The sequence below is a fragment of the Ambystoma mexicanum genome, chromosome 1q (assembly GCF_040938575.1).
Source record: "Ambystoma mexicanum isolate Mex_15411 chromosome 1q, UKY_AmexF1_1, whole genome shotgun sequence".
Taxonomy (NCBI): Eukaryota; Metazoa; Chordata; class Amphibia; order Caudata; family Ambystomatidae; genus Ambystoma; species Ambystoma mexicanum.
The window spans coordinates 1,464,161,905-1,464,738,620 of NC_090922.1; the positions used below are offsets into that span (position 1 = coordinate 1,464,161,905).

Genomic DNA, 576,716 nt, shown 5'->3' on the forward strand with positions numbered 1-576,716 from the left:
TAGTCTCCACTTGATAAAATACATTATTCAAAGTTGGGTCTATAATCGTTTTGCACACTTTTATGCAGATTCATCGAAGCACCAAAGTTATAAGCCATGTGAAAATGTTGGGATCCCCCTCTAAATTTGCCCATCTTGACAAAATTCTACCAAACTTTGCAAAAACATTTAAAGTTAGATCTAAAATCTTTTCCCAAACTTGCACGCAGATTTGTCAAACGTCACCAAATGTATAAGCCGTTCAAACATTTTGGGACCCCCCTCTAATTTTGGCCACTCTTGGCGAAAAGGCACCAAATTTTCCAAAAGTATTCCAAATCTAAAACTACATTGCAAAATTTCATGCAGTTTCATGTAAAGGTGCAAAGGTTATAAACCATCCAAAAACGGTCCTTCACCCACTCTGTAATGCAGAAATATACATGGATGTCCTTTAACTTTTGTCACAAATTCGGAGCCCACAATTTCTGTTTAGTTGCCCAGGACCTCCCGCCTGACTGACAATTGACACATCAAAGACACTCCAACTGTAGTGTCACTCAGTTTTACGGGGGATTATGGTAAAATGCAGATGGACATACACCATGAACTAGCAATTGACAAAGCCACTATTTGACGAGGTAGTCTAACCTCACCCTGGAAGTTTTGGTATGGTTGTGCTTCTGGTGGCAGATATGGCAAACAATGAACCGGCAACTCTTTCCTAAAACGATGGCTACAAGCAGATAGGTTTTTCACAAAGGTTTTTCTGGGTGTCTATTTGTCTTAAACATATTAAGAAATGGAGGACAGTTAAAGGTGGAATCTGCTAACTTTAGCTGTTCAGATGTTTTGGACTACAAATACCATCAGCTCTGGCTAGCATAATCAATAGTGAGGAGTCCTGGGAGACATTGATCAGAATATCCAGAGAGGCACAGTTTGCAGACCCCTGTTGAAGGACATCTCAAGTTTTCCAATGTCAGTTTAGAAATAATTAACCATTCCTGGTTTTTAGTCTTATAAAAAAAGAAAAACAATGTGTACATTTTGTTTGCATGTGTGTTTGCATGAATGTATTTGAGTGCATGTATGTATGAGTTTAGGTGTGTACATGTTTGGAGCAAAGTTGCAGTTGGTTTCAGCTGCTTAGCCATATAATTCACAACTTGGGGCTACTGTGCCATGTATTGAGACAGACTACAGGATTGTATTTAGGTACTAGCATAAAAGGTGGAAAGTGAGAGCATATAGTGCTGAGACAGGCCTTTTTGTTGGCACTAGCAGCATGATTTCACAGGAGCAATGCTGGCATTCATTTATTCAAGACCAGTCTAATTACTTTCTTTGGACACAAAAAGCCTGAAGTGGGGCATTCCTCATGATCTACATTGGGCAGGAGAGTGGGGCAATGCTGGCAGATATTGTTAAGAGGACTCCTAGTTTTACTTTAGGGACAGCCAGCATTAACACCTGTTACAAAACGTTCCTGTGCACTGTTGGGGTGTTTCATGCGTTTCCCTGCAGAACGGAGTGTAAATCCTACATTGGGCTTCATTACGAGTCTGGCGGTAACCCTGGCTGTGCTACTTGCGAGTTACCACCGAACTCGTAATATTTTACCGGTACCAGTGGGCGATTACAACTCTGGCGGTCCGGGAAGTCAGGCACAGGGAAAAATGTAAGTCCCCATTCCCACAGAGTCATTCCAATAGGACTCCATGGGAGTGGTGAAACGGAAGCGCCAGCACCGTTGCTAATGGGGCCGGCGCTTCCGTGAAGTGTTTGCCTACTGTGGCCGCTGCGCCGGCATTGTCAGTCACACCTGTCGGGCACAGTGGCCACAGCAGGCAAACACAGAGTTTACCGGTCCGGAAAGAAGGGTGCCGGTGAGCTTACCCGCACCGTTGATTCTGTACTGGCAAACTTATGAGGCCCATTAATTCCCAATTTTTCAGAATGTTATCCTGTGAAATGCACGGTTGCAGCCATTATTTAATAACATTTCAAAGGGGAAGCACTGGCCAAAACCTTACTGTGGTCAGTTTAGGTGTGCACGCATGGTTCAATTCAGTGAAAAACTTTACACCCCTCAATTTGACAAATTCAGCACCTGCACCTATAAGGCTGCAGTGGCATTGTTGAGTGGGACATGGAAGCCCGTGACGATGGCTACTTAGGCCTTGCTACCTTCTTTGACCACACAGTGGGAGAACCCGATTCCACCATCAAACAATATAATCCCCTGGATCCTACTTAGATACCTCAACCGGCGATAAGTACCAACATGAAATAACATGAGACTGTCATTGAAAAGGCTGTCATTTCTTCAACGTTCTGCTCTTTTCAGCCATATGATCTTTTTTTTTAATTCCAAATGCCCAAAATCAGAAATCAGTAAATCAAGTCACACACATGTTTTAAACATGCCAAAAACACCTCCAAACGATGCATTGCACATGAGTGTGTATTGGAGAATAAGTATATGTCTCATTCTTGAATAGTGCAAACACTGTAACACCCTCATGTTCTTGCTGGAACAATCTCGAAAATGGAGGACCATTTTTTCTGGGTCGATATGATCAACATTATCTGGTTAGTGTTGGGAAGCCTGTCTGCCTTTTCAAAGATGTTACTTGCATTGCAGATGGGCACAGGGTTGGTGATGTGTGCATGTGTCATGTGCCGCTGCCTTTCTGGTTCCTGGTGCAGTATGCTTGCGGTTCCTGGTCTGACTTCCTGAATTACTGTGGGTGCTCTCTGCAGGACAGGAAGGCATGAGTCGACATTGCTGTACTGGCCGTTTTGGGTTCATCCAGGTACGCACAAGCAGTTTTGCACTGCGGTGCTGTCTACATGTGCTGTGGATGAGATGTCTGGCAAAGCACTGCACTATTTGCAGAATTTGCTGTAATGGCTGGGTGTCGTGTGCTAGCTGTGGGTCGATATGCTGCTCTTCGTGTCTGGCAATGCACTTGACGCTGCAGAGTGTGCTGTGGAGGCAGGCATTCTGGTGTCTTTAGGATGTCTGGCCCTGCACTGTGGAACTGGTTCGGTGGGCTGCACCGGCTGTGTCTGTGCTGGCATCAATGATACACTGCAATCATGCCTCAGTGTGCTCTACTTGCAGTGATGTCTATGAGCTGCCTGGCACTGGTTAGACAGGCTACACATAGGTAATGATTGACCTGCTGGACAATATTGCATTGCCTGCCAAGTTGTTTCTTATCTCAGACGCAGAATAATGCAACCAGCTAATAGTGGATTTTGTTGGGCTGCCTGATGGACTACTAGACTGGCCTCCAAACCTTTGGAAAAAGGACTTGTAAGTTAACCCATTAAAAAGCACACTGGGACTTGCCAAGGTCTGCTTGAGAATGAAATTGGCTTGCATCCTTGAGGTATTGCTGTGCAGTGAGAAGTGGTAAAGGGATTGTCTACATATGTTTGACTGGTCCAGGACAATGAGCACATGCAAAGAGCAAGGCTATACCTAATGTGCAGCGGGAGACCAGGGAGGGAAAGGATTCTGCTGGCATGTTTAAGCAAAGCCATCACAGGTGTGACCTTGTAGAGATGCAGTCTGGCATGTTGGAAAAAGGCCATCACAGATGCGTCCTTACATGGACAAATGCTGGCATTATGGGGCAAACCAATCACAGATGTTTCTTTAAAGGTGTAAATGCTGACAATTTTGGGCAAAGCCACCCCAGATGCATCATTACAGGGGCAAATGCTGTGATGTTGGCGCTTCACCATCGCAGATGTGTCTTTAAAGATAAAATGCGGGAATTTTGGAGGGGGGTCCATTACAGGTGTGTTCTTAAAGAGGCAAATGCAGGCATTTTGGGGCAAAGCCACCACATGTGTTAATTTCTCACATGCTGCTGTCAGTTCGCCTCGCTGGTGATCTCTGTCAGCCTCGACTGTCTTTTCTACCCGTTCTGCGGGTCGAGCTGGCGTAATGTGCTGGTCTCAGGAGAATAGAAACAGGATTTTTAATGGGCTATCTTGGTCGGCTCTCGAGCACCCCCGCCACAAGGATTTTGTTACATGGAATAAGTGTCCCTCCTCTCTCACCTCATTAAGAGAGTCAAGAATGAGGGTTAAATGCTATTTACATTTGCATCATTTTTAAGGGAGTAGAAATGACACAATTAAACTTGCTCTCATTTCCTATTTTTTATTAATTATCGATTGCCTTCACAGACCACACACTTGACTGCACACATGTCCCTTCTAGAGAGGTTCCCTTCTGGAAAGAATTCTTCTCCTTGGAAAAGGAATCATCTCTTGGCCTCTACGTTGGTCTCCCTCATTAATGCATTCATCCTATAGGAACAGGTGGTGTTCCTTGCTGCAGCTTTATCTATCATTAGAATCCAATCTCTCTGTGGTGCCACTTTTTAAAGTGTACAATATTCCCATGTATATGCCCTAACTATGTCGTACTATACGATTGGCATGCTATTTACATTGGCCTGCCGCAGTCAGACATTCCTATTGAATACACCCGCCAATCTTCAATGGATTTTCATAATTTCTGTATTTGTGAGTAGAAAAGGGTGGTGCCCAATCTGCTTCTATTTACTTTTTACTGCAAATTTGTTTCTGTTCTATAATTCATCTTAATGAGCCATGGGTTGGAGTACTCTCTCATTACAGATGCGAGCCTGCAAGTGCAACACTAATTTGTGCAATACATATTCATAATGGTATTAATATTCATATGTGAATTAATTTTTAATAATCATAGGAATTGCCAGATTAAAGTGGAGTCTTCGAAATGCACCCAGTCACATGTTTGTAACTGATATGATTTGAAATGTATAAGCCAAATGTGTGTTTATACATAATGTAATATTTGAATCATGTGCTGCATTGGCCCTATGAACAACATCTTAAGCGATAGCACATGGCTCATGTAAACATGTCTATATCATGGGTTAAGTGAAAGATTGATTTTAAATTAGATGATGGGCCTGCTTTGTTCTCGGGCATAGCCTAACAAATGGCCAGTTGTATTGCCACACAGAGTTCAAAAGGTGCCACTTTTAATGGAGGAATTTGCTGTTGAAGCTCAATAAAAAAGCTAACCAGTTTAGACCATCAAATGTTAATCACATGCTGGACAATTCATTTGTTTTTTGTTTTAAAACATTTACAGTATTTTTCTAACATTATTCTCTCCTAAGGAGTTTCAAAAAGGTGGGTGCTACTCTGATGTGAAACTGGTCAACTTGAGGTGAAAAAAAGATCGGGCCGAATTTAAAGTGTTATTCAAACCAATACAAAATAAACACTGCTTTTCAACATATTTACACTATAACATATTATGTAATATCCACCATATTTTTATAAACTTTGTCCAATAACCAGACAGCTGTTGGACAAAGGAATACACTGTTATATTGGAGGAAACAAAAGCAGTGATGATTCATTGTAGCTTCATTTTTCAGGTTGAGCGGGGAAATTCCACTCCAAAAAGAAGTTTTCTGTAACACATACCATGTTTTCCGGTTAGCAAAATTATATTTTTGACACATTTGGGACATTGGTATATTTAGATGTTCAGTTTCAGTGCGGTAAGCACAGCTCTCCATTCTCGCGTTTAGTTGATTCAGTGTAATTTAGTAATGGTGTATAGAATGCTGTAACTATACACATTGCATGCTATAAGCGTCAGACTTTGGGACATCCTCAAAGGACTGCCACTTGACAGCAGCCACCCGTGCAAAGTGATAGCATCTTTCATAGCAGTCCGACCCCGGGTCCTATGTTGGAAACCTGATCACAGCCTGCAAGAGCCAAGGTTAATTACAGGGTCCATTCCTATAGCAAATTGTGCTTGGAAAACAATAGTATGGATCTATTTGTTCACTTCATTGACAACCGACTGCTCCTATCCCCGCTGGGCTCTGCCAGTGAAAGCCCAACAGCCTTCTGAAGGTTTGAAGAGTCCCTTCTATATTTCATTTCGAGGCTGGCTGGTAGACTGTTGTGAGGTAGGAGGATGTGGAGGTCGGCAAACTAGATGTAAGTGTACCTTGGTGGTGGGATGGAATGGGGCCTGTCTGGGTGCCCAAGAGTGTTAGGGAGGGAGAGGCTGAGATAATCCAAAGGATCAGAACAAGGGCCATTACCAGTGGAAAATTCCCAATTTCTGAGCCATCTGATTGGCTCAGGCATGCCTCCTAAGTACTAATATAATATTCGTACTGTAAGGGTGCAGAAGTACAGGTCTGACACAATGGTGGTATGGTGGTTGGCAAAGACTATTAGATGAAAATAAAGGAGGAAAAACCCTAACTAGCCCTAATATTAAGAGGGGGTTCCTTGCCTCATCTAAAAATACTATGAAATCTGTCAGGTTGTCCAAAGTAAAGAGTCCACTGTCCTGTGTGAAACCCCTATTTCTTACACTTTGAACTTAAACTAAACAACTGGGGCCTTTCAGCTGATCCACGTTGAGACTGTGGTCTGAGGAGATGTCTCTCTTCCTCAGGTTTTAGTGTCGGTTGTAAACAGCATACATTTTTAGGTTCACCAGGTTTCTCCAAAACATAATTCACAAGGAATGTTATTTTATTATCACAGTTGTCTTCACTGTGATTTCCTGGGCATATAAGCTTCTTCAGCTCTTTGGCCAGGAGTCTGACTCCCTCCGTCTGGTCCCAGTTTGTGGTGTTAGGGGAATGGCTCCTTCCCCCTAACCATTCTCAGGTTTCTGTTGGTCATGTCTGTGTAGGGGGAATGTCTCCCTTCCCCCTAACCTTTCTCAGGTTTCTGGTTGGTCATGTCTGTGTAGGGGGAATGTCTCCCTTCCCAGGCCTTTCTCAGGTTTCTGAAATAATATAACACTTGCTGGAGAATATTTCCATTCCGTTGGCTTTTCTCTGGCTATTCTAATTACACAATGCTTCCTGAGGAAATTGTCCCCTTCCCCGGGTCTTGCTCAGACTTCTTGGCGGTTTGTGTTGTCTCAGGCTATGGCTTCTTCCCCTGGTTTCCTTTACCTTTCATTTTGCAAAGCCCCCCTGGCTTATTACTCTGTCAGGTACTGTGACTATGAAGAGGTACTGAGGAATGTTCTTCCTTTTTATGGGTGCAGAGCCAGACTCGCTTCTTTTGTGTGTCCCTCATTCTGGATAGACTTGGTTCACTCTCCTGCCAAGTACTATTGTGCGACTTAAGGTAATCCAACACCTCTTCCCCTTGTTTAGGGTCCGAGATCCTGTATCTTTGAGTCCTCTTTTGGACACTCCACCACCTTATTGGGGCTGCAGTGCCTGCCCAGAGAGATGTGTACCTTCTCTCCCAGTCTGCGACCGTCCTGGGTTTTCTCTGGTGTCTGCGATCTGCTGTGGGGTTTCCACGAACCTTGTGGCTTCTCTCTGGGCTGCAGCGGATCCACAGCGGTACACTATCTTTGGGTGGTGTGGTCTGCTTTCTCACGCTATCCGGCAGTAAGAAACGCCTGGAGCTTCTCTTGGTGGGACTGTCGGCTGTCTTCCCACTTCAGACCGGCCCATAGCTTCCCATTTCCCTTTTGGTGTCCCGGTCTGCTTTCTTCTGTCCTGTGCCGTGCTGGCTCTTGTGGGTCCTCCAGGGAGGATCGGACACCCTTTGCAGTCCTCCTCTTCTTTTTATGTTTAAAGTGTCCACATTGAATGGAGCGCATACCTTGATTCCGCGATATGCTCTTTATTCCTCAGATCATATTCGTCCAAGTGTTGTCAGGATTACTCTCTACTGATTTGGTGAGTGCTTTGTCTCAGTTTCTTGATGTACTCCATCTAGGTAATCCCTACTCTTCCTTGTCTCAGTATGTCTTACGAGGATGAAATCCTCTACTTTACAGCAATACATAAAGGTATTAGGAAATGCAGAGGTGGGTCTAGAGCAGGAGTATTAGGGAGGTAGGGGTTGAGAGTGTAAATACTATGTTTTCCCATAATAGTCGTCACTGGTCTCATAAGGGATTTTCCCCCCACCCCCATGAGATCCTTCCGCTGAGTACCACGCCCAGGGGGATTATCGGGTAGCGGCTTCACCTCCCTGGCCTCATGGTGGTAAGGGCCCCCCACCCATGGGAGCAGTGACAATACCATGGGATTTGTCATAATACCCTTGGTTAGCAGGGGCTGGTATGTAGGAGGGGACATGTTGCTTTTTTTGTCTTTGGGGCCCATACTGTTACTTGATACCCCTCCCTCTACATATCCCTATAGATAAACCACTGCCAAGTACAAAAGGATGGCTGTGGGAAACCATCCACCCACAAGTCAGTGCAGTGGCATTGAACATCCTGAATGATTTGGAAAAAGCAATGACCGTAAGATTTAGGTTTTTCATAAGGTCACTTACAGACACTCTAGCTAGGCTAGTGCCATGGTCAGGGGTGGAGATGGCCTTTAGGGTGACCTGACGGAGCAGCAAGGCTGCATATTATGGGTGAAGGTGAGGGCCACAGCGACCGTCCATTAGAAATTCCAATGCATTAATATACGTGTAGTGCCAGCTCTAATAATTCCTTGCTCGTTGTTAGAGGGTGAACACAAGACCCAGTTTGTCAGGGCGAGGATGAGGGCAGTGGTAATCTCGGTGGAGATGGTGACGCCAAAAAGAGGACTGGCCGCTCACCCTCAGTCTGAGGACCAAAAACCTTACACCTAGGCTGAGCCAATCACTTATCATTAACATTGATGCACACGTCCTGAAGAGGCTCTGGCCAATGTATGCCCTGCTGGGGTGGCAGTGGATAAAGATGGAAAAGGTTGGTATCCCCATCCTTCTTCCATCACATCGTCTGCTGAGCCAGCCATAGCTGGACTGATGGGCAGAATGGAGAACATGGAGGTTTCCGAGGAGACAATGGGAGGGATCAACTGCAGGTCACCCACTTCTTTGCTCAGGTGTTAGGACATGTAAACCAGCCCAAACAGGCAGAAGGGAGTGTGAGGCAGAACATGCTCAATAAGGTTTGAACTATTCCAGTCTCTATATGCATGCACGGAAGGATAACAGGTTGGGACGTTGGTAGAGCAAATCACAGAACACGGCCTTCCCATGGCCAGCCTCCTACTGTGACAGAAACTTCCTCAGTTATCCATATTGTGACAGGGACTGGATCTGTGTTCCAGTCTCATCTGCACATCCCATATTCCAATGGCAGAAAGCAGTCAGACTCAGAAAGCCCACCCCACTCAGATGTTTTGCATTGATGGGACGGGAATACTGCTTTAAGGGGGACAGGAAGGGAAAGGCACGGACTGAGGGAAGGAAGATGAGTTACTGATCAGTGTATCATTGGAGGATGACCCTCATTCCATCCATAACCACCCTCTTGTGATTAACTCAATAACAAATGGTGACAAAGGACAAGACAATTTCACGACCCAGCTCATTCACCACTACAACGGCTGTCCGCCCAAACTCCCGATGAAGGACCGAGAAGTACCACGCCACAGTGCATCCCTTGCGCTGTCTGGCTGCCCGCTGGCTTCCTCTACTGCCCCTCATTCTGTACAGCCATCTCCATTCCATCTTCAATCTAAGGTCTCTGAAGAGCTGCGTATCTTTCTCCAAGATTACATCATCCAAAGGGGCGGAGGGCCCCACAACGTGGGAAACATCGTTGGTGCTAGTACAGAAGGACAATGGCCTCATCTGCTTGTGTGTAGATATGCGCATTCCCTATACGGACATCCAACAAGAAAAGACACCCAGGCCCTAACGTAGAAGACAAGATCGTGACACTCAACATGGCAGGCATATTCTCAAAGCTTGATCTGAATCAAGTGTACCATCAGCTATTTCTCCACCTCTTCGCAAGACCTATCACCATATTCTCCACCCATTAAGCCTTATTACGGTACAAGTGACTTAACATCAGATTCTCGTCTGCTGCAGCGATCTTTCAAGAAACAGAAACCTCCTCTTGCCCTTGTTCATGCAGAAGGCTAAACATGTAAGAACATTTTTTTTTTAAAAGAGAAGTGTACTGGATTCAGTTGCTGGGTACAATTCATACCTGGCTTAATGTTAATGAAGAGATCATTCCTACTGAAATCGATGCAAAATGAATTCACTAAGAGGACTACATCAATTAGTCAAACAAAGATGTACCAGTGTTGATTTAATTTCCCAATGAGGCCTTTATGTTGCATCCCATGCTAGTAGTGACGCAAACATAGACCATTTAGCAGGTGACCTTTCTAAGATTTTGTCCCTGAGGAACGCTGGTTGGATAGAACGGCTGCAGTCGAAGTAATTTCCGTCTTTGTTGGGACAACGCTAAGACCAAGAGACGCACAGTAGAGCATTAATTCAAGACTCTAGGACAAGAGTGGCTCTATTATATTTCCAGTGACATTTTAGCGTGTTCATCGAGTGCATGAGATAAAATGTAATTTTGTGTAATTTCCATTCATCTACAGAGGCTCCCGTTTAAGTCAAGAACAACAACATTTGGATATGGAGTTCTCTAATGGAAGCCTTAGACGACTAACGTTGAACATCCTCATCAATACATGATTACATATTTGTATCACTACCTGACCTTTCAGAATAGGGGAGCAAATGTATGTTTCACATACATTCGAGCATGTTTCTCTATGTCATGGTTACTCGGAATGCGGCCCACCACATGTTTTGGACTACAAGACCCATGATCCTTCATAATTGATAATGCTGGGTAGGGATCCTGGGAGTCGAAGTTCAAAACTTCTGGAGGCCTCATAATGAGTAACCATGATAAATGTTAACTTGAGCGGTATGTGCTGATTGACAAAGTTAATGACTTTGACGAGACTGGAAGTGGGTCCACTCACCTAGAGGAGTGGCCGCGTGCGGGAGGCACCTGGAAGACTGGGGAAATGGACGGCTGCAGTAAGCAGCCACTGAGAATGGGCTGAGGGTGTGATGACACGCCCTCAGCCAGAACAATGGGGGAGCCACAGGGGCCTCTGCAATGGTGCCAATGGTGCCGTTAACAAGGGCCAAGGGAGTGGCCTCCATTGTGAGCCTGCCAACGCCACAGGTATCTCCTGACCTCCTGCTCTGCCTGCCGCCACCTGGGAATCTCTGCCGCGCTCCAGTTCAAGTTTTTTCAGCTCCGGCAGTCTCTATAATGGGACCACTGCCGTTGTGAGGAAGTGTTGCCAGGAGAGGACCTGCCTCCTCTGCGCCTCTGACTGTTTCACTGTGAACTTTGTTCAAGTGTTTTCCTGCCCCGGCTTGTCGTAATTCCCGAGTGCACGTAAGGAGGTGGGGAGGTGGGGAGGTAGGGCGGTCTCTCTCTGTGGCTGGCGCTGCTTTATTAGTGCGCCAGTGTCAATGTTCACGGAGTACCTGGGGTGTTGGGAGAGCTTGGGGCGAACGCGGCTTTGTGAGCGTATTGGCGCGTGGTAGATAGGAAGCGGGAGGGTACATGCAGGAAAGGACAGTGAGCGTTTGTTTTCGTGTGTCGGGCAACGGATCATAACGCCTGGCTGGGATCGGCATGAGCGAGTGGAGGACTGTTATAATATTGTGCACATATTGTATGAACAGGGCTAAAAATATTAAAATTGTGCTAAAAATAAAAGGAGGACTGTGCATATTTGCTAGATTGAATATACCAGCAAAGCATTGCAATGGGGCTCAGTAACAAAGAACAAAACACACAGTAAAAACAGAAAGGGAGAAATGGCTGAAACAACGGGTCGAGTCAAAGTTGTGGATCACAGAATATTGGGGAAAAATTATTTGAGATCAGTCTTGGTGAAACTGATAATACATGGGAGAAAACAAGCAGACCCTATTTGAGGACCGGGTGTGAACATGAAAAGACTGTTAAAAGAGGAACCTATTATGGGTGCTACAAAAAGGAGTTAGAAAATAAGAAAAGGCAAGATGGACCCAAGCAAAGTGCTAGCCCTGTTGGCTTTATTGCAGGGCAAGGGGATTGACTCCATAATGGCACAGGTGGGGCAGGGCAAATAGGGACACAAGGTACTACAGGCACTTCAGTGGAAGATGTAAGGGCACCAGCGGCCCCCATCAGTAACCCTTCATGTATGCTCACTTGGCACATAGCATTAGAATTAAAGGAGAACAGTTGGAAGGATAAATGTGTAGATATATTTTCATTGTTGAAATATAATGTGTTGGAAGAAACCAGGGAGGCAAAAGGGGAAGCGAAAGAGAAGAATGTGCAGGTTGAGAAATCAATCGTAAATTGGACAACAGGTTTTGCAATATTCACAAAGGTAATAGTGGAAAAGTACCTAGAGTTACATCAAACGTTGTGGTCATATTTGCATCTAATAATGTCCATGTATCGGGAATGCGCATTTGGTGCCTGGCTAAACTATGATGAGAGGTTCAGGACCACCAAGGCAGGGAGCATGCAGGTCGACTGGGGGACCAGGGCAATGGATTTATGGGCCAGTTGCACCATGGTCCACCAGCAGGGAGAGAGGACTCAAGTGGCTTGGTATCAAGGGGCTTGGGCACCAAGGCAGGGACAGTCCTTTCAGATCCCTCCCCCCACAAGAGGGTGCCGGGGGATAAAAACAGAACATGTTGGGCGTTCTACACTAAAACATGTACCAGGTCAGTATTCAGGTTTAAACATGCATGCTCCTACTGTGGGCTACCGGGTCATCCCGGACAGTGATGCAATAAGAGTACAAAAAGAATGAATAAGGTCCCATCACACCAGCCCCTGCGACCCACACAAATCAGGGTGGGTGTACTCTGTGTATGGGCGAACAGGCACATTTGTTAGTGGAAGGTTTCTCTGAGGCGTTTCACATTCCAGTAAAAGGGCTGGTACCACCAAAGATGCCAAGAAACCAGTCTTCAGTAGCAAGCAACAATGCCGTACTGATGGAAAGAATTGCTAAAGAAAGGAGATTGGGGAGAATAGAGGGTCCTTTCACTCACCCCCCCTTTCCCTTCCTTTGATTGCTGCCCAGTGGGCATTGGGCCCAAAAAATGAGGAAGGGAAGTTCAGAATGATCCAGAATGTATCATTTCCAAAAGGGGCATCAATAAATGACGCAATCAATGAGGAAATATGCTCAGTAAGTTATGCTCTTGGTCATCTCAGGGTGCTGGGTAAAGGGGCACTGCTGGCAAAGGCAGCTATTGAATCAGCATTTAGACTATGGACTACTGGGTTTTCAGGCGAGAGGACGGTTTTATTCGCCAAATGCATGCCAATGGGGTGTTCCATCTCATATAGCTACTTTGAGGCATTTAGCTCATTCCGAGAATGGGTTACGAAGGGGCGATTGAAATGGGTGAGAGTGGTGCACTACCTGGATGACTTCCTCTTCTTAGGTCCTGCTTGATATAGGCAATGCGCAGACACTTTTTTTTTTTTTTTTTAAATAACAAAGTAATTGGGAGTGCCATTGGCACAGGAAAAAACAGAGGGTCCGGTGACCACTATTACCTTCTTGGACATCGAAATTGACTGGGCACACGGGACATGCCGCCTCCAAGCCGGGAAGGTGGCAGAATTTCAAGCATCAGTGTACGTTTGCTTGCTAAGAAGGTGAACTTGGCACAGCTACAGAGTCTGGTGGGACAACTCAACTTAGCTGAGGATTATCCCGATGGGGCGGCCATTCTCATGCGCCATAGCTGGCGCAATGTCCGGGTTCTCACAGAGAAGCATCACCATACATCTATTAACGGGGATATCAGGGTATGGCACAATTTCCTGTCAGATTTCAAAGGGTTCCAGATATGGCCAGAAAAGGGATGCCCTAACGAAGAGATTGGGCTATACACAGATGCAGCATGGAGTGTGGTATTTGGGGCTCTATGGGGAAACAAGTGGTACGGGCAAAGGTGGGCAATAAGAATGGTCCACCAAGGGTTTTATTAGAAACATTACATTTTTTTTTATTATTCCCTACCGTGGTGATCCTGACAATATGAGGCGAGGGCCTGCAGGGGAAGCACATGATGTTCTGGTCATACAGCATGTCAGTAGTAATGGCAATAAACAATCAAAGGGCATCATGACCCATGGTACTCAGACTGTTGGAACATATGGTGTCGGTGTCTTTAAGGGAGGGGGTGCATTTTCAATCTAAGCATGTCCAAGGGGTACTCAATAACGTTGCCAATGCATTATATCGTTTTAATATGCAGGAATTCCACAGATGGTTGCCATAGGCAGAAATAATGATGACTCCATTCCTTGACACATTCTGGAGTTTTGGTGCCCCAGTTTAGCACCCTTGATCACTGGCTCATTGATCAAGGAGACCAAGACAGCACATTCCAGGAATATTGGGGATTAGGGGAAAGGGGAGATATTCCACAGGGACACCTTGATTGCTTTCCTAGGGCATTTGTATGACCCAGGGGTTTCAGCAGGGATGGCAAAAGGGAAGGTGGCGGCCATCAGGTTTGTGGCAGGTTTGCACAGGGTGGTAAATCCCACCTGCATCTTCGCAGTGAAAAAAGCCTTAGTGTAACGGTTTTATTACAGGGTACACTCCAGCCAGGGACACCTTCCCCTGACATTGAAAGCGTCTTTAATTTTTAATGAACCACAGGTTCGTTTTCAGTAGTCCTCCAACCCGTCTCGCACCCAACAATTACAAATACCCCGTGTTACAATGGGCCAGGAACCAGGCCAGTGGGTATCAATAAGATATTTATAAATGTATAGTTTAATAAAAGAGCAAAATCAAACAATTTGACAATAACCACCAATGTTGTGGCAACACAAATGCAATGCTTTCTACAGAACAATGGGTTCAAAATCTTCGCACAGTTCACATGGATCTTTAATGACAAAAAAGGAAAAATGGTTTTGACAGCACCAAGGTTAAGCACTCCCCCTGCAGCACTCACCCCCAAATATCAGCTAACTTAATTCCCTTTGAATGGAAGGCAGTGAAAAGGAGTAAGGATAGAGAGAGAAAAATCTGATTTGGAATACAGCCTACCACCCCAGGATGGGAAGTCAGAAAAGAAAATGAAAACCCGATTTTAGAGCAAAACACACAGAATCGGATTTGCTTGATTACTTGCACAGCACCTCACAACTGCGGTGGGACAGCTAGAAAGGAAATTAGTGTTGCTACACTTGAGGAGATAGGGAAGTGTAGCGACTACTAATCTGCACACCGGGGCAACGTGAAAATAAGGTAGGAAAATTGATTTTAGGGAAGAAGCAATGCAAAAGAAAGATACACACGGCAAAATGGTAATTTGTTTTTACACAGGATTTGTGATGACAGGCAGCTAAGGAAAGGGGCTTAGCTGTACAAATCGGAAATCGTTTTTAAGGAAAAGGACAAGGACACATGCAGATAGGATGCTAGGCACAAGTGATTGCTCTTAATGGAACTATGGTTCGTGTTTTCAATGGGACAAATGCAAGTTAAGAATTCGGGGTATGGCACACAATACACGGGCAAATTTGGTTTTCATTGACAATGAGACTAATTCTAGAGATTATTTTTTTAAGACTATAGTTATTAAAGAGAGACACTAAGCGCAAGGGGGATAATTTAGAATTGTAGCCAGATTACACTGTGAATTTCTTTATAGGGGAATTCATTGTTTTACTTCAAATAATGCTAAGGATTTATCCAGGCAACTGAGAAATTAATCACAGGGACTATGGTAACAGACACAAGCTTAACAAATGCTTCCATCGGAAGGTGAATTAATGATATTGAGAATTTGGGACTTTCAATGGGAATTTCAATGGGATGCAATTTTACAAAAAGAAGGGTTTATGCAACTTAGGGTTGGGGTTGTTTGCTACTTACAAAGTAAGTCTTGGTTTGGGATTCTGGGCAGCCAGCAGGAGCTCAGGTCCCTTTGGACAGCTAGGGCAAGGGATCTTGTCACTGCGCTCTTCTGGATGGGATTCTGGACAGCTAGACAATGGTCTGGTCTCTGCACTCTCCTGGATGGGATCCGCAAGGCAAGGGTCTGGTCACTGCACTCTCTGGATGGGATCAGCTGCCCCCGTCCTCTTTCTCCTGTCTCCCTGGATTCTTGTGTGGGTGTGCGTCATGTGTCTAGTACAGTCCCTTCTTATAAAGGCCAAATGGCATCACTAATTTTTACAATCTAGGGGTGTACTCTAAAATTACCAGAACCCCCAGGATTGGGAAGTCTATCATTCCTCTCTCTGCCTCCTGGCCTTATTGGTTCAGGGGAGAGAGCATCATTTGTTTGGTCATTTATGACAGTTTTTTGTTTCTCATTTCCAATTTTTAGCAAAATTGAGTTATGGAGCATAACTTTAAACTTATACTAGCCAGAAAAGCGGGTTCAGTGGGCCACAGGGACTTAGACAGTCCGAGCGCCACCTCTGTGTGCGGTAGCATAGTTCTTTGGCAAATGTTTGCCCTTTTCATGAAATTCATAATAGTTACAATCCTGCAATTAATTAGACATGTTCATAACCTAATTTCCCATCTGTCCCCCAATTTCCCTCTTTGTCACATTTATACATTAGCCAGAAACAAGTTTTTACTGGCCATTGCAGTCCACAAAGTCCTAGAAACATGTACTTGGTCTCTTCACATCCACCTGAAAATTGCATGGAAAAATAGCATTAAACAAAAAAAATTATTTCTCTGAGTGCTGGGAAATATGCCTAAAATAAATCAGTGGGCCTCATTACGAGTTGGCTGGTAAAAAAAACAACTTACCGGCATGCCAGTGAAACCATGTCTGTGTAGCACTGCTGGCGGAGTCAACGGTTGATTCTGAGTCAGCGTGCATGCGCATACCGGCATGCCGGTAAGACCCTCCCAACTCCTGATAGCGGCATCATCTATGCCGCAGACACGGGCACCGGCATCCTAGATGCCGTAAGGAACGGTACCGTTGAAACCGGTATCGCAAATACCAGCACCGAAAGTGCCGTTACCGGAAACAACGTCATTGCACCGGAACGGGAAATGCTCCGGCGGCCATCTTTAAAACCATAATCCATTACAATCCTCTACCTACAGCACCTGGATTAGCAAACTATGGACAGTGTTAGCAAGGAAATGGCCAAGGCAACCCGCAAAGGCGCAGTGCAGCTGTGAAAGCCATGTTTTAGTGACGAGGAACTCAACATGCTCGCCGACACATACTGGTTGAGCACGCAGATGTCATGATCTGCGCAGAGCTGCGCCATGCGGCACAAATATGAAAAAAAAAAACATCTGGGAGGAGGTGGCGCAGAAGGTCTCTGCGGTAGGGACAACCCCACGCACCGTAAAAGACTGCAGGAAATGCTGGGACGATCTGCGTGTCCACAACATCCTCTCAGCAAAACGCAGCCAGGCCCAGGCAACAGGTGGTGGCGCATCATCCCCCATAAAGCTGGCACATTGGGAGGAAACCTGCAGCTCCGTAATAGACGTGGAGGCCATTGAGGGTGTTGACCATTCCGCGATGGGAGTCCCATCATCGACGGGTGACGGTGAGCGACCCTTAGTGTAATACAAAAGTCACCACACACACCCAATACCCCATGTACAATGGTGGAGTCCAAATGGCAAGTAGATCAGAGCAAATGCATCTCCCACCTAAAGTCATCCCCTACAAAACCGCAACATCCCTGCACAAAAACACACAACCATCCCCACTGACACAAACCACATGAGACCCCAATTGCAAACACAAGCACCATCTGCATGCACGCACACACACATATACATCACTGCAAAGATACAGGCCTGACCACTGTGCCATCTCATTGAATGGTGCACACATCTCCACTACCGAGTGCACACTTGGCTCACATCCTAACAGCACCTCGCACACAGCCCCTGAGGCATGGCCATAGCACGCAACCCACGATACACCTGTGGCCCACCCAACAGACACCATGCCTATCATGGCTGCACCAGAACGATACCCAAACACTGCACCACCCCACCCCAACTCCTTTAAGCACCATGGCTGCCCCTCGAACATGTACATGACAATGCACAGGACTCTAAATGTACTAGCATCGATGTATATAGGAGGTACGTTCACCCATGACTGAAGCTGTGCCTCTCTGTCCCCCAGAGGCACTGGATCAGACAGTGAGGCGGAACATACTGCAACACCAAAAAAAACACCATCACGCTTGAGCAGAGGGTCCAACGCCGCCTCCAGGCTGTCGACATCAAGGGCTGGCTAGAGGCGAACCACTGCTCACAAGCCACAGCCCCCCAGCCAACAGGGCGCACAGGCTGGTGAACCAGACGAGCACCTAGCTCCACCATGCTGCCTACACAACAGTTCTCCTCCGAACATGGCTCTGATGGATGCAGATTTGCAGAGGACATGCCTGTACTAGCACACAGCCCTGAACCACGCAGACACCACCACCTCTCGTGCAACCACCAGCTGTGCAATCCAAACGGGACTTGGAGGGGCAGTTGACCCGCATGGAGGAGCACCAGCAGGCCATGCATGACATGGTCAAGCAATACGTTGCGGAAGGGGAAGCCACACGCCTGGCCATGTAAAAGAACACGAGTACAATAAGCCATGCTGTCTACCGTGTGGCCCGGCACGTGCGTGAGGGCATGGCAGCAATGACACAGGCTGCCACCCAGTTCGTTGCCACCATGGCCCAACATCGTGATGCAGAGGCCGACCTACAACCACCACCATCGACCAGCTCAACCCTGGCGAGCTCTACACAGACAAGCCCAGTGCGGGGGTCACTGCGCAGCATGCACAGGCCAGATGAACAACCCCCTCCACCTAAAAGGGGGAGCCAGTATCCTGACACACATTGACCTGTCAGGAATGGGGGTCCAGTTGATCCTGAAATGGGTGTGGGGGGTGTGTGGGGATGTTAGGGGGAGGGACGTGGGTGTGTGGGGATGTTGGTGGGGGGTGTGGGTGTGTGGGTATGTTGGGGGAGGGGATGCGGGGAGTGGAGCGTGGGTGTGTGGGGATGTTGGGGGGTAGTTTGTTGTATATTGAGGGGTGGAGGTCCATGTTGGTTCCTGTTCACTGTACATAGTTTTAATTCATTCAATACACCTGGTGTGCATAAGAAAAACACAGGACTGGACATTGCTTTTTGAGTGTGTGTCAATTTATTTCTTAACAGTGCCCAGTGCTCCATGTCCCCCATTCCGAGTGCCTTGTGTCACCCAGTCCATCAAAAGTATTGTGCTATAAAAGTTCGGTGTACAAGTCCTTCATTCACATTGTTATGTGGTCGATATGCATCTTCTTTACCATCATCCTCCTAATCTTTTGTTGGAATCTGGTCCGTGGCAGGGGTACATTGCGCCGGATGCACATGTTGTGCAGCATGGCACTTGCCAACACTATCTTGCCCACCTTCTCTGGCCTGTATATGAGTGCCCCACCCGACCTGCTGAGGCAGCAAAAACAGGCCTTCAACAGGCCAGAAGTGTGCTCAATCGTGACACAAGGGCATCCATGTGCACGGTTGTAGTCCTCTTCGTGCCTGTTGACTGGTTGCCTGATGGGGCTCAGGAGCCACGGCTTCAGGGGATACCCGGCATCACCTGCACGGGAGCAATGGAAAGTATATATGCGAACATTGTTGTCATTCCTTGTGTGCAATGCCTGTACAGTGTTAATGGTCACATGCCACATATTCATCATGACTGCACTTGACATTTCCTTATAGTAAGACCCGGGTAAGTGTACTTAGGGATGATCCATGCTTGGGGGAATGTGTGCCGTTCACGTCGAAGGGACCTTTCCATCAGGTACAGCACTAACACAAATGAGTTAATAATGACCATGATCTGCTGACATCTGATGGGTGTGTTGCATTTGAAATTTGTACTGCACATGTGGAGTGCATCATGACATATTTGCCTGATGTGCTACACGATACACAGTGGTTTGCTAATCATGTTTAAGACTACTTGATGTCACCATGTACTTGTCCATCACTGCATTCCCCCATATGACTAAGGCCCAATGGCAAAGGTGGTATGGACCGCCAGTGATGGCAAACATTTCTGTGAGGGGGCTGGGTGTGTACTGGCATGGTGGAGCAGAGGTACTGTGGATGGGTCCTGCGCCACTCGCTCATTTGTTAGTGGTGGTAATTGATCAGTGATTACATTAGTTTGCTTGCTTGCACCATTCCAATTGTAAGTGTCCCTTGAGATGCCTGGCCCGGTATAATGGCCTGCGGTGTAACTGTGGGGTGGGTGCAGTGACAGAGATTTTCAAACGTGGCAGTTGGATTTGGCCCAGGCATGGCTGCATGTCCCGTGATGGAGTTTGCTCTGCTCATGTATTTCAAGCATTGTGCCTGCAGGTTGGTGCATCGTTGTACCGGTGGTTCATGTCTGATTGTGTTCAAGGTGCATGTGCTGGACGTTGTATATGTTGCTTACATTAACGCACAGCTGTGTAGGCATGCCACATCTGTATCCATTGGCTGTGTCAAACATTCTGTCGAGGTGATTTGGGTCACGGTTTTCCCACCCACCCAGCTTGCTGTGTGCCCCCCCCCTTACCAAGAACAACACCCCTCATACCCTAGCCAGAAGACAGGTTGCCTATGCTTGTGGTCCCCCCTATGCAACGCCCCTCATGCCCCAGCCAGCAGACAGGTTGCCTAGGCTTGTGGTCCCCCTCAGGCAACACCCCTCATTGCCCTGTAGTTGAACCTACCCAGCAGCCAGGTACATTGTGCATCGCATCCTGCCATGTAGCGGGGAAGCGTGGAGTTGCACAGCACCATGGCATCATGTGTGGAAATCTTGCACAGCAATGTGTAATTAATTGCCTTGCATCGCACACCATGTGGACATTCAGCGAATGGTAGCGCTTCCTGTTGCGGTACACTACCTCCTCTGCATGCCGGACTACCCGCTCCACATAGGTACAGTCGATGGCACTGATTACGTTTGGTATGCCTGCCAGTGCATAGTATGCTATTTTGGTAGCATTCACCTCCTCCACAGTCCGTGGTAAATATATTTGGTCCCTTCCATGTTTCAGAAGGGCATCTAGCACCTTGTTGAGCACACGGGAGAAACATGGTTGTGAGATGCCATGCAGCTGCCCCACTGTATGCTGGTGGGTGCCTGTGTAAGGAAGTGCAGCACAGACACTACCTTCAGCAAAAGGGGGATGCCTGTCCGGATGTTGATGAGGCTTACCAGGTCGTCATGGATGACGTCCACTATTGTGCATATGGTGTCCCTGTCCAGGCGGTACAGGGTGTGGATCTGTGCATGGACTGGCCCTTAGGCGAGGTATCAGTGGCTGCCTGCGGGGTACAACAGCCTGTCCTGGTGGTATGTTCTGGCCTTGTCTCACCCTCCTTCGCCTCCGCTGCATTCCCTGGTTCAATGCCTGCTGGAGTAGTAGCAGTGCAGACATGTCCCCCAGCAACAATATTACAACTGCTAATGGTAGCATTTTGGGTTTGGGAGGGGTGTGATGTGTGGATGTGCTCCTTTTGTGCTGTGCCAGACTCCATTGTCTCCACATGTGTTGATTGTGTGCACCTGTGGTAGATTTCAACACAGCAGATTGCTATTAACGGCTGCCCCCGATGCCGGTGTTAACGGCATCATGGTACCCGTTCTTACCGGCACCTGGATGCCGGTAAGTGCATGTCCGTGAACCTCGTAATGTGCACTTCCTTACGGCATGCCAGTGTTACTAGCATGGCTGCAGCGTGCTGCCCGCGCCCATTCCGGGAAGGTGCTACCCAGTCACAAAGGGTCCCTGCAGATGCCGGTAGCACTGGCATTGCGGGTTGTAATGCACCGGTCCGGTAAACGATGCCGTTATTCCCATATCGGTATCATTATTACCGGACCGCCAACCTTGTAATGAGGCCCAGTCTTTTAATGGCGATTTGGATGATCTGCCAAATATAGGAGGGTGGTGCTTCATTCCCCACAGCAAACTGTCTCTCCCTGGCTCAGCCTGCAACCCAAGTCTGTATTACTACCTTCAAAGTTATTCAGTTTGTCCTTTGGATTGGGTGCAAAATGAACTCCCACTTCTTTGTCAAGCTCTTAGTCACACGTGCTTCTTTGTCCCGCCTGCCAGTGCTGCCCTCTAGTCTGGCAGAGCAGAGAATCCTCAAGACTTTAACCACATCACATACCTTGCGGACTAGTTCACTTATAGGTGCGATTTACAGTGGGAGGCAAAACCTCCAATTGAGTTTTTCCTGCCTGAACCAAGATTGGTTTAACTGGTATTTCTGACCCTCTGCCAAGTTGATTAAAGTCTTGTGGGGGGAATGTATAATGTACATGGCTTTGTTAGACCCCCCCCCCCCACAACTGTGCAAGCAAAGCTACCCTTTCACGGTGGCGTTTAAATGTCATTTTTTCCTCTTACACACGTGTGCAAGCCGTATTGTATCTAATGTTTGAAATGCGGCTCTGTGAGTCATGGAATTCTTTTGATTTATCCTTCTTGAAGGGTTTGCATTTGTAATTGACCCATAGACAAGGAGGGGAGACCCTCTACAAAGGGTTCTTTGGTTTGACACGGGAGAAAAGAACAACTCATCCGGTTTCTTTGATGTGCAGTGTTTCAGAATGCTGCCGCTCACATGAAAGGGAAAACCAGAGCCGTGTCGGTTGCAATGTGAAATCCTTATCCCCCATGTGAATGAACAATAAGACAAAGCTGTTTTCGGATGTATTGCCTCACTTTTTGGCATCCAGGTGAAATAAAGCAAACACAGGGCCGCTTTTCAATATAGCGCATAACTTTGTGGTGTTTCAGATGAAAGAAGCAAACGCTGGGCTGTTTTTCAATGCAGCGCATAACTTTGTGATATTTCAGAAGAAGAAAAGCAAATACAGGGCCGTCTTGAATGCAGTGCACAACTTTGTATTCAAATGACAGAACAGCAAATGTAACGCCGTTTTTCGATGCAGCGCATAACTTTGTGATTCAGATGAAAGGAACAACAAGTGTAGGGCCGTTTTGAATGCAGTGCACAACTATGGTATTCAGATGACAGAAGAGCAAATGTAGGGCCGTTTTACGGGATGCAGTGTTCACATGCTTGCCACACATGTGCTAGGGAAAACACGGCACAGACATTTTTGGTGGCGAAATTTAATGTAGCTTTTCAAGTGACGGGGATTTCCGTTAGGGCCTGTAAATGCACCCCAACTTAGCAGGGTGGCGAAGGATGGGGTTCAGGCTAACGGACTCAAGGCGTCCTCTGGACCCTCAGAAACAAGAAAAAATGGTGCTATCTCTAGAGGGGATATGCAGGGACTCCTACGAGAGGGCGCTCTTCAGGGCAGGGTCGGACTGGGACAAGAAATAGGCCCGGTCCCCCAAAAATAGAGGCCTACCCCTCTTCTCAAAAAGTGGCCCACCCCTCGCCTCACGACCCTTGACCTCTAATGACATCACCGGAAGTGATGTCATTTGACCCCACCCCAAAGTGACATCCCGGGAAGCGATGAAACACAACCTTTCACCCCTTGACAAAACAGGAAGTATCTTCAAATAGGATTGTTCCTAAGTATATTAAATTACTGTGAATCCAAGCAGACGCCCAAGGCCAAATGATAACATGTTATTTTATAGCATTTACGCTCTTCTTTATAGAAAAAATATGCATACAATATCACCCAACCTGTGTTGGTACTCATTTATGGACCTAAGAAGGATGAAAGGCTTTTTGGAGATTTTTTTTTTAAAGAAATATATATATTTTTTAAATGTTTCTTTCTTCCAAACCGGCCCAGGCATAGCCAGTAACCGGCCCCCACTATTCCGGGCCGGGTCGAAAGCCTGAGGGGCCAATCTGACCCTGCGCACAGGGTACAAATAAACATAAAGTCAAAAACGAATCAGGAGGGTAGAGGGGCCTTAGTGGATTTAGCCAGTAATGGGAAGAGAATAATTTGTCCGGTAGCCGCCCAGGGTGATTTTATGGTTGTATACGAATTGTTCGTATTACAACTGTTTGAATGACAATTGACCTTTTCACAATTGACCGAATTGTGAAGGTCAATTGTAACATATATGCGGGGGAAAGCCCCCCACAACTCCCCACCCAACCCAAACCCGCCCAAAACCCCATATGTATGTGTATATATATATATTACCAAAGCGATATATAGATATACGGTCAATTGTGAAAAGGTCAATTGTGACCCTTTAAATTCGGTCAATTTGGGTAATACCGATTTTATGGCATTCAGAGGGGACACAAGGGGGCCTCTTTTCAGGCACCAGGATGGATCTGGTGCTTCAAGATTTCAGTTCAGGGTCATTTTTCAGAGATGACTTATGGCAGCATGGTTGGGGGGCTAGGATTTGCTCCTCATTCATTCCGAATAGAGGCGGCCACAACAGCAGCAAGGCACGGGCTGCAAGAGGTGGAGATGATGAAACTAGGGAGATGGACGTCCGGTGGCTACAAGGGATAAATAAGACCTCACTTGGCCTGCTAGGGGCAGGAGGATCACAGGAGCAAGGAAAAGGAAAGTATGGGGTATAGGGGAAGGAACAATATCAATGTTGCTGACGGAATGATGGTTTCTTATTTTACCATGCATAACATGTCCTTCCCTCCTATTTTCTATAGAGGATTCCACTGATGCGTGTGATATAGGTGATCGGTCACTCCTTCATAAGGCGGATGGAAAGGAGAATGAGGGATCGGCAGAGGGTGCTCGAGCACACAGAGGCGGCGATACAATGGATCGGAAAGAGAGGCTTGAGGATAAGCCAAGTGCACAGCATCATGGCAGAACACAGGGCGAAACATCGCCTGCCCGGGCTGTATTTGGTGACGCTGCACATTGGGGGGGAATGACATGGGACCCATGGGGCCGAAGGAACTTTGATTAGCACTGGTCTCCATGTTAAGTTTGCTGGGCAACTTTTGCCCACTGGCAGTGATCGCCTGGTCTCCAATCATCCTAAGAACAAGGGGGAGAGATCCGGGGTCGGCCTGTGCCCTGGTCATTTTAGCAAGGAAACTAAACAATGAACCTGCCTGATTAGCAGTAGGTTGACTGCAGATACTGTCCAATGGATCGGTGAGAGGGACAGAGAATTTGCATCACGATGGAGTACACTTGTCAGACCAAGGAACAGATGTGCTCTTTAAGACCTTTTTGGCTGTGATAGGCACAGCATAAGTGATGGGGAGTACCCCTGACCGGTTGGTGGAAGATGGAGGTGGACCATGAGGTCAATAGTTTGCCCCTCCCGGGGGGGACCCTGAGGCCGGTTAGGTGCATTGGTGAGGGCACGGTCGGACTCTCACTGGGATGGTTTCGGCCTGGCAGAGGGGTCTGATGGGGAGGTGGACAGATAAAGGGGGTGGGGCCAGGAGGCAGAAGGTGTCGGGAAGAGAAGGGTGGCTCCTAGGATCACTCCCCAACATAGGGTATGGCGGGTAGGTCCGCGACAGCATAGAGGGACCTCAAAGCTGTACAACACCCATGGGGACGGAGATAGCTGTTCCACCTGGACCGCATGTCACAAGGAAGACCCACTGTAGATATGTTAATATAAATTTAAGATGTACCTGTTATGATGTTGCAGTTTGTTATTTTTAGGGTTTACACTTGTATGTGTGGACTATTTAGTAATGTTAAAGCCACTGTAGATATGTTAATATAAATTTAAGATGTACCTGTTATGATTGTGCAGTTTGTTATTTTTAGGGTTTACACTTGTATGTGTGGACTATTTAGTAATGTTAAAGAAATAAACGTGGCCATATATTTCCAAAAAGAAGGTGTCTGTGTGGTTTCTCCTGCTTGACTGGCACTGCCTCCCTGCTGAGCCGGAGGTTCGAATTCCGATCCACGCTTTGAAACCGAACTCAGGTATGGTATTAGGTGCGTTATAAAAAAAAGAATAAACAAAAATATCGCAAAACAAGCGTCCTGATATGAATTGTACACATGCGTTTGCTTTTGGTGGACAGTGTTGGTCCTGTCAACTCCTTGACCCACACCGTTTCCCATTGAAACATGTGTAGACTGACCATGGCCATGGAAAAGTTAGTCAGAAAAGTAATTGCATGCTGATGAATGAATAAGAGGAGCATAGCTGGTTCGACCCCACTACCCAGCTATGCTATAAAATATATATTTAAAGTCTCAGACTTGAAAGTGCAACACGTGTGCCTTCTCAGGTAGAAGCAAAACATTCTATGACACACTACCGTCGTACGTGTTTTATAGGTATTTCATTGTATCAATATTGCGATTATATTGATACAATGTCTCAAGGCGCAATAAGGCAAGGGAATTGGGTCATGTACATCCGGATCATACAAGTACACTCGTTATTTATTTTTTTCGCGCGGATGCGGGATTCGAACCAATGTTGTTCAGCGTGGGCTTACTTCCAAGACTCGCGCATTGCCACTGCGCTATCCTCCCTTCAATAAGCATATACGCTAATAATACATTCATTACATTGAAATACGAGGTGTGGGGTCTGATTAATAGTTACTGCAAGACTTGGCCAAAGAGCAGAGGCGCCTTTGTGATACACGCACCTGCTTGTAGCTAGCGTTTGACCAAGGCATGCGTCTTGGTGTCATGCATAATGTGCACATTTGCAAATTAAACAATCAACATATACAATTAACAGGTGCTGAGACTTTCAGAGGAAACGGCCGCTCCTGCTCTGTACGCCGTGTCTGCCTTGACGTCTAATTATTCCGCAGCTTTAAATCCTTTCAGCGAAGTGAGAGAAATGTAACACATTTTTTACACTTGTCTTCATTCCACCACACCCTCCATCCAAAAGGCTCTCTACCAACAATTAGCTAATTAACAGCATGGCAGGTGTGACTCTGGTTGCCAGCTAGAAGTGCCATCATCCGCTCACTAACGCTCCCACCCTCACGCCCCCCCCCCAATGGCTTCCAGATTCTATGACAAGACAGGAGGCTCATATTATGCATTACAATCTTTACTCTGAAACCACAGCAGCAAAGAAAAACACTTTTACAAACAAAAAAGTTGTAAAGAACAGAACTAAATAAGAGTTCAATGGCAATGTATGGGAGCTCCCCAATCCATCATGGAGGACAGGTCATGCCCTGCAGTCGACCAATGAGCAGGGACCCTTCCCCATATAAGTCCATTACTCCAATCCCAACCCCTCTTTCTTTGCTGCTGACACCACAGTTAAGTACACTCCTTTCAGTTTGTGTCTTACATGTTGTCAGTAGAAGTTAAACCTTAATTGGTTATATTATGGGAAAAATATTGTATGCTTGTAGCATTTCTTTGTGATACATTTAAGATATATATTAGTCCTTTATATTTTAAAGTACTGTTTGTTTAACTTTCCAACGCTCGCCGCGCTGGTTTGCCTCTGGGCATTATGTTTAAGTGTGTACTGTTTTCTTTATCCCGTGCGCACTGGTCTGAGTGGAAGCTTTCTTTATGTAAAGATTTATTGGCTAGCAGAAGCTAATGTTTTGTGCAGGTGTGCGCGCACGAGCATTCTTGTGTTTATTTATGGTTTACGGCCGGACTGAAGCTGATAAGCTTCAAGGCCAGCGCACGCGCCCTCCGTGTTTGTTACATTAGCTTCAGGGCCTGCACTGCTGGCGACCTGTGTACGAAGCCCTTTGGTGGGCTGCAGTGTTCCTTTGGATAACACAGCCTCCAGTGGCTCAACAGCTAAGTGCTTGGTGTTGAGAGGCTGGGTGCCAGGGTTCTAAAACAATGTCGGGAACATCATGGATATTTTAAAAAATGTATGTATGGTTAATTTGCGCCTCTTTTTTTCTTTGAATTACACCTGGGACTGCCAGGTACTGCGGGCATGCTTGGTCCTATATATTTCCTATGTTTCCTTCTTTTCTATTATTTTGAAGCCAGTCTCTGTAGCACAGGCAGTAGGGGTTGTCAGTGGTACCTGGAAGGTTCCAGGTTCGAACCAATCCTCCAGCTTTTAAATTCGGAACGTGTTGGGGTAAATAATTAAAATTTTATTTTCCATACCGCCCAACCATGCAAATCCCAGAGGGGTTTCTCAAATGGAATCCGGGTTGCCTGTTCACCCTAGTTATGCGAGACCACTTGAGACAGCCCAGTCCGCATTTTTCCACTTTAACAAGTTTATATGTAATTTTAATTACTTTTGAATATGAATGTTTATGTATATATATATTTAAAAATTGATATTTAATTTTGTGTTTATATTGATATTTCAACTTATATTAACACTGGTTCGCCTGCTGCAGAGCCTCATACACTGCCAATTCTGCAGTTTTTATTTTATTGTTTATTTATTTACTTATTTCTTAAGTTAGGTGATTTGCCTTCACTGAGGTGCCATCTGTTCGGTTTCAGGTTCAGCCTGAATTCTATTGCGAGGTTACCCCCTCGTGTACTGCAGATTATCACGCCCTGCTCGGGCGAGCAGTTGGAGGTGCACTTGTTCAGTGTTTCCTACCTTAAACTTGACAGTTTTCTTTTGTTTGGGGGCTGCTGGTGGCAGATGTCATCAACTTCCCTGGAAAGGTGCAGTCACCTGCTCGGTGGCAAGGTTGCCTGTGTTTTCTGCGAGGGGTCCCCTCGTATACTGCTGGGTCCACGCCCTGCTAGGGTGAGCAGTTTGAGGTACACTTGCTCGGTGTTTCCTCCCTTAAAGTCGGCAACTTGGGTAATTACCTTAACTGGCATGCACCATAACCTGCTCGGTTTCAGGCTCTGCCTGAGTTCTAATGCGAGGTTACCCCCTCGTATACTGCTGATTATCACGCCCTGCTCGGGCGAGCAGTTGGAGATGCACTTGCTCAGTGTATTACTCCCTTAAGGTCGGCAGCTTTGTTTAAGTGCTGCATATGGCTGACGCCATTGTTTGTTCTGGTAGGCGTGCAGTAACCGTCGGTTTCAGGCTTTGCCTGGTTTATACTGCGAGGTGCTCCCTCGTGTACTATTAGTTGCCACACCCTGCTGGGGTGAGCAGTTGAGGTGCACTTGCTCAGTGTACGCTTTTGATAAACAATATGTTTAAGTGTTGACTGGAGCACATTTGCGTTTTTCAGAATTGTCAGTGGCCCGGATAGCTCAGTGAGTATCAGCTTATATAAGAGCCTGGGGTTCGGGCCCCTGTGAGGGCGTAACCCCTCTTCGTTGGATATATTATATATTTTATATATTATTTATTTATTAAGTACTTTGAAGAAAAGAGAGTGTGGAAGTGGTTGTAAACAGACCCATATGGAGGGGTTGTACCTTCCTCTCTAACCATCTCTCTGGTATTATCCTTCGTCTTTTAGTTAAAAATTCTGTCGCCCTTTACCTTAGTTAGTTCAGGACAACTCAGTCCTTTCCTTAGGTTTGCTTCCCAACCTCAATTGCTCCACCCAATACCCGTGCTGATTAAGCTACAGTATTTTCTCTCAACATGAGGAGAAGAGTGTCTCTAGTGAGGTCTGCAGGGCTTAAGGCTCTTTAGTGGGGACATGTTTTTCTCCCCTACTTTTGTTCCATTGGACATTCATTATTCTATTAAATTTTGGTGGAGACAGGGTCAGCTCGAGGGTAACTGTTCAGTTTTTTGTTGCATGACAAGTTGAGCAACCATGTTTTATTTGGATGGAATGTTTGGAAACACTCGATGGAAACACTTGATGGTATCTAATAGATGAGTTGCCAAGTAATAACTTTATGGCGCCTGCCCCATGGTTTTCCTCCCAAAGCTTGGCCTATGGTTCAGCTTGCTGTCTAATAGTATATTGCAACTTCTCCTCTGCTCGAGGAGTACAAGTAGGCTTCTGTACCCTCATGAGCGTTGCTTAACCTCTTTATACATATATATTTTTCTATAGTGCACCAAATAGAGTGCTGTTTTCTTATCTGTGCTGACCCTCCTGATGCAGGTTCCTAAATTTGGAAAGGTCTAAATCTGTCTTTTATCCTGCTGAGATCGATAAGTAAGCACCTCTCGTATACCTGAGGGTTCGTCGTACTGGTTTGCTATGGACAATGTGCTTAGTTTTTCATTCCCTGATTCCTTTAGTGGCCAGTCAGCCTCACATGAATACAGTGATTCAGTCCTCAGGGTTTGAGGGGACAGTGGTCCCAGTTTCTTTCTCAACCTTACATTTACAGGGCATTGTTAATTATCCAGAGTCCTTTCCCCCTCATTCCCTTCCCGCCATCCTTGGGGGAGATTGCATCATATTATTACACCTCTGGGGGTAACACCCGATGGTTTTCCGTTTTCCTTTTTTACAGGAGTTCTGACGCGTGACCAGTGCAGACTCGCACTGAGCATTTCCCTCCCGTCAGTTACTTTCCTTTCTGCTAATATCTGGTATTTCAAGAAGTTAAGCTGATCCTGTCCACGGTCAGGGGTTGGTTAGAGGTGCTATAGTGTATTTATTTCTCTTAAGGGTGTAAAGCGGTGCTTTAATGGGGTCCTCAGGGTAGCTTTCTTCTGGGTTGCAAGGTTTCCCTTGGATAAGTGGGGGAGGTGTCTCCTCTTTTGGGAGGACTCAATATCCTTTGGTGGGATAGAGGGGTCTGGGAGTGATACTAATTCCCCATCCACGTTCTCATGACCCTCTATTGATGTGTTCTAGCATCTATACATTCACTATCAGAAGGTGTCTGCCGCTACGATTCCCAGAGGGCTGGGATATTTATATTTAGTTACTGACGTGGTTCTCATAGTCGCCTGCATGGCAGGTGGTCCTTTGGGTTCTTTCACAAGAGTTCATTTTTACAGTAAGGTGCCAGCTCAAGGTGCTGTGAGCTTCAAGGATCTGCAAGTTGGCTGAAATATTTGCTGGACCTATTCTGGTGTGCAACTTCAGTTTAACTGTTTAGTGATTAGTTCTTTGCAGTTTAGAGTCTTGCTAAGACTTTGCAATTTTGGTGTCCTCCTTCGGTTAGTTTTGATCCTCTAGGGGGTTTATCTCCAGGGAGGAGAGATCAAGGTTCAAACACCGGGCATATCTACAAGGGGGTTTACATATCACTATAATGGTGGCGATTGGATGTCAGATACATTTTTTCTCCTTGCCAAGTTTGCCCTTTTAAGGATCAGGTTTGTTAATATCTGCCTTTTGTCATGTAGCAGAGTCCTTCTGCAAGAGTTAGGGAGGTCTGAAGGTCTCCGTGTTGGCGGTTTGATGGGTTTAGCTTCTCAGGTGGGGCTCCTCTCTTCCATTCTGTTTCTGCCTCCAGAAGACATCCCTCCTTAGTATACATATATGTCTGAAGACAATTGTGGGTTAATTCTATTGCTTTTCCGCTCTGCTCAGGATGGGTTGTCCTCTTACAAAATGTACTCCCATTTTACCTTTTGAAGATTTGTCTTTCCCTCTTGGTTCCCAGTGTAGTTCTGCGACATGCCCTATTTCTAATGCGATATCTTCCTTTAATGCATGGGATGGAACCTACAAGACTTTCACCCCTATGGGGTACTTTTCTTTTCTTTATCTCCAGGAGAGCTAGGTGCTTATTTTCTTTGGTTTGCTTTCTAGGTTCCCAAAAAGGGTATGAATTTAAGTGTTTTAAATGTTTGATTGGACAACAGAGGTGTTTATTTCAGATGAGTTTTGTCCTAACCTATTAGTATAGGAGAACTTTGTTCAATGTTTTCCCCTCTTTTAACCAGTTGGTTTTGGTGGCTGGTAAGGAACACAGGAATTGACACATTTTCCTGTTTTCTTGCAGTGGATTTGTCTATGCCTTATAAGACAGTTTTTCGGGCATCCTAGTCTTGGGCAATTCTCTTGCGGTCAGCTGATTATTTAATGAAAACATTTAAGGTTTCCTTTCCTATTATTTTATTATTCATTATATTGGCTCTATTATGGATCATGTTGTACTAATGAGATGCAAGGGCTTTGAACTTGCTTAATATGAGCCTCCTGTCTTGTCATAGAATGACTAATCCCCCACACTAACGTGAGATGGGGTTTAGATTCTATTAAAGACAAGGAGGCGATTATTATTCCACCCTCCCACCCTGGATATGATATGATGTCAATTGTGATATGCATGTACATAGGTGGTTCAAGTGAAAACATTCTTTGGTTTGTTGTTCTGCCCAACCACCCACCCTTCTTGCTTGTTTTTTTTACAGCTATGGTTTAAGGTCCTGATCAGGAGTGTGGCTCGCAGTTACAAGTTATGGAGTGCGTGGTACGAGAGCTTCACTGGATTGGCCTTCATCGTTTATCGTCTGATCTGTGCAGTGGACGTCTGGTTCAAGACAGCTACAGAAAGAGGGGTTGGGATTGGAGTAATGGACTTGTATGAGGAAGGGTCCCTGCTCATTGGTCGACTGCAGGGACTCTTATTCAGTTCTGTTCTTTACAACTTTTTTGTTTGTAAAAGTTTTTTTCTTTGCTGCTGTGGTTTCAGAGTAAAGATTGTAATGCATAATAATCGCCTCCTTGTCTTTAATAGAATCTAAACCCCCATCTCACGTTAGTGTGGGGGATGAGTCATTCCCAGTTACTTCGCACCCTTATCTCTGAGGCGCCATTTTACACATGCTTACCTGCTCTGCCTCATAAGGGCGGATTTACAAGGGGAATGGCCCACAGGAAAATGGAGGATGGCGCAACTGGCGGATGCGTTTCAGAGCGCCTCCCGTATTCACAAACAGCTGCACAGAGGGCTTGTGGCCCATCCCTGCAGCGGCTGCTCGCCTGGCCCGCACCTTTTCCCCCCTGGGCCTGTCAGTAGCCAGGTGCACACTGGAGACCAGGGTCTGCGCAATCCACTGCCTCCTGCATTGTAACACAAGATGGACGCGCTCATGCATCATGTATCTCACGTTCATACTCATGATATAAACATTCGGCTTACGTTGCCTCGAGGAGCCAGGCGCCTGTGGTGGCACGCACGCTCTTTGCAGGCGGTACACATGTTTGTCTGCATTCGAACCCCCACTCCGAACCTGCTCGTTTCTGATATTCATTGTATACGCCCCTTCAGAAATCCACGAGTCAGTAACACAATGTCACCCCCTCATCCTTGACAATGTCTTCCCTCGCACAACCAGGTTTCACCAAAGCATCTTGCGAATAAAACGTGTAAGCGTGCAGGCATCATGGCAACAAACTAGCCACGTCACTGAATGATGCCTTCTAAAAACAGGTGTATGTGGTGCCCTTTCTGTGGCGTATACACAGAATGAGGGGCTGTGGGATACTAATGACCTTTTCCCAGTGGGCTGTGACTTGCCAGAGACAAAGAGGCTGTTAGTGGTAGCCCTCTCCATTGTACACTTATGCCTGCCCCAGACCCAGTAATGAAAGATGTGGCCTAAGGGAAACCGACTTAGGGAGTGACCTAGGGCGGCCCATGAAGCGCGGCTGCTGTGACTTTACCTCAACATTATAATGAAGCCCTTTATGAGTGTCAACCCGTCAGGCTAGGTGGATGACCTAGGGTGGCCTGCGAGCCCTTGACGAATGTCAGCCTGTCAGGCTAGGCGAATGACCTAGGGTGGCCTGCGAGCCCTTGATGAGTGTCAACCCGTCAGGCTAGGGGAATGCCCTAGGGTGGCCTGCGAGCCCTTTGAGTGTCAACCCCTCAGGCTAGGGGAATGCCCTAGGGTGGCCTGTGAGCCCTTGACGAATGTCAGCCTGTCAGGCTAGGGGAATGACCTAGGGTGGCCTGCGAGCCCAACCCGTCAGGCTAGGGGAATGCCCTAGGTTGGCCTGCGAGCCCTTGACGAATGTCAGCCTGTCAGGCTAGGGGAATGCCCTAGGGTGCCTGCGAGCCCTTGATGAATGTCAGCCTGTCAGGCTAGGGGAATGACCTAGGGTGGCCTGCGAGCCCTTGACGAATGTCAGCCTGTCAGGCTAGGGCAATGACCTAGGGTGGCCTGCGAGCCCTTGACGAGTGTCAACCCCTCAGGCTAGGGGAATGCCCTAGGGTGGCCTGCGAGCCCTTGACGAATGTCAGCCTGTCAGGCTAGGGGAATGCCCTAGGGTGGCCTGCGAGCCCTTGATGAGTGTCAACCAGTCAGGCTAGGGGAGTGACCTACGGTGCCTGCGAGCCCTTGACGAATGTCAGCCTGTCAGGCTAGGGGAATGACCTAGGGTGGCCTGCGAGCCCAACCCGTCAGGCTAGGGGAATGCCCTAGGTTGGCCTGCGAGCCCTTGACGAATGTCAGCCTGTCAGGCTAGGGGAATGCCCTAGGGTGGCCTGCGAGCCCTTGATGAATGTCAGCCTGTCAGGCTAGGGGAATGACCTAGGGTGGCCTGCGAGCCCTTGACGAATGTCAGCCTGTCAGGCTAGGGGAATGACCTAGGGTGGCCTGCGAGCCCTTGATGAGTGTCAACCAGTCAGGCTAGGGGAGTGACCTAGGGTGCCTGCGAGCCCTTTGCGAATGTCAGCCTGTCAGGCTCGGGGAATGACCTAGGGCGGCCTGTGAAGCCCTTGATGAGTGTCAACCAGTCAGGCTAGGGGACTGACCTAGGGCGGCCTGTGAAGCCCTTGATGAGTGTCAGCCTACCAGACTAGGGAGTGACCTAGGGCGGCCTGTGAAGCCCTTGATGAGTGTCAGCCTACCAGACTAGGGAGGGACCTAGGGCGGCCTGTGAAGCCCTTGATGAGTGTCAGCCTACCAGACTAGGGAGTGACCTAGGGCGGCCTGTGAAGCCCTTAATGAGTGTCAGACTGTCAGGCTAGGGGAATGTCCTAGGGCCGTCGGTGAAGCCCTGCTGTTACTTTGCCTCAGCATTATGTCAGAGCCCTTGATGAGTGTCAGCCTGTCAGGCTAGGGGAATAATACATTCTCTTGATAAAATGACTCTTGATAAAGGCATCGTTAGTAGAAGGGTCTGGCATCGATTTCATGGCGCTCCCTGGATCCAATATTCAGATTTCGCCTCCATCTGTGTCAATACGTTAACAGAAGCTCGCTACTTGCATCTTGCCAGAACTGCTAATTAAAATAATATGCTTTCTCTACTGTACTACTAACTAGTTCTTACCTCTGATCAGATAGCAATTAGAATCTTAAATTGTTCTCTGTTTTCAGTTTTCTGTAATTGTGATTCATAAGACAGCTGCGAAGATGTATTTCAACCATCAGTGATAAAAATGTATATACAACATAGTATCCATCTCCTGTTAAAACAATGCACTGTATGTGTCAAGTTAAATGCTAGGACTCGCCATGCAGACATGAAATGGCGGATTCCATAGGAGAATGAATATTCTCCTGTCACTGTAACAGTCTATCAATTCTTGTAGTGTTCAGCATCTAAATCTTACCTCAACAGTGCGTGGTCTCCGATTGATTCCTAAACCTGGTGATACCATCTTTGTTAATATTTTTTTTTAACTGATACACTGACCGGTGAGTACGAATATCCGGCATTCACCTCTATGGAATCCGCCATTTCATTTATGATGGCGACTCCTATAATTTCACTTGGGAAATGCTTGCATCGCTAAACAGCAGTAAAACAGACATGTATATATCGGTGCAATACACCCAAGTGTACCAAATTAACCAGTTGTGAACCACCACTCGGTATTTACGCCCATACCTTTACATAGGGTAACTCCCTGCCCCAGGCGTTGGGATCCCTTCCCGATCATCCCTCCTAATCTGAGGACTTCAATCCATAAACCACCCCCTCCTCCATTTCCACCATATCTCTCCCCACCCAATCTTAACCCAATTCCCACTTGGTAATCAGTGGGCCCCACAGCTTGTGAAATGTCCCCACATGGTCATTTACTATAGCCGTAAGCTTTTCCATCATATAGACGTCCCTACGTTTCTGTTCCCAGAACGCCTTATCTCGAGACCCTGGGTCTTCCACTTTTGCGCTACCGCTGTCCTACCTGCTCTTAACATCGCCTCCCATAATCTTAGGAATCTTTCCATTTCTCTATCCACCGGGGTTACTCCTAATAGATTCTGGATGGGGTCTAGGTCAAGCAGGACACCAGTTACCTCCTATATCCAGCTCAAAACCTCTGACCAAAAGATCTGTATCACCAGGCCTTTCCATCACATACGACAGAACGAGGCACGCTGATCACAAGCATGGGGACAGAAAGGGGAGGAGCCCAGAAACATCTTAGAGATACTGACTGGTCTCTATGCTATCCATGCAGGGCTTTAAAGTTGTGCTCCATAGTAGACGTAAACAACTTACCATGGAAGGTAATCCTAAAATCCTGGTTCATGTCTCCTCTGGTATTACCCTGCCGACCCAGTCCTCCCATTGTTGCTTGAAGTCCTGTCTATTTCCGACCTCAGCTATAATTATCGCTCTATATAGGCATGAGAGGACACCTCTCCGACCCTTTGCGGAAGCTAAGACCTCCTCGAATTGGGTCAATTCCCTAATTAAATTACTCTACCACCTCCTGTCTGTGAGCAACCCTCTTAATCTGACATATTCAAAGACAGACAGCAAATCCTTCCCGAAGACTTTAGACAAGGCTTCATATCCTATGAAGGTACACTCCAAAAATAACTGGCCTGCTCTCTCCTAGCCATTATCTGACCAAATCTGAGAATGCCGGAAACCCTGCTTAGCTAGATCTATTGGAGTCCCCCATAACGAGGAAAGTGGGGATGTCCAGGACGATAAATATGAGTTTGTCTTAGATTCTTTCCATTTGGATCATAAGACATCCATGGTTGGGTGCAATTGCAACATCTGGGGGATCACCCGTGGTGAAGACCACAGGAAGCTTCTTATTTTTTTTAAGTATGGGATGCAACATCCTCAAGAAAGGTCCGGTAGTTGCCCAGATCATCTCTTAGGTGTACCACCAACACCGGCATCTCTGCCCCCTTATAGTATAGGTCGGGAAAAGCAATACCCCCAACCCATGGGCAGTGTAATCATGAAATGATTAATTCTAGGGACATTATTTTGCCACACGAACCGGGAAAGGAGGGTCTTCAGCTCCCAAACAAATCTCTCTGGCACCACTGTGTGCAGGCTCGAAAAGAGATGAAGCAAATGAGGAAGAACATTCATATGCACAGAGATCACCCTCCCATACCATGTGATCAACCGGGGAGCTCATCTCACCAGATCCTTCTTCATTGTCTCCAGCATTGGGGTATAGTTGGACGAAAACAACGCAATCATTTCTCTTGGAAGCTGTATACCCAGGTATGAGATTCTCGCCCTCTCAACTCTCATCCTTCTAAAATTGACTCTATTGCCCAGACAAGAGCCCACCATCCGGGTTTGGATAATACAGGATTTATGTACGTTAATCTTAAACTCTGAAAACTGCCCAAAGATCGAAAACTGGGACATAAGCTCTGCGACTGATGAGTGCACATCTACTAGGTATCCCAGTATGTCGTCTGCAAATACTGACAGCTTGAAACATGTTTCTCCGCACTGAATACCCTTGATTGCCAGATTGGCACAGACGGCAATTGCGAGCGGTTCCAGGGACAGGCCATAAAGTAAGGGCGGAAGGGGGCAACCTTCCCCGTCCCTCAGGTTAATGGGTAGGTGTCAGTCAGAATCCCATTAACTAGTACTCGGGCCGTCGGTGAGCCAATGGTTATTTATGTGTGGTTCGAGTCTGTGCTTCTCCAGGACCTGCAACATGTAAGGCTACTCGACGTGATCAATTGCCTTTTCTGAGTCCAGTGAAACCACTGCAGCGTCAACAACCTCCCATGTGCCACGTGGATCTGATCAATGGCTTTTCTCATGTTGTCAGATCCCTGCCTTCTTTGTATAAAACCATCCTGGTTCCCATGGATCAGTGCTGGGAGAAATCTCACAAGCCTCCACCACAGGAGTTTAGCCAGTATCTTCACATCGGTATTGAGGAGAGATATGGGTCTATATGAGGAACACTTCACCGGATCCCTCCCTGGCTTATGGATAACCACAATGATGGCACTCATCATAGAATCCGTAAGGACATGGCTAGGTGAGGGGTCAGGAGTGACCTAAACATTTTAAAGAACTTAACTGAAAATCCATTGTTGCTCGGTGTAGTACCAGACTTCAATCGCCTAATCGTCAGGGCCATGTCTTCTGGGGAAATCAGGCTATCTATACTGTCTGCTGCGAGGTGTGACAGACCCAGCATCTGCAGAGCACAGAAGAACCGATATATTTGCGTCCCATCCCCAGAGTACTCTAGTGTGTATAGGGCCTCATATAATTTACAGAATTCATCCCCTATCCCTCCTGAGTCAAATAGGTCTTTCCTTTCTGGGCTTCTGATCTAATAAAGAGTTTTGATTTCCGTACTTCCCTCAATTTCCAGGCAAGTGTTCTGTCTGACCTGTCTCCCTTTGCATGGTATTTCTGCTCCAAAAATGTCAGCTTCTTTTCCGTGCAAGTACTTCAATTGTGATTTGTAAAGAAGCAGTTGCTCTGCCCGGTGGGGGTTCTGACCTCCAGCCCTACCACCCTCTGGCCATAGCTTCTCTATCTTCGATCAAAGGGCTACCTCTTCCCTTTCCCTTCCTCACTTCCTCTGTGCACCCAACCCAATCAGAACCCCTCTAATGGTAGACTTGAAGCACTCACACACAATACGGCATCTGGTCTCACCCCCATCATTAAACTCAAAATATTCCTTAATGTGGTTCAGAAGAGTTTGAGCTATCCCCTTGTCCTTCTGTAGCAGATAATTGCAGGTTCATCTCCTAATTGGTCTACAAGCCCATCCCTCACCAAAAACCACCCGGACAAGAACATGGTCCGACCACGGTACAAAGGTACGGTTGCAGAGTTGACAAACCCTTTCAGACTGGAATGTAGCAACAAGACTGTGGGCTACATTACACGGTAGGCGGTAAGGGTTAACGGTCACCGGTAAGGGTACCGGTGACCGTTAACCCTTACCGCCTTATTACGAGGTTCCTTTGCGGGTTGGTACTTTAAAGCCTGCTTTTAGCAGGCTATAAAAAACGAACCCGCAAAGGGACCTCGGTGCTAATTACGGTACCGCAGTTTGTGGTACCGTAATTAGTGCCTTCCCCATTCCCATTCCCAGAACAAAATCTGACCCTCATTGGGCCCATAAACCAACACAATTGTGATTCGATTACCCCTCAGAAAACCTTAGACTACAATGTACCACCCATTAAGTTCCAGAGGAGTTTGTCAACCATCAGCCAAGTCCAGCCGACACAACTATATCCACCCCTCTGTTCTTGACCTGGACCGAAGACTCGTATACCTCACTAATGTACCTAGACTTCAACCCCGGGGCATCCCCCATAGCCCAATGGTATTCCTGAAACAGGATCAAGTCCAGCTAAGCTCTTCTGAATTATCTAAGTACGAGTGATCACTTTGTGGGAGAGTTTAGACCTCAGGCATTGAGAGATCCCACTACCAAATCAATATCCGTGCGGGCAGTAGGATAGATCATACTTTCAGTAGGAGCCACACCTGAGCATCTGTCATTTCGCAAAACAGACCTTGCCTGCTGAGCAAATTGAACATTGAGATTTCCCATCTCTCTTGTCATACACAAATAATTCTCCCCCAACTCCAGGCAGGCACTCCAGCCGAGTTACCACCACTGGCTTTGGACCCCACAACCAAGAAAGCCCTTACCACCGGGTCATTCCCCTTACACTCATACTCAGAAGAACCCCCTTTCTCCACTTATCACATCCCCACCACAGCTCAGAGGAGCTACCAAACTCCACATTGATGGCCTATATCATAAGAACACTAGGCACACTCCCAAACCCCCATCAACGCAGCATCCCTCTACCTCGCCAACCCATGAAATTCTCATGGAAGCCTCCACATCAGGCCAATCAACAGAACGAGTAGCAAGAAAACCTCATACATTTCAAGAGTCACTCATCAGGGGGCTATTCATTTTGTAAACTTCCTGGAGCCTGGAACTCTATGCCGCCTGCACCCCTTAACCTTTTGAAAACCATCAGCCAGCAAGCACTCGTCTTCGCGTGGCTGCTCGGCCAGAGAACCCATACATTCACCCATGACCCTCTGGATATCATCCTGCATGATCAACTTAAACTTGTGACTTTCATACTCAAAAGAAATCAAAAAGGGTAATCCTTAACAATATCGGCTCCCTTTCTCATTGAGTCATCGGGTGAGGGGGGCACTCATTCATCACCTTGCCTGGGTAAAATCCAAAAGGTATTGAAAAATAGTGATCTTGGAGTCTCCGAGAGAAACCAGCCCCTCTTTCCTAGCCTTATCCAGGATCCTTGTTTTCTCTTCATAATAGTCAAAACGGCCAACACCGATCTTGGGTCTCTGCCCACTCCACCCGCACATTGGGCCCTGTCAATAGTAGGTTCAGCTGTAGTAGCAGCACCAAACAAACATTTAACAACATCATGTATGACCTGCTTAATTTCTCTCTCCGTTTCCCCCTCCTTTTCCTGGATCCCAAAGAAACTGAGGTTGTTTCGTCTTTCACGGTTCTCAAAATCATTAATTCTGAGTGTCAGCTCCTTCCTTTCAAGCTCCTTCCTTTCAAGTTCATAGAGCCACATATCAATGTGTTGTTCCATAGTGTCCAATAAGGTTTCATTATTTTCCAGGTTCTGCAATCTGTCGTCGATTTTGTCGACCCGTTTGCCCAATGTGTCCATTGTGAAGGCATAATGAGTCAAGACACGGACAACAAATTAAAAGTTCAAAATAAAAGATTTATTAACTTAAATGTCAGGATGGTTGAAAGCCTAACTTGCCGTATGCTAAGGTGGGATTTCCCTAGTTGAACAAAACTAAGGGAAGTCTGAGTCAGAAAATCAACTTAAAAGTCTGTCTGTGTCCAAAACCTATCCTTGCCCTCACTAAAAAGCTAAACAATGTGTAGGGATGTCAATCAATCAAAGAAATGGTGATCAAAACAAAGTTATGGGTTTCTTTTCAGCTCCCCTTCCCCAAGTTCAAAAAAGTTCAACAAAAGTCTCGAGATTACCTTTCCCAAGTTCAAGGCAACACGATTCCACACAATCCTCAGGGTTCCCTTCCCCAAGTTCAAGACAATGCAGTTCCACACAAAAGGGTCTTGAGAGTTCCGTTTTCAAGATAGCATTGAAGTTCATCAAGCCTCAGGGTTCCTGCCCCCAAGACTTTAAAGTAAGAGCTTTATGTTTGGCTCCAGTCTTTTAATATCCAACACAATTCCAGGTCAACTATACCCTCCTTCTGCATTGCATTAACAGTTCACTTACAGTGCTTCTACTTGCCTTTTTTCACAACGTATTTCACATTTACAATTGCAGCTCTCTGGTCTAGGCGCAGTTGTCAGACCACATGGTCCACCCGTCACAGTTTGTGCAACCGTGGGGTCCTAAGCTCTTGAGCCCACAGAGGTTCTTCTGTATCTGCCCCTGTGTACAGATTCATATTCACTTGATCTCTCCTGGTTGGCCACCTGGCTTTATGTGCAGTGTTACACTCGCCCGGCTTCTTCCTGGTTAGCCTCTTGGTTTTGCCATAATGTGTCACACACTCTATGCCTTGCTGCACTGTCTGTATTCATATGGTTCACTTTGTGCTGTTCCTTTGATTGCCCACCTTTCTGCTTTCACTCTTGTGCTCTTTTTTCATCTGTTGCGTTCAATTGGGCGTTTTCACTTTTAACTTTCATCAGCCCGTAGCTTAGCCCAAAAGTTCTCATTCAGTTCGGTATTCAATATGCATGATTTGACTTTTCCTCTGAATTTGTATTCAGCTGTGGTTTCCGGTTTATTTCAATCTGTATGTGTCATTTCATTTGGCATTCTATTTTCCTTCATACAGCACTTCTTTACTTATACGTAGCCCCTAGGAGCTTCCCCGTTGTGAGTGACATTCCCTTGCACTCACCGGTCCTCTGCTTTCCTCTACGGTTGCTATGTCGTTCTGCTTCAGCTGGCCTTTCCGGTCACTGTGAGCCCCGTTCACAATTTGGGTGCTTCTCTGCACATGCAAGCAGCTCCACTTCCTTTCTGCGGATGCTACTGTGGAATCTTTCCTTCATTCTGCGCATCTCCAGCTGCTCTCATACACAGAGGCTCCCATACCTGTGGTGGTATCCTTTCTTCATTCTCTGCAGCTCCAGCTGCTCTCATACACAGAGGCTCCCATACTGGTGGTGGCGTCCTTTCTTCATTGTCCGCAGCTCCAGCTGCTCTCATACACAGAGGCTCCCTCCTGTGGAAGTCTAGCGACCCAGCTTGCCCTGGGCCCCAGAGGTCTTCTGGGTCATCTGCCGGCATCCTTTGTACACCCATTGATGTCCTGAGAGATAACTCAGCAGAGGGAGATGCTAAGGCTCAACAAAGCCCCAGCATCCGTCAGAGCCAAGTGTCCTGTTCAAACCTTGGAGCGTCTGTAGACGCTGGTGGCATAGCTGACTGCTCCATCATACAATTGCCGTTGTAGGTTGAGCGGTCTAGTGTTTTTCGTGATGACCGCCACCTCGTACACCTACACTGCTGGCACTCTGCTCTGCGCGTTGCAAACTTGCTGTTGTTCGGGTCAGATGCTGTCCGTGTGTTTCTCCTTCGTCCCTCTTGGGTATCGCTTGCTTGGGCTTTGGCCTTCTGTTTGCACCTTCTCCCTCCTTTCTTACCATCTCTCTTGTTCCCTTTTGTCTTCCTGCTCCCTTCTTCCTGTTTCCAGACTGGTGATTCTCCCCCACTTCATCTGTACTTTGACTGTTGCTGTCTGACATTCCACCTTCCATCCGAGCACCGGCTCTGGTCAGCTGATGTTTAATTGCTTCTCCTGTACTAAGGCTTGCGGGAATCCAAGGATACAATTTGGAACACCATTGTTATCATCAAAGAAGTACCATCACTTACACTCAGGGGTTGTTATGCCATGAGTTTTTTTCCCTGTTGGCTTTGCAGAGTCCCTTCTGCTTGGTTTGTACTACAACCAAGCAAAGTGGCCTCCGGCAGAGCCCGCCCTTGTTTGTTTGTTTGTTTATTTTATTTGTATAGCGCTCCAAACCCAGGGGTAGAAGGGTGCTTAAGAATACGGTTACAGCGTTTGAGAAGCATCTTTGTGTTACATACTTCGTACAAACTTATAATACATACATATAAATGCAGTTATCAATAGCCCGTGGAGATCCGAAAGGAAGAATACGAAAGGCTCTCAGGTCCTGCCACCGATCACTCCCTTCCACGCAGGAGGACCTTCTGCTGACGTACCAAAGCAAATCGGAGGAGCAAGAGGCCCCCTAACTCCTGCAGACCGCAAGAAGAGAAGAGACCAGGCCCTTTGGATGTACTGTGGTTCAAATAAACATCTCCTACGGAACTGCCCGGAGGTACCCCCATGCTATCAGGGAAACAAACAACCCTGACCTTAAACAGGGCTAAGGACGGGAAGCGAATGAGAAGTCCCTGTAACAACACCCAGAAAGGATGTGAACAGGGGGAAAATCATCTCATGGTATTTCAAATGTCCCTAGCCATCGCAGACAGACCACCTATTGAAGTCCAGGCCATGTTGGATTGTGGAGCAGCTGGATATTTTATGGATGCGTCCTGGGCATAGGAAAGAGACATACCTCGACAAGACAAGAAGGAACACGTACCAGTTGAAGGGGTGGATGGCTCACCCTTTTTATCCAGGCTCATCACTCAAGGTACCCGTCCGATTCTTATGTCCATGTTTTATCATGAAGAAGAGATCTCATTAGACTTCATCCACACTGCTCATTTTCCTGTGATTCTAGGCATTCCATGGTTATGCAAGCATAACTCTCCAATAGACTGGACATTGAACACCATCCAATTTAAGTCCCAATACTGCTCTCCCACTTGTGTCCCTAAGGGTAGCATTGGCTCACAAACGGGGACTTATGCAGCCTTGTTGTCATCCATGGTTCTCTCCCTTCCACCTCACTACCTGACTTTTGAGGACGTCTTCGAGGATGTCACTCCCAGAGAATTGCCCCAACACCGTCCAGAGGACTGCTCCATCGATCTGCTCCTTGATACCATCGTACCCTTTGGCAGAACGTTTTCCTTGTCCTTACCCGAGAAGAAGGCTCTTTGCGAATATTTGGACTGCAATCTCTTGCATGGGTTACTTTGGGAACCCGAGTCTGCCGCAGGAGTGTCTTTGTTCTACATCCCAAAGAAAGACTCTAAAGAGCTAAGATCCTGTATCGACTACCGTGGCCTCAACACCATAACCATCTGAGACCGATATCCCATGCCCCTTATAAAGGACATTCTGGAAGCAGTCACAGGAGCAAGCTTTTTACCAAAATTGATCCAAGAGGGGCCAATCATCTCCTGCACATTAGATGTGTGGATGAATGGAGGACTGCATTTAGGATGTCCCTCGGTCATTACGAGTATCAGGTGATGCCATTCGGGTTAGTCAACGCCCCAGCAGTCTTCCAGAGATTTATGGACAAGATCCTCGCCGACCTCGTGTTTTGCTCTGTCGTGGTGTACCTAAACGATATATTGGTATAATCCTCTTGCCTGGAAGAACATAGACAACATGTCATGGAAGTCTTGCTTCGCCTTCGTCAACATCACTTACTGGTCAAGCCAGAGAAATGAGAAATGCCTTTTCAAAGCCTCCTCACTCTCCTACTTAGGATTCATCCATACCGAGGAGGGGGTACAAATGGATCCCAAGAAGACCAATGTGATCATTCAGTGTTTTTTGGGGCTATCAAACTTTTATCGAAAATTCATATGTAATTCTTCAGAGATTATTCTATGCATCACAGACCTGCTGATGAAGGGTGTGCGATTCATTTGGAGCAACGAGACTAAAACCGAATTTCAAGAACTAAAGTCATCCTTTTGTTCCGCCCCGGTTCTCTTGCAGCTAAATCAGGCAACTCCTTTTATGGTTGGGGTGGAGGCATCCGGAAATGCCTTGAGAGCCGCGCTCCTACAAGCTGGAGACTATGGATTGGAACACCCAGTGGTTTACTATTCCCGCACACTCACACCAAGTAAGAGGAATTATTCTGTCCTAGAAAAGGAACTGCTTGCCATTCGTCAGGCTTGTGTGGAATGGCGTCACCTTCTATAGGGGACCTCTTAATGTCCACTGAAAATCTATTAATTGCTCTTTGACAGCAGGGTGCTAATGTTGGGAAAAACCTGAAATAAAAGCAACAGGGTGCTAACAATGCTGCCAGAGACTACAAGAGGGACTGATAGCCTGAGGGCTCCAGCAAAAGCAGCCTGTAACATGCGCGTGTTGCATGTTTAATGTCTGAATTAAAGGAGTTTGTTTCTGTGGGATAAGACTGACAATATGGGGCAGCTGCTCAGACCCCCAGAGCAATAGGGACCCTTTTCAAATGAAATGTTGCAGAACAATTGCTTGATAACATTATGTGCTTGATAACCTGTAATGTTATGTAATTGTGATTTGTACAGGCCACAGCTGCATTTGCATTGCCTCCAGGTGCCCTGGTGGGTCTGAAAGGGAGCGGGTCGGTTCGTTTAGATGGGGCCGAGTGAAAATGTAAGGCACTGTTGTGCCTATGCGTGCGAACCGGATGCACCCTGAGCTGCACGTGCGGGTCTGTTTCTAGGCATCCATTGTCGAGAGCATAGAGGCATCTGTGTCCAAAGGGGAGCCTTGTGTGCTCGTGGTTCTAGGATGCGTTGGCCAGGACTGTGATATGTAAGTTACCAGAAGAGGTGTAGTGTTATGCTGTTTGATCTAGAATGTCATTTCTACGTAAAAATAACGTAACCGGAAAATATCCTGAATATATAATGAAGAGTGAATATATAATGAAGAGGAGGGCACCACCTTAATGGTAAGATAGTGATAGACCTACGGATAAAGGAATGTGGCCATTTTAAATGGAGTGACAGCATCTTTCAAGGGTGTTGCACCTGAGCACAGGGGTGTACGAGACCCATAAAATATGGGGTGGACAAGGGACACCCTGGGGCATTTGTTTTTTTAAATGTATTTGTTGTGTTTTAGTCAAAGATCGCGACTTTTCACAAAATTAAAATAGCAGTACCTATTAAATGACATATATCATCACTGTATAAAACAAGAGATAAGAAGAAAAGAAAACAGAATAAAATTAAGAAAAAGAAAAGCAGTTCAGAGTATAAAATCCTCCCAGCGATGGACCTTTAGAGAGATCTTTTATAATACTCTCACCTCGCTTTATGTGCAGATGCTTTATAGAGTTTCACCAACCCTTCCTATCCTATTCCACTTGAACCCTCAATGATGGAACATGAGTGTCCCCCTTTACAGCAGTATATGGGCTGCAATCATACCTCGGCACCAAGGTATTCACTGGATTTACATGGATAGCGGAACAAGTGCTGTTTTGAATCTCATGGCTCTGATTTATTTTTTTCTGGGTCACCCAGATGGCTTATGGTGGCCTCTATTAAAACTTGTCTACAACTCATTCAGCTGGTGGTGGGTACCAAAAATGCAGTTGCATCCCCATTTTAAAACAAGTTTTGGTAATGCCATCCGTGTGGGCTTTAAAGTAGGCAGGGAAAAGGCCCTTGCCAAGCACCGCCATAGTGGTATTAGGTACCCACTGATGGTAGCAGCTGCAAAATTGTGCAAGTACCTGAACATTTAATAGCGGTGCCTGGCAAATGCCCAATACATATAGACAAACAAACACTTGCCATTGCTGGTTTTTAGCAGGACTTCAGTGAAGGAAATGCATAGTGCTAATAGAGTGATTGATTGATTTTTGATTGACTGATTGTTTATTTGTATAGCGCCTATGCACAATGTGTTTCAAAGCGCTTCAATGGGGAGGAGGGAGCATGGGAGAAATACAGTTACATTCTTACAGGTCCTTGAAACAATTAAGAATGTGAAGAATAACTATAATAATCAGCCTGACGACATTTCAGATAGTGCAAGTGCAATGAGCAATTAAGGAGAAAAGGAGTGGATGAAGGCATCCCTGGATAAGACATTTGTATTACACCAGTAGTATGTTCCCAGCTCTAATTAAGTTAGTCACTACAAAGGGCTGTATAGTAAACATCCCTAAATCAGTGGCGTTATCTAAACCAGACTGGCACTTTACGTGCCCTTTATAGATCATTCTAGTGTTTTTTTTAAAGAAATAGGTTATGGCATAAAATGAGTCTGCGGTCCGCATGGCATCCATCCACCAAAAACCCATGAAAGTTGCTAAGATAGCCTAAATAACATGATGCTGTGTCGCAAGGCAAGATGCCACGCGCCCTGGCACCAGCTCCCACTACAGGACAGGTCAGAGGTGAATATATTCCTCATTTAATTGTTAGTCCTGACTTTAGACCTAGGCTGCAGGTAGGATTGAGTGAAAAGAGAGTTGATGCAGGAACAGCCTGCTGTGACTGTCTCTTCCTGGAGAGGAACCAGCCAGGAGCGCAGATGACACTGGGGTAGTGGGAGAGCGCCAAGCCCGAGCTCCCCCGTTCCCTCTAATAAATCCTCCCCATGCTAGCCTGCACCTGGGAGAGGGGGGCCACTCTGTGCATTATCAGGCCCAATCAATCCACAGACCGATATGGTGTAGTGTATATATCTGCAATTATTTCAACAAACGACTTCTAATCGTCCTCGTGCAGGCCTCGTGAGCATGGATCAAGCGTTAGAAGAAGACACATTTCTGACTGCACCTTTTACCTGGGAACATGAGGCGAGGCACCATTCTTCCTTCTACAAATCTCCCCTCTGTACCCTTCCCTACTCCACATTCTTATCTGCTCTACACCCTTTTCTCCCAAGTCTCTACCCTGCACTCCACACCAAGTCACTTCTCTGACACACTGCCCTCTGCACTTTCTCACTTGTCTGTACTTCTCTCTCATTTGCAAAACCCGAAGCACATCCTATGCCATTTCTGCCCTACACCACTCTCCCTGTGTTCTGGTCTTTCCTGCACCCTTCTCTCCCCTGCACACACTGGTCACCCCATGCTGCAAACCATCCCTATCTTTCATCTGCACTCCGTTCTTGTTCCCATCTCTTCCCATCTCTCCCCTCCCTTGCTCTTCTCTTTTTCTGTCCTCTGCACCCTTTGTACCCTTTTTCACTTTGCAGTCCCACACTCTACTGCACCCCAGTCCCTCGCTTCCCATTCCCCCATGGCCAGCATCCCACAAATCTCATCTACACTTACTCAGCACTTTCTGCTCAGTCTTCAGATCACCCTCGATATCCTGACTTACATTTCACAGGTTTTCTCTTGCACGCCTTGCATGACCAACCACTGCATATAGCTTGTCAGAATAAGCTGGAACAGGCATGCCAGATCCATGACCTTAAAAGGGCCCATTGATACCTGTAAGCATTAACTCTTAAGAAATAGTCAGGAGCATGGATATTTGGAAGGGGGACAGACATAGAAGCCACTAGATCCACGTACTGCCGAGGCTCTACCCCCAAAATCTGATCGCACTGCGACCACTCAAGTACGCTGACAGAAACAGCCAGGCTGAATAAAACAGGGTGAAGCTTAGCCAAGACCTACAGAAGATTAGTGCTCGATTTCCTTTAAGAGATGCGCAGGATAGGCACCAACAAATGGTTTATTCTGGGCAGTGAGTGCAGGTCTATGCTGGTAACAGTTTGTTTATGGAATATAATAACACTTTGGTCATAGCGCTTCATGCTTTCAGCTTCTAGGCAATGTAATAACAGGTATTATTACCCTCATTCCAACAGCACTGAATTTATGAAAGGTTAAGTGGACCCGGCTGCTGGGTTTGAACTAGCGAAATGCAGGTAGCTCTCATGTCAGAGACCAAGCTTTAGGTGTGGTACCATCCAAACTTCAAGCAGGCGTGAGTTGGTGGGAAGAGGTGGAGGGGTGTGCCTTAAGTGAAGCCTACTGATATTAGAGTATACATCAAGTGTTTTCCCTTGTCTACCTTAGCCATTACTATGGAAAAGATCACATATCCCACGTAGCAGCCCTTCTTGAGATTGGCTCATCCTCATTTGACTTTATATGGTTTCATAAGGATTTCGTATACAATGTCAGGCTGATATCTCAGGCAGTGTCTGCACTTTGCAAGCCAGGCCTGGGGTACAGGGACATCTTGGAGAAAATCCAGTCTTCGCCAGATTGTGTGATCCTGGGTGAATCATGTGACCTCCCACTGTGCATTATTTTCTATATATGTTTACTTGGGATTACCTAGAAGTGACTCAGTTGGCAGTGTACACTATAACTAAATGCCTCAATCGTAAGTGTTCTAACAGAGTTTCTTGTTGCTCCATGTATGCTAAGCATGTTGAGTGAGTGTGAAGAAGGACAAAGTGTCACAGCAATAGATGTCGCCTCCAGCTGGGGGACCGGGTCTCATTTTGGAAAGCAGTTATAGATGCATAAAATTTGTAATGTTTTTTTGCAGAGAAACTTATTAGGTGCAGTCAGCATGATCCAACTCTAAGGAAATAAACTAGAAACAATCTCAAAGTAACCTGACGGTTTAGGGCAGCGGTATTCAAACTGTGTGGCATGACCCCCTAGGGGTCCGCGGGTGCATCACTGGGGGCCCCTGAGAGCTCAGCATGAAATCTAAAAAAAAATAAAAAAAAAAATTTTTTTTTTTTTTTAGATTGGAAGAAATGGGCTGGGTGGCTCACATGGTCGGGCTGAAGCATGAAACTATCTCAGGCAACAATGAAAAAGTGGCCCCCAGTTTTAAATGGATATTCATTCCTTTAGTCACACACTGGGCCTCATTACAACTATGGTGGTACGGTAACAACAGTGCCGGTAAGCTACCGGCACCGTTGCTACCGTACCGCCATAGTAAAAGTTGTGCTCGAGGGTGCCTGAAAGCCTGCCGGGTCTGACCTGGCAGGCCGTGCGGCACCCGCGAGCACAGCTCGTCAGATGCACTGGCACCGTTATTAACGGTGCCGGTGCATCCGAGCTCCCATTCCCATTGAGCCCTATGGGGCTCAAATGGGAATGGGGATCTACCGGTACCGGCACCCACGAAAGGGCAATTATCAGGTCTGTCTAATTCGGCATGACCCGGTAATTGCCCATTCGCGGGTGCCGTACCCGGATGCAACTCCGGCGGCAGCCGTGCCGGTTTTACCGGCACAGCCACTGCCAGGGTTGTAATGAGGCCCACTGTTTCAGTAGTACCCAAGGTGGTGATTTGTGTTAAAATATAAGTAAATTGTGATATATTCAGCAACAATGGTCAAAATTACTAAGTGCATAGTTACGTAACTCATCAAAATGGTCCACATTGGCCAAAATGGTGGCCCATTTTGACTGGCCCACACTAGCATTTTACATTTCTGGTACAGGCATTGCCCTATAGGCCAGTCCGAGCCTGGCACCTCATCCATTGTAGAGGAGCTAAGGAGCCAGCTCAGTGGAACAGTGAATACTCCCTCAGCTGCTTTTTCCAGCTGATGGAGTGCTCCTGGGCTGGCTGAACTGTCAAAGGGCAACATTGTTTCCCTTTGACAGTTCAGTTTAGTTCCCCAGCCGCACATGCTCACTGAGCCATGCAAGTGCTGGGGCGTTTTGCTTCGCCAGCATTGCATAGCTCATTGAAAATCCTGGCTGGGGCACTGCATGTCTGTATGTCTGAGGAGGAGCTTCTATGCCTCCTTGCACATACGGACAGAGCAGCCTGGAGCAGGACGTTTCAGCACCCACACGCAGGCCAATGCAGAAGGTACATTTATGTTCATTGTTTTTATTTAACATGTGTATGGATGCGTATATGCTTATGTTCTGAGTGACTGTATGGTGATGGATGCTCGTGTGAATGATAGAGTGATTGCTGTATGAATGTGCAGCGCCTTGCATACACACATAATCATGTTGATTGTGTTAGTCCCAGTGGGGCCCAGGGGACAGGGATGGTATCTTTTTACTGGACATCTATTATAGATGTCCAGTAAAAAATGTCATGCCTGCCCCATGGGCCCCCAACACCAATTGCAAACTGTTTGGCTATTTACCCGTGTTTTAGTTAAAAGTATGCTCTACAATGCAACATTTTAACTCTTTATTTAAAAAAAATTCACAGGGGGAAACCCCCCCGAACCCCCCTTTATTGGTTCGGGCTCCCTCACTATGCTCGGTCGCTATGGCATTTTTGGGGGAAATAGTTATGCCCCGTCACTTAAAAAAATCACCAGCCGCCACTGGCCCTCAGACTGTTGGGAACGGGATGGGGGGAACCCAGGGACTATGGTGGGAGCACAATGGGCGGGAACCATGGGATAGTGGTGGGAGCAGAGTGGGGAGAGCCCAGGGTGTGTGATGGGTGGGGAGTAACCAAGGACTGGGTAGGAGTGGGATGAGGGAGCCAAGCAACTACAATGGGAGCAGGTGATGTTGCGCAATATATACTGTCCATTTGGCATTTCTGGGTGTCCCGACCTGTCCAAATTTTGCTCAGGCGGTCCCCGGGCAAAAAAGTTTGAAGACCACTGGTTTAGGGGCACTAGTATAGTGTAAGCAGCAAAAATAATCATCATGCCCTTCTCCTTAAAAAAGGCAATACATAATATATCAAATGGTGTTGTGGCATTTGTATAGAAACTGCATGTACATGTCAATATATACCGGCTCCTATTGTGTACCCTTGATCCTCTGCTGTATAGGTGAATGGCCTTCGCATTTTTTGTGCGGCCTTGCAAGCCCGTGTTGGCCAATGCTCGGAGTTTTAATGTGAGCGCTGGCTGCCCATTAGTGAGGAACAAACAAAGAGCCATTCCGAATCGTGATGTTCCTCTTTGGCAGGGGCTGGGGCACACTTTCATAAATTGAAAAACTTAAGGGCAGCACTGGCATGGCCTCAGGTTTTTCAATTCATGAAAGTGTGCCACTGCCAACGTCAGATATACAGTTTATAAACACGCGCAGCACGTTGCAAACTGATCAGTGAATCCTGGCCTCTTAATGTTTCATTGAAATGTTTCATGAAACATTAAGAGACCAAGATTCCCTGTGATCAGTTTTGCAATTCGCAGCGCGTGTTTAGAAACCATATCTGACATTGGCCTAGCCGCACATTCCTTCCAATAAATCCTCCCCATGCCGCCCTGCACCTCGGAGAGGAGGGGGGGCACTTGACTGACTTACCTTACGGTAGCTGCTGCCTGCTCAGCCTGTTCTCACTCTGTCTCCCTCGATAACACACACGCTGTCACGAGCACAGAGTCACTGCAGCACGTGTCGCTGCCTGGCTCCTCCTTCGTTCTGAAAAAAGAAGGCTGAGGCTGCGCAGCAGTGCACTGCGCAGGCAGGGCACGTGCAGTTTTTGTTCCCCGGCCTGGGCACATTGATTATGTGAGGCGCGGGGCAGCAGCAGAAGTCGCAGAGAGTCAGTCTTCTGTAAGCTTTCAAAAGTAAAAGTAGACTCTACTTTAACTTTTGCAAGCGTACCTGACAACTGCAGCCTGCAGTGCAGGCTGCAGTCGTATTTTACATCAGAGACACAAATAATCTGGGGGGGATAAAAGCTATTATAGCTCCCCCACTTAAAATTGTAGGGGGGGCATTTATCCCTCCCCCATGCTCTCCATGTCCTACGCCCATGAGCATATGGTTTATGTTATGCTAGATAGGGCGCAGGCTTTCTGTAGCCAGATATAATTATGAATCTCAAAGATAAGACTGTGTATGCCCTTAATAACTGTTCTGGGGTTTAGAAGGTGAGAATTGAGGTTGAACCCAGGCACGGGTGCAAGTAATGTCCATCCAGGGACCCATAGAAAGCACAAGATGGCAAATGGATAAAAGGAGCTTGCTGCAGGGAGCAAGGCTTCCCGCTACGCTTCATGATGTTCCATCGCAAAAACTTGTTTGAGGCCCATTTGCTTTTTTATTTTTTACGGGTTTTACTGAAAAATAAAGGGGAGGAGATCCACCGTAATCCGCCCCCCACCGCCTACTTAATAAATACCTAAACCTAACCCCATCTACATTTGTGGCAAAATCTGTAGAAAATACTCGAATAAATAGGCCTCGAACAAATGGGCTAGTACCCGTGCTATGAGGGTGAAGAATTGCGCGGGAACACCACAGAGCGCAGCCCATCCACATAGGGAATTCATCCATCCTGCTCTCAGCTCTTCCCGGCTTGCGTCCTGAGTCACTACCTCACCAGAACGGCTGGTGACAAGGTGGAGACCTCACACACTGGTGCCGGGTAGCCCTCCCCACACACCCACCTTGTCTGCAGAAGTGCTGCTCCTTCTACGCTATCTAATCCTCGAAATGCATGCCCAACATTTTCTAAGCCCTTTCCCTCCTGCAAGCAGTTCACAGATTCTTTAAACATTGAGTATGATGCTAATACAAATGCACTGACTTTATTCATTAGCATTTATTAAACAGTTAAAATGATGTGCTCTTAATAAATGTTTACCTGCATAGCACTTGCAAAAAAAAAAAAATAGGTTGCTATGTAGCTTATAACGTTTGTTTCACATTATCCGATCAGCATGTAAGCATTCTCTAATTTACATTATTTGTGCCCCACAGTTGACGTGGCTCCGTAATTGCTTAAATTAGGCATTCTGTAAACAGTTTGCTTGCTTAGTCAGTGCGTAAGAAAGGAATTTCATTTTGACTAGTGGAGTCCTCATTCGCTGCCTGGCCGACGCGGGACACGCGTGCCGAGCGCTGCCCACTGTCCTTGTTAGGGAGACCAGTCGGAACACTGGTGGGAGCTGGCAGTACGCTTGGGTGCCACAGGCCTAAAAGATATCCATCAGGGCCGCAGTCCCTGCCTGCAGGCTCGGGAGTTCCATTACTCTCTGGCATGCTTTATTACTGCTCAGGATGGTATTGCCTGTCGATCTGAAACATAAAGAAGAGCATGCGAGTGTCTTTATTTGTACTGGTTGCTTATTTTCATTGATCCAGGCTAATACCTTAACATTACTATCCCAAATACCACAACTGTTATTCATGTGCTACTGCTACTTCTTCAGAAAACCCCACCAATCCTTCTGCCCTACATCCTATCAACCCTTCCACCCATTCATCATTATAGAACAGTGCACCCTCAATATGCATTTGTGGCCTAATTCGTTCACACAGAACATTGCGTTTTAGGTGGTGAATGAGAGTTCCCCCCTTATTGACTCCCCTGTCTCATAATGTAATACCACATTTTTTGTGTATTCCTTTTCTGCCGTCATTTTTAGCTTGATGAAATTATCCTCATAAATGACATTGCGCTCCTCTACCCATTGTACTTGGACCTTGTGCCCCTGAAACAGCCCCCAAACATTGCACAAAACCAGATGAACTAAACAGTGAGCTCTCTGTGTTGGTACTTCCTGAGGGATAAATAGCTTGGGTGTGCCTGTCGCGTGTGGTATTAGGGAACAGACAAAGGCGGTGCCATTTTCCCTTCCCACTTATGCTCATGATGTTGTACCACATGTTATCATTGTCGGTGTGATGCTCACCCCTCCTACTGCCCAGGAGTTTGGATGCCAAGACCTCTCTTTTACTTCTACTCACTGTCATATTAACGTTCTGTGCCACAGCTAAATCATTACTACTTCCTACTAATGAGCCCCATTCTACTTTAAGCAAAAGGAAAGGAAAGAGAAAAAACAGCAACAATAAAATACAAGGCATAATTCATATAATTCAGCACTCTATTCATATAATTGTGCTGTGGTGCAGAGAAACAATTGTCTGGTCTGATGAAAGGACAAACTGATGTTAAGAAACATAACGTTAGTTAAACTATATTTCCTGCGTGATCTTCTACTGGAGGGCTGTTGTTGCCTTTGTCCCGGTGGAAGTCTGTTATATGGATCCATAACCTCCTGGACTCCACCTTGAGCAATGTCGGGGTGGCGTGTGGTGGCCCACAAATCGGTGCTCTCTCCATCGATGTGTAAAGTTCTTTAAGTAGATATTATCCCCTGGGTACAGTGGCAGCTGCTGTAGTAGGGACTCTTCCTCTTGTGGTGTGGAGACTTCTGCAGATCATGCGGCCAGTCAGCTTTTGTGAGTTGCAAAATGTCTTGAAATAAACTTTAGGCAATTGGTAAGTTCTTTAAGGTATCCCCGAAACTCTGCCCAGAAAACCTCGGCAGAGCTGTGAGCATTCGAGAGACCGTATGCACAGGAGTGAGCGGTGCCCGCATGCTCCTGGCTGCAACAATCTCCTGTGGGGTGAGGTGGTGGTCAGAGCTAGGCTGGTTACACAGGGCAAACAAAGCAAGCAGCAAGCAGTGCAGCCAGCTCTTGCTAAGTGTTTCACACATCTTTGCAAGGCGTTCTTCAAGCAAGCTGTTGAGGTGCTTCACAATTCCGTAGCCAGAGGGTGCCTCTGCAAAATAGTGTAGAGGCAATCTCAGTTTTGACATAACCTCAAACACCCCCTACTTATATTGCCTCACAACTGCTCTTGTGTGCCGATAACCTGAGTGCTGATCAATCGTTGATGCCCCATCAACGAAAAGTAACTCCTCTTCCTCTAAGGGATCTTCCTGAACTGTGGTGAGAAAGTCGAATGTGTCTTGGTAGGTAATTCAATTGTGTACATATTCCTCTTCCTGCACTTGCTCTGCGAGAAATGTAGCTGGGTTAATAACGTGGCATCTCACTATGTTAATGGAATGATTTGACAGTATTACCTCATATCCTGAAGCTCGTTGGGTGGTGAGGGTAGACTTGGATTTGTCCAAGATGGCAATATTGCATCCTCCACATAGAGCGTCATTGGACAGCTCATAGTGACTGTGGATGATTTCTGTATTGCAAATGCTGCTGCTGCAAGTAATTGTTCACCTGGAACACATCCCTGCATTGCTGGTTCTAAATGAGCACTATAATAAGACAACAGCTTTTTTCTGGGTGAGAACGGCTGTCGGCACCTGACCATTAGAACTGGAGAAAAGAAAAAGCATTTTCATATAATGAGGAGTTGCTATGATGGGTCCATGGCTGAGGTCATTCTTTAATTATTGGAATGAATCGATAATTTCTGCTGTCCAATTTATGGGCCACTTTCCTTTCTGTGCTTCCTTCAACCCCTGGAGGAGGGGCTTGGTGTAGGTGGAATAATCAAAGATCCAGGACCTGCAGTAATTGCACAGTCCCAGAATTTGCAGCATCTCTTTTACTGTGCACGCCTGTGGCTTGTTGTGTATGACAGCCACCCTTTCTGCGATAACCCTTCTCCCCTCCGAGGGTATTATCTGTCCTAGATACACAACGTCCTTTTGGCAGTACTGCAATTTCTCCTTGTCGACCTTGTACCACTCTTCAGTCAATATCTGTAGTGTTACTGAATCCTCACTATGGATGAGGCCACCATTTAAAAAAAAAACACTTTATTGGTTTTTGGTACGACCTGGTAAGAAACAAAACAGTCATACATACAGTAGGTGAGTACTTCACACAGCATGGTATAACAGTTCAAAGCACATTCAGGGTCAATGTTTCATCTAGTGTAGGTATTGTTACAGGCAGGGCTAGGGTTGCTCCCACAGGTGAGTAGGGTGAGGCAGTCCTCTGTTGCCATTTCGATTGGTGCACTATTCAGAGTGGTCGTGTTTCATCAGTACTTCCTGGGGAGTGTTTGTGGTCTGGTCCCTGCCACCAGTGTCTCTTGGGTCAGTGTGGTCCCCGTTGGGAGTGAACATAGTTTGTACCAATGCATTTCAGGCTTCTATCCCAACATTATTCTAATGTAGTCCTCTTTGCAATGCGCTATGCCATACTGCCAACTCGGCAAATGACCAGCGTCTGAGGTCTGTCCACCACGCTTCGATTGTCAGACCTGTTTTGGATTTGCCAGGATTCACATTAAGTCTTTCATTTTGGCTAAGTATGATTGCCGTCTGTTGCCTCTCGGGAATAATCCTAATAGATATGATTCTGGTGGCCGCTTGTGTAGTTGGATTACCCCCCCTCAACTGCTCTTACCCTGATCTCCTCCCAGAATTTCTCAATCACCGGGTAGGACTACAACATATGAAACATGTTTGCATTTTCAGTAGCACATCTTGGGCATGCCTGTTTGGCGCTAACGCTCATTTTAGTCAGCCTATCCGGTGTTAGGTATGCTCTTTGCGTCACATATAACTGTGTTCATTGAAATCTGGCATTCCTGGAGACCTTTTTGGCGTACTGTAGAGCCCTCTCCCACTCTGCATCTGTCAAGGCTCTCCCCAGTTCATTTCCCCATTTCCCACATCCCTCTGCATTGTCCACAAGGCCTTCTCGGGCCTTGGGCCTCAATACCTTCAACTCTCTCTTCCTAAATATCTTCCTTCTCGAGCTCTTCGCTCATCGGCCTCCAACTCCCTCAGGGTCAGTCGCTTCTCCAAGGAACAAATTGGTGATAGATCTCTTTCTTCAGCTGGGGCCTCCCTCTGGAACAGCCTCCCTGCTTCCCTGAAACTTGAGGAGAACCATCTCCAGTTCTGGAAGCACCTCAAAAGCTTCCTCTTTGCTTCTGCTTTCTTTCCACCTCTCCCCTGCTGAACTCCTGGCTGAAACTGAAACTGCACTTGTCACCTGGCTATGTTCTGATCTCAGGCCCTGGTCTCATCCCCCGTCAGTTGCACACCTGCACTACCTCCCTGGCAACCGCTGCACCTGGGGACTGTTTTCTGTAACCCTACAGTCCCCTACGAGCACTTGCCACCAGCTGGCCGCACCTTTTACTTATTGCTTTTATATATTCTATTTATTTCCACTGTCGATCCCATGTACTGCCCCTCACCCTTCCCCTGCACTTGCGCGATCTCAATGCCACCTGGTCTAGTAAGATCGTTGTCTCTGTCTTCCCTCTGTTCCCCCTCCTTTGCCTCGTCACACCTTGAAACACTTGTGTATAGGCGTGTTATAAATGCCATATCATATCATATCATTTTCTACCTGCGGGCAGTGTCCTGGCGCTATAGATATGTAGAAGCAATTCGTACAATCTAGACACAGTATGTTCTCCATCCACCACATCAAACCAGGTGTCTAGCCCTTCACTATTTCCCACTCCCCTTTTCAGCTCTGGCCATCTTTTGTTCAGCGTCTCGGTCATGCTTTTGTATAACATGAACTGACCTCTATGTATATCATGGTCTGCCATTAGCCCCAGGAACTCAACCCACTGTCCCTCCTTCCGTAGATCGCCTATGTGGGCAACCCCTCTGGCTTCCCAGTGCCTGCGGAATGGCCCTAGGGCTCTCGGCTTATTGCCTATGAGTCCCACATGGGGAACGTGTATGGAGCAAGGGTCTGGGGTCTTTAGAATCTTCCATGCTCTCTGCCACAAGGCGAGGCCTAATGTAATGAGTAAGGCAGTCTTTTGGCTCGGGGTTATACTCGCCCATATTATCTCTTTTAGGTAATATTTACTTAGTGCGGGTTGTAAGAGTATCGTGTCTTGGGAGGGCTCGTCTCCCAGCCATTTTGCAACAAACTGTAATTGGCCTGCTAGATAGTAAAATTCAAAACTGTGGTAATTTCATTCCCCCCCCTGGTTGTAGTCTCCTTGTAGTGTACTTAAGGCTATTTTATTCCTACCTCCTCTCCACAAGAATTCTCTGATGATCGTGTTCAATTGTTGGAAGAATTGTTTGGGGGTATCATTAGTGAAGTGATATAATAGGCGGGGAAGTACTATAATTTTCAACAGCCGCCGCTCTACCCGGTATCCCGAGGGGCAATGTTTTCCAAAATGCCATGGAGATCAACACCTTCTGGAGTGCCACCAGGGTGTTGTTTTGGTGCAACTCCGCCGGGTCGTGGTATGTGTTGATTCCGAGGTAGAGGAAGGTATCACACGTCCATGTTAGGCCCAGGTCCGGTAATTGCTCTCTTCTCAATTTCTGAGTGCCACTAAGGGGAACAGGCTAGACTTGTCTTTATTGACACTAATGCCTGACATTTCGGCAAATCCTGCTATGACGTCTAGCTAGTGTGGTAGGGTTCCTTCTGGTTGGTTAACGTACAGGAGCATGTCATCTGAATACAAGGAGATTAAGCGGGTGGTGTTGTCAATACTTATCCCCGCATCAGCGTATTCTTTTCTGGGGAAGACTGCCAGGAGTTCTAGGGCCAGTATGTAGGCGACAGTGGACAGCCCTGTTTTGTGCCCCTGTGAATTTCCCCTTTCCTCGTGACCGTTCTACCCGTTTCGACCCTGGCTTGGGGTTTCGTATAAATCAGTTTGATCCATCTCAGGAATGCAGGACCTATTCCAAAATGTACCAACACCTGCAGTAGCCTGTCCCATCAGACTGAATCGAAAGCCTTCACCGCGTCTAGGGAGGTTAGCGTGCTTTATCCCGGCCTATGGTTAGTTTAATCGATAATATGGTGGAGTCTCCTCAGATTCCACAGTGTGTTGGGTCCTGGTACATATCCCATCTGGTCTGTGTGTACCAGTGTCATTATCACATGTTTTAATCTATTGGCAAGGGCTGCCGTGAGTACCTTACTGTCTTGGTTAATAATGGAGAGCGGTCTGTACGAACCAGAGTCTAGTGGTTGTTTCCCTGGTTTCAGGATCGGTATAATGGACGATTCTCGCATTGTATCTGGTGGTATGCCACGTTCATATGCTTCTTCATAGACCTCTAAGAGCCTGGGCGCAATCGATTCTTTATATTCATTATGGAACTCTCCCAGGAGCCCATCAGGACCCACGGTTTTAGCCATCAGGAGATCTACTATCACTGCTTCCAATTCTTCTAATGTCAGTGGTGTGTCCAGGACCGCAACTTGCTAATTAGTTAGTCTTGGTAGCTCAATCTGGAGCAGGGCCTCAGGCAAGTTTCTCTCCTCTGTACTCTGTATTGGCGAGTACAGTTCCTCGTAAAATGCAGTGAACACCTCATTTATTCCTTTGTGTTCTAACAACCTCCCCATTTTGGTGCCGGATTGCGCTTATCACTTCCCTTTGGGTCTCGCACTTAGTAAGCCAGGTCAGTAGCTTGCCTGGTTTGTCTCCTTTGGCATGCAGCTTTTGTGTGTATTTTGTATAGTCTAGCTTCCCTAGTCTTTCCCAGATAGCAGTGCATTTCAGTCTCGGTACTAACAGTTCAGCTGATTCCACACCTGTTAAAACCGCTGCTCTCTCTTCCCTCGCTATGTCATTTTCTATGTCTGATATTTCCCTTATTACTTCCTTCTTTAGGCCTCCCATTTTCCCAATCGCTGTGCCCTGTACCCCTACTTTAAAGGCGGCCCAATGAGTGCCTATCCCTTCTGCACTACCCATGTTGAGTTGGAAGTATTCCGCTATTACATCTGACATGTGGTTTTGGAATTCCCTTTCCTATAGGGCTTCTGCGCGTAGACGCCATGTTGGTACCGGGTTCTTGCTGCTGTATGCAGCCACGTTGCTAATAGTGGGGCATGGTTTGAGAGCGTTTTTGCCTTAAACTCTATTGTGATAAATTTTTCTAGGGTTTGTTCCCGGGAACACGTAATCTATTTGTGTGTGTAAAACATGTGGAGCTGAGAAATGAGAGTAGCCTCTGTCCTCGCCATGCTTGTCTCTCCAAACATCCGCCAGGAAGAATTGGTTCAAGAGGGTTTTCAAAGTTTTCGCTGGTGGGGTCGGCTTCTTAAATTTGTTGTCTGACCTATCCAGTAGTGGGTTGAGTGTACAGTTAAAGTCCCCGCCCCATATGTATGTCGCTCCTCTGTATGCTGTTATTTCGGGCCCTACTGTTTTGAAGAACCCGGTGACGTCCTGGTTAGGGGCATATGTATTTATTAGGCACACTTCTTTATCCTCAAGTAGTCAGTGTACTATTAGCAGCCCTCCTTCTCTATCTTTTTTGACTTCTAGTAGTTGGAAGGGGACATTAGGGGCTACCCATGTGAGCACACTGCTGGCATAAGTGGAGTATGCCGAACCATATAGTTTTCCCCCCATTTCAAGTTGCGATCATGGATTGTATTTCATGTGACAACTGTGTTTCCTGTAGGAATGCAACTTTCACCTTCATATTATTTAGCCACATGTACACTCTTAGGCATTTCACATAATTAGAAACCCTCTCTCATTCGACGTTACTATATTCGTTCCTTCAAGGTGCGTCACCGTGGTGTGTTCATGTTCCTGTGTGTTCCCATGGGCACCGTTGTTCATTCATTGCCGTGGTTGATGCTTCTGTTCCCTTGGAGGCTAGTGTTCACTATTCCCTTCACCCTTATCCGTGATCTTTGGGTTGTCTCCAATGCTTCCCCCAATGTAAATCTGGTTTCCCGCCCTGATACTCCCTGGGACTCTCCCTGCCTCTTCTTTGTGTACTTTCAATCAGTGGGTAGACACGCATATGCTTGCTGTTTAGGCTGCATCCCCTCACCCCAATTTCAACTTTCAACAAACAAACTTTAACTTTAAACAAACGCCCAACTCCCCACACCCCTCTCTCAGGCATAACTGCTTCTCTCGCGCCATCCTACCATGCAGGAGACCACGAGCAGCAGCGTGATGCCTTACAACTGGCATCAAAACTTAGTTAACGTTACAGGGGTTGCTCGTTCCTCAGCAGTCGGGCAGCTTATAATTCAGGTGTGAGGTTTCATAGCTCTTCCTGCTGTATTAGACAAGTCAGTTCTCATTTTCTTATTTTCAGTGGGGACTAGTCCAGGCTCGGCTCTGGGTGTCATTCACCATTTATAATCACGCATGTATATTGTTATTGTTGTGCCTTACTACTAATTGGGGTATGCCTTTTTCATCCATCCAAGTTTGTGCTTCGGCAGTGGTTTTGAAGAAGGAGGGTCTTCTGTTATATAGCACTTTTAACTTAGCTGGGAACAGGAGCATGTATCTCAAGTCCGCTTTTCTGAGACGTTCTTTCGTCTGGCCGAACATTGCTCTACGCTTTTGCACCTGTATGGCATAGTCAGGGTAGATCGACAGTCTTGAAGAGCCTCTGATAATTGTGCAGCCTTCCCATGAGAAGGTAAGGATCTTCTTTCGGTCCTTAAAGTTCATGATTTTGGCTATCACAGGCCTTTGTGGGGCACCTGGTGTTTTTGTTTTAGCTAGGGATCTATGAGCTCTCTCCACCGTGAAGCCCTGTAAAAGGTTGCCTGGCCCGACCTCTTTTATCAGCAGGGTTTCTATATGGTTCGTAGGGTCTCTGCCTTCCTCTCCCTCCGGCAGGCCCATTATACAGATGTTATTTCTTCTGGCTCTGCCTTTCGCGTCTTCAGCTCTGTGTTCCAGCATTTGTATTCTTCCCAGCATGTCCGTTATTTAGGTTTGGGTGCTAGTAATCTTAGTGGTCTTCTCTCGCACCTGTTCTGCGGTGCCCATTCTGTTTGCCAGTGTCTGTACGTCTTGACGTAGCAGCCCCACGTCCATTATTACTGCATCCATTTTCTGTTCTACCGCAGACTTTAGCGCTGCAATAGCTTCTAGAATGGGACTTTCCTCTTGCCATTTCATAAGAGGTTCCGGCCTTGCTGTACCGGTGTCCGCGGAGGACTGTGGATCTTGTCCGGCTTTGCAGACATATGTGTCCATCACTGTCTGCTTAGTCTTGCCATTGTGCTGCTTTTCTGGCATCTTCACAGTATTTTCCTTAGCGCTCTAGGCCTTTACTGGGGTCCTGGCGCGAGCTGCTTTCGGTGTTCAGCACTGTCCGGGGTTTATCTGTGTCTCTAGCCCTTATGCAGAGTCAGTGTTGGTTTGGGTTCTGGCGTGTTTCGTATGTACCTAGTGGGGTTTGACTGCACTGTTGTCCAGGTCCCGGATGCAGTCAGTACTACTTTGCTGTTATGGCCATGGAGGTTGGGATCCGCCATTGATAAAATGTTAGACAGATGTTACCCAAGTCGCACAGGCGGCGCATTGCAGGCAGAGCGAGCACCCGGCGTGGGGGCTCTCTCCTGTTTATGTTATCTGTCTGTGAGGGCCAGCTGATCGAGTCTTCGGCTCACACTACCAACGAATGATGATGCCTGTATACACCAGTACCGCAACAGCAGTCTACTGTATTGTTATGGGTCAGTCTTGCCGTGACCCACATTAGATGTTGGGGGTGCAGGCGTTGCTCTATGTTACCGCACTTCGAGTGCACCTTTCTGGCTCTCCCTTTCCCCCCGCCCTTCTCTTCCCTCCCTTTTACCCCATTTGCCTGAGTCAGCCTGTCTGCAAAGCTGCCGTCCGGACTGAGGCTGGGTTGTGCACTGCTTCTTGTTGCTGTGCCGTTGCTTGTTCTGGGTTCCCTCATGTTACACCTTTTGTTTCGCCTGGACCGGTTTGTGGAATGCTGATGGGGAGGGCTTAGTCTAGGCAAGGATTAGGAGTGCAGTTCCTGAATCGTGACCCATAATGCACAGTATTATAGCCCAGTTTGTTTTCTGAACAGACAAGGGCATCGGGGAAAAGTGTTGCAGGTGGAGAGATATTTCAAGGACCAAAACTTCTGAAGTTAAAGCTCCTTACTTATGGTTCCCGAGAGCAAGTGACCTCATTACAGAGAAGTCAAGTGGGGTCCCACATTGGAAGAACCTTAGCACCGACAGCACATCTTTTAAAATGTCATATAGTGTCAGTCATTTGTTGCCTTCTAGTTGGTTGTGCTCTTCAGATTTGGAGGGGACCGTTCCGGTTCTGTCTTCTCTGTATCCTATGGCACCTCTTGTGCTGCCTCAGTGGTGTTTTCAGATCCTCACGGTAAAGCTGATTGTGCTACACATAGTTCACAGCAATGTTGGTGTGGACAAAGGAGGTTTTGTTGTCTTCTGCTTGTTCTGCTGCTCTGGGGACTGCTGGTCTTTAGCTTCCTTTATTGGGATTATTATTTGTTTATTTTTCCTCAGAAATGTTTGCCTTTATTCCCAAGTCGCCCCCGGGGTTGGTTCTGTTTGTGTCCGCTGAGACTGAAGTCCCCGGCGGAGCGTCCCACCTCGCTCACCAGCCCAAGCCCGCACCTGCGCGTCGGGGCCACCTGTGTTGTCCTATTCGCACCACGCCCGGGCTCCGGTCCTGGCGGTACTCTCCCTCATTGTCTTCCTGCCAGGTGTGCCACCCCTCAATCCAGGTCCTCCAGCTCCTCACTGTATGGGATCCCTGGCTCCCACGCAGGCGGCCTCTCACCTGATGTCCGCCGTGGCTCGAGGTCCAGTCCCGCACCTGTCTACACCGAAGATCTCTTGGGATCCATGCAGTGCTTCGTACTTCACTCCTGGGGTGCCACCTAGCGGTTGCGCCTCCGGGTCGCCGCTTGTCTTCGTCCCTCACTCTGGCTTGTCAGACCGGCGCTCGCCTCCTTCGTACCTCTGCACTGCTCCGTCCAACACTACTGCTGCATCAGGCCAGCAGCTGTCATTTTACTTACATCTGTGGCGTTCCCAGCGTAGTACCTTCACCCTCCCTGCTCACAAATGCATCTTCGGAACCCTGCAGTTTCGTGCCTGGGGGTGCCCTTATTGTTCCCCCACAGGATTGCTCTATTCTCATTTGAAAACAGACAAGAGGAAGGCTTTATATGTCAGGATCAAGCGGGAGCTCGTGTTCCTACTGCCTCACTGCATGGCTATTGGCCACGACCCCTCCCTTCATCCGATGAGGCCATCATTAGTGTAGGCCTCTTAGAGGAGGAATTCCGATTAGGCCAAGGAGTGGCCCAATGTGGATTGGTGTTACACTGAGTGGAAATTGTACCGTGTCTCCAGAAGAGATCCCAGTTCCCAATAATACTGAACTCTATCTAGAACATGCGCATATCAATGGACACAAAACTCCTGCGGCCCGAGACACCGCGGCTAGCGTCACTGCTTGGAGCATATGTGGGTTTAATGGAAAGAGTAAGTGCCCCTTGGTGATAGTAGCGTTCAGTTGGCAAAATGACCCAGTGCTGTGTAGCAGTGAAAGACTCTATCCCTGTCCCATGTTTGTTGGGTAATGATCCTCCTGATCCCAAGATAGTCGCAGCGGCTTCCCGATCGAGAGTCAAAGCAATCGCCAGATTGAACACTCTGAGCCTTACGGCCTGGAGTGCTTCCAGAGGGCTTGTTGAAAGGACCGGCGTGTCGCCTACTCCTGCTGGAGAGGGGCTACTAGCCACTGAGGACCCTGCTTTGGTGGCAGGGGACGCAGTGACTTCAAAGTTGCCTGGCGGAGCACAGGAGCCTGAAATGAAGGACCAGGTGGGCGCTAATCTGAAGGGCCTGCCCAAGCTGGATGAGTTCACATCAGCTGGGGGCCCAGGTCAGAATGACTTCTTGACAGCCCCGAAATAGTGTCCCACTGTGGGGGGTCTGCGGAAGCAGGCTGCGGAGCAGGCTAAGGGCGAGGCCCCTGAAGGCACGCTCCTGTACGCTCACGCCGGAAGGAATACAACCCGCTAGGGAAAAGAGGTCAACAGGTTGCTTTAAAGGATAAGTTTTAATCGCACAAAAGCAAAGGTGCAAGCAAAGGACGCTGCTGCTCGAGAACGTTCTGTCAGAGTCTGCATGAACAATACTCTATAGAGGCACAGCGTCATCAGTGACATCATTACATACAGTCAAAATACGGCAGACTGGTTGGTGGGGCCCTAAGCATGGGCCTGCTCCATAGGGGATGCCAGGCTATGATTGGCTCCTGCATTGTCCACTCTTCTCATCTCACGTGGGGTCAGCTGGGCTAATTTCCTCAGGGACAGAAGGTCAGGGTTTACACATGTTGCCGTTTCAGGGTTACTATTGTACACTAATACTACCACATCATTATGGCATGCACCTGGGAAACTTAGGGACTGGCACAGGGGGAGGAACACGGTCATGCTGACCCTCCCATTCTATGCTTGGTTCATATTGCACTCTACGCACCCAAGACTTCTACCCTCGTTTTGAGCTAAAAGGTATTTCTTCCCTGTACCTCGTACTACAAAGGGTGTATTTGTGGGATAAGGGGAAATAGTTGTGTTGGTTTAGATCTTTTATGGCCATTGGTTTTATTGCTGGTGGTCGGAGGTCGCCCACCATCGTGGAAAACAGGGGTTCTTGGACTGGGTCAGTGCTGGGCGCCATTACTCCTGTTGGCCGGATGGGGAGAAATGCGTGCTGCGAGGAGCCTGGTGCTGTCTCATGGCCTTGCAGGGTGTATCCCTCTCTGGGATAGTAATTGCAACAGTTGAGGAACAAAGGGACGTTTCTGTGAGAATTAGCAGCGCGGTTTCATCTGCCTTCAGCGTTGGGGCCTGTGGAAGTTTCTTTGCCAGGCCTATGTTTACCACACAGCCATGCAGGACTCAATGTGTCTACTATAACTATAAAATGGTGCCTTTTTGATGCTCACCCTAAGTCCATGCATCTATAATTCCCATGATATTGTATTCGTGCCAGTTTCTTAGCACAGCTCTTTCGCCCCTGGTACATTACACATCTATCTATGGGACTCGCCTCACTCTAAAGTGGCTTGGGGGGCGGGGGACGAGTGGGAAAGGCTAATTTCCTTCCCAAAACCCATGGACTGTTCAAAGTGTACTGGGAGGATGAACTCCTGTACAGTGAGCCAAAAGACTCTGAGAGCGAGCGCAACAGGAGGTAGGTGAGTCCCCAATGCCACAAAGTTCTTTTTGGATTTGGCTCACCAAAAACCCTTAGCGGGTCACTTCGGAGTGACTAAGACATCAGACCGGTGGTCTACGCACTTTTACTGGCCGCAGTTTGGCGTAAAGGTTAAGAAATTTGTCTGGTCCTGCCCGACTTGTCAAGCTTGTGGCAAGTCAGGTGGTGCCACAAAGGTCCCCTTAATTCCACTACCTGTGGTTGGACGGCCTTTCGAGAGAATAGGCATGGACATTGTTGGTCCTTTGGATCCACAAACCAGCTCATGGCACAGATACATTTTGGTGGTGGTAGACCACGCCACTAGATACTCTGAGGCTGTCCCTCTGAGGAGCATCAAAGCCCCTGTGGTTGCAAAGGCACTAATTGGGATATTCTCCTGTGTTGGATTCCCCAAGGAAGTTGTTTCTTATAGGGGATCAAACTTCATATCAAAGTATATGAGGGCTATGTGGGACGAGTGCTGAGTCACCTAACGTTCTCTACCTCCTTCCATCCACAAAGCAATGGGCTTGTTGAGCATGGCAACAAGACCCTGAAAGGCATGGTTGTGGGTGTTGATATGGTTCCTACTTTCTGGACACCGTCCTTTTTGCCATCGCTGTTGGGTGCTTTTCCTGTGATGGTTCCTACTGTCAAAAATCTGGGTCATAAACTATCAGCCTCCCTCGACATGGCCTTTCAGATTGGTGCAATGTGCCAGGTTCCCCATCTCCAATTGAAAATACTCAGGAAGGTCCTGACTTATGTTCCGTCTCACCTGCGCGCCCCTGTAGTCTCTGCCCTGGTTCTCAGCAGAATTGACTATTGTAACTCCTTACATCTGGCTCAGCCAGATCATCTAGTCCATCGTCTACAGGTGCTACAAAATTCTGCTGCTCGCCTTGCTACTGGCACCCCGTATCAGCAGCATATCTCACCCGTTCTCAGGTCCCTCCACTGGCTTCCAGTGGCAAAGCGGGTGTTTTTCAAATCCCTCTGCTTAGTACATAGGGCTTTATTTCGACCCTACGTTCCTGCTCGCTCTCTGCGTTCTGCTGACCACTCCCCCCTGGCTGTCCTCAGAGTCTGTCAGGTAAGAATGGGAGGCCGCTCTTTTTCAGTTAGAGCTGCCATGTTGTGGAATTCCCTTCTGATTGTTCCCTTCGGGTCTGCTTGATTCATATACACTTTAGGAAAGCTTTGAAAACGTTACTTTTCTAGTTCCTCGCTTCACCTTTATCTTGATTTCAGTCATAGCGCCAGGTTGCCTTTTTGGTGTTGGTTGCGCTGTACCATGGTACGAACATTTTTAACATAACATAACATGATAGGTGGGATATTCCCCTGTCATGCCTTCTGTTCGCCTACAGGGAGATGCCACAGGACGGAGTAATGTTTAGCCCCTTTGCGCTTCTATTTGGACACCCTGTGCGAGATCCCCTCAGTCTAGTGAAAGAGGGATGGTGAAGCAAACCCTCATCCCCTACACGAGATGTGGTGAACTATGTACCCGGCCTTCGGTCTAGAATGTCCAAGTACATGGAACAGTCGACAAAGAACCTAAAGGCCAGTCAGGAGCTGATGACGCACTGGCACGACCAGAAGGCCACAGTGAAAGTCTATTCTCCAGGCCAGTGGGGTGGATTATGGAGCCCGTTAAACCCAGTGCCCTTCAGGACAAGTGACTGGACCTTACTGTGCGCTAGAAAAGGTCAGTGAAGTGAATAATCTCATTGACGTGAAAGGACCTAAACAGATGTGCAGGGTTTTTCACGTCGACCAGCTAACACCCCATTATAGCTGGGATGACTTGGTCATGGCATTAGTGACAGATGGAGAGACTGAGGAGGAGACCAACCCCCTCCCAGACCTCTTGCACATTGAAGCCAGAGATGGGTCAGTTGAAGGTGTTAACCTTGCAACTGACCTGTCAGAACAGCAACTGACAGACTGTTGCCGTTTACTGGGACAGTTTGCCGGTCTGTTTTCTCGGACTCCAGGTCTCACAGATTGGTTAACCCATGATGTGATCACTGAAGACAGTACGCCGGTGAAGAGTAGGATTTACTGGATGATAAGATATGATAGTTCATTTAGGTCAGAGTCAGGGACACCATCAAGGAGGAAGTTTCCAAGATGCTGTCCCTTGGAGTGATAGAGCCATCCCGCAGCCCCTGGGCTAGCCCAGTGGTATTGGTCCCTAAAAAGTCCAGTGGTGGGAAGACTGAAGTTCACTTTTGTACTACAGGGGGCTCAATTCCGTCACGAAGACATATGCTCGCACCATTGCTCGGGCACATGAGCTCATTGACAAGCTTGGTGCTGCCAAGTGCATGAGTACCTTTGACCTCACAGCAGGGTATTGGCAGATTGGCTTGACAGATGGAGCGAGAGAGAGGTCAGCATTCTCAAACCCGGAAGGACATTATCAGTTCACTGTGATGTCCATTGGATTGAAGAATGCCCCAGCCACTTTTCAGCGCATGGTTTACCAGGTTTCGTCTGGTCTAGAAAACCTCAGTGCTGTCTTTTTGGATGACATTGCCGTGTTCTGCCACACCTGGGAGGACCAGTAATCCCATCTGAAAAAAGTGCTTCAGGCACAGCAGAATGCAGGTCTGACTATCAAGGCCACAAAGTGCCAGATAGCGCAGGGTAATGTGACTTACCTAGGCCACCTGATCACCACAGAGACGCAGGTGAGAGCCTTTCTAGGTTTCAACGGGTACTACCAGTCGTTCATCAGGGGGGATGGGACCATTGCCATGCCCCCGAATGATGTAACTTACAAGAAGATGCAGAGGAAGGTAACTTGGACCTCCGCCTGTCAAACCTCCTTTCAGGATTTAAAGGATGGATTGTGTAGGGTCCCAGTTCTGAAAGTGCCAGACTATGGTCAGGAGTTCATTATCCAGACAGGCCTGGTCACAGAACTTAACAATGGGCAGGAAAACTAACACCTCTTTAATATGCAATGTGACCCCTTGAAGCTAGCCCCACTCCCTATGTACGAAGGGAAGTGAATGTCATGTCTGGGACAACTGTCTACAGTAGGCAACTCCCTTTCAGAGGGACGAAGTATGTGATTTGAGGGAGACAGAAGTCTGTTCTCACCACAAACTTCAAGTGAGACCTATGCTTTTACCAGGAGTCACAGAAGGCTCAGTTAACCAGAGAGACTCTTTGATCTACAACAGACAGGAAGATGTGTGGGACTTAGTAGTATATGTTGTCACCTCTTACCTTTCCTGTTGCAAAGCACTCTGCTACGGACCTCACCCATAACAGAAGATTGTTGGTGGGGACCCCGGATTGGTTCCTTAAGGTAGGCGTAACCTGCACCAACCACTGGCGCCCATTTTGCTTTAAAAGAGGGCTCAGCCCCTCACTTAGCAGATCATTCGGGGACTTTGAAAGGAGTAAGAAAAATGACTCATTTGTACCAGTGCTGAAGGTACAGTTTGCCTTAAAGCTTCCGCCGGTGAAGAAAGGCCAGGATGTTCATGAGGGAAGCAAGATCCCTCCCCTAAGCATCTCCCATGAAACAGAGTGAGATACCAGACTCAGAGGATCCGTTCAGCAGCTCCAGAATTGGTACCCAGCCAGCACACAGCGTGCCCTGCTAGATTCTGCCAGAAAGCTTCCTAGGTGGGAAGTGGCAGAGAGTCTATGAACAAAGGACAAGGCCGTTGCCTGCAAACACTCTCCTCAGCTTTGGGCCGTCCGCCTTAAAGGACGACACAAGCCCTGCGAAGAAGCTAAAAGGAGTGCCATGACAAGCATCAATCAGCGTCCATTTTTTAAGGACATTTTCGAGGCTGTTGAGCCCTTAAACCCGGACTGGCTGCAACACGGACTGTTGTCACGCTGCTGTCACGAAAGCTGTCTGAGATGCCTTGACCAGCATTCTAGGCAACCCCACCAACCAGCACAGAGACAACGATTTTTGACCCTAAGCCACCGTGTAGGCCAGTCTGCAGCCCTCCATCCAACCTCGCTTGCCGAACTGCCTGCCGCCTGATACCCGCAGCTGTCTCCCGTCTTGAACTCTGTTGCAGGAGCACCGACTCAACACTGTCGAGCATCAAGATCATCCCAAGCGCTAGGTACATTGTGGTTCTGTCCCCCTGGTACTTCTCCAAAGGCCCCTAGTGACATTTACGACCCCTTGCTCCATTGGTGCTGAAACCAAATAACGTTGAACAGGTAAAACAGATTGCTTTATCGACTACCCTACTGTCAGCATCCAGGGTGCATCCCTTTCCTTTGTGAAACTGTCTGTCCTCTGTGTTCCTTTACAGGGTGGGTTGTATTTTGCAGTGTGCTAGAACTGTCTGTTGTAATAAAAAAAGTAGATCTTTTTGTACAACCTTGATTCGACAGTCCCTTTTATCATTGAGCAATAATTGTATTTTCGCTGTGTTGCAACTAACTTTTGTGGGCCTGCTCCGGATCACCGGGCAGGCCCCATTAACACATCGGGAGCACCCGACACAGTCCGTTCAGGCGGTGGTCACGCCGCGGATCAAGGAGTGGGGGTCACCCCACTCGCTCCATGTCACTGGAGCTACCCACGTGGCTGGTGGCACCCAGCACACGACGGCCATGCCACGGCTCTGGGGGCACCCAGGCCGGGGTCGCACAACAGCCATGATCACATGGCCAGACAGCAGTCGAGGTTGCGTTGCCCAGCAGGGGTGCCGGCCTCGTGGAGGGCCCTGTCCCTGGACCTACACCACGCGGTGGTGCGCCAGCCTGGCGCACACGTGGAACAACACCGGAGCAAGGTTGGGTTTGACTGACGAGCCGGAAACAGCTCAAACTTTTTATTAACTTGGTCACATGGACAACCATGTGACCAAGACACACACACACACACACACACTGGGAGATACCATGTCTCCCTACAGGGGGTGACATGCAACACTCCTCCTTTTTCATAACAAAATAAATGGAACACCATAACATAAATCACACACTAACTCTACAAACCATAACTCCCACGCACATACACCCTTTATTAACCTGGGTGAGTGGGTCTCATATCACTAAATGGCACCAACAAGGGCTTCTGGCACCCGATGAAGCATTCCACATATACAGATGTTCACCGCGTTACATTTTCCATTGACTGGGCCATTTTACGCAAGTCCAAAGTCTGCCGGCTCCCAGTCTTACTGGGGCTATATGCGGTGTCCATCTTGCGTGCCTGTGTTGTGGCAGGAAAACCAGGTTGCACCCTTGCCCGGGTTAGCTTAGGACAGTCACAACAGAGTCACACAAAGAGAGACCGGCAAAGCCGCACCTGGGAAGGCCCAGGGGCCACATCGGCCAAGTCCATAATCTAGGGGCACATTTGATGGCATCCTGGCAACCTGGCGGCAGGCCCCTTATTGCACTTCCTCTCCTTCGCGGGGCAGATGGCAGGAAAACAGTGGCAGGGTGCCCAAGCTGCCGGGTGGGGAGGAGCACACAAAACACCGGCAAAAGCTGCCATCCCTCCGATTTATACTAGGGGCTGGGTCCCTGCAGCCTTATTGCGAGGACGGTTGATCGTTATGTTATGCCCTTTTCTTTGTTGCTTTGGGGCTGCATCCCTCTATTGTCCCCATGTTTTTTTTGCTCCATCTGCGGACCCAGATGGATTTGGGCCCGCCATTGAAAAAAGGGGGGTGCCGCCTCAGATGTGCAGGCCACGGGTGGGGAGCGCCAGCTCCCCTCTTCATTGCTTTCGGCTCCCACGTGGAGCGCCGCAGGCTTCCTCGCCGCCGGGCACGGGGACCACCCAGGGCAGGTGAGTGGTGCCGGCATCGATCGCACCCACACATATTTCTTCCATGCGGCAACAGCCGCCGCTCTTCACCTTTGCGGCCTGCGGGTGGGGGAGGGGCAGCTCACCTCCGCCTTGCGGCTGCACCCGCTCCATGTCCTCTTGGGGCTCTTCCCCCTCGCCGGTGACAACCCGTGTTATTTTCAGTTGAGGGACCGCCACCGGGCATCTCCTTCCATCATGCTCCAGCACGGAGAAGTCCTTCACCACCTGCAGGGGGCCCAGCGTGTTTGGAGAGCCCCCCACTCCATGGAAAAAAAAAATGTCTCACTGCCGCGTCCCGCTTTGTTTGGTGCAGGTGTGCTGTCTGGCCACACCCACGCCTTTGTTTGTTGCTGGGCCGCCGCGGGCCATTTTCTCCAGTTTTCAATCTTTTTTTTTCTTGCGGGCCCAGTTGGAGTTGGGCCCGCCTCATTTTTCTTCTCTCTTCGGCCCACCTCTTCATTGCGGCAGCCGCCGCTTTATGTCTTCCTGGGGAGCTGCACCTCCCCTCTGCATCGCGGGCCCTGACCCACGTTCCTCTTGTTGTGGTTGGTGGCTGCCGGGTGGGGAAAAGCAGCGCCTCTTCCCTGTGGCGCAGGCCGCCCTCACGGGGGGGGTGGCAGCTCCCTGCACATGCTGCTCCCCTCCATGCGGTGGATTCCGCCTCCACGTGTTGCGGCTGAGGCTGCAGGGCAGGGGGCGCACACACGCCGCTTCATCTTGCGCGGCTAGGGGTTCGCCTCCCCCTCATTGTGGCTGACGCCGCACTTGAGCAGTCTCTGCGGCCGACGCCGTCGAGCATTCCTCCTCCTCGGATGGGAGAGGGGCAGCAGCTCACGCGGCTGACGCCACAGATCCTCCTTCACACGGGGGGTGGGCAGCAGCTCCTCCTCCGGGGGCCACATCTTTTCTTCATTGTGGTGCATCCGCTGACTTGTTCCGTCTCCCACGGGGGACGGGGCGGGCAGCTCGCCATCCTTGTTTCCTTTGCCGGTCCAGTTGGAGTTTGGCCCGCCTCACCATTTCTTCTTCGGGGCACGCGGGGCCCCTCCCTTTCGTCGCCATTGTTGGGGGCCTGCTCTAGATCACCGGGCAGGCCCCATGCACATGTCGGGAACACCCGACACAGTTTGTTTGGGCGGCGATCACGCCGCTGATCAAGGAGTGGGGGTCACCCCACTCGCTCCAGATCACTGGAGCTACCCATGTGGCTGGGGGCACCCAGCACACGGCGGCCCCGGCTCTGCGGGCACCCAGGCAGGGGTCACCACAACAGCTGGAATCACCTGGCTGCATCGTCCAGGGACAGCGTTGCCCAGCACGGGCACCGTCCTCATGCTGGGCCCCGTCCTTGGGCCCACAGCACGCGGTGTAGCAGCAGCATGGTGCTGAACAAAACACACACCGGAGTCGTGGTTGGGTTTGACTGACAAGCCGGAAACAGCTTGTACTTTTTATTAATTTGGTCACATGGGAACCATGTGACCAAGAAACACACACACACACACACTAGGAGATACCATGTCTCCCTACAGGGGGTGACATGCAACACTAACTAACGATCCACGTGTCGGGGGGGAATTCTCCCGGGGTCGGCTGGGCCGTCCGCGGACCTCCGGGCAGGGAGGCCCCAACTCCTCCCGTTTATCCCAAAAGAGATAGAGTATGAGACACACGCAAGAAGCAAGGTGATTCTGCTGTTTATTAAACAAAACGGCAGGGATGGGTCAAGGATCGTACGCGTCCGTCCTGACACTCTCTCAACATCGTGGGGCTCGCAGGCCCTTTTTACCTTAGTATGACGCGCTACTTGCGTCACCTGAGAAAGTTAGCAAAAAACCTATCGCCACTCTGGATTGGTTCCCTGAGTGGTAGGGTTAGTATAGCATACGTATAGAGAACGTTGTTATTGGTTAAGGGTCAGTCAGGTGGTATACTTGGGTTGTCCCTTCAGTTTGATACATAAAAATTGTTACATGAAGACCCCTGAGGATTGGTTAATGTTAATGGCGTCAGTGATAAGGGCCCCATGTTCTGATTGGTTCTCCCGCGAGCCCCCCAGTCTGGGACCATCGCTGTTCCCAGCTCGCGGTGCACCTGTCATTTGCAACAATGTTTCACTATGGGTATGTGCAGACAATGTGAGGATTTATTCATAAGCAGGAAGGCCGACTACTCCCACCGCTGCAGATGTCCATTGAGTCGCTTAATTGTATCTGCCTGTGTCTTGAAACGGGGGATCCAGGCGCCTTCTTCCTCCTGGGCTTGGCATCCTATCAGGTTTGGCTTGGTCATGTGAGGTGGGACCGTGTTTGAGGCAGAATTCTGCACAATTAATATTGCATTTCTTACTGTGTGCCTGGCTAATTGGTGCGACCTTGGCGTCGGCTTGCGGTATGAGAGTTTGCAACGTTGTGCCCTTGACTGTCTGCTTTCGCCGGGCTCATTCTGCAGGGTCAGAAACCGAGCTCTTGCTCATTCAATGTTCATGGAAGCTTTTGCTTGCGGCCTACTTGGGCCTGGTGCATAGGTGGAACCGTTTGATACAGAGCGCTTTAGGTTATGGTATCATATTGCTCTATCCCCAGTATCGTGTCTTTGTTATATTTCTCATTATGGTACAAGGGTTTAGAAGAAGCGTGAGCAAGCCTTTTTAGATGAGTTCATTATGCGTCTTGCGTTTCTGCATTTTGAGAAGCCTATGTGGTAAATAATAAAGATGCACGTCCGTGGGTGTGTCCGTCGCCTACGTCATAGCACTGAGTATGTTCTTCGTGTGGATTGGTGTGGGAGTGTCCGGTGTGTATGTTTGCACGGGTGTGCTGACCGTTGGCTAGGTCGTCATGGCATCTCTAACGATGTGTTGATTTGGTGCTGGATGGTTTAGTCGAGTTCATCCATGCCGCAGGTGTCGGCATGTGCAGGGCAGGCTGGTGGGCAGGCGGGTGGGCACGCGAGTGGGCACATCCGTATGTTCTTGTACCAGTGTATTTGGCTGTCTGGGAGATGGGCGAACTCCTCTCGTGGCGGGTGTCTGGCCCGTGATCCTCTAGGCCAGGGTTGAGAGGGGATTGGTGGGAGCCTTTTGTTCACTTTTCCCACTTCAGTCCCCCCTCTGGTCGACTTGTCGACCACAAACATATCCTTTTCCTTATCTCCTCTCACTCTCCATATTTTAGTTACTCCTCCCAGATGTCCATAGTGATTAACATGGTCTTCAAATGACCAGTACATATATACACAGGTTCCTCCAGGTGTGCAGTATACCCCTTTCCCTATGTAGCTCCTTGGGTTTCTTGGGTTTTCGAGCTTCACAGATGGTGGGTCCAGGTGGTTAGTGATGATCTGGTTGCGCAACCTCTCTCTCTCTTTTATTATTGTGCCTGTGTGTTGGCCGTCATCTGCTGGCATCAAGGGGTGTATACCGACCATTTCGATCATCTCGTCTGTGGTGCGTGCCTTGCGGGCCTTCCAAAATCTTATTATGATAAGTGCAGCTCCAGCCAGAATAATGCATCCAACTATGATCTTCAGTCCATCTGACAGCCAAGATGGCATCCATGACCATAGTGTCGAAAACCAGCTCTCATCCTTTTTTACACCTTTACTCTCATCCATCATTTTGGAGTGCATCTGGGCCAATTGTGATACTGCTTCTGTCAGTGTACCATTGCCAGCATCGTTAGCAGGAATGAATGTGCAGCATGATTGTCCTATCTTTGCGCAAACTCCTCCTTCCATTGCTGTGAGGAGATCCAGTACATATCTGTTCTGTAGTGCTACCATCCTCACTGCTCGCAGTTCCTCTTTTATTGCGTTGAATCCATTTACTGTAGAGTTAATTGTCATCATTAGTTCCCATCTAGTTATCTGGAGCCATTTTGCGTTTGCGTAGGCCTGTATTATTGAGGAGAAGAACATTGCTGCTCTGCTGAATAGTCTGTGTTCCGGTGGAATTGAAGTGAGTGCTGTTTCCGACCTTCCCCACAGGTAATTTCCTGTCAGAGGTTCTCCTTGTCTTTTCTTTCTATTCAGGACAGTGCTGTTGCCGTTGTTTCGGTGCTCTGGCCCCTTCTGAAGCTGTGCAGATCTCTTTTTCCTCTTGTTTCCTTCATCCATTTTTGGGAAGTTCGCCACATTCACATGTTTCTGAGGCACCACTAGTGATGGTACATTAACGTGTACTATTGTGCATATACCATTCCACAGAGGGGGCAGTGTGTGGTATGCCTTGTCTCCACAGGCCCAGTAATGGTCCATTACTACTGCTGTTCCTGCTCCCCCCTCAGGTAGCTCTGTCACGCTTGCACAGTTGGTGTTGTATCCTACGTCCACTTCTCCTTTGTGTTGGTAGCATACCTTAGGTGCAGTCATCGGCAGTATTGTTATTGGGTGTTCATCCTTCTCTATCCACGTTAGCATGGGTACGTACTTGACCCAAGTCATCCAACATCTGTTGTTGTGTTCAGCAATAGTTGTAGTATCTTCTCTCATTACCATGTTGCTGCCAACCACTCCTGTGTCCCATTTGTCACCCAGGTACACCTTTCCTGTTATTATTATCAACGGTCTTTCCCAACATCCTTGTTTACCAGGAACTTCAGTGGCGTACCAATCACATGGTAGGTACTGTAGTGTAACTTTCTTCGTTTCTCCTTTTTCAGGGCCACTTGTTATGTATTTGAATGCTTCAGCATGTAAACTGGCCTTGTGGTAACTCAAATAACTCTTAAGGAAGTTATTTTCGTACGGGTATGTGTCTCGTGTTTTCCATACCAGGTGCACCGTGTTCCCTTGAAATCTCCCTTTCGTTTGGAACAGTGCCAGGTATATTATACACCGTGCTGTTTTTTCATCTATTTCCGTGGCAACGAAAGTTCGGGAGGCACTCATGGCATATGGGATCAATGAGCAGACGTAGCAGCTGTCTTCTGTTGTTTGTTTACCTATTTGAGACATGTGCTGGTACAACATGTTGTTTGAGACGTGTGCTGAATTTTGTATGTAGTTGTCAATATCTTTATTGTCTGAGTATGTGCTGCGTTTAACTCTATTTCCCTTGTGTGCAATTTTGCTAGTACCACCTGACGTAACACCTGTTGCAGCTGGGGGTGGGGGTATGTTAGGTTTGGGTACAGCAAAAATATTGATAGCATAACTGTTCCGCCATACAGAGGCAGCCACAAACCCGGTGATCATCAAAATCCCTATCACCTTTATTACAGAGGCTAGTCTCACCGGCATTTTGCTCTTACCTTGCTGCAGTCCGGCAGCTAGTTCTTGCGACGTTAAAGTTGCCCGCCTGAAAATTCTCAATATGCTTGTTATTAGTGTTAGTTGTTGTTTTCAAGCTCTCCCTATCAAGTAGTCGTTCAGTGCCCAGGCGAAGAGCTGTTCCCACGCCAATCTAAGCGATCTATCTCTTAGGACAGGCAAGTATGGGTGGAGGTGGGGCATTGATTGTTCTATGGCCAAGAGAAGTGCTGTGTAGTAGACACGTACCCTCCTCCTTTTCAGGTACTTTGGCCTTTTTATGTAATAGACAAATTGGTGCGATAATTCTTCGGGGTAGTTATTGTCTGAGGGTATCATCTACTCCTGGGCAGTGAACTTTGTTAGTTATCTGTTTTCTTAGCAGTACAATAATACGCCGTACCTGCATGTGCGAGAGAAAAAAAAGAGAGAACATTCAAGTGTTTACATGTGTATGTGCAAAACAATGTCCTTCGGTTGGGTTATTACTGCAGTGGTTAGGGGGTCGATGGGCAGAGGGTTGGGGCTCAACTGGTAGAGGTTTCTTTACTCTTTGATCGTGTGACCATGGGGTGGGCGGTATGGTAATTACCCCTTTCTATTTCAGTAGTTGTCTCTGGGGAATCAGGGGGGTGACAGGGTATGGGGACACTTTGGCCGTTAGTTGCGGTAGAAGTCCCTTCCTCCGTTGGCGACGCTGTTGCTGTTCTTCCAATGGCCCTGTCGGTGACGCTAGGGCGGGTCTGGAGTTTGCAGATCTTTACGTCGTGTAGGTGATTCCAGGCACGTTTGTCCTGTAGCTTTACTGCTCTCGTTGATACTTCCTCTACCAGGTGGGGGCCAGTGAAGCGTGGGCTGTTCCACTTTCTGTTGAAATTGCGGAGTAGTACGTGGTCACCTTTGGCAATTTTGCACAGTTTTCCCTTTTCCAATTCTTCATCCGCGTCTTGTTGTTGATCACTCTTAGACCCGCCCCGCGTGCGCTCGAGCTGTTGAGACACAAACACTACGCTAGTAATCAAAGAAGACACATATTGGTACATTTCATCACCAAGGACATTTGCAGTACTCTCATGGTCGGTGAATGCTCTTGATGTTGGAGTCAGAGGAAGGCGCATTTGGTGTCCGGTCACCACCTCATGAGGGGTGAGGTGGTGGTCGGAGCCTGGTCTATTTCTTAGCTCAAATAGGGCTAGCGGAAGGCAATACAGCCAACTCTTCTTTGTTGTTTGCTGTATTTTTGCAATTGCCTCTTTTAATAGGCCATTCAGGCGTTCGCATATACCGTTGGCCTGCGGGTGATATGCACATGCAAATTTATGCTTGATGTTCAGTAAGGATGTGATATGCTGGAACATTTCATTGGCCCATTGTCTGACCGCAGTATTTCGCACACCCCCCACCTGGGGAAGACCTCCCTCACTAGGACTTTAGCTGCTCGGAATGCATCTGGGTGTGAGCAGGGCCCTGCCTCAATCCACCTCGAGAATGGGCACACAACTACAATCATATACCTATTTCCTTGACATACGTTGATCATATCAACATAGTCAATATGGATGTGTCGGAAAGGTCCCTCTGGCCGGGGTATAGTACCTTTTATCACCTTCAGCGTGTGACCGGCCGTGAACTGCTGACATGTGAGACAATTGCTGATAAAATTTGACACGTGGGAATTTAACTCGGGGCAGAACCAATCTTCCCTAATTCGTGCTGCGATGACTTCCTTGCCTGTGTGGGCTGGGTGGTGTAGCTGGCTCAGGGCGGTGTTCAATAGTGCCAGTGGCATTACCATCTTTCCAGTGCTACCCTGGCGCCATAGTGCGTCAGTTGGCGACATTGTACATCCTCTTTTTACCCATATTTCTTTTTCTGCCATTGGTGCAGCCGCTTGTAGCTCCATTATCTGTGTGGCTGGGAGATGGGTGTACCCTTCTCTTATTAACATCTCCTTAGCTATTCCCCTCCCTCTCTCTGACTCTGGGGGGATATATATCTCGCCAAAATATGCAGCATACTTCGCGTGTGTGTCTGCTGCTGCATTCCCTTTTGAAATATGGTCTTCACCATTAGTGTGTGCGGTGCATTTGACCAAGGCTAATTCTTGGGGGTCATTTATTACTTCAATTAGTTCAGCCAATAGGAGGGCATGTTGTACTGGGGTGCCGTCAGCTCTCCTAAACCCTCTTCTCCTCCACTTGGACAACCCTGAGTGGACAGTAGATGTGACATATGCACTGTCGGAATAAATGGTCACTCGTTTGTCAAAGCTTTCCTTCAACGCCAAGATCAGTGCAACTAATTCCGCTGCTTGGGCGGAGTAATGCTGTGGTAATTGTACACATTTCATCGCCACACACACCGGTACCTCCGTCATTTTTACCACTACTGCCCCAGTTCTCCTAATCCCGTCACTTTGGTCGATTGTTGATGACCCATCAATGAACAAGAGCTCACCTCCGTCTAATGCATTCTCTTCAACCCTTCTACTGCATGAATACATTTCAGTAATCTTTGTACAATTGTGTGCATAGTCTCCTTCCTCAATTGCTTCTGCTATAAACCTTGCAGGGTTGACCGTGCTGCATCTAACAATTGATAGTTCAGCTCTAGATAATATTATCTCATAACCTGACGCCCTCTGCGTTGTTAGCGTGGACTTAGGCTTGTTCAATATTGCAAATAGTGCATGTTCCACAAATAGTGTGGTCGGGCACCCCATGGTGATTGCTGATGCTTTCTCTACCGCAGAGGCAGCTGCGGCGAGACCTTGTTCACAAGGGAAATGACCTAGCATCACAGGATCCAAGTGGCCGCTGTAAAACGCTGCTGGTTTGTAGCCCATGCTTGTTTTTTGAGCCAACACTGCTTTCATTACTGTTGAGTCGCAGTGTGAAAATATAAAAAATGGTCGTTCATAATCTGGGGTGGCCAGTACTGGAGCTGTTGATATTGCATCTTTCAGTTCATCAAAAGCCTCTTTCATTTCCATTGTCCACCCCAACTTTTTCTCCCCTTTGTTAGCTTCCTTTAACCCCTCAAGTAGGGGTCCTATGTATGAGCTGTAATCAAATACCCATGCTCTGCAGTAGTTGCACAGGCCCAGGAACTGCTGTAATTCTCTCACTGTTTGTGGCAATGGCGTTTTTGAAATGGCCTGTGCTCTTTGTGGTGCAATCTGTCTTCCATATTGGGATATGAGCTGTCCAATATAAAGTACTTGTTCCTGACAGTATTGTAACTTCTCCTTGTCTACCTTGTAACCTTTTTCAGCCAATATTGTCAGCATCTTTAATGAGTCCTCTCTGCACCTTTTTTCGTTTGTGCTGCAAATGATTATGTCGTCAACATACTGTAACACTGTGCTTTCTACTTCAATGTTACCCAAATCCATCTGTATTACTCTGTTGAATATTGAGGGTGACTCGCAGTACCCTTGTGGCAGTCTGGTGTGTTTCCACTTTGTGTTTCTGTAAGTGAAGCTTGTTAGATCTTGTGAGTCTGGGTGCAGTGGTATTGAGAAAAAGGCATTTTTAAGGTCGATCACTGTAAACCGTGATGCTTCTGCTGGAATGCCGCACAATATTGTAGCCGGGTTTGCTGCTATGGGGTATTCTGCTTCCACTATGTTGTTCAAAGGCCTGAGGTCCTGTATGAAGCGCCAAGATCCCCCTTTAGCCTTGCGCACTGGGTATACAGCTGTGTTGCATGGGGATTCTGATGGGACCAATATGCCATTATTTATAAGGGCCGTTATTGTTTCATATATGCCCTCATCTGCCTCTTTTGATAGTGGGTACTGTTTCACTCTGGGGAGTATTGCACCCTTTTTCAACTTTATTCTTACTCCCCCTATGCTTTTTATGCACCCCACGTCATAGGGGCTAGTAGTCCATAATGATGTGGGTACTTTTGCCATATCCTCCTCAAAAAAGGGAACTGGGGTGGACGTGGGTGCCTCAAGTGCCATTGCAATTTTGTATGCCACTTGTTTGTACGTCACCCTTAGCCATATTTCCACACTCATCATAAATACCATTTCACCTTCTTCCTTTTCTCCTGAGAAGAGCTCCTCATCTGACACCTGGGTGAGTCTACATCCCTCTGCCAGTGCTATTACTGCCCTCCATGCTCTTCCTTCTCTGTCTTGGGCATGCACTGCAATGTAATCAGCGGTTGCTATAATGCTCTCTATGTCCACTGAAATCACCTTTCCTTCTGGTTCGTTGGCTGGTGTTTCTGGTCTAAACAAGTAGGCTGCTGGCCTCCTCCAGATCTTGCCCTCTATCCCTGGCATCCATGCAAATGCCATGTCCGTCCCGTACTGGAACAGTTCACCATCTACTGGCTCAGCCCTAATCACTGTCTGTCCACAGTATGCCTGCATAATCTGTCGTGCAGTGAGCATGTTAATTCCTGGAGTGGAGCAAATTATGCTGTCCTCCGTAAAGGAGATCGTCATATTCAACCTGCTCATTATGTCTCTCCCCATTATATTTACTGGTGAGGCCCTAGAATATAAAAGTGGGACTGACATGTCATAATCCCCTATTGATAAGGGAATGTTATCAGTAAAGGGAACCAAACCCCTAGTCCCAGAGAATCCTTGGGTGTTCATGGCTTCACCTGACATCTTAAATTTACCTTCCCTTATGCAAGACCGGGTCGCCCCAGTGTCAACAAGGAATGATAATTTTTTGTCACCTATCGTTACCTCTATGCGTGGTTCCTCCGCACTATTAGGTGTTACCGACAGGATGGGACACACCAAGGTCGTCTGTGGGCTGTCCTATTGGGGGTATAATGATTGAACACTTCCCGTGTAAGGGTTGTGTCCCAGGACTGTCACCCTACCCAGTTGTGTTTGCTATAGTTGGGTATTGGTTGAGGTTATGTTATGGTCTTGGACTTGTGCAAGTGGCTGTACTTGCTGTGCTTGGGGTTGTTGTGTAATCGCTACCTGTTGTTGAGGCGGTGGATATGTCCGTGGCTGTTGTGGTGTTACTATTTGTTGCTGTCCATTTCCCTGTTGCAATGTCTGCTGTTGCTGGAGGCCCTGCTGTTCCTGTGTGAGCTCGTGTTGTCCCTGTTCACTCCACAACGGTGTGCCTGGTCTCACTCTACACGTACGTGACATGTGTCCTACCAATCCACAAATCCAACACACCAGTGGTTCCCTATTCCGCAATGGGAAGCTTCCTGTGTTGTCCTGGTATACTGGGTGCCCGGTGGGGTAGGAATTTCTAAGTCCCCCCACCTGTTGTTGTGTGTTATATCCGTATCCTCTCCCTCTCATTATTCCTCCCCTTCCCCGGTTGTAATTATAATACCCAGCTCCTGGCGTTGAGTATCCTCCTCCCATGTTAGTCGTGTATGGTTGGAGTGGCGGCATCTGTTGTGTTACAGTCTGCGATGATTGTATTTGGGAGGGGTCTTGTGCAGCCACTACTTGTATGGGGCTTTGATTTATGGTGGCAGGTGTAGTTATTAGTGCACCTTCCATCGTGTATTTAGTGAGTTTCTTCTGTAATAGTTTAGCCTCTTCCGTTTTCCTATCCTCTTCCTTTTTTTTCATTTTTTCTTGCCATGTCCTGCAATGATGTACTATAGTCAGTTGTATTTCTGGCCATGCTTTTCCTTCCATCCCCACTACTTTCTTTAGTTGTTTCTGGACTGCTTCTGGGAGCCCATGTACTAGTATATGATAGAATATTGCTGGTGTTTTGTCCCATTGTTCTCTAGTTTCCATACGCCACTTCTCTTGAATTTCCTGGATATAATCAACAGGATCTTCGTTCTCACGCATCTTGCGCGAGGTAATTGCTCCTATGTCTGATGTGTCTGGATACTGTACCCTCAGTGCCTGCCATAACGCATGTCTGCAGTTTGCGAATGGTGCCCCATCGTGCGATGTGTTTGTTATTGTGACCCCGGGGAAGCCCGCTCTCTTCCAGATGTCATCCGCAGCATCCCCTAATATTGATATTAGAAGGCCCTTTACATCTCCCACTGCCAACTTCTGTCCTGCGGTGTGTTTTTCCATTTCATATATCCATTTACCCGCACCTCCGCTTAATGATGGGAGTCTGCATTTTATATTTTCCTTGTCTGTATGCTTCCAAGGCACGTATTGTGGTCTAACCCCTCCCCTCTCTAGAAGAGGCATTAAGTTGTGTCCCGTTTTACCCCCTGGGTTCCACAAAATCGAGTCCTCACACCCCTCCTCTTCTTCCGTCTCTTCTACATCGTCAGTTTCGTCCATATTTCTCCTGCTCTTCACCCTTTCACCTCCACCACTTCCCCTTCTTTCATCGTTTCCTTTATTTATGGTGGGCGTGTGTATTAGTTGTCCCTGCCTGCGTCCAGGGAGGTCTCTAAGCCTTCCTGCATAGGGTGTCAGTTCGCTTGTGAAGGGCGCTAGTTTAGATGGGCATGTTGCACGTAATGAGCGTGAGGTGGGGGAGCATGTAGGACGGGACGGTGACGGGGTAGCTTCTCGTGTCTGCCTTTCCGCTATTCCATGCTCCTCCTCCTCACTTCTCTGCAGTTCTTCCTTTCTCCTGCAGATCCATGGTGAGTCTCTATTTGTCCGGGTGGTGTATAGTTTATCTAGGCTTTCCCTTTCACTATTTCTTCCTTCCTTCTCCATTCCTTCTTCTTCCTCACTACAAAAGTCATTCATAAATGGTAACCCCCAAACTGTCTTTTCCCCCCCAATCGTTACTGTTCTTAAGTCTATTAGGTCCGTTCCTCCCTTTTCTTCTTTACTACTCGCTCTCCTTTGTGCCGATGTTGTTGCTACTTCTGTATCTCTATATACATGCCTCCTTACTTCACTCTCCCCCTCCTATCTTCTTTTCCCCCTTCATTTCTCTCCGCTATATCTCTACCAATTTCCTCTATTTTCTTTTTTAATTCTTCCATTACTTCACAACTCATTTTTTCCAATATCTTTTCATCTTCTTTCTTCCTTTCCCATCTCTCCCTCTCCCTTTCTAATATACTCTCTATCATCCTCCCTTCTTCGTATTTCCTTGTCGTTTCTGACAGCAATCTCTTCTTCCATTGCCATTTCTTTTTCTTTCTCCTCTTCCTCTTTTTTCCTGTCGCGCAGTGCTGCTCTTGATACCCTTTCTGCTGCTGCCTTTAACCTTTCGGCTTCCCTCCTTTGTTCCTCAGTTCGTTCTCTCATTTTTTCCAACTCATTCTTACCTTCTTTCCTTTCCCGTGCTCTCTCTCTTTCCCCCTTCTCGAGCTGCTTTATCAGTGCATTCTGCTCATCCCTCAATTCTGCTAATCGTTCCTCCAAAGTCTCTTCCTTTTGTCTTAACAGCTCTTCCCCCTTTTCTTCCCCCTCTTCCCTTTCCATTTCACTCCCCCTGGTATTATCCTCGTCCATTTTCCTTACCATCTCCTTCTCTTCTCCTGTTAATGAACCTCGTAATTTTAATAGTATCTGCGCAGCTACCCACTCATCATTTCCTACGTCCGTAGACTGCTCTTCTTCAGCCCTCCCCACCCCTGCTAGCATCTTCCTATGAGCTGGTCCCGTTGTACTAGTCCGCTCCCCTCCCGTGTGGCCACCTGTAGCTGTATATGGAGGCGGGCTGTATGCCGGGTTCGAGTACCCCTCAGCCGCTCTTAATTGTTCTCTTGCTATTTCTCCTAGTTCTCTTAAAGGATACAACCCCCCTCCCTCTGTTTTCACTACCTTCGCTAGAGGTATATCGTCGCTCTGTTCCTTTTTTATTTCAATTTTGGTTGAGTTGTCACTCTTTTCTCCTCCCTCTTGTCCTTTCCCCGTGTTCTGTGTGCCTTCACTCTCCTTTTCCCCATTCTCTCCCTCCTCCTTAATCTCCTTATCTCCCGTTTTTTCTCCTACAATGAACATTCCGTTTGGTCCTGGTCGGGACCCTTGGAACATCCTCCATAAGTTGAACACCTCCACGTGGTGTGCCAACTTCTTCCCCTTGTATGTATTATGCAGATGGTTTAATAGTGAGTGTTGGGTATATGGATCAAAGCTACCATTAGGCGGCCATGGTGTCGTCATTTTGTTGTCCGTCCCCTGTGTCCATTCTATGCTGTACTTGATCAATTTCTCCCTATGGGGTGATAGTGTTTTACATATGTGTTGCAGCGGGGTAGTGAGGGTGTTCCCCCACCCCCCCCGATCCAGTCCCGTATGACATAGTAGCGCTCCACTTGTTACCCTTCCCCTATTTGGTAGCGGTTATCTCACCAGCAGTTTACAATATACAGCCTTATATCTTTACCTGGCCCTGTAAGTTTGGGGAATTGCGATAGTCCGCTAAGGAAAAATTAGTAAAATATAGTATTTACATCTGTATATTCTTTTCCTTCGTTTCTTCCTTTATACAACACCCTTACGGCCCCCTGCGGCCGGGGCGCACGTAGCCCCCTGCGGCTGCTTGCCCCTTGTGACGTTCTTATACTGCCGTCCTACTTTCACTTGCCCCTCCTCCCTCTTCTACACTTGCCGTGGCCGGCGTTCTCCGTGCGCAGCCACGTCCCCCTTTTCGCCTTCCCCGATCAACTCATTACCGTGTACCTCCGTTTCCACGCCCTTAACACAGCTCTCCTCCCCCCGCCACTCAAAAATAAAGATGCCTGGTTCTCGAGATGTCCTATGAAAGCCCTACTGGTGACGTCACCGATCTCTTCGAACTACTGGTAAGTTCTTCATATATTCTTTAAGTCCAAAATACACTTGCAATCTACCCCCGTTAACCCCACAGCTGTCTTCATGTCACTCCTGGAACAAGGTAGTCAATAATATAATCGGACTGCGCACGCTGCGTCGCCTCGCGTGTGATACGCCCCTCGACAGGAGGGCTTAACCAGCCAATTATCTTCCGTATTGGGCAACTAGCTAGCTACCGCCTACAGGGAAACGTCATCTATCTATCGAGTTTCCTGCTCGAACAATAGGGATCCTCATCTACTCATTGATCAATAAATGCCAAATTGTAGGAAACCACGCACACACACACCCCTACACATGGTCGCGACCTAGGCCAATCAGTGTCTACGAGCGGCCGCACGTGATGTTTTCGTGCTCCGCCCCCTTCTCTCCCGTAACGTAGCGGACTGCTCTCGCACTCGTCCGGCTACCATTCATTTCATTGCCAACACTAAATTATCAAACCTTCGCCGCGCACCTGTACAATACCTCCCGCATTCAATTCCTCCCCCCTCCCTCACAATTTCACATTGCTTGTTGGGCGTGGCATACTCACCAAGTTCTCTTGATGCGGGGTCGCTCGACTGCTTGCACCCCTCCAAGCGGCTCGCCACCTCCCCTCGTCTGGACTACGTCTGGACATTCGCCAACCGCGGGCGGGATACTTCTCAACTGGCTCCCGAGGGCCAATATCCGGATTGCGCTGTCCGGTCTTCTCGCAGTTCCGCGACGGTCCTGTAGTCCTCAAAAGGGGGCAGCGGCAGAGGGGGCCGCGCCGCCGGGCCTCCTCGCAACGGGAGTACTTGGAAAAATAAAAATAAAAGCGGACCTTAAACAGATCTCAGCAGTGCCTCCAACTTGTCGGGGGGGGGAATTCTCCCGGGGTCGGCTGGGCCGTCCGCGGACCTCCGGGCAGGGAGGCCCCAACTCCTCCCGTATATCCCAAAAGAGATAGAGTATGAGACACACGCAAGAAGCAAGGTGATTCTGCTGTTTATTAAACAAAACGGCAGGGATGGGTCAAGGATCGTACGCCTCCGTCCTGACACTCTCTCAACATCGTGGGGCTCGCAGGCCCTTTTTACCTTAGTATGACGCGCTACTTGCGTCACCTGAGAAAGTTAGCAAAAAACCTATCGCCTCTTTGGATTGGTTCCCTGAGTGGTAGGGTTAGTATAGCATACGTATAGAGAACGTTGTTATTGGTTAAGGGTCAGTCAGGTGGTATACTTGGGTTGTCCCTTCAGTTTGATACATAAAAATTGTTACATGAAGACCCCTGAGGATTGGTTAATGTTAATGGCGTCAGTGATAAGGGCCCCATGTTCTGATTGGTTCTCCCGCGAGCCCCCCAGTCTGGGACCATCGCTGTTCCCAGCTCGCGGTGCACCTGTCATTTGCAACAATGTTTCACTATGGGTATGTGCAGACAATGTGAGGATTTATTCATAAGGCTTGGTCACGTGAGGTGGGACCGTGTTTGAGGCAGAATTCTGCACAATTAATATTGCATTTCTCACTGTGTGCCTGGCTTATCTTGCAGGTGCGACCTTGGCGTCGGCTTGCGGTATGAGAGTTTGCAACGTTGTGCCCTTGACTGTCTGCTTTCGCCAGGCTCATTCTGCAGGGTCAGCAACCGAGCTCTTGCTCATTCAATGTTCATGGAAGCTTTTGCTTGCGGCCTACTTGGGCCTGGTGCATAGGTGGAACCGTTTGATACAGAGCGCTTTAGGTTATGGTATCATATTGCTCTATCCCCAGTATCGTGTCTTCGTTATATTTCTCATTATGGTACAAGGGTTTAGAAGAAGCGTGAGCAAGCCTTTTTAGATGAGTTCATTATGCGTCTTGCGTTTCTGCATTTTGAGAAGCCTATGTGGAAAATAATAAAGATGCATGTCCGTGGGTGTGTCCGTCGCCTACGTCATAGCACTGAGTATGTTCTTCTTGTGGATTGGTGTGGGAGTGTCCGGTGTGTATGTTTGCACGGGTGTGCTGACCGTTGGCTAGGTCGTCATGGCATCTCTAACGATGTGTTGATTTGGTGCTGGATGGTTTAGTCGAGTTCATCCATGCCGCAGGTGTCGGCATGTGCAGGGCAGGCTGGTGGGCAGGCGGGTGGGCACGCGAGTGGGCACATCCGTATGTTCTTGTACCAGGGTATTTGGTTGTCTGGGAGATGGGCGAACTCCTCTCGTGGCGGGTGTCTGGGCCGTGTTCCTCTAGGCCAGGGTTGAGAGGGGATTGGTGGGAGCCTTTTGTTCACTTTTCCCACTTCACACGACTTGGCAGAGATAAGCCTGCCGTACTGTCCACGTTACCAAAAATTGGACAAGGAGGTTTATAATTTACTTGTGTTCCAATCTGTTCGGATCCCTTCTGGTGTACTAGAGGTGTGGGGCTGAATGATGGTTTAGAAACCGATATTCAACCCTGGAACACTGGTGCCCCGGAAGTTGGTTCGTCTCACCCCCTTCCCTCCTCTGTAACCCGTGAGCAGCACCCCAAGCTTAAGGGCCTGTGCCCTTGAGCTCCATGGGCGTGATCCCTCATTCCCAGTGCTGGTCATTGGGCCGGCTCTGGGCGGATCCGAGATCCGGCACCAGATGTGTAGCTGGATCTCGGGATCCGGCCAGAGTCAGCCGCCCAAGCCCATGAACCGCGCTGGAAAAAAGAAAATGAAAAAAAAAGCGTCCGCGACGGAAGCAATGCCGTTTACCGCAGCTTTGGCACTGATGTGTAATTACAATGCTCACTACATGTACAATTGAGTCAGTTGTACATGTAGCGAGCATTGTGCTTTGCACACCAGTGCCAGAGCAGCATAAAAGGCAATGCTGCCCTCGTGGGCGTTTTTTTCTTTTTTCGTTTTCTTTTTTTGGCACAACAAAAAGAGTCAGGGCTCATCAAGGGGGCCTGGCCTAACTGCAGGGGTCCTGCTGGCCCGTTAGGCCACGCTCCCCCGAGGAGCCCCGGCTCAATGGGCCACTGGCACCCCTGCCAGGCAGCCTTTTGTATTGATCAACACCCTCTCCCCCTTGGGGAGAGGGTGTTCATCTCTGCATTTATTTTCTACAGGCTTTCCTGGCAGGGGACAGGGCCTCGCCTATTCAGCCTTAATGGTGGCGCTGCCCCTTGCCAGCTGGGTAGGGGCAGCGCCACCATTAAGACTGAAAAGGTGAGGCCCCTGGAAGCAGAGGCCCTGTTTCTTAAGACTGAAACCCCCGCAAATCCGGGGAGCTTCAGTATTTAGAAAGCAAAGCCTCTGCTTCCAGCGGCCTCACGTTTTCTCCATAATGGTTGCGCCGGCCCACGTGCATCACTTGATTAAAGGGATGCATCGCAGGTGCGGCGCCACCATTATGGCTGAAAGCCATTTTTTCTGGAGCCTGAAGCTTTCGCACACGAGGGAGAGCTTCAGGCTTCAGAAAAAAATCCTTTTTGTGTAGTGGCCGGGGCTGGCAGGGGAGATTAGTGGCCCCCACAGGCCCCGCCTCAAATCGAAATTTCGGAGCCTGCTGGGGCTGAGCCGCGGCAGGCCCCATCCCACTTAAAGCCCTGGCCAGCGGTAAAAGGCTATGTTGCCTTTGTGGACGCTTTGCTTTCTTTCTTTTTTCAAGTATTTATCTGACCGGATGGCCACTACCAACCCCGCCCCCTCTAGACAACTCCCCCTCTGCCCCCCCTCCAACCGCTCCCCCACCCCGGCACTTGTGGGATCCACCACCACATTTTTTCCATTTCACCACTGCTCATTCCTCGGCACTGGACATTGTACGGTTATTGCGGTAGTCGACCTAAAACATGGCACGTGCCCTCCTCAAACCTTCTGTTAGGTACACCTTACAGGCTCCACCCACCATCCAGCGACTCGCGCGTCACCCCTTCCTTTCAAAGCTGCAGACAAGCGCAAAACATACTGGCGCGGAGCACCGTACGTACCTACGTCTGCCTGTCTCGCCCGACGTGCCAGGTCTGCCATAGCCTGCGCTCATCCCAGACATGAAGGCAGCGCTAATTAGTGCTAATTAGCAAGAGAGCAGCTTGCATACATCATTACAGGGTACAAAAGAAAAAAATAGGAGTGTTAAATGAAATGTTTATGTAACCCTCCTCCTCGTTTATGCCATATGCAACTCTGGAACGAAAGGCCCCTCTCCACTGTCCCATTCCCCCCATCATGTCCAAGGCGTTAGCATCAGAATATTGAAGCTGGATCTAGTGCAGCTCCCTGCTCAACCTCAAGCTCCTTTTTAGTGTATTTTAGCCAGAAAGTGAAAAGTGTGATGTGCAGCCATGACGGGAGATTCCCCAATTACCAACGGGGAGCAGCAGTACGTCTCTCAACGAAAAGAAACATTCTATAGTGCCCTTTTCTGGATTCCTGTTGCTTCTAAGTGCTGTAATAAAAGTTGGTATTGTTACCAAATTTATCACTTCGGGAGCACGAAGAAGTCGGCAGCCTTGGCGGGATTTGAACCTGTGGCACAAACGTACATTCCAACTCTTTACAGCAACGCGGAGGGAGGTTTTGTAGCGAAAAGCGGATGATATACATGTTCCCATTGGATTCCTAATCGTAATTGGTTATTTATTATGCACTAATAATACCCAGAGGTTTCTAAGCGCAGACTCGGGGATCGAACCTATGTTGCTCCACGTCTTCTTGCTTCCAAGGCGAGTGGGTAGCCTCTGAGCTATCCTCCTGAGACTATTGGGGAAAGAATAATTTTAGGAGGGAGAAAGTAAAAAACAGCTAAAATTGTGATTTAAAAATCGGGAGTCTGCCACCTAAATCGGGAGGGTTGGCATGCATGCAGGAGTCCTCCGTGCTTTCTCGGCAGCAGAATGCCACGAGTAGACCTGTACAGAGGTAACATGGGGAGGGAGGTCCAACAAATGCAGGAATAGTGTGTTTTAAAAAGAAAGTACTAGTGCTACATCATTAAATGTGTCACATCTCGCTTTGCCCCCCACCCCCATTTGCCCCCTATCCATTGCTGCTACCAATGCTTTCCACGCTCTCTACCGCTAACCCATTGGTGCTTCACCTATGGACAGGGCCCCACTGCTTTCCCACATGATTTGCGATTTACAAATCCCACCCGATACATGCAAGTGTTGATACTGTCCCATTCAACACATCACAACGAGGCTTTCTCTTAATGCATTGAATCCTGGCTGAGCAGTATTAGCACTGTCTCCTTAAACACAACTCCTCTTAGCTAAGGAGCGCTGGGACTGTTGAATTAAATGCATCATATCTCTGTTTAGAAGTGCTGGTACTGTTGCATTAAATGCTTTTGTTTAGAACAGAGGGGTGGCAGGGGGGTGGTCCTGACCTCAAACATTTAGGCTACAATGATTTGCTGTAGACACAATTCTCATACATCTCCATATACAATACTGCACACTTAACCGATTATGCATCTTGGGAGGAAAGACATACAAATCCAAATTCTGAAAGGGCTGGAAAACCAGTTTTTAACCTTTATTACTTTAGGTCACATATTACAGCGTAGTTTAAGTACTCCCACTGTCTTATAAACTTCCAAATAAACAGTAGACAGAAAAATCAACAACGTAGTCATCAGCTTACTCAATTGTGTACAGCGAGGACTTGAGTATTTAAACAGAGGGAGAAAGGCATTAAATGCAGCTTTTTGTATTTGTAGGCGTACCAGAGTTAAGCTGAACTTTAGGCATTCTACTTACATTTTAAGAAAGAACACATTAAAGAGAAGAGAGGTGTAGTTTGTTGGCTCCACAATACTCCCTTTTTACTCAATTCTGTTATCTATGTGTTGGTTAAACAAAATATTAATTCATATTTGTCATCAGTGCTTTGTACAAAACAAATATTTGCTTCAAGGAGCCTGAAATTTAGGTCTGCTGGGAGGCAACACTTATGCAGCCACTACTTTGTACAAAACAATTTTTTGCTTCGCGACACCTAAAAATAGGAACTGCTAGGAGGCGACGTCGACACTCAAGGTGGTAAAGATGATGTATGTCATAGGTCTTAGTGTTGTAAATATAGGACCATATGACGTTGGACGTTTCGGCTGTGTAGAGATGGCAGCCTTCTTCTATGGCCCAGAATAGCAGGTCTTCCTATGATTTAAGAAACAATATACGGAATATTGTTGAGTATCCAGAATATGGATTATGTGTACAGACGTTAAAAACCTGTGAGGGGTTACACACTGTGGATTGGCCCTCCGGACCCATGTACTGACCTTGCATTAGAAGGGGTAAGGAGCTCTTGGTGACTGGGCGCCTGGTAAAACAGGGAAGGTGATGTTGGTAACCCGTTGGTATAATGCGATGTTGGGCTACCTAAAAATAAATAAACACGTGGCAGGCGTTACACACGTGACTTATAGACCGGGTGCTGGAACAAGGATATAAGCTGTGAAAGTGTAGTACCTTGTTTTACGAGCACCTGGGATGCATGGTGCTGGAGGGGTCCCTCGGAGGGGAAGGATTGAGTGGGGCAGGACTACGTTTCCTGTCCGGAGATAGAAGGCGTCCAGACAAGCGTATCTGCGGGGAGGGGGTGTGGGGGACAAAAAAGGAAGAAGGGAGACAAAGCGTTGTAAGAATTCGTGGACCCGGCTATGGCTGGAGAAATGAGGAAGACTGGGGTGGCCCAATCTGGGCGTCAGCTTACCTGTTCGTCTGTGTGTGTGCACACTGGATGTGCTGCGTCTCGTCTCCGTCTCGTCTCCAAGGAATGGAGCTGTTCGAGTGAGGCGGGGAGCGCTTGTGCAAAGGCTACGTTTACGCCTGTTGCGCATGCGCATGAGTGCAGTGGTCCTGTTGTCCCGTTGCTACGGTGACACGGGCGCGTATGTGTGCATCCTGTGGCAGGGAGCGCATGTGCAAAGGCTAAGTGTATGTCTGTTGCGCATGCGCATGGGTGCAGTGGTCCCGGAGAATGTGCACAGGGATATTTATGTTGCCATGCTTGCAGCAGGGGGCCCTCACAAAATGGACCCTGACTAGGCTACATACGTTGGCTGTGGAGGGCCACATCCAACATAAAGGGCTGTATCAAAACGTGGTGCGGGCTGCAGGCGTCGCATAGTCAGTGCATCTAGTATGGTACAGAAGAGGCCGAGTTGGAAAGAGCAAGTAAGTAGGACTGGTAACGTATGCTTAGTGTACAAAAAAAGGGGGAGAAACAGAGGACATTAATGGGGATAGCTCAGACTGCTGGAAAAATGTGTGGAGGAATGCGTGGACCTGAGGTAGTCGCTCCTCAGGGGAGCCTAGTGCTTATAGGTACTTAACTGGTGCGAGTTCATTCAGACCATGAGTTGTGGTCTGTAATTTAAAGATCCACCAGGATTCTTTAAAGTTCAGGGCATTAGCGGTATTAGAACTGTCACTCACTTTGTCCACTACCCACCATTTAAAGGAGTCACAGTTGTGCTGGTATTCGAGGAAGTGAGAAACTAACGGTGCGTTATGATTAAATGCATCATATTTCTGTTGAGAAGTGCTGGTACTGTTGCATTAAATGCATCATATCTCTGTTGAGAAGTGCTGGGACTGTTGCATTAAATGCATCATATCTCTGTTAAGAAGTGCTGGGACTGTTGCATCAAATGCATCATATCTCTGTTGAGAGGTGTTTGAACCGTCCCATTGAACATATCATATCTTAATTGGGAAAATCTTGCACTATTTATTTTATTGAGCATATTTAAGTCACTTTATACAGCAGAATTGTGTTTCAAAGCTCCACAAAGCTAAATGGGAAGGGAACAGGGGGAATAATAACAGTGGCAAAAACAGTAAATATACAGTCGTGTTCCTACTAGACCTTGTGGCATTCGGGCGTGCAAGTGCATTGAGGAGAAGTGCAAAGGATGGGGATGGAAGGAGGAGCAGAGGAGTCAACAAGTGCTGGAGGAGGGCCGGGGAGGGAAGTGCTAAGGGACTATTCTAATAAATGCATTTAATCTCTGCTGCAAAGGGCTGAAACTATCCTGTTGAGAGCTACTGGTACTATCTCATCAAATGCACCAAGTGCACTGCATCTCTGCTTAGAAGTGTCCCATTAAAGGCATCACATCTCTGCTGAGAAGTGCGGGTGCTGTCCCGTTAAGTGCAGCACATCTCTGTTGGGAAGTGCTAATGCTTTCACGTTAAATGCAACGCATCTCTGCTGAGAAGTGAATGTGATGAAACGACACTGTCAAATAGTTTGGCTTTCACACACAGTCTAAGGGAACGACCATCCTCCTAGAACGCAATGCACGACCCTCACGAACCTACAATGCCTAGAAGACATCACATCCAGGCATCGTACAATCCCTAAGAGCACGCCTTCTCTGTTTCTTGGAATATTTAAAGGTCAACACAGAACATAGTAATGCAGTAAACAATAAAGCCAAACACCTCCCACCACAACACAACCGACTGCAAGACCAATCATCGGGAAGCACTATGCAAATTCAAAGTACCCTGCAACCCTTTATCTGTCCAACTTACTCAAAACACATCCATGCTGACTCGCCTCTCACACACAGCTTTAAGAAAGCACCCCTTCACCAGACTTACAACGATAACTACAGTCGACATACACTGCCCTTGGCTAACACATGATGAGCATGTGACTGCCACTCTGGACACATACAAGGCCCTCAATGCCTCCTGCACTTGTCACATAGAAAGCTTACAAGCATGCAGAGCGCAGGGAACATCTCATCTGTAACCTCAACAAAAAGCAGTGCAAGCTCACCTGTCCCTCTTCTCCCAACTAACCAAAACTACCCGCTCAGATCTGCCAGAGCCCCTGGAGTCCATGCACATGGCAGCAGTGAGCGGTACAAATCCTAGTAACATAGCAAAACATAACACAGCATCAGCTACACCACATCCCTGCTGAGAAGTGCTTGATTTGCCTCACATCTCGGCTGAGAAGTGCTTGCTTTGCTTCATATCTCTGCTGAGAAGTGCTTGCTTTGCCTCACATCTTTGCTGAGAAGTGCTTGCTTTGCCTCAAAGTGCTTGCTTTGCCTCAAAGTGCTTGCTTTGCCTCATATCTCTGCTGAGAAGTGCTTGTTTTGCCTCATATCTCTGCTGAGAAGTGCTGCTCTGCCTCACATCTTTGCTGAGAAGTGCTTGCTTTGCCTCACATCTCTGCTGAAAAGTGCTTGCTTTGCCTCATATCTCTGCTGAGAAGTGCTTGCTTTGCCTCACATCTTTGCTGAGAAGTGCTTGCTTTGCCTCATATCTTTGCTGAGAAGTGCTTGTTTTACCTCATACCTCTGCTGAGAAGTGCTTGTTTTGCCTCATATCTTTGCTGAGAAGTGCTTGTTTTGCCTCATATCTATGCTGAGAAGTGCTTGTTTAGCCTCATATCTTTGCTGAGAAGTGCTTGTTTTGCCTCATATCTTTGCTGAGAAGTGCTTGCTTTGCCTCACATCTCTGCTGAGAAGTGCTGGTTTTGCCTCATATATTTGCTGAGAAGTGCTGATTTACTCCCCTAAAATGGATCACATCTCTGCATAGAACTGCTGGTATGTTCTCCTACTTTACGCCAATACACGTTATCAGCACTCATTTGTCTGGGTATTAGCCTATTTGACCTAAAACAATTGACCTAATGACCAATTTGATCGAACTTTGCATGGGTGATTTGGCCTGCGGAGCAATTTGGTTGCATACATTGCAAAATATCAAGCCTGCAGAGCGGGGGTGTCCCCGGCTCCCCATGTTTGATATTTTGCAATTTTTGGTCCCCCGCTTCCTAAAAATTGGAGGCAGGGGAGAAAAAAAAATCAATAAATAAATGAATGTGCCTTTACATTGGGCCCTGAGTCGATAAATTGTGGCCAGTTTGCCGCGATCAAAACAAATTCAGTCAAACACACCCAAACTGTTCTCTGCACCCCGGAAAGATTCTAATTTTGAATATGCCACAGGATTGTGCTGTAGCTACAGGCCGAGTACCCCTCTGACTCCCTTTCCCAGAGGACCTGCCTCAATGCTGGAAGGCATTGCAAAATAAAAAGAGGAACATTGATACATTAACACCTCACTTATTAGAAAATGTATAGAGCGCGGACTAAGGCCCGAAGGCATCTAGGCACTGATAGCTGCAGACAGCGGTTAGAAGAACAACATTTATTTTGTTAAAACCTGCTACTACCTTTCTGTCCTACAAGATGTTGTCAGTTGTTTCTTTTCCTAGGCAGCACATTTTCATTTTGCACTTGTATAAGTTCCCAACAGAAACACGTACAAAAGGGCCGAGCAGAGTTCGAAGCAATCCCGCGGTCGGGTGCTCGACAATAGAGGAGCAGTAGCATGAAGGAAGCGAAAGTAGATGAGCGCAGCGGGCACCATGGGACATGAAATGGGAACAATACTGACAGACAAGTACACAAAGGCAACATAATTACACCAGGCAAATAGTTAAACAGTTGCATACCCAATATGCATAATAAGCTGCCGCAGACGTAACGTAAGCCGACCCAGCATCCCCATTTCCACCCTGGGATATGCATTGAATTTCTTGGCGCACTGAGGATTATAAAGAGCCTAAGGACTTACCATGCTGCCCCCCGAAACTCCTCATTACAGGTCCCTTCACCCTCAACAGTTCTCAGGAAAGGTCTTTACACTCATCCACATATTGATATTGATATTATATTTCTATCGCGCTCATACACAAGTGTTTCAGAGCGCGACGAGGCAAGGGAGGGGAACAAGGCAGAACAAAACAACGACCTTACCCGGCCCAGTGACATTGAGAACGCGCAAGTGCAGGGGACAGTTGAAGTGCAAATAGTTGAAGCACCTTCAAAACAGGATTAATCTTCCTACTCCTCATCAAAATAAATAATCTCTTATGCCCACATCCTTGTTAAAATGTCAGACAATCACTAGCCCTCATTTTATTGATGAACTTGTTAACAATGCAGTGGACAACCAACTCCACGAATGAGTTTACCAACTTGGAGTGCTCCACTACTACTAGTCTGTATATAGACACAGGTGAAGCATTACCTCCAAATGATGGATAAAGGCAGCTCCTCGACACTTCATACTTACAATCTGTCAGGTAGAATGGGGTTCACTGGCACATTCCTTTCCTGCGTAGTACCACAGGGTTAAATGCTCCTGCCAGGGAACTTGAAACTTTTAATGGAACCACTCGGGTCACTTTTCAATGAACATAATATCTCACTTAAACAATGCACAGACGATACTCAGTTATACCTCAAAGTGAATTGCACTCAAAACATTTCAGGCCTAAGGAAACACCTCACCTCTATCCAAACATGGATGATAAACACCCACCTCAAACTCAATCCTACCCAAATGGAATTCCTCCTACTAAACCATCCATCTAAACAGAAGGCTGCCAAACGGTGGTTGAACGGCATGCACCACAATGGATTCCCTCCTCAATTGGCCTCATAGGCCCAGGTCCATAACTGACAGTAATCTCTCCTTCTAGCAACGTAGCTGGCGTCAATGGGTACTCCAGTGGAAGAATAAACTATTCCTCCCACCAGATGCTTTCAGAAAACATGGTCCAAGTCTTGGTAATTTCACAACTCAATGGAGGAAACTCCCTGCTAGCTGGTGTCCCAGCCACACAACTGGGCTAAAATATTAGCGTCCCACTTTCCGCTGAATGCCTCATAATGGGACCTAACAAATGTGGCCATATCGCCCCATCAAAAAGATTTACTCTGGCTACCTAAGTCCGCCAGTATACTCTTTAAAACTGCCTACATTACGTATAAGGTAACTACATTCCACACTCCCATCCATCATCTTGTGTGCCCATTGTGATCGCAGCATCGAGTGATCCACCCTTTACAAGGATGTGTTTACGTTGGTCGTCTAGATCACCTGACGGCCCACTGCACCTGATCATACTGGCCTTGCAATTCCCCACCTTACCCACCCATCTCCCTCTCCTCTGTGCTCCCCGCTTGTATCCCAGCCGAAATAGACACTACCGTTTATGTCTTCCGACCATGCACAAACCCTGGGTCGAATCCGTTACCTCCCTGCGTCCCCCCTGCTCCTTACCAAACTGCGTCGCTGCACCCTCACTCCTGATACAACGCCTTCTGTGATCTTGATCATCTTACTTGGCTACAACCCTGATATAACCTAGACACTTACAAATGTCAATCAGCAAGTCCTGCTATAAAGACAATACATCTGATACAATTCCTTTGTACAGGCACCAGTCACTGTTATCTAACTGTATGCCTGTACTTATCATGTCCTTTGTATGCAAGCTGGATGTAGCTCCCTGTAACATGAGGAGTAGCTTTGCCAGTCTGTATATCTGCACCTATCTTGTCCTATGAATGAACGCCTGATGTAGCTAAATATTTAAAAAAAGAATAATAAAAAAAATAAGCGTACCATAGCGCTCCTCTAGAAGGCTAGAAACTAAACTGGTACATAAGGCGATAACCAGAAAATATGCCTTCTTCTGCTGCAACCAACCCCAGGGGGCCAACCTGAAGATGAAAGAGTTGGCAGGGGCGGTAATCAGTGATAATATTGCAGGAAATAATAAAGAATGAATTTACAAAGATGAAAAAAGATTGCAAGAAATAACAGAGTGGGTAAACAATACATAAAAGCAGAAAAAATATCGAAATAATGAAAAGGAAATGTAATGATAGAAATGGGTATTAGGTGTAAAAAACGGTTTTAGGTTAAAATTGGGATAATGGGGAGGAGGACGAGCAGAGTTTAGGAGTAGGAGAGGCATGGGGGTTGCCTCCCCTCCCCTCTCGAAAATAGGTATTTTTACAATGTGCACTGTAAAAGGCATTTCAATATTTTTTCATGCAATATTCATTACACTTTGTAATTGTACGTCACTGTTATTTCCGCAATAAAATTATAGTGCACCGCCACTGGATGCAGCAGTAGCATCAGGTGGTTCCCTAGGGCATGGGGTCATCCCAGAAGATGCAAACAGGGCAGCAGTGGCAGTGGCAAGCATGGTGGGAACCCCGGACACGGGTGCCGCCTGCTAATTCTTTTGTATGCACAGGGGTGTGTGTGATAGGATGGCCCGACGTGGTGGTGGGACCACCCACAAGAACAAACTATAGGGAATAGCCCCAATTCTATTAGAGGCACACTTCCAGACCACCAGGCAGCACCACAAAAGATACTGAAAAGGGGTGGCTGCCTGCAGCAGCTACCCCTATGTAATATGCTAAGTAGGATTTGTTTTATATCGTGTTGGTATTGTAAGCGTATATTTATGTGTAGAGTTAAGTGCATGTTTATTGTTTTATAAGAATATATAGTGCGTAGTAGTATTTAAGACCAGGAATGTTAATAGTTAGGTAGGAAGGTTAAATGGTGGAATGTTTATAGAGGTATGTGGATAAAGGGTGGAAGTGATAGAGAGAATGTGTACCCTGGCGTGAGGCAGATAATGAAAGTAGTGATTTGGGGTGGTTTGACCGAGGTGGAAATGTTCGAAGGAGAAATGACCCGACGATTATTTGTTCGAAATAATCTTCGGTCTTTTCTCCACTGAACATTCCTGATGTGGTCAAACTACTACCCACACCCCCACCCCTACCCACATCCCCACCTACACCCCCAACACAACCCTGCCACACCCCCCACGCACTCTCTTACTTTCAATTCCGTCTCGCTGTGTCCTTGCAACGTCCCCAGGCGCCGCAGGGTCCTTTCCCTTTTTTTCTTCTTCGGGTCAGCTGAGGGGGTGTCCTCTGCAACCCCCGCTCACTATACTTTACTGTATAGTGAGCGGGGTGTTGCGGGGACACCCCGCAGCCTTTTTAAAAAATGTTTGGACTGTGGGACAGCTGTGGGGGACAACCCCGCTCACAGTATAGTAAGCGGGGGTCGGGGACTCCCCCACAGCCCTAAACTGAATCCAGATGACCTACCCAACCAAAAGTCTGATCGAAGGTCGAACATTTGGTGGTACCTTCTTTCTGACTTTTGGTTGGTTAGGTCATTTGGATTCAGTCATTTTTGTCGAAACCAAAGTGGCAGCCTGCCGGGGCCCACCTAGTGTTGGGACCACCCACAGAGGCTATCCTCTGCCTTTTCGCTACAGTGGGTGGTAGTAGGTGTTTGGCTGTGCTCTGTTCTGGCAGTTCCACCCCATGGGTACCCTTATGACCCCACTATGCAAGAGTGGGCTGATGGGGCAGATCCTTTTAGAAAGGACTCACATCAGGGGAACTTAGAAGGGGATATGTAAGTTGAAGGGTAGGGTTCATCTGAAAAGTGTATGATCCTCTTTACAATTTGGGGGGATGGTAGAAATTGGCGGTAATTCTGTTACTGCCTCATTACTGCCGCATTATAGCAACTCCCAACATATGGTTTTGGAGGTAAGGTGTAGGATAAGGTCCACAGTCAGTAATTCTGCAAAAAATCCCCATGGAGTCCTTTGGACTGCAATTAATGGGGACTAACACTGCCTACCACCACTTGTAATCCAGCGGTGAATCCGTTGGAACAAGTGGCTGTAACAGTAATTCCGTATGGCAGTATTCCGCCTGATTTACCGCTAGAATACCACCAAACTTGTAATGAGGCCCTATGTGTTTTTAACAAATAAAGAGAGGTCCACTTTGAGCTCCCTAAAGTAGATCCACCTTGGTGTTTGTGTCTAAGTGGTGCACGGTAAGGACTCTGAATGTAGCCCATCTCTTGTGGAGAGCGAGTTTATTTTGGAGGTGCAGCGCCCCTCACTATCCAGCTGGCCTGATGGGATGGGGTGGTTGTTTCCCATGGGGACTGTCCCTGGCCTGGTAGAGGGAAGTGTATCCTCTTGACCAGTCCAAGGCTGGAAATCAGGGACTACTTGAAGCTAATTGCACAACCATCATCTTGGAAGCATCCAAAACCAGCAATCTTCCAAGCCATGGCCCCTCTACCAGATCATTGAAAACCGCAATACACAGAAAAAAACGCAATTCCATCAACTTCTCCTTTACAGACAGAATAGATCAGATATGGTTGTAGGACAAATGATCGAATCTAAATGGTCGACAGGACAAATGGTCGACACCAAAAGGTCGACAGGTCAAATGATCGAATTTATTTATATTTATTTTCACTTTTCTTTTTTTTTTTGGCAGGGGTCCCCCGCCCAACCCCCTTTTTTTTTTGCTTAAAACCACTTTTTTTTTTCCTAAACGAAAACCTAAAAAAATATATAACAAAAATAAATTCGATAATTTGACCTGTCGACCAAATTGTGTCGACCTTTTGACTGTCGACCCTTTGTCTGTCGACCATTTGACTAGACACCATCAGATGTGGCATATAGATAGCTTCAAATACACCACATACACCACATATCCGTCTGCAACACATGAAAACGAACCTAATTCAGCACAATTACTCTAGAAGGCCTGACCAATACCCTTGCGGCCCACCAACCCACCACCTACAAAGACGATATCCACCCCTTCGCCATTCTGAAGGTCATCCTTGTGGAATCACTCACACCACTACTCAACATCAACAACGAATCCCATAACACAAGGCACCTTCCATTAAGCATTTCCCCTTCCTTGGTAAAGTGATTGAGAAGACTGTTGCCATCTATGTGATCACTGCGAATCAAACACTGCGAAACCCGGAAATGTCGACTTTTTTCTTTAAACCCAAATTTTGCCACAAATATATGTGGGGGAGACCCCCCGCACTCCCCACCTTACCCTACCACATTTATTATCATACAAACCCCCCACATATAAATGTGGCAAAATGAGGCATTCAAAATATATGCAATATTTTCTGCTCCACAGTGTTTGGCTGTGCAGTAAAGGGGTGATACCGTTGCCATCCAGTTGCATGAAAACATTACTCAGCACAATCTCCTTACTAGACTACCAATCCGGAATCCTACTATGATGTGGCACAGATATCGCCACCATCCAAGTTATCAATCATGCCCTACACACCGTGGACAAAAGGGACCCCCTGCCTACTCACCCCACTCAACCCCTCTGCTGTCTTAGATGCCATTGTGCATGAAGCCCTTCTCAACATCATTTCCAAGTGTTGGGTTTCTACTGAATAGCCCTGCAGTGGTGGGTAACAGATAACACCTTATCCAGGTGGACCCCAGCAGTTCACAAAGCCACCCCCGAACCCTAGGCCCTCTGGTCCTCTGAACTCTCTGAGACACCATCTCAAAGACAATCACAGTGGATCACTGAAAGCCTAACATCCTGGGAGAAATTCAATCTTCTAGAGTTCTCAACTCCCTGAGATATCTTCTTAAATAGTCTTCGGTGGATAGCTCAGGGGCAACGTGCTAACCTTGGAAGCAAGATGACATGGAGCAACACAGGTTTGATCCCCGGGTCCGCGCTTAGCAAGCTCTGGGTATTAAGTGCATTATAAATAACCTATCATATACATCAAATCATTTGTGTTTGGTCTTTCCCCATTGTATAACAACATCCAGTCTTTTTTCATGCTATACGCATTGAGTATGGACATTATATGCATATTTGTTGGTCATTTTCCGAGTAGCCGGTCCCTGCTTACTTTTTTTCAGATTTTCCTGAATTGCGAATGGTGTTGAACCCATTCGGCTGCTCCCAAAAGTAGATCTAAGCCATGAATAGTGGGTCCAAGGACAGAGATGGAAAATGGAAGTCAAGAGCCACAAGACCTTCAGTTAACCAAACTCCAAAATGGTCCTTGCCCGGCGTTTGTCCATTGGGTTTTTATTGGGGAGATGTTACAGGTCATGGTTCTGAGGTAGAACATCTAAATATGCACACCGTTACTCTCTGTGGTATATGCTATGCCAGAAGGTACTTACAAAACATGGCATCTGCCATTTGTACTGTATCATGGCGCTGACGGATATCTTGAATTTGGTGGCCAGGTGCCCAGTGCCTTTTCTCAGTTTCTCTATGGATGAGTCCTCCTAGGGAGCTAGGTCTGTGACCTCTGCACACATCCGATGAGCGTGTGGACAGTGGGATCCTACGCTTTTTATTCCTTTGTGGTGTACACTCTGCTGGAAGTGTGCTCTGTTTCTGAGGCCAGCACCGACTGTGGTAAGTTCCCTACCAGTTTTCTATGAGAGGCGACCATGGCAGGAGGTGAGGGTGTGGGGGCAGAAGAGAGGTATCTGAGGCCTACCTTCGCATCCGCATGCAGCCAATGTCGTACATCATCTAGAATCAATGGAGAACCTACTAAATCAATACTAAAGGGGGATGGCTCAGGGGCAACTTTGTCTTGGAAGTAAGACAACGCAGCGCAACACAGGTTCAAATCCCAATCCCACACTTAGAAACCAATCTATGTTATTAAGCGCGTTATAAAAGAACAATTATAATTATAAAGTGAGCCTAGAAAAGAGTTCTGCAAAATTAGCTCACAAAGGGTTTTGGGCTACAATTCCCATCAGACACAGTCAGCAAAGACAACAATGGGCGTCATTGCCTGAAACATCTGAAGAGCTGCAGATCCCTGTTCTAGAAGGACGATCAAAAGTCATTTACAGCTAAGTGAAGTAGAAAGAGCAAACACCTTCGAAATGGAACTGGTTTGGGAGTTGCGAAACTATCAAACCGAAAGCCACATAAGAGCGCGCCAGTTCTTTACAACATGGCCGAAGCTATTTTCATATCATAGGATCTATTTATAGAACAGTGAACAAATGCATAATGCAAGCACAAGCTACTTCGAATTACCAATCAAAATACACTCATTATTAAAAAATGTGCCTAATTACCGTGCACTCGCAGGGGATAGGCTGGGAAACTCAATTATCGCCGGAAACTAGGAAATGGATAATGAAGGCTAGAATTAATGTGCTCCCCCTTGGCACAGTTACTTGGGAATGGACGACTCAACCAAAACCCACTTATGTGTTCCTATAAGCTTGTGGGGGACCGCTGAATGCAAAAAACCCCAAAAAACGTGTTTGATGAAATTATATGTCGGTGGATTTCCTGAAGCGGAAGACCAATGCCCGCTAAGGGCACATGCTGGTTTTGAGATGGTTTCCTTCCCTTTTATAGTTGATAAAAAGAAAAGTCTGAAATAAAAGACTGCAGATGTTAATGGGGAAAATGTGTGGAACCTGGAATCTACATACAACTCTCAGTAATTGCTATAGAAAGAATTTGCGATTGAAAAAAACACACTCATTTTTACCTCCCCGGTTTGGTCTACATTTTTTGGGGGATGGTCACAATGTTTTGGAAAATGTGAACCTATTGTCTGAGTTGTATAACGTCAACTAATTTATTTTGGTTGGGGGTGGGGTCTCTCTCGTCGCGTTTCTCCATACTCGTGGGATGTCGTGCCCGGAAGAGGATGGGTCCAATCCAAAGCATGATATGCAGCGTTACAGTACAGACAAGCATGGGAAACGCCTGCATACACCCTCCCCACATGCACACTTCCGGCCCCAACCGCAAGTCCTTTTCACCACGTGGCAGGGACTGGATGATTGCACAATGGCTGCTCTCCTTCCTATAGAGTTCGGGTTATGCCTCTAGCGTGGGGTTAAGTCGCAGATTCTCCCGCCGTCAGCCTCTTTCCCGTCTGGACTCGGACTTCCGGTCTCTGGTGTGTCTCAGCCTGGGCAGCCATTGGGGCCTCTACTCAGCCTATGAGACTCTCTCATGCAAGTCCCTACTTTCCTAGGTGGTGCCTTGCGATGAAACTTCCCTTCGGATCCCACCCAAGATTCTCGAAGGGAAACAAGTGAGCTCCTCCCGAAGGTTCTTCTCACAGGCACCCTATCCCGAGGATTCCTTCGATTTAGTCATCATGATGGGAGGAGCTTCATTATTGCATCTTGGTCTAAGGTACCCTCTGTGCCCAATTCCAAGTGACATAAAACCGAGGCATCTCCTGGGGCGAGTTACAAGCGGGCTAACACTAGCCTAGAGTGTCACAGATGCTGAGTGTTGGTTTGCACCCGGTCATTTTTAAAAGGGCTTTTCAGAGCCAGTGAAACCTCCCTAAATATGACATCTGCTCAACAACTCCCGAGGTCAGAAAAGGCCACACAGGTAGCTTCCAGTGCCCCACCTGCTACAGCGGTCAGTAAAGCCACAGAGGTAGCCAGCAGTGACGTGCTTCTTTGAACAGTCAGTGCCAAGTGATCATGAACTCCCCCCTCACCAGGCTCGAAAACAGTCTCTACTGCATATGCACAGAAAAAAGGCAAACAGACTGGATAAACCATTGGTACCTAGGATTCCAAAGAGGAGCCAATAGCCAAGGCTAGCAGGGTTATACGGCCTTGTAACATTGAACAAAGCCATCATTCCCTATGTGGCTTGTACCCTCATGAGCAGTGGCAGCTGTCACCAACCGGCATTACCTCTTGCTTCTTACTCCGGGAGGAATGATATAGGTACGGCCTGTCCATCCCGGAAGCCACCCCAACAGGAGGTGAAAGGGAATAGCACACTCCTGTAAAGAGAGCCCTCTGGTACGGATGGCAAGCAAGTGGGGAAAAAAGTGGTCCCAGAAAAAATCTCCACTTGGTGATCTCGACGGAGAGTTCAATTCCAGCGAACTCGAGAACAGCAACTAATAGAACGAGGTGGTAAAATGACAGGGGAAGTCGGATGAAGGGGAGCAACATGACGGTAAAGCATCAGGAAGCACGGGAAGGCAGGATAAGGATCCAAGAATAGAAACTGGAAGCCAACAGGAGAGAAAGGACCCAGGAACATGAAGACAAGAGGAATAAGGAGGGAAAACCAAAGAAGGCGATGAAACATACTGGGCAGTGTACGCAGGAGGAGGAAGAGCATTGCGACGCGGAGCAGTCAGGATCCAACTGCACTTTATCTTGTTGGGAGGGAGGAAGACGTCATGACGTGTACAGCGTGTGTCCTGGAATCAGAACAAACACAAGCCTAGTAGACGGCAGGATCCTGACAGTATGCCCCACTCCTGTCGGTAAGTGTCCGGGTTTCCATGGATAACAGAGATGGAATCTTTGCAGAAGAAGTGGAGCCTTGAGATTTGAGGATGGCTCCTAAGATCTATCAGAAGGACTGTAACCAAGCCAGTCAATGAATCACAAATAGCCCATACTTCCTACTCCGGCTGGTCATTCGAAATAATAGGTGGACGGGGATGGTGGTGTAGAACAGGAAAAGGACGTGAAACGAAGGGTTTGAGCAATGAAACATGAAAAACAGGATGAATTCTGTGCCAGGAAGAAGGTAACTGTAGACGAAATACCACAGGATTGATTTTTTAAATATTGTTTTAAAATTGGATTCATTGACGGGTTCACGTCATATGCAAATATTCCAGGAACACACACGCTCGTTAATAACATGAAAAGAAATTCCGGTTACAAAGGGTAAATAATACAATTGCACATGTTGATGATGCGAAAACCGATGTTACGCAAAACAAGAGGAATGGCCAGATCAACCAGTATTGTCCGATCTCATTCCTCCTCCCTCCCCTACAGGAATAGATTGCATGTTGCCCCCAGCCCATGAGGGTGAATGCATCCAATATACCCTTCTCCTGGGTCTATCTAGCACTGCGCCAGGACTGTCGGACAACCATGCCTCACTCTCTCAATCCAGCACCAGCCACGCCCGTATACTGAAGGTGAGTAGTCTCCGTCTTTATTCACCACCTCATCTGCTGACGCAGTGTTATTCACGGCTTCCCTAACCTCTAAAAATGATTGCACCGGATCCCACACATTCCTGGGCCTAGTGTTGGCAGACTGCACCTTGCAGTATTTTGCTCGACATCACAGCACCACGCCAGGTCTTTTAACCACCTTTCGCCCATTGGAGCGACAGGGCTGGACCAGAGCATCAGGATGCAACGCTTTGCCAGTAGCATACATATGGACAGTCATTTCCCCCTCCCCTTACTGACCCCGGGTAGCCATCCAAACATACAACAGAGGATGTTCAGATGGACGTCATGATATACCATCTGCCCAGCCATCTCCATCACCTGCAGCCAGAAGGACATCAGGGAAGGGGGGCTCCATAGGACATGAATAAATCCAGCATGACCACATTTACACCTGGGGCATCGCCCCTCAGACAAGTGATCGCATTTCTTCTGGACCGAAGGAGACAAATACACCTGATGAAGAACTTTAAACTGAATGAGCTTAAACCGGGAGTTAATCTCCACCTTCCTAGTGTATGAGCACATATATTGACACCTCCTATTTCCCAGCTCCGATCCAATGTCTGCTGCCCACTGCGAACTGCACACTGGCGCCACCCTCGGAGCCAAGCTCTGGGCTATCTGTTACATTGTTGACACCACCCTCTTTGCATTCGCAGCACTAACCAGGTACTTCAAAAGGGGAAAAGTCTGCAGCTCGGAGGGAAGGGAAGACGCGCAAACCCAAGATGCCTCACAGATCCAAAACAAATGAAATGGCAGTCTAAACGTGTCACCTTGTTTGGTCCTGACCTGCTCCCAGGAAACAAACTGCCCATCAGCATAGACATCAAACATATTATTTACTCCGAATCAAGACCACTCCCTCTTAAGGTGACCATCACACGTCAGGGCTAGATACTGACTATCCCAGACCATGATTTCAGAGGTATATGGAAGAGACACTTGCATACTCTGGCACAGCTTTCGCCATGCATGTACTGTGCATGCTGCAGGGTCAAAAGAGCACCTATCATTAATCTGCCTGGTAATCAGGGTGCCTTGTAGCGAGTATGGATAGGCCGACCTTCTTTTGATCCTGACATGTGGGAAAGCCTGGGAGCCCGGCATCCAGTATGATGCAAATAACATCTGCGCTGCAAGGTAATATAGTCTCAAATCGGGTACATTAAGACCACCTTGCCCCCAAACCCAGTAAGCGTCTCCCATTTATTCTCAGGGTCTTCGGGCTCCACGCTAATTTGATCAATCGTGATTTCAGTTCTGCAAAAAAGTGGGAGCCCGGCCACACCGGGACATAAAGAAAAAGATACAATAATTTAGGGAGTATAACCATTTTTATTATCGTGACCTTCGCCATAAGGGAGTTAGGGAGCATCGCCCACCGATCAATCTTACTCCTAAGTGTCTGCAGATAAGCCCTATGATTGTCCTTAATTAAATGAGAACAGCTTCTACTCACATGTACTCCCAAGTACTTTGTAGAGGTTTGATCCCAGCTGAACCGCTCAGTGCGTGGGGTCTGTAGCATGGCCTCCTTCAGTGGGAACAGGATTGACTTAGACCAATTAACTTTTAAGCCCGATACACTACCAAATATTTCAATCTCTTGCTTAAGGGGCTGCAAATTATTGCCCGGGTACTTGATATAGATAATAACATTTTCGCCATATAGTGAAATCTATTTCTTGACCCCACGCAAAGCAAGCCCCTGATGTCTGTGCAACGCATTCAAGCGCCCCGCTAATGGTTCATTAGCTATTGCAAACAAGAGCGTAGACAACGGCCATCCCTGACATGTCCCGCACCCCAACTGGAAAGCCGCTGAATGCCTAACGAAAAGACCATTCCTCGCAGTCACCCCGGAATACAGAACCCAAACGCATTGTAGATAGTACTGTGGCACCCGCACCTTCTTGAGAAGCACAAACAGATAATCCCAAGCGACAGAGTCAAACGCTTTCTCCATATCCAAAAGCGCTCTGATCGCTTGTATTGAGGGTTCAATCTGGACTAGTACCGCAAACAGTCTCCGTAAATTAAGGGCCGTGGAGCGGCCCGGGATAAAGCCTGCTTGATCTGAATGCACGATGACCAGGAGGAAAGGGAGCAGCCTGTCAGCTAATACTTTGTAGAATAGTTTCATATAGATATTAATTAGAGGTATCGGCCTGGAGGAGGTGCAATCTAGCAGGTCTTTATCAGGCTTCAGTATCAAAGAGATTATACCCTTGCGCATCGAAGGAGGCAGCATCCCCGTCTGCGGCCCTTCCAGCCAAACCTGAAGTAAGTGCTCATCCACATAAGCTCTGTATTCCTGAAAGAACTCTGGGGTAATCCCATCTGAACCCAGAGCCTTTGCAGTCGGGAGATCTCTAATCACCTTTAGGATATCGTCTACAAAGATGGGCATGGCCAAAACCACTTTGGCCTTCTCATCCAGCCCCACCAACTTGGCTTCCTCCACAAAAAGAGTCATAGCCTTCAGAGCTGCCCTGTCCCTGGCCGCATACAAATTGCCGTAAAAATCCTGGAATTCTGCAAGTATCAAGTCGGGCTCTGAGACCAACGTGCTGTCAGCTCCCCTAATTACTGGAATGTCCGTTTGACCCTCTATGCCCTGCATCAGCCCTGCTAGGTACCTCCCCGGCCTCCTCTCTTCCCCATATATGCGCACCAAACGGGGGGTCGTAAGGAAATGCACCTCCCTATCTGCTTCTTCTCTAAAGCGGTCAAGGGCAATCCTGCCCGCCGCCCGAATTTCAGCAGACGACTGCGCCCCTTTCCCAGACTGTAATTCTTTCAACTCATCCTCTAGCCCCCCCAGTCTATGACGTATCACCTCAAGCACCCACTCTCAACAGCAATGCAGCACCCCCTCAGGTACACCTTAAACGCCTCCCAGAGGATCCCGACCCAGGCCACTGGCCCAGCATTACCAGTAAAAAATTATAATCTCCTGCACCTCACTCCGAAACACCACATACGCTAATGCTTGACTTTTGAAACATCAGCGAGGTCTGGAAACCATCAAATTTGCAATCCGAAACTGCCACATGATCGGGGAATGATCGGACAGTGTTCTTGGAAGCATAAAGCAACTGTCCGTATTGTACACCAGGTCTGGCCCCACCTTTATATAATCAATGCGGGATCGCATGTCATGAGCGGAGGAATAGAAAGAGTAATCTCTCTCCTCCAGATGCAAGGTTCTTCAAAAGTCCAGCAGCCCAAGGTCCTCTAACCCTCCCAGAATTGCTTTAGTGACCGAGGACAGCGATCTTGCACCAACAGTGGACCTATCCCTTTCAACATGTAATATGTTAAAATCCCCTAATATGATCAATTGAGTATGCAACTATGCTAGGCACTTTACTGAGAGGGAGTTGTAAATCCAGGCTCATCAGTATTTGGGCCATATACATCGAACAAAGTGACCAATTGTCGAGCCAGCGTCCCCAATACTATAACACATCTCCTTCCAGGGTCATTTTCCTGATGCAGTGGTTGAAACCCCAATGATTTATGAACAGAAATCCCCCACATGCATGTCTCTCTGAGTGTAACCAAACCCAGCAGTATTTTCATGCACTCCACACAGTTCTCAAGATGACTTGAACCAATTTTAATTGAAACCTCTGAGATATAACAACTCCCAACCTACACCAACCTCCAACCCCACACTCACCACGCAACCTTGGCACATACCTGCCTCCCCAACCCCCACTGCCAAACCCCAACTAGCAGTGATTCCCCCCCACCGCCCTATCCCAACTCCCCCCACTTCTCTCTTCAGGGCACTTACCCGGCGGCACCGTCAGCGACGTTGTTGCCCGAGCACTGGGCAAACCCCCCCAAAGAGGAGACCAATATTTACCAGGATAAGATGCAAATGACCCATTAGTTACATAACCATACACATACAAAAACAATGGGGTTGCTTCTCCCCCAACCACCTACTGATAGTCTCTCTCAGCATCAAGTCATGTAGAGCCAAATCTGCCCAAAAAGTATCCGTAGACAAGTATAGCCAGAAGATCACTACGCCAGGACAATGTATACCTCCGGACCACCACCCTCTCAATCCTTAGAAAGAGACTTAACAAAAGTTATCAACTGAGCTGGATCAGTGAAAAAATGTGTCTTATTGTCCTGAATAACACATAACTTAGAGGGGTATAGCATGGCATATTGTATTCCCTTCCCCTTCAGCAGACGATTTGCAGCCAAGGAGAGTCGATCGCGCTGAACAGATGGGGTAAAGTCTTGATAAAATGCCACTCTGGATTCCTTGTATTGCAGGTCTCTGAGTTCACGCTCCCTGTGAAGGATGGCATCACGATCGCGATAGTTCAAAATTCTGGCGATGACTGGGCACAAACTCGGCCCCGGCCTGGGCTTTTGTGCTGACACACAGTGAGCTTACTCAATCAAGAATTTGGGTGAAAGCGGGGGATCCCCCAGGCCTTCCTTGAGAAAGTATTCCATGAATACTTCCATATTGTGCGCATGTACCATTCCGGGATCCTGATCACTCTTATGTTGTTGCGTCGGGACCTCGCCTCTAGGTCTTCCTTTTTGGTCCGAATTTCTTTCACCTCCTGCTGCAACCCACAGATGTCCTGGGCCTCCTCGTTGCTCGTATCTTCTAGCACTCCCACTCTGTGTTCAGCCACACAAGGGCGACTGCTTTCTTTCTAAATCCACCCTTGCATGCGATCCATTTTGTATTCCATGTTATCCAACTTGGTGTAGACCGATGCAAAGCAGCTCTTCTTTTCTGCCAATATTAGGCCCAGGTCTGAAGGCCTGGCTCATGGACCCTCCCGTCGCCGTCGTGGAGGAACCAGCCAACGCCGCCTCACCCGGTCTCTCCGACCGAGATGAAGCCATAGTGCCCCTGCACAGGGCTAAGCCTTCCGTCTGTGTACACGGCAGGCGGCCCTGCTTTTTGTTCCCGTCGGCCATCCAATGACTGTTCAAGGGTCAACACTGCCTGTTCCATTCACCTCAGTGCAAAATATCCAGAAATGCTTCTAATAGGGGGCAGGGTGGACTACAGGGCTCTGAGGGAACCTTACACCAACATTCACCACTCCTTCATCAGCCGCCATCACCCCTTAAAGCCTCAGCAAGTCCAACAAGTAGTACCACCAGCGTTCAGTACATGGCAAGACCCCACCGTCTCCAACAGGGTAGGAGGTCCCCACAATTCCACTTCTACAGGTAGCACTGCTCACCTGTAGTTACCGCAAAAAGGAGGGGCTGCCCCCCCTTCATCCTTCAGCCAGCAGCTTGGGAAGTTAGCTTCTCCTCTACAGTGCGCCACTTAGATCAGAGCAACTCCCAGCAACGGGACTTCAAAGCTGTGGCACTGCAGCATGCTCCATAACATATCATATGCAGCGCCCTCCGCCAGTCAGTGTTTCCATCCTGCCGCTCTTACATGGGGAAGTCATAGCACATGCTGAAAGACCCAGGAGCAGGAACAAAAAAAACAGCCTGGATCGGTAGAGCCGGGAAGATGTAGGTCTCCTTGCTCCTGCTGTGGACAGGGTTCTCAGTCCCACACTCGTTCGGCAGCACATGCCATGGTCCTGCTCATCCGTCTCCAGGCATGCCGCTTCAGGACCCGGCAGGATTATTCCCCTCAAACTACGGAGCAGGTGTTCGCTACGGCAGGGCCGAGCAGCGGCAGCCTACACACCACCCCGGCTGCAGTCCTGCTGCTCAGCACCCGGTCGCCACCCTCTGCAAGGGGGGGCCTCTACGACAGGCTCTTGGCTTCCAACAGCCCCCTGGCCAATGCCCACCCTCGTCTATGGTCTGTCATGCCATTCGTCTCGGCAAGGCAGCCGCACCAATGCGTTTCAACTCCGGACTCCACCAGGGCTCTCAGCGTGCCAGGCTATACCTGGCGAGGATGCACCAGAAAGTCCTCTGCTCCGTACGGTGGGGGCCCCAGCTAATTGCTGCATACACCGTCATCAGCAACTACCAACACTGGGTCAGAACGAACCCGGGCTTCCTCCTCCTTAGTCGTCACGCTCTGAACTCAGTGAGCAACAGCCATCTTGGTCGCAAGCGCCTCCAGGATTGATTTTCTTAGTAATAGAAAATGGGCCAAAATACGTGGTAGCCAATCCGGTGGGTGTTAAGTGTCTTGGTAAATATCTAACCGACAACCAAACTCGATCTTCGACCGGATACTGTGAATCTTGTTGTCTTCAAGAATCAGCTGCCGTCTTGGTGGTTAGACTGGCATGTTCAAGACCGGTAAGAGCAAACTGATGAACTTTTTGTATGCTCGGGATGTGATAGTCCACAGCAGGAACTTTTGTAGGAGGACAAACTGTCGGAAACACCAATGGGTGGTAGCCATAAGTACGTAGAAGGGCTAGTCCGACTAGCTGAATGGTAACCATGGTTATAAGTAAATTCTGGCAGGGGAGGATACCAATAATCTTGGGTTGCAGAGGCAAAACAACATAGGTACTGTTAAATATTCTGATTGAGGTACACTGACGACCCGATAGTCTGGGGGTGGTAAGCAGAGGACAGGAGGCGCTGTACACCTAGAATCTTGCAAAAGGCGGACAAAAAAATGTGAAGTATACTGGGAACCACAGTGAGAGAAAATCCCATTTGGAAGACTGTGCAATCTATAGATATCCTCAAGGAAGGTGAATGCCATGAGTTCCGCAGTTGGAATCCTGGGAAAGGGAGTAAAAAGAGCCAGCTTAGTATACCAGTCCAAAAAAAACATAAAAGCAGTATGCTCCTACAAAAGCAGGAGGTCAACGATGAAATCAGTAGACCACTGATGCCAAGGAGCAGAAGCATGAGGAAGAGAGCACCATGTGCACACACAAAGACAACGAGGAATCTTATGCTGGGCTCACACTGGACAAGAGGATACATAACTGCAAACATCCGAATGCCAGGAAGGACACCAACAATAGCAATGGAGAAGAGCACAGGTACCATGAATTTCCTTATGATCAGACACTGGAGTGTCATGGAAAAGCTGCATGGCTATTTGTTGGAGACAAAACATAGGGAGGTAAAAGCACTGTGATGAAACTGGAGACCCAAAAACATACACAAGGAATGGTCTGTGACCTGGAGTGACAAAGAGGACTGGTCATACTTCACTTGATCCAAGAACCAAAAAACATACATAACAAATCTTTTGCCTTCAAGAATCCTGTCATGGTAAGGCATCAAGGAAGAAGGTGTATGATGGATAGTGCGTCAGCAATAGTAATCACAGTCCCACGAAGTGATGAAATACAAACAATAGGCCCATCTGGCCTGCCCGCTATTTTGTCTTTCAGCTCGCTGAAGTACTTGTAGATTTCTGTGATCAGAATGAATCTCAACAGTATGTCTAGCTCCCAAAATGAACTGGTGCCTCTCCTTGTAGGCGCACTTTATGGCTAAAAACTCTATTTCTATAACAGAATAGTGTCGTTCTGATTCTGTTAACTTCCTAGAATAAGACACAAGAGGGTGTTCTAAACCATCCTTTTGTAACTGTTTCAGTACTGCTCCAAGGGAGGACTCGGAAGCATCAGCCTCCACAAGAAAAGGTTTAGCTGGATCCGGTTGGCAGAGAATAGGAGCAGTTGGAAATGCTCTTTTAAGATCAATAAAGCATGATTAGCCTTATGACTCCAGTTAAACTCTTAAGCAGGTTTAAGGGCAAAAGAAATTGAGAGAATTTGGCGACAAACCTTCAGTAAAAATTGTCCAAACCGATCAACAGTTGAAGATGCTTCAAACAGGTGGGAGCAGGCCAGTTAAGATCAGCTTCAACTTTTCTCGAGTCAGTGGAAATACCCTCTCGGGATAATCGATATCCTAGATACCGTACTGAGGGAATATCGAATTCACACTTCTCTGGTTTAACGAGAAGGTGATTATCCTGGGGTCTGTGTAGGACCTTAATGACATGACTGGCATGTTGAACGGAATCTTTACAAAAAATCAAGACATCTTTCATGTTGAAACACAGAAGGTGCATTAGCAAGGCGGTATTACATCACCCGGTATTCATTATGACGACCCAGCCGACTGCTCGGCTTCAATCCTCGCTAACTCCCTGACTGAACTTGGTCTTGCCCAGAGAGTTCTCCTACCCACACATGATAAAGGTCGAATCTTAGACTGGCTTGCAGTCCTCAACTACTCAGTCAACATCACAACCATTGAGCCTTTACCCTGGACTGACCACAGCCTATTATCCTTCTCTCTCTTATACTACTCATCTCCGAAGTCAACAAATATCATAACACCATCCATCTAACAAGAAACAAGAAAAATATCACGATTAACAATCTCAGACCTTTTCTTGGTCCACTACTGTCATCTTCAGCGGCTCCGCTAACTTCCGCTAACTCTGAGGAACTAGTAGAGCTGTATAATAATACTATCAATACTGACATAGATTCCATTGCACCGTTGAAAAGGTGCAAAAGTAAACCACTAGCACATGTGAACTCATGGTTTACCCCGGAACCTAAGACCCTTAGAAAAGAGAAAAGAAAACGCGAAGCCATTTGGAAGAGAAACCCCTCTACCACTAACAAAGACCATATCAAATATCACCGCCACCTACAAAGCTGAAATATTAGCAGCCAAACGCAATTCCTATGACAGAATTGACAAGGCCAGCTCTAGCACCTGTGAACTCTTTATCATCCTCAGAGAACTTGAGTCACCCACCCCCACCACAGACCTTTGTGTCAAGAACCAAGCCTGGTGTATGAAAATTCAGGAGGCACTTGCCAACAAAATCACTTTACTACAATCTAAAATTGCTGATAAAACGTACTGTGCCGCCGCAAGACAACCTCCCTAACCAACCGTCCAATATCCCCCTCACTCTGCAAAAATTCAAATTCGAACCTGTATCACCCCAAGACGTACTCAAAATCATACAATCCCTCAAACCCTCTAATTGTCAAGGTGACTCTTAACCCAGCTGCTGTCATCAAGGACTCAGCTGGCATCCATGCACCCGTCATCACATCGCTGATCAACTCCTCCTTCCAAACCTGCACTGTCCCTACCAATCTGAAAAATTAATGGGTGCTTCCTTTACTAAAAAAAACCCTCCTTAGATCCAAACATACCCACGAACTTCAGACCCATTACCACTGTCCCATTTCTGTTAAAGATTCTTGATAAAGCAGCCTATAACCAAATACAACACTTCTTGGAGACTAACAATCTTCTAGGCCTCAAGCAATCAGGCTTCAGAACACAACACGGCACTGAAACAGCCTTGATCGACCTAAAAACCCAAATTGACGACCTCAAAGATAAAGGCAACTCCGCCCTCTTGCTCCTTCTAGATTTATCGGCCGCCTTTGACCTTGTTGACCACGAGATCCTATGCAACTATCTCTCCTCCACCTCACACTTCTCAACAGATGCTGCTGCATGGATCAAGTCATTCCTAAGTACCCGGTCAATGAGCGTGTTCTTGGCATCAGAGGCTGCGAATCAAATCCCCATTACATGCAGAGTCCCACAAGGATTCTGCGTATCACCGACTATGTATAATGCATTTACCAAACCACTGTTTGACGACTTGGACTTCTTGGGTGTCACCTACACGAACTATGCAGATGACACGCAGATCCTTATCCCACTGACAGGAAAATATGCCAAGAGCCTAGCCCGGATTAACAGAATCTACCTCATAATTCAGGCATGGATGGCCACACATGGCCTATGCCTGAACGATGATAAAACTGACATCCTCCTCCTAGCCACCCCTACCAACATGACTAAACTCGGCAACCAATATCGCTCTTTTGAAATCGACGGCAATACTATTAAAGTAGCCAACAAAGTCAAAAAGCTAGGCTTCTACTTAGATTCCTCCCTAAATCTGAGGAAACAGGTCAGTGCAACTGCCTCAACCTGTGCCTACACGTGCAAGCTCATCCGAGCTTGTAAAACCTTCCTCTCTACCAAAGTCTGCACCACCTTAGCCAGAGCACTAGTCCTCTCAAAATTTGACTACTGCAATGGACTTTATCTGGGAGACAATAAATATATCACCCAACAATTACAGATTCTGCAAAATAATGCCCTCAGGACAGCCACAGGTTTTCCCCGTAGACAGCATGTTTCCTAATTAAGAAGGGAGCACAAATGGCTCTCAATAAAAGAGAGATTCCAACTGAAAACTGCATCACTCACCTTCAAATGCCTCAACAATTCTGCCCCTCTTTATCTCTCGGACAGATTTGCCCTGAAACAATACACCAGACTAAATAGATCAGCTAGCTCTGGCCTTCTACAAATCTCTGTATATAAGCTGAAAAAGCAGGGGGTAATAGCTTCCAGGTACTCGCTGCCCAATTCTGGAACACGCTCCCCCCATGCCTGAGAACTAATCATTCCCTTCACAGCTTCAAAAATAACATGAAGAATTGGATGGTCACTAACAACAACCCATACTAGAGCTCCAGAGCCTTCCTGCCCACATGATGTATCCCCCTTATGCCTCCTCTTCCACTATACTGCTGTAGCTCTGTAAATATGTCTATACTTTCATGTATCTCCATTTTTCTCTGTAATTGTGACACTCCATCTTGAATTTCTGTGTTGTAAATATGTATATATGTTAATGAAGTATACCTATCTAACCATGTGTAACCAAGTACTGCACCCAGATACCTTCGGGTGAGGCGCGCTCTATAAATAAATAAATAAGCAAAAAAACCCTAAGGTGTTCTAAACACAGTTTTCCATTAATCACCCCTGCTGAGCCTTATGAAGTGATAGGCACCTCTCAGACCCAGCTTAGTAAAGATCACAGCCCCTTGCACTGCTGTAAGGATATCCTAAATGAGGTGAAGTGGATTCTTGTCCATGATGGTAATTTTGTTTGGACCTCTATAATTCAGGCAGAGGCGCAGTTCTTGGGTGTCTTTTTTTAGGCACAAAAAATAAAGAAGCACCTCCCGGAGTCTGAGACTCCATAATAAGGCCTTCCTTGAGATTTGTAGCTAGATACGTTTTAAGTGCCAGTTTTTCATTTTCTTCCATGGCATACATATGCCATAAGCGTATAAAAGATCCTGGGATCAAGTTGATGGTGCAGTCCTCGTACCGGTGCGGTGGAAGCACTCTAATAGGACGGTCCACAAACAGTTCAATAAAGTCCGCATATTTGGGTGGCATGACTGAAATAGAACACATGGCTGTAGGAGAGATGATTGTAGGTAGATTCCAAGGCATGGAAGAAGGTTCAAGGGATAGAGTGCAACCGGACAGACATCTTTCTGATCTCTAAAAGAGTGTCTCAACTGTCCAAATGATGGTTATGGTGCTTTAGCCACGGCAAACCCATTATTACTGGACAGTGAACTGTGATTATTAAATCCAAAGAAAGCATATTTCTATAAGCTGTGATTTTCATAAGTAAAGGTTCAGTATGATGCTTGACAGGTCCCGAAGATAAGGGACCTCCATCAACCCCATCCATAGGCGTAGTAAGCATCTTTTGTATAGTAGTTAGATGGTGAGTACAAGCCCAGTCATTGCCCAAAAATATGCCTGCTGCGCCTGAATCGATAAGAGCTGGTACATTCCAACGTGGGGATCCAGAGCAAAGAGACAGCTCCACCACAAGTACCAGAAGACGGATGTCCTCTGAACTTGCTTGAGCCAAAGTAGGATAAACTTGAACCGTCATAGAAACCCGCTCCTTGGTTCCTTCTAGGAATGGGTACTTGCATTTCCCAACCGCCATGGTGGAACAAATGGACAATTGCAAACTAAATTCCCTGAAAAGACATAGTACATACAAATGCCATTTTGCCTTCGCTGTTGGCGTTCTGTATCAATTAAAGGACCTCAGGCCATTCCAACCTGCATAGGTTCAGGGTCAGATGGAGCTATTGTTGGGCTAGAAGCTGGTGCTAGAAGAATGTACTCCAATTGCAATACCAACATAAGCAGCTCCTGTAATGAAGACAGCCTTGGTGTTCATCCTTGAGTTCTTTGATTAGGCCTCTTCGAAACAATGAATACTGAAAGTCTTCTGGCCAAGCGGCCTCGACAACCAGGAGCTCAAAACGAGTGGCATAAGCCAGGACATCTTGCGCCCCCTGAGAACACTCCAGAAGGGCTTCTTGAGCTGTGCAAGTTAGATTGGGGCGTCCAAATATTCATTTTAATGCAGTATAAAAAAACCCAAATTGGCCAACAAAGGGTTTCTCGTGTTAACTAGCCGAGTAGCCCAGGCTAAGGCTGCCTTAGACATATTGGTCACTAGGAATCCACCCTGGCAGGAGGTGATACAGAATAACACACTCCTGCTGAGATAGCCCTCCGGATGGCAAGGAAGTAAGTGGAGGAAAACAGGTCTGAGAAAAAACCTCCAATTGGTCATCTTGAAGGAGAGTTCAATTTCAGCGAACTCAAGAACCAAGAATAGTAATTGGAAGCCAACAGGAGAGAAAGGACCCAGGAACATGAAGGCAAGGGGAATCAGGAGGGCAAACCAAGGAAGGTGAGGAATCCTACGCGGCAGCGTCCGCTCGAAGAGGAAGAGCGTTGCGACGCGGAGCAGTCATGATCCGACTGCACTTTAACTTCCTGATCGTCGAGAGTCAGGGAGATGTCATGATGTGTACAGCATGTGTCTGGGAATCAGAGCGAACACAGCGGCAATGATGGAATGGACCAGTACACCCAGTCCAGTACAAAGGCGGCAGGATCCTGACAGCAGCGAAGATAGAATTTCCTTTGTGTGGGTTTAATCTTTCCTTTGTGAGGTACCTGTCCGGTTCTCTCCCTGGAGTGTATTCAGTGGAAGGGAATCAGAGTTCACATTGGCTGCTTGGGCAGCTGAAACCACAACGTCATAGTGGTCTCAGCCACCCACTTCAGAGATGGGCCTACCCCACTGCAACCTATTCAATAATTTACAATCTTCTGGAGCCTTGCATGTAATCCTCGCTGAGGCGTCCCCACACCACATGTAGGAGCTTCCTTCAGGTTCCCATTCCTTATATAGGCACTTCATGAGGCCCTACCTATGCTTTCAGTACCTCAACTAGCCTCACTTGTATCTCAGCAAATTGCAGCCGCCTCCACCAACACCACTGACCAAGTCACCAACATCCCTGCCTCCAATTGACCCATAGAGGCCTGAGTTGCACCAGGTACTTGATGCTTGTGAGGAGGATGCTACTCCATCAAGTGTGTCGCCCTCATTGGGGTGTGCCCACAGCAATAGAAGAACAAGTTACTTACCAACTGGTAACGTTCCTTCGACAGGATGTTCCACCAACGTATTCCACATCTTTGACATATAATGTCCACAGCTGTGCACTTCGGAAACTTTTTTGGCAGAGGGCGTCCTGCGTCAATGCATCGGGTCGATGTCACTCGAAGGCCTCCTTTGAGGGCGACATCACCAGATGTTATAAATAGGACGCACAGCGCCCGTAGCCTCACTTTGTTTTTACCTCCATGATGTGTGACATGCACATATCCAATGCCTGCTTGACTGCACATAGCCTTGAGGGAACGTAAGCTGCAATAGCATAGGAAATTCACCAGAGGGGCAGGCTGGGAGGGCAATGTGGAATATGTTGGAGGAACATCCAGTCGAAAGAACGTTACAAGTTGGTAAGTAACTTGTTCTTCGAATGGATTGTGTACTCCAACGTATTCCACATCTTTGATAGACTCCCAAAGCAGTATCAGAAAATGGAGGAGGGAAAAGAATTTAGAATACCCAATCAGATGGCAGAATAAAGAACTGCCTTACCGAAGGCCATATCTTGACCATGGAGCGTATACAGGGAGTAATGTTTGACAAAGGTGTGGATAGAAGCCCATGTGGCTGCGTCACAAATATTCCTAATAGGAATTCCCTGCTGCAGGGCTGTGGAAGTAGCCACGCTCCTAGCGGAATGAGCTCGCAACCATTCACGAGGGTCCATGCCCGCAAATCGGTAAAATTCAGTAATGGTGAGGATAATCCACCTGGACAAGGTCTGTTTGGTAAAAGCCTCGCCCAACCGGTGTCCAGCATACCCCACAAAGAGTTGATCGTCCACTCTGACCCTGGACATCTTAGAAATATAAAAGCTCAAAGCTCTCCTAGGGTCCAACCTATGGAGTCGCTCCTCTTCCTTACCAGGATGAGGAGGAGGATTGAAAGGCGGAAGAACCACTTTCTGGCTTAAATGAAATTTAGATACTACCTTAGGTAGAAAGGAAGGACGTACCGTCAGTACAACCCTATCCTTGTGGAACACGGTAAAGGGCGGCTTAGATGAAAGTGCCTGCAATTCACTCACTCTGCGAGCAGAAGAAACCACAACCAAGAACACCGTCTTGAAAGACAACAGTCTCAAAGGACAAGAGTGCAAATGTTCAAATGGAGCACCCATCAGGAATTTCAAGACCAAATTCAGATCCCAAACCGGCACCTGGAATGGGGACGGCAGGTACACATTAGTGAGCCCTTTAAGAAATTGGGAAATCAAAGGAATCTTAAAATAAGAACATTCTTCAGATGAGCACTTGAAGATGGACAGGGCCACCAGGTAACCTTTAATGGTACCTACTTGAGGGCCCCTGTGGGCCAAAGAAAGCAAGAAAGATAGAACCATGGGAATGGAACACTGAAAAGGATCAACATTTTGCACCAGTCACAAAGCTTACCCCAATGGCAACGGTACAGGGATTTTGTTGTTGGCCGCCTGGCCGAAAGCAACACCTCCATCACGTCATCCAGGAGGTCCCAATCCTTATACCTCAACCTTTCAGATACCAAGCGTGAAGGTTGAGAGTCTTGACCTCTGGATGGAGAACCCGACCCCCCTCGCGCGAGAGCAGATCCTCTCGGTAAGGAAGACGGCATAGAGGGCAGATGGACATTTCTGGATGGTCCGGGTACTACGCTCTCTTGGCCCAATCCGGAGCAATGAGGATCATATGGAATGTGAACCTCTTCAACCTCTTGAGGAATGATGGGGGCCGGAGGAAACACGTACAGAAGTGGGAATGACCAATCCACGACGAAGGCATCTCCTAAGGCTCCTCTCGTAGGAAATGTTTTTGAGCAGAATCTCTCGCACTTCCGGTTGGCACTGGTCACAAAAGAGATCCACATGTGGGGTTCCCCAAAGGGTGAAGATCTCCAAAAGGACTTCCTGAGCCAACTCCCACTCGTGAGAGACTGTGCTCTGCCTGCTCAGAGCGTCCGCCACCAAATTTTCCTCTTCGGCCAGATGAACTGCTGAGAGTGATATTCTCTGCTGGATTGCCCAGAACTAGAGCTGCATCGCCTCTCTGCACAACTGGAGTGACCCTACCCCGCCCCCCTTTTTGTTGAGGTAATGCATGGCCACTGTATTGTCTGTCATGATCAGGACACACTTCCCCCGCACAGACGGCAGAAAAGCCTTCAAGGTCAACCTGATGGCCCGCAGCTATAACAGATTGATGTGGAGTTTGGACTCCGATGGAGACCAACGACCGCTGGCGGTCAAATCTTCGGCATGAGCTCCCCATCCTTTGAGGGAAGCATCCGTCACTACTGTCACCTCCGGCCACGGTTGCCAAAACGGCTCCCCCTTCATCAGGTTCCCCTCGTTGGGCCACCACAGCAGATCCTGTGAGACTGTGAGTGGAATCAGAACAGGATCCAACATCTTGCCTGAGAATGGTGACCATTGCATGGACCCATTGCAGGGATCTCATCCTCAGTCTGGCCTCTGGCACCAGATAAATGCAGGATGCCATGAGGCCGAGCAACCTTAAGAATTTGAAAGCCGGGAAATTCTGGGCATGTTGAAACTTGTCCACTATCTGCACAATGTGATGAGCCCTCACCTTGGGAGGCGAGCACTTCCCCAAGGACGTGTCCAACACATCCCTGATGTACTGGAGCTGTTGGGAAGGTGTCAGACGTGACTTCTTGAAATTGAGGGAGAAGCCCAGTTTGTGGAGGGAGCAGCAGGTGAGACCGAGATGATCCATTGCTTGCTCGGGAGAACGCGTATGGATTAGCCAGTCGTCCAGGTAGGGGTAGAGGTGAATCACCCGTCACCCGAGATATGCTGCCACCACCACCATCAGCTTGGTGAAGACCCTCGGGCGGAGGCCAAATCCGAATGGCAGGTCCCGAAACTGAAAGGGCGAGTTGCCAGGCGCAAACCTCGGGTACTTTCTGTGCTTTGGATGAATCGGCACATGAAAGTAAGCATCCTGCAGGTCCAGAGACACCAATCAATCCTGAAGTCGAAGGGCCTGGAGGACCTGAGAAAGAGTGACCATCTTGAACTTGTCCTTCCTGAGAAGTTTGTTCAACCAACGCAAGTCCAAGATGAGTCTCAATCCCCCGTCTTTCTTTGGAATCAAAAAATATGGGGAATACCATCCCTTGTTCCTCTACGCTACAGGCACCAGTTTGCAAGCGCCTTTCTCCAACAGGGTCAAGAGTTCCAGCACAAGGAGCAGATCTGGAAGCTTCAAAGAGAGAATCACTGGTGGATTGCCATGAGGCCGCTTTAGGAAGGGAAGACAGTAGCCGTGTGCTATTGTATCCAGAACCCACGCATCCAAAGTATTAGCTCGCCATTCTTCGAGATGCTGAAACAGTCTGCCCCCAACCGGCGAACAATGGGACATGGCCTCATGATTGTTTTGGAGCGGCTGCGTCAGCACCTGAAGGCAAAGAGGCAACTGCCTGAGCGGCTTTAGCACCCCTGTTTCCACGACCACCATGGGTACTTTTACGCTGACCCCTTTGACTGGCGGCTTCTCTCGTTCTACGAAAGGTGGAGTAGTAACAAAAAGAACCTCCCCTCCACTGCTATCACCTAGGACAAAAAAGCAGAGGTTGATGCACAGCTGCGCTCAAAGATTTCGCTACAGCTTTTAAGGCCTTCAACCTCTCAAGGCTCTCGTCAGCCTTGCTGCCAAACAAATGCGCGCCATCAAAGGGCATGTTCAAAAGACGGGCTTGCACATCATGAGCAAAACCCGACTTCCGCAACCACGCAAATCTCCGTATAAAGGTGCTCGCAGCCAGGAACCGGCTAACACTGTCGGCCGTGTCCAAACCCAACTGAAGGGATTCTCACATGGCATCCTTGCCATCCTGCACGAGAGCAAGGAACCCATCCCTTTCTTCCCATTCGGGAATATGCTCAGTCACTAGAGAAACACAATTCCACAGAGTGTGTAAAAATCTTGCTAAGGCACAAATGGAGTTGGCTGACTTTAGCGCCATACTCCCAGCAGAAAACACTTTGCGTGCCCAACCATTCTAGAGTTTGTAGTCCCTATCAGGAGGGATGGTAGGGTATGCCGCTTGCCTCGAGGTAGCCATAGCCGACTGAACCACCAAACTCTCCGGAGTGGGGTGAGATGAAAGGTAGATTTATTAAGTGCCGGAAGAGATTTCGGTGTCTGCCAAGCAGATGCCACCCTTTTCTGCAACGTTAAATGAAAAGGTAACACTGGGTCAGAGGACGGACCTCGATCCAAAATATCCGTTAAGTCATCCTGAACAAAAGCTTCAGGAGGACTAGACCAACCAAGATACTCAGTGACCCTGGCCATCAGTCTCCTGTAGGATGACACAGCATGAGCCCCAGGCTCAGGTCTGCCAAACTCTACCTCAGGAGAAGTGTCCAAGCCACTGGCATCATGAAGAGATTGTCGTAACTCTTACAACTGACTGTCCCCGGAAAAGACAGGAGTCACATCAGGCTCAACAGGGTCAAATTCCAAATCTGAGCTCTCCTCCTCATAGATGTCATCCAGAGGGAGGGAAATTCCTGCCTCTGGACAGAAGAGGGCTTGGGGTCCTTAACACACCTCACAGACCTGGAAGTAGCCTTCCTCAGAGGATCCAGGACCTCCATCTGCAAATTCTGTGCAAAAGGCCCCGAAGGCACCGACAGCTTCGGCGTTGACATCGACAACAGCGCTGACGGCACCGAGGGCTGGTGTGAAGGCAAAGCCTCGACATCCGTATCTGCTGGACACAGCGCCGACGGCGTCGACGCCGACATCAAGCCCTTACCAGACTTCTGCGGTCTCACCGGGGACGAGGACCGAGATCTGGAAGCACGTCTGGCATTCACCCTGAACCTTGTCCGAACAGGACCTCGAAGGTTCCCGATAAAAATCGTGCCGAGGACCCGAGCCCGAATGCGCACGAGCCATGGATCGAGACCGTTCCTTTCCGGCTTCTTGCAAAGACGCGGATGGAACTGTGCCCTGGGATTGGAAAATCGCCAGCATATGCTCCCTGAAGGCTGCCCACTCCTCCGGAGTTGAGGACTTCGTAGGACAAGCCACTTTCCTCGCTGTGCCATCCTCTGAGGAGGACGGGGAAGGCGACCAGTGACAGCGCTTCCTGGAATGCCGAGAGACGACGAATGGCAGGAACCACTTCGGGACCCAGATCCCCGGGACTCCTTCCGATGTGGAGAGTCTCCCCTCAAATCATCAGTGGACATCCCCTTAGAATATTTACGAGACTTACTGGGTTTAGAACCCCTACCTGAAGCTTCCCCTTACGCTCACGCAAGGCCTTAGCAGTCAGCGACTGGCATTTGGAACAGCCGTTGGTGTCATGACTCTTGCCCAAGCACCACAAACAAATGTGATGCGGGTCCGTAATCGACATCTTTGACTTGCAGTCCCGGCAAGTCTTAAAGCCAGACTGCGGAGTCAGAGGGGTCGAAGAAGAAGACATATTCACAAGGAATAAACAAGGCATGCCGAGTCTCCGAAGCAAACACGTTTGCGGAAAAAACAGAACTGAGGCTACGGGCGCTGTGCGTCCTACTTATAACATCCAGTGACGTTGCCCTCGACAGAGGCCTTCGAGGGACATCGATCCGATGCCATCGACGCAAGACGCCCTCTGCCGAAAAAGTTTCCAAAGTACACAGCTGTGGACATTACATGTCAAAGATGTGGAATACGTTGGAGGACACAATCCTTGGTATCATGAGTATCACACAGTTTCTAAACCACCCTGTAACAACGTTGCAGGTCATCAAAGTCCTTGTTAACCAAAAGACCCAAAAGCCTTTTTATCCCATCCACATATAGCGAGAAAGTTAGGCCAGACAGTGAGGAAAAAGACCTGAAGATTTGGTGTGACCTGTCTTCACCATGAACAACTTGCAAAACCGACCGACATTTTGCATAGGTGAAGGGCATTAACTTGAATGTTGCATGGGTACTTGAAGGGAGGAAGACAAAACGGAGGGAGTTGCAGTTTGTAGAAACGTCAAGAGCTGGCACGAGGTGAGAGAGCTGAACTGTCTATCAGAGGTTATGTCGTGGACTTGGTGGAAGCCAGATTAAAGGTTTTCCAAGAACAGGTCCATGCTGAAAGGATTTTCTGAGGGAAAGAAAGAGATACTGGAAGTGTGGAAGCAACCAGAGGAGTACTGCGACACGCACTCGTCCACCTTTTCTATAGAAGATGCATAGTCACAGAGTGATAGGACACAAAACCAGATGACCTAGCTCAGAGAAACTGCAAGCAAAGTGAAGGCCTTTTGTGGGGAATTCAGTCTGCTACCTCCCAAGTTCCTAGAGAGAAAAAATAAGTGCATTGTGGGAAACCATAATTTACCATTCCACAAGTTACCAAAGATACTGTTGAAATCAGGAGAGTCAAGGGATGAAATGTATAACACATGGTGGAGACCAGCTGTGACCCACTGGATCCTTGGATCCTCTGTTAAGAAACATTGTAAAAGAAGAAACTGTTTGAAGTATGGTGTCAGAAACAAACAAGAGAGAGAGAGACACCAATGGGGACTTGTTAGTTTGCTAAAAATCCTGCCCACTTGATTTAGAATAAAATGTGTAAAGGACACACATTTATGGCTGACTACATCATGTTTTTGTCATCTTGGACCACAGCTGAACCTTTGCCTGTAGTGGCAGATGTCTTAGCAGATGTGTTATCTGGTAAAAACCAAAAAAATGGGCTCAATTCTTTGCAACCAATGTTCTACGGCAGTCACATAAAATGAGGGACACCCCACAAGACACAGCGCCAATGAACAAACATCTGCACCCTAAGACTCCCACGGAGGAGAAGGCATGTCTTGCATCACATCCACCAGCACAATTGGCGGGGAATACATCTTCCTCATTGTCTTTCTCCGGAGCCTCCCGTACTCCTGCAGGAAAGGAAGAGAAAGCTCTGGAGGCTGTAGACCATAAGACCTATCAGATCAGTGCTCTACATTTGAGGCAAGCAAACACTGATGCCCGCAGGTATGCTTCTGGCGTGATATCGGTGAATATGCACCACCAGGATAGGAACAACACGTTTTTGTCAGTAATTGCCAAGAAGAACCTGCAAGCTCATCAAATGGTGTAATCAGCAGCTGACCGTGTTGATAAGGCAGACAAGGTCATGTGCTTGAGCCTTGATGTCCGCAGCAATACCTGGTTTAGACAGAAGAAACACATAGGGGAAGCACAGGGATGGATGGGAACCCTACCTTTGATGACTTTCAGCTTCTTCATCCTTCCGCAGACGCCCTCAAGAAGGGCAATGCAAACACACTGACGGACAAATCACTGTCTACAAAAATGAAGCACCCCAAAAATCAGCTTCACCTGTCTCTTGAAAATCTGACATAGGGTCAACTCCCTAGGGATAACAGGGCTTCCAATCATCAGGATCCCAAGATGGGTGATGCTGCAGGGACACACCCTCTGCTTCTCAGCCCAGAAAGATGCAGTGGACCAATCATTTTGAATGTATGCTACACACACACTATGTTCTCATTTGCTCTTGGCATAACTAGCTCCAGTCCATCTCTTCCAGAGAGCTCTTGGTCTCAAGACCTCAAGAATGCTTGCTGTTGCCTTTTCCAGATTTCATATGATGACACAGGTTCTGGCCCATCTCTTCCAAGGAGCTCTGGGTCGCAATGCCTCAAGAGCGCTTGTTGTTGCCTTTGCCAGATTTCCTATAATGGGAGCAAGCTATGAACCATCTCTTCCAGGGAGCTTTGGATCTCAAGGCCTCTAAAGTGCTTGTTGTTGTCTTTGACCGATTTCATGTGAGGAGCCAAGTTCTGGCCCGTCTCTTCCAGGGAGATCTGGGTCTAAAGGCCTCTTGAGCGCTTGTTGCATTTGCCAGATTTCATATGATACAGAAATCTCCAAGCTGCCTCTTCAAGGGAGCTCTGGGTCTCAAGGCTTCATGAGGGCGTTTTGTTCTCTTTGCCAGGTCTTATATAAGGGGGGAAAGCTCCAGTGATTCTCCTCCAGGGAGCTCTGGGTCACATGAGCGCTTGTTGTTCCCTTTTCCGGACTTCATATGAGGGGGCACAGTTACAACTGGCGCCCACTTGAGAAAGGAGAAACAATCCCAGTCACTACTCTTCTAGGTGTCGACAGCAGTCAAGTGTGAGAAACCTGAAGGTCTGTCATCCAGGTGACCAGAACATGGCCATTGCTATTGGATCCAGTTTCTGGGGGTCGACCAGTGAGGGAGGATCACCTGCATGGGTGGTTCTCGGGGAGTGGGACACCGACGGGTGAGATGTGGTATCCCCCTTCCTTTGACACCTTTTCCCCATCCTTTCACATAGGGCCTTCAAAACCACTGCCCCCCCATCCTTTCCAACCCTTTCGAACAACACAAAGGACAACGCACTAACGCCAGAGCCGTTTACCTGACATGCCCCAATACAAGGGTCAGGCAAAGTTAGGCAATTAATCAGAATCACACACACCTTATGGCCCTTTCCCTTCCCCACAGTGGTAAAAGGTGGAGCCTGAGAGCACAGGACGAGCACGGCAGACAGCACGACGAGACGGCTAATCAGGCGCGCCAGTTCAAGAGAAGGAGAAAGGCAGCAGGAATCGAGAGGGTGGCGAGGAGAGAAGTGACCCGTGGAACCTTCATTGAAGAGAGCCTAAGACCGCAAACAATAGCACAAGTGTCTTGGAGGAGATGCCAACGGGACAAGGGGCAAGCCTATGCCAATAAGAAGGAGCGAGGGAAGCTCCAGCGCCTGTGGTACTGGCCTTGACTCCAGAGAGGCCGAAAGCCAAGCGGTTCATCACAGCAAGTGAGTTGAGGGGAGCACCGATAAGAACCGGGCTGTGTTAATTGAAAATCGCAAAGTGGCAAGTTTGAACCGAGTTCAATGAACTGTAAGAAGTGTTAAGAGGAGACCAGCTACAGAGGGAAAACAGGCACCACGTGGGTGCTAACATGAGAGACTCTGGTCGATCCCCGTCTGAGAGAAACTAAAAATACCAGAAGGCCGTAGGAGGGCCGCCAAAAGAGGTCAAAGTGGTCATATAGGAGGTTTAGTAAAATCCCTGTACAATCAAAAGACTTTGATCTATAAACTGTGTGAAAGCAAGGGATGTGAATTCCGTAACACTAGAGAGTAAAGTGAATGTGAAGTTAGCAAGAGTGAACCCGACCAAGGGATGCTGACGAAGAGGGGGCAAGTCTAAAGTCCAAAGTACTGGCAGTCAAGAGGGGTCCGAGCATGACCGAGGGAGATCCAGGGGTGAAGCCATCACCCAAAGTTCAGGAAGAAAAGAACTTATATTGTGGAATATGACACGTGAAGGGTCAGTGCCCAGAAGAGGAGGCCCCGGGGTTAAACCATCACCCTACATGAACTGTGGCGAACAATTGAGAAGGGTCAGTGCCCAGAAGAGGGAGACCCATGGGTGAATGAGAATCCTCACCCTAAAGCAAAAGCAGGAAACAAACGTTCATTTTATTAAAGGAACTTTAAAAAAATCTTTATGTTGGAACAAGACAGGCCCTCGAAAGCGAGAGAAACATAGCTATCCGGGGGCCTGATATCAATGAGGATCTTTCTAGGGATTTGCACCTAGAAGATGGGAATCCCAGGGTGAAGGTAGTCACCCAAAGCCCGTGGAAAAGACACTATTTGTTTGTTTTGTTATGTGAAGACGTCAGGTCCTTGAAGGTAAGAGACTTTCAAGTGAAACGAGCTTTGGCCATCGATGGCCCTGATAGCTGAACACTGAACTGTCATCACGTGCTGGGAAAGCTCGAGGGTGTGCAGTGTTCCACGATCCCATCTTAACACATGTTCAAAACGTGGGGAATGGAGACTCAGGCTACCGCATTCTCACATATTATTTGAGAACACTTCTTTCTTTTCTTGAAAATTATCCCACACCCTTTTTGTATTACTTGTAAGGTTTGGCAATAGAGTTTTTAGTATAGGCCCTTTTATTTGACACAACACCACTAGGACTGCCTTATTTTTCATTGGATGGTTGACGCTTGCTCCCATTTTAGATTAGATTGATTGATTATTTATTATGCGCTTATACATAAGTGTTTAGGTTTAGATTAGGTGTTTTTCCAACCTGCATACAGCATCCATTGTTCAATAAACACCCTCGAACTGTGATCACTTGTGTCTGTCTTACTTCTTGCCAACATGAGCTCCTTACACAAGACAGACATGAGATGGTGAGTAGGTGCCTCCAATACTGCACTTTTAGAGCCATTTTAAGTGCCAGACCCTGTGCAGCCAATGCAATCAGCACAGAATCCCATCTTTTCTGGTGGGGAGCCATCCCATAGGTGATGGACATACACAACACGTAGAGTCTGTTTGCTTGGTAATACCAATACATTTTTTGGAACTGAATGCAGTTTTCCTGTCCATACGAGCATTCTCTATTTGTGGCCAAAAACGTCTTATCTTAACAGACAACAGAACAATCATGTTTTTCCTCAATAAATGGAGATGAACAAGCTCCTCATTCCCAACTGTGCAGGTTGGCAGAAGACTTTATGGACCTGGAGTATTCAGCATGAGTGTCCTCATCTGCATACATTCCAGCATGCTCCCTCCAGTCAGGCGATACTTCTCATGTCCTGCTTTTTTCTTTGTATTCTGGGACATTTAAGTATTTATAATGGGAAATTCTGACCACAAGTCCCAGAGCGCATAGAAAAAAACAGGGCTGGGCTGCCACCTCCCTCTAACAGAATGGCACATGTCGGCAAACATGCATCTAGTGGTGGTCAATGTCCAAGAATATCCACCTATGCTACTCGCGACTGGCCTAGTGCCCCAAACACGACAAGCCGTATCTTGGCTCATTTCACTAATCCCTTGGCACTCAAACTTTGTCGATTATTGGGAGAACACAATATCTCCCCTGTTCACGCCATGGGGAGGTTGGGACTGATTAAATGGGAACTGCAATCCCTCAATAGGAGTGGAAGCCTCTAGAAAATATAGTTAGGACTCGCCTGCAAGAAGATGCAGGCAATGGACGAATGTATACATAGCGCAAGAGTGAGACGAAGACAGTGAAGGCTTACCTGCAAGAACATGTAGACAATGGACGAATGTATACATCGCCCAAGAGTGAGAAGAACACAGTGAAGGCTTTCCTGCAGGAACATGTAGGCAAGGGATGAATGTAAATAGTGCCCAAAAGTGAGACGAAGACAGTGAAGACTTACCTATAAGAACATGTGGGCAATGGATGAAAGTATACATTGCCCAAGAGTGAGACCAAGACAGTGAAGGCTTACCTATAAGAACATGTAGGCAATGGATGAATGTATACTTAGCGCAAGAGTGAGACGAAAACAGTGAAGGCTTACCTATAAGAACATGTAGGCAATGGATGAATGTATACTTAGCGCAAGAGTGAGACGAAAACAGTGAAGGCTTACCTATAAGAACATGTAGGCAATGGATGAATGTATACATCGCCCAAGAGTGAGACCAAGACAGTGAAGGCTTACCTATAAGAACATGTAGGCAATGGATGAATGTATACTTAGCGCCAGAGTGAGACGAAAGACAGTGAAGGCTTAACTATAAGAACATGTGGGCAATGGATGAAAGTATACATTGCTCAAGAGTGAGACAAAGACAGTGAAGGCTTACCTATAAGAACATGTAGGCAATGGATGAATGTATACTTAGCGCAAGAGTGAGACGAAAACAGTGAAGGCTTACCTATAAGAACATGTAGGCAATGGATGAATGTATACATAGCGCAAGAGTGAGACGAAGACAGTGAAGGCTTACCTATAAGAACATGTGGGCAATGGATGAAAGTATACATTGCCCAAGAGTGAGACGAAGACAGTGAAGGCTTACCTATAAGAACATGTAGGCAATGGATGAATGTATACATAGCGCAAGAGTGAGACGAAGACAGTGAAGGCTTACCTATAAGAACATGTGGGCAATGGATGAAAGTATACATTGCCCAAGAGTGAGACGAAGACAGTGAAGGCTTACCTATAAGAACATGTAGGCAATGGATGAATGTATACATAGCGCAAGAGTGAGACGAAGACAGTGAAGGCTTTCCTGCAGGAACATGTAGGCAAGGGATGAATGTAAATAGTGCCCAAAAGTGAGACGAAGACAGTGAAGACTTACCTATAAGAACATGTGGGATGAAAGTATACATTGCCCAAGAGTGAGACCAAGACAGTAAAGGCTTACCTATAAGAACATGTAGGCAATGGATGAATGTATACTTAGCGCCAGAGTGAGACGAAAACAGTGAAGGCTTACCTATAAGAACATGTAGGCAATGGATGAATGTATACTTAGCGCAAGAGTGAGACGAAAACAGTGAAGGCTTACCTATAAGAACATGTAGGCAATGGATGAATGTATACTTAGCGCAAGAGTGAGACGAAAACAGTGAAGGCTTACCTATAAGAACATGTAGGCAATGGATGAATGTATACATAGCGCAAGAGTGAGACGAAGACAGTGAAGGCTTACCTATAAGAACATGTGGGCAATGGATGAAAGTATACATTGCCCAAGAGTGAGACGAAGACAGTGAAGGCTTTCCTGCAGGAACATGTAGGCAATGGATGAATGTATACATAGCGCAAGAGTGAGACGAAGACAGTGAAGGCTTACCTGCAAGAACATGTAGGCAATGGATGAATGTATACATAGCGCAAGAGTGAGACGAAGACAGTGAAGGCTTACCTGCAAGAACATGTAGGCAATGGATGAATGTAAATAGTGCCCAAAAGTGAGACGAAGACAGTGAAGACTTACCTATAAGAACATGTGGGATGAAAGTATACATTGCCCAAGAGTGAGACCAAGACAGTGAAGGCTTACCTATAAGAACATGTAGGCAATGGATGAATGTATACTTAGCGCCAGAGTGAGACGAAAACAGTGAAGGCTTACCTATAAGAACATGTAGGCAATGGATGAATGTATACTTAGCGCAAGAGTGAGACGAAAACAGTGAAGGCTTACCTATAAGAACATGTAGGCAATGGATGAATGTATACTTAGCGCAAGAGTGAGACGAAAACAGTGAAGGCTTACCTATAAGAACATGTAGGCAACGGATGAATGTATACATAGCGCAAGAGTGAGACGAAGACAGTGAAGGCTTACCTATAAGAACATGTGGGCAATGGATGAAAGTATACATTGCCCAAGAGTGAGACGAAGACAGTGAAGGCTTTCCTGCAGGAACATGTAGGCAATGGATGAATGTATACTTAGCGCAAGAGTGAGACGAAAACAGTGAAGGCTTACCTATAAGAACATGTAGGCAATGGATGAATGTATACTTAGCGCAAGAGTGAGACGAAAACAGTGAAGGCTTACCTATAAGAACATGTAGGCAATGGATGAATGTATACATAGCGCAAGAGTGAGACGAAGACAGTGAAGGCTTACCTATAAGAACATGTGGGCAATGGATGAAAGTATACATTGCCCAAGAGTGAGACGAAGACAGTGAAGGCTTTCCTGCAGGAACATGTAGGCAATGGATGAATGTATACATAGCGCAAGAGTGAGACGAAGACAGTGAAGGCTTACCTATAAGAACATGTGGGCAATGGATGAAAGTATACATTGCCCAAGAGTGAGACGAAAACAGTGAAGGCTTACCTATAAGAACATGTAGGCAATGGATGAATGTATACTTAGCGCAAGAGTGAGACGAAAACAGTGAAGGCTTACCTATAAGAACATGTAGGCAATGGATGAATGTATACTTAGCGCAAGAGTGAGACGAAAACAGTGAAGGCTTACCTATAAGAACATGTAGGCAATGGATGAATGTATACATAGCGCAAGAGTGAGACGAAGACAGTGAAGGCTTACCTATAAGAACATGTGGGCAATGGATGAAAGTATACATTGCCCAAGAGTGAGACGAAGACAGTGAAGGCTTTCCTGCAGGAACATGTAGGCAATGGATGAATGTATACATAGCGCAAGAGTGAGACGAAGACAGTGAAGGCTTACCTGCAAGAACATGTAGACAATGGACGAATGTATACATCGCCCAAGAGTGAGAAGAACACAGTGAAGGCTTTCCTGCAGGAACATGTAGGCAAGGGATGAATGTAAATAGTGCCCAAAAGTGAGACGAAGACAGTGAAGACTTACCTATAAGAACATGTGGGATGAAAGTATACATTGCCCAAGAGTGAGACCAAGACAGTGAAGGCTTACCTATAAGAACATGTAGGCAATGGATGAATGTATACTTAGCGCCAGAGTGAGACGAAGACAGTGAAGGCTTAACTATAAGAACATGTGGGCAATGGATGAAAGTATACATTGCCCAAGAGTGAGACGAAGACAGTGAAGGCTTACCTATAAGAACATGTAGGCAATGGATGAATGTATACATAGCGCAAGAGTGAGACGAAGACAGTGAAGGCTTACCTATAAGAACATGTGAGCAATGGATGAAAGTATACATTGCCCAAGAGTGAGACGAAGACAGTGAAGGCTTACCTATAAGAACATGTAGGCAATGGATGAATGTATACATAGCGCAAGAGGGAGAAGAAGACAGTAAAGGCTTACCTGCAAGAACATGTAGACAATGTATGCATGTATACATTGACCAAGAGTGAGACGAAGGTAGTAGAGACTCACCTGCAAGAACAGCCAGCCAGCCAGTGCAGCAGAGATTCTAGTATAGACGACTGACTGCAGAAGAAGGAAAATTAATTTCCTCCGCTGTCACTGCCAATCACCGAAGTTGCTCGGCCTGTACAGACTACCGCCCCACAGGAGAAGAAGTGAAACTCTTTGCTATGCCCGGTTATGCTGTGTTATCAAGTCTTGTATCGTACACCTGCCATTTTCACAGTTTCTTGGAGCTTCTGGATCTTTAAGAGGTTGGGTAGTAGGCTAATGTAGGAGCGGGAGATGGGGCGTGCAGAGCAAGATTACTTTGTTGCCATGTTCATGAAAGATCTGAAATGATTTGAAACTATAGGGATCACTGTGGTGTGCAAGTTTAAGATATTTTGTCAGGAGCAGTATTTTAGTATGATCTCCGGGTTGCTAATGTACATTGTTTTATGGTCTGTGACATCTGTCTGAGTGGTATTTATGACAAATCCATATGCGTAGGGCAGACATTTTTCCTGTTAATAAATATATGGCCAAGCACGACATGGGGACTGACAGACGAGAGACCAGCAGACGTGCCATCGCTTTGAAGCCAGAGGGGCTGGGGAGAGGAGAGAGACACTGCCAGGCCAGGAACAGCAGATGCCTATTGATTACATTTCCATTCTAAAAGGTGAGTAGCAAATGGATTGCCCCGCTGCCATAAAGCATAATGAGAGGTGTGTAGCACAGAGTAGCTTAGAAGGAGATATGCGGTTCCCTTGTTTTTAAACTAAACATCACATGTTTCAGCATTTGAATATTCAATGTGCCCTTTGCTCACATAATAATCATGTTCATAGGTTTGATGAAATGTTATGTTATATCTGATTTTGCTTTAGCTTGTTTAATGGGATGGAAATCATCAGAAGATAGTGGATCACATTAAAATGCATTAAAATAATAACTCTTTTGTCACTTGTATATTAAGGGCAACTTGTCAGGATGTTACCTCTTAGTGATTCAAGCACCTTCATTTCCCTGAGCATGTATGTTTAATTATGTTCCTAACACCAGGTACTAAGCCAGCCTGCCTTTAAGCGCTGGGACATGGCCTAGGGTGTTTTACACATGAATGCCTGATGACCAAGGGTCATTTGCCACAGCATCGCAAAAGGTGGAGATAAGGGGCTTGTGGTCACACCTGGACCACAGACAATCATATCAGGTGGCGCCCAACAAAAAATGAGGGGCTTCTTAGAGATGACAGTAGTGTTGCTAATAATAAACCTCATGCCCCAGTCACGATAAACGATTATCACGATAATAAAGAGGTTAGGTGGGCCCAGATAATGGTGCATAAGGAAGTCAATATACCTATCCATTGCAGGACTGCCGTGTATGATTGGCTCAGCCTATTGCACTGTGAGGGGCCAAATGTAAACTTTAGCGATTGGCCAATTGGGAGGTCTGCCTGCTGAATCGCTATTCACTTATTCGAAGACCCCAGCCAACAGGGACAATTATGTATATGCCACACTCTCCTGATAAGGTGAGACTTAAATACCATCCAATATTGCCCATACCAGTTTCTTGAACTGATTTTAACACATATAAATCATGTCACCTGGCTTGGAGGTATCTAGTTTATCCACAAACAAATGCTAGGAACGGGCCATTAGCCACACTCAACCTGTCACTAGAATTCTTAGCCCGTTTCGATCAAAATCATACAGGCCCCTTTTTTCAATCAGACTATGAACTCCTGGCTGCACACTTTGACAATGTACGCAACCTTGCATTACAGTATACTGCGCAGCATGGCATAACGCCTGCCCAGCAACCACACGGACAGACAGACAAAGGAGAAGTGCGGCTACAGACACTGAGAATGATATTAGGGCCATGCCCTTCCAAAAATGAGAACATACCCAAGTGGCATTCAGAAAAGCTAGGACAACTGTAAGCCGCCTATCCACAAGTTACACCACAGTACAGGCATAGGGCCCTAGAAATGCTCCTTCCCGCTGGCTGCACATCGCCCTTAGCAAGCCGTGATAGCTGGATTTCAATGTATAGCTGGCTTTATTTACAGCTGTTAGGCATTCTGTCTAGACATTATGGGAACACAGAGTGCTGCTGCTACCATGTACCTAGACTTGTCCATAGCATCTAATAATTATAAAATGGCTGAGAGCATAATTCTACCCTTATTGAAAGGAGAGCCTGTACGATTAGAAGTTAATGGAACATTGTCCCAATTGAATGAGCAAGAAAAAAGGGAGCAATTTGGGGACATAGTAACATCCTCTTATCAATCACTAGGCAGAGATCACCTGGGCAGGAGACCTACAGAGGCACAGACAAAGGCTAACAAGGATAGTAAACCAGACAAGACACATCACCAAAGGAGACCCAAGAGATGTAGGGGATCCTTCCAAGGGAGAAAAGGTGGCAGAACTCACCACCAGCATCTTCCACTGATAGAGGAAGAAACATACAGAGAGCATGAACCGAAGAATGAGGAATCTGCAGGAGATAGAGATGCCCTGCAGTGGCAAGGCACTCACAGGGGTTGATGACCTTTGGGTAAATCAAGAGGGCCGTCCCATTTTAGATCAACAAACCATGATCTCAGAGACAGAGACAGAAAACAAATGAGAAGTCCACACAAATATGGTACTGATGATGGTTCATCTCATTCCTCACAGGTACAGACATCTGCCAGTTCTAAAACTGAGGGGAAGGACTTGAAAGTTGAGAAAAAACACACTGCAGCCCTGCGAGCTTTACAGAATCCAAAGTCCATGCACTCATTGAATCATTCCCAAGACTAAACGACACAATGACTGGATAGAGGCCCTGTTAGACTCTGGGTCTGATATTTCTATATTTGAATGCAGCCACAAGGCACGGTAGGAACATTCAAAGGCACATAGAAATGCACAATTAACTACACCCACTGGGCAAACATTAGCAAATAATTAAGTGTATTCTATAACCATTCAGCTGGAAGGTGAACATCCCAAAGATATTGAAGCACTGTTTTGGCCACAATTACATATCCAATATAAAGAACTTTAAGCATTTCAAGAATGGCCACCGCTGTAGGTGAGACAACCACCAAGAGATGATGAGGTGGGAGCTAAGATTCAAGCGGTGAACTTTGCCTTGAGATTGCTACGCCAAGTGCTTTCCTACATACCTAAGGAAGATCATGCAGCTGTGGTGGGTGCCCTAACCAGTGCCCATCTGAACTATTGTAACAGTCAATTGTTGGGTGGCCCTTCTAAACAACTACAGCGATTTCAGAAAGCACAAAATGCAGCGGTTAGAATGATATTCAAGTTGAGAAAAACTGCTCACGTGTCTTCATTCCACCATTCCGCCACCAGCTACATTGGCTCTCAATTGAAGATCGTATCAGGTCCAAGGCAGCTTGCACTATCGCTCCCTTGTATCGGAGAGAGCTAATTCATTCGTACCACCCTGTGAGACAGCTACGTTCCAGTGATGGTCATCTTTTGGCTATCTCCCACTCAGTATACAAATCTCGAGGTGACAGAAGATTCTCTGTCTTTGGTCCAAGGCTGTGGAAACTTTTTCAGTTTTGCAGAGCATTAAAGACATTCTTGTTTAGATAGAGAACTCTCCCTATCTCGGGCTCCGGTATGGATTCAGCTATATCCTCTATCAACAGTTGTTGTCAACTGCGCCGCTATACGGTTTATTCTGTCCTGTGCACGTTATAAATACTAAAATACAAAAGACAAATAGAAAATACAAGTAGCGAATCCTGCCTTTTCAAATGAAGTGAGTGGGGAACTAGTACAAAAATATGCACACAAATGGGCAGGGCTGGCAGCAGTGCAACTGTTTAAAAACCATGAAAGACATGATCTGGTATATCCAGTGCATGTGATTCCCGTGCTAAAACCACCTCACGCCCTGGCAGTATCCAGTTAAGCCACACTCAATTGCCCACATGCAAACCGTAGTGGACCAGTTAATGGACTAAGGGGTCATTATAAAGCAAGCAAGCCCACATAACATTCCGGTGTTGCCGACTTTGAGACCAGATGGTACATTCTGTTTTATAGTGGATTATCAAATTTTGAATTCACATTGTCAGACAGAGGCAGTCCAAAATCAGCACAATTCGGGACTCCTATAGAACTTGTACAGATGCAAATACAAAACAAATTTGATCTAGGTCATGGATATTTTACACAACTTTTAAGTGTAGAAGGCCAGAAACATACCGCATTTACTTTTAAGGGAATGGATTTCCAATTCACTAGAATAATGCAGGGGTATAGGAATTCGCCCAACACATTCTCAAGCAGTGTCCAGAGGTTGCTAGCAGACATTCCTAACTGTTGGATGGTTTGGCGGTCCGTCTGTGCCTGATGGGACTGTACTTGGATAATTTGCTGAAGCTGCTGTTGTCCTTCAGCCAGGGTTTTAATTAGGTTCTCCATGGCGTGCTCCCGGATCCCACCGCTGCCACCAAATTTGTAAGGAGAGACCTGGCAGCAAGGATGGTTGAACTAAAAATACCTTTATTCAGGATACAAAAGGTTTCTGCTTCATCAAAAAAAAAGTTCAAACAAGGATTCTTTCTTCCTTCTGTAGTAAGGGTGAGGCTTTCTGCACGTATAGCTAGTCCTCGTAAGCCCACAGCGCCTCTGTTGCTTCTTCTCTCTCGGATACCTGCAAGGGAATGGAGAAGACACACCCAGTCCGTTATTTGTGTCCACCTTATATAGGGGCTGGAAAGTTGTGAACCAATCAGGGATGTTTTCTTTAGATTGTCTATAAAGGTTCCCATAAGCCCCACCCCCTTCCTTTCGTAACGAAGTTTGCCTTCGTGCCTCGCCTGCCAAGCCCAGGTAGCGGAGAGGAACACCGGTCTCCAAGTGGGTCGGCATTGCCGCAGCTGTGGGGCTGCTGAAACGAGCTATGGAAGGTGAGTGTTGCCGGGTAGCTCCGTACCCCGATATCCCCACGCTTATACCTGTCGTGTCTTTCCCCTGTTCTGGGAACAGAACTGCTCGAAGGTATTCTAGCGGCTGCTGGGAAATATTAACGGCCTGATTGAAGTCACCTCGCTTACATGCCATTATATTCCTTGGGTAGAGGGGAGCGGGTACGGCCGGGATGCTTCCATTCAGGTCTTCTCTAATCCCGCCTTCTAATGACTTGCGGCCCCCGCTCGCCTGTGACCATGTTAGCGCCTGCCCGTTTCGTTCAACCCTTTCTCTGGGCTTTGCTTTGTTCCTCCCCTTCGGCTTGCTACTGCTGGGATTCCTATGTTCCGTTCACAAACCCCCCCTGAGGTCTCCAGCCGTTCGGGTCGATCTCGACTCCTGGAGAGGTAGTCCGGAACCACCTGGAAAGCCGCCGGCTTATGTACCGTTCTGAAGTGATATTCTTGTAGGGTGAGGAACCACCTTAACACTCGCTGATTGGAGTCCTTTTGTACGGCCAACCACTTTAGTGGCGCATGGTCGGTGAACACAGTGAATGATCGGCCTAAGAGATAATATCTTAAAGCCTCAATAGGCCATTTTCTAGCCAAACATTCCTTTTCCACAGTAGAATATGATTCCTCATGTGGTAGGAGTTTTCGGCTGATGAAGGCAATGGGGTATAGATCCTCTTCAGCGCCTTGGGAAAGCACTGCTCCCAAGCCGGAACCAGACGGGTCGGTTTGTAGATAGAACTCTTTTTTGAAGTCTGGACAACACAGGACTGGTAGGGCTGAGATAGAATTTTTTAAGTGGTTGAATGCCCCTATGGCTTCTTGGTCTAAGTGTATGTCCTATTTATAGGTGTTCTTTAGTGCTTCTGTCAACGGGGTTGCTATTGAGGAAAACAGAGGTATAAATCTCCTATAATACCCTACAAAGCCCAAAAAAGCACAGATTTGTTTACGGTTGCAGGGCATGGGTAGCTTCAGAATGGCTTCGACTTTGTCCAGTTGTGGTCGAATTTTTCCTCCGCCTACTAGATACCCCAGATACTTTGTCTGTTGGGCCCCAATGGTCGTCTTCTTTGGGTTTATCCTTAAACCGGCTTCTCCCAGCTCCTTCACGACTTTCTTTAGATGTTCCAGATGTTCTTCCCAGCTACTGCTGAACACTATGATGTCATCCAAGTACGTCGAAGTGTAGTCGCTATGCAGGGTCAGGACTTGGTTCATCAGTGCCTGGAACGTGGCGGGAGCCCTGTGAAGTCCGAAAGGTAGGACCGTAAACTGATACAATCCTGTTGGAGTAGAGAAGGCTGTTTTAATCTTGTCCTCTTTCCTTAAGGGGATCTGCCAATAACCTTTAGTGAGGTCTATTGTGGTCAGATATTGAGCGGCGCCGAGCCGTTCCAATAACTCGTCTATACGAGGCATGGGGTAAGCCTGGTAGGTGGAAATCTCATTAAGTTTTCGATAGTCCATACAAAACCTGGTGGTTCCGTCCGGTTTGGGCACCAGGACTATCGGGGAACACCAGTGACTTGTTGATTTTTCAATAACCCCCAGTTTTAGCATCTCTTCTATTTCTGCCTGTACCACCGCCCTTTTGGTTTCAGGAAGTTGATAGGGTCTTATCCTGACGAACTGGTTTGGTATGGTCTTGATCTGATGTTCTACCAATGTTGTTCTGCCCGGGAAGAAGGAGAAAACTTCTCTGACAGGGTTAAGGACTTCCATGAGTTTATTTTTTTCTTCTTCTTTTAGGTTGTGACCCCAACGAACAGTCTGAAGTGTGGAGAGTTCCGTTTCACTTTTCTGTTGCTTGTGATTTACCAGATACACCATTTTTGGATCTGTGTTTGACTCCTTCCAGGCCTTCAGGAGGTTAACGTGATAATTCTTGGTTGGTTCTTTTCTGTCTGGTTGCTCAATCAAGTAATTCACAAGGCCAAGTACTTTTAGTACGGTATAAGGAGCCCTCCACTGAGCCAACATTTTATTGTATGACGTGGGTAACAGCACCAAAACCTAGTCTCCTTTTTGGAACGTTCTTACTCTGGTATTACGGTTATAATATTTCTCTTGAGTTAACCGAGACTGGTTCAGATTCTCCCTGGCCATTTCTCTTATTTTGGTTAGGTTATCCCGTAGATTGATAACATAGTCGGTGAGTTGGGTTTCTTCCTCTTGATCTTACCACTCACTGCGAACCACGTCCAACACGGTTCGAGGTTTGTGGCCGAACAACAGTTCAAAAGGGGAGAATCCTGTGGAGGACTGTGGGGTGTCTCTTAACACCATCAGTACCCATGGCAGCGCTCTGTCCCAATTAGTGCCCATGGGTTCGGTTACTTTCTTTAACATTTGTTTGATAGTCTTATTATATCGTTCTACCAGACCATCTGTCTGTGGGTGGTAGATAGTGGTGTATATATGTCTGATGTTCAGCTGTTGACACACTCGCCGCATCACCCCTGACATGAAGTTTCTTCCTTGGTCTGTAACCATTCAATTTCTTTTACACACTCCCGGAAGGATGGGAGATCGGTCCCTAGAAGAACGGGGGCTGGCAAACTAGGCATAACGGCAACCTTCATTTTGGACTCAACTCCTTATACCTCTATGGTGACTTCTTTAGAGGGATATGCCTTAGTGTCTCCATGCACACATTTTATTGGGATTGGGACCTCCCACCCGATCTTCTCCCCACTTACTTCCGGTCTGATTGCAGTTTGTTCGCTTCTGGTGTCGAGAAGAGCTTGTCGAGTTGTTCCATCCACACGCACATCCAGGAAGTATGGCTTATGTCTCCCCCGATACTCTCTTCCTTGAACAAACCCTATTTCCATTGGTTCAGCGGGCTTGGGTTTTTTCGGACAGAACCTCGCTATATGGCCCTATTCGCCACAGTCAAAACATTGAGGCTGTCTGCTTACTGTAGGCCATAGCAGCAGGGGCTTGGATTCTCCTCGTATCGGCCTTGGTTCTGCTGCTCCCGGTGTCTTCAAGGTGGTGTTTCGGGAAAAGGGATCAGTCGGGGTTATTCGGACTGAACCCGCTTTTTGAAAGGCTGAGGCAATGTCGATGGCTTCTGCCAAGGTTGGTCTGTGGTGTTGCCTCACCCATCTTTGCACCCATCTTTGCATCGTCGGTGGTAGAGCTTCTGTGAATTGCTCCAGTTTTATTTTATCCACCATGTCCTGATTACTGCTGCTGGAAGGTTTTATCCATTTTTCAGTCAAATCTTGAATCCGATAATACAACCTGGGCGTTTCCCCAGGTTTTAATTTTGTCTCCCTGAGCCTGATCCGGTAGGCCTCATCATCCATGCCCATGCGTTCAAGGATGGACCTCTTGATTTCTGCATATGCAGTGTCCCCTGCTGGATTAGCCGCTTGCTAAGCCCCTTGCATACTGCCGGTGAGCAAGGGGGCTATGAAGAGGCCCCACTTCTCAATGGGCCATTGGGCGTTGTGAACGACCCTCTCGAAATTGGTGAAAATATAGCACGGATCCTCACCCGTCTGGAACTTTTGCAAGACAGCTGTCGGAGCCTTTGGATTGCCTCTACTTGTGACCACCGCCTCTATTACCTTTTTCAGCTCATCCTGATTGGCTGCTTGCAACTGGAGAGCTTGTTGGATGGTTTGGCGGTCTGTCTGTGCCTGATGGGACTGTACTTGGATAATTTGCTGAAGCTGCTGTTGTCCTTCAGCCAGGGTTTTAATTAGGTTCTCCATGGCGTGCTCCCAGATCCCACCGCTGCCACCAAATTTGTAAGGAGAGACCTGGCAGCAAGGATGGTTGAACTAAAAAAACCTTTATTCAGGATACAAAAGGTTTCTGCTTCATCAAAAAAAAGTTCAAACAAGGATTCTTTCTTCCTTCTGTAGTAAGGGTGAGGCTTTCTGCACGTATAGCTAGTCCTCGTAAACCCACAGTGCCTCTGTTTCTTCTTCTCTCTTGGATACCTGCAAGGGAATGGAGAAGACACACCCAGTCCATTATTTGTGTCCACCTTATATAGGGGCTGGAAAGTTGTGAACCAATCAGGGATGCTTTCTTTAGATTGTCTATAAAGGTTCCCATAAGCCCCCCCCCCCCTTCCTTTCGTAACAAAGGTTGCCTTTGTGCCTCGCCTGCCAAGCCCGGGTAGCGGAGAGGAACGCCGGTCTCCACGTGGGTCGGCATTGCCGCAGCTGTGGGGCTGCTGAATCGAGCTATGGAAGGTGAGTGTTGGCGGGTAGCTCCGTACCCCGATATCCCCACGCTTATACCTGTCGTGTCTTTCCCCTGTCCTGGGAACGGAACTGCTCGAAGGTATTCTAGAGGCTGCTGGGAAATATTAACGGCCTGATTGAAGTCACCTCGCTTACATGCCATTATATTCCTTGGGTAGAGGGGAGCGGGTATGGCTGGGATGCTTCCATTCAGGTCTTCTCTAATCCCGCCTTCTAATGACTCGCAGCCCTCGCTCGCCTGTGACCATGTTAGCGCCTGCCCGTTTCATTCAACCCTCTTCTCTGGGCTTTGTTCCTCCCCTTCGGCTTGCTACTGCTGGTATTCCTATGTTCCATTCACAAAGTAGATTTAGTCATTCATGCATTGGCTATAAAAGGGTACCTGGTCAACTTCAAGAAAAGCTCATCTTGAGATTACCTTCTTAGATTTTACCCTTACAGATGAGGGCAGAGGCTTGTCAGCATATTTTCTCTAAATGTGTGCCAGGAAACGGCATCCTAACACACTTAGACAAGTGCAGGCCATTATAAGGCTTTTGAAATTTGGCAGATCTTACGTATCTAATTTTGGTAAGCTAGTGAATCCGTTGTATGTTGGATAAAGCCAAATTTCAAAGCAGCGCATTGGTTGCCAGAGCACACTCACATGTTGCACCACGTGTACTCATTGATGAATCAAACTGGTCCTCTGCAAAACAGGAGCACAGAAAAAGATCTATTGATTGATGCTACATTAGGTGGCTCTATGCCTTTTTTATGCCATATTATGTGATCTTAGGCTAAGTGAAGCTACATTCAGTGATTCTATGCCTTATTATGCCATATTAGATGGTTTTAGACTAAGTGATGCTACATTAGGTGACTCTATGCCTTGTTATGGTATATTATGTGATCTTAGGCTAAGTGACGCTACATTAGGCGACTCTATGCCTTGTTATGCCATATTAGGTGGTCGTAGACTAAGTGATGCTACTTTAGGCGACTCTATGCCTTGTAATGCAATTTTATGTGATCTTAGGCTAAGTGACGCTACATTAGGCAAATCTATGTCTTGTTATGCCATATTAGGTGATCTTAGGCTAAGTGATGTTACATTAGGCAACTCTATGACTTGTTATGCCATATTAGGTGATATTAGGCTAAGTGACGCTACATTAGGCGACTCTATGCCTTGTTGTGCCATATTAGGTGATCTTAGGCTAAGTGACGCTACATTAGGCGACTCTAGCCTTGTGATGCCATATTAGGTGGTCTTAGGCTAAGTGACACTACATTAGGCGACTCTATGCCTTGTTATACCATATTTGGTGGTATTAGACTCAGTGATGCTACATTAGAAGACTCTGTGCCTTGTTATGGCATATTATGTGATTGTAGGCTAAATTATGCTGCATTAGGCGACTCTATGCCTTGTTATGCCATATTAGGTGGTCTTAGATTAAGTGACGCTACATTAGGCGACTCTATGCCTTGTGATGCCATATTAGGTGGTCGTAGGCTAAGTGACACTACATTAGACGACTCTATGTCTTCTTATGCCATATTAGGTGGTATTAGACTAAGTGATGCTACATTAGAAGACTCTGTGCCTTGTTATGCCATATTAGGTGGTCTTATGCTAAGTGACGCTACATTAGGCGACTCTATGCCTTGTTATGCCATATTAGGTGGTCTTAGGCTAAGTGTCACTACATAAGGTGACTTTATGCCTTGTTATGCCATATTAGGTGGTCTTAGACTAAGTGATGCTACATTAGGTGACTCTGCCTTGTTATGGCATATTGGGTGGTTTTAGGCTAAGTGACGCTACATTAGATGACTCTAGGCCATGGCAGATATTTCCAGCCCACAGTGTCTCGTCCGTTGCATTGGCCTTCCCTGCTGACTGCCCTCTGACACTTCAAGGACACTCTAACTGTAGCGCCTCCCTGTTTTACATGGGATAATGGTACACTGCAGATATACCTGTTCCATCTTCTAGCAAGTGGCAAAGCCATACTTTGGTCTAGGAGTGCCCCTGGGAATGGTGTAGTAATATATGGGGGCAGGAGCCTTTGGCTTTTACAGTAGAGCTTATCCTTTCGGTATTCTTGTGTGGATGTACTTATTTCAGGGACCATCTCTTGTCCAGGCGTTTGAGTCACACCTACTTGGCTCTCAACAAGTATAAGTTGGGAGCCAACCGGCCAAGTATACTTGGGAGAATCTGCAAGCAGAGAAGTGGGGTGGTTTTGTCATGGTGACTGGCGGGTGGGGTGTCGCTGATGAAATTCCTGATCCTTACCTGCTGAGAGAAATCTCTTGTCATATTGAGGGTCATATGATATGATATGATATGATATGACATTTACAACGCGCCTATACACAGGTGTTTCAAGGCGTGATGAGGCAAGGGAGGGGGAATAGAGGGAAGGCAGAGCCAACGATTCTACTAGACCCAGTGACATTGGGAAGGGGAAGGAGGAAAGTGCAGAGGGGAGAGGGGGGGAGGGACAGCGCCGTACATGGGATAATAAATAAGCAAGTAAAAGTACGGCCAGCAGGTGGCAAGTGCAAGGATAAGTGCAGACATCAGGTGTCAAGTGCTGGTAGTGGGACTGTAGGGATACAGAAAAATCTGTCCCCAAGTGCGGGGGCTGCCAGGAAGGCAGTGCAGGGTGTGCTATAATATGTACACAGGTATACATGCGCAGTTCCAGTCAGGCTTTAAGGTATAGCCAACGAGATAGCTCAGAGGGTGGAGGACCTGTGTGAGATCAAGCACCGTGGGTCTGTTAGTAGTGCGAAGCCTGTGAGTGGGCACTGCATAGCAGTGGATCATGTTAGGGCTCTGTGGGGAATGGCGACCTGCCTTCCAGTCATAGATCCAATTAGTTGGAATTATTGGCCTAAATCACTCCCAAAGTTTGATGATTCTGAGTACTCTGGTAATGCCTAGCATTTGTGTACGCAGCCACTACTGGATTTGTGTTGCCATCCCAATGGTGGTGAATATCTCCAAGGAAGATCTTACCAGTAGCCTCGACCACTTTTGCGGTGTTGTGGTAAATGCAGTGCTCCGCAGCAAGCCTGTGTTTCCTTGGTGAGTGGAACATTCCATTGCCTTTTGTGGACTTGGAGGGAGAGATTTTAGTCCCTACGAAGCAGGCATTCAAAGTGGAGGACGTTTACCTGGGTACTCATTCACAGAAGGCAGAGTATCTACGAATGAAGGCAACATGACCACAAGTGGGGTCTTCTCGAAATAGATGCACGATAACTTAGCCATCTTTAAGGAGAAAGTCCAGCTTGACTAGAGAAATGGGCTTAAATGTCAGTTAGGGGCGAGGACATGGAGGATTTTGCTAGTTCAGCGTCTTTCACCACTGGCAGTCTGCACTTATAGAAAGGACAATATATTTATTTATTTATTGCATTGTATTCCATAGTGCAACACATTTAGGAGAAACCTAGTGGAACAGTTTCTGGGTATCCCTGTACCTGACCATAACAGGCTCCTAAATAGTAAATAGTTTATTAATTGTTTTTTAACGCTGGTCCTTGGTTATAGCCATCGCCACATAATGGATAAAACGAATAGCGTGCCAGGGGTGTTCACTCCTGTGCACCATGCCGTGACATTAAGAAATATCTCCCCACGCAGGTTCTGCACCCCAACACACATTCTCATTCACTAGGGCGGCCATCCCTAACCGGCTACATTTACTTTAGCCCATACTGTTCCCAGACTCCGTATGCCCAACTGTTGAATTTCCAGGTTCCAAAAGAATGGTCCTTTATTTGACCAGTCACGCTCAAGGCAACCTATCCAATCCTGGCAACCTCCCCCAGTGAACATGTAGCCCTACATTCAACCAGGGTCGGAGTGGGGCATAAAATGCTCTCCGGCACCAACACAAAAGTGGCAAACCGTTGCAAATGGGAATTCATTCCTTTTGTGACACTGTTTGAATAGTACCCAAGGGGGAGGTTTTTGATAAAATGATAAAATGTGATTCAAACCGTACATTTTAAAGAATATTTACTTAGCAACACTGGTCAGAACTATTAGCCGCATAGTGAAGTAACTCATAAAACTGGGCCCACTTTGACCCATAAAACTGGCACACTTTGCATTTTTGGTTCGGCCATGAGCCGATTGCCCTATAAACTAGTTAGAGACTGCATTCACCCCCCCCCCCCAATAGTAAAACAAATCATTCCACAAGAGCACATCCCATTCCATTAGACAACACAGCGAGTTTGCTCCCCCTTTAATGCACAACCCTTTGCCACTTCACAGCAGAACAACAAAGGAAACCTATAGTTTCATGAACCTCAAAACCACCAAAGAAGGAGACCACCAGGGGCGCCTGATGCAGGTCTAACCCTCCGTCGCTCCGCCTGGGCCGTCTGAATCCTGCAACATCCTGGCAGAATCCTGAAGGGTACATAACCCAAAATAAGAAAATCGGGTAGGGGAACGCACCCGCGTCCACCCCCACGAAAGTCCGACGAAAATCTGAGCATTGTGAGGCCCCCTGCACCCTTGACAGAATCCTCTGAGGCCGACCGAGAAATTCGATTGAAGAAAAGGGTCGCCAGGCCCAAGTAGCCGATGACCTGAGAAGCGAGAGAACCGCTGCTCCGAGCAGAAGACCACAACAAACCAGCACACGGCCAGCATAAAGAGGGGTCCCCTCCCCGGTGCCCACCGTGTATGCTGTGTGCGAGCGGCCGGCGCTCGGGTCGAGGGGTGCCCATTCCACTAACCCGCACAACATCTGGACCAGAGGCCAGGTAGGCTGAGCGACCCCTGCCTCCTCCCCGCCTCCCCTGCCCCAGCGACCACAAACACACCAGCACTGCGAGCGGGGCTCCCCAGCGCCCGCTGTGTGCGCTGAGTGCGAGCGGCGGAGTGCTCAGGTTGAAGGGTGGCCACTCCAGCGACCCACACAAAGTTGAGACCCGGGGCCAGGAAGACTGAATGGCACCCGTCTCCTCCTCTCCTCCCCTGCCCCGGCGACCAACAATACACCACCGCCACAAGCGGGGCCCCCCCATCCCCGATGCCGGCCGTGTGCGCTGTGTGCGAGAGGCTGGGCGCTCGGGTCGAGGGGTTGCCCACAGGAACACCTGGGCCCGGAGGCGGCAAAGAAGGGTCCGGGGTAGCAAGGGATCTCTTTCTCTTTTCACGCCCACCACCCCCCCGCCGGCAACAACTGCAGGGGGCTTCCCCTCGTTCCCCCCCTGCACCTTGGGACCCCCCACCCGTGTGCAGCGGCAAGGGACCCAGTCCCACTGACACCTAAGGCCTACCCCCACAGGCGGTTGGGGACCCCCACGGAGCAGCAGGGGCACCACCCAGCAAGCATCACCGCGGGGGTGCCATAAGCCTGCAAATTAGGACATCCAAAGACTGGGCCGCCATAAGACTGCAGGAACTCTAAAGTGTGACTGGGGGAAGGGCGGCCCCACCATTTGATAGTCGGGGGAAAGCTGGTTGGGGAACAAACTTGGGGACCTGGCAGACCCGCGGGCAATAATAAAGGTCGCCACAACACACTGAGACCGCGGCCATCCCAGGGGCCACGTGGGAGACATCCTGGAAAGATAGGCACAGATCCTGCGGCACATACCACGCAGACCTGAGGCCAAATACAGGAACCTGCCCAAGAACCACCCCCCAACCAGGGATCCAGGACAAGAAAACCCCACAGCACTCCTAACGGACCATCGATGCAGATACTAATATACCAAACCCAAACCCAAATCCGTAATAAGGCACAGACCCCACGCCAGAAACCCCCCCAGACGCGAGTGAGGACAGGAGAAAGCGAAGACTGGAGAAATAAAGACCCACAACAACCAGGGGAAGACCAGGAGTGGAAAAAACAACGGTACCAACCATGGGGAAAGATCTACCCCGCAGAGGGGTAACACAGAACAAGATGGATAAATATACAACTCAACACCAGCAAGGCTCCCCGGAATGGCAAAAGAGGAGGTGGAGGGGGGCAGAAACGGTGATACGGACCTGGCGTTGTCACTCACGGACATTATGGCAGCGATAAACAACTCCCGGACCTCGGTGGAGGCAAAAATTGATGGCCTGACCTCTGAGGAGACAGGACCTGAGGAACCTAACCTCCAGGGCAGGAGAAGCAGAACAGAGAATATCTGAATCGGAGGACAAGGCCAAAAACCTGGGAGATCGACTGGAACAAGTGGAAAAGAAAATCATCCTCCTGGAACACCGAGCCGAGGACAGCGAGGGAAGATCCCGCCACAACAACCTCTGCATTCTCGGCCTGCCCGAGAAAGAAGAGGGACCCTCCATGGAACTCTTCCTGGAGGAATGGTTAACAGATCTGATGGCCCCTAAAAAACTCTCAAAATTCTTTTCTATTGAAAGAGCACATAGGGTCCCGACAGGCAGACTGCTTCCGGGGCCCCCCCCATGCACAGTGATCGCCAAATTTATGAACTACAGAGACTGGGACACACTCCTTCAGATGGCGAGGGCAACGGGCCCTATTACCTACAACGGCAACCGGATTGGCTTCTTCCCCGACTATACACGGGAAGTCCAGAAGTCAAGGCAATCGTATGACTCCATCAAGAAAAAGCTATCATCCCTGAATATCAAGTACGCGCTATTCTTCCCGGCAACCTTGTAAGTCTATCAGAAAGGGGTGGTCCAGTTGTTCCACAACCCCCGGGAAACCTGGGACTAGCTCGAAACACAGGTTCTCTCGGACCCACACCCTGCCAGCCCAAGAAGGGGCACACCCCGAGCAGTCGACACCACCAAGGGGGACGGACGAGATGCATGTGACATTGGCTGAAGGCGAGCCCCCCTGAGAACCCAGCCAAATAAAACAAAGCAAACAGGAATCCAAGAATAACTTTGAAACCGGGCGGCCCAGGCAGAGGGGAGCCTGAAGAAGCGCGTCCCCCCTCTTCACCCGAGTGCAGAGTGGCTACAGACTGCATGAGTTGAGACACTTGGTCCTCCTGACCACCCACAGTATTTAGTTATGGTTCGGTTGGTTTGGGCGACAGGTACTTCAAGTTGGGGGGAAGTGCAGGGTGGGGGGAGTTTAGGAGTTCCAGTTACTAAAGGAAATGGCTCACGCACAACGAACACACCACCGATCTGCGTCATGCTACACTAGAAATTTCCTCGCCACAGAAATAAAGGAAAAGGGCATACCACTCCCAGGGACCCAAGCATGTCCATTCATACGCGAAGCCGGTCAAGTGGCACAGTGAGTAGAGCACTTGCTTTGACATCGTGCATAGCTTGTCAATGCAGGTTCGAATCCCGGCAGGGCCAAACTCAGCCTTTCATCCTTCCGAGGTCAATAAATGAGCACCACACACTGTGGATAATAATAAGCAGTGCTCATATACCTGAGGGTTTGTAGCGCTATATAAATGCGAAATTAATTATAATGGAAAGACAGCGAGAGAGACCACGAAGGGCCACCAGAGCCTCGAGCAGAAAAACACACCGCAAATAACAGAGACAGGGAAGTCGTATCACATCCTTCAGCACCATTACACAGGAGGACACACGCAGACGTAACCAAAACAAGACAGATGTCCCTATTAACCTAGAACGTGAACGGTCTGGGGACAAGCATAAAACCGAAATGGGTGCCCCAATACCTCAACAGGCATTCCCCAGACGTGGCATTCATCACCGAAACCCACCTCATAGGTACCACCAGCAGCTTCTTCAGGAAATCCAACTACTCACACACATACATGGCAGGGTTCTCAAGAGACTGCAGAGAAGTCATGATCCTCCTACACAAGCGGGTCCCACTCAAGACCAATAAAGTGATATCAGACCCTCAGGGCAGGTTTGTGGTAGTGCTTGGAGAGATGTGTGAAGAGACCTGGGGCCTCATCGCAGTGTACACACCCCCCACGCTTACGGCGGAACTCCTCACCGAGCTCCAACCCATCATGCTGAAGGAACAGGCGGACGCGTGGGCAAGCGGAGGAGACTTTAATGAGGTCATGTACATTGGACAGGATAGAACGCACAGAGGCAACAGGACCGCAGACACCCCGACCAAGCTGTCCACCTTTGCGGACGCAATGGGACTAGCGGATACATGGAGGACAATCCACACTTCGGAGAAGGGCTACTCGTTCTACTCCAATGCGCATAGATCCCTCTCCAGGCTGGACTATGGGCCTCATCACGACTTGGGTGGTACCGGTAACGCTATTAGCGCGGGCGGTATTAGCCCTACCGCCGAACTCCCTGGCGCTAATACCGCCGGCGGATTTCCCGCCAGCAGTAATAGCGCGAATTTTCAGCGGATTTCCCCCCAGAAGCATACAAAGCTGTCCTGCGAGGGGAAGCAATCTCTCTGGTATCTGCACACAGGAAACAGCAAAACGAGGCAATCATAGAAGCAGAAACCCAAGTAACTCGGCGAGAGGAGCAACTGTTGGAAGAAGGAACCCAAGAGGCACAAGACGCCCTAACGACAGCCCAGCCAATCCTAAAGGAGCGGCCTTAGACAACGCCCCAATGGCAAACCCGAAGCCAGATATATGAAAGAGGTGACAAGGCCGTCAAGACCCTGGCCTGGCTAGAACGTCGAGAACAGAGCAGGGGCCAAGTACGGCCCAAGAAGGGGAAATCCTAACGGGTGACTCCAAGATTGCAGCGGCCTTCGCCGATTATTACGAACGACTATACTCTCCACCAGTGGAGGTCCCCACACCAAGCGCTCCACGCTTCTATGAACAGATCGAGATCCCCCAACTCTCCAGACCACAAATAGAACAACTAGACACTGAGATCACGGAAGAAGACATTGGGGAAGCACTATCGCAGCTTCAGACGGTGAAAACCCCAGGCCCCAACGGCTTCCTGGTAGAAATCTGGAAGCGACTAAGTGCAACAACAACGAAGCACATGCATAACATGTTCCTCTGCAGCAGAGAGCACGGCTATCTCCCCCTGGACCTCAGGAAAACAAATATTGTAGTCATCCCCAAAGCAGGGAAACCCCCAGAACACTGCGCCTCATACAGGCCAATATCATTAATTAATGGAGAAGCCAAAATACTAGCAAGAGTCCTGGCCAACAGGATGCTCGGGGTGATCGATTCTCTGGTCCACCCGGACCAATGCGGTATTATGCCTGACAAATCCAAAAGAATGAATCTCTGCAGGGTCCGGGTGCCCTTAGACAGAGCGGCAGAGATTCCAGAACCGCTCGGCCTCCTTGCGGTTGACTTCGAAAAGGCCTTTGACTCGGTGGGATGGAAGGCCCTATGGGGTATAATGCAATGCATGAAATACGGGCAAAACTACATGTTGTAGACAAAACTCCTATACACCCTCCCCATAGCATCTGTGCGTGTCAACGGGAAAGCATCTGGAACATTCCTGCTGGGTCGCGGGCCCAGACAGGGCTGCCCCTTCTCATCTCTACTATTCCTTCTCACCATCGAGCCCCTAGCAAGCAGACTACGCGCAGACGCACAATGGACGGGGTTCGCCTGGCACACGGGGGGCGAGGAGCGTGTCTCACTATATGCGGACGATCTCTTGATCTACCTGAGCAAACCAGTAACCTCCTGCCCGGTGGTAACCAGGACCCTGGAGGAGTACCAACACTTCATGGTCCTGCAGGTAAATACCCAGAAATTGGTATACTTCCCAGTTCAAGGAGGAGATGAAGCGATCCCTGACTCGTTCATATACTTAGTCTCGATACTAGGTTTTACCTACCTGGGTATACAGATAACCATCGCACCAGACGACTTCCTCAAACTGAACCTACGCCCAATACTGGATAGATTTGAAAACAACGTTTCTCACTGGCAAACCCTTCCTCTCTCTCTGTTGGGCAAGGCCGCACTATTCAAAATGCTGGCACTCCCGAGATTTCTATACGTCCTCCAAAACGCCCCACTCCCAAACCCGGCTGCCACATTCACAGACATTGACAGGTCCCTACGCACGCTGTTATGGAACGGGAAACAAGCCTACATCGCCCTAAAAACACTACGTCGGTCGGAGTGGGAAAGAGGTATAGGACTGCCCGATATTCGCATCTACTATTGGGCCGCAGAAGCAGGGGTGGCAAACGACTGGCTACACAGAGACCCAACGCTCCCGCACATCCAAATTGAAACAATAGACACCGGCCTTTCGCCTCCTCTACAAATACTATACGACAACAAAGAAAACCTGAAGGGAGCCCCCAGGAGGACATTGTACATCTGCCAAATCTGGAAGTAGATACACACACATATTGGCTGGGAGGACAAACTAACCCTTATCCAGCCCCTATGGCACAATGCACACCTTCCTGCAATCCTGCGAATGGGCCATTTTGAAACCTGGGAGAGGAAAGGGATATCTACACTTGCGGACATAATCCACGAGGGCCAGCTGGGAGACTTCGAACCGCTGAATGCAGTATACGGACTAAGGCCTATGGACCACTTCAGAAATCTCCAACTCACACACGCCATCAACACCCAATTCCAGAGCCTCACCGACATACCTGCATGCTCCCCCCTAGAAACAAACACCCTTCCGCACTGAATCCCCTCCAAGGTTACATCCACCCTCTACCAGGTGATCAACTCTTTTGGCTCTGGTGAACTCACACACCTCTGAGAGAAATGGGAACAAGATCTGGGGGCATTGGAAACAGAAGAATGGGTTGAGGCACTGATGTCCCCACACGAGATTGGAATAGATGCAATAATCACTACGGCTGGGGAAAAGGCTAACGGCAAGCACCTGGGGCTCTGCGGATAGGATAGGTATTGACCGATGGACCAATGAAATGGACAGGTATGCCTCCCTAGAAAGACGCATCTACACGGCAAGGTGATGCCCCCGGAAGTTCCTCAAGATATGGGGGAAATGGGAGGAATAAGTATAAAATCAGGAACTGAGGAGAGCCTGGTCATGCCCCACAACGTCACACGATACAACATAACTATCCTCCTCCTCCTCCGACAGGCTTACCATTAACCTTAATGTCATGTGTTATGTTTTTGCTGTTAAATCACCTCATTGTGATTACAATCTGTACATGTGCTGCTTCTCTTGTTGAAAATAATAAAAGGAAATTAAAAAAAAAACACCAAAGAACACCACACTCCCACCCCAAGAAAATCTCTCACCATCTTATGTCCATATATATCCCTTGTCAGAACATTTGCGTACCCCAGCTTTTTTTTTAATCACATCCGAGTGATTTCTCCTATCATCCTGTGCATAGCAATCTTCCCACAACCCATTAACATCCTCTAAGCAAACACACACTCTCAAATATTGTTCCAATGCTTACCTCTGTGCTTATCTCCCTCACTATTATACCTGATCAAATATCTCACCTTCCACCGTTTTCTCTTACTGCAACGCCACATAGTTTCGTCATAAAATATAAAAACCAAAATACATTCTTGTTACCCCAACCAGCCTTCTTGAGTTATTCTCAGTCCCTTTCGCACATGCCCCACATGACACTGACTTCAGGTATTCTTCATGACACTATACTTTCAGCACAACCTCTGCTTCTCCTCAATATCAAAACCATTCCTCCTGTTTACCACCACAACCCACGTTCTCACTCTTGTCTGCCATCCATCCGAACTGTAATAAGATGTTATCTTTCCTCCTGTGACCAACTTAAAAAGAGATGCATTAGTAACATGGTGAAGTGTGGCACGAACTATGCACCACCTCGCTTAATGGAAAACACACCTGAGAGGCTAAGTGCATACCTTAATTCCTGTGTTCATCCACTCCACAAACCCATTGACTTGCGGATTGTAATCAGTGTCAATATTGTTTGTTTGTTTATTTGGTAATGTGCACCGAACCCTTAGGTAACTGGGCGCAGCAAATACAAGTATATTTAAGGCTTAGTTACAATAAATACATTACATGGAAAGACAGCCATAGTTACCACTTATATTGATGCAGTGGTGCTATGGGTAACATATTGCGGTCATATATTGCAGTGGGGCTTGCTAATTCGGGTACATTAGATAAAGTAATTACAGTAGAGCCATAGGCTAGCATTACTGTATGACAATAGATTTGCAATGAAGCAGGGATAGGGTATCCAGGTCCGGGAAGCGGTCAGGGCCGGATTAGGGTCCAGAGTTAGTGCTCATTTAGTCGTAGCCAGTTTAGCATATTACGTCTTATACATCTACTGTTCAAGTACTCATTCCTCACTCTTTACTCAAACTGGGAATGTGCACTACCTAACCTATCTCCATGCCCAATCCGAATTCTTTGCGCATTCATCAGTTACCTTGCTCTATGTGCATGATGTCCTCTTGATAGTACTCTTTGCTATGCACCTTGATTATCGTAGTGGCTCCTTGGGTCAGCATGGACTGGCAGTGTTTCTCAACGGAATCGAAAATGGAAAAGCGCTGCCGTGGTTCTGTCCAGCAGGTCTTTGTGATGAAGCCTTTGGGTTCCTGGTCAAGACTGGTTAGTGCAGTGGGAGATATGGCAGACATCTAAAACTGCAGGGCTCTGTACCAGTCCAAGATGTCTGCTGTATTTTATAACATTGCATGTACTATTGGCGAATGCCTGGAAATAAAACCAGCCAATGATAGCTGCAATGAATTTTGGCCCTACCAGATCATGAGCTAGCCGTATAAGAGGCTTCACAGAAGGAGTAATGTCACAGCACAGCTGTGGAAGTTCTGATCACGTACTGCCCTTACACGTCAGCCCTGCATTCTGTAAACGAGACTTGCTGAATAATAATGGAGACCGACACCCATGGGTTGTTTGGAGCAGAGACAGGTTGTGCTGTGTATTTTATAGTGTACTTCAAATGTAGGCACGTTTCACAAGTCATGCACAGGCAGGATTGAAGACACGGATAATTTGAAAAGTCATGCACTGTCAGGGGGGTTTATACAGCTAGCAGGTGTCCTGGCAGAACATGGCGGTGAGGGGACACTGTTCGGGGCAATCTCTCAGAACCCATAGAACATCTTGTGGGTACGGGTGTGACAACCTTGCCACATCAGCAGTTCCTTTGGGAACAGTTAATAGCATCAGCCCAGTAGTGGACATGGACGGAGACAAAATGGCAGTCTCCACAGTGAAAGAGAAAAACAAATGGAGGAGACACAGAGAGAGGGTTCCAGACCGCTCATCCTGTTCTTTGCCTGCATGTAATGCTATGCTACTCTTCTTGGTCTCGGCTGGAATCGTGCTGTGAGTTTGGCTTGACAGATATTTGTGGAGTGGGATTCGGCCCCTTCTTCTCCCCCCCACCCCCATGTAGGGTTTCCACTACTGTGAAGATCTGCATAACCCGTCTGTTCCGCACACCTGGTTACCTGGCAACCCACTGAACTTGGGACCAGGTCCATGCCTGTCCAGTTGCACCTCGTTCTCCCTCTCGGCCCACCCCCTAGCTCTTGTGGTCAGTATCTGTAACCCTACAGTCCACCCACACTCTGCACTTATTAACCACCCTCTGGCTGCACCCTCTGATTACAGGCACTTAGCCACCCGTTGGCTGCCCTCTGTTAACTGCACTTCTCCCTCTCCCACCCCTTGTGCACTTCTCCACACCCCCAAGTCAAGTCCCCTTTTTTCACTTCTCCCCCCCCTCCCTGCGCTTGCACGATCTGAATGACACAAGGCCTAGTAAGATCGTTGTTTTGTCCTCCCTTTGTTTCTCCCTTCTTGTATTCTCGCCCCTAGAAACACTTGTGCACAGGCACATTATAAATGCCATTTCATATCATATAACCCTGTGTTTGTGCCGAGGTGGGGGGTAAACAGGGATGTCATTTCACCAAAATGCCTGGGGTAGTGGAAGTGACATCACAAGTCCCTTCAATTCTGATGACATTACAGGAAGTGATGGCATTTGACCCCACCCTGAAGTGACATCACGGGAAGCGATGCCACACAACCTTTCACCCCTTGTCTAAATAGGAAGTGGCATGACATAGCAACTGTTCCTTCACTATGAAAAATATGGTTAAGATATCACTGTAATGCTATATACATTTCATACAAGAATGGATCACCATATGTATCATTAACATCAGTGTGTATAGGCCCATATTACCAAATTACTGTGAATGCAAGCAGACGTCCAAGGCCAAGTGATAAAGATGTTTATTATATAGCACTTAGGCTTGTTATATAGAACAAATATGCATACAATATATCCCAACCTGCGTTGGTACTCATTTATCAACCTCAGAAAGATGAACGGCTGAGTTGACTTTGCTGGTATTCAAACCAACAACCTGCAAATCACACACACACATCGCAGCAGCGAGTGCTAAACCCACTTACCTATCTTACCGGCTATTGTAAAATGAGCCATCACAAGTCTTAATGTTCTCAAAGCCAGAAAGCAAATTACGCTCTGTAGTGGATACCAATAAACTAGTAACTGAGATTTAACAGCAGGCCTGTTCATCTGCAGGTCTGGTGCAAAGCTGGCCACATGTCAAGCCTGCATAAATCTACTTTTCAGGCTTCAGAGGTTGGCAAAATACATACCATTGGCAGGGTTCATAATTGTGTATTAAAGAATTTAGAGCAGCACTGGGAAAGCAGTTCACTCACACAGCATTCCGTACTCTGGGCACTCGTTACCTCATACATGCAAACAAACATCCTGAATAGCATGCAATGGAGATAGGAAAGATAGACACTTTACAACAAAGCAGTAATTGTGGCACAATGAAATCAAGGGCCACTTTATGTGCTATGGTAAAACATTTCTACACTGTAAACAAGCTTTTAGGCACAAGGATTTTGTGAAGTGACCGAGTACACTGAGTTAAAATGTCTTGTGATGATCTTTACAGAGACAACGGCAGAAAAGAACATGCTATACCTGCAACTTGCGAAAAGCAAAATACATAGTCAGAAATGGATGTTATGCTGCTCTAAATGCTTTTTGGAAGTTTTTGTATGCATTGTGAATTTGAGGTTTTTAAGAACAGACTAAATCAGTGACACACCCCCTAAAGTGTGTCTGAAATAAACCTTTAATGAGTCTAGCAATTATTGTGTAGAATTCCAGAAAGACAAATGATTTGCTATTCCTATTCTTTCTTATTTACGGCCACTGCTCTAAGTGTTACACTTGGGGAACCCTGTGTTTTTAGGGGTAGCAAGGGAGATGATAGTGGTAGCAAGGAAGACATCAGGGGTCGCAGTTGCAACCCCTGGCGACCCCAAATGACGTCCGAGGGGGTAAAGTGACTTTGGTTAAAGGTATCACTTTTCAGTGCACCAAGAAGGAAAGAGGAGCTTACAGTTTTTCTCACCACACTTTCAATCTCTGTTTCACACTTGCCCTTCCCAATCTGTTCCTCACTCTCCTTACCTTCTCTGACACCTTCTACCTCTTGCTCTATATGCAGTTTTAGACATTTTCGAAAATGGTCTTAGTTCTGTCTCTCCCTATCTACATTTCTCTCCTGTCTGTCACTCGCTGTCACCCCGGTACATACTTCCTTCTCTTGCCCTTTGTCTCCCTCATCACCTCTCCTCTCCCTCTATCTCTCGCCCTTGACACGTTACCTCTTCCCTGTTCTTTATGTTCGGAGACAAATGACCAGAAGGAGCTGGTATGCGGTAGACCCTGATCAGGAACCTGCCCTGCAACAAATCTTTTAAACAGTTTGAAAGAGCGAATGGAAAAAGAATGGAGGAAGAAGGTGAACTATAGAGTATAAAGGTGACTCGGGAACACTGCTACCAATGTTTCAGAAAGAACGTCCAGACAGCCATGTTAAAAAATTGGGCTGTCTGACAATTCATCGGGTCTCGTAACTTCTCCCTACGGGCAAACCTTTCTCTGTGAGGCTAGGGAGGTGAGCCAGCTACCCGATTATCCCTGTAGGGGTGGTAAAAAGGGGAGGACCTTATAGGGAGAGACTCCCCCTATGGGGATAAGGACTCCCGTTCCATAGAAGATCTCCCTAGAACTTAATTCCCAGAAGCGATGTCCCTGTTGAAATCATCTGCTATCCAATATAACAGTACTCCTCTATGTTATTGTGCAATCTCTCCTGTCTCACAACTAAGATTCAATGTGACTGAGAAGAAGAAGAAGCTCGAAGGAGTTATACAAAACTATTGATTAGACCATATAGAAGGTACTGAGAAGAGGTGGCCCCAAGGAGACATGAATATTGCCTCTTTGAACCAACCAAGACATTTCAGTGTTCTGCTGGTGAAGGCCCAGCCACACCACCATAAAAATGAGGAAGGACTAGCCAATAAGAAGAAGAACAGGTGCGAAGCCTGGGAATTTCAAACCTGGAAGGAAGACCGCTGTAAGAAGCAGCGGATCTGCAGCACACAGTATGCCAGCTAGGAGTCACTAGAGTCCAGGCAAGTCCATGCTGGAGGAGGCCTGACTGCGAGCAAGGAACAGGAAGCTGGCGGCGTAACCTCATTGAGGTGGACAGTCTGGTCTGACAATGGCGCAGACACAGTTGCCTTGAGAAAGCTGCAGAGCTGCAGCAGAACGCAGAAAGCCGAATAGGAAAGCAGACACAGCAACCCCGACCCCAGGAAGAACCAGCGATGTGGTATGACCCTGAAGCAGGTAAAGGGAGGCACAGAAGACCTGTTGGGGGCAGTGGGGTGTCAGTGGGCAGCATCCAGAGTCATCTCCCTCATCTAGTCTTGTAGAGCAGGGAAATACTGTGAAGAGCATCAGGAATCGGCTCCCTCATCTCAGTGATTCAAGGAAAGGCAGTATTAGTGCCAGATCACAGGCCGAAACTGTGTAGAGCATCGTGAGTGATCCCCTCATCTCAGTACTAATAGAAAGAAGGATTCTGCAACTGCCAAGAGAATTCTGAGAAGAGCTTAGAAGGAGCTTCTAGGGCTCATAAGAACAGTTCCAAGGAGATAATTTCACCCAGGAGAATGGAGTCATTCTCCTGGTATATTGCATTGTTGAATCAGACGCTAAAGCAAAAGGTTGTTCTATTGTATCAACTGGACTGATATTGTTGATTAAGTTGAAACATCCTGGAATGGGAGTCGGAAGAATACTGCTAATGAAAATCTGGGAACTGTCTGTCAAAAGTGGAACTTTGAGAAGAGAGCCACTCTCCTGGTGTTTTCTTTGTCTCCATAACAAGTGAACTGTTCCAAACGACTTTGTGAAGACGCATGTAGGGCAGGTCCTCCTTTTACCAGGAGGAGGGAGTCGTCCTCCTGATATCTCTTATATTTGGGTATTTTGTTAGTGGCAGGGCTAGGGTAGGATTTGGACAGAGGACAGACATTTTTTATTTGGACTATTATCCTGACGACGAGCACATCTTTATTTTAGCAATAGGGATAGGTAGGCCTTTTCTCTTTATTGGTTAATTAAACATAAGTGTTGAAATATCACCCTTGTGTCCGACTCTTCACTCCACCTCACCACAGCTGCCAAATATTCATGATTGACGCTGCAGTCCTCTAGCAGAGAACAGGGCCCTTCAATTGTCGCCTTCATTTACAATCCCAATGTGGCCTCGCCTCCCAAAACCTTCTGCAATAGCAAAGAGGATCTATAGACAGATTTAAATTCTAGTTATATCTTTGGAAACTATTGACGCTACCAACACAAGCAAACTGGGTGAAGCCAACAAAGACCACCATGGGCAGCTCCAGAGTGTCCTTGAGGATCCTTGCAGCACTTTACAAAGCTTTGACATAAATGAGCGCCTCCTTCCAACAGATCTCTCCTCACCTCCACTCTTTTGAGTTTTTCCCTGTTCTCTCGGACCTCTCTTTTCCCACTAGTTCTCTCCAATGTTATCCTCTCGTACGATCTGTTTCCTGGCTGCTGCCTACTCTACCATTCTCTCTCTCTCCATCGATCCACCTCTAGCGCCTAGATGCCTTTTGGGCCTTAGTTTCGAGCTCTGTAAGACCTCATATAATAATAATAATAATAATAATAATAATAATAATAATAATAATAATAATAATAATAATAATAGTTGTGCAGGGAGGAACATGGCCCCACGGCATGGAAATGTGCGTGGCTCATGGCGGCTGCTGGTTGCTTATTGTCAGACCTGAGAAGATATTTTAGTGAAGGTAAAGACAGAACTGGTGATACACCAGACACATACAATGCACAGTCCATGAAAGAGGAAACACAAGCTGCTCGTTTGGCAGAAGCACACACTTGCGCGCAGCTAAGGCTTCCACTCAGTCTTGTCCTGCTGAAAGTAGGGTCGTTGCGAGGATTCTTTAGAGTGGTAAAGTCATGACAACAGTAACTGTAGTGAAACCTCTGCCTTTCAGCATGATGAAATATGCTCTTTTTGTGCTTTTGTACATAAGAAAGAAAAGCAAGGCAGTCCCTTGCCAGCACCAGTGTCATATGCCATACACGTATGAAATAAACCTATAGTGTCCTGTAGCATGGAAAACATGTAATCATTCCTTTGGGCAGAATCTCAGAAGCACTGCACCCATCGAGGGAGCTCTTCAAGCTCATCTCTGAATTCTACACCCCTGCCTGGACCACCAACCCAGATAGACACACCAATCCCTCTGTCATTCCCTCTCCGACCCCTTCCACAACATAGCCCAAGATAGACAGAAATTCATCCTCTCTAAATTCTCATTGTGCTCCTCCTTCCCCCTCACCTCAGCCACAACTTCACAATCGCTCTACATCCTCCCACCTTTCTCTACCTTCTCACCACTCCTACCTCCCCCAGGATTCCTCAAGCTAGTTTCGCTCAGCTGGGACTCAGCATCCCCTGGGAACGCCTGCTCTGCCTCACTGCTAAAACAAAGCTCGAAAGCTACTTGTGCCAGCGAGCTCACAAGATCCAACATCAACTCATCACTCACTTCCGGTGCCTTCCCAGCAGAATTTAAGACCTCCTACATCAAGTCTCTTCTCAAAAAGACATCGCTCGACCCTCTTGAACTGACCAAGTACAGACCCATCTCAAACAACCGCTACTCTATCCCATCTCAGAATACCGCCTCTCTCTCACCGCTCCTCTTTAAACTCTATCCGAGCCCGCTACATGCACTCATTCAATGCCATGGGCTAACATGCTACAGTTATGCAGAAGGCACCAAATTTATCTTCAAAATCACAAATAGTCCAGCGTCTACCTCCCGTGACCTCGCAACCTGCCTCTCAGCGATTGAATACTGAATGATGGCCAACCACCTCCTACTCATTCCAGGAAAAAACAAGATTGTGCTATGTGGGAGGACCACCCTCTTTTCTTAACCTATTCTAGGCCCGCTATCGCTAGGCCCACAAGCCCCCACCTCCAACACTAACAAATCTTGGATGCTTTATGGACGCGGGTTGACCCTATCACATCACATCAACTCTGTGGAAAATCCTGTTACACATACGCCTCCTCTGCCACCTCTTTCCTTACCTGACCTTCCCACACAGAGTTACCATGATTGTTGCTATCATCCTTTCACGTCTAGACTATGCTAACACCATATACTTTGGGGCCACCGCCTCGCAGCTAAGAAAACTCAGAATACAAAACATTGCAGCAAGTCTCCTCCTAGCCCTAGACCCAAGAGAACACATCCCTGCCACCCTCCGTGTCCTTCACTGAATTCCAATTGGACGGCGATCCTCTTTCAAGGCGCTGAGCATCAACCATCGAGCCTTTTACAACAAAGGGCCGCAATAACTAAATCATAAATTCATACGCTACAGGCCTAACAGAAACCTCAGATAAGGCTCAGCACTTCTTCTCGTGATTCAAGTGACAAAATCAACTCCTTCTCAGTCCTAGCACCACCCACCGGGAACTCCCTCCCATTAATCTTCCGCCGCATAGAGGACAACCGTGCCTTCAGGAAGGCGCTCAAAACATGTAAATTTCCCTCGGCACCCTCGCACCTTCCACGGTCCCTTGAGGGGAATTCGGGTGCACAAGAGGAATCAGTAAGGTGGATCGTAGCACTCATTCCCATGCTTATACGACACGCACTGCATGACTAAAACTAATATGCTTCAGTCATTCTTCACCGGACCCTTGTGCACTGCGTCCCATAGAATACAGCTGAGTCCCATGAATAATTTGGTCCAGCTCTTCACATAGCCGCACAACTTTGAAATACACACTATTTGTCTAACATGCATCAGCTTCTACCCCAAGCGCTACGACCCATAGAATAAAGCTGAGTCCCACCCAAAATTCGGTCCAGCTGCTAGTTTAGCTTGACCCTTTGACAATTTTAAACAGCACCTGTCCTCACACCTTTGTAAAATGGGCTGCTGTTAGAGACTTAGACATTCTCTACCTACCTTCTATTTTGCTGTACATGCACACACGCTTTTTACCACTCCTTCATTGTTTTCAACACAGACTACAGTCCCCCTAAGGGTGTTCATGCTCACAGCGATTCAAGGCCATACCAATGGCAGCAGGCGCTATACAAAACCACCTAACAAAACATAACATAGCCTGTTCTTTAAAAGCGCAAGTTTGTATCTTTCTGTAACATTGTTTGGAGGGTGAGATCCCATCAGAACCCTCGTTCCACATACACTCACAACTAGTGGTGGGCTGGCCTACCGGTAAGTCTTAAGATGTCCCGGTGAGCTACCACCCCATGGGTCTCTTTAGTGTGGGTACCCTGGTTTCCGGCTCCACTGAGCCTCTCTGTCACCAAACCCCTTCCTTCCATCTCTCCTCACGCGCCGCAGCCCATTCCAGCAAATCAGTTGTTATAAATCTTCCAATATGTTATTTCTCAATCTTAGCAAATGTTTGTATCTTGTTTTGTTATGTTTAACTACAATTATGTGCCGTATATGAACAAATGTGCTTTCAAATCCACTATTTGGACCATGTTTCCAAACTTTATTGGCCAGAGAATCCCAAACTCTGCTTAGTGGGTTTGGGCCTGCTTGCACTGTGTAATCTGAGCCCACTCTGCAATCATTTCCAGGGTGAGGTTTGTTTCCTCGCCCACCCCTGCTCACAACTGTCTTTATCATCTTTGCAATTGTGGGTTTTTTACGGGAGCTCTATGCTTCTATATTAGATTCTCTTTTTCCAAAACGGGCGATAAGAACATTTATATTTTTCAATTTTTCTAATGCTGAGATGTGATGAGTAACGGCCAAGTCAGCCCCTAACGGTCATCATTTAAATATACTGTAGCTTGACAAGACCTAATGCTACTTTTTTACTTTGAGACCATTGCTATCTGCCCTTGTCTAATGTTTATTTGCATCTATTACTAATGCAAGGTAGACTCATGTTGGCTCTCCATTCCACTTCTGGGAATGGGGATTTACAATTTACCGGCGCCTGACTTCCCGGAACGCTGTGGTTGTAATCCCCCGGTGTTACCGGCAAGCCAGGTGCTGGTAAATCTTGCAAGTCTGGTAGCACCGGCAGGGTTATCGCCAGCCTTGTAATGAGGCACATAGTCTCCATATCAGCAGTCTCACTGTTTACATGTGCAGAACAGTGTGCATTAGAACCCTGGAGCGAGTGCTGGACCAATCAGAGAGAGAACATGGGCTGTATTCGACAGTGCAAGCCAGAGTTCTCTAACTTCCACTGGTCCGAGCACTTGCTCCCTTATGGCTACCGCTTTGTCCACTTGCCAGCCACCCACTACCCACACTTACCCTTGCCACTGGACATGGGACCCTGGACCTGCCTTCTACATCCGCCCTCCTCAAGACAGTAATAGAAAGTGAAAAAGAGTCTCTGTACTAACCCTCTTTTACTTCCCAACTCGAGGCCAGCTTCAGTCTAAACGGTATTACCCCAAACAATCGTTAAAAAAAGCAGAATGCAAGTTTTGTGTGCATTCGGCATGGTTAAAAAAACCAAAGCCCATAATTTTGATCAAGGAGTGCAGGGATTGCGGGGGGTGTCTGCTCCCCTGATTCGGTATTATAGGCTGCAGGGTTGCAGGGGTGTCCCCAGCATACATTAAATGTATAGCATGGGGACAAACAACCAAGTCCCAAAAGCTTGAGTTATAAGCGAGCTTTGCAATTTTGTCATTCGAGCTTTTGGGATTCGGTATTATAACATAGATCCGGCTAAACCTGTTTTTCTTTGATGTGATGCTGCACAAGCTGTTACATCAAAGGAAAACTTTCGAAAATATCCCATTTTCACACATGTCTTCACATCGCGGGTCTAATGACGATATTAACCTGACTGGTAAGCCAACCCTGCTGGTAGCTGTGCCACCACCCTATTTAAATGTTCTAGCTTCGCTCTGGCCCTTGACTGAGACAGCAGGCCATGCCTAGCATGGTCAACTTGCTGGCCAGTTTAATAATGCCTCAATCTAACATTAGCGCCCAGAGAGGGGGGAGCAACCAATCAGGTTGGTCGGATTGCAGGCTGTGTTCTGAGCAACCTGACAGCTGCTTCCCCCAATCCACCATCTTCCCCACCACCCTCCCTTCTCCTTCATTTTCCCACCCCCACTTACGTGATGTCTGTTGCCGCCGCTACTGCTGCCGCTCCGTCTTCCTTTTGGCTACCGTGGAAATGTAAGAGAGGCTCTGCTTGGAGCCCCATCTTCCAGCGCTGTGGCGGCCATCTTGAGTCAGTCTTTTGTATGACTGATCGGGACGCTGTGAGATCCCAATCTTTTTCGTTAAATGCCCTTTCTACGCTCTGGCCTTTAACTCGAGCCCCAGGCCATTACCACCCATTCCAGCCTGTGGAACAGATGATTACTGCTTAATTGGAATGTTAGGTAGTAATTGTAAACAGGCCTTAATTAACCACTGTTAGAATACCTTCTGTTTCTCTAACATTCTGCATGAATGCTCAATTATCTCTCTCAATATTCCACCAGGGCAATACTCACTCCAAGGTTCCAAGCACCTTCTCCGGGTGCATTCTTATGTTTTAACCTGCTGTTGACATATTACAATGGCTTTACGGTCTGAGGTGAGGGATCTAATAAGTGTTATTGTTCCTTACCCTTATGTGCCCTATCACTCAGGTGTGGGCCAATAACACCTGTTACAGCCCTCCCCTCCTTGGCTGTAATGCTGCAAACCTATCTCTGCTGTAAATATAGCTCAATGAGTACAGTGCTGGCTCAGAGATGTGTGTGATCTGAAGGCTGTAGGTTCACATGTTGGCCTGGCTGTCTCAGACTTTCATTTGTCCAAGATTGATAACAATAATATCAATTTCATTTGGGGGGAAGTAATTGTATTTAAAATATTTTATGAAAAGCACTATCTTTGTCTCGGGGGAGGATAGCTCGGGGGAAACGTGCTTGTCTTGGAAGCAAGACGACAAGAAGCACCACAGGTTCGATTCCCGGGTCCTCGCTAAGAAAGCTCTGGGTTTTAAGCACGTTATAAATAATCTATCAGATCATATCATATCATAAAGCTGAATGTAGGTAAATGTGTGTATGTTTGTCCGGCTATAAAAAAAGCCTCACTGTTGAACCCACTGCTACCAAATTTAGCATGGATTCCTCTTTTGTCTGGGGCAAGATCGTAGTCTATGTTTGGATGCAAACATCTTATATGCAAAATATTTTTGGGATCTGTGTGTGTATGTTTGTCCGGCTATACAAATCCACACCGTTGAATCCATTGCTACCAGATTTTGCATGGATTCCTCATTTGTGTGGGGCAAGATTGTAGTCTATGTTTGGATGCAAAACATTCCCTCCATAGACACCCACATTTACTGATGCTCACCCCAATTTGCTATAGTAGGTACTAGAAGGAGGCAAAATTTAGAAAAGTGGGTGGAGCAAAATGTTCGATGGGTTGGCTATTCCTTTGAAAATTATTACTGCTGTATACCTCTCAAAAGTATTTATTAAAGCATTTTTAAAGGGAATTAAAAATAAATCACATTTTCTGTTATCACGCCACTCCAGATATGTGAAATGGCAAGGATACAGTTTACTTAAGTTCATTCACAAGAAGAGAGAACAATCAATCAATCTTTCTTGGATATTTTCTCAAATGTGCTGAAGCCATTGCGTGACTGAAACATGCCGCACAAAAAAAGAACATCACTTGGGAAAGCTCCACCTGATGCAAAGCGAAAATCAATACCAAGAGCTTCTGAAACACAACAAACAGCAGCACGACTTGCCAACCAGAGGACAAGAGCAACTTTCTCAAGGGCAAATGAGATGCCAGAGCAAACTGAAGCAAGACTTGCTGACATGAGGTCAAGAGCAACATCCTCCAGGGCACATGAGACACCAGGGCAAACTGAAGCAAGCCTTGCTAACATGAGGACAAGAGCAGCATCCTCCAGGGCACATGAGACACCAGAGCAAACTGAAGCAAGACTTGCTGACATGAGGTCAAGAGCAACATCCTCCAGGGCACATGAGACACCAGAGCAAACTGAAGCAAGACTTGCTAACATGAGGACATGAGCAACATCCTCCAGGACACATGAGACACCAGAGCAAACTGAAGCAAGACTTGCTATTAGCTAACATGAGGACAAGAGCAACATCCTCCAGGGCACATGAAATGAAGCAAGACTGGCTGACAAGAGGACAAGAGCAACCACCTCCAGGAGACACCAGAGCAAACTGAAGCAAGACTGGCGGACACGAGGACAAGAGCAACATCCTCCAGGGTACATGAGACACCAGAGCAAACTGAAGCAAAACTGGCCGCCCAGATGACAAGAGCAACATCCTCCAGGGCACATGAGACACCAGAGCAAACGGAAGCAAGAGACTGGCCGACCAGAGGACAAGAGCAACATCCTCCAGGGCACATGAGACACCAGAGCAAACTGAAGCAATACTGGCCGAGCAGAGGACAAGATCTCCAGGGCAAATGGGATGCCTGAACAAACTGAAGCAAGTTTTGCTGACGTGAGGACAAGAGCAGCATCCTCCAAGGCACATGAGACATCAGAGCAAACTGAAGCAAGACTGGCCGACCAGAGGACAAGAGCAACTTCCTCCCGGGCACATGAGACACCAGAGCAAACTGAAGCAAGACTTGCTGACATGAGGTCAAGAGCAATATCCTCCAAGGCACATGAACTGAAGCAAGACTGGCCAACCAGAGGACAAGAGGAACATCCTCCAGGGCACATGAACTGAAGCAAGACTGGCCGACAAGAGGACAAGAGCAACTTCCTCCCGGGCACATGAGACACCAGAGCAAATTGAAGCAAGACTTGCTGACATGAGGTCAAGAGCAACATCCTCCAAGGCACATGAACTGAAGCAAGACTGGCCAACCAGAGGACAAGAGCAACATCCTCCAGGGCACATGAACTGAAGCAAGACTGGCCGACCAGAGGACAAGAGCAACTTCCTCCAGGGCACATGAGATGCCAGAGCAAACTGAAGCAAGACTGGCCGACAAGAGGACAAGAGCAACATCCTCCAGGGCACATGAACTGAAGCAAAACTGGCCGACAAGAGGACAAGAGCAACTTCCTCCAGGTCACATGAGATGCCAGAGCAAACTGAAGCAAGACTTGCTGACATGAGGACAAGAGCAACATCCTCCAGGGCACATGAACTGAAGCAAGACTGGCCGACAAGAGGACAAGAGCAACTTCCTCCAGGGCACATGAGATGCCAGAGCAAACTGAAGCAAGACTGGCCGACAAGAGGACAAGAGCAACATCCTCCAGGGCACATGAACTGAAGCAAGACTGGCCAACAAGAGGACAAGAGCAACTTCCTCCAGGGCACATGAGACACCAGAGCAAACTGAAGCAAGACTTGCTATTAGCTAACATGAGGACAAGAGCAGCATCCTACAGGGCACATGAACTGAGGCAAGACTAGCAACAAGAGGACAAGAGCAACTTCCTCCAGGTCACATGAGTTGCCAGAGAAAACTGAAGCAAGACTGGCCGACAAGAGCACAAGAGCAACATCTTCCAGGGCACATGAACTGAAGCAAGACTGGCAGACAAGAGGACAAGAGCAACTTCCTCCAGGGCACATGAGACACCAGAGCAAACTGAAGCAAGACTGGCCGACCAGAGGACAAGAGCAACTTCCTCCAGGGCACATGAGACACCAGAGGAAACTGAAGCAAGACTGGCCGACCAGAGGACAAGAGCAACTTCCTCCAGGGCACATGAGATGCCAGAGCAAACTGAAGCAAGACTTGCTGACAAGAGTACAAGAGCAACATCTTACAGGGAACATGAGACACCACTCGATCAGGACACGGGCTATGCAGGGTACCCTAGCTAGTGTAAAATAAATCTTCCGATTATTGTCACTCATCAGAATAATTATTCTGCTCTACAGTGCCTTTGTGACTGCTCCATGCTAACAACAATACTGCACAACAATGCAGCTTTTTGTCTGCCTTGGCTCTCAGAGACACCTTGCCCTGGGCTCAAGGAAATAAATACAGTTTAGGCCTTAGGCAACCCTCTTAAGCTTCCCCAGGTCATGCGTGAGTGACCCAACCAGTGAAAGTTATATCCATAGCTTTCTGATGACTGTAGTTTGCTTCTCTTGTCGGGGTAGACTAAAGGAGCTCTTTCAGGCAGCATTGCACAACCCATCTTACACAGCAGCACAGGCATTTTCAAATTGGCTGATCAAATCCACATAGATGCGGTGTTGTTCAATTTTCAGGGAGTTGCATGTTTCATCTTTGTGTTGCACGTCCCCTATTACATTTCTTAGCTGGTTTAGCATGAGACAGAGGGATGGCAATGTACCATTTTACTCTGGTCAAAGAGGACACATGCAGCAGCTGCCCAGTTCTGGAGCAAGTGTAGGGTGCTTCTACTGTCTTCTTTGACCTTTTTCTCTAAGACATCTTCCCAACTTGTGTAAAAGTTGTAAATGTAAGAGCACAATTCAGTCTGTACGCTACATACTTCACAAAGACAGCATAACAGCCATTCTCCTTCTTACTCTCTTCTGTAGTGTACATAGCTGGTAATGGGTGAGCGGTACCTTCCCTGGCTCCAGGGAACGTCCTGTAGGGAACAGCTCACACAGTGTGCATAAACTAATCCATGACAGCCCCTCCCCAACCTTGAAAGGACAACCCTCAAAATCTGGATGAATAAAGCATGGCTGTTTTTGCCTCACTCCCATAATTTAGCTGTGGCAGAAGCAAAGAAATCCACCTGAGAGAATTTAAGGTAGCACAGCGCCATAGAGACGTCCAACTCCAGATTGCAGACTTACTGGACAGTCTATCATATACCCCACCCCCAAAGCCACTGCCAAGACAATGCTCTTCAATATCTTTCAGCCGTCACGCCTCCATTCCCTTTTTTTAGGTCAAGGTGCTGCATATTTTTGAGAAATCCACACCATGTTTTCATCTTTTCTGCTCTTTGTTTCATTGTGAAGAATCCCCTACAGTGTTGCGGCGTCAATGACACCAAAGACCAGGTACCGCGTCAAAACCCTGTGAGTTGCGGCTGTTGGTAGCGGGGAAATGGGTTTATTTTGGACAGTAAAAGAGTTTGGGGCTTGTGCGAGACAGCAGGGTAGACCACTCGGTGAAATGAACAGGGATGCTGGCCTCTGCCCTTACCAATCCCCTGACAAATGCCTGAGAAACTCCTTGCCGGGCCCTTCTCTCAATAGGAAAAAGTCCCAGAAGGCCACTGTGCATAGCACCCGAGCATGTTACAGTAAGATTCGAAGAAAATCTTAGCCTGCTAACCAGCATACCAATGAAGGTGAAATGGGCGACTACGGTCCTCAAATCTTAAGCTGCCCTTCAATTGAACCATGTGTTCTTGCCCCCACCTCCTCCCATAAGCCTTAGCAGGTTATGGTAATGTCTGAGTTTCCCACCAATCCTTTCCTTCATCTGCCCACTCAAAGATGCTTGTTTTGTTCCTCTTGGAGTGCAATGTATCTATTTGAGAGAGAGAGCGAGAGAGAGAGATAGAGAGGGAAAGGGAGAGGGAGAGGGAGAGGGAGAGAGAGAGAGAGAGAGAGAGAGAGAGAGGGGTGGCATTGACAGCTTGAGAAATGGCACCTGTCAACAAATGACCAGTGGTAGGAGTGTCAGGTTGCAGTTTGTTTTGCCTTGTAAGGTCTACTCCCGCTTTCCCCCGACTAACAGACTCCCCTCAAAGGTCTCCTACCACCTTACACTACACACACCAAACCCCCCAAATAAGGCCACCGCAAGCCTAGCCGTGAGCACGTCAACACGAACCGAGCCACGACAAAGATCTCATCTTTAGCCCTGCCGCACTCTCCCACATCAACAGCTAATCAGACTCAAAGCAATGCAGTCTATAAGATCTTGGGCTCTTCCCTATGGATAACGTACTTCAAGTGCAGTGAGGCCACCAATAGTGGCAGACAGGCGCTATACAGGACCACTTACATGACATAAATGCAGCATTACAAGTCCCAGAATCCAGAGATGGATTTGAGTCTAGTATGCGATAATTGGGGAGCTCTGGGTAGGGTAAGTAACATGCGCTTACGGCATGCAACTCCTTGAATCAGCATCATTGCAGACGAGGCACACATGACACATCCAAATATTCATGGCATGAAAACCCACGCAATCAGCCTGGCAGAGGCTTCGCCATACATAGGCAGATGTGCTTGAGCTGTTTCTCACCGACCCTCCTAATCTTAACTAAAACATATCCCGTCCTCAGAGGTGTCGTAATAGGCCGCATTAACACCCTCCCTCTCCCGGGACTGCGAAAATCCATCAAGGCCGGGAAGATGAGGTGTGAAGAGATGAAACAGCCCATGACTGCCGAGTCCCAGGCTGCCAGGCTGATGAATCACACCCAGAGTGGTGTCTGCCTCAGAACGGGGGAAGTGAAGGTTAGCCTAACCTCCCAGATACCTCACCCAGGGAGAGGGGGAGCCCCTCCAGGGAGGCCTGGGAGCTGGCCTGAGCCGGCAGAAAAGATGACCGCCTATTAATGGAGGCGCCATCTGTGACAGGGCCGGAATTATAGCCACAAATCCCGACGCGAATTTTAATGTTTCCATTCTATTCACGTTAATGTTCATTTGTAATGCTCGTCGGAAGCCTTGGAAAAAGCAAGTCTATCTGAGATCCTTTGGCGCCCTCTGACGGTTCTAAGGGGGCAGTGCATGTTTACACCTCTCGCTACCTGCTAATTAGAAGGCGGCGGGGGGAAGGGGGTGGAGGGGGAGGAGGCTGCTGTCCTGATCTAGACACCGTGACTGATCTACCTGTCCTGCTCTCACTTACGTTTCCTCACTGAAGTTAAAAAGAGGACCATTTGGGGTCTGATGATTCCAAAAGCAGTCTCACAAAGGGACTTACCACTTGACAATGTGTATAGGCAGCTGTGCCCCATGGTAACAGTGTCAGTATCAGTATTATTTTGATTTTATTATAGCAAGGAGCAATGCTCTTTTGATCACAAAAATGCGTACAGTAGGTAGGAAATCAGACTTGACAGGAAACAGTGAGCTTCTTACAATGGGGTGAGTTTGAGTGACATTCTGACCAGGTAATTGCTGCTATCAGCTTGGCATTACCGCGTTCGTGGTAAATAGCAGTGTTGGTAATCAGTACCTATGGTACAATTAGTACAGAGAGAACACATTTGCGCTCCCTTTTTTTTGTTGAGTCAGGATTTCTACAGGTGCTGAGGACAGTGGGACAAAGTGGCAATTGTACTGCTAGCAACGGGGCCAGGCACCAGACTCGGCCCCCGAGAGCTGTCTACACTTTTCAGTTGCCGACTGCACTTGCCAAATTGGACTCCACGCACTGCCAATGAGGCAGCACATAACGCAAGACTTGCTTTTTAAGACATGCACGTGATCTGCACTGTTGCTAATGCAGTGACCTTCGGCCGTTTCAGGGATTCCCATGCAATGCTGGATTCTTTAAAGTTGAGTGACAGTGCCCAATCCAGAAGCTGCAAGGTAGTGCAGCTGGTAAGGTGACTGTTGCTGAGATATTCTATGAGGAGCTCAACCTATAAATCTTTCACTTTTAAAAAATTACTTCTGTAAAATGTTCTTTAAAATGCACCGTTCCCACCTGGCAAGGGGCCACGCTAAGTGGTTTGCTCATAGTCATGGGGGACGTGGTGATTTTTGGCCCTGTAGTAAAAATCAAAAATAGGCACCCCGGCCCATTGTGAATTGACTGTAAAATACCACTGCTAAAAACAAATGCACATTTCTCATGGCGATCGGGCAACTCATAATACTGAATTTACAGTGTGCACCAACTATGGTGTTGATATAACTTGCCTAATATTTCAAGCAAATATCAGGTCGTATGGCTTGTGGTATGAAGTCATTGTTTATACTTCAAGTTTCATGATTGAATCTTTAGTGTAATACAATGAGTGTTTGTATCTTAACATTGTTATTCCTTTGTGAACTTGACTTTTTGTTAGATTAACCATAACCATAACTCTTTTTTTTAAATGTTTTTTTTTATATTTAATGTCAGTATTTCTGTGAGGAGTATATGGTGTGCAGCATATAGGTGTATTTTGCATAAGTGAATGCTGTATGAGTGTATGGTGCATTAGTGTATGAGCATATGGCATGTGAGTTTATGCCCTATATGTATGTTGTATTAATGTATCACGTATGGGCGTGTTAGTGTATGGTGTATGACTGATTGGCATAGGACCTATGAGTGTATGGCATATGTGTTTATGTAATATGTGTGTATGTTGTGTGTGTGTGTGTATAGAGTAACAGTGTATGTCATATGACTGTATGAGTGCTGCGTGAGTGTTTCATATGTGAGCATCTGGAATATGAGTGTGTAACGCATAAGTGTAGGCTTTTTGGCATATGGGCGTATATCATAAGAGTGTGTGGCGTGTGAGTGAAAGGCATATAAGTAGTGCATGAGTGTTGGGTGTAAAGTCATATGAAATGGATGCCCTTAACACCTCTTATACACATGAAATTAACATTAAAGTGAGGTTTGTATTTGATGTGAGCTTTTAACTGTAGAAGGGGGTATATACAGGTTTTACATTTCACACATGTTATGTTATGTTATTTGTCATTTATATAGCCTCTATATATCATTGGTATGACCTCAAAGCGCCTGTAGGTTGAATGCCCTTGGGGGCCGCAGTCCAGGTCAGTTGCGATAGAGCAAGGTGTAGTAGGGTGCATGTGTGCAGCTGATGTAGTTGCCTGATGGTAGCTGCCTCCAAGTGTTAGGTGTGGTGGTTATGACATCAGTTGAATGTGTGCAGTCTGGCGGGTGGACATCCAGACTTGTACCGGCTGTGTTAGGCCTGAAGGGCGCTCATGTGAGCAGCTAGGCCGGTTTGTCATGGGGCATAGCTGTGTTTTAATTAGAGGGATGAGGTGTCCATGGGGTAGTGTTCGCATGTGAGCAGCTAGGCCGAACTGATCGAGGCGTATAGCTGTACTCTAAATGTGTGATGGTGTAGAGCAGAGAGTAAGCATAGTGGTATAAGGAGGGGAGTGTTTGAGTGGAGTTTTGATCTAAGGAGATCGATATTCTGGATTTCAGGCGTGGGTCGCTTGTAGCGAGTCAATAGGCGTATTCAGTGGCGACATTGCTCGGGATCATATTTGCGGAACGTCATATAATCTTGGGTGTGTCGTATTTGACGGGTAAGTGAGTTCCACAGAGTTGGCGCCAAGGTTGAGAAAGCGGGCCCTCCAATCCTGACAGAGTTAACGGCTGGAATTTCTAGAAGGAGGGCAGTGCTTGTTCTTAGGGTGTGAGATGGGAGTTATGGTTTTAACTTCTCATGTAGGTCTAATGGGCCAGACTTGTGCACAGCTCAGTGAGTGATGCATGCACACAAAATACATCTCCTATCCGTCTCTCATACAAATGAAAACTGAAATGAACGTTCGTCCTGAATTTGATGTGAGTTTTCATACATATATTAGTGTACATGTATGAAATGTACATCTCCTGCATGTGTGTGTATGGTTTGTGCAAAAGATATATTTTCTGTACATTTGTTATATGGCGCTTTTACGTATGAAAGCTCAAACTAAACGTGAGGTTTAACTTTTGTGTGAGTGTTTATACATGTACGTAGCATGTAGAAGTTGTATATTTCATACATGTATGCAATTTACATCACCTACACATCTCACATACATATGAAAAGTCACATAAAAGTCAGTTTTGAATTTTGTTAGTTTTCATAGGTAAAGTAGTGTACATGTACACTTGTACATCTGCTACACGGGTGTTACAATAAGAGAATGTGGCATTAGTGTACATGGCGTAAGAGCATGTGGCATATGAGTGTGGTGTAATTATGTGGCATAAAATGTATGGCCTACGAGAGGAAGGCATAAAAGCACATGGTGTACGGGTGCATGAAGGGAGTGTGTGTGGCTTAAGAGCATATGGTGTAAGTGCATGTGCCATAAGATTGTTCACCATAAGCGTGAGTGTCGTCAGAGCACATCGCTTGAGAGCATGTGGCTTAAGAGCATGCAGTATAAGAGTGTGCATTGTAAGGGTGTGTCGTAAGAGCATGTGGCATAAGAGTACATGGCCTTTACATGTGCATTTACAGTTCGTATAAAAAATGCACATTCATTCTGCACATATGTGATATATATATATATATATATATGTATATATATATATATATATATATATATATATATATATATATATATATATATATATACACATTGACATGAGCCTAAGTAGGGAGCAAAGAGAAAAAGCACTCTCATTATTTCTTTTGTTGTAACTTTCGTTTTTGTAGTCCTTTTGAACTACATTACCCAGATCTATTTGGGCAGTATTTCTCTATCTCCTGCTTCTTCTGCGCCAGCACTTCTGGGGCAAGCCCATCTTCGCCGGTCCATGCCGGACCATGCCTTTGTGGCAACTGTCTTCTCTTCCAAATCTATCAAACTCTGAGACAACAGAGTAATGTAGAAGTGAGTTCTTTAAATACACTATCACTATTGTGCTTACGTGTTACAAGCTTTCCCTTTTCAGTGTACATCTGTATCCCTCCACCGAAAACTGAGCTGCTTCCGGTGCTTGTCTCATTATGGGTTTTTTCTGTGACCTCCTGTAAACCTCCTGTGAGCTGCGCAAAAAGCCAGACATTTGGAGATAGAACAAAATATGTAAACATGAAGCTCGACTCCCCTCTGTCCTTCGGGTCAGAAATGGTTAGTCCTTGTCTATCAGTTTCGGATTTGTTGTGCTACCTGACCACACAATGCTGCACTGATGTACTCCCAGAGGTGAGCTCACATCCCACAGAAACCAGCTTTGAGATTCGGATTGTTAGTTCTCCATTCACCACTGGTATTAATCCTTCCCCTCTTCCGCCCCTCAGGAACCTTTCCCTAGAGGATATATCTGTAGTGGAAAGGAAGCTTCATTTTCCTTCATTTTCATGCAATTTCGCGGGTGCATTAGCATGCTGAGTTAACCATATCACATATGAGGTCCATTAGAGGGCTGCATGAACAGCTAAGACTAATAGTTATTTCAAAGGATGTGCTAAATGCTGAAACAGATCTTTATAGATGAATTTAGTAATGTGTTGTGATAGTAGCGCCTTCCTGAGTAGTATGAAGAGCTACATTGAAGGTGCAGGCCTCAAAGGAAAGGAAGGTTGCATTGTGCATAGAAAGGCAGGGCAGAGCCCCCAGTTTAGTGGCTAATAGAGACCTGTATTTGAGTGCTTAAAGCATTATAGCGCTTGGATAGCCAGACTTTGTAGTACAGGCACTATGACACTAGCCGGTAAAGCTTGCTCACTAGGGGTTAATTGCAATGCATATTATTTCAGCTCCTCTCTTCGCCACAGTGGCTCTGCAAGGCTTGATAAACAAATCTTCTTTCGCATGGGAAGGAATGGCACTGCCGCATACTCACTGATAACAAACATTCCTGGGCTTTCGCAGATGAGCTCCAAGGGAGGGAGGAAAGGAGCATCTTGGAGAGTTAGCAAGTTGGGATTTTCCATCAGTGGACATGTTTTGCACTAAGAAAGTTCTGGACAGTGTGTCACGTTGACTGACAGCACGAGATTACAAAATGCACATGCACCCATGACTCAGGGAGAGATTCATCCGCGGACTCGCTTCAAGCAAGGGCCCGGAAGATGACCTAGGCGGCTTCCTGTAGCGCTGTCCTCTACAGAGCTAGCTGAGCAAGCAGTTCGTTTTAGATGGCCGGGATCTCTCAGCGCTATTAATAACATCCAAGGGACGTAAGACTGTGTTTCTCTAATTAGCTTTGTGATTTTCTCTAACTTGAATTCCAAATTGCTGCTATATTTACTGTTCTGTTATATTATGCTATATGTCTAAGAAATGCTAAATTTATTCTGAAGGTGTAATTTCTCTAGCATGAGTTCATTGCTTGGCACAAGCGGACCTGTAAGTGGGTGGAAATGGGTAATTTATGCTAATAAGGGCTGTCCCTGGGGAGCAATACTCCTTTTCAATACAATATCCCGCCATCCTTCATCTAGTTGCCCACTTCTAGGCGACAAAGAAGAGTACCAGATAACTGGTGATAACCAATACCCGCAGAATGGGGATGCTGTTGAACCTTCTAGTTTTGTGCAATCCCGGTCTCTAAAATGCACCCTATTAAACACCAGAACCCTTAATAACCGTGCTACACACATTCATGACTACATCCTAGAACTAGATTTGGGTATACTCTTCTTAAATAAAACCTGAATAACGTATACAAGTGGCCCAATGACCTCCCTTCCAACCCCCGATGGATACACTATCACATGTAATAATCGTGCTTTGGGGCATGGATGGGGTGTGGCTATTATTGCTAAAAATGCCCTGAAATATTTTCAAGCATCTATCTCTTGTCAAAAATGTGAAATACTCCATCTAAAGATGACCACAATTAAACTTTATCTTAATTTGTCAGCCCCCAGCTGATATAACAAGCTTCAATGAAGATCTGTTGGGAATCTTAGGAGGCTTGAAGGGTCCTAATCGTACCACGTTACTACTTGATGATTTCAATCGCTGGCTAAACAATAAAGCTGATAAAGAAGCCTCCACACTTGTTGGGATCCTAAATGACATTGAATTTACTGTGTCTAACAGTGAGCCCACCACTGCCAAAGGTAAAACTCTTGACTGGGCCGCGGCCAGAAATCCTGATGTGCGTATTGATAGCACCATCCCCTGCATATGGTCGGATCACTATGCCATTGTCTTTCAGATCCAGTTGCCTGATCTCCCCCCAATGGCCAGAAGCCCATTAACGAAAGTTGTGAGTCGAAAATGGTAATGAAATTTGCCTGACAGATCTGTAGAACTCCATTGATCGAGTTATGCTTTCCTCCAACGTTCTTGATCCCCCAGACAACTTAGTGTCAAACTTTAAGACTATTAAAATCCAAATGTTTGCAAAAAGTGGCCCCTCTTAACGCTAAATTAAGTAGAGAGAACCCATGTCATCAAAGATGGTTGACCCAAGAACTGCATACCATGAAAAAAGATCAAAGAAAACAGAGGGTAAATGGTTGAATTGTGCGGTGAAAATGCAGCTCCAGAGTGACAGAGATGGAGAGTCCATGCGAGGCCCCTATTGTGAGAGTGACACTGGCTAATGTGGAGTTCCATTGAAATATAAAATGCAGTACAAAACCATGCTTTTTGACATAGGGCCTAGTGAAATGGAAAGAAATGGGCCTAACAAACTCCACTAAAATGGAATGGTGCGCACGTGAAGGGCAATCTACCTGAGAGCTTAAAACTGATCGATATGCCCAATGAATAAGAAATAACATGTGGTGCTGCAGATGCTGACTTCACGTAAACTGGGAAAAGGCACTTTTTGACAGATTCAAAACTGCAGCTGTACACATGGGAAAATATACATTGAAATGATGGGCATGTGAAAAATACCAAGGAGGAGTTGTGCATTACATTTAAAAAATGAAGCCAGGTGACATATTTCGGAAAAAGACACTTACTTTTCACAAATAAACTTAAATGCAAATGGAAAGGCCTACTTGTTGCCTATGTGTGAATAATACCTACAGTGAACGTATATCTGTCAAAACCGTATGTCAAGAAAGACTGTAATTTACACAACATGCCCAGATATAATGCTACAATTTTACATGTTAGCACTTCTTGTCGATTTAAAGCTGTAGTTTTTGAAATATGGATGCAGCTGATGTTTTCCCCACTGAACTGAAAGGACTGTGCCTTTGAAAATTTGAACTGAAGACCTGGGCCCACCAGGAATAGCAGGCCTGGTTCAGATAGAAATACAAAGAAATAACAGAGAATTAGATCCAAATTGTTGGAGTTGTAGATAACACAGCCATCAGAAATGACCATTAAGGTCAGGTCTCCCCATTAACTGTGCATTGGTGGCCAACAAAAATGACCTTTTCAGAGCTGACTCGACCTCAACAAAAGGCTTCAGAGCCACTAATGGAAGATGAAACATTGTGTATGAAACAGATAAGCAGATGTTCGTATCAGGTGACGATGGAGAAATTAAACTTAGGAATAGGTGGGGGCTATGTCAAACTGAGGGACATATGGGATGCCTTGCCTGGGATGCCTTGCCATTGATTAACATTGGACTCCTTTAAGGGGGGGCGCTGTTGCGCAAGTTCGTAATGGTCGCCTGATTGTGCTGCTCCATGTTGGGAAAATTACTTCAGTCATAATTATCCTGCCTAGTGCTGCGTTTTGTCTAGAACAGCAGCGGGACTGGTGCTTAACAGTGTTGTGTGGAGGCTGGCTGGCTGACGCATTCCAGGTTGTATCCATTCCTGAGGAATCCGCCGTGGACGGCTCGCCGGCAGCGACCGGGGCTGTGCCCTGCATCTCACTTCCATGGTGCATGGACTCCTGCGGGCGAGAGGAGCGAGGATTCTGAGGCCTGGTGGGAGGAGGAGCCTGCTGTCATGATGCCTGCCCCCGGAAGACCAGACCAGGCCCAGCAGACCCGGAAGCAGGCATCATGCCACTTGGAGCATGCCCAAAAGCCCCAGTTAGGGGCTGTTTGGGTGCAGTCCTGGCGCCTATGGCGCCAGGCTCATAAAGATAAAGTCAGTCCTGGCGCCATGGGCGCCAGGCTCATTATTGATAACTTACCTGAAGCAGACCATGCTGCATACTCACCTGAGGCAGACCATGCTGCATGAAGACTCAAGCCAAATGAGGCTTAGGAGGGACTATTTTACTGAAGGGACTATTTTGTTACTTGGGTGGGGCTGTGGAAGAATACTTACCTGGATCTTCTTCCAAGGCTATTTAAACCACGCCCGGACAGCCACACGTGCTTCGCGTTATTCTGCTTGCTGCAGCGTAACGCTCACCGTGTTTTCAGCAGCTCCAGTCTTCAGCCACGCCCGCTTCAGTTCTGGGACTCCTGAAACAAGAAGACAAGAAGGATAAAGGTTAGAACAGGAGTTTTAACTTTAATCCTTCCCTGAATCCTGATCCATCTCGCCACGGAACTGAAAGACAGAAGTCTTTGAAGCATCGCTTCGCATTCCTACGGCGCCGCGCTGAACTCACCTGCTTGGCGGTACTTCAGCATTCCATCACGCTCTCTCCATCTCGCGGCCGCCCTCCGACACCTAATGAGACAAAGACAGCAAGGTGAGCAAGGGGACTCTCTAAGGCTATATAAGCTACCCCCCAAGGACTTACCTGATTTACCACGGGAGGTACTCACCTCATCTCGGGTCGGCACAGTCAACTCTGCTTCATCGCCGTACCCCGGCCCCTGAGGGGAGAAAGCAAAGACAATACCAGTTACCCCCCACAAAACTTACCTGATTTACCACGGGGGTCTCACCTCATCTCTGGTCGGCACAGTCAACTCTGCTTCATCGTCGTACCCCGGCCCCTAAGGGGAAAACCATAATAGACTTACCTGAATCTTACCGAGTGCCATTTGGAAATCTTCGAGTGGATTAATCGGCAACCTGCAAGGAATCGGACAGAGTGAAGAGCAGACATTTGAACTCTTATGAACAATTGGACTTTAGAGTCAATACTGGAACTCACCAATTCCTCTACGCCAGTGAAGTAACTGGTCATCAACGCGCCCCTGCGGTCGACGCAGGATGGAGAGCTCATCCTTCCAAACCATCAGGTGAGACTAAGGAGGGGACATCAAGAGTGATCTGTGGGAAGACAATGGGAGGGGGGAAGGTGGGTTGACACTCAATTCCACGGGTGGTTAATTCCTCTTCTCCTTTGCAGAAGAATATTCTTGCGAGCCAGACAAACTAGGCTGAGCGGGCCAGTCCAGTCAGTCATCTCAGCGCTACACGTCACGCTGGTGGAAATAACAGCGGCCCAGTTCCGGTCGACGCCCCCGTGGGAACCAGGTGAGCGTAACACCTCCACTGATCCAGTCCACGCGACACTGCCCGCTGCGGCTCTTGGCAGGTGCAACAGACACCGTGGAGACACACAAGCATGGACAACTAGCCTCATACCTCATACTGGCTCCTTCGCCCCGGGCTACAAAGCTCCTGAGGAAGTCTGGTTGTGAGTCGCCGGACCCGGATGAATACATCGATCCATAAGGGTGGCCTTCTTATACCCATCCTGCCCCTCCCGTGGCCATCAACACTGGACGCCGTGACCCAGTCCGGCCATCCGCACTGACGACTTCGCCCACCGTGCTATCCACAGGACATGGAGGCCACAGGGACCCGACGCTGGAAGCTGCCCCATTGACGTGGATTCCCCTTGCGCCCGGATTGCAGGTACGAGTTTCCCTTCCCACGCTGCTGGGGTGAGACAGGGGGGTCTGCATACGTCCGGTCCCCTGACACCAATCCAGGGGGTGCCCCCTCTCCCTCCTCCTCCACTGCATGGACTGCTCTACCCAGGGCGCAGACACCAGACTCGGGAAGGCCCGAGGGGCCCTGCTGGGTGCTTCCACATTCCACGAGGTCCTCCCAGCGGGCTCTGGCCCCCCTTCCACTGCATCCACATCGCGGACCTCTGCCACCCAATAACCTTGACCTGCAGGGATTGATTTGGTGACAAACCACACACATTGGTGTGGGCAACAGCCACAGCGGATCTTGCGCTTCACCATACCTTACCACCACAGAGTGAAACAGATGCAATGCCCCAGGACTGAGGCTACTTCAGTTCACCGCCCGCCCTCCACAGGTGCTGCTCTACCCCAAACGGGATATACATCCCCCTGGCACTCTGCTCCTTACGCGACTGCAGACAAGAGGAACCGACATCTTAAACAGACGACCCATTCCAGCTGAGTGAAGCGGGGGGGATACGGTCTTGGCTTTGGATAGCCCATCTGATAGATTTATATACTTACACTGTGACTTTCTTCTGTTGAGTGCGGTGAAGTGTAAGGGGGAGGGCACAACCCATTGCAACTCGGGCAAAGCGTGAACTGCTGGCTACTCCTATCAGAATTAATCAGATCTCCAGACTCTAAACCACACTGGGCAACAGTCCACATACTGTATAGGGCCGATCTGCTTGCTGATGCACACAGTACCAATACCTCTCACCACAGTCCCACAACCGCCATCCTACTAATCTCTTGGCATTTCTGCAATACGCACACCTACCTTCTTACTCCGGTGGGCCCTCGCACCATATCAAGCTACCCCTGCTGCTAATCGGGGGGCTAAACCCTGAGTCTCATTCCCTGGCTGAGGTTTACTACCTGCAGCTTTTACATTTAATACTGGGGCCTAGGGTGAGCAACCTGGACGTCTGTCTCCTTTCTGATTCGCCTTGCCGCGCGGTGCCCTGCGGTGGCTCCTCATACCTCCTGGCGTGGCCATGACCAAAGGGGCCAACAAAAAGCAAAGCTCTATCAACATGTACGCCAAGGCGACACCGAAGCCGAATGAGATGCTACCTGAGGCGGAGACACCGCTGATAGTACCCGCTGAATCCACAGAGCTACAGAAAATGATGGACTATATGCGCGAAGGGTTTACCACCCTTTACACGAAACTTGATTATATGAATGGGACAATATGCTCCATTAAAGCCCGAACGGAAAAAACTGATACCCGAGTGATGGAGGTGGTATCTAGGGTTGGCCTGGCAGAGGATGATATCAACATTCTTCGATCAGAAGTGGCCACGCTGTCCAGACAGGTCCAGGTGGTCAGTAAGAAGAACAAAAACCTGGAATCGCGCTCGAGGCGTAATAACCTCTGCATCATCTGCGTTCCGGAAGACAAAATAGACATCCCCATGGAAGAATACGTGGAACCCATATTGCTTTCATTACTGGATTCCCTGAAACTGTCCCCTCAATTCGCAATAGAACGAGCCCACCGACCCCTGGCTGCAAAGCCCAAGCCTGGCGCGCCCCCCCTGTCCCATCATAGCAAGAATACTGAACTACTGGGACAGGGACGCTTTGCTACGGACGGCAAGAGCTAAAGGCGAACTGTTGCTCGGGTCCGCCAAGATCCATCTTTACCCGGACTTGTCTGTGGCTATCCAACAGGAGCAGAAAACATTTCTAGCTGCCAAGAAATGACTACGAGATCTGGGGGTCAAATACTCTATGCTATACCCAGCAAAACTGAGGGTGGAGTACGCAGGCCAAGTTATTTTCTTCACGATCCTGGAGGAGGCCTCCAAATTTATCGATGAACACTTCCCAAGCTGACAGATGTTTGATACCACTCTTGCAGACTCTCCTGACCTCTCTCGTGAGGAAAGCATTCTGATCAAGTACATCGGACTAGTGTTGGGATTGCCAATGCAGTCTTTCCCCCACAGCACACCAGTCCTGCTGGGATAACTTGTTACCTACTATGTTCCATTTCATGATTCTCACTGTTCTTGTTTGTTTTACCTCTACATTGTGCACCACGCTATATGGTGCAGGGATAATGTTTAAAAAACTGCTTGACATGTGACTGAGGACACCACTAGCCATATGCTTCCAGGTTGACTATGTCAGATCACAGCCCCTTCTAGTCTGATTCGAACTTTGCGGAGCATGCTCCTACTTGTCCGTGCTCCTGCTGATCCTAGCCTACCGCCTGGAAGGTGGAGGAATGCATTTTATGTATGAGCTGGAATGTTAGGGGACTGGGTAACAACTCGAAAATGCAAAAAATGCAACTGGATGTTGAGCGACAGAAGGATAAGATACATTTCCTACAAGAAACTCACACTCTTACTAAGGGTTGTGAGGGATTTGCTATGTCATGGGGTCCCCAGCGTTACTACACCACCTATTCCACCCAGAGTTATGATACTAAACCACAAGTCTCTCTGATTTGTATATAAAACTATGCATTTGGACCCCCTGGGGCGCTATGTATTACTGTTCTGTTCTCTTCTGGGAAGGGAGGTGGTTTTGCTCAATATTGTGGCCCTAATATTGATGATCCCGATTTTTACTCCCACATTTCCTCTCTTTTAGTTGGATTTCCTCTTATTCCTATACTTTGGGGTGGCGACTTCAACATTATTGTCGACACTGACCTGGACAGATCTGGAACTAGGGTTCGCCAGCTTTCACAAGCTGCTAAAATGATTATCGAGGTGCAATCTCGGCTGAATGTGGTAGATGCATGGAGACTGACGCACCCTGACTCCCAGACTTTTTCCTTCTACTCCTCAGTACATGACTCACATTCACGTATCAACAGATGGCTAGTCTCTATCATATTCATGAGAACTATTGTCCAGATAACTACTCTGCCCAGAACATTTTCGGATCACTCCCTGATAGCTATCTCGTTAAATTGAGGCAAGGATAATGGAGGGACGTGCTCAGGAGATCTACGACGAGTCCTGCTCCTTTTATGAAACGCTTTAATCCAATACGGACACTGCCTCCACGGCCAACATCGAAACCTTTTTAGACAGCCTCCCGCTCTCTCTCCTATCCACGGAGACCAGAGACGCACTGGACCGCCCAATATCACCTGGTGAGTTATCCAATGCGATAGATGCATAATCCTCGGCGAAGGCGCCCGGAGCCGACGGGCTTTCCACTGAATTTTATAAATGCTATAAGGCACGCCTGGTTCCCCGATTGATGGCTGTGTGGGATGAGGCTTATGGGATCGGCATGTTCCCCCACTCACTTCGAGAGGCAGTTATCTCAGTACTACTCAAACTGGGTAAGCCGGCCACGCAATGTGGTTCATACCGGCCTCTCGCCCTCAATAATTGCAATGTTAAAATATATGCCAAGGTGCCGGCCACCCGGCTGGCACCATATATGCCATTTGTTGTCCACCCGGATAAGTCGGGTTTCATCCCGGGCGTTCCACTTCTCTTAACCTTCGCCGACTGTTTAACATCCTCGCCCGAATCGACCCAGATGCACAGGCCGTGGCAGCCCCCTTGGATATGCAAAAAGCTTTTGACTCGGTCTCCTGGAGGTTCCTGTGGCTGCTCCTGGAGAAATTTAATTTTGGCCCCCTTTTCTTATTCTGGGTGAAACTTTTGTATTCCTCTACGGTTGCCAGGGTCCGCATTGCTCCACCCAATTTGAAATAGTTAGAGGCACTAGACACTTTCTCGCCACAAATATTTGCGCTAGCCATTGAACCCCTGGCAGATCGGATCCGCCAGCGACATGCACATAGGGGAATAAGACTGTCTGGGGCCCCCGAGATCATTTTTCTCTATGCAGACGATGCGCTCCTTTTCATACGCTCCCCCGCAGATAATCTGGCCCTAATACTTAACGACGTTATCCTCTTCTGCGAGCTGTCGGGTCTAAAGGTAAACTGTTCCAAATCCGTTCTGTTCCCCCTAACTGACACCACTGTGCCCCCTGGGATCTCTGAGGGTTAGCCTGGTCCCAGACAGAGATTGCATATCTTGGGGTGGTGGTTGCGCGACACCAGACCCCGGTATATGATTCGAACTTTGGAAAGTATCTCACCACCCTCATCCGTAAGACTGCAGACTAGGCCAAATTACCAATTATGCTGGCCGCCAGGGTCACAATACTAAAAATGATAGTTTTACCACAACTCTTGCATACATTTCAGAATGTACCGCTATGGCCAGGCTGCAAATTTTTGAAGACACTGACCTGGTCAATCAATGCATTCCTGGGCACTCTGGAGCAGTCCACCTGAAACTAGAAACACTGGCTACTGCAATGGCTCTGGTTGTGTTCAGCGCCCCTTATTTTGAGAGTTATTGGATCGCTTCACAGGCTCATTTCGCATCTTTATGATTTGAATCCAGCGATTCTCCCCCTCACGTCAAATTCGAGCTCCTGGACAGTGGTGGACGTGATATCCACTCCTTGTTTCTCCCTACCCTAGGCTTCAAACTAGTCCCCCTGGATCCCACCAGGTCCACGATGATGGCATGGAACAAGCTATGGAGACAGACAAGCACCACACGCCCATTCCATGGCGACTTTCCTCTGTGGAATGTCTTCCCCGAATCTCCCTGAGTGGATGCTGCAATGGTACATCACTGGACTGAGACGGGTCTGTGACAATGTGCAAGTCTTATTATAGAGTCTGATTTTCTTTTATTTATAAAAGGGGATCATAAAGCCTTACTGACACGGAGATACTGAAGCAGGAAGTAAAGCATGTAGGACCTTTCCTCTAACCCTGTGTTTTCGGTCCCTAGGAAACGGGTGGTGAGGAGGAGGAGATCGAGCCCATCGGTCTCAGCTGGGCTTACTGAGGAAGCAGCTGTGATATAGCGAGACAGGGAGAATCCCGATGCGCCGTTGCGCAGAGTTAAATTATAAACGTTAAGTAATTACATAGTGTTATGTAGTGTTCAACGCCGGAACGGCAAGCAAAGTATTACATGGAAAGTTAAACAGTAATGCTGCCGCGTATCATGTCGTGAGGAGGTGCAGACCACGACGACCTGCTCCTTACCAGCGGAGTGAGAAGAGGAGAGAGACGTTCTTCGTGATCGGAACAGGTGATCTGCTGACTCCGGAGCCGGAGATTAAACTTCAGAAGAGGCGGAGACGAGGACGAGCATTCGTTCACCGAAGGAGGGGCGAAACCGAAGATCCGGCTCGTAAGCAACGCTCCGTGACAAGGGGAGGAGTTAAGCTGGTAAGAGGCTAACAGAGCGGGAGGAGCGTTTGGTTAACATAAAAAAGGAAGAAACGAGAAAGGGCGAAAACCGATACATAAAGAGGAGTCAGGCCCCAAGAACGTGGTAAAAAAATAAATCTAACAAAGGAAATAAGGGCTAAGAAACTGTGAGGAGTCAAACAAATGAGGAAAGGCCATATTACCGTGAACTCTGTAAGGAAAGGAACATTTGTTTTGTAAAAAAATGAAACAAACGAACCTCCTGACAAGTGAGTGGTGAATAGAAAAGAACCCTTTAGAAAACTAGCGACACGATAGAGGAACTTTTTAAGTTGAAAGGGAGGATAAAGACAATTGAACTATATGAGCACACTTACAAGGCAAACAACGGAGAAAAGAGAAGAATCCTTAAAGATTGGGAAACAAAGTGCTAAAGTGAAAGGTCACTCCTAAAAGATAGAGAAAAGAACAAAGAGGAGAGGCAAAGACATAAACAAAGACAAAGATAAACAAATAAGCCCTAGAAGAGACTTTCAGATAGAACTTACCTTTTCAACTCCTCGCTGGACAACCAAGATCACTCTCTCCTTAAAGATTGGCGGAACATTGAAGAAGAAGTATCCTTTTTCTGGTTTTCTCTGAAAAGAAAGAATTTCATTAATAAAGATTTGGGATCTCTTTCAGTCCAAAGAAAACTACTTTTGGCTGAAGTCTCATAATTTTTACTATTGCATATATATAATAACCATTAGAATTGCCACAGTTCACCTCACGTCAAATTCGAGCTCCTGGACAGTGGTGGGCGTGATATCCGCTCCTTGGTTCTCCCTACCCTAGGCTTCAAACTAGTCCCCCTGGATCCCACCAGGTCCACGATGATGTCATGGAACAAGCTATGGAGACAGACAGGCACCACATGCCCATTCCATGGCGACTTTCCTCTGTGGAATGTCTTCCCCGAATCTCCGAGTGGATGCTGCAATGGTACATCACTGGACTGAGACGGGCCTTAGCGCTATACGTGACGCCTTCACCCTAGGAATCTTCACTGAATGGCCTGACCTGCTGGTAGCTCTGCTGGGTTTGCCCTCCCGCTGGCTTCAGTATGCCAGTCTGCTATGGTCACTCAAGAACAGGTGGCCTGAATTCCCCTGAATCCCCCCGACGACTCAATACTGTCTGAGATTATGACGAACGCCGCCTCCAGGGGAAAGATCTCCAGGCTGTACGGCCTCATCCACGGTTTGTTTGTTTGTTTGTTTATTTATTTGATAATGCGCACCAAACCCTTGGGTAGCCGGGCGCAGACAGGTCAAGAAGGTTTAAAGCTTAGTTACACAGCAGGTTAGGTACTTACATACAGAAAATATAAATTTACTGACACTTCCAAGTTACAATAAGTGGTGGGGACTGAGGACACATATTGCACATTACAAAATGCAGTTAAGTAAAATACTGGATAACAAATGTATTCAGTAAGTCAGGGAAACCGGTGTCAGTTAACAAGTGCCGTCAAGTACAAGATGGAGCAAGTCAGGAATCATTAGATTGAAGCCAGTTTATGATGTTACGTCTAAATTTAGGTTACGGTAGGACAGTCCCCCCACTGGACAGACTCAGGGGGACTTGGAGTAGGGACCTAGGTGTGGAAATAACAGATCAACAGTGGGAACACATGTGCGCTCGTACTCATGAAGTCTCCTTCAACTCTAGATTTAAATTAATCCAATTCAAAATACTCCACAGATACCACTACACCCCAGTTAGACTGCATCATATGTCAGCGTAACAGCCCTCCAAATGTCCCAGGTGCAGAGCGGACAATGCTGATTATATACACATCCTCTGGTCCTGTCAGCTCCTCTCTCTGTTTTGGGAAGAAATATGTGCAACTTTATCTAAAATACTCGATTGTCCTATCCCAATGACCTGCCTCTTCCACAACCTCCCCCACCTCGGTCGAGATCTCAGGAAATTGGCTGTTCTGTCTATGCGGCTCGTGACCCACTGTATTTTGCTACTCTGGCTTCACCCTAGAGACCCCACCCTCAACCAATGGCTCCAGGCTGTCACCTGGGCCTCTGACAGAGAAGAACGCTGGGCCAGCCTACAATCTGATATATGTAGACCCAGAAACATCTGGGCCCCTTTCCGATCCTATCTATTCTCCCTTTCTAGTGAAGCGGAAGAGGACTCCAATGACTCGTTGTCCTCTGTTCCTAATCCTGATTAAGCTGTTTATAGGACTGGTTGGTTGCCTATTTCACTGACTACAAGAATTATACACGTATTGTCATGTTCCTGCGAGGCCTTTCCACCACACCATGTACCTTGTTTATAATATTGCTGATTACTTGCATGTTGCTCCCTGTTCTCTGTTGTATTGTCAAGCAGAATAAATAAAGTTTAAATAAAACATTGGACTCCTGTTTCCTGAATAAAGATATAATCGTGTGTCCCAGTTAGCTCATCCAGGACTCATATTAAAGGGAATGAGAAGCCTGTAGGTATCAGGTAAATATGAATCCTGTGTGATGTATACAAGTTGAGTTATGAAGACAATTATGATTTCGGCCTTCTCATAATTCCGAGGGATTGGACATTTGGTGTGATGATAGGTTATGGAAGTAAGGTTTAATCATGAAGGGTCAGAGTTGTGACTATCTCGGCTCAGGAGTAAATCTATAAAAACTGTAGCTCCTCCCAGGAAGAGCGTGCTGATATATGATTAGTATTTTTCGACTCGCTATAAAATATTGAACTGAAATATATGTATGTGCCTGCAGTTATCTACCCTTGATCGAAGCCTTTGACCAGATCTCTGCTGTCCTCAGAGGAGCCCTGCGGTTTCCCTGAATGCCCCATAACCAAGGCCACCTAAGAAATTAGATTAATCCAAATGCCAACAAAAGTGTGGGTGGGGGGTTGGGAATCTGCCAGCCTTAATCTCTATCTCGCTTATCGGGTAGGGGGGTGAAACTGGGAAGACCATTGGCACATTTTATTAACTCTAACTCAAATTAATTCTACTATGAAAATCACCCTATCCATTTAAATTGAATTGTGCAGGGGACTGCCTGCCTTAATCCTCTACATTAAATTGTGGGAAGGGGGGGAGCCTGTGTAGATCCATAGCACATTGAATTGAAGTTACATCAATTAATTCCCATTTATTTAATCACAGGATGAGCGTTGTTAAAGTTTGAAACTAACAAAGTTCATGCCCAGTATGTTAGAGCCGGTATAGACAATAAAGTACTTGGGTAACTCTACCTTTCTGAATCCCCTGTCTTCTGTACAGAAGGAGGATGTCCATAATTCCAAAATAAGTAACCCTCAAACGCTGCCATTCAAGTGAATGTAAAGTGTGCAAAACAAAATTTCCCATTTATTTACGTGCATCCCAACACGATTTTCCAAAGGCTCTGCATTTTATGCAACTAAAAAGCCCAAAACGATTTTTCCATTGAGTCCTTTCCTAAACTTTGCCTTTGAAATAAAAAAAAAACAAGTTTTTTTCATTGTGTTTATTTTTCAAATCCTGCCTTTTAATAAAAAGCCAAAACAATTTTGCTACTGTATTCCCACTCCCTGTACCTTGCCTTCAAATCAAGGGGTCATATATAACTGATGCCTGGGGTTGGGGGTTGCTGGGAGAGAAGATCATTGTGATAACCCAACCAATCACTGGGGGTTGTTTTAAATTTCCTAATTGTTAATGTGCAAGAACTCCTCTGTGTTTTCTGATGTAAAGTCTTTAAATTCAACCTATTTGTTGTAGTATATGTAAGTTCAGTAGAAATACAAGCCAGTCAATTGATGCAAATAATTTGAAATTGTGATATTGTGTTGTGCCACAGCACTGGCGGCTGAGGTTTTGGTTGCTTTCTTGTCCTTTGTCAAACCTTAAATAAATATATATTCTTACTATACACAGGGGAGGACTGGGAAGCAAAAGAGGCCCTGGAAATAATTTTCATAGTGGCCCCATATTAAAAATGTTCAGCATGCCCAACCCTTTTCGTATGAGAACATTTGGAAATAAAATAAGGTACCCCACAAAAGAGGCCCAGGGTGCCTACCCGGAAATCTCCAGAGTTCCTTATAGGACAGTCCACACCTGGCTACTTTTACCTTAAGGGCCTTGCGCCCAGTACAAGTCAAAAGGCACAAGGGTACGTAAATCAATATGAGGTATGTCAACCCCCGGACTTGACCTGCAACGTCACGGGACATGAAATTTGTTAGGTCAAAGAGGCTTACTGTAGGGTTAGTTGCAGGCGGTTCAAAGGCTGCGGGTTCAAGGCTTCCAAAGACTGTTTGGTCAGTCTCAGCCAGAGACCCCAGGACAAGGAAAAGGAGGCTCAAATTCGGTTCCAGCAGCGCAGGAGGACCCCGAAGGAGCAGCAGACAGGAGTGGCTGTTGGTGTGACCAGACAGGGTCAGCATGCCCATGGAAGCAGCATGCTCAGACTTTGGGATCCAGCAAGCCCTTCCTTGTTGTGGGAGACAACAGCAGCAGGTTTGGTAAGGTTCCAGAAGAGCACTGAGTATGCAAGTGATGTTGTCAGCTTTGAGGCCGCAAGGCGCCTGTGGAAATCTGCATGATTTCCATTTGCAGTCAGGTACAGGACAAATGCAGACCGGTTGACGGCTCCAACCTTCAAATAGCAATGGATGCAGAGAAAGGCTTCAGACTGGTTGGTTGCACCAGTTCAAAGGAGGAAGGTCCCACGTTCAGGTCTTCTCAGTTAATTTGAAGACAAGAGAGCTGAAACTCAGCGTTTGGCTTGGCCAGTGCTGGTTCCAGCAGGACTCTTCCTGCAGCTCTCTGGTGGTCCTTTGGCGTCAGATGCTTGGATCTTATGGTCGGCCTTTTCAAATGGCTCCAGGACCTCTCTTTTTATCCAAATTTCATGCTGGGGTTTGATTTAGCCCACTTATTATAAGTGACCTGCAACATTCTAACAGGTGGAGTCTGCCCAGTCAGGGACAGCCTGCCAACTCCCCTTCTGCCCAGCAACAGAGCATCCTCTGGCTGAATTATGGATCGGCACCAGACAATCCAAAATGTCAGTTCCAGGTAGTTGACACACAAAGCACTGTTAGTTTAGTTTAGTTTATTCATTTGTATTGCACACCAGACCCGAGGGTATGAGGGCGCATGAGCAGCAAGGTGATTCAAAGCTTGGTTCCAGGATGCTTATACTTTACATTACATAATTACAGTGTGACAATGAAGGAACATGTGTACAGTTTGGCAGGAGATAATGCACTAAATATATTTAAAGAATTACAAATATTTACAAATTTAGTATTACAAATTTACAAATTTACTTAAAGCATGCAACGCGGAGAGCAGCCGTGTGGTGTTAGAGGTGTTAGTGGTTCGTGTTCTTTAACCAATGGATGTAGTTTCGTCTAAAAAGTGAGTAAGATTGGGGAGTCCTGAGCGATGGTGGTAAGGAGTTCCAGTGTTGAGGTGCTGTCACCTGGAAGCTGTTGCCACCCATTTTGGTGCGTTTAAACCTTGGGACAGTGAGCAGATTAGCATTGGAGTTTCTGGTGGGTCTGATGGGGGTGTGTTTGCATATTCTGTCTGCCAGATAGCGTGAGGCAGCATTATTCAGGCATTTGTGGGTGAGCGATGCTACTTTAAGCAGGATTTTGTCTGTTGTGCTGAGTCAGTTATGGGATTTCCTGATATTGGAAATGTGTTCCCTCCTGGGAATATTGAGCGCTGCCCTAAGAGCGTTGTTTTGTAGCGTCTGAATTTTGTTGGTGATTTGCTTGGTGGCTCCTATGTAGAGGGCGTTACAATAGTCCAGTTTGGATAATAGCAATGCTCTGGCTAGTGTAGTGCAGCTGTGGGTGGAGAGGAAGGTTTTGGCTGCTCTTATAAGCTTACATGTGTAGACCGTAGAGGATGTCATCGAGCTTACCTGTTTGTGGAAGGTTAGGGAGGAGTCGAGGTATATTCCTAGGGTTTTTACTTCTTTGGAAACCTTGATTAGGTTCCCGTCTATGATGAAGTTGGCATAGTTGTGGTCGAGTTTGGTTAGGTTGGAAGTGGAACCAAGGATGCTGAGTTCAGTTTTGTCATCATTCAGGCATAGACTGTGCGAAGCCATCCATGCCTGGATGATGAGATACACCTTGTTCACCAAGGCCAAATCCTGGTTGTAATCTCCCGTCAACGGGATGAGGATCTGTGTATCATCGGCGTAGTTAGTGTAGGTGATACCCAGGCCATCTAGGTCATCAAACAGGGGCTTCGTGAACACGTTGTACAGAGTGGGGGAGACGCACGAGCCCTGTGGGACTCCACACGTAATGGGGATGGGTTCAGCGGCGGCAGAGGAGGAGAAGACTCGCATGGATCTGTTGTTGAGGAATGACTCAATCCAACTGATGGCTTCTTGTGAAAAGTGGGCAGCTGAGTCTAAATGATTACATAGGATTTTATGGTCAACTAGGTCAAACGCTGCGGAGAGGTCTAACAAGAGTAGTAATGCAGTTTTCCCGTTATCTCTAAGGACGTCTATTTGGGCTTTCAGATCTATCAGGGCGGTTTCAATTCCATGTTGGGGTCTGAAGCCGGATTGTCTTATTCATAGAAGGTGGTTTGTTTCAAGATACTTTTGGATTTGTTGGTATGCTGTCTTGTCTAGTATCTTGAGCAGGAATGGGACGGTGGTAATCGGTCTGTAGTTGGTTGGGATGGACGGGTCGAGGGAGGGTTTTTTGAGGAGAGGGAGGACCCAGGACTCTTTAAGGTTACTGGGGACTGTTCCTGAGGAAAAAGAGGCATTGATGAGTCTGGTGATGAATGGCGAGACGTCTCTTGCCGCGTCTTTAATGATTTGTGGGGGGCAGAGGTCGCCTTTGCAGTTGGAGGGTTTAAGGCCAAGAATGATTTTTTCTACTTCGAGAGAAGAGACTTTGGAAAAGCTGAAGCGAGCAGTGTTGGGTGTGTGGTGTGAGGGTGGAGGGCTCGAGTGGGCGTTGATGGGGTTGGTAAGATTGGTGAGGGAGTCTTTCTTATTTTTAATTTTTGTTTGAAGGCCAGTGACTTTGTTGTTTAGTGCATTTTGGACACTGGTGCACCATTGTTTGTTTTTAACGCACGTATCTGGGATTGTTACCGGGGTTTCCAATTCTTTCAGGATAGTAAATAATTCTCTGGAGCTGGAGTTGGATTGGGAGATTCTCTGGTTATAGGATTCTTGTTTGGCCGCTATGATTTCTTTTTTATTGTTGGCCGTTATTTTGTTAAGCAATAGTTTGTTATGGTCTGTCAGAGATTGTCTCCAGATTTGTTCCAGTTTACTCTTTTCCAATCTAAGGGTTTTAAGATGGCTGGAGAACTATTGGTTGAGGTGCTTTTTTGGTTTGGATTTTCTAAGTTTCAATGGTGCAATGGCGTCTAAGTCTATGCTCATGGTGTTGTTATAGCCTTCTACGAGGTCATAGGGATTAGAGTCTTGGAGTTGGCTAAGTGTAGGAAGAATGAGCGGGATCAGTCTTTCTACAGTAATATTTTTTTTGCTTCTCATGGGGATGGCTGGGGCTAGTGCCATGTTGGTTGTAGGGCTTGAGGCCTCAAGTGAGAAGGAGAGGAGATGGTGGTCGGTCCAGGATTGGGGAGTGTTGTTAGTGATTGATACGGCACAGTTGTAGTCTGCTATCCAATCAAGGGTTCTCCCTTTGTTATGGGTGGGGCTGGTTACTTTTTGTGTGAAGCCTACTTCAGACAGGGTGTTACTGATGAGGGTGGCTTGATTGTCTTTGGGGTCTTTGTAGCCTAAATTGAAGTCTCCTAAGAGGAGGCATTGTGAGGAGTTTTTTAGGTTGTCGGTAAGGATGGCATTAAGGTCTTCCTCGAAAGATCCCAGGGGACCAGGCGGTCTGTATAGTAAGTGAATGGATATTGTTTGGGAGTTGGCAGTGGGTAGCTTGGCTGTAAGTGATTCACATGATGGGAGGTGTGTAGCGGAGTTAAGTCTGATGTTAAGGTGGGTCTTGGCAATGATGGCCAAACCACCGCCTTTAGCTTCAGTTCTGTCCGCTCGGATGATGGTGTAGTCAGTGGGGATGGCTAGCGAAAGGGCTGGGCCTGCGGCTGCATGAAGCCAGGACTCTGTTATGGCTAGGAGGTCTAGATCTTCAGCTAAAATGAGATCTGCGATGTCCGTGGCATGGGCAATCATGGAGCGTGCGTTGATGAGGGCACCTTTTATAGGTAGGGTGTTGGCTTTGGCAGGGGTGGGGGTGGTTGCTGTGATGAGCGCTCTGTTGTTAGTTGTAGTGGAGTTGACGGGTTTAGGTTCAGGTTTTTTTAGCATAAGGTTAGCGCAGGTGCTAATGGATGTTCGGTATGTGAGTATGGATTGTGTCGAGTCCCTGGCTCTAGGCTCGTGTATTTTGGGAAGTCTGGATCGTAATCTGGTCAGCCTGTCAGAAAGGCATGGGGGAGCGAGTATGGTAAGCATGATTGTGGTGCTGGGCTCTGTGAGGGTGGGTGATGTGGTGCCTAGGCTGGTCAAGTTAAGGGGTGAGCTGGGCAGGCATGCGGAATTAGTGATGTAGAGAATGATTCTCAGTAGTATAGAGTAAAGGCCCGGGAGGAACATTGTGTGAGGTGAGTAGGGTGCAATGTGTGTCCTGTCTAGGGTCAAAACCTAGCAGTAGGCGCGTAAGTGTAGTCAGTGCGGCCTGCTTGGAGTAGCTGAGTACTACCTAATCCAAGTAGCGCATGGTTGCAGATTAGCATCTGACTCAGATACAGGTATGCAAAGTGGCCCTTAGATTAGATTAGCGCAGATGTGCAGATTAGCAGTTAGCATCAAAAATAGCAAGTGTTTGTCAATTAGCACAGCATTAGGTTAAGAATGGCACCAGTGTACCAAATAACATCTTGGATCGGAGTAGCGCATGAGTTCTGAGTGACGCATATATTCAGAATAGCACCTGGATTGGGAATAGCACCTAGGTTCAGAGTAACATTTAGTTCAAGATAACACCTAGATTCAAAATAACCCCTAAATTCAGAATAGCACTTAGATTAAACGTGACATGAGTGTGCAGATTAAGCACAACATTGAGTTTAGCGGCTATAAAAATATGTATAGGACACATTGGGCTGCAGGTCAACAGATCTAGAGGCAATTGGTGAGCAGATCAGCAGAACAAAGCAGATGGTCACAATGCGGTTAAAAATGGCAACTAGAATTGCATATGGTAACAGGGCAGCAATGAGGCACAGTGCAGTTATATGTTACAGGGCAGACTAACGACACAATAGTCTAAATACGACTGAGCACCTATGTGCTGGAAGTGGCAGCAGATGGCATGGCTTGCGTAGAGCCTTACAGGCAGACTAAATGCTAATGTGCATCTAGATATTAGATGGGGTTTAATAGTAGTATTGAGTAAGTAAAGCAATGCCATGCAGAGGTGTGTAAGGCAAAACCGTGCGATATAGCATTTGGAGAGGCAATATACAGAGTTGCTTAGTCAGTGTGATCCATCCGTACATAACGCCGGACACAAAAGGGTTGCTGGAAGTAGGTAAGGCGGTGCGAGTATAGCACTAGGCTGCATTGTTTATGAAACGATCTGCTGGTAAGGATGGGAGGGGCTTCTGGTTGGCTGTTACGAGTTTGACTTTGATATTGTTAGTGGGTGTCTCACCGTATTGGCAGCCGTCCTGGGAGGGAAGATAAGGCAGAGGCACGACGGAGAACTTGGACCTGGAGTAGCACACAGCGCGGCACGCTCGGTCAGCTCAGTCAGCTGGCCTTTTTCCTCGGCCTTCTTCCGCAGACCGGCTTCCGCCTGCCGGTGGTTGGACTGCAGCAAAGAGGAAAGGCTGCCCCAATTGGCTGGCTCCTGGATGCCTGGTTCCTGGAGGACAGGGTCAGGCAAGTCGATAGACCACGGCGGCGGCCATCTTGGAAACAGGACACATCTCGGGATAAGTTGCAAAAACGAACAAATCTGTAAGCAGGTAGGAGGGTAGGCAGTGGGCCTTGGAGGGGCTGCTTGGCTACAGTTAATGTGCCTGAGCTTACCTCTACTCCCTATGCTGGATGCTGCTGGGTACGCTCCTGCAGCACGAGGCAGGTCAAGGAGCTCCTGCTCCGGAGAAAGGCGATGGTGGACGTTCACGAGTCCAGAGCTGAACTTCTGCAAAAGTGCATTCCCTTATTTGCAAGTTTCCAATGTGGAAAGGAAAGCAGACGGCGAACAAAAAACTGGGCTTGTACTATGAGCAATAGCCATTTTCGGTAGATACTTGTAAAAAGTATTTTTGCAGTCAAAAATAAAGTGGAAGGTTATGCACCAGGAAAAAGATAAACGGTTTCACAGCCACCACCCTGCGCAGCACACATCACAAAAGTAACTGTGATGTTACTTCAAGAAAAATAAAAGGAACACAAGTACATGTTCTAAGGGGCGAAACGGTAAAGCAAGTGTAATGTGTGTGCACCTTGCTTTACTGCCCTGTGATATTTCAATGCCTTTGAAGGTGGACAAGGGGCACAAAACGGAATTAACATTTTTGCTGTGCTTTACTCCTCTTCAAAGTGCAGTGTTTTAAGCCTGCATGAGATGTACATGCAGATTGAAAACTAATGGATTCCTGTGTTTTCTGCCTCAATTTAGCAAATAATAAAAGCAGGGGGTGTCTCGTAGCAACACATTGTAAATGGTTTTTTCAAAGAATAATTTGCAGGTAGTGTTTCCGTTTTTTACAAAACGGAGCGTAAGCCCGTATTTCTGCCAGGATTTACTTTCTACCTCCGTCCCGCAAATGTTTATACGCACGGCACCCAACAGCATTTAAGTACTAACATTTGCAGTCCCCTTCCTTCATGCATTTAACAGTCATAATAAAATGACATTGAAAGTCTGTTTTTTGTTGTTCTGTCGTTTTCCTCCTTCTTATGTGCGCCCTGAGGCCTATGGGTGAGTGGCGCAGTACAAGAATACAGATAGAGAGATAGATAGATAGATAGATAGATAGATAGATAGATAGATAGATAGATAGATGGCTAGATAGATAGATAGATAGATAGATAGATAGATAGATAGATAGATAGATAGATGGATGGAAAGATAGATAGATAGATAGATAGATAGATAGATAGATAGATAGATAGATAGATAGATAGATAGATAGATAGATAGATAGATAGATAGTGTCCCTGCAACACTCAAAATGTAGGTAAAATGCGAAGGGACTCTGGATTTTCACACTCGCCCACACTGTGCACGCAGATCAAAACCTGGAAGCCCATTTTAGAAGGAATCACGCTGGCGGCGTATGCCAAGTGACTCTCGCTAGGTCTGGTCATCCTACACAAGAGTTAAACGGGTGCAGCGCCTCGGGGAAGTTTCATTTGTTATAATACTATGTTTAAAACGTTCTATCGTGGCTCATCCACTCCCAGGAAACACAAGTGGTGGCTGGCCTGGCCCCAGAGACCCCGGACCCGACCCCTCCCCACACCCAGAACAGACCCTTTCCAGGGCGTGCCAACGCCAAACAAACATGCACTGAGCGCACCAGGTGGGGTGAGAATGAGCTACCCGCATGCTGCAAAGCAAGGCCCCCTGAACCCCAAAAGGGAAGTGACTATTCTAATGCATGGGGGCGGCGGCGACGCAGCGTGGTTTGCACGCGAATGCGCATGCTGATTTCACTGCCCTCCCTCCAATGCCGGATTATTTATGTGCCGTGTCGATGGCAGTCACAAAGCAGGGAATATATTTGCTTTAATTGCTTCCGTCCAGATAGAACTGTCTGAGACTCCGAGGACCGTAGGTCAGACTAGCATTCCATTTTTGAAGGGAAGCGGGAATGGGACATGGCCCTGTTCCAGGCCAGCACTGCAGCAGCCACAGGATACACTACTACACATCACGACCCTCCCTGAAACCTCCAGTGCCACCGGACCAGCGCCACCGGCCGTCGCACACCAACCAAACAATCTTTATTTTTCTTAAATCTTCAACGTTTGTGAAGGTGTGAAAAAATGAATTTATTGTACGTTGAAAATCGATGTATAAAATTAATTAATGCATTTTTTCACCCCCGTTCCGGAGCCGTCCGACTCCGCCACCAACAGTCTGCTTTCATTCGCACCTTAGTGGTTTGGCCATCGCTCGCCATCGTTGGAATAGGAAAGAAGTAGGCCTGGCTGGCTGCTGTTGCTCCCTGTGTTTGTAGAAGGCAGGGCACGTGCGGTTCCCCAGTGCCCAGCCCCTCATGCGCAGGGGCGAGCCAGCATCATCTGATCAGCCCTGCTGCCCATGCGCAGCCCTGCTGAAATGAAAAGAAATTCACAAGTCTGCATGCCTCGGTCGGTGGTGCAGCCAATTTGATGCAAACCACCCAGGCGGAATGGACGCACGCGCTCATCGTAATTGGTCCTCTATTGTGCATCCTTCCACAGCAAAGAGGCTCTATGCCCAGAGGCCTACCGGGGGATGTCCCGGTGTCACGGTGGGGCAGTCCAGCCCTGACTATTCACCGGCCTGGTTCCTAGCTCATTGGTGGTACAGAGGGTATTTGCTGGGGTGGTGCGAGATAGGTTGGAGGCCTCACTAAAGTTGAATCTGTATAAGCCCTTTGGGTGCGTGCCACCTTGCTCGCGGGGGAAAGGAACTCCCTGAGTTGAGAGTGACCGCCTAATAAATCGTGACAGACGGTTGGCGGGGTTGATACGGCTGTAACTGCCATAGGCTGCCTGGTCCCCGTATGAAATGAATAGAGAGACAAATGAATACATAAAGCTTTCTTAAAAAAACAAAAACAGGTGCATGTGTTCATTCAAGAGTGGGTTCCTAAAACAGGCAATTAGTGCAGTCCTTTACGCGGCATGTGCGGGACAAGTGAAGCGGCAGGGCACAAGGGTGAGCCCCCGAGGGACTTGTACAGCGGAGGCATATTACAGCCACTAGCAAAATGTTTCAAATCTGAAACATAAAGAGTAAACAAAAACAGTGGAGGTATGCTAGTCCTTTCCCCCAAAATATTCTATGTGGGTATAATTGGAACGGACGGCGTCATTTTACATTACATGGTAATTGCATGCCTGGTGCGCTAATGGTAGCCCTGACATGCTGTTAGTTTCCGCTGCATACAATTTTCCACATTTACAAAAGGCAGTGGAAAATGGAAGAGTAAAAGCAGGCAAAATCACCTTTACTCTTCCATTTTACTCTCTGTTCTCTCTGAAAGTCAAGGCTGTCTGCAAATCCTGCTACTCAGACGGCCTTTACAATGGATGCCTCTGGAATGTGGCTGCTTTTCTAGGGGCAGTTTGCATAGAAATCCACTAGCTTTACACCCACATGAATAAATGCTGCGTAAAACAGAGAGGTTTGGAAGATGGAGTGGGAAGTACGAGGAAGAAACGTATTTCTACTCCGGACTCTCACACCTCCTGCAAAACCATTAGAAATTTGAGTGGTATAGCTGGGCACAAACCGCTTTAGACCTTCTTTGGCACCTTGCTATGCCACTCAGCTTTGTTTACAACGACCCCATGTTTTGTTGACATGTAAAATTGCTGCAGGGGACCCAGCAGCCCATAAGTGCTGTCCTTGGTGGTTCTCTGCATGTGTTTTACACCTACTATACAATGTCCACCTAGCGGCCTAATGTTATTAAAATCATCAGCTACATACAGGGAACCACCATCGCTAGCACTTACATGCCGGGGGGGGGTCCTCTGTATGAAATGTTAAACCTTAACGAGGTGGAGGGCAGAGAAAAGAGTAACACAGAAGCAAACTCCCCTTTTCTCTTTAATTTCCCCTCTGTCTCGTGAAAAAGTACAGAAATTCATGACTTGCTGATAGAGGGATGGGCACACCAAGTGGAGGGTGAGATAAATCAGTTCCACCCAGTGGAGGGTGCAAGTAATCAGTTCCACCAAGTGGAGGGGGTGAGTAATCAGTTTCACCAAGTAGAGGACGCAAGTAATCAGTTCCACAAAGTGGAGGGTGCGAGTAATCAGTTCCACAAAGTGGAGGGTGCGAGTAATCCGTTCCACCAAGTGGAGGGTGCGAGTAATCAGTTCCACCAGGTGGAGGATGCGAGTAATCAGTTCCAACAAGCAGAGGGTGTGAGTAATTAGTTCCACCAAGTGGAGGGTGCGAGTAATCAGTTCCACCAAGTGGAGGATGCGAGTAATCAGTTCCACAAAGTGGGGGGTGCGAGTAATCAGTTCCATCGTGTGGAGGGTGCAATTAATCAGTTCCACCAAGCGGAGGGTGCGAATAATCAGTTCCATCAAGTTTGTGATGAATTGTTGGCAATAAAGGACATCCTGTTCGGAGGCGAAGAATTGTACCCCCTAAATGAGTATGTGCAACAATCCTGGAGGTGGCACACAAGGGTTACCTAGGCAGCAGTGCAATTAAACTGGATTTGATCAAACACTGCCTACCTTGTGCGGAAATTAGCAATTCACGCACACACATGGAACTACCCTTATGTCCAGCCAACATACCTGGTGCATCCTGGCCAAATGTAGCATTAGACATCATAGCCCTCTGACAAGGGCCAGTGGTAACGGAAGGTTAATTTTTGTCTTGATGGATTATCAAAAGGCTGTGTGCCGAGTGATCTGAAGATGCCACAGTGATCTCTGACGTGTGTTTTTTTAGGCAGCGTGTTCTGAGGGGTGTTCTCTACCTTACTAACAGACAATGGGGTGCAGTCTAAATCTGACCATGTTTGGCATTTTCTTAAGGCGGCAGGAGTCCATCATGAGACTACAGCTCTAGACAAAATGGTTCCATGTGTTCTTATCCCCACAAAAATATCGTGACACAAAAAATCGCCATATTTTTGCGGCGATATTGAGCCATGGACCCTGCGGGAGACACCCCGGCAACCCCTGTATTATTCTTAAATGGGCGGGGGACAACCCCGCAGCCCCGCTACCACAATTTATCCCCCCCAAAAATATCGCCAATGGCGAGACAAACGACCATGTGTACAGTGATATTTTTGGTGGGGATAACATGTAGGGATACCGACAAAATGGCATGGTAGAAAGCATCAACAGAGTTGTGAAGGGTATCCTGCAACTGGCCCGAATGTTGAACTTTGATGTGGAAGGAGTGTTGAGGGACGTGGTGTGGGCCTATAGCACCACGCCTCATTTGGGCACTGAGAAGTCTCCTTTTTGGCACTGAGAGGAAGGAAGCCAGTGTGTGAGTTGGCTCCGGAGTGGCTGGGGTCGTCTGGTCCCGTAAGAGTGACCAGGAGAGAACTGATTCAGGCGGTGGAACAATGCCAAGCCAGATATAATAAGTAGTTTGAAGAATGGAGGAGTGATTGCCATGACCATTCTAAAGCTAGTGACTTGGTTAGAATAAGCAACCTGAGGGTAGGGGGAAGGAGTGTTCCCGTTTATCAGCAAACAAGGAGGTGGAAAGGGTTTTGGGCACAGTGGTAATCCTGGAAGACAGATGAAGTGGCGTCAACACCAGCTGGTAACATGCCAGGGAGCAGAATTGAGCCAGAAGGCGGCTGCACTAAGACCTGACAGGATTCACCTGACAGCTAATATTCCATTGCCTAACCCAGGGGGTTATGTGATGACACCCTTTCAAGTAAAACATCACGAGGAAGCTAATAACCAAGGACCCAGCAGGAGAAAGGCTGATGTGAATGGGGATTGTCTAAGAGGGTCTAAGAGCCGAGCAAAGGGAGTGACCGAGACTGTAGAAGATCCTGAAGGGCAAACAGACTCCAGCAAAGCAGCCAAGACTCTGGGCAATGCAACAGTCACAGGATCCACTCGCCTGTGACCAGCTCCTGCTAAGTTTAAACACTCTGTGATGGGTTGGTTTGCCTGTGGTAGGGAGGAGTGTCTCTCCTGAGGCACAGAGTGCAGGATCTGAACCGAATGTTTTGATCCAAACTGGGAGGCAGTGGCGAGTCATGGAGGCTGCCTGCTTGCAGGCCCTTTTCTCACGTGTTGCTTGTAACTGGCGTCCACAATACAACCCCTTGACCTACCTCAGTCCTCGCCTGATAATTGTACCAAGACCCTCTCACAGTATTCATTGTCTGACTCTGTGAAGCAGTGCATGCACTGACTCCGCTGTTCCCAGTTTCCATAGCAACGTCAGTGGCATGCAGCTCTGTTCCTAGTATCGCACAATGATGATTCCCTCACAGTCTTGTGGGGAGCTTCTTAACACAAGCATTACAGATGCTGCAATCAAAGCACAATCTCATGTTCACTTCTTAGACAATTCCCTCTGTGCACCATTGTGCTGATCAGTGCTTGCCAGACCCCACCCCCAGGATACAGTTTCCCCCATACCATATATAGAGCCATTGCTGAAGAGTTATCATAACATGAAGGTTGGCCAGTACTACATGTGGAAATACTACCACTCCAAGATGGCTTACTCATTCATTTGGGCACATTAGTGAAAAGTACTAATCCCTGCTTTGCTGCCCATGATGTTCAGAACCCTACTCACCTCGCAAGCCTACCCCCCTGAACCCCACCACACTTGTTACAGGGATTACATTACCCCAGTGATGAATTAACGTCTGGGGCGCCAGTGGTCCAGGGATGAATATTGGTTTCTAAACCCTCAATCGGCCCCACACCTCTAGTATACCAGAAGGGATCCAAAAAGTAAATTAAAAACCTCCTTGTCCAATTTTGGTAATGTGGACGGAATGGCCGGCTTATCTCCGCAAGGTTGTGGATGGTTGGTTAGATGCAACACAGTGAAAAGACAATTATTACCCAATGATAAAAGGGACGGCCCAGTCAAGGTTGTATACAAATATCTACTTTATTATTATCACAACAGACAGTTCTAGCACACTAAAAAATACAACCCACCCTGTAAGGAATGCAGAGGATAGACAGTTTCAAGAAGGAAAGGGGATGCACTCTGCATACTGACAGGAGGGTAGTCGGTAAAGTAATTAATTTCAATAGTTCTAGGATACTTGGTTTCAGCACAAAATGAGCAATGGGTTGTAAAATATCACTAGGGGCCTTCGAGGAAGGACCAAGGGGACAGAACCACAATGTACCTTGTGCTTGTAGAAGTTCTTGGTGCTCGACAGGGACGAGTCGGTTTCAGGGCACTTTGCAGCTTCTGCAACAGAGTTCAAGACAAAGGACATCTGTAAGTATCAGGCGGCAGACAGTTCAGAGAGCGAGGCTGGACAGACGGCTGAATGGTGGCCTACACAGCGGCTCAGTGTCAGGTATGTGTCTCAGTGCTGGTTGGCCGGTCTGAAGCACTGGTCGAGGCATCTCGGACAGTGTGAGCGACTGCGGCGTGACAACAGTCAGTGGTGCAGTCGGTTGCAGCTCGAGGTGCTCGACTGCCTCGAAAATGTCCTTTAAGGTGGACACTGGTTTATGCCTGTCGGTGCACTCCTCCTAACTTCGGTGCTGGGCTTGTGTCATCCTTTAAGGCGGACGCCCCAAAGCTGAGGAGAGTGTTGCAGGCAGTGGCCTTGTCCTTCTTTCGGTTCCAAGACTCTCTGGTGCTTCCCATCTAGGAAGCATGGTTGCAGAGCCTAGCAGGGCACGCTGTGGTCTGGCTGGGTACCGGTTCTGGAGCTGCTAGAGGGTATTCTGGATTCAGTATCTCTCTTTGTTCCCTGGGAGATGTTTAGGGGAGGGATTTTGCTTCCCTCTTGGAAATCCTGGCCTCCCTTCACTGGCGGAAGCTGCAAGGCAGACTGTACCTTCAACCAGGGTCCAAATGAGTCCTTCTTGTTACTGCTTGCAGAATCTTAAGATGGTCAGCGAAGAGAGGGCCTCAGCCCTCTTTTAAAGCCAAATGGGCCCCAGTGATTGGTGCAGGCTAATCCTACCTTAATGAACCAATCCTGGGTCACCACCAAAAATCTTCTGTCATACGGTCAAAGCTAGAGTGCATTGCAACCGGAAAGGTAGAGGGGTGATAACATGTACTACTAAGTCCCACATATCTTCATATTTGTTGTGGATCAAAGGGTCTCTCCGGTTAATTGAGCTCTCTGAGGTTCCTGATCAAAGCGCAGGTTTGCAGTTGTGGCGAGAACAGATGTCCTGTCTCCATCAAATTACATACTTCTACCCTCTGATTTCCTGTGAGGGTTGACTACTGTAAACAGCTGTCCCAGACATGATATCTCCCTGCCCTTGATACTAAGGGGCAGGAGCTGACTTCAGCTTGATACAGATGCATATCAAAAAGGTGTTGGGTTTCCTGTCCCCTTTGTCAGCTCTGAGACCAGGCCTCTCGCAGGCCTGCTTCAATTCTCTCTCATCAGTATAGGGCGGATCCATGGAGCCTTTGTCAGTTAATGAGGCTGGCAATGAAAGGAGGAAGGATTTGCCTTCCCCCTTCTTGAGATGAGTTGATGTACCCATGGCTGTCACATTCCAGCTGAACATGACAGATGGACTGCACCTATAGGCTGTGTCCACCCAGAGTACACATGACTATGGCCCTCATTACGACCCTGGCGGAGAACCATGGTGCAATTTGCACCATGGTCCATGGCGCTAAGCTGCCAACTCCGCCATGGTGGTTGGCGGACTTACCGCCCCATTCCGACCTTGGCGGGGCGGTAAGTCCCCAATCCCCATTTACCCTTCCCCATTCCCATTTTTGCCCCATAGGGTATAATGGGAGTGGGGAAGGCGTTAATTACGCCACCGTAAATTACGGTGGCGTAATTAACAACAAGTCCCGTAGCGCCATGGATTTTTCCGCCTGCAAAAAGCAGGCGTAAAAATCACCATGGCGCTACGGGAACTCGTACTCAGGCGGAAAGGTGCGCCATGGTTTACGCCGGCGTAAACCCCTTTCCGCCAGGGTCGTAATGAGGGCCAATGTGTTTGTTGTGCAGCGGGCATAGTGAAATGTGTACGGATTAACTGCACACATTTTCCAGACGTTGATCTCTCATCATTCAATTTCCTTACAAAATTTAAAGAACGCACACTCCCCATGCGGATGTTCGAATTCCTCACTGCCCCTTTGCACAGTCTGTGTGTGGCAGAGAGAATGACACAGAAACAGAGGAAGTGTTTCTGGGGCTGGCCCCATGAACCTGCGCCTTTCCTTTATTTTCTTAGCTTATTGACACCCACTGCCTGAATCACATGCCTGAACCCACAACATCCTTTACCAAAACTAAACACACAAACTCAACCACATTAACATTACCATAATTATGTTCTTTAACTTCTTATTGTCAGCCCTGGATTACAAAATCTCTAAACCTGGTCAGTCGTCTCCAGTTAGACCTGGCCAGGTATCCAGCCACCCTTCCATCACTCATGCACAATTCAGATATGTCATTTTCTGGCAGGCCTATACCACCTGTGTCTGGGGGTATTAGGTACTTCTGGTGTTTTCTCATGCACTTCTAAATCTCTGATATGATGTTTGCCTCAGGTGATTCAATGTCCTCCTTCTCATGTGGACACTGGTTGTCCATTGCAATGCATTCTCCTTCAAAGCATTTCAATTGGGAAACCTTATGCTAACTAGGGATCGACCATCACTGGCCAGAATCATTGATCCTTTTGTGGCTACCACTATGTACGGTTTTATTATGTATGTTCGGCATACATAGATGTGTCGGGAGGTCCTGCTGCGCAGCAGTACCTGCTCTCCTCTGTTTTGTGGCACTGTTTTGGCAACTCTCCCTGCGTTCTCCTTTTTACATTTAATTTCTTTGCCTTGAATTGGGGCACTCCAAATGTATTTATTGTCCGCATGAACCTCTCCGCATCCTCATTTGTGCAAGTCCATGCTGTGGTTTGTTCCTGTGTTTATTGCCATTGTTTTCCACAAACTGACACAAAGTTACGGCTGCTGAGTAGTGGTCTGTTATCAGAATGGAGCGCTTCGGGAATGCCAGGACCTGCCAAGATTTCCTCTAGCATTGGCACAGGATAGAAACTTGAAATAATGTAGGATCCTCAGGCTCACAGGTAGGTTCCAGTACAGTTCCTTTATTACAGCACCAGTCCGTTACATTAAGATATTACAGAGATAACCACTGGCTCCCATCACCCAAGCAAGGGCTCTCCAACTGCCCGTCTCTAGAACCTTGTCTGCACACATTCTCTCTCTCACACATAACATTCTCTCATTCACACCCAACATTCTCTCTTACATCACCAGGCTTCCACATCCGTCCCAAGCACTATACAACACATCTCCCTTCCTTCCAGATCTCACCATAACACAACAAAGCACATCACAACACATATCCCTTCTTCATATTAAGCAACATCCATCACACACACCTCCCACACTCACCACTACTGATATCAGCCGCATGCTGGGCGAACCTAGAACTTATGAAATAAGATGGGGCGACACCAAGTACTATGCAAGAACACAAAGGAAAATGGGAGCCCTATGTCTTTACCCTCCTACAAAGCAAGCAAGCACCTTTCATCAAATAACCCCCCCCCCCGGCACACTACAGCATGCATAGCCCGACATTAAGATCCTCTAAAGTCACACAGCACACCTCTCATCTTTCACCTTTTTTACGAGGTGCAACTCTTAACCATGTGGAGGACGCACCCTCCTATCTCTACTGGGTTACACAAAAAACATATAATCAACCCCTCTCCTATGGCTACCTCAGAATACTACTGATGGTGGTCAACAGCATACACCCACCTTTTTAGTGAGTGGTGCCGCTCTGCAGATACTACAGAACTCCTCGCGGATCCACACTACATTTGGGGTATAATTACACTGCCACACCAGGTTACCGTTGCAGACATACCCCCTCACTTCCCAAAGTATGTCAATGCTAGAACACATTGTGATTTTATACTTTTAAAATCACGCTTCAGAACTCTCAGCTTCACAATGGGTCTCATTACGATTGTTGCGGTAAGGCAACAACGGCGCTGGTAGTGCTACCGGCGCCGTTGTTGCCTTACCGCAACATTACAGGTTTTGCTCGCGGTTGCCGCTCTGCACGTCAGGTCAGACCAGGCCTGGAGCAGAACTGGATGGTAGCAACTTGACCGTTATGAATGGTACCACTGCTACCATCCTCCCCATTCCCATTGAGCCCTATGGGGGCTCAAACGGGAATGGGGACGTACCGGTTCCGGGTCCCGCACAGGGGGAATTACCGGGCCCTCCAAGGTCGGAATGGAGCCGGAGCCGAATTTGGGGGTAGCCATGCCCTTATTACCTCCAACCTCGTAATGAGGCCCAATGTGGTAAACCACATCCACGTAAGATGTGCAGCTGTAAACATCTTAGAACATTTTGCTACAAGTCCATGGCCCTCAACCCTAATCCTGGAATACCTCAAATGCGTTATTCTAGCACTCTCAGCCCTCAGCACATCTGCTAAACACAGACGTAAATATGTGCAAATAATGATCATTGTGCCACATTTTTAGCTAAAAGTCTTTAGCTAATGCCAGACCTGAAAAGCCTCAAACGTGTTATTACTAGCTGCGTTCTCCACATTTAAAACTTGAATTCTGAGTATCTTATTTTCTGTGACTAGACGCTCCCTTTAGACACTGAACTTTCACTGCATCCTAATGGTCCAACGCTAATCTTGCAGCTCTAAAATCACGAGCACTTTGTCTTAACTACTACCAGTCCATTGTTCTCGCAAAACATTGAACCTAAAGGTCATAGTAGTACATAAGACCACATCCTGGAATAAACTTCCCATCACATAGCTTACTACTTGACATTGCATTTGTTGGGTGTCCTGACGCACGTTTGAGCTATCATGCTACAGCATTTGGTGCTGTGGGCTTAGAAAATCCAAGATGGCCAAAAAGCCCACAAGTGCGCCAGAATCCAGGAGAACCACACAGTTTGTGCGCACACCAAAATGGTTACCTAACTTGCCACCCACCAGTGTAAAGAAAGATCTTTGTTAACAAAATCCACTGTTACTGATGTCAAAAAGTTGCTGAAATCGTGGCTCATTGGACCACTTTAAAGATTCAACCCTTTTGTGGGGTTCCACATAACCATCTTACTGTAAGGAGCCCCATCAAAACAATGTTAAGCAAGGATTATTTACTACCATGTAAGAACCATTCCTGTTTAGAATGTATTAATCCAAGAAAGATCCCAAATTGCATGCAGTACCAATAAAATCCTCAAGGCGGCGCTAGCGGTCTAAACTCTGACAGGAGAACTGAGTGCATTTGCTGACAAAGGGATTTGACTCAGCTGACTTCAAAGGCTGCATTTTAATTAAAAATTAGCCACATGCTGTTCCCAGAGGCCTGAAGCCTGGGAAACCCTCTCACCTCCAGAGATTCACACCAGGAGTTAGAATCTCACATGACCTCTTGATTGATAGAAGGCAGACTGGCTGGGAGCCTCCTGGAGACCACACAATAGGCTCTTGCAATTGAATAGGATATGTTGATTTTGACTGTTTCCTGTCAACAAAGGCCTGCCTGCCAGAAGACACATGTGACTGACCCACCCAAGTCTTGGAGGCGGACTCCAACACTCTGAGAACTGAATTGAAAGCAAAATATATATTTTACAGAAACACTGATAACTCTTTGTAATCAAATGACAGAAATGTATAACTTTGAGAGCCTTAATTTAAAAAATGTACCTTCAATTCAAGCCCAAACTCCAATTTGTGTGATGTTCTGGGGGCAAACTAGCAGTTAAGAGGGTATTACTTAAAATGTCTGCATGTGAAAAGTCTGATACTTCATCAATCAATGCCTGCATGCCTTGCACACATTTGGGTAAATTTGAGTAAGAATCTGATATTGGTAACTTGACCAAAAAGTGAAATATGTTGCCATTTCTCAATGCAAGCTCTCAGGAAGAGCAGATTTGGACAGGGTATATCTCATGTGATATGTGATGGGTGCATGTAATTTCAAACCACGGTGTATCTATGAAGTGTGCATTTTGATCAAATATAGATTTTGTGGGCAAACTGACCAGGGGAGGATCCTCTGACCCATAAAACCTACAGCATCACTCTGACTCACAGTTCCTTCCCCAATCATGGGAGAGGGGAGAATTGGGCCAATCTGCAGTTGAGAGAGGGGCTGGCTAGTGATGCTGCACACACACCCACTTTCAAAACACATAAAAGCAGACAGTCAGGACAGATAGGGACATTCTATTCCATCTGCTGTGGGACGCTCTGCCGGGGAAATCCATACTTTACCTCCATCAACCTCCAGAGAGCCAACATAGAGACTTCAATCTATCCACCTTCAGAGACCAAGACTTTACTTCAGAATTTGTAGCAGAGAGGTCAACTACAAGCTAAATCCCTCTTTAGCAGGCCTCAAATCATTGCCATTATCACAGCCAGGCGAGCTGTTTGAATTATTTGCAAGAACTCTTGCCATTCGCCAGAGAGCAGTGTTGTATCCAGAGAGAGACCAGCTGAACCGGAGACCGCTGTATCCGGACCCACAGACCTGATCAGAACCAGAGACCCAGACCAGACCAGCAGAGTAGAGCTGACCCAGACCGCTGTGCGCAGAGACCGTCCGTGGCGAGTGAAGAAAACCTGACTAGATCCGTGGCGAGGCCCATTCTATTTCTAAATATATGGTGAGTACCTAGCAGAACTGTGCAGAACCAATCTCTTAGTTAAAATAATATAATTCAATCTATTTTAATCTAACGAGAACTGCCTCCTAACTGTCACCTGTCATTTTTAGCTGCAAGCTGTCACTTGTCACTTTGAACTTTAAACATTTCAAATCTGAAAAACGACCTTTACCATATCGCTCATATCTCCATGACCGTTTGTCACTTGCTTCTGAAAGCTGGGAATCTTGGCTTTCCAACGAACCTAGAAGCGCATTCCTATTCCCTACACTTTTGCCGCAATCGCGAAAAACGCACTCGCGAATTTTACCGCGATTTGCAAATTTCTCCACTTGTGAAAACAGCAGCTTCCTTGCTTTCCTTGCTAAAAATTCGTTTGCCTCTTAAGAACCATCCCTGAATCATTGCTAGAGTGAGCCTGGACTAATATTAACTAGATACCACTCACCCTGAACCTCCAGAGGGAATTAAAATCATTTTAGCACATTTTCCAATATATTGCTATCACATATAAAAGCATTTTGGGCCTGTGTTTCACACTTCTGTAGTCTAAGCTTGCTGGGGTGAACTGAATTACATTTGATTGCATTTCTGAGAACTGTGTGCTTTCCTTCCATTTCCTTGCATTGCATAAAAGGGGGGGGGGGGGTGAATTGTCCAAGAAAGTGATTACATTGTCTTTTGCTGAAATCCTATCAAGTTATTTTCTGTACTGCATTTCATTCCACATTGCATCCATTTGAAACCATCAAAGTATTGTTGCTATCTTATCCATCCTATAACCACTCATCATTGATTATAAAGAAGTGTGCTAGTGCCAGACTATCCATTATTGATTACTGCTCAGATTCAGTGTGATATTCAATTATTAATTTATTATAAAGTGTGATATATATATCTATTGTTTAAATTATCAAATAAACCTTTTAAACTTGCAAAACAGAACTACTTCTTGGCTCAGGGGGATTCCAAGAGAGGGGTGTTATATAGGGGTAGTCATCCAGAACGCATGAACTGGACATAAAGATATATCAATAAGGGTTTCCATTCAGTATCCCAGACTAGGCATTGACTTAGTTGTAGTGTTGAATTGAATCCTCTTACAAATTGGGGGCTCGTCCGGGATTCCGGATTAGATCTATCACTTGTGCAAATTAATACAGTGTGCCAGCTGACCAGATACACATATCCGGTCGGATCACCACGCTGTGTTACGCTGTAAAGCACTCCTCAAAGGAACGCTCTAAGGAAAAGGTCTGTTTTGCAAAAATAAAATACAAACTTCTGTAAGTCAGGAAGGAACTCAAATTCCAGAATGACGACCATAGTAGACATGAAAATAGCCAGAGAGCACTTCTTACGTAAGTTATTTGTGAGAGGTGAGTGGACTCACCAGGACCGCATGGTCTGGTTGCAGGCCATCACGCAACAGATCACGGAAACAGGGTCAGATATATGGAGAGATCAGGGTCCCTTACATGTGGCCCTGAGTGAACTATACATGGCTCCTAAAGCTAAGGATGAACAAGACAAGATGGTTAGGATAGCGGCATACCTGTACCTATATATGGGAGACATGCAGGATAAATGTACTGAAAGCCAAGATCTGGCGAATAAGCGACAGATGGCGTTAGAGAAGGTCCAATCTGACCTGGTCTCTTCTGAGCAGAGGCTGCAGGGGAGCCAGGAGTCAGAAAATGAGAGTAGACAGCACATCATTAAAATAAAGAGGGATATGGACATCCTGCAACAGGAAAAGGCTGACCAGGATACCAGATTTCTGGCCTTGCAGAAGGAGTACCAAGAAGGTTTGGACTCCCTACTGCAGAGCCAGAAAAAGCTGGAGCAACAGTTAGACTTCAATAGGGTATGTGCTGAGCAGGTAGTCACCCTGCAAAGCCACCTAGATAGGGAGAAGGCAGAGAGCAATAAACTGATTTTGAAAGACCTGGATACCCAGGCAGAGATTGACCAGGAGCGCCAGAAAGCTGGTGCCTTCCAAAGGCAAAGGGACGACCTGGCGGCACAGATGCAGGCTCTTAGTCAGGAAAGGGATACCTTAGGCCAGGAAGTCTGCCACTTAAAAAGGAAAATGGAAGAAAATCACCTGGCCCTCCAGGGACTGGGTGACCTCCAAAAAGAACACCATAACTTGTTAGAGCACACCAGGAAGGTGGAGGATGCTCTGGCAAGAAAGGAGCAGGCCAATAGGGACACAGCTCAGGAGGTAACCCTCCTGCAGCAAAGACTGGCCCAGTGCTCCAGGACCAATCAGGAAACGCAGAGAGAGAATGAGGCTCTCTGCCAGCACAATGATAGGCTCCAACAACAGGTAGCGATGCAGGAGAGACTGATAGAGTCTAGTAAGGCCTTAACTGAGGAACTGAAGGCGCAGGCTCTTGCATTGCAACAGGGAGCAGGGGCGGATAGAGACCAGGTTCGCTGGGAAAAGGAAACTCCTGAGCATAACCTCAGGAGCCCTAGTACCAGAGACCTTTATCTCTCTCAGTCCCTGGACTCTGCCACCCCCATGTCCCCTGGCGCACATGAGCACCGGGCCACAGGGATGGCAGATTACTATCCAGCCAGAAGCATGGGGCTCATAGGCCAGTACCTCCCAGGAATGGATGGGCGGGCATCCGGGTATGGGCACCCAAGCACAGTGCAATTTAGTGGGGAACCCCAGGAGAATAGGCCCATTAAGGGCATCCTGAAAACTTCTGCCCAGTTAGGTCAGTCGGGGGGTACCCATCAAATCCTGGCAGCAAAGAGGAATCTGAAGACTCCTCTGAACGGTACAGGACACAGGAGACCAGGTCCCCACATTCTGCCAGACATTCCCAGGCTCGCAGAATCCGGGAAAACCTGGAAGATCAGACAGGAACCTCGGGGAGCAGTGCCTCTGAGTCAGAGGACGAATGGACAAGGGTTACCTGAACCAAGGCAAAAAGGGCCTTGCTTAAGGACCCATTGAAACAGATTAAGGCAATCAGGAGTGTCATCACACCTTATTATAAGAACGCCAAGTACTCTGTTTGGGAACACTTGGAGCTCTATGAGCAAATGATGGAGACTTTCCATTTGAAGGACAGCAGTAGCTGTATCCAGTACGTCAAATGGACATTCTCCCCAGAATACTCCAGTTTCTTTGCGGGGCTGGAGGACCAAAATCATTTAAGGTGGTCCACCTATAAGGCGGCCATCTTGAAACATTTTTCTGTTCACAGAAATCCTCAAGAGGCTCGCAAGGCAGCCTACAATTTGCAATGTGGGGAGGATCAGGCCCCACAAGAATTTGTGCAGGAGTTAAAGCGTGCTTTTGCACAGACCACAAGAAGGGTGCGCACGGATAGCAGAGAATTTATTAATACGTTTTTCCATGCCTTGCCCAAATACATAATGACCCAGCTTGTGAGGGATTTTCACGAGAAAAGATCTTTAGACTGGGTCATTGAACAGGCGACCCAGATCTATGAGGTGCAGAAGCCAATAGAAAATAAAAATAATGCGCCCAAAAACCCCAAAGCCAACAACACCCCTACTGCTGCCAAGGTGGCAGAGGTAAAGGTCACCCCCGTTTTAGATTTGGAGATGGGGGGGCCTAAAAACCTACCTGCACCTAATAATGCTAGGCCCAGAAGGTCCTCGGGCCAGTCACAGACAGGGAGCCAGGGAGGCAGCCCCACAAATGGGGTCCCTCGCTCTCCTGATTATGTAAGCCCCGTTACAAGGGAAACAGACCCATCCTGTGTTATATGTGGACTCCTCCAGCCCAAGGGGGGGGAACCAGCCAAGCACCTAACCCAGAGAACTTCCCTCCCAACTTCTCACAGGAGGGCAGAAACTCACCAAACCCTGGGCAGAACTTCTTCCCCAGGTATCCACCCAACTTCCAGCCCCAAAATCCTCCACCCTTCTTTCCCCAATTCCCTGAGCCCAGACAACCGAATCCGGGAGAGGGGAGGCCAAGGGTGGAGGGGTATCCAAATCTTCCCAACCAGGGGTACTACCAAAGAAGGGATAGCTACCCTTCCCGGGATCAGCCCAGGGGAGAAAACAGGGCCCCGTATCAGCCTGAGCGGGCTTCCCAGTTAGAGCGCCAGGTTCAAAACATGGCGCGGGATCTGGGTCACATACTGAAGGCTCAGCAGAACCCTCAGATCGGCATGCCGGTGCAGAACGCACCCAACTCTGGACCTGGTGCTCCAGAACAATGACGGGGGCAGCACCCCGATAACTCACCGGTTCCCAGGGAGGAGGCACAAAGGGAAGGGGGGTGTAAAGCCTTGGAGGAAGCTTCCTTCCTCACTTGTAAACAGCCCCTGGAAACCCAGGAACCGGAAACAAAATCTCTTGCCCCTGAAAGCCTGCCTCCCAAGGAGCAGAGGGGGGGTAGGAGAAACAAAGGATCCAAACAGACTCAGTTTGAGGAGGAGGTACAGATCTTCCAATTTGAGGGAGAGGGATCCTCAGAGGATCCTGGGAAAAGGATCTTCTCCTTCAGAGAGGGGGGAACTCCTCCCAAAGAAAAATGGGTCCCTAGGGATGCAAATCCAGACTGGGGAGATGTGGAGACTGAGCTACCGCCGCCCACCATCTCATCCCAGAACCAACAGCAAAAAAATCCCCTGGTTCAAACCCATCCTGATGACTGCCTCCAAAAAGGGGGGGCGGCCCAGAACCGGAATCAGGGGAACCCACAAGGGCTCTGATCTCCAGTTGCCAACTTTTTCTTTCAGATTCCCAAGGCTCTTCACAGAATTCTGCCCAAACTTCTTCTCTTGCAATGTCCAAAACCAGAAAGTTAGCCCACCAGTTGTCCAAAAAATGTGCATTATCTGTGCCCCCTTGAGGAGAAGGAGGGAAGATATTATGCCCCGGTACAAGTACAGGGGCAGGGTACGATTTCAGCGCTGCTGGACACGGGATCTCAAGCTACCCTTCTGTCCAGAAGGGCATTTGATGAACTGAATGCAGGAAGGGGAGGGAATTACCAAATTCCTCTCACCTCACTTCCTGGACAACTCCAGAACTTTTACGGGAAGGAAATTCCCGTCGAGGGGACGGCAGACTTGGACATTAAAATTGGGCGACACAAGTTGAAACACCCGGTCATGGATGTGACTCCAGAGGGCACCCCTTGTTTACTAGGGAATGACCTCCTGAGAAGGTTGTCACCCCTAATAGATTGCGTAAACAAGGTCCTCTGGACCCAGACTAGCCGACCAATAAAATTAAAACAGAGTGTCAACCATGTTAGTTTAAACGGCACCTGCCACATGGTTGAACAAAAATCTGACTAAGTAGAATTTCACTTCCAGAACAACCAAATTCCAGACGTGACAGTAATAGCAGTAGGACAACAGACTGGTGATGGGGGGTCCTCTCTATTTCTGAAAATCAACCTTCCTTCCAGTTTAAGGTGGTATTCCACACTGGAAGGAAACACCCTGAAATTCTTTACCAATCCACAATCAGAAACTCCCACTCCTATAGTCCAGAAAGATGTGAAATCAGCTCAGAGCCTGGCTGATATTCAGCAAATTGGAGAACAGTTGTTCATTCCATGTTCAGTTAAATGATGGGAAGGACTCTGTTCTCGCTCGAGTGTGCATGAACAATGGTAAGAGCTTCATCAGCGAAGCCATGTTTCGCCAACTCCCAAAAAATCCAGCCATTCCCACCTTCAAACTGATTGACAAATGGGAAATGGACCTGGAAGCACCTAATTCCAAACATCTCCTGCCAAGCAGGTGTATGCTCAAAATCTCCATTGGCAACAAGAGCATAGTCCACAATTGTTGGGTCGTGCGAGACGTCCCTGCCGCCTTTTACTTAGGCAGTGACATTCTCAATCGCTTTGCCATTAGTTTGGACCTAATAAACTTCAAAGCTTGGTCCCGATTAGCGGATAATCCCATGGGCTTTGATGATCCAGAAAAAGCATTTAGGTCAGCTCAATTGCTACCTTATGCAGTTGAAATTCAGATCAAAGAGGAAGTCACCATCCCAGAAAGGACCCGACAATTCTCCCTGAAAGTGAAAGCTAAAAGAGCACAATATTTGCAAAACCCTGATGCTTACATACATCTAAATGCTTCTCTCCAACAGCAAGGGTTAGGGGCAAACCCAACACCATTAGTCAACATAGAACATGACACCATTCCAATAGAGGTGGATAGCAGTGACTTAAAGAGTATTACTCTAGCCGCAGGCACCATTATTGGAATGGCGGTTGATGACCGACATTTTTCCATAGATTTAGGTAATGAACTGTTAGGGCCAATCCCCAAGGACTGCTTTGACAGTGACAGTGATGACAATATAACACCAGAAAGGATTTTTACCCGGCATGGGGGGAACTTCCTTGTGTACACTTCTTGCCCTTATGGTAAGGAAGATGTGACTTGTGACTTCAGGAGGGATGAGGTAATTTTCCAGGGCCATGGGGGCTGCCTTTCCCACCTGAAGCCTCCAGTCCAAAGCAGCACTCTGACCAGGGACTTCTCCACCCAGCTGGAGGAGGCCGCTGAAATAGCCAAACCAGAAGTCTTTCCAGGCTTCAGGCAGATGGTGGAAGAGAGAGTCAACCTAGCTGATGCCTGTGTGACTCTGGAACAAAAGCAAAAGTTGAAACAAGTTTTCTTGGAATTCCAAGATCTCTTTGCGGTAGACTCGTATGACTGTGGTCGCACTGACATCCACACAACAACAATCCCCACGGACCCTGGCATGACTCCTGTGTTTGTGAAGCAATATCGCTTGCCTCTCGCATCAATGGAGTCCCTTACTGAAATAATTAAGAACCTTGAGTCCCGGGGAATAATCCGTCCAGTCCACAGCACCTTCAATAATCCGGTGCTGGGAATATTGAAGCCAAACGGCCAGTGGAGACTCTGCGCCGACTTCAGGGAGCTCAACAAACGGGTCCATACTTCCCGATGGCCTCTTCCCTACATTGACCAAGGGCTGGCCCAGATTCAGGGGTCACAGGTATTCACTGCAATAGACCTGACCAATGGATACTGGACCGTGCCTGTCAGCAGGGAGGACCAATACAAACTGGCTTTTACCTTTGGGGGCCAGCAGTACACATGGACCCGGACTCCCTTCGGATACCTTAACTCCGGTAATGAGTTCAATATTTTCCTACTCAAGGCCATGCCCGACCTGGGTGCAAGGGGTAACCTGGCTTATGTAGATGATGTCCTCATCAAAAGTTCATCTGTGGAGGAACACATAGCGGAGATCCGTTATGTTCTGACCCAGTTGAGGGCCGCCGGAGTAAAACTTTCCTTTCAGAAAGCACAGTGGTGTAGAACCCGTGTTAATTTCTTGGGGCATGAGATTACTCCTCAGGGTCTCTGTCCCCAGGAAAAGAAAGTGGAAGCACTTCAGAAACTGAAAGACCCCACAACTCTGCGGGAACTAAGGAGCCTCCTTGGACTGACTAATTACAGCAGAAAGTTCATTGAGGGCTACGCAGAAATCACCAGACCCCTGATTCATCTCCTGAGGGGGGGGGGTCAAGTGGGAATGGGGTCCAGAACAAGCGGAGGCAGTAAGACAACTCAAAAGAAGCCTCTCACAAGCGCCCTGCCTAGCTTACTCTGTCAGAAACAAGGAGTTCTTCCTGGAGACGGGGTTCTCTAATACGTGCTTGACAGCAGTATTATACCAAAAGCATGACAAGGTCAATAAAGTAATCTCCTATGCGAGCAAAACTTTATCCTCTGTGGAGGAAAAATTCAACGATTGTGAGAAGGCACTCCTGGCAACGGTGTGGGCATTGAAGAATTACCGCCCGTTTATCCAGGGGGAACACATCATAGTGGAGACTCCACACCAGCCTCTGCAATATCTCCAAAGTGACAGAATCCGGGCCGGAAATGTGAGTAATTCCCGAATTACTTCCTGGATTCTGTCAATGCAAGGCTTTCCTGTGGAGGTCCGATATGGCCAAAACAAGAAGAGTCCCCTCGCGCAAGGTCTGGCTGCTTGCATGATTGTGCCAGAGAAAACTGTCTCGAGGACGAAAGTCTAAAAATCAAGGACAACACAGAGGCATACCTTAATTCCCCCCACAAAGTCTTTGAAGAAGACAAGTGTGAGGGAATGCCCACTGTATATGTGGATGGATGCTCTTACCATGTTGACAACGACGGGGTGAAAGAACTGGTGGCCGGGGTAGGGAATGCATGGGTGAATGAGTCCCCAGAACCCTCCGCTGGATACAAAATTGGTCCCCGAAGTAGTCAGGTGGCAGAATTGATGGCTGTGCATCAGGCCATCCTCACTGCTGTCCAGCATCAACTCCACGAACTGGTCATAATCACAGATTCGGATTATGTACGGAACGGGTTCGTGGAGCACCTGGTTAATTGGAAAACCAGAGGCATGTTATGTGCTAACAACAAACCCTTGAAACATGGGAAGTTGATCCAAAACATTGACGATCTGGTCACCTCAAATGAGATGACCATGCACTGGAAAAAGATCAAGGGTCATTCCAAAGTAGAGGGACCAGACAAAACTGGAAATGACTTAGCTGATCAGCTGGCCAAAACCGGGGCCATCCAAGGGGATCTAATTGAGATTGAGTCCCTGTTGGGGGAAATCCAGGTCACTGCTATCACTAGGTCCCAGACAAATGCTCACAATGATCTTTCAACTGCCCAATGGAGCAAGGAGACCCCTGATGCTGATTTGATTACAGCCCAGAAGGGGGATCCAATATTGGTAAATTTTACCAGACGTGGACTCCCTGCTCACTGTGCTTAGAGAGGCTCAGCTTCACCTCACTGATGATGCCCAACAAGGCTGAAACACGTGTATGGGGTTGCTGATGGTACTCTTGTTCAGAGAGGAATTGCCATAGCATTTCGGTGCTGGACTGCCCTTGTGGGTGGGACAAAGACTGATATGCAAATGGATATTTCCCATCTGTGAAGGTACAGTGAGCAAAAAGCAATGGCTGCGAACTCTCAATGTGGTTAATATTCACTGAACAGGTTATCATGCCTTGTTCTTTCGAGAGAGAGGGGCGCCTGCTACCTTTTGTGTATTGTTGAAAGGAACTTGGGGTTGGTCACCCTAGGTTACCTGGGGGCAACCAGACGTGGACTCCCTGCTCACTGTGATTAGAGAGGCTCAGCTTCACCTCACTGATGATGCCCAACAAGGCTGAAACACGTGTATGGGGTTGCTGATGGTACTCTTGTTCAGAGAGGAATTGCCATAGCATTTCGGTGCTGGACTGCCCTTGTGGGCGGGACAAAGACTGATATGCAAATGGATATTTCCCATCTGTGAAGGTACAGTGAGCAAAAAGCAATGGCTGCGAACTCTCAATGTGGTTAATAACCACTGAACAGGTTATCATGCCTTGTTCTTTCGAGAGAGGGGCGCCTGCTACCTTTTGTGTATTGTTGAAAGGAACTTGGGGTTGGTCACCCTAGGTTACCTGGGGGCAACCAGACGTGGACTCCCTGCTCACTGTGCTTAGAGAGGCTCAGCTTCACCTCACTGATGATGCCCAACAAGGCTGAAACACGTGTATGGGGTTGCTGATGGTACTCTTGTTCAGAGAGGAATTGCCATAGCATTTCGGTGCTGGACTGCCCTTGTGGGCGGGACAAAGACTGATATGCAAATGGATATTTCCCATCTGTGAAGGTACAGTGAGCAAAAAGCAATGGCTGCGAACTCTCAATGTGGTTAATAACCACTGAACAGGTTATCATGCCTTGTTCTTCTACACGTGTATGGGGTTGCTGATGGTACTCTTGTTCAGAGAGGAATTGCCATAGCATTTCGGTGCTGGACTGCCCTTGTGGGCGGGACAAAGACTGATATGCAAATGGATATTTCCCATCTGTGAAGGTACAGTGAGCAAAAAGCAATGGCTGCGAACTCTCAATGTGGTTAATAACCACTGAACAGGTTATCATGCCTTGTTCTTTCGAGAGAGAGGGGCGCCTGCTACCTTTTGTGTATTGTTGAAAGGAACTTGGGGTTGGTCACCCTAGGTTACCTGGGGGCAACCAGACGTGGACTCCCTGCTCACTGTGCTTAGAGAGGCTCAGCTTCACCTCACTGATGATGCCCAACAAGGCTGAAACACGTGTATGGGGTTGCTGATGGTACTCTTGTTCAGAGAGGAATTGCCATAGCATTTCGGTGCTGGACTGCCCTTGTGGGCGGGACAAAGACTGATATGCAAATGGATATTTCCCATCTGTGAAGGTACAGTGAGCAAAAAGCAATGGCTGCGAACTCTCAATGTGGTTAATAACCACTGAACAGGTTATCATGCCTTGTTCTTTCGAGAGAGAGGGGCGCCTGCTACCTTTTGTGTAAATTTTACCAGCACCTTGAGGACCCTGAGAACTTTCCCCTGACGGATACCGATTACATTGGGAAAGAGGACCTAAGGGTGTTGATGAAATGTCCAAAAATGTTCCGGATCCAAGACGGTTTGCTGGTAAGGAAATCCAAAGCTGGCCATGATCAGTGGGTGGTTCCTACCTCATTCCGAAGCCTGATGTTAAGTCACGCCCATGATGCGGCCACCGCCGGTCATAGGGGGTTTCACACAACATTGGAAATCTTAAGAGAGGTTGCATACTGGCCACACATGGGGCAGGACCTCGACCAATACTTGAAGGGGTGTCTTGTGTGTGCACAATTTCAGCCATCATCCCTCACGCACCGTGCGCCTCTCCAAAAGAGGGGGATGACACTGCCATGGTCAGATTTACAAATCGACTTCGTAGGCCCCGTGATTCGCTCTGCTAGGGGGAATAAGTACATGTTGACTGTGACATGCTTGTTTACCAAGTGGGTGGAATGTCTCCCAGCCCCAAACTGCAAGGCAGAAACGGCAGCTGCCTTGATGATTAACCACATCTTTTCCCGTTTTGGTCTACCTCAAAGGATTGAGTCGGACAGAGGTAGCCACTTCACCAGTGAAGTGATGACAAAGATGTGGGAGATACTGGGGGTCAAAAGGAAGTTGCATATTGCTTACCGGCCAGCTTCTTCTGGGGCAGTAGAGAGATATAAACGAACCATTGTGAGCATATTAAAGAAGTTTGTGGCAGATTCTGGGCCAAGTTGGGATATCCGATTACCTCTGGTCCTAATGGCCATCAGATCTACCCCTTCATCTGCAACCAAAATGTCACCATTTGAGTTGATGACTGGGCGCAAGATGGTGCTTCCTCGGCATTTGCTCTACAGGACCCAAGAGCAGACACTGATAAATGCCTCCACAACTCATGTGGAGAATTTAAGGAAACACCTTTAACATGCTTTTGCTTATGCTCAGCGGAATCTAGAAAGATCAGCTGATAGCATGAAGACCCACTATGACCTGAAGACTTCCAGGAAGGAATATCAGGTTGGGGGGCCGGGTCTATCTATACAATTTCCAAAGGAACCAGGCCAAACAGTGAAAATGTTTGCCTACATGGAAGGGACCCTTTGAGATTATAGACAAAATCTCCCCTGTGGCCTACAAGATCCGCATCCCCAAAGGCGGTTTGGCAGAGGGGGAAGACAAGTGGGTCCACATTAACCAGTTGAAGTGTTGCCATCCCAGGCACACTCTGCAACAACTGGAGGAATCCTCTGGAATCCTAGAGGGTGCTGTCTCAGATTAATTCAGTTCTAACTTAAAATATCCTACATATCGCCTATCACATTCTGAGTTTCTCAATGTGGGTGTTTTCGTTTTTGAATGCAAAAAGAAATGTGCATGTTCATATGTTCTGACTATAAATTTATATGCCATCCCACTATATCAATGGTGGGGAGAAATGTCCATGAATAGGTATTGCCGCTCTTCCTTTGTCGTCCTAGGAGAAAGAAAACCTGGAGACGGGCCAGGGAGGACGATCCAGAGACCGGGAGCAGAGACGCAAGGGGCCCAGGGTACCGCCCAATATTCCCATCATGACCGGCGAGGAGAACCGATCGATCAGTACCGGATGGAGGAAAAGATGCTCAACTGTGCCATTTGCAGAATTGGAAGAAGATTATGGGGACAGACCAGTGCGTGGGTCAAAACCCTTGTGCACCCGACTCCCCATCGACTCAAATTCAAAGGGCAGTCACGTGGGGGGGATCTGTTGGGTGTCCTGACCCACGTTTGAGCTATCATGCTGCAGCATTTGGTGCTGTGGGCTTAGAAAATCCAAGATGGCCAAAAAGCCCACAAGTGCGCCAGAATCCAGGAGAACCACGCAGTTTGTGCGCACACCAAAATGGTTACCTAACTTGCCACCCACCAGTGTAAAGAAAGATCTTTGTTAACAAAATCCACTGTTACTGATGTCAAAAAGTTGCTGAAATCGTGGCTCATTGGACCACTTTAAAGATTCAACCCTTTTGTGGGGTTCCACATAACCATCTTACTGTAAGGAGCCCCATCAAAACAATGTTAAGCAAGGATTATTTACTACCATGTAAGAACCATTCCTGTTTAGAATGTATTAATCCAAGAAAGATCCCAAATTGCATGCAGTACCAACAAAATCCTCAAGGCGGCGCTAGCGGTCTAAACTCTGACAGGAGAACTGAGTGCAGTTGCTGACAAAGGGATTTGACTCAGCTGACTTCAAAGGCTGCATTTTAATTAAAAATTAGCCACATGCTGTTCCCAGAGGCCTGAAGCCTGGGAAACCCTCTCACCTCCAGAGATTCACACCAGGAGTTAGAATCTCACATGACCTCTTGATTGATAGAAGGCAGACTGGCTGGGAGCCTCCTGGAGACCACACAATAGGCTCTTGCAATTGAATAGGATATGTTGATTTTGACTGTTTCCTGTCAACAAAGGCCTGCCTGCCAGAAGACACATGTGACTGACCCACCCAAGTCTTGGAGGCGGACTCCAACACTCTGAGAACTGAATTGAAAGCAAAATATATATTTTACAGAAACACTGATAACTTTTTGTAATCAAATGACAGAAATGTATAACTTTGAGAGCCTTAATTTAAAAAATGTACCTTCAATTCAAGCCCAAACTCCAATTTGTGTGATGTTCTGGGAGCAAACTAGCAGTTAAGAGGGTATTACTTAAAATGTCTGCATGTGAAAAGTCTGATACTTCATCAATCAATGCCTGCATGCCTTGCACACATTTGGGTACATTTGAGTAAGAATCTGATATTGGTAACTTGACCAAAAATTGAAATATGTTGCCATTTCTCAATGCAAGCTCTCAGGAAGAGCAGATTTGGACAGGGTATATCTCATGTGATATGTGATGGGTGCATGTAATTTCAAACCACTGTGTATCTATGAAGTGTGCATTTTGATCAAATATAGATTTTGTGGGCAAACTGACCAGGGGAGGATCCTCTGACCCATAAAACCTACAGCATCACTCTGACTCACAGTTCCTTCCCCAATCATGGGAGAGGGGAGAATTGGGCCAATCTGCAGTTGACAGAGGGGCTGGCTAGTGATGCTGCACACACACCCACTTTCAAAACACATAAAAGCAGACAGTCAGGACAGATAGGGACATTCTATTCCATCTGCTGCGGGACGCTCTGCCGGGAAAATCCATACTTTACCTCCATCAACCTCCAGAGAGCCAACATAGAGACTTCAATCTATCCACCTTCAGAGACCAAGACTTTACTTCGGAATTTGTAGCAGAGAGGTCAACTACAAGCTAAATCCCTCTTTAGCAGGCCTCAAATCATTGCCATTATCACAGCCAGGCGAGCTGTTTGAATTCTTTGCAAGAACTCTTGCCATTCGCCAGAGAGCAGTGTTGTATCCAGAGAGAGACCAGCTGAACCGGAGACCGCTGTATCCGGACCCACAGACCTGATCAGAACCAGAGACCCAGACCAGGCCAGCAGAGCAGAGCTGACCCAGACCGCTGTGCGCAGAGACCGTCCGTGGCGAGTGAAGAAAACCTGACCAGATCCGTGGCGAGGCCCATTCTATTTCTAAATATATTGTGAGTACCTAGCAGAACTGTACAGAACCAATCTCTTAGTTAAAATAATATAATTCAATCTATTTTAATCTAACCAGAACTGCCTCCTAACTGTCACCTGTCATTTTTAGCTGCAAGCTGTCACTTGTCACTTTGAACTTTAAAAATTTCAAATCTGAAAAACGACCTTTACCATATCGCTCATATCTCCGTGACCGTTTGTCTTAGAGACTTGCAGTAACTTTCCTCTGAAATTTTTCCCTACACTTTTGCCGCAATCGCGAAAAACGCACTTGCGAATTTTACCGCGATTTGCAAATTTCTCCACGTGTGAAAACAGCAGCTTCCTTGCTTTCCTTGCTAGAAATTCGTTTGCCTCTTAAGAACCATCCCTGAATCATTGCTAGAGTGAGCCTGGACTAATATTAACTAGATACCACTCACCCTGAACCTCCAGAGGGAATTAAAATCATTTTAGCACATTTTCCAATATATTGCTATCACATATAAAAGCATTTTGGGCCTGTGTTTCAAACTTCTGTAGTCTAAGCTTGCTGGGGTGAACTGAATTACATTTGATTGCATTTCTGAGAACTGTGTGCTTTCCTTCCGTTTTCTTGCATTGCATAAAAGGGGGGGTGAATTGTCCAAGAAAGTGATTACATTGTCTTTTGCTGAAATCCTATCAAGTTATTTTCTGTACTGCATTTCATTCCACATTGCATCCATTTGAAACCATCAAAGTATTGTTGCTATCTTATCCATCCTATAACCACTCATCATTGATTATAAAGAAGTGTGCTAGTGCCAGACTATCCATTATTGATTACTGCTCAGATTCAGTGTGATATTCATTTATTGTAAAGTGTGATATATATATCTATTGTTTAAATTATCAAATAAACCTTTTAAACTTGCAAAACAGAACTACTTCTTGGCTCAGCGGGGTCAGGGGGATTCCAAGAGAGGGGTGTTATATAGGGGTAGTCATCCAGAACGCATGAACTGGACATAAAGATATATCACTAAGGGTTTCCATTCAGTATCCCAGACTAGGCATTGACTTAGCTGTAGTGTTGAATTGAATCCTCTTACACATTGGTTCGCTCTTAAATCTACACCATTGCAAACACACTTATTGCAGAAATGCAGCATGGTGTTAAATTCTGTTTTTCTTTTCAACTGGGATGATAAACCACTTCACTCTCATCAAAGCAATAAAGTAAATGACAAGCAAGGCCATTTTAACACTTCCCCAACATAGTTTTGCCGCAGAGAACACACTAGGCATTTCAAGCTCTTAGTTCTGCAATGCTCCGGAATAACAACATCACTCCGGTTAACCATATAGTACCTTATATAGACATCACTTGATCGTCCCACTTTACGTTGGAACATCTGTCTGCTCCCAAATCACCACCGGCAGGAAATACAACCCAACAATGTGTTCTGTGTGAAACATTTCAAGACAGCTTCTAACTGTCCCTCTGGATGCAGATCCATTTCCACCTTGCGTTGCCGCCTTCCAGGCACCACGCAATGTGCGTTCATTCCACTGACTAGACATTCCCGTTGTTTGAGTGCACAGCATTGGAATTTCCCATCCGGTGTGATGTCTTCACAGCACCTTCGCACTACATGACAAGAATGCGGCTGGTGGCACGCAGCAAGGTCATTTCCTCGGATCTTCTAGTGATCTTCCAACTGGATTCACAATGTAATCATGTGGTTAGCGATCAGCGTTTTACCCACTTGCTATGCCCTACACCGGGACTCCTACATCATCACTCGATTGTGGGGCATCAGGACCTGCAGAGCTCCGTGGTCCCAATGGCCGCTCTGCACCTGTTGAGCAGCTTTTTAACAACATGCTTCAGGCAGCGCTTCTCCAGACCTTCTTCTTGACCAAAGCAGATCACTGCTCACTTGACCATGTACTACACTGGGTGCCCTTTTCACCCCTTCCTTCACTTCCATAAGGAAAACCTTATGGGACCCAGATCCGCCTATTTTGGTCCTGGGTCATACGCTCCCAGGGTACTTTATACTGGAATGACCTGTAGCTCCCGCTCTTTTTTTGTTCATCGCTACAGCTCCCTCTGCTCTTTGTCCAGGGTATTCTGCCTTTAACCTTGGTACCCATTTGTAACACCCCCTCTTGTTTTCATTGGGGAATGGGCACAGCACCCCTTCCTTCTGGGGCCCAGCTCACCCTCTTCAGGGGCTCCACACTCATGGGGCACAGCTCCCCTTTCTTCTTCTGGGTCTTTTCCTGGGCACAGCAGCCGCTTTCTGCATCTGGGTATTCTGCCTTTACCCTAGGGACCTCCTCCAGCCCCCTCCACTTTCTTTGCCCTGGGTGATGGGACTTACGGGAGTGAAATAATATAAGATCCGCAGGCTCACAGGTAGGTTCCAGTATACTTCCTTTATTACAGCATCAGTCAGTTACATTAAGATATCACAGAGATAACCACTGGCTCCCATCACCCAGGCAGGGGCTCCCCAACTGCCTGTCTCTAGAACCTTATCTGCACACATTCTCTCGTTAACACCGTACATTCTCTCCTACATCACCAGGCTTCCACATCCATCCCAAGCACTATACAACAAAACTCCACTTCTGGGAAATCACAGAATCCTTCCAGGATGACTATGAAATGTTGACCCATTAGTATTTTCCCAAAGTCAACACTGACCACCTACCAAGGAACGGAGCTGCGCATAGGAGCTTCCACTATTGCCCCTTTGTCTGGTCTCCCAGTGGTCTGATACTACCCATATATTTTCACTAGCTTTTCTTTTAGGCCAGGGAAACAGAAATGTGCCCTCAATCTTGGCTTTATCTTGGCGGGGCGTCAGTGGCCTTTGTGTGTTAATCCAAACACCTTGACCATGAGGTAGGATGGTGCCTCTATCCTGGAGTCTGTATCTGGATGCCTTTGCTGGCATAGGATAGCTCTTGTCTGATTTGCCACAGCTTGTAATGGAAGTAGCTTCTGCCGTGGTTCAGTGTGAGTTGTCGTTTAAGCATATGTTCCAGTGGCGGAATTGCACCGCTTGTAAGGCTAAGTATATGCAGTCATCACTTTCAGTAGCCGTGGTAATTTCTTCTACGGGCATGAGCACTGTTACCGCTGCTGTAGTAACGGTGTGAATGTGTGCTTCTGTCATTTTTCACTCACTACCAATAGGGTCAGGGAGCACCACTGGGTGTTTGGACGCACATGCGGCCTAGTTGGTCGATAGCGTGGTATTATGTTGTATCCTATAGTTATAGGAGACAGCGCTCGATCCTCGTGGCTGGGTGATGTGATGATCTTTGCATGATAGGGAGTAGGGGATCTTGCTTCGTGGCTACGAGGGCATTTCGTACAAAGATGTATGAATGGAAATGTTGACAGCCCCACATCACTACCAGCGCTTCTCTCCCAATCTGGCTATGGTTTTTTCTATGGTGGTGTGAGTGTGACTGGCATAGGCTGCAGGCTTCTTTGCCATCATTATGTAAGAGCACTGCCCTCACCCCCAGTGGACTAGCATCCACTATAAGCATCGGATAGCTGTTAGTGTTGAAAAATGCCATTGTGTAATACGCAGTGAGTGCTTGCTTAGTAACCTGAAAGGTCACTGCCTAGTGAGACCCCATTGCCACACAGTGTTTTTTGGTCAATGCTCAAAGCGGTAAAGTGAGCATTGAAATCATTCCTAAGAAGCTACGCACATGTGATTGAGATGACCGGGCAGAGCCTTCCTTGAGGTCTTCCACCATCAGCACGCCTTGAAAAAGACCATCCTCCTGAAACACCTATGTGTTCCACCTTGGTGTGGAGAAACTCACCATTCTTTTCATGATGTGTGAGGTCTGTTCCATGAGGATTTGCCAGTTTCACCATGTGCTCTGGGATTATTGATCAGTAAACTAAAATCTCATCACTCACATTGGTCATGACAGGCATGTCTGTAATAACACTCGTGATCATATGCTGAAACAGCGAAGCCTCATAGGATACCCCAAAGCTGAGTTTCCTATAGCAAAATAGACCAACCTGGGATGAAAAGGCTCCGATATAGTGGGAGTTAAGACGTAAAGGGATTTGGTTATAAAGCGCATTGAGGTCAATCTTTGGGAAGACACACGCTTCCACATGTCTACAATTGTCTTTCCTTACAAATAGCCTTGTTTGATATCCTTATATCAATATGTATTCTTGCAGCATCAAGTTGTTTTAATTTCTATTCAATGACAAAGGGTGACACCCATCGTGTTGTTCCACACACTTGCTAGATCTTTTCATGCTTTAGGAGTTCATGTGCCACCTGAGCTCTGAGGTGAAAGTAGCCAGGCCTGTGGTGCAGTGATTCTGTCTGTATACTGTCAATATGGACTTTGACTGTCTGGGACTTCAGGTAACCTACTCCAAGGAATACTCCACTTGTCGTGGTGGCCCCATTCCCTGGGAGGCCGGCACACTCACTGCTGCACTCGTGGCGCTCTCAAATCTCCTTGGGTGGCCACATTCCCTGGAGGGCTGCCTGTAGCCGCTGCTGCGCCATGCGGCTCATTGAAACTTCAAACGGTGTTAGGGAGAATTCTCAGAAATGTGCTAATTCCCTTCTACCTTTGAGACCCCAGCTCTTCCTGCTGGACTTTAGGACTTTTAATTTCTATCCTGGAGATAGTAAGACCTTTTTCCCACCCTCTCATGTATTTTTCCATTGATTTGAACACTGTGTTTCTTTTGGCATCATCTTTTTAAACTGTGTCACACAGCACCTTCGCTGCAGTGACATAGGGAAGTCTTCCAGACTTCCCAAAAGTACCTTATCTTGGTTAAACTACTGTTTCCAAGAGCAGTGAAGTGAAATTAACTTTACTTACATTTGTAACTTTCTAGACCCAGCACACACTATCTTACAATAGGGTGCTGGAGGGGTTACTTAGTATCCCCTTGTCTAGTTTATCATGTTTATGTTACCCTTTCCACAATTAATGGCTGGTGGCAGTGGTTTACTTTTTCCTACCATTGAGTGTTTTTACCGCAGACTACAATTGCAGATGCAGTAAAGCACCCATGGGTGCCCATTTTGTCAAAATGACCCCAATCTTCTTTTTTCACCATTTCTTGTTGGAAAGGTACTTCTTGAGATTTACTCTGCGCGCCAAACCAAGTTTGGTCCCTTTGGAGCGGTGGTTTGCCCGGTGAAGCCCTGCTGCAGTGTTGAAGCACTGAATTCGCCTTGACTAGAGAAGCCCTGCAAAGGACAACTTCTCCCCTTGGGTTGGTGGGACCAATCAACCACAAGATTAACTCATCTGGAAATCCTCTCGGAGCTGGCTGTACTTCCATTGCTGCTGCAGGAACCGATTGCCAGGTAGAGGAGCACCAGAATCACGTGTGTCATCTTTAAGTTGGACACGTGCTCCAGGAACATCCTCCGGACTCCCAGGAAGCAGGACTGACCGAGCCTGAGCAACCACAACAGAGTGTTGGACCCCAGATGCGAGGAAAGTACACAAGGTATCCGAGAACCACGGTGGTGCTATTCGCTAGAAGCTGAAACCGTGAAGTGCTGCTGATCTGAAGTTTGTCCATTGCTGCCACTGACCTTCAAACCGTAGTGCAAGAGTGCCCAGATGTCCTCCCTCTTGTCCCCCCAACGGAGGCCTAGGACCAACAGGATCTGCAGGACCTACAACAGGAACAGAAGCCAGCTGGAACCAATTTCTTCAGACCTAAGGTACTGTCAACTACCTCTTGTTGTGTAGCCTTGCTAGCTCTCAGTCGAAACTTGCCTTGGTTGCTTTTGCAGAGTTGCTTGCAGCTTTGCCGCTCACAAGCCTCTGACCTTGTGGCCCAAAAGTGATTTCATTTTCTACAAAGATTTATAAAACACTGTGCAAGACTTTTTACTTAACTTCAAGAAGTGCTTCAGCTCCCCTAGACTTTGCTCAATTGACATTGGCTGTCCTGGCTCGCTGAAAGACTCGTCTAACCTCGGACTTTGTGCTTTAACTATCCCTCAACAAAGGTCACACATTCCATAACTTGCGTAGCTGGGAAAGGGTTAATTTACTTTGCATTGGGGGGTCCAAAAGTACGTACCTGATTAAGAATATTTGTTAACCATTGTTTCATTACTCAGTATTGCTCTAAATATACCAGTGATATATTAATGTTCACAGTGTCCTAGATATTTATGTCACCTCAGGGTGTAGGAAGTATCTGTGTGCCATCCCAAATGGGTATCTACTGATTTATTGAAACTGAAGTTTGTATTTTTGAAGTATATTTTTATGTTACATATATTGCTCCCTTCTAAGGATAGCCTATTCAACTGACTGTTAAATTAATAAATAATTGTTTAATCAAGAAACCTTGAGTGGAAGTGTTTATTTGAATACTTGTCACTGTGAAACTCTGTGTTACAACTCTACAGCTCACATTGACCCCTCTTGAGATAAGCCTGGCTGCTCAGTCACTCTACCAACTTGTGTAGCACATGCTTATAGCAAAGGTTGGGTTAACTATTGCCAAGAGGACAAGGCTGGTGCAGTCTCCCACAGGGTACTGCATACAATCTTGCTGAACACTAGTTGCAAGCGGTGAGGATATATTGTAGAGTTGTTACATTTAATATTTGCTCTGCTTTTGTTCAACTAAAACCTTCACAAGGCTAAGCTCCATCAGTACAGCAATTGTAACATGCCAAATATGGATAACTTCAGTCAGGAAGCCCTGATCATTTTAACAGTAGATAAACTGAAAGAAATGTATAAAGTCAGGAATCTCCATTTAAAAGGAAAGAATAATGAATTGATTACAAGGTTGTTGAATCATCAAAGGTTGGGTAGTAAGCCTGTAACACCTACTAACATAAATGTGGAAATTGATAATGAGGATGATAGTTCAGAGTCTAACTCTAATGCCTTAGAAGAGTCAGAGAAGGAGTCCCAGGATAGGGGCCCCTCTTTGCCACAGACTGCTCTTTTGCCTCAAGCTATGTCCACTGGGACCCCAAAATGTCCATCACTGAGTCCAGAATATGTGTCCCCTGAGAAAATGAGACTTGAATTGGAACTTAAAAGGTTGCAAGCTGAAGATGAAGCCAAACATCAAGACATCAAGCTATTAGAATTGGAAATGCAACATGCTCTGGAAATGATTAGATTGTCTCCTGAAAATGTTTCCCTCCCAGAGTCCTCTAGGTCTTCCATTCCCAAGAGGCCTTGCCTGCCTAAAGAAGCAGTGAGTATGAATGATGTGAGACTTGATATTTTGGATTAGTTGGGTGCCTTTGAATACAATCCTGGGATTCAGGGTCTCACAGGGAGTCAGCTGATTCCTTGACTTTTGTCTAGGCTTCCACAGGTTGCAACTGATGCTGTAATGGGGGTGGGTGGACTTGAAAGACAGGAGTATGAGAATGTGATAGCTAGCTTTGAGAGCTAGATTTGGGAAAACTCCTTCCCAGTACCTTAAGAGGTGTAGGACCCTCTAAAAGACTGATGGCACCCCTTAGGCTACCTGGGTGTGGGAATGTTTAAAAAACTTAGATGGTTGGGTTAAGGGTTACAGAGTGAACTTCTTTGAAGGAATGAGACATCTATTTTTGATGGAATCTATTTTTGATCAACTGCAATTACTCCACCTATTTACTAGGTAACATGCCGTGAGGGGGTGTTAGTTGGAAAGGTCCTATAAGTAGCAAATGCTTTAGGCACTGTACTCCCCCAAATCCTCCCTCGACCCAGCGCATGCTCACCCCCTCCCTTATTGGTTGTAGCTTCCAAGAAGCACAGATTTAGAGTCTTTTCTGCAAAGCCCTCTCTCCCTTTCCAACAGGAGTCTCGATCATATGAGGAGACCCGCCTTCTAGCTCCTGGTAAGCCTTCAACCCTCCGAGGCCTGTGGTGCACACAGCATTCTATTTATTTTTAATTATTTTTTCACAACGCCACCCAAGATCATTATTAGGCATCTATGCCTATCCTGTAATCCCGCAGCTCCTCCTTACAGCCAGCGCTCGCCCATCCCCTCCCTGATTGGCTTTAGCTCCCAGTAAGCAGAGCTTTAGCTGAGAGCCCCAGGGCAGCCTTGGCCAGGCAGCTGGCTGAGGACCACGGCAAAGGGCACCTCCCTATGGCATCTCCCTTGCCTGTTCGCCTGTTCGCCCTAAGTGCCCCAGACAAGCCTGTAATTAGAGTCTGCAGCAACCTCAAGGTAAGAGTCTATTTGGTTCCATAGCCAGTTTCTCTATTAGTGCCTTATTGACACTATCTCATAACTACTTGGACTACAGTGTTGCTGCATGTAACCGTCGCTGCGCTTGTTGCTTATTGCCACCATGTTGAATCCTATCTGCGTGTTCAGTATTGCCATTGTATTCAATTCAGCTGTACTTTGAGTATAGCATCGGCTTTGATATTTAGTTGCTTATCAAAGTGTAGCTTCTGTCAGAATTGGCTACATTTCTGAATATAGCCATTGCTTCGAATTGAGCTGCACATTAGAGTATGCCACTGTTTTAAATGTAGCTGCATGTTAGAGTACAACCTTTGTCTTAAACTTAGCTGCATGTTTTTTCTATTTTTAATTTTTATTATTATTGCCTTTTTTGGTTTTTGGGAGCAAAATCTTTTGCCACTTTTTACAATACATTTTCCAACAGTAGCGTTCAAATTAACAACAACATTCAATCTATTATCATAGCTTTTTCTTCATCAAGCGTGCGTTACTGTTTTGTGCTGTTCAGTTTGTCAAACATTTCTCTTAGAAGTTTCACAAGCGCTAGGATTAGTGTAATTCGTTCTCCTCTCAACAGTTCCAGCCACCACTCTTCCCTGGTTCTTGGGATTTCAGCCATTAATTGAGTTCGCTTATTTTCCATCCCTGGCCAAAACATAACTAGGTGTGTTAGAGTTTCCGCCACAAGTAGGTTCTGACACAGTCTGCATGTGATCTTCCCTTTTTGACTTGACCTTACGTTTAGAATCTCTCCCGTAGCAAATAAGTTTAATCTGACTGCATATTAGAATATAGCCCATGTTCTTAATGTAGCTGGAGTTTAGATTTAGCCACTGTTTTAGATTAAGCTGCATATTAGAGTACAGCCTATTATTTAAATTAGCTGCATTTTACAGTTACAACTGTTTTGAATTTAGCTGGATTGTTGAGTTAGCCACTGTTTTAGATTTAGCTGCTTATTAGAATACAGCATATGTTTTGAATTTAGCTGCATATTAGAGCATAGCTTATGTGTTGAATTTAGCTGGGTTTTTGAGTAAGCCCCTGGTTTAGATTTAGCTGCTTATTAGAATATAGCATATGTTTTAAATTTAGCTGGATATTCGAGCATAGCCTATGTTTTGAATTTAGCTGGATATTTGAGTTAGCCACTGTTTTAAATGTAGCTGCATATTAGAGTATAGACTATGTTTTTATTAATGTAGCTGTATATTTTAGTTAACCACTGTTTCAAATGTAGCTGCACGTTAGAGTTAGCCACTGTCTTGGAATTAGCTGATATTGGTGTATAGCCAATGGGTTGAATTAGCTGCATTTGTAATATAGCCATTGCTTTGAATATAGATCCATGGTAGTTGCTTCTGTGCTACACTGAACCCAGCTACTTCCTGAGTATAACCCCATTTCACTCTAGCTGTGTTTCTGAAACCTGGCCTCCCCTTTGAGTGCACTGATAGGGTGACAGGATCCACACCCACCCTTTCTAGTCACCAGAAAAAGACGCAACAGTCTTACATCATGCCAGTTAGCTCACAGGCCAGCCCTCAAAGGGAACACTCCCAACTAGATTATAGCTCTCCCTCTGCCCTCCTCAACACCCCACTCTGTCCTCTCCTACCCACGTACCCAACGACCCCCTCATCCTTCCCATTCTCACGACTCGCTCCCTTCGCTCCCGTTCCCGCCACTTGGGGGCATGTTTTGGGGTTTATTCCCTACTGGACATTTCCTCCGAACCTAATGCTACAGTACTGTGATGAATTGGGAGCGCTAAAACCTTATTTTCAAAGTTACTTCCCTTTCGGATCCATTCCAGGTTTTTGGCAGCCAGCATGCTACTTTAATCAAATGACTATGCTTCCCAGAATGCCTGGCTCACTGGTTCACCTCCTCCCTTGCAGGACAAGGTTGGGTGGAGGATAGGCAACACCTGTGGCTGCAGGTGCAGCAGGCGGCACACCTGAGGGGTGTGCTCGTTAAGCAGCTTTAAAAGCCTCAGTTTGCTTCAGTCCAGCGCTGGTCATCGTTGCAGTGTTCCTGTTGTGACTAGTCCCTTGTTCCTAGCTTTTGTGCCTAGTTCCTAGTTCCTGTTTCTTGTTCCTCCGCCCTGGATTTCGGATTCATGTGCTTAATTGATTTCTACTTTTTGGATTTCCCTTTCTGTCTTCCTCTGTCTGCAGGCAGCCTTTCTCTGTACTTTACCCTTTGATGCAGCCCAATTTGCCTGTGTTTTCTGTTTCTTTGATGCTATCCTTTGCTACTGAAAAACTTGATGCATTAGTCTTTCCTTTTTTTTAGATTTAGCTTCCTGCCTTTTCTCCTTGGATGGGTGGGAAAGGTTTCCTTTTGTGATATCATTTTCCCTGCTCCTGATCCTTACTTCCTATTGGGATCCATTCCATGTTTTCCATTCCACTTCTGCATTTATTTCCCATTTGATTATTTAGGTGTGGGGTGCTGTTGTAACTAGTCCCTGTGTGAATGCCTTTTGTTTTCCTCACTATTTCTTTAATCACAATTCCTACTTGCTCCTTGACTTAGGTCTTAGGTATTTAGTTATCCTCCACCCATTGCTGTTATAGCCTTCTGGGTCCCTGTTGATCAACTGGGTTCGTGGGTTTACTGACATTCAAGTGGTCTTTCCGGTTCTCGTGAGTACTGTTTCTAAGTTCCTTATTCAGTATCATCCAGAGTGTCAGCACACAGATCCTGTCCTAGCTTGCCCTCTACGTGGGCTTAGCGCTGTCAGTATCTGTAATAGCATAGTGGGTAAGGAGTTTGCCGACTTTCCTTTCAGTCATAAGGAGGTTATAAGTGCTTACCCCACATCCCTTTTCATATATTGGTAAATTTGTTTCACTCTATCTGCACTCCTGGGTTTTAGTATATATGAGTTGTGGTTCTTGTGTGCACGCTGTTTGATTCAAGGTTATTCACTGTGCGATTTTGTGCACATTTCCGTTGCCATGTTCGCTGCCTTTGTACTCACCTGATTAATCCTGACAGAATGACCAGCCCTAAATTCCCATTGAATATGGCAAGTTTAAGAAAGAAAGGCAGCAAGGCCTCTAACAAGTTTGTACAGAAAGCTTCCCCTACATTTACCTGTGACAATCAAATCACTAGTCCTGACTTAAATGAACTCCTTGTCACGAATGGGCATTTACGTGCAGAGTATTTTTCCCACAGGATGGCACATCTTACATTGCCTGATCCTAGTTCTGTCTTTTATTCTGATCCAGATTCTATGTCAGCACAAGCCTTAGCAGCAGAAAACAACACACTGTTAGACTTATTATACAAGAGTACCTCTGTTGTTGAACCCAATGATTCCAGTTGTGCTTCACCTCAGATTGAACAGTTTCATGGTACAAACATAAAGAATGGAGGGGTTCCTTGCATAACTTCTGTTTTCTACCCTCAGTCTAAAGAATACTCCTTTGCACAAGTACATACTGTAGTCCCTAATGCCAAGAGGTCTAATGTCAATAGTTTGCTTAAGGGAAACACAGACCAAGTTGGTAAGATAAAGTATAAATCTCAGAACCTGCAAGCAGTAGATGACAATGTACAATCGGTGAACATCCAGATTGCTAGTGCAGGATCCAGCCCTGATGCCACTATGCCTCCCCCTGTGCCTACTGATAGTGATGTACAGTTAATGCAGGGCATGCTAAGAGCTAAGCTTGAGGAGTTAAGACAAGAATTAATTTCTTTACAAGAAGAGAATAAGACCTTGCACTCTTTACTGAATACACCTCAGACTTTATCCGTTGATGTTGATGAAGTGAACACTGTTCAGCCCCTGAGTGCAGAGACTTTGGTAAACCATGATATTTGTCAATATGTTAGATCTATTGGGAGTGAAAGTCTTCCTTCTAGCACAGCGCTTAATCTGGGCACAGTTTCTGACAATTGTTCTGCTGTTTGTCAGGGATTGCAGTTAGCTGAGGATTTACAAGCCACTCCTTCACCTAAAATTTCCTGTGTAGCAGATTGTCATAATTCTGAGCTTGAACACATACATGCTTCTGATTTCCAAACACAATCCACAATGGTGACATACACAGAATCAGTCACTACTGTAGGCTTAGGTTCTGCACTTGATCTTGCTGCTGAGACTGAAGTAGACGTTCAAGTTGATGTGGAAAACGATGCTACCTCTGTGTTCGCTCTTCCTTCTGCCAATTTTGGTCACAACGAACAGTCAGAGACAGTACAGATTTCAGATTTTGATGGACTCATTCCACAGTATACTGAACCAAAAACCTGGCAGACGATTCCTGAACTGTTGATTGTTAATCTGCCACTTTCAGAAGCTAGGACAGAGGAATGGACAATTAACGAAATCCTGATTAACAGAGACTTTACTATGGTGATTCCTCTGGTTGATATTGACTTCTACAAAGGAAGAGACTCTGTGCCATCCACTAAGGAGAGGGACTGCAGGGGTACAGCTCAGTCTTTGGTTACTGGTGCCAAGGAGTCAACTGCCCTAAAGGTGTTTTCCATTCCTGTGCCACAAATGTGTCTGTCGACTTCTGGGACTTCAGTCTGTCCTCCTACAACCATTGACTCTTCTATTGTCCAGTCCACAGCTCTGCAGTCATCTTTGACACACGTGTCTTCAATCAATGAACAACTGCTATGTCTGCCATTCACTCAAGAGCCTTCACCATGTACGTGGTCAGTGCCAAAGACCTTGACAAGTTTGTCTTCAGCTAACGAGATGGCTCCAGCTTGCATGCCTTCAGCCTCAGAGTTTCCTCTGGCATGCCTGTCTTCGGCTACAGTGACTCATCCAGCAGATTATCCTTCAGCCATGGAGCCTCCGGTAGTACATTCTAAGTGCATGTCTTCGGTCCCAGAGCGTACTGCTAGTTTGGCTTCAGTTCATGAGAGACCTGCATCCTGCTCAGCCTCGCGGCCAATATCGGAGGTGTACCCGTCTACACTGTCAGATCCTGCTGCATATTCTTCTGCTCCAGCGATTCCTCCTGAATCCCAACCATTTATTACCGATGAACGTCCAGCTTGCCCTTCTTATGCTTCAGGGGGATCACCAGATTGCCTGCCTTTTTCACAAGACAATTCTCCCAACTGCTTGACTGTAGCATCAGAGCCTCCCGAAGATGCAACATCTGAGTCTGAAACTTCTTCCAGCTCTCACTTCAGAAACATCAAGCTGGATCATGACTCGGGAGAGCCTTATATGCGAGGCCATTGGACTTGCCTGGAGTACTACGAGAGGAAGACGGATACCATCCGCCACGGCCCAGTCACCGAACAAGTAGCCGACCAGGATAGCGGGCTGGGTGGTTCGCATCTGGGGTCCGGTTCGGATCAGCCGCTTGACAGCTTTCTTGTTGCCGGATCACGCATGAGCCCGAGGGAAGGGACGGGCACGGCCCCCCAGCAGCAGCACCAGTTGGGTGCTAGTAGCCAAAGGAAGGGAATGACTGCTGCAGTTCAAGATGTGCCTGTTATTGCTCCTGCTACGAGTGTGCCTGATGTACTAAGTACTGCGTCTATCACTCCTATCAGTATGCCAAACGTCCCTGCGGTTGTATCCCACGTGCAACAAGGTGGCTACACGACTGTCACCGGGAGTGCCAGCCTCGAACAACCCATAGGACTTCCAGGCCTCCAAGGCATGGAACATATGCAGTCAAACCTTAGTCACTTTCAACCACAAGCCTTTTCCCAGATGGATGACAGAAAAGGATCCGAACCTCTACCTCGGCCGCCACCTTCTTTTTCTGAACATAAACATTTCCTGAAACCTGCAGTTTCCTCACCTCCTGCATGTCCACTCTCGGCAGAAAGGCTAACAGGGCTTCTACCATTGTCTAAGGCATGTTGCACCAGCCTGCCTCCCTCCTCAAAGACTTATAAGTGTCCACTCCCAGTGACTGAGCTTCCTGGACCTTCCAACTCTGCTTCAGGTCCTGCAAGTCCTTCATGCCTTTCTTCGAACCATGAGTCTCTTCCTCACCAGAAGCCTGCCTATGACTCTTCTAGACTACAGCTTGATTCTATTCATTCCACTCCATCTGCTTTTGCCCACAGGCCACCGTTTCCATCAGTGCCACCTCCAAAGACAAAGCGCTCCTATCATAGAAGGAAGATGTTTTGTGCGGGTGACGGTCGCCTGGAGACGGCCGTGGAAGGGGGTATACTGTCACGACTCGCTCCCTTCGCTCCCGTTCCCGCCACTTGGGGGCATGTTTTGGGGTTTATTCCCTACTGGACATTTCCTCCGAACCTAATGCTACAGTGCTGTGATGAATTGGGAGCGCTAAAACCTTATTTTCCAAGTTACTTCCCTTCTGGATCCATTCCAGGTTTTTGGCAGCCAGCATGCTACTTTAATCAAATGACTATGCTTCCCAGAATGCCTGGCTCACTGCTTCACCTCCTCCCTTGCAGGACAAGGTTGGGTGGAGGATAGGCAACACCTGTGGCTGCAGGTGCAGCAGGCGGCACACCTGAGGGGTGTGCTCGTTAAGCAGCTTTAAAAGCCTCAGTTTGCTTCAGTCCAGCGCTGGTCATCGTTGCAGTGTTCCTGTTGTGACTAGTCCCTTGTTCCTTGTTCCTATCTTTTGTGCCTAGTTCCTAGTTCCTGTTTCTTGTTCCTCCGCCCTGGATTTCGGATTCATGTGCTTAATTGATTTCTACTTTTTAGATTTCCCTTTCTGTCTTCCTCTGTCTGCAGGCAGCCATTCTCTGTACTTTACCCTTTGATGCAGCCCAATTTGCCTGTGTTTTCTGTTTCTTTGATGCTATCCTTTGCTACTGAAAAACTTGATGCATTAGTCTTTCCTTTTTTTAGATTTAGCTTCCTGCCTTTTCTCCTTGGATGGGTGGGAAAGGTTTCCTTTTGTGATATCATTTTCCCTGCTCCAGATCCTTACTTCCTATTGGGATTCATTCCATGTTTTCCATTCCACTTCTGCATTTATTTCCCATTTGATTATTTAGGTGTGGGGTGCTGTTGTAACTAGTCCCTGTGTGAATGCCTTTTGTTTTCCTCACTATTTCTTTAATCACAATTCCTACTTACTGCTTGACTTAGGTCTTAGGTATTTAGTTATTCTCCACCCATTGCTGTTATAGCCTTCTGGGTCCCTGTTGATCAACTGGGTTCGTGGGTTTACTGACATTCAAGTGGTCTTTTCGGTTCTCGTGAGTACTGTTTCTAAGTTCCTTATTCAGTATCATCCAGAGTGTCAGCACACAGATCCTGTCCTAGCTTGCCCTCTACGTGGGCTTAGCGCTGTCAGTATCTGTAATAGCATAGTGGGTAAGGAGTTTGCCGACTTTCCTTTCAGTCATAAGGAGGTTCTAAGTGCTTACCCCACATCCCTTTTCATATATTGGTAAATTTGTTTCACTCTATCTGCACTCCTGGGTTTTAGTATATATGAGTCGTGGTTCTTGTGTGCACGTTGTTTGATTCAAGGTTATTCACTGTGCGATTTTGTGCACATTTCCCTTGCCATATTTGCTGCCTTTGTACCCACCTGATTAATCCTGACACCCATCCCTTAATTCCACTTGGGCATCCCTCACCAACACCCCCACCTCGGCAGACCCGCCGAAAAAACCACACACACACACACACACACACACACACACACACACACACACACACACACACACACACACACACACACACACACACACACACACACACACACACACACACACACACACACACACACACACACACACACACACACACACACACACACACACACACACACACACACACACACACACACACACACACACACACACACACACACACACACACACACACACACACACACACACACACACACACACACACACACACACACACACACACACACACACACACACACACACACACACACACACACACACGGCCCTATTTTCCCTCAAGATCTTTCCTGCCTGCACCTCTCACTTACACCATTATGACATCCCCATCTCTCCCCACCCAGTGAAATCTCTCTTCAACAGATCCTTCTACACCCGGCACTAACCCCTCCTCCCCTCTCATCTTCAGGGGCTCACAACCCCTGTCCTTCCATCCAACGCTCTTGCATTCTAATTAACGCCAGATCTGTCACCAAAAACCAACACAACATATACAACCTCATCTCCTCAGAAAGCCTAGACATCCTTTTCATCACAGAAACCTGGTTCTCCGATGACTTTCGACCCATCGCACATGAGGCATTCCCCGGCCACAAACTCATCACTCACAACAGAACTAGCAGAGCAGGCGGGATCATCATCCTTTACAAATCTCACCTATCCATCTCACACTTAGCGGAACAAGCCTGCAACGCAGACTGTGAATTCCTCCTAGTGAAAAGTGATCATCAATCCCTCTCTTACCCACAGCTTCTTACTCATCTACAGACCTCTTGGCTACAACGGACACTCGCCAATGCCCGAAGCGACTCCCTATCGGCCATCACCCCTCAATCACCATGCTAGGAAATCTCCACATATGGTTTGATGTCCCACACAACGCCATGTCACAACCACTCCTTGACAACCTATAACCCCTTAACATGACTCATCAGACATACCGTAGATGTAATTTCCAGCTCCACTACCCTTATCTCCACACTTCCCCCATGAACGCTCATATGGACAGACAACATAGCCATTCCATTCTTGCTTCTGTCACCCATCCCTCCCCCCTGTAGGACTAGTACTGGTCCATCCACCAGCATCCCGCTGTGGAACAAGGTCATTGGAACCCCAGACTTGGCAGACTCCTGAAGAGGGAGGCCTAAATGTGGCCCTCGTTGCACCCATCCCGCTCTCAGATCATTGACAGAGAAATGAGAGGTATTTATCGTTCCTGGGCCCTTCCTCTCCATCACCGATGTATCGTAAGTGTGACAAGCTCTACTCACTCAGACAACCGTTCTGACCATATCCTGATGACAGTGTTGAAGAAATACAGTTACAGCCAATAGAACAAGTCGACTGATTGTAACTTCGAAGAACACTGATAACGTCACAACTGACACCATGACATAGATGCACTAGACATGAAGCACATAGACGTCCCTGCACAAAGTTACAGTTATTTAGATGTATTGCTGGTAGACACAAAGAATATGCTTATGACTCAGATAGTTAGAGGACTGAAACATGTATACCTTTTGCCACGCTGAAACAGCAAGATGCACAATAATACATATGAACGGCTTCCTGACGCTTAAACGCAACTGACATGAGTGGCCATGCAAATAAAGATGGAAGCCATAGGTACATTGGAGTGAATGGAGAAGCCGAAAGGGCAGGAGAACACAGAGAGAGCTGACAGGCTAATCCTGCTGAAGCATGCAGACTAGGCTTCCAGTGCAGCCACTGTGTAGAGTCTTGCCAAGGACACTGAGAGAAGGAAGGTTTCTGGTTAGCAGAAGAGGTAGGACACCTGCAAGGAATACAAGCCGAAAACCCTCATAATTGCAAGCAGGAGAAATCCATTTCATGGTCCCTACACACGTGATCTGAACCTACAAGACAGAGCCTATTAATTTGAGCCAGACGAAGGTGACTGTTCCCAATCGAACTGAAGGCAGGAGGATACAAAAGTAATACAGCTCCAAACAGTGGCGTAGCAAGACACATAACATCTGGGGGGGGGGACAGGGGACACCTTAGGGACTTTGCTTTTTAAAATGTATTTATTGTGTTTTAGTCAAAGAACTTGACTTTTCACAAAATTAAAATAGCAGTACGTATTTAATTACATATATCATCACTGTATAAAACAAGAGAAAAGAAGAAAAGAAAACAGAAGAAAATGTGAGGAAAGGAACCAGGATATGGGCATTGTGCTCAGCCCCCTCCCCCCCCTTCTCCAAGGGAGTTCTCTCTTTAAAGACTTCTCTGATTTCAAACGGCCCCTTCCTCTTTCTTTCTTTCTTTCTTTCTTTCTTTCTTTCTTTCTTTCTTTCTTTCTTTCTTTCTTTCTTTCTTTCTTTCTTTCTTTCTTTCTTTCTTTCTTTCTTTCTTTCTTTCTTTCTTTCTTTCTTTCTTTCTTTCTTTCTTTCTTTCTTTCTTTCTTTCTTTCTTTCTTTCTCCATTCAATTAATGAATGTCCTCTTCCTGTCTTCCCCTCCCCATCTTTCCCCATCCCTTTCCTGCTGTTTCACTCCCCCACACAAATGTCCCTTCCTCTACTGTCTCATCGCTGTATCCTATCTCCAAGGCCCTTCATTCTCTTCTATTTTGAGTGCCACTGCCATTTCACATTTATCTTTCTGCCCCAACCCCCCTTTGCTTTCGTGACCGGTCCCCCACGAGCCTGATCAAAATTGCACCTGTCAGACCTGCTGGGAGTCAGCAAGGGGACCCCAAATCAATGCTAGCAGGCTCAGGCCAGGAGATGCTACGCAGGCACAGAGGGACTATAGTTTAATCAGGTCAGGGCGCATGAGCCCTGTGCACAGAGCCCGGTACGACTAGCTGACATTCCCTGCCAGCTTGGTGTGTACGGTGTACTCCACAACTCCAGACCGACTCCTGGCTCCTTTCCTCACGCACTTCCGCTCGATTTGGGTACGGTGGGCAGCGGAATCAAAATACGGCAAGTTGGAAGTTTTAAGTGAACACAGGGAAATGTTGCAATTCATCAAACTGAGCGCGGAAGCAAATCGAGGCAACAGTCGCAGTAAGATCGTTTTCAGCATTACAAAGAGCACATGGAGAAGTGGAAAGTATAGTAGTCCGGCCAACGTTCTAGTCAGCAGAATAAAGAAGGCGAACAACAGGGCCTTTGGGTAAGCCGCGTCAAGAGCACAGGCAGCAGAGGCGCATGAAAACGCTCAGCCCGGTTGTCGCAAGCGTCACGGCAAAATTGACAAGTTTTGGTAAGTGTTAAAGGGCCGACAAGTCCCGTTACCATGAACACGCACGTTTCATTTACAGAGATAGCACCAGTAAAGGGGCCTGCAAGGAGTAGTTTAGTTGTTAGAGATGGACTGGTGAAAATAGCCCTGGAGAAACACGTTGGACCCAAAGCTAACAACTGTAGAGTGTCACCAGTTTGGATCCCGGTCACGCGCTGAGTGGCCCCACCATTGAAGTGTAATTAATAGTATTTTGGGGAAGTAGTTTAGAGTGTGGCACAGCGCGATGCTATCAACGCACAAACTGCACCCCTAAGTTAATGATGTGGGCTGATTACGTCATATAGAAGCGCTATATAAAATGTGACAAGTATGCATTAATCAGATTATGCCCCCCCTACTCCCAATGCATAACGATTTAAGCATTATTTCCTTGTGAATCTATAGAAACGGCAGGTTACATGCATGTTTTGGTCAGCTTTTCTTTTTCCCCCCAACTAATAAAATCGTATGTAACAAGCTGCATTTTTTTTTAAAACATATTTTTATTATTTTCATAGATAATACAGAAGTAAACAATCCCCAACCTTCCCATTCCGCCCCCCCCGCCCACCCCGTTCGGAAGAGAAGTTCATATTCAATGTCCTCGGGATCAATTAAGCAGTGAAAAGATACGTAATTTTTATGGAGTGCGGGCACCACTGTGCCATACAGTCTGATTGGAGATATTCTAGTACTCCTCCCCATTCTTTTGTGAAGGAGCCTTGTGTTCCTTGGAGATTGTGTGTTATCTTTTCCATGGCCATTTGGGACCATACCTTAAATAACCATGTGTATAGCAATGGTGGATCTTTCTTCTTCCATCCCTGTGCGATCGTGGCCCAGGCCGCTATGACTAGGCCCATGAGACTCCTCCATTGCGCCTTAGTGAGTGTTTTGGCATGATGCCCTTTAAGTCCGCAAAGCCAGATTTTCTCTGTAAATCTTTCCGCTTCTGGATATTACTTCTGTCCAGAAGCATTTGACTTTCGGGCAGTCCCACCAGATGTGTCTCCACGTGCTTGTGTCAGTGCAGCCCCTCCAGCATCGGTTTGATGTGTGTGGGAACATGCTAGTTAGCCTCTCTGGGGTGTAGTGCCATTGTGTAATAATCTTAATCCACATTTCGCTGGTTTGGGCAGCTCGGGTTAATTTGGGGATATCGGCCCATAGCGACTGCCACTGTTGTAATGTGATGTCTTCTCCCAGTGTCTTTTCCCATTTTTTCATGTATGCCCACTTTATGTCTTCCTCCTGTTTGTTTGTTTGTTTGTTTGTTTATTTATTGTGCGCGCCGGACCCTGGGGTAGCAGGGCGCAAAAGAACAAGGAAGTTTACAGCTTAGTTACAGACGTTACAAGTTACAGGTTCCACGGCAGGCATGGTAGACATTTCTTACATTTACAAGGTAGGACAAGTGCAAGTGCAGATAGAGCGCACAATCAGCAGCTAAACAGTCAAATCTATAGTGTCAGACAGTATAGCAAGTCAAAGCGGGCAATATGGCATGTCATTACGTATCAAGTGAGGTGCAATTGGACAAGCGAGGGGTGGAGAGACATTTATGTCGCATTTTCAGTGAGCCATTTTATAGTGTTCTTTCTGAAATTGCTGAAAGTTTGGTCAGATCTAAGTGCATGAGGTAGGGCGTTCCATAATTGCGCTGCCTTGACTGGGAAGCTGGTACCTCCAATAGTGACTAATTTAAATCTAGGCACTTGGAGGCAGTTAGGGCTGACTGTCCTTGTGAGTCTGGTGGGATATTTCCTGTTGAGGCGTTCTGACAGGTATCGGGGGGCTTTGTTATTTAGGCATTTATGGATAAGGGAAGCAGCTTTGAGGTTGATTTTTTCATGGGTGGAGAGCCATTTGTGATTACGTCTTATTTCTGAAATGTGTGCACTTCTGGGGATACTTAGGGCCGCTCTGAGTGCGTTGTTTTGGAGCACTTGGATTCTATTGATGATTTGTTTGGTAGTCCCTATGTAAAGGGCATTACAATAATCTAATTTTGATAAAATGAGGGCTCTAGCTAGGATAAGACAACTGTCATCTGAAAGGAATTGTTTCCCAGCTCGTAGTAGCTTGCATGTATAGGCTGTGGATGAGGCCAGTGAGTTCACCTGTTTGGTGAACGATAGTGTCGCATCAAGGTAAAAACCTAAGGTTTTTACTTCTCTGTCAACCTTGATCATGTTGCCATCAATGACAAAGGCTGCATATTTTTGGTTAAGTTTGGAGATGCGGGCTGCCGTGCCCAGGATGATGAGCTCTGTTTTGTCATCGTTCAGGCATAGACCGTGGTTGGCCATCCATGCCTGAACGATGCTGTAGACTCTGTTCACCAAAGCCAGATCCTCAGCGTAATCCCCGGTAAGTGGTAAGAGAATCTTTAATTTGGGGATATCGGCCCATAGCGGCTGCCACTGTTGTAATGTGATGTCTTCTCCCAGTGTCTTTTCCCATTTTTTCATGTATGCCCACTTTATGTCTTCCTCCTGTGTATTTATGAACTTGTAGAGAGTGGAGACTAGTTTTCTGTCTCCTGAGTTGGTAAGGAGAAACGTTTCAAAGGCGGTTAGCTCCCTCATCGCTGCGTGTGTTATCTCGGGTGAGGACAGCCAGTGCCTGAGCTGTTCATATTTGTATCTGTCCGCATTTGTGAGGTTCCATGATGTTTTGCAGTCGGCGAAGGATCTTATCTCCTTGTCCACGAACATCTCCCCAATTTTTCTACAACCAGTCTCCTCCCAGTTCTCGTATGCGCCGTGCTCTGTCCCTGGTGGGAATTGCGTATTCCTGCAAATTGGAGTGAATGGGGCCATAGCAGTGGTAATGTACCCTCTCCGTGTCTGCTCGTCCCAGGCATTCAATGTGGCCTTCATGATCTCGCTGATGCGCAGGTTTGGGTGCCTATGTTGCTTTGATTTCCATAATAGGTCCTCCAGTGGTGTTCTTGCGACCGCTCTGTCCTGAGGCACCCAGATCGTGCGCTGATTGTCTCCCAGCCATTCTTTTAGGATCCACAGTTGTGCCGCTTGGTAATAGTTCTTAAAGTGAGGGAGCGCTAGGCCCCCCTCCTTGATGTGTGGCGTGAGAACTGTTCTGGCTACTCTGGGGGGTTTCCTATTCCATATGAATGACGAGACTGACTTTGCCAATGCTCTGAAAAAGGAATCTGGGATCATGATCGGGAGGGATTGGAAGTGATACAGTAGTTTAGGGAGGATGTTCATCTTTATCGATTGGATTCTTCCCCACCAAGAGATATTTAGGGGACACCACCGCTCTAGATCTTTTTTAATTCTTGCCAGGAGTTGGGGGTAATTTCTTTTATATAGAGCCTTTACCTTCTGTGTGAGAGTTATACCCAGATATTTTATGCCTTCCTCTGCGACTTTTAAGCCAAATTGCCCTGCTTCTCTGTTCAGTGTTTCTCTGTTCCCGGTTAGGATTAAGATTTCTGACTTTTTTTGTTTATTTTTAGGCCCGATATGTTCCCGAATGACTCAAGTAGGTGGATTGCCGCGGGGATGGACTGGGATGGGTATTCGAGTGCCAATAACATGTCATCTGCATAGACAATTACCTTATGTGTTTACCCGCCATCTCGATCCCCCTGATTTGGTCCGATTCCCTGATTTTAATTAGTAGTGGTTCTAGGAACAGCGCATATAGGAGCGGTGATAGCGGACAGCCTTGTTTCGTTCCCCTAGAGATTTCCACCCTCTCCGTGACCACCCCATTTACTGCTATTCTTGCCGATGGGGAGAAGTAGTTGGCCTTGATCATATTAATATATTGGTTCCCGAATCCCATATGTGCCATGGTTTTGAAGAGCATTGACCACTCTACCCGGTCAAACGCCTTTTCTACGTCTAAAGATAGTAGTACTGCAGGGGTGAGGGATATGCTAATTTTTTCTGTTAGGTGAACTAACCTTCTTGTGTTGTCGTGCGTCTGCCTCCCTGGGATGAATCCCGATTGATCCGGTTTAATTAAGGAGGGAAGCAGCGGGGAAAGCCTGGCTGCCAGGATTTTTGTGTATATTTTTTAGTCTAGATTGATCAGGGCTATCGGTCTGTATGAGCCTGGGAGGGTGGGATCTTTCCCTTGTTTGTGGAACACCAATATTTTGGCCTCATTCATGGATGGGGTAACATTCCCACTATCTCTAAAGGTGTTTAGCAATCTAGTGAGGAAGGGGGTGAGGAGGTCTTCGTATTTTTTATAGAATGGGGCTGTGAAGACGTCCGGGCCTGGTGCTTTGTTGAGTGGATGATCTTTTATTGCCTTCTTCACTTCACTTTACGTTACCTGGGCCTCAAGTTCCGTTCTGGTCTTTTCTGGTATTTTTTGAAAGGGAATCGATGACAGAAATCTGTTTTGGTCTGCCTCGTCTGGGTGTTCAGTAGCATAGAGGTTCTGATAGAACTCCCTGAACGTGTCCCCTATATCTTCGGTGCGCGTCAGGGAATCTCCTTGTGCATTTTTAATGTTCCGGATGGTCATTGTTTTTCGCTTTGACGAGAGTAATAGGGCTAGATAGCTTTTATGTAGTATCTTTGTTTGAGGTATAGGAGAGATCTCTGGGCTTTTTTGCTGCGGAGGAGTTCCAGTTGCCCCTATGTGTGTTTAAGCGTCCTTTTTAAGTTCCTGGAGGGGTTTACCAATAGTTCTTCCCGGATTTTGGACAGCTTCCTTTCCAGTTCAGTTTCCCACTGCTGTGTTTGCTTGTGCCTTGTTGCTTTGAGGGCAATTAAGTGGCCCCTGATTACTGCCTTGAACGCCTCCCACACCGTACACAGGGCAATCTCCCCTGTATCGTTGTGTTCGAAGAATTCTGTGATCTTGTCCCTAATGGATTCTCCCATCACTGGGTCTGACAGTATCTCCTGTGGGAGTTGCCATCTCCAAATTCCTTTCTCTTTCCTTGGGGTCAACAGGTCGATCCAGAGGGGTGCGTGGTCTGACAGAGTGATGGGTCCCAGCTCCATGTCTTGTATTTTACCCAAATTCCCCACTGAACCCAGAAGTAGTCAATTCTAGACATCGTATTGTGGACGTGTGAGTAATATGTGTATCCCTTGGTTTGACCTTTGTGTTCTCTCCATGCATCGCACAATGCCATACCCTCCATCCGCCGTTTAAGTCATTCCGACGGGGCGCCTTGGTGGTGGGACCCACCCGCGCTCCGGTCGATCTGAGGGTGCCAGGCCATATTAAAGTCCCCTCCTATGATTATTTCACCATTCGCATACTCCTCAAGCCTCCCCATCGTGTCTCTCAGGAAGCCATCTTGGCCCGTGTTAGGGGCATATATGGAAGCCAGTGTCAGTGTGGTGTTGTGCAGTTTGATATTGGCGAACGCAAATCTTCCTTCTTTGTCGGAGAGTTTGTCGATCAGGGTTGGTTCCAGACCAACCTTAACTGCGATCATCACCCCCGCCCTCTTCTCCACTGCGTTAGATTGTGCCAATATATCACAGCCTCTGATGCGAATTTTCCTCCTATCCTGTGTTTTGACGTGTCTCCTGGAGCAGTAGTACTTCAGTCTTTTCCTTCCTTAACATGTTCTCTACTTTTTTCCATTTCACGGGGGAGTTCAAGCCCCTTACATTTAAGGTTACGAATCTTGTCTTCCCCATTTCGGTTGTCCTTTCTGGGTGCTCTTCTTGCGTTGAATATTCCCCACTCTCTTCCGGAGCGACCCCCCACCTCCGCCTCCCCCCCAAACTGTAAAATTGACCCCCAACCTTTAACTTTGTTCCAACTTGTGCTCCCGAGGAGGGCCCGGGTACCTAAGGTAGCTCTGGCGTTCTGCCTATCGCTCCCTGCCCTCTGTGGACTCGAGGCTAACTTTGCAGGGATTCCTAAACCCCACGTCATCCCTTGGCCTCGATGTGAGACGTCCCAGTTCCATACCGGGCCTACTGAGTCTGTTCAGTACGAGTTCCGTCATTGGGTACTGTTCCGCAGAGCATGTTTTGCCTCTGGGCGCCGATTCTCTTGAGCTGTAGATTCACGTCCTTTAGTTTGTATCATTTGGCTCTTCATTTCCCTTTCCATGCCGTTTCCTTTTCTGGCGGACCCTTTGCCATCCCCCTGGTCTGCTCTGTTGCTCCCCCTTCTTTTTTCGGTTTTTGGTCGATGGCTCGTCTGTCTGGATATCCATGATGCCCAGCCCCTCTTCCATGGTGGTCACCCTCCTCTGCTGACCCTCCCAGTCGAACAGTAGACCGAAAGGGAATGTCCATTTATATTTTATCTCTCTCTTGACCAGTTCTCTAGCGAGTGGGGCCATTTCTCTTCTTTTTTGGAGTGTTGCAGCAGATAGGTCTTGAAACAGCTGAATGTCCACCCCGTTCATCCTGATTTGTTCAAGCTGCCTCGCTCTCCGTAGTATGAGTTCTTTTTGCGGGTAGGAGGATAGAGCAGCCAACACGTCTCTGGGTCTCTCCCCTGGTGCCCCTGTGCGTTTTGGGCCCACTCTATGGATGCAGTCTATCCCCACTGCCTCTGAGTCTTGTGTTTCAATGATATCCCTGAAGACCTCCTGCACCGCTTTCCTTAGGTCCCTGTCCGTGATCGATTCTGGCATATTTTTAATGCGTATGTTCGATCTGCGGGACCTGTTTTCTAGGTCCTCGCACTGAATTTCCAGATTGTGAGTCAAACGGACGAGGTGCTCTTGTGTTTCGCTGTTTTGTAGAGCCTCTTCCTCCGCGTTTTACACTATTTTTTCTAGGGTATCTGTCCTTTCTTCCAGGTTTGCAATGTCGTGTTTTACATCATGGATTGCCTGCTGCATGTCGTGTTTGATTGCGGCGAATTGATCCTGAACTGTCGACATGAGCTTATCTTGTAGCTCTTTAAACCAGGAGTGCATGTCTTCTTTTGTTGGGGGTAGGTCGCTGGGGGCGATGTGGTCTGCTTCCGACGTGGGCATTGTCGGCATGGCTTACAGGGGCCTACTTCTCGTCGATGCTGGGGTCTCCACTGCCCACATCTGTATTCGGCTGGAGTACTGCTTAGTGGATTGCTGGTTCTGTTGGGTTCCCCCTCCCTTCACTTTTGCTCTAGACATGATTCCCACAGACGATCACCGCCGCAAATCTCGTCCGTGTCTACCCCTCTCTGTTCGATGGTTGCGCTGTGTTAGCTAGAGCGGTGGCCCTAGAAGGGGCCTGCTGCGTGCTTCGGTTTGAGTTGATGGTGGTTTTTTCAGGGGGGTTCCTAGAGGGGGGGATTAACTCTCCCCCTTGTGCTTCTCTGTCCCCAGTCCAGTTCCGTCTTGCCTAAGAGAGGGGGGACGGTCCTCCCTTGTTGTTGTTATCTTGTCAGGGCTTCCTGCGGTTCCCGCCGCCTGTTATGGCCGTGTGGGAGGATGTGGGATTCCCCTTAGCGCTCTCAGGGGCCGCCCGCCGCTTCGCTAGGGGGCCGGGGGGGAGATCTGGCGGATGGGGGGGCCTCACCTTCCAGTCCACCGGGCCGGGGACTTCTGCTGGTGCCCCTCGGCTCTGGGCATCGGGTTGTGTTCGGAGCGTCTCCTGCTTCACCCCCGCTCCCTCCACGAGTTCTGCTGGTGTCGGGAGGCGCCGATTCCAGCTCGCCAGGCCGCCGGTTCTCTGATCGTCTTTGCGGGCGCTGCTATGCTGGGCCTCACTCCTTCCCGGACCGTCCTTGCCGTCTATCTCCTCTGTATCACGCGGCGGTCCGCCTCGCACCACGCCGCTCCGCTCCCTCGGCCGCGTCGGACGGTTCGTCGGCACGGTAGGGGGATTCCTCTCCACGGCGTCTCTAGGTGTCGGGGCTCGGGGAAACTTCTCTGGTGTGCGTCCTGTGTCTTTGGACGATGTTCGGTGCCGGATGTAGGAGCTGCCACCCTCCGGATCGTTGCTTATTGCGGTGCTGCTGAAAGGCCCGGCGGTAGCTCCTCTCACTCACGTCTCCCTGCGCCGGCGGCCATCTTGGAATCCCAACAAGCTGCATTTTAAGGGTACCATTTACGGGCTCGCTTTTTTTTTTAACGTTATATCCGGGCGTGCCATAGGGAGGGATTAGTCGACAATCCAACCATGCAGAAAATGTATGGGATAATAGATTATAATTTATTTGACCGGGAGTAAAAGAGTTACAGGCTCCAGAATGCAGGGTAATGCAGGGTAATGCAAATAGAAATTAGTTTAACCTTGAACATTGAACGCCAACATTGAAAACCCCCTAGCAAAGGACACCGGGATAGGTGTGCCTGCGTAGTTGGCGGTCCCAGATATTCCTATGGAGGCATAAGGGGAGAAAATTTTAAAATTCAGCAGAAAGCAATCCCCCGGTGGTGGGGAAAACATAGTGGAAAATAGAGACAGTTTCACGTGTTTGTGTTCGTGTTTTCATATAAGGACCAAGCTGGGAAACTGCTGGCCTTTGTGAGAAAAGTTTCAGTGTAATACAAAGCAGTCCAAAAAACTGGGTCAGGACAAATAAGGATCCTGCACTTGTTTAAAAGATATCACCCCATGAATGAAAACAGCAAAAAAGACAGCAAGCTGGCTCAATGGGTTAAACGCTTCTGCAGCGGGGATCAGTCTTTTTGATGTGCGGGTACATGTCCAAATACCGGCAAGGCCAACAAGCCTTAAATCCTGCTGAGATCAATGAAGTACCAACTTTGATTGGGTAACAATAGTAATGTATCTAAATATGTCCTATGTAAAGCGCTTATCTGAAAGCGCTATACAAAAAACAAATCATTAGGCCCATTCATGAGGGTGCGCAGTACATTACTGTATCTGCCAGCTGGGTGCGACACCGACCTCACACACACACACAATGACACGCACATGCTTCTGAAACAGGAAAGTTAGGAAACGACTGTTGTATCTGCCCAGCAGGACCCGACTGCCGACACGACATCCAACACACAAAGGACACTTGACTTACCTTAGGTAGCTCGTAGCTGTCGAGTAGAGTCTCTGTCTCTCTCTCCCTCCTCGATAAGGCTGTCAGCGGAGGCCGGCCCGGTCTTAAAGAAAATGCAGGCTGAGGCTGCGCTGTGCACTGCGCCGGGGCACGTGCAGTTTGTTCCCTGGCGGCCGGGGCACATTCCAAATGCAAAGGCGCACCGCACGCAGGAGCGAGCTGCGAGCAAATAAATGTACCTTTAGCCTGCAGACAGTCTGCAGAAGAACTTTTACTTTTCCACGCACGCAGTGACAGCTGCAGTAGCCTGCAGACGTTTGCAACTGCAGACAGTGCATTGCAGTGCACTGGGTTTGTGCACGAACCGACCCAACAAACACTTGGGGGGGATAAATGCTATTCTATCCCCCCACTTAAAATTGTGAGGGGATTTGTCCCTCTTTCTCCCCCATGTCCTACGCCCATGGGTCCAAAGCCGAATGCTCTGTATCAAGGCCTAGGAGATCGAGATGGTAACTTGTTGGGAACATGCAGCACCTTCAGGGTCCTTCCCACTACCTTGAATAATTTCACTTGCACTGATAACTGTCCAAAGGTTCAAGGCTGAGAAGACCCCATCTGCCCAATCACTAACCACCTTCCTCACACTAACCTGTAATGTTTGTATTCACAACATTCAATGGTGGTCTAAGGAGGAGCCACCAGATATGGCTTACACAATAATCGCACTAACCCCTTACAGAATGTGTATCGTTCACCTCACTAAACAATCCCGATTCCTGTTAGGTTTCCGGGATGTAACCTCATTTTGTGACATCATGTTGTAACAAAACTGGACGACAGGCTCCAGGAGAGTGAGCGAGTGTGAAGATTGCTGCATTGTTCATACTACAATCCCTGTCATTGAATTCAAATAAAGACAGTAAAACGTTGTCCTATGGCTGGATCTTCCATTTACTAATGCAGGGGGATTAGAAGTAGAACCACATATTTGTTGGAATTCCCTGTGATTTGAAAGCAGGAGGACGGCCGTATATAATTTGTGTTGTTGTCTTGGGGTATTGTGGGATTTGAGAGTGCACTCAGAGTATTGGGATTTTTGCCTTAGGTTGCTAAAAAGGACATGGTGCGTTGATGTGGGGCTGAAGGAACATACTAGGGCACTGACGTGGTGGTAAGGCCTCATTACACGGTAGGCGGTAAGGGTTTACCGGTACTGGTAAGGGCACCGTTACCGGTAAACCCTTACCGCCTTACTACGAGGTCCCTTTGCGGGACCCGACCTTAACGGCTGGTGTAGACCAGCCATTAAAGTTGGGACCCGCAAAGGTACCTTAGTGCAAATTACGGTACCGCAATTTGCGGTACCGTAATTAGCTCCTTCCCCATTCCCATTGAGCCCTATGGGGGCAAAAATGGGAATGGGGAAGTGCCTTGGTGAATGGGGAATTACCACCCGCGCTCACCTTGGAGTAGGGCGGTAATTCCGCCATCCACCAAGGCGGACACGGTAAAATACCAGCGGCAACCATGGCGCTATCAGCGCCATGGTTACCGCCTACCGTGTAATGAGGCCCAAAGAAAGAAACAGGAAGAATTGAGAAAGAAAAACAACGGTCTTTAACTTGACAAAATAATGTTGAACTTGTCAAAAAGGTTGTTGTGCCTTTTGGTTGAGCTCGAAGAGCGTATGAAGCGATTGTAGCTTGGTCTTTAGGGGCGGAGAACAGAGTGTGGGTGGTGGGCGGAGAACAGAGTGTGGGTGGTGAGCGGAGCACGCTCCTGTTGGCTGTGGTGAGCCACAGAGGCTGGTAGAATATCTCAAGTGTTTTTTTATGGTTTTGGAGAATTTGATTGAGAATTGACGATACTTGTGAAATATATAAATTACTAAAGTGCTGAAACGTGTAAAAAATCCTGACTTGAAGTCAAGTAAGTATTGGCAGTCAGAAAGCAACTTGCCACCATGGGGGATACGCCCTTTAAACACTTGTGCAAGTCCCTTCTACGGTATCAAGACAAAATATGTGTAGCGCGGAATGGACCCGTGGCCCTGGGAGGGCAGTCTTTCCAAATCTGTGCTGCAACACATGACCATGTATTTACATGCTGCATATAAAGGGAAAAAATTGAGTAAACGACTAGCTATATTGGAGCAATGGAAAATGAGGACAGGGAAGAGGACCGACCCAAGAAGAAGTGGATGCTGAGCCAGCATGATGTGGGAGGTGAACGCACATGGCTCCTCCTCCCCCTCCTCAAACCACAGACCCTACAACAGAAAGCCAGGGATTTTACCCTTTGAAGGAATTAACAGCAGCGGCAGGATAAACAAATCCCTTTATGCACCACCCCTGTATGGCAGCAAGGTCACACTTAGTGACGCAAAGCTGGAGAACAAGAGAATAGAGGCTGTCATTAATGAATGCAAGGAGCACAGCGATCTGCAAGCGAAGCTGACTGAGAATGATAAAGGGAAATCAGGACATAGTGGGGATTACGAAGTGAGAGACCCGCCAAATGAGTTGGTAGGATGACAGATATTGCTCAAATTGAATGGAAAGAATACAGTATAGCAGAGTAAGCTCAGACATACAAGGGGGAAAAAGGAAGAGGACAGAGAATGGGCAGAGATAGTAGATGAAGTGAAAAGAAGAGAGAGGGAAGAGCGAGAGGAACAGGAGCAGTTGAGAAGGAAGACAGAGAAATCAGAAGAAAAGGAAAGGGAGGAAAGAGAGAGGAGAAGGCAGTAGGAGATATAGGAAAAGACGATGAGAAAGGCGATGGAAGAAAAAGAGAGTTACAAATGAATAGATAAAAGAGGAAATTGTAAGGCTCATTAAAGAGCATTGACGTAGAGACGAAGACGAAGAGATAGAAGACAGGAACAGGAAAGAGAGAGAAGTTGAGAGAGACGCCACAAGGAGGTAGGGGCCATAGTGATGGGACCAAAACGTTTAAATGATGATGAGGAAGAGGGGATAGAGAGAAGAATAGGGATACTGTTCAGGAGCAGGAGGGATAACGCCCCTGCCCCTAAAGTATAGCAGGGTCTCCATTGAGGGGTGAGAGCGATCCAATGGATGTAATAACAGGGAAACAACAGGGGAAATGTATGTTGTAGAGACTTAATTTCGAAGATGAAGGGGATGAGGACAATGATGACAGTGTGGGAACAATAGGGTCAGAAGAGGATCTCAGAGAGAATGACGATGAAGAAGGGTGGAGGCCACTCCTCTACAGGGAAGTAAGTCCAGAGCGGGAGACACTGTGGGGTGGAGAGGAAGATATGGAGAAGGGCAAGTTAGAACCCAAAGGACGTCTTGAGCGTCCCAAAGGCCGATCGCATAGCGCAGATGAATTTACTCCATATGCACAGAGGCTGAAAGCCTTACTGATACGGAAAAGAGCAAGTATGGCGAGAGCATTTACTACCACAAAAGACGTAGGGAAACATTACAGAGGAGTAGAACTGACACAATTTCTGTTGCTAGAAAAGAGTGGCGGTTGACCACAATATATACCGTGGCAACAGATGGACAAAGATAATTTGAGGTGTAAGTTACCCTTGTTGACCGCCGGAGTGGGGAAATGGATATATGAGTTAGAAAGACTGACAGCAGGAACAACATTGTCAGTGGGCGACATGAAGAGCTTACTCTCAGCCATTCTTGGTGAGGTAGCTTACGATGTTTGGAAATGGGCAGGGTACCCCGGTGTGACAGCACAGAACCCGGCGCACGATGGTGCACTGTTTAATACCTGCAGAGCAGCCATATGGCAGGCTCTGAGAGTACTGTACCCAGACACATCTGACATAAGCACGATTATGGCACTCAAAATGCATGAGGATTAAGACCCACATGAATACATTCAGGAGACAAGAGCGCAGGCATCTTGAGACGCGGGAACCGGGGAATAAAACATTGGGCTTATTTTTTCACATATTAAGCGAAGGGCTACCAAAGCAAGTACAGAAGCAACTAAAGAAATGAGTGTCGATGGAGGCGAAGCCATGGTCAGAAATTCGGTTGAAGTTGAATAGTACATTATTGTTGACAAATGCAAGAGAATGCGATGAAGAAACATGAGGAAAGAAAACAGGAGGAGGTAAAGTTAGTACAGAAGAAACTATCAAGGTATACAATGGAAGGGGTGATGTTGACGAGTGGAGAGGGAGTAGTCACTCAGAACACACAAAATTGACAACAGGTGGCAGGGGGACATTTTGCAGGAAGAGGAGATGCTAATTATTGGCCACGACGAAGAGGAGGGGTGCCCCGGGGAAGAGGCGTTGGATACCCAATGTAGGAGGAGGGCGATCAATTTTACGGAGGACAGCCGAGACCCATGGTGGATATACCACAATGTTGGACATGCGGTAAAATGAGCCACATATCACGACTATGTAGGAGAAGAGGTGGAATGCAGCAGAATGGGGGGATGACGTACCAGCTCTCTGGCCGGCCTCTCTTGGCCCTCTTCCTGCTCCTACCTGCAAGGCAAAAAACCTCGGGGTCATCTTCGACTCCACACTCTCCTTCTCTCCTCACATATCTGACGTCTCTAAGAAGTCACACTATCAGCTGCACCTCCTCAGAGGTATTCTTCCTTTCCTCTCCTTCCCCCAGAAGCTCACTGTCTCCAGAGCCCTGGTTCTCTCTAAGCTAGATTACTGTAACAGCCTCTACCTAAATCTGCCTGCCTCTACTCTCTGCCCTCTGCAACTCATCCAGAACAGGACTGCGAGACTTGTCCTTGGCCTCAAGCCCAGGGACCGTATCTCTCCAGGACTGAAATCTCTACACTGGCTCCCAGTGGCAGCGAGGATTAAGTTCAAAACCCTCTGCATTGTTCACAAGGCCTTCTGGGGCCTGGGGCCAAAATACCTTCAACTCTCTCTTCCTAAATATCTTCCTTCTCGAGCTCTTCGCTCATCCGCCTCCAACTCCCTCATGGTCAGCCGCTTCTCCAAGTAACGAGTTGGGGGTAGATCTCTCTCCGTGGCAGGGGCCTCCCTCTGGAACAGCCTTCCTGCCTCCCTGAAACTTGAGGAGAACCATCTCCGGTTCCGGAAGCATCTCAAAACCTTCCTCTTTGCTTCTGCTTTCTCTCCCCCTCTCCCCAGCTAAATTCCTGACTGAAATTGCACTGAATCTGCAACTGGGCCACTCTCACCGATCTCGGTCCTTGGCCCAGCCACTCTCCCCTTGCACTGCCTCCCTGGCAACCCCTGCACTGCAGGACTGTCTCTGTATCCCTACAGCCCACCTTCCCAGCACTTGTCTGCACTTACCCTGCACTTACCACCAGCTAGCCCTTATTATTTATCTTGTTATTCTACTACACCTGTACTGCACTTTCCCCTCTCCCTTTCCCCTTGCACTTTTTCCCTTCCCCTCTACCCATACACTTGCGCGATCTGAATGACACCTGGCCTAGTAGGATCGTTGTCTGTCTTCCCTTTGTTCCCCCTCTCTGCCTTGTCGCGCCTTGAAACACTTGTGTATAGGCGTGTTACAAATACCATATCATATCATATCATATCATTATCATACCAGGGATCACACTAGGGCACAGACACGAGCACCGCGAATGGTGCTTACCCAATAAGCAAAAACAAGGGGGCCTCTGGGAGTTTCTCTACTACCGGCCCATATCCCGGGTTAGAGTGTCAACCAGAGTCTTTAGCTCACCATCCTTTCACAGAAGAGAAATGTCCACTACATATCATCTTTTTCCTGCCCAAGGGCAGTCCAGCACCATAATGCCTGGCAATTCTCTTCTGAACAAGAGTACCAACAGCAACCCCAGACAAGTGTTTCGGCCTGGTTGGGCCTCGTCAGTGAGGTGGAGCTGTGCCTCTCTAAGAACAGTGAGCAAGGGTTCCACGTCTGGATTACCCTAGTAACTTAGGGTGAAAACCCAAAGCTACTTAATAAGCAAAAACAAGGGGGCTTCTGGGAGTTTCTCTACTACTGGCCCATATCCCGGGTTAGAGTGTCAACCAGAGTCTTTAGCTCACCATCCTTTCACAGAAGAGAAAAACCCAATAAGCACCAGAACAATCACAACAGCCCATGGTGTACACACCGCAGGCACAAGGGAACACACAGCCACCACAGACAGCGCAGGGAGCACCAGCACAGCAGAATGCTGTTGCCATGAGACACGCAGACTCCATGATGCAGAATACCATACGGACACTAGGGGGAGTGACTGTGGTGGGGGAAACCGCATCACGGGGACGGGGATTACTATATACCCGCAATAGGACAGTGAACAGATGGACTTGATATGTTCAGTACTATCTGTGACACCCGACCCGAACGAGGAACCGCGTGTAGGTGTGACCATAGGTGACAAGACGTTATCTTTTCTCATGGATACGGGGGCCACCAGATCCTGTATTAGGGAAGGGAGATACCCAATGTCAGGCATTGGCATGAATGAGCCGGTATTCTCATGGCCTACAGGTTTTGTTCCTTTAACTGACAAACTTACAATATCTGTAGGGCAACATGACCTTACCATGCCACTGTTATATTCCCGACAGACACCAGTCAACATAATGGAAAGGGATATGATGAGCCGACTTAACATGAGCGTTTCGTTCACTGAGCAAGGGATAGTATGTTCCACCCCATGAATTCACTACATTAATGTACGAGAATTCATCCAGGAATTTTGCCGTCAGACTGTACAGAGGGGGGTGCCTGTGAACTCCCAGTTATTCCAATATGTAGTGAAAGTATTATTTATATATATTTCAACAAAAGGAAGGAATGTACAACAAACTATATAAAACAGTGAACTTATCCCCTCAGAAAGCAGAAATGCATAACAGCCGCTAAATCAATATGGGCTGCATTATGTATTCTCAATACACATAGAACAGTGTTGTTAGAAAATATCATTTTTAATATATTAATCTCTAATTCAGCACAGGTAATACAAAAATAGTTACAACAACATATACACATAACACAGTCATATACATGTTAAAAACATTCCACCTCGCAATGTAGAAACATTTACGCCGACAATTAGATCAGCATAGCACCAAAAAGGCAACTTAATTGATTTCATTTCCCATTGTGTGTTACAGCCCAACTTATATAAGTTTCTGTCCTCTGTGTTCTCAATAACCGGACATTCATCAGGGGCAGAGGTAATCCTGTGCTTCGGGTAGATTCTTCCTATTCGACCTCTGCCCCTGCTGAGGAAGGAACCAATTATGTTTGTCTTCAAACCTGACTTTAGAGAAATTAAACACATGAGTAACTGCAGAACATAATACAGTGTTGGGAGAGAGCTAAAGATGAACAGATAATAGAATAATTTAAGCAACATGTAACCCCGCATTTCCTGCGGGTTTCGCGAGTGCATGGGCTATGTGTCACGTTGTATGGCAGGCATGTTGTTTACTTTCTCCTTTCGTTGTCCGTTCACATGCGCGTGGTATTGGCGCGCAGATTATGTCAGAACATTTATGGTAGGCTGTTAGGGTCGCTTCCTCTAAGTGTGTGTTTGAGGTGTGTTTGTTTGTTGCAGGAAAGGAGGTGTTAGGGTTGGCTCTTATCCTTGCATGTGTGCTGAGCCAGGATTGATGTCACCATCAGAATGTAGGCTGTGAGTCTGGAGTGTGAGATTAGAATGTTTGGGGTTGAATGGGTTCTAACCCAGGCAGTTAGATTATGTGAGCCTGGGTGGTGGGAGCCAGTGGGCTCCTGTCCCTTTCCTCTTTATCTCCTAATGACTTGGTGACATCTGATCCTGTAACCTAAGAAGCTAATAAAGTAACCACTATGCGTACCTGGCCTGTGTATCCTGAGTGTCCCTTGGAGTGAACCCTATGACCAAGAGCCGGTCATAACATGATTGCATCAATGAATGGGCAGCTAGTGCAAAACGGCTCACTTGGGTGGAGAATGAAGCGGGTCCTATGCCAATCATACCACTCGAGAATGCTTCCTTGTGTTTCCAGAATGACGGTCCAGTGAAGATTGGAGAAAACAAAGGATGCAAACAGATATCGAATATACCAGGAATGAAGGTCGGTGCTGCAGTGCTAATGGATCACTACTGGGCCTGGGGGTCCAAGGCATATATGAAACTACCGCCAAGTTGGTCAGGAATATGCTCTCAGGTACAATTGAACACACCAGCACTGGTACTGCATCGAAAAGACATACAAGTAGATGGATTCCCCAAAATGAACACATACCAAAGGAAGAAGGGATCTGTGGATCTGACAAGAGTAAAGAGAAGAAACTATGGGTCGACAAGGATAGAAGACGCATTAGACACGATACCACCAGACCACAGGCTGTTCAGCAGAACCGAGATGTTCTTTGCGTCAGTAGTTCCAGGAGTTCAGGCCAACGTGAACAACAAATGGCTCGATATCAGCAGATGGGAAATGTTGCAGACAATTAACTTAAGCGTCAAGCAGGTTCAATGTTATCAAAGAAGAGTTGAGAGCAGTCAGACTGATGACCTTTCATAACTGATGCGTTCTGAATCTCCTCACAGCTTTGGAAGGAGGCATTTGCATCAGGGTCAGGCCTTTTTGCAGCATGCACATGCATTCCCACGATAGAGACAATGGTACACTGACAGGCAATTATCTGACCTACACGCTAAAATGAAGGCAGTGACAAACCAAAGAAGATGAAGATTGGCTGACATACATCTTTTCCTGGATACCATCATGGATGGCAAGTAGACTGAAGGTGCTGATAGCTGCTTTAGTGCTAGTACTATTTGCCTTCTGCGTTATCAGAGTAGCTATAGCACAATGTAAGAAGACTACCAAAAGGACAATAGGGATGAAAATATTATTGGATGTAGATGTAAAGACTGGTAGGGGGTGTCTGTACTTCTGCTCTCTATATGGTAGAGGAGAGGCACAGAAGACCCCAGCCAAGATTCTCTATAAGGTAGCAATGGATGAGCAATCAAGGCCTAGCTTCTCAGGAGGTGATGCGGGCTGGTTCTTAAGTACAGTGTAGTCCCCGAACCCCCACAAAGGAATGTCCACACACTGTATTACTGAAAACACAGTCTTTATATAATTAATATTCAAAGGTATGTACACGATCACAATAATGCACTTTGTACTTGGAAGTCAATAATGATAAATATATACACGTCTAGAGTGGTACCACTAATGTTATCAAATCTCATTAAAGTGCATCAACTGTACGGTTAAAATGTCACACAGATCAATAACGAGTAAACCAGCAATAGAGATAGGAAGGAACGTAAAATGGTTAGAACAATAGGCAGAATACCGACCCCTACCGCTAGGCACAGTTCTGTGTGGAGATCCCCCACCTGGGAAACCTGTAAATAAAGATATATAGCACAAGCCCAGTCCATATAATGTTCGATAGTCTTACTTCTTCCTGTTAAGATTTTACCCCCCCAATGTACCTGGTGGAGTAGAGTTCTCCGACGATGCACCGACCGATCCTTCTTGAGTGCCTCCCTTTCAGGCGGGAGCACCGGATCGTCGAGAGGTGTCAGGGAACTTGGCGTTCGGTGTTGGGGAATCGACGGCCCTTCTTGAGTGCCCTCCCTTTAAGGCGGGAGTCACGGGTCGTCGAACGTCTGGCGGTGAACAGGGTGAACTACGGCAAGGAAGTGACAGCTTCGTTCCTAGCGGTGCTCGTCGACGACAGAGCGTTGGTGTCCTGCAAGGAAGAGGCGTGCGGGGCACCTCGGTGACAATAGTTCTGGACCGCAAAGAGATGAGGAAGAACTGTGGCCCAGCAAGGGCGTTGAGTCGTCGGCGTCTCTGCGGTCTTTAGGTGGTGGGAAACTCACCGGTGGATGCTCCTCGGCGCGTCGACGGTCGGGCCTTCTCCAGCGGGAGACAAGCGGATGACGATGCAGACGAGAGCGTCCGATGATCAATTGAAGTTCTTAGGCAAATGGGAGCACGGCGTCTCTGGTCGGCGACGGCGGTCGACGACAGTCGCGGACAACAGTCCGAGTGCTTCTCCTTGGAGTTCCGCAGTAGTCCCCGTATCGGGTCGGCAGCCTGTCGAAGGTCTGTCTACCAGGGAGCGTTGGCAAAGATCAGCTGTGCACGATGGTCCCTCTTAGCTCGGGAAGAGGGCGCCTTACCAGGTCCTCTCTGGGTCAGTCCTTGGAGGCACAGCAGCTTTCAGATTGTGAAGGAGAGCAACAGCAATTCTTCTCGTCCAGCAGGGCTTCAAGGTCAAGCGTCAGTTAATCCAGTTACTCGTCGTAGTGGACTTCAGCTTCTGAACACGATTCCTAGCAGTGAGAGGTCCTCAGATATACTGTTGATCTCCCATTCATTCCGCTGGATCACACTCAAGCATCCAATCACGACTACGGGCATTCATGCAGGCAGGCAGCCAATTAGGCACACAAGGTATTCAGGCCATTCACTTCTCTCCAGACAATCACAACAAGTTATGTGTATTGGGACAGGTACCGAGCCATTCAACACTCCAAGCTGCATTCATACCGGTTTCGGGCAGGGTTGTCTCAGTCATTGTGTCAGCCACCAGATACTAGACACCCACAACATAGAATGCATATTCGTCACACACTCTATTCACCCAGGTCCCACCCACAGGAGGTACCCACAACATACATCACCGGGAAGGCTCCAGCTAGTCTGACTGGGCCTTCACAACAACACCATATATGGCACTTCCATCCAACAGCCAGTCAGGGGGAAGGGACAGAGTCAGGGCTTCCCAGGACTTTGGGAAAACAAGGTAATGTATAATAGAAAGCAAGAGGCCACCAGGGCCATCTTGTTTTCCATCAGGAATCAACTGATCCCAATGGCAGGGCCGGGGTATCCCAAAATGGAGGATACTCCACGCACCTGTCAAATTCAGCATGGAGCTGCCACCAGCCCATACCCTGCTCTGTGGGCCACCCACAGGTGCCCAGAAACATACACTAGGGGCACAGGGTTGTACCCCCACCCATGGGTGCCATAAGGGTATCCCACGGGTCTGTTCACCAAACCAAAAGAAAGAGAGTTGCACCGCCAGGAGTCCCACATGAACTCCTGCGCGGAAAACACGACAGAACACACGATAAAAAGCAGTAAAGGACAAGGATATGGAGGCCCTGTCCCTCCGATGCATTTCCAGCATCACAGTAGAGACTAAAATAGACGGAGAAACACAGATTCTCAACGTATTGCAAGCACACCTGAAGCAGTGTCCTCTGTTCCCGCCAGTCACAAGGTTCTCCTTCCACCCAGATCCACGCAACTATTGGGGAAGATGGGTGTGGTGCAAACCTGATGGAGACTGCTGCTATATGACCTGGAGTTTAGACAAGCAAGTGAAATATCATGGACACCTGGGAGGAGTGGCGAAAGTATGGATGTCAAGGTCGCACATGAATAAATAAGGTAGTCAAGGAAGTGTGGTTGATTTCTTGACCAGAGGAGGGATTGAAGATGGAGACCTAAACATGGCCCTCGTTGCACCCATCTCGCTCTCAGCTCGTCCTCAGAGAAATGAGAGATGTACATTGTTCCTGGGCCCTTCCTCCCCATCATCGATGTATCATAGGTGTGAGAAGCGCTACTCACTCAGACAACATTCAGACCATACCCTGATGACAGTGTTGAAGAAATACAGTTGCAGTCAATAGTACAAGTTGACTGACTATAACTTTGAAGAACACTGATGACATCACAACTGATACCATGATATAGATGCATTAGACATGAAGCACATAGACATCCCTGCATGAAGTTACGCAGACATTTAGATTTATTTCTGGTAGACATGAAGAATGTGCTTATGACTCATATAGTTAGAGTACTGACACACATATACCTTTTGCCAAGCTGAAACAGCAAGATGCACAAGAATACATACGAAGGGTTAGCTGACAATTAAACCACTGTTAGCTGGTGATTTCAATTATTGGAGGGGAAACAAGAAAGACAAAGCTGCTATAGCCTTTGAAAGGACATTAAAAAATCTAGATTTTGAGATTATTAATAATGAACCTACGACACCTCAAGGCAACCAATTGGATTGGCTTGCATCACATAATTTGCAGGCACACATGATCTCTACCGAACCATGCATATGGAGTGACCACTTTCTGGTCTCTCTGGATATCTTCTTACAAACTCCCATTAAATTACAGAATCCTCACATTAAGGTCACTAGCAGAAACTATAAAAACCTAAAGATTGAACTGATTCAACCGCATTTAGACAAGACCATGCAATCTTTTCAGGATCAGGATAGTTGCGAGACCTTGCTAAACAAATATGTAACACAAATCCAACAGTTGGTAGATCAATATGCGCCACTCAAAACCAAGTTGAACCGAAAAGATAGTACCAATCAGAAATGGTTTAATTCCGAGCTAGATACTATGAAAAAAGAAAAAAGAGCACTTGAAAGGAAGTGGCAACAAGATAAAACTGAGGAAAATAAAGAAATATGGAAGCAAACCAACAAAAAATATAGGGACAATATAAGAACAGCCAAGGTGAACTACTTCAATAGAGAAATTGAAGAAGCAGCTAACTCAACGAGTAAGCTATTTGAAATATTGAAAAATATAGAGAAACCAAAGTTGCTTACCCCACCTTTCCTCCCTTCTAGGGAAGATTGGGATGTGGCTCAAGAAGCTTTTGCAGCGAAAATTGAAAAAGCCAGACAGAATTTGATTAAGGCTAGGAATGTGTTGAAACAGAAACATCAGTTAGTGGATAGTATGTCTAAGGAAAGGCCGAAGAATTTCAATTTTAATTCTATCACACCAATAGAATTAGCGGAAGTCATGGGTCATATGAAACCCACGTCGTGCGCAGAAAACATTCTACCTGCTCACATCATACTTGAAAACAAGGAACAGTTTGCACCGATCCTGGCGAGAATAATTAATACCTCGTTTAAGGAGGGTTCAATTCCCAAGGATATAAAAAAGGTGACCATCACCCCCCTGGTGAAAAAAGTGGGATTGGATCCAAAAGATCCAGCGAACCTCCGCCCCATTACTAACTCCATTTTTATTCTTAAAATAATGGATAAAATTGCTACTAGGCAACTACAAGAACATGTAGAACAACAGGAAGTATTACACCCACAACAATCAGGATTTAGGGCTTTTCACAGCACAGAGACAGCTATGCTGGACCTCCAGAACCATATGCTGGGGCAGATGGACAGAGGAAAAACAGGGATTCTGATGTTGCTGGACCTCAGTGCAGCTTTTGATCTTGTAGATCATGAACTGCTAGCTGAGGCATTAAAAGACAATGGCCCTCATTAGGACCCTGGCGGTAAGGGGTTTACGCTAGCGTTAGCTGCGCCGACCCCTTACCGCCAATTCCGAGTTCCCAGAGCGCCATGGTCATTTTTCCGCCCGCTTTTTGCGGGCGTAAAAATCCATGGTGCTATGGGACCTTGGTGTTAATTACGCCACCGTAATTTACGGTGGCGTAATTAACTCCTTCCCCACTCCCATTATACCCTATGGGGCCGAAATGGGAATGGGGAAGGGTAAATGGGTCAATGGGGACTTACCGCCCCGCCGACCTCGGAATGGGGCGGTAAGTCCACCATCCGCCATGGCGTAAACGGACTTTACGCCATGGCCGGAAAGTCCGTCGATGGCGGGAAAAATCCGCCAGGGTCCTAATGAGGGCCAATGTGGGTTACTCCAAAGTAACACTTAGGTGGTTAGTGTCATTTCTCACAGACCGCCAAGCCAAGGTACATTGGGGGAATAATTTCTCTGATCCCCTGGAAATAATTTTTGGAGGCCCTCAAGGTGCGAGCCTCTCACCTATGTTATTCAATATTTACATGTGTAGTCTTTGCGATATTTTGGTGAAAGCAGGAGTGTTTTTCACAAATTATGCGGAGGACACGCAGCTGGTCATTGAATTAACAGGATAATACACAGTGAAATAATCACATCTGTATATAGGGTAATAAACGAGTGGATGCAGAGGAACTGGATGTGCCTCAATGACGCGAAAACAGAACTTATGTTATTTGGGCACAGCAGCTCCCTTGACAAATTGGGAACGGAGTATGGGAATTTTAGGATTAACGAAGCCCAAATCAAGGTATCAATCAAGGTAAAAACCCTGGGTATGATGGTAAACTCTTCCTTGAATGCGGAAGCACAGGTCAATTACCTACAAAAGAACTCTGCTTATTATCTTCGGCTAATGAAGGCCATTAGCCCTTTTCTGGATGAAGCCAACATAGCTACAATAGGCAGAGCCATTGTGCTATCTAGACTGGATTATGGCAATGCCCTTTTGGTTGGTGCAACGGCAAAAGACCTAGGGAGGTGCCAAATATTAGAAAATAATGTCATAAGGATTGTCAAAAAACTAAGATGATGTGATCACATCACCTCAGCTAGACAAGCGCTTCATTGGCTTAGAGTTGAGGAGAGAATTCAGTTTAAGACCGCAACACTTGTCTTTTTGGCAAGGCCCCAAGTTATCTAAAAAGCAAATTGGAACGGTACATTCCGCAGAGGCAACTCAGATCAGAAGGCAAAGGATTGCTCATAGTGCCTAAATACAGGCTTAAGAGAGGGCTGGGTAGATCATTTATAGTCCTCTCGCCACACATGTGGAACAATCTTCCCCAAGCTCTCAGACTGGAAGAAAACCATTTAAAATGTAGGAAAGACTTGAAAACCTTCCTGTTTAGATGAGCCCTATAGGTTTAGGTAAGCCCTCACACTCCGTCCGCCCTAGTCTTAAACTATGAGCTTGAAGGGGAATATGTGGATACTTAATATCCTCCACTGTTTTTCTAAGTGTTGTGTTCGTTAACGCGCCCTGATGCCCTCGGGCTGCCGGCGCCATACAAACAAAAACATAACATCACATAACATAAATAACATGGGTGGCCATGCAAATAAAGATGGAAGCCACAGGTACATTGGAGTGAATGGAGAAGCTGAAAGGACATGAGAACACAGAGCAAGCTGACAGGCCAATCCTGCTGAAGCATGCAGACCAGGCCATCATGCACAGCCTTGCCAAGTACACTGAGAGAAGGAAGGTTTCAAGTTAGCAGAAGAGATAGGGCACCTCTCGGGAATACAAGCCAACAACCCTCATAATTGCACACCCATCTCTCCTCCTTTCCTAATCTGTCAGCCAAGGGAGGTCTACTCTCTATCAGTTATTTCGACCTATGGCTCTCCAACGCCCTCCTACCTCTCACCCCCTCCAGATCAATCTCCCATAGAAAAGGCTGCTCGCCTAGATGGTTCACCCCTTTCCTCAAATCCCTTAAAACACTAAACCATGCCAACCAAGGCAAGCCGACCCATCTCCCCACAACAGAGCAGCCTACGACCATCAGATCCATATCTACAAGGCAGAAATCCAGTAGGCCAAAAAAATCCTTTTTACGGGAACAGAATCTCTAATGCTAGTAACAGCACCAGGGAACTCCACAAGATCAGCTCATAATTCATGCTCCACCTGCAGCTCTCCCCCACTCCCATCTCCCAAGCACTCTGTAATGCTCTCCCGTACCATTTTTACAAGTCAGTAGAAAGAAGCTGCACCATTGGCGCAAAACTAGCAGCACACCCACCCCAATTATCTACACCCTCACCTGATCCCTCTAACCCTCCCCTTCCCTCCCTATCTTCTCCTATTTCTCTCCCATCTCTAGATCCAAAATTCCTTAAGCTATTTGCCAGAATTTGTCTGTCCAGAACCCCACGAGACCCATGTCCCCGGCCCTCCTCTAAGAATTCTTTACATCAACCTTTGCAGGCAACATCACAAGATTCATCATTAACTCCTCACTCACCTCAGGCATATTCCCAGAAGCATTCAAGACATCCCACCTCAAACAGATCCTTAAAAAATCCTCACTTGACCCACTTTTTCCAGCCAACTACAGACCCATTTCTAGGGCCCGCTTCTTAGTCAAACTCACTGAATGAATGGGCCTACTCCCAGCTTTGCCTCTTCACTGAATCCAATCACTGACTCGACCACACCCAGTCCAGCTTCAGACCACTCAGTGGAACCAAATCATCCCTGGTCTCCATCTGGCATGACCTCTGAAACACTGCAGACTCATAAGGCTATGCTGCACTTATACTCCTCGAACACTTTGCAGCATTTGACACCATCAACCATAGCATTCTCACTGACAGACTCCACTCACTCGGCATAAGGGACACAACAATAAGGTGGATTTCTTTATTCCTCACCAACAGATACCAAATCATCCACCTCCCTCCCCTCACCTCGACCCCCCGTCACCAACGGAGTCCCACAAGGCACCTGCCTATCGCCCCTAATCTTCAACCTTTACATGAGCCCTCCCCTTATTCACTCACATAACCTAGCCTGTTACAACTACACAGATGCCAGTCAAGTCATCTTTAGGATCACCAAGTCCGTCTCCATGGCCCACCTCGCTTCTTGGCTGACGGACATCGATCTTTGGATGACGGCCAACCACCTCCTCCTCAATCCAGGAAAAACAGAAATCATGCTCTGTATACATCTCTGGATCTGGTGGGGGCGTGGTAATCATGCCACAGGGGTTTAAGGACTGTTCAATCTGTACCATTGGGGGCTTGTTTTGGTCATCTGTTTGGATACCGCTTTCTGTGGTGCCATGAGGTGCATTAGATACCACAATAGAAACCACCATCATTGTGCTATTAGGAACTGCTTTGGCACAGCATTGAAGGGCCATTTGGCAGGTGCAAGAAATATCCAACACGAACACAATGATAGACACCAGCATCTTCACTATTGCTCCCAGCCAGGATGGTGCCGAAGAAGAAACAATGGTGTCGAACCAATCTTCACTCTGTATCCCAGCCTCCTTCTTCATGCGCATGCCTAGGTTGTGTACAGCTCCTATTATTTGGGAGAACGAGCCGTCTTCGGCATCAATTTGAGGCGCAAATGTGCAACTGCAATATCCAATCTTGCGGCAAACGCCTCCTTCCATTACTGTGAGGTCAAGAATGTAGCGTTTCTGCATCATCATCAGTTTTAGTGCACGCGATTCCACCTTTATAATGTTGAACCCTTGTTCTGTGTCATTGGCCAGCTCTATCAGCTCCCGGCGTGCCATCTGGATCCATTTAGTATATTTGGGGGACAACACCGCAGCAAAGAGAAAAAAGAAAACACCTTTTATACCGGGCTACGGGTGGTTTGTCTTACAACTCTACTTAAACCAATGAGCTTAGTGAAACAACAAGGACACTTACCGTGTTGACATATTCACCTTTTCACACCCTGCAGGCATGACAGCCCCTGAAAAACAATACCTGTGAATAGAAATAAGACAAGAGAACACGTGAATACCGTGCACCGATACAACCAAGGTGACGGTAAGTGTTGTGACATAAAAATAATAGACCCTAAAATGTAAACAGAAACAATAAGAGGGTGTAATATGGATCTGACCATTTATTTGACAGAGAGCAGAGCCCCTAAGAGGAAAAGCACAGAGACTGAACCGATGCTCTACCATATTAGACCACGGATAGCGGCAAGAGGAAGCATAAAGTATGTACTGTAGAATGAGTAGTAGTCAGAACCTTCAAGGCCCCTGAATTGTGCATTTTCCCTTACAGGGAGCTGACATGCAGATGAGATGTCCCATCTAAATGGAATACGCCAGATCCTGAACAAAGCAATTGAAGGACAGAGAATTGTCATCACTGTCTTTTTTATGAATGTATAGAGTGCCCTAACTAAGCATAATCTATAGTCCTGAAGAAAGCGGCAAACTATATTCCCCCGCTGAAACCAGTTGACAAATATAGGTCTAGGGTGATGACCTGACCCACCTAACTCATAAGGAATTAATATATGAGCTTGGTAAAGATCATCCATTCATTTTACAACACACAGCAGGAATGGGACCAACGTACATTGGACCACAGATCGCTGTGATTTTATTATAAGTCACACCAAGGGGTAGCAACATGAATAAAGAAATTTGTTGACTCCCATACGGCGTGCATTTTTAGAATTTGTAGGAAAGTAGTGAGCCAGGAGAGGGACAGTTCCCCTTGGCTGTTCCTTGGATCTAACCAGGAACGGATTCCTTTCCACTCTAGGGACATTTAGTTAGAGCTAAGGACATAAGCCATAGGTATAAATTGTTTTATTAAAATAGATTCTGCTCGTGATGTGCTGAAAGGCATGGTAATCATGCCACAGTGCTTTAGGGGCTGTTCAATCTGTACCATTGGGGGCTTGTTTTGGTCATCTGTTTGGATACCGCTTTCTGTGGTACCATGAGGTGCATTAGATACCCCAATAGAAACCACCATCATTGTGCTATTAGGTACTGCTTTGGCACAGCATTGAAGGGCCATTTGGCAGGTGCAAGAAATAACCAACATGAACACAATGATAGACACCAGCATCTTCACTATTGCTCCCAGCCAGGATGGTGCCCAAGAAGAAACAATGGTGTTGAACCAATCTTCACTCTGTATCCCAGCCTCCTTCTTCATGCACATGCCTAGGTTGTGTACAGCTCCTATTATTTGGGAGAAGGAGCCGTTTCTTCGGCACCATTTGGAGGCACAAATGTGCAACTGGAATATCCAATCCTGCGGCAAACACCTCCTTCCATTACTGTGAGGTCAAGAATGTAGCGTTTCTGCATCATCATCAGTTTTAGTGCACGCGATTCCACCTTTATAACGTTGAACCCTTGTTCTGTGTCATTGGCCAGCTCTATCAGCTCCCAGCATGCTATCTGGATCCATTTAGCATTGGCAGCTGCTTGTACACCAGGCAACAATAGCGATGCAAAAAAGGTTTCAGTCTTGCCGAATATTCTGTACTCATCAAGTATTTCATTAAGCAATTCGGACGAGTCTTTGGACAAGTAGTTGCCTCTTTTCTTCCCCCGCAGCTTTTCATTTTTCTCCTTCCCAGGGAGGATGCAAAACTCTGGTGCCAGCAATGGGTTTGTTTGTTCTTCAATTGTGGGGAAGGTATTTGGGGCAAAGGTGTCAATGGGTCCCCCTTGCAGGTGGACATCCATTATTATGAGCAAAGCTGAGTGCAATGTAGCTAGCGAACAATAGCCCCTCCATGATGGTGGGAGGTGCAAGTATATCCTATGCAAAACATTTAATCTCTTCTAGCATAGAGGTCTGCCCTTACCAGAGGCAATATTAATTTTCTCCCTATTGCTGCCAGTCACCAAAGTTGCTTGGGCCATACAGAATACTGATCCATGGGGGAATAAGTGAAACTCTGCTTTGCCCTGTTATGCTATGTTATTGAGATTTGTATAGCAAACAGTCTACTATTTTCACAGTTTCTTGCTAGTGCTGCCACAGTAAAACACGTTGTTGATGCCTGTGACTACAATATGGCCTCTTAAGCATTTTAAATCTTCTTTACGATGCTGGTGCCCCCAATATATCTGGGAGAGCTGTATGTGCAAGCCAGGAACTGTATGACCCACCAGGCATGTCCAATTGTGGCTCATTGTGCATGCGCCAGGTATACAATCCTGACAAACTTCTAACCCTGCCTCTTTTCATACTCCATCTGCTTGATTTTCTCATACCCCCACCTCTATGGGCCTGGTGGGGGGCTGGTATTAATTTTTATTCTTGTTGGGCATTACTACCTTCTTCTGGTCTTCCTGCTTTTACCTCTTTTGAATATCACTTTTCTTCGTTTTTGTACCCCTTCCCTGTTTCCTTTCTCGCTATCTACTGACTTCGCTTAGCACCTGGATAATCTTTTATCATTTCTTCTTCCATCCCCTCACCCTTCTTTCTTCTTGGTGTTTTCAATCTCCTTTTTCTCACCATCTCTAGTCATTCTTCTCTCCTATCACTCATTCATTCCCATCACTTGAATCTCTCCTCTTCATCCCCTTCTCATCATTCCAGCTCTTGTCTCCACCTCATTTTTTCTTCACAGTCTCCTCTTATGTTTCTACTTATCCTTTTTACTCTTCAGATCACTATTTCCTCTCCTTTTCCTTCTGCCCTCCTTCTCTCAACACCCACATTTACTCATTGTAATCTTTGCTCTTTCAATTCGTCCTTACATCAATATTCTCTTCCGACTCACACAATAATGCGGCAAGTACTCTTCACTCTACTCTATTGTCTACTCTTGATTCTACCTACCTTGCTCGTCTTTTCTTTCCTACCCGTAAATCTCCCGAACCCTGGCTTACTCCTGCCCTTAATTAATTCCGCTGCCGTCTTCGCAAAGCTGAGCAGCGCGGGTGGTAGTCTCGTTCTCCATGTGATCCGTCTGTACTCTCCTCGTTACACTCTTCCTATGATCTTGCTTTACTCGCTGCAAAAAACTCTTATTTCTCTGAACTCACTATCCCTCTTTCTCATCATCCTCGACCTCTTTTTCAACACCTTTATACTTCTCTCTCCCTTCAATCCCCTAATCCTTCCCTTTTTTCATCCCTCTCATCTTCTGAATTTGCAAACTACTTTACATTTTAAAGTAGCTACCCTTTGCTCTTCTTTTTCTATTTCTGCTCTGCCGTCTTCACCTCCTGTGGCCTCACCTCTCTACTTGCTATCTTCCTTGTCTCACCTTTCCGACCTTGACACCTCTGCACGTCTTGCTCGTGCCCACGCCACGGCCTCCCACACTAATTCTCTTCCTTCTACCCTTATTCCTGAAATCTATCCTCATTTCTGCCTTACCTCTCATTAATTCTTCAGTCTCTAATTCTTTTCCTTCCCTCTTTAACCATGCGCTCATTCTCCCAATTTTGAAGAAACTGTCTCTTGACCCCTCACTCCCCGCTAACATTCACCCAATCTCTTTTCTTCCTTTTCTATCTAAACTTCTTGAGTGCGCTTAAGCTCCATTTTCTTCTACCCCCTCTTTAATCTGGATTTGGACCCCCCCTCCACTTAATGGAAACCGCTTTATTACATGTGTCCACTGATCTTCTTGCAGCTCACCATTCTAAATGTTCCTCTATTCTTATCCTTCTCGACCTTTCTGCTGCATTCAATACTGTTGACCACTCTCGTGTTATCTCTTCTCTTTTCTCCATTGGCCTATATGGCCCAGTTCTTACATGGTTCCGCTCTTACTGTTCACAGAGTTCTTACTCGTTAACATGAGCTGGTCAAACTTCTGCTTCCTAGCCTTTGCTCTATGGTGCTTCTCAGGAGTCTCTCCTCGGCCATCTGTTTTTCTCACTTTGTACTGCTCTCATTTCATCTTTTGGTCTTTCTTTGCATTTCTATGCCGATGACACCCAAATGTTCTTCTCTTTTTCTTCTTTTAATGATACTTTACACACGATTGTCTCTAACTGCCTTTCTGCAATTCAAAACTGGATGTCCTCACATTTTCTCCTCCTCAAACCGTCTAAAACTGAGGTTCTATGTTTTCCTTCTATCTCAATTCCTCCTACAATTCCCCCTCTTTCTCTATCTTTTCCCTCTTTCTCGCTCTCCTTCTCTGCTTCTGCTCGCAACTTAGGGGTGATCTTTAAATCCCTATCGCTCTCCTTCTTTTTACATATTTCTTCCACTGCTTGATCTTGTCGCTATGATCTTTTTAATAATTGTCATGCTCAACCCTATCTTTCCTTCCATGCCATTAAGCTTCTTCTTTCCTACTTGGTTTTCTCTCGTATTGACTATTGCTCAGCTCTTCCCTTTGGTCTTCCTGCTTCTCATCTTCTTTCTCTTCGTTCGATCTACAACTCTTCCTTTTTCCCTTTCTTCTCGTTCTTCTATTAGACCTTCCTTACTCTCCAGATCTCTTCTCCCTTTTGAATCCCATCTTCTCTATCACTTTCTCTTCATTGTCTTAAAGTTTATCCATGGTCTTGCCCCTCTTTATCTCTCTTTACTCATTTCTATGTATTGAAGGCACGCCCTTGCACGCTCACACCAGAAGAAATACAATCCACTAGGGAAGAAGGCCCAAGACACTTCTTGAAAGTATAACAAGTTTTTACTTCACACAAGAGAGGTGCATCAGCAAAGAACTCTGCTGCCGCCGAACGTCCTGAGCTCCGTTGACACATGCAGCGCATTATAAGCACAAGCAACGTTAACCTGCTTGGACATGTATGGGCACAGCTAGCATGAAAATGATTTATATACTGCCATATGTTGTGGGGAAAAGGCACTGTGAGCATTTGTTGGAAAATTCTCCTGTGCGTTGTTGGTGACTTGCATCATTGGGCTTTTTCATTTGCTACCATACACCACCTGTTTTTTTTTTAAATATTTTATTTGTTTATCAAAACCTGTTACAAAATTGACATTCCAATTTCATACACTTAAAATCATAATCATTCCAGCTCAATTTAGATCCAGATTAAAACGTATTTCCAACGATAACACAAGTAAAAAGCACGATTAAAAAAGGAAGAGAAAAAAAGAGACAAGGAGGGCAGGAGAAAATAAGGTCTCTACAATGAAACAACCAGGATAAACGGAAAGTAGGCCTTCATAATTCAGCAGTCATCGAAATAAGGAATGATAATCATTGACAGCAATACTTCCCCATGCATAACAATTCACGGGGGGTCGGCCATTTTCTTAGTGACTGTCCTTTGGGACAGTCTTATGAAACTCAATGTTGTATCTTTCCAAGACCTGAACCACAGCAGTTGTCAGGGCACTATTCTGCCCAGAGATTAGTCTATCCCAGAACATATCAGGGATAAAGCCCCCCTCACCAACTCCAACCCTGGCAAACAGTGAGAGCCTTGCAGGCCAGGTCCCCTCACACTCCAACAGCAGGTGCCTTAGGGATTGGTGAGCTGTATTTTTACATACATTTCATAAAATGTTAGTGAACTCCCCTTGGCCCCTTTTGGCCATATCATTGACAGTATGAGCTATATTCAAACGTATTCTGAGGAAGCTCTTCCTAATCCTCCAATCCGGGAACTTTATATGATATTTTGCAATAAACCCCTGCTTTTTATCAACTTTCAAAAAGAGGTTTGCTGGTGATATGGAGAGCATATTGTCAATTGTAGTAATCAAATCCATCTCATCCAGGGCCTTTTTAGCCTTCAACGGATTGTGGATCAAATTCTCCATGTCCGTGTCTGCTTTACACAGCCCCTCCATCACCCTTTCTTCCAGACGTGACAGCATTTTTTCGATTTTTGGGCTTCTAGGTGGGCTTTAATGTCAACATATAAAGTACATTCCTGTGCAGTAATAATAAGACGGAAGAGAGCGATCAATTTCCAGTCTGCTTGAGTCTTTAGTGACCGTAAACCCAATTCAAATCTTAAGCTGGGCTTAGAAAGACTCATAGGGAGGCTGAGGACTCTCTTCCATACCAGACCTTCTAGCTTTTGCCAGTCTACGTTCCACAGACAGGGTTTAGCCTCCAACCCATACAAAATCACGAGGATGGCCTTTGCTGAATAATACTTAATGGGAGAATCGAGAATTGGCCGAACTTTATCAGTATCTTTTTCATCCAGAGTATTAGTTGCGAGATCCTCAACTGTATATCCTGCTCCACCTTTCCCATGTATGGGGAGGCAAAAACTTTGTAGCCCAAATAAATCAGATCTTCAACTCTTGGGATATCCTGCCCTGCCAATTCCCATTGAGAAAAAAATCACCTTTTTGTGTATGTGTTTAAGACAACTATTCAAGATTATTTTGGATTGATGGCCAGACCATTTCCCTTTACGTAACAATCCAGTTTATCCAGAAGGTGCTGCAACCTGACTGCAGTTTTGTCCAACAGGACCACGTCATCAGCATAGGCCAGCTAGTTGATCTTAGAGCCATTAATCACTTGACTGGCAAAAGCTGATGATTCAAGGAACACCCCAATGTCCGCCAGGTACAGATTGAAAAATAGGGGGGCTCCTAGGCAGCCCTGACAGACACCCCTTTCCACCCTTATTGGTTCTGAGAGATGCCCTTCATCATTGAGTCGCACTTTTATGATACTGTCCGTGTGGAGCTCAACTAGCATTGCCAAAATACCCTCTGGAATGCCCCAGCTTCTAAGCGCTTTGACCATAATCGATTTCTGTTTACCTGGTCAAAAGTTTTCGAGAAATCTACCCATGCGCAGTTGTTGTTCACCCTTAATCCTTGTTTTTACGCTCAAGACATTTAATACTACCAGCCCCTTTAGAGCAGTAGAGAGACACTCTCTAAATCCCGTTTGATGTTTGGATAGGATATTTGCCTCCTTCACCCATCTCTCCAGATCCCCCATTAGGGCCCTCATGAAGAGCTTGCTTTCAATGTCAAGGAAGGTGATTGGACGGGGGCGCTGTTGAGCAGCCTCGAAAATGGCTGCCTAGCCTTCGAGCTTCGTGCCCAGACAACGTTCATCTGATTACATCAGCGGCTCTAAATACCATCCTGCAGTGGAAACCTTCACCCTCTGTAGCGGCTGTTCCTAGCTACACCTACATCCAATTTTGAGAAGAATCATACTCCCACAGCCATACCACGACGATCTGCTGACTGACTCGAGCGGGCCACCCGAAGTACAGCTAAGTGCGCCACTTTGCGCTCTCTCGGACTGTGCCCTGACTGGGGCAGCACTGTCCCGTGGAGTCTGCCTACCTCTACCCTTGAGCCTGCTGAGGGCTGCGGGGCCGGGCCCACTGGCGCTGAGGCGGGCCTGGTGTCTGCCTTCCACCTCCGGCTGTGCCTGGGACGCGTGCTGGTGCCATCGGACGCGGGGCGCCCCCCCACTTGAGGCACCTGCCATCCGCTGCCTACCCGCTCCACGCGGCCTGACGCCGAAACTGGGGGGCGGCGCCGTGGGCTGCCCCTCGGCCCGGTTGGTCCTGCGCTGCAGGGAGTTCCGGGGGCTGCCTCCTGTGGCGTGGCCCTGCGGCCTCCGGCGGATCGCTGCGGCTCTGTGGGTGGCTCCTCCCCACGCACCATCCGGACCCAGGCCAGCATGACTGCAGGTGAGGAGTTGGGGGCCACCTATTCTGCGCTGCATGCCTCCTCTCGCCTGCCTGGACGGAACCCTGCCTCTCCCCCCAGCTGACACAATATCCCCCTGGGGCCCGCACTGCTGCTGCTTACTAAGTGGCCCGCCGGTGGCATCCGGCTCATCACTCAACTCGGCAACGCGACCTGTGCTGCGTGGAGGGCAACACATTAATGACATTCAAAAAGTGCCGAAGGTCATAACTGCAACTCCCCTTGGCTGCACGTTCTTCATAACTGCCCGCCGCACATGCAATAACCACTGACTGGAGGTGGTGGATCACCCTTGCTTGTGGGCAGTTGCTGGCCTTACCTGCTGGAGTGCATCACTGGACACCCATGCTGTGGTAACAACCTCCCGGGGTGGCCTGCGGTGGGCTACACTCTTGGCTTTATATCCTGGTTCCCTGCTGCGGAGACCCCCATACTTGGTCTGCGGGGCACGGCTGAGCGGACCCGCATTGCTCTGCCCTACTGTACCCCCACCGCCCCCCCACCTGGAGTCTACCCTGCCTTCCTTCTGAGGGCATCCCGCCCCTGCGTCTTTTCCTCGCTGTCCCTGGTGACTGGCAGATTTCCTGCTGCCCCTCATCGATCTAGGGTGCCTGTGTGCTGCTCCTCGAACCTAGCTCAGTGGCCGACCCAGGTGGAGCCCCCGTGGGCCGCATTGCACAATATCTACTACCCGGAAAACCAGTACTCTCTGTCACTTCAGCCTGCACCAGTTCCTATCGCTACATCGCACCCTGTCCGCTCTTACAGCCCTGCTCTCCGGCTGGTGCCCCGGGTGTGACGGCAGGGAGCTCCTACCGATGGTGCATAGAAGACCCTTACTTAACAGTCCCCCTGGTTGGTATATCAACTAAAGAGCGGGGCGCCCATCCGGGTAGTGGGCTTCGCTCCTCCCTGCCAACTGGCCGGCGATCCTGGGGCCTGGAGGGCCTGCTCCCCCGGCTACATAGGTGGCACCTGCCCACATCTGCATATATCATCACCCACCTCCAGGATTTTGAATAGATCTCGCGGAGCCAACAAGGTTGGGGCTATGGACAAGTTTACTAAATCAACACCCAGGGCTGAGCAGGGGGCCTCCTCCTCTAACCATGACGACATAGAATCACCGTCAGACCACCCCCAGCCTGATCTCACGGCTATGATTGAGTCCAGGGCAAAGAACTTCGCATCCTTTCATGAGAAGCTGGATGATATAAAAGCGTACGTGGCCTCACTTAGAACTAAGCTGGACCAGCATGGAACTAGGATAACTGAGGCGGAAACCAGAATAGGGGCAAATGAGGATGGCGTGCTCGCCCTCCAGAACACGGTTACGGAGCTGGTACGCGACATGAAGAATGTCAAGGCTCAGTGTGTTGACCTGGAGTCAAGATCACGCAGGAATAATATCCACATTGAGGGAGTTCCGGAGTCCGCACTTAAGGGTCGGATGGAGCTGGCGGTGGAGACCCTCCTAAAAGACCTCTTCAACAACCCTCTGCTCTCCCCATTCTTCACAGTTGAGCAGGTGCACCATGCGTTGGCTCCCCGCCCTAAACCAGGCGACTTTCCCAGGCCAATAATTGCTAAGATCCTTAGCTACAGAGACAGAGATCACATACTGCGCCTTGCACGTGAGAAAGGTGAACTGAGACTGGATTCGCAAACCATCAGAATATTCCCGGACTTCTCCGTGGGCGTCCAGGCGGAGCGCAGACAATTCAATGGAGTGAAGAAAATGCTCAGAGAGAGGACAATCGAATACGCAATGCTCTTCCCGGCACGATTGAAATTCACCCATCACAACATACTCTACTTCTTCACGGTTCCTGACGAAGCAGTAAAATGCATCAAATCACAGATCCCACTGAGGGATCCCGCAGACGACCCAATGGACAATGACTGAGGTGGTCGATACTTTCTGTCAGGAGGGGGACCGCTTGGGCACATCCAGGGCCACTGACATGAGAGCCTCCTTCCTCTAACCCGACATTACGGCACATCACCTGTGCCGGACAGACAATAGTTTCTGATCGCTCCTGCCCTTGGCGGGCTATATCCCGTTCCTCACTGTCACCGCCACACGCATGGATTGTGCCCTTCGGCCCTCTAAAGCTGAAATCCTAGCTGACATTATTATCTTTTTTGACTGCAATAAATGACATGACACATCTGAAGGGAACCGGTGGGAGGCGTTCAAGGTCTTCATTAGAGGTATGTGCATCTCCAGGGAAGCCGGGGTTCTTAAAGACATTTAAAATAGCCTACAATGCTCCGAAACCAAGCTTAAAGAACTCGAGAGGGAGTACACCACCGCACCTTCCCCAGCTATACTAGCGCAGATAAGATCGCAACTGGAAGCCTTCGAATCCCATGACCTCAGGGAGGTACAATACTATGCCCGTTCCCTGGCCGCGCGGAAGTACGGCGATGGAGACAACCGGGGAGGACTCTATCTAGACTGGCCGCATGGAGGGGGGTAGAACCCACATAGACTGTATCAGGGAAGCAAGATTTGTTAAGACGGATTTCTGAACTCTGTCCTGGCGGCGCAGAAGTTCAGAAGGCCAACCTAGTTACTTGGTACAGGGTAACCTCTGGACAAGCCAGACCAATCAGGGTAGCGATCGTGGCGGTCAAGACTAGGTCTCAAGAGGGGTGAGGGTGACTGAAAGCCCGCAATGAGCACACAAAGCAAGGACACTTACAACCTACTCCAAACAGGTGTTATATTAAAAATATATACACATTTATTCCGAGGCCTTTGCAACAATGACCATAGCGAGAAATCACAATAAAACTCTAGTAAACCAACACATACCAAACCAATACAATATATATACAAATACAAACGAGTCTAAAGCGTTAGATGCACGAAATGCGTTGTCCACCTAGATGGGGACAAAAACAGGCAGTGCGAAATAATGATTAGACCCAGTCCGCCTTTAGAGGCACCTAACTAAAAGGAAGCCCAAGCCCTACGAAGAGTGGAGCCTTGTGCTCAAAAGTACCTGTACACGCTGCTGCCAACGGGCAAAAAAGGGGAGTCTCTTTGAGGGAATCAGGCAGTTCAGTTTGGTGCACAAATGAAGAAGAACAGAATTCCGCGACTCAAGCGCAGCCTCCACAGTGGGCACGAGCAGAGCACGAGTACGGAAAGGCGTGCTGTTTGACACAGCGGGGAAAAGCTATGGGCTCCTGCAGGAGGGTGACCAATTCCTAGCGTCCCTGATGCAAGCAGTCCCAGGCTTCTCCGCGTCAGTTTCAGTGCTGGCAGGTTCAGGGGAGCAGGGGACGTCTCGTCGTCGTGTAGATTCTGCAGCAGCAGAGTTGAGTTAAAGATGTCCCAAACAAAGTGAACCCGCACAGTTTGTTACCACAGCAGGGCAATGGAGCGGCCGTGTGTATATCAGCCAAATGTACACTACTCACTTCAGACCTGGGAATGCCAAGTGTACGAATCATGTGAGAGTGACAAGGACTCGAAATACAACAAAACCTGGCGGCGGTTACAGAGCAAGACTCCTAGGTAGGCTGGTCAGTCTGCTGGATGGCCCAGAGACACTTCCGAAGGCTTACGTGCAGGAGATGGTGAAGATGCCAAGAATAGCTGTCCCCACTATTCCAAGGGTCGAAGTACCAGTGCAGGCCTTCTGGTTCGATCAGAGGTAGAAAGGGTTTCACAAAGCAACAGCAGTGCAGAGGAGCAGTCCTTCAGCGGGTCACCAGCGATTCCTCGGTTCAGCCTCATGGTTGCAGGATACTTGGCTCCTGTATTCCTTTGTTCGTGAGAACTCGGGAGATCGACATGGTAGTGGCGTTTCCAGCCCCCTCTTATCCACAGTTCCCTTCGCGCCAAAACGGAGGGGACCCAATGGGAGATCCGCTCATAAAACACTCACACCATACGTGGACCTATCACGGACCACGGTGGTCCCAGGCATTCATACCACACTAGACTCTCTGGCACCCAGGATGTGTATTGGGACCAGACATCCCAGCCCACATCGTGGAGGCACACACAAGGCCTGTAGAAGCCCGCAAAAGCATCTGTGTTTCGTGGGAAAGTACATGCCCAAATAAGGAAGGCCCCGGGTCGGCTCGACCTGGGGAAGGTGAAGGGGGCAAGACGGTCAGCGGACAGGACAAAGGAGCCTCGTGGTCTGGCCATTTTGGGAGCCAGGCCACCATTTTGGGCTAAGCGCGAGGAACGCGCTTAAAACGCCAAAAGGAGCTCAAAAACACAAGAAACGATCGCTGCCACCATTCCCATCCGTGATTCACTTGCACCGATCAGTTACAATCCAAAAAGAGTATCTAGGGCCTGTAGAAGGCTAGAGACCCAAGAGAGCAGTAACTGAGCTTACAGTGCCGTCTTGTGTCATGTTGCACGAAAGCTGCAACATGATAAAGAAACTACGGAAAACAGCATTTCCCGGTACTGACTGTCTTAACGGCATGTCAGTTTCCCCGTAAGAATGGAGCAAAAGCCCAGAGGAGTGCGGCAGAAGGCTGCTCTTCTCTGGCAAAGTCTAGATCATGGTGAAAACAACAGCAAAAAGTTTAGGGGTTGCCACATGGAAGGAAAATTACCCACAATTAAGAAATCTTTCCTAACAGTGGTGCCCAGCACTGGTCAGACCAACTCATCCTCGAGACCTTCACCGAGTTCTATTCAGCCCTGGATGCTCCCCAGCGGGAGCACAGCATCCATGACATAAACTTCCTACTGGATCAAATCCCCATGACCCTCATTTTCCGTGCAACCAGAGAGCAGTTAGATACCCCGATCACCCTTGACGAGATCACTGAGGCTTTCTCGGGTCTTCCAAAGGGCAAGGCTCCCGGCCCAGACGGGCTCACCTCAGAATTTTATCAGGAACATGTCACCATCCTGGCACCCATACTCCTCGAGGTCTGGAATGAATCACTTTGTCTGGCCACCCTGCCCCAATCCATGCGCAAAGCCCTCATAACTGTGCTCCCCAAGCCGGTTAAGCCGCTTGATGACTGTGGAGCCTATAGACCCCTATCACTCATAAACACAGACACACAAATCTTTGCCAAGGTATGTTGGGGAGAATTCTCATTCTATGGCTAATTTCCCTTACCTATAGAGTCCCCCAGCAGATTTGAAGGGTTTGTTTCTTTTTACTTGCTAAGAGTGAGACTCTTTTTCCCACTCTTAGGAATTTTTGCTATGTGTTTCCTAGGCTATTTTTTGTGTTTAATGTCTATGGGATTTTCTCAACCCCATAGGAACCATCTTTATTCACATGTGTTACACAGCAGCCTCCGTTCAGCGACACAGGGGTGTCGTAGCGACCCCCAAACATAGACTCCATAACCTGGGACTGACTACTGTCTCCCAGGGCATGTAAAGTCCCCATTGGCTTTACTAGTCAATTCTTATGAACCAGTACAAAGCATCTTACTATGGAAGTACTGGAAAGGGTTAATAGTTTTTCCCTTATGTTCGTTTTCGAGGGGGTACCGTAAAGTCCCCCTCTCTAAAGTTTCTGCTGGTGGCAGTGGTTACTACCATAAATTTTCGACCGCAAATATATTCCTATGGGATTTTCCCATTTTTCGAGGCTACCACTTTTTCTGACAGCCTTTGACATACCGCCGGTTTATTTTTATATTAACTTTACTCCGGTAGGTTTTTATTGCCAGAACTTTAATATAACTTCTTTGTCGATTCTTTCTCTAAACTCCTAACCAAGGTCGGTGATCCTTTGTTTGTCCTTTTGGCGGGCTTCTGCCAAGAAGCCCTCCTTTCGGCGCCACTGAGTCTGGGGTGGGTCCGTTGTGTGGGAGGGGGAGTAGGACCCCTGGACAGGGTTGCCTCTGCAACCCATGTCGCACTCTATCCTGATAGGCTGGAGGGTCTCCCGCCAAGATGACCACTCCACTGTGTGAGTGACAGCTAGGCTGTATGAATGGGGTTCTTTTTGCATAAAAGCAGGGTCCTGAGGACTGGAAGAGCAAGACGTCGCCACTGGAACTAAGAAGCCGAAGAGGAGAGAAGACTAAGACATCTGCAATGACTGAACCATCAGTGAAGCCCTGCTGCAGCGTCTCACCACTGTTCTCCACACGACGATAGAAGATCTTCATCTGCAAGAGCCTTCTTCCCTTGAGCTGGTGGGGCCAACCAGTTTGCTAATCGCCTTCCTGGACCTGCCTTGGTCGAATCGCCAGTACCCAGTACTCGGTGGCCGGATAGCCAGGCACCAGTCCTCCCGGACTGCGACTTAAAGGAGCGTACCTTTTATTCGTCGGGCAGCACCGCGGCTGGTTTAATCCCTGGGTAGTGCAGTAACTCGAACCTTCCTCCACGACGAGAGCCTCTCTTCCTCTGCTGGATCCCCCGAACTGCAGGAAATACCAGGAACAACCGCCACCGCAGGAGCCACTTCTTCATTTTAAAGGTACATTGTTCCGCCAGGCCGCCCTTTCTTCGCGGTAGCACTAAAGGTGTTTTAAATCCTTTACCTACCTGTAGGGTTGGCCGCCCCTCTCTCTTAACATTGTCTTTCGCTTTCTGCATCCACCTTTTCAACATCGTTAACCAAAGAACTGACTGCAGCTACAAGAACATTTCGCTCCTCGTCCCTTGCCCTGTACCACTGACTCTGGCACAGGCCTATTGACTCTGGCTACATTCAAACTGTGTTGGTGCTTCTGCCTCTTATAACTACCCTTCCCCTCCCATTGCTAAACCTTGTGAAATGCCATTTTGCTCAGTTTTCATTTAAGTATATGCTATACTGATGCACTGTCTGATTTAAACTGGTGCCCAAACTTATGGGAAGTGTAGATAGGGTGTGTAAGAAGCTATTTCTAAATAACTGGTGCTTTCCCTCCCTTGTGAGAAATTGATAGAGGATAGCTTGTGTGTAGTTTTCACTGTGCCGTTTTGCTCAGTTTTTACTCTGGTTCACTTGGTCTACAATTTAAATAGGGAGTGTGTATATTTTTCCTTGAATTATTTTAACTTGCTTGATGACTGTGATAAATGTGTTTTTATTAGAAGTGTATAAAATAAATATATATCTACTTTTTAATACAAAGCTTTGGCCAGTGTTTCCTTGTTCCATAGTACTGTTGGCCTAATGTGTAAACCCTGAATACCGCTCACCTCCCTCTTGAGATAAGTCTGACTGCTTAGCCACAGCTACCAACTAAATCTTTGTGGTACAGACTGATACCAAAGGGGATTTATTGCTCTCACCTGTAGTCTTAATCTTCTGTAGTGCTCCCCAAGGAAACTGCACAGGATTCTGCCTAACACTGGTGTACAGCGGTGAGGATAAAAGTATTGGATTTACATTTTAGAGTTCTGCTAGTACCTTGGTTCACATAACCACAAGGCTAACTATCACAAAAAGTTTAGTTTAAACAAAGTCAAAATTATGGAAAGTTACAGCTAGGAGACCCTCCTTACTAATACTGCTGAGTATTTAAGGGATCTGTGTAGACAGAAAGGTCTTCCTGTCAAAGGCAAGAAACAAGAAATGATTGATAGACTGTTAGAGAAACAAAGTCTGGATAGTGGTGCTGTAGTGCCCACTACCCCAGGAAATGTAGCAGACAGTACTGAGGATAATGTTGATGATGTTATTGTTGAAACGGAAGAGGAGGATAACAATGTCACGCCCTCTGGCCCTCTACCTGCTCAAAGGCCTCAACCTGTGGCTACTGGGTCCTTACCAGGTCCCACATTAAGTCGAGAATTTATCTCACTAGAAAAAATGAGACTTGAACTAGAATTCAAAAGAATTAGTGTCCAAACTGAACAGAGACATCAAGAACTAAGGCTCAAAGAAATGGAGCTCAATCACGAGCTTGAGATGAAGAAATTGTCTTTGGAAAATGCTTCTCTCCCCGAATCCTCTACATCTTCCAGTCCAAAAAGACCCCTGATGCCTAAAGAGATTGTGGGTATGTATGAACCTAAGTCGGATGTATTAGATTGGCTTGCTATGTTTGAATATAATCATAGGCTCCAGGATATCACAGGGAATCAGTTGATCCCCTGGTTATTCTCTAGACTCCCCCCTGTTGCATCTGATGTGGTAATGGAGTTGGGGGAGGTGGATAGGATGGATTATGAATGTGTAAAGCTAGCTTTGATAGCTAGATTTGTGAAGACTCCTTCTCAGTACCTTAAGAGGTTTAGAACCTTCGAAAAGCATGATAGTACCCCTTGGGCTACTTGGGTGAATGAATGTTTGAAGAACCTAGAGGGATGCATCAAGGGTTACAGAGTTAACACTTATGAAGGAATGAGAAATCGTGTTATGTTGGAGTCTATCTATGATGCCTGCTCTCCTGAGCTCAGACAGCACTTGGCTGATTCAAAAGAATTAGATTCTAAGAAACTAGCTAGGGCTGCTGACTTGTGGGTTGCCACAGGGCTACTCACAAGGATTCAGGGGTAACTCAGAAAAAGGATGAGGGAAAGCAGCCTAAGAAAGACAACAAAGAGAATTCAAATAATTCCAATTCCAAAGAGGGCCCCAAACAAAATTCTAAGGGTTAGCCACAAGGGAAACCTAATCAGGCTAGTGCACCTTCTGGTCCCAGCCCGGAAGGAGGTCAGAACAAGCCACCATTCATAAAGATATTTGGAAAATGTTATGTTTGTGGCTCTACTGATCATGTGAAAGGGGATCCCAGATGTAAGGGTAAACCTTCAGGGGTCCACACTGTCTCCTTAGCCTTCGCTCCAGAGGAGGAAGTACATATGGTCAGTGGAAACTTTCAACTACTAGCTGAGGACCCCATTGGAGTCTCAGCTAGTGTATCTTTAGTATCCTTAGTTTTGTTTAATCAATTTGCCCCTGTGTTTTCTCTAGCACCAGGTTTGACCCCTTGGGGACAACATGATATCCAAACTGGTGACTGTTTACCTGTCAAAAGCAGGGGCTACAGGATGTCAGAAAATGTAAGAACCCACATCAAAGGAGAGCTCAACAGGATTCTTGATCTCGGGGTAATAGAGCCCTCTACTAGTCCATGGTCTAGCCCAGTTGTGTTAGTACCAAAGGTAGGATCCAAGGAGTTGAGATTATGTGTGGACTATAGAGCCCTAAATGCAGTCGCTTAGACTGATGCCCATCCTTTGCCAAGGACAGATGAGCTAGGGGATAGACTTGGTTCAGCCAAGTTCCTCAGCACATATGACCTCACGTCATGCTATTGGCAAATAGCCCTGACTGACCATGCCAAGGAGAAAACTGCATTCTCCATACCAGTTTAAGGTTATGCCTTTTGGATTAAAGAATGCACCTGCTACATTCCAAAGGATGGTTAATCAGGTTCTGAATGGGATGGACGACTTCTGCATGGCATACTTGGATGACATTGCAGTGTTCAGCCCTACTTGGAAAGAACATGTTGACCACCTAGGATATGTTTTGCAGGCTCATGAACAGGCCCATCTGACCATAAAGGCAAGCAAATGCCAGATTGGTCAGAGTAAAGTGGTCTTCCTTGGGCATGAGGTAGGAGGTGGTGAAATAAGGCCTTTGCTCAGCAAGATTGAAGCTGTGCAAAATTGGACAACCCCTTCTACTCAGACCCACATGAGAGCCTTCCTAGGCCTCACTGGGTACTACAGGAATTTCATTGAGAACTATGGGTCCATAGCTTCTCCACTGAATATAATCTCCTCTCCTAAGTTCCCTAATAAGATCAAATGGAATGAGGAGCGCAATCAGGCCTTTGAAAGCCTGAAGACAGCCCTTTATCAAGCTCCGGTTCTCAGAGCTCCTGACTACCACCAACCCTTCGTTGTACAAACAGATGCTTCCAATATAGGTATAGGTGCAGTACTCAGTCAACTGGATGAGAAAGGTAGGGAGCACCCCATTTGCTTCATCAGTAGGAAACTGAAGGAACCTGAAACAAGGTGGGCAACTATTGAGAGAGAATGTTTTGCCATTGTGCAGGCTTTGAAGAGGTTTATACCATACTTGCATGGTTCTACTTTCATCATTCAAACAGACCACCAACCCTTGAGATGGTTGATGCAAATGAAAGGGGAAAACCCAAAACTGCTGAGATGGTCAATCTGCCTCCAAGGGTTTGATTTTTCCATTGAGCACAGGTCAGGATGTCACCACCAAAATGCTGATGGTCTCTCTAGGATGTTTATAACCGACTAGAGGTAAGAGACTTATCCAGGAGTGGATTAGATCCTCCTGTCCGTTTGTCTGGGTGGGGCGAGTGTTAGGGAGAATTCTCATTCTATGGCTAATTTCCCTTACCCATAGAGTCCTCCAGCAGCTTTGCTGGATTTGAATGGTTTGTTTCTTTTTACCTGCTAAGAGTGGGACTCTTTTCCCACTCTTAGGCATTTTTGCTATGTGTGTCCTAGGCTATTTTTTGTGTTTAATGTCTATGGGATTTTCTCAACCCCATAGGAACCATCTTTATTCACATGTGTTACACAGCACCCTCCGTGCAGCGACACAGGGGTGTCGTAGCGACCCCCAAACATAGACTCCATAACCTGGGACTGACTACTGTCTCCCAGGGCATGTAAAGTCCCCATTGGCTTTACTAGTCAATTCTTATGAACTTAACCAGTACAAAGCATCTTACTATGGAAGTACTGGAAAGGGTTAATAGTTTTTCCCTTATGTTCGTTTTTTCGAGGGGGTACCGTAAAGTCCCCCTCTCTAAAGTTTCTGCTGGTGGCAGTGGTTACTACCATAAATATTCGACCGCAAATATTTTCCTATGTGATTTTCCCATTGTTCGAGGCTATCACTTTTTCTGACAGCCTTTAACATACCGCCAGTTTATTTTTATATTATCTTTACTCCGGTAGGTTTTTATTGCCGGAACTTTAATATAACTTCTTTCTCGAGTCTTTCTCTAAACTCCTAACCCCGGTTGGGGATCCTTTGTTGGTCCTTTTGGCGGGCTTCTGCCAAGAAACCCTCCTTTCGGCACCACTGAGTCTGGGGTGGGTCCGTTGTGCGGGAGGGGGAGTAGGACCCCTGGACAGGGTTGCCTCTGCAACCCATGCCGCACTCTATCCTGATAGGCTGGAGGGTCTCCCGCCAAGATGACCACTCCACTGTGTGAGTGACAGCTAGGCTGTATGAATGGGGTTCTTTTTGCATAAAAGCAGGGTCCTGAGGACTGGAAGAGCAAGACGTCGCCACTGGAACTAAGAAGCCGAAGAGGAGAGAAGCCAAAGACATCTGCAATGACTGAACCACCGGTGAATCCCTGCTGCACCGTCTCACCACTTTTCTCCACACGACGAGAGAAGATCTTCAGCTGCAAGAGCCTTCTTCCCTTGAGCTGGTGGGGCCAACCAGTTTGCCAATCGCCTTCCTGGACCTGCCTTGGTCGAATCGCCAGTACCCAGTACTCAGTGGGCGGATAGCCAGGCACCAGTCCACCCGGACTGCGATTTAAAGGAGCAGCACCGCGGCTGGTTTCATCACTGGGTAGTGCAGTAACTCAAACCTTCCTCCACGACGAGAGCCTCTCTTCCTCTGCTGGATCCTCCGAACTGCAGGAACTACCAGGAACAACCGCCACCGCAGGAGCCACTTCTTCATTTTAAAGGTACATTGTTCCGCCAGTCCGCCCTTTCTTCACGGTAGCACTAAAGGTGTTTTAAATCCTTTGCCTACCTGTAGGGTCGGCCGCCCCTCTCTCTTAACATTGTCTTTCGCTTTCTGCATCCACATTTTCAACATAGTTAACCAAAGAACTAGCTGCAGCTACAAGAACATTTCGCTCCTGGGCCCTTGCCCTGTACCACTGACTCTGGCACAGGCCTATTGACTCTGGCTACATTTGTTAGATCTGCCCTCTTTAGATTGATTTTCAACTCGAACTGTGTTGGTGCTTCTGCCTCTTATAACTACTCTTTCCTTCCCATTGCTAAACCTTGTGAAATGCCATTTTGCTCAGTTTTCATTTAAGTATATGCTATACTGATGCACTGTCTGATTTAAACTGGTGCACAAACTTATGGGAAGTGTGGATAGGGTGTGCAAGAAGCTATTTCTAAATAACTGGTGCTTTCCCTCCCTTGTGAGAAATTGATAGAGGATCCCCTGTGTGTAGTTTTTACTGTGCCGTTTTGCTCAGTTTTCACTCTGGTTCACTTGGTCTACAATTTAAATAAGGAGTGTGTATATTTTTCCTTGACTTATTTTAACTTGCTTGATGACTGTGATAAATGTGTTTTATTAGAAGTGTATAAAATAAATATATAGCTACTTTTTAATACAAAGCTTTGGTCAGTGTTTCCTTGTTCCATAGTACTGTAGGCCTAATGTGTAAACCCTGAATACTGCTCACCTCCCTCTTGAGATAAGTCTGACTACTCAGCCACAGCTACCAACTAAATCTTTGTGGTACAGACTGATACCAAAGGGCATTTATTGCTCTCACCTGTAGTCTTAATCTTCTGTAGTGCTCCGCAAGGGAACTGCACAGCATTCTGCCTAACAAGGTAATAGCAGGCAGATTCCTCCCCATAATGACGCACTTAGTCCACCCAGATCAGAGCGGCTTTGTCCCCGGTCGCTCAACGGCCCTCAACATCCGCCAGCTGTTTAATGTCATGTCCAGAATCGATCCCAGTGCCAGGGCCGTTGTGGTTACTCTTGATGCCCAAAAGGCATTCGACTTGATGTCCTGGCAATATATGTGGGCTGTACTGCACAAAATGGGAATTGGCCCGTGCATGATGTCATATATTAAACTACTGTATACAAACCCTGTGGCCAGAGTCCTGATCAACTCCCAGGTGTCGTCACCCTTCATGCTTCACAGGGGCACTCGTCAGGGTTGCCCGTTCTCCCCTATATTATTCGCGCTTGCTATCGATCCCATGGCTGATAGTGTCAGAGATAGACACACCGGCAAGGGAATACGACTGCGGGGCACACCAAAGATAATCTCACTGTACGCCGCTGATGTACTCCTCTACGTCAGAGATCCGTCCGTCCATCTAAACCCGATCATTCGTGACATAACCAAAATCAGCACATTCTCGGGCTTCACCATAAACTACACTAAAAATCTGAAATATTCAACCCCCCTGCCAGCATGTGAATACCCTCTCGCTGGTCCCTAGGCGGGATTAGATACCTCGGGTCCAGGTATCCCGCTCTAGATCTTCGCTATTGGCCGACAATTACACTGCTACGGCGCAGTTTGCGGAGTCCCAGATGTCGAGATGGCACAACCTCCCGCTTTCCCTATCGGGCAAGCTGTCCCTAATCAAAATGATACTAGTCCCTAAGCTTCTCTATATCTTCACGAATGTCCCGAGCTGGCCCGGGAAACAGTACTTCAGGAACCTACATTCCGCATGTGCCCAATTTCTATGGCACTCCGGTGCGGTTCGCAAGAAGTGGCAACATATGGCTCTTCCATACAAGAAAGGGGGCTTCACAGCCCCTGACATCGCCCGATACTGGATTGCCGTGCAAGCTCAACACGACACACACTGGTACACATACCCTGATCCACCCCCCCACGTGAAACTTGGGAAGCTAGCAAGTGAAGAGTAAACATTATGTCCTTAATCCTTCATCGCACATACCACACTGATGCCCCGGCGGATCCCGTGGCCGCCACGACCATGGCATGGAGACGACTATTGCAGTCCCACCCAGATCATCATCCATACTATAAGTGGCTGCCCATCTGGCAGTTCCCGGGCCTCAGCCCCACTCATGACAAACTCCTCATTCAACACTGGCACGATCTTGGCTATCGGGCGCTGTCCGACCTATACCCCGAAGGGAAATTCATCAGCCCGCAGACATGACGACCTGGGCACTCGGGTTCGGCACTGGAGCTACTGCAATATTTCAGATTGATGGCGGCAGTTCGCGCCATGTGGCCCTCCTATCCCGACGAACCCCCTGACTCACCTGAAATCCACTTCACAACCAACTCAGCCGGTGGTAGGGGTATAACGTCCTCCCTGTACAAAATGTTGCTGGTAAAGTCAGATAATGCACCTCAGACATCGCGGGACACATGGAGTGACGAACTGGGCTTGGCTATCACAGATACCATGTGGGGTAAAATGTGCTTACACACACGCAAGGTCTCCCTCAACTTCAGATTCAGATGTATTCAATATAAGCTCCTGAACCGGCTAAACTACACGCCTCATAGGGTGGGGAGATTTGCACACAGCTAGGCCCATACCTGCCCGAGATGTAAATCTATTGAGGCTGACCACACTCACATGTTTTGGTCTTGTGATGCTCTGGGTCCATTCTGGAAAGCCGCCACGGAAGCCCTCTCTGAGATAGTTGGGATCCAGATCCGCCCTGATCCACTGGCTGTTCTATTTGGGCTATGGGACGGGGCCGGGGCGAGGAAGGTGTCCAGGTTCATGAACGTCGGAGCTATGGTGGCCAAAAAATGCATACTACAGTGCTGGAAGTGCCGCTCCCCCCCCCTCATTCGAGATGTGGCTGAAGGCCCTCACCTGGACTCAAATGTGCGAGGAAGACTACATCAACTCCCTCCCCACGACCTCTCGTCCCAAAAATGTGTGGACAGATTTTTGTAGCCATCTGAACAGTAGAGATGACATCGAACTGCTCTCCTCCCCCCTGCCAGACATATAGATTGCGCTATGTCCTGCAATGCGAAAAGCCAAGCAAACTATCTGCCCATCCTCTCCAGAAAACCCCTGTATGCACTGCCAGTTATGAATATGTAACACCATTTGCTAATGTACTGTATTGTATACCTGCTCCTGCCTCATGCCAATAAAGAAAAGTAAAAAAAAAAAAGGAAGGTGATTGGACGATAGTTTACTTGTTGCAACCGATCTCCCTCCTTGAACAATGGAATGATAATCGCGGTCTTCCACGAGGGTGGGAACTTTTGTCTTGCGAGGATCTCTCCAAAGAGCCAGAATAATAATTTGGCCCATAAACAAGGATTACTCTTCAGGACTTGATATGTTAAGCCATTTCGACCAGCTGCTTTCGAGGTTGAGGATTTACCAATTACTTCAACCAAAACCTGTTCATCAAAAGGGAGGTGCCAGGTAACATCATTTGCTGGTCCGAATATAGTCTCCATTGGGTTTTTAAAGCTAGCAGAGAGATAATCTATCCACCCCCTCTCCGACACGAAATTACACAGTGAAGAGACTGGGTTGCCCGCATGACAGACCAGAAGTTTCTGGAAACTTTGCTACCTACAAGTTTCAGCATTTGTTCCCCATCCTTTTGCAATCGCAACATCCTCCTACCCACTGACCATTGCTTATTTCGCTGTGACAACCTTTTGGACTCCTTCCTATGATCCTCCCAACTAAGGTCCAGTCTCTTTAGTTGTCTTAATTTCTGGTTTAGCAGTTTTTTCTCTTTCATTGTTTCCTCATCAAATGAGTGCCGATGTTTTTGTTTTCTCCCCCCTCCTTCTTCACTCAGTGGACATACTGACCAGATACATTTCACAAATCCCTCAGGTTGGCAGTTTTCTTGCTGAATATACTCAGGGTGTCCATTAAACAGCTATTAAGCGTCCCCCCTTCCCTTCGGTATTTAGGCAGGCAAATTCTACCATTCCTATTCAAATAGGCCTGAGCCTGTTTATCTGGTGACCCAATAGTGATATCTCCAACGGTTAAATCTAACCGCGAGTGATCGCTCCCCCCAACCAGCTCAATCCTCAAGGATACATTATATGTAAAGAGACTGCTGTCATAAAGATGTAATCTAAGGTCGAGGCAGAAAGACCTCGATGCCAAGTCAGGGCTGATGGAACAAACCCCGGTAGAGACCCATTTGCCATCTTCAACCCCCAACCAGCCAGAAACTCCACCCAGATGTTCCCCTTTTCCGAGATTCTCCGGGAACTATGGTTCTCGGGCTCCCCAGCCTATGTAACACATTGAGTGTTCAAATCCCCTGCGGGTATCATATGGACATCCCCATAGAGCATTTTGATCTTTTCTAGCAATAGAGCAAGGCGGGGTTCCAATAAACATTTATCAAAATCACCTCAAAGACTGGCTTCAGATATTTTAGAGTGACCTTACTGGCTTGAATGCCCATTTTATTCTCAGAGATCACTGTGGAATTTCCAATCGTAGAATTTTTAAAGGCCATCAGTAACCCGCCTGATGGCCTACCTTTGGCTTTTTGGAGAGCGGGTTGGGGGTACAATGTATATCCTTTGATTACAATCGGATTGACCAACCACGTTTCCTGCAAAACTAAAATATCAACCTTCCGAAGCAGATGGTTTTTCATTTTCCTTGAGGTGAAAGTATTAGGACCCCGCGTGTTCCAGCTAACCAGGCACAGCCCCGACTGCCTGAAGGCACTGCGTGCCCACACCCAGTTTCTGTAAAACTTGTGTCAAAATCTCAGGCAGTGGGGAGAGGGCGTGATCCTGAGAACTGCCTCCATTGATCTTCTGCCTTCTGGATACAGTTTCAATTTTCTTGACATCCCCGGATCCCATTCTGACACCAGATAGCCACTTTGGGGCGTGTGGGTTCAGCATAGATGTTTCTACTGGGGCTGTATGGGAAACAGAGGGGCCTTGGCCCTCCAGTTCTCTTGCCGTCCCCATTATTGCTTCCAAGCACTCTTGTGATGTAAAACCCACTTCTAACATATAGGTCTTCTGGAGATTGGGGAACCGCACAAGTTCAATGTCCTGTGAACTTATGAGGTAGAGATGTGTTATCTCTTTAAAGTACGAAAGAATTACACCTCTGCACAGGGACTTTTGTTTATTGTTCTTTTCTGTCATGGAGAGCCAGATTTTGGCATCGCAAATGTTGACGTTTCTTCATATTTGTTCTTATTTTTACCTACCAACCGTGTTGGGCTTTGCAGCTGTGAACAGGTTTGGGTTTTAGTCCCCCCAGCCTCTGTTGATTTATCCGCTCCATTGCATTTCATATCGAGCATGGAATGCTTGCCTTGCTCATTTCTCACTTCCTCTACCATACCGGTTTTCCCTTGCTCCCTGTTTGGAGGTTTCAGGAAGATAGGTGCAATCTTCACAGACGCCCCTTGTGTTACGGTCACCCCTACACTAATAGGCGATCTCGGTCTCCCGACAGGACTTTTGTTCCTGAGGAAAATTGGAGCCACTGGCAAGTTGGGATTAATTGAGTCATTAGAGTTCTTTTGGGTCTTTCTCACATCGGTCTAGACCAATTTCACCCCAATCACTGAGTTTTTGAGGGTTTGTAGATTATTGTTCCTACTTCTCAAATCTTGCCAGTCCATTTGGAGCCCCACACTCACATTTCTAATTTCAATCCCATCCAGTGGCCGTCTCCGCAGGGTCGCCCCTTGACCTTCTGTTTTTCCTTTCTCTTCTCGGGGTTCCCTTCCTTTGGCGCTTTCCCCTCAAGTTCCTTCCTGGTAGTGATTGTAGACTTTAGAATCTCTTCTCCTACCGAGGTAGCTGATGTTGGAGATCTCAACATTGATTTAAGGAAGGCATTTGTTTCAGTTTTTTTACATTTCACTTTTTTTCGCTTCTTTGTTTTTTTCCGCTCCTTCATGCTCAATAGAGAATCTCTGTTCCTTCTCCTCTTCCTTGCCTCTCTCTTCGTCTACCTCCATCTACCCCTAGCTTGCGGGTGTCCAGTCTCTGACCCAATTTGTGGGGCTGGTTCCAAATTCTGGGGGAGGGTGGGGGCCTCTGGTGTAATTCGCTCCACATCAGACTCTCCCTAGAAAGCTCCCTCTGCCACATTAGCCAATCTCCTAAATTCTTTTAGGGTTGACTCTGATAGGGGAGTATCATCAAAAAGGAGGTTTAGTTTCTCCATCCTGTCCCCCTCAACCACTCTCTTTGTTACTTGCGACATAGATTTCAGTTGGGTCATAAGATCCTGTAATAGGAGGTTACTTAACTCTTCCTCCTTCCTCCTTGCAGCAAGGGATAGTTGGATTGCTGATATGTCCAATCCTTGTTTGGCTACCTCCAATCGGAGATCCTTCAAGGTGGGAACAAGGATGGAGTTAATCATATTGTTACAACCCACCAAGGATGAGTCATAATTTGATGTTTCTTTTGTAAGCTCCGACAATACCCCTGCTTGGGACTGGACTTCTGTCTTTAATAGTTCAAAAACAGACACCAGAGAATTCAGAACAAAATTAAGCACCGATAGTGTTGCATCATTTGTTTGTGGCACATACTGCCGTGGTAAAATTATCGGCCCCTGGGTTGCCTCTTCAGGGGCTCCATTAGCTCTATCTACTTCTGTTAGATCTCTCTGGATGTCATTTCTAGACTCCGTTCCGTTCTCCCGGGCGTCTGAGGCCTCCTTTTCCACTGATGTTTCAGTCAAGTGAACGAGAAGTCTTGACTCCAGGTTATTTGTATTCACCCCTCCACCCGCCACTTGCTGCGCAATGGGGACCTGGGCACAAGACCACGGTTCTTGATCATTCACACTTTTGCTCCTTTTTTACCTAAAGTGATCGTCAATCTTCTTTTGTATTTTCCTTGTAGTGACTGTGTACTCAAGCCCTCGCTTCCAGGAATCCGTTATTGGGTGTTGCCCCTGATCCAATATCACTCCTGCCACAGGCTTGTGGGGCGACAGTTGCATATGGACTTGGGCTTGGACTTGTGTCCGCTGGCCGCCATCAGCAACCAAATTAATTTTTACAGCCTGAGGGACCTGAGATGCCTGTTGTTCTGTGGCCTCTGGGTGCTCTATAAAGGATCCATCCCACTCTGGGCAATTAGGATCATCCCTCATAAGGGTACTGCACAGCTTCATTTTACTCTGCACTACTCAGTGGACTGTAAAGAGAGAAAGCTGTAGAGATATTGCCTTTACTTTAGGCAAGTCCAAAAAAATGCACTTCCGCTTTATCCGTGTGCTTCCCCCTCTTCTTTTGTCACAACTTAACTGACGGTGGGTGGGCTATATGCGGTGTAGTTTGAGAACATCCGCTCAATGACAGTTGTCGTAGCATGTACCGATCCTTTCCCAAGTACTGTCTGGCTCTTGCAATAGAGTCCAAGATAAATGCACAGTCGTTATCACAGCTTGTCACAAGCTGGACTGGATGGACTGTCTGTGGGCCGTGAGGCAGTATTATAGGGTAGCCTAGGGCTTTAGTTTAACTGGGGCCGGGGCTACACCTTGGCTTGTTCAGTCTTAGTGGTTTCGTGGTCTCTCAGGCAAGGCTCAGCACAACACGCCCGGAACTCCCTCCTGCCTGAGTGCCACCCTGACTTGCCGCTCACTCCGATGCTCCAACACGCCTTCCTCCTTCTTCCTTACGCCTGCATCAGGCAGTCCTACGCGTCGCTGGACGTTCTTCTTCTTCTTCTTAATTATGGAGGCATGGGCGGACCCACGCAGGCGCTTCCCCATCCTATAGAATGATGTGCACAGTACCCACTAATTATTATTTAGCTCCATTTAAACTCAAAACTCCTTCCACCTCCCCGTCTGCCTCACAAAATCCAACATCACACTACTCCTCCTCCTGCCTCTCTCCCCATCACCTCCCAGCAAAGCCCTCCCGCTCAGCTCAGCCACACCCAACGCAGTCAACTGAACCATCATCAATTCTCTCTCTGCAACATGTCTCTCACACCTAATCAAAAAATGTCCCACCGTTTCAGGCACCCGACACACCGCACAGTCCCTTGATTCACGCTTCCGTTGTTCTTTAGGATGATTTTCTGATTCCCTCGAGCCCGCGGCCACTCCGCGGGACCAAGCCCCTTTTGAAGGGCAGTTGACAAAGAAACAGGACTTTCTTCAGAACTTACTCCACCAGCAGCAACAAAGTAACAGAGTATTAGACAGGAAGAATCTTCGCCCACTCTACAATACACCACCTATTGCAAAGTCTGTGGCTTTTTTTACCCAATTTTTCACAGAAAGTCCTGTATAATGCATCATTTTAACTCATCATTGAAAAATGTTATTCGGGGGACACTCAATGGAACCCCCATTGTTAGGTCATATATCTCTTGCTGTGCTCAGTCTGCGTCAGCATGCAGGCATCTTCACTGCCCTACACATTGACCATAATCGGGTGCTAGTAATGGCGGACTGAGGGATTCCCACCTCAAGGAGTGCTCTTGGAGACTGACAGGGATCTGCTTAGGCTAGGTACTGCCCACCCAAAACTGCACTACAGTCCCCCAGGCTCTATGGCTTATACTTTACCCCTAGCAGCCTATTAATGCAGCGAGGGTAACATGTACACGCAAGGATTAAATGAAGACTGAAGGCTGAAGTTCACATAACCACCAAAAGATGTCCTTAAAATAGCATTGAACCCCGGGTAGTTGTAGAACCTCAACATATTTGCTGTACATGGTGTACTGTTAAGCGATACGAGCAGTGAGTGTAGCAGCCCTGCACCTCCCGACCCCCCAAACCTCCAAGCTGTGTCCTGTTTACGTTCAAAGTGTAATAGAGGCTATCTCAGCCTTTGCATTCAGCAATATATTTTTGTCTTTGCTGCTTATCAGTGTAGACGTAGCCCAATGCCCGAACGTCCTTACTGTTGGAGCGTCTTGAGTGGAGGTAAAATGGGCACACTTTAAAGGCCCGATTCATGGAAATGTGTGCAGAAATCCTGCAGGGGCCGCGCACGAGAAGCTCACTGCCTGAGTCTGCGCGCATGTAGAAAATCCATGCCCCGCGTATTGATGTAATTTAGGGGCAGATTCATGGAACAATTGTATGCCAAAATCAGTGGTGCAAGCGTGAAAAATCCAGCGCACGTGTGCGATTCGCACGCAAGCGATTCATGGAAGTCACTGCGCGTGTTTTTCTTGGGAGCTGCGCCTAATCTGCACCTACCTTACACGTCACTGCAACATCCCGTACGCCGTGCGCGATGCGCACAGCGAAAGCGCACAACGTGTAGCGCAGACACCATAAAGGGGGCAGAACACGCAGAATGGGGAACAATGCGTGAAAATGAGGGCATAACTGGGGAAGTACTGCTGGAAATACATGGAACGCCCACATGCTCGCGAACAACACGTATTCATGGAATTGAATAGGGAAAACCTGCGCACACCAAAAGACACGCACAGGCGTAAACACGTCCGCCACTTGAAAGCAGGCCGATGCGCCCCCACGCAGTATAAAAGTGCGCGCAAACAACAAACACACATATACAGCTACGATGAATGTCCCATTTCTCGCAGCAGTGATCGTGGGACACCGCAGGAGGAGGAGAATAGCCAGCCCTGCATTTATTTGCCCAGGACCAGCCTTTATGGGATGCCTGATGACCAGGTCTATGGCAGGTATAGGTTTCCACCTCATATCATCCTAGACCTGGTCACTGAGTGGGAGGATGACCTCACATCACCCACCTTGTGCTCCCAAGCACTGAGCCCATTGGAAAAGGTGCTCAATGTCCTGCATTTTTTGGCCACTGGGTCATTTCAGCGGACAACTGCCATAGTTGGGGGCGGCTCACAGGACACGCAGTCACGCTGCCTACACCAGGTGTTGGCAATCATGACTGCGCGTCCCTCAGTCCGCAAGCACATATACATGCCCAGAACACCCGCAGAAAGGCAGGCCGTGGTCCAGGACATTTACAGGGTGGCACACTTCCCCAAAGTGCCCGGTGCTATAGATTGCACACATGTGGCCCTACGTCCACCTAGGGCCACCGAGAACATCTACCAGAACCACAAGCACTGGCATTCCATCAACGTACAGGTTGCATGCAATGCCCAGGGAATCATTACCTCTGTCTATGCAAACTATCCTGGGTCTACCCATGACAGTTTCATATACAGAATGTCCACCCTGAGCCGGGCCCTGGAATCTGGGAAGCATGGAAACACATGGCTCATTGGTGAGTACAAATGTCTGTGCACATGCATGCATGTCACACACAGACAAATACACAAACCCAACTAATGACAACCATCATCACCTCCCAGGGGACAGTGCCTACCCTCTGAGCACCCACATGATGATGCCAATACGGAACCCCACCACACGACCCCAGGTAAGATACAACGCAGCCTATATAGCAACCAGGGCCATAGTGGAGCGCACATTCGGAGTGCTCAAGTCACGCTTCCGCTCCCTTGACCACACTGGGGGCCAGCGTTTAGTGAGCACCCCCAGTAGTGAGCAGGATCATTGTGGCAGCATGTGTCCTGCACAATGTTGCAACATGGCGGGGCATACCGGTGGACATGGTGGTGCCCCCACATCCCCAACCACACGCACAGGTGCTGCGCATGGGAGGGGAAAGGGCACGTGGCGAGGCAGCCCAGACCCAGCTTGTGGACACATTTTTCACCTAAACTCCCACCCCTGCAGAGCGCACAGGCCTGGCACATACCAGGTGACAATCGACGATGACATGGGACAGTCAACTGTCACAACCTTACCACCCTGAGAATGTTTCCACTGAAGTGCTACATTGTGTGCATCCCTAGCCACTTAAACATAACCACTCCCGTGTGACCAAAAGGAACACATGCAAGGTGCATATCCCACCACCCCGCTGCAAAACAGGCCATGAAAATAAATCACTGGTATGTCACCCAAACCCTCCCAACCCCCATGACCCTCGTCAGCCACACCATGACATGGCATGCAACAGCAAAAGAGCAAACCAAATGCACAACACATGACAAAATCGTCACGAAGTGCCACGTGATAAATGGAAACAGGCCTGAGACAATTACACCCGACATGGAATTAGATGAAATGACTGACCAACAACCTCCCACACATACAAAGTCATACACAAATGCATGCCACCAGCAGTACCATCAACAAAAGACAGAATGCCTGTTGGCATGCACATTGTGCAATCCAAATCCGCAAATCCCAAAACCGTGTGCTGTGTGTGTGTCCCCTGCAACACACCGCTCAGCACACATCACAGTGAGTGGCCTTTGCATTGGGGATACCCCTTGAGCATCATATAAAAAAGGACAAGCAACAGAAATTACCCTGTGACGCATGTACGCGATTGGAAAATTGTAAGTGATCATGCGCTGCAGGGACACAGCATGGCAGAGAAGGCAATCTGTGTGCACGTGTGGGCATGGATGGGTGGTTGTATGTGTGGTGGTGCGTTGTGTAAGTGTGTGTGTCAGTGGGGACATGCACTCAATATATGCATGTGAAATGAAGCGACCCTCGGTGTCCTGTACACATCACATGTGAACATTGCCCTTGTGGACCCCCCAGTGTGTCAAACCACACCAATCCCCTGACACCTGAAAAGTAAACCCAACACAGAAACATCCATTGACCAGCAGAACACATCATGTACATAGCACCCCACATTGACAATGTCAGACAGTGACCAATCACAGTAGCCCAAGTGTACCAACTTGACATTGTCACCACACGGCCCCCTCCCATCATCAGTGTGGCTTTGACAGCTAAAGGGTGCAGGCTACCGTCTACAGCATGAAGTGCATCAACCACGTATACAGGCAAGTAATGAAAAAACATCACAATCAACTTCAAAAAAAGTCCAGTTCAAAAATATACTCTCCAAAATTGATTGCAGACATGCCGTGGAGAAAACATCCTTAATCCCCACTAGGGGTGTATACCCAAGTGGACTGCAGACTGGCCTCAGATATGACGAAAGCCCAATGCCCCTGTGTAATCTATTGTCACACCGATCCATCCTTGCAAGCCCATGCAAAGGGGAAGCAGGAGTGGCATATGTGTCATGACCCCAAGCCACAAACACATACACGAGACAAGCTTGTATGGGCCCAGCTGGAACACACAGTGGATGCTTTCAAATGCAACAAAGTACCACACTGTCACATGAATGCACAATAGACAAATAATAATATTTTTTTTAAAAGAAGAAATGGCCACATACGACCTGGGAGGGGCAGAGGGCACCCAGGGGGGGGTGTACAGGGTGCACCTCAACACCCACATGCAATGATGTTGAGATTAAAAAAAACCTCCATGGGCTCAAAGCCTGCACGGCCCGACCTGTGTGGAAGATAAGTCGTCGTCCTAGTCACCCTCTAGATGTAAATCAGAAAGTGGACGTGGCACAGTTGCATGATCACGCCTATCCGCAGCTTGCCCCTCCACGGCAGCAAGCATGCGCGTCTGGTAAACCCGGTCCTGAGTGGCAATGGCACATAGGTCAGCATGCAGCACCTCACGTGATACGCGTGCTTCCTCTTGCATGGTAGCACGTGTAAGACGGAGTTCTGCCTGCATGGCCTCAAACGACATCCGGAGCACCTCCCGGCTTGCACGTAGCTCAGCCGAGATGGTGTTTTCATGCTGCTCCATCCTCACTTCTGACCGCTGCCTCTGGGACATCAAGAGCACACCCAGAGTAGATCTGAGGGATCGGTGTCCTTCCCTCAGGGCCTCCTTGTGTGCCTCTGCCTGAGCAGCAATTGCTTCACGCAGAGACACCATTTCAGCCCGGCATGCCCTGTTTGAGGCTGCCATGCCCAGCCTGAGTGAGCGGCACATGGACTGCGTTGTCTGCTGCTGGAGCTCCACCTGCCTATCAGGGGGAAGCACGGATTGGGCCACACTTTCCATGCCTTGAGCAATCATCTCAATAGCTGCCCCCTGTTGCTGTGAACTGACATACATGGCATGCTCCCACTCAGTGCTCCCCGGTGGTGCACGGCCACCGCATTGCCAGACATTACACCTAGGGGACCCAAGGAGCCATGGTCCTTGCTGGTTTGGCACTGCCCGTGGCTGCAGGACTGCATCCCTCCGTTGACCTGATGCCCCAGGAACATGACCAACTGGTGTGGAGTGTGACCGTGCGCCCAGAACCACCACAGGTGGATGTTCCAACACTTCCTGGCCCCTCACTGCAGGTGTCGTGGACAGAAGATCATCCACATCAGGATCACTCACCGGCGACGATGAAACGTTACTATGCCCATCAAATTCAACAACGTGCTCAGAGTGTTCATCAGAGCTTGACTGATTGCCAGCCCTGGACACGATGGTCTGGAGCACAAATGGGTTCTCGTGGCCTACCACCCCACGACCCCCACTTGTGCCTCGTTGTTGATGTAAAAGCAACCCTGTGTCTTTAATGACATCCTCATCCTCTGGCTCCATTGCGTCTTCACCTGTAACGTGAACAAAACAAACATGAGTACACATGTCAGCAGCACATAACACACACACACACATAGACCTCACTACATCGACAGCCAACACATGAAGCAGACATGTCACACACAACTCAAACTCTGGCATGCATCCAGTGGCATTGATATGCAATGGCATCCTGAAAGCAGAAATGGATGCGTGTAAATTGCGAAGCCTACACATGTACTGAATGTAGTATATCACCTGCATCACACATAACCTCTGGCAGGCACATATCACAAGCAGAAATGACAGATGGCAACAAAGAGATGGCACGTAGCATAAGCATGTTTGAACAGCCATATGGCCACAGCTGCAAGTGATTCAAAACACACCATGACACACGTAATATGCATGAAGACATGCATCACTTAATCATCATCACCAATATATCTTCATCGATCTGCAGCTCGGCCCGTACAGTGCATCATGAGCCCTGAAGACATAGTTAATGTCCCGAGCAAAGCGAGGGCCTTCAACGAGGTATGAGGGACCATAACGCCCGGTACGGTCCGAGCTGCCAGTCCATGAAGCTTTTACAACAACTTTGTGCAGTGAAAGTGGCAAAAACCATGAATCAGTGCGTCAAATCACTACGGCCAGGCTCCACCAGTATTCTCAAGTGGGCCTGGCCGTACTCGTAGTGCACGACAGTGCACCTTCAGGATAGTGGCGGTTTAACATAATGGGCGCAATGCTGAAATCTCAGCAGCATTGTTGTAAAATAACGACATATTTGTAATTTACCAAAAATGCTGCTTAGAACACGTGTGTAAATAAACACTTTCACACACACCAAAGTAAGTAGCTGCAATGTTGCACAACACAACGTTGAAGCTGCTTGCACATGTGTATGTGAAAGTGTTCATATACACCCGTATGGTGTATATGAACACCTTCCTATACAGCAAAGCAAGCAGCTTCAACGCTGCTTGCTTCGATGTATGTTAAAGTGTACACACACACACGTGCAGGCAGCTCCACGGTAATTACAGCCCGATTTGCATGCTGTAATCAATCTGCAGGTAATACCAGCTAGTATAGCCCGCAGATTGACCAATCAACTTTGCTAAACACCCGCTAGGGTGTTCTAATACAGAGTACATGTGTCACAGGATACACCTGTGCTAGTGCGTTTCATAACAGTGAAGCGATGAACATCTGAACATACATGCCAGGTCACTTTGACATTGCAGCAGTGAGTAGACATGTCGAACGGTGTAACATGGCTCAGAGGTGGGTGGGTGCAGTGCAGTACATGTGTACGTTCCCAACAATCCACATCAACAAGTACATTTTGATGTCAAACAGTCAACATGACGGCAGTGTAAGGGCAAGTTCAGCCATCATGTGCAATGTGCACGGACTGGGTTGCATGGCTACAGTTAACCCCCCCACCCCTTAGTGAACATGCAGGGAGGCATCGCATGGCAATGAAAGGTTCACCAGAGAACTGTGTATTGGCAGAGAGTGTTGGCTAGCGTCAATTGCATCATCTCAGTCAACTGGCACCACAGCAGATGGGAATGGGACAGTAAGCAGGACACATGATGAACCCTCGGCAGTACACCCATTCATGTAGAAGGCACTACACCAGTTCAACAGAGTCAGGGGGACTGCAACAGGGGGAGGCATGTGCCCCACACAGACAATGACACCCTAAACATGTGCGTGATGCAGGACTGAGCAAGAGTGAGCTTGGAATGGATGACAAAATGCCATTACACGTATGTAATCCCGGAGATGTACTACAATGATCATCCTGCCAAGGACACATAGGGGCGTGCAAGGAATGCACATGGAGCATGAGCATGAATGGGCACTCATGTCCCCGGGGAACATCTGCCATCTGCACAGTCTGAGTGAGACACCGTACATCAAGGACAAAGGATGTACCCCAGAGTATGTGTCTGGCAGGTTTTCCAGAGGGAAGTGTGCATGTACACAGGAGCGTGGAACAGGCCATTGCAGTAGTCCAACATGTTACCCACCAGTGCCATGGTGAAATTGTGGTGCAGGGGGGTGGAGGGGCAAGGAAGCATGCCCGCGTGGAGTACCCGCATGCAGGCTGACCACACATGCATGTCAGTCATGCGATGACATAGTCCGAGTGCTGTGCGGAACGACACCACAGGCCACATGCAGACAGGTCAGTGAGCTGGAACATGGACCGGAGGGGCAGTCGAGTGACTAGCATGTCAGTAGGGTGCATGTGCGGTGAGGAGGACAGTCCCCGCCTGCTTCACATGTCACATGGGCACCAGGGTCAAATGCAACAGCTGCATCTCCCGGAGCCGTAGGGGGTGGTGGCATGACTGCACCAACACGTGGCAGGACATCCTGCACATGTGGCACACCCCTGCCTCTTCCCCCTCTGCAGCCACCCTGGCCCCCCTGGACTCGCCCTACTCCCTGATCACCCTGGCCACATCCCTGACCACACCCAACACGTGGAGGATGCCCAACTTTCGTGGCTTCCCAACCATGGCACTGATGTACTAGTGCCAATGGGAGGTGTACACGACAATTGACCTGGGCAATTGTGGTGAAGGGGGAGGGGTACCTGATGTAAACAGCACCCCTGTGCTCCTGCAAGGCTGTATGTGACCCCTGGGAGAAAATGACGGGTCACGCAACGCTCAGGCACCCCAAATATACAATAAAACCGTGCACGCAACCCCCGGTAGCCCACGTGTGTGGAATTAACCTCCTGCAGTACGCGGTGGCACCCAGGGACACAAAAAATGCGTACGTGTGGGACACACAGGATACTATGACCTTGAAAACGGGTACGCGACACACAGGAGGACCCGCAGTGGGAGAAATAGCGTGCGCGACTCACTGTCTGACTAGCGTGGGAAAGAAAAACACACGTAGGCAACACCCCCACCAGGTACATCCTCGATCCGCTGTGAAGTGATGGCGTGTGAAACAACAAGAAGTAGCAATACACGTGTCGGTCTCCACGAAAAGCACATACACCGAACTGCTGGCCCGCGCTCATATTTAACCCGTGCCGAGGGAAACGCCTGCACGCATCACGTCACTTACTCGCTTACGCGCTAAGGCCCTTTCCTCGAATTACACGCTGACGTGTGGTTTTCTCACGTGCTAAATCACTCTGCATCAAGCTGTCGACCCGACAACACACGGAAGAACACGCTCCTGCCAAGAAGGCCATTTACCTGCCCCATCGAGAGCTCTGAGCAGCCTCCAACGAGCCATCTGCTGCTGCCTGCCTGCCTGCTGCCATCGTGTCCTGCTATTTGGTGCCTGCACATCAGCCATTGCCAGGGGTCCAGTTGCTGTGGCCACCCCTGCTGGAACAGAAGACTCCCGACTAGTGTTCTATCACTCCACAGCCCAGCCCCAGGACCCAGTTGCCCACTCACACCTGCCTCGGGGGTTGCCATGTCAGGCCAAACACCATCTGAGACCACTGGCAACCCCCAGCCAGAGAGGCAGAGGGCTGACAGCTTCTCAGCCAGAGAAGTTGGCATCCTGGTGGAGCAAGTCCTGGGGCATTATGATGCCCGCTTCAGACGACTGTGCGCCGACAAGGAAATACGGACGAGGATCTGGTCGGACATCGTGGTTGCCATCAACGCTGAGGGGGTGGCAACCCGCGACTTAAAACAAATCCAGAAGCGCTGGGAAGACTTCAGGTCCAGGACCCTCAGGAAGGGCCGGCACCTGTTGCGTGCAGCGGATGCAGGGGGGTGCCGGGTCCAACTTACCATCGACCAGATGAGGGTCCTGGAACGCATCAACCCAGTGCTTCACCACCAGGCCCTAGAGAGTGAGACCCGTCTGGAGTCGAGCGGTGAGTGTCTGAGCTATCCCATTCCACACAGTGCATGTTGAGGCGTGGCAGGAGTGTGCAGCTTGGACATATTTCTGACATGGCCCATGTATGGATGTGTGTGTGCAGGGACATGCCCGTGCTGCATGTGAGTCCAGTCATGTGTGATGCACATCAATGGTGTATGTGTTCCAATGCATGATGCCCAACTGCATGTGGAGATGCATACATGTTTGCATTTCTGGGTATGTACTATGCCATGTTTGGGGTGTGACACATGGATGCTGGTCCCACCTTCATGCGCGTGCACGGTGTACATGTGCGTGTGTCTTTTTTTTGGTATGTGTGGGACTGTGAGATGCCATGGACGCATGTGACACGGACATCTGGGTACCTGATTAGCAGATGTGACATAGTTGCCGATTATTGCACTGTGACCTGAGGTGGAGATGTACAGATGCATGTCTGTCTGGTGGCATGTGTGCATGTGATCGGCACTCCCTATGTTGCTTGTGACGTCATGCCAACCTTTGGATGTTCATGCAGTTACGTGTTTATGGATGCTGATGCCTGTTGCACGTTCCCTGCGTATTTGTGCATGTGAGTGTGTTCAATTGACCTGAGTGTTGGGGAGGGTGATGGCGTCTGTGATGTCTGACACTGCCACTCATGTGCAATTGTTATGTGTGTAGCAGACCATTGTACGGTGCCCTGAGGCCTGTGTTCTGTCTCTCCTTGTCTGCAGCGTCGACTGATGAAGAGGGCGGAGACAGTGCTGTGGAGCACAGCTGCAGGGATGCCACCGCCAGCCGGAGGCGCAAGGGCTAGCGCCCCTCCCAGGTTTTAATATCTTCCGGGAGTGAGGAGTCTGGTGCTGCATGGCCGCAGCTGCCAAGGGGAGGTCCAAGAGGCGAAGGTTGGAGGTGGAGTCCTCGGCAGCAGAAGGGGCAGGTGGGCCCCCACAGGGGCATACTGAGGAAAACGGCATGGAGTCACCGAGGTCGGTAGGGGGTGTGTTTGAGGAGGAGGCCGTATCAGACCCACACACGGGGCCTGGAGGGGGTGGTTCCACTGGTGCAAGTGGTGCAGTCCAGGGGCAGGGGCAGGAGGCAGCACAGGCCGCCGTGGAGGTGCCTGTGTGTAATCCTGCCAATGATCTTGTGACTGCATCATCCGGCACCAGCAGGGATGCCTTTGTCCAGACCCGTGCGCAGGGAGGGGATGCGTCTACAACAACTGGCCTTCCACTCCCTGCAGACGTGGAAATCCGTGACTGGATTGAGCCTGTCCTAGTCGGTGTTGAGTTGCTCACACGTGGTATTTGGGATGACGTGCAGGGTTCTAGGCATGACAATGCACGTCATTTCGAATACCTGTGATCCCGCCTCTACTTGCTAGGACAGGTCACCGGCACAGGGTTCCTCCGTGTGCTGGACGCTCTTGCGACCCCCTCCTCAACTGCACCCCCTATGTGCCAGTCGTCCTCTGTGATGTCTTCCGCGCCTTTGTCTCACCTGGGCACCCTGTGGACCTGCCCCTCAGCACGCGGCCAGGCTGGTGGAGACCTCATCCCTGCCACAGTCGAGAGTCAGAGGTCCATCAGGGGTGGTCACACCAACAACTGGACCCCAGCCAATGGAGGATGTGCAGGCATCTACGAGGAGGGCACGCGCACGACGGCGCCGGGGGATACCATTGTACTGGAGGCCGTCGTGGTGGCACAGGCACGTGTCATCTAGGCAGCAGCAGGCTCAACGTGGGAGGCGTCAAGTCTCGGGGACAACAACATCCCGGGGGCAGGCATCGGCCGACGGGCAGAAGGACCCAGGACTGGGAGTATCTTCCGTGTGGCAGCGGTTGTGCCAGGAAATTGATGCAGAGCAGCGGTGGGCGGAGAGGGCACGGCTCACGATGGTCAGGGTGGAGAACTCCATGCACCTGGCGTTGAGGCGGGCTGAGTGCCTCGTGGCAACTCGCAGGGAGTTGGAGGAGTCCATGGCAGAATCCCTGCGAGCCCTCGAGGCCAGGGAACATGCCTGCCTCTGGGACATCGACGTGGAGTTCGATGATGCCCTGGCCCGGAACATCAAGAAGTGAGCCGTAGGACTAGCCCGCCGCCTTTGTATATAGTTATGAAGGGAAATGTTTCATTTTGGTTTTTTTTCTGTTTTGGAGTCCATGGACTTTGCACTACTTTTTGTATATAGTTTTGTTTATAGGGTTTTATGTAGGTTTAATTTTGTCATGGGATCATCGTACTTTCATTGTAAATAGTTCAGGACATGTACATACTTTTGTTTTTATGATCCCATGAAGGAATGGTTTTTTGTACTTTTCATTTTGGATTGAGTTTATTGGACTTTGGAGATGGACCACTTTGCAGTTTGAATTTTTTATTTTTTATTTCTCACGGATTGTACATTATTTATGATTTGAACTTTCATGACTTTTTCAGTTTCATCTTTTTATTTCATTTTGTCATTTCATCTTTATTTTAATACATTTCACAAATGTTAATTATTGGTGTGGTCTACTCTCATTGGTTTTGTGCATGTGTCAGTCAGCATTGGCTCAGTCATGTGTCACTGTTGTGTGTCTCTGTTGGACATGTCTTTGGGTGCATGCGTGTGCTTTTCTGAATGTCATGGCATGGGACATTTACTGGGGAGTGGGTACAATGGATGGTGGTGTGTTTAGACTGGGGTGGTGCAGCGTGTGGTGTGATTTGGGTTTTGCATTTGTAACGTGGACCTGGATTGTGACAACGTGTTTGTTGGGGGGACATGAGTCGGGGCCTGCTGGCAGGTTGCCGTCACTGGGGGTGGTGTGGGGGGGACATGAGTCGGGGCCTGCTGGCATGTTGCCGTCACTGTGGGTGGTGTGGGGGGACATGAGTCGGGGCCTGCTGGCAGGTTTCCGTCACTGGGGGTGGTGTTGGGGGGACATGAGTCGGGGCCTGCTGGCAGGTTGCCATCACTGGGGGTGAACATGATTGGAGACATACCTACTGGCATGCTCACGGGTGATGGGGGGCTCCGTTGTGGCGTGGGCTGCTTGCGAGATGCATTCGCGGGAGATCCGAGTATGCACGTCCTTTTTCAGGCGATTGGGCTGGCGCGAGGGGGGTACGGGTATACTGGGGGTGCACGAGAAGTATTACACGCGATTGGGCTGGCAAACAGGGTACGCACCCCGGTACCCCGCTCGCAGCAGCCCTATCATGTATAATACTACTCGCGAACCCCCGGTATATGTGTACCCCTCTCGTGCCAGCCAAATCGCATGTAAAACTTCTCGCGCACCCCCGGTATAGATGTACCCCACTCGCACCAGCCAAATTGCGTGTAAAACTCCTTGCGCATCCCCGGTATACACATACCCCGCTTGCCCCAGCCAAATCGCGTGTAAAACTACTTGCGCACCCGTGGAATACGCGCACCCCGCTCACGCCACCATAATCTCATGTAAAACTCCTCGCGCACCCCCGGTAAACGCGTACCTCGCTTGACCCAGCCAAATCTCGTGTAAAACTCCTCGCGCACCCCCGGAATACGCGCACGACGCTCGCGCCAGCCAAATCGCGTGTTAAACTCCTTGCGCACCCCTCAGAATACACGTACCCCGCTCGTGCCAGCAGATTCGCGTGAAAAGCGCTCTCGCATACCCCCCTAGCCGCGCACCCGTGTGGTGAGGAGCCACATGCACCACCTGCAGGCAGCCCACACCACAGGGAACCCCTTACTATCCTGACCATGCCCCACAGGCAGCCCATCCACCCCGATCATGCCCCGCAGGCAGCCCATCCACCCTGGCCATGCCCCGCAGACAGCCCATCAGTCCTGGCCATGCCCCGCAGACAGCCCATCACCCCTGACCATGGCCCGCAGGCAGCCCAACACCCCTGACCATACCCCGCAGGCAGCCCATCACCACTGACCATGCCCCGCAGGCAGCCCATCCACCTGTCCATGCCCCGCAGGCAACCCATCACACCTGACCATGACCCGCAGGCAGCCCATCCACCCTGTCCATGCCCTGCAGGCAGCCCATCCACCCTGACCATGCCCCGCAGGCAGCCCATCACCCCTGACCATGCCCCGCAGGCAGCACATCCACCTGTCCATGCCCCGCAGGCAGCCCATCACACCTGACCATGACCCGCAGGCAGCCCATCCACCCTGTCCATACCCCGCAGGCAGCCCATCCACCCTGACCATGCCCCGCAGGCAGCCCATCACCCCTGACCATGCCCCGCAGGCAGCCCATCCACCCTGTCCATGCCCCTCAGGCAGCCCACACCACAGGGGGGACTTTTTCCACACGATTTGCCTGGCGCAGGCGGGGTACGCATATTCCGAGGGGTGCGTGAGGAATTTTACACGCGATTGGGCTGGCGAGTGCGGGTCACGCGTATTCTGAGGGGTGCGCAAGGAGTTTTACACGCAATTGGGCTGGCGCGAGTGGGGTATGCGTATTCCGAGGGGTGCGCGAGGAGTTTTACACGCGATTGGCTGCGCAAGCGGGGTACGCGTATTCCGAGGGGTGCGCAAGGATTTTTACACGCGATTGGGTTGTCGCGTGAGGGGTGAGTGCCGTTTTTAGCACAATTTCGTTGTTGGGGGGCTGTATGCTGGTCCACTGTCCTTTGCGCCACGTAGGGGATTTGTGCGGCTGTTTTTAGGGCAAAGGGCGGGGTTGGGGGCATAACTGGCGCTGCTGCAGGGTCGCTGCGCCATGGCTGGTTATGGATGTTGAAATCCATGAATACGCGGTGCGTGAAAATGTGTTTTGGTGCACACGGCTGGCGCAAGCTGGCGCACGCTCCCTCTGTGCGCCAGCCGCGAACGCCACTTCTGCGCTTGATTCCAAGAATTACCCTGTCAATTTGCAAGTTGCAGGGACGTTAAAGTAGCAATAAATTGTAACAATACCTTTTAAATTCAGGGACAAAATGTTTAGTTGCAGCAACGTTAAAAGGAAAAATCTTTAAGTGCAGTGATTTTAAGATGAAAATTGAACTTAACAAAACCCCTGAAATATGCGATCACAATTCTGACAAAGCCACCTTAACTTGCCACCTCCTCTTGTGCAACAACTTGTATTTCCGCCACCTCTCTTCCTCTTCGCCATACAAATTCTATCATATCATATCATGCATTTTCACGCAGGCGCAAATGCCGGAGATCCCTATGGTGCCCACCGGTATTATGTGCCAGCATAAAGCTGGCGGACTCCGTAGGGATTCATTGGGCCTTATTATGACATCGGCGGAAGCCGTGCCTGCAATACAGGCATGGCTGCCGCCGGTGTCCTTTTTGTTCCGACGCCTGCAAATGGGCAATTCAGGGTCATTACGGCCTTGCCGGACCCGGTAATTGCCCATTTGCGGGTGCCAGAAAATAGATGCTCCCCATTTCCATTCGGCCCCATGGGGTTCAATGGGAATGGGGAGGTTGGATGCACCCGCACCGTTTATAACGGTGCCGGTGCATCCGACATGCTGTGCTCACGGGTGCCTTTCTGCCTGCCAGGTCAGAAAGGCACCCGCGAGCACAACTCATAGTTTGCCGGTCCGGGAACTACGGTACTGGCATGCTTACCAGTACCGTAGTTCCCGGACGGGCAATGCTGCCTGCCATGCGTACATGGAACCCAACATTTACTTAATTTGTATGGCGGAACGCAAAATTGCAGGACAAAGGACGTGATATACGCTTGCACGCCACCTTTTTCCCTGCACATTTGCACTCTGTTGTGCACATGTCCAAAAATTGGTGCCGAGGAGCCCTCTACATTGAAGTGTAATGGCTCTCTGCCACCAAATTATGAGGACTTAAAAATTAGCCCCTCTGTGGTTTAGCATTTAATGTGATGAAAAGCATAGAGTTACAGACAGGCTGTTTTTTTTTTGACACAATGGTAAGGAGAACAGCCTTAAGTCATATATGTGCAGGTTAGTCACCTACTCAAATACATTTTTTCTCATTTGAGAGAGCTCAGGATGGACACTCTAAGGGTTCTCACCGGTGTATTAAGAACTCCTGTTACAGAATGAACAAGTACATTTTGTGCCCGATTCATGGAAAAGTGTGCATTTCTCCCGCAAATGCCAGGCGCCGAGAATGACACTGGGCAATTTCATGGAAATTACTGCGCAAAGTAACCATATTCGCAAGTCACGCACGGTATGTCCCCAACACGCCCCCACATAAAGCATAAACAGCCAGAAAAGCTACCCCTGGGCACGAATACACGCACCTTTCAAATAATATGTGGGGTTCCCTGCAAGCATGCCTGTATCCCTGGGACATTGGGAAGGGTCCCCGTAACTGTTGCTGGCAGCCAGACAACATGCGTATGATACTTCGTAACTGGGGTTGAACTCAGAAAATCAGCATGCAAACACCCGTAAACCATTCCTGCACCCCGCTACACTGCGTTTGCACACCCCTAAGTTAGATCGGAACCCTGGATGTGTACATGCACCCCTAAATCCAACATGCAAACCAACCTCTGCACTGCAATTCCTATGCGCAAGTGTCTTTACGCCTGCCTTCGGGTGGCATAGTGATCAAGGACTTTGTGTGGCCCGTTATTTGCCGAGAGGCTGCGCGGGGAATTCCATGAATACGTGTTGTTTGGCGCAATTGTGGCCGTCCAAGTGACTGCATTCGGGCCGTCCCTCGTAACGCCCACTTTTTCACATGTTCTTCCCCATTTTCTGTGTTCCGCCCCTGCCTAGCCCTGTGCGCAAGTCACGCCCATTCTCTGCGTGGTGTCTCGCGCAAGGCATTCAATGGCTCGGAGAGACGTGCCAAGCCTGTGCAGCGTCCATGCAAGTCCTGGAAAAGTCCTGCGCGTTCGATTCCATGAATCGACAAACGGGATTTGGCATGCAGTTTGGAGCGCAAATTCCCTATTTGCCGCGCAAATAATTCCCTGAATCGAGCCCTCTGTCTCCATTTGTCTATGACTCAAATAGATTTCCATTGGATGCCTACTCTGCACATATAATGAACTATATTAACTTTGAAATCATGTTCCACCAACTTGAAGTTTTCAACCAGTAGCGCTGTTAAAAATAATTGTTCATGTGGAACAAATCCCATCTAATATCCTTGGATGCACTGCCACAGGCTGTAACTAGAGGTTCCTGTGGAGCAATTCTCATCTTTATTTATAAGGGTGCAGTGCCATAGGCCATCACTAGAAGTCTGTGTGTAGCTGGGCTGGCTCATCTGATTGACAAGGATGCAGTGCCACTTGCTGTAGCTAGAGGTTGCTATGACACTCTGCTCGTGTGATTTACAAGGATGCAGAACCCCAGCTACAACTAGGCTCATCTGATAACAAGCTGCCTTGTCAAAGGTTCTAACTAGAGGTCCCTATGTATGGAACAATTCTCATTTGTTCTCCACACTCTCCTTCTCTCCTCACATATTTGACATCTCTAAGAAGTCACACTACCAGCTACACCTCCTCAGAGGTATCCTTCCTTTCCTCTCCTTCCCCCAGAAGTTCTCTGTCTCTAGAGCCCTGGTTCTCTCGAAGCTTGACTACTGTAACAGCCTCTATCTGAATCTGCCTGCCTCTACTCTCCGCCCTTTGCAACTCATCCAGAACAGGACTGCGAGACTTGTCCTTGGCCTCAAGCCCAGGGACCGTATCTCTCCAGGACTGAAATCACTACACTGGCTCCCAGTGACTGCAAGGATCAAGTTCAAAACCCTCTGCATTGTCCACAAGGCCTTTTGGGGCCTTGGGCCAAAATACCTTCAACTCTCTCTTCCTAAATATCTTCCTTCTCGAGCTCTTCTCTCATCCGCCTCCAACTCCCTCAGGGTCAGGCGCTTCTCCAAACAACGAGTCGGTGGCAGATCTCTCTCCGCTGCAGGGGCCTCCCTCTGGAACAGCCTTCCTGCCTCCCTGGAACTTGAGGAGAACCATCTCTGGTTCCGGAAGCACCTCAAAACCTTCCTCTTCGCCTCTGCTTTCTCTCCCTCTTTCCCCTGCTAAAGTTACTGAAACTGCACTGAATCTGCAACTGGGCCACTCGCCGTTCTCGGTCCTTGGCCCAGCCACTCTCCCCTGCACTGCCTCCCTGGCACCCCCTGCACTACGGGACTGTGTCTGTATCCCACAGCCCCCCCATCCCAGCACTTATCTGCACTTACTCGCACTGCCACTAGTTGGCCCTTGTTTTTTTCCTGTATGCTATTAACCCTGTAATGCACTTTCCCCTCTCCCTTCCCCCCTGCACTTCTCCCTTTCCCCTCTACCCTTGCACTTGTGCGATCTGAATGACACCTGGCCTAGTAGGATCGTTGTCTGTCTCCCCTTGTTTCCCCCCCTTGCCTCGTTGCGCCTTGAAACACTTGTGTATAGGCGCATTACAAATGCCATATCATATCATATCATTTAGTTTCTAAGGACGCAGTACCACACAACACCACTAGATGTCCCTGTGAAATTAGGTGTATCTGATTTATAAGGGTGCAACTCCAAAGGCTTAAACGGGAGGTTTGTAAATCAGGTGAGCTTTGTTTCAAAGGGACCTTTAGTCACAGCCTCCGGTACTGCATCCTTATAAATAATGACAAGGGCCTCTATACAGCCTGTGGATTTAAAAGGTTGCAACTCCACAGGCTGCAAGTGGAAGCCCTGTTTTAATTATACAGGTTAAGTATTTAGATGCTGTAAGCAGAGGTTTTGTGAAAGAAAGCTAATCTAGTTTACAAAGGTGCAGCACCACACGCTGCAACTAGTGGTCCCTATCAAATTGAGTTGATCTGATTTTCCAGGGTGCAGTATCACAGGCTCGAACTCCTCTCAGTGGAACTGTGCTCTTCTGATTTGCTAGATTGCAGTACTGCAGACTGTCATGAGAGGTTGCTAGGCCCTGAAGACCCTCGCGTATGGAAACAAGGCACAATCACCATACACTAGTGATACGACAGACACGAGGTTCAATTCCCAAGTACTAGGGTTTATTGCAAAGCAAATATTCTGGGTCTCACGTCTCGCAACGTGTGTCACCCAGACCTCGTGAGACGCAAGAGAGCGAACATTCTACAACAGTATCATATATACAAAAAGACAAAACACCCATAATGTATCTTCTTGAGCTAGGGTTCGGTAATTGACAATTATGACAAATATGACACATTATGACACGTTTCTTTCTCAATCTATATTACTTGGTTTAGCAACAGTTGCAATTTGCAGTAAGCAGACATGATTCTTTGTTATGAAGAAGACAAAGCACTTGTTTAGCGAGCAGACCGTGTTCGTAGGAGAGACACGTTCCAATGCATGCTATCTTCTAGTTTCTATTCGTGAACTAGGGGTCAGCCTGATCTAAAGAGGGCCCCGAAAGGGGGCCGCTAGGAAAGTATAATTCATGCCTTAATGGCCTGTTTCTACAGTTTCAGCGAGACCGGCTGGCACCTGGCTTGGTGATTCACCTCTCTGCTCACCTTCAAGGACTTGTGAGGGAGGAAAACAATGTATTTCTGTACTGTTTGGCCTTTCTGTCTGGGCTGGTCTCTCAACATGTAACTTGTGTCCTTGCTTCGTGCATGAGCAGAATAAAATAAAATATCTTTGCAAAGCGTTTGAACAGAAAGGCAAAGAAAGCAAATGGCGGATCTAGGGCACAAAATGGACGCTCTATGGTTGTGCTGATGATTCTCTATTGGCGATGTAGGGCATATGATGCGATTGGTTTTCGGCCAACATAATATACCATCTATGCTTTGGTAGGGTATTTTCTAGCCTCATAATGTCACTGTGGAACTCTGCTAATCTGCAACTAGAGGTCCCTGTGGAACCAGGCTCTTCCGATAACAAGAGTTCTGTGCCAAAGGCTCTTCATCTGATGTAAAACCTTTCAACTCCACAGCCTGTATAGAGGTTCTCGACTTAATTTATAAGGGTGCAGTACCTCAGGCTGTAACTAGAGGTCTCTTTGAAACAAGGCTCCCCTGATTAACAAGGTTACAGTACCAGAGGCTGCAACTAGTGGTCCCTGCTGAACTCGGCTGATCTGATTTACCAGGGTGCAGTACCGCAGGCAATAACTAGAGGTCCCTGTGGAACTCGGCGGATCTGTTTTACCAGGGTGCAGTACCTCAGGCTGTAACTAGAGGTCCCTGCTGAACGCGGCTGATCTGATTTACTAGGGTGCAGTACCGAAGGCCGTAAATAGAGGGCCCTGCTGAACGCGGCTGATCTGATTTACCAGGGTGCAGTACTGCAGGCAATAACTAGAGGTCCCTGCTGAACTCGGCTGATCTGATTTACCAGGGTGCAGTACCGGAGGCTGTAACTAGAGGACACTGTGGAACTAGGGTCATCTGATTTATAACGATCTAGCTCCACATTGTAGCTAAAGGACGCTTTACAAAAGGCTCATATCTAGTCTATAGGGTCCCTTTAGCTTATCATGTGCCGCATCATTTATATTCAACAGAGTGACCTTCCCAGTTGAGCCAATTCACATAGAAAATAGGCCCCTCCTAAAGGGCTATTTACTATCCTTGAACGTTTATTGTGATCTCATCTATGATGCCATGTGTGACGTCATGGGAAGTTCATGGAGATAGTTTTTCCTATGTTGGCAACTGTAACTTGTGCATTTTAGAGTATTTTTGCTTTGCAGTAACAATGCCCCTTGAAAACATGTTTCTCATTAAACGATGAAAAATACGCTAAGGCCTCGCAGGATATCTGCATACCCACAATTCTCTGTGAAATATGTGTATGTCTAACATCCTTTTGCACTATTGCTGTATTTTTCACATAACCATGTCTCTTTTTCTTTCAAAGAAACACATTTTAAGAAACATATGATTAATTCCATGCATTCGTGGACTGTGAATGTCACACTCTAATATTCTAAGGAACTGTATTATAACACCAGAGTAAAGTTCTTCACTATGAGTTAGTCTCAAGGTTTTCTTGGTGTTCACCTGCACTTCGCGTGGCGGTGATAACCATAAATACCAATTTTTGGAGGACTTTGAGTCCATATTTGTGTTCAAGAAAGACCTAATACTGTGGCCTGGAGATTGTTTGGACCGCGGCTGCGCTTGTTCTCCGGGTGCGTTGATCAATACGTTTTCATAATGAACAAGTCCAGCGGAGCCATGAACCTGATCCACGGGCTTTTATTGTGGCCGCCGCTCACTTTCGAGTTCTTCACGGATTGTTGTTGATGGAGAAATTGGGCCATGATCATTCTGGAGGAGAGGGACAGCGGCAGTTTTTACAGTTACCGAAGTTAGTGTATCGACTGAACTAATTGTTTCAAATTATCTTTGCAAAGATAATTTAAGATAAGGTGTCCATGTAAGAAATAAAGTGTGAAAGAATACTCCTAAATTGATTTTCATTTTTTTAAACGGCAGTTTAAAGCATTTCCTCGATGTCTCACTTCCTCGTCCCATTACTTATCTTCAGTAACCTTTTTTTACCCATAATACCAACAATCCCTCAGTTAAAAAAATGTGCTGGCCTCTGACCAGGCATCAAATTCTTTCAAGTGTGGGGCACCGGAGGGCAATGCTGTGGGCACCCTGCATGGCTCCTCCAGCGGGGTGTCAAAATTGCTCCAGGAGGGTGTGCTCTTGGATCCTCTTCTCAGCGTTAAGTACCTATCGATTCCCCTACTTGACCTTTCCTCTGCTTTTGACACGGTCAGTCACGCCACACTAATTAATCGACTACGTGAGAACCTATGCATCACGGATCAGGCCCTGGCGTGGCTGACCTCCTTTCTCCTAGACCGACCCTCCCAGGTTCAACTTGAGTCCTTCCTCTCCACCACCTCTCTCACCGCATGTGGTGTCCCACAGGGCTCTATCCTCTTACCCTGGCTCTCCAATGTCTATTTGGCCCCTTTGGCCCACTTGATCTCCACCTTCTCTTCTAACTTTCAGTGTTCTGCCGATGACACTTGTAACAAAGTGGATGTCCGGATTCCAAAGGTAAATTTCAGGAGTTTTATTGTCCTTGACCTGTACTCCATAAGTAACACGGGGATGGTAGGGGACACAGATGACACGACATTGATTAGGGAAACACCGGGCTCACCCCCACACCCATCTTCTCAACTCACAGCTTGCTCTCTCACTAACTGTCACCCAGTAGAACACTCCAACATCAACCTTCCACAGCTCATGACATCACATACACACAGCTGCTCTGTAAGCCAGATTACAACACCTCTCCCTCCCTAGGGAAACACAAAAGAATGACTAAGGTAACGTGACCAGCACCAAACCCTAAACATCCAAACACAGCACGATACCAGAAATTCTGCAACACAGCAGCCGCCTATGCCCAGAACCCCTGGCAACTTCAATTAATAGGAACCACACAAAAGGAAACCATTAACAGGCCAAACCGGACCAAGTAGAAAATCCCAACGGCACACTAACTCCAGAACACAACTCACCAAGTCCCTCGGTTCTCACCCTCGAGGCCTAAAAACAATAAAAAGAGCACTTACGCCTGTCCTGAGCTGTCCCTCAGAACCTAGGGCTGCCACCCGTAGCCACACTATTGTTAGTAAACACTAACACAACTACCTAACTAAACTTACCCTCCTTCGTACAAAACACCTTCCACTCTGGTCTGCCCCCCGGAGCATCAGAGCTGCCCCTCTGAGCACATACCAACCGCACCCTAAACGGAGCAACAACAAATGCCCAACATCAACCGGGGGACCCATGCAGCACAGTCCTGACTGCAGTACAAGGAAGAACCACTCCCAAAATACTGCTCCACTACCTCAAAACCGTTGGCCATTTACTTTTTCTAACGTTACACCAATTCTAAACACACCAGTAACACAACCTGATTTACCCAGCTTGGAATCAGGAGGTAAGCTGGCAACCTCAGAACCAAAATAATAACCTACACCAGATGAAACCGGGTACTATGCTAACACTGGCAAAGCTAAAAACCCTAACCCATAGTGACCTGCCTCAGCCCTTAGACCAAGCACTACGGACAACATGAACATTCAAACACATCTCAGGTATAGCAACCAGACTGAAATCAAAGCAAACGCTGTGAAACATACTGCAGCAAAACAACTGCCCTGAGAACAACACCAATAGTGACCTACCCTGATAAAACACCAGGCACTAATGGCCATAACCACACACCATAGCCACCACATCAACTCCAACCACACACTCAGGAATAATGCACAACTGAAACCAAAAACACCATAGCGACCTACCCTGGGACTAAACCAGGAACCGTGGACCCACAGATGAAAACTGCCCTGAGATACACCACAAAACGCAGTGACCTATCCCGGCACTAGACCAGGCACTACATAACAGAACACAGAATGAGAACAGGCACACCAAGCACTCTATACACACAAATAGACAATAACCCAACCCATACACACAGCGACCTACCCCAGTATCAAAACTGGGCACCATGAAAAAACAACTCCTGCTGTCAAATAGCTCAATGCGCACTCTCACACACAGACATGGTGAAATGCTTCGGCAAAATACAGGCACTAAGAACCCAATGCAGAATAAAACATGCGACCACACGTGCCCAAACTACTTGCATGCACCTATACACCGCACTCACACCCCGAACACTGATAACACTAAGCATGCAACAATATAAAATTTAAAAGGCTGATAACATTGTGTAATGCATGGAGAATTGAGTGCAGAAATCATAAATACCACATGTGGAAAGATGAAAACATTGCATAACACATGGGAAGCAATTAGGTACTGTCCCCCAGCATGGAAATACGGCCCACAGAAGCAATCCGGCATGAACTTCTGGGCACCACAATGTCAATGTTGCATGAAAGTCAGTGTTCCAAGTGACGGAGGTCACACTAACGCATTTACTACCCTAAATTCAAAACCCCAGTCCGAACTCCAGGGGGTTAACGTTACCTTGAAACGAGGTTCCACCCCTAAGATGAAATACAACAATGGCACTAGTCGTTGCAGAATTAATCACATACATCCCACAGAAGTAGTGACATTACAACCTCCCCTTCCCCTCACCTGGGGGTTGCAAAGAGAAAAACACCAAACTCATATACATAAGGTTCAATATCCCACAAAAGGCCACAACAAAGGACACCACAGGGAACTGACAACGGCCTTCAGCAACAATATCCCTAACACTACACTGGACCTTGAAGTGGGACTTAAAATCAGACTTTTAGCGCCTATCCTGATAACGATGGGCCACAACATATACAAAGCTACTACACTCATTTGCTCATGCATAAGGCCCAGACACTAACCTGACCATTGCCCATTGCCGAGAAGAATACCAGTCCGATTCCGAAACCTTTGTGCCAGGTCCAGAAACAGTAAAAATTACAGGTAATTGCTCACGATGGTTTGCCTGGTACGCAATTGTTCTCTAACAACAGCCTGTTCATGTTCCAATAAAACACTCATAGGAAGCGAGTTCCTTCTTCCTCACAACCCCTGGGAACGAGCTTGCAAGGCTGGAAGTATACGATCAAGCACAAACATTTAAAACATCCGGAACGGCCGGGAGCTGTGCGGGAGCTGGGCGATGCAGGCAAACACGCAGGACAACATCCTGCTCTGCGCACGTGACTGGCTGGAGACGCCCCTGCCAGTTGTGACGTCACCAGTCCAACTGGAGTTGCTGTCCCAGCAACATCTTGAGGAGCTGGCATCGAACTCCTCCAAGGCCCCCTTCACTACCAGGCAACGCAATGAAAATGATGCAAACACCCACCGGAACCGGCGCTCTCTCCTCACAAGCACCACAGGTGTTTAATGAAAGGCTCTCTCCGCTGATCTCACACACCTCACCGCCAAAAGAGAGCACAATTTCTGCCCCATCACTACAACTGCAGGCGATCATCCCCTCACCGCCGCAACGACGGCCCGCTCCAGCCAGTGGCTTCGGAAACATCACCTGCACCATGCAAATGGAATGAACCTTTTCTTTTCCTCCAGCTACCACCGCATTCAGACCTCCCATTGACCAGGAACGCAGCGGGGCAGGTCCGCCATCCGACAGCTAGCGGATGGCGCCCCCCAAAGATTGGTCACAGGATGCCAAACTTGCAAGCTCCAGCAGCGCACCACCCCTCGATGACTAGGGGCAGGCTGTAACTTCAAACAGCACCTCACAGAACCGCCTCGGGAGCTGAATCGAACTGAGAGACACGGCAAAGTCCAAAACATAACTGCCACCAGCGTGCCACTCTCTAAACATGAGGGGCCACAAACTGCACACAGTGGCCAATTAGACACGGACCCGCCTGGGTGTGGCAGGACATCACGGGGGCGGTGTTCCAGGAGTGCTGCACGCCCCCCAGCTGCACCATCAGGAGGGCAATCCACCTACCATCCCATCCTCATTGCCAGTGTAACAAAGTGGATGTCTGGATTCCAAAGGTAAGTTTCAGGAGTTTTATTGTCCTTGACCTGTACTCCATAAGTAACATGGGGATGGTAGGGGAAACAGATGACACAACATCAATTAGGGGAACGCCGGGCTCACCCCCACACCCATCTTCTCAACTCACAGCTTGCTCTCTCACTAACTGCCACCAAGTAGAACACTCCAACACCAACCTTCCACAGCTCATGACATCACATACACACAGCTGCTCTGTAAGCCAGATTACAACAACACTCAGCTTCCCTCTTTCAGGCATCCCTCAGCTGCCTTATCTTCCTAGCTCATTCCTGACAGTCTATACGCGATCCAGGATTGGTGTGCTTCCAATGATCTCTGCCTTCTGCCCTTCTGTGAGGTAAAAAACATTGGAGTTATCTTCGACTCCACTCTCTCCTTCTCTCCTCGCATCACAGACCTTGCCAAAAAGGCCCACTTCCAGCTGCACCTCCTCAGAGGTATGTTAACTTTTCTCACTTTCCCCCAGAAGTTCACTGTCTCCAGAGCCCTGTATCTCTCCAGGCTGGCCTACTGCTCAATCTACCTGGCTCTACTCTCCTCCCTCTGCCCCTAATCCAGAACAGGACTGCAAGACTTCTCCTTGGCCTAATACCCAGGGACCGCATCTCTCCAGCACTGAAATCTCTCCACTGGCTCCCTGTGGCTGCAGGGATCAAGTTCAAGACTCTGTTCATTGTCGACATGGCTTTCTGGGACCAGGGCCCACACTACATCCAACTCTCTCTGCTGAAATACCTTCTTTCTATAGCCATTCGTTCTGCTAGCTCCAACTCTCTGAGGGTCAGACGCTTCTCTAGACAGAAAGTGGGGAGTAGATCTCTCTCCTCTGCAGGTGTCTCCCTCTGGAGCAGCCCGCCTGCCCCTCTCAGACATGAGCCGGATCACCTGAAGTTCCAGCAGCAGCCCAAGACCTTCCTTTTCGCCTCTGCCTTCTCTCTCTCGCTTCCCTGCTAACTTTCCTGTCTGCTGCGCAGACTGGCTACCTGGTACCCACAGAGTTTCTCTGGGTACCAGGCTCTTCCATGACCAGTCTTACTTGCACTGGCAAACGGCACACTTAGGGGCTGTAAGCTGTAATCCCTACAGCCCCCCCTGCTTTTTTCTCCTCATTGGCGCACCCGCTCCTTCTTTTCCTCTCACTCTTTGGCTGGCCTCTCTTGGCTCTCTTCCTGCTCCCACCTGTGAGGCCAAAAACTTCGGGGTCATCTTCGACTCCACACTCTCCATCACTCCACACATCTCTGACATCTATAAGAAGTCACACTACCAGCTGCACCTCCTCAGCGGTATTCTTAGTTTCCTCTCCTTCCCCCAGAAGCTCACTGTCTCGAGAGCTCTGGTTCTCTCTAGGCTGGTCTATTGCAACAGGCTCTTTCTAAATCTGCCTGCTTCTACTCTCCACCGTCTGCAACTCATCCAGAACAGGACTGCGAGACTTGTCCTTTGCCTCAAGCCCACGATTCGTATCTCTCCAGGACTGAAATCTCTACACTGGATCGCAGTGGCTGCGAGAATTAAGTTCAGAACCCTCTGCATTGTCCACAAGATCTTCTGGTGCCTGGGGCCACAATACCTTCAACTCTCTCTTCCTAAATATCTTCCTTCTCGAGCTATTCGCTCATCCGCTTCCAACTCCCTCAGGGTCAGTCGAGTCTCCAAGCAACGAGTTGGTGGTAGATCTCTTTCTTCGGCTGGGGCCTCCCTCTGGAACAGCCTCCCTGAAACTTGAGGAGAATCATTTCCGGTTCCGGAAGCACCTCAAAACCTTTCTCATTGCTTCTGCTTTTTCTCCTCCTCTCACCTGCTGAATTCCTGGCTGAAACTGAACTGGTTACCTGGTCACCCTCTGATCTCTGGCCCAGGTCCCCACCCCTGCCAGTAGCACTCCTGCATTGCCTTCCAGGCAAACCCCTGCATTTGGGGACTGTCCTCTGTATCCCTTCCAGCACTTGACACCCGATGTCTGCACTTACCCTTGCACTTGCCACCAGCTGGCTGCACTTTTACCTATTGTTATTTATTCTTTATCGCATGAACTTCACAGCCCCCCCGCACTCTTCCCCTTCCCCCTTCCCATGCACTTGCGCAATCTGAATTACACCTGGCCTAGTAGGATTGTTGTCTTAGTCTTCTCTCTCTTCCCCCTCCCTTGCCTTGTAGCATCTTGAAACACTTGTGTATAGGTGCGTTATAACTGCCATATCATATCATCATATCATACTAACACTTAAGTACAGCTGCACTGCCCTGGCTGCATTTACTCAGAGACAGCGGTCATGTTCGCACTTCCCCTTCATCTCTCACCTGAACTTCCTCCTATACAATCCCCTTGCACTTCTCGTTATCACACTTGCACGATCCGAATGACACAAGGCCTAGTAGAATTGTTTATCTTGTCTACCCTCTGCCTTCCATCCCTTGTCTTGTTGTCCCTAGAAGCACTTGTGCACAGGCGCTATATAAATGCCATATCATATCATATCATATCAATGTAGGGCATGGCGTCCACTAACCCCAGGCTTTCGGGCTTAGGGCTTACAGGTAAGGAGGCTGTCCCTTGAGGAGGGTTGTGGGAAGATCCTCTTGTCTGGGTGACTGTGTATGGATAAAATGTGGGGAGCAGTGACTAGTTACCTTGGATACCGTGTCACTGCTCCGTACAGCTCGATAAGCCATGATCCTTCCGGGTCTGGTTGGCAAGCAGCGGCAACAGTGCCGGTAAAAGACGGATGCCGGGGTTGATACAGCCCTCACTGCCATAGGCTGCCTGCTCCCTGTATGGGGGCTGGGCAGTCTACAGCTGATTGGCTGCAAGATCTTTACGCAGTTCTTAATGCGACGCGGCCCGGTTGTCGTGGTTACTGGTTGCTGTATAATAATAATAATAATAAATCAGTATCTCACTGAGACTGCAGAATGTTCTCAGAGTTTTGCAGGGGAAGTGCTGTGAACATTCCACTGCTTCAATTCATGGCGAAGCACAAGGAAAAGAAGAAGCACTTGGCAGCTGCAGAAGACTCCTCTAGCACAGAGTGCAAGTCCAGGAGAAAGAGAAAAGCAATCAAGAAAACAATGGAACTTACATTATAGAGTAAAAGTGGATAAACATGGGATGGGACCTTTGGGTTTACTGTAATTTCTGTTAGCACAGTTTGACTTTGTGTGGAAATAAAGTGGTGATGGGATGTAGCGGCATTTAGGGCGTGGGTGTGTCTCATTGTGTTAAGGATTTCAATCAGGCGACGCACACCTTTGTCTCGGCCCAGTATGCAGCGCACGACTGAAATACTTATGTTTTATAGATTAGATTAAATATTGCGATGATACACCACTCATATCACACCCCCTTTTCACATACCCCGGGTCACAATGGACCATGAACAAGGCTGGTTGATAAAATATAATATTTATTTATTTATTTGAAAATTAAAAGAAATCCTACACTTTTTAATATGGGGCAGCAATCACCAATGGGGTGATAATAACAATAGGAATATAATCAATGCACTTAGTTTAACCTTCTATTGACACATCTACAAAACACCAGGGAGTAGGAGCACTTTTTGATTTTAGGTAAGATAGCACTTGAGTTAGAATGTCCCCCTGCAATGTTCCCTCAATCCACAAATAATAAATTCTGAGTGGATAAACAGAAGCAGCAGGTAATCAGGAATGACAAATGGGAAACAGAATGGAAATCGGACCTTCCCTCCCCAAATGAGAGAGAAAAACAGATTTTAAACCCTTGCAATGTTAAAAAGACACGGAAATGGATGAAAAAATGTATGAACGTGTGTAAAAACCTTAAAACAAATATTATTCCTCACTACAGCAACCATGTAGAAGTACAAACAATCAAAAGTCCTCGCGCATCCCCGGTATACACATACCCCGCTTGCCCCAGCCAAATCGCGTGTAAAACTACTTGCGCACCCGTGGAATACGCGCACCCCGCTCACGCCACCATAATCTCGTGTAAAACTCCTCGCGCACCCCCGGTAAACGCGTACCTCGCTTGACCCAGCCAAATCGCGTGTAAAACTCCTCGCGCACCCCCGGAATACGCGCACGCCGCTTGACCCAGCCAAATCACGTGTTAAACTCCTTGCGCACCCCTCGGAATACACGTACCCCGCTCGTGCCAGCAGATTCGTGTGAAAAGCGCTCTTGCGTACCCCCCTAATCGCGCACCCGTGTGGTGAGGAGCCACATGCACCACCTGCAGGCAGCCCACACCACAGGGAACCCCTTACTACCCTTACTACCCTGACCATGCCCCACAGGCAGCCCACACCACAGGGGACCACCCTACAACCCTGTCCATGCCCCGCAGGCAGCCCATCCACCCCGATCATGCCCCGCAGGCAGCCCATCCACCCTGGCCATGCCCCGCAGGCAGCCCATCAGTCCTGGCCATGCCCCGCAGACAGCCCATCACCCCTGACCATGGCCCGCAGGCAGCCCATCACCCCTGACCATACCCCGCAGGCAGCCCATCACCACTGACCATGCCCCGCAGGCAGCCCATGCATCTGTCCATGCCCCGCAGGCAACCCATCACACCTGACCATGACCCGCAGGCAGCCCATCCACCCTGTCCATGCCCCGCAGGCAGCCCATCCACCCTGACCATGCCCCGCAGGCAGGCCATCACCCCTGACCATGCCCCGCAGGCAGCCCATCCACCCTGTCCATGCCCCGCAGGCAGCCCATCACCCCTGACCATGCCCCGCAGGCAGCCCACACCACAGGGGGGGACTTTTTCCACGCGATTTGCCTGGCGCAGGCGAGGTACACATATTCCGAGGGGTGCGTGAGGAATTTTACACGCGATTGGGCTGGCGCGTGCGGGTTACGCGTATTCCGAGGGGTGCGCAAGGAGTTTTACATGCAATTGGGCTGGTGCGAGTGGGGTATGCGTATTCCGAGGGGTGCGCGAGGAGTTTTAAACGCGATTGGCTGCGCAAGCGGGGTACGCGTATACCGAGAGGTGCGCAAGGATTTTTACACGTGATTGGGTTGTCGCGTGAGGGGTGAGTGCCGTTTTTAGCACAATTTCGTTGTTGGGGGGCTGTATGCTGGTCCACTGTCCTTTGCGCCACGTAGGGGATTTGTGCGGCTGTTTTTAGGGCAAAGGGCGGGGTTGGGGGCGTAACTGGCGCTGCTGCAGGGTCGCTGCGCCATGGCTGGTTATGGATGTTGAAATCCATGAATACGCCATGCGTGAAAATGTGTTTTGGTGCACACGGCTGGCGCAAGCTGGCGCACGCTCCCTCTGTGCGCCAGCCGCGAACGCCACTTCTGCGCTTAATTCCAAGAATTACCCTGTCAATTTGCAAGTTGCAGGGATGTTAAAGTAGCAATAAATTGTAACAATACCTTTTAAATTCAGGGACAAAATGTTTAGTTGCAGCGACGTTAAAAGGAAAAATCTTTAAGTGCAGTGATGTTAAGATGAAAATTGAACTTAACAAAACCCCTGAAATTTGGGATGACAATTCTGACAAAGCCACTTTAACTTGCCACCTCCTCTTGTGCAACAACTTGTATTTCCGCCACCTCTCTTCCTCTTCGCCATACAAATTCTATCATATCATATCATGCATTTTCACGCAGGCGCAAATGCCGGAGATCCCTATGGTGCCCACCGGTATTATGTGCCAGCATAAAGCTGGCGGACTCCGTAGGGATTCATTGGGCCTTATTATGACATTGGCGGAAGCCGTGCCTGCAATACAGGCATGGCTGCCGCCGGTGTCCTTTTTGTTCCGACGCCTGCAAATGGGCAATTCAGGGTCATTACGGCCTTGCCGGACCCGGTAATTGCCCATTTGCGGGTGCCAGAAAATAGATGCTCCCCATTTCCATTCGGCCCCATGGGGTTCAATGGGAATGGGGAGGTTGGATGCACCCGCACCGTTTATAACGGTGCCGGTGCATCGGACATGCTGTGCTCACGGGTGCCTTTCTGCCTGCTAGGTCAGAAAGGCACCCGCGAGCACAACTCATAGTTTGCCCGTCCGGGAACTACGGTACTGGCATGCTTACCAGTACCGTAGTTCCCGGACGGGCAATGCTGCCTGCCATGCGTACATGGAACACAACATTTACTTAATTTGTATGGCGGAACGCAAAATTGCAGGACAAAGGACGTGATATACGCTTGCACGCCACCTTTTTCCCTGCACATTTGCACTCTGTTGTGCACATGTCGAAAAATTGGTGCCGAGGAGCCCTCTACATTGAAGTGTAATGGCTCTCTGCCACCAAATTATGAGGACTTAAAAATTAGCCCCACTGTGGTTTAGCATTTAATGTGATGAAAAGCATAGAGTTACAGACAGGCTGTTTTTTTTTGACACAATGGTAGGGAGAACAGCCTTAAGTCATATATGTGCAGGTTAGTCACCTACTCAAATACATTTTTTCTCATTTGAGAGAGCTCAGGATGGACACTCTAAGGGTTCTCACCGGTGTATTAAGAACTCCTGTTACAGAATGAACAAGTACATTTTGTGCCCGATTCATGGAAAAGTGTGCATTTCTCCCGCAAATGCCACGTGCCGAGAATGACACTGGGCAATTTCATGGAAATTACTGCGCAAAGTAACCATATTCGCAAGTCACGCACGGTATGTCCCCAACACGCCCCCACATAAAGCATAAACAGCCAGAAAAAATTACCCCTGGGCACGAATACACGCGCCTTTCAAATAATGTGTGGGGTTCCCTGCAAGCATGCCTGTATCCCTGGGACATTGGGAAGGGTCCCCGTAACTGTTGCTGGCAGCCAGACAACATGCGTATGATACTTCGTAACTGGGGTTGAACTCAGAAAATCAGCATGCAAACACCCGTAAACCATTCCTGCACCCCGCTACACTGCGTTTGCACACCCCTAAGTTAGATCGGAACCCTGGATGCTTACATGCACCCCTAAATCCAACATGCAAACCAACCTCTGCACTGCAATTCCTATGTGCAAGTGTCTTTACGCCTGCCTTCAGGTGGCATAGTGATCGAGGACTTTGTGTGGCCCGTTATTTGCCGAGAGGCTGCGCGGGGAGTTCCATGAATACGTGTTGTTTGGCGCAATTGTGGCCGTCCAAGTGACTGCATTCGGGCCGTCCCTTGTAACGCCCACTTTTTCACATGTTCTTCCCCATTTTCTGTGTTCCGCCCCTGCCTAGCCCTGTGCGCAAGTCACGCCCATTCTCTGCGTGGTGTCTCGCGCAAGGCATTCAATGGCTCGGAGAGACGTGCCAAGCCTGTGCAGCGTCCATGCAAGTCCTGGAAAAGTCCTGCGCGTTCGATTCCATGAATCGACAAACGGGATTTGGCATGCAGTTTGGAGCGCAAATTCCCTATTTGCCGCGCAAATAATTCCCTGAATCGAGCCCTCTGTCTTCATTTGTCTATGACTCAAATAGATTTCCATTGGATGCCTACTCTGCACATATAATGAACTATATTAACTTTGAAATCATGTTCCACCAACTTGAGGTTTTCAACCAGTAGCGCTGTTAAAAATAATTGTTCATGTGGAACAAATCCCATCTAATATCCTTGGATGCAGTGCCACAGGCTGTAACTAGAGGTTCCTGTGGAGCAATTCTCATCTTTATTTATAAGGGTGCAGTGCCATAGGCCATCACTAGAAGTCTGTGTGTAGCTGGGCTGGCTCATCTGATTGACAAGGATGCAGTGCCACTTGCTGTAGCTAGAGGTTGCTATGACACTCTGCTCGTGTGATTTACAAGGATGCAGAACCCCAGCTACAACTAGGCTCATCTGATAACAAGCTGCCTTGTCAAAGGTTCTAACTAGAGGTCCCTATGTATGGAAAAATTCTCATTTGTTCTCCACACTCTCCTTCTCTCCTCACATATCTGACATCTCTAAGAAGTCACACTACCAGCTATACCTCCTCAGAGGTATCCTTCCTTTCCTCTACTTCCCCCAGAAGCTCACTGTCTCTAGAGCCTTGGTTCTCTCGAAGCTTGACTACTGTAACAGCCTCTATCTGAATCTGCCTGCCTCTACTCTCCGCCCTTTGCAACTCATCCAGAACAGGACTGCGAGACTTGTCCTTGGCCTCAAGCCCAGGGACCGTATCTCTCCAGGACTGAAATCACTACACTGGCTCCCAGTGACTGCAAGGATCAAGTTCAAAACCCTCTGCATTGTCCACAAGGCCTTTTGGGGCCTTGGGCCAAAACACCTTCAACTCTCTCTTCCTAAATATCTTCCTTCTCGAGCTCTTCTCTCATCCGCCTCCAACTCCCTCAGGGCCAGCCGCTTCTCCAAACAACGAGTCGGTGGCAGATCTCTCTCCGCTGCAGGGGCCTCCCTCTGGAACAGCCTTCCTGCCTCCCTGGAACTTGAGGAGAACCATCTCTGGTTCCGGAAGCACCCCAAAACCTTCCTCTTCGCCTCCGCTTTCTCTCCCTCTTTCCCCTGCTAAAGTTACTGAAACTGCACTGAATCTGCAACTGGGCCACTCGCCGTTCTCGGTCCTTGGCCCAGCCACTCTCCCCTGCACTGCCTCCCTGGCACCCCCTGCACTACGGGACTGTGTCTGTATCCCACAGCCCCCCCATCCCAGCACTTATCTGCACTTACTCGCACTGCCACTAGTTGGCCCTTGTTTTTTTCCTGTATGCTATTAACCCTGTAATGCACTTTCCCCTCTCCCTTCCCCCCTGCACTTCTCCCTTTCCCCTCTACCCTTGCACTTGTGCGATCTGAATGACACCTGGCCTAGTAGGATCGTTGTCTGTCTCCCCTTGTTTCCACCCCTTGCCTCGTTGCGCCTTGAAACATTTGTGTATAGGCGCATTACAAATGCCATATCATATCATATATCATATCATTTAGTTTCTAAGGACGCAGTACCACACAACACCACTAGATGTCCCTGTGAAATTAGGTGTATCTGATTTATAAGAGTGCAACTCCAAAGGCTTAAACGGGAGGTTTGTAAATCAGGTGAGCTTTGTTTCAAAGGGACCTTTAGTCACAGTCTCCGGTACTGCATCCTGGCCAAGGACAAGGGCCTCTATACAGCCTGTGGATTTAAAAGGTTGCAACTCCACAGGCTGCAAGTGGAAGCCCTGTTTTAATTATACAGGTTAAGTGTTTAGATGCTATAAGCAGAGGTTTTGTGAAAGAAAGCTAATCTAGTTTACAAAGGTGCAGCACCACACGCTGCAACTAGTGGTCCCTATCAAATTGAGTTGATCTGATTTTCCAGGGTGCAGTATCACAGGCTCGAACTCCTCTCAGTGGAACAGTGCTCTTCTGATTTGCTAGATTGCAGTACTGCAGACTGTCATGAGAGGTTGCTAGGCCCTGAAGACCCTCGCGTATGGAAACAAGGCACAATCACCATACACTAGTGATACGACAGACACGAGGTTCAATTCCCAAGTACTAGGGTTTATTGCAAAGCAAATATTCTGGGTCTCACGTCTCGCAACGTGTGTCACCCAGACCTCGTGAGACGCAAGAGAGCGAACATTCTACAACAGTATCATATATACAAAAAGACAAAACACCCATAATGTATCTTCTTGAGCTAGGGTTCGGTAATTGACAATTATGACAAATATGACACATTATGACACGTTTCTTTCTCAATCTATATTACTTGGTTTAGCAACAGTTGCAATTTGCAGTAAGCAGACATGATTCTTTGTTATGAAGAAGACAAAGCACTTGTTTAGCGAGCAGACCGTGTTCGTAGGAGAGACACGTTCCAATGCATGCTATCTTCTAGTTTCTATTCGTGAACTAGGGGTCAGCCTGATCTAAAGAGGGCCCCGAAAGGGGGCCGCTAGGAAAGTATAATTCATGCCTTAATGGCCTGTTTCTACAGTTTCAGCGAGACCGGCTGGCACCTGGCTTGGTGATTCACCTCTCTGCTCACCTTCAAGGACTTGTGAGGGAGGAAAACAATGTATTTCTGTACTGTTTGGCCTTTCTGTCTGGGCTGGTCTCTCAACATGTAACTTGTGTCCTTGCTTCGTGCATGAGCAGAATAAAATAAAATATCTTTGCAAAGCGTTTGAACAGAAAGGCAAAGAAAGCAAATGGCGGATCTAGGGCACAAAATGGACGCTCTATGGTTGTGCTGATGATTCTCTATTGGCGATGTAGGGCATATGATGCGATTGGTTTTCGGCCAACATAATATACCATCTATGCTTTGGTAGGGTATTTTCTAGCCTCATAATGTCACTGTGGAACTCTGCTAATCTGCAACTAGAGGTCCCTGTGGAACCAGGCTCTTCCGATAACAAGAGTTCTGTGCCAAAGGCTCTTCATCTGATGTAAAACCTTTCAACTCCACAGCCTGTATAGAGGTTCTCGACTTAATTTATAAGGGTGCAGTACCTCAGGCTGTAACTAGAGGTCTCTTTGAAACAAGGCTCCCCTGATTAACAAGGTTACAGTACCAGAGGCTGCAACTAGTGGTCCCTGCTGAACTCGGCTGATCTGATTTACCAGGGTGCAGTACCGCAGGCAATAACTAGAGGTCCCTGTGGAACTCGGCGGATCTGTTTTACCAGGGTGCAGTACCTCAGGCTGTAACTAGAGGTCCCTGCTGAACGCGGCTGATCTGATTTACTAGGGTGCAGTACCGAAGGCCGTAAATAGAGGGCCCTGCTGAACGCGGCTGATCTGATTTACCAGGGTGCAGTACTGCAGGCAATAACTAGAGGTCCCTGCTGAACTCGGCTGATCTGATTTACCAGGGTGCAGTACCGGAGGCTGTAACTAGAGGACACTGTGGAACTAGGGTCATCTGATTTATAACGATCTAGCTCCACATTGTAGCTAAAGGACGCTTTACAAAAGGCTCATATCTAGTCTATAGGGTCCCTTTAGCTTATCATGTGCCGCATCATTTATATTCAACAGAGTGACCTTCCCAGTTGAGCCAATTCACATAGAAAATAGGCCCCTCCTAAAGGGCTATTTACTATCCTTGAACGTTTATTGTGATCTCATCTATGATGCCATGTGTGACGTCATGGGAAGTTCATGGAGATAGTTTTTCCTATGTTGGCAACTGTAACTTGTGCATTTTAGAGTATTTTTGCTTTGCAGTAACAATGCCCCTTGAAAACATGTTTCTCATTAAACGATGAAAAATACGCTAAGGCCTCGCAGGATATCTGCATACCCACAATTCTCTGTGAAATATGTGTATGTCTAACATCCTTTTGCACTATTGCTGTATTTTTCACATAACCATGTCTCTTTTTCTTTCAAAGAAACACATTTTAAGAAACATATGATTAATTCCATGCATTCGTGGACTGTGAATGTCACACTCTAATATTCTAAGGAACTGTATTATAACACCAGAGTAAAGTTCTTCACTATGAGTTAGTCTCAAGGTTTTCTTGGTGTTCACCTGCACTTCGCGTGGCGGTGATAACCATAAATACCAATTTTTGGAGGACTTTGAGTCCATATTTGTGTTCAAGAAAGACCTAATACTGTGGCCTGGAGATTGTTTGGACCGCGGCTGCGCTTGTTCTCCGGGTGCGTTGATCAATACGTTTTCATAATGAACAAGTCCAGCGGAGCCATGAACCTGATCCACGGGCTTTTATTGTGGCCGCCGCTCACTTTCGAGTTCTTCACGGATTGTTGTTGATGGAGAAATTGGGCCATGATCATTCTGGAGGAGAGGGACAGCGGCAGTTTTTACAGTTACCGAAGTTAGTGTATCGACTGAACTAATTGTTTCAAATTATCTTTGCAAAGATAATTTAAGATAAGGTGTCCATGTAAGAAATAAAGTGTGAAAGAATACTCCTAAATTGATTTTCATTTTTTTAAACGGCAGTTTAAAGCATTTCCTCGATGTCTCACTTCCTCGTCCCATTACTTATCTTCAGTAACCTTTTTTTACCCATAATACCAACAATCCCTCAGTTAAAAAAATGTGCTGGCCTCTGACCAGGCATCAAATTCTTTCAAGTGTGGGGCACCGGAGGGCAATGCTGTGGGCACCCTGCATGGCTCCTCCAGCGGGGTGTCAAAATTGCTCCAGGAGGGTGTGCTCTTGGATCCTCTTCTCAGCGTTAAGTACCTATCGATTCCCCTACTTGACCTTTCCTCTGCTTTTGACACGGTCAGTCACGCCACACTAATTAATCGACTACGTGAGAACCTATGCATCACGGATCAGGCCCTGGCGTGGCTGACCTCCTTTCTCCTAGACCGACCCTCCCAGGTTCAACTTGAGTCCTTCCTCTCCACCACCTCTCTCACCGCATGTGGTGTCCCACAGGGCTCTATCCTCTTACCCTGGCTCTCCAATGTCTATTTGGCCCCTTTGGCCCACTTGATCTCCACCTTCTCTTCTAACTTTCAGTGTTCTGCCGATGACACTTGTAACAAAGTGGATGTCCGGATTCCAAAGGTAAATTTCAGGAGTTTTATTGTCCTTGACCTGTACTCCATAAGTAACACGGGGATGGTAGGGGACACAGATGACACGACATTGATTAGGGAAACACCGGGCTCACCCCCACACCCATCTTCTCAACTCACAGCTTGCTCTCTCACTAACTGTCACCCAGTAGAACACTCCAACATCAACCTTCCACAGCTCATGACATCACATACACACAGCTGCTCTGTAAGCCAGATTACAACACCTCTCCCTCCCTAGGGAAACACAAAAGAATGACTAAGGTAACGTGACCAGCACCAAACCCTAAACATCCAAACACAGCACGATACCAGAAATTCTGCAACACAGCAGCCGCCTATGCCCAGAACCCCTGGCAACTTCAATTAATAGGAACCACACAAAAGGAAACCATTAACAGGCCAAACCGGACCAAGTAGAAAATCCCAACGGCACACTAACTCCAGAACACAACTCACCAAGTCCCTCGGTTCTCACCCTCGAGGCCTAAAAACAATAAAAAGAGCACTTACGCCTGTCCTGAGCTGTCCCTCAGAACCTAGGGCTGCCACCCGTAGCCACACTATTGTTAGTAAACACTAACACAACTACCTAACTAAACTTACCCTCCTTCGTACAAAACACCTTCCACTCTGGTCTGCCCCCCGGAGCATCAGAGCTGCCCCTCTGAGCACATACCAACCGCACCCTAAACGGAGCAACAACAAATGCCCAACATCAACCGGGGGACCCATGCAGCACAGTCCTGACTGCAGTACAAGGAAGAACCACTCCCAAAATACTGCTCCACTACCTCAAAACCGTTGGCCATTTACTTTTTCTAACGTTACACCAATTCTAAACACACCAGTAACACAACCTGATTTACCCAGCTTGGAATCAGGAGGTAAGCTGGCAACCTCAGAACCAAAATAATAACCTACACCAGATGAAACCGGGTACTATGCTAACACTGGCAAAGCTAAAAACCCTAACCCATAGTGACCTGCCTCAGCCCTTAGACCAAGCACTACGGACAACATGAACATTCAAACACATCTCAGGTATAGCAACCAGACTGAAATCAAAGCAAACGCTGTGAAACATACTGCAGCAAAACAACTGCCCTGAGAACAACACCAATAGTGACCTACCCTGATAAAACACCAGGCACTAATGGCCATAACCACACACCATAGCCACCACATCAACTCCAACCACACACTCAGGAATAATGCACAACTGAAACCAAAAACACCATAGCGACCTACCCTGGGACTAAACCAGGAACCGTGGACCCACAGATGAAAACTGCCCTGAGATACACCACAAAACGCAGTGACCTATCCCGGCACTAGACCAGGCACTACATAACAGAACACAGAATGAGAACAGGCACACCAAGCACTCTATACACACAAATAGACAATAACCCAACCCATACACACAGCGACCTACCCCAGTATCAAAACTGGGCACCATGAAAAAACAACTCCTGCTGTCAAATAGCTCAATGCGCACTCTCACACACAGACATGGTGAAATGCTTCGGCAAAATACAGGCACTAAGAACCCAATGCAGAATAAAACATGCGACCACACGTGCCCAAACTACTTGCATGCACCTATACACCGCACTCACACCCCGAACACTGATAACACTAAGCATGCAACAATATAAAATTTAAAAGGCTGATAACATTGTGTAATGCATGGAGAATTGAGTGCAGAAATCATAAATACCACATGTGGAAAGATGAAAACATTGCATAACACATGGGAAGCAATTAGGTACTGTCCCCCAGCATGGAAATACGGCCCACAGAAGCAATCCGGCATGAACTTCTGGGCACCACAATGTCAATGTTGCATGAAAGTCAGTGTTCCAAGTGACGGAGGTCACACTAACGCATTTACTACCCTAAATTCAAAACCCCAGTCCGAACTCCAGGGGGTTAACGTTACCTTGAAACGAGGTTCCACCCCTAAGATGAAATACAACAATGGCACTAGTCGTTGCAGAATTAATCACATACATCCCACAGAAGTAGTGACATTACAACCTCCCCTTCCCCTCACCTGGGGGTTGCAAAGAGAAAAACACCAAACTCATATACATAAGGTTCAATATCCCACAAAAGGCCACAACAAAGGACACCACAGGGAACTGACAACGGCCTTCAGCAACAATATCCCTAACACTACACTGGACCTTGAAGTGGGACTTAAAATCAGACTTTTAGCGCCTATCCTGATAACGATGGGCCACAACATATACAAAGCTACTACACTCATTTGCTCATGCATAAGGCCCAGACACTAACCTGACCATTGCCCATTGCCGAGAAGAATACCAGTCCGATTCCGAAACCTTTGTGCCAGGTCCAGAAACAGTAAAAATTACAGGTAATTGCTCACGATGGTTTGCCTGGTACACAATTGTTCTCTAACAACAGCCTGTTCATGTTCCAATAAAACACTCATAGGAAGCGAGTTCCTTCTTCCTCACAACCCCTGGGAACGAGCTTGCAAGGCTGGAAGTATACGATCAAGCACAAACATTTAAAACATCCGGAACGGCCGGGAGCTGTGCGGGAGCTGGGCGATGCAGGCAAACACGCAGGACAACATCCTGCTCTGCGCACGTGACTGGCTGGAGACGCCCCTGCCAGTTGTGACGTCACCAGTCCAACTGGAGTTGCTGTCCCAGCAACATCTTGAGGAGCTGGCATCGAACTCCTCCAAGGCCCCCTTCACTACCATACCAATTTTTGGAGGACTTTGAGTCCATATTTGTGTTCAAGAAAGACCTAATACTGTGGCCTGGAGTTTGTTTGGACCGCGGCTGCGCTTGTTCTCCGGGTGCGTTGATCAATACGTTTTCATAATGAACAGAACCTGATCCACGGGCTTTTATTGGGGCCGCCGCTCACTTTCGAGTTCTTCACGGATAGTTGTTGATGGAGAAATTGGGCCATGATCATTCTGGAGGAGAGGGACAGCGGCAGTTTTTACAGTTACCGAAGTTAGTGTATCGACTGAACTAATTGTTTCAAATTATCTTTGCAAAGATAATTTAAGATAAGGTGTCCATGTAAGAAATAAAGTGTGAAAGAATACTCCTAAATTGATTTTCATTTTTTTAAACGGCAGTTTAAAGCATTTCCTCGATGTCTCACTTCCTCGTCCCATTACTTATCTTCAGTAACCTTTTTTTACCCATAATACCAACAATCCCTCAGTTAAAAAAATGTGCTGGCCTCTGACCAGGCATCAAATTCTTTCAAGTGTGGGGCACCGGAGGGCAATGCTGTGGGCACCCTGCATGGCTCCTCCAGCGGGGTGTCAAAATTGCTCCAGGAGGGTGTGCTCTTGGATCCTCTTCTCAGCGTTAAGTACCTATCGATTCCCCTACTTGACCTTTCCTCTGCTTTTGACACGGTCAGTCACGCCACACTAATTAATCGACTACGTGAGAACCTATGCATCACGGATCAGGCCCTGGCGTGGCTGACCTCCTTTCTCCTAGACCGACCCTCCCAGGTTCAACTTGAGTCCTTCCTCTCCACCACCTCTCTCACCGCATGTGGTGTCCCACAGGGCTCTATCCTCTTACCCTGGCTCTCCAATGTCTATTTGGCCCCTTTGGCCCACTTGATCTCCACCTTCTCTTCTAACTTTCAGTGTTCTGCCGATGACACTTGTAACAAAGTGGATGTCCGGATTCCAAAGGTAAATTTCAGGAGTTTTATTGTCCTTGACCTGTACTCCATAAGTAACACGGGGATGGTAGGGGACACAGATGACACGACATTGATTAGGGAAACACCGGGCTCACCCCCACACCCATCTTCTCAACTCACAGCTTGCTCTCTCACTAACTGTCACCCAGTAGAACACTCCAACATCAACCTTCCACAGCTCATGACATCACATACACACAGCTGCTCTGTAAGCCAGATTACAACACCTCTCCCTCCCTAGGGAAACACAAAAGAATGACTAAGGTAACGTGACCAGCACCAAACCCTAAACATCCAAACACAGCACGATACCAGAAATTCTGCAACACAGCAGCCGCCTATGCCCAGAACCCCTGGCAACTTCAATTAATAGGAACCACACAAAAGGAAACCATTAACAGGCCAAACCGGACCAAGTAGAAAATCCCAACGGCACACTAACTCCAGAACACAACTCACCAAGTCCCTCGGTTCTCACCCTCGAGGCCTAAAAACAATAAAAAGAGCACTTACGCCTGTCCTGAGCTGTCCCTCAGAACCTAGGGCTGCCACCCGTAGCCACACTATTGTTAGTAAACACTAACACAACTACCTAACTAAACTTACCCTCCTTCGTACAAAACACCTTCCACTCTGGTCTGCCCCCCGGAGCATCAGAGCTGCCCCTCTGAGCACATACCAACCGCACCCTAAACGGAGCAACAACAAATGCCCAACATCAACCGGGGGACCCATGCAGCACAGTCCTGACTGCAGTACAAGGAAGAACCACTCCCAAAATACTGCTCCACTACCTCAAAACCGTTGGCCATTTACTTTTTCTAACGTTACACCAATTCTAAACACACCAGTAACACAACCTGATTTACCCAGCTTGGAATCAGGAGGTAAGCTGGCAACCTCAGAACCAAAATAATAACCTACACCAGATGAAACCGGGTACTATGCTAACACTGGCAAAGCTAAAAACCCTAACCCATAGTGACCTGCCTCAGCCCTTAGACCAAGCACTACGGACAACATGAACATTCAAACACATCTCAGGTATAGCAACCAGACTGAAATCAAAGCAAACGCTGTGAAACATACTGCAGCAAAACAACTGCCCTGAGAACAACACCAATAGTGACCTACCCTGATAAAACACCAGGCACTAATGGCCATAACCACACACCATAGCCACCACATCAACTCCAACCACACACTCAGGAATAATGCACAACTGAAACCAAAAACACCATAGCGACCTACCCTGGGACTAAACCAGGAACCGTGGACCCACAGATGAAAACTGCCCTGAGATACACCACAAAACGCAGTGACCTATCCCGGCACTAGACCAGGCACTACATAACAGAACACAGAATGAGAACAGGCACACCAAGCACTCTATACACACAAATAGACAATAACCCAACCCATACACACAGCGACCTACCCCAGTATCAAAACTGGGCACCATGAAAAAACAACTCCTGCTGTCAAATAGCTCAATGCGCACTCTCACACACAGACATGGTGAAATGCTTCGGCAAAATACAGGCACTAAGAACCCAATGCAGAATAAAACATGCGACCACACGTGCCCAAACTACTTGCATGCACCTATACACCGCACTCACACCCCGAACACTGATAACACTAAGCATGCAACAATATAAAATTTAAAAGGCTGATAACATTGTGTAATGCATGGAGAATTGAGTGCAGAAATCATAAATACCACATGTGGAAAGATGAAAACATTGCATAACACATGGGAAGCAATTAGGTACTGTCCCCCAGCATGGAAATACGGCCCACAGAAGCAATCCGGCATGAACTTCTGGGCACCACAATGTCAATGTTGCATGAAAGTCAGTGTTCCAAGTGACGGAGGTCACACTAACGCATTTACTACCCTGACTAAGTTCAAAACCCCAGTCCGAACTCCAGGGGGTTAACGTTACCTTGAAACGAGGTTCCACCCCTAAGATGAAATACAACAATGGCACTAGTCGTTGCAGAATTAATCACATACATCCCGCAGAAGTAGTGACATTACAACCTCCCCTTCCCCTCACCTGGGGGTTGCAAAGAGAAAAACACCAAACTCATATACATAAGGTTCAATATCCCACAAAAGGCCACAACAAATGACACCACAGGGAACTGACAACGGCCTTCAGCAACAATATCCCTAACACTACACTGGACCTTGAAGTGGGACTTAAAATCAGACTTTTAGCGCCTATCCTGATAACGATGGGCCACAACATATACAAAGCTACTACACTCATTTGCTCATGCATAAGGCCCAGACACTAACCTGACCATTGCCCATTGCCGAGAAGAATACCAGTCCGATTCCGAAACCTTTGTGCCAGGTCCAGAAACAGTAAAAATTACAGGTAATTGCTCACGATGGTTTGCCTGGTACGCAATTGTTCTCTAACAACAGCCTGTTCATGTTCCAATAAAACACTCATAGGAAGCGAGTTCCTTCTTCCTCACAACCCCTGGGAACGAGCTTGCAAGGCTGGAAGTATACGATCAAGCACAAACATTTAAAACATCCGGAACGGCCGGGAGCTGTGCGGGAGCTGGGCGATGCAGGCAAACACGCAGGACAACATCCTGCTCTGCGCACGTGACTGGCTGGAGACGCCCCTGCCAGTTGTGACGTCACCAGTCCAACTGGAGTTGCTGTCCAAGCAACATCTTGAGGAGCTGGCATCGAACTCCTCCAAGGCCCCCTTCACTACCAGGCAACGCGATGAAAATGATGCAAACACCCACGGGAACCAGCACTCTCTCCTCACGAGCACCACAGGTGTTTAATGAAAGGCTCTCTCCACTGATCTCACACACCTCACCGCCAAAAGAGAGCACAATTTCTGCCCCATCACTACAACTGCAGGCGCTCATCCCCTCACCGCCGCAACTACGGCCCGCTCCAGCCAGGGGCTTCGGAAACATCACCCGCACCATGCAAATGGAATGAACCTTTTCTTTTCCTCCCGCTACCACCGCATTCAGACCTCCCATTGACCAGGAACGCAGCGGGGCAGGTCCGCCATCTGACAGCTAGCGGATGGCGCACCCCAAAGATTGGTCACAGGATGCCAAACTTGACAGCTCCAGCAGCGCACCACCCCTCGATGACTAGGGGCAGGCTGTAACTTCAAACAGCACCTCACAGAACCGCCTCAGGAGCTGAATCGGTCTGAGAGACACGGCAAAGTCCAAAACATAACTGCCACCGGCGTGCCACTCTCTAAACACGAGGGGCCACAAACTGCACACAGTGGCCAATTAGACACAGACCCGCCTGGGTGTGGCGGGACATCACAGGGGCGGTGTTCCAGGAGTGATGCACGCCCCCAGCTGCACCATTAGGAGGGCAATCCACCTACCATCCCATTCTCATTGCCAGTGTAACAAAGTGGATGTCTGGATTCCAAAGGTAAGTTTCAGGAGTTTTATTGTCCTTGACCTGTACTCCATAAGTAACATGGAGATGGTAGGGGACACAGATGACACAACATCAATTAGGGGAACGCCGGGCTCACCCCCACACCCATCTTCTCAACTCACAGCTTGCTCTCTCACTAACTGTCACCAAGTAGAACACTCCAACACCAACCTTCCACAGCTCATGACATCACATACACACAGCTGCTCTGTAAGCCAGATTACAACAACACTCAGCTTCCCTCTTTGAGGCATCCCTCAGCTGCCTTATCTTCCTAGCTCATTCCTGACAGTCTATGCGCGATCCAGGATTGGTGTGCTTCCAATGATCTCTGCCTTCTGCCCTTCTGTGAGGTAAAAAACATTGGAGTTATCTTCGACTCCACTCTCTCCTTCTCTCCTCGCATCACAGACCTTGCCAAAAAGGCCCACTTCCAGCTGCACCTCCTCAGAGGTATGTTAACTTTTCTCACTTTCCCCCAGAAGTTCACTGTCTCCAGAGCCCTGTATCTCTCCAGGCTGGCCTACTGCTCAATCTACCTGCCTCTACTCTCCTCCCTCTGCCCCTAATCCAGAACAGGACTGCAAGACTTATCCTTGGCCTCATTCCCAGGGACCGCATCTCTCCAGCACTGAAATCTCTCCACTGGCTCCCTGTGGCTGCAGGGATCAAGTTCAAGACTCTCTGCATCGTCGACAAGGCTTTCTGGGACCAGGGCCCACACTACATCCGACTCTCTCTGCTGAAATACCTTCTTTCTATAGCCATTCGCTCTGCTAGCTCCAACTCTCTGAGGGTCAGACGCTTCTCTAGACAGAAAGTGGGGAGTAGATCTCTCTCCTCTGCAGGTGTCTCCCTGTGGAGCAGCCTGCCTGCCCCTCTCTGACATGAGCCGGATCACCTGAAGTTCCAGCAGCAGCTCAAGACCTTCCTTTTCGCCTCTGCCTTCTCTCTCTCGCTTCCCTGCTAACTTTCCTGTCTGCTGTGTAGACTGGCTGCCTGGTACCCTCAGAGTTTCTCTGGGTACCAGGCTCTTCCATGACCAGTCTTACTTGCACTGGCAAACGGCACACTTAGGGGCTGTAAGCTGTAATCCCAACAGCCCCCCTGCTTTTTTCTCCTCATCGGCGCACCCGCTCCTTCTTTTCCTCTCACTCTTTGGCTGGCCTCTCTTGGCTCTCTTCCTGCTCCCACCTGTGAGGCCAAAAACCTCGGGGTCATCTTCGACTCCACACTCTCCATCACTCCACACATCTCTGACATCTCTAAGAAGTCACACTACCAGCTGCACCTCCTCAGCGGTATTCTTACTTTCCTCTCCTTCCCCCAGAAGCTCACTGTCTCGAGAGCTCTGGTTCTCTCTAGGCTGGTCTATTGCAACAGGCTCTTTCTAAATCTGCCTGCTTTTGCTCTCCACACTCTGCAACTCATCCAGAACAGGACTGCGAGACTTGTCCTTTGCCTCAAGCCCACGATCCGTATCTCTCCAGGACTGAAATCTCTACACTGGATCGCAGTGGCTGCGAGAATTAAGTTCAAAACCCTCTGCATTGTCCACAAGATCTTCTGGGGCCTGGGGCCACAATACCTTCAACTCTCTCTTCCTAAATATCTTCCTTCTCGAGCTATTCGCTCATCCGCTTCCAACTCCCTCAGGGTCAGTCGAGTCTCCAAGCAACGAGTTGGTGGTAGATCTCTTTCTTCGGCTGGGGCCTCCCTCTGGAACAGCCTCCCTGAAACTTGAGGAGAATCATTTCCGGTTCCGGAAGCACCTCAAAACCTTTCTCATTGCTTCTGCTTTTTCTCCTCCTCTCACCTGCTGAATTCCTGGCTGAAACTGAACTGGTTACCTGGTCACCCTCTGATCTCTGGCCCAGGTCCCAACCCCTGCCAGTAGCACTCCTGCATTGCCTTCCAGGCAAACCCCTGCATTTGGGGACTGTCCTCTGTATCCCTTCCAGCACTTGACACCCGATGTCTGTACTTACCCTTGCACTTGCCACCAGCTGGCCGCACTTTTACCTATTGTTATTTATTCTTTATCCCATGAACTTCACAGCCCCCCCCGCACTCTTCCCCTTCCTCCTTCCCATGCACTTGCGCAATCTGAATTACACCTGGCCTAGTAGGATTGTTGTCTTAGTCTTCTCTCTCTTCCCCCTCCCTTGCCTCATAGCACCTTGAAACACTTGGGTAAAGGCGCGTTATAAATGCCATATCATATCATCATATCATACTAACACTTATGTACAGCTGCACTGCCCTGGCTGCATTTACTCAGAGACAGCGGTCCTGTTCGCACTTCCCCTTCATCTCTCACCTGAACTTCCTCCTATACAATCCCCTTGCACTTCTCGTTATCACACTTGCACGATCCGAATGACACAAGGCCTAGTAGAATTGTTTATCTTGTCTACCCTCTGCCTTCCATCCCTTGTCTTGTTGTCCCTAGAAGCACTTGTGCACAGGCGCTATATAAATGCCATATCATATCATATCAATGTAGGGCCTGGCGTCCACTAACCCCAGGCTTTCGGGCTTAGGGCTTACAGGTAAGGAGGCTGTCCCTTGAGGAGGGTTGTGGGAAGATCCTCTTGTCTGGGTGACTGTGTATGGATAAAATGTGGGGAGCAGTGACTAGTTACCTTGGATACCGTTTCACTGCTCCGTACAGCTCGATAAGCCATGATCCTTCCGGGTCTGGTTGGCAAGCACCGCCAACAGTGCCGGTAAAAGACGGATGCCGGGGTTGATACAGCCCTCACTGCCATAGGCTGCCTGCTCCCTGTATGGGGGCTGGGCAGTTCTACAGCTGATTGGCTGCAAGATCTTTAAGCAGTTATTAATGCGACGCGGCCCGGTTGTCGTGGTTACTGGTTGCTGCATCTCACTGAGACTGCAGAATGTTCTCAGAGTTCCACAGGGGAAGTGCTGTGAACGTTCCACTGCTTCAATTCACGGCGAAGCACAAGGAAAAGAAGAAGCACTTGGCAGCTGCAGAAGACTCCTCTAGCACAGAGTGCAAGTCCAGGAGAAAGAGAAAAGCAATCAAGAAAACAATGGAACTTACATTGTAGAGTAAATGTGGATAAAAATGGGATGGGACCTTTGGGTTTACTGTAATTTCTGTTAGCACAGTTTGACTTTGTGTGGAAATAAAGTGGTGATGGGATGTAGCGGCATTTAGGGCGTGTGTGTGTCTCATTGTGTTAAGGATTTCAATCAGGCGACGCACACCTTAGTCTCGGCCCAGTATGCAGCGCACGACTGAAATACTTATGTTTTATAGATTAGATTCAATATTGAGATGATACACCACTCATATCACACCCCCTTTTCATATACCCCGGGTCACAATGGACCATGAACAAGGCTGGTTGATAAAATATAATATTTATTTATTTATTTGAAAATTAAAAGAAATCCTACACTTTTTAATACGGGGGAGCAATCACCAATGGGGTGATAATAACAATAGGAATGTAATCAATTCACTTACTTTAACCTTCTATTGACACATCTACAAAACACCAGGGAGTAGGAGCACTTTTTGATTTTAGGTAAGATAGCACTTGAGTTAGAATGTCCCCCTGCAATGTTCCCTCAATCCACAAATAATAAATTCTGAGTGGATAAACAGAAGCAGCAGGTAATCAGGAATGACAAATGGGAAACAGAATGGAAATCGGACCTTCCCTCCCCAAATGAGAGAGAAAAACAGATTTTAAACCCTTGCAATGTTAAAAAGACACTCGGAAATGGATGAATAAATGTATGAACGTGTGTAAAAACCTTAAAACAAATATTATTCCTCACTACAGCAACCATGTAGAAGTACAAACAATCACAAGCAATGTATAATCAAGAACATACAGTTCGAAAATGAGCAGCAGGTTTTAAAACATGTTTGCAACAAATAACACGTTGGAAAATTAACTTTTGCAATTCCTGCCTAAATTTACCAAAACGGTTTTCAATAAAAACGGGTGACATCGCAGTGCAGTTTTAGATCATAGGTACCATGTGGAAGTGAAATGAGGTCTCTAGCTGGTAAATTGAGTTAGTTATGGAAGAGATAGTGAGGTGCGTTTTTAGGAAAATAGAACAGTGAAAAACAGAAAAGCGGCTTTAAAATGGATTGCACCTTGACTTAAACTGGATTTAATGACTAAGAAAAAGAGAATGCCACCAGTGAATCTCACAGTTACGCGGCCGTTGTAACCCTTCACGTGGTGTACCCCGTTTCCTTTATGGAAAATTAATTTAATCAAAATCACTAATGGCTTATGTTCTATGCGAAACAAAAATGAAGAGAAAATCGGCGCTGACACTAGGAATCAAAGGCAGAGTTTCACAGATAATGCTGACAATTTTAACAAGATATCAGGGTCAGAATAGGATAACCTAGAGATTGGGATAGGACAAAACAAGTCAAGGTATACTATGATTTTCTATGGTTCCTATTGATACTAACAGTCCACTTTTTAGTTTTCGGATTTTGGACAGTCAGCGCTCTGATCACCACATGGATCTGGTCTAACAAAGGACAGACGGACAGAATCAGCAGGACAGGATCAGCTGGGCATGGACTGGTTACCGGGTAGCACCTCTGGACTGGCAATTCTGGTTACTGGATAATATGGGTCATCAGGGTAGCAGGATGGCAGCAGCATGCAGTGAGTGGCGGCAAGCCAAGCTGGATCAGGATGCCAAAGGTACCACAGTTATCGCCTTCTTAATGGGAAATTAATGGGTTTCAGAATTTGAGGCCTTGCTGGAGCAGGATCAGCAATGCTTGGCCTTGTAGTTGGGATCTGGAGTCTGGATAGATGACAGGAACAAGACGCCGGTGCAGGAAAATCAGGAAGAGTGTCCATGTGCGTGTGTCAGGGACCCTTATTTATAGTGTAAAATGACATTATCAAAATATAGGCTGGGCAGGGTTAACTACGCACGCCCCTAAACTACTTGGATTGGGCAGGGGTGCTAGTCTCCGCCTTGCTCTCAACTGGTTGGATTTCTAAGGGAATGATGTCAGTTTAATGAGGTGAGGTTTACAATGTCCAGAAACACCCACATTTACTTTACTGAAAATCTGATTTTTCCAAAAACATACATTTCTACAATTGCAATCTCTTGTCAAATGATACACACAGGTTACATATTATGTGCAGCACAGATCAGTCCAATCCTCCAGTCTGTGCAACCTTGTTTCGCCTTTCAGATACATTTTGGTAATTGTAAACATGAAAGATTTGGCCTACAATTTCACAATTTTGTACACAGATGCAAATTATCCCCAGGGATGTATATACAAAATGTTATGTTTGCAACATTAATACTTTCCTTGGAATCTGTCCCTGCATTTTGTAACTTCTGTTCCCCATGCAGCTATGAGTTCTACCTAGTTTTAAAAGAAAGCACATAGAATTACTTCCAAACAGTGAAAGATTTACATTTTTCCAAAGTCCTGGGGCAGAGATAAAAGTCTTTAAAGTTTATTTATAAAATAGCCTATAGAAGCAAATGGCAGTCTCTTTGTTCCTAGGTCCATTTATTTTTCTTTAACTTTAACTGCTGCCAACTGTCATTTCCTTCAGCAGGGTGGGGACATCTCCCTTGACTGGAATTATATGGCCCTCTTCACAGCTCCAGATTCCTTCCCTGAGAGCGCCATTATTTGGTTCCCAGCATAGACAAAAGTCTGTTCAACCCCGTAATTACCAGGGGGTTGCCAGTATCTGTTGAGAGCTTTTATGATAGTCCCCTTCCCCTTGGGCAAAGTTTCAGCCTGTTATCTGGAATAACCTATTTCTTTTTAGCTTGCAACTTCAGCACAGTTGATTTAAAATCTTCATTTCCTGATTTTTGTGTCCTGAATTAAACAAACGTGTGGAATAAAAATAGCATATGTGTGTACTATCACCAGCCTCCATAAACCCTTTAACGTGCTAAGTAAGCAGACTTTCATTAACAATTTATTTTAATACAGGCCATTTTTCTTACAGTCAGCAAAGCAAGCCCATTTTTCACATGTGTTAAAAACTGCTAGCATTTCTTTCTTTAAATTCGATTTGGCATCTGTCTTTCTTTCCAATATGGTTTACACAACAGTCTGGACAAGGAAAAGGTCTCCATAAAATTGACATGTGTACATACAGCTCTGATTCCTTTTCAAACAGTGATTTTTATGCTTTTTAGCCAAAGTTAAGCGCTTTTCTGTGTTTGATGCAGTACAGCTTTTGTTGGTTTTTAGGTTTTGGCTGGCACATCCTGTCATTCTAGAATAAGGGTTGGTTTTGGTGAGGGACAGTGGGGATAAGGATAGGCTTGGCAGGGTCTTTTTACTCACAGTGGTTTCAGAATGAACAGATGGAATTAGCATCAAAGCAGCATTTTTAAAGGGTGAATATGTTTCATTTTGAGGGGGATTTTGGGTTTTCTGCAAGCACTGCTACCTGTTCACTTGATGCCATTAATAGGTTTCAGAACACACTGGCTACCTTTTTCAGGGTGTCCCCTTGTTCCATTTTGCCTGAAGTGTGCTAGGCAGGGTGGTGCAGCCATTTTTTTGTTGCTGCCAAAATGCAGTTTTGAGGTCCCTGTGCGTACAGGAGCCAGCGCAGCCAGGTTGCTGTTTCTCGCGCAAATGCAGCTTAGTGAGGTGAGGCAATGCCGTTGAGTGGGTCAATATATCCCACACATCACCCAAAGACTTCTCTTGGGCTTTCCAAGTCGAGGGGGAGTCGGGCACGTGGGATTTCTTTCCTGGGCCAAGGCAGGATCAGTCAGGTATGAGCCTCTCTTCCATCAGAGAACGGTGCATCCTTCTCCTCTCGTTGTCTCTGGTCAGAAAGTGGAACGACACCCTCTTCTTTCCCTGGGATCTTCCTTTCATGGTGTGGAGTGACACTTCCGGATCTCCTTTGGTTTCTCCCTTCCAGGTTGCCGGGACATCCTCCTTGGTTGTTAGATAGGCGCAACCAGTATGAATCTATGAAATAGAACACAAACCGGTTACAACAATTTCTCACTAACTGCCCACCAATTGGGTTGACAGCAGTGGGATACACAGGCATTTAATAATAACAATTGATAATGAAGGAAATACTCCCTGTTACATGATCATATTTATAAATCCTATCAGCTCCCTTCTGGTTCTTCTTTTCCTTATTCTCAGGTTTCTGATGTCTCCTCTGTTTGATTCTCTACAGGCTCCTCAATTTGTTGCAAAGTATGCCTAGGGTGACAACTCTTTAGCTGGTTAATATGGACCCATTTCTCTTCTGTCAATTCGCCTTTGGGGATGCAGATTCTGTAGGCTAGGCCTGGGATGGTGACCTCTTCTCCATGTTTGAACTTCAATTTCCTACGGTAGCACTGGGGCTGACTGGAAGGCTTTCTTTAGGACTGCCAGGGCCCTGAGATTTACTCTTCAGTTGGGACTGGGCTTGGCAATAACTGGGATCCAAATGAATCTCAAGTCGGTTGAGGAGGTGACTGCCCATGTAAAAGGCGGAAGGAACACCTCGCACGACCCAACAATTGTGTTCGAAGCTTTTGTCACCTCTAGAAATTTTTATCATACAACTGCTAAGCAGAAGTTGTTTGGAACGGGAAATTTCCAGGCCCCATACCCATGGACAAACTGACTCAACGGCGGTCAGGGCCTGGTCTTTTGGGAGTTTCTTGAATAATACTTCGCTGATGAAGCTTTCTTCGCTATTCAAGTCAACTCGGGTGAGGACAGACTCCTTCCCGTCATTTAACTGAATCGGGAAGAAGAGCTGTTCGCCCTTCTTCTGAATGCCAGCTACACTTGGCGCTGGTTTGTCATCAATTTGGGCTATAGAATTGGGATTTTCAGATTGTGAAGTGGTATAGAATTTCAAAGTATTTCCTTCCAGTGGGGAATGCCACTTGAGACTGGAAGGAAGGCTGATATTCAGGAATGGAGAGGAGTTCCCATCACCAGTTTGTTGTCCCACAGCAATTATTGTAACATCGGGTATTTCATTATTTTGAAGATGAAACTTAATTTGATATGGTTTTTGTTCAACCCTGTGGCATGTGCCATTTAGACTAACATGGTTGACGCTCTATTTTAACTTGATTGCCCTGTGAGTCGGGGTCCAGAGTACCTCATTCATACAGTCTATTAGGGGAGACAACCTACCGAGGATGTCATTCCCTAATAGACAGGGGGTTCCCTCTGGAGCCACGACTATGACCGGGTGCTTCATCTTTTGTCGGCCAATTTTTATTTCCAGCTCTGCAGTCCCCTCGACACGAATTTCATTCCTGGCGAAGTTCTGAAGTTGTCCAGGAAGAGGGGTGAGAGGGATCTGGTATCTCTCCCCCTTTTCTGAATTTAGCTGCTCAAAGGCCCTTTTTGACAGAAGAGTGGCTTGGGATCCAGTGTCTACCAGTGCTGTAATCGCACATTGCCCTTGTACTTGGACGGAGGCATAGAATCTACCTTCTTTCTCCTCCAATGGGCAGAGGTAATGGGCATTCTGTGCAAGCTGGGTAGTCAATTTCCTTATTTTTGACTCAGACACAGGTATAGTTTGGGCATAATTCTGTGTTGGAGTCTGGGGATCTGTAAGAACATTTTTACACTCTGCTATCTGGGAAGTTTCGGCTCCCCTTTTTCTGATCCTGGACTGCCCCCCCTTTTTGGAAGCAGTCAACAGAATGGGTTGGTGAGATTTGGGGTTCCTCTGGTGCTGATTCTGGGCTGCCCCCCCTTCTAGGAGGCAGTCCCCAGAATTGAGTTGGGTAGTTTGGGAATCTGAAAGAAATGTTTTGCATTCAGGGATTCGAGGAGTCTCGGGCTCCTCCTTTTCTGATTCTGGGCTGCCCCCCCCCCTTTTGGAGGCAGTCACCAGAATTGCTTTGGGGAGTTTGGGAACCCCCTTTTTGGATTATGTCTTCTTGATGCTCATTCTGGGGTTCTAGGATGAGTGATTCAGAATCAGCCCCCACTCCCACCCAGTCTTCATTTAAATCCCTTGGGACCCATTTTTCTTTGGGAGGAGTCCCCCCTTCCCTGAAGGAGAAGATCTTTTTCCCAGAATCCTCTGAGGATTCCTCTTCTTCAAATTGGAGGACACTAACTTCCACCGCAAAATGGGTCTTTTTGGGTTCTTTATTTCTCCTGCCCGCCCTCTGTTCCTTGGGTGGCAGGTTTTTTGGGGCAGGAGATTTCTATTCCAGCTCCTGGGTGTCCAGGGGCTTTTCACGAGTAAGGAAGGAAGCTTCCTTTAGGGCTTTGCACCCCCTTACCCCAGTGTATCCTCCTCTGGAACCGGTGAGTTGTCTGGGTTCTCGCCCCGTCATTATTCGGGGGTGTCAGATCCTTGGTTTGTGGGGTTCTGAGCTGCCATGTTTGTCTGAGGGTTCTGTTGAGCCCTCAACATGAGACTCAGATCCTGGGTTAGGTTCTGGACCTGGCGCTTCAGTTGGGACACCCGTTCCAGCTGGTATGGGGGTCTCTGGTCAACCCTAGGTGGATCACGGGAAGGGTAGCTATCCCTTCTCCCATAGTACCCTAGATATGGCGAATTCTGGTAACCCTCCACCCTTGGGCTCCCCTCTCCCAGATTGGGTGGTCTGGGTTCCTGAAAGCGAGGAATGAAAGGAGGGTTGTCCTGCAGGTTGGGGTTTTGTGGGTATCGGGGAAAGAAGCTTAACCCAGCATTTGGGGAATTCCTGCCCTCCTGAAGGAAGTTAGGAGGGAAGTTTCCCAGTGTAGCACTTACCTGGTTGGATCCCCCACCTTCGGCCGGGGGAATCCAGACATATCCCAGCGTTGGTCTGTTGCCCTTTTATCAGGGGCTGATATAATCAGGGGAGTTAGGGGTCCCATTAGTGGGATTACCTCCCTGACTGTCACCTGTTTGTGACTGGCTAGAAGGCTTTCTTGGTCTTGGATTCTGATGACTTTGTGCAGGTGTATTTTTAGGCTTTTATTCAGATTTTTATTTTCTGCAGGTTTTTGGACCTCATAAATGCGGGTCGCCTGCTCTACGACCCAGTCCAGAGTTCTTTTCTCGTGGAAGTCCCTCGCCAGCTGGGTCATAATATACTTGGGGAGTGTATGAAAGAAGGTGGATATAAACTCCCTGGTATTTGTGCGCACCCTCCTGGTTGTCTGTGCAAAGGCGCGTTTGAGCTCCTGTACAAACTCTCGTGGGGCCTGATCTTCCCCGCACTGCAGATTGTAGGCCGCTTTGAGAGTCTCCTTGGGATTTTGGTGGACGGAGAAGTGTTTCAAGATGGCCGCCCTGTAGATGGACCATCTTGAATTTTTCTGGTCCTCCAGTCCAGCAAAGAAACTGGAGTATTCTGGGCAGAATGTCCATTTCACATACTCGATACAGTTCCAGGTGTTCCCAAACAGAATATTTTGCATTTCTATGGTAGGGGGTTATGACACTCCTAAGGGCCTTAATCTGCCTAATAGGGTCGTTGGTCATAACTCGCTTGAATTTGTTTGCCTTCTTTGGCCTAGTCACTCGAGTCCACTCACTCTCAGACTCAGAGGTGCTTCTAGCTGAGGTCCCCCCTTGATCATCTTGGCCCTCCCGGATTCTGTGAGCTTGTGAGGGGCTCACAGAATGGTGGGGCTTAGTTTCTCCACTCCTGTGGGACACAGGAAAGTAGTCTTCTGACTCCTCCCCACTCCCAGGGTTGGCAGAATATTCCCCCCATTGCCCTAATTGGGTAGAGGTCTTCAGGATACTCTTTTTGGGCCTCATCTCATTGGGTTTTTCATGAAATTGGACCAACTGGTCCCTTGGAAAATAATATTTCGGCGGATCTAATTCCCTGACCCTCCCCTCATAGGAGACTTCCCTGTCAGAGACATCAGCCTGAATGTTTGGGTATCTATACAGGGACGACTTTCCATCAATTTCTGCGGGGCGCTGACCTGTCAGTTCCATCATGCTGGGTCTATTGAATTCTGCTGGCCTCATGGTTTCTGGCTCATGTGAACCGGTAGACATGAAGCTGGCAGTGTTCACAGTATTAAATAGGTTGGCGTCCCTTAGCATAGAGGTCCTTATACTATGATCCGGGGTTACCCTGTCCCTCTCTACCTGTTCGGGGTCTCTCCAGTTAAGAATAAATCTAGCACCCTCTTGCTCCAACCTTACTAGTTTCTCCTTTTCAGCCCCTGCTTCTAGATGAGAAGCAAAGATCTGAGATTTTTGTTCAGCTATCAAGGCTATAATGGCCTCTATGACCCGCTCTTGCATTGCCACTTGTTTGATGAGCCCATCATTTTTTCACAGAGAGCCTCATTGTATCTCTGCATATCCTGTATGAACTGGGAATACTGGGACAATTTCTGCTGCAGGAGACTCACCTCCTGAGTTTTATCATCTTTGGTCTGGGTGTTCTCTTCCAGAGCACCCTCTACCCATCTGGCGTGCTCCAGTAGCTTCACATACTCTGTTTTAAGTTAATTTAGCTCCTGGAGGCCTAATTCACTCCCCTGTAACTCGGTTTTTAACTTGCTTATTTTCTGGCCTAGGGCGTTCTTCTCTTGATTTAGGGTGCCCCTCGGTTCAGCCAGGTCATCCCTTTGTCTTTTGATGATATGGAATTTCTGGCGCTCTTCATCAAATTCTGTTTGAGAATGGAGGTCTCTCAAGATTAACTTATTATTTCCCTCCTTCAATTCATCTATCTGATTTTGCAACATGGTTATTTGTCCTGAGCAGGCCCTGTTATAGGTTAACTGTTGAGTCAGCTTCTGTTGACTCTTGTACAGAGAGTCAACGTTCTCCTGACACTCTATTTTTGCTGCTTCTAGTTAGGCCGCAAGGACTGCATTATTTTGCTGTTGGAGAGCCAAATCCTTTTTTAATTTTATGATATAGTTTGCAGATTCTACCTCCAACTCTTGGCTCTTTTGTAATGTTTGTTCTGCCAAACTCAAAACAATCTGGATTTTATTTAACAGTTCAGATTGATTCTGCGCTAAAATTACATTTTCCTCCTGCCATTCCCGTATCACTCCCGTGTGGAGAAACAGGTAGGCCGTGATGCTGGCAATTTTGCTTTGCTCCTCTTTAATTTTTAGAGTCATGTATAACTTGCTTAAAGCTTGGTGTAATAGGCCACTGTCCTGCCATGTATCCAGGTCCATGTCAGTGACCTGTTGGGTTGTGTCTTGTAGCCAGACTTTCTCATCCTGTTCTGGCCACTCACCTCTGACAAATAGCTTGTACAGAAGGTGCTCCCTGGCCATATTGATCTCTACTGGAACAGCTATTTGAGAAAAGTTCTTTTCTTTCTTAGTTATTTCGGGGTTGATTTAATTTTACTTTTATAGACACCGGCCTGGTACTTTTGTTTTGGGGGGCGCTTGTACAGTGTAACCCAGTATCCACAGCACATAAGGTATTACTACCCTGCAGGTTAGTCTGCTGTGTTAGAATGTCACGGGTGGCAACCAAACTCAATCCCCAGACTCGAGCCCCCAAATTTGTTAAGGATTTTCAATCAGGTGACGCACACCTTAGTCTCGGCCCAGTATGCAGCCCACGACTGAAATACTTATGTTTTATAGATTAAATTCAATATTGAGGTGATACACCACTCATATCACACCCCCTTTTCAAATACCCCAGGTCACAATGGACCATGAACCAGGCTGGCTGATAAAATATAATATTTATTTATTTGAAAATTACAAAGAAATCATACACTCTTTAATATAGGGCAGCAATCGCCAATGGGGTGATAATAACAATAGGAATGTAATCAATGCACTTAGTTTAACCTTCTATTGACACATCTACAAAACACCAGGGAATATGAGCACTTTTTGATTTTAGGTAAGATAGCACTTGAGCTGGAATTTCCCCCTGCAATGTTCCCTCAACCCACAAATAATCAATTCTGAGTGGATAAACAGAAGCAGCAGATAATCAAGAATGACAAATGGAAAACAGAATTGCAATCAGACTTTCCCTCCTCAAACATGAGAGAAAACGGATTTTAAACCCTTGCAATGTTAAAAAGACATTTGGAAATGGATGGATGAATAAATGAATGAATGTGTGTAAAAACCTTGAAACAAATACTATTATTCACTAAAGCAACAATGTAGAAGCACACACAATCACAAGCAATGCATAATCAAGAACATACAGTTCGAAAATGAGTGGCAGGTTTTAAAACATGTTTGCAGCAAATAACACGTTGGAAAATGAGCAAACTTTTGCAATTACTGCCTGAATTTACGAAAACGGTTTTCAATAAAAACGGGTGAAATATGTTAAATCGTTTTTTTTTGTTGGGGTGTAGCTGTAGATCATAGGTACAATATGGAAGTGAAATGTTATGTTATGTTAATTACACTTAATTTAATTAAGGCGCCAAAGCCCGCAGGCATCCAGGTGCCGAAAGACAGAGGTAGTGGCAGACAGAGCTGGAGTTATTCTATTCAAATAATATAGGGGTCGATTCATGGAACAAACGTGCGCCGAAAATCCCAGTGCAAGGAGGCGCAAGCGTGAGAAATCAATCGTGCGATACAAGGAAGGCGCTGCGCTAGTTTCCCGCTGGTCGTGCGCCAAATCCATGCATGTCGCACACGGGCACACACGTCATCAAACGGCGTGCGCTATGCGCACATCAAAAGCGCACATAGCGCGGCGCACACAACAAAAGTGGGCGTAACAGTGGGCGTAACACGCGGAATGGGGAACAACGTGTGAAAAAGAAGGCGTAACCGGGGAAGTACTGCAGGGAACTACACGGAACGCCCACACGCATGCGAACAACCCGTATTCATGGATTTGAATATGGGAAACCCGCGCACGGCAAAAGACGCGCACAGGCGTCAACGCGTCCGCCACACGAAGGCAGGCGGAAGCGTCCCTGTGCACAGTACAAAAGTGCACGCAAACAACAAACACGTATATACAGCTACGATGAATGCCCCATTTGTCGCAGCACTGATCGTGGGACACCGCAGGAGGAGACTAGCCAGGGCACGCATTTTCTCACCACGGACAAGCCTTTTTGGGATGCCTGACGACCAGGTCTACGGCAGGTATAGGTTTCCACCCCACATCATCCTAGACCTGGTCAGGGAGTGGGAAGATGACCTTACATCACCCACCCTTTGCTCCCAAGCATTGAGCCCCTTGGAGAAGGTGCTCAATGTCCTGCATTTTCTGGCCACTGGGTCATATCAGCGGACCACTGCCATAGTGGGGGGGGGTCTCACAGGCCACGCAGTCATGCTGCCTACACCAGGTCTTGGCAATCATGACAGCGCGCCCCTCAGTCTGCAGGCACATATACATGCCCAGAGCACCCGCAGAAAAGCAGGCCATGGTTCTGGAATTTTACAGGGTGGCACACTTCCCCAAAGTGCTCGGTGCCATAGATTGCACCCATGTGGCCCTACGTCCACCTAGGGCCACTGAGCACATCTACCAAAACCGCAAGCACTGGCATTCCATTAACGTACAGGTGGTATGTGATGCACAGGGAATCATCACCTCTGTCTATGCAAACTACCCTGGCTCCACCCATGACAGTTTCATATACAGAATGTCCACCCTGAGCCGGGCCCTGGAAGCTGGGCAGCATGGTGACACATGCATGCAAGTCACACACAGACAAATACGCAAACCCTAATAATCTCAACTATTATCACCTCCCCAGGGGACAGTGCCTACCCTCTGAGCAACCACATGACGACGCCAATCCGGAAGCCCACCACACCACCCCAGGTAAGATACAACGCGGCCCATATTGCAACCAGGGCCATAGTGGAGCGCACATTCGGAGTGCTCAAGTCACGCTTCCGCTCCCTTGACCGCTCTGGCGGGCAGCTACTCTATGCACCCCCAGTAGTGTGCAGGATCATTGTGGCAGCATGTGTCCTGCACAATGTTGCAACACGGCAGGGCGTACCGGTGGACATGGTGGTGCCCCCACATCTCCAACCACAGGCACAGGCGCCGCCCTTGGGAGGGGATAGGGCACGTGGCGAGGAAGCCCGGACTCAGCTTGTGGCCACATTTTTCACCTAAACTCCCACCCCTGCGGAGTGCACACAGGCCTGGCACATACCACGTGACAATCGATGATGACAAAGAGACAGTCAACTGTCACAACCTTACCACCCTGCGATTGTTGCCATGGAAGTTCCACATTGTGTGCATCCCTAGTTACTTAAACACAAGCTATCCTGTGTGACCAAAAGGCACACATATGATATATGATATGATATGGCATTTGTAACACGCCTATACACAAGTTTTGCAAGGCGCAACGAGGCAGGGAGGGGGGAACAAGGGAAGACAGACAACGATCCTACTAGGCCAGGTGTCATTTAGATTGCGCAAGTGCAGGGGTAGGTGGAAGGGAAAAGTGCAAGGGGAAGGGGACGGGGGAGTGCAGTACAGGGTAAGTAGAATAAAAAACAAATAGGCCAGCTGGTGGCAAGTGCAAAGGTAAGTTCAGACAAGTGTTGTGAAGGGGGGGCTGTAGGGATACAGAGACAGTCCCACAGTGCAGGGGTTGCCAGGGAGGCAGTGCAAGTGGAGAGTGGCTAGGCCAGGGACCGTGGTCGGTGAGAGTGGCCCAGTTGCAGATTCACTGCAGTTTCAGTGAAGAAATCAGCAAGGGAGAGGGGGAGAGAAAGCAGAAGCAAAGAGGAAGGTGTTGAGGTGCTTCTTGAAGTGGAGATGGTTCTCCTCAAGTTACAGGGAGGCAGGAAGGCCGTTCCAGAGGGAGGCCCCTGCCGCGGAGAGAGATCTTCCCCCAGCTTGTTGCTTCGAGAAGTGGCTGACCCTCACATGCAAGGTGTGAATTACACACACCTGCAAAACAGGCCATGACCATCCCTGTTATGTCACTCAAACCCTCCCAAACCACAACATGACATGGCAAGCAATAGCCATACACCAACACAGTACCAATAAGGTACACATTGCCATGTGAAAAATGTAAATTGGCATCAGACAATGATGCCTGACATGGAATCAGATGAAATGACTGACCAACAACCTCCCACCCAAAATAAGTCATTCCCAAATGCATCACAAAAGTAGTAGCCGCAACATAAAGAATGCCTGTCTACATGCACATTGTGCATTGTAAAATCAACACTGCAGCTTCTGTGTGCTGTGTCCAACTCCTGCAACACACTGCTCAGCGCAAAGCACAGTGAACAGCCATTGTGTGTGATGCACACCCTGAGCATCACATCTAAGCGACAAACCACATCAAAAAGCAAAATAGGCATGTACAGGATCCATAATTGGTCACAGAACATGTGCTACAGGGACACAGTGGGCAGCAGAAGGCAAACAGAGTGTACATGTGGATATCGAAGGGTGGTTGTACATGTAGTGCATCATAGTGCAAGTGTGCGGGTCAGCAAGGACATGCACTCAACATATGCATGTGCAATCAATTGACCATCAGTGTCCTCTACACATCACATTTGAACATTCACCATGTGTACACCCCAGCATGTCAAACCACAACTATCCCCTCACACCTGAAAGGTAAATATAACACATGAACATGCATTGATCAGCAGAATACATCATGTACATAGGATACCACAATTACAATGTCAGGGTTCCCATTACACTGCAGGGCAAGGCAACCATCAACAACAAAACACCCCCCTCCCTCACAAATGACCATGAACCACTGAACAACTGCACCTGGGTCATGGAGCCTTCAACCCTTATTTCACCTGGCCACAGGATCACAATTCCCCTTCGTCACCATCTCCGACCTTGTGTGTCAAAAGTTGCCTGCACCCTCAGAGTCCACATTCATTTGCAAAGACACAAAATCCAAGGCAGAAAAACGAACCTGAACAGCCTCCAGTAGATGACTTGAAGTAGCAGTACCTCACAAAGTCCAAGTACTACCACAATGATGTAACAACTAAGGTAGCATAGTAAAACAATGTCACAACAGGATGTGAGCCATGTGTGGTACATAACATACAATGATGCACCACGAATGGATGTGTACTGTCACAGCTCCCGTGTACAGGCGCAGGAGTGGCATGAAACAACCAACCCCACCGTGGCCTGGGTGCCTGCAAGGTCAAACTCACACAGGCCTCTGAGACCCTGGTGGGGAAGGAGGGTCAGGGATATGCAGTTGGGACAGCCGTTGGCATACTGGATAACTGGAATGAGGGGCAGGAGAGGGGAGTATGAATGACACGTGAAAGTAGGGAATGCACTAAAATGGAGTACTTGCATTAAGACATACGCAATCATAACAAACTTGTACATCATTGTCAGGGCCTTCCGGAGTCCAGGCGCAGGAGTGGCACAAACCAACCACCCCCTCTAGGGTTTTGGCACCTGCAAGCTTGGGGCTTAAACAGGCATCCGCAATCCCAGCGGGGAAAGAGGGTTAGGGAACGTTGGTTGGATAGGTACGGGAAGCAGGAACACCGGGTAGAGGGTACGGGGTTTAGAATTGGATAGGACTCGGGGTGATTATGGAAAACAAAACATACCAAATTGAATTACACATTCATCCATGCAACAGTGCACCCCCCAGCAAGCCTATGTAGAGCAGATTGAAAGAAAAACAACAAGACACTCAGCTCTTGTTTTGAGTGCTGGCCTCCTGCCTGCGCACTCTCAGGTCCGGTTACAGGAGCACTTCAATGCTGCAAAGAGAGCCACAGTTAATGATCTGTGCGTGCCCATAACACACAAACACACCACCAAATATGCCCCATAGCAACAAACTACTCTACAAACAGACAATCTGGTGTGGATGCTTCGTACCCATACGTAACATTCCCCCTGTGATGGTTCATACACAGTCAATGCAGTAAGTCAGGCGCCGGTGGGTGCGTGGCAAATGGAACACCAATGTGTCACGATTCACACAACATGCAATGTTCCCTGCGTAAGCAGACAGACGCATATAGCAAGGTATGACTTCAGAAAAAGTCGTGTCCCACCATGACCGTAAATAAATTGGCAGTTCATGTTTCAAAATGTACATGGAAATGAAATGCACTGCACCCGAGTCTGTCCCTTGCTGTATGTCCCTGTGAGCTGCTCTTTTCCATGTCTCGGAAGGCAGCATGGGTGATACAAGTGCCTCAATGGCCCATGGCGGACCGGAGGGTATGTGCCACTGCCCCTGCAGGTGCCCCAGACAACCTTACAATCAACTAGCCATCAGTCCACCAACACATCTGAGCTGTATTGTGTGCTTCAACACCAAGATTCGTCCAAGCTCACCCTCAGTGCTGCCACTAAGCCTGCATGTGCAACTGGCCTGGTGGAAGCTTTGCTGTGTTGTGGCCCCCCTGTGCTGCTCACCTTGCCTGGAGTTCCTTGGAACACGTCAGCATTTCTAGGATGTATGTCTGCAATCCCTGTGCCTCTGCTTGCGCACACATGTGCATGTGGGCACCAACAAACGTGTCCAGAATCCAGAAGTCCAATGGGCCATGTCTGCTGGAAAAGGTGGTCGGGAGGCTCATCCCCCTGCAGAAAGGGCATGAAACACATGATTAATGCTTTAGAGTCATCTCTGTGTGTCTCTTCAGGCATCTCATTACTGGACCATGTCAGAGACATACATCAGAAATCACACCATCAGTCCGTCTTTTACATCCAAAGTGTGGAACACACTATCTACGGCATGAATTGCAACAAGCACGTGTACAGTAAAGATAAGAAACATACAACACAATGCATAGCAATGAATGTACACATTAATCATGAAACACCCCATCTACCAAAAGTAGAACAGTGTTCAATAACACCGCAATCATCCCCACTAGGGGTGTTAACACAAGTTACACAGCACCAGACATGCCACAGATATGACTGTCCAAAGCCCTTGTGTAATAGGCTGTTACACCGAACCATCCTTGCGAGCCCATGGATAAGGGAGGCAGGAGTGGCATATGTGAGTCAAGGACCCCAAGCAGCAAACACATACACAAGACAAGCCTGAAGGGCCCAGCTGGAACAGACTGTGGATTCTTTCGAAAGCCACAAAGCACTGCACCGTCACATGAAAGCACAATAGACAAGCAATTTTAAACTATATTAACTAATTACACCGACTATGAAAAACCTACATTACCTAATTAAACTAACTATCAAACAGAAACTTAACTAACTAAACTAAAAGAAAAATCAAAAATGGCCACATACGACCCGGGGGGAGGGGAGGCACCCAGGAGGGGGGAGGTACAGGGTGCTGCTCAACACCCACATGCGATGATGCTGAGCAAAAAAAAAAAACTCCATGGGCTCAACGCCTGCACAGCCCGACCTATGTGGGAGATAGATGGTCATCCGAGTCTGGCTCATCCTGGAAAGGAGGATGTGGCACAGTAGCCTGGCCACGCCTGGCCACAGCTTGCCCCTTGAGCCTGGTTCTATGTGGCGATGTGACGTAGGTCTGCATGCAGAACCTCACGTGATACACGTGCTTCCTCTTGCAAGGTAGCAAGTTGCAGGAGTTCCTCCTGCAAGGCCTGGCTGGACAACCGCTGCACCTCCCGGCAAGCCGGTAGCTCAGCCGAGATGGTACGCTCAAGCTGTGCAAACCTCTCCTTTGCCCGCTGCCTCTGGGACATCATAAGGACACCCAGAGTGGATTTGAGGGAAGCATACTCCTCCCTCAGGGCATTCATGTGCGCTTCTGCGTGAGCAGCAATTGCTTGACGCAGAGACGACATTCCAGCCTGGCGTGCCCTGTCTGAGGCCGCCATGCCCAGCCTGAGCGAGCGGGCCGTGGACCGTGCCGCCTGCTGCTGGAGAAGCACCTGCCTAGCAGGGGGGAGCACAGATCGGGCCACACGCTCCATGCTCTCAGCGATGTTCTCCATTGCTGCCCCCTGCCATTATGAATTGGCAGTCATGTCTTGCTCCCACTCAGTATACTGCGGTTGCGCGCGGCGACCGCGTTGCTGGGCTTGACCCCTGCGGGACCCAAGGACTGGGTGTCCTCGCTGTGTTGGCACTGCCCGCGGCTGCACGACTACATGCCCCGTCGACGTGGTGGCCCAGGCACATCAGTGACTGGTGTGGAGGGTGACGCTGCGTCCCGATCCACCACGGGCGGAGGAACCAAGAGTGTCTGACCCATCAGTGCAGGTGTCGTGGACAGAGGAGTGTCCACATCAGAATCACTCACCCCTGACACATGGACTTGATGCTCATCCAACTCGACATGGACGTCAGAGTCGTCATTAGGGCTGGACTCGTAGGCAGCCAGAGACAAGATGGACTGTAGCACTTGGGGGTTTTCGTGGCCTACCACCCCACAACCCCCACTTGTGCCGGGTTGATGTAGTGGTAACAACCCTGTGTCTGGCATGACAACACCATCCTCCGCCTCCATTGCGTCATCACCTGAAAAATAGAGAGAAAAAAGGTCACTACACATGTCAGAAGCACACAACACACACACACACACACACACACACACACCGACAACAAACACATCAGGCAGACATGTGACACACAAAATAGAACCTGGCATGCATGCTGGGACAACTTTAAATTGCTTCTGTGATCAGACCTGTTGAAAGGTGGCAGTTTGCATAGAAGTGGGTCTATGCAGTGCAGCAAATGTGTATGTCACTCACTACCTACATGTACAAGGACTCCATGGTGTGTGTCAGGAAATGTGAAGGCAGTGCAAGGTCAAATTCAGGCATCACGTGCACTGTGCATTCAATAGGTAGCATATCTACAAGCAAAGCACCCCTCCACCCAAGTACAAAAGCAGGGATGTCTAGCATGGTATCAAAAGGCTGACCATAGACCTGTGTATTGACAGGCAGTGTTGACTAGCATCAACAGCTTAATGTGATTCAAGTGACAACACTGCAAATGATGGGACAGTAAGCAGGACACATGATGAAAACTCTGGAGGCCGCCCACGTGTGAAGAAGACACTACAACAGTCAGACAGAGTCATTGGCCATTAAACGGGCTGAGGCCTGTGACCCACACAGATTGTCAGACCCTAAACATGTGTGCAACGCAGTACTGAGCCACAGTTGACATGGGAAGGCTGATGAGATGCCATGCAATGTATGTCAACCAGGACTTGTATTACAGTGATCATCCAGTCAAGGACACATAGGGGCATACGTGCAATGCACATGGAGCATGAATGGGCACTCATGTCCCTGCGGGGCATCTGACCTATGCACAGTACAAGTGAGATACCCTGCATCAAGTACTAAGGCTGTACCACACAGCATATGTCTGGCAGATTGTACGCTGGACGTTAGCATGTACATAGGACGCATGAACAGGAAAGTACACAATGGCAAGATTGAAGCAGACCAGTGCAAAGGTGGAACTGGGGTGCAGAGTGGCGGAGGAAGGGCAAGGGAGCATGCCTACATGGAGTACCCGCATGCAGGCAGAGGACACATGCATGTCAGTCATGCTATGACATTGTGCCTAGCCTGAGAGGAAGGTCACCCCACGCCACATGCAGAAGGGCCAGTGAGCTGGAACATGGACCGGAGGGGTATACTGGTAACCAGCATGTGAGTAGGGTGCAATAGTGGTGATGCGGACAGTCCCCGTCTGCTCCACATGTCCACCATCCAGCAGAGCAGACATGCATCACGGAAGCATTGCATTTCTTACACATCAGAACCATGTGCAAGTCACATGTAGTGGCAATCATGCACAACACATCCCACAAGTAAAACGCACACGTCCTCAACAAACACGCATCAACACTCACTGGACTGGGCATCAAAGTCCAGCATCTCTCCCACTCCTTCGACCGATTCAGGTGGTATGAACTCCGCAACGAGTGACTCATGCGGAGTGAGCTCTTCTTCCTCTGGTGCAGGCCCACCGCCAGTCACCAGAGTCAAGTTGTAATTTGAGGCACGCTTAGCCTTAGCGCTGCGTTTGAAGTCATGCCAACGCTTTTTGCACTCTTGCGCCGTGCGCACCTCATGGCCGAATGAACTGACATGTTCCGCAACATGCTTCCAGTGGGTGTCAAGGTGGGCAGCCGTAGTCTGACTATTGGCACCCACTATCATGTCACGGCTGTGGCCCCGCACGTAGTCCATGAGGAAGTCCAGTTCCTGCTTGCAGAAAGGCTTCTTCCTCAACGTGCAGGAGGTCGTGGCTGTGTGTGGGGTCCCAGCCTGTGCTGCAGGTGCAACCTTCCTCCTCTTGGACTGTGGCGCAGACCCTGGCTGGCTAATGCCACCCTGACCAGTATGGCCAGTGGGTTCGGTGGATTGAGCCAAGGGAGTGGCAGGTGGAGGGACGACCAAAGGCCTGACTGTGTCAGTGGCAGCTGGGTGCCCTCTAATGGACCCTGCGCAGCAACATCCGCTGTGGCAGGGTCATTGACCGCAACGGTCCTGGTTGGCAGACTCACAACCGGGGTGTTGTTGTGTGCATCTGCCCCTGCACTTGCCAACACCCGGCTGTTCGGGGCAGCAGATGACGTAACTGCCCCACGGGCACATGTCTTGGTCAGAGCAGCCCTGCATGCCCCTACGGTTTCCCTCCTGGCCTGTTGTAAATCTTCCAAGGGCTCCTCAAGTGCCAACACAGCCTGCGCTGGCAGACCCTGAGCCTGGGTCGCGGTGTCCACAGCTGCACCTAGAGGTACCACTACCATTGGGCCCGTGGCAGTCGATGGAACGAACTGCTGGGTCACACGGGCGCCAGTGCCAGATGCACAAGCTGCATCTCCCGGAACCACAGGGGGTGGTGGCATGACTGCACCGACACATGGCACACATTGTGCTCAAGAGGCGCACCCCTGCCTCTTCCCCCTCTGTGGCCACCCTGGACACCCTGGAGTCCCCCTACTCCCTGGTCATCACGGCCATGTCCCCGGCCACGCCCGCCACGAGGAGTATGACCAGCTGAGGTGCCCCTCACCTTTGCTGGCCTCCCAACCATGGCACAGATAGATTAGTGCCGCCACAGATGGAGTAGTGCCAATGGGAGGTGTACAGCACAATTGACCTGGGCAATTGGGGTGAAGGGGGTGGGAAGAAAGATGTTAACAGCCCTCCTGCACCTGCAAGGCTGTATGTGACCCCGGTGATGTAGTGACGGGTCACGCAACGCTCAGGCACCCCAAAACTGCAGTAAAACCGTGCACGCAACCCTGCAGCCTACATGTGTGGAATCAACCTCCCGCAGTACGCGGTGGCACCGAGTAACACGAATAACGCACACGTGTGGGACACGCAGGCTACTATGACCTCGAAAATGGGTGCGATACACAGGGGCACCCGCAGTGGGAAAAATAGCGTGTGCGACTCACCGTCTGACTAGCGCGATGCAGAAAAACACGCGCAGCCAATACCCACGCCAAAAGAAGAGATACGTCCTTGATAGCTGTGAAGTTGTGATGGCGCACGAAACAACAGGAAACAGCAACACACGTAAGTCTCCACTAAAGGCACGTACAGCGAACTGCTGCCCCCGCTCACCTTTAACCCGTGCTGAGCTAAACGCCCGCGCACATCACTTCACTTACGCGCATGGGCCCTTCCCTCGGATTACACGCATTCACACGCGGACGTGCAGTTTTTCACGCGCACTGAACCACTATGCTAATGTCAGGAGGAAAACGGCTGCGCATGCCCGCGCGTGTCACGTCACAGAGGCGCTTATGCTTGAATGGCCTTTGGTCCAATGAAAGCGCGTACGAGAGCTGGCGCGCTTACGCGCTAGGGGCCTTTCCTCGAATCTCACGCTGACGTGCACATTTTTCACGTGCCAAATCACTCCGTATCAAGCTGGCCACGCGTTCACACACGGAAGACCACGCTCCTGCCCAAAAGGCTGAATCACTGCCCCCCAGAGCCCTGAGTATGCTCCCACCTGCCATCTGCTGCTGCCTGACTGCCTGCTGCCCACGTGCCCTGCTATTTGCTGCCTACACATCAGCCAGGGGTGCAGTTGCTGTGACCACCCCTGCTGGAACAGAAGACTCCCGACTGGGATACCATCGCACCACAGCCCAGCCCCAGGACCCAGTTGCCCACCCACTCCTGCCTCTGGGGTTGCCATGTCGGGCACTACACCATCTGGCACCACTGGCAACCCCCAGCCAGAGAGGCAGAGGGCCACCAGCTTCACTGCCACCGAAGTTGGTGTCCTGGTGGAGCAAGTCCTGGGGCAGTATGATGCCCTCTTCGGAAGTTCCCGCGCCGACAAGGAAGGACAGACTCGGATCTGGACGGACATCGTGACTGCCATCAACGCGGAGGGGGTGGCAGTCTGCGACTTCAAACATGTCAAGAAGTGCTGGGAGGAATTCAGGTCCAGGACCCTCAACAAGGCCCGGCACCTCTTGACGGCAGCGGATGCTAAGGGGCGCCGGGGCCACCTGTCGGAACATCAGATGAGGGTCCTGGACGCATATGCCCAGCGCTCCACGTCCAGGTCCTTGAGAGGCAGACCCGTCTGGAGTCGAATGGTAAGTGTACATGCATACTGATTAGCAGATGTGCGTGTGGTGGTGTGCCAGTAGTGTGCAGGTTGTACATGTGTTTTTCTAGGGCCATGTATGGATGTGTATGTACAGGGCTGTGAGGAAGACACATGCAAGTCCTTTCATGTGTGAGACACATGGCTGGTGTATGTGTGGGTAAGCATGCAAGCCAAATGCAGATGTGTGAGCACACATGTTTGGATTACTGTGTATGTCAGTTGGCATGGTTGTGGAGTCACACATGGATGTTGGTTCCAGCTGCATGTATGTGCACCTTGTACATGTGCATGTGTGTCTATTTGACAAGGGTGCAACAGTGATGCAACATGGATGCATGTGACACTGATATGTGGAAAACTGATTTGCAGATGTGACATGGATGTCGATCTCAACACTGCGACAGTTGGCGGAGGTGTACACATGCATGTAAGTGTGGTGGCATGTGTAGTGCACTCCCTGTGTTTCATGTGATGTCTGGCTCACCTTTGGCTGCTCATGCTGTTGTATGTGTATGGATGGTGCTGGCTGTTGCAATATGGCTGTGGAATAGCTCATGTGTGTGAGTCAAAATGACATGTGTGTTGGGGATTGTGATGCCATGTCTGACGTTTGACAATGCCACTCATGTGGAACTGTCATGTGTGTATTAGTCCATTGTACAGTGCCCTGATGCCTGTGTTTTATTTCTCCCTGTCTGCAGCGTCAACTGATGAAGAGGGCGGACAAGGTGCTGTGGAGCTGTCACAACGAACCTCTGCGATGTCTATGGGTACCTCCGTCCCCAAGCGCCAGTGAAGGAGAGAATAATATACTCCCTCACCAGTTATTGAGGCCACAGGTGAAAAGAGTCGGGAACACGGGTACCAGGTGCTGCAAAGGAAAAGCAGGTGAGTGTGAGTACAAGGCAGTAACTTGGGAATGACCAATAATCAAGACAATGGAGTGGGACCTACCTAACATGGAGGAGAACCAGGACGGGAAGACAGCCGGGGGAGCTGGGGTTCAGAACCCCCTCACTTAGGGGCTTGACGTGGTGTTGAACCGAAGTCCAAACAAAACAACCTTGAGCGAAAGGGGAGTTCCAGAAACAGTTCCAAGAAATGTCCAAAGCCAAAGGGTCCAAGATCCGAGGATGGTAAATTTGAAAGTTCCAAAAACCAAGTCCGAAATTCGTAAGAAGCAGGTCCAATGATGAAAGCCAGAGAGTCCCAAAGTCCACTAGGCAAAGTTCAGGCAACCAAATCCAAGGAGCAGGCAAAACGGTCCAGAAACACCAGAAGCCAGGGTTCAAAAATCCGGAGGGTCAAGATCCAGGAAAAACACAACGCCACTCGAAATGCTGAAAACAGCTGAGAAGCGTGGAAGCTCAGCTTCAGTGTTCTTTTAAACCGGTGCTTGGGTCACGTGATCGCTTCTTCACTGGGTCACGTGAGTGGCGTCGCGTATCACATGACCCTCGCAACCGGGAAGTGGCAACATGATTGGTTGGGCGGGCCGCTCCTACAGCAACACGTGGGCATTGTCCACGTGACGAGGAAGCCGGGGTGGTGAGGCTCGATCCACCCCAGCGCCATTGCGGCCACAGTTTCCATGATGCCGTGCGCCGCCTCCCTCTTACGGGGAGCCCGGCGCCAAGGCCTCTGAAGGGGCGCGCCCGGGAAAGGTCACCGCCGCAGGTAAGGTGTCGCTGTGAGGAGGGCGGTGTTGCGCAGCTTGTAACAGAACCCCCGCCCAAAGGCCAACGACCACGTGGGCAGGACGGATGCTCCCGATGGAATTGTGACACTAGAAGGGGGGCATGAACATTAGATGCAGGCTCCCATGATCTCTCTTCCGGGCCGAAGCCGGCCCAATCAATCATGTAGTACAAGACCCCATTACGAAGGCGCGATCCCAATGTGTCCCTTACCTCATATTCATCTGAGGACACTTGCACAAGAGGAGCCGGTGGCAGCAGTGGCCTTGTGAGGGGCCGGCAAGGTTTTAACAGGGAAGTGTGAAACACTGGATGTATGCGCCAAGATGAGGGTATGGTCAGATGAAAGGCCACTTGGTTAATGACCCTCGAAATTCGGTACGGGCCAACAAAACGGGGGAGGAGCTTACGGCAACCTGGTATTCGTAGGTTTGTTTGTTTGTTTGTTTGTTTATTTATAATGCGCTCCAGACCCATGGGTTACCGGGCGCAGCAGCAAGTATATGCGACGCTTACAATGTTACAAATCTACATGAATAATATTACAATATTACGTATTACAATATTACAAGAATGTACAGTTACCGGTTGCAGTATTTACATGAATGTACAGTTAGCAATATACAGAGTTAGCAGTTATAAACATAGGGTTACACACATCTGAGTACATTAAGTAGGGCTACACTTGTGAAGGTTCATTACAGGTGTCTAGTCATTGTTAGTGTTAATGTGTTTGATGAAGTTCCTTCTGAAGGGTGGGAAGGGTTGGTCTACTCTTAGGTTGGGTGGCAGAGCGCTCCACAAGTTGGCAGCTCTCACAGGGAAGCTTGTGCCACCGATTTTGGCAAGTCTAAATCTGGGTACTACCAGGCAATTGGAATTGGCGAGTCTCATGGGTCTAGTAGATGTTTTTCTTTTTATTTTGTCTGTCAAGTAACTAGGAGCAGCATTATTTAGGGCCTTATGGGTCAAGGAGATCATCTTTAGGTGGATTTTATTGTCCGTGGATAGCCATTTGTGTTGCCGCCTAATAGAGGAGATATGCTCCCTCTTCTTTATGCCTAATGCAGCTCTAAGAGCATTGTTTTGTAGTGTTTGGAGTCTTTGGGTGATGGCTTTATTGGCACCACTGTATAGGGCATTACAGTAGTCGAGTCGGGAAAGTATTAAGGCTCTAGCCAAGGTTAGACAGCTAGTATTGGACAGGAAGGTCTTGCCTGCTCTTATCAATTTACAGGTGTAGGCAGTAGCAGAAGCTAGGGAGTTGACCTGTTTAGTGAAGGACAAGGTAGAATCGAGGTAGAAACCGAGTGTTTTTACTTCCCTTGAGACTTTGATAACATTTCCATCTATGTTGAAAGCTGAGTAGTCCGGGCCCAATTTGTTAATATTGGCTTGTGTACCCAGAATGATCAACTCTGTCTTATCATCGTTCAGGCAGAGACCATGAGTAGCCATCCATGCCTGAAAGATGAGGTACACTCTATTCACCAACTCCCTGTCCCTACTATGATCCCCAGAAAGTGGGAGGAGAATCTGTGTATCATCTGCATAGTTGGTGTAGGTGATACCAAGATTGTCCAGATCATCGAACAGAGGTTTGGTGAATATGTTGTATAGAGTCGGGGAGACGCAGGATCCCTGAGGGACTCCACAGGTGATGGGTATGAGGTCTGCTGCTGCCGTTGGGGAAAAAACTCTCATAGTTCTCTCACTCAGAAAGGATTCTATCCAACTGATAGCTTGGGTGGAGAAGTGAGCGGCTGTCATGATCTCTGCTTCCAAAAGGTCAGGGTTTTCCCAACTCCCTTGGAAGCAGATCCATAACCCAGGTTCCGAGTGCCAACCAGTCCCAATTGGGACCTTTTGGACCCAGTCCTGGCGCTAGTGGCACCAGGCTCATAAATATGCCCAGTCCCAGCGCTGGAAGCGCCGGGCTCATAATGCTTGGGTGGACTTACCTGCAGCAGACCATGCTGCTTACTTGCCTGCCAGTTGAGCCTCTGATCCTCTTCTGTTTGGAACTACTTTTCCTGTTGGGTGGGGCTGGAGCCACTCCCTAGATTTAGAACACTGAAACTCTTCTGGAAGGCAGGAACTCTTTTCTTACCAGGAACTCTTTTCTTACTTAAGCGTGGCTGTGGAAGGAGACACCTAAGCACTACAGGAGGCTATTTAAACCACACCCGGTGGATGAATCTTGCTTTGCGTTATTCTGCACCCTCTGCAGCAGGACGCTCATCGTGTCTTCTGCATCCAGTCCTGGGCCTAAGGAAAAAGGCTTACCATCCTGAATCCAGTCTTCAGCAACACCTATAAAGACAAGAAAGAACAGGTTAGCATTCCGGCATCTGAAAGGCAAAGGCTTACCATCCTGAATCCAGTCTTCAGCAACACCTATAAAGACAAGAAAGAACAGGTTAGCATTCCGGCATCGGAAAGGCAAAGGCTTACCTACTCTTCGTGCGCTCCGGAGGTCTTCATACTGCATTCCGGCATCTGAAAGACAAAAGCTTACCAACTCTTCGCACGCTCCGGAGGCCTTCGGCGCTGCATCCGCATCTGAAAGACAAAACAAGGTGCGTTTAAAGACATTGGGGAACTTTAATACTCACGTGCCATTACTCCTTTCCACATCTAATCCAGTGGGTATTCCGGCACCCTGCAGCCGCTCCGAACTCGTACCTGCAAAATAAAAAGACAGTTAGAGCGCATCGTGAAGCAGGCAACAAGCGCTTACTCACGTGCTTCCAGGCGCTTCTATTCATCACACGGGCTCCATCTTCAACTCACTTTAGCCCGTCATCCGCCATCGCCGGAACCCTGCAAAACAAGAGACATCATTACTAAAGACTTTAAAAAGACATTTGAATGACTCGAAACTTACCATTCGTGCAGTAAACAACGGACAGCAGTCCTCTGAAGTCAAGAGGCCTGCGCTACCTATCCAGTGAAGAAACTGGCTACAGCACCCTGCCCCGAGGCAGATGGAGAGCTCGGCATTCACTTACCTAAGGTGAGAGCGTTAACCTTTGGGGTCTACAGGAGAGGAGAAGAGGAAAGAGATGGGGACACCCCAATAACCCCAGTTCATTAACCCCATATTTTCTATCTGCAGACATCTCACTCTACACGTCAGGCATACAGTGCACAGAGGTCCAGCCCAAAGAGCCAACCGGGTGCTACACATCACCTTTGAAGATACGGTAGTCGCCCAGTCAAGACCGGCGCCTCTGCGAGAATCAGGTGAGCGTTACAGCGGCAGAGTCCAAGTGTCTGCAGAGGACCTTGTGGTCCACAAGGTCAAATGCAGCTGAGAGATCTAGTAGGAGGAGGAGGGCTGTCTTGCCTTGATCTCTCAATACGTCTATTTGGGTCTTTAGGTCAATAAGGGCTGTTTCCATTCCATGTAGTGGGCGGAAGCCAGATTGTCTAGATCCAAGTAGTTTATGCAGTTCAAGGTATTTTTGAATCTGTATATAGGCCACTTTGTCCAGGATTTTCAACAGAAATGGAACTGTAGTGATTGGACGGTAGTTAGTCGGGATGAGAGGGAGCAACAGGAGCACCCAGGATTGTTTTAATTTAGCTGGGATGATGCCTGTGGCGAAGGATGCGTTGACAAGTTTGGAAATAAACGGTGATACATCTCTGGCAGCGTCTTTTATTAGCTGTGCTGGGCAGATGTCACCTTTGCAATTCGATGGTTTGAGGGTGAGGATGATTTTTTCTATCTCTAGTGTGGTGGTTTTGGTGAAAGAGAATTTGCTAGACTGGGGCTTGTTGGTAGCCTTGGGTGGAGGCAGAGTGGGAAGATTGAGCAAATCTTTTTTCAGTTGAATTTTATTTTGGAGGGTGTTAATTTTGTTGATTAGAGCATGTTGGATATCTGTGCACCAGGTCTGATCTTTGGTACAGGTGTCTGGTATGGCAATGGGTGACTCAAGTTCCTTCAGTATGGAGAAGAGTTCCTTCATGCTTGAATTAGAGTTGGCGATACGATCATTGTATGAATTCCTCTTAGCCAGACAAACTGCATTTTTGTATTGTCGGGAAATAGATGTTAGGTTGGCCTTGTTCTCAGCAGTTGGGCATAGGTTCCAGTTAGATTCATATTTTCTCTTGGTGAGGCATAGGGCCATGAGTTCAGAAGTAAACCATTTATTTAGATGGGCTTTAGGTTTGCTTGTACGCATTTTAAGTGGGGCAATTTTGTCCATAGTATCTGTCATGATTTTGTTATACTCATGCACTAATATGCTGGGGTCTAGGTTGTCAGGCAGTGCATTTAATGTTGGAAGAATAGCGGGTATGACATTGTCTATTGTCGTGTTCTTTTTATTTCTTGTTGGGCATGGAAGTGCCATGGGTACGACTGTAGAGGATGGTCGGGAGGTAAGGAGGTTGAAGGACACTAGTGAATGGTCAGTCCATGATAATGCCGAGATGGATGAGATAACTGCTGTACAGTTTGAGTCAGCGACCCAGTCTAGTATTCTGCCTTTCGTATGGGTTGGGTTGTTGACTTTTTGGGAGAATCCTAGGGAGTTAATAACGTGGGAAATGGTCACGGCGTGCGCATCTGCTTGGTCATTAAATCCTAGGTTAAAATCCCCTAGTACCAGCGATTGTGAGGTGGTTTTGGCATTGAAGGTTAGTAGCTTGTGCAGGTCCTCTTCGAAAGTCCCAAGCGGTCCTGGAGGTCTATAGATTAGGTGAATGGTTAGGGTTTGATTATTGTTTATGAGGAGTTTTGCAGTGAGGGCTTCACAAGATTGTAGAATTTGGGCAGGGGCTAGTCTTAGCGAGAGACTCGATTTGGAAATGATGGCAATTCCGCCTCCGCGGGTGCCCTCTCGGTCTTGCCTACATATAGTGTAACCGTCAGGGATGGCTAGCATAAGTGATGGTCCTGCTGCCTTGTGTAGCCAGGTTTCGGTTATTGCAATAAAGTCCAGGTTCGCCTCAGTGATTAGATCAGCTATATCAAGGGCATGTGCAACTAATGACCTGGCATTGAGAAGCACTACTTTGTAGGAGTGATCCTTTATTTCCTCTTTGGGATGTGTAAGATTAGGAGTACTTTTCGCGCTGGATTTTATTTTAGATTCAGATGTTTGTATGTACATTGAAGCTGGGGTGATATTGGAGGCGTTGCATTCTTTACCATTATGGCGTTTCATCTCATATATTGTAGGAGGGAGGAGTCGTCTAGGTATCTCGTGAAGTTTGTTAAGTCTGGCACGTAGTTTGTTATTTCTATCGTGCGTGGAACTAGGCCGGGAGGTGTAAGCTAATGGTCCTATCAGAGCTCGGTATTTTGAGTCAGTGTAGTCATGAGTTTTGGTAACTATATCTGTTGATATAAGTGAGAAGGGTCCGAGTGCATGTAGTGGGACCTCTGTGTGGCTGACCTGCTTGCAAGTGACAAGGAGTGTAGCAGTAGCCATAATGCAGTAGAAACTAGAAAGGCTAGACATTATGCGGAGCTAACACTTAGTTAGGTGGGTAGTGGTCATGCAGGGAGGATGTTCCCTGTGGTAAGGTAATGTGATCTATCCACATAGATTTGAGAGTATCACAATGGCTAAAAAAAAGGCACAACACCTAGATTTGAGCGTATCACAGTGGCTAAAATCACAGCACCTAGATTTGAGAATGTCGCAATGTCTAAAATGCACAACACCTAGAATTGAGAGTAACACAATGGCTAAAAGCACAGCATCTAAATTGAGAGTAACACAATGTCTAAAATGCACAACATCTAGAATTGGGAGTAGCACAATGGCTGAAATCACAGCACCTAGATTTGAGAATATCGCAATGTCTAAAATGCACAACACCTAGCATTGAGAGTAACACAATGGCTAAAATCACAGCACCTAGATTTGAGAATATCACAATGTCTAAAATGCACAACACCTAGAATTGAGAGTATCACAATGGCTGAAGCACAGCATCTAAATTTGAGAGTAGCACAATGTCTAAAATGCACAACACCTAGAATTGAGAGTATCATAGTGGCTAAAAGCACACCACCTAAATTTAAGAGTGTCACAATGGCTAGAATGCACGGCACCTAGGTTTGAGAGTATCACAATGGCTGAAAATGTGCAACACCTAGGATTGAAAGTATCGCAATGGCTGGGAGGCACAACACCTAGATTTGAGAGTGTCTTAATGGCTGAGAGGCATACCTAGTTGCAGAGTGACATGATTAAAGTTGCATGCATGGGCGGCAACTGGGAAGCCGGATTGGCCATACAAGTTTGACAGAAATGCAAACATTACATTACAGTAGGCTTGGTGGGCCGCGTGGCATAGTGGAGCATACAAAAGGCATATATGTGGTGTAATACAATGCATACAGTACAATGGGTAGTTTCTTAATATACTGTATAACAGTTGACTATAGTCTATCCAAGGGTATGGAGACAGAGCAGTACATATAAACAAATGGCTGTTGGCATACTTAAAGCACAGGGTAGAGTGTAGATAGTGACGGTGGCCGTACACAAATAGTCTAAGGCAGGGTCAGTATAGGTGGATTAGTTGCGCTGGAATATGGTGCAGAAGAGTACTAACAGAAGAGACCAGGCTGCTCAGCTCCTTGCTGCCCGACGCGGACAGCCGCAGACAGGCCCTTAGGCTCGCCCTTTGGCTGCCGCCTATCGGTGAGCTGCAGGGGCGGGTGATTGCAGGAGCAGCCAAACACTGGCTTCGGGTGCTCCTGGGCTTGTTGCTGGTGCCGGAGGGTCGACCTAGGCGGCGGCCATTGACCGCATTGTGTATAATGGCGGGCAATGGAGCCACGGGCTATTTGGGGGTGTTCAGTGCCCAAAATTGCGAAATTTGCAATTTCGCCGGGTCGGGTGCAGATGCCCTTAAATATAATGCCAAAAGCAGGCAGAATTAAGGGAAGGGCCACGTTGCTCGTTGCGGGTGGTGGGGGCATCTGGGGGCTCCACTTCTTCCTGGGGTCCTGGTGGTGGGGGGAGAAGGCTCCAGCCCTCTCCTCCTTGCACGACAGCGACGGCTTCTGCCGGGTGGACAACCATACCTTATCCCCAACCGAGTAGCAAGGGGTCGGGACACGATGTCTATTGGCCGCACGGCACCAGGGTCTGAGCATGTACGCTTTTCAGATCCCTAATGCAGTCGGCTGCCGCAGGAGTCAATGTAGCAGAGAAGTCAGGAATGGTAAAGACCCTGGGATGTTGCCCACACATAGAATAAAACAGAGAGAAACCAGTGGCAGAATGAGGTGCGTTGTTATATGCAAATTCTGCAAGGTGCAAAACTTGGAACCAGGTATATTGATGTTGAAGAGAGAGACAGCGAAGATACTGTTCTAGTGTCTGATTACAGCGTTCGGTCTGGCCGTCAGTCTCGGGGTGGTATGAAGACGAGAAACGAGCATCTATGCCCAATAGATGAGTGAGGGAATGCCAAAACTTAGAGGTGAACTGGGAGCCCCTATCGGAAATGATCACTGAAGGCAATCCGAAGAGACAGAATATCGACTGAAAAAACAATCTGGCTAATGTCGGTGCTGAAGGAATGCCAGTGCATGGGGCGAAGCGCGCCATCTTAGTGAATGCATCCACCACGACCCATATGGTATCATGACCCTGGACCTTCGGCAGTTCGGCTATAAAGTCCATGGTTACTGTGTGCCAGGGACGGGGAGGAATGGGCAATGGTTGAAGCAGACCCAACGGGCGTCCTTTAGTATTTTTACATTGAACACAGATTGGGCAGTTTAAAATATAGTTAGTTACATCTTGGCGCATGGACGGCCACCAACACCATCTCTTTAACAATGCAAGGGTTTTTTGTTGTCCCGGATGCCCGTTGACTGGAGCGTCATGAGACCATTCAAGAGCCTGAATACGTGTGTCCGTGGTGGGGAGAAACAATAGGCCTTGCATAAAGGGTAACCCCTCGTGATACACTAAATCCCATTCACTCATTTCATCAGAATGTGTAGAAACCCAACTGCGAACAGCACTGACCAGGTCGGTTGAAGGAGTGCATAGACAGATAACATGATTTTTACCCAGGAGGTGTTCGGGGAACACAGGAAGAGACTCTCCACCCTGTAAGCGTGAAAGTGCATCTGCTTTACCATGACCGGTGCCAGGACGATGTTGTATGACAAAGTCATAGGTGGAGAAGAACAGGTGCCAACGGACTTGTCGACTGTTTACGCATTTCAGGTTCACCAGGTCTTGCAGGTTGCGGTGGTCAGAATAAACAACGATTTGATTTTTTGCTCCCAACAAGTGGTGACTCCAAACCTGAAATGCGTCCTTAACAGCGAGCAACTCTTTTTCGGTTACAGTGTAATGTAGTTCTGTAGCGGTGAACTTGCGGGAGTGATAGGCGACGGGGTGTAGCAACCCTGAGGCAGGACAATGTTGTGACAACACCGCCCCTAATGCAAATGATGAGGCATCTGCTTCCACTATAAAATGTAACTCAGGGTTTGGGTGTTGCAGAATGGGAGCGTAAGTGAAGGCTGCCTTTAATGACTCGAAAGCCAGATCCTGTGCTTTCGTCCAAACATATGGTTCTCGGGGACTGGTCAGGCGAGTAAGTGGTGCAGCTATGGAGGAAAACCCCGCAATAAATCTCCTATAAAAATTTGCGAACCCGAGAAATGATTGCAAAGCCTTAATTGTCGTGGGTACTGGCCAGTTCAGAACAACATCAACCTTGGTCGCATTCATGGACAGACCTTTAGGAGTGATGTGAAACCCCAAGAAATCCACCTCTGTGACATGAAAGAGGCATTTTTCAGGCTTGCCAAATAGGGCGTTGGTCCTAAGCCTGTGGAGTACCTCTCTAACATGAGTTACGTGTGATGAGAAAGAAGAGGAGTATATCAGAATGTCGTCTAGATACACTATGACGAATATATCTAGGATATCATGGAAGATGTCATTCATGAATCTCTGAAATGTCGCAGGAGCATTGCAGAGTCCGAAAGGCATGACAGTATATTCAAAAAGTCCATGTCGGGTACAGAAGGCGGTCTTCCACTCATCCCCTTGTCTTATTCGAATAAGATTGTAGCCCCCCCCTGAGATCAAGTTTGGTAAACAGTACAGCATGAGTAAGATTGTCTAGAAGGGGGTTTATTAAGGGAATAGGGTATCGGTTCTTTATGGTGATTTGGTTGAGACGGCGGTAGTCTACACAAGGACGTAAGTCTCCTTCCCTTTTGGGGACAAAAAAGATGGGACTGGCAGCAGGGGACTGTGATGGGCGAATGTGGCCTATTCTTAATGCGGTCTGTAAGTAGTCCTTGAGGGCCTGATCTTCCGTGGGAGACAAGGAATAGATTCGACCACAAGGAATTACGGCATCAGGGACGAGGTCGATGGGGCAGTCATAATGTCTGTGTGGCGGGAGATCTTCAGCCTTTCTTTTGTCAAAAACATCCAGGTAATCCCTGTATTCTGCAGGTATTCCAGAAGCGGTGACTCCTACGACATGGTTAGGAGGATCAGACTCCATATCCTGCTCATCCGTGAGCTGCAACTGGGCCAAAGCACGCAACACTTGGGAAGGGGAGGTCACCGATTCAGGGTATACCAAGCAATGATTTTGACAATAGGGGGATTCAAATAACACTTTACTCTGGGTCCAATCAACGACTGGATTGTGGGTTCGCAACCACGGAAGACCCAAGATGAGACCGAATTGTGGTGTCATAATAAGATCAAATGACAGGGTTTCTTTGTGTTTTTCGTGGATGACCAGGGTCAATGGAGCTGTCTGTTGCTTGATTGGACCTGAGACGAGCGATGAACCGTCAACAGCTTGCACAGGTTCTGGTCGTCGTTTGTTCAAAATGGGTAAGTTAAGCGAGGCGGCGAGGGCTATGTCGACGTAGTTCCCCGTGGCCCCTGAATCGATCGCCAAGTGAACCCGATGTGGAGTGTTGCCGGGGGAAAATAGAAGGGCCTGAATATGCATGGGTCCCGCTAAAGTTGCAGGTGAGGGGGAAGAAAAGGGAGGACCCGTCCGAACCCCCTCACTTAGGGACAGGCTTTCCGAAAACCCTCCGTTTTAGGTTTAGGACGTCGAGGACATTCCCGGACATAATGGCCGTTCAACCCGCAGTAAAAACATGCGTTGGAGGTTCTACGGCGTTCCCTTTCGGTAGCCGTGATGGGACTACGGACCCCACCGATTTGCATAGGCTCAGTAGGGGAATCGCTGGTACTGGGATTCGAAAAGGGAACAGTTCTTTTAGCCTCATCCCTTCTCTCAGCCCTTCGGGCATCGACCTGAAGTGCCAGATCCACGAGTTCGGGATATTGAGCTGGCAGCGAAGGTACTACTGCCAGTGCATCTTTCATCGCCTCATTTAGACCACGATAAAACACCACAGCCTTTTTATTCTCCGGCCATGCTGTCTCCACTGACAATTGGTTGAAGCGAGTAATGTAATCCACTAGTGGACTCTTACCCTGAACCAATTCTAACAATTCTAGATCCCGGGTCTGTGCTTTGTGTCTGGTATCAAACACTCTGGTCATTTCCGTGATTAACAAATCGAAATCATATAGTACGGGACTGTTTGTTTCTAGCAATGGGTTGGCCCAGGCGGCTGCTATGCCTCCCAGGTGTGAGTGTGTGAATGCCGCCTTCGTTGTGGAATCGGGAAAGGCTAGGGGGCGGCATAAGAAATGGAGTTTGCACTGATTAATGAACGTACGGAATTTGCTGGGGTCTCCGTGAAACTTTTCAGGAGGGGCCAAGGGAAACGGTGTGGAAACGTAGACCGGGGCAGGAGTCGGAACAGGGGCTGGTGGGCTCATCTGGGAAGTGCTATCCCCAAATTCGGGATCAGGAGGGAGTGCATGACGTTCACTTTGTATGGTGTCAAGTCGCTGATGAATTGCGGCCGTGGCGGCAGACATATCAGCTCTGAGAACCGTAATGCCTGTACTAGAGCAGCCACCTGGTCCCCGGCGGCGGCATCCATAACCAAGGCAGAGATGGCTTCTCAGTCTGTCACAACAAACCTCTGCGATGTCTATGGGTACCTCCGTCCCCAAGCGCCAGTGAAGGAGAGAATAATATACTCCCTCACCAGTTATTGAGGCCACAGGTGAAAAGAGTCGGGAACACGGGTACCAGGTGCTGCAAAGGAAAAGCAGGTGAGTGTGAGTACAAGGCAGTAACTTGGGAATGACCAATAATCAAGGGAATGGAGTGGGACCTACCTAACATGGAGGAGAACCAGGACGGGAAGACAGCCGGGGGAGCTGGGGTTCAGAACCCCCTCATTTAGGGGCTTGACGTGGTGTTGAAACGAAGTCCAAACAAAACAACCTTGAGCCAAACGGGAGTTCCAGAAACAGTTCCAAGAAATGTCCAAAGCCAAAGGGTCCAAGATCCGAGGATGGTAAATTTGAAAGTTCCAAAAACCAAGTCCGAAATCCGTAAGAAGCAGGTCCAATGATGAAAGCCAGAGAGTCCCAAAGTCCACTAGGCAAAGTTCAGGCAACCAAATCCAAGGAGCAGGCAAAACAGTCCAGAAACACCAGAAGCCAGGGTTCAAAAGCCAGAGGGTCAAGATCCAGGAAAAACACAACGCCACTCGAAATGCTGAAAACAGCTGAGAAGCGCGGAAGCTCAGCTTCAGTGTTCTTTTAAACCGGTGCTTGGGTCACGTGATCGCTTCTTCACTGGGTCACGTGAGTGGCGTCGCGTATCACGTGACCCTTGCAACCGGGAAGTGGCAACATGATTGGTTGGGCGGGCCGCTCCTACAGCAACACGTGGGCGTTGCCCACGTGACCAGGAAGCCGGGGTGGTTAGGCTCGATCCACCCCAGCGCCATTGCGGCCACAGTTTCCATGATGCCGTGCGCTGCCTCCCTCTTACGGGGAGCCCGGCGCCATGGCCTCTGAAGGGGGGCGCCCGGGAAAGGCCACCGCCGCAGGTAAGGTGTCGGTGGGAGGTGGGCGGTGTTGCGCGGCTCATAACAGGAGCACAGCGGCAGGGATCACACCGCCAGCCGGAGACGCAAGACCCGGTTCCCCTCCCAGGTTGTCATCTCATCTGGGAGTGAGGAGTCCGGTGCAGCGTCCCAGGCCGCAGATGCCGAGGGGAGGTCCAAGAGGCGGAGGTCGGAGTTGGACTCCTCGGCAGCAGAAGGGGCAGCTGAGAGCCCACAGGGCCCAACGGAGGAAGATGGCATGAAGTCATCCAGGTTGGTGGGAGGTTTGGTGGAGGAGGAGGCTGTGCAAGGGACAGAGACGGGGTCTGGAGGTGGGGATTCCACTGGTGCTAGTGGTGCAGTGCAGGACCAGGGACAGGAGGCAGCACAGACCGCCGCGGAGGTGCCTGTGTGCAATCCTGTCCCTGATCCTGTCACTGCATCATCTTGCACCAGCAGGGATGCCTACGTCCAGACCCGATCTCAGGGAGAGGATTGGCTTACACCAACTGGCCTTCCGCTCCCTGCGGATGTGGCTATCCGGCACCAGGTTGAGCCTGTCCTGGGTGGGGTGGCGTTGCGTCAACATGCCATGCGAGGTGACCTGCAGTCTTTTCATGAGGAGACTGCACATCTTCTCGAATGGCTCATTGACCGCGGTGACCCACTGGGATAGTTCACCAGGGCCGGATTCCTCCTGTGGGATGTTTCTACCTATGCATCCGAGCCCTACCACATAAACTGTTCCTTACTGGCATTGAAAACATCATGATGGCCAGAACTTCCCAGAAAATGCACAGGGAAATGCATGAAGAATAGGCTGCCACCCATTTTTGCCTATGTTGTGGGCACAGAAGGGCACTGCCTGAAACCACCATTGGGCTACACACAGTAGCCTGAAACCATTGCAAAAGGGGCAATGCTGATTGCCAAAAGTAACCCATAACTATTGGGAATTCATTTTCTTCAGGTCAAATATGGCTAAATTATGGGCACAAAATTATTTTACTGCAGAACCACACCAGTGCCATGTGTTGAACCTGGATAATGTACTTCCGTGTAAAATCTCTTGTTTGAAATGCATTAATTCAAGACTGATCCAAAATAAAAAATGGATGCAGTACCCGCTTTGGACTCAAGGCGGCGCTAGCGGTTTAAACTCTGACAGGAGAACTGCTACTTCAGAAGCTAATCAGCCTTCTGTGACAATTGGGACTCCAAAAGACTGTGGGTTAATTAGAAATCTAACCACCTGCTGTTCCCAGAGACAATCTGATTTGATTAACAGGCCAAAAGGCTGGGAAACCTTCTCACCTCAGAAAGCCCAGGATATCACATGGTCATGCTAACCAAATGCAAAGTGGCCCCCTGGTCTGTTGACCTCAGCTTGCTGAACCTTGAGTCCCGGGGAATAATACGTCCAGTACACAGCACCTTCAATAATCCGGTGCTGGGAATATTGAAGCCAAACGGCCAGTGGAGACTCTGCGCCGACCTTAGGGAGCTCAACAAACGGGTCCATACTTCCCGATGGCCTCTGCCCTACATTGACCAAGGGCTGGCCCAGATTCAGGGGTCACAGGTAATCACAGCAATAGACCTGACCAATGGATACTGGACCGTGCCTGTCAGTAGGGAGGACCAATACAAACTGGCTTTTACCTTTGGGGGCCAGCAGTACACCTGGACCCGGACTCCCTTCGGATACCTCAACTCTGGCAATGAATTCAACATTTTCCTACACAAGGCCATGCCCGACCTGGGTGCGAGGGGTAACCTGGCTTATGTAGATGATGTCCTCATCAAAAGTTCATCTGTGGAGGAACACATAGCGGAGATCCGTTATGTTCTGACACAGATGAGGGCCGCCGGAGCAAAACTTTCCTTTCAGAAAGCACAGTGGTGTAGAACCCGTGTTAATTTCTTGGGGCATGAGATTACTCCTCAGGTCCTCTGTCCCCAAGAAAAGAAAGTGGAAGCACTTCAAAAGCTGAAAAACCCCACAACTCTGCGGGAACTAAGGAGCCTCCTGGGACTGACTAATTACAGCAGAAAGTTCATTGAAGGCTACGCAGAGATCACTAGACCCCTGATTCATCTCTTGAAGGGGGGGGTCAAGTGGGAATGGGGTCCAGAACAATCCGAGGCGGTAAGACAACTTAAACGAAGCCTCTCACAAGCGCCTTGCCTAGCTTACCCTGTCAGGAACAAGGAGTTCTTCCAGGAGACAGGGTTCTCTAATACGTGCTTGACGGCAGTATTATACCAAAAGCATGACAAGGTCAATAAAGTAATCTCCTATGCGAGCAAAACTTTATCCTCTGTGGAGGAATAATTCAACGATTGTGAGAAGGCACTCCTGGCAACGGTGTGGGCATTGAAGAATTACCGCCCGTTTATCCAGGGGGAACACATCATAGTGGAGACTCCACACCAGCCTCTGCAATATCTCCAAAGTGACAGAATCCGGGCCGGAAACGTGAGTAATTCCTGAATTACTTCCTGGATTCTGTCAATGCAAGGCTTTCCTGTGGAGGTCAGATATGGCCAAAACAAGAAGAGTCCCCTCGCGCAAGGTCTGGCTGACTTGCATGATTGTGCCAGAGAAAACTGTCTCGAGGACGAAAGTCTAAAAATCAAGGACAACATGGAGGCATACCTTAATTCCCCACACAAAGTCTTTGAAGATGACAAGTGTGAGGGAATGCCCACTGTCTATGTGGATGGATGCTCTTACCATGTTGACAACGACGGGGAGAAAGAAATGGTGGATGGCGTAGGGAATGCATGGGTGAAGGAGTTCCCAGAACCCTCCGCTGGATACAAAATTGGTCCCCGAAGTAGTCAGGTGGCAGAATTGATGGCTGTGCATCAGGCCATCATACCTGCTGTCCAGCATCAACTTCACGAACTGGTCATAATCACAGATTCGGATTATGTACGGAACGGGTTCGTGGAGCACCTGGTCAACTGGAAAACCAGAGGCATGTTATGCGCTAATAACAAACCCCTGAAACATGGGAAGTTAATCCAAAATATTGATGATCTGGTCACTTCGAATGGGATGACCATTTACTGGAAAAAGATCAAGGGTCATTCCAGAGTAGAGGGACCAGACAAAACTGGAAATGACTTAGCTGATCAGCTGGCCAAAACCGGGGCCATCCAAGGGGATCTAATAGAAATAGAGTTCCTGTTGGGGGAAATCCAGGTCACTGCGATCACTAGGTCCCAGACAAATGCTCACAATGATCTTTCAACTGCCCAATGAGCAAGGAGACCCCTGATGCTGATTTGATTACAGCTCAGAAGGGGGATCCAATTATTGGTAAGTTTTACCAACACCTTGAGGACCCTGAGAACTTTCCCCTGACGGATACCGATTACATTGGGAAAGAGGACCTAAGAGTGTTGATGAAATGTCCAAAAATGTTCCGAATCCAAGACGGTTTGTTGGTAAGGAAATCCCAAGCTGGCCACGATCAGTGGGTGGTTCCTACCTCATTCCGAAGCCTAATGTTAAGTCATGCCCATGATGCGGCAACCGCCGTTCATAGGGGGTTTCACACAACACTGGAAATCTTAAGAGAGGTTGTATACTGGCCACACATGGGGCAGGACTTCGACCAATACTTGAAGGGGTGTCTTGTGTGTGCACAATTTCAGCCATCATCCCTCACACACCGTGCGCCTCTCCAAAAGAGGGGGATGACACTGCCATGGTCAGATTTGCAAATTGACTTTGTAGGCCCTGTGATTCGCTTGTCTAGAGGAAACAAGTACATGTTAACCGTTACATGCTTGTTTACCAAGTGGGTGGAATGTCTCCCAGCCCCAAACTGCAAGGCAGAAACAGCAGCTGCCCTGATGATTAACCACATCTTTTCCCGTTTTGGTCTACCTCAAAGGATTGAGTCAGACAGAGGTAGCCACTTCACCAGTGAAGTAATGACAAAGATGTGGGAGATACGGGGGGTCAAAAGAAAGCTACATATTGCTTACAGGCCAGCTTCTTCTGGAGCAGTAGAGAGATATAACCGAACCATTGTGAGCATCTTAGAAAAATTTGTGGCAGATTCTGGGCCAAGTTGGGATATCCGATTATCTCTGGTCCCAATGGCCATCAGATATATCCCTTCATCTGCAACCAAAATGTCACCATTTGAGTTGATGACTGGACGCAAGATGGTGCTTCCCCAGCATTTGCTCTACAGGACCCAAGAGCAGACACTGATAAATGCCTCCACAACTCATGAGTATGTGGAGAATTTAAGGAAACACCTTCAACATGCTTTTGCCTATGCTCAGCGGAATCTAGAAAGATCAGCCGAGAGCATGAAGACCCACTATGATTTAAAAACTACCCGAAAGGAATATAAGGTGGGTGATCGGGTCTACCTATACAATTTCCAAAGGAACCAGGCCAAACAGCGAAAATTCTTGCCTACATGAAATGGACCGTTTGAAATTATAGACAAGATCTCCCCTGTTGCCTATAAGATCTGCATCCCCAAAGGCAGTCTGGTGGAAGGGGAAGACAAGTGGGTCCATATTAACCAGCTAAAGTGTTGCCATCCCAGGCACACTTTGCAGCAACTGGAGGAGTCCTCTGCAATACCAGAGGGGACCGCTCCAGATTAATTCAGTTCCAACCCTAAAATATCCCACATATAGTCTCTAAAATATTATACTCTTGTAAGCCACTGTCTTTGAATGATAACTTGTATCTCAAAAGTAAAATGTTAGTTATGTTAAAGTATAAAATGTATATGTCTGCCACACCATTAGTAGTGATGGAACAACGTCTACGAATAGGTATTGCTGCTTTTCCTTTGTCGTCCTAGGAGAAAGAAAACCTGGAGACTGGCTAAGGAGAACGATCCAAGGACCGGGAGCAAAGATCCGAGGGGCCCGGGGTACCGCCCAATGTTCCCATCAGGACCGGCGAGGAGAACCGATCGATCTAACCGGATGTGGGAAAAGATGCTGAACTGTGCCATCTACCGGAAGAAGATGAGGAAAACATCCCAGATCTTGCGAGTTCCATCTGTGAAGGATCAGAATGGCCATCGCAAGAAAGGGGGGCTTGTGGGATGTTTTTACCCATGCATCCGAGCCCTACCACAAAAACTGTGCCTTACTGGCATTAAAAACATCATGATGGCCAGAACTTCCCAGAAAATGCACAGGGAAATGCATGAAGAATAGGTTGCCACCCATTTTTGCCTATGTTGTGGGCACCGAAGGGCACTGCCTAAAACCACCATTGGGCTACACACAGTAGCCTGAAACCATTGCAAAAGGGGCAATGCTGATTGCCAAAAGCAACCCATAACTATTGGGAATTCATTTTCTTCAGGTCAAATATGGCTAAATTATGGGCACAAAATTATTTTACTGCAGAACCACACCAGTGCCATGTGCTGAACCTAGATAATATACTTCCGTGTAAAATCTCTTGTTTGAAATGCATTCATTCAAGACTGATCCAAAAAAGAAAATGCATGCAGTACCCGCTTTGGACTCAAGGCGGCGCTAGCGGTTTAAACTCTGACAGGAGAACTGCTACTTCAGAAGCTAATCAGCCTTCTGTGACAATTGGGACTTCAAAAGACTGTGGGTTAATTAGAAATCTAACCACCTGCTGTTCCCAGAGACAATCTGATTTGATTAACAGGCCAAACGGCTGGGAAACCTTCCCACCTCAGAAAGCCCAGGATATCACATGGTAATGCTAACCAAATGCAAAGTGGCCCCCTGGTCTGTTGACCTCAGCTTGCTGGAGCCCACACAAAAGACCTTTCCCCTTGAATAGGACATGGTGATTTTGACTGTTTCCTGTCAACAAAGATCTGCCAGCCAGGAGAGACATGTGATCACTGTCATCCCCAAACCTTGGGGGCGGACTCAAACACTGCAGTACTTTGAATTGCAAGCAAATATATATTGTACAGAAACGCTGATAACTCTTGGTAACCAGATGACAGAAATGTGAAATTTGGGGATCCTTAAAATGAAAGCTTTGCCCACAATTCAAGCCCAAACTCCAATTTGTGTGATGTTCTGGGGCAAAACCCCACTATTTATTGATACTACACACTCTGTGTTTAAGCTAGAGACATGAGAATTTACTGGAGTATGTATGGACAAGCCGTGTATATGTGTATAATTTTTAATGAAAAACCAATGTTGCATAACCCACTAAAATCGAAAATAAATTGCCATTTCTTTACCCAAGCTCCTAGAAACGCCAGAGTCGGAACAGTGCCTACCTCATGTGATATATGATGTGTGTAGGTGATGTAAAAACAACTGTGTATTTGGGAAAATATGTATTTGGATCAAATATAGATTTGTGGGCAAACTGACCAGTGGAGGATCCTCTGTCCCATAAACAGACTTCATCATGATGACAATCCATTTCCTTCCCCCAATCATGGGAGAGGGGAGAATTGGGCCAATGACAAGTAGAGAGGGCAGGCTTAGCTAGGCCCAGGCACACACCCATTTTCAAAACACATAAAAAGAGACTGCTGGGACAGGTAGAGACAGTCAATTCCTGCGGAGCATGCTGACCGACGACTTCACATCCAGAGATCCAGACTTCAAATTCATCAATCTCCAGAACCTGTAGCAGAAATTAACTCCAGAATTTGTAGCAGAGAGGCCTGAATCCACCAGCTGAATCCTCTTCAGCAGGCCTCAAAATCATTTGCAAACTATTCCACAGCCGGGCGAGCTGTCTGAATTCTTTTGCCAAGAACTCTTGCCAGTACCCAGAAAGCAGTGTTACATCCAGAATCCACTTGATCCGGACCGGAAAGCAGAGCAGTATCCAGAACCAGAGGCCACTGAATCCAGAGAGGTTAGACCAGCAGAGCAGAGCTGACCCAGATCGCTGTGAGCAGAACCGGTGCCTGATTGACCCGCCGAGCAGACAGAACCGCAGCCGGACGTGTTGACCAGATCCGTGACGAGGCCTAGTTCAAATTTATATTGTGAGTACCTAGCAGAACTGTGCAGAACCAATCTCTTAGTTAAAATAATCTAATCCAAACTATTTTAACCTAAGTAGAACTGCCTCCTAGAAATCGTGTCATCTGTCATTTGTAAAGCTGCACAACTGTCACCTGTCAATTCTGAAGCTGCAAGCTGTCACCTGTCATTTTGAGTTTACTTTAAATCCGAAAAACTACCTTTATTTAATCGTCCGTATCTCTGGAACCGTTTGGGCTAGAATCTAAGCTTTCCAACGAACCTAAAACCGACTTTTGCTGTAATCGCGATTCACGCCCTCGCGAATTTTGCTGCGATTTGCGATTTGGCTTGATTTCTTTACCTGTAAAAAGATAGCAGCTTTTTGCTTTCCTTTGCTAAAAATTCGTTTGCCTCTTAATAACCATCCCTGAATCATTGCTAAAGTGTGCCTGAGCTCATCCCGAGTATCTCTCACTCACCCTGAACCTCCTAAAGGGAATTAAAAGCATTTTCAGCATATTTCTCACTTCACTGCCACCACATTCAAAGCACTTGGGCCTGTGTTTTAAAACTCATACCTGTTTTCTTTAAGCTTGATGGGGTGGGAATTGAATTTCGTATTGTATTTGATTGCATTCCAGAGAACTGTGTGTGTTACTTCCATCTCCTTGCATTGCATATAAGGGGGAGGGGGGTGAATTGCCACCAGGGGAAAAGTGAACATATGATATCTTGTGAAACCATATCAGTTAGTTTCTGTACTGCATTTTCATTCAACATTGCATCCATTTGAAACCATAAAAGTATTTTTGCTACTTTATCCATCCTATACTAACTCCTCATTGATTGTAAAGAAGTGTGCTGGTGCCAGACTACCCGTTGTTGATCAACATCATATGTCTAAGTGTACTATCAGATATTAATTTATTATAAAGTGTGATATATATATATTGTTTAAATTCTCAAATAAACCTTTTAATTTGCAAAACAAACCTACTTCTTGGCTCAGTGGAGTCAGGGGGATTCTAAGAGGGGGGTGTTATACAAGGGTGGTCATCCAGAGTACTGAACTAGACATAAAAATACATTAATAAGGGTTTTCCTCAGCATCCCAGACTAGGCATTGACTTGGCTGTAGTGTTGATTGAATATCGCTTACACTCCGTTTCCTGGACCTTGTTCCGACCCCCTCCTCAACTGAACCCCCTATGCCCCAGTCGTCCTCCATGCCATCTTCCCACCCATGTATCACCTGGGTGCCCTGTGGAGCTGCCTCTGACCCTGCAGCCAGGCTGGTGGACAACAGATCCCTGCCACAGTCGGGAGTCGGACGTCTAGCAGGGTTGGCCACCTCCACAACTGCACCCTAGCTGGAGGAGGATTGCAGGCAGCAGGAGCCAGGGCACAGGCAGCAGCACAGCAGCAGCAGCAACAAGGTGGGAGCCATGATGGCTCGGGGCCTTCATCATCAGAGCGGCAGGCATCGGCCAGAAGGCAGGAGGACCCTGGACGGGAAGTGTCTTCTGTGTGGCAGCGGTTGGGCCATGCGATAGATGCGGAGCGGCAGCGGACGGAAGAGGCATGGCTCACGATGGTCAGGGCAGAGAACTCCATGCGTAGGGCCCATCAGATGGGTTGAGTCCTTTCTTTCTCATCACACTTCTAGAGTTTGCTGTGGTGATGCCACCTCTCCCCCAGTGGAGATTAACTGTGCTGTCCTCAGGGAGTCTGCTTTTCGCCCCTGCTTTTCAATTTGTACATTAAGCCACTATGTGATCTCATGGACGATTTGAAATTATTCTTTACCCACTATGCTGACGATACTCAGCTGGTGCTGGAATTGTCAGCAGACTACATCTTGGACTCCATTAGCGTGCAATCTACTCCCACATTGAAAAATGCATGACTCCTAATTGGATGTGTCTTAATGAGAAACAATGAGAACAAGACAGAATTACTGATATTTGGTTCAACTTGTGTTAAATCTAAACTTGACCCAGTTATCAGTCTTTCACCATCAAGGACAGCTGCAAGGATGGATGGAGTGCACGGGACGGATGGAGTGTGCGGGACAGATGGAGTGCGCAGGACGGATGGAGTGCGCGGGACAGAAGGAGTGCGCGGGACAGAAGGAGTGCGCGGGACAGATGGAGTGCGCGGGACAGATGGAGTGCGCGGGACAGATGGAGTGCGCGGGACAGATGGAGTGCGCGGGACAGATGGAGTGCGCGGGACAGATGGAGTGCGCGCGGAGCGGATGAGGATTGCGCGCGGAGCGGACGAGGACTGCGCGTGGAGCGGACGAAGAGTGTGCGGAGCAGGTGAAGAGTGTGCGGAGCGGACGAACAGGGTGTAACGGATGGAATGCATGGATCAGAAGGAATACATGGAACTGATTGAACAGATGAAGTGCATAGAACTGAGGGAGTACATGCGACAGAGGGAATGCATGGAACAGATAGAGGGCATGGAATGGACATTGTGCAAGAACAGTTGGAGTGCATGGAACGGTTGGAGTGCATGGAACGGTTGGAGTGCATGGAACGGTTGGAGTGGATGGAATGTATGGAGTAGACACTACGGATGGCACAGACTCAACGGATGGAGTTGAACAGACGAAGCCGACTGAACAGACTGAGTGAATAAAACAGATATAATAAATGGTTGAGATGTGCGATCGATCTCAAGCACCTACTGGAAACCACCATATCACATCACCACCCTTACTCTCTTCTATACACCACCACTCAACTAGAACACAGCGATACTATGCCACATTCGGTACAGCCGTTCCCATACCAACTCCTGACACATACTCCCCATCATCCTAACTAAACACAGCTGGCTGCACACCCGCCACCTTAGGCGTTCTCCTCAGGCCTAACACAGCCAGAATCAGTCTTTTATCACCCTGCCAGAACAAACAAATACTCCTGATCTCCCAACCACTACACCTACCGCTAAGAAGCTGCTATCATACGAGTGCCACACCTGCTGCACAAATATCCGGTGCCCACACACACCTTATGACTCTCTCTCTCTCTCTACTGACTTGAACTACGGTTCCCGAGGGCGTTCAACCTACCAGCGCCTTGAGATCATACCAATGGCACATAAGGCGCTATATAAATACAAAGTAACATAACATAACATATCAATATATAAAACAATAAAAACCTGGGGTCTCTTTCTTGCCTCTTTGATTAGTTCCGATAGACATGTTACCGAAACCATAAAAAACGGTTCTTATTATCTTAAACTCTTGAGGAACATCTGCCCTTTCATATCTGAGCCTAACTGCCCTTCAGTCGCTCGGACAACCATCTTGTGAGCGTTGGATTATGGTAATGCCCTTTTGTTTGGCGCTCATAAGAAAAGCCTACAGATCGTCAGGTCATACAGAATGATGCAGTGCACATCATCAAAGGCAAGTCCAGAAGAGATCACATTATCTGCAGTCGTCAAGCTTCCGATCAATGCATGCATACAATTTATAGTAGCCACCCTGGTTCACAAATCTTTTCATGGCTCAGCCCCGATTTATATAAAAATCTTGATACATTCCTACGAGCTCCTAAGAAAACTACGATCCTCCACTTTAGGACTGATTCAAACTCCTAAATTCAAGCTAGTCAATAGTTTGGGTAGGTCATTTCCTGTGCTTAATGCTAAGATGTGGAACATCTTGCTGTTGAACTTTAGGCTGGTAAACGATCTAATAACGTTTCGCCGGCAACTGAAAACTTGTATCTTTCATTGAGTCTTGGTGCCTTCTGTTATATTTTGCTGGTCCCGTCTTTCCGTGGTCCTTGTGTTTTTGTTATGGTGCCCCGATGCCCGTGGCACCTTTATACATTTATACATAAATAAATAAAATAAATTGCACAGGCAGAAACTTGAAGTCCCTAGTTTAAAATATGCAGGTATTTGGACGCTGTAAGCACGGGTCTCTGTGAAAGAAAGCTCATCTGATTTACAAGGGTGCAGTACCACACACCGCAACTAGTGTTACCTATCAAATCTGGCTAATATGATTTACCAGGGTGCCATATCACAGGCTCCGGCTCATCTCAGTGGAACTACGTTCCTCCAATTTCCAAGATTGTAGTACTAGGGGCTGTAACTAGAGGTCCCTGTGGAACATGGCTCATCTGATTTACAAGGCTGCAGTACCACATAGCAGGGTGATCCCCTATTAACCCCCCCCCTTGTGTGGACACAGCATAAAAACATGTTATTTTTATTTATATTAAACCACAGCAACCGTTGTAAAGTATTTGGAAACACAAGGTCCCCTTTTATTTGAGCAAACAATTTGCGGCGGTCGCAGCCACATAATAAAGATAAAATACATTTCCAGGATGACCCGTCTCATTCCCTGTTTGCATTTGGAAACAAAGCAGACATATGCTTCTGGGTCTGTACTGTCAGTCAGTAAACATTCTCCGGACCACTGGCATCAGATGCTGTAGCCTCAACTGCCCTGAGGGGGAGTCAATGCCCGTCACTTGGATTTGGCTCGAGCACGGCCATTCCTGAACCACTCACGGCCGAAGCATCACAACTCATCCCTGGCTAGGACAGCCCTGACACTCATCAGCAGGATGAAACTGTCGGGGTGGACTGGTAATAAGCGGCAAGTGCCTTCCTACCCATGCCTGCCACCAAGACCATGGCTTGGTCGAAGGAAGCATAGTGCACAGAGCAGTGCTTGGGGTTGAGCCAGTCATTTACTGAATCACCTCTGGGATATGGCAAGAGATGAATCAACCTGAACATGCTGCAAATAAAGAATAGTCCTTATTACAATTGAATATGGTTTCCTCAGCTCTAGGTTTTTTCTTCCTTTTCTTGTCTTCCTCTCTGCTGACAGTTATAACTGGTCCTGCCGTTTACACAGCCAGTAATGAAAAGATATCGCAAAATTTGCTTGCCCAATACTGCTCTTTCACTTGGGCATGGATTTGCAATGCAAAGAGGACCTGCCAGACAGTAGGAGTGCAATGAGGACCAGCGGTGGGGTTATCCCAACCTTCACACCCCTCTCCTCGACCAAAGTTTATGCCTGCACTCCCATCCCCAGCTGTGTAGACCCCGTGAGCATGTGGCCCAAGCCCAGTGGGCTTGGCACCTCCTTCCTCCCTTGGCCAAGTGTGGTTGTAGCGCTCATTGCCAGTGGGGCCGGTGCCACATCCTCTCCCTTGTTCCCAGAAAGACCCAACCGACCCCCCAAACTCCTCTTGCCACAAGTATGTGTGCCACCCCCTAATCAGCCTTAGTATTTCTTCCAATGCCATTCCAAATTGTTCAGTTTCCAACACATTACCGTAGGCAGTACCAGGGCTGCACAGCCTGTTGCCACGTGTGTTGGGTGGGGTGCTGGCGATAAAACCGCTGCATTTGTCCCCTCTAAGTTGTTGCCACCTGCGGCAGATATCTCGGCTATCTGTACCGCCGCTGGTCCTGCCAGGTCATTTCCTGGCTGTGCTAATGTAACTTTCAGGACAACAACCGATGGCTTCTTACCCCTGGGTCGGTGCTTCCCTTTCGTGGTTTTTGCTTTTGATTGCTGATCTAGTGCATAATAGGAAAAACAAATTGGCTGGGCATTAGCCTCAAAAATTGCGCATGCATCACAGTTTCACTAAAGATTTTCGATTTAGTGCATGGTAGGATAATCCCAACGGCTCGGCGGCCGCATCACCATAATTGGGCATGTGCCACATAAATACAACGTTCACACGATTTGTTCTGAAATGAAACGCAGCGTGCACCGAAACAACCCGCATGCCACGCGGTTTCTGTAGACTTGCTTGTCATAAGAAATGGCTCATTGGTCCATTTGGGCACACCCGGAGCAAGGCAAAAGTTCTCTCCCGCTTATTTAGCAACAAAACTGCCCTGGCTCGGGGGCCGTAGAGGCAACCTCTAAAACACGGTGGGAAGCAATGTGGACCCAACACGATCCCAACCCAGCAGCCAGCGCTAGGGACCTGGGGCCAGGAGGGGGATTTTTCTAGCCCGCATCCATGCCTTAACTAAGGCCAGGGAAGCCCTGCTCCCACCAGTGGGACTGCTCACCTCCAATCAAATTTACCTCGCACACGCTACCTCGAACCTCGAGCGGAATCCACATGCTTCCTCAAACTCTCCTTAGCGGAATCTTACAGGCGGGGGGCTGCTGAAAATGTGCACCGTTGCAGCACCCCACCCTATGAGTGCCCCCAAGCACCCAAGAATGGATGCATCAGGCCCTGGGAGACGCTCCTTCCGCCTCTAAAGGGAGGAGGAGGAGTAGAGTTTGACCCACTCAGGGGTGGGGCGGCCAGAGCGGCAGCCCGCTATGTAGGCTGTCCCTCTTGCGCCCACTCCCGGGACCGGTCAGCCTCTGATTGTAGCTAGAGGTCCCTGTGGAACTCAGCTGAAGTGATTTACAAGGCTGCAGTACCACAGACTGTTGCTAGAGGTGTCTGTGGAACTCGGATTAGGGTTAGTATCCCGTGACGGAAATGTTCGAGGGAGAACAGACCAAAGATTATTTTTCCGAAAATAACCTTCGGTCTTTTCTCCCCTTAACATTTCCGACTTGATCCCCAATCACACCCCCACCCCCTGCTGACCTTTCGGCAGCACACTTCGCTGTGTGCTGCCGACTCGCTGTGTCCTTGCAACGCCTGTTCCCTTTCACTTCCGTGATCGGGAACTGCCGCTGCAGGGTCCTTTCCCTTTATTTATTTTTTTACTTTTTGGGATCGGCTGGGGGGGGGGCATTCTCACAACCACCGCTCACAATATAGTGAACAAGGCTGCAGGGGACACCCCCGCACCCCCTGCAGACCTTAGCACCTAATGGGGATTTGATCGAACTATTCGGCCACATCTCCCATTCAGGCTTTTTTTGCTAGCTTTTGGGACGTTTCCTGACATGGTCATAGGAAATGGGGGGGGCACAGAGGGGACACATCCCCCCACAATTGTAAGTGGGGGGATACAATGGCATTTATCCCCCCCCCCGGTCACCCCCAGTTTGTGTGTCCCTTTTGTGTGTCTCTTTGAGTCTGCAGCATGTGCACTGCTGCGTGCAAACTTCAGACTCTGACGTTTGCATGAAGCAGTTCAGCAGCAGCGGCCCGGGTTTTGGATTCTTGTTACAACAACAAGAACTCTCGCTCGTGCCTGCATTCCCCCTCACACTCCCCCCGCGCCTGCGCATCTGAGCGTCATGTGGTCAGGGAGGGCCCGGGGATGGGAACATACTGCACGGGCCAGCCCCTGCGACTCGAGTGTGCAGTGCACTGCTGCACAGACTCCTCCTCACCTTCCAGAAGCCACTAGCCCAGCAGGCAGTGATGCAAGCGCGGCTCCTGAGAGTGTGACTGATTGCTTCTGCGACACCCGCCGTCATGCTGACTCAGGCAGACTTGATGAGACCACTTAGTTAGCTAAGGTAAGTCAACAATTCAAAGAAAGTGCCCCCCCGCCTGTGCGGGCCTGGCTACGAAGCCGGTGGGCGCATCGGGTTGGAATGGGGAGGTGTAACGCTCACCTGGTATCCACAGGGACGTCACTCAGCCGGTCCTGGCCTCTTACGACCTCAAACCCTTCCCTGGAGGCTATTCTACTGGCGACTGGGCCTGAAACACAGGATTGTTAGAGTTTAACTCCCTATTGTCTCTGTGTGCTTGAACCCCTTCCTCCCCGGGGTCCAACCCTTCCCTTTGATCCACAGCTCACCTTGTTTTCTTGGATGGTGTGCTCTCCGTCCTGCTTTCAGCGCAGGGGCGCGTTGATTGATGCGGGCTCGTTGGTGCCTAGTTACTTCACTGGCGAGAGTCCGACTGGCAAGTATAATGAGTCTTTGAACAGTTCTCTAACTTCGTTCCTTTCCTTCTTAGATGATGGCCGGCGTCCAGGTATGGCGGCGTGCTGCTGAGATGAGTGGCGCTGAAGCTGAGTGAGAGCGCGATGCGCGGTGCACCCTTTTCGTATTTGTATTGAACTGAGTTCTTTTTCGGTGTCTTTTAGGTGCCGCGACGTTGTCAGCGTGGATGCCGGTTATGAAGAACAAATGCGGTGAGTAAGCGCGGTATGCAGCGCCTCTAGATGTTTCCACGCTAACCTGAAGTGTCGTTTCCCCCTTGCAGATGGATGAGAAGTTCCGGAGACACAGTTCCCCCAGAGCGGCTGGGATTCAGGTAAGAGTTTGAAGCTCGTACTGTATTTGAAAAAAAATAAGCGAAAAGCTGTAAAATGCTTACTAATGCCTTTTCTCTGTTCTTTTCCTCTTCATTATGAAGCGGCATGCCGGGATGGGAATGACACCGCCGAAGATGCCCGCAGAACAGAAGGAGAGTTGAATGATGGGCAAAAGGGTTGCAAGGTAAGGCTGTTCCTAACGGTGTTCTTGTTCTTGCAGGAGCTGAGCGCAGAAGAAAGATGCAGGCCCACTGGAGACCGATCCGAACACGGTGAGTGTCACGCTGCAGGTGCAGAAAACGCAAAGCATGCTTCTCAGCCTGGGTGTGGCTTAAATAGTCTCTGGGTATCCCAGGTACCTCTGGGCTGAACCACACCCAAAAGACTAGACTGCACATGCAGTTCTGGGAACCGAAATATGTGGGGGCATCCATCTTGTCCCCATCAATGCATTACAAGTCCAATCCCCAATGTTATCCGAAGGGAGTGAGTGAGTCTGGTGCCACAAGCACCAAGTCTGACTCCAAGTGAGTTTTTGTAGGGATGTAGAGGCCCTTGAGGGCCATGTAGGTGATCGTGGCCTGGCTCCAGCCTGACATCTTGGAGGGCTGGGGACAAGAGGGGCAGGAATCATGACAGCCCCCCCCCCAAGGCACCTCTCAAGGTGGCTCTTCTGTCTGGTCCTGGTTTGGTTGGATGGTTTTGATGGAATCGTCTAAGCAAGCGAGGTGCATGGATGTACTCACAAGGCTCCCATGTCCTGTCTTGTGGACCATACCCCTTCCAGTCTACTAAGTAGTATAATCTGGATCTGACGTACTTTGCATCTAGGATGTCCTTTACTTCGAATTCTGGCTCCCCGGCAACTACTCCTGGCTTCGGTGGCATTGCTACCCTGGTCCCAGGTTGAACAGGTTTAAGGAGAGACACGTGGAACACAGGATGAATCTGCATGTTTGACGGCAAAGCTAGTTTGACCGCCACAGGATTTATCACGGAGGTGACGGTGAATGGACCCAGGTATCTTGGAAGGAAAGTTCGGGGTCCTTTAATAGACATGTGTTTAGACGCCAGCCAGACTTTGTCTCCCACTTGGTAGTTGGGGGCCTTTGCTCGGTGTTGATCAGCAAACTTCTTTTGGCGATTCTTCGCTTGAACTAGGTGTTCAGCTGCCCTTTTAAAGGTTTGAGAAATGGTCGTGTGCAAGGTTTTGACTGCTGGCATTTCCAGGGTTGTAGGAATGTCTAACTCAGAAGTACGTGAGTGTCTGCCATACATGGTATAAAAGGGTGTCTGCCTGGTGCTGGTGTGTAGGGAATTATTATAAGCATATTCAGCAATCCATAATAGGTCGAACCAGCTTCCTTCAGCTTGGTGTAACATGCAACGCAGATACTGCTCGAGCATCTGATTTGTCCTCTCAGTATGACCATCCGTTTGGGGATAGTGACTGGTGGATAGCCGGATGTCAATCTGGGCCATAGAGCAGCATTTTCTCCAGAAGATTGATACGAACTGAGTACCTCGGTCTGAGACCAAAACTGAAGAGAACCCATGGAGCCGTACGATGCCTTCAAGAAACACCTTTGCCAGAGTGGAAGCATTTGGGAGCCCCTTAAGAGGAATGAAATGTGCCATTTTTGAAAACAGGTCCACGACCACAAGAATAGTGTCAAACCCTTGACTGGGTGGTAAGTCAGTAATAAAATCGAGGGACAACGTGTGCCAGGGTGCTGGTGGGATTTCCAATGGTTGTAATAGCCCAGCCGGTTTCTGCTTGGGTGACTTGTTTTGAGCACACACTCCACAAAACAGGATGAATTAGATAATGTCTTTACGCCACGTGGGCCACCAATAATTTCATTTTACCTTGGCTAGGGTTTTAGCGATTCCGGGGTGGCTCTCAATCAAGGAATCATGATAACCGGACATGACTTGTTCTCGTAGTTCTTGGTTTGGTAAGAATAAACGATTCCTGAAGTAGGGCAGCTGATATCTTATCATGTAATGTTCTCCTTGCGCACCCCATGCTTGTAATTGTTCCGGACTCATCAGGTTTTGGATTTCTTCACGTATTTCTTTCTGAGTTATGGTTGCTATGATTCCTAGGAGCTTGTCACTCGGGATGATTGCTATTGGATCAGGAGTCTGATACCCTTGCTCTTCCATTCCCATACGGGAAAGGGCATCGGCCTTCCCGTTTTTCACCCCTGGTCGAAATGTAATCACGTAGTCATATTCAGCAAAATTTGACGTTTTTAGGTACTGGAGGTTCCGGTGGTCCATTATTATGGTGATTGTGTGTCTGGCACCCAAGAGATAGTGCCTCCATGCCTTAAAGGCTGACTTAATGGCTAGGAGTTCTTTGTCTGTAATAGCGTAATTGAGTCCAGGGTGTGTGAATTTACGCGACCAGAAGGCAACAGGGTGTAACTGGCCCGTTTCAGGGTCCTTTTGTGAGAGGACGGTTCCCATAGCCATGCTTGAGGCGTCCGTTTCCACCAGGTATGGGAGATCAGGGCGAAGGTGGCGTAAGATTGGGGCAGATGTGAATCTTGCTTTGAGTTCCTGGAAAGCCTCCTCGGCTTCAGTTGTCCACTGGAACTTTTTGTTGCTTTTCTTTAGTAATGACGTGTTGGGATGCACAATTTGTGAAAATCCTGGGATGAACCGGCGGTAGAAGTTTGCAAAACCCAGCATACTTTGAACCCCCTTGAATGAAGTTGGGGATGGCCAGTTCAGGATAGCATTTACCTTGTGTACATCCATTCGGATTCCATTCGGGCTGAGAATAAAGCCCAGGAATTCCACCTCGGAGACGTGGAATGAGCACTTTTCGAGCTTGGCGTAGAGCTGGTGTTGACGGAGTTTCTCCAATACGGATCGGACGTGTTTAACGTGGTCCTGCTTTGATGCGGAGTACACTAGGATATCGTCGATGTACACTAGAGCGCAGACATCAATCAATTCCCGTAGGACATCGTTCATGAAGAATTGAAATGCAGCAGGTGCGTTGCAAAGGCCAAGGGCATTACTTGATATTCGTACAAGCCGTATTTGGTGCGAAAAGCGGTTTTCCATTAGTCCCCCTGTTTTAAGCGAACAAGGTGCTATGCCCCCCTCAGGTCGAGTTTCGTGTAGATTTGGGCATCTTTGACTTGATCAAGCAATTCAGGGATCAGTGGCAGGGGGTAGCGTTTTTTTACGGTAATCTGGTTCAGTGCGCAATAGTTGATGCACGTTCTCAAGTCCCCCTCCTTTTTGGGTACGAAGAATAGAGGACTGGCTGCTGGAGACTTCGAGGGACAGATGAGCCCATTGGCCAGGTATTGGTCAAGATAGGCCTTCAGGTGCTGGTTTTCTGGTTCAGTGAGTGCGTAAATTCGCCCACAAGGGGTTTGAGCGCCGGGTATCAGATCGATTTGGCAATCGTATGGTCTATGCGGTGGCAGGGTATTAGCCCGTTCTTTCTGAAAGACATCTTGAAAATCCTGGAATTCACTTGGGAGGGTGCAGATTGCCACCATCGCAAGCGTGGAGGTTCTGGTGTCTATTGTTTCTCTTGCCGAAAACATGTATGGGCGCAAGTCTCGGGAAAGGGCAATTCTTTTGCTCGCCAATCGATTCGAGGATTGTGAGCTATCAACCATGGCATTCCCAAAATCAACCGGAACTGTGGTGCCTTAATGAGGTCGAAAACGATAGATTCTTGGTGTCCATCCTGGCACTGAAGGGTTAAAGCTGCAGTGCATTGGGATTCTGGACCAGAAGCTATTTCCGTGCCGTCGACAGTGGTAACAGTGTCAGTGGTTGATTTAGGGCCTAACGGAAGCCCCATCTTTGCCGCAAGATCCTGGTCGATGTAATTCCCAACGGCCCCACTGTCTATGTACGCTCTTACTGCGTGCATCCGAGATGGTTGTTGGGGATTGATCAAGACCACAGGTAGTGCAAAATGGGAGGTCTGTAGTTCACTTTCTTCGCTCGACAAGTGGACCCCTACACTTGCCGGGCTGGGGGGTTTTCCGATTCCTTGATGGTATCTTCCTTGTCTGTGGCCCCTACCGTCCTCTTCGGTGACTTCACAGGGCACTCTTTAAGGAAATGACCTGACCTTCCACAGTACAGACATAACTGCTGCTGTCTCCTTTTATCCCTTTCCGCTTTAGTCAATGGGGACCTGTCCCCCCCGATTTGCATTGGTTCTCCTGAACCTTCCGCTGTTCGGGTAGTATTGTCCTTTGAACGCACATACATACGGCGACGGTCCGGTCTGGCTTGGTCTGCTCTTCGGTCCTGCACCCTATGATCCAGTTGAACAACAAGGTCAATGAATTCTGAGCAGTCTTTCGGGGGGGTTCACTACTTGTGCGAGAACATCCTTGAGCTCCCCCTGCAGCCCCTGATGAAATAACGTGGTTCTCTTCTCCACTGGCCATTTTGCTTCAACTACGAGTCTATTGAACGTGGCTATGTATGTTAATAAGTCTTGATTCCCCTGGCATAGGGACAGAAGTTCGTTGTCTAATGCCTGCCCATGAGTACGCTGGGCAAAAAGCTTTTCCATCTCCTGCTGAAAGCCCCTGAAGTCATGCAGCAAAGGATCGTCTTGGGCCACAAAGGGTACAGACCAATCCGCAGTGCTACCACTCAGGTAGGATAGCACAAAAGCGACCCGTGATTGGTCATCCGGAAAGCCCCCTGGCCTACAAAGGAAGTACAGTCGGCACTGGTTCATGAACGTTGCAAACCTCTTTGGATCCCCCGTAAATCGTTCAGGCAGGGCCAAGGGTACTCCACCAGGAAGCGTTAACTGAACAGGATTGGCTGATGGAACTGGCATCGAGAGCACGCTTCCCGGCAATGGTGCATGCCTTTCTTGTGACTGGAGAAGTTTTCAGCTTAAATCATCAGTACGTTCTTTGGCTACAATCAGCTCCCTTCTCAGAGTGTTGGTCTCCTGCCTGGCTGCATGTACTTCGGAACGTAGCTGTCCCAAGATTTGACCTAACTGGTTGGTTTCTGACCTTTCCATGACGCCCAGGTGGATTTTGATGTGAGGCTTTGCGTTCTGTAACGCTCACCTGGTATCCACGGGGACGTCACTCAGCCGGTCCTGGCCTCTTACAGCCTCGAACCCTTCCCTGGAGGCTATTCGACTGGCGACTGGGCCTGAAACACAGGATTGTTGGAGTTTAACTCCCTATTGTCTTTGTGTGCTTGAACCCCTTCCTCCCTGGGGTCTAACCCTTCCCTTTGATCCACAGCTCACCTTGTTTTCTTGGATGGTGTGCTCTCCGTCCTGCTTTCAGCGCAGGGGCGCATTGATTGATCGGGCTTGTTGGTGCCTAGTTACTTCACTGGCGAGAGTCCGACTGTTAAGTATAATGAGTCTTTGAACAGTTTTCTAACTTCGTTCCTTTCCTTCTTAGATGATGGCCGGCGTCCGGGGATGGCGGCGCGCTGCTGAGATGAGTGGCACTGCAGGTGAGTGAAAGCGCGATGCGCGATGCACCCTTTTCGTATTTGTATTGAACTGAGTTCTTTTTCTGTGTCTTTTAGGTGTCGCAACATTGTCAGCGTGGATGCCGGTTATGAAGAACAAATGCAGTGAGTAAGCGCGGTATGCAGCGTCTCTAGATGTTTCCACACTAACCTGGAGTGTCGTTTCCCCCTCGCAGATGGATGAGAAGCTCCGGACACACAGTTCCCCCTGAGCAGCTGGGATTCAGGTAAGCGTTTGAAGCTCTTACTGTATTTGAAAAAAAATAAGCGAAGAGCTGTAAAATGCTTACTAATGCCTTTTCTCTGTTCTTTTCCTCTTCATTAGGAAGCGGCGTGCCGGGATGGGAATGACACCGCCGAAGATGCCCGCAGAACAGAAGGAGCGTTGAATGATGGGCAAAAGGGCTGCAAGGTAAGGCTGTTCCTAACGGTGTTCTTGTTCTTGCAGGAGCTGAGCGCAGAAGAAAGATGCAGGCCCACTGGAGACCGATCCGAACACGGTGAGTGTTACGCTGCAGGTGCAGAAAACGCAAAGCATGCTTCTCAGCCTGGGTGTGGCTTAAATAGTCTCTGGGTATCGCAGGTGCCTCTTGGCTGAACCACACCCAAAAGACTAGACCGCACATGCAGTTCTGGGAACCGAAATATGTGGGGGCATCCATCTTGTCCCCATCAATGCATTACAAGTCCAATCCCCTATGTTACCCTATGGGAGTGAGTGAGTCTGGTGCCACAAGCGCCAAGTCTGACTCCAAGTGAGTCTTTGGAGGGATGGAGAGGCCCTTGAGGGCCATGTAGGTGATTGTGGCCTGGCTCCAGCCTAACATCTTGGAGGGCTGGGGTCAAGAGGTGCAGGAATCATGACAGCAGGTGGGAACCTATGTGGAGTGCTAAGCAGTGTCATGTGCCTGGGAAAGAGTGGAGCCAGTGCATAGTTAAGCAGGGGGTGGGGTTGTGTGACTGTCACTGTGAATGGTGAGGTAGGTTGGACATTGGTGGCGGGTCTGGCGATGACAAAAGTCTGTCCATGGCATGCATGTGCGACATTGCGTGGAGGATTGAGAGTCCCTTTCACGGTGATTTGCCGAGCGGAGCATGTCTTGATTGGAAAAGAGCCCAGGGCCAGCTACTAAATCACAGAGTTACCCTTGCTGATTGTGTCATAAAGCAGCCCTAAAGAGGCCGTATAGCTTCACCACACATCACTCAATAGATTGATGTGTTTTTGAGCTACAGCGGATCTGAATAGAATTGTAATTGGTCTTCTTTGTTTTGGTTCTTATATTTAACTACACTAAACACACATTAGGGCAACGGTAGTTCTTTTATAGCACAAAAATGAATGCATTGAATATGAATGTCGCAGTGCTCAAAGGATGTGGCAGAGGTGATATTTGCCTTTCTTAGAAGCTCTGTTTGTAAACGGCCCTGAGCAGTCACAGCGCGTCAACTCGAAATATGTTGGCACTGATGTGAAAGTGTTGAATGGATGAGCTTAGATCAGATCAGCCTGCTCAGACTTTCTACAAATTCCTAGATATAAACTCAAAAAAGCAGGAGGTAACAGCTTCCCTGTCCTGGCCGCCCCACTCTGGAACTCTCTCCTTTCCAATTTCAGAACTAATCAATCCCTCTCTAGCTTCAGAAACAATATGGAGAATTGGCTCATCTCCAACAATGACCCTCTCTAGTGCACCAACCTTACCATGTACATATGTAATATTCTTTGCTCCTATTGTATTTATTCATGTTGCTATCTCTATAATGCCTTGCTTTTTTTGTAACTGTGAATAATTTTGAAATTGCTTATGTACATATGTTAATAATAATTTAGCATTTATATAGCGCTACACACCCGCCGGTATCTGAGCGCTGCTTATTATTACCAACGATGTGTGGTGCTCATTTATCGACCTCGGAAGGAGGAAAGGCAGAGGTTGGCCCTGCCGGGATTCAAACCTACGTCAGCAGGCTCTGCATGGGTGTCAAAGTGAGCGATCTACTCGCTGTGCTATCGGACCGGCTGTAGATAACCTGTTGTACCTATACTTTGTCTTGTGTAACTAAGAAACTGCATTACCGTGTACTGCGCCCAGATACCTGCGGGTGAGGTGTGCATTATAAATAAACAAACAAACACGGGATTCTTTGTGTGGCGCATGCTTTACTTGCATCACTTCTACAAGGCCAATGAATATCAGCTGGAAGAGGGTGGGGAGGAGAGCTGCAAAATGGGAGAAATGAAAAATAAGGCGGTGAGGGCAAAGCAGACCCAACCAGAACTAAACATAATGCACTAATTAAAACAGCAAAACACTGTGGTGCCCGTTATTAATGCCAGAAAGTGGGAGGGTGTAATTGATAGACTGAACAAAGCTCAAAAGAATGTGGCAGAAGACTAGTGATTTAATAATTGTGTTTGTGAATTATTTAAAAAATAAACCATTGAAGTCAATTGAATGTGAGAAGTACAGAAGAGAGATATGAGCATATTTGTGAAATACATCAACTGAACGGAGCAGCGAGGCAGGAAGGCCACAAATGAGTTCCAGTCCTGGGGAAATGAGAGGGCTAAGTGAGTAGAGAGAGCACAAATGACCGCTGTTTGTATCTGCTCAGGTGTTTGGCTGGAGCTCCCAGACGAACTAATACAACAATAAGTAGGTAGGTGCTGGGAAATATAGCCCAGAAACTCTACAGAACATGATAGAATTTGGCTGGACAGTTTGTATTTTTTTAATAGTGGGGAAATTGTTTTACCCTTTTCCATTTGTGCATCGGTTGTGTGTGATTTTTGTGCCCATTTTGTATGACTCCAAAGAAACTGATATTCTCAAACTAACTTCTGAAAGCTATGCACTCCAGCTTTACTATGATGAACTCTCCTGTCTTTCTACATCAGTGTAACCCCAAAAGAAATCTGCAATGCTAGAAGGGATTCCAGTAAAGAAGGGCAGGAGAGCCATTTGCCAAATAACTAAATAACTCCCATCCTTGAGGATGCTCTGGGCCAGCCTGGTCCCTTGCCTACAGAACAGGGTGTTTGAGGGTACAATACCTCCTCGGGGGCTCAGGCCCCACAACAATGTCCTGCACGATTGAGCCTGGCTTTTCCTTTTTGGCTTTAAAGCATGGTGCAGTCTCAAAGTGCTCTGAAGTAGCAGTTCGATGGCATGTTAGCACCACATAAAGCACTGAAACAAGCCACATTCACGATTGACATGTTGCTAAGTCAATCTATTCTATAAGGATACATTGGACACTGTGTAGCCCAATAACAATACCTCCGTAGCATAACATTTTAAAATGGAACACCAAAATGCACTTTTGGGTCCTGGGGTCCTTAATAGAACTGCTATCAAACGACCAGAGAAATGTCCAGTGCCACGACTGCCTGCAAGTAAGATTGTTTGGAAGTCAATCAGTTTACTATTTTCTGCATTCCATGAGGACTCATAGGCAGAGCCGAGTCAGAGCCAAGTGAGGATGTCGGGCTTGGCTCTTCGACCCAAAGGTGAGCCAATCCACCAACTGCCCAATACCTGCCCCCATGCCCCAGCATCCCACAAAACACAAACTCGGCTCTTTGCCATACAACCCTCCCCACCCCATCCACACACACCTGAGAACACGAGATGCATATGTGACACCTTGCCTCCATAACCACAACACAAATCCCATACCTAGCCTCTTGCCACCCATGCCAAACAAAACATAACACATAAAAAGTATACTGCCTCCAGACCCCGACAAGAAACACATGACTTCCTGCCCTCACCCAACCCCTCCAAACACAAGAGCCAGATATGGTCCCTATCTTCACCACCCTCCATTATACAAACACTGGTATCCTGCCAGTCTGGCCAAGAGCACAAAACCCACGTGGTTTCCTACCTTCCAACCCCACACAACACTCTCTATGAAAGCTCATGTGGGGAGTGTGGTTTCGGCGCGGCCTTCTACCTAAAACATTTTGCACACCTCCGCCCTAGACTAATGCAGAAACGTTGGCTAAAGCCATAGTGGGATATACAATGGATTGCTGCTGTAGCCTGCTGACTGGCATTAGTAAAACTAAACTAAACAGACTTCAGGTTATTCAAAATGGAGCAGTGAGGGTTGTTATAGGCCTAGCCAGACGGGACCATGTTACGCCAGCTAGATGATCCTTACACTGGCTCAATGTAGAAGCGAGAATTCGCTATCGCCTCCTTGTTATCAGTTTAGTACGATTTTCCCGAAAGAAAATGGTTGCAACGACCAAAAGTTCTAAACATGCTACCACCAAAGGTTCGAACACCAAAAGTTCGAAGCTTTGGCGGTAGCATTGTAAAAATAAAAAGCGGGGGCTGCAAGGGTGTCCCCCGCAGCCTTCTGTTTAAAAAAAAAAATTAAAAAAATTAAAATTGAAAAAAAACCAGGGGCTGTGGGGTTGTCCCCCGCATCGCCCTGCTCACTATACCCCCGCAACCGTCTGTTAAAAAAAAAAAAAAGAAAAGGACCCTGCAGCACTGGTTCACGATCACGGAACTGAAAGGGAACTGGTGCTGCAGGAACCCAGCGTGAAGATGAAGGTAAGTGGGGTTTGTTTATGTTGGGGGTGTGGGTGGGGGTGTGCTGAAGGTGGGGGGGTGTTATGGTGTGTTGTGTGTGTGGGTGTGAGAATGTATGTGTGTTCGCATGAGACAGGTGCAACCTTTTGGTAGTTTGCACCTTTCTCATGCAAACGTTTTGCCCGCGGTACTTTCAGCCGTGGGCAAATCACTTGGATTCCTTGTTATCAACTTTAAGAGGCTCTTGGGCATTATGCCTAGCTACTTGGTCGACCTTATTACATTCAAGAGTACTTCTCGATCTTTAAGATCTAATGAGACTAAAATGGTCATGATTCCGAGAAGTAAATTGAGCTTTCGCCATAGCAGCTCCGGCAGCTTGGAATCGCCTGCCGCTTGATATTAGTCTGGAAATCAAACTTGGGCCTTCAAAAAAAAGCTCAAAACCTTGCTGTTTGACTAATATCTCTGCACCAGCCCTTGACCTCTCTTAGACTGTTTGTGTATCTGTTTTATTTGTTGTATATTGTCATGTCCGCTCCATCATGCCTATGGGTCCATTGCTGCGTATTTTAAGTTAATTAAAGTAAGTAAAGACAGACCCCTGCCATCAAACTGCTTCTGCACCCTCGACAAGAGAATACCCATAACATTGCATCCTTTCTCCCCACACAATGAAAACCCCAAACCAGGTATCTTGCCTCCCCATCCTTATAACACTCAACTACAATTAGCATCTCCATTTTGGAGCATATGGCACAGTTACACTACATTTATTTACCCAAGAACACACATTTTAGTAAAGTGGATTTTGTACTCTGAACTGCTTTTCTTTTTCTTAATTTTCTTTTCTTCTTTCCTCTTGTTTTATACAGTGATGACATACGTGATTTAAAACGTACTGCTATTTTAATTTTGTGAAAAGTCGAGTTCTTTGACTAAAACACAATAAATAAATAAAAAAGTAAAGTCCAAAGGTGTCCCCTGTGCCCCGCCCCAGATGTTATGGGTCTCCAACAACCTGTATCATGAAACTGGGCTGATCTGATTTACAGGGATGCAGTACCACAGCTGGAACTAGAAGTCACAGTACTGCAGCCAAAACTAGAGGTCCCTGTGAATCTAGGTTCATCTAACGTAAAACAATTCAACTCCACGGGAGGTATGGAGATCCTAGACTTAATTTATAAGGGTGTCAGTACCTCAAGCTGTAACTAGAGGGTTCTTTGAAACAAAGCTCCCCGATTTAAAAGATTGCAGTACCGCAGGCTGTAACTAGAGGTCTCTGTGGAACTCGGCTGATCTGATTTACCAGGGTGTAGTACTGCAGGCTGTAACTAGAGGTCCCTGTGGAACTCTGCTGATCTGATTTACCAGGGTGTAGTACCGCAGGCTGTAACTAGAGGTCCCTGTGGAACTAGGGTCATCTGATTTATAAGGATCTAGCTCCACATTGTAGCTAAAAGGCGTTTACAAAAGGCTCATATCTAGACTATAGGGTCCCTTTAGTTTATCATGTGCCGCATCATTTCTATTCAACAGAGTAACCTTCCCAGTTGAGCCAATTCACGTAGAAAATAGCCCCTCCTAAAGGACTATTTACTATCCTTGAACGTTTATGGTGATCTCATCTATGATGCCATGTGTGACGTCATGGGAAGTTCATGGAGATAGTTATTCCTTTGTTGCCAACTATAACTTGTGCATTTCACAGTTTGTTTGCACTGCAGTTACAATGCCCCTTGAAGAAATGTTTTGCATTTGACATAGATCAAATTATATCGGAAGGCAGAGATGCTCAGGACAACCTTCAGCCAGTTATGAGCAGTGAAATACCAGGCCCATCCTCAAGGGAAGATAAACTGAGAGGTCCACAAACGACAAAGAAGATGCAGGCCGAAAGAAAGGCACTCGCGAGTGAAAAGCAGCAGGAGAATGAAGCAAATAACGCCGCGATGGAGGCGAGTGGATCACAGGGCGCACATCCCGCGGACACGCCGCCTAGATGTGACGAAGAGAATGCACGCGCATCAGGGAAAGGAGTGAAAAAGAAAAACATGCTCGAACACAAGAACGGGCAAAAAGAGGACACGGCAAACACAGATAAACAAGGAGGAAGCACCGAAACGACCCCTAGCGGCAAAAACGAGCACAGCAACGAAAACAGCTGGCAAAACGGGAAAACGCCAGTGTTTGTAATAAAAAACCTCCTAAACACGAGCGGAGACCCAGAACAAAGCAGCAGCACAAAAAGCGGCACACCAGGCCTCATGTTATCAAAATTTGATTCACAAACTGAAAATAGTGTGAATAATGAACAGCTCATCCCAGACACGCAAAAGGGAGAAAAAAATAACTCTTTAAGCAGTGAAGTAATCATAAATCACCTAAGAAATAGAAATAGTGAAAACAATCAGACGACAAAGCTAATCCCAGAGATGATGCACCCAAGTGTCCTTCCTTTTCTAACGCCAAAAGATTTCGGCTACAATAGAACAAACAGCGAAAAAACACCACAAGAAGCAGATTGCCTAAGACTGTCACTCACCCCAAACTTAGTAGAACTACAACAGGTAGTGGAAGCGGGTGAAGCATTAGCCGCAAAAACAAAACACATTTTCTCGCAAAATAAGGATGAAGAAGGGTGGACAACACAAAAGAAAAAACATAGGAGAAAACTAATCACCCCACGAAGCAGAAATAATACTCCAACACCTGCAGAGTTAAGCAAAAAAGACTCACATGACAGAGACACAAGAGAAGAGTCCTACACACCCATGGAATGCCTCAGTGACTCTTCAGAAAATTCAGACAACGAAGAAGAGGAACAAACAGCCTACACAGAACACCAACCGCGTTCAGAAAGATGCAAAAAGAAGCTTCCAGAGCTAGAAGCAGATCTAGTCAAAGGGACGCAAGGGCAACACAACCCAAAAAATAATAATGGGGGGATTAAAAATAGCAACACTCAACGTAAGAAGTATAAATAATATCACAAAAAGGCTAGCATTACTAACATACTTAACCACAGTACCGTGTGACATTTTTTGTCTACAGGAGTGCGGTCTAAGCTGGGACGCAACCAACAAAGGATGGAAAAAAGATTGGACGAGCGGACCATCATTTTGGTCAGGCTCCAACATAAACAAGAGCGCGGGTACAGCAATCTTGTTTAAAACACACGTGGCCACAGATATTAAGCACGTGGAGTTACATCCTGGTCGGATACTACAAGTGATTTTTTCATGGCACGGTATCCAACATAATCTTGTAAGTGTATACGCAGATGCAAAAAAGCAAGAACGCATAGCTCTGTTACAAGAGTTACGCAATTTTTGCACCGGAAACACTCCTTTAATCATAGCAGGAGATTTCAATTGTACAATACAAAAAAGGATCGAGTGTGGAAAGGTTCACCAGTAACTACGAAGAATCGAGACCCATCGTCTAAAATCCTCAAAAGTATCATAGTTGACCTAAACCTAACTGATACACACATATCTGGCAATATACCGGGGACAGCCCTAACATATAGGGCTGACAACGGTTTGGTACAGTCCCGTATAGACTTTATATTCACAAACAAAACCGATGTGAAACCAAACCTGTTCTCAGACCACCATCTAATCACCACAGAAATAACATTAAAGGAGTACCCACCAAAACAACGCAATGCGTGGTCACTTAATGTAAACCTCTTACAGGATGAAGCAACCTGTAAAAAATACAGACCATTGCTAAAGGATTGTGTATCTCAACATATGTTATACAACGACAAAAGAGAGTGGTGGGAGGACATTAAAGAAAGAACCAGAGAGTTCTTTAAAAAAAAGCGGATATGCAGCAGCGAGGCCTACAGAAACCTGTTAGGCACACAACAAACCTTACATCTAATACAAGAAAAAGGGATAGATGTCCAAGACGATTTAGAGAGCGGAAAACAAAAAATCCAGAAATGGATGCATGATAAAGGGAAAACAATTACCTTCAACTCAAGGGTGAAAGAATTTGAAGAAAACGAGAAATGCACACGTTTCTTCTTCAAAGCAGCACAACATCAGAAGGTTTTACCTACTGAATTTAGAGACTCAAGAGACAAAACAAAGAATACGGTATCAGGATTACTCGAGGTAGCACAATCCTTTTACGCAGACTTGTATTCTCCAAAACTGTTGGACGAAGAACAGACGACTGATTTCGAAAAAGCTGTTCAAGACAACATAAGTACCAATCAAAAAGCAGACATGGTCAGCCCTTCACGCTAGAGGAAGCACACAAAGCAGTGATGAGTGCTGCAAAGGGGAAAACACCGGGAAGTGATGGTTTACCATGCAAATGGTACAGCACTTTCTGGGATATCCTAGGACCGGCAGTACTAGAACTAGTGAACGTGGTTTTCCAAACTGGAGACCTAGCCCCCAGTATGAAACAGGGGATCATCTCTTTGCTATATAAAAAAGGGGACAAAGCAGACGTCAAAAACTGGAGACCGATAACTTTGCTAAATGCAGATTACAAAATATTAGCAAAAGTTATTGCTAACAGATTAAGAGCAGTAATCAAGCATTTAGTACACCCAGACCAGACGTGTGCCGTCCCAGGCAGACGTATACATGAAAGCTTACTGATCGTTCGAGACTCGATACAATCAGCAAAAGATCGAGGAACGCCTTTGGGTGTTCTAAGCCTAGATTTTGAAAAGGCATACGACAGAGTCTCTCACCCATTTATGTTGAAGATAATGGAGAAAATGGGATGCCCAAAACCCTTTCTAAAACATATCTCCACGCTATACGCTGGAGTCTACAGCCAAGTCCGCATAAACGGGGAGTTGACTGATAAAATTCCAATATTATCAGGGGTTAGACAGGGATGCCCTTTATCAGCACTTTTGTACATCTGTGCGGTAGAAACCTTACACATCAGACTGAGGTCACACAAAGACATAGCAGGAGCCCCAGTGCCGGGGACTCCAGTACAAGTCAAGACCATAGGGTATATGGACGATGTAACAGCTTTGTGCAAAGACGCAAAATCGGTAAACCAGGTTGTGACACAGACTGAACTTTTTTGCAAAGCAGCAGGATTCAAGCTGAATAAACATAAGTGCCAATTACTAACGGTAGGAACATGGAACAACCTCACACCATGCCCTGTAAACAAAACAGAAGATAGTTTGAAGGTACTAGGGCTGCTGTTTGACAAACAGATGGACGGAACAAAACAATGGGAAAGCACAACACAGAAAATAGAGAAAAAAATAAACTTCTGGGCTTTAAGACAACTAACGATTGAAGGGAAGGTGCTACTCATGAAAGCGGTCATCCTCCCACTTTTGCTGTTTTTGGCGCTGATCTTTCCGCCAAAAATTAAGCAGTCTCGAAAAATACAAAGATTGATGTTCTATTTTTTATGGAACTCAAAAATGGACCGTATTGCAAGAAAGACAATGTATAAAATAAAAGAGAGAGGAGGAAGGGGTGTACCAGAAATACAATGTTTCCTTACAGGACACTATGTGGGGTTTTGTTTAAATACGTTGAAACACTCAGCATCGATGGCAGTACCACTCATAAAATACGCAATAGCAAACATATTGGAGAAACACAAGATCATACCAAGAAGTAATACACTACCAAAGGCAATGGAAACAACCTTTTTCTACAAAAGCATCGGCAATTTCCTGCCAACAGTGGAAAATCAAGAACTTTTAACAAAAATATGGGTAGAACCCAGAGACATTCTAAAACAAAAAAGATTAAATGAAACCCCGGAACCTGTTGGCAATTTAGGGGGAAACAATCTAGACAAAGTTTGGAAAACTTTCGCGAAAGCAAAAGTAACGAACACCCAGAGAGACATTAACTGGCAATCACTAACAAACGCACTGCCTTTAAAATCATTCATGCACAAGAGAAAACTTGCAAAAACAGCAACATGCCCTAGAGAACAATGTATGCAAGACGAATCCACGCTGCACTTTATTTGGAATTGTGCGTTTGCCAAACAAGTGTGGGAAAAATTTGAAATACTGACTTTCGCCCTCACAGGAGAGCAGACATTATCCTTTGAATCGATTTTGACAGGAATACAGGAGGGAGGAGGGAAACAAGAAAACATTCTTTTCTATCAAATCACATCTTCGATAAAAGAAGACTTGTGGAAGGCAAGATCACTACTAGTGCTACAGCACAAAAACATAACTCTAGAGGAGAGTGTAAAGTTGGCGTTGTGTTATTTGTACACATATTACTGTCTTGATGCCAAAGACAAGGGTAAACAGGAGGCACAAAAGATTTGGCAACAAGACAATTGGAGAACGCTAACTGTTTAATCAATCTGGGTTAGGGAGAGCTTTGCTCTAAGTCTTTCTTTTTGACAGTTTTTAAACCAAATTCAATTTTAATTCGTGAAAAACATAAGGGGCCGATTCATGGAACAAACGTGCGCCGAAAATCTACGCGCAAGCAGGCGCAAGCGGAAAAAAACAGTGCGCGTGCGATTCATGGAAGTCCCTGTGCGTGTCTTCCTCGGGATGTGCGCCAAACCCGTGCATGGCGCACACGTCACTGCAACATCCCGAAAGACGTGCGCGACGCGCACAGTGAAAGCGCACAACCTCGGCGCATACACTAGAAAGTGGGCGGAACACGGGGCGTAACGCGCGGAATGGGGAACAACTCGCGAAAATAAGGGCGTAACTGGGGATGTACTGCAGGGAAGCAGACGTAACGCCCACACGCACCCGAACCACACGTATTCATGGAATCGAATAGGGCAAAGCCACGCACAGCGAAAGACACGCACAAGCCGAAATACGTCCGCCACACGAAGGCAGGCGGTAGCGTCCCTGCGCATCACAAAAGTGGCAACATACAGCAATAGTGCCTGTGCAAGTGGGGCACGTGTATTTCGGGGTTGCGCGGGAAGTTACACACGCGATTGAGCGGGGTACGTGTATTCCGGGGGTGCGCGTGAACTTTCTCACACGATCGGGCCTGGGGGAGCGGGCTACGTGTATTTCAGGGGTTCGCGTGAACATTCACACGCGATCGGGCCTGGGGGAGCGGGCTACGTGTATCTCAGGGGTTCGCATGAACTTTTTCAGGCGATCGGGCCTGGGGGAGCGGGCTACGTGTATCTCAGGGGTTCGCGTGAACTTTATCACGCGATCGGGACTGGGTGAGCGGGCTACGTGTATCTCAGGGGTTCGCGTGAACTCTTTCACGCGATCGGGCATGGGGGAGCGGGCTACGTGTATTTCAGGGGTTCGCGCGAACATTTACACGCGATCGGGCCTGGGGGAGCGGGCTACGTGTATTTCAGGGGTTCGCGTGAACATTTACACGCAATCGGGCCTGGGGGAGCGGGCTACGTGTATTTCAGGGGTTCGCGGGAAGTTACACACGCGATTGAGCGGGGTACGTGTATTCCGGGGGAGCGCGTGAACTTTCTCACGCGATCGGGCCTGGGGGAGCGGGCTACGTGTATTTCAGGGGTTCGCGTGTGTTAGGGAGAATTCTCTGTTTAGGCTGAATTTCCTAACCTAGTGAGTCCCCCAGCAGCTTTGCTGGATTTCTGGAGTTTGTTTTTTTCCCATCCTGCCAAGAGTGTGACCCTTTTCTCTCACTCTTGGACATGTATGTGTGTAATTCCTTTGAGATGTCAATGTGTTCAATGGGCTATGGGGTCTTTTACTCCATAGGGTCTCATCAGTTTTTCTATGTGTGTCACTCTGCACCCTACGTGTCGTGACACGGGGACGCCCTAGCAGGTCCCCCACCATAGACTCCATACCCGGGGACTGACTACTGTCTCCCCGGGCATGTAAAGTCACCATTGGCTTTACTAGACCTAAATTTGCTAACAGAACTAGTCCCAACCATCTTATTGTGGACGTGCTAGTAGGGGTAATTCGATTACTCCTGGATCTGTTACTCGAGGGGGCACTGTCCCGTCCCCCCTCGTCGAGTTTTGGCTGGTGGCAGTGGAAACTACTTGTTATGTTCGACCCCGAGCATAACCCTATGGGATTCGTCCCATTGTTGAAGATTGATACTGTTTTTCGTTAATCCCCAACGTACCACCGATCTACTTATCTTAAATAAGTTTATCGAGTGGTATTTTCTGCCAGAACTCGGTTTGTAAAATGGCGTCTGTGTTTATCTCTGTGACTCCTAAACCAAAGGTTGAGCCCTTTGTTCCACTTTTGGCGGGCCTCTGGACAGGGACCCTCCAAAGTGGCTCCATTCTGTCTGGGTTACCTCAGGGGTGTGGGAGGGGGTTTAGGCACCCTGGACCGAGTTGCCTTGCCAACACAGGTCGCACTCTGGAGCGATTGGCCCAGGTGGTGAGCCTTCCCGCTCACCACTTAGCATGTGTTGATTGACAGCTAGGCTGAATGAATGGGGGGCGTCTGCATAAAAGCAGGGCTTTTGGGACTGGATCTTCGGAAGTCGCCACTGGACCTAAAGAATCCGACGAGGGTAACGCTGAGCCGACCTGCACGACGACACCTCCGGTGGAGCCCTGCGGAATCGTCTCACAATCTCCCGACGACAGAAGAGATCTCCCTGCCGGAGAGTCTCTTCCCCTGGCTGGTGGGAACAACCAGTCTTCTTCTTTGTGCTTTTTGTTCGCCCAGGACGCAGTGGTCGAATTGCCCGTGCAGAGCACCAGGCAACCGGATAGCCACTACTCCTGTACCGTGATCGAAAGGTGGTGCCTTGTGACGGAGCACTCCGCGGCTGGTTTCTTCCCTGGTGGTGCACCGGACATCTTCTCTTCGACGACGAGAGCATCTCTTCTCTTGGCCAAGACCCGTCGTGCATCCACCACCAGGAACAACTGCCCCCGCCGGAGCTGCCCTCCACAACAAGGTACCGTAACCGCCTGGCTTCCCTTTTCGATCGGTTCGTGTGAGGTATCTGATTCCTCTCCGTTCCGTTGGGTTGCCTCCAAGCTTTATCCACTCTTTGTTCTGAACTGGTTCAACCTGTCGCTAAACAATTTGCTAACCAAGACTTGAGTGCATCGTCAGTAGAGACTTTCTAGGACATCGTGCCTTGCCTCTCACAGAGTGGGCCTGGCCGATGAACTTTGTGATCTATTGTGATTAATGCCTTCCTGCCTTGCATTTTTACCCGCTTCAGTACGAACCGTGTTGACTTCATTACCTGCCTATCTCTTCTCTCCCTTCCTCACTAAATATTCGAGTGTCATCTGGGTTGAGGTATACACCTCTGTCTGAAAATAAGTGGTGCCGTAGAACCTAGAGTTGTCGATATTGTGTTTCGGGGGATTGAGCTTTATTCCATTCTGCAAGTAATTGTATTTTGATTTGTTTGCCGTGATTTGCTTTAGTATTTTTCATAGACGTTCTGTTATAAATAAATAACTTACTATCTTTATACTAAGCCTTGTTGCGTGCTTACTTGTTTTGCTGCGAAGAATTGCCCTATCTTGTATACTCCCTATACTGACTAACTTTTCTTGAGAGAAGTCTGACTGCTCAGCCACAGCTACCAATTGAATCTGTGTGGTACAGACTGCTACCAAGTGGGTTCATCGCAACACCTGTAGTCCTAAATCTTTTGCAGTGGTCCCAGAGGGAACTGCACAGGTTTCCGCCTAACACTGGTGGCAGCGGTGGGATTAGTATCGAGTATACAGTTTAGAGTGCTTTTCGACGCTGTAGGACAACTAACCACAAAACTTTACAAAAGCAACTTTCAAAAAAAACATGTCTACGATGGAAATTTACAGCCAAGAGTCTTTGTCAGATAAAAATACTGAGAGTCTGCGAGCTCTCTGTAGACAAGAGAATCTTCATGTAAAAGGCAAGAAGTTAGAACTGATAGAGAGATTGCTGGCGAACCAAAGTCTGGGTACTGGTTCAGAGGAACCAAACTCTCCAGCAACTGTAGATAACAGTAATGGTGTTGATCTGAATCGTAATTCTGATGATAGCGATGAAGAGGCTGACGAGGACGGCGAGGCTAACGTAACTGTCTCCCCCGCTCCTCTACCTGCCTTACCAACTGTGCCTACGGGGCCCATACCAGGTCCCACAAGTAACCCTGCTTATTTTGAACTTGAAAAAAAGAAGCTCGAATTAGAATATAAACGGTTCTTGGCTCAATCTGAACGAAACCAAGAGCTCGAGTTCAGATGAATGAATGCCCAGGCTGAGCAGAAACAAGCTGAGTTAAGACTCTGAGAGATAGAGCTTAATCATGAGTTACAAATGAAAAAGTTGTCTATGGAAAATGCTTCTCTCTCCTCTGGTTCCTCTAGGAGCTCCAGTCCCAAAAGACCCCGGATGCCGAAGGAATTAGTGGGTATGTACGAACCGAGATTGGATGTGTTGGATTGGTTGAAACTGTTTGAATACAATCATGGGCTCCAGGACATCACCGGGAACGCGTTGCTTCCCTGGTTGTTCTCTAGGCTTCCTCCTGTTGCGACTGATGTGGTAATGGAATTGGGGGAGGTGGATGAGACGGATTACGAAAGTGTGAAACTAGCTTTGATAGCTAGATTCGGGAAGACCCCTTCCCAGTATCTTAAGAGGTTTAGAACCCTCAAAAAGCATGATGGTACCCCTTGGGATACCTGGGTGAGTGAAGGGTTGAAAAACTTAGAGGGATGGATTAAGGGTTACAAAGTTGACACTTACGAGGGTATGCGAAATCTTTTTATGTTGGAGTCGATTTATGATGCCTGTTCTCCTGAGCTCAGACAGCACTTGGCTGATTCGAAGGAATTAGATTCCAGGGCTCTAGCTAAGGCTGCTGACTTGTGGGTTGCCAACAGGGCTACTCACAAGGATTCTGGGGCAACTCAGAAAAAGGACGAGGGAAAACAGCCTAAAAAAGACTCAAAGGAGAATTCGAATAACTCACATTCCAAAGAGGGCCCCAAACAAAACCAGAAGGGTAAGCCACCGGGAAAACCACAGCAGAATAGTGTGTCTTCTGGTGCCAAACCGGAAGGAGGTCAGAACAAGCCACCAGTCCAGAAAGCATTCGGGAAATGCTTTGTTTGCGGCTCGACTGATCATGTGAAAGGAGATCCCAGATGTAAGGGTAAACCTTCAGGGGTCCAGCTTGTCTCCTTAGCCTTCGCTCCAGAGGAGGAAGTCCAAATGGCAAGTGGAAACTTTCTACTGCTAGCTGACAAACCCATTGGAGTCTCAGCCAGCGTTTCTTTAGTATCTCTGGGGTTGTGGGAACAACAGAATTTAGATGTCTATAATTCTATCCCCGATAATACTAAAGAGTATTATAAGGACAGTGTCCAGGTGAATGGTCAGGAGACGCCTGCCATTAGGGACACTGGGGCCAGCATAACTGTGGTGGATAAATCGTTTTTTCAGGCTGAGGATGTTGCTAAGGCACCCAAACACCTCACCAAGTTAGCTGGAGGGCCTGTGCAGATGCTTCCCCAATTACCAGTTCTCATCCAGTGTAACGACATGACTGTAAAGATACCTGTCAGCATACAGATTGAGGTACCAGGACGCGTACTGTTGGGTAACGATTTGAAAACTCTCGGAGTTGTATCGCATACTCCCAGACCTCCTAGTAAACGGTTACAGGAGCTAACCAGACCTGCAAGAGAGAGGACCCTGCGCGGTACTCTCGGGGAGATGATGAAGAAAGAAATCACTCCTGCTCCATTGGAAATGGCGGCCGCTGTCTCTAGGAACAAAGAAGTAAAAGGGAAACCTAAAACTTCTAAACCGAAACCAACAGGCCACATTCCAATGCAGCCGACACGGACTTCCCCGCGGTTGTCCAACGTCACACCCGTAACTCCACCTCCAGCTGAGGCTGAGGGGGAGGTACAACCCTGTATGGTAGAATTAGACTCTGAAGAAGAGCTAATGGAAGGCCAGGAACTCATTGGAGATCTGGATCCTGTTCACCATCCTGAGCTGCAGTCGTTACTGGCAGAAGGTGGACCCAGCAGGGCAGACTTCAGTAAGGGACAGAGAGAATGTCCAACTCTGGAAGGTCTTCGCCATCAGGCAGAAACTCAGGCTGAAGGGCAAGAGCCTGGGAAACATAGGTTGCACTGGGAAGATGGCCTCTTCTATAGTGAACCGACCGAGTCTGCACCTGGAGACTACAAACGCCTTGTAGTACCCCAAGAGAACAGACCACAGTTCTTGCAGTTAGCCCACGAGATTCCTTTGGCTGGTCACTTGAGTTTCAAGAAGACTAAGGAAAGGCTCTCGCTCTACTTCTATTGGCCAAAGATGGGGGCCGAAGTAGCAAAACACTGCAGAAGCTGCCATACCTGCCAGATCTCTGGTAAGGTTGGGTCCAAGAATGTGGCACCGTTAGTGCCTCTCCCCGTTGTGGGAGTCCCATTTGAGAGAGTAGGGATTGATATCGTTGGTCCCCTTGATCCTCCAACCTCCTCAGGCAACAGGTTTATACTTGTTGTAGTAGACCATGCTACTAGGTATCCTGAGGCAATTCCTATGAGGACTGTTACAGCTCCGGCTGTGGCTAAGGCCCTCCTTGGTATTTTTACTAGGGTCGGATTTCCTAAGGAAGTAATCTCTGACAGGGGGTCAAACTTTATGTCCCACTACATGAAAGCCATGTGGAAAACCTGCGGGGTAACTTACAAGTTCTCAACGGCTTACCACCCACAAACCAATGGGTTGGTAGAACGGTTCAACCGAACCATGAAGAGCATGATAGGTGCTCTAGAAGAACCCCTTAAGCGTAAGTGGGACCTTCTATTGCCATGCCTTCTTTTTGCTTATAGAGAAGTCCCTCAGGAGGGAGTAGGTTACTCTCCCTTCGAACTGCTCTATGGTCATCCCGTCAGAGGTCCATTGGCCCTGATTAAGGAGGGGTTGGAGAATGCTCCTTCCCCCAAGCCAGTCAGAGTGACTGACTATGTGATAGGTCTCCGGAGGAGAATGTCGCACCTGATGACAGAAGCAAGCGATAACTTGAAAGCTGGACAAGCATTGGTCAAGCACTGGCACGATCAAAAGGCTAACATGGTTGAGTTCGCTCAAGACCAGCTTGTTCTTGTTATGATCCCCACAAGGCAGAGGGCCTTGCAAGATAAATGGATGGGACCCTACCGAGTAGTGGGTAAGCTCGGTGAGGTTAACTATCTGGTGGACTTGGGCAACCCCAAGGAGGCTCCGACAGTCTTTCACACCAACCGACTTAAAGCGTATGTCTCACGACCTGATGTAGGAGCGTTGCTTCTAGCATCAGCCGAGGAAGAAGAAGAGAGTGAAGCTCTTCCGGATCTCCTCAGAGGCTTACCTTTAGATGAAAAAATTGAAGGAGTAAATCTCTCCTCCAATCTGACACCCGAGCAACAAGAAGAGTGCAAGTCTATGTTGAATCAGTTTGCCTCTCTGTTCTCGCTCTCACCAGGCTTGACCCCTTGGGGCCAGCACGAGATACTCACTGGTGACTGTCTGCCTGTCAAAAGCAGAGGATATCGCATGTCAGAAAACGTAAGAACCCACATCAAAGGTGAAGTCAGCAAGATGCTTGATCTCGGGGTAATAGAGCCCTCTACTAGTCCATGGTCTAGCCCAGTTGTGTTAGTACCAAAGGCCGGATCTAAAGAACTTAGATTCTGCGTGGATTATAGAGCTCTTAACGCAGTCACCACGACTGATGCCCACCCTTTGCCCAGAACAGATGAGTTGGTGGATAAACTTGGCGCCGCCAAGTTCCTCAGCACATTTGACTTGACGTCAGGCTATTGGCAAATAGCCCTGACCGACCATGCCAAGGAGAAAACTGCATTTTCTACCCCCGTTGGTTTATACCAGTTTACGGTAATGCCTTTCGGACTAAAAAATGCACCTGCTGCGTTTCAACGGATGGTAAACCAGGTTCTAACTGGGATGGAGGACTTCTGCATGGCATACTTGGATGACATAGCAGTGTTCAGCAATTCCTGGGACGAACATGTAACCCACCTGAGTGATGTTTTGCAGGCTCTTGGACGAGCCAATCTGACCATAAAGGCGAGTAAATGCCAAATTGGACAGAGTAAGGTAGTCTACCTTGGGCATGAGGTAGGCGGTGGAGAAATAAGGCCTTTGCTCAGTAAGATTGAAGCTGTGCAAAATTGGACAACACCGACTACTCAGACTCAGGTGAGAGCCTTCCTAGGCCTCACCGGGTATTACAGGAATTTCATAGAGAACTATGGGACCATAGCTTCTCCACTGAATGTCATCTCCTCGCCCAAATTCCCTAAAAAGGTTAAATGGAACGAGGAGTGCAATCAGGCTTTTGAAAACCTGAAAAAGGCTCTTTGCCAAGCCCCAGTACTCAGAGCTCCTGATTACCGCCAACACTTCATTGTGCAGACAGACGCTTCCAATGTAGGGATAGGTGCCGTACTCAGTCAACTGGATGGGAAAGGTAGGGAGCACCCCGTTTGCTACATCAGCCGCAAGCTGAAGGATCCTGAAACAAGGTGGGCAACAATCGAAAGAGAGTGCTTTGCTATCGTGTGGGCTCTGAAGAAGTTTAGACCGTACTTGTATGGTTCTACTTTTGTTATTCAGACTGACCACCAACCCTTGAGATGGTTAATGCAAATGAAAGGGGAAAACCCGAAACTACTGAGATGGTCGATCTGCCTGCAAGGGTTCGATTTCACCATTGAGCACAGGTCAGGGTGTCACCACCAAAATGCTGATGGTCTCTCTAGGATGTATATCATCGACTAGAGGTATGAGATTCATCCAGGAGTGGATTAAATCCTCCTGTCCCTTAGTCTGGGGGGGGCGAGTGTTAGGGAGAATTCTCTGTTTAGGCTGAATTTCCTAACCTAGTGAGTCCCCCAGCAGCTTTGCTGGATTTCTGGAGTTTGTTTTTTTCCCATCCTGCCAAGAGTGTGACCCTTTTCTCTCACTCTTGGACATGTATGTGTGTAATTCCTTTGAGATGTCAATGTGTTCGATGGGCTATGGGGTCTTTTACTCCATAGGGTCTCATCAGTTTTTCTATGTGTGTCACTCTGCACCCTACGTGTCGTGACACGGGGGCGCCCTAGCAGGTCCCCCACCATAGACTCCATACCCGGGGACTGACTACTGTCTCCCCGGGCATGTAAAGTCACCATTGGCTTTACTAGACCTAAATTTGCTAACAGAACTAGTCCCAACCATCTTATTGTGGACGTGCTAGTAGGGGTAATTCGATTACTCCTGGATCTGTTACTCGAGGGGGCACTGTCCCGTCCCCCCTCGTCGAGTTTTGGCTGGTGGCAGTGGAAACTACTTGTTATGTTCGACCCCGAGCATAACCCTATGGGATTCGTCCCATTGTTGAAGATTGATACTGTTTTTCGTTAATCTCCAACGTGCCACCGATCTACTTATCTTAAATAAGTTTATCGAGTGGTATTTTGTGCCAGAACTCGGTTTGTAAATTGGCGTCTGTGTTTATCTCTGTGACTCCTAAACCAAAGGTTGAGCCCTTTGTTCCACTTTTGGCGGGCCTCTGGACAGGGACCCTCCAAAGTGGCGCCATTCTGTCTGGGTTACCTCAGGGGTGTGGGAGGGGGTTTAGGCACCCTGGACCGAGTTGCCTTGCCAACTCAGGTCGCACTCTGGAGTGATTGGCCCAGGTGGTGAGCCTTCCCGCTCACCACTTAGCATGTGTTGATTGACAGCTAGGCTGAATGAATGGGGGGCGTCTGCATAAAAGCAGGGCTTTTGGGACTGGATCTTCGGAAGTCGCCACTGGACCTAAAGAATCCGACGAGGGTAACGCTGAGCCGACCTGCACGACGACACCTCCGGTGGAGCCCTGCAGAATCGTCTCACAATATCCCGACGACAGAAGAGATCTCCCTGCCGGAGAGTCTCTTCCCCTGGCTGGTGGGAACAACCAGTCTTCTTCTTTGTGCTTTTTGTTCGCCCAGGATGCAGTGGTCGAATTGCCCGTGCAGAGCACCCGGCAACCTGTTAGCCACTACTCCTGTACCGTGATCGAAAGGTGGTGCCTTGTGACGGAGCACTCCGCGGCTGGTTTCTTCCCTGGTGGTGCACCGGACATCTTCTCTTCGACGACGAGAGCATCTCTTCTCTTGGCCAAGACCCGTCGTGCATCCACCACCAGGAACAACTGCCCCCGCCGGAGCTGCCCTCCACAACAAGGTACCGTAACCGCCTGGCTTCCCTTTTCGATCGGTTCGTGTGAGGTATCTGATTCCTCTCCGTTCCGTTGGGTTGCCTCCAAGCTTTATTCACTCTTTGTTCTGAACTGGTTCAACCTGTCGCTAAACAATTTGCTAACCAAGACTTGAGTGCATCGTCAGTAGAGACTTTCTAGGACATCGTGCCTTGCCTCTCACCGAGTGGGCCTGGCCGCTGAACTTTGTGATCTATTGTGATTAATGCCTTCCTGCCTTGCATTTTTACCCGCTTCAGTACGAACCGTGTTGACTTCATTACCTGCCTATCTCTTCTCTCCCTTCCTCACTAAATATTCGAGTGTCATCTGGGTTGAGGTATACACCTCTGTCTGAAAATAAGTGGTGCCGTAGAACCTAGAGTTGTCGATATTGTGTTTCGGGGGATTGAGCTTTATTCCATTCTGCAGAGTAATTGTATTTTGATTTGTTTGCCGTGATTTGCTTTAGTATTTTTCATAGACGTTCTGTTATAAATAAATAACTTACTATCTTTATACTAAGCCTTGTTGCGTGCTTACTTGTTTTGCTGCGAAGAATTGCCCCATCTTGTATACTCCCTATACTGACCAACTTTTCTTGAGAAAAGTCTGACTGCTCAGCCACAGCTACCAATTGAATCTGTGTGGTACAGACTGCTACCAAGTGGGTTCATCGCAACACCTGTAGTCCTAAATCTTTTGCAGTGGTCCCAGAGGGAACTGCACAGGTTTCCGCCTAACAGCGTGAACTTTCTCACGCGATCGAGCCTGGGGGAGCGGGCTACGTGTATCTCAGGGGTTCGCGTGAACTTTTTCACGCGATTGGGCCTGGGGGAGCGGGCTACGTGTAATTCAGGGGCGCGCAGGAAGTTACACACGCGATTGAGCCAGGTATGTGTATTTCGGGGGTGCGCGGGAAGTTACACACGCGATAGAGCGGGGTACGTGTATTTCGGGGGTGCGCGGGAAGTTGCACACGTGATTGAGCGGGGTACGTGTATTCCAGGGGTGCGCGGGAAGTTCCACACGCAATCTCATCAGGGTACGTGTATTACAGGGGTGCGCCGGGAGCAGCACACTTGAATTGCACGTGTGGGTCCTCCCAGGTGTCCCCTCTACACCCTCCACGGCCCCTGCAGGTGGCTCACACCACAGGGGCCTACCCTGCACATGTCCTGCAGGCACACCATCCACCATGGCCATGCCCCCCACCCAACCCACATGTCAACTTGCACTACTGCCCACCAATGCATGTCCCCCTGCACCCCCAGTCACCAGGGGCACCCTCCACCAGGCCCCACCCATGTCTCCCAGCACCCCCACCCCCCAGCAGTGCAGGGGCACCCACCACCAGGCCCCCACCCATGTCTCCCACCACCCCACCCCCCAGCAGTGCAGGGGCACCCACCACCAGGCCCCCACCCATGTCTCCCACCACCCCCACAGTCACCAGGGGCAGCCTCCACCAGGCCCCCACCCATGTCTCCCACCACCCCCACCCCCCCCAGTCACCAGGGGCAGCCTCCACCAGGCCCCTACCCATGTCTCACACCACCCCCACCCCCCAGCCACCAGGGGCAGCCTCCACCAGGCCCCCACCCATGTCTCCCACCACCCCCACCCCCCAGCACTGTGGTGCACCTGCCAGCAGGCCCCACCCATGTCCAACTCATGTTCCCCACCACCCCCACCCCCCAGCAGTGCAGGGGCACCCACCACCAGGCCCCCACCCATGTCTCACACCACCCCCACCCCCCAGCCACCAGGGGCAGCCTCCACCAGGCCCCCACCCATGTCTCCCACCACCCCCACCCCCCAGCACTGTGGTGCACCTGCCAGCAGGCCCCACCCATGTCCAACTCATGTTCCCCACCACCCCCACCCCCCAGCAGTGCAGGGGCACCCACCACCAGGCCCCCACCCATGTCTCACACCACCCCCACCCCCCGGCCACCAGGGGCAGCCTCCACCAGGCCCCCACTCATGTCTCCCACCACCACCACCCCCCACTCCCCAGGGGCAGCCTCCACCAGGCCCCCACCCATGTCTCCCACCCCCCAGCAGTGCAGGAGCAGCCTCCACCAGGCCCCCACTCATGTCTCCCACCACCACCACCCCCCACTCCCCAGGGGCAGCCTCCACTAGGCCCCCACCCATGTCTCCCAGCACCCCCACCCCCCAGCCACCAGGGGCAGCCTCCACCAGGCCCCCACCCATGTCTCCCACACCCCAGCAGTGCAGGAGCAGCCTCCACCAGGCCCCCACCCATGTCTCCCACCCCCCCACCCCCCAGCAGTGCAGGGGCAGCCTCCACCAGGCCCCCACCCATGTCTCCCACCACCCCCACCCCCCAGCACTGTGGTGCACCTGCCAGCAGGCCCCACCCATGTCCAACTCATGTTCCCCACCACCCCCACCCCCCAGCAGTGCAGGGGCACACACCACCAGGCCCCACCCATGTCTCCCAGCACCCCCACCCCCCAGTCACCAGGGGCAGCCTCCACCAGGCCCCCACCCATGTCTCCCACCCCCCAGCAGTGCAAGAGCAGCCTCCACCAGGCCCCCACCCATGTCTCCCACCCCCCACCCCCCAGCAGTGCAGGGGCACCCTCCACCAGGCCCCCACCTATGTCTCCCACCACCCCCACCCCCCAGCACTGTGGTGCACTTGCCAGCAAGCCCCACCCATGCCCAACTCATGTTCCCCACCACCCCCACCCCCCAGCAGTGCATGGGCACCCACCACCAGGCCCCCACCCATGTCTCCCAGCACCCCCACCCCCCAGTCACCAGGGGCAGTCTCCACCAGGCCCCCACCCATGTCTCCCAGCACCCCCACCACCCAGCCACCAGGGGCAGCCTCCACCAGGCCCCCACCCATGTCTCCCACCCCCCCCGCCCCCCAGCAGTGCAGGGGCACCCACCACCAGGCCCCCACCCATGCCTCCCACCACCCCCACCCCCCAGCAGTGCAGGGGCTCCCACCACCAGGCCCCCACCCATGTCTCCCACCACCCCCACCCCCCCAGTCACCAGGGGCAGCCTCCACCAGGCCCCCACCCATGTCTCCCACCACCCCCACCCCCCAGCCGCCAGGGGCAGCCTCCACCAGGTCCCCACCCATGTCTCCCACCACCCCCACCCCCCAGAAGTGCAGGGGCACCCACCACCAGGCCCCCACCCATGCCTCCCATCACCCCCACCCCCCAGCAGTGCAGGGGCACCCACCACCAGGCCCCCACCCATGTCTCCCACCACCCCCACCCCCCCAGTCACCAGGGGCAGCCTCCACCAGGCCCCCACCCATGTCTCCCACCCCCCCACCCCCCCAGTCACCAGGGGCAGCCTCCACCAGGCCCCCACCCATGCCTCCCACCACCCCCACACCCCACTCCCCAGGGGCAGCCTCCACCAGGCCCCCACCCATGTCTCCCGCCCCCCCCACCCCCCAGCAGTGCAGGGGCAGCCGCCACCAGGCCCCCACCCATGTCTCCCAGCACCCCCACCCCCCAGCACTGTGGGGCACCTGCCAGCAGGCCCCCACCCATGTGCAACTCATGTTCCCCAGCCAACATGTCATCACAATCTAGATCCCTGGTCCCTATGTTCAGCCTCCAAATGCAAAACACCCACCCGAGTATTGCATCCACCCACTCATTATTTTCAATTACATCACAGAACACCAATTGCAAGTTCCGAAACAAACACATTTCCCTCACATACACCCAATGGGTGTCAGTGAATCTCAAAACACATATCATGAAATGCATGAAACCAATGAGATACCACACATTGAAGTTCACCAAAAATAATATGTATTAAACGAAACATAAATAGAATAAAAAATGAAGAAACAGAAACGTGAATGTACAAAAATGAAAAGAAGCATGTCCGGCAAAAAAGTCAAAACCAAAAATAAATTTCCAAAGTAATGTCCAAAGTCAATGTCCACAAAACAAAATCCAATGGGAAATGAAAAAGAAAGCCATTGCTCCATGGTTATAAATAGAAAAAAAAATACAATCCAACTGTCAACTATGTACATGGGAACAAGCCAGGGTCCATTATCCCAACAAAATAAAGGAAACCTATCTAACTACACTAACTAATAAAATAAACTATATACAAAAATGTGGCCAATGTCCGAAAGGTCCAAATAAAATAAAAAGAAAAATGAAACCTAACACTACCTAGAAACTATGTACAAGGGCAGCGGGCTAGTTTCACGGCTCACTTGTGGATGTTCCGGGCCAGGGCATCATCGAACTCCTCCTCAATGTCCCGGAGGCGGTCCTCCTCCATGGCCCCGAGGGTCCGCAGGGCCGCCGACGTCTCCACCTCCAAACCCCTGCGGATTGCCTCGAGGCACTCGGCCCGCCTCAGGGCCCTCCGCATGGAGTTCTCCGCCCTGACCATTGTGAGCCGTGCCTCTTCCGCCCGCTGCCGCTCCGCATCTATGGCGTGGCCCAACCGCTGCCACACGGAAGACACTCTCGGTCCTGGGTCCTCCTGCCCTCCGGCCGATGCCTGCCCCTCCGATGTCAAAGGCCCCGAGCCTTCATGGCTCCCACCATGTTGCTGCTGCTGCTGCTGTGCCTCTGCCCGTGCACTGCCTCCTGCTGCCTGCACATCCTCCGCTGGCTGGGGTGCAGTCGTAGATGTGACCACCCCTGCTGGACGTCCGACTCCCGACTGTGGCAGGGATGCCTCCTCCACCAGCCTGGCCGCACCTTCAGAGGCAGCTCCACAGGGCACCCAGGTGACTGATGGGTGGGAAGATGGCACAGAGGATGACTGGCGCGTAGGGGGTCCAGTTGAGGAGGGGGTCGGAGCAAGCCCCATCAGACGGAGGAATCCGGCCTGGGTGACCTGTCCCAGCAGGCTGACGTGGTCAACGAGCCATTCGAGATGACGTGCAGTCTCTCCATGAAAAGACTGCAGGTCACCTCGCATGGCCCGTTGACGCAACGCCACACCAGCCAGGACAGGCTCAACCCGGACCTGGATAGCCACATCCGCAGGCAGAGGAAGGCCAGTTGACGTGAGCTCATCCCCTGCCTGAAAACGGGTCTGGACGTAGGCATCCCTGCTGGTGCAAGATGATGCAGGGACAGGATCAGGGACAGGATTGCACACAGGCACCTCCGTGGCGGCCTGTGCTGCCTCCTGTCCCTGGTCCTGCACTGCACCACTAGCACCAGTGGGATCCCCACCTCCAGACCCCGTCTCTGGTGCTTGCACGGCCTCCTCCTCCACCAAACCCCCTACCAACCTGGATGACTCCGTGCCATCTTCCCCTGTTGGGCCCTGTGGGGTCCCAGCTGCCCCTTCTGCTGCCGAGGAGTCCAACTCCAACCTCCGCCTCTTGGACCTCCCCCCGGCAGCTGCGGCCTGGGACGCGGCACCAGACTCCTCACTCCCCGACGAGATGACAACCTGGGAGGGGAGCAAGGCCTTGCGTCTCCGGCTGGCGGTCGGATCCCCGCCGCTGTGCTCCACAGCACCTTCTCCGCCCTCTTCATCAGTTGACGCTGCAGACAGGGAGAAACAAAACACAGGCATCAGGGCACTGTACAATGGACACATACACACATGACAGTTGTACATGAGTGGCATTGGCAAACCTCAGACATGTCATCACAATCCCCAACACACATGTCATTACAACTCGCACACATGAGCCATACCACAGCCATATCGCAACTGCCACCACCATCCATACACATACAACAGCATGAGCAGCCAAAGGTGAGCCAGACATCACATGCAACACAGGAAGTGCACCACACATGTACACACACCACCACACTTGCATGCATGTGTACACCTCTGCCAAGTGTCGCACTGTTCAGACGGGCATCCATGTCACATCTGCCAATCAGGCTTCCACATACCGCTGTCACATGCATCCATGTTGCATCACTGTTGCACCCTTGTCAAATACACACACATGCACATGTACACAGTGCTGATACATGCAGCCGAAAACAACTTACATGCGTGACATCACGGACATGTCTACTTACATACACATTCATCCAAACATGTGTGCCCACACAACTGCATTTGGCATGCAAGCCTACACACACAAGCACCATCCATGTCTCACACATTACAGCCCTCGCATGTGTCAGCCCCACGGCCCTGTACACCCCCACCCATACTCGACCCCATGCAAACAGATGTGCAACCTGCACACTACTGAATAATCACCACACGCACTGCTCACAATCAGGATGCATGTACACTCACCGCTCGACTCCCGACGGGTCTGCTTCTCTAGGACCTGGACGTGGAGCGCTGGGGATATGCGTTCCAGGACCCTCATCTGTTCTTCCGACAAGTGGCCCCGGCGCCCCTGGGCATCCGCTGCCTTCAAGAGGCGCCGGGCCTTGTTCAGGTTCCTGGACTTGAAATCCTCCCAGCGCTTCCTGACATGTTGTAAGTCGCGGACTGCCACCCCCTCCGCGTTGATGGCAGTCACGATGTCAGTCCAGATCCGAGTCCGTCCTTCCTTGTCGGCGCGGGAACTTCTGAAGAGGGCATCATACTGCCCCAGGACTTGCTCCACCAGGACACCAACTTCGGTGGCACTGAAGCTGGTGCCCCTCTGCCTCTCTGGCCGGGGGTTGTCAGTGGTCACAGATGGTGTTTGCCCCGACATGACAACCCCAGAGGCAGGAGTGGGTGGGCAACTGGGTCCTGGGGCTGGGCTGTGGATGATGGAATCCCAGTCGGGAGTCTTCGGTTCCAGCAGGGGTGGTCACAGCAACAGCACCCCTGGCTGATGTGCAGCAGCAAATGGCAGGGCACGTTGGCAGCAGGCAGTCAGGCAGCAGCAGATGGCAGGTGGAAGCGTGCTCGGGGCTCTGGGGGGCAGTAGTTCGGCCTTCTGGGCAGGAGCGTGGTCTTCTGTCTGCTTACGCGTGGCCAGCTTGATACGGAGTGATTTGGCACGTGAAAAATCTGCACGTCAGCGTGTAATTTGAGGAAAGGCCCTTAGCGCATAAGCGCGTCTGCACGCAAACGCATTTTCATTGGACAGAAGGCCACTCAAGCGCAAGCGCCCCTGTGACGTGACGCGTACAGACGTGCATGGGCATATCAGCGCGCGTGAAAAACTGCACGTCCGCGTGTAATACGAGGAAAGGGCCCATGCGCGTAAGCGCACTTTGAAAACTGCACGTCCGCGTGTAATACGAGGAAAGGGCCCATGCGCGTATGCACGGCAGCACGCATATGCGATTTCATTGGACCAAAGCCCCTTAGCGCGTGAGCGCGTCTGTGACGTGACGCGCGCAGGTGTTTCCCTCATTGCACGTGATGACAGAACACACGTGGATTTCCACCAATCGCGTGTGAAAGTTCCCGGCACATCGGAACACACGTACCCAGGCTAATCGCGTGTGGAACTTCCCGCGCACCCCGCAACACACGTACCCAGGCCAATCGCGTGTACGCTCACTCCCCTCCGATCACACGCGATGACACTCGGACCTACAGTCTTACCACGTATCCGAATACGGGAAACCCGCGCATGGCAAATGACGTGCACAGGCGTCAACGCGTCCGCCCACACGAAGGCAGGCGGAGGCGTCCCCGCGCACAGCATAAAAGTGCACGCAAACAACAAACGCGTATATACAGCTACGATGAAAGCCCCATTTGTCGCTGCACTGATCGTGGGACACCGCAGGAGGAGGAGAATAGTCAGGGCATGCATTTTCGCACCACGGACAAGCCTTTTTGGGATGCCTGACGACCAGGTCTATGGCAGGTATAGGTTTCCACCCCATATCATCCTAGACCTGGTCAGGGAGTGGGAAGATGACCTCACATCCCCCACCCTTTGCTCCCAAGCATTGAGCCCCTTGGAGAAGCTGCTCAATGTCCTGCATTTTTTGGCCACTGGGTCATTTCAGCGGACCACTGCCATAGTGGGGGGGGGTCTCACAGGCCACGCAGTCACGCTGCCTACACCAGGTACTGGCAATCATGACAGCGCGCCCCTCAGTCCGCAGGCACATATACATGCCCAGAACACCCGCAGAAAGGCAAGCCGTTGTCCTGGATTTTTACAGGGTGGCACATTTCCCCAAAGTGCTCGGTGCCATAGATTGCACCCATGTGGCCCTACGTCCACCTAGGGCCATTGAGCACATCTACCGAAACCGCAAGCACTGGCATTCCATCAATGTACAGGTGGTATGTGATGCAAAGGGAATCATCACCTCTGTCTATGCAAACTACCCTGGCTCCACCCATGACAGTTTCATATACAGAATGTCCGCCCTGAGCCGGGCCCTGGAAGCTGGGCAGCATGGCGACACATGGCTCCTAGGTCAGTACAAATGCCCTTGCACATGCATGCAAGTCACACACAGACAAATATCCAAACACTAATAATCTCAACTATTATCACCTCCCCAGGGGACAGTGCCTACCCTCTGAGCAACCACATGATGACGCTAATCCGAACCCCACCACACCACCCCAGGTAAGATACAACGCCGCCCATATTGCAACCAGGGGCATAGTGGAGCGCACATTCGGAGTGCTGAAGTCACGTTTCCGCTCCCTTGACCGCTCTGGTGGGCAACTACTCTATGCACCACCAGTAGTGTGCAGGATCATTGTGGCAGCATGTGTCCTGCACAATGTTGCAACACGGCAGGGCGTCCCGGTGGACATGGTGGTGCCCCCACATCCCCAACCACAGGCACAGGCGCTGCCCATGGGAGGGGACAGGGCACGTGGCGAGGAAGCCCGGACCCAGCTTGTGGCCACATTTTTCACCTAAACTCCCACCCCTGCGGAGTGCACACAGGCCTGGCACATACCAGGTGACAATCGATGATGACAAAGAGACAGTTAACTGTCACAACCCTACCACCCTGAGAAAGTTGCCATGGAAGTGCCACATCGTCTGCATCCCTAGCTACTTAAACACAAGCTATCCTGTTTGACCAAAAGGCACACATATGACATATGACATGATATGGGCCACACACAAGTATTCCAAGGCGCAATGAGGCAGGGAGGGGGGAACAAGGGAACACAGAGAATGGTACTACTAGGCCAGGTGTCATTGAGATTGTGCAAGTGCAGGGGTAGGGGGAATGGGAAAAGTGCAAGGGGAAGGGTGGGGGGGAGTCCAGTCCAGGGGAAGTAGGCCAAAAAATTAATACATAGGTCGCCTGGTGGCAACTACAAAGGTAATTGCAGACAAGTGCTCGGAAGGGAGTGCTGTAGGGATAGAGAGACAGTACTGCAGTGCAGGGGTTGCCAGGGAGGCAGTGCAAGTGGAGAGTGGCTGGGCCAGGGACCGAGGTCGGTGAGAGTGGCCCAGTTGCAGCTCCTGTGCAGTTCCAGTGGAGAATTCTGCAAGGGAGAGGCAGACAGTAAGCAGAAGCAAAGAGGAAGGTCTTGAGGTGCTTCCAGAACTGGAGATGATCCCCCTCAAGTTCAAGTCAGGCCGGAAGTCTGTTCCAGGGGGAGGGCCCTGCTGCGGAGAGAAATCTACCCCCAGATAGTTGCTCTGAGAAGCGGATGACCCGGACATGCAAGGTGTGCATCACACACCTGCAAAACAGGCCATGGCCATCACTGTCATGTCACTCAAACCCTCCCAAACATCAACATGACATGGCAAGCAATACCCATACACCAACGCAGTAACGATAAGGTACACATTGCCATGTCCTAAATGCACAGTGGCATGGGACACTGCTGCCTGACCCGGAATCAGATGAAATGACAGACCAACAACCTCCCACCCAAAATAAGTCATTTCCAAATGCATTACAACAGTCGTAGACGTAACATCACAATGAATGCCTGTCTACATGCACATTATGCATTGCAAAATCAACACTGCAGCTCATGTGTGCAGTGTCCCACTCCTGCATCACACTGCTCAGCGCACAGCACAGTGAACAGCCATTGTGTGTGATGCACACCCTGAACATCACATCTAAGTGACAGACCATGTCAAACATCAAATTAGGCATGTACTGGATCCATGATCGGTCACAGAACATGTGCTGCCGGGACACAGTGGGCACCAGAAGGCAAACAGTGTACACGTGGATATGCAAGGGTGGGAGTACATGTAGTGCATCTGAGTGCAAGTGTGTGGTTCTGCAAGGACATGCACTCCACATATGCATGTGCACCCAAGTGACCATCAGTGTTCCCTACACATCACATGTGAACATCCACCATGTGTACACCCCAGCATGTCAAACCACAACTATCCCCTCGCACCTGAAAGGAAAACACAACACATGAACAGGCATTGATCAGCAGAACACAACATGTACATAGGATACCACCATTACTATGTCAGAGTTCCCATCACACTGCAGGGCAAGGTAACTATCAACAACAACAACCCCCCTCCCTCACAAATGACCATGACCCACTGAACAACTGCACCTGGGTCATGGAGCCTCCAAACCTCAATTCCACCTGGCCACAGGATCACCTTTACCCTTCGTCACCATCTCCCACCTTGTGTGTAAAAAGATGCCTGAACCCTCAGAATCCACACTCATTTCCAAAATCACAAAATCCAAGGCATAAAAAAGAACCCGAACACCCTCCAGTAGATGACTTGACGTAGCAGTACCTCACAAAGGCCAAGTACTACCACAATGATGCAACAACCAGGGTAGCACAGCAAAACAATGTCACGACAGGATGTGAGACATGTGTGGTACATGACATAGGATGATGCACCATGAATGGATGTGTACTGTCACAGGTTCCCTGTACAGGCGCGGGAGTGTCACGAAACAACCACCCCAACCATGTCCCGGGTGCCTGCAAGGTCAAACTCACACAGGCCCCTGAGACCCTGGTGGGGAATGAGGTTCAGGGATATGCAGTCGGGACAGGTGTTGACACACTGGATGACTGGAATGAGTGGCAGGAGAGGGGAGGAGGAATGACACATGAAACTAGGGAATGCACGTAAATGTACAACCTGCATGAACACATACACAATCCAAACAAACTTGGACATCATTGTCATGGCCTTCTGTAGTCCCGGCTCAGGAGTGGTACGAACCAACCACCCCCTCTAGGGTTTTGGCGCCTGCAAGTTCGGGGCTTACACAGGCATCCGCAACCCCAGTGGGGAAAGAGGGTCAGGGAACGTTGCTTGGATAGGCACGGGAAGCAGGAACACCGGGTAGAGGGTACAGGTTTCAAAATTGCATAGGATCACGGGTGATTAGGGGGGAAAAACATACCAAATTGAACCACACATACATCCATGCATCAGTACACTCCCCAGCAAGCCTATGCAGAGCAGTTTGTAAGAAAAACAACAAGACACTTAGCTCTGGTTTTGAGTGCTAGCCTCCTGCCTGCGCACTCTCAGGTCCGGTTACAGGAGCACTGCAATGCTGCAAAGAGAGCCACAGTCAACAACCTGTACGTGCCAATTACACAAAAAGACAACACCAAACATGCCCCATAGCAACAAACTACTCTACAAACAGACAATCTGTGGTTGATGCTTCGTACCCATATATAACATCACCCCTGTGACGGGTCATACACAGTCAATGCAGTAAGGCAGCCGCTGGTGGGTGCGTGGCAAATGGAACACCAATGTGTCACAATTCACACAACATGCAATGTTCCCTGGGAAAGCAGACAGACCAATATAGCAAGCCATGACTACAGAGCAAGTTGCATACCACCATGACCGAAACAAAGTTGGCAGTGCATTTATCATGAAGTACGTGGAAAAGCCATGCACTGCACCCGAGTATGTCCCTTGCTGTATGTCCCTGTGAGCTGCCCCTTTCCATGTCTCGGAAGGCTACATGGTTGATACAAGTGCCTCAATGGACCTTGGTGTATCGGAGGGTATGTGCCACTGCCCCTGCATGTGTCCCAGACAACCCTACTATCAACAGCCATCAGTCCACAAACACATCTGAGCTGCATTGTGTGCTTCAACACCAATATTCGTCTAAGCTCACCATCAGTGCTGTGACTAAGCCTGCATGTGCAACTCGCCTGGTGCAAGCTTTGCTGTGTCGTGGCCCCCCTGTGATGCTCACCTTGCCTGGAGTTCCTTGGAAGATGTCAGCAGTTCTTGGATGTGGGTCTGCAATCACTGTGCCTCTGCTTGTGCACACATGTGCATGTGGGCACCAACAAACGGGTCCAGAATTCCATCGTCCAATGGGCCATGTCTGCTGGCAAAGGTGCTCTGGAGGCTCATCCCCCTGCAGAAAGGGCATGAAACACATGATTAATGCTTCAAAGTCATCTGTGTGTGTCTCATCAGGCATCTCATTACTTGACCATGTCAGAAAGTCACATCACAAATCACACCATCAGTCCGTCTTTCACCTCCAAAGTGTGGAACACTATCTACAGCATGAATTGCAACAAGCACATGTACAGGAAAGATATGAAACATACTACACAATGCATAGCAATCAATGTCCACATTAATCATGACACACCCCATCTAGCAAAAGCTGAACAGTGGACAATGACACCTAAATCATCCCCACTAGGGGTGTCAACACAAGTCACACAGCACCAGACATGCCACAGATATGACAATCCAAAGCCCTTGTGTAGAATGCTGTAATACCGAACCATCCTTGCGAGCCCATGGATAAGGGAGGCAGGAGTGGCATATGTGAGTCAAGGAACCCAAGCAGCAACCACATACACAAGACAACCATGAAGGGCCCAGCTGGAACAGACAGTGGATGCCTTCAAAAGCCACAAAGCACCGCACCGTCACATAAAAGCACAATAGACTAGCAATTTTAAACTAAATCAACTATTAACTAATTACACTAACTATGGAAAACCTACATTACCTATTTAAACTAACCATCAAACAGAAACTTAACTAACTAAACTAAACGAAAAATCAAAAATGGCCACATACGACCTGGGGGGGAGGGGAGGCACCCAGGAGGGGGGAGGTACAGGTTGCTGCTCAACATCCACATGCGATGATGCTGAGCCAAAAAAAAAATCCTCCATGGGCTCAACGCCTGCACAGCACGACCTATGTGGGAGATAGATGGTCGTCCGAGTCTGGCTCATCCTGGAAAGGAGGACGTGGCACAGGAGCCTGGCCACGCCTAGCCGCAGCTTGCCCCTCGTCGGCAGCAAGTCTGCCGGACGGGTGAGCCTTGTTCTGTGTGGCGATGTGACGTGCAAGGTAGCACGTGTAACACAGAGTTCCTCCTGCAAGGCCTGGCTGGACAACCGCTGCACCTCCCGGCAAGCCTGTAGCTCAGCCGAGATGGTACGCTCAAGCTGTTCAAACCTCTCCTCTGCCCGCTGCCTCTGGGACATCACAAGGACACCCAGAGTGGATCTGAGAGAAGCATACTCCTCCCTCAGGGCATCCATGTGCGCCTCTGCGTGAGCAGCAATTGCTTGACGCAGAGACGACATTTCAGCCTGGCGTGCCCTGTCTGAGGCCGCCATGCCCAGCCTGAGCGAGCGGGCCGTGGACCGTGCCGCCTGCTGCTGGAGAAGCACCTGCCTAGCAGTGGGGAGCACAGATCGGGCCACACGCTCCATGCTCTCAGCGATGTTCTCCATTGCTGCCCCCTGCCGTTCGGAATTGGCAGTCATGTCTTGCTCCCACTCAGTATACAGCGGTTGGGCGCGGCGACCGCGTTGCCGGGCTTGACCCCTGCGGGACCCAAGGACCGGGGGTCCTCGCTGTGTTGGCACCGCCTGCGGCTGCACGACTACATGCCCCCGTCGACGTGATGTCCCAGGCACATCAGTGACTGGTGTGGAGGGTGACCATGCGTCCCGATCCACCACGGGCGGAGGAGCCAAGACTGTCTGATCCCTCAGTGCAGGTGTCGCAGACAGAGGAGTGTCCACATCAGAATCACTCACCCCTGACACATGGGCATGGACTTGATGGCCTGACACATGGATTGACTCAACATGGACGTCAGAGTCGTCATCAAGGCTGGACTCATAGGCAGCCAGAGACAAGATGGACTGCAGCACTTGGGGGTTTTCGTGGCCTACCACCCCACGACCCCCACTAGTGTCGGGTTGATTTGGTGTTACCAACCCTGTTTCAGGCATGACAACGCCATCCTCTGCCTCCATTGCGTCATCACCTGAAAAATAGAGAGAAAAAGGTCAATACACATGTCAGAAGCACACGACACACACACACACCGACAGCAAAGGCATCCGGCAGACATGTGACACACAACATATGACCTGGCATGCATGCTGGGTCTACTTTGAATAGCTTCTGTGATCAGACCTGTTGAAAGGTGGCAGTTTCCATGGAAGTGGGTCTATGCAGTGCAGAAAATGTGTACGCCACTCACTGCCTACATGTACAAGCACTACATGGTGTGTGCCAGGAAATGTGAAGGCAGTGCAATGTCAAATTCAGACATCACGTGCATTGTGCATTCAATGTGTACCATGTCTAGAAGCCAAGCACCCCTCCACCCCAGTACCAAAGCAGGGATGCCTAGCATGGTATCAAAAGGCTGACCATACACCTGTGTATTGACAGGCAGTGTTGACTGGCATCAACAGCTTAATGTGATTCAAATAACAACACTGCAAATGATGCTGGGACAGTGGGTAGGACACATGATGGAAACTCTGGAGGCCGCCCACGTTTGAAGAAGACACAACAAGAGTTGGACAGAGTCATTGGCCATTGAACAGGCCACACAGATTGTCAGAGCCTAAACATGTGTGCAACGCAGAACTGAGCCACAGTTGACATGGGAAGGCTGATGAGATGGCAGGCAATGTATGTAACCAAGGACTTATATTACAGTGATCATCCAGTAAAGGACACATAGGGGCATGCGTGCAATGCACATGGAGCATGAATGGGCACTCATGTCCCTGCGGGACATCTGACCCATGCACAGTACAAGTGAGATACCCTGCATCGAGTACTAAGGCTGTACCACACGGCATATGTCTGGCAGATTCTACGCTGGAAGTTAGCATCTACACAGGACAAAGAACAAGAAAGTACACATTGGCAAGATTGAAGCAGACCAGTGCAAAGGTGGAACTGGGGTGCAGAGTGGCGGAGGAGGGGCAAGGGAGCATGCCTACATGGAGTCCCGCATGCAGGCAGAGGAGACATGCATGACGGTAGCATTGCATTACTTACACATCAAAACCATGTACACGTCAAATGTAGCAGCAATCATGCACAACACATCCCACAAGTGAAACACACACGTCCTCAACAAACACGCATCAACACTCACTGGACTGGGCATCAAAGTCCAGCTTCTCTCCCACTCCTTTGACCAATTCAGGTGGTATGAACTCCGCAACGAGAGCCTCATGCGGAGTGAGTTCTTCCTCCTCTGGTGCAGGCCCACCGCCAGTCACCAGAGTCTGGATTTGTAAAAAGTTGTAATTTGAGGCACGCTTGGCCTTAGTGCTGCGCTTGATGTCATTCCAACGCTTTTTGCACTCCTGCGCCGTGCGCACCTCATGGCCGAATGAACTGACATGTTCCGCAACATGCTTCCAGTGGGTGTCACGTTGGGCAGCCGTAGTCTGACTATTGGCACCCACTAGCATGTCACGGCTGTGGCCCCGCACTAGTCCACGAGGAAGTCCAGTTCCTGCTTACAGAAAGGCTTCTTCCTCGACGTGCAGGAGGTCGTGGCTGTGTGTGGGTCCCAGCCTGTGCTGCAGGTGCAACCTTCCTCCTCTTGGACTGTGGCGCAGACCCTGGCTGGCTAATGCCGCCCTGACCAGTATGGCCAGTGGGTTCGGTGGATTGAGCCAAGGGAGTGGCAGGTGGAGAGATGACCAAAGGCCTAACTTGTGTCAGTGGCAGCTGGGTGCCCACTAATGGACCCTGCGCAGCAACATCAGCTGTGGCAGGGTCATTGACCGCAACGGTCCTGGTTGGCAGACTCACAACCGGGGTGCTGTTGGGTGCATCTGCCCCTGCACTTGCCAACACCCGGCTGTTCGGGGCAGCAGATGACATGACTGCCCCAGGGACACGTGTCTTGGTCTGAGCAGCCCGGCCTGCCCCTATGGTTTACCCCCTGGCCTGTTGGAGATCTACCAAGGGCTCTTCAAGTGCCAACGCAGCCTGCGCTGGCAGACCCTGAGACAGGGTGGCGGTGTCCACAGCTGCACCTGCAGCTACCACTACCCTTGGGCCCGTGACAGTCGATGGAACGGACTGCCAGGTCATATGGGTGCCAGTGCCAGATGCAGGAACTGCATCCCCCGGAACCACAGGGGGTGGTGGCATGGCTGCACCGACACATGGCACAACATTGTGCTCAAGTGGCGCACCCCTGCCTCTTCCCCCTCTGTGGCTGCCCTGGACACCCTGGAGCCCCCTACTCCCTGGTCACCACGGCCACGTCCCCGACCACGCCCGCCACGAGGAGTACGCCCAGCTCAGGCGCCCCTCACCTTTGGTGGCCTCCCAACCATGGCACAGATGTAGTAGTGCTGGCACAGATGGAGTGGTGCCAATGGGAGGTGTACACCACAATTGACCTGGGCAATTGGGGTGAAGGGGGTGGGAAGCAAGATGTTAACAGCCCCCTGCACCTGCAAGGCTGTATGTGACCCTGGTGATGTGGTGACGGGTCACGCAATGCTCAGGCACCCCAAAACTGCAGTAAAACCGTGCACGCAACCCTGCAGCCTACGTGCGTGGATTCAACCTCCCGCAGTACGCGATGGCACCCAGTAACACGAATAACGCATACGCGTGGGACACGCAGGCTACTATGACATCGAAAATGGGTGCGATACACAGGGGCACCCGCAGTGGGAAAAAGAGCGTGTGCGACTCACCGTCTGACTAGCGCGATGCAGAAAAACACGCGTAGCCAATACCCCCGCCAAAAGAAGAGATACGTCCTTGATAGCTGTGAAGTTGTGATGGCGCGCGAAACAACAGGAAGCAGCAACACACGTCGGTCTCCACGAAAGGCACGTACAGCGAACTGCTGGGCCCGCTCACCTTTAACCAGTGCTGAGGGGAACGCACGCGCGCGTCACGTCACTTACGCGCATGGGCCCTTTCCTCGTATTACATGCGGATGTGCAGTTTTTTACGCGCGCTTACGCGCATGGGCCCTTTCCTCGTATTACACGCGGACGTGCAGTTTTCCACGCGCGCTTACGCGCATGGGCCCTTTCCTCGTATTACACGCGGAGGTGCAGTTTTTCACGTGCGCTGATATGCCCATGCATGTCTGTACGCATCACGTCACAGGGGCGCTTGCGCTTGAGGGGCCTTCTGTCCAATGAAAATGCGTATGCGTGCAGACGCGCTTACGCCCTAAGGGCCTTTCCTCGAATTACACGCTGACGTGCAGATTTTTCACGTGCCAAATCACTCCGTATCAAGCTGGCCACGCGTAAGCACACGGAAGACCACGCTCCTGCCCAGAAGGCCGAACCCCTGCCCCCCCAGAGCCCCGAGCACGCTCCCACCTGCCATCTGCTGCTGCCTGACTGCCTGCTGCCCATGTGCCCTGCCATTTGCTGCCTGCACATCAGCCAGGGGTGCTGTTGCTGTGACCACCCCTGCTGGAACCGAAGACTCCTGACTGGGATTCCATCGCTCCACAGCCCAGCCCCAGGACCCAGTTGCCCACCCACTCCTGCCTCTGGGGTTGTCATGTCGGGGCAAACACCATCTGTGACCACTGACAACCCCCGGCCAGAGAGGCAGAGGGGCACCAGCTTCAGTGCCACCGAAGTTGGTGTCCTGGTGGAGCAAGTCCTGGGGCAGTATGATGCCCTCTTCGGAAGTTCCCGCGCCGACAAGGAAGGACGGACTCGGATCTGGACTGACATCGTGACTGCCATCAACGCGGAGGGGGTGGCAGTCCGCGACTTACAACATGTCAGGAAGCGCTGGGAGGACTTCAGGTCCAGGACCCTGAACAAGGCCCGGCGCCTCTTGAAGGCAGCGGATGCCAAGGGGCGCCGGGGCCACTTGTCGGAAGAACAGATGAGGGTCCTGGAACGCATATCCCCAGCGCTCCACGTCCAGGTCCTAGAGAAGCAGACCCGTCTGGAGTCGAGCGGTGAGTGTACATGCATCCTGATTGTGAGCAGTGCGTGTGGTGATTATTCAGTAGTGTGCAGGTTGCACATCTGTTTGTATGGGGTCGAGTATGGGTGGGGGTGTACAGGGCCGTGGGGCTGACACATGCGAGGGCTGTAATGTGTGAGACATGGATGGTGCTTGTGTGTGTAGGCTTGCATGCCAAATGCAGTTGTGTGGGCACACATGTTTGGATGAATGTGTATGTAAGTAGACATGTCCGTGATGTCACGCATGTATGTTGTTTTCGGCTGCATGCATCAGCACTGTGTACATGTGCATGTGTGTGTATTTGGCAAGGATGCAACAGTGATGCACCATGGATGCATGTGACAGCGGTATGTGGAAGCCTGATTGGCAGATGTGACATGGATGCCCGTCTGAACAGTGCGACACTTGGCAGAGGTGTACACATGCATGCAAGTGTGGTGGTGTGTGTACATGTGTGGTGCACTTCCTGTGCTGCATGTGATGTCTGGCTCACCTTTGGCTGCTCATGCTGTTGTATGTGTATGGATGGTGGTGGCAGTTGCGATATGGCTGTGGTATGGCTCATGTGTGCGAGTTGTAATGACATGTGTGTTGGGGATTGTGATGACATGTCTGAGGTTTGCCAATGCCACTCATGTACAACTGTCATGTGTGTATGTGTCCATTGTACAGTGCCCTGATGCCTGTGTTTTGTTTCTCCCTGTCTGCAGCGTCAACTGATGAAGAGGGCGGAGAAGGTGCTGTGGAGCACAGCGGCGGGGATCCGACTGCCAGCCGGAGACGCAAGGCCCGGCTCCCCTCTGTGGAGGGTTTTGACCCATGTGGAATCATTAGACGGGGTAAATGTGGGGATTAAGCTGTCGCTGCCCATCATTTTACCCCAGAACAAAAATAAATCATTGGAGTGGGTAAAGATGGGGATGCGCTGTCGCCGCCCATCATTTCATCCCAGAATCCAGGAGAGCTGCGCAGTTGTGCGCACACCAAAATGGGTTGCCAAAGGAAAAACAGTAGCGTCGGTTAGCTCAAAACAGCGCTTCAAAAACCACCCTGGTTTCTCTGAATGCAAGCTTCAAATACCCATTTTAAACATTGCACATATGCAAAATGTTCACTGAACACCAGCAGACATTTGGCAGAAGGAAATTTTGTGTGCCTACCAAAATCTGGGAAGATGAAGAGCCCAGAACTGTGCTTATAACCAAACTGGCTGAGCTACGGAGTCAGCAGTTTTAAGTTTAACTGAACTACAGACATTAAAAATCCAAATGTTTAAAATAAATGAGTGACCTACTTTTGAGTGTCACATAGGCTGCAATTGTTTAAATGTCATAGTTTTAAACTTAGAATCAGCATTCTAGCTGCATATGTAGAAAAATTGTTAGTTATTTGAATGCAGAAAACTGGGGAACAGAAATGACATGTGGCTAAAAACTGGCTTAAAGAGATTCCAATTTTGCCTGGCAACTACCCCCATCAGGAGTGAAACTTGATTCACAAGTAACTTCCCAGGCCTGGCTGTTTCCTGCTGGCCACACTAAGGATATGCCATCTCTCTGATAATTGAATTAAGGGGAGCCCCCACAGAATACAGGAGCTCTGAACAATGCAACCCCCTTCACCCAGGCAGATGGTTTATTGCAGATGTCGTAAAACAGCTTCCTCTTGGCAGAAGCTGGGAGGGGCAGGGTCTCTGAGCTTGGCAGAAACTGGAAAGACTGGTTTCTGTACCATGTGACCTGAAAAGACACAACCCTGTAGCCAGGAGATGGTTTTAGAAAAAGATGAATAACTCATAGTACGGACTTGTCATAATTATTTAAATGATGCCATAATTCTTGTGATTTTTCGGTGCACATTTGAAGACGTGTTAGGACCCGGTGGTATGTTCAGAGGGGTTTTAGCGGAAAAGAGGATATTACTCAAAATGTGTGCATGTGAAAAATCTGACACTTCATCAACTAATGTCCATACTCCTTGCGCACATGTGTGTAAATTTGGGTTAATGTCCGAAATTGCAAAATCAGTTAAAAAGTGCAAATGTTGCCATTTCTGAATGCAAGCCCCCAGGAAGAGCAGATTTGGACAGGGTATACCTCCTGTGATATGTGATGGGTGCGTGTAATTTTAAACGAATGTGTACCTGTGCAAATATGTTTTTTTTTATCAAATATAGATTGTGTGCAATTTGACAGGGGAGGATCCTCTGACCCATAAAACCTACAGCATCACTCTGACTCACAGTTCCTTCCCCAATCATGGGAGAGGGGAGAATTGGGCCAATGGTAAGTGTAGAGGGGTAGGGTCTAGTGATGCTGCACACACACCCATTTTAAAAACAGATAAAAGCAGACAGACAGGACAGATAGGGACATTCATTTCCATCTGCTGCGGGACGCTCTGCCGGAAAATCCATACTTTACCTCCATCAATCTCTAGAGAAAGCTGTGCAGAAAGATCCAGACTTCAAATCCATCAATCTCCAGAATCCAGAGAGAGAGCAGACCCAGACCAGACCGCTGTTAGCAGGACCAGAGAGAGCTGACCCAGATCACTGTGACGTGCTGAGACCAGACCAGAGTCCAGTCTAAAACCTGACCAGATCCGTGGCGAGGCCCATTCTAATTCAAGAATATAGTGTGAGTACCTAGCAGAACTGTGCAGAACCAATCTCTTAGTTAAAATAATATAATTCAAGCTATTTTAATCTAAGTAGAACTGCCTCCTAACTGTCCTAGAGACTTGCAGTAACTTTCCTCTGAAAGCTGGGAATCGTGGCTTTTCTGCGAACTTAGAACCGCATTCCTACCCCCTATAGTTTTGCCGCAATCGCGAAAATTTGCAAATTTCTCCACGTGTGAAAACAGAAGTTTTCTTGCTTTCAGTTGCCAAAAATTCGTTTAACCTGCTAGTTACTCCTAGATCCTTGCTAAAGTGAGCCTGGACTAATATTAACTTGATACCACTCACCCTGAACCTCTAGAGGGAATTAAAAGCATTTTAGCATATTTTTCACTTCATTGCCAGCACATGTAAAAGCATTTTGGGCCTGTGTTTAAAACTCCGATCTGTAGTCTAAGCTTGCTGGGGTGAACTGAATCACATTTGATTGCATTTCTGAGAACTGTGTCCCTTCCTTACATTTCCTTGCATTGCATAAAAGGGGGGGGGGGTGAATTGTCCAAGAAAGTGATTACATTGTCTTTTGCTGAAATCCTATCAAGTTATTTTCTGTACTGCATTTCATTCCACATTGCATCCATTTGAAACCATAAAAGTATTGTTGCTATCTTATTCATCCTATAACCACTCATCATTGATTATAAAGAAGTGTGCTAGTGCCAGACTATCCATTATTGATTACTGATCAGATTAAGTGTGATATCCAATTATTAATTTATTATAAAGTGTGATATATATATATATATATTGTTTAAATTATCAAATAAACTTTTAAACTTGCAAAACAGAACTATTTCTTGGCTCAGTGGGGTCAGGGAGATTCCAAGAGAGGGGTGTTATATAGGGGTAGTCATCCAGAACGCATGAACTGGACATAAAGATATATCAATAAGGGTTTCCATTCAGTATCCTAGACTAGGCATTGACTTAGCTGTAGTGTTGAATTGAATCCTCTTACACCTCCCAGGTTGTCATCTCGTCGGGGAGTGAGGAGTCCGGTGCCGCGTCCCAGGCCGCAGCTGCCGGGGGGAGGTCCAAGAGGCGGAGGTTGAAGTTGGACTCCTCGGCAGCAGAAGGGGCAGCTGGGACCCCACAGGGCCCAAAAGGGGAAGATGGCACGGAGTCATCCAGGTTGGTGGGGGGTTTGGTGGAGGAGGAGGCCGTGCAAGCACCAGAGACGGGGTCTGGAGGTGGGGATCCCACTGGTGCTAGTGGTGCAGTGCAGGACCAGGGACAGGAGGCAGCACAGGCCGCCGCGGAGGTGCCTGTGTGCAATCCTGTCCCTGATCCTGTCCCTGCATCATCTTGCACCAGCAGGGATGCCTACGTCCAGACCCGTTTTCAGGCAGGGGATGAGCTCACGTCAACTGGCCTTCCTCTGCCTGCGGACGTGGCTATCCAGGTCCGGGTTGAGCCTGTCCTGGCTGGTGTGGCGTTGCGTCAACGGGCCATGCGAGGTGACCTGCAGTCTTTTCATGGAGAGACTGCACGTCATCTCGAATGGCTCGTTGACCACGTCAGCCTGCTGGGACAGGTCACCCAGGTCGGATTCCTCCGTCTGATGGGGCTTGCTCCGACCCCCTCCTCAACTGGACCCCCTACGCGCCAGTCGTCCTCTGTGCCATCTTCCCACCCATCAGTCACCTGGGTGCCCTGTGGAGCTGCCTCTGACGGTGCGGCCAGGCTGATGGAGGAGGCATCCCTGCCACAGTCGGGAGTCGGACGTCCAGCAGGGGTGGCCACATCAACAACTGCACCCCAGCCGGCAGAGGATGTGCAGGCAGCAGGAGGCAGTGCACGGGCATAGGCACAGCAGCAGCAGCAACGTGGTGGGAGCCATGAAGGCTCGGGGCCTTCATCATCAGAGGGGCAGGCATCGGCCGGAGGGCAGGTTGACCCAGGACGGGGTGTGTCTTCTGTGTGGCAGCGGTTGGGCCAGCAGATAGGTGCGGAGCGGCGGCGGGCAGAAGAGGCGCGGCTCACAATGGTCAGGGCGGAGAACTCCATGCGGAGGGCCCTGAGGCGGGCCGAGTGCCTCGAAGCAATCCGCAGGGGGTTGGAGGAGGAGACGGCGTCGTCCCTGCGGACCCTCGGGGCCATGGAACAGGACCGCCTCCGGGACATCGAACAGGAGTTCTATGATGCCCTGGCCCGGGACACCACGGACTTGCCCGCCACCTTTGTATATAGTTCTTTAGTTTTAGGTTTCCTTTGTTTCTTCTTATGATTTGGAGTCGACAGACACTGCTCCACTTTTTGTATATAGTTGCATTTTAGTTAGGGTTTTTTGTAGGTTTCCTTTGTTCAGTTGGGCTCATGGACCCTTGGATGTTTTGTACATAGTTCTTCATTGGATTGATTTTATTTTTAATGTGACTTTGGACAACATTTTTTTGGATTTGGATTTGTATTTTTGATTTTTTTACACGGACATGCAACTTATCTTTTTTCATTTCCATTGTAGTTTGTTTCATTTCATTTGCATTCAATTTTTTTTAATACAATTTTGTTTTCATACTTGACTGTGTGGTATCATCTCATTGGTTTCATGCATGTCATGTTGGGTGTTTTCCCATTCAATTGCAACCATTGTGTGTGACGGACATGGGTTCATTTGCTTTATGAACATTGGGGGTGTAACATGTAATTTCCATTTCCATGTGGGTGAATGGGTTACTTGGTAGGGCTTTTTGGCTGTGGAGGCTGACCATAACGCACATGATTGGGGATTGTGAGGACCTGGTGGAGGCTGCCCATGGTGGCTGGGGGGTGGGGGTGATAGGGGACATGAGTGGGGGCCTGGTGGGGGCTGGCCATGGTGGCTGGGGGTGGGGGTGGTGGGAGACATGGGTGGGGGCCTGGTGGAGGGTGCCCCACACTGCTTGGGGGGTGGGGGTGGTGGGAGACATGAGTGGGGGCCTGGTGGAGGCTGCCCATGGTGGCTGGTGGGTGGTGGGAGACATGAGTGGGGGCCTGGTGGGGCCTGCCCCACACTGCTGGGGGGGTGGGGGTGGTGGGAGACATGAGTGGGGGCCTGGTGGAGGCTGCCCATGGTGGCTGGTGGGTGGGGGTGGTGGGAGACATGAGTGGGGGCCTGGTGGGGGCTGCCCCTGCACTGCTGGGGGTGGGGGTGATAGGGGACATGAGTGGGGGCCTGGTGGTGGGTGTCCCACAGTGCTGGGGGGTGGGGGTGGTGGGGAACATGAGTTGGACATGGGTGGGGGCCTGCTGGCAGGTGCCCCACAGTGCTGGGGGGTGGGGGTGCAGGGGTACATGAGTTGGACATGAGTGGGGGCCTGCTGGCAGGGGCCCCACAGTGCTGGGGGTGGGGGTGCAGGGGTACATGAGTTGGACATGAGTGGGGGCCTGCTGGCAGGTGCCCCACAGTGCTGGGGGGTGGGGGTGGTGGGGAACATGAGTTGGACATGGGTGGGGGCCTGCTGGCAGGTGCCCCACAGTGCTGGGGGGTGGGGGTGGTGGGGAACATGAGTTGGACATGGGTGGGGGCCTGCTGGCAGGTGCCCCACAGTGCTGGGGGGTGGTGGTGCAGGGGTACATGAGTTGCACATGGGTGGGGGTCTGCTGGCAGGTGCCCCACAGTGCTGGGGGGTGGGGGTGCTGGGAGACATGGGTGGGGGCCTGGTGGAGGCTGCCCCTGGTGGCTGGGGGGTGGGGGTGGTGGGAGACATGGGTGGGGGCCTGTGGAGGGTGCCCCTGGTGGCTGGGGGTGCAGGGGGACATGCATTTGTGGGCAGTAGTGCAAGTTGACATGTGGGTTGGCTGGGGGGCATGGCCATGGTGGATGGGGTTCCTGCAGGACATGTGCAGGGTAGGCCCCTGTGGTGTGAGCCACCTGCAGGGGCCGTGGAGGGTGTAGAGGGAACACCTGGGAGGGCCCACACGTGCAATTCACGTGTGGTGCTCCCTGCGCTCCCCTGCAATACACGTACCCTGATGGAATCAGGTGTCGAACTTCCCCCGCACACCGAAATACACGTACCCTGATGGAATCGCGTGTGGAACTTCCCGCGCACCCCTGGAATACACGTACCCTGCTGATTTCACGTGTGTAACTTCCCCTGCACCCTGAAATACACGTACAATGCTGATATCGCGTGTGGAACTTCACGCGCACCCCTGAAAAACACGTATCCTGCGGAAGTCACGTGTGTAACTTCCCCTGCACCCTGAAATACAAGTACCCTGCTGATATCGCGTGTGGAACTTCACGCGCACCCCTGAAATACACGTACCCTGCTGAAATCTCGTGTGGAACTTCCCCTGCACCCTGAAATACACGTACCCTGATGGAATCGCATGTGGAACTTCCCGCGCACCCCTGGAATACACGTACCCTGCTGATTTTGCGTGTGTATCTTCCCCCGCACTCTGAAATACACGTACCCTGCTGATATCGCGTGTGTAACTTCCCCTGCACCCTGAAATACACGTACCCTGCTGATATCGCGTGTGGAACTTCCCCTGCACCCTGAAATACACGTACCCTGCGGAAATCGCGTGTGTAACTTCTCCTGCACCCTGAAATACACGTACCCTGCTGATATCGCGTGTGGAACTTCACGCGCACCCCGAAATACACGTACCCTGATGGAATCGCGTGTGGAACTTCCCGCGCACCCCTGAGATACGCGTACCCTGCTCGCACGGGCCCAATCGCGTGTGGAAATTCCCGCGCACCCCTGAAATACACATACCCTGCTGAAATTGCGTGCGGAACTTCCCCCGCACCCTGAAATACACGTACCCTGATGGAATCGCATGTGGAACTTCCCACGCACCCCTGAGATACGCGTACCCTGCTCGCACGGGCCCAATCACGTGTGGAAATTCCCGCGCACCCCTGAAATACACGTACCATGATGAAATCGCGTGTGGAACTTACCGCGCACCCCTGAAATACGCGTACCCTGCTCGCACGGGGCCAATCGCGTGAGGTACTTCCCGCGCACCCCAGTGATACACGTAGCCCGCTTGCTGTGCTGGTACAGGGTTAGCGCAGCCCTTTGCGCTGTATTGGGTATATTGATGGCTTTTCCCTGCGCGAGAGGCGTTCTTGAGGGCGTAACTGGCGCTGCTGCAGGGTCGCTGCGCCACTGTGCGCCACGGCTGGTTTTGGTGGCTGGAATCCATGAATACGCTGTGCGCGGAAATGGATTTTAGCGCACGCGGCTGGCGCAGGGATTCGCACGCGCACACTGTGCGCCAGCCGCGTGCGCCACTTGTGCGCTGAATTCTATGAATTACCCCCTTAATTGGAAAACTAATTGGCATATAGTCGCAAGTAGTACAAACTACCTTGCTGGAGGAAAGGGACGGTTGTAAGGAGAGATGTGGAGACCGTTCAAAAAAAAAAAAAGATCAAAAATTGGAGACCCATATCTCTGTTGAATGTAGACTACAAAATACTAGCAAAAGTCGTAGAAAAATAGAATGAAAACAGTCATTTCATCACTCACCCAAGAAGACCAAACATGCGCTGTCCCACACAGGCGCATACATGAAAGCCTTTTGACCCTCAGAGACTCCATCGAACACACGATACAAAGGAAATCATCTTTGGGCGTCATGTCCTTAGATTTTGAGAAAGCCTACGACAGAGTGTCGCATACATTCATTAAAAGGATACTATTAAAAATGGGGTGCCCACAGAAAATCATTAACTACATATCTACACTCTACCAGAATGCCTTCAGCCAGGTGCGAGTAAATGGCCACCTCTCTGGAAGAATAGCGATACTTTCAGGGGTAAGGCAAGGATGTCCCCTCTCAACCATCCTATACATCTGTGCAATCGAACCTTTACACAGGAAAATCAAAAAGGACCCGAATATTCAAGGAGCCTTCATACCAGGACTACCAAAGGAACAGGCCAAATGCATGGGATACATGGATGACGTTACAGTCCTCTGTACGAACGCACAGTCCATCAACAAAGCCATCCAGCACACAGAAGATTTTTGCAAAGCGGCAGGCTTTAAAATAAACAAGGAAAAAAGCAACCTGCTAACCATAGGCACCTGGGACAACCTAGCTAAATGTGAAGTGACAAAAGTGGCAGACACAATCAAAGTACTAGGCATTCACTTCCAAACCAGCCAACCCGGGAATCTGGCGTGGAACAAAGTACAGGAAAAAATAGAAAGCAAAATACTCTTTTGGAAATCAAGGCAACTTTCCATTGAAGGAAAACTACTCCTGATCAAAGCTGTTTTAATGCCTATGATACTATTCATAGCATTAGTATTTCCACCCACAAGTACACAAACAAAAGTACTGCAAAGACTACTCTTCAAATTCATATGGAACTCTAACATGGATCGGCTACGTAGAGACATGCTACACAAAAAACAAAGCAACGGAGGAAGAGACATTCCAAATCTACACATAGTCTTGGCAATACACTACATATGTTTCTGCATAAATACATTGAAGCATTTGCAATCGAAGGCAGCAGTATATATTAAATACGCTACCAGTCGCCTCCTGCACAAGTACAAATTCATCCAATCCACAAACATCAGCCCGAGAGCTCTGGACCCACCAAAGTCCTACGAAATTTTCAAAACATTTCTCCCGATAATACAACATTTAGATTCTACAAAACAGGACATTTTGTATCCAAAATGGATTTTACAAGAGATGGTGGAAACTGAAACACCGGAGCCAGTGGGGAATCCCTCCGGGAATCAGTTGGAGAAACCGTGGAACTTGTTAGCCAAGTCCAAGCTCACGAATGAACAAAAAGACATTGCCTGGCTTGCATTACACAATGCACTCCCGCTAAAGGCCTTCATGCATAGAAGACGGTTGGCAGTATCTGCAGAATGTCCTAGAAGCAGATGCAAGCATGAAGAGACTACGCTACATTTCCTATGGAATTGTCTTTTTGCAGCGCAAGTTTGGATCCTGGTCAAGCCACTTCTGGCTGCGCTAACCGACCATCAACATGTATCCTTTGACCAAGTTCTCACAGGGATTGGAGGGGGTGGAGGGAAAGAAAAAGCTGCACGTTTCTATAAAATCACAGCTTCCACAAAACAAGCTTTGTGGAAAGCAAGATGTCTGGTTGTAATCCAGCATAAAGAGATAAGCCCTCAAGAGTGCGTACAACTGATGCTGTGTCACTTGTACACATACTTTTGTGTTGATGCCAAGAAATCGGATAAAAATACAGCTAACGATTATTGGCAACAAGACAAGTGGAGGACCACTTAAATAATCTGGGATAGAGTGAGTACTCACTCACAGTCTTTCTTTTTTGACAGTCAGTTTTTTACCCAAATTCACGTTTAATTTGAAACATTTTTAATTGGCGTATAGTCGCGGATTGGATTTTTCCAATTTGCTGGAGGAATGGGACGGTTGTAAGGGGAGATGTGGAGACCGTTCATTAAAAAATAAAAAAAGATTTGGCGGGACAACTGCCATAAAACTGAAGCGTGTCCTCTATATATTGGAAGCATTTGCACACCCGTATCCGGTTGTGGGATACAACTGGACTGTGCTCCGTTTCCAGTCAGAGCTTGTTAAAAAAAATACAACAATTAGAACCCATGTTTAAGCATCAGTTGAAATATGAACTAGAGAAGAAATAAACATGCTCCAGCAATAAGGCATCAAATAGAGTATGCTCGATGTTAGCTTTCTGCCAGTTTGCTGGCTTTCGATTCGGAATAGCGGTGTGCAATATTGTGATATACTGGACCTTGTGCTACTCAGGGTCCAGTCCCAATGATGCAGCACCAGGAGACTGTTTTACGTTTGTACGATTTTTGTTTGCTGCCATGGCACAACTGTCCCCCTGTCGTCCTTCTCAATTGAGCTCAGAGTCAGTGACAGTGCAGTGCCCTCTCATGAAATAATATTAATGTTAATGTTAAAGGATATTTGTAACGCGCACTAATAATGGAGAAACTCCTTACAGAACACTTGTTCGCATCATGCTATCCAACATTATCGTGAGCTGCACGTTCACCCGGCTTTCACCAAAATTCTAGAGCACACATTAAAGGCAAGCAAGACGGAACGCACCTTCTTTTTACATAACTGAAAGATGTATAACTAATCACACAGACATTCATACCCAAGCTTTGTGCTTTCGTTGTGTGGAGTTTTTCCTCAGGGGTTCTGGATGTAGTTCTGTGTCTTTCTTGCCACATCCCCTTCCAGGACTGTAGCTAGCCACCAGTGGTCATTTGACCCCTTGTGTCCACAGGGCTCTAGTAGTTTATTTGGCGTGAAGTCATTTAGACGTGGATGCAATGTTAGCCACGTCCAAACGTCCCTCGCGCCAAATCGACGGCCCCAGAAAGGCTTCTGCGCCAAAATGGCCGCACCAAACTGGCTGCCACGCCAAACCGGCCTGCGCCGCAACGGCGGCACCAAAAAGAACTCTGCTTATGTGTTGCATCATTTCAATTCAACAGAGTGACCTTGCCAGAGGAACTCGGCAGGGTATCTGGATACCCACAATCCTCTGTAAAATACATGCATGCCTATAATTCTTTAGGGTATTGCAGTATTGCTGTCTTTTGCAAATAACGATGTATCTGTTTATTAAAAAAAAACTTTTTAAGACCGTGTACGAATAATTCAGTGCATTCATAGAGTGCACAATTACACCTCTAATATTCGAAGGAGAGGTATTTTCTCACTTAGGGCCCGAGTCACATTTTGACACGGTGATGCTCAGATACCTCTAGGGTCTGGGTGTGGCTAAGCATAACCGCGCTTTTGCTGTTATCGGTCTGTTTCTAATGAAAACAGGCACGAGGGAATCGTTATTTATGGGAAATGCTGCTGAGATGAAAAGAAAAATACATGTGCTTTGTGAGTGTGCAGATGCTGCCGGGTGGGTCCTGCACTGCATTTGTTTATCTTTATTTGCAGAAGAGTGCATACTGTCATCCACATGAATGGTGGTATGCACTCTTTTGGAAACAAAGATAAACAAATGCAGTGCTGGACCCACCTGTCACTATCTGCACACCAAAACAGCTGTGTGCTTCTTGTGACACTCCAATTTGGTACTGTACTTAAGCGCTGAATTCAAGCGCTTACGAAATTGGAGGAGTGCCACAAGAATAACCATGCAAAGGGAGAGATAACCAAAGTGCCAGTTGCTAGGTCGGTTTTCAGCCCTTCCTAGCAACCGGCTCCCATATTCCGAGAGTGGCACAATCAGTCCGACTTCGGAAGATTGCGTCACCTTCAGAATAGGTCGTAATTACCGAAAATGTCGTTAGCACTTTGTACGACATTTTCGGTAATTAGCACCAACTTGAGAATCAGGCCCCTAGACTTAATACTACTCGTTTTAGGTATCTCATCTTCTGGATTATTGTTGTTCACTTGCACTTTGTGTGCTACCCGAATTTGGAGACCAATTATATGAGGACTAAATACTCTGTTATGGTTATGAAAGATTAAGTTAATCGGATTTGTGTTGCAGTCTGTCACAGAGCTTCATCTGCTCTGCGGATTGCAGGTATCAATGCCCTTTCTCATAGAACATATACCACAGACTCACTTACGAGTTGTGCATAAATACTTGCTGATGGTGATTTTTGCGTATGGTCATCATCCCGGTCCCTCCCACAGAACTTGTCCACTCTTCTGCTCCCCTCCTCCTGCCTCCCCATCTCACTGCACTTTCACCTCTGAATGCCACAAGGACTAGTCGGGCATGATTGTATTTTACTGTTTTGCCATTGTTTTTATTTCCCCTGTTCCCTTCCTATTTAGCCTTGTGGCGCTTTGAAGCAGTATTCTGTTGTATAAGGCGCCTAACAAATGCTCAATAAAATAAAATAAAAATAATATAGCTGAATACGTAGGCAAAGCCTCCTCATTTGTTTTCTTGCCCCACTTGACGTATCCACGGTTATTTGGGAAGACGCTAAAATTCTGGGTGAGGGAGGCAGCGGCACTGGGTGAAAGGAGTAAACGCGGCGGCTGGTCAGTTATTGTAGTCACCAGTGTTAATATGTCCCACAAACTCATTGTTTCCATTTATCTTTGCAAAGATAATTTAAGATCATTTGTCTGTATGAGAAAGATCATGTGAAAGAACGTTCTCTCATTGTACTTTTACATTTTCTTTAAAACAACAGTTTAAAGCATTAGCTCGATGTCCTGCTTACGCGTCCCATTACTTATTTTCAGTAACCACCTTTTTTTCCTTCTGGAGGTGTAATACCTCCTACTTACCCACAATCCCTCAGTTAAAAAAAAAGTGCTGGCCTCTGGCTAGGAATCCAATTCTTTCGAGTGTGGGTCACTGGAGAGCATTTGTGCGGGGAACCCTGCATGGCTCCTCCAGCTGGGTGTCGACATCGGTCCAGGAGGGCGTGCCCCTGGATCCCCTGCTCAGGGTGTTGGGGGGACCGGTAAGTCCCTATCAGTTCCCCTGCGGAGCGTGGGTACCCATGGAGGGCCTGCCATCCACTAACCCCAGGAAACAAGACTACGCAGAGCAACAGAGGTTAGAACCCCGGATCTGCACTTAGAAATGAAACACAGGTATGGTATTAGGCACCGTGTAAAAATACAATTAAATAAATAAATAAGCAGTTTGACTTTGTGTGGAAATAAAGTGGTGATGGGATGTAGCTGTATTAGTGACTTGGGTGTGTCTCACTGGGACCTGTCGCCATACATATGCTTTGGCACGCCTCAATGGTAAGTATTGGGAAGAGGAAGAGGGATGTGGAGCTAATGCTCAAATTACTTACTGGTATTCTTCATTACACCTAGTCCTACTCTTCCTCGTCACAGTACTGATATTCCTCCCTGCCCACCCTGGCTGTGGGAGGCCCAGGATACGGCTTGGGAATTTTGTAACTAACCGATTATGGGCAAGTAGGTGGTACTATATGATCAGAAGTTAAAAAAAGAAGGTTTCTGGAATGGAGGTGGGATCAAAGGTAAGTACTCTGATACAGAAAAGTACGGAGAGGAGCAATGAAGGTAATCTGCAAGTTATGGGAGTATTAGTGATAATCGGAGGACTAGAGGTCACTACGCTGATAGCAACGCATGCGCAAGGCATCAATGACATCATCACGGGGAACGTGAAGGTTAGGACTGGAGGAACAATGAGTGCAGGAGAGAAAGGATCAGTGAAAGAAATGAATACATAAAGATTTCTTAAAAAATCAAAAACAGGTGCATGTGTTCATTCAAGGCCGGCTTCCTAAAATAGCAAATTAGTGCAGTCCTTTACGCTGCATGTGCGGGACAAGTGCCTTCGAGGGACTTGGACAGTAGAGGAATATTACAGCAACAAGCGGAATGTTTTAAATCTGAAACAAAAAGGGTAAACAAAAACATGGACATATGTTAGTCCTTTTCCCCAAAATATTCCAGGTGGGTATAATTTCAACTGTCGGAGTCATTTTATATTAAATGCCAATTAGATGCAGGGGTGCTAATGTTTGCACTGACATGTTTCCTCTCCCTACAATTTTCAACATTTACAAAAGGCAGTGGAAAATGGAAGAGTAAAAGCAGGCAAAATCACCTTTACTCTTCCATTTTACTCTCTGTTCTGTCTGAAAGTCAAGGCTGTCTGCAAATCCTGCTACTCAGACGGCCTTTTCAATGGATGCCTCTGGAATGTGGCTGCTTTTCTAGGTGCGGATTGCAGGGGAATCCACTAGCTTTACACCCACACGAATAAATGCTGCGTAAAACAGAGAGGTTTGGAAGATGGATTGGGAAGTACGAGGAAGAAACGTATTCTACTCCGGACTCTCACACCTCCTGCAAAACCATTAGAAATCTGAGTGGTATAGCTGGGCACAAACCGCTTTACACCTTCTTTGGCACCTTGCTATCCCACTCAGCTTTGTTTACAACGACCCCATGTTTTGTTGACATGTAAAATTGCTGCAGGGGACCCAGCAGCCCATGAGTGCTATCCTTGGTGGTTCTCTGCATGTGTTTTACACCTACTATACAATGTCCACCTAGCAGCCTAATGTTATTAAAATCATCAGCTACATACAGGGAACCACCATAGTTAGCACTTACGAGCTGGAGGGTCCTCTGTATGAAATGTTAAACCTTAACGAGGTGGAGGGGAGAGGAAAGAGTAACACAGAAGCAAACTCCCCTTTGCTCTTTCATTTTCCCCTTAGCCTTGTGAAAAAGTGCTGAAATTAATTACTTGCTGATAGACGGAGGGGCACACTAAGTGGAGGGTGCAAGTAATCAGTTCCACCAAGTGGAGGGTGCGAGTAATCAGATACACCAAATGGAGGGTGCAAGTAATCAGTTCCACCAAGTGGAGGGTGCAAGTAATCAGTTCCACCAAGTGGAGGGTGTGAGTAATCAGTTCCACCAAGTGGAGGGTGCAAGTAATCAGTTCCACCAAGTGGAGGGTGCAAGCAATCAGTTCCACCAAGTGGAGGCTGCGAGTAATCAGTTCCACCAAGTGGAGGGTGCAAGTAATCAGTTCCACCAAGTGGAGGGTGCAAGTAATCAGTTACACCAAATGGAGGGTGCGAGTAATCAGTTCCACCAAATGGAGGGTGCGAGTAATCAGTTCCACCAAGTGGAGGGTGAGAGTAATCAATTACACCGAATGGAGGGTGTGAGTAATCCGTTACACCAAGTGGAGGGTGCAAATAATCAGTTCCACCAAGTGGAGGGTGCAAGTAATCAGTTCCATTGTACCTCCTAAAGTAGTATGTGCAACAATCCTGCAACACTCCTGGAGGTGGCGCAAAAGGGTCACCTGGGGAGGAGTGTGACTAAGCAGAACTTGCTCAAGCACTGCCTACTTTGTACGGAAAGTGGAAATTCTTTGTACGGAAAGTGGCTGGGCTGGTCTCGTCCAGTAAGAGTGAACAGATATAATAATTAGTTTGAGGAATGGAGGAGTGATTGCCATGACAATTTTAAAGCTAGTGACTTGGTTAGAATAAGGAACCTGAGGTTAGGGCGGAAGGAGTGTTCCAGTTTATCAGCAAACAAGGAGGTGGAAAGGTTTTGGGCACAGTGTTAATCCTGCACAATGGAATGAAGTGGAGACAACACCAGCTGGCAACGTGCCATGAAGCAGAATTGAGCCAGAAGGCGGCTGCACTAAGACCTGACAAGATTCAGATTCGAGGTCCTTCATGCTCCTCCAAGAAGCTGATATACATCACCTCCTTTGCCTTGTCTCTCCTTTCTTCACAGTTTTTTCTCTCACCTTTTCCACAGTCTATTTTTGAATTGTCACTCTTCCCTGCCCAACACACTCCCACATCTATTGTCTTTCTGTTTCGTGTGTTTCGGAAGCTCAGCCAGTCATTGCATTTGATGGTCGTTTTTCTTTCTTCCTGAAAACGTAACTCCAGTGACTAGCAGTGCAATAACAGCATAATGCCCATCAGTCCTCAATATCCTGCAGAGGAGGTAAAATGTGTAGAATTACCTGGCGATTGAAGACTGCAGTTCACATAACAGCCCACAGATGTCCTCACAATGGATAACGTTGAGCTTAAGCGAGTCTATTAAATTGTGATGTAGGTGGCACTTAACATTAGGAAAACACAAGAGGTGACAGCCAAAACATGTCCTCATAAAGGACCCACCTTTTTGTCACAAAGGATGCTGATTAATTGTGAGTACAGTCCATGGAGAGGGGCTCTGAAAATGGGGTGTGGGCCAATTGTATTGTAGCCTAAGTGAGGGGCAGATGACAACCACGGGCCACACATGAGACCCTGCAAACCTGTGCTTTGGGCATGTTTACATCCAGTCTATATATTGTATTTACTCTAAGCAAACTCCCTGTGGTTAAGTTTCTAAATAAACAGTTGTCTGTAAATAAATCCTTTAGGATGTGGGAAATTCAATCTGCGTGTAATTACCTTCATTCTCTCAATCCAGGTTCTTCACCAGGTTGATTGTAAATGACTGGTAGCTCGCCTGAGGCCTCCCAGTCACTTGTGAAAATAAACAGCCATGAAGTGCTCTGATCAGGAGGTGCTTCAGACTCTCCTTACACCGTGCACACAGCGGCCTCCATTCCTCTGTCGCGCCCTTCACAGTAAATGGTCACTGTTGTGCGCGCGCGAGTGGAGGAGCTTCAGCCCATTATCACACAGGGCCACTAACAGCGTCCAATAGCAGCCCTGGAGCTTGGGCACAGTAACGTCATGGTCATGCACCGTGGCTGGATGTAGAGAGCCAAGGGGTCCCGGGCAGGTATAAAGAGAGGAGGTGCAATGTCCTCCCCCTGTCTTTTACCTTTCCTGGGACCAATGAGCTGCGTAGGCAGCACCTTTTTGTTTTCTCACCCACCCACCCCTTAGATCAGGGGTAAGGCGGGTGCGTTGCAGTAGGTTGGGGCACATTTTAGTGAATTGAGCTATGGGCTCAACCATTTGGGTCACTGGAAGCCCGGGAAGGGAGAGTTAGGGCTTAATTCAGGTCTGCGCCTTGGTTCGGCTAGGAACAGGTGTCTGCCAAGGGGCTCATAGAACAGTCCTCACCGGTCCGTGCAAGGGAGCGAGGGATTGGTCGGTTTAGGGGTTCACATATTTCCTTTAGGCCCATCCCAGAGCATGGGAAGGTGATGGCTACTGCCAACCCCCCCATTCTCAAGTATGTAATGAGGACATCAGTGATGATGTAGTTGATGATGTCATGGTCCGTCGCATTTTGAGGATGTGAGAGATGTAATAATAAATGAGGCCTAATGCTTTCCAAAGAATATGTGTGTCTGCACTGGCCCTGCCCACTGATTTGGGGTGCCGGGAGCCCCTCAATGGCCTGCAATTATTCCACCTGTGTGCAAGTTAAGCTGTGAGGGGGTCTTCCAGATGGAAAGTACCCATCACTAGCAAATGTTTTAGGCATTTGGCACTGATGGGACCTTTCCATCTGAAAGACCCCCTCATGACTCGTTACCTAGCAAAGAGGTGTCCACTTACAAGGCATTTATAGCAGCACAGGAGCAACCTCCTGTTACAGGCTAGTCATGCTCTCTGCCTGGACATGCAAAGATAGGGCTGCGTTACATAGAGAGGCCAATGTTCCCAACATCATGCATAAGAGCAAGCTGGAAGACTGTGACATACTTCATCTTTATCCCAGTGACATTACCATTGTGGTCTGAATAGAAGAGATTTGTCAGACTTGCATTATTCTGCATTCTGGGATTTCTAGTTTTCCATTGAGGGTGTGGCAAAAAAGTAAAAACAATATTCTTTTGGCTTCACATATGTCTCTTATGATTTAAATATGATAAAGTTGCTTTAATCTGATATATGTGTATTTTGAAAATAAACTCCAATTTTTTTATTCTGTTTACTGTCCCTTATTCCTGAGTACCTGTTTCTTCTGTCTATCCACTCAGAATCTGATAACAAATACCCCGGGTCACAATGGACCATGAACCAGGCCGGTTGGTGAAAATTCAATATTTATTTATTTTTAGAATTCACAAAAATAACACACATTTTAATATTGGGCAGCAATCACCAACGGGGTGATAATTACAATAAAAACTACTGAACTACACTTGGTTAACCTCCTACATGAATATTACCAAAGCACAATTGAATAGGATCACTTTTTGAATTAGGATAGATAGCACCCAAGTTAAGGTTTCCCCCTGCCAAGATCCCTCAACCCATAATATTCTGAGTGGATAGAAGGAAGCAGCAGGTAGTCAGGGATAAGAGGCAGCGTACAGAATCAAAATCCGACCTTCCCTCACAAAATAAAAGATTTTAAACCCTTTGCAAAGGTCTAAAACGATACTAGGAAATTGACAAATAAATAATTAAGGTACGGTTAAATCGATGAGGCAAATATAATTTCTCACAGTAGCATGAATGTATAAACACCAACAATCCCAAGGCAAAGTATCACCAAAGCATACAATTCACAACCCAGATTGAAATGGAAAATCCAGTGCAGCCAATTCACACATGGAAAAGTTGCATTTATTTTTAGTTTGAATTCTTAAATGTCAAAACGGTTTCTGCAAAAAACGGGTGAAAAACATTGAATTGGAATGCGGTTTTTGGGCAGGGTAATAGATGCACAGCCCAGGGACAATATAGAGGTGAAAGGAGAGCTACAGGTGGTGAATTGAGAGAGATTTGGAAGGTAGAATGAGGTTCGTTTTTAGGAAAATAGAGCAGTGAAAAAGAGAAAATCGGGTTAAAATGAAAAACAAATTTTACTAAAACTAGATTTAATGACTAAAAAAAGAGGAACGCCACCCGTGAATATAAAAGGTACGCTGCAGTTGTAACCCTTCACGCAGTGTACCCCTTTTCTTTAGGAAAATTAATTTATTTAATCAAAATATTGCTAATGACTTATGATCTATGCAAGACAGAAATGAAGAGAAAAGTGGCGGTAACGCTTGAAGATCAAGGACAAGATGCACAGAGAATTCTGACGGTTGGACAAGTTATCAGGATATAGATAGAGTTGCTTAGAGAGGGCAATAAAGACAAAAAGTGTCCAGATGGGGAGCCTATGTGTGATGGGATGTGGATACTCACAGTCTGCTCTTAAACTTGGGATTAGGCATAGTGAACCGGGTTCAGGGCTCGGGTCACCGGACGGCGGACTCTACTGGCAAAAGATAGCTGGGCAAAGGTCTGGTCACAGCACAGCAGTGCCTCAGTGGGATGGAGCGGGTTGCAGCGTGCATGCAGTTAGTGGTCAAAAAGCCAGTCTGGTTTCAGGATGCTTCCCAAAAGAATACCACAGCTTCTCCCTTTGGGTATTGGGATTTTTAGTGGGGTTGAGGGATTGAGGCCTTCCTGGGATGGTCAGCAATGCTTTGGCCTTGCTGCGATAGGATCATCTATGCTTTGGCTTTGCAGTGGGATCTGGAATCAGCTATGCTTTGGCTTAGCAGTGGGATCTGGCAAGATGGAGGTAGAAAATCAGGAACGCAGGCGCAGGAATTCAGGAAAGAGTGTCTGGAGCTCTGTCAACCACTCTTATTTATAGGGCATGATGACATCATAGAAGTATAGGGCAGGGCAGGCTAAGCTAAGCACGCCTCTAAGACCCGGATAGGACAACCAATGTTGGTTGCCTCCCCTAGGGGGTGACTCAGTTTATGAGATTGTATTTTATGATGTGCAAAGACTTCCCCAGACCTTTTTACCAAAAATCAATCTTCACAGACCTCACACATATGTACAGTTGTGGCACTTTAACAAATCACATGGGAAGATAATATATTTTATGCAGAACATAGCAGCCCAATCCTGCAGTCTATAAAACTCTGCTACATTTGTTTAACAGTTTTTCATCGTTTTTAGTGAGAAATATTCGGCCTAAAATTCCATAACTTTATACATGGGTGCGGATCATCATTAGGCATGTAAGTATTAAAATTCGCCATGGCATCATGGATACTTTTCTTGTAATACCCAATTATCTGCCATTTCTATTCCCTATGTGCCAGGGAAGTCTATGATGTCTAAATTAAAGCCCATAAAATCACATTTAAACTGTAAACTTTTCACATTTTTGCAAAGTTGTGGCAAAGATAAAAGTCTTACACGTTTTATTAATAACATAGGGCCTCATTACAAATCGCCCGGTATGGAAACAACGGTGGCGGTAAACCCGTCGCCACCGTTGTTTCCATGCCGGGCTATCACAACTCCTGCAGACGGGAGGTGATTTTCCCACCAGGTCTGACCTGGCGGGTTTAACACCGCCCACCTACAGGCGGACGAGGAAACACCGGCAGCATTACGAGATGCGGCCGGTGTTTCCATGATCCCCATTCCCATCGAGTCCCATAGGACTCAATGGAAATGGGGATTAACACCATTCCGCCTCCGTGATTCATGGAAAACTGGGGTTGTAATGCTCCGGTAATTCCGGGAATCACGGAGGTGGAATGGTAATACGAGTCCAGCGGTAACCAGGTGGTTTTACCGCCGCGGTTACCGCTGGACTCGTAATGAGGCCCATAGTCTTTGGAAACAACTGTTCAGTATTGTTCTCCATATATGGGCATAGCTTCCAAGCTACCCTCTTAGTCCAGGGTCGTCGTGGAGTTTTTCTTTGAAGCTTCTTGTAGAAGTCACGGGGAGGTGTGATTTTTCACTTTGCACATCCGTGTCCCAGAAACCCCATTGCAAGAGGCTGGAGCACAGAACAAAGTATGTAAAGGTATCAATTATCACTTGTGTGTTCTAGGATCTACTATGAGAGGACTTTTGTTGCTAGCATCCTCCCAGCAGAAACCTGTTTTGGGCTGATTTTCCCCACATGTAGCCACTGCCTTATAATTCCTTATCTTATAATTTATTTTCCTGAATCCGAGAAAAGCCTGCTGAATAAGATCTCTCGTGTATCTTTCACAGCACAAACCCCCTTTACGTTGCTAGACAAGGGCAGGGCCTTATCCAACATACACTTTTAAACATGTATTTTTCTTTATTTGCAAAAGTACATTTAACATGTGGTGACTGCTGGCATTGTCCCTGCAAATTTGATTTTTCTCTTCCCTCTGACTTCCCACATTGTTTTTGAACCAGAGTTAGTATCCTGTATGCAGCACTTTGTTTAAATATAGATACACTGAAATTGACATAGGCCCAGAAACCTAGAATTTCTTTTCAAGCAGTGATTTTTGACATTTTCTAGCAAACGTTTAAGCATTTTTCCGTGCAGCTGAAGTGAAGCTTTTGTTGATTTTCTCAGATTTGGCTGGCACAGCCTGCCATTCCGGAATAAGGCTCTTTTCAGATGGAGCACAATGTGAATATGGCTGGGCATGACAGGGTCTTTTTGATCACGGTAGTGTGACAAAGAACAAGGAAAATCGTATCAGAACAGCATTCTTTTTAATGTAACTATTTCCCTTTTTCAATGAGAACTGTGGGTTTGCAAGCAGCAGAGTAGCACTGCTTTGATTCACTTCTTTTGGGTGCACCCCAGAACACACTGGCACCTTTCTCTGTGTGCTCCCGGTTCCAACTCGCCCATTTTGTGTTTGGCAAGATGGTGCAGCCATCCCTTTGTCGCTGCCAGGCGCAGTTTTGACACAATGGTATCACAAGGAGCCAACACAGCCATTTTGCTGTTGACTGCCAAAGCGCAGCTTTGTGATGGAAACAAATTCTTTTGAGTGGGTCAATGTAGCCCAGAGCAGGAAGATTCACGCCAGGCACGTTTTTGGATTTCAAAATCGGGTCTCGGGAAAAGATGGGACCGTAGTCACCCACTCTTCCAATCCAGTGACACCTTACTACTCTGGCCATGTTCCATTTCTTTCCTCCTTCTGTGGTTATCGTGTCTTGATTTGTTTACGTATGAATCATAGAATAGAGAGTGTTGCTGTGCCATGGGTTTTTTTACTTTGAAGAACAGGGTGGGTTAATATTATTCCGTAACCTCCTCTTGCAAATCCAATAGTATAGCACTAAATGCTTTAGTGTGTATCACAACTAGTCCTATTGACAAAGCAGATGGGACACCAAAGATAGGAAGAAAAAACCACACAGTCTATATAAAAGTTACAAAATAATTTTTATATTGATAGCATAAAGCATAAAACAAAAGTTGTTTGTTGTCATTGAAGGCATAAACGAAAAAAAGCAAACAGAAAAAGAAAAACACACACCTTATACATTCGTGTTCATTGATCACAAGACATGTAGGTTCGAATCTAAGCGGTGGTGTGGGGTAGAAGGGGAAGCATGCATAAAGGAAGTTGAATGATTAGCAAAAGTAAAAAGGAAAAGACATAAAGTAGTGATAGCAGCAGAAGTGGGACAGAGCCATTCCTGTCCTAACAGAGTGTTGAGAGCAAATCATTAGGCTAAACACAATTTGTGCAAAGTTACGTTTGAGAGTGTCACTTTGTTACTCCCAGTTGAGGTCTGAGTTGAAAATGCCTACAAAACCATGATGGCATTATTTTCTCGGATGTAGCTTTGTTTTCCGAGGTCTGAGTTTGCCAACGCAGTGGGGGGACTGAGTTCAAAAGAATTAAAAATGAAAAACAATCTTTGTGTGGGTGAATATGATCATGCCCACACTCCCCTCACGTCTGTTATGTTTTGGCGGTTAGAATCAGAAAAAAGGGATTTAGAGATGTAAAATGTTCCACCTTCATCAGGGCAATGGTGAACAGGTTCTGCAAAAACAAGAAGAGAGAAAGCCTGGTAAGAGGGAAACTTGGCGAATGCCTTAAGGTTGGCATTCAATGCCTGTTTATAGATGTCCAAAAAGATAGTCAAAGGTTGGTTGTGAGATTATTCGTATTGCGAAAAGAGAAAAGAAAAAAAGGGAATTAGAGAGAATCTCCACTATCAAAACATACATACTAGGTGGGTTATTCATACATAACTTTCTACTATGGTTGCCTAATCATCGGTGAAAAAGGATAGAAAAGAAGTGCAGATTTTCTATCCAAATGTTGCCATATGCCGGTGCCTCGAGAGCCTCGTTCCCTCACCGGTCTTGTGCCACATTATTGGCGTGGATGTACAGATAGACCTGCATGCTGGGTGGCCTGCGTACCTTGGTGGCCAGTGGGTGGTGAAGCATCCTAGGTCACATCTAGACGGATGGCCAATTCATCCATGAAATTGGTGTGGACTGAAGGAAACTGGGCTGGTGGAGTAGAGTACCACTGTTTCCAATGTCCGCACAAATGGGCGCCTATTCAGTCAGGCTGGCGGGACATAAAAGGTGTAGTAGAAGTCAGTACTTTGGGAAAAGAAAGGGGGGGTTTGTTTCATTAGGTAGTGACACGACGTGCACAACTACTGGTGGGGGATGCGGGTGTGGTACTCACCTACACATCCTGTGTTTTTCCTGTTCTAGAGCTGACTGAACAGGATACTGGATTCCGGCAATTCACCGAAGTTGGGAGCGTGTATGCACAGGTCATTCAGCCATAGAGTGCTAGTCATCAGAGGAGAGGGCCAGATGATGTCTTGTGCATGAATGAATCCTGGACTATGGGTAGATGGGGGGGGAGGTGGGAAGGGGAAGGGTGGAGAAGGGCGAACAGAGAGAAAGAAAGGAAAAAGGGGGGGCAAGAGAGGAAAGAAAAAATGAGAACCCTGCATAAATGGAGGGCGCACCGTCTTTCCAGGAAGGATCCATGCACCGGATCGCTTCCCGAGTTGGGATGAATCATACCTGTATGTGCGCATTGCGGCTCGCGTGTGCAGGAGCTGCCTTTTCAGTTATTCGCAGAGCTTCGAAATTTCGTCTGGAGACGGAAGCGGCTTGCGGATCAAGCTGTGATTGTTCGGGGGCGCTGGAGGCGGATCTCACCACTCACGGTGTGCGATTGGTTGTTGTAGTATTTAATATTATAGTAGAATCTGCCTGATGACTGAGGGACATGCCTGACCACATCATGGTATGTAATAATAGAACACTGGGAACTCAGAGGCATACAGGATTCTAGAAGGATGGACTGTAGTTGAATGATAACCGTCCAGCTCCCTCTGCTACTAGTTGTCTCCCTCCTCCTTTTACTACATTGTAATGTAGTTACATTAACTTAATAAATATATATTATAATTCCACATTGATCGTCTGTGTAATACTTACCACGGCTACTACAAATGGCGACGAGGATGGCTCCGGTCGTATTGATGCTGCATCGAGGTACACGGAGCTGCTCCGCTCATGCCCGAGCGTAGAAGCGGCCCCGTTTTGATGTTCCGGAAGGTAATGCTAGGCGATTCCAGTGCGGCATACAAAGGATATGACAGCAGATGCTATACATCAATTAGCTGCCTTACGTTACTTTAACATCGGAGTTTGCGCATGCGCTCAATGCCTTCGAGCAGGAAATGTTTCTTAAAGGCGCAGTACGCCGCTGTTTTCCAATGCAAGCCTGCAATTCTCACGCACGGTGACAAGGTGGTGTAGGCAGTACAGTAGGAGTTGGAAAAGTGCAATCTGTGCACATTGCAATTTCGTGGAACAATGCTATTAATTATATATGAGTGAACTACTATCTGCAGATACATAGTGGTAACTCATCCACTTGAGGATAGTATGTGCATTCCACACAAGTTTCAAGAGGAGATGAATACTTGTATGCTAGCGATGGTTGCATGAAATAAAGCCCACATTTGTCAGATTTCATCTTACATTGCACATTGCGCTTCAGGACATCTGGCACAGACATTAAATATAAACTCTCATGGCATTCAGCAGTGTGCCACCGCCTGCCTTTTTCTTGCCCAGCACTGATGAACCTGCTTTACCTTGGAAGAGGTGGATAAAATCGTTTGAACATTATGCAGGTGTGATCTGTGGTCCCAATTGCAGTGTGGAGAAAAGGAAGTCATTACTATTGCATTGTTTAGGTCCTGTTGGCCAAGAAAAGTACGAAACACTTCCAGATTTACCAGAGGAAGACAGTGTGGATCTAAATGAATACCAGCTGGCTGTAAAGAAAATTGATAAACATTTTGAAAAGAAAGTGAGCATAATTCTAGAACGTTATAAGTTTGGCAAACGCACACAGGAGGAGGGAGAGAGTGTGGAAAAGTTTGTCACAGCATTAAGGAAATTAGCAAAGTCATGCAACTTTAATGAGCAACTAGATGAGAGACTCAGAGACCAATTTATGCTAGAGTGTCGCAGTAGCAAAGTAAGGGAAAAATTGTGGTCAGAAAGTGATCCTTCCCTCGACACTGTTCTTCGAGTAGCTAAAGAAGTAGAGCACACGGAGGAGTGTGTTAAAGAATTGGAGAATAAGATGAAGCAAGTAAAAATAGAAAACAGCAACAGTAAAATGCATGACACGCATGAAGAGGAGTCGATTGCAATGATCAATAATGACACCATTAAGAGGAGATCCATCACTAAGCAATATAATTCAAGGAGAGCAGACAAAAGGTCAAGTAAATATGCTCAAAAGGGTTCATCATATGAAGTATCTAAGAAGAACAGTCCAGTGAATCAATTAAGGAAAGTGGAAAAAAAGCGCCAAGGAAAGTGTTACAGGTGTGGCAATGTGAATCATTGGGCTGATGACCCAGATTGTCCAGCATTAAAGATCATTTGTAACAAGTGTAAAGGAAAAGGCCACTTTTCCAAATGTTGCAGATATCGCGACAATGCCATGAACTGGATAGGGGACAATTCTGATAGTGATCGCAGTGAAATGGAAAATCAAGATGATTGCGTATGTACTATAACTGATGATAATGATGAAGAAGTGTTGGAAAGTCCCAGGGCGATGGTGTCAATTGATGGCAATGAAATATGTATGATGATTGATACTGGTGCAAAGTATACGCTTCTGCCGAGACAGTTTTGGAACAAGAATAAACATGAATATTTACATGAAACGGATATCAATCCAAGAGCCTATGGAGGTGTGAGAATTAATGTCATCGGTTGGCATTGGGGAAAATTGAAATTTAAGAACAGAGTGGCAAACGGCAAAATATATATCATAAGTGAAGGGAAAACTGCTTTACTCAGCTGGACTCACCAGAGTAAGTTGCGAGTGAAAGTGGACTCCACCAGTGTGGAATCAGTCTTGTCCATAAGTAATGGAAGCAGTGAATCAATTGCAGGAGGTGATATTATAAGTAAAGCTGGTTTGTTAAAGGTTTTCCGAGATAATATAGGATGTCTTCAAGGTTTTACTCATCAAATATTGCTCAAGTCAGATAAAAAACCTATAGCTCAAAAATTGAGAAACATTCCGTTAGCAGTACGAGAAGAAGTCAACAAGGAATTAAAGAAAATGGAAGAAGATGGAATCATAGAAAGTATTGATGCTAGCGAATGGGTTTCTCCACTGGTTGTGATAAGAAAAAAGTCAGGAAAACTTAGAATTTGTGTTGATTTACGTGAATTGAACAAAGGTGTCATACCTGATCGTCATCCTTTACCTAATATACAAGAAATTGTTTCTACCATTGGACCCTCTAAAGTATTTTCGACGTTAGACTTATCATCTGCCTATCATCAAATTAAATTGCATAGAGAGTCAAGGAAACTGACTGCGTTCATAACTCATGATGGTTTGTATCAATTTAAAAGAATGCCTTTTGGACTAGTGTCGGCAGCATCAGTTTTCCAAAAGGTTATGCATGGTATGTTCAAGGATACTGATGGAGTGATATGTTTTCAAGATGACATATTGATTCATGCTGTTACTCAAGAATTGCACGACAAAAGGTTACTACACGTGTGTAAGAAATTATATGATGCGGGCATGACTTTGAGCAAAGATAAGTGTAAGATAAATTGCACGGAGATTGAATATTTGGGACACAAAATTACAGCAGAAGGAATTTTTCCAAAACCTCAATTAGTCAATACCATTGTGGGCATGCCAAGCCCGAGTAACAAAGATGAGATTCGTACATTTATTGGCATGGCTGAATATTACTCAAAATTTGTCAAGGATTTTGCCATACACACCGTTCCATTACGAGAAGCACTCAAGAAGAAATGGTTTGAGTGGAATGGGGAATGTGAAAATGAATTCAATTTCATAAAGAATGCAATAAACTCTGCTCCTGCATTAAAGAATTTTTGTACCAAAGACAAGATTATCATCACTACGGATGCCAGTAACATAGGATTGGGAGCTGTATTGTCCCAAGAGAAAAATGGTCAAGAAGCAGTAATTGCTTTTGCGTCGAGATTATTGAAGGGTGCAGAGAGTTCTTATGCCACTATAGAAAAGGGGGCTCTGGCTATTAAGTGGGCAGCTGACAAATTTAGAAGCTTTATATGGGGCAACCAAGTTGAGTTTCGAACTGATCATAAGCCTTTGACTCAAGTATTCATGTCAAAAGGTCTTAATAAAGTATCCAACAGAATGAGAAGATGGGTCATGATGCTGCAAGAGTTTAACTATACTGTGTCATATGTTCCAGGAATAAAGAATGTGTCTGCTGATTGCTTATCCCGATTAACCAACATCTCGGAGATTGTTGATGAGGATGAAGACATGGAAGTGGTATTTTGTGTGGAAAATTCTTCCATATCCAAGGATGCTTGGGATCAGGCTGAAACTAATGATGATAACATCAAGAAATTGAAAGAATTGATTCAAAGTCATGATTCCATGAAGAAATCTAAATTTGAGGAAGCTAATTTAAGTGCTTTCTGGACAGTTGCAGATGAACTGCATGTTCACGATAACTTTGTAATGAGAGGTGATAAAGTCATTCCTCCGACGGATCTGCGTAAGAAGATTGTAGAATTAGGTCATGAGGGCCATCAAGGAGTGATAAAGACTAAACAAAGAATTAGGAATGACTATTGGTGGCCCGGTTGTGATCTCCAGATCGAACGATATATTAGGGAATGTATCCTTTGTTGTGGTGATGAGAAAAAATGTGTGGGTTCCAGGCAACCAATGGTTATTACTGATATTCCCAATAGTGTATGGAGGGATATAAGTATGGATATTTTAGGTCCAATACATTGTAAAGGTGTACAAAAGTATTGCTTGGTAGTTATAGATCTTCTCACCAGGTGGGCAGAGATTTTGATTACTTCTAGTATTACGGGTAAAACCGTGGTGGAATTTTTATCAAGTATATGTGAGAGAGAAGGATACCCGGAAAGTATTCTTTCCGATAACGGTACCCAATTTATGTCTAAGGAAGTGGCAGATTTTTGTAAAAAATTTGCCATTAAACACAAGACTAGCTCGATCTATCATCCACAGACCAATGGGGTGGTAGAACGTTTTAATAAAATCCTGAAAGAGACCATCAGAATGGCGTGGATCAATGGGTTGAATTGGGAGGATGCCATTAGGGAAAAAATAATTGCCCATCGTTTCACCCCACATACCAGTACTGGTGTGTCTCCTTTTGAGCATAGCAGAGGAAGAAAAGCAAACACAAAATTAGCTCCCATTTGGATTATTAAAGAGGGTGAAGAAATAAAAAAAAATCTGAGTAATGCAAAAAAAAAAATCAGGGAAACACAAAGGAGAAACAAGGTGAACTATGATAAGAAGGTACATAACAGCAAGTATGATATGTGTAAAGCTGTTGGTCAGTTTGTCAAAGTATTACTCCCTCCTGCTCTAAGGAGTGGACCATGTAAATGGTCCAATCCCATTAGAGTTATAGAGGCGTTTCATAATGCTGTCAGGACGGAGGACAAAAGAATATGGAATGTAGAAAGAATTTGGATGTGTGAAAATAATAAGTGTATCAGGAAAGAAATGGGTAACAAGAAAGGAATGAAAGATGTAGGCAAGAATACAGCTAGAAATGTTAAGATATTTAGAAAGTCAAGCAGTGGTGAGGAAAGTAAAGTTAATAACACTGTGGAAAAGGGATATGATGGCAAATCTGAGCAAGTTAAATTTTCCTTGCCAAGTAATTCCAGAAATGGAGGATGTATGTCCAGAGTTGGCAGATCCTATCGGTTACCAAAGAAGATGGAAGATTATGTGGAGTTCTAGTTAACCAACTGGAACAATTGTTACAGAAATTGTATATAGTTTGTGTGTATAATTATAAGGAATATAGTTTGTTAATATAATATAATATAAAGGGAGGGAGATGTGTAGTATTTAATATTATAGTAGAATCTGCCTGATGACTGAGGGACATGCCTGACCACATCATGGTATGTAATAATAGAACACTGGGAACTCAGAGGCATACAGGATTCTAGAAGGATGGACTGTAGTTGAATGATAACCGTCCAGCTCCCTCTGCTACTAGTTGTCTCCCTCCTCCTTTTACTACATTGTAATGTAGTTACATTAACTTAATAAATATATATTATAATTCCACATTGATCGTCTGTGTAATACTTACCACGGCTACTACAGTTGTGTGCACGCCGAAATGGAGCGTCACCTAGACCTGCCAGATCTGCTCTCCCTGCTGACTCAGAGTGAGGCGGGAGAGCGGTCTGGTAGCTAGGCAACAGACGCTGGTCCTAAGTGGCGAGGGCGTGGCTTGTTGCATGCTTGTCTCGAAGGGACTATCGGGTTGAAGCGGGACGGTGAGAGAAAGAAAGAAGGGAGGGTGGAGGGGGGGAAGAAGGTGAGGGAGGAGGGAGCGGAAGGAAAGCAGACAGAGTAGGTGGGGATGGGGGGGGCAAAGCCCAAGTGTTGGCTGGCCTCCAGAATGAGTAATGGCGGCATGACTATGTCACATTAGGTATACTTCTCATATCTCTTGTAAGCGTGGATGTGTGCTCTATTCCCCTTTTTCAGGGTGTGCACAGGGGCTAGGTGAACATCTGGGTAGGCAAAATGTGCAGGATCGGCAGGGTCACGTGATCCTCAAGTTGTGCCCCCAGGTGGGGGTGCACGAAAGGTGCCTGCATGAGCAGGTGGAGGGATACAGGGATGCACATTTAGTCCCGAAAAATTGTTGAAGCTGGGGATTGTGTAATTCGTTGAGGCCATGGTAAAAAGTATTTAATCTGTGGATCTATCTACTCTCTAGGTTGAGGAGCCTTGTCTGCACGTTAGGGCCCAAATCAACTTTCTCCAAGACCCACCATAGAAGGTCATCAGGTGTATGGCGAGTCTCTACATAGTGCGCTACCATCGGTGACGTCAGATGTTTACAGCGGATCCTGGATTTATGTTCTGAGATCCGGGTTCCCACCTTGGCATTGTTTGGCCTACGTATCGGTAGCCGCATGGGCATTGGATACAGTAGACCAGCTGACTGCTTTTGCAGTTCGTGTGGTGTTTGAGGGTCCATTCCCTTCCTTCAATGGGAAATTACTTGAGTTTCTTGGTGAATTTGCATACTGAGCATGACCCGCAGGGGTAATGCCCAGTTGTCTTGTGTATGTTCCATAGTCCAGTGCATGGAGTGTCCCGTATGTACATGAAGTGTACTAGGTGCTCCTTTATGTTTCTAGCTCTTTTTAGGGCAAATCTCGGCGGTTGTTCTTCTGGTAGTTGTAGTCTTACTATCTGCCAGTATTTGTGAATCATCTTCTTAATTTGGAGAGAGGCTGGCCCGTGTGTGGTGACACATGTGATCCTGTTTGGTGTCTCCTCTCTCTGTGATGGTTCAGGTTCCAGGAGAGTATCCCGGTTCGTGAATCTTGCTCTTTTTTGAGCAGTAGAGACGAGTTTCTTAGGGTAGCCCCTCTGCTTTAGTCTGTCAGCCAAAATGTCAGAGTTAGCGTAGAAGTCTGATAGTGATGTACAGTTCCTTCTAACACGCAGGAATTGGCCGTATGGGAGATTTTGTTGGATATGTTTAGGATGGTCACTTTTAAAGTGCAGGAGGGTATTGCGATCTGTCGGCTTTCTATATAGATTACATGCAAGTTTACCGTCTATGGAGGATATTTGAAGGTCTAGGAAGTGGATGGTCTTGTGGTCATATTGCATTGTGAATTGGATATTTTCATCACAGGCATTAAGCCAACATAAGAAGGTATTTAGAGATGTTTCATCTCCGGACCACAGGAAAATGATGTTATCTATGTACCTTCGCCATTCATGTATGTGGGCTATCCATGGGTTGACTTGATTGTACACATATTTATCCTTGAAGGTGGCCATGAATAGAATGGCCAGGATTGGGGCGAAGGTAGCGCCCTTCGCCTTCCCTTTAGTTTGCAGAAAGAACTGTTTATTGAAACTGAAGAAAATTCTTGCATAGAGCCAGAGTGATGAGTTCTATGATGAATTCTGATGGGACTCGAGATTGGGTATTACTGCATGTGAGGTGTTCATAGACACAATCTATGGCTGCTTCTTGGGGAATGGATGTGTAAAGTGATTTGATATCCATAGTCACTATGAATTGAGATTCAGAATCAAATGGGAGGCCTTCGAAAATCTGGATAGTGTGGGTTGTGTCACGTAGATATGCTTTGGTTTTGATGCTGATGGGTTTGAGAAACCAATCGACAAATCTGCAGATTGGTTCCAGTATCGAGCCACATCCCGACACAATGGGTCATCCCGGGGGATTCTTTGCATCTTTGTGGATCTTAGGAAGAGCGTATAGGCATGGAATGCGCTCTTGGGAGGTAGTCAGGAAAGATGCTTTTTTTGTTGAGATCCAGTCTCGGTCAGCAGCAAAGGCGACCATTTTTGCGATCTCCGTTTTGATCTCACTGGTAGGGTCCTTTTTAAGTAGGCGGTAACTGGTCTGGTCCCTTAAGAGGTCCATGACCATTGAGGAATATTGTTCATATGCCCCCTCCTTTATCCGCAGGTTTAATTATGATGTCTCAATTGTCGGCCAGTTGCTTCAAGGCAGTTCTTTCCTTTTTGGTCAAATTCTGTTGTCTGGAATAATTCTTTTTGCTCATTTGCTTAATGTCCCTTAGGACACATTTCTCGAAGGTAATCAGATCCTGTGGTGTCTGGCTGTCAGTAGGCGTGAAGGTAAATGGTGGATGGAGACCTGTGTCTATGTCTCCTTCTATATCATCGTGTTCCTTGAAGAAAATGCGTAATCTAAGGGTTCTAAAAAAGCGTCTCAATTCCACTTCCATATTGTACCAATCGATGTTGGTAGTTGGTACGAAGGAAAGGCCCTTAGCTAGAACAGAGCTTTGGCTCGGTGTAAGGTCAATTTCTGCCAGGTTAAAGATTGGTACCATATTCGCAGAGAGATCTACCGTTGGCGTCTCCGTTGTCTGGGGCATCTGCATTGCCCTTGGTATGGCGTAGTCCAGGGCGGGAGGTACATGGGCGGTCTCCATCCTCCTCCTGGGCCTCCTCTTCCTAAAAAAGGAAATTGTGAGGGCGGGGGTGGGAATTGTTGTTGGCCAAATTGTGGTATATATGGTGGGTAATTGTAATTGGATCCACCACCTGAGGAGCTACTACTTGATCCTGAGAAGGTCACTCTCCTCCTGCCACCTCGCCCTCTGGTGTTAGGTGTGCCTCCTTGTTGTTTGTGTGAATTAGCATAGTCGTCAGATGTGTAGGGGTAGACAACTTCTGTGTTGAAATCTTTGATATCTTTTTGCAGTTTAATCGTTTTCCTGGCAATAGAATTGGTTTTAAATATCTGAAACTGCTTGTTGAGTTTGTTCCATTGCTCCTGGGCATTGGTTATAGCCGTGCTGGTTTTAAAATTCGTCTCCTCAATTTCTAGGGTCTTCTATAGGTCTGCCCTGATGCGTGCCGGGCAGTGGTTATTGTCAGGACCATCAGGTCCCGGCTACATTTTGTAGCAATGAAGCTGAAATTGGTCGTGTACTCCTTATCCTCTAGGAACCGAGTGGTCCGTTCCTCACAATTAAGCCCTCAGGGATAATGCTAGATCTCAAATATTCCCTGAGGAAATGCCGATGTAATTCGGTTCTAAACGTTTTCTTTTTAAGTTTCAAAATGTCTTCCGTGGTATTAGACTGGACTCTTAGCTGGTTGGGATCTGGTGGGTCGAAGAAAGAGGGGCCTATAATTAGTTCAGATGTTTGCTCTTCTGAGTAGCTAAGTGTGGCGCTTTCTGCCATACTTTCTCACAAAAGCTGCGAGGGGGATGCACTCAAAAGCACCCGGCGCCTGGGAACATGAGCATGTGGAGAGAAGGAGAGAAATTCAGTAGAGTGTTTTGGTACTCTAAATAGGCAGAAAAAATGTGTATTGGTATACAGATGACCTCCAGGCTGGGAAAGGAATTTCAGAATGAGTTTCCCAGTTGGGAGTTCCCACACCGAACCGACAACTTGGTGTTGTCAAAAAAGAAAATAAAGGTTCATATCAATCCCCCTAGAATGGGGGGAAGGGGTTCGGTACGGCCCGATGGGAGGCACGAGCAAGACAGGGCCAGTGAGCTATAAATCATAGAATAGAGAGTGTTGCTGTGCCATGGGTTTTTTTTATTTTGAAGAACAGGGTGGGGTAATATTATTCCATAACCTCCCCTTGCCAATCCAATAGTAGAGCACTAAATGCTTTAGTGTGTATCACAACTAGTCCTATTGACAAAGCAGATGGGACACCAAAGATAGGAAGATAAAAACACACAGTCTATATAAAAGGTACAAAATAATTTTGTATTGATAACATAAAGCATAAAACAACAAATTGTTTGTTGTCATTGAAGGCATTCACGAAAAGAAGCAAACAGAAAAAGAAAAACACACACCTTATACATTTGTGTTCATTGATCACAAGACATGTAGGTTCGAATCTAAGTGGTGGTGTGGAGTAGAAGGGGAAGCATGCAAAGAAGGAAGTTGAATGATTAGCAAAAGTAAAAAGGAAAAGACATAAAGTAGTGATAGCAGCAGAAGTGGGACAGAGTCATTCCTGTCCTAACAGAGTGTTGAGAACAAATCATTAGGCTAAAACCATGATGGCATTATTTTCTCGGATGTAGCTTTGTTTTCCGAGGTCTGAGTTTGCCAATGCAGTGGGGGGACTGGGTTCAAACAAAGAAAAATGAAAAAACAATCTTTTTGTGGGTGAATATGATCACGCCCACACTCTCCTCACGTCTGTTGCATTTCGGCGGTTAGAATCAGAAAAAAGGGATTTAGAGATGTAAAATGTTCCGCCTTCATCAGGGCAATGGTGATTAGGTTCTGCAAAAACAAGAAGAGAGAAACCCTGGTAAGAGGGAAACTTGGGGAATGCCTTAAGGTCGGCAGTCAATGCCTGTTTTATAGATGTCCAAAAAGATAGTCAAAGGTTAGTTGTGAGATTATTCGCATTGCGAAAAGAGAAAAGAAAAAAAGCAAATTAGAGAGAATCTCCACTATCAAAACATACATAGTAGGTGGGTGTTAGGGAGAATTCTCTGTTTAGGCTGAATTTCCTAACCTAGTGAGTCCCCCAGCAGCTTTGCTGGATTTCTGGAGTTCGTTTTTTTCTCCTGCCAAGAGTGAGACTCTTTTTTTCCCACTCTTGGACATGATTTATGGTGTTCCTTTGAATGTTAATGTGTTTCATGGGCTATAGGGTCTTTTTACTCCATAGGGTCTCATATGTTTTTGTATGTGTGTTACACAGCACCCTCCGTGCAGTAACACCGGGGTGTCATAGTGACCCCCCACCATAGACTCCATACCCTGGGACTGACTACTGTCTCCCAGGGCATGTAAAGTCACCATTGGCTTTACTAGTCCCAAATTACTAACAGAACGAGTACAAACCATCATATTGTTGACGTACTGGTAGGGGAAATTCGATTGCCCCTGGGTCTGTTATTCGAGGGGGCACTGTCCCGTCCCCCCTCGTCGAGTTTTGGCTGGTGGCAGTGGATACTACTTTTTATATTCAACCGCAAATATATCTCTATGGGATTTTCCCATTGTTCGAGGCTAATACTTTTTAACATAGCCTCTAACATACCGCCAGTTCATTTATTTAATGTTAATTCACCGGTTGGTATTTTTTGCCTGAACTCGGTTTTAAAATGGCGTTTGTATTCACCTCTGTAACTCCAAACCAAAGGTCGAGCCCTTTGTTCCACTTTTTGGCGGGCTTCTCCACAGAAGCCTCCAAAAGTGGTGCCACTCTGTCTGGGTACCACAGGGGGTGTAGGAGGTGGTTTAGGCACCCTGGACTGAGTTACCTTGGTAACTCAAGTCGCACTCTTGTGTGATTGGCCCAAGTGGTGAGCCGGCCGGCACACCACTTAGCATGTTTGATTGACAGCTAGGCTGAGTGAATGGGGGTGTGCTGAATAAAAGCAGGGCTTTTTGGACTGGAACTTCAGAAGTCGCCACAGGATCTGAAAATCCAACGAGGGAGAAGCTGAGCCGACCTGCTACGACGACACCACCGGTGGAGCCCTGCTGAATCGACTCACCACTTCCCAACGACAGAGGAGATCTCCCTGCTGGAGAGTCTTCTTCCCCTGACTGGTGGGCACAACCAGTTTATCTTCTTGGCTCGCATCCCAGGATGTCTTGTGGTCAAATTGCCCGTGCCAAGCACCCCGGCAACCGGATAGCCACTTACCACTGGACCGCGAATAAAAGGACCGCTCCTTTTAATTGAGAACTCCGCGGCTGGTTTCTTCCCTGGCAGTGCTACGGACTCCTGCTTTCCTCCCGGACGAGATCCTCTCTTCCTCCGGACGAAGCACCGACTTGCACCCGCTGCCAGGAGCAACTGCCCCCGCTGGAGCGTTCTCACCATTTTAAGGTACTGTGTCCGCCAGGCCTCCCTTTCTAAAGATTGCTACAAGGTAACAATAATCCCTTAACCTTCTGGACTGGGCTGGCCGCCTTGACCATCTAACTGGTCCCTTTCTTTTTGGTCCAACTCTTTCTGAACTTTTTGCGAGACTTTTGGGCACTTTGAACCGTGTGACCTTGGACACGTTTCGACCGGAACCTCTTAAAGTGGGTCCGGCCTTGTTAACTTTGACTTTACGGTTTTAACCTGCCTTCTTCTCCTACTGTGTTCTTCCGAAAGTGTTGGGATCTGTTTCTATCTTTGCTCTGCCTTTCTTCCCTTTTAAACCGATTGATTAGAGTGCCATCTTCGTTAAGCGCTCACCGCTGTCTGAAAATAAGTGTTGCTTTACTTAAGACTTGTCTAACTAATCGTTGAAGGGAGTGTATATCTTTTAGTGACCATGTTTTTGAACTGCTTCATATTAGTGCCAGTGTGTTTTACTAGATGTGTTTTTTAAATAAATATTTATATCTCTTTTACACCAAGCTCTGGTCAGTGTTTGCTTGTTCTACTGTGTTCATTTGACCTATTGTGAATACTCTGTATATGGCCTAAATCTTCTTGAGAGAAGTCTGACTGCTCAGCCACAGCTACCAGGTAAATCTGGGTGGTACAGATTGCTACCAATTGGGTTTACTGCCAACCACCTGTAGTCTTAAATCGTTTGCAGTGGTCCCAGAGGGAACTGCACAGGTTTCTGCCTAAGAGTGGGTTATTCATACATAACTTTCTATCGTGGTTGCCTAATCATCTGTGAAAAAAGATAGAAAAGAAGTGCAGATTTTCTATCTAAATGTTCCCATATGCCGGTGCTTCGAGAGCCTCGTTCCCTCACCTGTCTTGTGCTACGTTATTGGCGTGAATGTACAGATAGACCTGCATGCTGTGTGGCCTGGGTACCTTGGTGGCCAGCGGGTGGGGAAGCATCCTAGGTCACATCTAGACGGATGGCCAATTCATCCATGAAATTGGTGTGGACTGAAAGAAACCGGGCTGGTGGAGTAGAGTACCGCTTTTTCCAATGTCCGCACAAATGTGAGGCTGTCCTGTCAGGCTGGCGGGACATAAAAGGCGTGGTAGGAGTCAGTACTTGGGGAAAAGAAAGGGGGGGATTGTTTCATTGGGTAGTGACACGACGTGCACAGCTACTGGTGGGGGTATGCGGGTGTGGTACTCACCTACACATCCTGTGTTTTTCCTGTCCTAAAGCTGACTGGACAGGATACTGGATTCCGGCAATTCCCCGAAGTTTGGAGCGTGTATGCACAGGTCATCCAGCCATAGAGTGCTAGTCACCCGAGGAGGGGGCAAGATGATGTCTTGTGCATGAATGAATCCTGGAATATGGGCAGATGGGAGGGGGGCAATGGGGGAAGGGGAAGGGTGGAAAAGGGCAAACAGAGAGAAAGAAAGGAAAAAGGGGGGCAAAAGAGGAAAGAAAAAATGAGAACCCTGCATAAATGGAGGGCGCACCGTCTTTCGAGGAAGGATCCATGCACCGGATTGCTTCCCGAGTTGGGATGAATCATACCTGTATGTGCACACTGCGGCTCGCGTGTGCAGGAGCTGCCTTTTTGGTTACTGTGGCCATGTTCCATTTCTTTCCTCCTTCTGTGGTTATCGTGTCTTGATTTGTTTACGTGACGACTAATGGACTGCTGTATTTTGTGGAATTGTTCTTGTCTTTTCGGGGCATCCAGATCTTGATGAGATATCCAATCCTGATGTGTCTACGAGTGGCAGCGATCCTGCTGTTGAATTTCTCTCTCTGATGTTGCTGAATTCCTCATACTTTGCTTCATACTTCTGCAATGTCTAGCTCGTGAGTTTCACCCATGGTCTTTGTCCATGCTGAATTAGCTTGGTGTTGATCTACCTCCCACTCATCATCTGAAATGGCGTGACTCCTGTGATGGACTTGATCGTGTCCCTATGGGCCGAGAACGTTCTTTGAACTGCCTCATGACAATACGAGTGGCTGGCTCTGACCTGTTGTATAGCTTCTTTTATCATACCATTTGATCTTTCAACCTGGACATTTCTTTTTGGGTGATAAAGGGCTGATCGATGATGTTGTATCTTGCTTCTATTGAGGAAGTCTGACATATCCTTCTAGACGAACTGTACTGTGTTGTCCAAGACCATTGCATACCGATGTTCCTCAGGCATGTAACCCATTGGACCAATGAAGTCAATGTCTTTTGCCATGTGTCACTTGTACATTCGACTGACCTCATGGGAGGTGTGTGATTCATGAGGATGTTGTCGGAATCCATGCAAGTGGAACACGGTTTTACATGTCTATCTATATCCACATTCGTTCCTTCAGCACCAGTAGCATTCCCTCAACCTGCATTTGGATACAGCGCTACACGAGCTGTCTTCATGGGCTAGACCGAGGAGCTTGTTTGTGAACCTGACCGGAGGGATCATCTTGTCATTTCCTCTTCTTCTGTGGTCTCTGCTTGCACCTTACTGCACAGGCATAGAGTCTGTGGAAGGTTCCTTTCTGACAGTAAGACCAGCCACGCGAAATTCGCAATCTGCTGGAGGAGATTGTCTTCCTTAGTGTGCTGCACCCGCTGCCTCGCAGTGATGCTACATTCTGCATCCAGCACTGCAGCCACCACACAGTCGTTGGAGTCCCAGTACTTGGTGGGATAATCTGGTAGTCGGAGTCTGGATGGGCAGTCAGACTATGAGTTCTGCCAGCCTGGAACATATTTGATTTTTAATTTGAACTCTTGATGTTTTGCTGCAAAATGAGCCAATCTTGATGTGATTTTGTTGCTGCCTCCTGGAGTCAGGATGTGGACGAGGGGCTTGCGATCCATACAGGGCATAATCGGCCTGCCCCACAAATAATTTATGAAGTGCTTAATTGCACATGCACACGCTAACATCTCTTTTTAGATCGGGGAGTAATTATTTTCTTAATCTGTCAGTACTGTGGAGGTGACCGCGATGTTAGAGCGGCCACTTTTCCCATTTTGTAAAATGGTGCTCACAATCTGTATGCACCGGCATCAGAGGTAATAATCATATGCATGTATGGCATGAAAAGAGGAAGCCTGGACACATTGAGTATGTCTGCTTTGATAGTGTTAAAGGCTTTTTTGCATGCTGAGGAGATGCTTTAGAAGAGGTGGCGGTACAAGAAGGAATAGCAATAGAGCAATAGAGGAAACACAAGTGGACAACAACATTTTTTAGAACAGGACCAACAGGAATGGGACCCAGACCAACGAGTAATGACCCGCAGTATGAAGACACTGTGGTAAACCTATCCGATTATGTATTGACTGTGGAAGAAACACAGGCTTTGAATAAAGCCCTAGGGTTTGTCACCACTAACATACATAATCGCTTTAAGTTTCCAGAAGAATTCTCTGAATTCATGAGGAAGATCCACCTGAAGCAATTTTTCGATGATAAAATCGACAATAGTGAACCAGATAGTGGGTTGCATAGGAATCGGAATTCTGTCCTTCAACAAAACCCAAACGGCAGAGGCCAGGGTCTTTGAAAGTAGGGTGTTACAAGAAGTTGCGACATTGGAAGAGAAAACTAAAATGGAGAAAACTTTTCACAATCTTAACCAGAAAGAAAAAGCTACCCTTAAGACGCTGCTATTCAACGATTCGATAATCATTCAAAAAGCAGAGAAAGGTGGGGCCACGGTGGTATTAAACAGAAAAGACTATATAGAGGAATGTATGAATCAACTAGGAGATAGAAACAACTATCTACAACTGGAAGAGAATCCAACAGAAAAATTGGAAAGACTAATCCATCACAAAGTGATAAAAGCGGAGGAAAGAAGATGGATCACGAAAAAAGAAGCAACCTTCCTAATAGTAGATAAACCAAGGATTCCACAATTCTATATACTCCCAAAAATACATAAATCCTTGACTAGACCACCAGGAAGACCTATAGGGGGTAATTCATAGAATTCAGCGCACAAGTGGCGCACGCGGCTGGCGCACACTGTGCGCGTGCGAATCCCTGCGCCAGCCGCGTGCGCTAAAACCCATTTCTGCGCACAGCGTATTCATGGATACCAACTACCAAAACCAGCCGTGGCGCACAGTGGCGCAGCGACCCTGCAGCAGCGCCAGTTACGCCCCCAAGAACGCCTCTCGCGCAGGGAAAAGCCATCAAAACCCCCAATCCAGCGCAAAGGGCTGCGCTAACTCTGTACCAGCACGGCAAGTGGGCTACGTGTATCACTGGGGTGCACGGGAAGTACCTCACGTCATTTCAGCTGGGTGCGTGCATTTCAGGGGTGCGCGGGAAGTTCCACACGCGAATGTCCTGGCTACGTGTATTTCGGGGTGCGCGGGAAGTTTCACACGCGATATCAGCAGGGTACGTGTATTCCAGGGGTGCACGGGAAGTTCCACACGTGAATGTCCTGGCTACGTGTATTTCGGGGTGCGCGGGATGTTTCACACACGATATCAGCAGGGTACGTGTATTCCAGGGGTGCGTGGAAAGTTCCACACGCGAATGTCCAGGCCACGTGTATTTCGGGGTGCGCGGGAAGTTTCACACGCGATATCAGCAGGGTACGTGTATTCCAGGGGTGCGCGGGAAGTTCCACACGCGATTTCAGCAGGGTACGTGTATTACAGGGGTGCGCTTGAAGTTCCACACGCGATTCCATCAGGGTACGTGTATATCAGGGGTGCGCGGGAAGTTCCACACACGAATGTCCTGGCTACGTGTATTTCGGGGTGCGCGGGAAGTTTCACACGCGATATCAGCAGGGTACCTGCATATCAGGGGTGCGCGGGAAGTACCACACGCGAATGTCCTGGCTACGTGTATTTCGGGGTGCGTGGGAAGTTTCACACACGATATCAGCAGGGTACTTGTATTCCAGGGGTGCGTGGGAAGTCACACACGCGAAGTCAGCAGGGTACGTGATTCCAGGGGTGCGCGGGGAGCACCACACGTGAATTGCACGTGTGGGTCCTCCCAGGTGTTCCCTCTACACCCTCCACGGCCCCTGCAGGTGGCTCACACCACAGGGGCCTACCCTGCACATGTCCTGCAGGCACCCCATCCACCATGGCCATGCCCCCCAGCCAACCCACATGTCAACTTGCACTACTGCCCGCCAACGCATGTCCCCCTGCACCCCCAGCCACCAGGGGCACCCTCCACCAGGCCCCCAACCATGTCTCCCACCACCCCCACCCCCAAGCAGTGCAGGGGCACCCTCCACCAGGCTCCCACCCATGTCTCCCACCACCCCCACCCCCCAGCAGTGCAGGGGCACCCTCCACCAGGCGCCCACCCATGTCTCCCACAACCACCACCCCCCAGCAGTGCAGGGGCAACCCCCACCAGGCCCCCACCCATGTCTCTCAACCCCACCCCCCAGCAGAGCAGGGGCACCCTCCACCAGGCCCCCACCCATGTCTCCCACCACCCCCACCCCCCATCACTGTGGGGCACCTGCCAGCAGGCCCCCACCCATGTCCAACTCATGACCCCACCACCCCCACCCCCCAGCACTGTGGGGCACCTGCCAGCAGGCCCCCACCCATGTCCAACTCATGTTCCCCACAACTCCCAACCCCCAGCACTGTGGGGAACCTGCCAGCAGGCCCCCACCCATGTCCAACTCCTGTTCCCCACCACCCCCACCCCCCAGCACTGTGGGGAACCTGCCAGCAGGCCCCCACCCATGTCCAACCCATGTTCCCCACCTCCCCCACCCCCCAGCAGTGCAGGGGCACCCTCCACCAGGACCCCACCCATGTCTCCCACCACCCCCACCCCCCAGCAGTGCAGGGGCACCCTCCACCAGGCCCCCACCCATGTCTCCCACCACCCCTACCCCCTAGCAGTGCAGGGGCACCCTCCACCAGGCCCCCACCCATGTCTCCCACCATCCCCACACCCCAGCAGTGCAGGGGCACCCTCCACCAGGCCCCCACCCATGTCTCCCACCACCCCCACCCCCCAGCAGTGCAGAGGCACCCTCCACCAGGCCCCCACCCATGTCTCCCACCACCCCCACCCCCCAGCAGTGCAGGGGCACCCTCCACCAGGCCTCCACCCATGTCTCCCACCACCCCCACCCCCCAGGAGTGCAGGGGCACCCTCCACCAGGCCCCCACCCATGTCTCCCACCACCCCCACACCCCAGCAGTGCAGGGGCACCCTCCAGCAGGCCCCCACCCATGTCTCCCACCACCCCCATCCCCCAGCACACTGTGGGGCACCTGCCAGCAGGCCCCCACCCATGTCCAACTCATGTCCCCCACCACCCCCACCCCCCAGCAGTGCAGGGGCACCCTCCACCAGGCCCCCACCCATGTCTCCCACCGCCCCCACCACCCAGCAGTACAGGGGCACCCTCCACCAGACCCCACCCATGTCTCCCGCCACCCCCACCCCCCAGCAGTGCAGGGGCACCCTCCACCAGGCCCCCACCCATGTCTCCCACCAACCCCACCCCCCAGCAGTGCAGGGGCACCCTCCACCAGGCCCCCACCCATGTCTCCCACCACCCCCACCCCCCATCACTGTGGGGCACCTGCCAGCAGGCCTCCACCCATGTCCAACTCATGTTCCCACCACCCCCACCCCCAATCACTGTGGGGCACCTGCCAGCAGGTCCCCACCCATGTCCAACTCATGTTCCCCACCACCCCACCCCCCAGCACTGTGGGGCACCTGCCAGCAGGCCCCCACCCATGTCCAATTCATGTTCCCCACCACCCCCACCCCCCAGCACTGTGGGGCACCTGCCAGCAGGCCCCCACCCATGTCCAACTCATGTTCCCCACCACCCCCACCCCCCAGCACTGTGGGGCACCTGCCAGCAGGCCCCCACCCATGTCCGACTCATGTTACCCACCACCCCCACCCCCCAGCAGTGCAGGGGCACCCTCCACCAGGCCCCCACCCATCTCCCACCACCCCCACCCCCCAGCAGTGCACCCACCACGTTGCTGCTGCTGCTGTGCCTCTGCCCGTGCACTGCCTCCTGCTGGGGTGCAGTCGTTGATGTGGCCACCCCTGCTGGACGTCTGACTCCCGACTGTGGCAGGGATGCCTCCTCCACCAGCCTGGCCGCACCGTCAGAGGCAGCTCCACAGGGCACCCAGGTGACTGATGGGTAGGAAGATGGCACGGAGGACGACTGGCGCGTAGGGGGTTCAGTTGAGGAGGGGGTTGTAGCAAACCCCATCAAACGGAGGAATCCGGCCTGGGTGACCTGTCCCAGCAGGCTGACGTGGTCAATGGGCCATTCGAGATGACGTGCAGTCTCCTCATGAAAAGACTGCAGGTCACCTCGCATGGCCCGTTGACGCAACGCCACACCAGTCAGGACAGGCTCAACCCGGACCCGGATAGCCACGTCCGCAGGCAGAGGAAGGCCAGTTGTCGTTTGCTCATCCCCTGCCTGAAAACGGGTCTGGACGAAGGCATCCCTGCTGGTGCAAGATGATGCAGGGACAGGATCATGGACAGGATTGCACACAGGCACCTCCGTGGCGGCCTGTGCTGCCTCCTGTCCCTGGTCCTGCACTGCACCACTAGCACCAGTGGGATCCCCACCTCCAGACCCCGTCTCTGTTGCTTGCACGGCCTCCTCCTCCACCAAACCCCCCACCAACCTCGATGACTCCGTGCCATCTTCCCCCGTTAGGCCCTGTGGGGTCCCAGCTGCCCCTTCTGCTGCCGAGGAGTCCAACTCCAACCTCCGCCTCTTGGACCTCCCCCCGGCAGCTGCGGCCTGGGACGCGGCACCGGACTCCTCACTCCCCGACGAGATCATAACCTGGGAGGGGAGCCGGGCCTTGTGTCTCCGGCTGGCGGTGGGATCCCCGCCGCTGTGTTCCACAGCACCTTCTCCGCCCTCTTCATCAGTTGACGCTGCAGACAGGGAGAAATAAAACACAGGCGTCAGGGCACTGTACAATGGACACATACACACATAACAGTTGTACATGAGTGGCATTGGCAAACCTCAGACATGCCATCACAATCCCCAACACACATGTCATTTCAACTCGCACACATGAGCCATACCACAGCCATATCGCAACTGCCAGCACCATCCATACCCATACAACAGCATGAGCAGGCAAAGCTGAGCCAGACATCACATGCAACACAGGAAGTGCACCACACATGTACACACACCACCACACTTGCATGCATGTGTACACCTCTGCCAAGTGTTGCAGTGTTCAGATGGGCATCCATGTCACATCTGCCAATCAGGCTTCCACATCCCGCTGTCACATGCATCCATGTTGCATCACTGTTGCACCCTTGTCAAATACACACAAATGCACATGTACACAGTGCTGATACATGCAGCTGAAAACAACATACATGCGTGACATCACGGACATGTCTACTTACATACACATTCATCCAAACATGTGTGCACACACAACTGCATTTGGCATGCAAGCCTACACACACAAGCACCATCCATGTCTCACACATTACAGCCCTCGCATGTGTTAGCCCCACGGCCCTGTACACCCCCACCAATACTCGACCCCATACAAACAGATGTGCAACCTGCACACTACTGAAACATCACCACACGCACAGCTCACAATCAGGATGCATGTACACTTACTGCTCGACTCCAGACAGGTCTGCCTCTCAAGGACCTGGACGTGGAGCGCTGGGGATATGCGTTCCAGGACCCTCATCTGATCTTCCGACAAGTGGCCCAGGCACCCCTTGGCATCCGCTGCCTTCAAGAGGCGCCGGGCCTTGTTCAGGATCCTGGACCTGAAGTCCTCCCAGCGCTTCTTGACATTTTGGAAGTCGTGGACTGCCACCCCCTCCGCGTTGATGGCAGTCACGATGTCAGTCCAGATCCGAGTCCGTCCTTCCTTGTCGGCGCGGGAACTTCCGAAGAGGGCATCATACTGCCCCAGGACCTGCTACACCAGGACACCAACTTCGGTGGCACTGAAGCTGGTGCCCCTCTGCCTCTCTGGCCGGGGGTTGTCAGTGGTGCCAGATGTTGCAGTGCCCGACATGACAACCCCAAAGGCAGGAGTGGGTGGGCAACTGGGTCCTGGGGCTGGGCTGTGGAGCGATGGAATCCCAGTCGGGAATCTTCGGTTCCAGCAGGGGTGGTCACAGCAACAGCACCTCTGGCTGATGTGCAGGCAGCAAATGGCAGGGCACGTGGGCAGCAGGCAGTCAGGCAGCAGCAGATGGCAGGTGGGAGCGTGCTCGGGGCTCTGGGGGGCAGTAGTTCGGCCTTCTGGGCAGGAGCGTGGTCTTCCGTGTGCTTACGCGTGGCCAGCTTGATACGGAGTGATTTGGCATGTGAAATTCGGCACGTCAGCGTGTAATTCGAGGAAAGGCCCTTAGCGCACGCATACGCAATTTCATTGGACAGAAGGCCCCTCAAGCGCAAGCGCCCCTGTGACGTGACGCGCACAGGCGTGCATGGGCATTTCAGTGCGCGTGAAAAACTGCACGTCCGCGTGTAATACGAGGAAAGGGCCCATGCGCGTAAGTGACGTGACGCGTGCGTGCGTTTCCCTCAGCACGGGTTAAAGGTGAGCGGGCCCAGCAGTTCGCTGTACGTGCCTTTCGTGGAGACCGACGTGTGTTGCTGCTTCCTGTTGTTTCGCGCGCCATCACAACTTCACAGCTATCAAGGACGTATCTCTTCTTTTGGCGGGGGTATTGGCTACGCGTGTTTTTCTGCATCGCGCTAGTCAGACAGTGAGTCGCACACGCTCTTTTTCCCTCTGCGGGTGCCCCTGTGTATCGCACCCATTTTCGATCTCATAGTAGCCTGCGTGTCCCACGCGTACACGTTATTCGTGTTACTGGGTGCGACCGCGTACTGCGGGAGGTTGAATCCATGCACGTAGGCTGCACGGTTGCGTGCACGGTTTTACTGCAGTTTTGGGTTGCCTGAGCGTTGCATGACCCGTCACTACATCACCGGGGTCATATACAGCCTTGCAGGTGCAGGGGGGCTGTTAACATCTTGCTTCCCACCCCCTTCACCCCAATTGCCCAGGTCAATTGTGGTGTACACCTCCCATTGGCACCACTCCATCTGTGCCGGCACTACTACATCTGTGCCATGGTTGGGAGGACACCAAAGATGAGGGGCGCCTCAGCTGGGCGTACTCCTCGTGGCAGGCATGGTCGGGGACGTGGCCATGGTGACCAGGGAGTAGGGGGACTCCAGGGTGTCCAGGCCGGCCACAGAGGGGGAAGAGGCAGGGGTGCGCCACTTGCACACAATGTTGTGCCATGTGTCGGTGCAGTCATGCCACCACCCCCTGTGGTTCCGGGGGATGCAGCTTCTGCATCTGGCACTGGCACCCGTGTGACCCGGCAGTCCGTTCCATCGACACCGCCACCCAGGCTCGGGGTCTGCCAGCGCAGGCTGCGTTGGCACTTGAAGAGCCCTTGGTAGATCTCCAACAGGCCAGGGAGGAAACCATAGGGGCATGCCGGGCTGCTCAGACCAAGACACATGTCCCTGGGACAGTCATGTCATCTGCTGCCCCGAACGGCCGGGTGTTGGCAAGTGCAGGGGCAGATGCACCCAACAGCACCCCGGTTGTGAGTCTGCCAACCAGGACCGTTGCGGTCAATGACCCTGCCACAGCTGATGTTGCTGCGCAGGGTCCATTAGTGGGCACCCAGCTGCCACTGACACAAGTCAGGCCTTTGGTCATCCCTCCACCTGCCACTCCCTTGGCTCAATCCACCGAACCCACTGGCCATACTGGTCAGGGCGGCATTAGCCAGCCAGGGTCTGCGCCACAGTCCAAGAGGAGTAAGGTTGCACTTGCAGCACAGGCTGGGACCCACACACAGCCACGACCTCCTGCACGTCGAGGAAGAAGCCTTTCTGTAAGCAGGAACTGGACTTCCTCATGGACTACGTGCGGGGCCACAGCCGTGACATGCTAGTGGGTGCCAATAGTCAGACTACGGCTGCCCAACGTGACACCCACTGGAAGCATGTTGCGGAACATGTCAGTTCATTCGGCCATGAGGTGCGCACGGCGCAAGAGTACAAAAAGCGTTGGAATGACATCAAACGCAGCACTAAGGCTAAGCATGCCTCTAATTACAACTTGACTCTGGTGACTGGAGGTGGGCCTGCACCAGAGGAGGAATAGCTCACTCCGCATGAGGCACTCGTTGCGGAGTTCATACCACCTGAATTGGTCAAAGGAGTGGGAGAGATGCTGGACTTTGATGCCCAGTCCAGTGAGTGTTGATGCGTGTTTGTTGAGGACGTGTGTGTTTCACTTGTGGGATGTGTTGTGCATGATTGCCGCTACAATTGACGTGTACATGGTTCTGATGTGTAAGTAATGCAATGTTTCCGTCATGCATGTCTCCTCTGCCTGCATGCGGGGACTCCATGTAGGCATGCTCCCTTGCCCCTCCTCCGCCACTCTGCACCCCAGTTCCACCTTTGCACTGGTGTTCTTCAATCTTTCCAATGTGTACTTTCTTGTTCATGCGTCCTGTGTAGATGCTAACTTCCAGCGTAGAATCTGCCAAACATATGCCATGTGGTACAGCCTTAGTACTTGAGGCAGGGTATCTCACTTGTACTGTGCATAGGTCAGATGTCCCGCCGGGACCTGAGTGCCAATTCATGCTCCATGTGCATTGCACGCATGCCCCTATGTGTCCTTGACTGGGTGATCACTGTAATACAAGTCCTTGGTTGCATACATTGCCTGCCATCTCATCAGCCTTCCCATGTCAACTGTGGCTCAGTCCTGCGTTGCACACATGTTTAGTGTCTGACAATCTGTGTGGCTCACAGGCCTCAGCCTGTTCAATGGCCAATGACTCTGTCCAACTGGTGTAGTGTCTTCTTCACACATGGGCGGAATCCAGAGTTTTCATCATGTGTCCTGCTTAGTGTCCCAGCATCATTTGCAGTGTTGTCACTTGAATCACATTAAGCTGTTGATGCCAGTCAACACTGCCTGTCAATACACAGGTGTATGGTCAGCCTTTTGATACCATGCTAGGCATCCCTGCTTTGGTACTGGGGTGGAGGGGTGCTTGGCTTCTAGATATGGTACACATTGAATGCACAATGCACGTGATGTCTGAATTTGACATTGCACTGCCTTCACATTTCCTGGCACACACCATGGAGTCCTTGTACATGTAGGTAGTGAGTGGCGTACACATTTTCTGCACTGCATAGACCCACTTCCATGGAAACTGCCACCTTTCAACAGGTCTGATCACAGAAGCAATTCAAAGTTGACCCAGCATGCATGCCAGGTTATATGTTGTGTGTCACATGTCTGCCTGATGCGTTTGCTGTCGGTGTGTGTGTGTGTTGTGTGCTTCTGACATGTGTAGTGACCTTTTTTCTCTCTATTTTTCAGGTGATGACGCAATGGAGGCGGAGGATGGTGTTGTCATGCCAGACACAGGGTTGTTACCACTACATCAACCCGGCACTAGTGGGGGTCGTGGGGTGGTAGGCCACGAAAACCCCCAAGTGCTACAGTCCATCTTGTCTCTGGCTGCCTATGAGTCCAGCCTTGATGACGACTCTGACGTCCATGTTGAGTTGGATGAGCATCAAGTCCATGTGTCAGGGGTGAGTGATTCTGATGTGGACACTCCTCTGTCTGCGACACCTGCACTGAGGGATCAGACAGTCTTGGTTCCTCCGCCCGTGGTGGATCGGGACGCAGGGTCACCCTCCACACCAGTCACTGATGTGCCTGGGACATCACGTCAACGGGGGCAAGTAGTCGTGCAGCCGCGGGCGGTGCCAACACAGCGAGGACCCCCGGTCCTTGGGTCCCGCAGGGGTCAAGCCCGGCAATGCGGTCACCGCGCGCAACTGCAGTATACTCAGTGGGAGCAAGACATGACTGCCAATTCAGAACGGCAGGGGGCAGCAATGGAGAACATCGCTGAGAGCATGGAGCGTGTGGCCCGATCTGTGCTCCCCCTGCTAGGCAGGTGCTTCTCCGCTCAGGCTCAGGCTGGGCATGGCGGCCTCAGACAGGACACGCCAGGCTGAAATGTCGTCTCTGCGTCAAGCAATTGCTGCTCACGCAGAGGCACACATGGATGCCCTGAGGGAGGAGTATGCTTCCCTCAGATCCACTCTGGGTGTCCTTATGATGTCCCAGAGGCAGCAGGCAGAGGAGAGGTTTGCACAGCTTGAGCGTACCATCTCGGCTGAGCTACAGGCTTGCCGGGAGGTGCAGCGGTTGTCCAGCCAGGCCTTGCAGGAGGAACTCCGTGTTACACGTGCTACCTTGCAAGAGGAAGCACGTGTATCACGTGAGGTTCTGCATGCAGACCTACGTCACATCGCCACACAGAACCAGGCTCACCCGTCCGGCAGACTTGCTGCCGACGAGGGGCAAGCTGCGGCTAGGCGTGGCCAGGCTACTGTGCCACGTCCTCCTTTCCAGGATGAGCCAGACTCAGACGACCATCTATCTCCCACATAGGTCGGGCTGTGCAGGCGTTGAGCCCATGGAGGATTTTGTTTTTGGCTCAGTATCATCGCATGTAGATGTTGAGTAGCACCCTGTACCTCCCCCCTCCTGGGTGCCTCCCCTCCCCCCCGGGTCGTATGTGGCCATTTTTGATTTTTCTTTTAGTTTAGTTAGTTAAGTTTCTGTTCGATAGTTAGTTTAATTAGGTAATGTAGGTTTTCCATAGTTAGTGTAATTAGTTAATAGTTAATATAGTTTAAAATTGCTTGTCTATTGTGCTTTCATGTGACGGTGCAGTGCTTTGTGGCTTTTGAAGGCATCCACTGTCTGTTCCAGCTGGGCCCTTCAGGCTTGTCTTGTGTATGTGTTTGCTGCTTCGGGTCCTTGACTCACATATGCCACTCCTGCCTCCCTTATCCATGGGCTCGTAAGGATGGTTCGGTGCCACAAACATTTATACAAGGGCTTTGGACTGTCATACCTGTGGCATGTCTGGTGCTGTGTGACTTGTGTTTACATCCCTAGTGGGGATGATTTTGGTGTTATTGTTCACTGTTCAGCTTTTGCTAGATGGGGTGTTTCATGATTAATGTGTACATTAATTGCTATGAGTTGTGTAGTATGTTTCTTATCTTTACTGTACACGTGCTTGTTACAATTCATGCTGTAGATAGTGTTCCACACTTTGGATGTGAAAGACGGACTGATGGTGTGATTTATGATGTTACTCTCTGACATGGTCAAGTGATGAGATGCCTGAAGAGACACACACAGATGACTTTGAAGCATTAATCATGTGTTTCATGCCCTTTCTGCAGGGGGATGAGCCTCCAGAGCACCTTTGCCAGCAGACATGGCCCATTAGACGACGGAATTCTGGACACGTTTGTTGGTGCCCACATGCACATGTGTGCACAAGCAGAGGCACAGGGATTGCAGACCTACATCCTAGAACTGCTGACGTGTTCCAAGGAACTCCAGGCAAGGTGAGCAGCACAGGGGGGCCACAACACAGCAAAGCTTGCACCAGGCGAGTTGCACATGCAGGCTTAGTCACAGCACTGAGGGTGAGCTTGGACGAATATTGGTGTTGAAGCACACAATACAGCTCAGATGTGTTGGTGGACTGATGGCTGTTGATTGTAAGGTTGTCTGGGACATCTGCAGGGGCAGTGGCACATACCCTCCGGTACACCAAGGTCCATTGAGGCACTTGTATCAACCATGTAGCCTTCCGAGACATGGAAAGGGGCAGCTCACAGGGACATACAGCAAGGGACATACTCGGGTGCAGTGCATTTCATTTCCATGTACTTTATGATAAATGCACTGCCAACTTTGTTTCGGTCATGGTGGTACGCAACTTGCTCTGAAGTCATGGCTTGCTATATGGGTCTGTCTGCTTACCCAGTGAACATTGCATGTTGTGTGAATTGTGACACATTGGTGTTCCATTTGCCACGCACCCACCGGCGGCTGACACCAGATTGTCTGTTTGTAGTGTAGTTTGTTGCTATGGGGCATGCTTGGTGGTGTGTTTTTGTGTAATTGGCATGTACAGGTTGTTGACTGTGGCTCTCTTTGCAGCATTGCAGTGCTCCTGTAACCGGACCTGAGAGTGCGCAGGCAGGAGGCCAGCACTCAAAACCAGAGCTAAGTGTCTTGTTGTTTTTCTTTCAAACTGCTCTGCATAGGCTTGCTTGGGGGTGCACTAATGCATGGATGTATGCGTGATTCAATTTGGTATGTTTTTTCCCCCTAATCACCCGGAATCCTATGCAATTTTGAACCCTGTACCCTCTACCCGGTGTTCCTTCTTCCCGTACCTATCCAAGCAACGTTCCCTAACCCTCTTTCCCCGTTGGGGTTGCAGATGCCTGTGTAAGCCCCGAACTTGAAGGTGCCAAAACCCTAGAGGGGGTGGTTGGTTCATACCATTCCTAAGCCTGGACTACAGAAGGCCATGACAATGATGTCCAAGTTTGTTAGGATTGTGTATATGTTCATGCAGGTAGTACATTTTCGTGCATTCCCTACTTTCATGTGTCATTCCTCCTCCCCTCTCCTGCCACTCATTCCAGTTATCCAGTGTGCCAACACCTGTCCCCACTGCATATCCCTGAACCTCCTTCCCCACCAGGGTCTCAGGGGCCTGTGTGAGTTTGACCTTGCAGGCACCCAGGACACGGTGGGGGTGGTTGTTTCGTGACACTCCCGCGCCTGTACACGGGACCTGTGACAGTACACATCCGTTCATGGTGCATCATCCTATGTTATGTACCACACATGGTTCACATCCTGTTGTGACATTGTTTTACTGTGCTACCCTGGTTGTTGCATCATTGTGGTAGTACTTGGCCTTTGTGAGGTACTGCTACGTCAAGTCATCTACTGGAGGGTGTTCTGGTTCGTTTTTATGCCTTGGATTTTGTGATTTTGGAAATGAGTGTGGATTCTGAGGGTGCAGGCAACTTTTTACACACAAGGTGGGAGATGGTGACGAAGGGTAAAGGTGATCCTGTGACCAGGTGGAATTGAGGGTTGAAGGCTCCATGACCCAGGTGCAGTTGTTCAGTGGGTCATGGTCATTTGTGAGGGGGGGGGGTTGTTGTTGATAGTTGCCTTGCCCTGCAGTGTGATGGTAACTCTGACATTGTAATGGTGGTATCCTGTGTACATGTTGTGTTCTGCTGATCAATGCCTGTTCATGTGTTGTGTTTACCTTTCAGGTGCGAGGGGATAGTTGTGGTTTGACATGCTGGGGTGTACACATGGTGAATGTTCACATGTGATGTGTAGAGAACACTGATGGTCACTTGAGTGCACATGCATATGTTGAGTGCATGTCCTTGCAGACCCACACACTTGCACTCTGATGCACTACATTTACTCCCACCCTTGCATATCCATGTGTACACTGTTTGCCTTCTGGTGGTCACTGTGTCCCTGCAGCACATGTTCTGTGACCAATTATGGATCCTGTACATGCCTAATTTGCTTTTTGATGTGGTCTGTCGCTTAGATGTGATGCTCAGGGTGTGCATCACAATCAATGGCTGTTCACTGTGCTGTGCACTGAGCAGTGTGTTGCAGGAGTTGGACACAGCACACAGAAGCTGCAGTGTTGATTTTGCAATGCACAATGTGCATGTAGACAGGCATTCATTGTTATGCTACGTCTACAACTCTTGTAATGCATTTGCAAATGACTTATTTTGGGTGGGAGGTTGTTGGTCTGTCATTTCATCTGATTCCAGGTCAGGCATCAATTTCTGATGCCACTGTACATTTTGGACATGGCAATGTGTACCTTATTGTTACTGTGTTGGTGTGTGGGTATTGCTTGCCATGTCATGTTGTGGTTTGGGAGGGTTTGTGTGACATAACAGTGATGGCCATGGCCTGGTTTGCAGGTATGTGTGATGCACACCTTGCATGTCAGGGTCATCCGCTTCTCAGAGCAACTAGCTGGGGATAGATCTCTCTCCGTGGCAGGGCCCTCCCTCTGGAACAGCCTTCCTGCCTCACTTGAACTTGAGGGGAACCATCTCCAGTTCGGGAAGCACCTCAAGACCTTCCTCTTTGCTTCTGCTTTCTTTCTGCCTCTCCCTTGCGGAATTCTTCACTGGAACTGCACTGGATCTGCAACTGGGCCACTCTCACCGACCTCGGTCCCTGGCCCAACCACTCTCCACTTGCACTGCCTCCCTGGCAACCCCTGCACTGTGGTACTGTCTCTCTATCCCTACAGCCCCCCCTTCCCAGCACTTGTCTGCACTTACCTTTGCAGTTGCCACCAGCTGACCTATATATTTGTTTTTTGGTCTACTTCCCCTGTACTGCACTCCCCCCTCCACCCCTTCCCCTTGCACTTTTCCCTTCCCCCTACCCCTGCACTTGCACAATCTAAATGACACCTGGCCTAGTAGTACCGTTGTCTGTCTTCCCTTGTTCCCCCCTCCCTGCCTCATCGCACCTTGAAATTCTTGTGTATAGGCCATATCATGTCATATGTCATATGTGTGCCTTTTGGTCACACAGGATAGCTTGTGTTTAAGTAGCTAGGGATGCAGACGATGTGGCACTTCCATTGCAACTATCTCAGGGTGGTAGAGTTGTGACAGTTGACTGACTCTTTGTCATCATCAATTGTCACCTGGTATGTGCCAGGCCTGTGTGCACTCCGCAGGGGTGGGAGTTTAGGTGAAAAATGTGGCCACAAGCTGGGTCCGGGCTTCCTCGCCACGTGCCCTGTCCCCTCCCATGGCCACCGCCTGTGCCTGTGGTTGGGGATGTGGGGGCACCACCATGTCCACTGGGACGCCCTGCCGTGTTGCAACATTGTGCAGGACACATGCTGCCACAATGATCCTGCACACTACTGGGGGTGCATAGAGTAGTTGCCCGCCAGAGCGGTCAAGGGAGCGGAAACGTGACTTGAGCACTCCGAATGTGCGCTCCACTATGGCCCTGGTTGCAATATGGGCGGCGTTGTATTTTACCTGCGGTGGTGTGGTGGGGTTCCGGATTGGCGTCATCATGTGGTTGCTCAGAGGGTAGGCACTGTCCCCTGGGGAGGTGATAATAGTTGAGAATATTAGGGTTTGGGTATTTGTCTGTGTGTGACTTGCATGCATGTGCAAGGGCATTTGTACTCACCTAGGAGCCATGTGTCGCCATGCTGTCCAGCTTCCAGGGCCCGGCTCAGGGCGGACATTCTATATATGAAACTGTCATGGGTGGAGCCAGGGTAGTTTGCATAGAAAGAGGTGATGATTCCCTTTGCATCGCATACCACCTGTACATTGATGGAATGCCAGTGCTTGCGGTTTCGGTAGATGTGCTCAGTGGCCCTAGGTGGACGTAGGGCCACATGGGTGCAATCTATGGCACCGAGCACTTTGGGGAAGTGTGCCACCCTGAAAAAATCCAGGACAACGGCCTGCCTTTCTGCGGGTGTTCCTGGGCATGTATATGTGCCTGCGGACTGAGGGGCGCGCTGTCATGATTGCCAGTACCTGGTGTAAGCAGCGTGACTGCGTGGCCTGTGAGACCCCCCCCCACTATGGCAGTAGTCCGCTGAAATGACCCAGTGGCCAAAAAATGCAGGACATTGAGCACCTTCTCCAAGAGGCTCAATGCTTGGGAGCAAAGGGTGGGGGATGTAAGGTCATCTTCCCACTCTCTGACCAGGTCTAGGATGATGTGGGGTGGAAACCTATACCTGCCATAGACCTGGTCGTCAGGCATCCCAAAAAGGCTTGTCCGTGGTGTGAAAATGCGTGCCCTGGCTATTCTCCTCCTCCTGCGGTGTCCCACGATCAGTGCTGCGACAAATGGGGCATTCATCGTAGCTGTATATACGCGTTTGTTGTTTGCGCGTACTTTTGTACTGTGCGCGGGGGCGCTTCCACCTGCCTTCGTGTGGCGGACGCGTTGACGCCTGTGTGCGTCTTTTGCCGTGCGCGGGTTTCCCGTATTCGGATCCATGAATACGGGTTGTTCGCGTGCATGTGGGCGTTCCGTGTAGTTCCCTGCAGTACTTCCTCAGTTACGCCTTCTTTTTCACGCGTTGTTCCCCATTCCGCGTGTTATGCCCACTGTTCCGCCCACTTTGGTTGTGTGCGCCGCGCTATGTGCGCTTTTGCTGTGCGCGTAGCGCACGCCGTGTATGCCTGCGTGCGCCATGGCTGGATTGGGTGCACGGACAGCGGGAAACACGCGCAATGTCTTCCTTGAATCGCACGCGTGCGCATGCGCTGCATTTCTCACGCTTGCGCTCCCTTGCGCCTGCTTGCGCATGGATTTTTGGCGCACGTTTGTTCCATGAATCGGCCCCATAGTGTCAGGTGCGATTCCATCCTAGAGCCATTATCTAAATTTGCAGACCATTTTATGCAAACGATGGTCAGGGAAATGGATTCCTTCGTAAAAGACACTACACAGATTATAAAAGAAATCGAGGGTACACCATTTGATAATGCTACTGAGATATTGATTAGTCTGGATGTAATAGACCTGTATACGAATATACCCCAGAAAGCATCGCTTGAAGTGTTGGAAGAAAGATTACTCACAGAGACAATGAATACCAACACCCCAGTGTCTTTCATAATGTGGTGTGCCGAAATGGCATTGATGGAAAGTTACTTCTATTTAAATGGTACTTTTTATAAACAAGTACAAGGTACAGCCATGGGGGCAACCCTGACTCCAAGTATCGCCAATCTTTACATGGAGGCTTTTGAGAAACACTGCATCTATAATGATACCAATCCATATAAAGCAAATATACTACTATGGAGAAGGTACATAGATGATGTGCTTATTACCTGGAGAGGAGAAGAAAATACCGCTAGCAGGTTCTTCGAGTCGATCAACCGACAAAACCAACATCTGGAATTCACGGAAAATGTAAGCAAAGTGGAGATCAGCTATCTGGATGTGACTATCAAAGTAGATACAGAGAAGGGAGAACTGTACGAGAAACCATATAAAAAGCCCACGGATCGTAATGCCCTATTACACTATACCAGCTTTCATCCGACACACACGGGATAATTTACCCTTTGGCCAGTTTCTACGGCTGAAAAAGAACAGCACGAATAATGCAGACTATAAAGAAGGAGCACTGAGACTGAGAAGTGATCTACAGAAGAGAGGCTATCCTACTAGGCTGACAAAAAGGGCCATGGAGAGAGCCGACAATAACAACAGAGAAGCAATTCCGGAATAAAATCCTAGAAGAAAAAACAAAGAGAACATAGTGTTTGTTAACACTTACAGTACCCTCTCTAACAGAATACAGAAGATCATCCATCGAAATTGGAGAATTCTGGAAAACGGTAAAGTACCATTACAGAGACCACTGATGGCATTCCGAAGAAGCAGGTCGATAAAAGATCAGATCATGAGAAACGACATCACTATACAGATCAAACCACAGTTGACCCTAACAGAAACATGGGGATTGCGGGCTCCAGAAGGACACTATCCATGTGGGTCCTGTGTCTGCTGTCAACAAACCAAAAAAACAACGGAAATTAACTTAGGTCTAAAAAAACCTTTGGAAACAAAAAGTGCTGATAAATTGTAACTCTAGTTTTGTAGTGTATGTGATCTGGTGCCCCTGTAAAAAGATCTACATTGGGAAGACAGAAAGAAAAATCAAAACACGCATCACAGAACACAAAAGCTGCATAAAAAATAGAGTGCATTCCGCTCCCCTAGTGGAACACTTTATAGAGATGGTACATAAAGTGGAAGATTTGAGATGGTCAGTAGTATATTTGGTGAGGCAAACAAATGACTCTAATCTTGACAGAAGAAAATTAGCTAGAAAAGAGAAAGAATTGATTTTTCTTACAAATAGCATAGAGTTGGGTCTGAATGAGAAAACAGAATGATAATTCACTGACCCCTTAAAGACATGGGTGAAACAGTAAGATGGCCCCGTGGTAAAAAAGAAAAAATGGAAAGGGGTGACAGATCCTACAAAGATAAAAAATTAAAATAATCAAACTAAGGGCCAGATCACCATCAATTATAACATGGATGAAAGCCTCCTTCCATGAATTCCAGGTGTCCCAAAGTGAAGAGATGTAGAGACCGGACAGACCGATAGGAGTTGAACCAACTGAAATAAACTAAGTGTGCATTACTAATAAGTGCTCCGCAGTGAGGAAAATAACAAAATTGGATGGTTCACAGAAGTAAAACAAAGGAGAAATAGCATTGACGATATATTTTTTGACGGAACTTTCGGACTGTTGTCACATTGTTATAAATATACCAGCCGTCAAAATATACCTTCACTGTATAGTGCGAACATACAGCGATGTCGAGTGCAGCGTACGGAGCCGCAGTACATCGGGATTGGCAGAGCGCGGGAGCCCACATGGGGACTATGGCAGTGTGGGTGCCGCGCAGTCTGTTTTAGAGCGCGGGGTCGGGTTTGCGGCGTCTTGCCTGGGCTGCAGAGCCTTCGAGTTGGAGGAGTAGGGGGCCAAAGGCAGCCAATGTCAACGAACGAGTTAAAAAGGGGGTGAGCGGTGAACGTAGCGTCCCTGGATCATGTGACAAATTCGTCACATGGTCAGAGAAATAGTATATAAAGACGGGCAACATAAGGAAACGCAGGCAACCACAAATGGCCAGAGGTGGAGAGACAACGTGATACAGCCCGAGACAGACGGGGCAAAAGTTGAAACCGTGGAACCTGGAACGAGCGGAAAATAAAAGAAAAGACACAAGTATGAACAGCAAACCGGCGCAGCTAGTGAGTGATGAGAGAGGCTTCCAAAAAGTGCACAATCCAAAAATAGTTAAACTCAGTGCGCTTTGTGTTTTTCTATTGTAGAAAAATAGATACGGAGCACATGGCAGAAAGGAAGGATTGGACGATTTTGTTCCAGCCTAACAGCAGAGAGTAAGATCACAGAAGCTGCTCTATCATTAGGAACCGGATCTACAATAAGATCAGGTCAGTATGAGAAAATCTAAGATGACACAATGCAAGATGGGAATAGCTAATGAAAGATAAATGGGCAAACAATAGAAAAATGGTAAAGATAAATAAGTACTGTTTACTTTAAATAGGGGAAGAGCACAGAGGTTTTTCCAAGACAGTATCCGGTAGCCAGCTACCAAGGTCGTCATAACAGAGCACATTTTCTAAAGGGGACAGACCAAGAAGACAAAAAAAGAAGAAGTGAATAAGATTGAGGTAATCGGATGAGAATTTATCCTAGATAATTAATAATTGACATCAGCTAATTATCGGGTGAGACCAAACTGAGATTAATTGAATTAAATATTGGAAAGCCTATCCAGCTGTGGAATATTTGATTAGTAGCCTGCTTTTATTAGATGGAGAGACAAAGTGTTTTAATGGATGTGTAGAAGGAGCTAGTTAAATAATTTACTCCTTAGTGCTGCTAGTAAAGGCAGTAGGTTATACATAATAGAAATGTAAACCGGGATGTGATTCAAACACTAAAATTTGAATATCCCATTCTTGCTTCCCATAGTTATCCGTTTGATGGTTGGACCTCATGGAATGGACCTCATAGATAGTGGATCCTTAGAAAAAATTCTAAAAGAAGACAAACATAATTGTACATCGAAATGAAATGTGGTATAAAAAAAGTTTTTACACCTGAAGAATTTCCTTGTGAGGTGTATGAAAGGGTGTAAGGAATGAAACATGTCGGGTATGGTTTGAATGCAGTATGAAAGAAAGCAGGGGTGATATGAATATAGAGTGAAATGTTTTATGGACTGGGATGCACTTCTCTATGAGAGAGGGGAGCAAACAAAAGATCCCTATGAAATTTTTATTTTGAAAACATTGTTAAAGAATGAATTACTACAGGTTATTAGATGTGCATATTGAAAATGTAAATCATTGAGATATATGTTTGTTTGTTTAACAATTGTATGGAGAATTCCTACAATTATAGAAAAGAAAATTGTAAAAAAGTGTTTTATTAATAATGTGTTTAAAAAATAATAAATGACTATTTTTGATACAAACTGGTGTGGTATATGACAATATAATGATTATAAATCATATGTAAGAGAGAAGGATAGTGGGGAAGCAAGTGACCCTATAAACATAGTGTATTGTTTAATCAAAAGTTCGATGGAGGCTGTTTATAAGTGGTCGGTAAAAAAGTACCTCTGGTCTCTTCAAGTTTTATTGGGACTATTTGTATGGTGAATTTTTCTTAACAAGTGCTCTGAGTGGCGCTGTTGTGGTTGCAAATGCTTCTACAAACTTAGCATAGTACTCAGAGAGGCCTATGAATGAGTATAGTTGATCTTTTGAAGTAGAATCCGGGACCTTTCTGATTACTTCTACTAAGGATACCTTGGGGCGAAAGTCTGCAGCAGAAATGGTGTACCCTAAATACTCCACTTCCGTTTTACCTAAGAAGCACTTTTCAGTTCTCAGTGTCAGCCCCCTGTCTTCAAGTGGCCGGAGTACAGTGGACATGGTGGAACAGTGCTACTCGACGACCAGAGACTACAATGTTGTCTTGAAAGAACTTCATGTGCTGTATGTTCCTCAGTACATTTGTGACCAACCTTGCAAACGCTGCTGCTGCAGTTGATAATCAGAACTGTATCCTAATATACTGCAACATGCCTTCATGGGTAACGAATGCTCTGAGGTCCTCATCGAGACGATGTGGTGGTACATGTTGACCGCAAGCTTGTTGTATATCGTTGGATTTTGCACTAGCAGGAGTAGCTCAGTAATGTTCGGCAGTGGATACGAGTCTGTGATTACGCCATATTCAAACTGCGAAGATAGACGCAAATGCATAATTTGGAACCCCCTTGTTTCTTGGTTAGGACCATGGGGCTCAGCCAATCTGCGGCTTCTACTTTCAATGACACCTTGCTCGAGCATCTAGCATGTACCATGCTCTTTTGGTGAAGCCAATCGAACAGGGCACACTTTATGCTTCACTGGTATAGCATTGGCATGCAGCTCAATGTTGTGTATGTACTGCTTTACCGTACCCAATGATTCTAAAAAAAAACCTCTTGTGGCGTTCAAGAATGCTTTCAATAGACTGGCTTTGCACTGTGAAAACTTGCTGTGAGGAGCATGGATCAAGCTTGATATCGAGATGACTTAGGTTATTGCACCCCAGTACAGCATGCCCCTTTTCGGAGATGTACACTTTTATTATATGTAAGAGGATTCAATTCAACACTACAGCTAAGTCAATGCCTAGTCTGGGATACTGAATGGAAACCCTTATTGATATATCTTTACGTCCAGTTCATGAGTTCTGGATGACTACCCCTATATAACACCCCTCTCTTGGAATCCCCCTGACCCCACTGAGCCAAGAAGTAGTTCTGTTTTGCAAGTTTAGACAGTTTATTTGATAATTTAAACAATATATATATATATATATATATATACATATATATATATATATATATATATATATATATATATGTATATATATATATATATATATATATCACACTTTATAATAAATTAATAATTGAATATCACACTTAATCTGAGCAGTAATCAATAATGAATAGTCCGGCACTAGCACACTTCTTTATAATCAATGATGAGTGGTTATAGGATGGATACGATAGCAACAATACTTTTATGGTTTCAAATGGATGCAATGTGGAATGAAATGCAGTACAGAAAATAACTTGATAGGATTTCAGCAAAAGACAATGTAATCACTTTCTTGGACAATTCACCCCCCCCCCCCCCCTTAATGCAATGTAAGGAGATGAATAGAATGGGACTCAGTTCTTAGGAATGCAATCAAACAGAGTTCAGTTCAATTCCCCCCAGCAGCTTATACAACAGATAGGAGTTTTGAAACACAGACCCAAGTGCTTTGAATATGGTGACAATGCAGTGAGAAATATGCTGAAAATGCTTTTAATTCCCTTCAGGAGGTTCAGGGTGAGTGGTATCTAGTTAATATTAGTCCAGACTCACTCTAGCAATGATTCAGGGATGGTTCTTAAGAGGCAAACGAAATTTAGTAGTTCAGGCAACAGCAGCTATCTTTTTACAAGTAAAGAAATCAGGCCAAATCGCGATTACGGAGAAAGTATAAGGAGTTGAAAAGCTGAGATTCTAAGCTTTCAGAGGAAAGTTAAACCACGTTTAACGTTACGGAGTTATGAACGATTTTGTGAAGGTTGTTTTTCAGATTTGAAATTTTAAAAGTTCAAAGCGACAGGTTAAAGCTTGCAGCTAGAAAATGACAGGTGACAGCTTTGCAAAATGACAAGTGACAACTTCTAGGAGGCAGTTCTGGTTAGATTAAAATAGTTTGGATTAGATTATTTTAACTAAGAGATTGGTTCTGCACAGTTCTGCTAGGTACTCACAATATATTTTAAAATAGGCCTTGCCACGGATCTGGTCAGGTTTTGGACTGGACTCCGGTTCTGGTCTCGGCACTTCACAGTGATCTGGGTCAGCTCTCTGGTTCTGCTAACAGCGGTTTGGGTCAGCTCTCTGGATCTCTGGCCTCTGGTTCTGGATACTGCTCTGCTTTCTCTGGGTACAGCACTGCTTCTGGATCTTTCTGGCACAGGGTTTCAGGCCAGAATCAACACCTGGGTCCGGCTGTGAATAGTCTGCAAATGATTTTTGTGCCTGCTGACAAATACTTTTGCTTGCAGTGGGCCTTCTTGGTTCAAAGTTCTGTAGTCTCTGTTCAGCTTGGAAGTCTAAGTGTAGGATCTCTGGATGTGAAGTCGTATGTCAGCATGCTCCGCAGCAAATGGAATAGAATGTCCCTACCTGTCCCAGCAGTCTCTTTTTATGTGTTTTGAAAGTGGGTGGAGAGGCTAGCTTTCTAGGCCCAACCCCTTCAGAGTTCTGATAGGTTGGAGAATTCTTTGCGTTCTCACTGGAGAGCAGGATTGTGTGTCAGAATGATGTAATTTAATGGCTTGCAGAAAGGACACTCCCCTGTCAAATTACACACAATCTATATTTGTCCTAAAGACATATTTCATAGATACACAGTGGTTTGAAATTACATGCACCCATCACATATCACATGAGGTATACCCTGTTCAAACTCTGCTCTTCCTGGGGGCTTGCATTCAGAAATGGCAACATTTGGTGCTTTTTAGTGGGTTTTGCAACATTGGATTTTTCTCCAGATTTATACACATGTACACGGCCTGTCCATACATACTCCAGTAATCTCCCATGTCTCTAGCTTAAACACAGAGTCTGTAGTATACATAAATAGCAGGGTTTTGCCCCAGAACATCACACAAATTCCCAACGCGTTTGAAAACGTGCACAGAAAAATCACAAGAATTATGGTATCATTTAAATAATTTTGACAAGTCCGCACCATGAGTTATACATCTTTCTTAAAATCATATTCTGGCCAACAGGGGTGTGTCTTCCCAGGTCACATGGTGGAGAAACCAGTTTATCCAGTTTCTGCCAAGCTCAGAGACCCTGCCCCTCCCAGCTTCTGCCAAGAGGAAGCTATTTTACGGTCCCCCTAATAAACCATCTGCCTGGGCCCTGGAAGGCCCATTGTTCAAGAGGAAGCCATTTATGGCCTCCCCCCAATAAACCCTCTGCCTGGGCCCAGGACAGGCCTTTGTTCAACTCCCTGTAGCTGCTCCACCCCTAATCTAATCAGAGAGGTGACAACTCCTTTTGGCAAGGGGAAGAGTGGCTGAGCAGGTTTTAACTCCTGTGGGGGTAGATGTCAGGCAGAATTCAGTTCCTTAAACCAGGCCCCAGCTAATGTCACTTCTAGTTACCCAGTTTTATGCATTCAAATAAACTAACAATGTTTACACATGCAGCTAGAATGCTGATTCTAAGTTCAAAACTATGACATTTTAACAGTTACAAACTATGTGACACTCAAAAGTAGGTCACTCAGTTAATTTAAACATTTCGATTTTGGTGGTTTTAATCCAGTTTCAGTTAGGATGCTGACAGGCATAGCTCAGCCAGTTTTGTTATGAACATTGTTTTGGGCTCTTCATCTTCCCAGATTTAGTATGCACACATACTTCATTCTGCCAGATGTCCGCTGGTGTTCAGTGAGATTTTTTGATGTGTTGCAATGTTTGAAAATATGCATTTTGAGCTGGCATTCAGAGAACAAAAGGTGATTTTAAAGTGCGGTTTTTCCTTTGGCACACATTTCACTCATGGCACCCTGGCCCATCCCGCTCGCACTGGTGGGTGGCAAGTTCGACAAACATTTTAGTGTGCACAAACTGCGTGGTTCTCCTGGATTTTGGCACACATGTGGGCTTTTTGGCCATCTTGGATTTTCTAAGCCCACAGCACCAAATGTTGCAGCATGATAGCTCAAACGTGGGTCAGGACCCCCAACAAAGCCCCCCCACGCGACTGCACTTTGAATTTGAGTCGATGGGGAGTCGGGTGCACAAGGGTTTTGACCCACGCACTGGTATGTCCGCATAATCTTCTTCCAATTCTGCAAATGGCACAGTTCAGCATCTTTTCCTCCATCCGGTACTGATCGATCGGTTCTCCTCGCCGGTCCTGATGGGAATATTGGGCGGTACCCTGGGCCCCTCGGATCGTCCTCCCAGTCTCCGGATCATCCTCCTTGGCTAGTCTCCAGGTTTTCTTTCTCCTAGGACGACAAAGGAAGAGCGGCAATACCTATTCATAGACATTTTTCCCCCACCATTGATATAGTGGGGTGGCATATAAATTTATAGTCAAAACATATGAACATGCACATTTCTTTTTGCATTCAAAAACGAAAACACCCACATTGAGAAACTCAGAATTTGATAGGCGATATGTAGGATATTTTAAGTTAGAACTGAATTAATCTGAGACAGTACCCTCTAGGATTCCAGAGGATTCCTCTAGTTGTTGCAGAGTGTGCCTGGGATGGCAACACTTCAACTGGTTAACGTGGACCCACTTGTCTTCCCCCTCTGCCAAACCGCCTTTGGGGATGCGGATCTTGTAGCCATAGGGGAGATCTTGTCTATAATCTCAAAGGGTCCCTTCCATGTATGCAAAAATGTTCGCTTTTTGGCCTGGTTCCTTTGGAAATTGTATAAATAGACCCGGTCCCCCACCTGATATTCCTTCCTGGAAGTTTTCAGGTCATAGCGGGTCTTCATACTCTCAGCTGATCTTTCTAGATTCCGCTGAGCATAAGCAAAAGCATGTTGAAGGTGTTTCCTTAAATTCTCCACATACTTGTGAGTTGTGGAGGCATTTATTAGTGTCTGCTCTTGGGTCCTGTAGAGCAAATGCTGCGGAAGTACCATCTTGCGTCCAGTCATCAACTCAAATGGTGACATTTTGGTTGCAGATGAAGGGGTAGATCTGATGGCCATTAGGACCAGAGGTAATCGGATATCCCAACTTGGCCCAGAATCTGCCACAAACTTCTTTAATATGCTCACAATGGTTCGGTTACATCTCTCTACTGCCCCAGAAGAAGCTGGCCGGTAAGCAATGTGCAACTTCCTTTTGACCCCCAGTATCTCCCACATCTTTGTCATTACTTCACTGGTGAAGTGGCTACCTCTGTCTGACTCAATCCTTTGAGGAAGACCAAAACGGGAAAAGATGTGGTTAATCATCAGGGCAGCTGCTGTTTCTGCAATGCAGTTTGGGGCTGGGAGACATTCCACCCACTTGGTAAACAAGCATGTAACGGTTAACATGTACTTGTTTTCTCTAGACGAGCGAATCACAGGGCCTACAAAGTCGATTTGCAAATCTGACCATGGCAGTGTCATTCCCCTCTTTTGGAGAGGTGCGCGGTGTGTGAGGGATGTTGGCTGAAATTGTGCACACACAAGACACCCCTTCAAGTATTGGTCGAGGTCCTGCCCCATGTGTGGCCAGTATGCAACCTCTCTTAAGATTTCCAGTGTTGTGTGAAACCCCCTATGACCGGCGGTGGCCGCATCATGGGCGTGACTTAACATCAGGCTTTGGAATGAGGTAGGAACCACCCACTGATCGTGGCCAGCTTTGGATTTCCTTACCAGCAAACCATCTTGGATTCGGAACATTTTTGGACATTTCATCAACACTCTTAGGTCCTCTTTCCCATTGGCCCTCATTACGACCCTGGCGGATTTTTTCCGCCAGCGACGGACTTTCCGGCCATGGCGCAAAGTCCCTTTACGCCATGGCGGATGGCGGACTTACCGCCCCATTCCGAGGTCGGCGGGGCGGTAAGTCCCCATTGACCCATTTACCCTTCCCCATTCCCATTTCGGCCCCATAGGGCTCAATGGGAGTGGGGAAGGAGTTAATTACGCCACCGTAAAAAACGGTGGCGTAATTAACACCAAGGTCCCAGAGCGCCATGGATTTTTCCGCCCGCAAAAAGCGGGCGGAAAAATGACCATGGCGCTCCAGGAACTCGTAGTTGGCGGTAAGGGGTCCGCGCAGCTAACGCTGGCGCAGACCCCTTAGCGCCAGGGTCGTAATGAGGCCCATTGTAATCGGTATCCGTCAGGGGAAAGTTCTCAGGGTCCTCAATGTGTTGGTAAAATGTCCCAATTATTGGATCCCCCTTCTGAGCGGTAACCAAATCAGCATCAGGGGTCTCCTTGCTCCATTGGGCAGTTGAAAGATCATTGTGAGCATTTGTCTGGGACCTAGTGATAGCAGTGACCTGGATTTCCCCCAACAGGGACTCTATTTCTATTAGATCCCCTTGGATGGCCCCGGTTTTGGCCAGCTGATCAGCTAAGTCATTTCCAGTTTTGTCTGGTCCCTCTACTTTGGAATGACCCTTGATCTTCTTCCAATAGATGGTCATCCCCTTCGAGGTGACCAGATCATCAATGTTTTGGATCAACTTCCCATGTTTCAAGGGTTTGTTGTTATCACATAACATGCCTCTGGTTTTCCAATTAAACAGGTGCTCCACGAACCCGTTCCGTACATAATCCGAATCTGTGATTATGACCAGTTCGTGGAGTTGATGCTGGACAGCAGTGAGGATGGCCTGATGCACAGCCATCAATTCTGCCACCTGACTACTTCGGGGACCAATTTTGTATCCAGCGGAGGGTTCTGGGGACTCATTCACCCATGCATTCCCTACGCCAGCCACGAGTTCTTTCTCCCCGTCGTTGTCAACATGGTAAGAGCATCCATCCACATAGACAGTGGGCATTCCCTCACACTTGTCCTCTTCAAAGACTTTGTGTGGGGAATTAAGGTATGCCTCCATGTTGTCCTTGATTTTTAGACTTTCGTCCTCGAGACAGTTTTCTCTGGCACAATCATGCAAGTCAGCCAGACCTTGCGCGAGGGAACTCTTCTTGTTTTGGCCATATCGGACCTCCACAGGAAAGCCTTGCATTGACAGAATCCAGGAAGTAATTCTGGAATTACTTACATTTCCGGCCCGGATTCTGTCACTTTGGAGATATTGCAGAGTCTGGTGTGGAGTCTCCACTATGATGTGTTCCCCCTGGATAAACGGGCGGTAATTCTTCAATGCCCACACCATTGCCAGGAGTGCCTTCTCACAATCGTTGAATTTTTCCTCCACAGAGGATAAAGTTTTGCTCGCATAGGAGATTACTTTATTGACCTTGTCATGCTTTTGGTATAATACTGCCGTCAAGCACGTATTAGAGAACCCCGTCTCCAGGAAGAACTCCTTGTTTCTGACAGGGTAAGCTAGGCAGGGTGCTTGTGAGAGGCTTCTTTTGAGTTGTCTTACTGCCTCTGCTTGTTCTGGACCCCATTCCCACTTGACCCCCCCCTTCAGGAGATGAATCAGGGGTCTGGTGATCTCTGTGTAGCCCTCAATGAACTTTCTGCTGTAATTAGTCAGTCCAAGGAGGCTCCTTAGTTCCCGCAGAGTTGTGGGGTCTTTCAGTTTCTGAAGTGCTTCCACTTTCTTTTCCTGGGGACAGAGACCCTGAGGAGTAATCTCATGCCCCAAGAAATTAACACGGGTTCTACACCACTGTGCTTTCTGAAAGGAAAGTTTTGCTCCGGCGGCCCTCAACTGGGTCAGAACATAACGGAGCTCCGCCATGTGTTCCTCCACAGATGAACTTTTGATGAGGACATCATCTACATAAGCCAGGTTACCCCTTGCACCCAGGTCGGGCATGGCCTTGTGTAGGAAAATGTTGAATTCATTGCCGGAGTTGAGGTATCCGAAGGGAGTCCGGCTCCATGTGTACTGCTGGCCCCCAAAGGTAAAAGCCAGCCTGTATTGGTCCTCCCTACTGACAGGCACAGTCCAGTATCCATTGGTCAGGTCTATTGCAGTGAATACCTGTGACCCCTGGATCTGGGCCAGCCCTTGGTCAATGTAGGGCAGAGGCCATCGGGAAGTATGGACCCGTTTGTTGAGCTCCCTGAGGTCAGCGCAGAGTCTCCACTGGCCGTTTGGCTTCAATATTCCCAGCACCGGATTATTGAAGGTGCTGTGGACTGGACGGATTATTCCCCGGGACTCAAGGTTCTTAATTATTTCAGTAAGGGACTCCATTGATGCGAGAGGCAAGCAATATTGCTTCACAAACACAGGAGTCATGCCTGGGTCCGTGGGGATTGTTGTTGTGTGGATGTCAGTGCGACCACAGTCATATGAGTCTACTGCAAAGAGATCTTGGAAATCCAAGAAAACTTGTTTCAACTTTTGCTTTTGTTCCAGAGTCACACAGGCATCAGCTAGGTTGACTCTCTCTTCCACCATCTGCCTGAAGCCTGGAAAGACTTCTGGATTTGCTATCTCAGCAGCCTCCTCCAGCTGGGTGGAGAAGTCCCTGGTCAGAGTGTTGATTTGGACTGGAGGCCTCAGGTGGAAAAGGCAACCCTCATGGACCTGGAAAATCACCTCATCCCTCCTGAAGTCACAAGTCACATCTTCCTTACCATAGGGGCAGGAAGTGTACACCAGGAAGTTCCCCCCATACCGGGTAAAAATCCTGTCTGGTGTTGTATTGTCATCACTGTCACTGTCAAAACAGTCCTTGGGGATTGGTCCTAACAGTTCATTTCCTAAATCGATGGAAAAATGTCGGTCATCAACCGCCATTCCAATAATGGTTCCTGCGGCTAGAGTAATATTCTTTAAGTCGCTGTTATCCACCTCTATTAGAATGGTGTCATGTTCTATGTTGACTAATGGAGTTGGGTTTACCCCCAACCCTTGCTGTTGGAGAGAAGCGTTTAGATGTATGTAAGCATCAGGGTTTTTCAAATGTTGTCCTCTTTTAGCTTTCACTTCCAGGGAGAATTGTCGGGTCCTTTCTGGGATGGTGACTTCCTCCTTGATCTGAATTTCAACTGCAAAAGGTAGCAATTGAGCTGACCTAAATGCTTTTTCTGGATCATCAAAGCCCATGGGATTATCTGTTAATCGGGACCAAGCTTTGAAGTTTATTAGGTCCAAACTAATGGCAAAGCGATTGAGAATGTCACTGCCTAAGTAAAAAGCAGCAGTGACGTCTCGCACGACCCAACAATTGTGGACTATGCTCTTGTTGCCAATGGAGATTTTGAGCATACACCTGCTTGGCAGGAGATGTTTGGAATTGGGTGCTTCCAGGTCCATTTCCCATTTGTCTATCAGTTTGAATGTGGGAATGGCTGGATCTTTTGGGAGTTGGCGGAACATGGCTTCGTTGATGAAGCTCTTACCATTGTTCACGCACACTCGAGCGAGAACAGAGTCCTTCCCATCATTTAACTGAACAGGGATGAACGGCTCTCCAATTTTCTGAATATCAACCAGGCTCTGAGCTGATTTCACATCTTTCTGGACTATAGGAGTGGGAGTTTCTGATTGTGGATTAGTAAAGAATTTCAGGGTGTTTCCTTCCAGTGTGGAATACCACTTTAAACTGGAAGGAAGGTTGATTTTCAGAAATAGAGAGGACCCACCATCACCAGTCTGTAGTCCTACTGCTATTACTGTCACGTCTGGAATTTGGTTGTTCTGGAAGTGAAATTCTACTTGGTCAGATTTTTGTTCAACCATGTGGCAGGTGCCGTTTAAACTAACATGGTTGACACTCTGTTTTAATTTTATTGGTCGGCTAATCTGGGTCCAGAGGACCTTGTTTACACAATCTATTAGGGGTGACAACCTTCTCAGGAGGTCATTCCCTAGTAAACAAGGGGTGCCCTCTGGAGTCACTACTATGACCGGGTGTTTCACCTTGTGTCGCCCAATTTTAATGTCCAAGTCTGCAGTCCCCTCAACGGGAATTTCCTTCCCGTCAAAGTTCTGCAGTTGTCCAGGAAGAGTGGTGAGAGGAATTCGGTAATCCTCCCCCCTTCCTGCGTTTAGTTCCTCAAAGGCCCTTTTGGACAGAAGGGTAGCTTGGGATCCAGTGTCCACCAGTGCCAAAATTGTACCCTGCCCCTGTACTTGTACCGGGGCATAGTACCTTCCCTCCTTCTCCTCAAGAGGGCACAGATAATGCACATTTTTGGACAACTGGTGGGCTAACTTTCTGGTTTTGGACATGGCGAGAGAAGAGATTTGGGCAGAATTCTGTGGAGAGCCTTGGGAATCTGAAAGAAAAAGTTGGCAACTGGAGATCAGAGCCATTGTGGGTTCCCCTGGTTCCGGTTCTGGGCCACCCCCCCTTCTTGGAGGCAGTCACCAGGATTGGTTTGAACCAGGGGATTTCGGTATTGTGGGTTCTGGGATGAGATGATGGGCGGCGGTAGCTCAGTCTCCATATCTCCCCAGTCTGGATTGGAATCCCTTGGGACCCATTTTTCCTTGGGAGGAGTTCCCCCATCTCTGAAGGAGAAGGTCCTTTCCCCAGGATCCTCTGAGGATCCCTCTCCCTCAAATTGGAAGACCTGAACCTCCTCCACAAAGTGGGTCTGTTTGGGTCCTTTGTTTCTCCTACCCCCCCTCTGCTCCTTGGGAGGCAGGCTTTCAGGGGTAGGAGATTTTGTTTACGGTTCCTGGTTTTCCAGGGGCTGTTTACAAGTTGGGAAGGAAGCTTCCTCCAAGGCTTTACACCCCCCTTCCCCTTGTGCCTCCTCCCTGGGAACCGGTGTGTTATCGGGGTGCTGCCCCCGTCATTGTTCTGGAGCACCAGGTCCAGAGTTTGGGGCATTCTGCGGTGGCATGCTCATCTGAGGGTTCTGTTGAGCCCTCAGTATGTGACCCAGATCCCGTGCCATATTTTGGACCTGGCGCTCTAACTGGGAAACCCGCTCAGGCTGATACGTGGCTCTATTTTCTCCCCTGGGCTGATCCCGGGAAGGGTAGCTATCCCTTCTCTGGTAGTAGCCCTGGTTGGGAAGATTTTGGATCCCCTCCCCCTTGGCCTCTCCTCTCCCGGATTAGGTTGTCTGGGCTCAGGGAATTGGGGAAAGAAGGATGGATGATTTTGGGGCTGGAAATTGGGCGGATACCTGGGGAAAATGTTCTGCCCAGGATTTGGAGAATTTCTGCCCTCCTGGGGGAAGTTAGGAGGGAAGTTCCCCGGGTCAGGTGCTTGGCTGGACCCCCCCCCCCCTTGGGCTGGAGGAGTCCACACATAACCCAGGATTGGTCGGTTTCCCTTGTAGCGGGGACTTACATAGTCAGGGGAGCGGGGGACCCCATTTGTGGGACTACCTCCTCGACTCCCTGTCTGTGACTGGCCCGAGGAATTTCTGGGCTTAGGATTATTAGGTGCAGGTAGGTTTTTAGGCCCCCCCATCTCCAAGTCTAAAACGGGGGCAACCTTTACCTCTGCCACCTTGGCAGCAGCAGGGGTGCTGTTGGTTTTGGGGTTTTTGGGCGCATTATTTTTATTTTCTATGGGCTTCTGCACCTCATAGATCCGGGTAGCCTGTTCAATGACCCAGTCTAAAGATCTTTTCTCTTGAAAATCTCTCACGAGCTGGGTCATGATGTATTTGGGCAAGGCATGGAAAAATGTATTGACAAATTCTCTGCTGTCTGTGCGCACCCTTCTAGTGGTCTGAGCAAAGGCACGTTTCAGTTCTTGCACGAATTCTTGTGGGGCCTGATCCTCCCCACAGTGCAAATTGTAGGCTGCCTTGCGAGCCTCTTGGGGATTTCTGTGAACAGAAAAATGTTTTAATATGGCCGCCCTATAGGTGGACCACCTTGAATGATTTTGGTCCTCCAGCCCCGCAAAGAAACTGGAGTACTCTGGGGAGAATGTCCACTTTACATATTGGATACAGCTTTGGCTGTCCTTCAAATGAAAAGTCTCCATCATTTGCTCATAGAGCTCCAAGTGTTCCCAAACAGAGTACTTGGCGTTCTTATGATAAGGCGTGATGACACTCCTGATTGCCTTAATCTGTTTTAATGGGTCCTTAAGCAAGGCCCTTTTTGCCTTATTGGCCTTTTTGGTTCGGGTAACCCTGGTCCATTCATCCTCTGACTCAGAGGCACTGCTCCCAGAGGTTCCTGTCTGATCTTCCAGGTTTTCCCAAATTCTGCGAGCCTGGGAATGGCTGGCAGAATGTGGGGACCTGGTCTCCTGTGTCCTGCGCCGTTCCGAGGAGTATTCAGATTCCTCCTTGCTGCCAGGATTTGATGGGTACCCCCCCCCACTGACCTAACTGGGCAGAGGTTTTCAGGATGCCCTTAATGGGCCTATTCTCCCGGGGTTCCCCACTAAATTGCACTGTGCTTGGGTGCCCATACCCGGATGCCCGCCCATCCATTCCTGGGAGGTACTGGCCTATGAGCCCCATGCTTCTGGCTGGATAGTAATCTGCCATCCCTGTGGCCCGGTGCTCATGTGCGCCAGGGGACATGGGGGTGGCAGAGTCCAGGGACTGAGAGAGATAAAGGCCTCTGGTACTAGGGCTCCTGAGGTTATGCTCAGGAGTCTCCCTCTCCCAGTGAACCTGGTCTCTATCAGCCCCTGCTCCCTGTTGCAATGCAAGAGCCTGCGCTTTCAGTTCCTCAGTTAAGGCCTTACTCGACTCTATCAGTCTCTCCTGCATCGCTACCTGTTGCTGGAGCCTATCATTGTGCTGACAGAGAGCCTCATTTTCTCTCTGTGCCTCCTGATTGGTCCTGGAGTACTGGGCCAGTCTTTGCTGCAGGAGGGTTACCTCCTGGGTCCCTTCCCTACTGGCCTGCTCCTTTCTTGCCAGAGCCTCCTCCACCCTCCTGGTGTGCTCTAGCAAGTCCTGGTGTTCTTTTTGGAGGTCACCTAGTCCCTGATGGGCCAGGTGATTTTCTTCCATTTTTCTTTTTAAGTGGCAGACTTCCTGGCCTAAGGTGTCCCTTTCCTGACTAAGAGTCTGCATCTGTGCCGTCAGGTCGTCCCTTTGCCTTTGGAAGGCACCAGCTTTCTGGCGCTCCTGATCAAACTCTGCCTGGATATCCAGGTCTTTCAGGATCAGTTTATTGCTCTCCTCTTTCTAGTTGGATTTGCAGGGTGCCTACCTGCTCTGTGCATGCTCTGTTGAAATTGATCTGTTGCTCCAGCTTTTTCTGGCTCTGCAGTAGGGAGTCCAAACTGTCTTGGTGTTCCTTCTGCAAGGCCAGAATTCTGGTATCCTGGTCAGCCTTTTCCTGTTGCAGTATATCCATGTCCTCTTTTATTTTAATGATATACTGCCTACTATCATTTTCTGACTCCTGGATCCTCTGCAGCCTCTGCTCAGAAGAGTCCAGATCAGATTGGGCCTTCTGTAATGCCAGCAGTTGCCTACTCGCCAGATCTTGGCCTTCAGCACATTTGTCCTGCATGGCTCCCATATGTAAGTATTAATATGCCGCTACACTGGCATCCTTGTTGTGCTCATCCTTGGCCTTAGGGGACATATATAGTTCACTCAGGGCCACATGTAAGGGACCCTGGTCTCTCCATGTATCTGACCCTGTTTCAGTGATCTGGGGTGCGATTGCCTGCAACCAGACCGTCTGGTCGTGATGAGCCCACTCACCTCTCACAAATAGCTTATGTAAGAAGTGCTCTCTGGCTATTTTCATATCTACCAAGGTCGTCATTCTGGAATTTGAGTTCCTTCCTGACTTACAGAAGTTTGTATTTTATTTTTGCAAAACAGACCTTTTCCTTAGAGCGTTCCTTTGAGGAGTGCTTTACAGCGTAACACAGCGTGGTGATCCGACCGGATATGTGTATCTGGTCAGCTGGCACGCTGTATTAATCTGCACAAGTGATAGATCTAACCCAAACGTCCGGCTCGAGCCCCCAATTTGTAAGAGGATTCAATTCAACACTACAGCTAAGTCAATGCCTAGTCTGGGATACTGAATGGAAACCCTTATTGATATATCTTTACGTCCAGTTCATGAGTTCTGGATGACTTCCCCTATATAACACCCCTCTCTTGGAATCCCCCTGACCCCACTGAGCCAAGAAGTAGTTCTGTTTTGCAAGTTTAAACGGTTTATTTGATAATTTAAACAATATGTATATATATATCACACTTTATAATAAATTAATAATTGAGTATCACACTTAATCTGAGCAATAATCAATAATGGATAGTCCGGCACTAGCACACTTCTTTATAATCAATGATGAGTGGTTATAGGATGGATACGATAGCAACAATACTTTTATGGTTTCAAATGGATGCAATGTGGAATGAAATGCAGTACAGAAAATAACTTGATAGGATTTCAGCAAAAGACAATGTAATCACTTTCTTGGACAATTCACCCCCCCTTAATGCAATGTAAGGAGATGAATAGAATGGGACTCAGTTCTTAGGAATGCAATCAAATAGAGTTCAGTTCAATTCCCCCCCAGCAGCTTATACAACAGATAGGAGTTTTGAAACACAGACCCAAGTGCTTTGAATATGGTGACAATGCAGTGAGAAATATGCTGAAAATGCTTTTAATTCCCTTCAGGAGGTTCAGGGTGAGTGGTATCTAGTTAATATTAGTCCAGACTCACTCTAGCAATGATTCAGGGATGGTTCTTAAGAGGCAAACGAAATTTAGTAGTTCAGGCAACAGCAGCTATCTTTTTACAAGTAATGAAATCGGGCTAAATCGCAAATCGCGGCAAAATTCGCGGGTGCGAGAATCGTGATTACGGAGAAAGTATAAGGAGTAGGGTCTAGGCTTGTTGAAAAGCTGAGATTCTAAGCTTTCAGAGGCAAGTTAAGCCAAGTTCCTAACACAAACGGTTACAGAGTTATGAACGATTTTGTGAAGGTTGTTTTTCGGATTTGACAACTTCTAGGAGGCAGTTCTGGTTAGATTAAAATAGTTTGGATTAGATTATTTTAACTAAGAGATTGGTTCTGCACAGTTCTTCTATGTACTCACAATATATTTTAAAATAGGCCTCGCCACGGATCTGGTCAGGTTTTGGACTGGACTCCGGTTCTGGTCTCGGCACTTCACAGTGATCTGGGTCAGCTCTCTGGTTCTGCTAACAGCGGTTTGGGTCAGCTCTCTGGATCTCTGGCCTCTGGTTCTGGATACTGCTCTGCTTTCTCTGGGTACATCACTGCTTCTGGATCTTTCTGGCACAGGGTTTCAGGCCAGAATCAACACCTTGTTCCGGCTGTGAATAGTCTGCAAATGATTTTTGGGCCTGCTGACAAATACTTTTGCTTGCAGTGGGCCTTCTTGGTTCAAAGTTCTGTAGTCTCTGTTCAGCTTGGAAGTCTAAGTGTAGGATCTCTGGATGTGAAGTCGTATGTCAGCATGCTCCGCAGCAAAAGGAATAGAAGGTCCCTACCTGTCCCAGCAGTCTCTTTTTATGTGTTTTGAAAGTGGGTGGAGAGGCTAGCTTTCTAGGCCCAACCCCTTCAGAGTTCTGATAGGTTGGAGAATTCTTTGCGTTCTCACTGGAGAGCAGGATTGTGTGTCAGAATGATGTCGTTTAATGGCTTGCAGAAAGGACACTCCCCTGTCAAATTACACACAATCTATATTTGACCTAAAGACATATTTCATAGATACACAGTGGTTTGAAATTACATGCACCCATCACATATCACATGAGGTATACCCTGTTCAAACTCTGCTCTTCCTGGGGGCTTGCATTCAGAAATGGCAACATTTGGTGCTTTTTAGTGGGTTTTGTAACATCGGATTTTTCTCCAGATTTATACACATGTACACGGCCTGTCCATACATACTCCAGTAAACTCCCATGTCTCTAGCTTAAACACAGAGTCTGTAGTATACATAAATAGCAGGGTTTTGCCCCAGAACATCACACAAATTCCCAACGCGTCTGAAAACGTGCACAGAAAAATCACAAGAATTATGGAATCATTTAAATAATTTTGACAAGTCCGCACCATGAGTTATACATCTTTCTTAAAATCATATTCTGGCCAACAGGGGTGTGTCTTCCCAGGTCACATGGTGGAGAAACCAGTTTATCCAGTTTCTGCCAAGCTCAGAGACCCTGCCCCTCCCAGCTTCTGCCAAGAGGAAGCTATTTTACGGTCCCCCTAATAAACCATCTGCCTGGGCCCTGGAAGGCCCATTGTTCAAGAGGAAGCCATTTATGGCCTCCCCCCAATAAACCCTCTGCCTTGGCCCAGGACAGGCCTTTGTTCAACTCCCTGTAGCTGCTCCACCCCTAATCTAATCAGAGAGGTGACAACTCTTTTTGGCAAGGGGAAGAGTGGCTGAGCAGGTTTTAACTCCCGTGGGGGTAGCTGTCAGGCAGAATTCAGTTCCTTAAGCCAGGCCCCAGCTAATGTCACTTCTAGTTACCCAGTTTTCTGCATTCAAATAAACTAACAATTTTTACACATGCAGCTAGAATGCTGATTCTAAGTTCAAAACTATGACATTTTAACAGTTACAAACTATGTGACACTCAAAAGTAGGTCACTCAGTTAATTTAAACATTTTGATTTTGGTGGTTTTAATCCAGTTTCAGTTAGGATGCTGACATGCATAGCTCAGCCAGTTTTGTTATGAACATTGTTTTGGGCTCTTCATCTTCCCAGATTTAGTATGCACACATACTTCATTCTGCCAGATGTCCGCTGGTGTTCAGTGAGATTTTTGGATGTGTTGCAATGTTTGAAAATAGGCATTTTGAGCTGGCATTCAGAGAAACAAAAGGTGATTTTAAAGTGCGGTTTTTCTTTTGGCACACATTTCACTCATGGCACGCCGGCCCATCCTGCTCGCACTGGTGGGTGGAAAGTTAGGCAACCATTTTAGTGTGCACAAACCACTGCTGCTTCTATAATCAAGAAGTTCTACTTTGTCCTTCAGGATCTGGGTTGATTACTGGGGCATGGAGGCATCCTGGGCACTGTGGAAACAGCTGAAATTAAGTTTCTTTTGGGATGATGGTGTAGTCAGATCCTGAATCCAGCTCTACTTAAGTGTGGCTTATCATTCCAGATATCACAGATGGCATGCTAAGTCCTTTCATCATGTCATCCAAGCATAACACCAGTTGCCTGCATTATTTTCGAGGTTCATTATCATCTGAGATGTCTCGTACCACCACTACGGTATATCTTCTTCAGGAGTTGCACATGGCCACAAAGTGGCCATTTTTGTGCTACTCTGCGCATTCTTTTCCCTTGGCTGGGCACAATCTATCACTTGCAATATGATTGCAGTTTCCACACCTGAAGCATTTGTAATTTGTTTGACACCACTCTGGAGGACGCCTTTGGGGTGTTTCTTCCCAGGTTATGCATTCTCTGAATGCTCGTTCCTTGTCAGGTCTGTCCAGCTTCCTTCTTAGGGGCGAATTCATGGAATTTCGTGTAGAAATTGGGCAAGTGCCACGCGCTGAGACAGACACTACGTCAGCATGCACTCAGAAAGGAAAATGCATGCAGCTAGTTGTTCGTGCAAAGTAACCATATTCACAAGTCATGGATGGAACGTCCTGACACGCCCACACCCAAAGCAGGAAACTGCCGGATCAGCTACCTTTGCGCGCTCCCTCAACGTCAAATATGCGCACACTTCAAACAGTGCGTAGGATCCCCCATAAGCAGGCCTGCATCTCTGGAAGACTGCGCGGGATCCCCCATAACTGTATCCGGCACCCCGACAAGATGCATATAAAATTCGTAGCTCAGCAATAACTCGAGAAATGTGTGTGCGAACCCACGTAAAGCGTACCTGTACCACACTACACAGCTTATGTGTATCCTTATGTATCAGAGCCCCGATTGAGTCGCGCACCCCGAAATTCGACATGCGATCCAACTTATGCGCTGAAAATCCTATGCACAAGTGTACTTACGCCAGCCTTCGGGTGGCGAATCCTATGAAGGACGTGCATGGACATTTCCCATCTGAGCCGTTACGCGATTGATTCCATGAATACGTCTCTTGCTGCACAATAGTGGGCGTGCAAGGGATTGCCTGCAGGCAGGCCCTTGGTACACCCACTTCTTCGCAAGTTACTACCTATTTCTGGTGGTCTGCCCCCTTCTCAGCCCTCTGCACAGGCCACATCCACCCTCTGCTGGGAGTCTCGTGCAAGTCCCTCGATGACTCGCACATGCATGCCAGGCCGGTGCGAAATCCACGCAAGTGCAGGAAAAGTGCCTCACATTCGATTCCATGAATCGACAAACAAAGTTGCACGCACAGATTGGGTGCAAGTTGCCTATTGTCTGTGCAATACATTTTTTGACAATAACATATTGCACTTTTTTGATGGAGTGAAGTGAACATTCTACTGTCTTGGAAATGGTGTTCGCTCATTCGAAAGTCAGGACTCTGCTCATCCACAGTGATTCCAGGGCTTTCCTGTCCCTGCAATGCATGATGTATCCATCTCGGATGAACTGATACGCCATCTTGACAAATGTGAACGCCCTTTCAAACTCTTTGAGGGCAGTCAGGAAATCATCAATGGATTTGGTAATGGAAGGTAGGCTGGTGTAGAATTTCTGGACTTCGAGTTCAATGTTCGGAAATCTATCGAATCTGGATTCCAGTCTTTCTAGAGCCTCTTCGTGGTGCATTATCATACTGTGGCCCATCTGGTCGCTGGATTCCAGTCTTGCTAGAGTCTCTTCGTGGTGCATTATCATACTGTGGCCCATCTGGTCGCTGGATTCCAGTCTTGCCAGAGCCTCTTCGCGCTGCATTATCATACTGAGGCCCATCTGGTCGCTGGATTCCAGTCTTGCTAGAGCCTCTTTGTGGTAAATTATCATACTGTGGCCCATCTGGTCGCTGCGTTACATCTGAAATTCAAATAGTCTTTGGCCTTCTGTACCAAGTTTGTTTCTCAATAGCACAGATTGTCTTTCTGGAGCAAATTCCAGGCATTCTGTAGCTTACAGATATGTGTGGCATTGAGACGTCCATTGGGCCTACGGGATAGGTGCCTCTCCAGGGGTTTGCAGGAAAGTGGGTGGTGCAGTAACTCCTTGCATGTTGCTTTCTTTAATGGCACAGTTTCTTCTGTCTCTCCACATGCTTTTAATGTCCTCCGGGTGTTGGCCTGTAGGTAGGTCTCCTGATCCCATCCTCATCGTCACTGTAGAAATTAAGCTGGACACATCACTCAATAAAGACTTCACTATGTGTGAAGTTCTTCTTTGAACTTTTATTTTATAAGTAATTATGTTAGCTGACATCTAGCGTGCAACTCTGAGGCACCAGTGGGGATGGAGAGTTGCCTGTCCCCCAGTCTGCTCCTTGAGCCTATGCCCGATGTGCCACGCCTGCGCAGAGCACTGCGTCTCTCACATGGTGCGGACAGGGTGCAAACCAAGCAGGCAGGCTACTACAGTGATCTTGGGAAAATCACTTTATGTCATCAAAACATGAGGTTGCCGGGCTGTTTCCAGCCCGAGCTGGACTCATAAACATAAACCTCCAACAGTAAAAACATCTTTAGAACATGTAAATTTTGGCTCAAAGGTAACAATTGTTGCACTGCCTCCATTAACTCTTTCCACCCTTCCCTCTTCCTCTGTCATTTTGTCAACCTTGTACACTTGAGCCCTTTGCCTTAAATCCCCCACTGCCTGACTGCCCGGCATACACCAAGAATATCAGGAAATGGTTGAAGGCTTTGCACTGAGTGCAGCACATATGAAGTGAAACCCGCTGTGGTCAAGTTTAACACATGCTGCGTGTCAGTGCCTCCAGCACTACATGCTTTACAGACGCACCAGTCACCCCATCCATGTACCACACCGTTTACACTGGCTCTCATGATGTCACTTCCTCATGCACAAGGCGTGGCTCCTGCGTCACGGGACAGTGGGCGTGGCTCAGGGTGTCACTGGAGAGTGGGCGTGGCTCATAGCGTCACATGTAAAGGGCGTGGCTCATAGCGTCACGAGACAGTGGGCTTGGCCTTGCAACCAGGCGGGAGTAGCAATGCAAGTACAATCAAAGCTCTTTCTATGGGTTTTCGGGGAAGGGGAGCAGGTGGGGGGCAGCAGGGGGATGCCCCCGTCGGCGGAGTACTTCCTGATCAGTTGCAGAGCGGCTGCTTCTTCTTGTGACACCAATAGATGCTATAAAACTCATGGTAAACACAAAAGACTGTCGAGGATATCTGCATACCCACAATCCCCTGTGAAATATGTGCATGTCTTTAATCTTTCGGAACATCACTATTGCTGGAATTTTGTGCAGAACTATGTATCTGTTGCTTTTTATGAAATACATTTATAACCGTGCTACTGTAATTCCATGTGTTCGCACTCTAATATTCATAGAAGAAGTATTTTCACACATCGAGTTAACCAATCCCGTTTGACTTACAATAATGAATGATGTACCTGTGTATTGATGGTATTCATAAATACCAATTTTTGGAGGACTATCTGAGTCCCGACGATTTGGTGAAGAAAGTTCAGCTTCACTTTTGAACAAGGTGCCTGATCCTGGGCAAATCATTTTATCTCTGCTAGTATAGAGGACTGACGTTAGCAGAGCCAACATTCATTTTTGCTCTATTGCTGTCAGTCACCAAAGTTCCTTTTGTCATACAGAATACTGCCCCACGGTGAAATGAGTGAAACTATTTGCTTTGCCATGTTATTGAGATTTGGATAGCAAACAGTCTACCATTTTCACAATTTTTTGTCAACACTGTCACATTAAAATATGTAGTTGATGCCTGTGCCCAAAATATGTCCTCCTATGTGATGATTGTGGTGCCCCCAATATTTGTGGGTGAGCTGTATGTTCAGGCCAGAAGCTATATGTGCAAGCCAGGTGTGTTCCATTGCGGCCCATTCTACATGTGCAAAGGAATACATGATTTCTGTAGGGAACGGCAGCACTCCTGTGCACTGTTCTGTTTTATTTTCTTTGGGATACTGCCTCCTTTGTAATGGGCAGATGGGAAGCCAGTCGCCAGCCATTCATATATTGCCGGGTTGACTTTTTATTTCATTTGTGCACGTTTTAAGTCCTCTATATGTATGTGTATTTGCTTTTACGTATGCTGGCATGCAAGGAGTTGTTTCATTAATGTGTGAAAGTGCAGGTGAAAGTGTTGTGTGTGAGTGTGAAGGGAGAGCAGGGCCACTAAATTTAGGCGTGGGCGCTTTCATGCCCCAGCATCTTTACTGAGCATTAAAGGTAAAGCTAACCAACCTTATACGTGTTATTACGTGGCTAGACTGGCCTTCTTGGAAAGTCTATCTTTCTCGGGAGGATTGCTCAGCAGCAAAGTGCACGCCTTGGAAGCAAGACGTTACGGAGCAACACAGGTTCGATCCCCGGGTCCCCGCTTAGAAACCTCTGGGTATTAAGTGCGTTATAAATAACCTATCATATATCAATGTTGCATTGCATTTTTTACTGACTTTGTGTCATTATATGCTAACACTGTCATATATTGGTGTAACCCGCTTGGACATGTATGGGCACAGCCTGCATGAAAATGATTATATACTGGCATATGTTGTGGGCAAAGGCATTGTGAGCATTTGATGGAAAATGCTCCTTTGCGCTGTTGGTGACTTGCATCTTTTGGGCTTTTCCATGTGCTACCATACAAAACCTAATGCAAACTGTGGCCTTTCTTTTACCCAGCTTTCTGCAGAAAGGCCTGTAAAATGCATAGTTTGAACCCATAATTTAAACATTAAATTGGGGTGGGTAACTTGCCACAATCCCCATTGTGTGGTCATGGATCCGTCCCTGCGCTCAGTCGCTCCTGCATATTCAGTGCAAATATTAGCACCCCTCCAGTTCAACAATTCCCCAGCTACCACTGAAAATAAGATGTTTTAGAAGTTCGTAATATAATCCACCTCAGTGTCTGTGTCACATTGGGGTGCAGAAGGTAAGGACTCAGGATGTAGCACATCACCTGTTTTGATTTTTTGTTTATTTTGCAATTGGCACAACCCTTGGCACAGACTGGGGCCAGAAAACAGCGGCTACATATAGAAATATGTAAGTATTATCTTTTGGAAGTCAGGTGCTGGCTCCTCTTCTTCAGTATCCAGACTGCCTCGCTGCCCTAAAAATGGACCAACATCGGGAGCTACTAATGCGGGACTCAGGGAATCCCACCTCAAGGAGCGCTCTTGGAAGCTGCCAGGGCTCTGCTGTGGCTAGCTCCTGCCCATCCAAAGCCCCACTACAGTCCCTCATGCTCTCTGGTTTAATATTTTACCACTGGCAGCCTATTAATGCAGCAAGGGTAACATGTACACACAATTAAATGAAGACTGAAGGCTGAAGTTCACATAACCAACAAAAGATGTCCTTAAAATAACATTGTACCCCGGGTAGTTGTAGAACCTCAACCTATTTGCTGTTAAGCGATAAGAGCAGTGAGTGTAGCAACCCTGCACCACCTCCTGGCCTCCCAAACCCCCAAGATGTATTTTCAGTGTTGCCCCCTTCCCAGCCCTCTGCGCAAGCCATGCCCACGCTCTGTGTGTAGTCTCGCGCTAGGCCCTAGACATCTCGCAGAGACAGGCCGAGCCTGCACGAACTGCAGGCAAGTCCAGGAAAAGTACTGTGCATTCAATTCCATGAATCAACAAATGCAGATTTACGTGCAGTTTGGCGCGCAAGTTCCCTTTTTGCCGTGCAAATAATTCCATGAATCAGGGCCCATGTCCTTTCCTGAGGAGGTTCTTTTTATTAGCAAGTCTAAACCAACTACCATGCCTTGCAGTAACAGGTCCACATATGAAAATGCAGTCAATCAACCGAATGTGCCGACTCTGTTTAGAGCCTAACACTTATGAAAGCCTCATACACATACTTACCCAAAGCCCTAGGGGTTAAAGAAGGAATGGTATGCGCTAAAGGGCACATTTCACATAATGAAAATAGTATGGAAAGAACAATGTTTTGGGGTAGGTGTATTATAGAAATTCTATTCCTATAAAAATAGCTCTAATCAGACTCTGGAATATAGCTAACTTTGACAGCGCAAAGTAACCGTATTCGCAAGTTGCACCTGGAACGCCCCCAAAACGCCCACACGCAAAGCATGAACAGCCAGAACATTAACTTATGCGTATTCCCCCAGGTGCAAATACACACAATCTTCAAACAGTGCATGGGGTCCGCCGTAAGCAGGCCTTGACTCAGGGTGACTCAGGGACCCTTCGTGGTGTCCCACGTAACTGTATCTGGCACCCCAACAACATGCGTAGAAAAAAATCATAGCTCAAAAATACCTCGGGAAATGTACGTGCAAAACCACGTATAACATTCCTGCACCCTGCTACACTGCTTACGCGCACCCCTAATTTACATCGGACCCTGATTGAGTAGATGCACCCTGAAATCCGACATGCTACCCCACCTGCGCGCTGAAAATCCCATGGTCAAGTGTACTTGCGTCTGCCTTCGGCCATTTCCCAGCCGAGATGTTGCGCGATCGAATCTATGAATACGTCTCGTGGCGCACGGGAGAGACCGCTCTTCCCCATTTTTGGTGTTCTGCTCCCTTCCCAGCCCTCTGCACAGGCCACACAGAGGCTCTGCTTGGAGGCTCGTCCACGGCCCTCCACGGCTCGCACAGACGTGCCGAGCCAGCGCGAACTCCACGCAAGTTCAGGGTAAGTATCGCTCATTCAGTACCATGAATCGACGAAGGTGGATTTGCACGCAGTTGGGCGTGCAAGTACCCTCTTTTCCGCACAGATAATTCCATGAATCAGGCCCGATTGATGGAATTTTTGTGACTTTGCAGCGCTCTGTGAATCAGGGTGTTGGTTGGCAGTGCAGTCACTTTGCACCGTGCTAAAAGTTTCATGAATCAGTTCTTTTGTGTATCTTTTATTGACACTTTTACTTCTTGTCTGGGTATTGAAAATTAATGATTTGCTATAACATACCTAATAAATGAAATAAAAACGTGATTTTGTAATGTGTGTACAAACTTTTATTTATTGTAGGAAAGAGAATGTATAAACTATAAATTAGTAAAACCTTTAACAATCACTGTAAAAATGTTTGTTTGCAAACAGTTCAGGTGTGGAATATATTGTAACAAAACCTTTGAAATTGAGGGAAAAATCTTTAGTTTCAGGGACATTGAGGGAAAACACTTCAGTTGCAGTGATGCTAAGGTGAAAATGTAACTCAACAAAACCCCGGAAATTTGGCAGACAATTCAGGTAAAGCCACCGTAAATTGCCAGCCTCTGTTGCGCAGCAACTTGTATTTCTGACAACCCCCTTCCTCTTTGCCATACAAATGCTACAGAATGTGCGCCGGCATGCATTTGCATGCTGGGGCAAATGCGGGGGATCCCTATGGAGCTCACTGGCCTCATGCACCAGCTTGAAGCAGGCAGACTCCAGAAGGATTCATTGTAAACGCTGCCTGCCATGCGTACATGGCACAGAGCATTTACTTGATTTGCATGGTGGAGTGCAAATGTGCAGGACAAAAGGCATAATACATGCTTTTACACCACCTTTTCGCCTGCACATTTGCACTCTGCCGTGCAAATGACCAGAATTTGGTGGCTGTGAGCCCTTTACATTGAAGTGTAACGGTTCACTGCCCTCAAATTACGGGGACTTACAAAATGAGCCCCACTGTGTGGCTTAGCATTTAATGTGATGAAACAGAGACTAACGGACAGGCTGGTCTTTCATTTGACACAGTGGTAGAGAGAACAACATTAAGTCATACATGTGCAGGTTAGTCTCCTGCTCTAGTACTTATTTCCTCTTCTGAGAGTTCTCTTGGTGCACACTATGTGGGCTCTCACCTGCATATGAAGAGCTCCTGTTACACAACGTACAAGACAATTCTGCCTTCATTTGTTTATGGCTCAAACTGCTTTCCTTTGGATGCCTACTCTGGCCATGTACATAAGATAAACTATATTAACTTTGAAATCATGTTCCACCAACTCAGTTTTCAGCCAGTAACACGTTTAACAAAAATTGTTCATGTGGAACAAAACTTATCTGATATCCATGGATGCAGTGCCACAGACTGTGGGCCTTATAACGAGGTTGGAGGTAGCCTTTCCAGTAAAACCGGCAAGGCTACCTCCAAACTCGCGAAAAAATCTGGCACCCGGCAATGAGCAATTACCGGGATATTCCGACTTTGCCAGACCCTGTAATTCCTCCATTGCCGGGTGCCAGTGCCTGTCAGTCCCCATTCCCATTTGAGCCCCATAGAGCTCAATAGGAATGGGGACATCAGATGCACCATCTACACCGGTGCCGGTGCATCCGACCTGCTGTGCTCGTGGGTGCTGCTCTGGGCTGGCATTCACCCGCGAGCACAGCTCGTAGTATGGCGGTACGCTACCAACTGTGCCGGTAGCGCTACCGGCACCGTTGTCACTGTACCACCACAATTGTAATGAGGCCCTGTAACCTAAGGTTCATGTGGACCAATTATTCTCTCATTTATAAGGGTGCAGTGCTATAGGCCGCGACTAGAGGTCCCTGTGAAACTCGACTGATCTGATTGACGAGGATGCAGTACCACTGGCTGTAGCTAGAGGCCGTTATCTGCTCATGTTATTCACAAGGATGCAGAACTACAGCTACAATTACGATTGGCTGATAGCAGACTGCCATGCCATAGGTTCTAAAGTATGGAACAATTCTCCTTTAATTTCTAAGGGCGCAGTACCGCACAACACAACTAGAGGTCCCTGTGAGATTAGGTGTATCTGATTTATGAGGGTGGAACTCCAAAGGCTGAAACAGGAGGTTTGTAAATCAGGTGAGCTTTGTTTCATTTGGACCTCTAGTTACAGGCTCCGGTACTGCACGCATATAATTAATGACAAGGGCCTCTATACAGCCTGTGGATGTAAAAGGTTTCCCAGAGCTGGGTCAATTTCAATCTGGTCTATCATCCACCAATTGATACTCCTAATGTCAACGAGGAACTGACTGACATTCTAAATGGATCTTACGCCCACAGTGTTATTTAACTTTTATTTATTTATTACATTTATTATTAAATGTAATAAACCCGAGGGTATCACGGTGAAGTTATCAGCAAATTAACACAATTTGTACAGCTTTGCAATTACAGTCATATTATCACATTTCTTATACAATGTTACAATCCATCAAAGCAGTGAAATCACTGTTCTTTGAGACACTCGTTCCAAGTCTGTAGCGACCATTAGACATAGGTATGAGCCACGTGAACAACAATTGATATTACAGTTCTGAAAAAGCGAGCCAGGCCTGGATGTTCTGGTGCTAAGGTGGGATTGGGTGGTTGGGTTAGTATTTGTTGAATAACCAAGTTTTCAACGCTTTTTTGAATCCTAGTAAAGTGCCCTCATTTTTAATACTGGGTGGTAGTATATTCCAATAATTCAGGGCTAGGACTTCGAAGCTACTTCCCCCTGCTCTACTGTATTTGTATTGTGGCACTTCCAAGAGAGCAAGTTTATTGGATCTAAGTGTCCTGCAGGAGTTTTTTTTCTTGATGGTATTGTTGAGGTAGCTAGGTGCTTTGTTTGTGATGCATTTATGGACGACACTAAGGGGTTGATTCATGGAGCAAACGTGCGCCGAAAATCCCAGCGCAAGCAGGCGCAAGGTGGCGCAAGCGTGAGAAACCCAGCGCACGCGCATGCATGCGATTCAAGGAAGACGCTGCGTGTGTTTCTCGCTGTCCGTGTGCCCAATCCTGCCATGGCGCACGCGGGCACACATGGCGTGCGCTACGCGCACAGCAAAAACGCACATAGCGCGGCGCACACAACCAAAGTGTGCGGAACAGTGGGCGTAACACGCGGAATAGGGAATAACGCTTGAAAAAGAAGGCGTAACTGGGGAAGTACTGCAGGGAACTACACGGAACGCCCACACGCACGTGAACAACCCGTATTCATGGATTCCAATACGGGAAATCCACGCACGGTAAAAGACGCACACAGGCGTCAACGCGTCCGCCACACGAAGGCAGGCCGAAGCGTCCCCGCGCACAGTATAAAAGTGCGCGCAAACAACAAACACGTATATACAGCTACGATGAATGCCCCATTTGTCGCAGCACTGATCGTGGGACACCGCAGGAGGAGGAGAATAGCCAGGGCACGCATTTTCGCACCACGGACAAGCCTTTTTGGGATACCTGATGACCAGGTCTACGGCAGGTATAGGTTTCCACCCCACATCATCCTAGACCTGGTCAGGGAGTGGGAAGATGACCTTACATCCCCCACCCTTTGCTCCCAAGCATTGAGCCCCTTGGAGAAGCTGCTCAATGTCCTGCATTTTTTGGCCACTGGGTCATTTCAGCAGACTACTGCCATAGTGGGGGGGTCTCACAGGCCATGCAGTCACGCTGCCTACACCAGGTACTGGCAATCATGACAGCACGCCCCTCAGTCCGCAGGCACATATACATGCCCAGGACACCCGCAGAAAGGCAGGCCGTTATCCTGGATTTTTTCAGGGTGGCACACTTCCCCAAAGTGCTCGGTGCCATAGATTGCACCCATGTGGCCCTACGTCCACCTAGGGCCACTGAGCACATCTACCGAAACCGCAAGCACTGGCATTCCATCAATGTACAGGTGGTATGCGATGCAAAGGGAATCATCACCTCTGTCTATGCAAACTACCCTGGCTCCACCCATGATAGTTTCATATACAGAATGGCCGCCCAGGAGCCGGGCCCTGGAAGCTGGCCAGCATGGCGACACCTGGCTCCTAGGTGAGTACAAATGCCCTTGCACATGCATGCATGTCACACACACACACACACAAATACACAAACCCCAATAATCACAACCATTTACACCTCCCCAGGGGACAGTGCCTACCCTCTGAGCAACCACATGATGACGCCAATCCGGAACCCCACCACACCACCCCAGGTAAGATACAACGCCGCCCATATTGCAACCAGGGCCATAGTGGAGTGCACATTCGGAGTGCTCAAGTCACGTTTCCGCTCCCTTGACTGCTCTGGCGGGCAGCTACTCTATGCACCCCCAGTAGTGTGCAGGATCATTGTGGCAGCATGTGTCCTGCACAATGTTGCAACACGGCAGGGCGTACCGGTGGACATGGTGGTGCCCCCACATCCCCAACCACAGGCACAGGCGCTGCCCATGGGAGGGGACAGGGCACGTGGCGAGGAAGCCCGGACCCAGCTTGTGGCCACATTTTTCACCTAAACTCCCACCCCTGCGGAGTGCACACAGGCCTGGCACATTCCAGGTGACAATCGATGATGACAAAGAGACAGTCAACTGTCACAACCCTACCACCCTGAGATAGCTGCCATGGAAGTGCCACATTGTCTGCATCCCTAGCTACTTAAACACAAGCTATCCTGTGTGACCAAAAGGCACACATATGACATTACATGATATGGCCTATACACAAGTATTTCAAGGTGCGATGAGGCAGGGAGTGGGGAACAAGGGAAGACAGACAACGATACTACTAGGCCAGGTGTCATTTAGATTGTGCAAGTGCAGGGGTAGGCGGAAGGGAAAACTGCAAGGGGAAGGAGAAGGGGGGAGTGCAGTACAGGGTAAGTAGACTAAAAAACAAATAAATAGGCCAGCTGGTGGCAACTGCAAAGGTAAGTGCAGAGAAGTGCTGGGAAGGGGGGGCTGTAGGGATAGAGAGACAGTCCCGCAGTGCAGGGGTTGCCAGGGAGGCAGTGCAAGTGGAGAGTGGCTGGGCCAGGGACCGAGGTCGGTGAGAGTGGCCCAGTTGCAGATCCAGTGCAGTTCCAGTGAAGAATTGTGCAAGGGAGAGGCAGAGAGAAAGCAGAAGCAAAGAGGAAGGTCTTGAGGTGCTTCCGGAACCGGAGATGGTTCTCCTCAAGTTCCAGTGAGGCAGGAAGGCTGTTCCAGAGGGAGGCCCCTGCCGCGGAGAGAGATCTACCCCCAGCTAGTTGCTTTGAGAAGCGGATGACCCTGACATGTAAGGTGTGAATCACACACACCTGCAAAACAGGCCATGGCCATCACTGTTATGTCACTCAAACCCTCCCAAACCACAACATGACATGGCAAGCAATACCCATAAACCAACACAGTAACAATAAGGTACACATTGCCATGTCAAAAATGTACAGTGGCATCAGACAATGATGCCTGACATGGAATCAGATGAAATGACTGACCAACAACCTCCCACCCGAAATAAGTCATTTCCAAATGCATTACAAGAGTTGTAGACGTAACATAACAATGAATGCCTGTCTACATGCACATTGTGCATTGCAAAATCAACACTGCAGCTTCTGTGTGCTGTGTCCAACTCCTGCAACACACTGCTCAGCGCACAGCACAGTGAACAGCCATTGTGTGTGATGCACACCCTGAGCATCACATCTAAGCAACAGACCACATCAAAAAGCAAATTAGGCATGTAAAAGGATCCATAATTGGTCACAGAACATGTGCTGTAGGGACACAGTGGGCACCAGAAGGCAAACAGTGTACACGTGGATATGCAAGGGTGGTTGTACATGTAGTGCATCATAGTGCAAGTGTGTGGGTCAGTAAGGACATGCACTCAACATATGCATGTGCAATCAAGTGACCATCAGTGTCCTGTACACATCACATGTTAACATTCACCATGTGTACACCCCAGCATGTCAAACCACAACTATCCCCTCACACCTGAAAGGTAAACACAACACATGAACAGGCATTGATCAGCAGAACACAACATGTACATAGGATACCACCATTACAATGTCAGGGTTCCCATCACACTGCAGGGCAAGGCAACTATCAACAACAACCCCCCCCTCCCTCACAAATGACCATGACCCACTGAACAACTGCACCTGGGTCATGGAGCCTTCAACCCTCAATTTCACCTAGCCACAGGATCACCCTTCACCTTCGTCACCATTCCCACCTTGTGTGTAAAAAGGTGCCTGCACCCTCAGAGTCCACCCTCATTTGCAAAATCACAAAATCCAAGCCAGAAAAACGAACCAGAACACCCTCCAGTAGATGACGTGACGTAGCAGTACCTCACAAAGGCCAAGTACTACCACAATGATGTAACAACCAAGGTAGCACAGTAAAACAATGTCACAATAGGATGTGAACCATGTGTGGTACATAACATAGAATGATGCACCATGAACGGATGTGTACTGTCACAGGTCCCGTGTACAGGCGCGGGAGTGTCACGAAACAACCACCCCCACCGTGTCCCGGGTGCCTACAAGGTCAAACTCACACAGGCCTCTGAGACCCTGGTGGGGAAGGAGGGTCATGGATATGCAGTCGGGACAGGTGTTGGCACACTGGATAACTGGAATGAGTGGCAGGAGAGGGGAGGAGGAATGACACATGAAAGTAGGGAATGCACGAAAATGTACTACCTGCATGAACACATACACAATCCAAACAAAATTGGACATCATTGTCATGGCCTTCTGTAGTCCAGGCTTAGGAGTGGCACGAACCAACCACCCCCTCTGGGGTTTTGGCGCATGCAAGTTTGGGGCTTACACAGGCATCCGCAACCCCAGCGGGGAAAGAGGGTTAGGGAACGTTGCTTGGATAGGTACGGGAAGCAGGAACACCGGGTAGAGGGTACAGGGTTTAAAATTGGATAGGACTCCGGGTGATTAGGGGAAAACAAACATACCAAATTGAATTACACATTCATCCATGCATTAGTGCACCCCCCATCAAGACTATGCAGAGCAGTTTGAAAGAAAAACAACAAGACACTTAGCTCTGGTTTTGAGTGCTGGCCTCCTGCCTGCGCTTTCTCAGGTCCGGTTACAGGAGCACTGCAATGCTGCAAAGAGAGCCACAGTTAATAATCTGTACGTGCCCATTACACAAAAACACACCACCAAACATGCCCCATAGCAACAAACTACTCTACAAACAGACAATCTGGTGTAGATGCTTCGTACCCATATATAACATTACCCCTGTGATGGGTGATACACAGTCAATGCAGTAAGTCAGCCGCCGGTGGGTGCGTGGCAAATGGAACACCAATGTGTCACAATTCACACAACATGCAATGTTCCCTGTGTAAGCAGACAGACCCATATAGCAAGGCATGACTTCAGAACAAGTCGTGTTCCACCATGACCGAAACAAAGTTGGCAGTGCATGTATCAAAATGTACATGGAAATGAAATGCACTGCACCCGAGTATGTCCCTTGCTGTATGTCCCTGTGAGCTGCCCCTTTCCATTTCTCGGAAGGCTACATGGTTGATACAAGTGCCTCAATGGACCTTGGTGTACTGGAGGGTATGTGCCACTGCCCCTGCAGATGTCCCAGACAACCTTACAATCAACAGCCATCAGTCCACCAACACATCTGAGCTGCATTGTGTGCTTCAACACCAATATTCGTCCAAGCTCACCCTCAGTGCTGTGACTAAGCCTGCATGTGCAACTCGTCTGGTGCAAGCTTTGCTGTGTTGTGGCCCCCCTGTGCTGCTCACCTTGCCTGGAGTTCCTTGGAACACGTCAGAAGTTCTAGGATGTAGGTCTGCAATCCCTGTGCCTCTGCTTGTGCACACATGTGCATGTGGGCACCAACAAACGTGTCCAGAATTCAGATGTCCAATGTGCCATGTCTGCTGGCAAAGGTGCTCTGCAGGCTCATCCCCCTGCAGAAAGGGCATGAAACACATGATTAATGCTTTAAAATCATCTGTGTGTGTCTCTTCAGGCATCTCATTACTTGACCATGTCAGAGACTTACATCAGAAATCACACCATCAGTCCGTCTTTCACATCCAAAGTGTGGAACACCCTATCTACGGCATGAATTGCAACAAGCACGTGTACAGTAAAGATAAGAAACATACGACACAATGCATAGCAATGAATGTACACCCCAAAAGCACCATCCATGGTGTTTCATGATTCATTCACCCCAATGAATGAATCATGAAACACCCCATCTAGCAAAAGCTGAACAGTGGACAATAACACCGCAATCATCCCCACTAGGGGTGTCAACACAAGTCACACAGCACCAGACATGCGACAGATATGACACTCCAAAGCACTTGTGTAATAGGTTGTCACACCGAACCATCCTTGCGAGCCCATGGATAAGGGAGGCAGGAGTGGCATATGTGAGTCAAGGACCCCAAGCAGCAAACACATACACAAGACAAGCCTGAAGGGCCCAGCTGGAACAGACAGTAGATGCCTTCAAAAGCCACAAAGCACCGCACCGTCACATGAAAGCACAATAGACAAGCAATTTTAAACTATATTAACTAATTACACTAACTATGGAAAACCTACATTACCTAATTAAACTAACTATCAAACAGAAACTTAACTAACTAAACCAAAAGAAAAATCAAAAATGGCCACATACGACCCGGGGGGGAGGGGAGGCACCCAGGAGGGGGGAGGTACAGGGTGCTGCTCAACACCCACATGCGATGATGCTGAGCCAAAAAAAAAACCTCCATGGGCTCAATGCCTGCACAGCCCGACCTATGTGGGAGATAGATGGTCGTCCGAGTCTGGCTCATCCTGGAAAGGAGGACGTGGCACAGTAGCCTGGCCACGCCTAGCCGCAGCTTGCCCCTCGTCGGCAGCAAGTCTGCCGGACGGGTGAGCCTTGTTCTGTGTGGCGATGTGACGTAGGTCTGCATGCAGAACCTCACGTGATACACGTGCTTCCTCTTGCAAGGTAGCACGTGTAACACGGAGTTCCTCCTGCAAGGCCTGGCTGGACAACCGCTGCACCTCCCGGCAAGCCTGTAGCTCAGCCGAGATGGTACGCTCAAGCTGTGCAAACCTCTCCTCTGCCTGCTGCCTCTGGGACATCATAAGGACACCCAGAGTGGATTTGAGGGAAGCATACTCCTCCCTCAGGGCATCCATGTGCGCCTCTGCGTGAGCAGCAATTGCTTGACGCAGAGACGACATTTCAGCCTGGCGTGCCCTGTCTGAGGCCGCCATGCCCAGCCTGAGCGAGCGGGCTGTGGACCGTGCCGCCTGCTGCTGGAGAAGCACCTGCCTAGCTGGGGGGAGCACAGATCGGGCCACACGCTCCATGCTCTCATCGATGTTCTTCATTGCTGCCGCCTGCCGTTCTGAATTGGCAGTCATGTCTTGCTCCCACTCAGTATACTACAGTTGCACGCAGCGACCGCGTTGCCGGGCTTGACCCCTGCGGGACCCAAGGACCGGGGGTCCTCGCTGTGTTGGCACCGCCCGCGGCTGCACGACTACATGCCCCCGTCAACGTGATGTCCCAGGCACATCAGTGACTGGTGTGGAGAGTGACCCTGCGTCTCGATCCACCACGGGCGGAGGAACCAAGACTGTCTGATCCCTCAGTGCAGGTGTCGCAGACAGAGGAGTGTCCACATCAGAATCACTCACCCCTGACACATGGACTTGATGCTCATCCAACTCAACATGGACGTCATAGTCGTCATCAAGGCTGGACTCATAGGCAGCCAGAGACAAGATGGACTGTAGCACTTGGGGGTTTTCGTGGCCTACCACCCCACGACCCCCACTTGTGCCGGGTTGATGTAGTGGTAACAATCCTGTGTCTGGCATGACAACACCATCCTCTGCCTCCATTGTGTGATCACCTGAAAAATAGAGAGAAAAAAGGTCACTACACATGTCAGAAGCACACAACACACACACACACCGACAACAAACGCATCAGGCAGACATGTGACACACAACATATAACCTGGCATGCATGCTGGGTCAACTTTGAATTGCTTCTGTGATCAGACCTGTTGAAAGGTGGCAGTTTCCATGGAAGTGGGTCTATGCAGTGCAGAAAATGTGTACGCCACTCACTACCTACATGTACAAGGACTCCATGGTGTGTGCCAGGAAATGTGAAGGCAGTGCAAGGTCAAATTCAGGCATCACGTGCATTGTGCATTCAATGTGTACCATATCTAGAAGCCAAGCACCCCTCCACCCCAGTACCAAAGGAGGGATGCCTAGCATGGTATCAAAAGGCTGACCATACACCTGTGTATTGACAGGCAGTGTTGACTGGCATCAACAGCTTAATGTGATTCAAGTGACAACACTGCAAATGATGATGGGACAGTAAGCACGACACATGATGAAAACTCTGGAGGCCGCCCACGTGTGAAGAAGACACAACAACAGTTGGACAGAGTCATTGGCCATTGAACAGGCTGAGGCCTGTGAGCCACACAGATTGTCAGACCCTAAACATGTGTGCAACGCAGTACTGAGCCACAGTTGACATGGGAAGGCTGATGAGATGCCATGCAATGTATGTCACCCAGGACTTGTATTACAGTGATCATCCAGTCAAGGACACATAGGGGCATGCGTGCAATGCACATGGAGCATGAATGGGCACTCATGTCCCTGCGGGACATCTGACCTATGCACAGTACAAGTGAGATACCCTGCATCAAGTACTAAGGCTGTACCACACGCCATATGTCTGGCAGATTCTACGCTGGAAGTTAGCATCTACACAGGACGCATGAACAGGAAAGTACACATTGGCAAGATTGAAGCAGACCAGTGCAAAGGTGGAACTGGGGTGCAGAGTGGCGGAGGAGGGGCAAGGGAGCATGCCTACATGGAGTCCCCGCATGCAGGCAGAGGAGTCATGCATCACGGAAGCATTGCATTACTTACACATCAGAACCATGTACACGTCACATGTAGTGGCAATCATGCGCAACACATCCCACAAGTGAAACAAACACGTCCTCAACAAGAACGCATCAACACTCACTGGACTGGGCATCAAAGTCCAGCATCTCTCCCACTCCTTCGACCAATTCACGTGGTATGAACTCTGCAACGAGTGCCTCATGTGGAGTGAGCTCTTCCTCCTCTGGTGCAGGCCCACCGCCAATCACCAGAGTTAAGTTGTAATTAGAGGCACGCTTAGCCTTAGTGCTGCGTTTGATGTCATTCCAACGCTTTTTGCACTCTTGCGCCGTGCACACCTCATGTCCGAATGAACTGACATGTTCCGCAACATGCTTCCAGTGGGTGTCACATTGGGCAGCCGTAGTCTGACTATTGGCACCCACTAGCATGTCACGGCTGTGGCCCCGCACTAGACCCACGAGGAAGTCCAGTTCCTGCTTACAGAAAGGCTTCTTCCTCGACGTGCAGGAGGTCGTGGCTGTGTGTGGGGTCCCAGCCTGTGCTGCAGGTGCAACCTTCCTCCTCTTGGACTGTGGCGCAGACCCTGGCTGGCTAATGCCGCCCTGACCAGTATGGCCAGTGGGTTCGGTGGATTGAGCCAAGGGAGTGGCAGGTGGAGGGACGACCAAAGGCCTGACTTGTGTCAGTGGCAGCTGGGTGCCCTCTAATGGACCCTGCGCAGCAACATCAGCTGTGGCAGGGACATTGACCGCAACGGTCCTGGTTGGCAGACTCACAACCGGGGTGTTGTTGGGTGCATCTGCCCCTGCACTTGCCAACAACCGGCCGTTCGGGGCAGCAGATGACATAACTGCCCCAGGGACACGTGTCTTGGTCTGAGCAGCCCGGCCTGACCTCTGGTTTCCCTCCTGGCCTGTTGGAAATCTACCAAGGGCTCCTCAAGTGCCAACGCAGCCTGCGCTGGCAGACCCTGAGCCTGGGTGGCGGTGTCCACAGCTGCACCTGCAGCTACCAGTACCCTTGGGCCCGTGGCAGTCGATGGAACGGACTGCCGGGTCACACGGGCGCCAGTGCCAGATGCAAAAGCTGCATCCCCCAGAACCACAGGGGGTGGTGGCATGACTGCACCGACACATGGCACAACATTGTGCTCAAGTGGCGCACCCCTGCCTCTTCCCCCTCTGTGGCCGCCCTGGACACCCTGGAGTCACCCTACTCCCTGGTCACCACATCCACGTCCCCGACCACGCCCGCCACGAGGAGTATGCCCAGCTGAGGCGCCCCTCATCTTTGGTGTCCTCTCAACCATGGCACAGATATAGTAGTGCCGGCACAGATGGAGTAGTGCCAATGGGAGGTGTACACCACAATTGAACTGGGCAATTGGGGTGAAGGGGGTGGGAAGCAAGATGTTAACAGCCCCCCTGCACCTGCAAGGCTGTATGTGACCCCGGTGATGTAGTGACGGGTCACGCAACGCTCAGGCACCCCAAAACTGCAGTAAAACCGTGCACGCAACCCTGCAGTCTACGTGCATGGATTCAACCTCCCACAGTACGCAGTGGCACCCAGTAACACGAATAACGCGTACGCGTGGGACACGCAGGCTACTATAACAACGAAAATGGGTGCGATACACAGGGGCACCCGCAGTGGGAAAAAGAGCGTGTGCGACTCACCGTCTGACTAGCGCGATGCAGAAAAACACGCGTAGCCAATACCCCCGCCAAAAGAAGAGATACGTCCTTGATAGCTGTGAAGTTGTGATGGCGCGCGAAACAACAGGAAGCAGCAACACACGTCGTCTCCACGAAAGGCACGTACAGCGAACTGCTGGCCCCGCTCACCTTTAACCCGTGCTGAGGGAAACGCCCGCGCGCGTCACGTCACTTACGCGCATGGGCCCTTTCCTCGGATTACACACGGACGTGCAGTTTTTCACGCGTGCTGAAACGCCCATGCACGCCTGCGCGCGTCACGTCACAGAGGCGCTTGCGCTTGAAGGGCCCTCTGTCCAATGAAATTGCGTATGCGTGCAGACACGCTTACGCGCTAAGGACCTTTCCTCGAATTACACGCTGACGTGCAGAATTTGCACGTGCCAAATCATTCCGTATCAAGCTGGCCATGCGTAAGCACACGGAAGACCACGCTCCTGCCCAGAAGGCCGAATTACTGCCCCCCAGAGCCCTGAGCACGCTCCCACCTGCCATCTGCTGCTGCCTGACTGCCTGCTGTCCACGTGCCCTGCCATTTGCTGCCTGCACATCAGCCAGGGATGCTGTTGCTGTGGCCACCCCTGCTGGAACCGAAGACTCCCGACTGGGATTTCATCGCTCCACAGCCCAGCCCCAGGACCCAGTTGCCCACCCACTCCTGCCTCTGGGGTTGTCATGTCGGGCACTGCAACATCTGGCACCACTGACAACCCCCGGCCAGAGAGGCAGAGGGGCACCAGCTTCAGTGCCAGGGAAGTTGGTGTTCTGGTGGAGCAAGTCCTGGGGCAGTATGATGCCCTCTTCGCCAAGGAAGGACGGACTTGGATCTGGACGGACATCGTGACTGCCATCAACGCGGAGGGGGTGGCAGTCCGCGACTTCCAACATGTCAAGAAGCGCTGGGAGGACTTCAGATCCAGGACCCTCAACAAGGCCCGGCGCCTCTTGAAGGCAGCGGATGCTAAGGGGCGCCGGGGCCACTTGTCGGAAGATCAGATGAGGGTCCTGAAACGCATATCCCCAGCGCTCCACGTCCAGGTCCTTGAGAGGCAGACCCGTCTGGAGTCGAGCGGTAAGTGTACATGCATCCTGATTGTAAGCTGTGCGTGTGGTGATGTTTCAGTAGTGTGCAGGTTGCACATCTGTTTGTATGGGGCCGAGTATGGGTGGGGGTGTACAGGGCCATGAGGCTAACACATGCGAGGGCTGTCATGTGTGAGACATGGATGGTGCTTGTGTGTGTAGGCTTGCATGCCAAATGCAGTTGTGTGGGCACACATGTTTGGGTGAATGTGTATGTAAGTAGGCATGTTCGTGATGTCACGCATGTATGTTGTTTTCAGCTGCATGTATCAGCACTGTGTACATGTGCATGTGTGTGTATTTGACAAGGGTGCAACAGTGATGCAACATGGATGCATGTGACAGCGGGATGTGGAAGCCTGATTGGCAGATGTGACATGGATGCCCATCTGAACACTGCGACACTTGGCAGAGGTGTACACATGCATGCAAGTGTGGTGGTGTGTGTACATGTGTAGTGCACTCCCTGTGTTGCATGTGATGTCTGGCTCACCTTTGCATGCTGTTGTATGTGTATGGATGGTGGTGGCAGTTGCGATATGGCTGTGGTATGGCTCATGTGTGCGAGTTGTAATGACATGTGTGTTGGGGATTGTGATGACATGTCTGAGGTTTGCCAATGCCACTCATGTACAACTGTCATGTGTGTATGTGTCCATTGTACAGTGCCCTGATGCCTGTGTTTTGTTTCTCCCTGTCTGCAGCGTCAACTGATGAAGAGGGCGGAGAAGGTGCTGTGGAGCACAGCGGCGGGGATCCGACCGCCAGCCGGAGACGCAAGGCCCGGCTCCCCTCCCAGGTTGTCATCTCGTCGGAGAGTGAGGAGTCCGGTGCCGCGTCCCAGGCCGCAGCTGCCGGGGGGAGGTCCAAGAGGCGGAGGTTGGAGTTGGACTCCTCGGCAGCAGAAGGGGCAGCTGGGACCCCACAGGGCCCAACAGGGGAAGATGGCACGGAGTCATCGAGGTTGGTGGGGGGTTTGGTGGAGGAGGAGGCCGTGCAAGCACCAGAGACGGGGTCTGGAGGTGGGGATCCCACTGGTGCTAGTGGTGCAGTGCAGGAGCAGGGACAGGAGGCAGCACAGGCCGCCGCGAAGGTGCCTGTGTGCAATCCTGTCCCTGATCCTGTCTCTGCATCATCTTGCACCAGCAGGGATGCCTACGTCCAGACCCGTTTTCAGGCAGGGGATGAGCTCACGTCAACTGGCCTTCCTCTGCCTGCGGACGTGGCTATCCAGGTCCGGGTTGAGCCTGTCCTGGCTGGTGTGGCGTTGCGTCAACGGGCCATGCGAGGTGACCTGCAGTCTTTTCATGGAGAGACTGCACGTCATCTCGAATGGCTCGTTGACCACGTCAGCCTGCTGGGACAGGTCACCCAGGCCGGATTCCTCCGTCTGATGGGGCTTGCTCCGACCCCCTCCTCAACTGGACCCCCTATGCGCCAGTCGTCCTCTGTGCCATCTTCCCACCCATCAGTCACCTGGGTGCCCTGTGGAGCTGCCTCTGACGGTGCGGCCAGGCTGATGGAGGAGGCATCCCTGCCACAGTCGGAAGTCGGACGTCCAGCAGGGGTGGCCACATCAACAACTGCACCCCAGCCGGCGGAGGATGTGCAGGCAGCAGGAGGCAGTGCACGGGCAGAGGCACAGCAGCAGCAGCAACGTGGTGGGAGCCATGAAGGCTCGGGGCCTTCAACATCAGAGGGGCAGGCATCGGCCTGTGTGGCAGCGGTTGGGCCAGCAGATAGGTGCGGAGCGGCGGCGGGCGGAAGAGGCGCGGCTCACAATGGTCAGGGCGGAGAACTCCATGCGGAGGGCCCTGAGGCGGGCCAAGTGCCTCGAGGCAATCCGCAGGGGGTTGGAGGAGGAGACGGCGTCGTCCCTGCGGACCCTCGGGACCATGGAACAGGACCGCCTCCGGGACATCGAACAGGAGTTCGATGATGCCCTGGCCCGGGACACCACGGAGTGAGCCGCTGGACTTGCCCGCCGCCTTTGTATATAGTTCTTTAGTTTTAGGTTTCCTTTGTTTCTTCTTATGATTTGGAGTCGACAGACACTGCTCCACTTTTTGTATATAGTTGCATTTTAGTTAGGGTTTTTTGTAGGTTTCCTTTGTTCAGTTGGGCTCATGGACCCTTGGATGTTTTGTACATAGTTCTTCATTGGATTGATTTTATTTTTAATGTGACTTTGGACAACATTTTTTTGGATTTGGATTTGTATTTTTGATTTTTTTACGCGGACATGCAGCTTATCTTTTTTTCATTTCCATTGTAGTTTGTTTCATTTCATTTGCATTCAATTTTTTTTAATACAATTTTGTTTTCATACTTCACTGTGTGGTATCATCTCATTGGTTTCATGCATGTCATGTTGGGTGTTTTCCCATTCAATTGCAACCATTGTGTGTGACGGACATGGGTTCATTTGCTTTATGAACATTGGGGGTGTAACATGTAATTTCCATTTCCATGTGGGTGAATGGGTTACTTGGTAGGGCTTTTTGGCTGTGGAGGCTGACCATAACGCACATGATTGAGGATTGTGAGGACCTGGTGGAGGCTGCCCATGGTGGCTGGGGGGTGGGGGTGATAGGGGACATGAGTGGGGGCCTGGTGGGGGCTGGCCATGGTGTCTGGGGGTGGGGTGTGGGAGACATGGGTGCGGGCCTGGTGGAGGGTGCCCCACACTGCTTGGGGGCTGGGGGTGGTGGGAGACATGAGTGTGGGCCTGGTGGAGGCTGCCCATGGTGGCCGGTGGGTGGGGGTGGTGGGAGACATGAGTGGGGGCCTGGTTGGGGCTGCCCCACACTGCTGGGGGGGTGGGGGTGGTGGGAGACATGAGTGGGGGCCTGGTGGAGGCTGCCCATGGTGGCTAGTGGGTGGGGGTGGTGGCAGACATGAGTGGGGGCCTGGTGGGGGCTGCCCCTGCACTGCTGGGGGTGGGGGTGATAGGGGACATGAGTGGGGGCCTGGTGGAGGGTGCCCCACAGTGCTGGGGGGTGGGGATGCAGGGGTAAATGAGTTGGACATGAGTGGGGGCCTGCTGGCAGGTGCCCCACAGTGCTGGGGGGTGGGGGTGGTAGGGAACATGAGTTGGACATGGGTGGGGGCTTGCTGGCAGGTGCCCCCACAGTGCTGGGGGTTGGGGGTGCAGGGGTACATGAGTTGGACATGAGTGGGAGCCTGCTGGCAGGTGCCCCACAGTGCTGGGGGGTGGGGGTGCAGGGGTACATGAGTTGGACATGAGTGGGGGCCTGCTGGCAGGTGCCCCACAGTGCTGGGGGGTGGGGGTGCAGGGGTACATGAGTTGGACATGAGTGGGGGCCTGCTGGCAGGTGCCCCACAGTGCTGGGGGGTGGGGGTGGTGGGGAACATGAGTTGGACATGGGTGGGGGCCTGCTGGCAGGTGCCCCACAGTGCTGGGGGGTGGGGGTGGTGGGGAACATGAGTTGGACATGGGTGGGGGCCTGCTGGCAGGTGCCCCACAGTGCTGGGGGGTGGTGGTGTAGGGGTACATGAGTTGCACATGGGTGGGGGCCTGCTGGCAGGTGCCCCACAGTGCTGGTGGGTGGGGGTGCTGGGAGACATGGGTGGGGGCCTGGTGGAGGCTGCCCCTGGTGGCTGGGGGGTGGGGGTGGTGGGAGATATGGTGGGGGCCTGTGGAGGGTGCCCCTGGTGGCTGGGGGTGCAGGGGGACATGCGTTTGTGGGCAGTAGTGCAAGTTGACATGTGGGTTGGCTGGGGGCATGGCCATGGTGGATGGGGTTCCTGCAGGACATGTGCAGTGTAGGCCCCTGTGGTGTGAGCCACCTGCAGGGGCCGTGGAGGGTGTAGAGGGAACACCTGGGAGGGCCCACACGTGCAATTCACGTGTGGTGCTCCCCGCGCACCCCTGCAATACACGTACCCTGATGGAATCAGGTGTCGAACTTCCCCCGCACCCTGAAATACACGTACCCTGATGGAATCGCATGTGGAACTTCCCGCACACCCCTGGAATACACATACCCTGCTGATTTCGCGTGTGTAACTTCCCCTGCACCCTGAAATACACGTACCCTGCTGATATCGCGTGTGGAACTTCACGCGCACCCCTGAAAAACACGTACCCTGCGGAAGTCACGTGTGTAACTTCCCCTGCACCCTGAAATACAATTACCCTGCTGATATCGCGTGTGGAACTTCAGGCGCACCCCTGATATACACGTACCCTGCTGAAATCGCGTGTGGAACTTCCCCTGCACCCTGAAATACACGTACCCAGATGGAATCGCGTGTGGAACTTCCCGCGCACCCCTGGAATACACGTACCCTGCTGATTTCGCGTGTGTATCTTCCCCCGCACTCCGAAATACACGTACCCTGCTGATATCTCGTGTGTAACTTCCCCTGCACCCTGAAATACACGTACCCTGGTGATATCGCGTGTGGAACTTCCCCTGCACCCTGAAATACACGTACCCTGCGGAAATCGCGTGTGTAACTTCCCCTGAACCCTGAAATACACGTACCCTGCTGATATCGCGTGTGGAACTTCACGCGCACCCCGAAATACACGTACTCTGATGGAATCGCGTGTGGAACTTCCCGCGCACCCCTGAAATACGCGTACCCTGCTCGCACGGGCCCAATCGCGTGTGGAAATTCCCGCGCACCCCTGAAATACACGTACCCTGCTGAAATCGCGTGTGGAACATACCCCACACCCTAAAATACACGTACCCTGATGGAATCGCGTGTGGAACTTCCCACGCACCCCTGAGATACGCGTACCCTGCTCGCACGGGCCCAATCGCGTGTGGAAATTCCCACGCACCCCTGAAATACACGTACCCTGCTGGAATTGCGTGTGTAACTTCCCCTGCACCCTGAAATACATGTACCCTGCTGATATCGCGTGTGGAACTTCACGCGCACCCCTGAAATACACGTACCCTGCGGAAATCGCGTGTGTAACTTCCCCTGCACCCTGAAATACATGTACCCTGCTGATATCGCGTGTGGAACTTCCCCTGCACCCTGAAATACACGTACCCTGCGGAAATCGCGTGTGTAACTTCCCCTTCACCCTGAAATACAGGTACCCTGCTGATATCGCGTGTGGAACTTCATGCGCACCCCGAAATACACGTACCCTAATGGAATCGCGTGTGGAACTTCCCGCGCACCCCTGAGATACGCGTACCCTGCTCGCACGGGCCTAATCGCGTGTGGAAATTCCCGCGCACCCCTGAAATACACGTACCATGATGAAATCGCGTGTGGAACTTACCGCGCACCCCTGAAATACGCGTACCCTGCTCGCACGGGGCCAATCGCGTGAGGTACTTCCCGCGCACCCCAGTGATACACGTAGCCCGCTTACTGTGCTGGTACAGGGTTAGCGCAGCCCTTTGCGCTGGATTGGGTATATTGATGGCTTTTCCCTGCGCGAGAGGCGTTCTTGGGGGCGTAACTGGCGCTGCTGCAGGGTCGCTGCGCCACTGTGCACCACGGCTGGTTTTGGTGGCTGGAATCCATGAATACGCTGTGTGCGGAAATGGATTTTAGCGCACGCGGCTGGCGCAGGGATTCGCACGCGCACACTGTGCGCCAGCCGCGTGCGCCACTTGTGCGCTGAATTCTATGAATTACCCCCTTAATTGGAAAACTAATTGGCGTATAGTCGCAAGTAGTACAAACTACCTTGCTGGAGGAAAGGGACGGTTGTAAGGGGAGATGTGGAGACCGTTCAAAAAAAAAAAAAAGATCAAAAATTGGAGTCTGTTGAATGTAGACTACAAAATACTAGCAAAAGTCGTAGCAAATAGAATGAAAACAGTCATTTCATCACTCATCCAAGAAGACCAAACATGCGCTGTCCCACACAGGCGCATACATGAAAGCCTTTTGACCCTCAGAGACTCCATCGAACACACGATACAAAGGAAATCATCTTTGGGCGTCATGTCCTTAGATTTTGAGAAAGCCTACGACAGAGTGTCGCATACATTCATTAAAAGGATACTATTAAAAATGGGGTGCCCACAGAAAATCATTAACTACATATCTACACTCTACCAGAATGCCTTCAGCCAGGTGCGAGTAAATGGCCACCTCTCTGGAAGAATAGCGATACTTTCAGGGGTAAGGCAAGGATGTCCCCTCTCAACCATCCTATACATCTGTGCAATCGAACCTTTACACAGGAAAATCAAAAAGGACCAGAATATTCAAGGAGCCTTCATACCAGGACTACCAAAGGAACAGGCCAAATGCATGGGATACATGGATGACGTTACATTCCTCTGTACGAACGCACAGTCCATCAACAAAGCCATCCAGCACACAGAAGATTTTCGCAAAGCGGCAGGCTTTAAAATAAACAAGGAAAAAAGCAACCTGCTAACCATAGGCACCTGGGACAACCTAGCTAAATGTGAAGTGACAAAAGTGGCAGACACAATCAAAGTACTAGGCATTCACTTCCAAACCAGCCAACCCGGGAATCTGGCGTGGAACAAAGTACAGGAAAAAATAGAAAGCAAAATACTCTTTTGGAAATCAAGGCAACTTTCCATTGAAGGAAAACTACTCCTGATCAAAGCTGTTTTAATGCCTATGATACTATTCATAGCATTAGTATTTCCACCCACAAGTACACAAACAAAAGTACTGCAAAGACTACTCTTCAAATTCATATGGAACTCTAACATGGATCGGCTACGTAGAGACATGCTACACAAAAAACAAAGCAACGGAGGAAGAGACATTCCAAATCTACACATAGTCTTGGCAATACACTACATATGTTTCTGCATAAATACATTGAAGCATTTGCAATCGAAGGCAGCAGTATATATTAAATACGCTACCAGTCGCCTCCTGCACAAGTACAAATTCATCCAATCCACAAACATCAGTCCGAGAGCTCTAGACCCACCGAAGTCCGACGAAATTTTCAAAACATTTCTCCTGATAATACAACATTTAGATTCTACAAAACAGGACATTTTGTATCCAAAATGGATTTTACAAGAGATGGTGGAAACTGAAACACCGGAGCCAGTGGGGAATCCCTCCGGGAATCAGTTGGAGAAACCGTGGAACTTGTTAGCCAAGTCCAAGCTCACGAATGAACAAAAAGACATTGCCTGGCTTGCATTACACAATGCTCTCCCGCTAAAGGCCTTCATGCATAGAAGACGGTTGGCAGTATCTGCAGAATGTCCTAGAAGCAGATGCAAGCATGAAGAGACTACGCTACATTTCCTATGGAATTGTCTTTTTGCAGCGCAAGTTTGGATCCTGGTCAAGCCACTTCTGGCTGCGCTAACCGACCATCAACATGTATCCTTTGACCAAGTTCTCACAGGGATTGGAGGGGGTGGAGGGAAAGAAAAAGCTGCACGTTTCTATAAAATCACAGCTTCCACAAAACAAGCTTTGTGGAAAGCAAGATGTCTGGTTGTAATCCAGCATAAAGAGATAAGCCCTCAAGAGTGCGTACAACTGATGCTGTGTCACTTGTACACATACTTTTGTGTTGATGCCAAGAAATCGGATAAAAATACAGCTAACGATTATTGGCAACAAGACAAGTGGAGGACCACTTAAATAATCTGGGATAGAGTGAGTACTCACTCACAGTCTTTCTTTTTTGACAGTCAGTTTTTTACCCAAATTCACGTTTAATTTGAAACATTTTTAATTGGCGTATAGTCGCGGATTGGATTTTTCCAATTTGCTGGAGGAATGGGACGGTTGTAAGGGGAGATGTGGAGACCGTTCATTAAAAAATAAAAAAAGATTTGGCGGGACAACTGCCATAAAACTGAAGCGTGTCCTCTATATATTGGAAGCATTTGCACACCCGTATCAGGTTGTGGGATACAACTGGACTGTGCTCCGTTTCCAGTCAGAGCTTGTTAAAAAAAATACAACAATTAGAACCCATGTTTAAGCATCAGTTGAAATATGAACTAGAGAAGAAATAAACATGCTCCAGCAATAAGGCATCAAATAGAGTATGCTCGATGTTAGCTTTCTGCCAGTTTGCTGGCTTTCGATTCGGAATAGCGGTGTGCAATATTGTGATATACTGGACCTTGTGCTACTCAGGGTCCAGTCCCAATGATGCAGCACCAGGAGACTGTTTTACGTTTGTACGATTTTTGTTTGCTGCCATGGCGCAACTGTCCCCCTGTCGTCCTTCTCAATTGAGCTCAGAGTCAGTGACAGTGCAGTGCCCTCTCATGAAATAATATTAATGTTAATGTTAAAGGATATTTGTAACGCGCACTAATAATGGAGAAACTCCTTACAGAACACTTGTTCGCATCATGCTATCCAACATTATCGTGAGCTGCACGTTCACCCGGCTTTCACCAAAATTCTAGAGCACACATTAAAGGTAAGCAAGACGGAACGCACCTTCTTTTTACATAACTGAAAGATGTATAACTAATCACACAGACATTCATACCCAAGCTTTGTGCTTTCGTTGTGTGGAGTTTTGTCCTCGGGGGTTTTGGATGTAGTTCTGTGTCTTTCTTGCCACATCCCCTTCCAGGACTGTAGCTAGCCACCAGTGGTCATTTGACCCCTTGTGTCCACAGGGCTCTGGTAGTTTATTTGGCGTGAGGGCATTTAGACGTGGCTGCAATGTTAGCCACGTCCAAACGCTCCTCACGCCAAATCGACGGCCCCAGAAAGGCTTCTGCGCCAAAATGGCCGCACCAAACTGGCTGCCACGCCAAACCGGCCCGCGCCGCAACGGCGGCGCCAAAAAGAACTCTGCTTATGTGTTGCATCATTTCAATTCAACAGAGTAACCTTGCCAGAGGAACTCGGCAGGATATCTGGATACCCACAATCCTCTGTAAAATACATGCATGCCTATAATCCTTTAGGGTATTGCAGGATTGCTGTCTTTTGCAAATAACGATGTATCTGTTTATTAAAAAAAAAAAAACTTTTTAAGACCCTGTACGAATAATTCAGTGCATTCATAGAGTGCACAATTACACCTCTAATATTCGAAGAAGAGGTATTTTCTCACTTAGGGCCCGAGTCACATTTTGACACGGTGATGCTCAGATACCTCTAGGGTCTGGGTGCGGCTAAGCATAACAGTGCTTTTGCTGTTATCTGTCTGTTTCTAATAAAAACAGGCACGAGGGAATCGTTATTTATGGGAAATGCTGCTGAGATGAAAAGAAAAATACATGTGCTTTGTGAGTGTGCAGATGCTGCCAGGGGGGTCCTGCACTGCATTTGGTTATCTTTATTTGCAGAAGAGTGCATACTGTCATCCACATGAATGGTGGTATGCACTCTTTTGGAAACAAAGATACACAAATGCAGTGCTGGACCCACCTGTCACTATCTGCACACCAAAACAGCTGTGTGCTTCTTGTGACACTCCAATTTGGTACTGTACTTAAGCGCTGAATTCAAGCGCTTACGAAATTGGAGGAGTGCCACACGAATAACCATGCAAAGGGAGAGATAACCAAAGTGCCAGTTGCTAGGTCGGTTTTCAGCCCTTCCTAGCAACCGGCTCCCATATTCCGAGAGTGGCACAATCAGTCCGACTTCGGAAGATTGCGTCACCTTCAGAATAGGTCGTAATTACCGAAAATGTCGTTAGCACTTTGTACGACATTTTCGGTAATTAGCACCAACTTGAGAATCAGGCCCCTAGACTTAATACTACTCGTTTTAGGTATGTCATCTTCTGGATTATTGTTGTTCACTTGCACTTTGTGTGCTACCCGAATTTGGAGACCAATTATATGAGGACTAAATACTCTGTTATGGTTATGAAAGATTAAGTTAATCGGATTTGTGTTGCAGTCTGTCACAGAGCTTCATCTGCTCTGCGGATTCCAGGTATCAATGCCCTTTCTCATAGAACATATACCACAGACTCACTTACGAGTTGTGCATAAATACTTGCTGATGGTGATTTTTGCGTATGGTCATCATCCCGGTCCCTCCCACAGAACTTGTCCACTCTTCTGCTCCCCTCCTCCTGCCTCCCCATCTCACTGCACTTTCACCTCCGAATGCCACAAGGACTAGTCGGGCCAGATTGTATTTTTACTGTTTTGCCATTGTTTTTATTTCCCCTGTTCCCTTCCTATTTAGCCTTGTGGCGCTTTGAAGCAGTATTCTGTTGTATAAGGCGCCTAACAAATGCTCAATAAAATAAAATAAAAATAATATAGATGAATACGTAGGCAAAGCCTCCTCATTTGTTTTCTTGCCCCACTTGACGTATCCACGGTTATTTGGGAAAACGCAAAAATTCTGGGTGAGGGAGGCAGTGGCACTGGGTGAAAGGAGTAAACGCGGCGGCTGGTCAGTTATTGTAGTCACCAGTGTTAATATGTCCCACAAACTCATTGTTTCCATTTATCTTTGCAAAGATAATTTAAGATCATTTGTCTGTATGAGAAAGATCATGTGAAAGAACGTTCTCTCATTGTACTTTTACATTTTCTTTAAAACAACAGTTTAAAGCATTAGCTCGATGTCCTGCTTACGCGTCCCATTACTTATTTTCAGTAACCACCTTTTTTTCCTTCTGGAGGTGTAATACCTCCTACTTACCCACAATCCCTCAGTTAAAAGAAAAGTGCTGGCCTCTGGCTAGGAATCCAATTCTTTCGAGTGTGGGTCACTGGAGAGCATTTGTGCGGGGCACCCTGCATGGCTCCTCCAGCTGGGTGTCGACATCGGGCCAGGAGGGCATGCCCCTGGATCCCCTGCTCAGGGTGTTGGTGGGACCGGTAAGTCCCTATCAGTTCCCCTGCGGAGCGTGGGTACCCATGGAGGGCCTGCCATCCACTAACCCCAGGAAACAAGACTACGCAGAGCAACAGAGGTTAGAACCCCGGATCTGCACTTAGAAATGAAACACAGGTATGGTATTAGGCACCTTGTAAAAATACAATTAAATAAATAAATAAGCAGTTTGACTTTGTGTGGAAATAAAGTGGTGATGGGATGTAGCTGTATTAGTGACTTGGGTGTGTCTCACTGGGACCTGTCGCCATACGTATGCTTTGGCACGCCTCAATGGTAAGTATTGGGAAGAGGAAGAGGGATGTGGAGCTAATGCTCAAATTACTTACTGGTATTCTTCATTACACCTAGTCCTACTCTTCCTCGTCACAGTACTGATATTCCTCCCTGCCCACCCTGGCTGTGGGAGGCCCAGGATACGGCTTGGGAATTTTGTAACTAACCGATTATGGGCAAGTAGGTGGTACTATATGATCAGAAGTTAAAAAAAGAAGGTTTCTGGAATGGAGGTGGGATCAAAGGTAAGTACTCTAATACAGAAAAGTACGGAGAGGAGCAATGAAGGTAATCTGCAAGTTATGGGAGTATTAGTGATAATCGGAGGACTAGAGGTCACTACGCTGATAGCAACGCATGCGCAAGGCATCAATGACATCATCACGGGGAACGTGAAGGTTAGGACTGGAGGAACAATGAGTGCAGGAGAGAAAGGATCAGTGAAAGAAATGAATACATAAAGATTTCTTAAAAAATCAAAAACAGGTGCATGTGTTCATTCAAGGGCGGCTTCCTAAAATAGCAAATTAGTGCAGTCCTTTACGCTGCATGTGCGGGACAAGTGCCTTCGAGGGACTTGGACAGTAGAGGAATATTACAGCCACAAGCGGAATGTTTTAAATCTGAAACAAAAAGGGTAAACAAAAACATGGACATATGTTAGTCCTTTTCCCCAAAATATTCCAGGTGGGTATAATTTCAACTGTCGGAGTCATTTTATATTAAATGCCAATTAGATGCAGGGGTGCTAATGTTTGCACTGACATGTTTCCTCTCCCTACAATTTTCAACATTTACAAAAGGCAGTGGAAAATGGAAGAGTAAAAGCAGGCAAAATCACCTTTACTCTTCCATTTTACTCTCTGTTCTCTCTGAAAGTCAAGGCTGTCTGCAAATCCTGCTACTCAGACGGCCTTTACAATGGATGCCTCTGGAATGTGGCTGCTTTTCTAGGTGCGGATTGCATAGGAATCCACTAGCTTTACACCCACACGAATAAATGCTGCGTAAAACAGAGAGGTTTGGAAGATGGATTGGGAAGTACGAGGAAGAAACGTATTCTACTCCGGACTCTCACACCTCCTGCAAAACCATTAGAAATCTGAGTGGTATAGCTGGGCACAAACCGCTTTACACCTTCTTTGGCACCTTGCTATCCCACTCAGCTTTGTTTACAACGACCCCATGTTTTGTTGACATGTAAAATTGCTGCAGGGGACCCAGCAGCCCATGAGTGCTATCCTTGGTGGTTCTCTGCATGTGTTTTACACCTACTATACAATGTCCACCTAGCGGCCTAATGTTATTAAAATCATCAGCTACATACAGGGAACCACCATAGTTAGCACTTACGTGCTGGGGGGTCCTCTGTATGAAATGTTAAACCTTAACGAGGTGGAGGGGAGAGGAAAGAGTAACAAAGAAGCAAACTCCCCTTTGCTCTTTCATTTTCCCCTTAGCCTTGTGAAAAAGTGCAGAAATTAATTACTTGCTGATAGACGGAGGGGCACAGTAAGTGGAGGGTGCGAGTAATCAGTTCCACCAAGTGGAGGGTGCGAGTAATCAGATACACCAAATGGAGGGTGCAAGTAATCAGTTCCACCAAGTGGAGGGTGCAAGTAATCAGTTCCACCAAGTGGAGGGTGTGAGTAATCAGTTCCACCAAGTGGAGGGTGCAAGTAATCAGTTCCACCAAGTGGAGGGTGCAAGCAATCAGTTCCACCAAGTGGAGGCTGCGAGTAATCAGTTCCACCAAGTGGAAGGTGCAAGTAATCACTTCCACCAAGTGGAGGGGGCAAGTAATCAGTTACACCAAATGGAGGGTGCGAGTAATCAGTTCCACCAAATGGAGGGTGCGAGTAATCAGTTCCACCAAGTGGAGGGTGAGAGTAATCAATTACACCGAATGGAGGGTGCGAGTAATCTGTTACACCAAGTGGAGGGTGCAAGTAATCAGTTCCACCAAGTGGAGGGTGTGAGTAATCAGTTCCACCAAGTGGAGGGTGCAAGTAATCAGTTCCACCAAGTGGAGGGTGCAAGCAATCAGTTCCACCAAGTGGAGGCTGCGAGTAATCAGTTCCACCAAGTGGAAGGTGCAAGTAATCACTTCCACCAAGTGGAGGGGGCAAGTAATCAGTTACACCAAATGGAGGGTGCGAGTAATCAGTTCCACCAAATGGAGGGTGCGAGTAATCAGTTCCACCAAGTGGAGGGTGAGAGTAATCAATTACACCGAATGGAGGGTGTGAGTAATCTGTTACACCAAGTGGAGGGTGCAAATAATCAGTTCCACCAAGTGGAGGGTGCAAGTAATCAGTTCCATTGTACCTCCTAAAGGAGTATGTGCAACAATCCTGCAACACTCCTGGAGGTGGCGCAAAAGGGTCACCTGGGGAGGAGTGTGACTAAGCAGAACTTGCTCAAGCACTGCCTACTTTGTACGGAAAGTGGAAATTCTTTATACGGAAAGTGGCTGGGCTGGTCTCGTCCAGTAAGAGTGAACAGATATAATAATTAGTTTGAGGAATGGAGGAGTGATTGCCATGACAATTTTAAAGCTAGTGACTTGGTTAGAATAAGGAACCTGAGGTTAGGGCGGAAGGAGTGTTCCAGTTTATCAGCAAACAAGGAGGTGGAAAGGGTTTTGGGCACAGTGGTAATCCTGGAAGATGGTATGAAGTGGCGTCAACACCAGCTGGTAACATGCCATGAAGCAGAATTGAGCCAGAAGGCGGCTGCACTAAGACCTGACAAGATTCAGATTCGAGGTCCTTCATGCTCCTCCAAGGAGCTGATATACATCACCTCCTTTGCCTTGTCTCTCCTTTCTGCACAGTTTTTTCTCTCACCTTTTCCACAGTCTATTTTTGAATTGTCACTCTTCCCTGCCCAACACACTCCCACATCTATTGTCTTTCTGTTTCGTGTGTTTCGGAAGCTCAGCCAGTCATTGCATTTGATGGTCGTTTTTCTTTCTTCCTGAAAACCCAACTCCAGTGACTAGCAGTGCAATAACAGCATAATGCCCATCAGTCCTCAATATCGTGAAAAGGAGGCAACTTGTAGAATTAAATGGAGATTGAGGACTGAAGTTCACATAACAGCCCACAGATGTCCCCACAATGGGTAACATTGAGCTTAAGCGAGTCTATTAAATTGTGATGTAGGTGGCACTTAACATTAGGAAAACACAAGAGGTGACAGCCAAAACATGTCCTCATAAAGGACCCACCTTTTTGTCACAAAGGATGCTGATTAATTGTGAGTACAGTCCATGGAGAGGGGCTCTGAAAATGGGGTGTGGGCCAATTGTATTGTAGCCTAAGTGGGGGGCAGATGACAACCACGGGCCACGCATGAGACCCTGCAAACCTGTGCTTTGGGCATGTTTACATCCAGTCTATATACTGTATATACTCTAAGCAAACTCCCTGTGGTTAACTTTCTAAATAAACAGTTGTCTGTAAATAAATCCTTTGGGATGTGGGAAATTCAATCTGCGTGTAATTACCTTCATTCCCTCAATCCAGGTTCTTCACCAGGTTGATTGTAAGTGACTGGTAGCTCGCCTGCGGCTTCCCAGTCACTTGTGAAAATAAACAGCCATGAAGTGCTCTGATCAGGAGGTGCTTCAGACTCTCCTTACACCGTGCACACAGCGGCCTCCATTCCTCTGTCGCGCCCTTCACAGTAAATGGTCACTGTTGTGCGCGCGCGAGTGGAGGAGCTTCAGCCCATTATCACACAGGGCCACTAACAGCGTCCAAAAGCAGCCCTGGAGCTTGGGCACAGTAACGTCATGGTCATGCACCGTGGCTGGATGTAGAGAGCCAAGGGGTCCCGGGCAGGTATAAAGAGAGGAGGTGCAATGTCCTCCCCCTGTCTTTTACCTTTCCTGGGACCAATGAGCTGCGTAGGCAGCACCTTTTTGTTTTCTCACCCACCCACCCCTTAGATCAGGGGTAAGGCGGGTGCGTTGCATTAGGTTGGGGCACATTGCAGTGAATTGAGCTATGGGCTAAACCCCCCATTCTCAAGTATGTAATGAGGACATCAGTGATGATGTAGTTGATGATGTCATGGTCCGTCGCATTTTGAGGATGTGAGAGATCTAATAATAAATGAGGCCTAATGCTTTCCAAAGAATATTTGTGTCTGCACTGGCCCTGCCCACTGATTTGGGGTGCCGGGAGCCCCTCAATGGCCTGCAATTATTCCACCTGTGTGCAAGTTAAGCTGTGAGGGGGTCTTCCAGATGGAAAGGACCCATCACTAGCAAATGTTTAAGGCATTTGGCACTGATGGGACCTTTCCATCTGAAAGACCCCCTCATGACTCGTTACCTGGCAAAGAGGTGTCCACTTACAAGGCATTTATAGCAGCACAGGAGCAACCTCCTGTTACAGGCTAGTCATGCTCTCTGCCTAGACATGCAAAGATAGGGCTGCGTTACATAGAGAGGCCAATGTTCCCAACATCATGCATAAGAGCAAGCTGGAAGACTGTGACATACTTCATCTTTTTCCCAGTGACATTACCATTGTGGTCTGAATAGAAGAGATTTGTCAGACTTGCATTATTCTGCATTCTGGGATTTCTAGTTTTCCATTGAGGGTGTGGCAAAAAAGTAAAAACAATATTCTTTTGGCTTCACAAATGTCTCTTATGATTTAAATATGATAAAGTTGCTTTAATCTGATATATGTGTATTTTGAAAATAAACTCCAATTTTTTTATTCTGTTTACTGTCCCTTATTCCTGAGCACCTGTTTCTTCTGTCTATCCACTCAGAATCTGATAACAAATACCCCGGGTCACAATGGACCATGAACCAGGCCGGTTGGTGAAAATTCAATATTTATTTATTTTTAGAATTCACAAAAATACCACACATTTTAATATTGGGCAGCAATCACCAACGGGGTGATAATTACAATAAAAACTACTGAACTACACTTGGTTAACCTCCTACATGAATATTACCAAAGCACAATTGAATAGGATCACTTTTTGAATTAGGATAGATAGCACCCAAGTTAAGGTTTCCCCCTGCCAAGATCCCTCAACCCATAATATTCTGAGTGGATAGAAGGAAGCAGCAGGTAGTCAGGGATAAGAGGCAGCGTACAGAATCAAAATCCGACCTTCCCTCACAAAATAAAAGATTTTAAACCCTTTGCAAAGGTCTAAAACGATACTAGGAAATTGACAAATAAATAATTAAGGTATGGTTAAATCGATGAGGCAAATATAATTTCTCACAGTAGCATGAATGTATAAACACCAACAATCCCAAGGCAAAGTATCACCAAAGCATACAATTCACAACCCAGATTGAAATGGAAAATCCAGTGCAGCCAATTCACACATGGAAAAGTTGCATTTATTTTTAGTTTGAATTCTTAAATGTCAAAACGGTTTCTGCAAAAAACGGGTGAAAAACACTGAATTGGAATGCGGTTTTTGGGCAGGGTAATAGATGCACAGCCCAGGGACAATATAGAGGTGAAAGGAGAGCTACAGGTGGTGAATTGAGAGAGATTTGGAAGGTAGAATGAGGTTCGTTTTTAGGAAAATAGAGCAGTGAAAAAGAGAAAATCGGGTTAAAATGAAAAACAAATTTTACTAAAACTAGATTTAATGACTAAAAAAAGAGGAACGCCACCCGTGAATATAAAAGGTACGCTGCAGTTGTAACCCTTCACGCAGTGTACCCCTTTTCTTTAGGAAAATTAATTTATTTAATCAAAATATTGCTAATGACTTATGATCTATGCAAGACAGAAATGAAGAGAAAAGTGGCGGTAACGCTTGAAGATCAAGGACAAGATGCACAGAGAATTCTGACGGTTGGACAAGTTATCAGGATATGGATAGAGTTGCTTAGAGAGGGCAATAAAGACAAAAAGGGTCCAGATGGGGAGCCTATGTGTGATGGGATGTGGATACTCACAGTCTGCTCTTAAACTTGGGATTAGGCATAGTGAACCGGGTTCAGGGCTCGGGTTACCGGACGGCGGACTCTACTGGCAAAAGATAGCTGGGCAAAGGTCTGGTCACAGCACAGCGGTGCCTCAGTGGGATGGAGCGGGTTGCAGCGGGCATGCAGTTAGTGGTCAAAAAGCCAGTCTGGTTTCAGGATGCTTCCCAAAAGAATACCACAGCTTCTCCCTTTGGGTATTGGGATTTTTAGTGGGGTTGAGGGATTGAGGCCTTCCTGGGATGGTCAGCAATGCTTTGGCCTTGCTGCGATAGGATCATCTATGCTTTGGCTTTGCAGTGGGATCTGGAATCAGCTATGCTTTGGCTTAGCAGTGGGATCTGGCAAGATGGAGGTAGAAAATCAGGAACGCAGGCGCAGGAATTCAGGAAAGAGTGTCTGGAGCTCTGTCAACCACTCTTATTTATAGGGCATGGTGACATCATAGAAGTATATGGCAGGGCAGGCTAAGCTAAGCACGCCTCTAAGACCCGTACAGGACAACCAATGTTGGTTGCCTCCCCTAGGGGGTGACTCAGTTTATGAGATTGTATTTTATGACATGCAAAGACTTCCCCAGACCTTTTTACCAAAAATCAATCTTCACAGACCTCACACATATGTACAGTTGTGGCACTTTAACAAATCACATGGGAAGATAATATATTTTATGCAGAACATAGCAGCCCAATCCTGCAGTCTATAAAACTCTGCTACATTTGTTTAACAGTTTTTCATCGTTTTTAGTGAGAAATATTCAGCCTAAAATTCCATAACTTTATACATGGGTGCGGATCATCATTAGGCATGTAAGTATTAAAATTCGCCATGGCATCATGGATACTTTTCTAGTAATACCCAATTCTCTGCCATTTCTATTCCCTATGTGCCAGGGAAGTCTATGATGTCTAAATTAAAGCCCATAAAATCACATTTAAACTGTAAACTTTTCACATTTTTGCAAAGTTGTGGCAAAGATAAAAGTCTTACACGTTTTATTAATAACATAGGGCCTCATTACAAATCGCCCGGTATGGAAACAACGGTGGCGGTAAACCCGTCGCCACCGTTGTTTCCATGCCGGGCTATCACAACTCCTGCAGGCGGGAGGTGATGTTCCAACCAGGTCTGACCTGGCGGGTTTAACACCGCCCGCCTACAGGCGGACGAGGAAACACCGGCAGCATTACGAGATGCGGCCGGTGTTTCCATGATCCCGATTCCCATCGAGTCCCATAGGACTCAATGGAAATGGGGATTAACGCCATTCCGCCTCCGTGATTCATGGAAAACTGGGGTTGTAATGCTCCGGTAATTCCGGGAATCACAGAGGCGGAATGGTAATACGAGTCCAGCGGTAACCAGGTGGTTTTACCGCCGCGGTTACCGCTGGACTCGTAATGAGGCCCATAGTCTTTGGAAACAACTGTTCAGTATTGTTCTCCATATATGGGCATAGCTTCCAAGCTACCCTCTTAGTCCAGGGTCGTCGTGGAGTTTTTCTTTGAAGCTTCTTGTAGAAGTCACGGGGAGGTGTGATTTTTCACTTTGCACATCCGTGTCCCAGAAACCCCATTGCAAGAGGCTGGAGCACAGACCAAAGTATGTAAAGGTATCAATTATCACTTGTGTGTTCTAGGATCTACTGTGAGAGGACTTTTGTTGCTAGCATCCTCCCAGCAGAAACCTGTTTTGGGCTGATTTTCCCCACATGTAGCCACTGCCTTATAATTCCTTATCTTATAATTTATTTTCCTGAATCCGAGAAAAGCCTGCTGAATAAGATCTCTCGTGTATCTTTCACAGCACAAACCCCCCTTACGTTGCTAGACATAGCAACATACACTTTTAAACATGTATTTTTCTTTATTTGCAAAAGTACATTTAACGTGGTGACTGCTGGCATTGTCCCTGCAAATTTGATTTTTCTCTTCCCTCTGACTTCCCACATTGTTTTTGAACCAGAGTTAGTATCCTGTATGCAGCACTTTGTTTAAATATAGATATACTGGGCCTCATTACGACCCAGGCGGTAAGTTACCGCCTGGGCCGTGACTATACCACCATGGCGTAAACTATGTTTACGCCATGGTGGTTGGCGGACTTACCGCCCCATTCCGACCTTGGCGGGGCGGTAAGTCCCCAATCCCCATTTACCCTTCCCCATTCCCATTTTTGCCCCATAGGGCATAATGGGAGTGGGGAAGGCGTTAATTACGCCACCGTAAATTACGGTGGCGTAATTAACTCCATGGTCCCTTAGCGCCATGGATTTTAACACCTGCTAAAAGCAGGTGTTAAAAGCGCCATGGCGCTAAGGGACCTCATACTCAGGCGGTAAGGGTCGGCGCTGTTAACGCTGCCGTAAACCCCTTAGCGCCTGGGTCGTAATGAGGCCCACTGAAATTGACATAGGCCCAGAAACCTAGAATTTCTTTTCAAGCGGTGATTTTTGACATTTTCTAGCAAACGTTTAAGCATTTTTCCGTGCAGCTGAAGTGAAGCTTTTGTTGATTTTCTCAGATTTGGCTGGCACAGCCTGCCATTCCGGAATAAGGCTCTTTTCAGATGGAGCACAATGTGAATATGGCTGGGCATGACAGGGTCTTTTTGATCACGGTAGTGTGACAAAGAACAATGAAAATCGTATCAGAACAGCATTCTTTTTAATGTAAATATTTCCCTTTTTCAATGAGAACTGTGGGTTTGCAAGCAGCAGAGTAGCACTGCTTTGATTCACTTCTTTTGGGTGCACCCCAGAACACACTGGCACCTTTCTCTGTGTGCTCCCGGTTCCAACTCGCCCAATTTGTGTTTGGCAAGATGGTGCAGCCATCCCTTTGTCGCTGCCAGGCGCAGTTTTGACACAATGGTATCACAAGGAGCCAACACAGCCATTTTGCTGTTGACTGCCAAAGCGAAGCTTTGTGATGGAAACGAATTCTGTTGAGTGGGTCAATGTAGCCCAGAGCAGGAAGATTCACGCCAGGCCCGTTTTTGGATTTCAAAATCGGGCCTCGGGAAAAGATGGGACCGTAGCCACCCACTCTTCCAGTCCAGTGACACCTTACTACTCTGGCCATGTTCCATTTCTTTCCTCCTTCTGTGGTTATCGTGTCTTGATTTGTTTACATATGAATCATAGAATAGAGAGTGTTGCTGTGCCATGGGTTTTTTTACTTTGAAGAACAGGGTGGGTTAATATTATTCCGTAACCTCCTCTTGCAAATCCAATAGTATAGCACTAAATGCTTTAGTGTGTATCACAACTAGTCCTATTGACAAAGCAGATGGGACACCAAAGATAGGAAGAAAAAACCACACAATCTATATAAAAGTTACAAAATAATTTTTATATTGATAGCATAAAGCATAAAACAAAAGTTGTTTGTTGTCATTGAAGGCATAAACGAAAAAAAGCAAACAGAAAAAGAAAAACACACACCTTATACATTTGTGTTCATTGATCACAAGACATGTAGGTTCGAATCTAAGCGGTGGTGTGGGGTGGAAGGGGAAGCATGCATAAAGGAAGTTGAATGATTAGCAAAAGTAAAAAGGAAAAGACATAAAGTAGTGATAGCAGCAGAAGTGGGACAGAGCCATTCCTGTCCTAACAGAGTGTTGAGAACAAATCATTAGGCTAAACACAATTTGTGCAAAGTTACGTTTGGGAGTGTCACTTTGTTACTCCCAGTTGAGGTCTGAGTTGAAAAAACCTACAAAACCATGATGGCATTATTTTCTCGGATGTAGCTTTGTTTTCCGAGGTCTGAGTTTGCCAACGCAGTGGGGGGACTGAGTTCAAACGAATTAAAAATGAAAAAACAATCTTTGTGTGGGTGAATATGATCATGCCCACACTCCCCTCACGTCTGTTATGTTTCGGCGGTTAGAATCAGAAAAAAGGGATTTAGAGATGTAAAATGTTCCACCTTCATCAGGGCAATGGTGATTAGGTTCTGCAAAAACAAGAAGAGAGAAACCCTGGTAAGAGGGAAACTTGGCGAATGCCTTAAGGTTGGCATTCAATGCCTGTTTATAGATGTCCAAAAAGATAGTCAAAGGTTGGTTGTGAGATTATTCGTATTGCGAAAAGAGAAAAGAAAAAAAGGAAATTAGAGAGAATCTCCACTATCAAAACATACATACTAGGTGGGTTATTCATACATAACTTTCTACTATGGTTGCCTAATCATCGGTGAAAAAGGATAGAAAAGAAGTGCAGATTTTCTATCCAAATGTTCCCATATGCCGGTGCCTCGAGAGACTCGTTCCCTCACCGGTCTTGTGCCACATTATTGGCGTGGATGTACAGATAGACCTGCATGCTGTGTGGCCTGCGTACCTTGGTGGCCAGTGGGTGGGGAAGCATCCTAGGTCACATCTAGACGGATGGCCAATTCATCCATGAAATTGGTGTGGACTGAAGGAAACTGGGCTGGTGGAGTAGAGTACCACTGTTTCCAATGTCCGCACAAATGGGCGGCTATTCAGTCAGGCTGGAGGGACATAAAAGTTGTAGAAGAAGTCAGTACTTGGGGAAAAGAAAGGGGGGGTTTGTTTCATTAGGTAGTGACACGACGTGCACAACTACTGGTGGGGGATGCGGGTGTGTTACTCACCTACACATCCTGTGTTTTTCCTGTCCTAAAGCTGACTGAACAGGATACTGGATTCCGGCAATTCCCAGAAGTTGGGAGTGTGTATGCACAGGTCATTCAGCCATAGAGTGCTAGTCATCCGAGGAGAGGACCAGATGATGTCTTGTGCATGAATGAATCCTGGACTATGGGTAGATGGGGGGGGGGGGTGGGAAGGGGAAGGGTGGAGAAGGGCGAACATAGAGAAAGAAAGGAAAAAGAAAAAATGAGAACCCTGCATAAATGGAGGGCGCACTGTCTTTCCAGGAAGGATCCATGCACCGGATCGCTTCCCGAGTTGGCATGAATCATACCTGTATGTGCGCATTGCGGCTCGCGTGTGCAGGAGCTGCCTTTTTGGTTACTGTGGCCATGTTCCATTTCTTTCCTCCTTCTGTGGTTATCGTGTCTTGATTTGTTTACGTGACGACTAATGGACTGCTGTATTTTGTGGAATTGTTCTTGTCTTTTCGGGGCATCCAGATCTTGATGAGATATCCAATCCTGATGTGTCTACGAGTGGCAGCGATCCTGCTGTTGAATTTCTCTCTCTGATGTTGCTGAATTCCTCATACTTTGCTTCATACTTCTGCAATGTCTAGCTTGTGAGTTTCACCCATGGTCTTTGTCCATGCTGAATTAGCTTGGTGTTGATCTACCTCCCCCTCATCATCTGAAATGGCGTGACTCCTGTGATGGACTTGATCGTGTCCCTATGGGCCGAGAACGTTCTTTGAACTGCCTCATGACAATACGAGTGGCTGGCTCTGACCTGTTGTATAGCTTCTTTTATCATACCATTTGATCTTTCAACCTGGACATTTCTTTTTGGGTGATAAAGGGCTGATCGATGATGTTGTATCTTGCTTCTATTGAGGAAGTCTGACATATCCTTCTAGACGAACTGTACTGTGTTGTCCAAGACCATTGCATACCGATGTTCCTCAGGCATGTAACCCATTGGACCAATGAAGTCAATGTCTTTTGCCATGTGTCACTTGTTCATTCGACTGACCTCATGGGAGGTGTGTGATTCATGAGGATGTTGTCGGAATCCATGCAAGTGGAACACGGTTTTACATGTCTATCTATATCCACATTCGTTCCTTCAGCACCAGTAGCATTCCCTCAACCTGCATTTGGATACAGCGCTACACAAGCTGTCTTCATGGGCTAGACCGAGGAGCTTGTTTGTGAACCTGACCGGAGGGATCATCTTGTCATTTCCTCCTCTTCTGTGGTCTCTGCTTGCACCTTACTGCACAGGCATAGAGTCTGTGGAAGGTTCCTTTCTGACAGTAAGACCAGCCACGCGAGATTCGCAATCTGCTGGAGGAGATTGTCTTCCTTAGTGTGCTGCACCCGCTGCCTCGCAGTGATGCTACATTCTGCATCCAGCACTGTAGCCACCACACAGTCGTTGGAGTCCCAGTACTTGGTGGGATAATCTGGTAGTCGAAGTCTGGATGGGCAGTCAGACTATGAGTTCTGCCAGCCTGGAACATATTTGATTTTTAATTTGAACTCTTGAAGTTTTGCTGCAAAATGAGCCAATCTTGATGTGATTTTGTTGCTGCCTCCTGGAGTCAGGATGTGGACGAGGGGCTTGCGATCCATACAGGGCATAATCGGCCTGCCCCACAAATAATTTATGAAGTGCTTAATTGCACATGCACACGCTAACATCTCTTTTTAGATCGGGGAGTAATTATTTTCTTAATCTGTCAGTACTGTGGAGGTGACCGCGATGTTAGAGCGGCCACTTTTCCCATTTTGTAAAATGGTGCTCACAATCTGTATGCACCGGCATCAGAGGTAATAATCATATGCATGTATGGCATGAAAAGAGGAAGCCTGGACACATTGAGTATGTCTGCTTTGATAGTGTCACAGGCTTTTTTGCATGCTGAGGAGATGCTTCAGAAGAGGTGGCGGTACAAGAAGGAACAGCAATAGAGCAATAGAGGAAACACAAGTGGACAACAACATTTTTTAGAACAGGACCAACAGGAATGGGACCCAGACCAACGAGTAATGACCCGCAGTATGAAGACACTGTGGTAAACCTATCCGATTATGTATTGACTGTGGAAGAAACACAGGCTTTGAATAAAGCCCTAGGGTTTGTCACCACTAACATACATAATCGCTTTAAGTTTCCAGAAGAATTCTCTGAATTCATGAGGAAGATCCACCTAAAGCAATTTTTCGATGATAAAATCGACAATAGTGAACCAGATAGTGGGTTGCATAGGAATCGGAATTCTGTCCTTCAACAAAACCCAAACGGCAGAGGCCAGGGTCTTTGAAAGTAGGGTGTTACAAGAAGTTGCGACATTGGAAGAGAAAACTAAAATGGAGAAAACTTTTCACAATCTTAACCAGAAAGAAAAAGCTACCCTTAAGACGCTGCTATTCAACGATTCGATAATCATTCGAAAAGCAGAGAAAGGTGGGGCCAAGGTGGTATTAAACAGAAAAGACTATATAGAGGAATGTATGAATCAACTAGGAGATAGAAACAACTATCTACAACTGGAAGAGAATCCAACAGAAAAATTGGAAAGACTAATCCATCACAAAGTGATAAAAGCGGAGGAAAGAAGATGGATCACGAAAAAAGAAGCAACCTTCCTAATAGTAGATAAACCAAGGATTCCACAATTCTATATACTCCCAAAAATACATAAATCCTTGACTAGACCACCAGGAAGACCTATAGGGGGTAATTCATAGAATTCAGCGCACAAGTGGCGCACGCGGCTGGCGCACAGTGTGCGCGTGCGAATCCCTGCGCCAGCCGCGTGCGCTAAAACCCATTTCCGCGCACAGCGTATTCATGGATACCAGCTACCAAAACCAGCCGTGGCGCACAGTGGCGCAGCGACCCTGCAGCAGCGCCAGTTACGCCCCCAAGAACGCCTCTCGTGCAGGGAAAAGCCATCAAAACCCCCAATCCAGCGCAAAGGGCTACGCTAACCCTGTACCAGCACGGCAAGCGGGCTACGTGTATCACTGGGGTGCGCGGGAAGTACCTCACGTCATTTCAGTTGGGTACGTGCATTTCAGGGGTGCGCGGGAAGTTCCACACGCGAATGTCCTGGCTACGTGTATTTCGGGGTGCGCGGGAAGTTTCACACGCGATATCAGCAGGGTACGTGTATTCCAGGGGTGCGCGGGAAGTTCCACACGCGAATGTCCTGGCTACGTGTATTTCGGGGTGCGCGGGATGTTTCACACATGATATCAGCAGGGTACGTGTATTCCAGGGGTGCGCGGGAAGTTCCACATGCGAATGTCCAGGCCACGTGTATTTTGGGGTGCGGGGGAAGTTACACACGCGATATCAGCAGGGTACGTGTATTCCAGGGGTGTGCGGGAAGTTCCACACGCGATTTCAGCAGGGTACGTGTATTACAGGGGTGCGCTTGAAGTTCCACACGCGATTCCATCAGGGTACATGTACATCAGGGGTGCGCGGGAATTTTCACACGTGAATTCAGCAGGGTACGTGTATATCAGGGGTGCGCGGGAAGTTCCACACGCGAATGTCCTGGCTACGTGTATTTCGGGGTGCGCAGGAAGTTTCACACGCGATATCAGCAGGGTACGTGCATATCAGGGGTGCGCGGGAAGTTCCACACTCGAATGTCCTGGCTACGTGTATTTCGGGGTGCGTGGGAAGTTTCACACGCGATATCAGCAGGGTACTTGTATTCCAGGGGTGCGTGGGAAGTCACACACACGAAGTCAGCAGGGTACGTGTATTCCAGGGGTGCGCGGGAAGTTCCACACGCGATTTCAGCAGGGTACATGTATCACAGGGGTGCGCTTGAAGTTCCACACGCGATTCCCTCAGGTTACGTGTATAACAGGGGTGCGCGGGGAGCACCACACGAGAATTGCACGTGTGGGTCCTCCCAGGTGTTACCTCTACACCCCCCACGGCCCCTGCAGGTGGCTCACACCACAGGGGCCTACCCTGCACATGTCCTGCAGGCACCCCATCCACCATGGCCATGCCCCCCAGCCAACCCACATGTCAACTTGCACTACTGCCCACCAATGCATGTCCCCCTGCACCCCCAGCCACCAGGGGCACCCTCCACCAGGCCCCCACCCATGTCTCCCACCACCCCCACCCCCCAGCAGTGCAGGGGCACCCTCCACCAGGCCCCCACCCATGTCTCCCACCACCCCCACCCCGCAGCAGTGCAGGGGCACCATCCACCAGGCCCCCACCCATGTCTACCACCACCCCCACCCCCACCCCCCAGCAGTGCAGGGGCACACTCCACTAGGCCCATACCTATGTCTCCCACCACCCCCACCCCCCAGCAGTGCAGGGGCACCCTCCACCAGGCCCCCACCCATGTCTCCCACCAGCCCCATCACCCATCACTGTGGGGCACCTGCCAGCAGGCCCCCACCCATGTCCAACGCATGTCCCCACCACCCCCACCCCCCAGCACTGTGGGGCACCTGCCAGCAGGCCCCCACCCATGTCCAACTCATGTTCCCCACCACCCCCACCCCAGCACTGTGGGGCACCTGCCAGCAGGCCCCCACCCATGTCCAACTCATGTTCCCCACCACCTCCACCCCCAGCACTGTGGGGCACCTGCCAGCAGGCCCCCACACATGTCCAACTCATGTTCCCCCCACCCCCTAGCAGTGCAGGGGCACCCCCCACCAGGCCCCCACCCATGTCTCCCACCACCCCCACCCCCCAGCAGTGCAGGGGCACCCTCCACCAGGCCCCCACCCATGTCTCCCACCACCCCCACCCCCCAGCAGTGCAGGGGCACCCTCCACCAGGCCCCCACCCATGTCTCCCACCACCCCCACCCCCCAGCAGTGCAGGGGCACCCTCCACCAGGCCCCCACCCATGTCTCCCACCACCCCCACCCCCCAGCAGTGCAGGGGAACCCTCCACCAGGCCCCCACCCATGTCTCCCACCACCCCCACCACCCAGCACTGTGGGGCACCTGCCAGCAGGCCCCCACCCATGTCTCCCACCACCCCCACCCCCCAGCACTGTGGGGCACCTGCCAGCAGGCCCCACCCATGTCCAACTCATGTCCCCACCACCCCCACCCCCCAGCACTGTGGGGCACCCTCCAGCAGGCCCCCACCCATGTCTCCCACCACCCCCATCCCCCAGCACTGTGGGGCACCTGCCAACAGGCCCCCACCCATGTCCAACTCATGTTCCCCACCACCCCCATCCCCCAGCAGTGCAGGGGCAACCTCCACCAGGCCCCCACCCATGTCTCCCACTACCCCCACCCCCCGGCAGTGCAGGGGCACCCTCCACCAGGCCCCCACCCATGTCTCTCACCACCCCCACCCCCCAGCAGTGCAGGGGCACCCTCCACCAGGCCCCCACCCATGTCTCCCACCACCCCCACACCCCAGCAGTGCAGGGGCACCCTCCAGCAGGCCCCCACCCATGTCTCCCACCACCCCCATCCCCCAGCACTGTGGGGCACCTGCCAGCAGGCCCCCACCCATGTCCAACTCATGTTCCCAACCACCCCCACCCCCCAGCAGTGCAGGTGCACCCTCCACCAGGCCCCCACCCATGTCACCCACCACCCCCACCCCCCAGCAGTGCAGGGGCACCCTCCACCAGGCCCCCACCCATGTCTCCCGCCACCCCCACCCCCCAGCAGTGCAGGGGCACCCTCCACCAGGCCCCCACCCATGTCTCCCACCACCCCCACCCCCCAGCAGTGCAGGGGCACCCTCCACCAGGCCCCCACCCATGTCTCCCACCACCCCCACCCCCCATCACTGTGGGGCACCTGCCAGCAGGCCCTCACCCATGTCCAACTCATGTCCCCACCACCCCCACCCCCATCACTGTGGGGCACCTGCCAGCAGGCCCCCACCCATGTCCAACTCATGTTCCCCACCACCCCCACCCCCCAGCACTGTGGGGCACCTGCCAGCAGGCCCCCACCCATGTCCAATTCATGTTCCCCACCACCCCCACCCCCCAGCACTGTGGGGCACCTGCCAGCAGGCCCCCACCCATGTCCAACTCATGTTCCCCACCACCCCCACACCCCAGCACTGTGGGGCACCTGCCAGCAGGCCCCCACCCATGTCCAACTCATGTTACCCACCACCCCCACCCCCCAGCAGTGCAGGGGCACCCTCCACCAGGCCCCCACCCCCACCCCCAGCAGTGCAGGGGCACCCTCCACCAGGCCCCCACCCATATCTCCCACCACCCCCACCCCCCAGCAGTGCAGAGGCACCCTCCACCAGGCCCCCACCCATGTCTCCCACCACCCCCACCCCCCAGTAGTGCAGGGGCACCCTCCACCAGGCCCCCACCCATGTCTCCCACCACCCCCACCCCCCAGCAGTGCAGGGGCACCCTCCACCAGGCCCCCACCACATGTCTCCCACCACCACCACCCCCCAGCATTGCAGGGGCACCCTCACCAGGCCCCCACCCATGTCTCCCACCACCCCCACCCCCCAGCAGTGCAGGGGCACCCTCCACCAGGCCCCACCCATGTCTCCCACCACCCCCACCCCCCGGCAGTGCAGGGGCACCCTCCACCAGGCCCCCACCCATGTCTCCCACCACCCCCACCCCCCAGCACTGTGGGGCACCTGCCAGCAGGCCCTCACCCATGTCCAAATCATGTCCCCACCCCCCCCCTCCCCAGCACTGTGGGGCACCCTCCAGCAGGCCCCCACCATGTCTCCCACCACCCCCATCCCCCAGCACTGTGGGGCACCTGCCAGCAGGCCCCCACCCATGTCCAACTCATGTTCCCCACCACCCCCACCCCCCAGCAGTGCAGGGGCACCCTCCACCAGGCCCCCACCCATGTCTCCCACCACCCCCACCCTCCATCACTGTGGGGCACCTGCCAGCAGGCCCCCACCCATGTCCAACTCATGTCCCCACCACCCCCACCCCCCAGAACTGTGGGGCACCTGCCAGCAGGCCCCCACCCATGTCCAACTCATGTTCCCCATAACCCCCACCACCCAGCACTGTGGGGCACCTGCCAGCAGGCCCCCACCCATGTCCAACTCATGTTCCCCACCACCCCCACCCCCCAGCACTGTGGGGCACCTGCCAGCAGGCCCCCACCCATGTCTCCCACCACCCCCACCCCCCAGCACTGTGGGGCACCTGCCAGCAGGCCCCCACCCATGTCCAACTCATGTCCCCACCACCCCCACCCCCCAGCACTGTGGGGCTCCTGCCAGCAGGCCCCCACCCATGTCCAACTCATGTCCCCACCCCCCCCACCCCCCAGCACTGTGGGGCACCTGCCAGCAGGCCCCCACCCATGTCCAACTCATGTCCCCACCACCCCCACCCCCCAGCACTGTGGGGCACCCTCCAGCAGGCCCCCACCCATGTCTCCCACCACCCCCATCCCCCAGCACTGTGGGGCACCTGCCAGCAGGCCCCCACCCATGTCCAAGTCATGTTCCCCACCACCCCCACCCCCCAGCACTGTGGGGCACCTGCCAGCAGGCCCCCACCCATGTCCAACTCATGTCCCCACCACCCCCACCCCCCAGCAATGTGGGGCACCCTCCAGCAGGCCCCCACCCATGTCTCCCACCACCCCCAGCACTGTGGGGCACCTGCCAGCAGGCCCTCACCCATGTCCAACTCATGTTCCCCACCACCCCCACCCCCCAGCAATGTGGGGCACCTGCCAGCAGGCCCCCACCCATGTCCAACTCATGTCCCCACCACCCCCACCCCCCAGCACTGTGGGGCACCTGCCAGCAGGCCCCCACCCATGTCCAACTCATGTTCCCCACCACCCCCACCTCCCAGCAGTGCAGGGGCACCCTCCACCAGGCCCCCACCCATGTCTCCCCCCACCCCCCAGCAGTGCAGGGGCACCCTCCACCAGGCCCCCACCCATGTCTCCCACCACCCCCACCCCCCAGCACTGTGGGGCACCTGCCAGCAGGCCCCAACTCATGTTCCCCAGCCAACATGTCATCACAATCTAGATACCTGGTCCCTATGGTCAGCCTCCAAATGCAAAACACCCACCCGAGTATTGCATCCACCCACTCATAATTGGCAATTACATGACAGGACACCAATTGCAAGTTTCGAAACAAACACATGTCCCTCACATACACCCAATGGGTGTCAGTGAATCTCAAAACCCATATCATGATATGCATGAAACCAATGAGATGATACTACACATTGAAGTTCGATAAAAAAATATGTATTAAAGGAAACATAAATAGATTCAAAAATAAAGAAACAGAAATGGGAATGTACAAAAATGAAAAGAAGCATGTCCGTGAAAAAAAACAAATCCAAAAATCATAATCCAAAGTAATGGTGTCCAAAGTCACTGTCCACAAAAGAAAATCCAATGGGAAATAATAATTGAAAGCCATTGCTCCATGGGTAAATTGTGAAAGAAAAATAAAATCGAACAGTGAACTATGTACAGACGAACAAGCCAGGGTCCATTATCCCAACAAAAGAAATGAAACCTATCTAACAACACTAACTAATAAAATAAACTATATACAAAAATGTGGCCAATGTCCAAAAGGTCCAAAATAAATCAAAAAACAAAGGAACCCTAACACTACCTACATAACTATGTACAAGGGCTGCGGGCTAGTCTGACGGCTCACTTTTGGATGTCCCGGGCCTGGGCATCATCGAACTCCTGCTCAATGTCCCGGAGGCGGTCCTCCTCCATGGCCCCGAGGGTCCGCAGGGCCGTCGATGTGTCCACCTCCAACCCCCTGCAGATTGCCTCGAGGCACTCGGCCCGCCTCAGGGCCCTCCGCATGGAGTTCTCCGCCCTGACCATTGTGAGCCGTGCCTCTTCCGCCCGCTGCCGCTCCGCATCTATGGCGTGGCCCAACCGCTGCCACACGGAAGACACTCTCTGTCCTGGGTCCTCCTGCCCTCCGGCCGATGCCTGCCCCTCCGATGTTGACGGCCCCGAGCCTTCATGGCTCCCACCACGTTGCTGCTGCTGCTGTGCCTCTGCCCGTGCACTGCCTCCTGCTGCCTGCACATCCTCCGCCGGCTGGGGTGCAGTCGTTGATGTGGCCACCCCTGCTGGACATCTGACTCCCGACTGTGGCAGGGATGCCTCCTCCACCAGCCTGGCCGCACCATCAGAGGCAGCTCCACAGGGCACCCAGGTGACTGATGGGTAGGAGGATGGCACGGAGGACGACTGGCGCGTAGGGGGTTCAGTTGAGGAGGGGGTCGTAGCAAGCCCCATCAAATGGAGGAATCCGGCCTGGGTGACCTGTCCCAGCAGGCTGACGTGGTCAACGAGCCATTCGAGATGACGTGCAGTCTCCTCATGAAAAGACTGCAGGTCACCTCGCATGGCCCGTTGACGCAACGCCGCACCAGTCAGGACAGGCTCAACCCGGACCCGGATAGCCACGTCCGCAGGCAGAGGAAGGCCAGTTGTCGTTTGCTCATCCCCTGTCTGAAAACGGGTCTGGACATAGGCATCCCTGCTGGTGCAAGATGATGCAGGGACAGGATCATGGACAGGATTGCACACAGGCACCTCCGTGGCGGCCTGTGCTGCCTCCTGTCCCTGGTCCTGCACTGCACCACTAGCACCAGTGGGATCCCCACCTCCAGACCCCGTCTCTGTTGCTTGCACGGCCTCCTCCTCCACCAAACCCCCCACCAACCTCGATGACTCCGTGCCATCTTCCCCCGTTAGGCCCTGTGGGGTCCCAGCTGCCCCTTCTGCTGCCGAGGAGTCCAACTCCAACCTCCGCCTCTTGGACCTCCCCCCGGCAGCTGCGGCCTGGGACGCGGCACCGGACTCCTCACTCCCCCACGAGATCACAACCTGGGAGGGGAGCCGGGCCTTGTGTCTCCGGCTGGCGGTGGGATCCCCGCCGCTGTGCTCCACAGCACCTTCTCCGCCCTCTTCATCAGTTGACGCTGCAGACAGGGAGAAATAAAACACAGGCGTCAGGGCACTGTACAATGGACACATACACACATGACAGTTGTACATGAGTGGCATTGGCAAACCTCAGACATGCCATCACAATCCCCAACACACATGTCATTTCAACTCGCACACATGAGCCATACCACAGCCATATCGCAACTGCCACCACCATCCATACCCATACAACAGCATGAGCAGGCAAAGCTGAGCCAGACATCACATGCAACACAGGAAGTGCACCACACATGTACACACACCACCACACTTGCATGCATGTGTACACCTCTGCCAAGTGTCGCAGTGTTCAGATGGGCATCCATGTCACATCTGCCAATCAGGCTTCCACATCCCGCTGTCACATGCATCCATGTTGCATCACTGTTGCACCCTTGTCAAATACACACAAATGCACATGTACACAGTGCTGATACATGCAGCTGAAAACAACATACATGCGTGACATCACGGACATGTCTACTTACATACACATCCAAACATGTGTGCCCACACAACTGCATTTGGCATGCAAGCCTACACACACAAGCACCATCCATGTCTCACACATTACAGCCCTCGCATGAGTTTGCCCCACGGCCCTGTACACCCCCACCCATACTCGACCCCATACAAACAGATGTGCAACCTGCACACTACTGAAACATCACCACACGCACAGCTCACAATCAGGATGCATGTACACTTACCGCTCGACTCCAGACGGGTCTGCCTCTCAAGGACCTGGACGTGGAGAGCTGGGGATATGCGTTCCAGGACCCTCATCTGATCTTCCGACAAGTGGCCCCGGCGCCCCTTAGCATCCGCTGCCTTCAAGAGGCGCCGGGCCTTGTTCAGGGTCCTGGACCTCAAGTCCTCCCAGCGCTTCTTGACATTTTGGAAGTCGCGGACTGCCACCCCCTCCGCGTTGATGGCAGTCACGATGTCAGTCCAGATCCGAGTCCGTCCTTCCTTGTCGGCGCGGGAACTTCCGAAGAGGGCATCATACTGCCCCAGGACTTGCTACACCAGGACACCAACTTCGGTGGCACTGAAGCTGGTGCCCCTCTGCCTCTCTGGCCGGGGGTTGTCAGTGGTGCCAGATGTTGCAGTGCCCGACATGACAACCCCAGAGGCAGGAGTGGGTGGGCAACTGGGTCCTGGGCTGTGGAGCGATGGAATCCCAGTCGGGAATCTTCGGTTCCAGCAGGGGTGGTCACAGCAACAGCACCCCTGGCTGATGTGCAGGCAGCAAATGGCAGGGCACGTGGGCAGCAGGCAGTCAGGCAGCAGCAGATGGCAGGTGGGAGCGTGCTCGGGGCTCTGGGGGGCAGTAGTTCGGCCTTCTGGGCAGGAGCGTGGTCTTCCGTGTGCTTACGCGTGGCCAGCTTGATACGGAGTGATTTGGCATGTGAAAATTCGGCACGTCAGCGTGTAATTCGAGGAAAGGCCCTTAGCGCATAAGCGCGTCTGCACGCATACGCAATTTCATTGGACAGAAGGCCCCTCAAGCGCAAGCGCCCCTGTGACGTGACGCGCACAGGCGTGCATGGGCATTTCAGTGCGCGTGAAAAACTGCACGTCGGCGTGTAATACGATGAAAGGGCCCATGCGCGTAAGTGACGTGACGCGCGCGTGCGTTTCCCTCAGCACGGGTTAACGGTGAGCGGGCCCAGCAGTTCGCTGTACGTGCCTTTCGTGGAGACCGACGTGTGTTGCTGCTTCCTGTTGTTTCGCGCGCCATCACAACTTCACAGCTATCAAGGACGTATCTCTTCTTTTGGCGGGGGTATTGGCTACGCGTGTTTTTCTGCATCGCGCTAGTCAGACGGTGAGTCGCACACGCTCTTTTTCCCTCTGCGGGTGCCCCTGTGTATCGCACCCATTTTCGATCTCATAGTAGCCTGCGTGTCCCACGCGTACGCATTATTCGTGTTACTGGGTGCCACCGCGTACTGCGGGAGGTTGAATCCATGCACGTAGGCTGCACGGTTGCGTGCACGGTTTTACTGCAGTTTTGGGGTCCCTGAGCGTTGCATGACCCGTCACTACATCACCAGGGTCACATACAGCCTTGCAGGTGCAGGGGGGCTGTTAACATCTTGCTTCCCACCCCCTTCACCCCAATTGCCCAGGTCAATTATGGTGTACACCTCCCATTGGCACCACTCCATCTGTGCCGGCACTACTACATCTGTGCCATGGTTGGGAGGACACCAAAGATGAGGGGCGCCTCAGCTGGGCGTACTCCTCGTGGCAGGCGTGGTCGGGGACGTGGCCGTGGTGACCAGGGAGTAGGGGGACTCCAGGGTGTCCAGGGCGGCCACAGAGGGGGAAGAGGCAGGGGTGCGCCACTTGCGCACAATGTTGTGCCATGTGTCGGTGCAGTCATGCCACCACCCCCTGTGGTTCCGGGGGATGCAGCTTCTGCATCTGGCACTGGCACCCGTGTGACCCGGCAGTCCGTTCCATTGACTGCCACGGGCCCAAGGGTAGTGGTAGCTGCAGGTGCAGCTGTGGACACCGCCACCCAGGCTCGGGGTCTGCCAGCGCAGGCTGCGTTGGCACTTGAAGAGCCCTTGGTAGCTCTCCAACAGGCCAGGGAGGAAACCATAGGGGCATGCCGGGCTTCTCAGACCAAGACACATGTCCCTGGGACAGTCATGTCATCTGCTGCCCCGAACGGCCGGGTGTTGGCAAGTGCAGGGGCAGATGCACCCAACAGCACCCCGGTTGTGAGTCTGCCAACCAGGATCGTTGCGGTCAATGACCCTGCCACAGCTGATGTTGCTGCGCAGGGTCCATTAGTGGGCACCCAGCTGCCACTGACACAAGTCAGGCCTTTGGTCATCCCTCCACCTGCCACTCCCTTGGCTCAATCCACCGAACCCACTGGCCATACTGGTCAGGGCGGCATTAGCCAGCCAGGGTCTGCGCCACAGTCCAAGAGGAGTAAGGTTGCACCTGCAGCACAGGCTGGGACCCACACACAGCCACGACCTCCTGCACGTCGAGGAAGAAGCCTTTCTGTAAGCAGGAACTGGACTTCCTCGTGGACTACGTGCGGGGCCACAGCCGTGACATGCTAGTGGGTGCCAATAGTCAGACTACGGCTGCCCAACGTGACACCCACTGGAAGTATGTTGCGGAACATGTCAGTTCATTCGGCCATGAGGTGCGCACGGCGCAAGAGTACAAAAAGCGTTGGAATGACATCAAACGCAGCACTAAGGCTAAGCATGCCTATAATTACAACTTGACTCTGGTGACTGGCGGTGGGCCTGCACCAGAGGAGGAATAGCTCACTCCGCATGAGGCACTCGTTGCGGAGTTCATACCACCTGAATTGGTCGAAGGAGTGGGAGAGATGCTGGACTTTGATGCCCAGTCCAGTGAGTGTTGATGCGTGTTTGTTGAGGACGTGTGTGTTTCACTTGTGGGATGTGTTGTGCATGATTGCCGCTACAATTGACGTGTACATGGTTCTGATGTGTAAGTAATGCAATGCTTCCGTCATGCATGTCTCCTCTGCCTGCATGCGGGACTCCATGTAGGCATGCTCCCTTGCCCCTCCTCCGCCACTCTGCACCCCAGTTCCACCTTTGCACTGGTGTTCTTCAATCTTTCCAATGTGTACTTTCTTGTTCATGCGTCCTGTGTAGATGCTAACTTCCAGCGTAGAATCTGCCAAACATATGCCGTGTGGTACAGCCTTAGTACTTGATGCAGGGTATCTCACTTGTACTGTGCATAGGTCAGATGTCCCGCCGGGACATGAGTGCCCATTCATGCTCCATGTGCATTGCACGCATGCCCCTATGTGTCCATGACTGGATGATCACTGTAATACAAGTCCTTGGTTACATACATTGCCTGCCATCTCAGCAGTCTTCCCATGTCAACTGTGGCTCAGTCCTGCGTTGCACACATGTTTAGTGTGTGACAATCTGTGTGGCTCACAGGCCTCAGCCTGTTCAATGGCCAATGACTCTGTCCAACTGGTGTAGTGTCTTCTTCACACATGGGCGGAATCCAGAGTTTTCATCATGTGTCCTGCTTACTGTCCCAGCATCATTTGCAGTGTTGTCACTTGAATCACATTAGGCTGTTGATGCCAGTCAACACTGCCTGTCAATACACAGGTGTATGGTCAGCCTTTTGATACCATGCTAAGCATCCCTGCTTTGGTACTGGGGTGGAGGGGTGCTTGGCTTCTAGATATGGTACACATTGAATGCACAATGCACGTGATGTCTGAATTTGACATTGCACTGCCTTCACATTTCCTGGCACACACCATGGAGTCCTTGTACATGTAGGTAGTGAGTGGCGTACACATTTTCTGCACTGCATAGACCCACTTCCATGGAAACTGCCACCTTTCAACAGGTCTGATCACAGAAGCAATTCAAAGTTGACCCAGCATGCATGCCAGGTTATATGTTGTGTGTCACATGTCTGCCTGACGCTTTTGCTGTCGGTGTGTGTGTGTGTTGTGTGCTTCTCACATGTGTAGTGACCTTTTTTCTCTCTATTTTTCAGGTGATGACGCAATGGAGGCGGAGGATGGTGTTGTCATGCCAGACACAGGGTTGTTACCACTACATCAACCCGGCACTAGTGGGGGTCGTGGGGTGGTAGGCCACGAAAACCCCCAAGTGCTACAGTCCATCTTGTCTCTGGCTGCCTATGAGTCCAGCCTTGATGACGACTCTGACGTCCATGTTGAGTTGGATGAGCATCAAGTCCATGTGTCAGGGGTGAGTGATTCTGATGTGGACACTCCTCTGTCTGCGACACCTGCACTGAGGGATCAGACAGTCTTGGTTCCTCCGCCCGTGGTGGATCGGGACGCAGGGTCACCCTCCACACCAGTCACTGATGTGCCTGGGACATCATGTCGACGGGGGCATGTAGTCGTGCAGCCGCGGGCGGTGCCAACACAGCGAGGACCCCCGGTCCTTGGGTCCCGTAGGGGTCAAGCCCGGCAATGCGGTCGCCGTGCGCAACTGCAGTATACTCAGTGGGAGCAAGACATGACTGCCAATTCAGAACGGCAGGGGGCAGCAATGGAGAACATCGCTGAGAGCATGGAGCGTGTGGCCCGATCTGTGCTCCCCCCTGCTAGGCAGGTGCTTCTCCAGCAGCAGGCCGCACGGTCCACGGCCCGCTCAGGCTCAGGCTGGGCATGGCGGCCTCAGACAGGGCACGCCAGGCTGAAATGTCGTCTCTGCGTCAAGCAATTGCTGCTCACGCAGAGGCACACATGGATGCCCTGAGGGAGGAGTATGCTTCCCTCAGATCCACTCTGGGTGTCCTTATGATGTCCCAGAGGCAGCAGGCAGAGGAGAGGTTTGCACAGCTTGAGCGTACCATCTCGGCTGAGCTACAGGCTTGCCGGGAGGTGCAGCGGTTGTCCAGCCAGGCCTTGCAGGAGGAACTCTGTGTTACACGTGCTACCTTGCAAGAGGAAGCACGTGTATCACGTGAGGTTCTGCATGCAGACCTACGTCACATCGCCACACAGAACCAGGCTCACCCGTCCGGCAGACTTGCTGCCGACGAGGGGCAAGCTGCGGCTAGGCGTGGCCAGGCTACTGTGCCACGTCCTCCTTTCCAGGATGAGCCAGACTCGGACGACCATCTATCTCCCACATAGGTCGGGCTGTGCAGGCGTTGAGCCCATGGAGGGTTTTGTTTTTGGCTCAGCATCATCGCATGTGGATGTTGAGTAGCACCCTGTACCTCCCCCCTCCTGGGTGCCTCCCCTCCCCCCGCTTCGTATGTGGCCATTTTTGATTTTTCTTTTAGTTTAGTTAGTTAAGTTTCTGTTTGATAGTTAGTTTAATTAGGTAATGTAAGTTTTCCATAGTTAGTGTAATTAGTACATAGTTAATATAGTTTAAAATTGCTTGTCTATTGTGCTTTCATGTGACGGTGCGGTGCTTTGTGGCTTTTGAAGGCATCCACTGTCTGTTCCAGCTGGGCCCTTCAGGCTTGTCTTGTGTATGTGTTTGCTGCTTCGGGTCCTTGACTCACATATGCCACTCCTGCCTCCCTTATCCATGGGCTCGCAAGGATGGTTCGGTGCCACAAACATTTACACAAGGGCTTTGGACTGTCATATCTGTGGCATGTCTGGTGCTGTGTGACTTGTGTTTACATCCCTAGTGGGGATGATTTTGGTGTTATTGTCCACTGCTCAGCTTTTGCTAGATGGGGTGTTTCATGATTAATTTGTACATTAATTGCTATGCATTGTGTAGTATGTTTCTTATCTTTACTGTACACGTGCTTGTTGCAATTCATGCTGTAGATAGTGTTCCACACTTTGGATGTGAAAGACGGACTGATGGTGTGATTTATGATGTTACTCTCTGACATGGTCAAGTGATGAGATGCCTGAAGAGACACACACAGATGACTTTGAAGCATTAATCATGTGTTTCATGCCCTTTCTGCAGGGGGATGAGCCTCCAGAGCACCTTTGCCAGCAGACATGGCCCATTAGACGACGGAATTCTGGACACGTTTGTTGGTGCCCACATGCACATGTGTGCACAAGCAGAGGCACAGGGATTGCAGACCTACATCCTAGAACTGCTGACGTGTTCCAAGGAACTCCAGGCAAGGTGAGCAGCACAAGGGGGCCACAACACAGCAAAGCTTGCACCAGGTGAGTTGCACATGCAGGCTTAGTCACAGCACTGACGGTGAGCTTGGACGAATATTGGTGTTGAAGCACACAATGCAGCTCAGATGTGTTGGTGGACTGATGGCTGTTGATTGTAAGGTTGTCTGGGACATCTGCAGGGGCAGTGGCACGTACCCTCCGGTACACCAAGGTCCATTGAGGCACTTGTATCAACCATGTAGCCTTCCGAGACATGGAAAGGGGCAGCTCACAGGGACATACAGCAAGGGACATACTCGGGTGCAGTGCATTTCATTTCCATGTACTTTATGATAAATGCACTGCGAACTTTGTTTCGGTCATGGTGGTACGCAACTTGCTCTGAAGTCATGGCTTGCTATATGGGTCTGTCTGCTTACCCAGGGAACATTGCATGTTGTGTGAATTGTGACACATTGGTGTTCCATTTGCCACGCACCCACCGGCGGCTGACTTACTGCATTGACTGTGTATGACCCGTCACAGGGGTAATGTTATATATGGGTACGAAGCATTTACACCAGATTGTCTGTTTGTAGAGTAGTTTGTTGCTATGGGGCATGTTTGGTGGTGTGTTTTTGTGTAATTGGCATGTACAGGTTGTTGACTGTGGCTCTCTTTGCAGCATTGCAGTGCTCCTGTAACCGGACCTGAGAGTGCGCAGGAGGCCAGCACTCAAAACCAGAGCTAAGTGTCTTGTTGTTTTTCTTTCAAACTGCTCTGCATAGGCTTGCTGGGGGGTGCACTAATGCATGGATGTATGCGTGATTCAATTTGGTATGTTTTTTTCCCCCTAATCACCCGGAATCCTATGCAATTTTGAACCCTGTACCCTCTACCCGGTGTTCCTTCTTCCCGTACCTATCCAAGCAACGTTCCCTAACCCTCTTTCCCCGCTGGGGTTGTGGATGCCTGTGTAAGCCCCGAACTTGCAGGCGCCAAAACCCTAGAGGGGGTGGTTGGTTCATACCACTCCTAAGCCTGGACTACAGAAGGCCATGACAATGATGTCGAAGTTTGTTTGGATTGTGTATGTGTTCATGCAGGTAGTACATTTTCGTGCATTCCCTACTTTCATGTGTCATTCCTCCTCCCCTCTTCTGCCACTCATTCCAGTTATCCAGTGTGCCAACACCTGTCCCGACTGCATATCCCTGGCCTTTCTTCCCCACCAGGGTCTCAGAGGCCTGTTTGAGTTTGACCTTGTAGGCACCCGGGACACGGTGGGGGTGGTTGTTTCGTGACACTCCCGCGCCTGTACACGGGACCTGTGACAGTACACATCCGTTCATGGTGCATCATTCTATGTTATGTACCACACATGGTTCACATCCTGTTGTGACATTGTTTTACTGTGCTACCTTGGTTGTTACATCATTGTGGTAGTACTTGGCCTTTGTGAGGTACTGCTACGTCAAGTAATCTACTGGAGGGTGTTCTGGTTCGTTTTTATGCCTTGGATTTTGTGATTTTGGAAATGAGTGTGGATTCTGAGGGTGCAGGCAACTTTTTACACACAAGGTGGGAGATGGTGACGAAGGGTAAAGGTGATCCTGTGGCCAGGTGGAATTGAGGGTTGAAGGCTCCATGACCCAGGTGCAGTTGTTCAGTGGGTCATGGTCATTTGTGAGGGAGTGGGGGGGTTGTTGTTGATAGTTGCCTTG

At 48.4% G+C, this 576,716-nt stretch overlaps 2 long non-coding RNA genes across 2 annotated transcripts; both read right to left on the reverse strand.

Annotated features, from left to right (window-relative positions):
• Nucleotides 1-53,158: 53,158 nt before the first annotated feature.
• Nucleotides 53,159-321,992, reverse strand: LOC138549686 (uncharacterized). The gene is made up of 3 exons (XR_011293466.1): nt 321,738-321,992; nt 188,448-188,537; nt 53,159-53,675 (listed from the first exon to the last, which is right to left on the reverse strand). It is a non-coding gene; the product is annotated as an uncharacterized lncRNA (long non-coding RNA).
• A 23,916-nt stretch (nt 321,993-345,908) lies between these two features.
• On the reverse strand, nt 345,909-393,920 carry LOC138549675 (uncharacterized). Its single transcript, XR_011293455.1, has 2 exons — nt 393,756-393,920; nt 345,909-349,521 (listed from the first exon to the last, which is right to left on the reverse strand). It is a non-coding gene; the product is annotated as an uncharacterized lncRNA (long non-coding RNA).
• Between the last annotated feature and the right edge of the window lie 182,796 nt (nt 393,921-576,716).